We start from the raw sequence: 576716 nt of genomic DNA on the forward strand, positions 1-576716 counted from the left end.
AAATAAGTAATAACGCCCATGAGGTAGAGAAAAGCGAAACCTCCCAAACCGACCCATGAAAGAGTAAGTCTCATGGGTGAGACAGGCACCTCTAAAGTAACACGTCAATACATTTTTAAATCTTGAATGTCATTAGGATACATAGACCTTTGACTCTGTTTATGACACACACCTCTAGGCGCATAGCTCCCCTCTTCAGGCCTTCACTGGTCATCTTGCTGTTGCTTAGCAACTGGTACTCATGAGCAGAAACTTTGCTCAGACAGTGGTAATGAGTACAAATGAGAAAATAATGTAGTAATACTAGCATAAATATGTTATCCCGCATAATTTGTCTTCTCTTGCTGTATAATTTAGTCAATCCTACCACACAATTTCATCAACCCATGCTCCATCTTTCCAATAAACCCTTCCTTTAGCAAGGGCAGCTATTTTTAATATGATGACAGACCGTGAAGTAACCCATTCTTGAAGCCACTGGCAAGTCCTACCTCTAAAGTCTACATCTCATTTTAAATGACGAAGGCATTGAGCTCAGTGGTTAAATGTGAGGAACCCTTTTGACTCAATTGTGGGTGGTGGCCCACTAGTACATCTATAGCAAAATTACCATAAACAGTTGGGTCCTAAACTTCTGTAAAATTTAGACATCCTAAGAGGAGATTAGAGACCGGACCCCGTTACCTCTGGTTCTTCTGGATAGCACCAGTGACTACATTGGGTAGTTGATTTGTGCTTTGAAACATTTTGTGGCACCCCTTTAAATTTCTTAGCTACCGGACAGTCAGTAGCTTATGTTTCTTCCATCCTTTCAAAGATTACTTGTTGATAGAGCCTTGCAAACAACAGTGCAGAAATTGCACACTTGAAAGTTGTGATGCTGTGGACTGTGGAATTCCAGGGTTTCAACCTGCTGAATAGGGTTAAACTACTGATCACAAGAAAGATCTCAGTTCTGAGCTGTGCATTGTTGCAATTAGCAGTGTTTGACTGAAGTATTGTTTCCAGTCTTAACCTGGTGAAAATCATCCGAGAAACAGTGCAATTTGCAATAAGTTTAGAATTATGATTGTGGCACAAATGGTTGTTTTCACCCAAATAGGGATTTGCAAAGTGGCTGAATGACCTGAGTATTTGTTGAGGGTGAATCCCCTGCTCTTTGAGTAAATAAGGTAGTATCTTCTTTCTTCAAAGGCAATAAGCCATCCAAGGAAAAGTTTTTTAAATAGCCCTTGAAAACATACCAGTATAGTTGTTTCTCACTGAGGCATATCATTGTGATCACTGCTAGTAATGCACAGGCGCCGGCACTTAATTGATGGCTTCAATTCCCTGTTGTTTAACGAAAGTCCTATACTAGTACTAAATGCTCAGCTTTAGTTGAGCAGAATTGTGTATATTTAGTACAATTTTTAAGTTCAAGGACATGGGCCTTTTCATGAGGAGCGAGGCATGGCTATAGTCTTTTAACTTGAAAGTCATGAGCTAGACAAAGTAACTGACCAACTGCTCGATGACAAGACCTCTCTTCGATCCACCCTGGATGAAATTGCTCAAGCAGTACAACTAAAACACAGACAGCCAAATGGAGGACCACCATCCAGAAGTAGTCATCTGAATCACAGAATCATAGCATTCCTTTTGGTTGTCCGGTGCTTTCTAGTCCTGAAAGGAGAGACGTTCTTCTTCAAACTACATCACTACGTACTTCCTCTGTAGCAATTCCTTTGATGATGGCCTTAGTGATTGTACCTCAACTGCCTATAGACCAGACATTTTATTTCATATATTTCTACCTACGTTTCACACGTTTAGAAATAAAAGTTTAGCTTACTTTAAACGTCAAATGCTCCATTTAAGCCAGTTTTATAATAGCTAATCTATGTCACCGGATCCATTTGCTCATCCTAATTCGCATGAAGAAATCCAGCAAGGTGAAACTACATCTTCCAGTCTTTCTACAGGTCATTTATTTTTAAGAATGTCAGGTCTTTCTTTCTTGTTCTGCATTTCTAAGTTCAGTTAACCAGTTGCTTCATTTAATTGTAGTTCTCTGTGAAAAAATATTTTGTTCTTATTTTAATTTTATACATACATATTAGACATGTTAAGCTGTGTAGACAGCTGATACATAACATGCTTAATGTTTCTACCTCTGAAGTCCATTGTCTGGTGAATTGCTACATCAAAAGTTCTTTTTTTCTTTTGCAATGGCCCTACAATTTCTGTAGTACATTTCAAATAAAACGACTTTTTAGGTTTTCTAAACTCTACCACACATCTCTTTCTAACCCACCTCACTTTTTAGGTTGAGCATAACAGCGCGAAAGCGCTGCTTTTTTCTATGCGTTATCTGTTTGTACTTTTATCCGCACCCCGCCCTCACGCCCATTACTATCGCTCGTTCATGGGCTTGCCCTACAAAAATCCTTTGTTATCATTGGTAAATGTTACACGTTTATCTCTCCTTCTGGCACTTTGGTTACCACCTTTGACATCGACCCATTAACATGGCTAATTGCACTTTTGCTGGTATGTTTGATTGTAAGCAAACTTGTTTTTCCTTTTTTGTGTCTCCTTCATGCTCATGGTCTGAGGCTTTGAATCGGGTCGAACGTGTGAAATTGAATTACTTTTCATTTTCAATATATGTGGCAAGTATAGTCCAGTTAGGGGTTTACAATAATAACAGATCTAACTTGAGCAAATTTGAGACCTATTGCATTGCAAATGCTTGTTTTTAAATAGTCTGTTTTCCTTAAAGAAAAACAGGATGTATTTCAACAAAAAAATGAAAAGTTTTATTTTCATTTTTTAAGAGTAGGCACTGGTCTGTGTACATTCTGTGTGCTCTGAAAAAATGTTGGTGCCCCCATTGACAAAGGGGAAGGGGTCCCCTGGGGGCCCCTTCCAATTTGTGCATTGTTTACTCCTAATTAAATATTTGATAAAATGCGAATGTTTTGCAAGCGTATTCTCGGTCTCATAACATTCGCAAATACCAATGAGAGTGGTTATTAGGAATGGACACTCATCACACACCCCATCTTAATACGGAATCGCAAACCCTATTGTGCAAGTCAGTAAAAGGTTACCGATTTGCAAAATAGGGTTAGTACATGTAGAAAGGCTTTTTTAGCAGTAGAAAATAACCCAATATGCCATTTGTGACGGCTAAATTCTTCCATAGATGTGTCCCTCAGTTACCAATAAATCATTCAGCAGAAATAAAGACACAAAGTGTACCTGTTGTCTCAGAATGTGTGCTGCTTGTGGTAGTCGCAGGTGTTGTGGTGCCTGCGGTGGTTGCTGCTGTAGTGCTCATTCCTGTTAAAAACAGATACACAGATTGTCAGTGGTGCAAGTACTGATACTAACTACCTCTCTTTGTAACATTATAATTGTTGAAATAAGTAATAACGCCCATGAGGTAGACAAAAGCGAAACCTCCCAAACCGACCCATGAAAGAGTAAGTCTCATGGGTGAGACAGGCACCTCTAAAGTAACACGTCAATACATTTTTAAATCTTGAATGTCATTAGGATACATAGACCTTTGACTCTGTTTATGACACACACCTCTAGGCGCATAGCTCCCCTCTTCAGGCCTTCACTGGTCATCTTGCTGTTGCTTAGCAACTGGTACTCATGAGGAGAAACTTTGCTCAGACAGTGGTAATGAGTAAAAATGAGAAAATAATGTAGTAACACTAGCATAAATATGTTATGACGCATAATTTGTATTCTCTTGCTGTATAATTTAGTCAACCCTACCACACAATTTCATCAACCCATGCTCCATCTTTCCAATAAACCCTTCCTTTTGCAAGGACAGCTATTTTTAATATGATGACAGACCGTGAAGTAACCCATTCTTGAAGCCACTGTCAAGTCCTACCTCTAAAGTCTACATCTCATTTTAAATGATGAAGCCATTGAGCTCAGCGGTTAAATGTGAGGAACCCTTTTGACTCAATTGTGGGTGGTGGCCCACTAGTACATCTATAGCAAAATTACCATAAACAGTTGGGTCCTAAACTTCTGTAAAATGTAGACATTCTGAGAGGAGATTAGAGACCGGACCCCGTTACCTCTGGTTCTTCTGGAGAGCACAAGTGACTACATTGGGTAGTTGATTTGTGCTTTGAAACATTTTGTGGCACCCCTTTAAATTTCTTAGCTACCGGACAGTCAGTAGCTTACATTTCTTCCATCCTTTCAAAGATCACTTGTTGATAGAGCCTTGCAAAAAACAGTGCAGAAATTGCACACTTGAAAGTTGTGATGCTGTGGACTGTGGTATTCCAGGGTTTCAACCTGCTGAATAGGGTTAAACCACTGATCACAAGAAAGATCTCAGTTCTGAGCTGTGCATTGTTGCAATTAGCAGTGTTTGACTGAAGTATTGTTTCCAGTCTTAACCTGGTGAAAATCATGCCGAGAAACAGTGCAATTTGCAATAAGTTTAGAATTATGATTGGGGCACAAATGGTTGTTTTCACCCAAATAGGGATTTGCAAAGTGTCTGAATGACCTGAGTATTTGTTGATGGTGAATCCCCTGCTCTTTGAATAAATGAGGTAGTATCTTCTTTCTTCAAAGGCAATAAGCCATCCAAGGAAAAGTTTTTTAAATAGCCCTTGAAAACATACCAGTATAGTTGTTTCTCACTGAGGCACATCATTGTGATCACTGCTAGTAATGCACAGGCGCCGGCACTTAATTGATGGCTTCAATTCCCTATTGTCCAACGAAAGTCCTATACTAGTACTAAATGCTCAGCTTTAGTTGAGCAGAATTGTGTATATTTAGTAAAATTTTTAAGTTCATGGACATGGGCCTTTTCATGAGGCGCGAGGCATGGCTATAGTCTTTTAACTTGAAAGTCATGAGCTAGACAAAGTAACTGACCAACTGCTCGATGACAAGACCTCTCTTCGATCCACCCTGGAAGAAATTGCTCAAGCAGTACAACTAAAACACAGACAGCCAAATGGAGGACCACCATCCAGAAGTAGTCATCTGAATCACAGAATCATAGCATTCCTTTTGGTTGTCCAGTGCTTTCTAGTACTGAAAGGAGAGACGTTCTTCTTCAAACTACATCACTACGTACTTCCTCTGTAGCAATTCCTTTGATGATGGCCTTAGTGATTGTACCTCAACTGCCTACAGACCAGACATTTTATTTCATATATTTCTACCTACGTTTCACACGTTTAGAAATAAAACTTTAGCTTACTTTAAACGTCAAATGCTCCATTTAAGCCAGTTTTATAATATCTAATCTACGTCAACGGATCCATTTGCTCATCCTAATTCGCATGAAGAAATCCAGCAAGGTGAAACTACATCTTCCAGTCTTTCTACAGGTCATTTATTTTTAAGAATGTCAGGTCTTTCTTTCTTGTTCTACATTTGTAAGTTCAGTTAACCAGTTGCTTCATTTAATTGTAGTTCTCTGTGAAAAAATATTTTGTTCTTATTTTAATTTTATACATAAATATTAGACATGTTAAGCTGTGTAGACACCTGATACATAACATGCTTAATGTTTCTGCCTCTGAAGTCCATTGTCTGGTGAATTGCTATATCAAAAGTCATTTTTTTCTTTTGCAATGCCCCTACAATTTCTGTAGTATATTTCAAATAAAACAACTTTTTCGGTTTTCTAAACTGTACCACACATCTCTTTCTAACCCACCTCCCTTTTTAGGTTGAGCATAACAGCGCGGAAGCGCTGCTTTTTTCTATGCCTTGTTATCTGTTTGTACTTTTATCCGCACCCTTCCCTCACGCCCATTACTATCACTCGTTCATGGGCTTGCCCTACAAAAATCCTTTGTTATCATTGGTAAATGTTACACGTTTATCTCTCCTTCTGGCGCTTTGGTTACCGCCTTTGACATCGACCCATTAACATGGCTAATTGCACTTTTGCTGGTATGTTTGATTGCAAGCAAACTTGTTTTTCCTTTTTTGTGTCTCCTTCATGCTCATGGTGTGAGGCTTTGAATCGGGTCGAACGTGTGAAATTGAATTACTTTTCATTTTCAATATATGTGGCAAGAATAGTCCAGTTAGGGGTTTACAATAATAACAGCTCTAACTCGAGCAAATGTGAGACCTATTGCATTGCAAATGCTTGTTTTTAAATAGTCTGTTTTCCTTAAAGAAAAACAGGATGTATTTCAACAAAAAAATGAAAAGTTTTCTTTTCATTTTTTAAGAGTAGGCACTGGTCTGTGTACATTCTGCGTGCTCTGAAAAAATGTTGGTGCCCCCATTGACAAAGGGGAAGGGGTCCCCTGGGGGCCCCTTCCAATTTGTGCATTGTTTACTCCTAATTAAATATTTGATAAAATGCGAATGTTTTGCAAGCGTATTCTCGGTCTCATAACATTCGCAAATACCAATGAGAGTGGTTATTAGGAATGGACACTCATCACACACCCCATCTTAATACGGAATCGCAAACCCTATTGTGCAAGTCAGTAAAAGGTTACCGATTTGCAAAATAGGGTTAGTACATGTAGAAAGGCTTTTTTAGCAGTAGAAAATAACCCAATATGCCATTTGTGACGGCTAAATTCTTCCATAGATGTGTCCCTCAGTTACCAATAAATCATTCAGCAGAAATAAAGACACAAAGTGTACCTGTTGTCTCAGAATGTGTGCTGCTTGTGGTAGTCGCAGGTGTTGTGGTGCCTGCGGTGGTTGCTGCTGTAGTGCTCATTCCTGTTAAAAACAGATACACAGATTGTCAGTGGTGCAAGTACTGATACTAACTACCTCTCTTTGTAACATTATAATTGTTGAAATAAGTAATAACGCCCATGAGGTAGACAAAAGCGAAACCTCCCAAACCGACCCATGAAAGAGTAAGTCTCATGGGTGAGACAGGCACCTCTAAAGTAACACGTCAATACATTTTTAAATCTTGAATGTCATTAGGATACATAGACCTTTGACTCTGTTTATGACACACACCTCTAGGCGCATAGCTCCCCTCTTCAGGCCTTCACTGGTCATCTTGCTGTTGCTTAGCAACTGGTACTCATGAGGAGAAACTTTGCTCAGACAGTGGTAATGAGTAAAAATGAGAAAATAATGTAGTAACACTAGCATAAATATGTTATGACGCATAATTTGTATTCTCTTGCTGTATAATTTAGTCAACCCTACCACACAATTTCATCAACCCATGCTCCATCTTTCCAATAAACCCTTCCTTTTGCAAGGACAGCTATTTTTAATATGATGACAGACCGTGAAGTAACCCATTATTGAAGCCACTGTCAAGTCCTACCTCTAAAGTCTACATCTCATTTTAAATGATGAAGCCATTGAGCTCAGCGGTTAAATGTGAGGAACCCTTTTGACTCAATTGTGGGTGGTGGCCCACTAGTACATCTATAGCAAAATTACCATAAACAGTTGGGTCCTAAACTTCTGTAAAATGTAGACATTCTGAGAGGAGATTAGAGACCGGACCCCGTTACCTCTGGTTCTTCTGGAGAGCACAAGTGACTACATTGGGTAGTTGATTTGTGCTTTGAAACATTTTGTGGCACCCCTTTAAATTTCTTAGCTACCGGACAGTCAGTAGCTTACATTTCTTCCATCCTTTCAAAGATCACTTGTTGATAGAGCCTTGCAAAAAACAGTGCAGAAATTGCACACTTGAAAGTTGTGATGCTGTGGACTGTGGTATTCCAGGGTTTCAACCTGCTGAATAGGGTTAAACCACTGATCACAAGAAAGATCTCAGTTCTGAGCTGTGCATTGTTGCAATTAGCAGTGTTTGACTGAAGTATTGTTTCCAGTCTTAACCTGGTGAAAATCATGCCGAGAAACAGTGCAATTTGCAATAAGTTTAGAATTATGATTGGGGCACAAATGGTTGTTTTCACCCAAATAGGGATTTGCAAAGTGTCTGAATGACCTGAGTATTTGTTGATGGTGAATCCCCTGCTCTTTGAATAAATGAGGTAGTATCTTCTTTCTTCAAAGGCAATAAGCCATCCAAGGAAAAGTTTTTTAAATAGCCCTTGAAAACATACCAGTATAGTTGTTTCTCACTGAGGCACATCATTGTGATCACTGCTAGTAATGCACAGGCGCCGGCACTTAATTGATGGCTTCAATTCCCTATTGTCCAACGAAAGTCCTATACTAGTACTAAATGCTCAGCTTTAGTTGAGCAGAATTGTGTATATTTAGTACAATTTTTAAGTTCATGGACATGGGCCTTTTCATGAGGCGCGAGGCATGGCTATAGTCTTTTAACTTGAAAGTCATGAGCTAGACAAAGTAACTGACCAACTGCTCGATGACAAGACCTCTCTTCGATCCACCCTGGAAGAAATTGCTCAAGCAGTACAACTAAAACACAGACAGCCAAATGGAGGACCACCATCCAGAAGTAGTCATCTGAATCACAGAATCATAGCATTCCTTTTGGTTGTCCAGTGCTTTCTAGTACTGAAAGGAGAGACGTTCTTCTTCAAACTACATCACTACGTACTTCCTCTGTAGCAATTCCTTTGATGATGGCCTTAGTGATTGTACCTCAACTGCCTACAGACCAGACATTTTATTTCATATATTTCTACCTACGTTTCACACGTTTAGAAATAAAACTTTAGCTTACTTTAAACGTCAAATGCTCCATTTAAGCCAGTTTTATAATATCTAATCTACGTCAACGGATCCATTTGCTCATCCTAATTCGCATGAAGAAATCCAGCAAGGTGAAACTACATCTTCCAGTCTTTCTACAGGTCATTTATTTTTAAGAATGTCAGGTCTTTCTTTCTTGTTCTACATTTGTAAGTTCAGTTAACCAGTTGCTTCATTTAATTGTAGTTCTCTGTGAAAAAATATTTTGTTCTTATTTTAATTTTATACATAAATATTAGACATGTTAAGCTGTGTAGACACCTGATACATAACATGCTTAATGTTTCTGCCTCTGAAGTCCATTGTCTGGTGAATTGCTATATCAAAAGTCATTTTTTTCTTTTGCAATGCCCCTACAATTTCTGTAGTATATTTCAAATAAAACAACTTTTTCGGTTTTCTAAACTGTACCACACATCTCTTTCTAACCCACCTCCCTTTTTAGGTTGAGCATAACAGCGCGGAAGCGCTGCTTTTTTCTATGCCTTGTTATCTGTTTGTACTTTTATCCGCACCCTTCCCTCACGCCCATTACTATCACTCGTTCATGGGCTTGCCCTACAAAAATCCTTTGTTATCATTGGTAAATGTTACACGTTTATCTCTCCTTCTGGCGCTTTGGTTACCGCCTTTGACATCGACCCATTAACATGGCTAATTGCACTTTTGCTGGTATGTTTGATTGCAAGCAAACTTGTTTTTCCTTTTTTGTGTCTCCTTCATGCTCATGGTGTGAGGCTTTGAATCGGGTCGAACGTGTGAAATTGAATTACTTTTCATTTTCAATATATGTGGCAAGAATAGTCCAGTTAGGGGTTTACAATAATAACAGCTCTAACTCGAGCAAATGTGAGACCTATTGCATTGCAAATGCTTGTTTTTAAATAGTCTGTTTTCCTTAAAGAAAAACAGGATGTATTTCAACAAAAAAATGAAAAGTTTTCTTTTCATTTTTTAAGAGTAGGCACTGGTCTGTGTACATTCTGCGTGCTCTGAAAAAATGTTGGTGCCCCCATTGACAAAGGGGAAGGGGTCCCCTGGGGGCCCCTTCCAATTTGTGCATTGTTTACTCCTAATTAAATATTTGGGTAAAATGCAAATGTTTTGCAAGCGTATTCTCGGTCTCATAACATTCGCAAATACCAATGAGAGTGGTTATTAGGAATGGACACTCATCACACACCCCATCTTAATACGGAATCGCAAACCCTATTGTGCAAGTCAGTAAAAGGTTACCGATTTGCAAAATAGGGTTAGTACATGTAGAAAGGCTTTTTTAGCAGTAGAAAATAACCCAATATGCCATTTGTGACGGCTAAATTCTTTCATAGATGTGTCCCTCAGTTACCAATAAATCATTCAGCAGAAATAAATACACAAAGTGTACCTGTTGTCTCAGAATGTGTGCTGCTTGTGGTAGTCGCAGGTGTTGTGGTGCCTGCGGTGGTTGCTGCTGTAGTGCTCATTCCTGTTAAAAACAGATACACAGATTGTCAGTGGTGCAAGTACTGATACTAACTACCTCTCTTTGTAACATTATAATTGTTGAAATAAGTAATAACGCCCATGAGGTAGACAAAAGCGAAACCTCCCAAACCGACCCATGAAAGAGTAAGTCTCATGGGTGAGACAGGCACCTCTAAAGTAACACGTCAATACATTTTTAAATCTTGAATGTCATTAGGATACATAGACCTTTGACTCTGTTTATGACACACACCTCTAGGCGCCTAGCTCCCCTCTTCAGGCCTTCACTGGTCATCTTGCTGTTGCTTAGCAACTGGTACTCATGAGGAGAAACTTTGCTCAGACAGTGGTAATGAGTAAAAATGAGAAAATAATGTAGTAACACTAGCATAAATATGTTATGACGCATAATTTGTATTCTCTTGCTGTATAATTTAGTCAACCCTACCACACAATTTCATCAACCCATGCTCCATCTTTCCAATAAACCCTTCCTTTTGCAAGGACAGCTATTTTTAATATGATGACAGACCGTGAAGTAACCCATTCTTGAAGCCACTGTCAAGTCCTACCTCTAAAGTCTACATCTCATTTTAAATGATGAAGCCATTGAGCTCAGCAGTTAAATGTGAGGAACCCTTTTGACTCAATTGTGGGTGGTGGCCCACTAGTACATCTATAGCAAAATTACCATAAACAGTTGGGTCCTAAACTTCTGTAAAATGTAGACATTCTGAGAGGAGATTAGAGACCGGACCCCGTTACCTCTGGTTCTTCTGGAGAGCACAAGTGACTACATTGGGTAGTTGATTTGTGCTTTGAAACATTTTGTGGCACCCCTTTAAATTTCTTAGCTACCGGACAGTCAGTAGCTTACATTTCTTCCATCCTTTCAAAGATCACTTGTTGATAGAGCCTTGCAAAAAACAGTGCAGAAATTGCACACTTGAAAGTTGTGATGCTGTGGACTGTGGTATTCCAGGGTTTCAACCTGCTGAATAGGGTTAAACCACTGATCACAAGAAAGATCTCAGTTCTGAGCTGTGCATTGTTGCAATTAGCAGTGTTTGACTGAAGTATTGTTTCCAGTCTTAACCTGGTGAAAATCATGCCGAGAAACAGTGCAATTTGCAATAAGTTTAGAATCATGATTGGGGCACAAATGGTTGTTTTCACCCAAATAGGGATTTGCAAAGTGTCTGAATGACCTGAGTATTTGTTGATGGTGAATCCCCTGCTCTTTGAATAAATGAGGTAGTATCTTCTTTCTTCAAAGGCAATAAGCCATCCAAGGAAAAGTTTTTTAAATAGCCCTTGAAAACATACCAGTATAGTTGTTTCTCACTGAGGCACATCATTGTGATCACTGCTAGTAATGCACAGGCGCCGGCACTTAATTGATGGCTTCAATTCCCTATTGTCCAACGAAAGTCCTATACTAGTACTAAATGCTCAGCTTTAGTTGAGCAGAATTGTGTATATTTAGTACAATTTTTAAGTTCATGGACATGGGCCTTTTCATGAGGCGCGAGGCATGGCTATAGTCTTTTAACTTGAAAGTCATGAGCTAGACAAAGTAACTGACCAACTGCTCGATGACAAGACCTCTCTTCGATCCACCCTGGAAGAAATTGCTCAAGCAGTACAACTAAAACACAGACAGCCAAATGGAGGACCACCATCCAGAAGTAGTCATCTGAATCACAGAATCATAGCATTCCTTTTGGTTGTCCAGTGCTTTCTAGTACTGAAAGGAGAGACGTTCTTCTTCAAACTACATCACTACGTACTTCCTCTGTAGCAATTCCTTTGATGATGGCCTTAGTGATTGTACCTCAACTGCCTACAGACCAGACATTTTATTTCATATATTTCTACCTACGTTTCACACGTTTAGAAATAAAACTTTAGCTTACTTTAAACGTCAAATGCTCCATTTAAGCCAGTTTTATAATATCTAATCTACGTCAACGGATCCATTTGCTCATCCTAATTCGCATGAAGAAATCCAGCAAGGTGAAACTACATCTTCCAGTCTTTCTACAGGTCATTTATTTTTAAGAATGTCAGGTCTTTCTTTCTTGTTCTACATTTGTAAGTTCAGTTAACCAGTTGCTTCATTTAATTGTAGTTCTCTGTGAAAAAATATTTTGTTCTTATTTTAATTTTATACATAAATATTAGACATGTTAAGCTGTGTAGACACCTGATACATAACATGCTTAATGTTTCTGCCTCTGAAGTCCATTGTCTGGTGAATTGCTATATCAAAAGTCATTTTTTTCTTTTGCAATGCCCCTACAATTTCTGTAGTATATTTCAAATAAAACAACTTTTTCGGTTTTCTAAACTGTACCACACATCTCTTTCTAACCCACCTCCCTTTTTAGGTTGAGCATAACAGCGCGGAAGCACTGCTTTTTTCTATGCCTTGTTATCTGTTTGTACTTTTATCTGCACCCTTCCCTCACGCCCATTACTATCACTCGTTCATGGGCTTGCCCTACAAAAATCCTTTGTTATCATTGGTAAATGTTACACGTTTATCTCTCCTTCTGGCGCTTTGGTTACCGCCTTTGACATCGACCCATTAACATGGCTAATTGCACTTTTGCTGGTATGTTTGATTGCAAGCAAACTTGTTTTTCCTTTTTTGTGTCTCCTTCATGCTCATGGTGTGAGGCTTTGAATCGGGTCGAACGTGTGAAATTGAATTACGTTTCATTTTCAATATATGTGGCAAGAATAGTCCAGTTAGGGGTTTACAATAATAACAGCTCTAACTCGAGCAAATGTGAGACCTATTGCATTGCAAATGCTTGTTTTTAAATAGTCTGTTTTCCTTAAAGAAAAACAGGATGTATTTCAACAAAAAAATGAAAAGTTTTCTTTTCATTTTTTAAGAGTAGGCACTGGTCTGTGTACATTCTGCGTGCTCTGAAAAAATGTTGGTGCCCCCATTGACAAAGGGGTAGGGGTCCCCTTCCAATTTGTGCATTGTTTACTACTAATTAAATATTTGGGTAAAATGCGAATGTTTTGCAACCGTATTCTCGGTCTCATAACATTCGCAAATACCAATGAGAGTGGTTATTAGGAATGGACACTCATCACACACCCCATCCTAATACAGAATCGCAAACCCTATTGTGCAAGTCAGTAAAAGGTTACCGATTCGCAAAATAGGGTTAGTACATGTAGAAAGGCTTTTTTAGCAGTAGAAAATAACCCAATATGCCATTTGTGACGGCTAAATTCTTTCATAGATGTGTCCCTCAGTTACCAATAAATCATTCAGCAGAAATAAATACACAAAGTGTACCTGTTGTCTCAGAATGTGTGCTGCTTGTGGTAGTCGCAGGTGTTGTGGTGCCTGCGGTGGTTCCTGCTGTAGTGCTCATTCCTGTTAAAAACAGATACACAGATTGTCAGTAGTGCAAGTACTGATACTAACTACCTGTCCTTGTAACATTATAATTGTTGAAATAAGTAATAACGCCCATGAGGGAGACAAAAGCGAAACCTCCCAAACCGACCCATGAAAGAGTAAGTCTCATGGGTGAGACAGGCACCTCTAAAGTAACACGTCAATACATTTTTAAATCTTGAATGTCATTAGACCTTTGACTCAGTTTATGACACACACCTCTAGGCGCATAGCTCCCCTCTTCAGGCCTTCACTGGTCATCTTGCTGTTGCTTAGCAACTGGTACTCATGAGGAGAAACTTTGCTCAGACAGTGGTAATGAGTACAAATGAGAAAATAATGTAGTAATACTAGCATAAATATGTTATGACGCATAATTTGTATTCTCTTGCTGTATAATTTAGTCAATCCTACCACACAATTTCATCAACCCATGCTCCATCTTTCCAATAAACCCTTCCTTTTGCAAGGACAGCTATTTTTAATATGATGACAGACCGTGAAGTAACCCATTCTTGAAGCCACTGTCAAGTCCTAACTCTAAAGTCTACATCTTATTTTAAATGATGAAGCCATTGAGCTCAGCGGTTAAATGTGAGGAACCCTTTTGACTCAATTGTGGGTGGTGGTCCACTAGTACATCTAAAGCAAAATTATCATAAACAGTTGGGTCCTAAACTTCTGTAAAATTTAGACATTCTGAGAGTAGATTAGAGACCGGACCCCGTTACCTCTGGTTCTTCTGGATAGCACCAGTGACTACATTGGATAGTTGATTTGTGCTTTGAAACATTTTGTGGCACCCCTTTAAATTTCTTATCTACCGGACAATCAGTAGCTTACATTTCTTCCATCCTTTCAAAGATTACTTGTTGATAGAGCCTTGCAAACAACAGTGCAGAAATTGCACACTTGATAGTTGTGATGCTGTGGACTGTGGTATTCCAGGGTTTCAACCTGCTGAATAGGGTTAAACCACTGATCACAAGAAAGATCTCAGTTCTGAGCTGTGCATTGTTGCAATTAGCAGTGTTTGACTGAAGTATTGTTTCCAGTCTTAACCTGGTGAAAATCATGCGAGAAACAGTGCAATTTGCAATAAGTTTAGAATTATGATTGGGGCACAAATGGATGTTTTCACCCAAATAGGGATTTGCAAAGTGTCTGAATGACCTGAGTATTTGTTGATGGTGAATCCCCTGCTCTTTGAATAAATAAGGTAGTATCTTCTTTCTTCAAAGGCAATAAGCCATCCAAGGGAAAGTTTTTTAAATAGCCCTTGAAAACACACCATTATAGTTGTTTCTCACTGAGGCATATCATTGTGATCACTGCTAGTAATGCACAGGCGCTGGCACTTAATTGATGGGTTCAATTCCCTGTTGTCCAACGGAAGTCCTATACTAGTACTAAATGCTCAGCTTTAGTTGAGCAGAATTGTGTATATTTAGTACAATTTTGAAGTTCATGGACATGGGCCTTTTCATGAGGCGCGAGGCATGGCTAAAGTCTTTTAACTTGAAAGGCATGAGCTAGACAAAGTAACTGACCAACTGCTCGATGACAAGACCTCTCTTCGATCCATCCTGGAAGAAATCGCTCAAGCAGTACAAGTAAAACACAGACAGCCAAATGGAGGACCACCATCCAGAAGTAGTCATCTGAATCACAGAATCATAGCATTCCTTTAGGTTGTCCAGTGCTTTCCAGTCCTGAAAGGAGAGACGTTCTTCTTCAAACTACATCACTGCGTACTTCCTCTGTAGCAATTCCTTTGATAATGGCCTTAGTGATTGTACCTCAACTGCCTATAGACCAGACATTTTATTTCATATATTTCTACCTACGTTTCACACGTTTAGAAATAAAACTTTAGCTTACTTTAAACGTCAAATGCTCCATTTAATCCAGTTTTATAATAGCTAATGTATGTCACCGGATCAATTTGCTCATCCTAATTCGCATGAAGAAATCCAGCAAGGTGAAACTACATCTTCTAGTGTTTCTACAGGTCATTTATTTGTAAGAATGTCAGGTCTTTCTTTCTTGTTCTACATTTGTAAGTTCAGTTAACCAGTTGCTTCATTTAATTGTAGTTCTCTGTGAAAAAATATTTTGTTCTTATTTTAATTTTATACATAAATATTAGACATGTTAAGTTGTGTAGACACCTGATACATAACATGCTTAGGCCCATATTTATACTTTTTGACGCTAAACTGCGCTAACGCAGTTTAGCGTCAAAAAGTTTTGCGCCGTCTAACGCCATTCTGAAGCGCCATGCGGGCGCCGTATTTATGGAATGGCGTTAGACGGCGCAATCAGACCGGCGCTGCCTGGTTTGCGTGGGAAAAAACCACGTAGACCAGACAGCGCCGGCGTAGGGGGAAAATGGCGCATGGGCGTCTTAAAATGGGGCAAGTCAGGTTACGTCGAAAAAATCGTCTTAACCCGACTTGCGCCATTTTTTAACGACGCCCATCCCCCATCAACATGACTCCTATCATTGTAAAGATAGGAGTCATGCCCCCTTGCCCAATGGCCATGCCCAGGGGACTTCTGTCCCCTGGGCATGGTCATTGGGCATAGTGGCATGTAGGGGGGCACAAATAAGGCCCCCCTATGCCACCATAAAAAAATATAAAAAATAAAAAATTATACTTACCTGAACTTACCTGAATGTCCCTGGGGTGGGTCCCTCCATCCTTGGGGGTCCTCCTGGGGTGGGCAAGGGTGGCAGGGGGGGTCCCTGGGGGCAGGGGAGGGCACCTGTGGGCTCATTTTGAGCCCACAGGCCCCTTAACGCCTGCCCTGAGCAGGCGTTAAAAAGTGGCGCAAATGCGCCGTTTTTAGCCACGCCAACTCCCGGGCGTCTCTTTTGCCCGGGAGTATAAATACCACGTAAAGGCCTGGGAGTCATTTTTTAGACGGGAACGCCTCCCTTGCATATCATTAACGCAAGGAAGGGGTTCACGCTAAAAAATGACGCACATTCCGGGAACTTTGGCGCTATTCGCCTCTAACGCCATAGTATAAATATGGCGTTAGTTGGCGTTAGTTTTGCGTCGAAATTGCGTAAAAAAAAACGACGCAATTTCGGCGCAAACGGAGTATAAATATGGCCCTTAATGTTTCTGCCTCTGAAGTCCATTGTCTGGTGAAGTGCTATATCAAAATATTATTTTTTTCTTTTGCAATGCCCCTACAATTTCTGTAGTGCATTTCAAATAAAACGACTTTTTAGGTTTTCTAAACTCTACCACACATCTCTTTCCAACCCACCTCCCTTTTTAGGTTGAGCATAACAGCGCGGAAGCGCTGCTTTTTTCTATGCGTTGTTATCCGTTTGTACTTTTATCCGCACCCCGCCCTCACGCCCATTACTATTGCTCGTTCATGGGCTTGCCCTACAAAAATCCTTTGTTATCATTGGTAAATGTGACACGTTTATCTCTCCTTCTGGCGCTTTGGTTACCGCCTTTGACATCGACCCATTAACATGGCTAATTGCACTTTTGCTGGTATTTTTGATGGCAAGCAAACTTGTTTTTCCTTTTTTGTGTCTCCTTCATGCTCATGCTGTGAGGCTTTGAATCGGGTCGCACGTGTGAAATTGAATTACGTTTCATTTTCAATATATGTGGCAAGAAAAGTCCAGTTAGGGGTTTACAATATTAACAGCTCTAACTCGAGCAAATGTGAGACCTATTGCATTGCAAATACTTGTTTTTAAATAGAGTCTGTTTTCCTTAAAGAAAAACAGGATGTATTTCAACAAAAAAAATAAAAGTTTTCTTTTCATTTTTTAAGAGTAGGCACTGGTCTGTGTACATTCTGCGTGCTATGAAAAAATGTTGGTGCCCCCATTGACAAAGGGGAAGGGGTCCCCTGGGGTCCCCTTCCAATTTGTGCATTGTTTACTCCTAATTAAATTTTGGGGTAAAATGCAAATGTTTTGCAACCGTATTCTCGGTCTCATAACATTCGCAAATACCAATGAGAGTGGTTATTAGGAATGGACACTCATCACACACCCCATCCTAATACGGAATCGCAAACCCTATTGTGCAAGTCAGTAAAAGTTTACCGATTCGCAAAATAGGGTTAGTACATGTAGAAAGGTGTATTTAGCAGTAGAAAATAACCCAATATGCCATTTGTGACTGCTAAATTCTTTCATAGATGTGTCCAACAGTTACCAATAAATCATTCAGCAGAAATAAAGAAACAAAGTGTACCTGTTGTCTCAGAGTGTGTGCTGCTTGTGGTAGTCGTAGGTGTTGTGGTGCCTGCGGTGGTTGCTGCTGTAGTGCTCATTCCTGTTGAAAACAGATACACAGATTATCAGTGGTGCAAGTACCGATACTAACTACCTCTCCTTGTAACTTTATAATTGTTGAAATAAGTATTAACGCCCATGAGGTAGACAAAAGCAAAACCTTCCAAACCGACCCATGAAAGAGTAAGTCTCATGGGTGAGACAGGCACCTCTAAAGTAACACGTCAATACATTTTTAAATCTTGAATGTCATTAGGATACATAGACCTTTGACTCTGTTTATGAAACACACCTCTAGGCGCATAGCTCCCCTCTTCAGGCCTTCACTGGTCATCTTGCTGTTGCTTACCAACTAGTACTCATGAGGAGAAACTTTGCTCAGACAGTGGTAATGAGTAAAAATGAGAAAATAATGTAGTAACACTAGCATAAATATGTTATGACGCATAATTTGTATTCTCTTGCTGTATAATTTAGTCAACCCTACCACACAATTTCATCAACCCATGCTCCATCTTTCCAATAAACCCTTCCTTTTGCAAGGACAGCTATTTTTAATATGATGACAGACCGTGAAGTAACCCATTCTTGAAGCCACTGTCAAGTCCTACCTCTAAAGTCTACATCTCCCTTTTAGATGATGAAGCCATTGAGCTCAGCGGTTAAATGTGAGGAACCCTTTTGACTCAATTGTGGGTGGTGGCCCACTAGTACATCTATAGCAAAATTACCATAAACAGTTGGGTCCTAAACTTCTGTAAAATTTAGACATCCTAAGAGGAGATTAGAGACCGGACCCCGTTACCTCTGGTTCTTCTGGATAGCCCCAGTGACTACATTGGATAGTTGATTTGTGCTTTGAAACATTTTGTGGCACCCCTTTAAATTTCTTAGCTACCGGACAGTCAGTAGCTTACATTTCTTCCATCCTTTCAAAGATTAATTGTTGATAGAGCCTTGCAAACAACAGTGCAGAAACTGCACACTTGAAAGTTGTGATGCTGTGGACTGTGGTATTCCAGGGTTTCAACCTGCTGAATAGGGTTAAACCACTGATCGCAAGAAAGATCTCAGTTCTAGCAGTGTTTGACTAAAGTATTGTTTCCAGTCTTAACCTGGTGAAAATCAAGCCGAGAAACAGTGCAATTTGCAATAAGTTTTGAATTATGATTGGGTCACAAATGGTTGTTTTCACCCAAATAGGGATTTGCAAAGTGTCTGAATGACCTGAGTATTTGTTGATGGTGAATCCCCTGCTCTTTGAATAAATAAGGTAGTATCTTCTTTCTTCAAAGGCAATAAGCCATCCAAGGAAAGGTTTTTTAAATAGCCCTTGAAAACATACCAGTATAGTTGTTTCTCACTGAGGCACATCATTGTGATCACTGCTAGTAATGCACAGGCGCCGGCACTTAATTGATGGCTTCAATTCCCTGTTGTCCATCGAAAGTCCTATACTAATACTAAATGCTCAGCTTTAGTTGAGAAGAATTGTGAATATTTAGTACAATTTTTAAGTTCATGGACATGTGCCTTTTCATGAGGCGCGAGGCATGGCTAAAGTCTTTTAACTTGAAAGTCATGAGCTAGACAAAGTAACTGACCAACTGCTCGATGACAAGACCTCTCTTCGATCCACCCTGGAAGAAATTGCTCAAGCAGTACAACTAAAACACAGACAGCCAAATGGAGGACCACCATCCAGAAGTAGTCATCTGAATCACAGAATCATAGCATTCCTTTTGGTTGTCCAGTGCTTTCTAGTCCTGAAAGGAGAGACGTCTTCTTCAAACTACATCACTACGTACTTCCTCTGTAGCAATTCCTTTGATGATGGCCTTAGTGATTGTACCTCAGCTGCCTATAGACCAGACATTTTATTTCATATATTTCTTCCTACGTTTCACACGTTTACAAATAAAACTTTAGCTTACTTTAAACGTCAAATGCTCAATTTAAGCGAGTTTTATAATAGCTAATCTATGTCACCGGATTCATTTGCTTATCCTAATTCGCATGAAGAAATCCAACAAGGTGAAACTACATCTTCCAGTCTTTCTACAGGTCATTTATTTTTAAGAATGTCAGGTCTTTCTTTCTTGTTCTACATTTGTAAGTTCAGTTAACCAGTTGCTTCATTTAATTGTAGTTCTCTGTGAAAAAATATTTTGTTCTTATTTTAATTTTATACATAAATATTAGACATGTTAGGCTGTGTAGACACCTGATACATAACATGCTTAATGTTTCTGCCTCTGAAGTCCATTGTGTGGTGAATTGCTATATCAAATGTCATTTTTTTCTTTTGCATTGCCGCTACAATTTCTGTAGTATATTTCAAATAAAACGACTTTTTAGGTTTTCTAAACTCTACCACACATCTCTTTCTAACCCACCTCCCTTTTTAGGTTGAGCATAACAGCGCGGAAGCGCTGCTTTTTTCTATGCGTTGTTACCTGTTTGTACTTTTAACCGCGCCCCGCCCTCAAGCCCATTACTATCGCTCGTTCATGGGCTTGCCCTACAAAAATCCTTTGTTATCATTGGTAAATGTTACACGTTTATCTCTCCTTCTGGTGCTTTGGTTACCGCCTTTGACATCGACCCATTAACATGGCTAATTGCACTTTTGCTGGTATGTTTGATTGCAGGCAAACTTGTTTTTCCTTTTTTGTGTCTCCTTCATGCTCATGGTGTGAGGCTTTGAATCGGGTCGCACGTGTGTAATTGAATTACGTTTCATTTTCAATATATGGGGCAAGAAAAGTCCAGTTAGGGGTTTACAATAATAACAGCTATAACTCGAGCAAATGTGAGACCTATTGCATTGCAAATGCTTATTTTTAAATAGAGTCTGTTTTCCTTAAAGAAAAACAGGATGTATTTCAACAAAAAAATGAAAAGTTTTCTTTTCATTTTTTAAGAGTAGGCACTGGTCTGTGTACATTCTGCGTGCTCTGAAAAAATGTTGGTCCCCCATTGACAAAGGGGAAGGGGTTCCCTGGGGGCCCCTTCCAATTTGTGCATTGTTTACTCCTAATTAAATTTTTGGGTAAAATGTGAATGTTTTGCAACCGTATTCTCAGTCTCATAACATTCGCAAATACCAATGAGAGTGGTTATTAGGAATGGACACTCATCACACACCCCATCCTAATACGGAATCGCAAACCCTAATGTGCAAGTCAGTAAAAGGTTACCGATTCGCAAAATAGGGTTAGTACATGGAGAAAGGCTTTTTAAGCAGTAGAAAATAACCCAATATGCCATTTGTGACTGCTAAATTCTTTCATAGATGTGTCCCTCAATTACCAATAAATCATTCAGCAGAAATAAAGACACAAAGTGTACCTGTTGTCTCAGAATGTGTGCTGCTTGTGGTAGTCACAGGTGTTGTGGTGCCTGCAGTGGTTGCTGCTGTAGTGCTCATTCCTGGTAAAAACAGATACACAGATTGTCAGTGGTGCAAGTACCGATACTAACTACCTCTCCTTGTAACATTATAATTGGTGAAATAAGTATTAACGCCCATGAGGTAGACAAAAGCGAAACCTCCCAAACCAACCCATGAAAGAGTAAGTCTCATGGGTGAGACAGGCACCTCTAAAGTAACACGTCAATACATTTTTAAATCTTGAATGTCATTAGGATACATAGACCTTTGACTCTGGTTATGACACACACCTCTAGGCGCATAGCTCCCCTCTTCAGGCCTTCACTGGTCATCTTGCTGTTGCTTAGCAACTGGTACTCATGAGGAGAAACTTTGCTCAGACAGTGGTAATGAGTACAAATGAGAAAATAATGTAGTAATACTAGCATAAATATGTTATGCTGCATACTTTGTCTTCTCTTGCTGTATAATTTAGTCAATCCTACCATACAATTTCATCAACCCATGCTCCATCTTTCCAGTAAACCCTTCCTTTAGCAAGGGCAGCTATTTTTAATATGATGACAGACCGTGAAGTAACCCATTCTTGAAGCCACTGTCAAGTCCTACCTCTAAAGTCTACATCTCCCTTTTAAATGATGAAGCCATTGAGCTCAGCGGTTAAATGTGAGGAACCCTTTTGACTCAATTGTGGGTGGTGGCCCACTAGTACATCTATAGCAAAATTACCATAAACACTTGGGTCCTAAACTTCTGTAAAATTTAGACATCCTAAGAGGAGATTAGAGACCGGACCCAGTTACCTCTGGTTCTTCTGGATAGCACCAGTGACTACATTGGATAGTTGATTTGTGCTTTGAAACATTTTGTGGCACCCCTTTAAATTTCTTAGCTACCGGACAGTCAGTAGCTTACATTTCTTCCATCCTTTCAAAGATTACTTGTTGATAGAGCCTTGCAAACAACAGTGCAGAAATTGCACACTTGAAAGTTGTGATGCTTTGGACAGTGGTATTCCAGGGTTTCAACCTGCTGAATAGGGTTAACCCACTGATCGCAAGAAAGATCTCAGTTCTGAGCTGTGCATGGTTACAATTAGCAGAGTTTGACTGAAGTATTGTTTCCAGTCTTAACCTGGTGAAAATCATGTCGAGAAACAGTGCAATTTGCAATAAGTTTAGAATTATGATTGGGGCACAAATGGTTGTTTTCACCCAAATAGGGATTTGCAAAGTGTCTGAATGACCTGAATATTTGTTGATGGTGAATCCCGTACTCTTTGAATAAATAAGGTAGTATCTTCTTTCTTCAAAGGCAATAAGCCATCCAAGGAAAAGTTTTTTAAATAGCCCTTGAAAACAAACCAGTATAGCTGTTTCTCACTGAGGCACATCATTGTGATCACTGCTTGCAATGCACAGGTGCCGGCAGTTAATTGATGGCTTCAATTCCCTGTTGTCCAACGAAAGTCCTATACTAGTACTAAATGCTCAGCTTTAGTTGAGCAGAATTGTGTATATTTAGTAAAATTTTTAAGTTCATGGACATGGGCCTTTTCATGAGGCGCGAGGCATGGCTAAAGTCTTTTAACTTGAAAGTCATGAGCTAGACATTGTAACTGACCAACTGCTCGATGACAAGACCTCTCTTCGATCCACCCTGGAAGAAATTGCTCAAGCAGTACAACTAAATCACAGACAGCCAAATGGAGGACCACCATCCAGAAGTAGTCATCTGAATCACAGAATCATAGCATTCCTTTTGGTTGTCCAGTGCTTTCTAGTCCTGAAAGGATAGACGTTCTTCTTCAAACTACATCACTACGTACTTCCTCTGTAGAAATTCCTTTGATGATGGCCTTAGTGATTGTACCTCAACTGCCTATAGACCAGACATTTTATTTAATATATTTCTACCTACGTTTCACACGTTTACAAATAAAACTTTAGCTTACTTTAAACGTCAAATGCTCCATTTAAGCGAGTTTTATAATAGCTAATCTTTGTCACCGGATCCATTTGCTCATCCTAATTTGCATGAAGAAATCCAGCAAGGTGAAACTACATCTTCCAGTCTTTCTACAGGTCATTTATTTTTAAGAATGTCAGGTCTTTCTTTCTTGTTCTACATTTGTAAGTTCAGTTAACCAGTTGCTTCATTTAATTGGAGTTCTCTGTGAAAAAATATTTTGTTCTTATTTTAATTTTATACATAAATATTAGACATGTTAAGCTGTGTAGACACCTGATACATAACATGCTTAATGTTTCTGCCTCTGAAGTCCATTGTCTGGTGAATTGCTATATCAAAAGTTCTTTATTTCTTTTGCAATGCCCCTAAAATTTCTGTAGTACATTTCAAATAAAATGACTTTTTAGGTTTTCTAAACTCTACCACACATCTCTTTCTAACCCACCTCCCTTTTTAGGTTGAGCATAACAGAGCGGAAGCGCTGCTTTTTTTTATGCGTTGTTATCTGTTTGTAATTTTATCCGCACCCCGCCCTCACGCCCATTACTATCGCTCGTTCATGGGCTTGCCCTACAAAAATCCTTTGTTATCATTGGTAAATGTTACACGTTTATCTCTCCTTCTGGTGCTTTGGTTACCGCCTTTGACATCGACCCATTAACATGGCTAATTGCACTTTTGCTGGTATGTTTGATTGCAGGCAAACTTGTTTTTCCTTTTTTGTGTCTCCTTCATGCTCATGGTGTGAGGCTTTGAATCGGGTTGCACGTGTGTAATTGAATTACGTTTCATTTTCAATATATGTGGCAAGAAAAGTCCAGTTAGGGGTTTACAATAATAACAGCTATAACTCGAGCAAATGTGAGACCTATTGAATTGCAAATGCTTGTTTTTAAATAGAGTCTGTTTTCCTTAAAGAAAAACAGGATGTATTTCAACAAAAAAATGAAAAGTTTTCTTTTCATTTTTTAAGAGTAGGCACTGGTCTGTGTACATTCTGCGTGCTCTGAAAAAATGTTGGTCCCCCATTGACAAAGGGGAAGGGGTTCCCTGGGGGCCCCTTCCAATTTGTGCATTGTTTACTCCTAATTAAATTTTTGGGTAAAATGTGAATGTTTTGCAACCGTATTCTCAGTCTCATAACGTTCGCAAATACCAATGAGAGTGGTTATTAGGAATGGAACCTCATCACACACCCCATCCTAATACGGAATCGCAAACCCTAATGTGCAAGTCAGTAAAAGGTTACCGATTCGCAAAATAGGGTTAGTACATGGAGAAAGGCTTTTTAAGCAGTAGAAAATAACCCAATATGCCATTTGTGACTGCTAAATTCTTTCATAGATGTGTCCCTCAGTTACCAATAAATCATTCAGCAGAAATAAAGACACAAAGTGTACCTGTTGTCTCAGAATGTGTGCTGCTTGTGGTAGTCACAGGTGTTGTGGTGCCTGCAGTGGTTGCTGCTGTAGTGCTCATTCCTGGTAAAAACAGATACACAGATTGTCAGTGGTGCAAGTACCGATACTAACTACCTCTCCTTGTAACATTATAATTGGTGAAATAAGTATTAACGCCCATGAGGTAGACAAAAGCGAAACCTCCCAAACCAACCCATGAAAGAGTAAGTCTCATGGGTGAGACAGGCACCTCTAAAGTAACACGTCAATAAATTTTTAAATCTTGAATGTCATTAGGATGCATAGACCTTTGACTCTGGTTATGACACACACCTCTAGGCGCATAGCTCCCCTCTTCAGGCCTTCACTGGTCATCTTGCTGTTGCTTAGCAACTGGTACTTATGAGGAGAAACTTTGCTCAGACAGTGGTAATGAGTACAAATGAGAAAATAATGTAGTAATACTAGCATAAATATGTTATGCCGCATAATTTGTCTTCTCTTGCTGTATAATTTAGTCAATCCTACCATACAATTTCATCAACCCATGCTCCATCTTTCCAGTAAACCCTTCCTTTAGCAAGGGCAGCTATTTTTAATATGATGACAGACCGTGAAGTAACCCATTCTTGAAGCCACTGGCAAGTCCTACCTGTAAAGAAGCCATTGAGCTCAGCGGTTAAATGTGAGGAACCCTTTTGACTCAATTGTGGGTGGTGGCCCACTAGTACATCTATAGCAAAATTACCATAAACACTTGGGTCCTAAACTTCTGTAAAATTTAGACATCCTAAGAGGAGATTAGAGACCGGACCCCGTTACCTCTGGTTCTTCTGGATAGCACCAGTGACTACATTGGATAGTTGATTTGTGCTTTGAAACATTTTGTGGTACCCCTTTAAATTTCTTAGCTACCGGACAGTCAGTAGCTTACATTTCTTCCATCCTTTCAAAGATTACTTGTTGATAGAGCCTTGCAAACAACAGTGCAGAAATTGCACACTTGAAAGTTGTGATGCTGTGGACAGTGGTATTCCAGGGTTTCAACCTGCTGAATAGGGTTAACCCACTGATCGCAAGAAAGATCTCAGTTATGAGCTGTGCATTGTTGCAATTAGCAGTGTTTGACTGAAGTATTGTTTGCAGTCTTAGCCTGGTGAAAATCATGCCGAGAAACAGTGCAATTTGCAATAAGTTTAGAATTATGATTTGGGCACAAATGGATGTTTTCACCCAAATAGGGATTTGCAAAGTGTCTGAATGACCTGAGTATTTGTTGATGGTGAATCCCCTGCTCTTTGCATACATAAGGTAGTATCTTCTTTCTTTAAAGGCAATAAGCCATTCAAGGGAAAGTTTTTTAAATAGCCCTTTTAAACATACCAGTATAGTTGTTTCTCACTGAGGCATATCATTGTGATCACTGCTAGTAATGCACAGGCGCCGGCACTTAATTGATGGCTTCAATTCCCTGTTGTCCAACGGAAGTCCTATGCTAGTACTAAATGCTCAGCTTTAGTTGAGCAGAATTGTGTATATTTAGTACAATTTTAAAGTTCATGGACATGGGCCTTTTCATGAGGCACGAGGCATTGCTAAAGTCTTTTAACTTGAAAGGCATGAGCTAGACAAAGTAACTGACCAACTGCTCGATGACAAGACCTCTCTTCGATCCATCCTGGAAGAAATTGCTCAAGCAGTACAACTAAAACACAGACAGCCAAATGGAGGACCACCATCCAGAAGTAGTAATCTGAATCACAGATTCATAGCATTCCTTTTGGTTGTCCAGTGCTTTCTAGTCCTGAAAGGAGAGACGTTATTCTTCAAACTACATCACTGCGTACTTCCTCTGTAGCAATTCCTTTGATGATGGCCTTAGTGATTGTACCTCAACTGCCTATAGACCAGACATTTTATTTCATATATTTCTACCTACGTTTCACACGTTTAGAAATAAAACTTTAGCTTACTTTAAACGTCAAATGCTCCATTTAAGCCAGTTTTATAATAGCTAATCTATGTCACCGGATCCATTTGCTCATCCTAATTCGCATGAAGAAATCCAGCAAGGTGAAACTACATCTTCCAGTCTTTCTACAGGTCATTTATTTTTAAGAATGTCAGGTCTTTCTTTCTTGTTCTACATTTGTAAGTTCAGTTAACCAGTTGCTTCATGTAATTGTAGTTCCCTGTGAAAAAATATGTTGTTCTTATTTTAATTTTATACATAAATATTAGACATGTTAAGCTGTGTAGACACCTGATACATAACATGCTTAATGTTTCTGCCTCTGAAGTCCATTGTGTGGTGAATTGCTATATCAAATGTCATTTTTTTCTTTTGCATTGCCGCTACAATTTCTGTAGTATATTTCAAATAAAACGACTTTTTAGGTTTTCTAAACTCTACCACACATCTCTTTCTAACCCACCTCCCTTTTTAGGTTGAGCATAGCAGCGCGGAAGCGCTGCTTTTTTCTATGCGTTGTTATCTGTTTGTACTTTTATCCACACCCCGCCCTCACACCCATTACTATCGCTCGTTCATGGTCTTGCCCTACAAAATCCTTTGTTATCTTTGGTAAATGTTACACGTTTATCTCTCCTTCTGGCGCTTTGGTTACCGCCTTTGACATCGACCCATTAACATGGCTAATTGCACTTTTGCTGGTATGTTTGATTGCAGGCAAACTTGTTTTTCCTTTTTGGTGTCTCCTTTATGCTCATGGTGTGAGGCTTTGAATCGGGTTGCACGTGTGTAATTGAATTACGTTTCATTTTCAATATATGTGGCAAGAAAAGTCCAGTTAGGGGTTTACAATAATAACAGCTCTAACTCGAGCAAATGTGAGACCTATTGCATTGCAAATGCTTGTTTTTAAATAGAGTCTGTTTTCCTTAAAGAAAGACAGGATGTATTTCAACAAAAAAATGAAAAGTTTTCTTTTCATTTTTTAAGAGTAGGCCCTGGTCTGTGTACATTCTGCGTGCTCTGAAAAAATGTTGGTGCCCCCATTGACAAAGGGGAAGGGGTCCCCTGGGGGCCCCTTCCAATTTGTGCATTGTTTACTCCTAATTAAATTTTTGGGTAAAATGCGAATGTTTTGCAAGCGTATTCTCGGTCTCATAACATTCGCGAATACCAATGAGAGTGGTTATTAGGAATGGACACTCATCACACACCCCATCTTAATACGGAATCGCAAACCCTATTGTGCAAGTCAGTAAAAGGTTACTGATTCGCAAAATAGGGTTAATACATGTAGAAAGGCTTTTTTAGCAGTAGAAAATAACCCAATATGCCATTTGTGACTGCTAAATTCTTTCATAGATGTGTCCCTCAGTAACCAATAAATCATTCAGCAGAAATAAAGACACAAAGTGTACCTGTTGTCTCAGAATGTGTGCTGCTTGTGGTAGTCGCAGGTGTTGTGGTGCCAGCGGTGGTTGCTGCTGTAGAGCTCATTCCTGTTAAAAACACATACACAGATTGTCAGTGGTGCAAGTACTGATACTAACTACCTTTCCTTGTAACATTATAATTCTTGAAATACGTAATAACGCCCATGAGTTAGACAAAAGCGAAACCTCCCAAACCGACCCATTAAAGAGTAAGTCTCATGGGTGAGACAGGCACCTCTAAAGTAACACGTCAATACATTTTTAAATCTTGAATGTCATTAGGATACATAGACCTTTGACTCTGTTTATGACACACACCTCTAGGCGCATAGCTCCCCTCTTCAGGCCTTCACTGGTCATCTTGCTGTTGCTTAGCAACTGGTACTCATGAGGAGAAACTTTGCTCAGACAGTGGTAATGAGTAAAAATGAGAAAATAATGTAGTAACACTAGCATAAATATGTTATGCCGGATACTTTGTCTTCTCTTGCTGTATAATTTAGTCAACCCTACCACACAATTTCATCAACCCATGCTCCATCTTTCCAATAAACCCTTCCTTTAGCAAGGGCAGCTATTTTTAATATGATGACTGACCGTGAAGTAACCCATTCTTGAAGCCACTGGCAAGTCCTACCTCTAAAGTCTACATCTCATTTTAAATGATGAAGCCATTGAGCTCAGCGGTTAAATGTGAGGAACCCTTTTGACTCAATTGTGGGTGGTGGCCCACTAGTACATCTATAGCAAAATTACCATAAACAGTTGGGTCCTAAACTTCTGTAAAATTTAGACATCCTAAGAGGAGATTAGAGACCGGACCCCGTTACCTCTGGTTCTTCAGGATAGCACCAGTGACTACATTGGATAGTTGATTTGTGCTTTGAAACATTTTGTGGCACCCCTTTAAATTTCTTAGCTACCAGACAGTCAGTAGCTTACATTTCTTCCATCCTTTCAAAGATTAATTGTTGATAGAGCCTTGCAAACAACAGTGCAGAAATTGCAAACTTGAAAGTTGTGATGCTGTGGACTGTGGTATTCCAGGGTTTCAACCTGCTGAATAGGATTAAACCACTGATCGCAAGAAAGATCTCAGTTCTGAGCTGTGCATTGTTGGAATTAGCAGTGTTTGACTGAAGTATTGTTTCCAGTCTTAACCTGGTGAAAATCATGCAGAGAAACAGTGCAATTTGCAATAAGTTTAGAATTATGATTGGGGCACAAATGGTTGTTTTCACCCAAATAGGGATTTGCAAAGTGTCTGAATGACCTGAGTATTTGTTGATGGTGAATCCCCTGCTCTTTGAATAAATAAGGTAGTATCTTCTTTCTTCAAAGGCAATAAGCCATCCAAGGAAAAGTTTTTTTAATAGCCCTTGAAAACTTACCAGTATAGTTGTTTCTCACTGAGGCACATCATTGTGATCATTGCTAGTAATGCACAGGCGCTGGCACTTAATTGATGGCTTCAATTCCCTGTTGTCCAACGAAAGTCCTATACTAGTACTAAATGCTCAGCTTTAGTTGAGCACAATTGTGTATATTTAGTACAATTTTTAAGTTCATGGACATGGGCCTTTTCATGATGCGCGAGACATGGTTAGAGTCTTTGAACTTGAAAGTCATGAGCTAGACAAAGTAACTGACCAACTGCTCGATGACAAGACCTCTCTTCGATCCATCCTGGAAGAAATCGCTCAAGCAGTACAAGTAAAACACAGACAGCCAAATGGAGGACCACCATTTAGAAGTAGTCATCTGAATCACAGAATCATAGCATTCCTTTAGGTTGTCCAGTGCTTTCCAGTCCTGAAAGGAGAGACGTTCTTCTTCAAAATACATCACTGCGTACTTCCTCTGTAGCAATTCCTTTGATAATGGCCTTAGTGATTGTACCTCAACTGCCTATAGACCAGACATTTTATTTCATATATTTCTACCTACGTTTCACACGTTTAGAAATAAAACTTTAGCTTACTTTAAACGTCAAATGCTCCATTTAATCCAGTTTTATAATAGCTAATGTATGTCACCGGATCAATTTGCTCATCCTAATTCGCATGAAGAAATCCAGCAAGGTGAAACTACATATTCTAGTGTTTCTACAGGTCATTTATTTGTAAGAATGTCAGGTCTTTCTTTCTTGTTCTACATTTGTAAGTTCAGTTAACCAGTTGCTTCATTTAATTGTAGTTCTCTGTGAAAAAATATTTTGTTCTTATTTTAATTTTATACATAAATATTAGACATGTTAAGCTGTGTAGACACCTGATACATAACATGCTTAATGTTTCTGCCTCTGAAGTCCATTGTCTGGTGAATTGCTATATCAAAAGTTATTTTTTGATTTTTCAAAGCACCTACAATTTCTGTAGTGCATTTCAAATAAAACGACTTTTTAGGTTTTCTAAACTCTACCACACATCTCTTTCTAACCCACCTCCCTTTTTAGGTTGAGCATAACAGCGCGGAAGCGCTGCTTTTTTCTATGCGTTGTTATCTGTTTGTACTTTTATCCGCACCCCGCCCTCACGCCCATTACTATTGCTCGTTCATGGGCTTGCCCTACAAAAATCCTTTGTTATCATTGGTAAATGTTACACGTTTATCTCTCCTTCTGGCGCTTTGGTTACCGCCTTTGACATCGACCCATTAACATGGCTAATTGCACTTTTGCTGGTATTTTTGATTGCAAGCAAACTTGTTTTTCCTTTTTTGTGTCTCCTTCATGCTCATGCTGTGAGGCTTTGAATCGGGTCGCACGTGTGAAATTGAATTACGTTTCATTTTCAATATATGTGGCAAGAAAAGTCCAGTTAGGGGTTTACAATAATAACAGCTCTAACTCGAGCAAATGTGAGACCTATTGCATTGCAAATGCTTGTTTTTAAATAGAGTCTGTTTTCCTTAAAGAAAAACAGGATGTATTTCAACAAAAAAAAGAAAAGTTTTCTTTTCATTTTTTAAGAGTAGGCACTGGTCTGTGTACATTCTGCGTGCTATGAAAAAATGTTGGTGCCCCCATTGACAAAGGGGAAGGGGTCCCCTGGGGGCCCCTTCCAATTTGTGCATTGTTTACTCCTAATTAAATTTTGGGGTAAAATGCGAATGTTTTGCAACCGTTTTCTCGGTCTCATAACATTCGCAAATACCAATGAGAGTGGTTATTAGGAATGGACACTCATCACACACCCCATCCTAATACGGAATCGCAAACCCTATTGTGCAAGTCAGTAAAAGGTTACTGATTCGCAAAATAGGGTTAGTACATGTAGAAAGGCTTTTTTAGCAGAAGAAAATAACCCAATATGCCATTTGTGACTGCTAAATTCTTTCATAGATGTGTCCCTCAGTTACCAATAAATCATTCAGCAGAAATAAAGAAACAAAGTGTACCTGTTGTCTCAGAATGTGTGCTGCTTGTGGTAGTCGCAGGTGTTGTGGTGCCAGCGGTGGTTGCTGCTGTAGTGCTCATTCCTGTTAAAAACAGATACACAGATTGTCAGTAGTGCAAGTACCGATACTAACTACCTCTCCTTGTAACATTATAATTGTTGAAATAAGTAATAACGCCCAAGAGGGAGACAAAAGCGAAACCTCCCAAACCGACCCATGAAAGAGTAAGTCTCATGGGTGAGACAGGCACCTCTAAAGTAACACGTCAATACATTTTTAAATCTTGAATGTCATTAGGATACATAGACCTTTGACACTGTTTATGACACACACCTCTAGGCGCATAGCTCCCCTCTTCAGGCCTTCACTGGTCATCTTGCTGTTGCTTACCAACTAGTACTCATGAGGAGAAACTTTGCTCAGACAGTGGTAATGAGTAAAAATGAGAAAATAATGTAGTAACACTAGCATAAATATGTTATGACGCATAATTTGTATTCTCTTGCTGTATAATTTAGTCAACCCTACCACACAATTTCATCAACCCATGCTCCATCTTTCCAATAAACCCTTCCTTTTGCAAGGACAGCTATTTTTAATATGATGACAGACCGTGAAGTAACCCATTCTTGAAGCCACTGTCAAGTCCTACCTCTAAAGTCTACATCTCATTTTAAATGATGAAGCCATTGAGCTCAGCGGTTAAATGTGAGGAACCCTTTTGACTCAATTGTTGGTGGTGGCCCACTAGTACATCTATAGCAAAATTACCATAAACAGTTGGGTCCTAAACTTCTGTAAAATGTAGACATTCTGAGAGGAGATTAGAGACCGGACCCCGTTACCTCTGGTTCTTCTGGAGAGCACAAGTGACTACATTGGGTAGTTGATTTGTGCTTTGAAACATTTTGTGGCACCCCTTTAAATTTCTTAGCTACCGGACAGTCAGTAGCTTATATTTCTTCCATCCTTTCAAAGATCACTTGTTGATAGAGCCTTGCAAAAAACAGTGCAGAAATTGCACACTTGAAAGTTGTGATGCTGTGGACTGTGGTATTCCAGGGTTTCAATCTGCTGAATAGGGTTAAACCACTGATCGCAAGAAAGATCTCAGTTCTGAGCTGTGCATTGTTGCAATTAGCAGTGTTTGACTGAAGTATTGTTTCCAGTCTTAACCTGGTGAAAATCATGCCGAGAAACAGTGCAATTTGCAATAAGTTTAGAATTATGATTGGGGCACAAATGGTTGTTTTCACCCAAATAGGGATTTGCAAAGTGTCTGAATGACCTGAGTATTTGTTGATGGTGAATCCCCTGCTCTTTGAATAAATGAGGTAGTATCTTCTTTCTTCAAAGGCAGTAAGCCATCCAAGGAAAAGTTTTTTAAATAGCCCTTGAAAACATACCAGTATAGTTGTTTCTCACTGAGGCACATCATTGTGATCACTGCTAGTAATGCACAGGCGCCGGCACTTAATTGATGGCTTCAATTCCCTGTTGTCCAACGAAAGTCCTATACTAGTATTAAATGCTCAGCTTTGGTTGAGCAGAATTGTGTGTATTTAGTACAATTTTTAAGTTCATGGACATGGGCCTTTTCATGAGTCGCGAGGCATGGCTATAGTCTTTTAACTTGAAAGGCATGAGCTAGACAAAGTAACTGACCAACTGCTCGATGACAAGACCTCTCTTCGATCCACCCTGGAAGAAATTGCTCAAGCAGTACAACTAAAACACAGACAGCCAAATGGAGGACCACCATCCAGAAGTAGTCATCTGAATCACAGAATCATAGCATTCCTTTTGGTTGTCCAGTGCTTTCTAGTCCTGAAAGGAGAGACGTTCTTCTTCAAACTACATCACTACGTACTTCCTCTGTAGCAATTCCTTTGATGATGGCCTTAGTGATTGTACCTCAACTGCCTACAGACCAGACATTTTATTTCATATATTTCTACCTACGTTTCACACGTTTACAAATAAAACTTTAGCTTACTTTAAACGTCAAATGCTCCATTTAAGCGAGTTTTATAATAGCTAATCTATGTCACGGGATCCATTTGCTCATCCTAATTCGCATGAAGAAATCCAGCAAGGTGAAACTACATCTTCCAGTCTTTCTACAGGTCATTTATTTTTAAGAATGTCAGGTCTTTCTTTCTTGTTCTACATTTGTAAGTTCAGTTAACCAGTTGCTTCATTTAATTGTAGTTCTCTGTGAAAAAATATGTTGTTCTTATTTTAATTTTATACATAAATATTAGACATGTTAAGCTGTGTAGACACCTGATACATAACATGCTTAATGTTTCTGCCTCTGAAGTCCATTGTCTGGTGAATTGCTATATCAAATGTCATTTTTTTCTTTTGCAATGCCCCTACAATTTCTGTAGTATATTTCAAATAAAACGACTTTTTAGGTTTTCTAAACTCTACCACACATCTCTTTCTAACCCACCTCCCTTTTTAGGTTGAGCATAACAGCGCGGAAGCGCTGCTTTTTTCTATGCGTTGTTACCGGTTTGTACTTTTAACCGCACCCCGCCCTCAAGCCCATTACTATCGCTCGTTCATGGGCTTGCCCTACAAAAATCCTTTGTTATCATTGGAAAAGGTTACAAGTTTGTCGCTCCTTGGGGCGCTTTGGTTACCGCCTTTGACATCGACCCATTAACATGGCTAATTGCACTTTTGCTGGTATGTTTGATTGCAAGCAAACTTGTTTTTCCTTTTTTGTGTCTCCTTCATGCTCATGGTGTGAGTCTTTGAATCGGGTCGCATGTGTGAAATTGAATTACGTTTCATTTTCAATATATGTGGCAAGAAAAGTCCAGTTAGGGGTTTACAATAATAACAGCTCTAACTCGAGCAAATGTGAGACCTATTACATTGGAAATGCTTGTTTTTAAATAGTCTGTTTTCCTTAAAGAAAAACAGGATGTATTTCAACAAAAAAATGAAAAGTTTTCTTTTCATTTTTTAAGTGTAGGCACTGGTCTGTGTACATTCTGCTTGCTCTGAAAAAATGTTGGTGCCCCCATTGACAAAGGGGTAGGGGTCCCCTGGAGGCCCCTTCCAATTTGTGCATTGTTTACTCCTAATTAAATATTTGGGTAAAATGCGAATGTTTTGCAACCGTATTCTCTGTCTCATAACATTCGCAAATACCAATGAGAGTGGTTATTAGGAATGGACACTCATCACACACCCCATCCTAATACGGAATCGCAAACCCTATTGTGCAAGTCAGTAAAAGGTTACCGATTCGCAAAATAGGGTTAGTACATGTAGAAAGGCTTTTTTAGCAGTAGAAAATAACCCAATATGCCATTTGTGACGGCTAAATTCTTTCATACATGTGTCCCTCAGTTACCAATAAATCATTCAGCAGAAATAAATACACAAAGTGTACCTGTTGTCTCAGAATGTGTGCTGCTTGTGGTAGTCGCAGGTGTTGTGGTGCCTGCGGTGGTTGCTGCTGTAGTGCTCATTCCTGTTAAAAACAGATACACAGATTGTCAGTAGTGCAAGTACCGATACTAACTACCTGTCCTTGTAACATTATAATTGTTGAAATAAGTAATAAAGCCCATGAGGGAGACAAAAGCGAAACCTCCCAAACCGACCCATGAAAGAGTAAGTCTCATGGGTGAGACAGGCACCTCTAAAGTAACACGTCAATACATTTTTAAATCTTGAATGTCATTAGGATACATAGACCTTTGACTCTGTTTATGACACACACCTCTAGGCGCATAGCTCCGCTCTTCAGGCCTTCACTGGTCATCTTGCTGTTGCTTACCAACTAGTACTCATGAGGAGAAACTTTGCTCAGACAGTGGTAATGAGTAAAAATGAGAAAATAATGTAGTAACACTAGCATAAATATGTTATGACGCATAATTTGTATTCTCTTGCTGTATAATTTAGTCAACCCTACCACACAATTTCATCAACCCATGCTCCATCTTTCCAATAAACCCTTCCTTTTGCAAGGACAGCTATTTTTAATATGATGACAGACCGTGAAGTAACCCATTCTTGAAGCCACTGTCAAGTCCTACCTCTAAAGTCTACATCTCATTTTAAATGATGAAGCCATTGAGCTCAGCGGTTAAATGTGAGGAACCCTTTTGACTCAATTGTTGGTGGTGGCCCACTAGTACATCTATAGCAAAATTACCATAAACAGTTGGGTCCTAAACTTCTGTAAAATGTAGACATTCTGAGAGGAGATTAGAGACCGGACCCCGTTACCTCTGGTTCTTCTGGAGAGCACAAGTGACTACATTGGGTAGTTGATTTGTGCTTTGAAACATTTTGTGGCACCCCTTTAAATTTCTTAGCTACCGGACAGTCAGTAGCTTATATTTCTTCCATCCTTTCAAAGATCACTTGTTGATAGAGCCTTGCAAAAAACAGTGCAGAAATTGCACACTTGAAAGTTGTGATGCTGTGGACTGTGGTATTCCAGGGTTTCAATCTGCTGAATAGGGTTAAACCACTGATCGCAAGAAAGATCTCAGTTCTGAGCTGTGCATTGTTGCAATTAGCAGTGTTTGACTGAAGTATTGTTTCCAGTCTTAACCTGGTGAAAATCATGCCGAGAAACAGTGCAATTTGCAATAAGTTTAGAATTATGATTGGGGCACAAATGGTTGTTTTCACCCAAATAGGGATTTGCAAAGTGTCTGAATGACCTGAGTATTTGTTGATGGTGAATCCCCTGCTCTTTGAATAAATGAGGTAGTATCTTCTTTCTTCAAAGGCAATAAGCCATCCAAGGAAAAGTTTTTTAAATAGCCCTTGAAAACATACCAGTATAGTTGTTTCTCACTGAGGCACATCATTGTGATCACTGCTAGTAATGCACAGGCGCCGGCACTTAATTGATGGCTTCAATTCCCTGTTGTCCAACGAAAGTCCTATACTAGTACTAAATGCTCAGCTTTAGTTGAGCAGAATTGTGTATATTTAGTACAATTTTTAAGTTCATGGACATGGGCCTTTTCATGAGTCGCGAGGCATGGCTATAGTCTTTTAACTTGAAAGGCATGAGCTAGACAAAGTAACTGACCAACTGCTCGATGACAAGACCTCTCTTCGATCCACCCTGGAAGAAATTGCTCAAGCAGTACAACTAAAACACAGACAGCCAAATGGAGGACCACCATCCAGAAGTAGTCATCTGAATCACAGAATCATAGCATTCCTTTTGGTTGTCCAGTGCTTTCTAGTCCTGAAAGGAGAGACGTTCTTCTTCAAACTACATCACTACGTACTTCCTCTGTAGCAATTCCTTTGATGATGGCCTTAGTGATTGTACCTCAACTGCCTACAGACCAGACATTTTATTTCATATATTTCTACCTACGTTTCACACGTTTACAAATAAAACTTTAGCTTACTTTAAACGTCAAATGCTCCATTTAAGCGAGTTTTATAATAGCTAATCTATGTCACGGGATCCATTTGCTCATCCTAATTCGCATGAAGAAATCCAGCAAGGTGAAACTACATCTTCCAGTCTTTCTACAGGTCATTTATTTTTAAGAATGTCAGGTCTTTCTTTCTTGTTCTACATTTGTAAGTTCAGTTAACCAGTTGCTTCATTTAATTGTAGTTCTCTGTGAAAAAATATGTTGTTCTTATTTTAATTTTATACATAAATATTAGACATGTTAAGCTGTGTAGACACCTGATACATAACATGCTTAATGTTTCTGCCTCTGAAGTCCATTGTCTGGTGAATTGCTATATCAAATGTCATTTTTTTCTTTTGCAATGCCCCTACAATTTCTGTAGTATATTTCAAATAAAACGACTTTTTAGGTTTTCTAAACTCTACCACACATCTCTTTCTAACTCACCTCCCTTTTTAGGTTGAGCATAACAGCGCGGAAGCGCTGCTTTTTTCTATGCGTTGTTACCTGTTTGTACTTTTAACCGCACCCCGCCCTCAAGCCCATTACTATCGCTCGTTCATGGGCTTGCCCTACAAAAATCCTTTGTTATCATTGGTAAAGGTTACAAGTTTGTCGCTCCTTGGGGCGCTTTGGTTACCGCCTTTGACATCGACCCATTAACATGGCTAATTGCACTTTTGCTGGTATGTTTGATTGCAAGCAAACTTGTTTTTCCTTTTTTGTGTCCCCTTCATGCTCATGGTGTGAGTCTTTGAATCGGGTCGCATGTGTGAAATTGAATTACGTTTCATTTTCAATATATGTGGCAAGAAAAGTCCAGTTAGGGGTTTACAATAATAACAGCTCTAACTCGAGCAAATGTGAGACCTATTACATTGGAAATGCTTGTTTTTAAATAGTCTGTTTTCCTTAAAGAAAAACAGGATGTATTTCAACAAAAAAATGAAAAGTTTTCTTTTAATTTTTTAAGTGTAGGCACTGGTCTGTGTACATTCTGCTTGCTCTGAAAAAATGTTGGTGCCCCCATTGACAAAGGGGTAGGGGTCCCCTGGAGGCCCCTTCCAATTTGTGCATTGTTTACTCCTAATTAAATATTTGGGTAAAATGCGAATGTTTTGCAACCGTATTCTCGGTCTCATAACATTCGCAAATACCAATGAGAGTGGTTATTAGGAATGGACACTCATCACACACCCCATCCTAATATGGAATCGCAAACCCTATTGTGCAAGTCAGTAAAAGGTTACCGATTCGCAAAATAGGGTTAGTACATGTAGAAAGGCTTTTTTAGCAGTAGAAAATAACCCAATATGCCATTTGTGACGGCTAAATTCTTTCATAGATGTGTCCCTCAGTTACCAATAAATCATTCAGCAGAAATAAAGACACAAAGTGTACCTGTTGTCTCAGAATGTGTGCTGCTTGTGGTAGTCGCAGGTGTTGTGGTGCCTGCGGTGGTTGCTGCTGTAGTGCTCATTCCTGTTAAAAACAGATACACAGATTGTCAGTAGTGCAAGTACCGATACTAACTACCTGTCCTTGTAACATTATAATTGTTGAAATAAGTAATAAAGCCCATGAGGGAGACAAAAGCGAAACCTCCCAAACCGACCCATGAAAGAGTAAGTCTCATGGGTGAGACAGGCACCTCTAAAGTAACACGTCAATACATTTTTAAATCTTGAATGTCATTAGGATACATAGACCTTTGACTCTGTTAATGCACACACCTCTAGGCGCATAGCTCCCCTCTTCAGGCCTTCACTGGTCATCTTGCTGTTGCTTACCAACTAGTACTCATGAGGAGAAACTTTGCTCAGACAGTGGTAATGAGTAAAAATGAGAAAATAATGTAGTAACACTAGCATAAATATGTTATGACGCATAATTTGTATTCTCTTGCTGTATAATTTAGTCAACCCTACCACACAATTTCATCAACCCATGCTCCATCTTTCCAATAAACCCTTCCTTTTGCAAGGACAGCTATTTTTAATATGATGACAGACCGTGAAGTAACCCATTCTTGAAGCCACTGTCAAGTCCTACCTCTAAAGTCTACATCTCATTTTAAATGATGAAGCCATTGAGCTCAGCGGTTAAATGTGAGGAACCCTTTTGACTCAATTGTGGGTGGTGGCCCACTAGTACATCTATAGCAAAATTACCATAAACAGTTGGGTCCTACTTCTGTAAAATTTAGACATCCTAAGAGGACATTAGAGACCGGACCCCGTTACCTCTGGTCCTTCTGGATAGCACCAGTGACTACATTGGATAGTTGATTTGTGCTTTGAAACATTTTGTGGCACCCCTTTATATTTCTTAGCTACCGGACAGTCAGTAGCTTACATTTCTTCCATCCTTTCAAAGATTACTTGTTGATAGAGCATTGCAAACAACAGTGCAGAAATTGCACACTTGAAAGTTGTGATGCTGTGGACTGTGGTATTCCAGGGTTTCAACCTGCTGAATAGGGTTAAACCACTGATCGCAAGAAAGATCTCAGTTCTGAGCTGTGCATTGTTGCAATTAGCAGTGTTTGACTGAAGTATTGTTTCCAGTCTTAACCTGGTGAAAATCATGCTGAGAAATAGTGCAATTTGCAATAAGTTTAGAATTATGATTGGGGCACAAATGGTTGTTTTCACCCAAATAGGGAGTTGCAAAGTGTCTGAATGACCTGAATGTTTGTTGATGGTGAATCTCCTGCTCTTTGAATAAATAAGGTATTATCTTCTTTCTTCAAAGGCAATAAGCCATCCAAGGAAAAGTTTTTTAACTAGCCCTTGAAAACATACTAGTATAGTTGTTTCTCACTGAGGCACATCATTGTGATCACTGCTAGTAATGCACAGAAGCCGGCACTTAATTGATGGCTTCAATTCCCTGTTGTCCAACGAAAGTCCCATACTAGTACTAAATGCTCAGCTTTAGTTGAGCAGTATTGTGTATATTTAGTACAATTTTTAAGTTCATGGACATGGGCCTTTTCATGAGGCGCGAGGCATGGTTAGAGTCTTTTAACTTGAAAGTCATGAGCTAGACAAAGTAACTGACCAACTGCTCGATGACAAGACCTCTCTTCGATCCACCCTGGAAGAAATTGCTCAAGCAGTACAACTAAAACACAGACAGCCAAATGGAGGACCACCATCCAGAAGTAGTCATCTGAATCACAGAATCATAGCATTCCTTTTGGTTGTCCAGTGCTTTCTAGTCCTGAAAGGAGAGACGTTCTTCTTCAAACTACATTACTACGTACTTCCTCTGTAGCAATTCCTTTGATGATGGCCTTAGTGATTGTACCTCAACTCCCTATAGACCAGACATTTTATGTCATATATTTCTACCTACGTTTCACACGTTTAGAAATAAAACGTTGGCTTACTTTAAATGTCAAATGCTCCATTTAAGCCAGTTTTATAATAGCTAATCTATGTCACCGGATCCATTTGCTCATCCTATTTCGCATGAAGAAATCCAGCAAGGTGAAACTACATCTTCTAGTCTTTCTACAGGTCATTTATTTTTAAGAATGTCAGGTCTTTCTTTCTTGTTCTACATTTGTAAGTTCAGTTAGCCAGTTGGTTCATTTAATTGTAGTTCTCTGTGAAAAAATATTTTGTTCTTATTTTAATTTTATACATAAATATTAGACAAGTTAAGCTGTGTAGACACCTGATACATAACATGCTTAATGTTTCTGCCACTGAAGTCCATTTTTTGGTGAATTGCTATATCAAAAGTTCCTTTTTTCTTTTGCAATGCCCCTACAATTTCTGTAGTACATTTCAAATAAAACAACTTTCTAGGTTTTCTAAACTCTACCACACATCTCTTTCTAACCCACCTCCCTTTTTAGGTTGAGCATAACAGCGGGAAGCGCTGTTTTTTTCTATGCGTTGTTATCTGTTTGTACTTTTATCCGCACCCCGCCCTCACGCCCATTACTATTGCTCATGCATGGGCTTGCCCTACAAAAATCCTTTGTTATCATTGGTAAATGTTACACGTTTATCTCTCTTTCTGGCGCTTTCGTTACCGCCTTTGACATCGACCCATTAACATGGCTAATTACACTTTTGCTGGTATGTTTGATTGCAAGCAAACTTGTTTTTCCTTTTTTGTGTCTCCGTCATGCTCATGCTGTGAGGCTTTGAATCGGGCCGCACGTGTGAAATTGAATTACGTTTCATTTTCAATATATGTGGCAAGAAAAGTCCAGTTAGGGGTTTACAATAATAACAGCTCTAACTCGAGCAAATGTGAGACCTATTGCATTGCAAATGCTTGTTTTTAAATAGAGTCTGTTTTCCTTAAAAAAAAACAGGATGTATTTCAAACAAAAGAATGAAAACTTTTCTTTTCGTTTTTTAAGAGTAGGCACTGGGCTGTGTACATTCTGCGTGCTCTGAAAAAATGTTGGTGCCCCCATTGACAAAGGGGAAGGGGTCCCCTGGGGGCCCCTTCCAATTTGTGCATTGTTTACTCCTAATAAAATTTTTGGGTAAAATGCGAATGTTTTGCAACTGTATTCTCGGTCTCATAACATTCGCAAATACCAATGAGAGTGGTTATTAGGAATGGACACTCATCACACACCCCATCCTAATACGGAATCGCAAACCCTATTGTGCAAGTCAGTAAAAGGTTACCGATTCGCAAAATAGGGTTAGTACATGTAGAAAGGCTTTTTTAGCAGTAGAAAATACCCCAATATGCCATTTGTGACTGCTAAATTCTTTCATAGATGTGTCCCTCAGTTACCAATAAATCATTCAGCAGAAATAAAGACACAAAGTGTACCTGTTGTCTCAGAATGTGTGCTGCTTGTGGTAGTCGCAGGTGTTGTGGTGACTGCAGTGGTTGCTGCTGTAGTGCTCATTCCTGTTAAAAACAGATACACAGATTGTCAGTGGTGCAAGTACCGATACTAACTACCTCTCCTTGTAACATTATAATTGTTGAAATAAGTAATAACGCCCATGAGGTAGACAAAAGCGAAACCTCCCAAACCGACCCATGAAAGAGTAAGTCTCATGGGTGAGACAGGCACCTCTAAAGTAACACGTCAATTAATTTTTAAATCTTGAATGTCATTAGGATACATAGACCTTTGACTCTGTTTATGACACACACCTCTAGGCGCATAGCTCCCCTCTTCAGGCCTTCACTGGTCATCTTGCTGTTGCTTAGCAACTAGTACTCATGAGGAGAAACTTTGCTCAGACAGTGGTAATGAGTAAAAATGAGAAAATAATGTAGTAACACTAGCATAAATATGTTATGACGCATAATTTGTCTTCCCTTGCTGTATAATTTAGTTAACCCTACCACACAATTTCATCAACCCATGCTCCATCTTTCCAATAAACCCTTCCTTTTGCAAGGACAGCTATTTTTAATATGATGACAGACCATGAAGTAACCCATTCTTGAAGCCACTGTCAAGTCCTACCTCTAAAGTCTACATCTCATTTTAAATGATGAAGCCATTGAGCTCAGTGGTTAAATGTGAGGAACCCTTTTGACTAAATTGTGGGTGGTGGCCCACTAGTACATCTATAGCAAAATTACCATAAACAGTTGGGTCCTAAACTTCTGTAAAATGTAGACATTCTGAGAGGAGATTAGAGACCGGACCCCGTTACCTCTGGTTCTTCTGGATAGCACCAGTGACTACATTGGGTAGTTGATTTGTGCTTTGAAACATTTTGTGGCACCCCTTTAAATGTCTTAGCTACCGGACAGTCAGTAGCTTATATTTCTTCCATCCTTTCAAAGATTACTTGTTGATAGAGCCTTGCAAACAACAGTGCAGAAATTGCACACTTGAAAGTTGTGATGCTGTGGACTGTGGTATTCCAGGGTTTAAAACTGCTGAATAGGGTTAACCCACTGATCGCAAGAAAGATCTCAGTTCTGAGCTGTGCATTGTTGCAATTAGCAGTGTTTGACTGAAGTATTATTTCCAGTCTTAACCTGGTGAAAATCATGCAGAGAAACAGTGCAATTTGCAATACGTTTCGAATTATGATTGGTGCACAAATGGTTGTTTTCACCCAAATAGGGATTTGCAAAGTGTCTGAATGACCTGAGTATTTGTTGATGGTGAATCCCCTGCTCTTTGAATAAATAAGGTAGTTTCTTCTTTCTTCAAAGGCAATAAGCCATCCAAGGAATTTTTTTTTAAATAGCGCTTGAAAACATACCATTATAGTTGTTTCTCACTGAGGCACATCATTGTGATCCCTGCTAGTAATGCACAGGCGCCGGCACTTAATTGATGGCTTCAATTCCCTGTTGTCCAACGAAAGTCCTATACTAGTACTAAATGCTCAGCTTTAGTTGAGCAGAATTGTGTATATTTATTACAATTTTTAAGTTCATGGACATGGGCCTTTTCATGAGGCGCGGGGCATGGCTAAAGTCTTTTAACTTGAAAGTCATGAGCTAGACAAAGTAACTGACCAACTGCTCGATGACAAGACCTCTCTTCGATCCATCTTGGAAGAAATTGCTCAAGCAGTACAACTAAAACACAGACAGCCAAATGGAGGACCACCATCCAGAAGTAGTCATCTGAATCACAGAATCATAGCATTCCTTTTGGTTGTCCAGTGCTTTCTAGTCCTGAAAGGAGAGACGGTCTTCTTCAAACTACATCACTGCGTACTTCCTCTGCAGCAATTCCTTTGATGATGGCCTTAGTGATTGTACCTCAACTGCCTATAGACCAGACATTTTATTTCATATATTTCTACCTACGTTTCACACGTTTAGAAATAAAACTTTAGCTTACTTTAAGCGTCAAATGCTCCATTTAAGCCAGTTTTATAATAGCTAATCTATGTCACCGGATCCATTTGCTCATCCTAATTCGCATGAAGAAATCCAGCAAGGTGAAATTACATCTTCCAGTCTTTCTACAGGTCATTTATTTTTAATAATGTCAGGTCTTTATTTCTTGTTCTACATTTGTAAGATCAGTTATCCAGTTGCTTCATTTAATTGTAGTTCTCTGTGAAAAAATATTTTGTTCTTATTTTAATTTTATACATACATATTAGGCATGTTAAGCTGTGTAGACACGTGATACATAACATGCTTAATGTTTCTGCCTCTGAAGTCCATTGTCTGGTGAATTGCTATATCAAAAGTCATTTTTTTCTTTTGCAATGCCCCTACAATTTCTGTAGTATATTTCAAATAAAACGACTTTTAGGTTTTTCAAACTCTACCACACATCTCTTTCTAACCCACCTCCCTTTTTAAGTTGAGCATAACAGCACGGAAGCGCTGCTTTTTTCTATGTGTTGTTATCTGTTTGTACTTTTAACCGCACCCCGCCCTCACGCCCATTACTATCGCTCGTTCATGGGCTTGCCCTACAAAAATCCTTTGTTATCATTGGTAAATGTTACACGTGTGTCCCTCCTAGGGGAGCTTTGGTTACCGCCTTTGACATCTACCCATTAACATGGCTAATTGCACTTTTGCTGGTATGTTTCATTGCAAGCAAACTTGTTTTTCCTTTTTTGTGTCTCCTTCATGCTCATGGTGTGAGGCTTTGAATCGGGTCGCATGTGTGAAATTGAATTACGTTTCATTTTCAATATATGTGGCAAGAAAAGTCCAGTTAGGGGTTCACAATAATAACAGTTTTAACTCGAGCAAATGTGAGACCTATTGCATTGCAAATGCTTGTTTTTAAATAGAGTCTGTTTTCCTTAAAGAAAAACAGGATGTATTTCAACAAAAAAATGAAAAGTTTTCTTTTCATTTTTTAAGAGTAGGCACTGGTCTGTGTACATTCTGCGTGCTCTGAATAAATGTTGGTGCCCCCGTTGACAAAGGGGAAGGGGTCCCCTGGGGGCCCCTTCCAACTTGTGCATTGTTTACTCCTAATTAAATTTTGGTGTAAAATGCGAATGTTTTGCAACCGTATTCTCGGTCTCATAACATTCGCAAATACCAATGAGCGTGGTTATTAGGAATGGACACTCATCACACACCCCATCCTAATACGGAATCGCAAACCCTATTGTGCAAGTCAGTAAAAGGTTACTGATTCGCAAAATAGGGTTAGTACACGGAGAAAGGCTTTTTTAGCAGTAGAAAATAACCCAATATGCCATTTGTGACTGCTAAATTCTTTCATAGATGTGTCCCTCAGTTACCAATAAATCATTCAGCAGAAATAAAGACACAAAGTGTACCTGTTGTCTCAGAATGTGTGCTGCTTGTGGTAGTCGCAGGTGTTGTGGTGCCTGCGGTGGTTGCTGCTGTAGTGCTCATTCCTGTTAAAAACAGATACACAGATTGTCAGTGGTGCAAGTACCGATACTAACTACCTCTCCTTGTAACATTATAATTGTTGAAATAAGTAATAACGCCCATGAGGTAGACAAAAGTGAAACCTCCCAAACCGACCCATGAAAGAATAAGTCTCATGGGTGAGACAGGCACCTCTAAAGTAACACGTCACTACATTTTTAAATCTTGAATGTCATTAGGATACGTAGACCTTTGACTCTGTTTATGACATACACCTGTAGGCGCATAGCTTCCCTCTTCAGGCCTTCACTGGTCATCTTGCTGTTGCTTAGCAACTAGTACTCATGAGGAGAAACTTTGCTCAGACAGTGGTAATGAGTAAAAATTAGAAAATAATGTAGTAACACTAGCATAAATATGTTATGACGCATAATTTGTATTCTCTTGCTGTATAATTTAGTCAACCCTACCACACAATTTCATCAACCCATGCTCCATCTTTCCAATAAACCCTTCCTTTTGCAAGGACAGCTATTTTTAATATGATGACAGACCGTGAAGTAACCCATTCTTGAAGCCACTGTCAAGTCCTACCTCTAAAGTCTACATCTCATTTTAAATGATGAAGCCATTGAGCTCAGCGGTTAAATGTGAGGAACCCTTTTGACTCAATTGTGGGTGGTGGCCCACTAGTACATCTATAGCAAAATTACCATAAACAGTTGGGTCCTAAACTTCAGTAAAATTTAGACATCCTAAGAGGAGATTAGAGACCGGACCCCGTTACCTCTGGTTCTTCTAGATAGCACCAATGACTACATTGGATAGTTGATTTGTGCTTTCAAACATTTTGTGGCACCCCTTTAAATTTCTTAGCTACCGGTCAGTAGCTTACATTTCTTCCATCCTTTCAAAGATTACTTGTTGATAGAGCCTTGCAAACAACAGTGCAGAAATTGCACACTTGAAAGTTGTGATGCTGTGGACTGTGGTATTCCAGGGTTTCAACCTGCTGAATAGGGTTAACCCACTGATCGCAAGAAAGATCTCAGTTTTGAGCTGTGCATTGTTGCAATTAGCAGTGTTTGACTGAAGTATTATTTCCAGTCTTAACCTGGTGAAAATCATGCAGAGAAACAGTGCAATTTGCAATAAGTTTAGAATTATGATTGGTGCACAAATGGTTGTTTTCACCCAAATAGGGATTTGCAAAGTGTCTGAATGACCTGAGTATTTGTTGATGGTGAATCACCTGATCTTTGAATAAATAAGGTAGTATCTTCTTTCTTCAAAGGCAATAAGCCATCCAAGGAAAAGTTTTTTTAATAGCCCTTGAAAACATACCAGTATAGTTGTTTCTCACTGAGGCACATCATTGTGATCACTGCTAGTAATGCACAGGCGCCGGCACTTAATTGATGGCTTCAATTCCCTGTTGTCCAACGAAAGTCCTATACTAGTACTAAATGCTCAGCTTTAGTTGAGCAGAATTGTTTATATTTAGTACAATTTTTAACTTCATGGACATGGGCCTTTTCATGAGGCGCGAGGCATGGCTAAAGTCTTTTAACTTGAAAGTCATGAGCTAGACAAAGTAACTGACCAACTGCTCGATGACAAGACCTCTCTTCGATCCACCCTGGAAGAAATTGCTCAAGCAGTACAACTAAAACACAGACAGCCAAATGGAGGACCACCATCCAGAAGTAGTCATCTGAATCACAGAATCATAGCATTCCTTTTGGTCGTCCAGTGCTTTCTAGTTCTGAAAGGAGAGACATTCTTCTTCAAACTACATCACTACGTACTTCCTCTGTAGCAATTCCTTTGATGATGGCCTTAGTGATTGTACCTCAACTGCCTTTAGACCAGACATTTAATTTCATATATTTCTACCTATGTTTCACAGGTTTACAAATAAAACTGTAGCTTACTTTAAACGTCAAATGCTCCATTTAAGCGAGTTTTATAATAGCTAGTCTATGTCACCGGATCCATTTGCTCATCCTAATTCGCATGAAGAAATCCAGCAAGGTGAAACTACATCTTCCAGTCTTTCTACAGGTCATTTATTTTTAAGAATGTCAGGTCTTTCTTTCTTGTTCTACATTTGTAAGTTCAGTTAACCAGTTGCTTCATTTAATTGTAGTTCTCTGTGAAAAAATATGTTGTTCTTATTTTAATTTTATACATAAATATTAGACATGTTAAGCTGTGTAGACACCTGATACATAACATGCTTAATGTTTCTGCCTCTGAAGTCCATTGTCTGGTGAATTGCTATATCAAAAGTAATTTTTTCTTTTGCAATGCCCCTACAATTTCTGTAGTATATTTCAAATAAAACGACTTTTTAGGTTTTCTAAACTCTACCACACATCTCTTTCTAACCCACCTCCCTTTTTAGGTTGAGGATAACAGCGTGGAAGCGCTGCTTTTTTCTATGCGTTGTTATCTGTTTGTACTTTTAACCGCACCCCGCCCTCACGCCAATTACTATCGCTCGTTCATGGGCTTGCCCTACAAAAATCCTTTGTTATCATTGGTAAATGTTACACGTTTATCTCTCGTTGGGGAGCTTTGGTTACCGCCTTTGACATCTACCCATTAACATGGCTAATTGCACTTTTGCTGGTATGTTTGATTGCAAGCAAACTTGTTTTTCCTTTTTTGTGTCTCCTTCATGCTCATGGTGTGAGGCTTTGAATCGGGTCGCATGTGTGAAATTGAATTACGTTTCATTTTCAATATATGTGGCAAGAAAAGTCCAGTTAGGGGTTCACAATAATAACAGCTCTAACTCGAGCAAATGTGAGACCTATTGCATTGCAAATGCTTGTTTTTAAATAGAGTCTGTTTTCCTTAAAGAAAAACGGGTTGTATTTCAACAAAAAAATGAAAAGTTTTCTTTTCATTTTTTAAGAGTAGGCACTGGTCTGTGTACATTCTGCGTGTTCTGAAAAAAATGTTGGTGCCCCCATTGACAAAGGGGAAGGGGTCCCCTGGGGGCACCTTCCAATTTGTGCATTGTTTACTCCTAATTAAATTTTTGGGTAAAATGCGAATGTTTTGCAACCGTATTCTCGGTCTCATAACATTCGAAAATACCAATGAGAGTGGTTATTAGGAATGGACACTCATCACACACCCCATCCTAATACGGAATCGCAAACCCTATTTTGCAAGTCAGTAAAAGGTTGCCGATTCGCAAAATAGGGTTAGTACATGTAGAAAGGCTTTTTTAGCAGTAGAAAATAACTCAATATTCCGTTTGTGACTGCTAAATTCTTTCAAAGATGTGTCCCTCAGTTACCAATAAATCATTCAGCAGAAATAAAGACACAAAGTGTACCTGTTGTCTCAGAATGTGTGCTGCTTGTGGTAGTCGCAGGTGTTGTGGTGCCTGCGGTGGTTGCTGCTGTAGTCCTCATTCCTGTTAAAAACAGATACACAGATTGTCAGTGGTGCAAGTACTGATACTAACTACCTTTCCTTGTAACATTATAATTGTTGAAATAAGTAATAACGCCCATGAGGTAGACAAAAGTGAAACCTCCCAAACCGACCCATGAAAGAGTAAGTCTCATGGGTGAGACAGGCACCTCTAAAGTAACACGTCAATACATGTTTAAATCTTGAATGTCATTAGCATACATAGACATTTGACTCTGTTTATGACACACACCTCTAGGCGCATAGCTCCCCTCTTCAGGCCTTCACTGGTCATCTTGCTGTTGCTTAGCAACTAGTACTCATGAGGAGAAACTTTGCTCAGACAGTGGTAATGAGTAAAAATTAGAAAATAATGTAGTAACACTAGCATAAATATGTTATGATGCATAATTTGTCTTCTCTTGCTATATAATGTAGTCAACCCTACCACACAATTTCATCAACCCATGCTCCATCTTTAAAATAAACCCTTCCTTTAGCAAGGGCAGCTATTTTTTATGTGATGACAGACCGTGAAGTAACCAATTCTTGAAGCCACTGTCAAGTCCTATCTCTAAAGTCTACATCTCTTTTTAAATGATGAAGCCATCGAGCTCAGCGGTTAAATGTGAGGAACCCTTTTGACTCAATTGTGGGTGGTGGCCCACTAGTACATCTACAGCAAAATTACCATAAACAGTTGGGTCCTAAACTTCTGTAAAATTTAGACATCCTAAGAGGAGATTAGAGACGGGACCCCGTTACCTCTGGTTCTTCTGGATAGCACCAGTGACTACATTGGATAGTTGATTTGTGCTTTCAAACATTTTGTGGCACCCCTTTAAATTTCTTAGCTACCGGACAGTCAGTAGCTTACAGTTCTTACATCCTTTCAAAGATTACTTGTTGATAGAGCCTTGCAAACAACAGTGCAGAAATTGCACACTTGAAAGTTGTGATGCTGTGGACTGTGGTATTCCAGGGTTTCAACCTGCTGAATAGGTTTAACCCACTGATCGCAAGAAAGATCTCAGTTCTGAGCTGTGCATTGTTGCAATTAGCAGTGTTTGACTGAAGTATTGTTTCCAGTCTTAACCTGGTGAAAATCATGCAGAGAAACAGTGCAATTTGCAATAAGTTTAGAATTATTATTGGGGCACAAATGGTTGTTTTCACCCAAATAGGGATTTGCAAAGTGTCTGAATGACCTGAATATTTGTTGATGGTGAATCCCCTGCTCTTTGAATAAATAAGGTAGTATCTTCTTTCTTCAAAGGCAATAAGCCATCCAAGGAAAACTTTTGTAAATAGCCCTTGAAAACAAACCAGTATAGTTGTTTCTCACTGAGGCACATCATTGTGATCCCTGCTAGTAATGCACAGGCCCCGGCACTTAATTGATGGCTTCAATTCCCTGTTGTCCAACGAAAGTCCTATACTAGTACTAAATGCTCAGCTTTAGTTGAGCAGAATTGTGTACATTTATATTACAATTTTTAAGTTCATGGACATGGGCCTTTTCATGAGGCGTGAGGAATGGCTAAAGTCTTTTAACTTGAAAGTCATGAGCTAGACAAAGTATCTGACCAACTGCTCGATGACAAGACCTCTCTTCGATCCATCTTGGAAGAAATTGCTCAAGCAGTACAACTAAAACACAGACAGCCAAATGGAGGACCACCATCCAGAAGTAGTCATCTGAATCACAGAATCATAGCATTCCTTTTGGTTGTCCAGTGCTTTCTAGTCCTGAAAGGAGAGACGGTCTTCTTCAAACTACATCACTGCGTACTTCCTCTGCAGCAATTCCTTTGATGTTGGCCTTAGTGATTGTACCTCAACTGCCTATAGACCAGACATTTTATTTCATATATTTCTACCTACGTTTCACATGTTTAGAAATAAAACTTTAGCTTACTTTAAACGTCAAATGCTCCATTTAAGCCAGTTTTATAATAGCTAATCTTTGTCACGCTTTGGTTACCGCCTTTGACATCTACCCATTAACATGGCTAATTGCACTTTTGCTGGTATGTTTGATTGCAAGCAAACTTGTTTTTCCTTTTTTGTATCTCCTTCATGCTCATGGTGTGGGGCTTTGAATCGGGTCGCATGTGTGAAATTGAATTACGTTTCATTTTCAATATATGTGGCAAGAAAAGTCCAGTTAGGGGTTCACAATAATAACAGCTTTAACTCGAGCAAATGTGAGACCTATTGCATTGCAAATGCTTGTTTTTAAATAGAGTCTGTTTTCCTTAAAGAAAAAGAGGATGTATTTCAACAAAAAAATTAAATGTTTTCTTTTCATTTTTTAAGAGTAGGCACTGGTCTGTGTACATTCTGCGTGCTCTGAAAAAATGTTGGTGCCCCCATTGACAAAGGGGAAGGGGTCCCCTGGGGGCCCCTTCCAATTTGTGCATTGTTTACTCCTAATTAAATTTTAGGGTAAAATGCGAATGTTTTGCAACCGTATTCTCGGTCTCATAACATTCGCAAATACCAATGAGAGTGGTTATTAGGAATGGACACTCATCACACACCCCATCCTAATACGGAATCGCAAACCCTATTGTGCAAGTCAGTAAAAGGTTACTGATTCGCAAAATAGGGTTAGTACATGGAGAAAGGCTTTTTTAGCAGTAGAAAATAACCCAATATTCCGTTTGTGACTGCTAAATTCTTTCAAAGATGTGTCCCTCAGTTACCAATAAATCATTCAGCAGAAATAAAGACACAAAGTGTACCTGTTGTCTCAGAATGTGTGCTGCTTGTGGTAGTCGCAGGTGTTGTGGTGCCTGCGGTGGTTGCTGCTGTAGTGCTCATTCCTGTTAAAAACAGATACACAGATTGTCAGTGGTGCAAGTACTGATACTAACTACCTTTCCTTGTAACATTTTAATTGTTGAAATAAGTAATAACGCCCATGAGGTAGACAAAAGTGAAACCTCCCAAACCGACCCATGAAAGAGTAAGTCACATGGGTGAGACAGGCACCTCTAAAGTAACACGTCAATAAATGTTTAAATCTTGAATGTCATTAGCATACATAGACCTTTGACTCTGTTTATGACACACACCTCTAGGCGCATAGCTCCCCTCTTCAGGCCTTCACTGGTCATCTTGCTGTTGCTTAGCAACTAGTACTCAAGAGGAGAAACTTTGCTCAGACAGTGGTAATGAGTAAAAATGAGAAAATAATGTAGTAACACTAGCATAAATATGTTATGACGCATAATTTGTCTTCTCTTGCTGTATAATTTAGTCAACCCTACCAAACAATTTCATCAACCCATGCTCCATCTTTAAAATAAACCCTTCCTTTAGCAAGGGCAACTATTTTTAATATGATGACAGACCGTGAAGTAACCCATTCTTGAAGCCACTGTCCAGTCCTATCTCTAAAGTCTACATCTCATTTTAAATGATGAAGCCATCGAGCTCAGCGGTTAAATGTGAGGAACCCTTTTGACTCAATTGTGGGTGGTGGCCGACTAGTACATCTATAGCAAAATTACCATAAACAGTTGGGTCCTAAACTTCTGTAAAATTTAGACATCCTAAGAGGAGATTAGAGACCGGACCCCGTTACCTCTGGTTCTTCTGGATAGCACCAGTGACTACATTGGATAGTTGACTTGTGCTTTCAAACATTTTGTGGCACCCCTTTAAATTTCTTATCTACCTGTCAGTAGCTTACATTTCTTCCATCCTTTCAAAGATTACTTGTTGATAGAGCCTTGCAAACAACAGTGCAGAAATTGCACACTTGAAAGTTGTGATGCTGTGGACTGTGGTATTCCACGGTTTCAACCTGTTGAATAGGGTTAACCCACTGATCGCAAGAAAGATCTCAGTTCTGAGCTGTGAATTGTTGCAATTAGCAGTGTTTGACTGAAGTATTGTTTCCAGTCTTAACCTGGTGAAAATCATGCCGAGAAACAGTGCAATTTGCAATAAGTTTAGAATTATTATTGGGGCACAAATGGCTGTTTTCACCCAAATAGGGATTTGCAAAGTGTCTGAATGACCTGAGTATTTGTTGATGGTGAATCCCCTGCTCTTTGAATAAATAAGGTAGTATCTTCTTTCTTCAAAGGCAATAAGCCATCCAAGGAAAAGTTTTTTAAATGGCCCTTGAAAACAAACCAGTATAGTTGTTTCTCACTGAGGCACATCATTGTGATCCCTGCTAGTAATGCACAGGCGCCGGCACTTAATTGATGGCTTCAATTCCCTGTTGTCCAACGAAAGTCCTATACTAGTACTAAATGCTCATCTTTAGTTGAGCAGAATTGTGTATATTTAGTACAATTTTTAAGTTCGTGGACATGGGCCTTTTCATGAGGCGTGAGGCATGGCTAAAGTCTTTTAACTTGAAAGTCATGAGCTAGACAAAGTAACTGACCAACTGCTCGATGACAAGACCTCTCTTCGATCCACCCTGGAAGAAATTGCTCAAGCAGTACAACCAAAACACAGACAGCCAAATGGAGGACCACCATCCAGAAGTACTCATCTCAATCACAAAATCATAGCATTCCTTTTGGTTGTCCAGTGCTTTCTAGTCCTTAAAGGAGAGACATTCTTCTTCAAACTACATCACTACGTACTTCCTCTGTAGCAATTCCTTTGATGATGGCCTTAGTGATTGTACCTCAACTGCCTTTAGACCAGACATTTTATTTCATATATTTCTACCTATGTTTCACACGTTTACAAATAAAACTTTGGCTTACTTTAAACGTCAAATGCTCCATTTAATCGAGTTTTATAATAGGTCATCTATGTCACCGGATCCATTTGCTCATCCTAATTCGCATGAAGAAATCCAGCAAGGTGAAACTACATCTTCCAGTCTTTCTACAGGTCATTTATTTTTAAGAATGTAAGGTCTTTCTTTCTTGTTCTACATTTGTAAGTTCAGTTAACCAGTTGCTTCATTTAATTGTAGTTCTCTGTGAAAAAATATTTTGTTCTTATTTTAATTTTATACATAAATATTAGACATGTTAAGCTGTGTAGACACCTGATACATAACATGCTTAATGTTTCTGCCTCTGAAGTCCATTGTCTGGTGAATTGCTATATCAAAAGTCATTTTTTTCTTTTGCAATGCCCCTACAATTTCTGTAGTATATTTAAAATAAAACAACTTTTTAGGTTTTCTAAACTCTACCACACATCTCTTTCTAACCCACCTCCCTTTTTAGGTTGAGCATAACAGCGCGGAAGCGCTGCTTTTTTCTATGCGTTGTTATCTGTTTGTACTTTTAACCGCACCCCGCCCTCACGCCCATTACTATGGCTCGTTCATGGGCTTGCCCTACAAAAATCCTTTGTTATCATTGGTAAATGTTACACGTTTTTCCCTCCTTGGGGCGCTTTGGTTACAGCCTTTGACATCGACCCATTAACATGGCTAATTGCACTTTTGCACGTATGTATGATTGCAAGGAAACTTGTTTTTCCTTTTTTGTGTCTCCTTCATGCTCATGGTGTGAGGCTTTGAATCGGGTCGCACCTGTGAAATTGAATTACGTTTCATTTTCAATATATGTGGCAAGAAAAGTCCAGTTAGGGGTTTACAATAATAACAGCTCTAACTCGAGCAAATGTGAGACCTATTGCTTTGCAAATGCTTGTTTTTAAATAGAGTCTGTTTTCCTTAAAGAAAAACAGGATGTATTTCAACAAAAAAATGAAAAGTTTTCTTTTCATTTTTTAAGAGTAGGCACTGGTCTGTGTACATTCTGCGTGCTCTGAAAAAATGTTGGTGCCCTCATTGACAAAGGGGAAGGGGTCCCCTGGGGGCCCCTTCCAATTTGTGCATTGTTTACTCCTAATTAAAAATGTTGGTAAAATGTGAATGTTTTGCAGCCGTATTCTCGGTCTCATAACATTCGCAAATACCAATGAGAGTGGGTATTTGGAATGGACACTCATCACACACCCCATCCTAATACGGAATCGCAAACCCTATAGTGCAAGTCAGTAAAAGGTTACTGATTCGCAAAATAGGGTTAGTACATGTAGAAAGGCTTTTTTAGCAGTAGAAAATAACCCAATATGCCATTTGTGACTGCTAAATTCTTTCATAGATGTTTCCCTCAATTATCAATAAATCATTCAGCAGAAATAAAGACACAAAGTGTACCTGTTGTCTCAGAATGTGTGCTGCTTGTGGTAGTCGCAGTTGTTGTGGTGCCTGCGGTGGTTGCTGCTGTAGTGCTCATTCCTGTTAAAAACAGATACACAGATTGTCAGTGGTGCAAGTACTGATACTAACTACCGCTCCTTGTAACATTATAATTGTTGAAATAAGTAATAACGCCAATGAGGGAGACAAAAGCGAAACCTCCCACGCCGACCCATGAAAGAGTAAGTCTCATAGGTGAGACAGGCACCTCTAAAGTGACACGTCAATACATTTTTAAATTTTGAATGTCATTAGGATACATAGACCTTTGACTCTGTTTATGACACACACATCTAGGCGCATATCTCCCCTCTTCAGGCCTTCACTGGTCCTCTTGCTGTTGCTTAGCAACTGGTACTGATAAGGAGAAACTTTGCTCAGACCGTGGTAATGAGTAAAAATGAGAAAATAATGTAGTAATACTAGCATAAATATGTTATGCTGCATAATTTGTCTTCTCTTGCTGTATAATTTAGTCAACCCTACCACACAATTGCATCAACCTATGCTCCATCTTTCCAATAAATCCTTCCTTTAGCAAGTGCAGCTATTTTTAATATGATGACAGACCGTGACGTAACCCATTCTTGAAGCCACTGTCAAGCCCTACCTTTTAAAGTCCACATCTCCCTTTTAAATGATGAAGCCATTGAGCTCAGTGGTTAAATGTGAGGAACCCTTTTGACCCAATTGTGGGTGGTGGCCCACTAGTACATCTATAGCAAAATTACCATAAACAGTTGGGTCCTAAACTTCTGTAAAATGTAGACATCCTAAGAGGAGATTAGAGACCGGACCCCGTTACCTCTGGTTCTTCTGGATAGCACCAGTGACTACATTGGATAGTTGATTTGTGCTTTGAAATATTTAGTGGCACCGGTTTAAATTTCTTAGGTACCGGACAGTCAGTAGCTTACATTTCTTCCATCCTTTCAAAGATTACTTGTTGATAGAGCCTTGCAAAAAAGAGTGCAGAAATTGCACACTTGAAAGTTGTGATGCTGTGGACTGTGGCATTCCAGGGTTTCAACCTGCTGAATAGGGTTAAACCACTGATCGCAAGAAAGATCTCAGTTCTGAGCTGTGCATTGTTGCAATTAGCAGTGTTTGACTGAAGTATTATTTCCAGTCTTAACCTGGTTAAAATCATGCAGAGAAACAGTGCAATTTGCAATACGTTTCGAATTCTGATTGGTGCACAAATGGTTGTTTTCACCCAAATAGGGATTTGCAAAGTGTCTGAATGACCTGTGTATTTGTTGATGGTGAATCCCCTGCTCTTTGAATAAATAAGGTAGTATCTTCTTTCTTCAAAGGCAATAACCCATCCAAGGAAAAGTTTTTTAATTAGCCCTTGAAAACATACCAGTATAGTTGTTTCTCACTGACGCACATCATTGTGATCCCTGCTAGTAATGCACAGGCGCCGGCACTTAATTGATGGCTTCAATTCCCTGTTGTCCAAACGAAAGTCCTATACTAGTACTAAATGCTCAGCTTTAGTTGAGCAGAATTGTGTATATTTAGTACACTTTTTAAGTTCAAAGACATGGGCCTTTTCATGAGGCGTGAGGCATGGCTAAAGTCTTTTAACTTGAAAGGCATGAGCTAAACAAAGTAACTGACCAACTGCTCGATGACAAGACCTCTCTTCGATCCATCCTGGAAGAAATTGCTCAAGCAGTACAACTAAAACACAGACAGCCAAATGGAGGACCACCATCCAGAAGTAGTCATCTGAATCACAGAATCATAGCATTCCTTTTGTTTGTCCAGTGCTTTCTAGTCCTGAAAGGAGAGGCGTTATTCTTCAAACTACATCACTACGTACTTCCTCTGTAGCAATTCCTTTGATGATGGCCTTAGTGATTGTACCTCATCTGCCTATAGACCAGACATTTTATTTCATATATTTCTACCTACGTTTCACACGTTTACAAATAAAACTTTAGCTTACTTTAAACGTCAAATGCTCCATTTAAGCCAGTTTTATAATAGCTAATCTATGTCACCGGATCCATTTGCTCATCCTAATTCGCATGAAGAAATCCAGCATGGTGAAACTCCATCTTCCAGTCTTTCTACAGGTCATTTATTTTTAAGAATGTCAGGTCTTTCTTTCTTGTTCTACATTTGTAAGTTCAGTTAACCAGTTGCTTCATTTAATTGTAGTTGTCTGTGAAAAAATATTTTGTTCTTACTTTAATTGTATACATAAATATTAGACATGTTAAGCTGTGTAGACACCTGATACATAACATGCTTAATGTTTTTGCCTCTGAAGTCCATTGTCTGGTGAATTGCTATATCAAAAATTATTTTTTTCTTTTGTAATGCCCTTTCAATTTCTGTAGTATATTTCAAATAAAATGACTTTTTAGGTTTTCTAAACTCTACCACACATCTCTTTCTAACCCACCTCCCTTTTTAGGTTGAGCATAACAGCGCGGATGCGCAGCTTTTTTCTATGCGTTGTTATCTGTTTGTACTTTTATCCGCACCCCGCTCTCACGCCCATTACTATCGCTCATTCATGGGCTTGCCCTACAAAAATCCTTTATTATCATTGGTAAATGTTACACGTTTGTCCCTCCTTGGGGCGCTTTGGTTACAGCCTTTGACATCGACCCATTAACATGGCTAATTGCACTTTTGCACGTATGTTTGATTGCAAGGAAACTTGTTTTTCCTTTTTTGTGTCTCCTTCATGCTCATGGTGTGAGGCTTTGAATCGGGTCGCACCTGTGAAATTGAATTACGTTTCATTTTCAATATATGTGGCAAGAAAAGTCCAGTTAGGGGTTTAAAATAATAACAGCTCTAACTCGAGCAAATGAGAGACGTATTGCTTTGCAAATGCTTGTTTTTAAATAGAGTCTGTTTTCCTTAAAGAAAAACAGGATGTATTTCAACAAAAAAATGAAAAGTTTTCTTTTAATTTTTTAAGAGTAGGCACTGGTCTGTGTACATTCTGCGTGCTCTGAAATTTTTTTGGTGCCCCCATTGACAAAGGGGAAGGGGTCCCCTGGGGGCCCCTTCCAATTTGTGCACTGTTTACTCCTAATGAAAAATGTTGGTAAAATGTGAATGTTTTGCAGCCGTATTCTCGGTCTCATAACATTCGCAAATACCAATGAGAGTGGGTATTTGGAATGGACACTCATCACACACCCCATCCTAATACGGAATCGCAAACCCTATTGTGCAAGTCAGTAAAAGGTTACTGATTCGTAAAATAGGGTTAGTACATGTAGAAAGGCTTTTTTAGCAGTAGAAAATAACCCAATATGTCATTTGTGACTGCTAAATTCTTTCATAGATGTTTCCCTCAGTTATCAATAAATCATTCAGCAGAAATAAAGACACAAAGTGTACCTGTTGTCTCAGAATGTGTGCTGCTTGTGGTAGTCGCAGGTGTTGTGGTGCCTGCGGTGGTTGCTGCTGTAGTGCTCATTCCTGTCAAAAACAGATACACAGATTGTCAGTGGTGCAAGTTCTGATACTAACTACTGTTCCTTGTAACATTATAATTGTTGAAATAAGTAATAACGCCAATGAGGTAGACAAAAGCGAAACCTCCCAAGCCGACCCATGAAAGAGTAAGTCTCATGGGTGAGACAGGCACCTCTAAAGTTACATGTCAATACATTTTTTAATTTTGAATGTGATTAGGATACATAGACCTTTGACTCTGTTTATGACACACACATCTAGGCGCATAGCTCCCCTCTTCAGGCCTTCACTGGTCATCTTGCTGTTGCTTAGCAACTGGTACTGATGAGGAGAAACTTTGCTCAGACAGGGGTAATGAGTAAAAATTAGAAAATAATGTAGTAATACTAGCATAAATATGTTATGCTGCATAATTTGTCTTCTCTTGCTGTATAATTTAGTCAACCCTACCACACAATTTCATCAACCCATGCTCCATCTTTCCAATAAACCCTTCCTTTAGGAAGGGCAGCTATTTTTAATATGATGACAGACCGTGACGTAACCCATTCTTGAAGCCACTGTCAAGTCCTACCTCTAAAGTCCACATCTCCCTTTTAAATGATGAAGCCATTGAGCTCAGTGGTTAAATGTGAGGAACCCTTTTGACTCAATTGTGGGTGGTGGCCCACTAGTACATCTATAGCAAAATTACCATAAACAGTTGGGTCCTAAACTTCCGTAAAATGTAGACATCCTAAGAGGAGATTAGAGACCAGACCCCGTTACCTCTGGTTCTTCTGGATAGCACCAGTGACTACATTGGATAGTTGATTTGTGCTTTGAAATATTTTGTGGCACCCCTTTAAATTTCTTAGGTACCGGACAGTCAGTAGCTTACATTTCTTCCATCCTTTCAAAGATTACTTGTTGATAGAGCCTTGCAAAAAACAGTGCAGAAATTGCACACTTGAAAGTTGTGATGCTGTGGACTGTGGCATTCCAGGGTTTCAACCTGCTGAATAGGGTTAAACCACTGATCGCAAGAATGATCTCAGTTCTGAGCTGTGCATTGTTGCAATTAGCAGTGTTTGACTGAAGTATTATTTCCAGTCTTAACCTGGTGAAAATCATGCAGAGAAACAGTGCAATTTGCAATACGTTTCGAATTATGATTGGTGCACAAATTGTTGTTTTCACCCAAATAGGGATTTGCAAAGTGTCTGAATGACCTGTGTATTTGTTGATGGTGAATCCCCTGCTCTTTGAATAAATAAGGTAGTATCTTCTTTCTTCAAAGGCAATAAGCCATCCAAGAAAAAGTTTTTTAAATAGCCCTTGAAAACATACCAGTATAGTTGTTTCTCACTGAGGCACATCATTGTGATCCCTGCTAGTAATGCACAGGCGCCGGCACTTAATTGATGGCTTCAATTCCCTGTTGTCCAACGAAAGTCCTATACTAGTACTAAATGCTCAGCTTTAGTTGAGCAGAATTGTGTATATTTAGTACAATTTTTAAGTTCATAGACATGGGCCTTTTCATGAGGCGCGAGGCATGGCTAAAGTCTTTTAACTTGAAAGGCATGAGCTAAACAAAGTAACTGACCAACTGCTCGATGACAAGACCTCTCTTCGATCAATCCTGGAAGAAATTGCTCAAGCAGTACAACTAAAACACAGACAGCCAAATGGAGGACCACCATCCAGAAGTAGTCATCTGAATCACAGAATCATAGCATTCCTTTTGGTTGTCCATTGCTTTCTAGTCCTGGAAGGAGAGACGTTCTTCTTCAAACTACATCACTACGTACTTCCTCTGTAGCAATTCCTTTGATGATGGCCTTAGTGATTGTACTTCATCTGCCTATAGACAAGACATTTTATTTCATATATTTCTACCTACGTTTCACACGATTACAAATAAAACTTTAGCTTACTTTAAACGTCAAATGCTCCATTTAAGCCAGTTTTATAATAGCTAATCTATGTCACTGGATCCATTTGCTCATCCTAATTCGCATGAAGAAATCTAGCAAGGTGAAACTACATTTTCCAGTCTTTCTACATGTCATTTATTTTTAAGAATGTCAGGTCTTTCTTTCTTGTTCTACATTTGTAAGTTCAGTTAACCAGTTGCTTCATTTAATTGTAGTTCTCTGTGAAAAAATATTTTGTTCTTACTTTAATTGTGTACATAAATATTAGACATGTTAAGCTGTGTAGACACCTGATACATAACATGCTTAATGTTTCTGCCTCTGAAGTCCATTGCCTGGTGAATTGCTATATCAAAAGTTATTTTTTTCTTTTGTAATGCCCCTACAATTTCTGTAGTATATTTCAAATAAAATGACTTTTTAGGTTTTCTAACCTCTACCACACATCTCTTTCTAACCCACCTCCCTTTTTCGGTTGAGCATAACAGCGCGGAAGCGCTGCTTTTTTCTATGCATTGTTACCTGTTTGTACTTTTATCCGCACCCCGCTCTCACGCCCATTACTATCGCTCATTCATGGGCTTGCCCTACAAAAATCCTTTGTTATCATTGGTAAATGTTACACGTTTGTCCCTCCTTGGGGCGCTTAGGTTACAGCCTTTGACATCAACCCATTAACATGGCTAATTGCACTTTTGCTGGTATGTTTGATTGCAAGGATACTTGTTTTTCCTTTTTTGTGTCTCCTTCATGCTCATGGTGTGAGGCTATGAATCGGGTCGCACCTGTGAAATTGAATTACGTTTCATTTTCAATATATGTGGCAAGAAAAGTCCAGTTAGGGGTTTACAATAATAACAGCTCTAACTCGAGCAAATGTGAGACCTATTGCTTTGCAAATGCTTGTTTTTAAATAGAGTCTGTTTTCCTTAAAGAAAAACAGGATGTATTTCAACAAAAAAATGAAAAGTTTTCTTTTCATTTTTTAAGAGTAGGCACTGGTCTGTGTACATTCTGCATGCTCTGAAAAAATTTTGGTGCCCCCATTGACAAAGGGGAAGGGGTCCCCTGGGGGCCCCTTCCAATTTGTGCATTGTTTACTCCTAATTAAAATTTTTGGTAAAATGTGAAAGTTTTGCAGCCGTATTCTCGGTCTCATAACATTCGCAAATACCAATGAGAGTGGGTATTTGGAATGGAGACTCATCACACACCCCATCCTAATACGGAATCGCAAACCCTATTGTGCAAGTCAGTAAAAGGTTACTGATTCGCAAAATAGGGTTAGTACATGTAGAAAGGCTTTTTTAGCAGTAGAAAATAACCCAATATGCCATTTGTGACTGCTAAATTCTTTCATAGATGTTTCCCTCAGTTATCAATAAATCATTCAGCAGAAATAAAGACACAAAGTGTACCTGTTGTCTCAGAATGTGTGCTGCTTGTGGTAGTCGCAGGTGTTGTGGTGCCTGCGGTGGTTGCTGCTGTAGTGCTCATTCCTGTTGAAAACAGATACACAGATTGTCAGTGGTGCAAGTACTGATACTAACTACCGCTCCTTGTAACATTATAATTGTTGAAATAAGTAATAACGCCAATGAGGTAGACAAAAGCGAAACCTCCCAAGCCGTCCCACGAAAGAGTAAGTCTCATGGGTGGGACAGGCACCTCTAAGTTGACACGTCAATACATTTTTTAATTTTGAATGTCATTAGGATACATAGACCTTTAACTCTGTTTATGACACACACATCTAGGCGCATAGCTCCCCTCTTCAGGCCTTCACTGGTCATCTTGCTGTTGCTTAGCAACTGGTACTGATGAGGGGAAACTTTGCTCAGACAGTGGTAATGAGTAAAAATGAGAAAATAATGTAGTAATACTAGCATAAATATGTTATGCTGCATAATTTGTCTTCTCTTGCTGTATAATTTATTCAACCCTACCCCACAATTTCATCAACCCATGCTCCATCTTTCCAATAAACCCTTCCTTTTGCTAGGACGGCTATTTTTAATATGACGACAGACCATGAAGTAACCCATTCTTGAAGCCACTGTCAAGTCCTACCTCTAAAGTCTACATCTCATTTTAAATGATGAAGCCATTGAGCTCAGCGGTTAAATGTGAGGAACCCTTTTGACTCAATTGTGGGTGGTGGCCCACCAGTACATCTATAGCACAATTACCATAAACAGTTGGGTCCTAAACTTCTGTAAAATTTAGACATCCGAAGAGGAGATTAGAGACCGGACCCCGTTACCTCTGGTTCTTCTGGATAGCAACAGTGACTAAATTGGATAGTTGATTTGTGCTTTGAAACATTTTGTGGCACCCCTTTAAATTTCTTAGCTATCGGACAGTCAGTAGCTTACATTTCTTCCATCCTTTCAAAGATTACTTGTTGATAGAGCCTTGCAAACAACAGTGCAGAAATTGCACACTTGAAAGTTGTGATGCTGTGGACTGTGGTATTCCAGGGTTTCAACCTGCTGAATAGGGTTAACCCACTGATCGCAAGAAAGATCTCAGTTCTGAGCTGTGCATTGTTGCAATTAGCAGTGTTTGACTGAAGTATTGTTTCCAGTCTTAACCTGGTTAAAATCATGCCGAGAAACAGTGCAATTTGCAAAAAGTTTAGAATTATTATTGGGGCACAAATGGTTGTTTTCACCCAAATAGGGATTTGCAAAGTGTCTGAATGACCTGAGTATTTGTTGATGGTGAATCCCCTGCTCTTTGAATAAATAAGGTAGTATCTTCTTTCTTCAAAGGCAATAAGCCATCCAAGGGAAAGTTTTTTAAATAGCCCTTGAAAACATACCAGTATAGTTGTTTCTCACTGAGGCACATCATTGTGATCACTGCTAGTAATGCACAGGCGCCGGCACTTAATTGATGGCTTCAATTCCCTGTTGTCCAACGAAAGTCCTATACTAGTACTAAATGCTCAGCTTTAGTTGAGCAGAATTGTGTATATTTATTACAATTTTTAAGTTCATGGACATGGGCCTTTTCATGAGGCGCGGGGCATGGCTAAAGTCTTTTAACTTGAAAGTCATGAGCTAGACAAAGTAACTGACCAACTGCTCGATGACAAGACCTCTCTTCGATCCATCTTGGAAGAAATTGCTCAAGCAGTACAACTAAAACACAGACAGCCAAATGGAGGACCACCATCCAGAAGTAGTCATCTGAATCACAGAATCATAGCATTCCTTTTGGTTGTCCAGTGCTTTCTAGTCCTGAAAGGAGAGACGGTCTTCTTCAAACTACATCACTGCGTACTTCCTCTGCAGCAATTCCTTTGATGATGGCCTTAGTGATTGTACCTCAACTGCCTATAGACCAGACATTTTATTTCATATATTTCTACCTACGTTTCACACGTTTAGAAATAAAACTTTAGCTTACTTTAAGCATCAAATGCTCCATTTAAGCCAGTTTTATAATAGCTAATCTATGTCACCGGATCCATTTGCTCATCCTAATTCGCATGAAGAAATCCAGCAAGGTGAAATTACATCTTCCAGTCTTTCTACAGGTCATTTATTTTTAATAATGTCAGGTCTTTATTTCTTGTTCTACATTTGTAAGATCAGTTATCCAGTTGCTTCATTTAATTGTAGTTCTCTGTGAAAAAATATTTTGTTCTTATTTTAATTTTATACATACATATTAGGCATGTTAAGCTGTGTAGACACGTGATACATAACATGCTTAATGTTTCTGCCTCTGAAGTCCATTGTCTGGTGAATTGCTATATCAAAAGTCATTTTTTTCTTTTGCAATGCCCCTACAATTTCTGTAGTATATTTCAAATAAAACGACTTTTAGGTTTTTCAAACTCTACCACACATCTCTTTCTAACCCACCTCCCTTTTTAAGTTGAGCATAACAGCACGTAAGCGCTGCTTTTTTCTATGTGTTGTTATCTGTTTGTACTTTTAACCGCACCCCGCCCTCACGCCCATTACTATCGCTCGTTCATGGGCTTGCCCTACAAAAATCCTTTGTTATCATTGGTAAATGTTACACGTGTGTCCCTCCTTGGGGAGCTTTGGTTACCGCCTTTGACATCTACCCATTAACATGGCTAATTGCACTTTTGCTGGTATGTTTGATTGCAAGCAAACTTGTTTTTCCTTTTTTGTGTCTCCTTCATGCTCATGGTGTGAGGCTTTGAATCGGGTCGCATGTGTGAAATTGAATTACGTTTCATTTTCAATATATGTGGCAAGAAAAGTCCAGTTAGGGGTTCACAATAATAACAGCTTTAACTCGAGCAAATGTGAGACCTATTGCATTGCAAATGCTTGTTTTTAAATAGAGTCTGTTTTCCTTAAAGAAAAACAGGATGTATTTCAACAAAAAAATGAAAAGTTTTCTTTTCATTTTTTAAGAGTAGGCACTGGTCTGTGTACATTCTGCGTGCTCTGAATAAATGTTGGTGCCCCCGTTGACAAAGGGGAAGGGGTCCCCTGGGGGCCCCTTCCAACTTGTGCATTGTTTACTCCTAATTAAATTTTGGGGTAAAATGCGAATGTTTTGCAACCGTATTCTCGGTCTCATAACATTCGCAAATACCAATGAGCGTGGTTATTAGGAATGGACACTCATCACACACCCCATCCTAATACGGAATCGCAAACCCTATTGTGCAAGTCAGTAAAAGGTTACTGATTCGCAAAATAGGGTTAGTACACGGAGAAAGGCTTTTTTAGCAGTAGAAAATAACCCAATATGCCATTTGTGACTGCTAAATTCTTTCATAGATGTGTCCCTCAGTTACCAATAAATCATTCAGCAGAAATAAAGACACAAAGTGTACCTGTTGTCTCAGAATGTGTGCTGCTTGTGGTAGTCGCAGGTGTTGTGGTGCCTGCGGTGGTTGCTGCTGTAGTGCTCATTCCTGTTAAAAACAGATACACAGATTGTCAGTGGTGCAAGTACCGATACTAACTACCTCTCCTTGTAACATTATAATTGTTGAAATAAGTAATAACGCCCATGAGGTAGACAAAAGTGAAACCTCCCAAACCGACCCATGAAAGAATAAGTTTAATGGGTGAGACAGGCACCTCTAAAGTAACACGTCACTACATTTTTAAATCTTGAATGTCATTAGGATACATAGACCTTTGACTCTGTTTATGACATACACCTGTAGGCGCATAGCTTCCCTCTTCAGGCCTTCACTGGTCATCTTGCTGTTGCTTAGCAACTAGTACTCATGAGGAGAAACTTTGCTCAGACAGTGGTAATGAGTAAAAATTAGAAAATAATGTAGTAACACTAGCATAAATATGTTATGACGCATAATTTGTCTTCTCTTGCTGTATAATTTAGTCAACCCTACCACACAATTTCATCAACCCATGCTCCATCTTTCCAATAAACCCTTCCTTTAGCAAGGGCAGCTATTTTTAATATGATGACAGACCGTGAAGTAACCCATTCTTGAAGCCACTGTCAAGTCCTACCTCTAAAGTCTACATCTCATTTTAAATGATGAAGCCATTGAGCTCAGCGGTTAAATGTGAGGAACCCTTTTGACTCAATTGTGGGTGGTGGCCCACTAGTACATCTATAGCAAAATTACCATAAACAGTTGGGTCCTAAACTTCTGTAAAATTTAGACATCCTAAGAGGAGATTAGAGACCGGACCCCGTTACCTCTGGTTCTTCTGGATAGCACCAGTGACTACATTGGATAGTTGATTTGTGCTTTCAAACATTTTGTGGCACCCCTTTAAATTTCTTAGCTACCGGTCAGTAGCTTACATTTCTTCCATCCTTTCAAAGATTACTTGTTGATAGAGCCTTGCAAAAAACAGTGCAGAAATTGCACACTTGAAAGTTGTGATGCTGTGGACTGTGGTATTCCAGGGTTTCAACCTGCTGAACAGGGTTAACCCACTGATCGCAAGAAAGATCTCAGTTCTGAGCTGTGCATTGTTGCAATTAGCAGTGTTTGACTGAAGTATTGTTTCCAGTCTTAACCTGGTGAAAATCATGCTGAGAAACAGTGCAATTTGCAATAAGTTTAGAATTATGATTGGTGCACAAATGGTTGTTTTCACCCAAATAGGGATTTGCAAAGTGTCTGAATGACCTGAGTATTTGTTGATGGTGAATCACCTGCTCTTTGAATAAATAAGGTAGTATCTTCTTTCTTCAAAGGCAATAAGCCATCCAAGGGAACGTTTTTTAAATAGCCCTTGAAAACATACCAGTATAGTTGTTTCTCACTGAGGCACATCATTGTGATCACTGCTAGTAATGCACAGGCGCCAGCACTTAATTGATGGCTTCAATTCCCTGTTGTCCAACGAAAGTCCTATACTAGTACTAAATGTTCAGCTTTAGTTGAGCAGAATTGTTTATATTTAGTACAATTTTTAACTTCATGAACATGGGCCTTTTCATGAGGCGCGAGGCATGGCTAAAGTCTTTTAACTTGAAAGTCATGAGCTAGACAAAGTAACTGACCAACTGCTCGATGACAAGACCTCTCTTCGATCCACCCTGGAAGAAATTGCTCAAGCAGTACAACTAAAACACAGACAGCCAAATGGAGGACCACCATCCAGAAGTAGTCATCTGAATCACAGAATCATAGCATTCCTTTTGGTCGTCCAGTGCTTTCTAGTTCTGAAAGGAGAGACATTCTTCTTCAAACTACATCACTACGTACTTCCTCTGTAGCAATTCCTTTGATGATGGCCTTAGTGATTGTACCTCAACTGCCTATAGACCAGACATTTTATTTCATATATTTCTACCTACGTTTCACATGTTTAGAAATAAAACTTTAGCTTACTTTAAACGTCAAATGCTCCATTTAAGCCAGTTTTATAATAGCTAATCTTTGTCACCGGATCCATTTGTTCATCCTAATTCGCATGAAGAAATCCAGCAAGGTAAAACTACATCTTCCAGTCTTTCTACAGGTCATTTATTTTTAATAATGTCAGGACTTTATTTCTTGTTCTACATTTGTAAGTTCAGTTAACCAGTTGCTTCATTTAATTGTAGTTCTCTGTGAAAAAATATTTTGTTCTTATTTTAATTTTATACATAAATATTAGGCATGTTAAGCTGAGTAGACACGTGATACATAACATGCTTAATGTTTCTGCATCTGAAGTCCATTGTCTGGTGAATTGCTATATCAAAAGTTCTTTTTTTCTTTTGCAATGCCCCTACAATTTCTGTAGTACATTTCAAATAAAACAACTTTTTAGGTTTTCTAAAACTCTACCACACATCTCTTTCTAACCCACCACCCTTTTTAGGATGAGCATAATAGCGCAGAAGCGCTTCTTTTTTCTATGCGTTGTTATCTGTTTGTACTTTTATCCGCACCCCGCCCTCACGCCCATTACTATCGCTCGTTCATGGGCTTGCCCTACAAAAATCCTTTGTTATCATTGGTAAATGTTACACGTTTATCTCTCCTTCTGGTGCTTTGGTTACCGCCTTTGACATCGACCCATTAACATGGCTAATTAGACTTTTGCTGGCATGTTTGATTGCAAGCAAACTTGTTTTTCCTTTTTTGTGTCTCCTTCATGCTCATGGTGTGAGGCTTTGAATCGGGTCGCACGTGTGAAATTGAATTACGTTTCATTTTCAATATATGTGGCAAGAAAAGTCCAGTTAGGGGTTTACAATAATAACAGCTCTAACTCGAGCAAATGTGAGACCTATTGCATTGCAAATGCTTGTTTTTAATTAGAGTCTGTTTTCCTTAAAGAAAAACAGGATGTATTTCAACAAAAAAATTAAAAGTTTTCTTTTCATTTTTTAAGAGTAGGCACTGGTCTGTGTACATTCTGCGTGCTCTGAAAAAATGTTGGTGCCCCCATTGACAAAGGGGAAGGGGTCCCCTGGGGGCCCCTTCCAATTTGTGCATTGTTTACTCCTAATTAAAATTTTGGGTAAAATGCGAATGTTTTGCAACCGTATTCTAGGTCTCATAACATTCGCAAATACCAATGAGAGTGGTTATTAGGAATGGACACTCATCACACACCCCATCCTAATACGGAATCGCAAACCCTATTGTGCAAGTCAGTAAAAGGTTACCGATTCGCAAAATAGGGTTAGTACATGTAGAAAGCCTTTTTTAGCAGTAGAAAATAACCCAATATGCCATTTGTGACTGCTAAATTCTTTCATAGATGTGTCCCTCAGTTACCAATAAATCATTCAGCAGAAATAAAGACTCAAAGTGTACCTGTTGTCTCAGAATGTGTGCTGCTTGTGGTAGTCGCAGGTGTTGTGGTGCCTGCGGTGGTTGCTGCTGTAGTGCTCATTCCTGTTAAAAACAGATACACAGATTGTCAGTGGTGCAAGTACCAATACTAACTACCTCTCCTTGTAACATTATAATTGTTGAAATAAGTAATAACGCCCATGAGGTAGACAAAAGTGAAACCTCCCAAACCGACCCATGAAAGAATAAGTCTCATGGGTGAGACAGGCACCTCTAAAATAAAACGTCAATACATTTTTAAATCTTGAATGTCATTAGGATACATAGACCTTTGACTCTGTTTATGACATACACCTCTAGGCACATAGCTCCCCTCTTCAGGCCTTCACTGGTCATCTTGCTGTTGCTTAGCAACTAGTACTCATGAGGAGAAACTTTGCTCAGACAGTGGTAATGAGTAAAAATGAGAAAATAATGTAGTAACACTAGCATAAATATGTTATGAAGCATAATTTGTCTTCTCTTGCTGTATCATTTAGTCAACCCTACCACACAATTTCATCAACCCATGCTCCATCTTTCCAATAAACCCTTCCTTTAGCAAGGGCAGCTATTTTTAATATGATGACAGACCGCGAAGTAACCCATTCTTGAAGCCACTGTCAAGTCCTACCTCTAAAGTCTACATCTCATTTTAAATGATGAAGCCATTGAGCTCAGCGGTTAAATGTGAGGAACCCTTTTGACTCAATTGTGGGTGGTGGCCCACTAGTACATCTATAGCAAAATTACCATAAACAGTTGGGTCCTAAACTTCTGTAAAATTTAGACATCCTAAGAGGAGATTAGAGACCGGACCCCGTTACCTCTGGTTCTTCTGGATAGCACCAGTGACTACATTGGATAGTTGATTTGTGCTTTCAAACATTTTGTGGCACCCCTTTAAATTTCTTAGCTACCGGTCAGTAGCTTACATTTCATCCATCCTTTCAAAGATTACTTGTTGATAGAGCCTTGCAAACAACAGTGCAGAAATTGCACACTTGAAAGTTGTGATGCTGTGGACTGTGGTATTCCAGGGTTTCAACCTGCTGAATAGGGTTAACCCACTGATCGCAAGAAAGATCTCAGTTCTGAGCTGTGCATTGTTGCAATTAGCAGTGTTTGACGGAAGTATTATTTCCAGTCTTAACCTGGTGAAAATCATGCCGAGAAACAGTGCAATTTGCAATAAGTTCAGAATTATGATTGGTGCACAAATGGTTGTTTTCACCCAAATAGGGATTTGCAAAGTGTCTGAATGACCTGAGTATTTGTTGATGGTGAATCCCCTGCTCTTTGAATAAATAAGGTAGTATCTTCTTTCTTCAAAGGCAATAAGCCATCCAAGGAAAAGTTTTTTAAATAGCCCTTGAAAACATACCAGTATAGTTGTTTCTCACTGAGGCACATTATTGTGATCACTGCTAGTAATGCACAGGCGCCAGCACTTAATTGATGGCTTCAATTCCCTGTTGTCCAACCAAAGTCCTATACTAGAACTAAATGCTCATCTTTAGTTGAGCAGAATTGTGTATATTTAGTACAATTTTTAAGTTCATGGACATGGGCCTTTTTCATGAGGCGCGAGGCATGGCTAAAGTCTTTTAACTTGAAAGTCATGAGCTAGACAAAGTAACTGACCAACTGCTCGATGACAAGACCTCTCTTCGATCCACCCTGGAAGAAATTGCTCAAGCAGTACAACTAAAACACAGACAGCCAAATGGAGGACCACCATCCAGAAGTAGTCATCTGAATCACAGAATCATAGCATTCCTTTTGGTTGTCCAGTGCTTTCTAGTCCTGAAAGGAGAGACATTCTTCTTCAAACTACATCACTACGTACTTCCTCTGTAGCAATTCATTTGATGATGGCCTTAGTGATTGTACCTCAACTGCCTTTAGACCAGATATTTAATTTCATATATTTCTACCTATGTTTCACAGGTTTACAAATAAAACTGTAGCTTACTTTAAACGTCAAATGCTCCATTTAAGCGAGTTTTATAATAGCTAGTCTATGTCACCGGATCCATTTGCTCATCCTAATTCGCATGAAGAAATCCAGCAAGATGAAACTACATCTTCCAGTCTTTCTACAGGTCATTTATTTTTAAGAATGTCAGGTCTTTCTTTCTTGTTCTACATTTGTAAGTTCAGTTAACCAGTTGCTTCATTTAATTGTAGTTCTCTGTGAAAAAATATTTTGTTCTTATTTTAATTTTATACATAAATAGTAGGCATGTTAAGCTGTGTAGACACCTGATACATAACATGCTTAATGTTTCTGCCTCTGAAGTCCATTGTCTGGTGAATTGCTATATCAAAAGTAATTTTTTTCTTTTGCAATGCCCCTACAATTTCTGTAGTATATTTCAAATAAAACGACTTTTTAGGTTTTCTAAACTCTACCACACATCTCTTTCTAACCCACCTCCCTTTTTAGGTTGAGGATAACAGCGTGGAAGCGCTGCTTTTTTCTATGCGTTTTTATCTGTTTGTACTTTTAACCGCACCCCGCCCTCACGCCAATTACTATCGCTCGTTCATGGGCTTGCCCTACAAAAATCCTTTGTTATCATTGGTAAATGTTACACGTTTGTCCCTCCTTGGGGAGCTTTGGTTACCGCCTTTGACATGTACCCATTAACATGGCTAATTGCACTTTTGCTGGTATGTTTGATTGCAAGCAAACTTGTTTTTCCTTTTTTGTGTCTCCTTCATGCTCATGGTCTGAGGCTTTGAATCGGGTCGCATGTGTGAAATTGAATTACGTTTCATTTTCAATATATGTGGCAAGAAAAGTCCAGTTAGGGGTTCACAATAATAACAGCTCTAACTCGAGCAAATGTGAGACCTATTGCATTGCAAATGCTTGTTTTTAAATAGAGTCTGTTTTCCTTAAAGAAAAATAGGATGTATTTCAACAAAAAAATGAAAACTTTTCTTTTCATTTTTTAAGAGTAGGCACTGGTCTGTGTACATTCTGCGTGTTCTGAAAAAAATGTTGGTGCCCCCATTGACAAAGGGGAAGGGGTCCCCTGGGGGCCCCTTCCAATTTGTGCATTGTTTACTCCTAATTAAATTTTTGGGTAAAATGCGAATGTTTTGCAACCGTATTCTCGGTCTCATAACATTCGCAAATACCAATGAGAGTGGTTATTAGGAATGGACACTCATCACACACCCCATCCTAATACGGAATCGCAAACCCTATTTTGCAAGTCAGTAAAAGGTTACCGATTCGCAAAATAGGGTTAGTACATGTAGAAAGGCTTTTTTAGCAGTAGAAAATAACTCAATATTCCATTTGTGACTGCTAAATTCTTTCAAAGATGTGTCCCTCAGTTACCAATAAATCATTCAGCAGAAATAAAGACACAAAGTGTACCTGTTGTCTCAGAATGTGTGCTGCTTGTGGTAGTCGCAGGTGTTGTGGTGCCTGCGGTGGTTGCTGCTGTAGTGCTCATTCCTGTTAAAAACAGATACACAGATTGTCAGTGGTGCAAGTACTGATACTAACTACCTTCCTTGTAACATTATAATTGTTGAAATAAGTAATAACGCCCATGAGGTAGACAAAAGTGAAACCTCCCAAACCGACCCATGAAAGAGTAAGTCTCATGGGTGAGACAGGAACCTCTAAAGTAACACGTCAATAAATGTTTAAATCTTGAATGTCATTAGCATACATAGACCTTTGACTCTGTTTATGACACACACCTCTAGGCGCATAGCTCCCCTCTTCAGGCCTTCACTGGTCATCTTGCTGTTGCTTAGCAACTAGTACTCATGAGGAGAAACTTTGCTCAGACAGTGGTAATGAGTAAAAATGAGAAAATAATGTAGTAACACTAGCATAAATATGTTATGACCCATAATTTGTCTTCTCTTGCTGTATAATTTAGTCAACCCTACCACACAATTTCATCAACCCATGCTCCATCTTTAAAATAAACCCTTCCTTTAGCAAGGGCAGCTATTTTTAATATGATGACAGACCGTGAAGTAACCCATTCTTGAAGCCACTGTCAAGTCCTACCTCTAATGTCTACATCTCATTTTAAATGATGAAGCAATTGAGCTCAGCGGTTAAATGTGAGGAACCCTTTTGACTCAATTGTGGGTGGTGGCCCACTAGTACATCTACAGCAAAATTACCATAAACAGTTGGGTCCTAAACTTCTGTAAAGTTTAGACATCCTAAGAGGAGATTAGAGACGGGACCCCGTTACCTCTGGTTCTTCTGGATAGCACCAGTGACTACATTGGATAGTTGATTTGTGCTTTGAAACATTTTGTGGCACCCCTTTAAATTTCTTAGCTACCGGACAGTCAGTAGCTTACAGTTCTTACATCCTTTCAAAGATTACTTGTTGATAGAGCCTTGCAAACAACAGTGCAGAAATTGTACACTTGAAAGTTGTGATGCTGTGGACTGTGGTATTCCAGGGTTTCAACCTGCTGAATAGGGTTAACCCACTGATCGCAAGAAAGATCTCAGTTCTGAGCTGTGCATTGTTGCAATTAGCAGTGTTTGACTGAAGTATTGTTTCCAGTCTTAACCTGGTGAAAATCATGCCGAGAAACAGTGCAATTTGCAATAAGTTTAGAATTATTATTGGTGCACAAATGGTTGTTTTCACCCAAATAGGGATTTGCAAAGTGTCTGAATGACCTGAATATTTGTTGATGGTGAATCCCCTGCTCTTTGAATAAATAAGGTATTATCTTCTTTCTTCAAAGGCAATAAGCCATCCAAGGGAAAGTTTTTTAAATAGCCCTTGAAAACAAACCAGTATAGTTGTTTCTCACTGAGGCACATCATTGTGATCACTGCTAGTAATGCACAGGCGCCGGCACTTAATTGATGGCTTCAATTCCCTGTTGTCCAACGAAAGTACTATACTAGTACTAAATGCTCAGCTTTAGTTGAGCAGAATTGTGTATATTTAGTACAATATTTAAGTTCATGGACATGGGCCTTTTCATGAGGCGCGAGGCATGACTAAAGTTTTTTAACTTGAAAGTCATGAGCTAGACAAAGTAACTGACCAACTGCTCGATGACAAGACCTCTCTTCGATCCACCCCGGAAGAAATTGCTCAAGCAGTACAACTAAAACACAGACAGCCAAATGGAGGACCACCATCTAGAAGTACTCATCTGAATCACAAAATCATAGCATTCCTTTTGGTTGTCCAGTGCTTTCTAGTCCTGAAAGGAGAGACATTCTTCTTCAAACTACATCACTACGTACTTCCTCTGTAGCAATTCATTTGATGATGGCCATAGTGATTGTACCTCAACTCCCTATAGACCAGACACTTTATTTCATATATTTCTACCTATGTTTCACACGTTTACAAATAAAACTTTAGCTTACTTTAAACGTCAAATGCTCCATTTAATCGAGTTTTATAATAGCTAATCTATGTCACCGGATCCATTTGCTCATCCTAATTCGCATGAAGAAATCCAGCAAGGTTAAACTACATCTTCCAGTCTTTCTACAGGTCATTTATTTTTAAGAATGTCAGGTCTTTCTTTCTTGTTCTACATTTGTAAGTTCAGTTAACCCGTTGCTTCATTTAATTGTAGTTCTCTGTGAAAAAATATTTTGTTCTTATTTTAATTTTATACATAAATATTAGACATGTTAAGCTGTGTAGACACCTGATACATAACATGCTTAATGTTTCTGCCTCTGAAGACCATTGTCTGGTGAATTGCTATATCAAAAGTCATGTTTTTCTTTTGCAATTCAACTACTATTTCTGTAGTATATTTCAAATAAAACGACTTTTTAGGTTTTCTAAACTCTACCACACATCTCTTTCTAACCCACCTCCCTTTTTAGGTTGAGCATAACAGCGCAGAAGCGCTGCTTTTTTCTATGCGTTGTTATCTGTTTGTACTTTTAACCCCACCCCGCCCTCACGCCCATTACTATCGCTCGTTCATGGGCTTGCCCTACAAAAATCCTTTGTTATCATTGGTAAATGTCACACGTTTGTCCCTCCTTGGGGCGCTTTGGTTACCGCCTTTGACATCTACCCATTAACATGGCTAATTGCACTTTTGCTGGTATGTTTGATTGCAAGCAAACTTGTTTTTCCTTTTTTGTATCTCCTTCATGCTCATGGTGTGGGGCTTTGAATCGGGTCGCATGTGTGAAATTGAATTACGTTTCATTTTCAATATATGTGGCAAGAAAAGTCCAGTTAGGGGTTCACAATAATAACAGCTTTAACTCAAGCAAATGTGAGACCTATTGCATTGCAAATGCTTGTTTTTAAATAGAGTCTGTTTTCCTTAAAGAAAAAGAGGATGTATTTCAACAAAAAAATTAAATGTTTTCTTTTCATTTTTTAAGAGTAGGCACTGGTCTGTGTACATTCTGCGTGCTCTGAAAAAATGTTGGTGCCCCCATTGACAAAGGGGAAGGGGTCCCCTGGGGGCCCCTTCCAATTTGTGCATTGTTTACTCCTAATTAAATTTTGGGGTAAAATGCGAATGTTTTGCAACCGTATTCTCGGTCTCATAACATTCGCAAATACCAATGAGAGTGGTTATTAGGAATGGACACTCATCACACACCCCATCCTAATACGGAATCGCAAACCCTATTGTGCAAGTCAGTAAAAGGTTACTGATTCGCAAAATAGGGTTAGTACATGGAGAAAGGCTTTTTTAGCAGTAGAAAATAACCCAATATTCCATTTGTGACTGCTAAATTCTTTCAAAGATGTGTCCCTCAGTTACCAATAAATCATTCAGCAGAAATAAAGACACAAAGTGTACCTGTTGTCTCAGAATGTGTGCTGCTTGTGGTAGTCGCAGGTGTTGTGGTGCCTGCGGTGGTTGCTGCTGTAGTGCTCATTCCTGTTAAAAACAGATACACAGATTGTCAGTGGTGCAAGTACCGATACTAACTACCTCTCCTTGTAACATTATAATTGTTGAAATAAGTAATAACGCCCATGAGGTAGACAAAAGTGAAACCTCCCAAACCGACCCATGAAAGAATAAGTTTAATGGGTGAGACAGGCACCTCTAAAGTAACACGTCACTACATTTTTAAATCTTGAATGTCATTAGGATACATAGACCTTTGACTCTGTTTATGACATACACCTGTAGGCGCATAGCTTCCCTCTTCAGGCCTTCACTGGTCATCTTGCTGTTGCTTAGCAACTAGTACTCATGAGGAGAAACTTTGCTCAGACAGTGGTAATGAGTAAAAATTAGAAAATAATGTAGTAACACTAGCATAAATATGTTATGACGCATAATTTGTCTTCTCTTGCTGTATAATTTAGTCAACCCTACCACACAATTTCATCAACCCATGCTCCATCTTTCCAATAAACCCTTCCTTTAGCAAGGGCAGCTATTTTTAATATGATGACAGACCGTGAAGTAACCCATTCTTGAAGCCACTGTCAAGTCCTACCTCTAAAGTCTACATCTCATTTTAAATGATGAAGCCATTGAGCTCAGCGGTTAAATGTGAGGAACCCTTTTGACTCAATTGTGGGTGGTGGCCCACTAGTACATCTATAGCAAAATTACCATAAACAGTTGGGTCCTAAACTTCTGTAAAATTTAGACATCCTAAGAGGAGATTAGAGACCGGACCCCGTTACCTCTGGTTCTTCTGGATAGCACCAGTGACTACATTGGATAGTTGATTTGTGCTTTCAAACATTTTGTGGCACCCCTTTAAATTTCTTAGCTACCGGTCAGTAGCTTACATTTCTTCCATCCTTTCAAAGATTACTTGTTGATAGAGCCTTGCAAACAACAGTGCAGAAATTGCACACTTGAAAGTTGTGATGCTGTGGACTGTGGTATTCCAGGGTTTCAAACTGCTGAATAGGGTTAACCCACTGATCGCAAGAAAGATCTCAGTTCTGAGCTGTGCATTGTTGCAATTAGCAGTGTTTGACTGAAGTATTGTTTCCAGTCTTAACCTGGTGAAAATCATGCTGAGAAACAGTGCAATTTGCAATAAGTTTAGAATTATGATTGGTGCACAAATGGTTGTTTTCACCCAAATAGGGATTTGCAAAGTGTCTGAATGACCTGAGTATTTGTTGATGGTGAATCACCTGCTCTTTGAATAAATAAGGTAGTATCTTCTTTCTTCAAAGGCAATAAGCCATCCAAGGGAACGTTTTTTAAATAGCCCTTGAAAACATACCAGTATAGTTGTTTCTCACTGAGGCACATCATTGTGATCACTGCTAGTAATGCACAGGCGCCAGCACTTAATTGATGGCTTCAATTCCTTGTTGTCCAACGAAAGTCCTATACTAGTACTAAATGTTCAGCTTTAGTTGAGCAGAATTGTTTATATTTAGTACAATTTTTAACTTCATGAACATGGGCCTTTTCATGAGGCGCGAGGCATGGCTAAAGTCTTTTAACTTGAAAGTCATGAGCTAGACAAAGTAACTGACCAACTGCTCGATGACAAGACCTCTCTTCGATCCACCCTGGAAGAAATTGCTCAAGCAGTACAACTAAAACACAGACAGCCAAATGGAGATCCACCATCCAGAAGTAGTCATCTGAATCACAGAATCATAGCATTCCTTTTGGTTGTCCAGTGCTTTTCCTAGTTCTGAAAGGAGAGACATTCTTCTTCAAACTACATCACTACGTACTTCCTCTGTAGCAATTCCTTTGATGATGGCCTTAGTGATTGTACCTCAACTGCCTATAGACCAGACATTTTATTTCATATATTTCTACCTACGTTTCACATGTTTAGAAATAAAACTTTAGCTTACTTTAAACGTCAAATGCTCCATTTAAGCGAGTTTTATAATAGCTAATCTTTGTCACCGGATCCATTTGTTCATCCTAATTCGCATGAAGAAATCCAGCAAGGTAAAACTACATCTTCCAGTCTTTCTACAGGTCATTTATTTTTAATAATGTCAGGACTTTATTTCTTGTTCTACATTTGTAAGTTCAGTTAACCAGTTGCTTCATTTAATTGTAGTTCTCTGTGAAAAAATATTTTGTTCTTATTTTAATTTTATACATAAATATTAGGCATGTTAAGCTGTGTAGACACGTGATACATAACATGCTTAATGTTTCTGCATCTGAAGTCCATTGTCTGGTGAATTGCTATATCAAAAGTTCTTTTTTTCTTTTGCAATGCCCCTACAATTTCTGTAGTACATTTCAAATAAAACAACTTTTTAGGTTTTCTAAAACTCTACCACACATCTCTTTCTAACCCACCTCCCTTTTTAGGTTGAGGATAACAGCGTGGAAGCGCTGCTTTTTTCTATGCGTTTTTATCTGTTTGTACTTTTAACCGCACCCCGCCCTCACGCCAATTACTATCGCTCGTTCATGGGCTTGCCCTACAAAAATCCTTTGTTATCATTGGTAAATGTTACACGTTTGTCCCTCCTTGGGGAGCTTTGGTTACCGCCTTTGACATGTACCCATTAACATGGCTAATTGCACTTTTGCTGGTATGTTTGATTGCAAGCAAACTTGTTTTTCCTTTTTTGTGTCTCCTTCATGCTCATGGTCTGAGGCTTTGAATCGGGTCGCATGTGTGAAATTGAATTACGTTTCATTTTCAATATATGTGGCAAGAAAAGTCCAGTTAGGGGTTCACAATAATAACAGCTCTAACTCGAGCAAATGTGAGACCTATTGCATTGCAAATGCTTGTTTTTAAATAGAGTCTGTTTTCCTTAAAGAAAAACAGGATGTATTTCAACAAAAAAATGAAAAGTTTTCTTTTCATTTTTTAAGAGTAGGCACTGGTCTGTGTACATTCTGCGTGTTCTGAAAAAAATGTTGGTGCCCCCATTAACAAAGGGGAAGGGGTCCCCTGGGGGCCCCTTCCAATTTGTGCATTGTTTACTCCTAATTAAATTTTTGGGTAAAATGCGAATGTTTTGCAACCGTATTCTCGGTCTCATAACATTCGCAAATACCAATGAGAGTGGTTATTAGGAATGGACACTCATCACACACCCCATCCTAATACGGAATCGCAAACCCTATTTTGCAAGTCAGTAAAAGGTTACCGATTCGCAAAATAGGGTTAGTACATGTAGAAAGGCTTTTTTAGCAGTAGAAAATAACTCAATATTCCATTTGTGACTGCTAAATTCTTTCAAAGATGTGTCCCTCAGTTACCAATAAATCATTCAGCAGAAATAAAGACACAAAGTGTACCTGTTGTCTCAGAATGTGTGCTGCTTGTGGTAGTCGCAGGTGTTGTGGTGCCTGCGGTGGTTGCTGCTGTAGTGCTCATTCCTGTTAAAAACAGATACACAGATTGTCAGTGGTGCAAGTACTGATACTAACTACCTTCCTTGTAACATTATAATTGTTGAAATAAGTAATAACGCCCATGAGGTAGACAAAAGTGAAACCTCCCAAACCGACCCATGAAAGAGTAAGTCTCATGGGTGAGACAGGCACCTCTAAAGTAACACGTCAATAAATGTTTAAATCTTGAATGTCATTAGCATACATAGACCTTTGACTCTGTTTATGACACACACCTCTAGGCGCATAGCTCCCCTCTTCAGGCCTTCACTGGTCATCTTGCTGTTGCTTAGCAACTAGTACTCATGAGGAGAAACCTTGCTCAGACAGTGGTAATGAGTAAAAATGAGAAAATAATGTAGTAACACTAGCATAAATATGTTATGACCCATAATTTGTCTACTCTTGCTGTATAATTTAGTCAACCCTACCACACAATTTCATCAACCCATGCTCCATCTTTAAAATAAACCCTTCCTTTAGCAAGGGCAGCTATTTTTAATATGATGACAGACCGTGAAGTAACCCATTCTTGAAGCCACTGTCAAGTCCTACCTCTAATGTCTACATCTCATTTTAAATGATGAAGCAATTGAGCTCAGCGGTTAAATGTGAGGAACCCTTTTGACTCAATTGTGGGTGGTGGCCCACTAGTACATCTACAGCAAAATTACCATAAACAGTTGGGTCCTAAACTTCTGTAAAGTTTAGACATCCTAAGAGGAGATTAGAGACGGGACCCCGTTACCTCTGGTTCTTCTGGATAGCACCAGTGACTACATTGGATAGTTGATTTGTGCTTTGAAACATTTTGTGGCACCCCTTTAAATTTCTTAGCTACCGGACAGTCAGTAGCTTACAGTTCTTACATCCTTTCAAAGATTACTTGTTGATAGAGCCTTGCAAACAACAGTGCAGAAATTGTACACTTGAAAGTTGTGATGCTGTGGACTGTGGTATTCCAGGGTTTCAACCTGCTGAATAGGGTTAACCCACTGATCGCAAGAAAGATCTCAGTTCTGAGCTGTGCATTGTTGCAATTAGCAGTGTTTGACTGAAGTATTGTTTCCAGTCTTAACCTAGTGAAAATCATGCCGAGAAACAGTGCAATTTGCAATAAGTTTAGAATTATTATTGGTGCACAAATGGTTGTTTTCACCCAAATAGGGATTTGCAAAGTGTCTGAATGACCTGAATATTTGTTGATGGTGAATCCCCTGCTCTTTGAATAAATAAGGTATTATCTTCTTTCTTCAAAGGCAATAAGCCATCCAAGGGAAAGTTTTTTAAATAGCCCTTGAAAACAAACCAGTATAGTTGTTTCTCACTGAGGCACATCATTGTGATCACTGCTAGTAATGCACAGGCGCCGGCACTTAATTGATGGCTTCAATTCCCTGTTGTCCAACGAAAGTCCTATACTAGTACTAAATGCTCAGCTTTAGTTGAGCAGAATTGTGTATATTTAGTACAATATTTAAGTTCATGGACATGGGCCTTTTCATGAGGCACGAGGCATGACTAAAGTTTTTTAACTTGAAAGTCATGAGCTAGACAAAGTAACTGACCAACTGCTCGATGACAAGACCTCTCTTCGATCCACCCCGGAAGAAATTGCTCAAGCAGTACAACTAAAACACAGACAGCCAAATGGAGGACCACCATCTAGAAGTACTCATCTGAATCACAAAATCATAGCATTCCTTTTGGTTGTCCAGTGCTTTCTAGTCCTGAAAGGAGAGACATTCTTCTTCAAACTACATCACTACGTACTTCCTCTGTAGCAATTCATTTGATGATGGCCATAGTGATTGTACCTCAACTCCCTATAGACCAGACACTTTATTTCATATATTTCTACCTATGTTTCACACGTTTACAAATAAAACTTTAGCTTACTTTAAACGTCAAATGCTCCATTTAATCGAGTTTTATAATAGCTAATCTATGTCACCGGATCCATTTGCTCATCCTAATTCGCATGAAGAAATCCAGCAAGGTTAAACTACATCTTCCAGTCTTTCTACAGGTCATTTATTTTTAAGAATGTCAGGTCTTTCTTTCTTGTTCTACATTTGTAAGTTCAGTTAACCCGTTGCTTCATTTAATTGTAGTTCTCTGTGAAAAAATATTTTGTTCTTATTTTAATTTTATACATAAATATTAGACATGTTAAGCTGTGTAGACACCTGATACATAACATGCTTAATGTTTCTGCCTCTGAAGACCATTGTCTGGTGAATTGCTATATCAAAAGTCATGTTTTTCTTTTGCAATGCAACTACTATTTCTGTAGTATATTTCAAATAAAACGACTTTTTAGGTTTTCTAAACTCTACCACACATCTCTTTCTAACCCACCTCCCTTTTTAGGTTGAGCATAACAGCGCAGAAGCGCTGCTTTTTTCTATGCGTTGTTATCTGTTTGTACTTTTAACCCCACCCCGCCCTCACGCCCATTACTATCGCTCGTTCATGGGCTTGCCCTACAAAAATCCTTTGTTATCATTGGTAAATGTCACACGTTTGTCCCTCCTTGGGGCGCTTTGGTTACCGCCTTTGACATCTACCCATTAACATGGCTAATTGCACTTTTGCTGGTATGTTTGATTGCAAGCAAACTTGTTTTTCCTTTTTTGTATCTCCTTCATGCTCATGGTGTGGGGCTTTGAATCGGGTCGCATGTGTGAAATTGAATTACGTTTCATTTTCAATATATGTGGCAAGAAAAGTCCAGTTAGGGGTTCACAATAATAACAGCTTTAACTCGAGCAAATGTGAGACCTATTGCATTGCAAATGCTTGTTTTTAAATAGAGTCTGTTTTCCTTAAAGAAAAAGAGGATGTATTTCAACAAAAAAATTAAATGTTTTCTTTTCATTTTTTAAGAGTAGGCACTGGTCTGTGTACATTCTGCGTGCTCTGAAAAAATGTTGGTGCCCCCATTGACAAAGGGGAAGGGGTCCCCTGGGGGCCCCTTCCAATTTGTGCATTGTTTACTCCTAATTAAATTTTGGGGGTAAAATGCGAATGTTTTGCAACCGTATTCTCGGTCTCATAACATTCGCAAATACCAATGAGAGTGGTTATTAGGAATGGACACTCATCACACACCCCATCCTAATACGGAATCGCAAACCCTATTTTGCAAGTCAGTAAAAGGTTACCGATTCGCAAAATAGGGTTAGTACATGTAGAAAGGCTTTTTTAGCAGTAGAAAATAACTCAATATTCCATTTGTGACTGCTAAATTCTTTCAAAGATGTGTCCCTCAGTTACCAATAAATCATTCAGCAGAAATAAAGACACAAAGTGTACCTGTTGTCTCAGAATGTGTGCTGCTTGTGGTAGTCGCAGGTGTTGTGGTGCCTGCGGTGGTTGCTGCTGTAGTGCTCATTCCTGTTAAAAACAGATACACAGATTGTCAGTGGTGCAAGTACTGATACTAACTACCTTCCTTGTAACATTATAATTGTTGAAATAAGTAATAACGCCCATGAGGTAGACAAAAGTGAAACCTCCCAAACCGACCCATGAAAGAGTAAGTCTCATGGGTGAGACAGGCACCTCTAAAGTAACACGTCAATAAATGTTTAAATCTTGAATGTCATTAGCATACATAGACCTTTGACTCTGTTTATGACACACACCTCTAGGCGCATAGCTCCCCTCTTCAGGCCTTCACTGGTCATCTTGCTGTTGCTTAGCAACTAGTACTCATGAGGAGAAACCTTGCTCAGACAGTGGTAATGAGTAAAAATGAGAAAATAATGTAGTAACACTAGCATAAATATGTTATGACCCATAATTTGTCTTCTCTTGCTGTATAATTTAGTCAACCCTACCACACAATTTCATCAACCCATGCTCCATCTTTAAAATAAACCCTTCCTTTAGCAAGGGCAGCTATTTTTAATATGATGACAGACCGTGAAGTAACCCATTCTTGAAGCCACTGTCAAGTCCTACCTCTAATGTCTACATCTCATTTTAAATGATGAAGCAATTGAGCTCAGCGGTTAAATGTGAGGAACCCTTTTGACTCAATTGTGGGTGGTGGCCCACTAGTACATCTACAGCAAAATTACCATAAACAGTTGGGTCCTAAACTTCTGTAAAGTTTAGACATCCTAAGAGGAGATTAGAGACGGGACCCCGTTACCTCTGGTTCTTCTGGATAGCACCAGTGACTACATTGGATAGTTGATTTGTGCTTTGAAACATTTTGTGGCACCCCTTTAAATTTCTTAGCTACCGGACAGTCAGTAGCTTACAGTTCTTACATCCTTTCAAAGATTACTTGTTGATAGAGCCTTGCAAACAACAGTGCAGAAATTGTACACTTGAAAGTTGTGATGCTGTGGACTGTGGTATTCCAGGGTTTCAACCTGCTGAATAGGGTTAACCCACTGATCGCAAGAAAGATCTCAGTTCTGAGCTGTGCATTGTTGCAATTAGCAGTGTTTGACTGAAGTATTGTTTCCAGTCTTAACCTAGTGAAAATCATGCCGAGAAACAGTGCAATTTGCAATAAGTTTAGAATTATTATTGGTGCACAAATGGTTGTTTTCACCCAAATAGGGATTTGCAAAGTGTCTGAATGACCTGAATATTTGTTGATGGTGAATCCCCTGCTCTTTGAATAAATAAGGTATTATCTTCTTTCTTCAAAGGCAATAAGCCATCCAAGGGAAAGTTTTTTAAATAGCCCTTGAAAACAAACCAGTATAGTTGTTTCTCACTGAGGCACATCATTGTGATCACTGCTAGTAATGCACAGGCGCCGGCACTTAATTGATGGCTTCAATTCCCTGTTGTCCAACGAAAGTCCTATACTAGTACTAAATGCTCAGCTTTAGTTGAGCAGAATTGTGTATATTTAGTACAATATTTAAGTTCATGGACATGGGCCTTTTCATGAGGCACGAGGCATGACTAAAGTTTTTTAACTTGAAAGTCATGAGCTAGACAAAGTAACTGACCAACTGCTCGATGACAAGACCTCTCTTCGATCCACCCCGGAAGAAATTGCTCAAGCAGTACAACTAAAACACAGACAGCCAAATGGAGGACCACCATCTAGAAGTACTCATCTGAATCACAAAATCATAGCATTCCTTTTGGTTGTCCAGTGCTTTCTAGTCCTGAAAGGAGAGACATTCTTCTTCAAACTACATCACTACGTACTTCCTCTGTAGCAATTCATTTGATGATGGCCATAGTGATTGTACCTCAACTCCCTATAGACCAGACACTTTATTTCATATATTTCTACCTATGTTTCACACGTTTACAAATAAAACTTTAGCTTACTTTAAACGTCAAATGCTCCATTTAATCGAGTTTTATAATAGCTAATCTATGTCACCGGATCCATTTGCTCATCCTAATTCGCATGAAGAAATCCAGCAAGGTTAAACTACATCTTCCAGTCTTTCTACAGGTCATTTATTTTTAAGAATGTCAGGTCTTTCTTTCTTGTTCTACATTTGTAAGTTCAGTTAACCCGTTGCTTCATTTAATTGTAGTTCTCTGTGAAAAAATATTTTGTTCTTATTTTAATTTTATACATAAATATTAGACATGTTAAGCTGTGTAGACACCTGATACATAACATGCTTAATGTTTCTGCCTCTGAAGACCATTGTCTGGTGAATTGCTATATCAAAAGTCATGTTTTTCTTTTGCAATGCAACTACTATTTCTGTAGTATATTTCAAATAAAACGACTTTTTAGGTTTTCTAAACTCTACCACACATCTCTTTCTAACCCACCTCCCTTTTTAGGTTGAGCATAACAGCGCAGAAGCGCTGCTTTTTTCTATGCGTTGTTATCTGTTTGTACTTTTAACCCCACCCCGCCCTCACGCCCATTACTATCGCTCGTTCATGGGCTTGCCCTACAAAAATCCTTTGTTATCATTGGTAAATGTCACACGTTTGTCCCTCCTTGGGGCGCTTTGGTTACCGCCTTTGACATCTACCCATTAACATGGCTAATTGCACTTTTGCTGGTATGTTTGATTGCAAGCAAACTTGTTTTTCCTTTTTTGTATCTCCTTCATGCTCATGGTGTGGGGCTTTGAATCGGGTCGCATGTGTGAAATTGAATTACGTTTCATTTTCAATATATGTGGCAAGAAAAGTCCAGTTAGGGGTTCACAATAATAACAGCTTTAACTCGAGCAAATGTGAGACCTATTGCATTGCAAATGCTTGTTTTTAAATAGAGTCTGTTTTCCTTAAAGAAAAAGAGGATGTATTTCAACAAAAAAATTAAATGTTTTCTTTTCATTTTTTAAGAGTAGGCACTGGTCTGTGTACATTCTGCGTGCTCTGAAAAAATGTTGGTGCCCCCATTGACAAAGGGGAAGGGGTCCCCTGGGGGCCCCTTCCAATTTGTGCATTGTTTACTCCTAATTAAATTTTGGGGTAAAATGCGAATGTTTTGCAACCGTATTCTCGGTCTCATAACATTCGCAAATACCAATGAGAGTGGTTATTAGGAATGGACACTCATCACACACCCCATCCTAATACGGAATCGCAAACCCTATTGTGCAAGTCAGTAAAAGGTTACTGATTCGCAAAATAGGGTTAGTACATGGAGAAAGGCTTTTTTAGCAGTAGAAAATAACCCAATATTCCATTTGTGACTGCTAAATTCTTTCAAAGATGTGTCCCTCAGTTACCAATAAATCATTCAGTAGAAATAAAGACACAAAGTGTACCTGTTGTCTCAGAATGTGTGCTGCTTGTGGTAGTCGCAGGTGTTGTGGTGCCTGCGGTGGTTGCTGCTGTAGTGCTCATTCCTGTTAAAAACAGATACACAGATTGTCAGTGGTGCAAGTACCGATACTAACTACCTCTCCTTGTAACATTATAATTGTTGAAATAAGTAATAACGCCCATGAGGTAGACAAAAGTGAAACCTCCCAAACCGACCCATGAAAGAATAAGTTTAATGGGTGAGACAGGCACCTCTAAAGTAACACGTCACTACATTTTTAAATCTTGAATGTCATTAGGATACATAGACCTTTGACTCTGTTTATGACATACACCTGTAGGCGCATAGCTTCCCTCTTCAGGCCTTCACTGGTCATCTTGCTGTTGCTTAGCAACTAGTACTCATGAGGAGAAACTTTGCTCAGACAGTGGTAATGAGTAAAAATTAGAAAATAATGTAGTAACACTAGCATAAATATGTTATGACGCATAATTTGTCTTCTCTTGCTGTATAATTTAGTCAACCCTACCACACAATTTCATCAACCCATGCTCCATCTTTCCAATAAACCCTTCCTTTAGCAAGGGCAGCTATTTTTAATATGATGACAGACCGTGAAGTAACCCATTCTTGAAGCCACTGTCAAGTCCTACCTCTAAAGTCTACATCTCATTTTAAATGATGAAGCCATTGAGCTCAGCGGTTAAATGTGAGGAACCCTTTTGACTCAATTGTGGGTGGTGGCCCACTAGTACATCTATAGCAAAATTACCATAAACAGTTGGGTCCTAAACTTCTGTAAAATTTAGACATCCTAAGAGGAGATTAGAGACCGGACCCCGTTACCTCTGGTTCTTCTGGATAGCACCAGTGACTACATTGGATAGTTGATTTGTGCTTTCAAACATTTTGTGGCACCCCTTTAAATTTCTTAGCTACCGGTCAGTAGCTTACATTTCTTCCATCCTTTCAAAGATTACTTGTTGATAGAGCCTTGCAAAAAACAGTGCAGAAATTGCACACTTGAAAGTTGTGATGCTGTGGACTGTGGTATTCCAGGGTTTCAACCTGCTGAATAGGGTTAACCCACTGATCGCAAGAAAGATCTCAGTTCTGAGCTGTGCATTGTTGCAATTAGCAGTGTTTGACTGAAGTATTGTTTCCAGTCTTAACCTGGTGAAAATCATGCTGAGAAACAGTGCAATTTGCAATAAGTTTAGAATTATGATTGGTGCACAAATGGTTGTTTTCACCCAAATAGGGATTTGCAAAGTGTCTGAATGACCTGAGTATTTGTTGATGGTGAATCCCCTGCTCTTTGAATAAATAAGGTAGTATCTTCTTTCTTCAAAGGCAATAAGCCATCCAAGGGAACGTTTTTTAAATAGCCCTTGAAAACATACCAGTATAGTTGTTTCTCACTGAGGCACATCATTGTGATCACTGCTAGTAATGCACAGGCGCCAGCACTTAATTGATGGCTTCAATTCCCTGTTGTCCAACTAAAGTCCTATACTAGTACTAAATGTTCAGCTTTAGTTGAGCAGAATTGTTTATATTTAGTACAATTTTTAACTTCATGAACATGGGCCTTTTCATGAGGCGCGAGGCATGGCTAAAGTCTTTTAACTTGAAAGTCATGAGCTAGACAAAGTAACTGACCAACTGCTCGATGACAAGACCTCTCTTCGATCCACCCTGGAAGAAATTGCTCAAGCAGTACAACTAAAACACAGACAGCCAAATGGAGGACCACCATCCAGAAGTAGTCATCTGAATCACAGAATCATAGCATTCCTTTTGGTCGTCCAGTGCTTTCTAGTTCTGAAAGGAGAGACATTCTTCTTCAAACTACATCACTACGTACTTCCTCTGTAGCAATTCCTTTGATGATGGCCTTAGTGATTGTACCTCAACTGCCTATAGACCAGACATTTTATTTCATATATTTCTACCTACGTTTCACATGTTTAGAAATAAAACTTTAGCTTACTTTAAAAGTCAAATGCTCCATTTAAGCCAGTTTTATAATAGCTAATCTTTGTCACCGGATCCATTTGTTCATCCTAATTCGCATGAAGAAATCCAGCAAGGTAAAACTACATCTTCCAGTCTTTCTACAGGTCATTTATTTTTAATAATGTCAGGACTTTATTTCTTGTTCTACATTTGTAAGTTCAGTTAACCAGTTGCTTCATTTAATTGTAGTTCTCTGTGAAAAAATATTTTGTTCTTATTTTAATTTTATACATAAATATTAGGCATGTTAAGCTGTGTAGACACGTGATACATAACATGCTTAATGTTTCTGCATCTGAAGTCCATTGTCTGGTGAATTGCTATATCAAAAGTTCTTTTTTTCTTTTGCAATGCCCCTACAATTTCTGTAGTACATTTCAAATAAAACAACTTTTTAGGTTTTCTAAAACTCTACCACACATCTCTTTCTAACCCACCACCCTTTTTAGGATGAGCATAATAGCGCAGAAGCGCTTCTTTTTTCTATGCGTTGTTATCTGTTTGTACTTTTATCCGCACCCCGCCCTCACGCCCATTACTATCGCTCGTTCATGGGCTTGCCCTACAAAAATCCTTTGTTATCATTGGTAAATGTTACACGTTTATCTCTCCTTCTGGTGCTTTGGTTACCGCCTTTGACATCGACCCATTAACATGGCTAATTGCACTTTTGCTGGCATGTTTGATTGCAAGCAAACTTGTTTTTCCTTTTTTGTGTCTCCTTCATGCTCATGGTGTGAGGCTTTGAATCGGGTCGCACGTGTGAAATTGAATTACGTTTCATTTTCAATATATGTGGCAAGAAAAGTCCAGTTAGGGGTTTACAATAATAACAGCTCTAACTCGAGCAAATGTGAGACCTATTGCATTGCAAATGCTTGTTTTTAATTAGAGTCTGTTTTCCTTAAAGAAAAACAGGATGTATTTCAACAAAAAAATGAAAAGTTTTCTTTTCATTTTTTAAGAGTAGGCACTGGTCTGTGTACATTCTGCGTGCTCTGAAAAAATGTTGGTGCCCCCATTGACAAAGGGGAAGGGGTCCCCTGGGGGCCCCTTCCAATTTGTGCATTGTTTACTCCTAATTAAAATTTTGGGTAAAATGCGAATGTTTTGCAACCGTATTCTAGGTCTCATAACATTCGCAAATACCAATGAGAGTGGTTATTAAGAATGGACACTCATCACACACCCCATCCTAATACGGAATCGCAAACCCTATTGTGCAAGTCAGTAAAAGGTTACTGATTCGCAAAATAGGGTTAGTACATGTAGATAGCCTTTTTTAGCAGTAGAAAATAACCCAATATGCCATTTGTGACTGCTAAATTCTTTCATAGATGTGTCCCTCATTTACCAATAAATCATTCAGCAGAAATAAAGACTCAAAGTGTACCTGTTGTCTCAGAATGTGTGCTGCTTGTGGTAGTCGCAGGTGTTGTGGTGCCTGCGGTGGTTGCTGCTGTAGTGCTCATTCCTGTTAAAAACAGATACACAGATTGTCAGTGGTGCAAGTACCAATACTAACTACCTCTCCTTGTAACATTATAATTGTTGAAATAAGTAATAACGCCCATGAGGTAGACAAAAGTGAAACCTCCCAAACCGACCCATGAAAGAATAAGTCTCATGGGTGAGACAGGCACCTCTAAAATAACAAGTCAATACATTTTTAAATCTTGAATGTCATTAGGATACATAGACCTTTGACTCTGTTTATGACATACACCTCTAGGCACATAGCTCCCCTCTTCAGGCTTTCACTGGTCATCTTGCTGTTGCTTTGCAACTAGTACTCATGAGGAGAAACTTTGCTCAGACAGTGGTAATGAGTAAAAATGAGAAAATAATGTAGTAACACTAGCATAAATATGTTATGAAGCATAATTTGTCTTCTCTTGCTGTATAATTTAGTCAACCCTACCACACAATTTCATCAACCCATGCTCCATCTTTCCAATAAACCCTTCCTTTAGCAAGGGCAGCTATTTTTAATATGATGACAGACCGCGAAGTAACCCATTCTTGAAGCCACTGTCAAGTCCTACCTCTAATGTCTACATCTCATTTTAAATGATGAAGCCATTGAGCTCAGCGGTTAAATGTGAGGAACCCTTTTGACTCAATTGTGGGTGGTGGCCCACTAGTACATCTATAGCAAAATTACCATAAACAGTTGGGTCCTAAACTTCTGTAAAGTTTAGACATCCTAAGAGGAGATTAGAGACGGGACCCCGTTACCTCTGGTTCTTCTGGATAGCACCAGTGACTACATTGGATAGTTGATTTGTGCTTTGAAACATTTTGTGGCACCCCTTTAAATTTCTTAGCTATCGGACAGTCAGTAGCTTACAGTTCTTACATCCTTTCAAAGATTACTTGTTGATAGAGCCTTGCAAACAACAGTGCAGAAATTGTACACTTGAAAGTTGTGATGCTGTGGACTGTGGTATTCCAGGGTTTCAACCTGCTGAATAGGGTTAACCCACTGATCGCAAGAAAGATCTCAGTTCTGAGCTGTGCATTGTTGCAATTAGCAGTGTTTGACTGAAGTATTGTTTCCAGTCTTAACCTGGTGAAAATCATGCCGAGAAACAGTGCAATTTGCAATAAGTTTAGAATTATTATTGGTGCACAAATGGTTGTTTTCACCCAAATAGGGATTTGCAAAGTGTCTGAATGACCTGAGTATTTGTTGATGGTGAATCCCCTGCTCTTTGAATAAATAAGGTATTATCTTCTTTCTTCAAAGGCAATAAGCCATCCAAGGGAAAGTTTTTTAAATAGCCCTTGAAAACATACCAGTATAGTTGTTTCTCACTGAGGCACATCATTGTGATCACTGCTAGTAATGCACAGGCGCCAGCACTTAATTGATGGCTTCAATTCCCTGTTGTCCAACGAAAGTCCTATACTAGAACTAAATGCTCATCTTTAGTTGAGCAGAATTGTGTATATTTAGTACAATATTTAAGTTCATGGACATGGGCCTTTTCATGAGGCGCGAGGCATGACTAAAGTTTTTTAACTTGAAAGTCATGAGCTAGACAAAGTAACTGACCAACTGCTCGATGACAAGACCTCTCTTCGATCCACCCCGGAAGAAATTGCTCAAGCAGTACAACTAAAACACAGACAGCCAAATGGAGGACCACCATCTAGAAGTACTCATCTGAATCACAAAATCATAGCATTCCTTTTGGTTGTCCAGTGCTTTCTAGTCCTGAAAGGAGAGACATTCTTCTTCAAACTACATCACTACGTACTTCCTCTGTAGCAATTCATTTGATGATGGCCATAGTGATTGTACCTCAACTCCCTATAGACCAGACACTTTATTTCATATATTTCTACCTATGTTTCACACGTTTACAAATAAAACTTTAGCTTACTTTAAACGTCAAATGCTCCATTTAATCGAGTTTTATAATAGCTAATCTATGTCACCGGATCCATTTGCTCATCCTAATTCGCATGAAGAAATCCAGCAAGGTTAAACTACATCTTCCAGTCTTTCTACAGGTCATTTATTTTTAAGAATGTCAGGTCTTTCTTTCTTGTTCTACATTTGTAAGTTCAGTTAACCCGTTGCTTCATTTAATTGTAGTTCTCTGTGAAAAAATATTTTGTTCTTATTTTAATTTTATACATAAATATTAGACATGTTAAGCTGTGTAGACACCTGATACATAACATGCTTAATGTTTCTGCCTCTGAAGACCATTGTCTGGTGAATTGCTATATCAAAAGTCATGTTTTTCTTTTGCAATGCAACTACTATTTCTGTAGTATATTTCAAATAAAACGACTTTTTAGGTTTTCTAAACTCTACCACACATCTCTTTCTAACCCACCTCCCTTTTTAGGTTGAGCATAACAGCGCAGAAGCGCTGCTTTTTTCTATGCGTTGTTATCTGTTTGTACTTTTAACCCCACCCCGCCCTCACGCCCATTACTATCGCTCGTTCATGGGCTTGCCCTACAAAAATCCTTTGTTATCATTGGTAAATGTCACACGTTTGTCCCTCCTTGGGGCGCTTTGGTTACCGCCTTTGACATCTACCCATTAACATGGCTAATTGCACTTTTGCTGCAAGCAAACTTGTTTTTCCTTTTTTGTATCTCCTTCATGCTCATGGTGTGGGGCTTTGAATCGGGTCGCATGTGTGAAATTGAATTACGTTTCATTTTCAATATATGTGGCAAGAAAAGTCCAGTTAGGGGTTCACAATAATAACAGCTTTAACTCGAGCAAATGTGAGACCTATTGCATTGCAAATGCTTGTTTTTAAATAGAGTCTGTTTTCCTTAAAGAAAAAGAGGATGTATTTCAACAAAAAAATTAAATGTTTTCTTTTCATTTTTTAAGAGTAGGCACTGGTCTGTGTACATTCTGCGTGCTCTGAAAAAATGTTGGTGCCCCCATTGACAAAGGGGAAGGGGTCCCCTGGGGGCCCCTTCCAATTTGTGCATTGTTTACTCCTAATTAAATTTTGGGGTAAAATGCGAATGTTTTGCAACCGTATTCTCGGTCTCATAACATTCGCAAATACCAATGAGAGTGGTTATTAGGAATGGACACTCATCACACACCCCATCCTAATACGGAATCGCAAACCCTATTGTGCAAGTCAGTAAAAGGTTACTGATTCGCAAAATAGGGTTAGTACATGGAGAAAGGCTTTTTTAGCAGTAGAAAATAACCCAATATTCCATTTGTGACTGCTAAATTCTTTCAAAGATGTGTCCCTCAGTTACCAATAAATCATTCAGCAGAAATAAAGACACAAAGTGTACCTGTTGTCTCAGAATGTGTGCTGCTTGTGGTAGTCGCAGGTGTTGTGGTGCCTGCGGTGGTTGCTGCTGTAGTGCTCATTCCTGTTAAAAACAGATACACAGATTGTCAGTGGTGCAAGTACTGATACTAACTACCTTTCCTTGTAACATTTTAATTGTTGAAATAAGTAATAACGCCCATGCGGTAGACAAAAGTGAAACCTCCCAAACCGACCCATGAAAGAGTAAGTCTCATGGGTGAGACAGGCACCTCTAAAGTAACACGTCAATAAATGTTTAAATCTTGAATGTCATTAGCATACATAGACCTTTGACTCTGTTTATGACACACACCTCTAGGCGCATAGCTCCCCTCTTCAGGCCTTCACTGGTCATCTTGCTGTTGCTTAGCAACTAGTACTCATGAGGAGAAACTTTGCTCAGACAGTGGTAATGAGTAAAAATTAGAAAATAATGTAGTAACACTAGCATAAATATGTTATGACGCATAATTTGTCTTCTCTTGCTGTATAATTTAGTCAACCCTACCACACAATTTCATCAACCCATGCTCCATCTTTAAAATAAACCCTTCCTTTAGCAAGGGCAGCTATTTTTAATATGATGACAGACCGTGAAGTAACCCATTCTTGAAGCCACTGTCTAGTCCTATCTCTAAAGTCTACATCTCATTTTAAATGATGAAGCCATCGAGCTCAGCGGTTAAATGTGAGGAACCCTTTTGACTCAATTGTGGGTGGTGGCCCACTAGTACATCTATAGCAAAATTACCATAAACAGTTGGGTCCTAAACTTCTGTAAAATTTAGACATCCTAAGAGGAGATTAGAGACCGGACCCCGTTACCTCTGGTTCTTCTGGATAGCACCAGTGACTACATTGGATAGTTGACTTGTGCTTTGAAACATTTTGTGGCACCCCTTTAAATTTCTTATCTACCGGTCAGTAGCTTACATTTCTTCCATCCTTTCAAAGATTACTTGTTGATAGAGCCTTGCAAACAACAGTGCAGAAATTGCACACTTGAAAGTTGTGATGCTGTGGACTGTGGTATTCCAGGGTTTCAACCTGTTGAATAGGGTTAACCCACTGATCGCAAGAAAGATCTCAGTTCTGAGCTGTGCATTGTTGCAATTAGCAGTGTTTGACTGAAGTATTGTTTCCAGTCTTAACCTGGTGAAAATCATGCCGAGAAACAGTGCAATTTGCAATAAGTTTAGAATTATTATTGGGGCACAAATGGCTGTTTTCACCCAAATAGGGATTTGCAAAGTGTCTGAATGACCTGAGTATTTGTTGATGGTGAATCCCCTGCTCTTTGAATAAATAAGGTAGTATCTTCTTTCTTCAAAGGCAATAAGCCATCCAAGGAAAAGTTTTTTAAATGGCCCTTGAAAACAAACCAGTATAGTTGTTTCTCACTGAGGCACATCATTGTGATCCCTGCTAGTAATGCACAGGCGCCGGCACTTAATTGATGGCTTCAATTCCCTGTTGTCCAACGAAAGTCCTATACTAGTACTAAATGCTCATCTTTAGTTGAGCAGAATTGTGTATATTTAGTACAATTTTTAAGTTCGTGGACATGGGCCTTTTCATGAGGCGTGAGGCATGGCTAAAGTCTTTTAACTTGAAAGTCATGAGCTAGACAAAGTAACTGACCAACTGCTCGATGACAAGACCTCTCTTCGATCCACCCTGGAAGAAATTGCTCAAGCAGTACAACCAAAACACAGACAGCCAAATGGAGGACCACCATCCAGAAGTACTCATCTCAATCACAATATCATAGCATTCCTTTTGGTTGTCCAGTGCTTTCTAGTCCTTAAAGGAGAGACATTCTTCTTCAAACTACATCACTACGTACTTCCTCTGTAGCAATTCCTTTGATGATGGCCTTAGTGATTGTACCTCAACTGCCTTTAGACCAGACATTTTATTTCATATATTTCTACCTATGTTTCACACGTTTACAAATAAAACTTTGGCTTACTTTAAACGTCAAATGCTCCATTTAATCGAGTTTTATAATAGGTAATCTATGTCACCGGATCCATTTGCTCATCCTAATTCGCATGAAGAAATCCAGCAAGGTGAAACTACATCTTCCAGTCTTTCTACAGGTCATTTATTTTTAAGAATGTCAGGTCTTTCTTTCTTGTTCTACATTTGTAAGTTCAGTTAACCAGTTGCTTCATTTAATTGTAGTTCTCTGTGAAAAAATATTTTGTTCTTATTTTAATTTTATACATAAATATTAGACATGTTAAGCTGTGTAGACACCTGATACATAACATGCTTAATGTTTCTACCTCTGAAGTCCATTGTCTGGTGAATTGCTATATCAAAAGTAATTTTTTTCTTTTGCAATGCCCCTACAATTTCTGTAGTATATTTCAAATAAAACGACTTTTTAGGTTTTCTAAACTCTACCACACATCTCTTTCTAACCCACCTCCCTTTTTAGGTTGAGCATAACAGCGCGGAAGCGCTGCTTTTTTCTATGCGTTGTTATCTGTTTGTACTTTTAACCGCACCCCGCCCTCACAACCCATTACTATAGCTCGTTCATGGGCTTGCGCTACAAAAATCCTTTGTTATCATTGGTAAATGTCACACGTTTGTCCCTTCTTGGGACGCTTTGGTTACCGCCTTTGACATCTACCCATTAACATGGCTAATTGCACTTTTGCTGGTATGTTTGATTGCAAGCAAACTTGTTTTTCCTTTTTTGTATCTCCTTCATGCTCATGGTGTGGGGCTTTGAATCGGGTCGCATGTGTGAAATTGAATTACGTTTCATTTTCAATATATGTGGCAAGAAAAGTCCAGTTAGGGGTTCACAATAATAACAGCTTTAACTCGAGCAAATGTGAGACCTATTGCATTGCAAATGCTTGTTTTTAAATAGAGTCTGTTTTCCTTAAAGAAAAAGAGGATGTATTTCAACAAAAAAATTAAATGTTTTCTTTTCATTTTTTAAGAGTAGGCACTGGTCTGTGTACATTCTGCGTGCTCTGAAAAAATGTTGGTGCCCCCATTGACAAAGGGGAAGGGGTCCCCTGGGGGCCCCTTCCAATTTGTGCATTGTTTACTCCTAATTAAATTTTGGGGTAAAATGCGAATGTTTTGCAACCGTATTCTCGGTTTCATAACATTCGCAAATACCAATGAGAGTGGTTATTAGGAATGGACACTCATCACACACCCCATCCTAATACGGAATCGCAAACCCTATTGTGCAAGTCAGTAAAAGGTTACTGATTCGCAAAATAGGGTTAGTACATGGAGAAAGGCTTTTTTAGCAGTAGAAAATAACCCAATATTCCATTTGTGACTGCTAAATTCTTTCAAAGATGTGTCCCTCAGTTACCAATAAATCATTCAGCAGAAATAAAGACACAAAGTGTACCTGTTGTCTCAGAATGTGTGCTGCTTGTGGTAGTCGCAGGTGTTGTGGTGCCTGCGGTGGTTGCTGCTGTAGTGCTCATTCCTGTTAAAAACAGATACACAGATTGTCAGTGGTGCAAGTACTGATACTAACTACCTTTCCTTGTAACATTTTAATTGTTGAAATAAGTAATAACGCCCATGAGGTAGACAAAAGTGAAACCTCCCAAACCGACCCATGAAAGAGTAAGTCACATGGGTGAGTCAGGCACCTCTAAAGTAACACGTCAATAAATGTTTAAATCTTGAATGTCATTAGCATACATAGACCTTTGACTCTGTTTATGACACACACCTCTAGGCGCATAGCTCCCCTCTTCAGGCCTTCACTGGTCATCTTGCTGTTGCTTAGCAACTAGTACTCATGAGGAGAAACTTTGTTCAGACAGTGGTAATGAGTAAAAATGAGAAAATAATGTAGTAACACTAGCATAAATATGTTATGACGCATAATTTGTCTTCTCTTGCTGTATAATTTAGTCAACCCTACCACAGAATTTCATCAATCCATGCTCCATCTTTAAAATAAACCCTTCCTTTAGCAAGGGCAGCTATTTTTAATATGATGACAGACCGTGAAGTAACCCATTCTTGAAGCCACTGTCCAGTCCTATCTCTAAAGTCTACATCTCATTTTAAATGATGAAGCCATCGAGCTCAGCGGTTAAATGTGAGGAACCCTTTTGACTCAATTGTGGGTGGTGGCCCACTAGTACATCTATAGCAAAATTACCATAAACAGTTGGGTCCTAAACTTCTGTAAAATTTAGACATCCTAAGAGGAGATTAGAGACCGGACCCCGTTACCTCTGGTTCTTCTGGATAGCACCAGTGACTACATTGGATAGTTGACTTGTGCTTTCAAACATTTTGTGGCACCCCTTTAAATTTCTTATCTACTGGTCAGTAGCTTACATTTCTTCCATCCTTTCAAAGATTACTTGTTGATAGAGCCTTGCAAACAACAGTGCAGAAATTGCACACTTGAAAGTTGTGATGCTGTGGACTGTGGTATTCCAGGGTTTCAACCTGTTGAATAGGGTTAACCCACTGATCGCAAGAAAGATCTCAGTTCTGAGCTGTGCATTGTTGCAATTAGCAGTGTTTGACTGAAGTATTGTTTCCAGTCTTAACCTGGTGAAAATCATGCCGAGAAACAGTGCAATTTGCAATAAGTTTAGAATTATTATTGGGGCACAAATGGCTGTTTTCACCCAAATAGGGATTTGCAAAGTGTCTGAATGACCTGAGTATTTGTTGATGGTGAATCCCCTGCTCTTTGAATAAATAAGGTAGTATCTTCTTTCTTCAAAGGCAATAAGCCATCCAAGGAAAAGTTTTTTAAATGGCCCTTGAAAACAAACCAGTATAGTTGTTTCTCACTGAGGCACATCATTGTGATCCCTGCTAGTAATGCACAGGCGCCGGCACTTAATTGATGGCTTCAATTCCCTGTTGTCCAACGAAAGTCCTATACTAGTACTAAATGCTCATCTTTAGTTGAGCAGAATTGTGTATATTTAGTACAATTTTTAAGTTCGTGGACATGGGCCTTTTCATGAGGCGTGAGGCATGGCTAAAGTCTTTTAACTTGAAAGTCATGAGCTAGACAAAGTAACTGACCAACTGCTCGATGACAAGACCTCTCTTCGATCCACCCTGGAAGAAATTACTCAAGCAGTACAACCAAAACACAGACAGCCAAATGGAGGACCACCATCCAGAAGTACTCATCTCAATCACAAAATCATAGCATTCCTTTTGGTTGTCCAGTGCTTTCTAGTCCTTAAAGGAGAGACATTCTTCTTCAAACTACATCACTACGTACTTCCTCTGTAGCAATTCCTTTGATGATGGCCTTAGTGATTGTACCTCAACTGCCTTTAGACCAGACATTTTATTTCATATATTTCTACCTATGTTTCACACGTTTACAAATAAAACTTTGGCTTACTTTAAACGTCAAATGCTCCATTTAATCGAGTTTTATAATAGGTAATCTATGTCACCGGATCCATTTGCTCATCCTAATTCGCATGAAGAAATCCAGCAAGGTGAAACTACATCTTCCAGTCTTTCTACAGGTCATTTATTTTTAAGAATGTCAGGTCTTTCTTTCTTGTTCTACATTTGTAAGTTCAGTTAACCAGTTGCTTCATTTAATTGTAGTTCTCTGTGAAAAAATAGTTTGTTCTTATTTTAATTTTATACATAAATATTAGACATGTTAAGCTGTGTAGACACCTGATACATAACATGCTTAATGTTTCTGCCTCTGAAGTCCATTGTCTGGTGAATTGCTATATCAAAGTCATTTTTTTCTTTTGCAATGCCCCTACAATTTCTGTAGTATATTTCAAATAAAACAACTTTTTAGGTTTTCTAAACTCTACCACACATCTCTTTCTAACCCACCTCCCTTTTTAGGTTGAGCATAACAGCGCGGAAGCGCTGCTTTTTTCTATGCGTTGTTATCTGTTTGTACTTTTAACCGCACCCCGCCCTCACGCCCATTACTATGGCTCGTTCATGGGCTTGCCCTACAAAAATCCTTTGTTATCATTGGTAAATGTTACACGTTTTTCCCTCCTTGGGGCGCTTTGGTTACCGCCTTTGACAGCTACCCATTAACATGGCTAATTGCACTTTTGCTGGCATGTTTGATTGCAAGCAAACTTGTTTTCCCTTTTGTGTGTCTCCTTCATGCTCATGGTGTGAGGCTTTGAATCGGGTTGCATGTGTGAAATTGAATTACGTTTCATTTTCAATATATGTGGCAAGAAAACTCCAGTTAGGGGTTCAAAATAATAACAGCTTTAACTCGAGCAAATGTGAGACCTATTGCATTGCAAATGCTTGTTTTTAAATAGAGTCTGTTTTCCTTAAAGAAAAACAGGATGTATTTCAACAAAAAAATGAAAAGTTTTCTTTTCATTTTTTAAGAGTAGGCACTGGTCTGTGTACATTCTGCGTGCTCTGAAACAATGTTGGTGCCCCCATTGACAAAGGGGAAGGGGTCCCCTGGGCGCCCCTTCCAATTTGTGCATTGTTTACTCCTAATTAAGATTTTTGTTAAAATGCGAATGTTTTGCAAGCGTATTCTCGGTCTCATAATATTCGCAAATACCAATGAGAGTGGTTATTAGGAATGGACACTCATCACACACCCCATCTTAACACGGAATCTCAAACCCTATTGTGCAAGTCAGTAAAGGGTTACTGATTCGCAAAATAGGGTTAGTACATGTAGAAAGGCTTTTTTAGCAGTAGAAAATAACCCAATATGCCATTTTTGACTGCTAAATTCTTTCATAGATGTGTCCCTCAGTTACCAATAAATCATTCAGCAGAAATAAAGACATAAAGTGTACCTGTTGTGTCAGAATGTGTGCTGCTTGTGGTAGTCGCAGGTGTTGTGGTGCCAGCGGTGGTTGCTGCTGTAGTGCTCATTCCTGTTAAAAACAGATACACAGATTGTCAGTGGTGCAAGTACTGATACTAACTACCTCTCCTTGTAACATTATAATTGTTGAAATAAGTACTAACGCCCATGAGGTAGACAAAAGCGAAACCTCCCAAACCAACACATGAAAGAGTAAGTCTCATGGGTGAGACAGGCACCTCTAAAGTAACACGTCAATACATTTTTAAATCTTGAATGTCATTAGGATACATAGACCTTTCACTCCGTTTATGACACACACCTCTAGGCGCATAGCTCCCCTCTTCAGGCCTTCACGGGTCATCTTGCTGTTGCTTAGCAACTGGTACTCATGAGGAGAAACTTTGCTCAGACAGTGGTAATGAGTACAAATGAGAAAATAATGTAGTAATACTAGCATAAATATGTTATGCCGCATAGTTTGTCTTCTCTTGCTGTATAATTAAGTCAACCCTACCACACAATTCCATCAACCCATGCTCCATCTTTCCAATAAACTCTTCCTTTAGCAAGGGCAGCTATTTTTAATATGATGACAGACAGTGAAGTAACCCATTCTTGAAGCCACTTTCAAGTCCTACCTCTAAAGTCTACATGTCATTTTAAATGATGAAGCCATTGAGCTCAGCGGTTAAATGTGAGGAACCCTTTTGACTCAATTGTGGGTGGTGGCCCACTAGTACATCTATAGCAAAATTACCATAAACAGTTGGGTCCTAAACGTCTGTAAAATTTAGACACCCTAAGAGGAGATTAGAGACCGGACCCCGTTACCTCTGGTTCTTCTGGATAGCACCAGTGACTACATTGGATAGTTGATTTGTGCTTTGAAACATTTTGTGGCACCCCTTTAAATTTCTTAGCTACCGGACAGTCAGTAGCTTACATTTCATCCATCCTTTCAAAGATTACTTGTTGATAGAGCCTTGCAAACAACAGTGCAGAAATTGCACACTTGAAAGTTGTGATGCTGTGGACTGTGGCATTCCAGGGTTTCAACCTGCTGAATAGGGTTAAACCACTGATCGCAAGAAAGATCTCAGTTCTGAGCTGTGCATTGTTGCAATTAGCAGTGTTAGACTGAAGTATTGTTTCCAGTCTTAACCTGGTGAAAATCATGCCGAGAAACAGTGCAATTTGCAATAAGTTTAGAATTATGATTGGGGCACAAATGTTGTTTTCACCCAAATAGGGATTTGCAAAGTGTCGGAATGACCTGAGTATTTGTTGATGGTGAATCCCCTGCTCTTTGAATAAATAAGGTAGTATCTTCTTTCTTCAAAGGCAATAAGCCATCAAAGGGAACGTTTTTTTAAATAGCCCTTGAAAACATACCAGTATAGTTGTTTCTCACTGAGGCACATCATTGTGATCACTGCTAGTAATGCACAGGCGCCGGCACTTAATTGATGGCTTCAATTCCCTGTTGTCCAACGAAAGTCCTATACTAGTACTAAATGCTCAGCTTTAGTTGAGCAGAATTGTGTATATTTAGTACAATTTTTAAGTTCATGGACATGGGCCTTTTTATGAGGCGCGAGGCATGGCTAAAGTCTTTTAACTTGAAAGTCATGAGCTAGACAAAGTAACTGACCAACTGCTCGATGACAAGACCTCTCTTCGATCCACCCTGGAAGAAATTGCTCAAGCAGTACAACTAAAACACAGACAGCCAAATGGACGACCACAATCCAGAAGTAGTCATCTGAATCACAGAATCATAGCATTCCTTTTGGTTGTCCAGTGCTTTCTAGTCCTGAAAGGAGAGACGTTCTTCTTCAAACTACATCACTACGTACTTCCTCTGTAGCAATTCATTTGATGATGGCCTTAGTGATTGTACCTCAACTGCCTATAGACCAGACATTTTATTTCATATATTTCTACCTACGTTTCACACGTTTACAAATACAACTTTAGCTTACTTTAAACGTCAAATGCTCCATTTAAGCCAGTTTTATAATAGCTAATCTATGTCACCAGATCCATTTGGTCATCCTAATTCGCATGAAGAAATCCAGCAAGGTGAAACTACATTTTCCAGTCTTTCTACAGGTCATTTATTTTTAAGAATGTCAGGTCTTTCTTCCTTGTTCAACATTTGTAAGTTCAGTTAACCAGTTGCTTCATTTAATTGTAGTTCTCTGTGAAAAAATATTTTTTTCTTATTTTAATTTTATACATAAATATTAGACATGTTAAGCTGTGTAGACACCTGATACATAACATGCTTAATGTTTCTGCCTCTGAAGTCCATTGTCTGGTGAATTGCTATAACAAAAGTAATTTTGTTTCTTTTGCAATGCCCCTACAATTTCTGTAGTATATTTCAAATAAAACGACTTTTTAGGTTTTCTAAACTCTACCACACATCTCTTTCTAACCCACCTCCCTTTTTAGGTTGAGCATAACAGCGCGGAAGCGCTGCTTTTTTCTATGCGTTGTTATCTGTTTGTACTTTTAACCGCACCCCGCCCTCACTCCCATTACTATCGCTCGTTCATGGGCTTGCCCTACAAAAATCCTTTGTTATCATTGGTAAATGTTACACGTTTGGCCCTCCTTGGGGCGCTTTGGTTACCGCCTTTGACATCTACCCATTAACATGGCTAATTGCACTTTTGCTGGTATGTTTGATTGCAAGCAAACTTGTTTTTCATTTTTTGTGTCTCCTTCATGCTCATGGTGTGAGGCTTTGAATCGGGTTGCATGTGTGAAATTGAATTACGTTTCATTTTCAATATATGTGGCAAGAAAAGTCCAGTTAGGGGTTCACAATAATAACAGCTCTAACTCGAGCAAATGTGAGACCTATTGCTTTGCAAATGCTTGTTTTTAAATAGAGTCTGTTTTCCTTAAAGAAAAACAGGATGTATTTCAACAAAAAAATGAAAAGTTTTCTTTTCATTTTTTAAGAGTAGGCACTGGTCTGTGTACATTCTGCGTGCTCTGAAAAAATGTTGGTGCCCCCATTGACAAAGGGGAAGGGGTCGCCTAGGGGCCCCTTCCAATTTGTGCATTGTTTACTCCTAATTAAAATTTTTGGTAAAATGTGAATGTTTTGCAGCCGTATTCTCGGTCTCATAACATTCGCAAATACCAATGAGAGTGGGTATTTGGAATGGACACTCATCACACACCCCATCCTAATACGGAATCGCAAACCCTATAGTGCAAGTCAGTAAAAGGTTACTGATTCACAAAATAGGGTTAGTAAATGTAGAAAGGCTTTTTTAGCAGTAGAAAATAACCCAATATGCCATTTGTGACTGCTAAATTCTTTCATAGATGTTTCCCTCAGTTATCAATAAATCATTCAGCAGAAATAAAGACACAAAGTGTACCTGTTGTCTCAGAATGTGTGCTGCTTGTGGTAGTCGCAGGTGTTGTGGTGCCTGCGGTGGTTGCTGCTGTAGTGCTCATTCCTGTTAAAAACAGATACACAGATTGTCAGTGGTGCAAGTACTGATACTAACTACCGCTCCTTGTAACATTATAATTGTTCAAATAAGTAATAACGCCAATGAGGGAGACAAAAGCGAAATCTCCCAAGCCGACCCATGAAAGAGTAAGTCTCATGGGTGAGACAGGCACCTCTAAAGTGACACGTCAATACATTTTTAAATTTTGAATGTCATTAGGATACATAGACCTTTGACTCTGTTTATGACACACACATCTAGGCGCATAGCTCCCCTCTTCAGGCCTTCACTTTTCATCTTGCTGTTGCTTAGCAACTGGTACTGATGAGGAGAAACTTTGCTCAGACAGTGGTAATGAGTAAAAATGAGAAAATAATGTAGTAATACTAGCATAAATATGTTATGCTGCATAATTTGTCTTCTCTTGCTGTATAATTTAGTCAACCCTACCACACATTTGCATCAACCCATGCTCCATCTTTCCAATAAACCCTTCCTTTAGCAAGGGCAGCTGTTTTTAAAATGATGACAGACCGTGACGTAACCCTTTCTTGAAGCCACTGTCAAGTCCTACCTCTAAAGTCCACATCTCCCTTTTAAATGATGAAGCCATTGAGCTCAGTGGTTAAATGTGAGGAACCCTTTTGACTCAATTGTGGGTCGTGGCCCACTAGTACATCTACAGCAAAATTACCATAAACAGTTGGGTCCTAAACTTCTGTAAAATGTAGACATTCTGAGAGGAGATTAGAGACCGGACCCCGTTACCTCTGGTTCTTCTGGATAGCACCAGTGACTACATTGGATAGTTGATTTGTGCTTTGAAACATTTTGTGGCACCCCTTTAAATGTCTTAGTTACCGGACAGTCAGTAGCGTACATTTCTTCCATCCTTTCAAAGATTACTTGTTGATAGAGCCTTGCAAACAACAGTGCAGAAATTGCACACTTGAAAGTTGTGATGCTGTGGACTGTGGTATTCCAGGGTTTCAACCTGCTGAATAGGGTTAAACCACCGATCACAAGAAAGATCTCAGTTCTGAGCTGTGCATTGTTGCAATTAGCAGTGTTTGACTGAAGTATTATTTCCAGTCTTAACCTGGTGAAAATCATGCAGAGAAACAGTGCAATTTGCAATAAGTTTAGAATTATGATTGGTGCACAAATGGTTGTTTTCACCCAAATAGGGATTTGCAAAGTGTCTGAATGACCTGTGTATTTGTTGATGGTGAATCCCCTGCTCTTTGAATAAATAAGGTAGTATCTTCTTTCTTCAAAGGCAATAAGCCATCCAAGGAAAAGTTTTTTAAATAGCCCTTGAAAACATACCAGTATAGTTGTTTCTCACTGAGGCACATCATTGTGATCACTGCTAGTAATGCACAGGCGCCGGCACTTAATTGATGGCTTCAATTCCCTGTTGTCCAACGGAAGTCCTATACTAGTACTAAATGCTCAGCTTTAGTTGAGCAGAATTGTGTATATTTAGTACAATTTTTAAGTTCATAGACATGGGCCTTTTCATGAGGCGCGAGGCATCGCTAAAGTCTTTTAACTTGAAAGGCATGAGCTAAACAAAGTAACTGACCAACTGCTCGATGACAAGACCTCTCTTCGATCCATCCTGGAAGAAATTGCTCAAGCAGTACAACTAAAACACAGACAGCCAAATGTAGGACCACCATCCAGAAGTAGTCATCTGAATCACAGAATCATAGCATTCCTTTTGGTTGTCCATTGCTTTCTAGTCCTGAAAGGAGAGACGTTCTTCTTCAAACTACATCACTACGTACTTCCTCTGTGGCAATTCCTTTGATGATGGCCTTAGTGATTGTACCTCATCTGCCTATAGACCAGACATTTTATTTCATATATTTCTACCTACGTTTCACACGTTTACAAATAAAACTTTAGCTTACTTTAAACGTCAAATGCTCCATTTAAGCCAGTTTTATAATAGCTAATCTATGTCACCGGATCCATTTGCTCATCCTAATTCGCATGAAGAAATCCAGCAAGGTGAAACTACATCTTCCAGTCTTTCTACAGGTCATTTATTTTTAAGAATGTCAGGTCTTTCTTTCTTGTTCTACATTTGTAAGTTCAGTTAACCAGTTGCTCCATTTAATTGTAGTTCTCTGTGAAAAAATATTTTGTTCTTACTTTAATTGTATACATAAATATTAGACATGTTAAGCTGTGTAGACACCTGATACATAACATGCTTAATGTTTCTGCCTCTGAAGTCCATTGTCTGGTGAATTGCTATATCAAAAGTTTTTTTTTTCTTTTGTAATGCCCCTACAATTTCTGTAGTATATTTCAAATAAAATGACTTTTTAGGTTTTCTAAACTCTACCACACATCTCTTTCTAACCCACCTCCCTTTTTAGGTTGAGCATAACAGCGCGGAAGCGCTGCTTTTTTCTATGCATTGTTATCTGTTTGTACTTTTATCCGCACCCCGCTCTCACGCCCATTACTATCGCTCATTCATGGGCTTGCCCTACAAAAATCCTTTGTTATCATTGGTAAATGTTACACGTTTGTCCCTCCTTGGGGCGCTTTGGTTACAGCCTTTGACATCGACCCATTAACATGGCTAATTGCACTTTTGCTGGTATGTTTGATTGCAAGGAAACTTGTTTTTCCTTTTTTGTGTCTCCTTCATGCTCATGGTGTGAGGCTTTGAATCGGGTCGCACCTGTGAAATTGAATTACGTTTCATTTTCAATATATGTGGCAAGAAAAGTCCAGTTAGGGGTTTACAATAATAACAGCTCTAACTCGAGCAAATGAGATACCTATTGCTTTGCAAATGCTTGTTTTTAAATAGAGTCTCTTTTCCTTAAAGAAAAACAGGATGTATTTCAACAAAAAAATGAAAAGTTTTCTTTTCATTAAGAGTAGGCACTGGTCTGTGTACATTCTGCGTGCTCTGCAAAAATGTTGGTGCCCCCATTGACAAAGGGGAAGAGGTCCCCTGGGGGCCCCTTCCAATTTGTGCATTGTTTACTCCTAATTAAAATTTTTGGTAAAATGTGAATGTTTTGCAGCCGTATTCTCGGTCTCATAACATTCGCAAATACCAATGAGAGTGGGTATTTGGAATGGACACTCATCACACACCCCATCCTAATACGGAATCGCAAACCCTATTGTGCAAGTCAGTAAAAAGTTACTGATTCGCAAAATAGGGTTAATACATGTAGAAAGGCTTTTTTAGCAGTAGAAAATAACCCAATATGCCATTTGTGACTGCTAAATTCTTTCATAGATGTTTCCCTCAGTTATCAATAAATCATTCAGCAGAAATAAAGACAGAAAGTGTACCTGTTGTCTCAGAATGTGTGCTGATTGTGGTAGTCGCAGGTGTTGTGGTGCCTGCGGTGGTTGCTGCTGTAGTGCTCATTCCTGTTAAAAACAGATACACAGATTGTCAGTGGTGCAAGTACTGATACTAACTACCGCTCCTTGTAACATTATAATTGTTGAAATAAGTAATAACGCCAATGAGGGAGACAAAAGCGAAACCTCCCAAGCCGACCCATGAAAGAGTAAGTCTCATGAGTGAGACAGGCACCTCTAAAGTGACACGTCAATACATTTTTTAATTTTGTATGTCATTAGGATACATAGACCTTTGACTCTGTTTATGACACACACATCTAGGCGCATTGCTCCCCTCTTCAGGCCTTCACTGGTCATCTTGCTGTTGCTTAGCAACTGGTACTGATGAGGAGAAACTTTGCTCAGACAGTGGTAATGAGTAAAAATGAGAAAATAATGTAGTAATACTAGCATAAATATGTTATGCTGCATAATTTGTCTTCTCTTGCTGTATAATTTAGTCAACCCTACCACACAATTTCATCAACCCATGCTCCATCTTTCCAATAAACCCTTCCTTTAGCAAGGGCAGCTATTTTTAATATGATGACAGACCGTGACGTAACCCATTCTTGAAGCCACTGTCAAGTCCTACCTTTTAAAGTCCACATCTCCCTTTTAAATGATGAAGCCATTGAGCTCAGTGGTTAAATGTGAGGAACCCTTTTGACTCAATTGTGGGTGGTGGCCCACTTGTACATCTATAGCAAAATTACCATAAACAGTTGGGTCCTAAACTTCTGTAAAATGTAGACATCCTAAGAGGAGATTAGAGACCGGACCCCGTTACCTCTGGTTCTTCTGGATAGCACCAGTGACTACATTGGATAGTTGATTTGTGCTTTGAAATATTTAGTGGCACCCCTTTAAATTTCTTAGGTACCGGACAGTCAGTAGCGTACATTTCTTCCATCCTTTCAAAGATTACTTGTTGATAGAGCCTTGCAAAAAACAGTGCAGAAATTGCACACTTGAAAGTTGTGATGCTGTGGACTGTGGCATTCCAGGGTTTCAACCTGCTGAATAGGGTTAAACCACTGATCGCAAGAAAGATCTCAGTTCTGAGCTGTGCATTGTTGCAATTAGCAGTGTTTGACTGAAGTATTATTTCCAGTCTTAACCTGGTGAAAATCATGCAGAGAAACAGTGCAATTTGCAATACGTTTCGAATTATGATTGGGGCACAAATGGTTGTTTTCACCCAAATAGGGATTTGCAAAGTGTCTGAATGACCTGTGTATTTGTTGATGGTGAATCCCCTGCTCTTTGAATAAATAAGGTAGTATCTTCTTTCTTCAAAGGCAATAAGCCATCCAAGGAAAAGTTTTTTAAATAGCCCTTGAAAACATACCAGTATAGTTGTTTCTCACTGAGGCACATCATTGTGATCACTGCTAGTAATGCACAGGCGCCGGCACTTAATTGATGGCTTCAATTCCCTGTTGTCCAACGGAAGTCCTATACTAGTACTAAATGCTCAGCTTTAGTTGAGCAGAATTGTGTATATTTAGTACAATTTTTAAGTTCATAGACATGGGCCTTTTCATGAGGCGCGAGGCATCGCTAAAGTCTTTTAACTTGAAAGGCATGAGCTAAACAAAGTAACTGACCAACTGCTCGATGACAAGACCTCTCTTCGATCCATCCTGGAAGAAATTGCTCAAGCAGTACAACTAAAACACAGACAGCCAAATGTAGGACCACCATCCAGAAGTAGTCATCTGAATCACAGAATCATAGCATTCCTTTTGGTTGTCCATTGCTTTCTAGTCCTGAAAGGAGAGACGTTCTTCTTCAAACTACATCACTACGTACTTCCTCTGTGGCAATTCCTTTGATGATGGCCTTAGTGATTGTACCTCATCTGCCTATAGACCAGACATTTTATTTCATATATTTCTACCTACGTTTCACACGTTTACAAATAAAACTTTAGCTTACTTTAAACGTCAAATGCTCCATTTAAGCCAGTTTTATAATAGCTAATCTATGTCACCGGATCCATTTGCTCATCCTAATTCGCATGAAGAAATCCAGCAAGGTGAAACTACATCTTCCAGTCTTTCTACAGGTCATTTATTTTTAAGAATGTCAGGTCTTTCTTTCTTGTTCTACATTTGTAAGTTCAGTTAACCAGTTGCTCCATTTAATTGTAGTTCTCTGTGAAAAAATATTTTGTTCTTACTTTAATTGTATACATAAATATTAGACATGTTAAGCTGTGTAGACACCTGATACATAACATGCTTAATGTTTCTGCCTCTGAAGTCCATTGTCTGGTGAATTGCTATATCAAAAGTTTTTTTTTTCTTTTGTAATGCCCCTACAATTTCTGTAGTATATTTCAAATAAAATGACTTTTTAGGTTTTCTAAACTCTACCACACATCTCTTTCTAACCCACCTCCCTTTTTAGGTTGAGCATAACAGCGCGGAAGCGCTGCTTTTTTCTATGCATTGTTATCTGTTTGTACTTTTATCCGCACCCCGCTCTCACGCCCATTACTATCGCTCATTCATGGGCTTGCCCTACAAAAATCCTTTGTTATCATTGGTAAATGTTACACGTTTGTCCCTCCTTGGGGCGCTTTGGTTACAGCCTTTGACATCGACCCATTAACATGGCTAATTGCACTTTTGCTGGTATGTTTGATTGCAAGGAAACTTGTTTTTCCTTTTTTGTGTCTCCTTCATGCTCATGGTGTGAGGCTTTGAATCGGGTCGCACCTGTGAAATTGAATTACGTTTCATTTTCAATATATGTGGCAAGAAAAGTCCAGTTAGGGGTTTACAATAATAACAGCTCTAACTCGAGCAAATGAGATACCTATTGCTTTGCAAATGCTTGTTTTTAAATAGAGTCTCTTTTCCTTAAAGAAAAACAGGATGTATTTCAACAAAAAAATGAAAAGTTTTCTTTTCATTAAGAGTAGGCACTGGTCTGTGTACATTCTGCGTGCTCTGCAAAAATGTTGGTGCCCCCATTGACAAAGGGGAAGAGGTCCCCTGGGGGCCCCTTCCAATTTGTGCATTGTTTACTCCTAATTAAAATTTTTGGTAAAATGTGAATGTTTTGCAGCCGTATTCTCGGTCTCATAACATTCGCAAATACCAATGAGAGTGGGTATTTGGAATGGACACTCATCACACACCCCATCCTAATACGGAATCGCAAACCCTATTGTGCAAGTCAGTAAAAAGTTACTGATTCGCAAAATAGGGTTAATACATGTAGAAAGGCTTTTTTAGCAGTAGAAAATAACCCAATATGCCATTTGTGACTGCTAAATTCTTTCATAGATGTTTCCCTCAGTTATCAATAAATCATTCAGCAGAAATAAAGACAGAAAGTGTACCTGTTGTCTCAGAATGTGTGCTGATTGTGGTAGTCGCAGGTGTTGTGGTGCCTGCGGTGGTTGCTGCTGTAGTGCTCATTCCTGTTAAAAACAGATACACAGATTGTCAGTGGTGCAAGTACTGATACTAACTACCGCTCCTTGTAACATTATAATTGTTGAAATAAGTAATAACGCCAATGAGGGAGACAAAAGCGAAACCTCCCAAGCCGACCCATGAAAGAGTAAGTCTCATGAGTGAGACAGGCACCTCTAAAGTGACACGTCAATACATTTTTTAATTTTGAATGTCATTAGGATACATAGACCTTTGACTCTGTTTATGACACACACATCTAGGCGCATTGCTCCCCTCTTCAGGCCTTCACTGGTCATCTTGCTGTTGCTTAGCAACTGGTACTGATGAGGAGAAACTTTGCTCAGACAGTGGTAATGAGTAAAAATGAGAAAATAATGTAGTAATACTAGCATAAATATGTTATGCTGCATAATTTGTCTTCTCTTGCTGTATAATTTAGTCAACCCTACCACACAATTTCATCAACCCATGCTCCATCTTTCCAATAAACCCTTCCTTTAGCAAGGGCAGCTATTTTTAATATGATGACAGACCGTGACGTAACCCATTCTTGAAGCCACTGTCAAGTCCTACCTTTTAAAGTCCACATCTCCCTTTTAAATGATGAAGCCATTGAGCTCAGTGGTTAAATGTGAGGAACCCTTTTGACTCAATTGTGGGTGGTGGCCCACTTGTACATCTATAGCAAAATTACCATAAACAGTTGGGTCCTAAACTTCTGTAAAATGTAGACATCCTAAGAGGAGATTAGAGACCGGACCCCGTTACCTCTGGTTCTTCTGGATAGCACCAGTGACTACATTGGATAGTTGATTTGTGCTTTGAAATATTTAGTGGCACCCCTTTAAATTTCTTAGGTACCGGACAGTCAGTAGCGTACATTTCTTCCATCCTTTCAAAGATTACTTGTTGATAGAGCCTTGCAAAAAACAGTGCAGAAATTGCACACTTGAAAGTTGTGATGCTGTGGACTGTGGCATTCCAGGGTTTCAACCTGCTGAATAGGGTTAAACCACTGATCGCAAGAAAGATCTCAGTTCTGAGCTGTGCATTGTTGCAATTAGCAGTGTTTGACTGAAGTATTATTTCCAGTCTTAACCTGGTGAAAATCATGCAGAGAAACAGTGCAATTTGCAATACGTTTCGAATTATGATTGGGGCACAAATGGTTGTTTTCACCCAAATAGGGATTTGCAAAGTGTCTGAATGACCTGTGTATTTGTTGATGGTGAATCCCCTGCTCTTTGAATAAATAAGGTAGTATCTTCTTTCTTCAAAGGCAATAAGCCATCCAAGGAAAAGTTTTTTAAATAGCCCTTGAAAACATACCAGTATAGCTGTTTCTCACTGAGGCACATCATTGTGATCACTGCTAGTAATGCACAGGCGCCGGCACTTAATTGATGGCTTCAATTCCCTGTTGTCCAAACGAAAGTCCAATACTAGTACTAAATGCTCAGCTTTAGTTGAGCAGAATTGTGTATATTTAGTACAATCTTTAAGTTCATAGACATGGGCCTTTTCATGAGGCGCGAGGCATGGCTAAAGTCTTTAACTTGAAAGGCATGAGCTAAACAAAGTAACTGACCAACCGCTCGATGACAAGACCTCTCTTCGATCCATCCTGGAAGAAATTGCTCAAGCAGTACAACTAAAACACAGACAGCCAAATGGAGGACCACCATCCAGAAGTAGTCATCTGAATCACAGAATCATAGCATTCCTTTTGGTTGTCCATTGCTTTCTAGTCCTGAAAGGAGAGACGTTCTTCTTCAAACTACATCACTACGTACTTCCTCTGTAGCAATTCCTTTGATGATGCCCTGTGATTGTACCTCATTTGCCTATAGACCGGACATTTTATTTCATATATTTCTACCTACGTTTCACACGTTTACAAATAAAACTTTAGCTTACTTTAAACGTGAAATGCTCCATTTAAGCCAGTTTTATAATAGCTAATCTATGTCATCGGATCCATTTGCTCATCCTAATTCGCATGAAGAAATCCAGCAAGGTGAAACTACATCTTCCAGTCTTTCTACAGGTCATTTATTTTTAAGAATGTCAGGTCTTTCTTTCTTGTTCTACATTTGTAAGTTCAGTTAACCAGTTGCTTCATTTAATTGTAGTTCTCTGTGAAAACATATTTTGTTCTTACTTTAATTGTATAAATAAATATTAGACATGTTAAGCTGTGTAGACACCTGATACATAACATGCTTAATGTTTCTGCCTCTGAAGTCCATTGTCTGGTGAATTGCTATATCAAAAGTTATTTTTTTCTTTTGTAATGCCCCTACAATTTCTGTAGTATATTTCAAATAAAATGACTTTTTAGGTTTTCTAAACTCTACCACACTTCTCTTTCTAACCCACCTCCCTTTTTATGTTGAGCATAACAGCGCGGAAGCGCTGCTTTTTTCTATGCATTGTTATCTGTTTGTACTATTATCCGCACCCCGCTCGCACGCCCATTACTATCGCTCATTCATGGGCTTGCCCTACAAAAATCCTTTGTTATCATTGGTAAATGTTACACGTTTGTCCCTCCTTGGGGCGCTTTGGTTACAGCCTTTGACATCGATCCATTAACATGGCTAATCGCACTTTTGCTGGTATGTTTGATTGCAAGGAAACTTGTTTTTCCTTTTTTGTGTCTCCTTCATGCTCATGGTGTGAGGCTTTGAATCGGGTCGCACCTGTGAAATTGAATTACGTTTCATTTTCAATATATGTGGCAAGAAAATTCCAGTTAGTGGTTTACAATAATAAAAGCTCTAACTCGAGCAAATGTGAGACCTATTGCTTTGCAAATGCTTGTTTTTAAATAGAGTCTGTTTTCCTTAAAGAAAAACAGGATGTATTTCAACAAAAAAATGAAAAGTTTTCTTTTATTTTTTTAAGAGTAGGCACTGGTCTGTGTACATTCTGCGTGCTCTGAAAAAATGTTGGTGCCCCCATTGACAAAGGGGAAGGGGTCCCCTGGGGGCCCCTTCCAATTTGTGCATCGTTTACTCCTAATTACATTTTTTGGTAAAATGTGAATGTTTTGCAGCCGTATTCTCGGTCTCATAACATTCGCAAATACCAATGAGAGTGGGTATTTGGAATGGACACTCATCACACACCCCATCCTAATACGGAATCGCAAACCCTATTGTGCAAGTCAGTAAAAGGTTACTGATTCGCAAAATAGGGTTAGAAAATGTAGAAAGGCTTTTTTAGCAGTAGAAAATAACCCAATATGTCATTTGTGACTGCTAAATTCTTTCATAGATGTTTCCCTCAGTTATCAATAAATCATTCAGCAGAAATAAAGACACAAAGTGTACCTGTTGTCTCAGAATGTGTGTCGCTAGTCGCAGGTGTTGTGGTGCCTGCGGTGGTTGCTGCTGTAGTGCTCATTCCTGTCAAAAACAGATACACAGATTGTCAGTGGTGCAAGTTCTGATACTAACTACCGCTCCTTGTAACATTATAATTGTTGAAATAAGTAATAACGCCAATGAGGTAGACAAAAGCGAAACCTCCCAAGCCGACCCACGAAAGAGTAAGTCTCATTGGTGAGACAGGCACCTCTAAAGTGACACGTCAATACATTTTGTAATTTTGAATGTCATTAGGATACATAGACCTTTGACTCTGTTTATGACACACACATCTAGGCGCATAGCTTCCCTCTTCAGGCCTTCACTGGTCATCTTGCTGTTGCTTAGCAACTGGTACTGATGAGGGGAAACTTTGCTCAGACAGTGGTAATGAGTAAAAATTTGAAAATAATGTAGTTAGACTAGCATTAATATGTTATGCTGCATAATTTGTCTTCTCTTGCTGTATAATTTAGTCAACCCTACCACACAATTTCATCAACCCATGCTCCATCTTTCCAATAAACCCTTCCTTTAGCAAGGGCAGCTATTTTTAATATGATGACAGACCGTGACATAACCCATTCTTGAAGGCACTGTCAAGTCCTACCTCTAAAGTCCACATCTCCCTTTTAAATGATGAAGCCATTGAGCTCAGTTGTTAAATGTGAGGAACCCTTTTGACTCAATTGTGGGTGGTGGCCCACTAGTACATCTATAGCAAAATTACTATAAACAGTTGGGTCCTAAACTTTTGTAAAATGTAGACATCCTAAGAGGAGATTAGAGACCGGACCCCGTTACCTCTGGTTCTTCTGGATAGCACCAGTGACTACATTGGATAGTTGATTTGTGCTTTGAAATATTTTGTGGCACCACTTTAAATTTCTTAGGTACCGGACAGTCAGTAGCTTACATTTCTCCCATCCTTTCAAAGATTACTTGTTGATAGAGCCTTGCAAAAAACAGTGCAGAAATTGCACACTTGAAAGTTGTGATGCTGTGGACTGTGGCATTCCAGGGTTTCAACCTGCTGAATAGGGTTAAACCACTGATCGCAAGAAAGATCTCAGTTCTGAGCTGTGCATTGTTGCAATTAGCAGTGTTTGACTGAAGTATTATTTCGAGTCTTAACCTGGTGAAAATCATGCAGAGAAACAGTGCAATTTGCAATACGTTTCGAATTATGATTGGTGCACAAATTGTTGTTTTCACCCAAATAGGGATTTGCAAAGTGTCTGAATGACCTGTGTATTTGTTGATGGTGAATCCCCTGCTCTTTGAATAAATAAGGTAGTATCTTCTTTCTTCAAAGGCAATAAGCCATCCAAGAAAAAGTTTTTTAAATAGCCCTTGAAAACATACCAGTATAGTTGTTTCTCACTGAGGCACATCATTGTGATCCCTGCTAGTAATGCACAGGCGCCGGCACTTAATTGATGGCTTCAATTCCCTGTTGTCCAACGAAAGTCCTATACTAGTACTAAATGCTCAGCTTTAGTTGAGCAGAATTGTGTATATTTAGTACAATTTTTAAGTTCATAGACATGGGCCTTTTCATGAGGCGCGAGGCATGGCTAAAGTCTTTTAACTTGAAAGGCATGAGCTAAACAAAGTAACTGACCAACTGCTCGATGACAAGACCTCTCTTCGATCAATCCTGGAAGAAATTGCTCAAGCAGTACAACTAAAACACAGACAGCCAAATGGAGGACCACCATCCAGAAGTAGTCATCTGAATCACAGAATCATAGCATTCCTTTTGGTTGTCCATTGCTTTCTAGTCCTGGAAGGAGAGACGTTCTTCTTCAAACTACATCACTACGTACTTCCTCTGTAGCAATTCCTTTGATGATGGCCTTAGTGATTGTACTTCATCTGCCTATAGACCAGACATTTTATTTCATATATTTCTACCTACGTTTCACACGATTACAAATAAAACTTTAGCTTACTTTAAACGTCAAATGCTCCATTTAAGACAGTTTTATAATAGCTAATCTATGTCACCGGATCCATTTGCTCATCCTAATTCGCATGAAGAAATCCAGCAAGGTGAAACTACATCTTCCAGTCTTTCTACATGTCATTTATTTTTAAGAATGTCAGGTCTTTCTTTCTTGTTCTACATTTGTAAGTTCAGTTAACCAGTTGCTTCATTTAATTGTAGTTCTCTGTGAAAAAATATTTTGTTCTTACTTTAATTGTGTACATAAATATTAGACATGTTAAGCTGTGTAGACACCTGATACATAACATGCTTAATGTTTCTGCCTCTGAAGTCCATTGCCTGGTGAATTGCTATATCAAAAGTTATTTTTTTCTTTTGTAATGCCCCTACAATTTCTGTAGTATATTTCAAATAAAATGACTTTTTAGGTTTTCTAACCTCTACCACACATCTCTTTCTAACCCACCTCCCTTTTTCGGTTGAGCAGAACAGCGCGGAAGCGCTGCTTTTTTCTATGCATTGTTACCTGTTTGTACTTTTATCCGCACCCCGCCCTCACGCCCATTACTATCGCTCGTTCATGGGCTTGCCCTACAAAAATCCTTTGTTATCATTGGTAAATGTTACACGTTTGTCCCTCCTTGGGGCGCTTAGGTTACAGCCTTTGACATCAACCCATTAACATGGCTAATTGCACTTTTGCTGGTATGTTTTATTGCAAGGATACTTGTTTTTCCTTTTTTGTGTCTCCTTCATGCTCATGGTGTGAGGCTATGAATCGGGTCGCACCTGTGAAATTGAATTACGTTTCATTTTCAATATATGTGGCAAGAAAAGTCCAGTTAGGGGTTTACAATAATAACAGCTCTAACTCGAGCAAATGTGAGACCTATTGCTTTGCAAATGCTTGTTTTTAAATAGAGTCTGTTTTCCTTAAAGAAAAACAGGATGTATTTCAACAAAAAAATGAAAAGTTTTCTTTTCATTTTTTAAGAGTAGGCACTGGTCTGTGTACATTCTGCATGCTCTGAAAAAATGTTGGTGCCCCCATTGACAAAGGGGAAGGGGTCCCCTGGGGGCCCCTTCCAATTTGTGCATTGTTTACTCCTAATTAAAATTTTTGGTAAAATGTGAAAGTTTTGCAGCCGTATTCTCGGTCTCATAACATTCGCAAATACCAATGAGAGTGGGTATTTGGAATGGAGACTCATCACACACCCCATCCTAATACGGAATCGCAAACCCTATTGTGCAAGTCAGTAAAAGGTTACTGATTCGCAAAATAGGGTTAGTACATGTAGAAAGGCTTTTTTAGCAGTAGAAAATAACCCAATATGCCATTTGTGACTGCTAAATTCTTTCATAGATGTTTCCCTCAGTTATCAATAAATCATTCAGCAGAAATAAAGACACAAAGTGTACCTGTTGTCTCAGAATGTGTGCTGCTTGTGGTAGTCGCAGGTGTTGTGGTGCCTGCGGTGGTTGCTGCTGTAGTGCTCATTCCTGTTGAAAACAGATACACAGATTGTCAGTGGTGCAAGTACTGATACTAACTACCGCTCCTTGTAACATTATAATTGTTGAAATAAGTAATAACGCCAATGAGGTAGACAAAAGCGAAACCTCCCAAGCCGTCCCACGAAAGAGTAAGTCTCATGGGTGGGACAGGCACCTCTAAGGTGACACGTCAATACATTTTTTAATTTTGAATGTCATTAGGATACATAGACCTTTAACTCTGTTTATGACACACACATCTAGGCGCGTAGCTCCCCTCTTCAGGCCTTCACTGGTCATCTTGCTGTTGCTTAGCAACTGGTACTGATGAGGGGAAACTTTGCTCAGACAGTGGTAATGAGTAAAAATGAGAAAATAATGTAGTAATACTAGCATAAATATGTTATGCTGCATAATTTGTCTTCTCTTGCTGTATAATTTATTCAACCCTACCCCACAATTTCATCAACCCATGCTCCATCTTTCCAATAAACCCTTCCTTTAGCAAAGGGAGCTATTTTTAATATGATGACAGACCGTGACATATCCCATTCTTGAAGCCACTGTCAAGTCCTACCTCTAAAGTCCACATCTCCCTTTTAAATGATGAAGCCATTGAGCTCAGTGGTTAAATGTGAGGAACCCTTTTGACTCAATTGTGGGTGGTGGCCCACTAGTACATTTATAGCAAAATTACCATAAACAGTTGGGTCCTAAACTTCTGTAAAATGTAGACATCCTAAGAGGAGATTAGAGACCGGACCCCGTTACCTCTGGTTCTTCTGAATAGCACCAGTGACTACATTGGATAGTTGATTTGTGCTTTGAAATATTTTGTGTCACCCCTTTAAATTTCTTAGGTACCGGACAGTCAGTAGCGTACATTTCTTCCATCCTTTCAAAGATTACTTGTTGATAGAGCCTTGCAAAAAACAGTGCAGAAATTGCACACTTGAAAGTTGTGATGCTGTGGACTGTGGCATTCCAGGGTTTCAACCTGCTGAATAGGGTTAAACCACTGATCGAAAGAAAGATCTCAGTTCTGAGCTGTGCATTGTTGCAATTAGCAGTGTTTGACTGAAGTATTATTTCCAGTCTTAACCTGGTGAAAATCATGCAGAGAAACAGTGCAATTTGCAATAAGTTTTGAATTATGATTGGGGCACAAATGTTTGTTTTCACCCAAATAGGGATTTGCAAAGTGTCTGAATGACCTGTGGATTTGTTGATGATGAATCCCCTGGTCTTTGAATAAATAAGGTAGTATCTTCTTTCTTCAAAGGCAATAACCCATCCAAGGAAACATTTTTTAAATAGCCCTTGAAAACATACCAGTATAGTTGTTTCTCACTGAGGCACATCATCGTGATCCCTGCTAGTAATGCACAGGCGCCGGCACTTAATTGATGGCTTCAATTCCCTGTTGTCCAACGAAAGTCCTGTACTAGTACTAAATGCTCAGCTTTAGTTGAGCAGAATTGTGTATATTTAGTAAAATTTTTCAGTTCATAGACATGGGCCTTTTCATGAGGCGCGAGGCATGGCTAAAGTCTTTTAACTTGAAAGGCATGAGCTAGACAAAGTAACTGACCAACTGCTCGATGACAAGACCTCTCTTCGATCCACCCTGGAAGAAATTGCTCAAGCAGTACAACTAAAACACAGACAGCCAAATGGAGGACCACCATCCAGAAGTAGTCATCTGAATCACAGAATCATAGCATTCCTTTTGGTTGTCCATTGCTTTCTAGTCCTGAAAGGAGAGACAGTCTTCTTCAAACTACATCACTACGTACTTCCTCTGTAGCAATTCCTTTGATGATGGCCTTAGTGATTGTACCTCAACTGCCTATAGACCAGACATTTTATTTCATATATTTCTAGCTACGTTTCACACGTTTACAAATAAAACTTTAGCTTACTTTAAACGTCAAATGCTCCATTTAAGCGTTTTTTATAATAGCTAATCTATGTCACCGGATCCATTTGCACATCCTAATTCGCATGAAGAAATCCAGCAAGGTGAAACTACATCTTCCAGTCTTTCTACAGGTCATTTATTTTTAAGAATGCCAGGTCTTTCTTTCTTGTTCTACATTTGTAAGTTCAGTTAACCAGTTGCTTCATTTAATTGTAGTTCTCTGTGAAAAAATATTTTGTTCATATTTTAATTTTATACATAAATATTAGACATGTTAAGCTGTGTAGACACCTGATACATAACATGCTTAATGTTTCTGCCTCTGAAGTCCATTGTCTGGGAATTGCTGTATCAAAAGTCATTTTGTTCTTTTGCAATGCCCCTACAATTTCTGTAGTATATTTCAAATAAAACGACTTTTTAGGTTTTCTAAACTCTACCACACATCTCTTTCTAACCCACCTCCCTTTTTAGGTTGAGCATAACAGCGCAGAAGCGCTGCTTTTTTCTATGCGATGTTATCTGTTTGTACTTTTAACCGCACCCCGCCCTCACGCCCATTACTATCGCTCATTCATGGGCTTGCCCTACAAAAATCCTTTGTTATCATTGGTAAATGTTACACGTTTGTCCCTCCTTGGGGTGCTTTGGTTACCGCTTTTGACATCTACCCATTAACATGGCTAATTGCACTTTTGCTGGTATGTTTGATTGCAAGCAAACTTGTTTTTCCTTTTTTGTATCTCCTTCATGCTCATGGTGTGGGGCTTTGAATCGGGTCGCATGTGTGAAATTGAATTACGTTTCATTTTCAATATATGTGGCAAGAAAAGTCCAGTTAGGGGTTCACAATAATAACAGCTCTAACTCGAGCAAATGTGAGACCTATTGCATTGCAAATGCTTGTTTTTAAATAGAGTCTGTTTTCCTTAAAGAAAAACAGGATGTATTTCAACAAAAAAATGAAAAGTTTTCTTTTAATTTTTTAAGAGTAGGCACTTGTCTGTGTATATTCTGCGTGCTCTGAAAAAATGTTGGTGCCCCCATCGACAAAGGGGAAGGGGTCCCCTGGGGGCCACTTCCAATTTGTGCATTGTTTACTCCTAATTAAATTTTGGGGTAAAATGCGAATGTTTTGCAACTGTATTCTCGGTCTCATAACATTCGCAAATACCAATGAGAGTGGTTATTAGGAATGGACACTCATCACACACCCCATCCTAATACGGAATCGCAAACCCTATTGTGCACGTCAGTAAAAGGTTACCGATTCGCAAAATACGGTTAGTACATGTAGAAAGGCTTTTTTAGCAGTAGAAAATAACCCAATATGCCATTTGTGAATGCTAAATTCTTTCATAGATGTGTCCCTCAGTTACCAATAAATCATTCAGCAGAAATAAAGACACAAAGTGTACCTGTTGTCTCAGAATGTGTGCTGCTTGTGGTAGTCGCAGGTGTTGTGGTGCCTGCGGTGGTTGCTGCTGTAGTGCTCATTCCTGTTAAAAACAGATACACAGATTGTCAGTGGTGCAAGTACTGATACTAACTACCTCTTCTTGTAACATTATAATTGTTGAAATAAGTAATAACGCCCATGAGGTAGACAAAAGCGAAACCTCCCAAACCGACCCATGAAAGAGTAAGTCTCATGGGTGAGACAGGCACCTCTAAAGTAACACGTCAATAAATGTTTAAATCTTGAATGTCATTAGGATACATAGACCTTTGACTCTGTTTATGACACACACCTCTAGGCGCTTAGCTCCCCTGTTCAGGCCTTCACTGGTCATCTTGCTGTTGCTTAGCAACTAGTACTCATGAGGAGAAACTTTGCTCAGACAGTGGTAATGAGTAAAAATTAGAAAATAATGTAGTAAAACTAGCATAAATATGTTATGACGCATAATTTGTCTTCTCTTGCTGTATAATTTAGTCAACCCTACCACACAATTTCATCAACACATGCTCCATCTTTCCAATAAACCCTTCCTTTAGCAAGGGCAGCTTTTTTTTAATATGGTGACAGACCGTGAAGTAACCCATTCTTGAAGCCACTGTCAAGACCTACCTCTAAAGTCTACATCTCATTTCAAATGATGAAGCCATTGAGCTCAGCGGTTAAATGTGAGGAACCCTTTTGACTCAATTGTGGGTGGTGGCCCACTAGTACATCTATAGCAAAATTACCATAAACAGTTGGGTCCTAAACTTCTGTAAAATTTAGACATCCTAAGAGGAGATTAGAGACCGGACCCCGTTACCTCTGGTTCTTCTGGATAGCACCAGTGACTACATTGGATATTTGATTTGTGCTTTGAAACATTTTGCGGCACCCCTTTAAATTTCTTAGCTACCGGACAGTCAGTAGCTTACATTTCTTCCATCCTTTCAAAGATTACTTGTTGATAGAACCTTGCAAACAACAGTGCAGAAATTGCACACTTGAAAGTTGTGATGCTGTGGACTGTGGAATTCCAGGGTTTCAACCTGCTGAATAGGGTTAACCCACTGATCGCAAGAAAGATCTCAGTTCTGAGCTGTGCATTGTTTCAATTAGCAGTGTTTGACTGAAGTATTGTTTCCAGTCTTAACCTGGTAAAAATCATGCCGAGAAACAGTGCAATTTGCAATACGTTTAGAATTATTATTGGGGCACAAATGGTTGTTTTCACCCAAATAGGGATTTGCAAAGTGTCTGAATGACCTGAATATTTGTTGATGGTGAATCCCCTGCTCTTTGAAGAAATAAGGTATTATCTTCTTTCTTCAAAGGCAATAAGCCATCCAAGGAAAAGTTTTTTAAATAGCCCTTGAAAACAAACCAGTACAGTTGTTTCTCACGGAGGCACATCATTGTGATCACTGCTAGTAATGCACAGGCGCCGGCACTTAATTGATGGCTTCAATTCCCTGTTGTCCAACCAAAGTCCTATACTAGTACTAAATGCTCAGCTTTAGTTGAGCAGAATTGTGTATATATAGTACAATATTTAAGTTCATGGACATGGGCCTTTTCATGAGGCACGAGGCATGGCTAAAGTCTTTTAACTTGAAAGTCATGAGCTAGACAAAGTAACTGACCAACTGCTCGATGACAAGACCTCTCTTCGATCCACCCTGGAAGAAATTGCTCAAGCAGTACAACTAAAACACAGACAGCCAAATGGAGGACCACCATCCAGAAGTAGTCATCTGAATCACAGAATCATAGCATTCCTTTTGGTTGTCCAGTGCTTTCTAGTCTTGAAAGGAGAGAAATTCTTCTTCAAACTACATCACTACATACTTCCTCTGTAGCAATTCCTTTGATGATGGCCTTAGTGATTGTACCTCAACTGCCTTTAGACCAGACATTTTATTTAATATATTTCTACCTATGTTTCACACGTTTACAAATACAACTTTAACTTACTTTAAACGTCAAATGCTCCATTTAAGCGAGTTTTATAATAGCTAATCTATGTCACCGGATCCATTTGCTCATCCTAATTCGCATGAAGAAATCCAGCAAGGTGAAACTACATCTTCCAGTCTTTCTACAGGTCATTTATTTTTAAGAATGTCAGAAATATTTTGTTCTTATTTTAATTTTATACATAAATATTAGGCATGTTGAGCTGTGTAGACACCTGATACATAACATGCTTAATGTTTCTGCCTCTGAAGTCCATTGTCTGGTGAATTGCTATATCAAAAGTTATTTTTTTCTTTTGCAATGCCCCTACAATTTCTGTAGTACATTTCAAATAAAATTACTTTTTGGGTTTTCTAAACTCTACCACACATCTCTTTCTAACCCACCTCCCTTTTTAGGTTGAGCATAACAGCGCGGAAGCGCTGCTTTTTTCTATGCGTTGTTATCTGTTTGTACTTTTATCCGCACCCCGCCCTCACGCCCATTACTATCGCTCGTTCATGGGCTTGCCCTACAAAAATCCTTTGTTATCATTGGTAAATGTTACAGGTTTTTCCCTCCTTGGGGCGCTTTGGTTACCGCCTTTGACATCTACCCATTAACATGGCTAATTGCACTTTTGCTGGTATGTTTGATTGCAAGCAAACTTGTTTTCCCTTTTTTGTGTCTCCTTCATGCTCATGGTGTGAGTCTTTGAATCGGGTCGCATGTGTGAAATTGAATTACGTTTCATTTTCAATATATGTGGCAAGAAAAGTCCAGTTAGGGGTTCACAATAATAACAGCTCTAACTCGAGCAAATGTGAGACCTATTGAATTGCAAATGCTTGTTTTTAAATAGAGTCTGTTTTCCTTAAAGAAAAACAGGATGTATTTCAACAAAAAAATGAAAAGTTTTCTTTTCATTTTTTAAGAGTAGGCACTGGTCTGTGTATATTCTGCGTGCTCTGAAAAAACCCATTGACAAAGGGGAAGGGGTCCCCTGGGGGCCACTTCCAATTTGTGCATTGTTTACTCCTAATTAAATTTTGGGGTAAAATGCGAATGTTTTGCAACCGTATTCTCGGTCTCATAACATTTGCAAATACCAATGAGAGTGGTTATTAGGAATGGACACTCATCACACACCCCATCCTAATAGGGAATTCCAAACCCTATTGTGCACGTCAGTAAAAGGTTACTGATTCTCAAAATACGGTTAGTACATGTAGAAAGGCTTTTTTAGCAGTAGAAAATAACCCAATATGCCATTTGTGACTGCTAAATTCTTTCATAGATGTGTCCCTCAGATACCAATAAATCATTCAGCAGAAATAAAGACACAAAGTGTACCTGATGTCTCAGGATGTGTGCTGCTTGTGGTAGTCGCAGGTGTTGTGGTCCCTGCGATGGTTGCTGCTGCAGTGCTCATTCCTGTTAAAAACAGATACACAGATTGTCAGTGGTGCAAGTACCGATACTAACTACCTCTCCTTGTAACATTATAATTGTTGAAATAAGTAATAACACCCATGAGGTAGACAAAAGTGAAAACTCCCAAACCGACCCATGAAAGAGTAAGTCTCATGGGTGAGACAGGCGCCTCTAAAGTAACACGTCAATACATTTTTAAATCTTGAATATCATTAGGATACATAGACCTTTGACTCTGTTTATGACACACACCTCTAGACGCATAGCTCCCCTCTTCAGGCCTTCACTGGTCATCTTGCTGTTGCTTAGCAACTAGTACTCATGAGGAGAAACTTTGCTCAGACAGTGTAATGAGTAAAACTGAGAAAATAATGTAGTAACACTAGCATAAATATGTTATGACGCATAATTTGTCTTCTCTTGCTGTATAATTTAGTCAACCCTACCACACATTTTCATCAATCCATGCTCCATGTTTCCAATAAACCCTTCCTTTTGCTAGGACGGCTATTTTTAATATGACGACAGACCATGAAGTAACCCATTCTTGAAGCCACTGTCAAGTCCTACCTCTAAAGTCTACATCTCATTTTAAATGATGAAGCCATTGAGCTCAGCGGTTAAATGTGAGGAACCCTTTTGACTCAATTGTGGGTGGTGGCCCACTAGTACATCTATAGCAAAATTACCATAAACAGTTGGGTCCTAAACTTCTGTAAAATTTAGACATCCGAAGAGGAGATTAGAGACCGGACCCCGTTACCTCTGGTTCTTCTGGATAGCAACAGTGACTAAATTGGATAGTTGATTTGTGCTTTGAAACATTTTGTGGCACCCCTTTAAATTTCTTAGCTACCGGACAGTCAGTAGCTTACATTTCTTCCATCCTTTCAAAGATTACTTGTTGATAGAGCCTTGCAAACAACAGTGCAGAAATTGCACACTTGAAAGTTGTTATGCTGTGGACTGTGGTATTCCAGGGTTTCAACCTGCTGAATAGGGTTAACCCACTGATCGCTAGAAAGATCTCAGTTCTGAGCTGTGCATTGTTGCAATTAGCAGTGTTTGACTGAAGTATTGTTTCCAGTCTTAACCTGGTGAAAATCATGCCGAGAAACAGTGCAATTTGCAAAAAGTTTAGAATTATTATTGGGGCACAAATGGTTGTTTTCACCCAAATAGGGATTTGCAAAGTGTCTGAATGACCTGAGTATTTGTTGATGGTGAATCCCCTGCTCTTTGAATAAATAAGGTAGTATCTTCTTTCTTCAAAGGCAATAAGCCATCCAAGGGAAAGTTTTTTAAATAGCCCTTGAAAACATACCAGTATAGTTGTTTCTCACTGAGGCACATCATTGTGATCACTGCTAGTAATGCACAGGCGCCGGCACTTAATTGATGGCTTCAATTCCCTGTTGTCCAACGAAAGTCCTATACTAGTACTAAATGCTCAGCTTTAGTTGAGCAGAATTGTGTATATTTATAACAATTTTTAAGTTCATGGACATGGGCCTTTTCATGAGGCGCGGGGCATGGCTAAAGTCTTTTAACTTGAAAGTCATGAGCTAGACAAAGTAACTGACCAACTGCTCGATGACAAGACCTCTCTTCGATCCATCTTGGAAGAAATTGCTCAAGCAGTACAACTAAAACACAGACAGCCAAATGGAGGACCACCATCCAGAAGTAGTCATCTGAATCACAGAATCATAGCATTCCTTTTGGTTGTCCAGTGCTTTCTAGTCCTGAAAGGAGAGACGGTCTTCTTCAAACTACATCACTGCGTACTTCCTCTGCAGCAATTCCTTTGATGATGGCCTTAGTGATTGTACCTCAACTGCCTATAGACCAGACATTTTATTTCATATATTTCTACCTACGTTTCACACGTTTAGAAATAAAACTTTAGCTTACTTTAAGCATCAAATGCTCCATTTAAGCCAGTTTTATAATAGCTAATCTATGTCACCGGATCCATTTGCTCATCCTAATTCGCATGAAGAAATCCAGCAAGGTGAAATTACATCTTCCAGTCTTTCTACAGGTCATTTATTTTTAATAATGTCAGGTCTTTATTTCTTGTTCTACATTTGTAAGATCAGTTATCCAGTTGCTTCATTTAATTGTAGTTCTCTGTGAAAAAATATTTTGTTCTTATTTTAATTTTATACATACATATTAGGCATGTTAAGCTGTGTAGACACGTGATACATAACATGCTTAATGTTTCTGCCTCTGAAGTCCATTGTCTGGTGAATTGCTATATCAAAAGTCATTTTTTTCTTTTGCAATGCCCCTACAATTTCTGTAGTATATTTCAAATAAAACGACTTTTAGGTTTTTCAAACTCTACCACACATCTCTTTCTAACCCACCTCCCTTTTTAAGTTGAGCATAACAGCACGGAAGCGCTGCTTTTTTCTATGTGTTGTTATCTGTTTGTACTTTTAACCGCACCCCGCCCTCACGCCCATTACTATCGCTCGTTCATGGGCTTGCCCTACAAAAATCCTTTGTTATCATTGGTAAATGTTACACGTGTGTCCCTCCTTGGGGAGCTTTGGTTACCGCCTTTGACATCTACCCATTAACATGGCTAATTGCACTTTTGCTGGTATGTTTGATTGCAAGCAAACTTGTTTTTCCTTTTTTGTGTCTCCTTCATGCTCATGGTGTGAGGCTTTGAATCGGGTCGCATGTGTGAAATTGAATTACGTTTCATTTTCAATATATGTGGCAAGAAAAGTCCAGTTAGGGGTTCACAATAATAACAGCTTTAACTCGAGCAAATGTGAGACCTATTGCATTGCAAATGCTTGTTTTTAAATAGAGTCTGTTTTCCTTAAAGAAAAACAGGATGTATTTCAACAAAAAAATGAAAAGTTTTCTTTTCATTTTTTAAGAGTAGGCACTGGTCTGTGTACATTCTGCGTGCTCTGAATAAATGTTGGTGCCCCCGTTGACAAAGGGGAAGGGGTCCCCTGGGGGCCCCTTCCAACTTGTGCATTGTTTACTCCTAATTAAATTTTGGGGTAAAATGCGAATGTTTTGCAACCGTATTCTCGGTCTCATAACATTCGCAAATACCAATGAGCGTGGTTATTAGGAATGGACACTCATCACACACCCCATCCTAATACGGAATCGCAAACCCTATTGTGCAAGTCAGTAAAAGGTTACTGATTCGCAAAATAGGGTTAGTACACGGAGAAAGGCTTTTTTAGCAGTAGAAAATAACCCAATATGCCATTTGTGACTGCTAAATTCTTTCATAGATGTGTCCCTCAGTTACCAATAAATCATTCAGCAGAAATAAAGACACAAAGTGTACCTGTTGTCTCAGAATGTGTGCTGCTTGTGGTAGTCGCAGGTGTTGTGGTGCCTGCGGTGGTTGCTGCTGTAGTGCTCATTCCTGTTAAAAACAGATACACAGATTGTCAGTGGTGCAAGTACCGATACTAACTACCTCTCCTTGTAACATTATAATTGTTGAAATAAGTAATAACGCCCATGAGGTAGACAAAAGTGAAACCTCCCAAACCGACCCATGAAAGAATAAGTCTCATGGGTGAGACAGGCACCTCTAAAGTAACACGTCACTACATTTTTAAATCTTGAATGTCATTAGGATACATAGACCTTTGACTCTGTTTATGACATACACCTGTAGGCGCATAGCTTCCCTCTTCAGGCCTTCACTGGTCATCTTGCTGTTGCTTAGCAACTAGTACTCATGAGGAGAAACTTTGCTCAGACAGTGGTAATGAGTAAAAATTAGAAAATAATGTAGTAACACTAGCATAAATATGTTATGACGCATAATTTGTCTTCTCTTGCTGTATAATTTAGTCAACCCTACCACACAATTTCATCAACCCATGCTCCATCTTTCCAATAAACCCTTCCTTTAGCAAGGGCAGCTATTTTTAATATGATGACAGACCGTGAAGTAACCCATTCTTAAAGCCACTGTCAAGTCCTACCTCTAAAGTCTACATCTCATTTTAAATGATGAAGCCATTGAGCTCAGCGGTTAAATGTGAGGAACCCTTTTGACTCAATTGTGGGTGGTGGCCCACTAGTACATCTATAGCAAAATTACCATAAACAGTTGGGTCCTAAACTTCTGTAAAATTTAGACATCCTAAGAGGAGATTAGAGACCGGACCCCGTTACCTCTGGTTCTTCTGGATAGCACCAGTGACTACATTGGATAGTTGATTTGTGCTTTCAAACATTTTGTGGCACCCCTTTAAATTTCTTAGCTACCGGTCAGTAGCTTACATTTCTTCCATCCTTTCAAAGATTACTTGTTGATAGAGCCTTGCAAACAACAGTGTAGAAATTGCACACTTGAAAGTTGTGATGCTGTGGACTGTGGTATTCCAGGGTTTCAACCTGCTGAATAGGGTTAACCCACTGATCGCAAGAAAGATCTCAGTTCTGAGCTGTGCATTGTTGCAATTAGCAGTGTTTGACTGAAGTATTGTTTCCAGTCTTAACCTGGTGAAAATCATGCTGAGAAACAGTGCAATTTGCAATAAGTTTAGAATTATGATTGGTGCACAAATGGTTGTTTTCACCCAAATAGGGATTTGCAAAGTGTCTGAATGACCTGAGTATTTGTTGATGGTGAATCACCTGCTCTTTGAATAAATAAGGTAGTATCTTCTTTCTTCAAAGGCAATAAGCCATCCAAGGGAACGTTTTTTAAATAGCCCTTGAAAACATACCAGTATAGTTGTTTCTCACTGAGGCACATCATTGTGATCACTGCTAGTAATGCACAGGCGCCGGCACTTAATTGATGGCTTCAATTCCCTGTTGTCCAACGAAAGTCCTATACTAGTACTAAATGCTCAGCTTTAGTTGAGCAGAATTGTTTATATTTAGTACAATTTTTAACTTCATGGACATGGGCCTTTTCATGAGGCGCGAGGCATGGCTAAAGTCTTTTAACTTGAAAGTCATGAGCTAGACAAAGTAACTGACCAACTGCTCGATGACAAGACCTCTCTTCGATCCACCCTGGAAGAAATTGCTCAAGCAGTACAACTAAAACACAGACAGCCAAATGGAGGACCACCATCCAGAAGTAGTCATCTGAATCACAGAATCATAGCATTCCTTTTGGTCGTCCAGTGCTTTCTAGTTCTGAAAGGAGAGACATTCTTCTTCAAACTACATCACTACGTACTTCCTCTGTAGCAATTCCTTTGATGATGGCCTTAGTGATTGTACCTCAACTGCCTTTAGACCAGACATTTAATTTCATATATTTCTACCTATCTTTCACAGGTTTACAAATAAAACTGTAGCTTACTTTAAACGTCAAATGCTCCATTTAAGCGAGTTTTATAATAGCTAGTCTATGTCACCGGATCCATTTGCTCATCCTAATTCGCATGAAGAAATCCAGCAAGGTGAAACTACATCTTCCAGTCTTTCTACAGGTCATTTATTTTTAAGAATGTCAGGTCTTTCTTTCTTGTTCTACATTTGTAAGTTCAGTTAACCAGTTGCTTCATTTAATTGTAGTTCTCTGTGAAAAAATATGTTGTTCTTATTTTAATTTTATACATAAATATTAGACATGTTAAGCTGTGTAGACACCTGATACATAACATGCTTAATGTTTCTGCCTCTGAAGTCCATTGTCTGGTGAATTGCTATATCAAAAGTAATTTTTTCTTTTGCAATGCCCCTACAATTTCTGAAGTATATTTCAAATAAAACGACTTTTTAGGTTTTCTAAACTCTACCACACATCTCTTTCTAACCCACCTCCCTTTTTAGGTTGAGGATAACAGCGTGGATGCGCTGCTTTTTTCTATGCGTTGTTATCTGTTTGTACTTTTAACCGCACCCCGCCCTCACGCCAATTACTATCGCTCGTTCATGGGCTTGCCCTACAAAAATCCTTTGTTATCATTGGTAAATGTTACACGTTTATCTCTCCTTGGGGAGCTTTGGTTACCGCCTTTGACATCTACCCATTAACATGGCTAATTGCACTTTTGCTGGTATGTTTGATTGCAAGCAAACTTGTTTTTCCTTTTTTGTGTCTCCTTCATGCTCATGGTGTGAGGCTTTGAATCGGGTCGCATGTGTGAAATTGAATTACGTTTCATTTTCAATATATGTGGCAAGAAAAGTCCAGTTAGGGGTTCACAATAATAACAGCTCTAACTCGAGCAAATGTGAGACCTATTGCATTGCAAATGCTTGTTTTTAAATAGAGTCTGTTTTCCTTAAAGAAAAACGGGTTGTATTTCAACAAAAAAATGAAAAGTTTTCTTTTCATTTTTTAAGAGTAGGCACTGGTCTGTGTACATTCTGCGTGTTCTGAAAAAAATGTTGGTGCCCCCATTGACAAAGGGGAAGGGGTCCCCTGGGGGCACCTTCCAATTTGTGCATTGTTTACTCCTAATTAAATTTTTGGGTAAAATGCGAATGTTTTGCAACCGTATTCTCGGTCTCATAACATTCGCAAATACCAATGAGAGTGGTTATTAGGAATGGACACTCATCACACACCCCATCCTAATACGGAATCGCAAACCCTATTTTGCAAGTCAGTAAAAGGTTGCCGATTCGCAAAATAGGGTTAGTACATGTAGAAAGGCTTTTTTAGCAGTAGAAAATAACTCAATATTCCATTGGTGTCTGCTAAATTCTTTCAAAGATGTGTCCCTCAGTTACCAATAAATCATTCAGCAGAAATAAAGACACAAAGTGTACCTGTTGTCTCAGAATGTGTGCTGCTTGTGGTAGTCGCAGGTGTTGTGGTGCCTGCGGTGGTTGCTGCTGTAGTCCTCATTCCTGTTAAAAACAGATACACAGATTGTCAGTGGTGCAAGTACTGATACTAACTACCCTTCCTTGTAACATTATAATTGTTGAAATAAGTAATAACGCCCATGAGGTAGACAAAAGTGAAACCTCCCAAACCGACCCATGAAAGAGTAAGTCTCATGGGTGAGACAGGCACCTCTAAAGTAACACGTCAATAAATGTTTAAATCTTGAATGTCATTAGCATACATAGACATTTGACTCTGTTTATGACACACACCTCTAGGCGCATAGCTCCCCTCTTCAGGCCTTCACTGGTCATCTTGCTGTTGCTTAGCAACTAGTACTCATGAGGAGAAACTTTGCTCAGACAGTTGTAATGAGTAAAAATGAGAAAATAATGTAGTAACACTAGCATAAATATGTTATGACCCATAATTTGTCTTCTCTTGCTGTATAATTTAGTCAACCCTACCACACAATTTCATCAACCCATGCTCCATCTTTAAAATAAACCCTTCCTTTAGCAAGGGCAGCTATTTTTAATATGATGACAGACCGTGAAGTAACCCATTCTTGAAGCCACTGTCAAGTCCTATCTCTAAAGTCTACATCTCATTTTAAAAGATGAAGCCATTGAGCTCAGCGGTTAAATGTGAGGAACCCTTTTGACTCAATTGTGGGTGGTGGCCCACTAGTACATCTACAGCAAAATTACCATAAACAGTTGGGTCCTAAACTTCTGTAAAGTTTAGACATCCTAAGAGGAGATTAGAGACGGGACCCCGTTACCTCTGGTTCTTCTGGATAGCACCAGTGACTACATTGGATAGTTGATTTGTGCTTTGAAACATTTTGTGGCACCCCTTTAAATTTCTTAGCTACCGGACAGTCAGTAGCTTACAGTTCTTACATCCTTTCAAAGATTACTTGTTGATAGAGCCTTGCAAACAACAGTGCAGAAATTGTACACTTGAAAGTTGTGATGCTGTGGACTGTGGTATTCCAGGGTTTCAACCTGCTGAATAGGGTTAACCCACTGATCGCAAGAAAGATCTCAGTTCTGAGCTGTGCACTGTTGCAATTAGCAGTGTTTGACTGAAGTATTGTTTCCAGTCTTAACCTGGTGAAAATCATGCCGAGAAACAGTGCAATTTGCAATAAGTTTAGAATTATTAGTGGTGCACAAATGGTTGTTTTCACCCAAATAGGGATTTGCAAAGTGTCTGAATGACCTGAATATTTGTTGATGGTGAATCCCCTGCTCTTTGAATAAATAAGGTATTATCTTCTTTCTTCAAAGGCAATAAGCCATCCAAGGGAAAGTTTTTTAAATAGCCCTTGAAAACAAACCAGTATAGTTGTTTCTCACTGAGGCACATCATTGTGATCACTGCTAGTAATGCACAGGCGCCAGCACTTAATTGATGGCTTCAATTCCCTGTTGTCCAACGAAAGTCCTATACTAGTACTAAATGCTCAGCTTTAGTTGAGCAGAATTGTGTATATTTAGTACAATATTTAAGTTCATGGACATGGGCCTTTTCATGAGGCGCGAGGCATGACTAAAGTTTTTTAACTTGAAAGTCATGAGCTAGACAAAGTAACTCACCAACTGCTCGATGACAAGACCTCTCTTCGATCCACCCTGGAAGAAATTGCTCAAGCAGTACAACTAAAACACAGACAGCCAAATGGAGGACCACCATCTAGAAGTACTCATCTGAATCACAAAATCATAGCATTCCTTTTGGTTGTCCAGTGCTTTCTAGTCCTGAAAGGAGAGACATTCTTCTTCAAACTACATCACTACGTACTTCCTCTGTAGCAATTCATTTGATGATGGCCATAGTGATTGTACCTCAACTCCCTATAGACCAGACACTTTATTTCATATATTTCTACCTATGTTTCACACGTTTACAAATAAAACTTTAGCTTACTTTAAACGTCAAATGCTCCATTTAATCGAGTTTTATAATAGCTAATCTATGTCACCGGATCCATTTGCTCATCCTAATTCGCATGAAGAAATCCAGCAAGGTTAAACTACATCTTCCAGTCTTTCTACAGGTCATTTATTTTTAAGAATGTCAGGTCTTTCTTTCTTGTTCTACATTTGAAAGTTCAGTTAACCAGTTGCTTCATTTAATTGTAGTTCTCTGTGAAAAAATATTTTGTTCTTATTTTAATTTTATACATAAATATTAGACATGTTAAGCTGTGTAGACACCTGATACATAACATGCTTAATGTTTCTGCCTCTGAAGACCATTGTCTGGTGAATTGCTATATCAAAAGTCATGTTTTTCTTTTGCAATGCAACTACTATTTCTGTAGTATATTTCAAATAAAACGACTTTTTAGGTTTTCTAAACTCTACCACACATCTCTTTCTAACCCACCTCCCTTTTTAGGTTGAGCATAACAGCGCAGAAGCGCTGCTTTTTTCTATGCGTTGTTATCTGTTTGTACTTTTAACCCCACCCCGCCCTCACGCCCATTACTATCGCTCGTTCATGGGCTTGCCCTACAAAAATCCTTTGTTATCATTGGTAAATGTCACACGTTTGTCCCTCCTTGGGGCGCTTTGGTTACCGCCTTTGACATCTACCCATTAACATGGCTAATTGCACTTTTGCTGGTATGTTTGATTGCAAGCAAACTTGTTTTTCCTTTTTTGTATCTCCTTCATGCTCATGGTGTGGGGCTTTGAATCGGGTCGCATGTGTGAAATTGAATTACGTTTCATTTTCAATATATGTGGCAAGAAAAGTCCAGTTAGGGGTTCACAATAATAACAGCTTTAACTCGAGCAAATGTGAGACCTATTGCATTGCAAATGCTTGTTTTTAAATAGAGTCTGTTTTCCTTAAAGAAAAAGAGGATGTATTTCAACAAAAAAATTAAATGTTTTCTTTTCATTTTTTAAGAGTAGGCACTGGTCTGTGTACATTCTGCGTGCTCTGAAAAAATGTTGGTGCCCCCATTGACAAAGGGGAAGGGGTCCCCTGGGGGCCCCTTCCAATTTGTGCATTGTTTACTCCTAATTAAATTTTGGGGTAAAATGCGAATGTTTTGCAACCGTATTCTCGGTCTCATAACATTCGCAAATACCAATGAGAGTGGTTATTAGGAATGGACACTCATCACACACCCCATCCTAATACGGAATCGCAAACCCTATTGTGCAAGTCAGTAAAAGGTTACTGATTCGCAAAATAGGGTTAGTACATGGAGAAAGGCTTTTTTAGCAGTAGAAAATAACCCAATATTCCATTTGTGACTGCTAAATTCTTTCAAAGATGTGTCCCTCAGTTACCAATAAATCATTCAGCAGAAATAAAGACACAAAGTGTACCTGTTGTCTCAGAATGTGTGCTGCTTGTGGTAGTCGCAGGTGTTGTGGTGCCTGCTGTGGTTGCTGCTGTAGTGCTCATTCCTGTTAAAAACAGATACACAGATTGTCAGTGGTGCAAGTACTGATACTAACTACCTTTCCTTGTAACATTTTAATTGTTGAAATAAGTAATAACGCCCATGAGGTAGACAAAAGTGAAACCTCCCAAACCGACCCATGAAAGAGTAAGTCACATGGGTGAGACAGGCACCTCTAAAGTAACACGTCAATAAATGTTTAAATCTTGAATGTCATTAGCATACATAGACCTTTGACTCTGTTTATGACACACACCTCTAGGCGCATAGCTCCCCTCTTCAGGCCTTCACTGGTCATCTTGCTGTTGCTTAGCAACTAGTACTCATGAGGAGAAACTTTGCTCAGACAGTGGTAATGAGTAAAAATGAGAAAATAATGTAGTAACACTAGCATAAATATGTTATGACGCATAATTTGTCTTCTCTTGCTGTATAATTTAGTCAACCCTACCACACAATTTCATCAACCCATGCTCCATCTTTAAAATAAACCCTTCCTTTAGCAAGGGCAGCTATTTTTAATATGATGACAGACCGTGAAGTAACCCATTCTTGAAGCCACTGTCCAGTCCTATCTCTAAAGTCTACATCTCATTTTAAATGATGAAGCCATCGAGCTCAGCGGTTAAATGTGAGGAACCCTTTTGACTCAATTGTGGGTGGTGGCCCACTAGTACATCTATAGCAAAATTACCATAAACAGTTGGGTCCTAAACTTCTGTAAAATTTAGACATCCTAAGAGGAGATTAGAGACCGGACCCCGTTACCTCTGGTTCTTCTGGATAGCACCAGTGACTACATTGGATAGTTGACTTGTGCTTTGAAACATTTTGTGGCACCCCTTTAAATTTCTTATCTACCGGTCAGTAGCTTACATTTCTTCCATCCTTTCAAAGATTACTTGTTGATAGAGCCTTGCAAACAACAGTGCAGAAATTGCACACTTGAAAGTTGTGATGCTGTGGACTGTGGTATTCCAGGGTTTCAACCTGTTGAATAGGGTTAACCCACTGATCGCAAGAAAGATCTCAGTTCTGAGCTGTGCATTGTTGCAATTAGCAGTGTTTGACTGAAGTATTGTTTCCAGTCTTAACCTGGTGAAAATCATGCCGAGAAACAGTGCAATTTGCAATAAGTTGAGAATTATTATTGGGGCACAAATGGCTGTTTTCACCCAAATAGGGATTTGCAAAGTGTCTGAATGACCTGAGTATTTGTTGATGGTGAATCCCCTGCTCTTTGAATAAATAAGGTAGTATCTTCTTTCTTCAAAGGCAATAAGCCATCCAAGGAAAAGTTTTTTAAATGGCCCTTGAAAACAAACCAGTATAGTTGTTTCTCACTGAGGCACATCATTGTGATCCCTGCTAGTAATGCACAGGCGCCGGCACTTAATTGATGGCTTCAATTCCCTGTTGTCCAACGAAAGTCCTATACTAGTACTAAATGCTCATCTTTAGTTGAGCAGAATTGTGTATATTTAGTACAATTTTTAAGTTCGTGGACATGGGCCTTTTCATGAGGCGTGAGGCATGGCTAAAGTCTTTTAACTTGAAAGCCATGAGCTAGACAAAGTAACTGACCAACTGCTCGATGACAAGACCTCTCTTCGATCCACCCTGGAAGAAATTGCTCAAGCAGTACAACCAAAACACAGACAGCCAAATGGAGGACCACCATCCAGAAGTACTCATCTCAATCACAAAATCATAGCATTCCTTTTGGTTGTCCAGTGCTTTCTAGTCCTTAAAGGAGAGACATTCTTCTTCAAACTACATCACTACGTACTTCCTCTCTAGCAATTCCTTTGATGATGGCCTTAGTGATTGTACCTCAACTGCCTTTAGACCAGACATTTTATTTCATATATTTCTACCTATGTTTCACACGTTTACAAATAAAACTTTGGCTTACTTTAAACGTCAAATGCTCCATTTAATCGAGTTTTATAATAGGTAATCTATGTCACCGGATCCATTTGCTCATCCTAATTCGCATGAAGAAATCCAGCAAGGTGAAACTACATCTTCCAGTCTTTATACAGGTCATTTATTTTTAAGAATGTCAGGTCTTTCTTTCTTGTTCTACATTTGTAAGTTCAGTTAACCAGTTGCTTCATTTAATTGTAGTTCTCTGTGAAAAAATATTTTGTTCTTATTTTAATTTTATACATAAATATTAGACATGTTAAGCTGTGTAGACACCTGATACATAACATGCTTAATGTTTCTACCTCTGAAGTCCATTGTCTGGTGAATTGCTATATCAAAATTAATTTTTTTCTTTTGCAATGCCCCTACAATTTCTGTAGTATATTTCAAATAAAACGACTTTTTAGGTTTTCTAAACTCTACCACACATCTCTTTCTAACCCACCTCCCTTTTTAGGTTGAGCATAACAGCGCTGAAGCGCTGCTTTTTTCTATGCCTTGTTATCTGTTTGTACTTTTAACCGCACCCCGCCCTCACGCCCATTACTATGGCTCGTTCATGGGCTTGCCCTACAAAAATCCTTTGTTATCATTGGTAAATGTCACACGTTTGTCCCTCCTTGGGGCGCTTTGGTTACCGCCTTTGACATCTACCCATTAACATGGCTAATTGCACTTTTGCTGGTATGTTTGATTGCAAGCAAACTTGTTTTTCCTTTTTTGTATCTCCTTCATGCTCATGGTGTGGGGCTTTGAATCGGGTCGCATGTGGGAAATTGAATTACGTTTCATTTTCAATATATGTGGCAAGAAAAGTCCAGTTAGGGGTTCACAATAATAACAGCTTTAACTCGAGCAAATGTGAGACCTATTGCATTGCAAATGATTGTTTTTAAATAGAGTCTGTTTTCCTTAAAGAAAAAGAGGATGTATTTCAACAAAAAAATTAAATGTTTTCTTTTCATTTTTTAAGAGTAGGCACTGGTCTGTGTACATTCTGCGTGCTCTAAAAAAATGTTGGTGCCCCCATTGACAAAGGGGAAGGGGTCCCCTGGGGGCCCCTTCCAATTTGTGCATTGTTTACTCCTAATTAAATTTTGGGGTAAAATGCGAATGTTTTGCAACCGTATTCTCGGTCTCATAACATTCGCAAATACCAATGAGAGTGGTTATTAGGAATGGACACTCATCACACACCCCATCCTAATACGGAATCGCAAACCCTATTGTGCAAGTCAGTAAAAGGTTACTGATTCGCAAAATAGGGTTAGTACATGGAGAAAGGCTTTTTTAGCAGTAGAAAATAACCCAATATTTCATTTGTGACTGCTAAATTCTTTCAAAGATGTGTCCCTCAGTTACCAATAAATCATTCAGCAGAAATAAAGACACAAAGTGTACCTGTTGTCTCAGAATGTGTGCTGCTTGTGGTAGTCGCAGGTGTTGTGGTACCTGCGGTGGTTGCTGCTGTAGTGCTCATTCCTGTTAAAAACAGATACACAGATTGTCAGTGGTGCAAGTACTGATACTAACTACCTTTCCTTGTAACATTTTAATTGTTGAAATAAGTAATAACGCCCATGAGGACGACAATAGTGAAACCTCCCAAACCGACCCATGAAAGAGTAAGTCACATGGGTGAGACAGGCACCTCTAAAGTAACACGTCAATAAATGTTTAAATCTTGAATGTCATTAGCATACATAGACCTTTGACTCTGTTTATGACACACACCTCTAGGCGCATAGCTCCCCTCTTCAGGCCTTCACTGGTCATCTTGCTGTTGCTTAGCAACTAGTACTCATGAGGAGAAACTTTGCTCAGACAGTGGTAATGAGTAAAAATGAGAAAATAATGTAGTAACACTAGCATAAATATGTTATGACGCATAATTTGTCTTCTCTTGCTGTATAATTCAGTCAACCCTACCACACAATTTCATCAACCCATGCTCCATCTTTAAAATAAACCCTTCCTTTAGCAAGGGCAGCTATTTTTAATATGATGACAGACCGTGAAGTAACACATTCTTGAAGCCACTGTCCAGTCCTATCTCTAAAGTCTACATCTCATTTTAAATGATGAAGCCATCGAGCTCAGCGGTTAAATGTGAGGAACCCTTTTGACTCAATTGTGGGTGGTGGCCCACTAGTACATCTATAGCAAAATTACCATAAACAGTTGGGTCCTAAACTTCTGTAAAATTTAGACATCCTAAGAGGAGATTAGAGACCGGACCCCGTTACCTCTGGTTCTTCTGGATAGCACCAGTGACTACATTGGATAGTTGACTTGTGCTTTCAAACATTTTGTGGCACCCCTTTAAATTTCTTATCTACCGGTCAGTAGCTTACATTTCTTCCATCCTTTCAAAGATTACTTGTTGATAGAGCCTTGCAAACAACAGTGCAGAAATTGCACACTTGAAAGTTGTGATGCTGTGGACTGTGGTATTCCAGGGTTTCAACCTGTTGAATAGGGTTAACCCACAGATCGCAAGAAAGATCTCAGTTCTGAGCTGTGAATTGTTGCAATTAGCAGTGTTTGACTGAAGTATTGTTTCCAGTCTTAACCTGGTGAAAATCATGCCGAGAAACAGTGCAATTTGCAATAAGTTTAGAATTATTATTGGGGCACAAATGGCTGTTTTCACCCAAATAGGGATTTGCAAAGTGTCTGAATGACCTGAGTATTTGTTGATGGTGAATCCCCTGCTCTTTGAATAAATAAGGTAGTATCTTCTTTCTTCAAAGGCAATAAGCCATCCAAGGAAAAGTTTTTTAAATGGCCCTTGAAAACAAACCAGTATAGTTGTTTCTCACTGAGGCACATCATTGTGATCCCTGCTAGTAATGCACAGGCGCCGGCACTTAATTGATGGCTTCAATTCCCTGTTGTCCAACGAAAGTCCTATACTAGTACTAAATGCTCATCTTTAGTTGAGCAGAATTGTGTATATTTAGTACAATTTTTAAGTTCGTGGACATGGGCCTTTTCATGAGGCGTGAGGCATGGCTAAAGTCTTTTAACTTGAAAGTCATGAGCTATACAAAGTAACTGACCAACTGCTCGATGACAAGACCTCTCTTCGATCCACCCTGGAAGAAATTGCTCAAGCAGTACAACCAAAACACAGACAGCCAAATGGAGGACCACCATCCAGAAGTACTCATCTCAATCACAAAATCATAGCATTCCTTTTGGTTGTCCAGTGCTTTCTAGTCCTTAAAGGAGAGACATTCTTCTTCAAACTACATCACTACGTACTTCCTCTGTAGCAATTCCTTTGATGATGGCCTTAGTGATTGTACCTCATCTGCCTATAGACCGGACATTTTATTTCATATATTTCTACCTACGTTTCACACGTTTACAAATAAAACTTTAGCTTACTTTAAACGTGAAATGCTCCATTTAAGCCAGTTTTATAATAGCTAATCTATGTCATCGGATCCATTTGCTCATCCTAATTCGCATGAAGAAATCCAGCAAGGTGAAACTACATCTTCCAGTCTTTCTACAGGTCATTTATTTTTAAGAATGTCAGGTCTTTCTTTCTTGTTCTACATTTGTAAGTTCAGTTAACCAGTTGCTTCATTTAATTGTAGTTCTCTGTGAAAACATATTTTGTTCTTACTTTAATTGTATAAATAAATATTAGACATGTTAAGCTGTGTAGACACCTGATACATAACATGCTTAATGTTTCTGCCTCTGAAGTCCATTGTCTGGTGAATTGCTATCAAAAGTTATTTTTTTCTTTTGTAATGCCCCTACAATTTCTGTAGTATATTTCAAATAAAATGACTTTTTAGGTTTTCTAAACTCTACCACACTTCTCTTTCTAACCCACCTCCCTTTTTAGGTTGAGCATAACAGCGCGGAAGCGCTGCTTTTTTCTATGCATTGTTATCTGTTTGTACTATTATCCGCACCCCGCTCGCACGCCCATTACTATCGCTCATTCATGGGCTTGCCCTACAAAAATCCTTTGTTATCATTGGTAAATGTTACACGTTTGTCCCTCCTTGGGGCGCTTTGGTTACAGCCTTTGACATCGATCCATTAACATGGCTAATCGCACTTTTGCTGGTATGTTTGATTGCAAGGAAACTTGTTTTTCCTTTTTTGTGTCTCCTTCATGCTCATGGTGTGAGGCTTTGAATCGGGTCGCACCTGTGAAATTGAATTACGTTTCATTTTCAATATATGTGGCAAGAAAATTCCAGTTAGTGGTTTACAATAATAAAAGCTCTAACTCGAGCAAATGTGAGACCTATTGCTTTGCAAATGCTTGTTTTTAAATAGAGTCTGTTTTCCTTAAAGAAAAACAGGATGTATTTCAACAAAAAAATGAAAAGTTTTCTTTTATTTTTTTAAGAGTAGGCACTGGTCTGTGTACATTCTGCGTGCTCTGAAAAAATGTTGGTGCCCCCATTGACAAAGGGGAAGGGGTCCCCTGGGGGCCCCTTCCAATTTGTGCATCGTTTACTCCTAATTACATTTTTTGGTAAAATGTGAATGTTTTGCAGCCGTATTCTCGGTCTCATAACATTCGCAAATACCAATGAGAGTGGGTATTTGGAATGGACACTCATCACACACCCCATCCTAATACGGAATCGCAAACCCTATTGTGCAAGTCAGTAAAAGGTTACTGATTCGCAAAATAGGGTTAGAAAATGTAGAAAGGCTTTTTTAGCAGTAGAAAATAACCCAATATGTCATTTGTGACTGCTAAATTCTTTCATAGATGTTTCCCTCAGTTATCAATAAATCATTCAGCAGAAATAAAGACACAAAGTGTACCTGTTGTCTCAGAATGTGTGTCGCTAGTCGCAGGTGTTGTGGTGCCTGCGGTGGTTGCTGCTGTAGTGCTCATTCCTGTCAAAAACAGATACACAGATTGTCAGTGGTGCAAGTTCTGATACTAACTACCGCTCCTTGTAACATTATAATTGTTGAAATAAGTAATAACGCAAATGAGGTAGACAAAAGCGAAACCTCCCAAGCCGACCCATGAAAGAGTAAGTCTCATGGGTGAGACAGGCACCTCTAAAGTGACATGTCAATACATTTTTTAATTTTGAATGTCATTAGGATACATAGACCTTTGACTCTGTTTATGACACACACATCTAGGCGCATAGCTCCCCTCTTCAGGCCTTCACTGGTCATCTTGCTGTTGCTTAGCAACTGGTACTGATGAGGAGAAACTTTGCTCAGACAGTGGTAATGAGTAAAAATTAGAAAATAATGTAGTAATACTAGCATAAATATGTTATGCTGCATAATTTGTCTTCTCTTGCTGTATAATTTAGTCAACCCTACCACACAATTTCATCAACCCATGCTCCATCTTTCCAATAAACCCTTCCTTTAGCAAGGGCAGCTATTTTTAATATGATGACAGACCGTGACGTAACCCATTCTTGAAGCCACTGTCAAGTCCTACTTCTAAAGTACACATCTCCCTTTTAAATGATGAAGCCATTGAGCTCAGTGGTTAAATGTGGGGATCCCTTTTGACTCAATTGTGGGTGGTGGCCCACTAGTACATCTATAGCAAAATTACCATAAACAGTTGGGTCCTAAACTTCTTTAAAATGTAAACATCCTAAGAGGAGATTAGAGACCGGACCCCGTTACCTCTCGTTCTTCTGGATAGCACCAGTGACTACATTGGATAGTTGATTTGTGCTTGGAAATATTTTGTGGCACCCCTTTAAATTTCTTAGGTACCGGACAGTCAGTAGCTTACATTTCTTCCATCCTTTCAAAGATTACTTGTGGATACAGCCTTGCAAAAAACAGTGCAGAAATTGCACACTTGAAAGTTGTGATGCTGTGGACTGTGGCATTCCAGGGTTTTAACCTGCTGAATAGGGTTAACCCACTGATCGCAAGAAAGATCTCAGTTCTGAGCTGTGCATTGTTGCAATTAGCAGTGTTTGACTGAAGTATTGTTTCCAGTCTTAACCTGGTGAAAATCATGCAGAGAAACAGTGCAATTTGCAATACGTTTCGAATTATGATTGGTGCACAAATGGTTGTTTTCACCCAAATAGGGATTTGCAAAGTGTCTGAATGACCTGTGTATTTGTTGATGGTGAAACCCCTGCTCTTTGAATAAATAAGGTAGTTTCTTCTTTCTTCAAAGGCAATAAGCCATCCAAGGAAAAGTTTTTTTAAATAGCCCTTGAAAACATACCAGTATAGTTGTTTCTCACTGAGGCACATCATTGTGATCCCTGCTAGTAATGCACAGGCGCCGGCACTTAATTGATGGCTTCAATTCCCTGTTGTCCAACGAAAGTCCTATACTAGTACTAAATGCTCAGCTTTAGTTGAGCAGAATTGTGTATATTTAGTACAATCTTTAAGTTAATAGACATGGGCCTTTTCATGAGGCGCGAGGCATGGCTAAAGTCTTTAACTTGAAAGGCATGAGCTAAACAAAGTAACTGACCAACTGCTCGATGACAAGACCTCTCTTCGATCCATCCTGGAAGAAATTGCTCAAGCAGTACAACTAAAACACAGACAGCCAAATGGAGGACCACCATCCAGAAGTAGTCATCTGAATCACAGAATCATAGCATTCCTTTTGGTTGTCCATTGCTTTCTAGTCCTGAAAGGAGAGACGTTCTTCTTCAAACTACATCACTACGTACTTCCTCTGTAGCAATTCCTTTGATGATGGCCTTAGTGATTGTACCTCATCTGCCTATAGACCAGACATTTTATTTCATATATTTCTACCTACGTTTCACACGTTTACAAATAAAACTTTAGCTTACTTTAAACGTCAAATGCTCCATTTAAGCCAGTTTTATAATAGCTAATCTATGGCATCGGATCCATTTGCCCATCCTAATTCGCATGAAGAAATCCAGCAAGGTGAAACTACATCTTCCAGTCTTTCTACAGGTCATTTATTTTTAAGAATGTCAGGTCTTTCTTTCTTGTTCTACATTTGTAATTTCAGTTAACCAGTTGCTTCATTTAATTGTAGTTCTCTGTGAAAACATATTTTGTTCTTACTTTAATTGTATAAATAAATATTAGACATGTTAAGCTGCGTAGACACCTGATAAATAACATGCTTAATGTTTCTGCCTCTGAAGTCCATTGTCTGGTGAATTGCTATATCAAAAGTTATTTTTTTCTTTTGTAATGCCCCTACAATTTCTGTAGTATATTTCAAATAAAATGACTTTTTAGGTTTTCTAAACTCTACCACACATCTCTTTCTAACACACCTCCCTTTTTAGGTTGAGCATAACAGCGCGGAAGCGCTGTTTTTTTCTATGCATTGTTATCTGTTTGTACTTTTATCCGCACCCCGCTCTCACGCCCATTACTATCGCTCATTCATGGGCTTGCCCTACAAAAATCTTTTGTTATCATTGGTAAATGTTACACGTTTGTCCCTCCTTGGGGCGCTTTGGTTACAGCCTTTGACATCGACCCATTAACATGGCTAATTGCACTTTTGCTGGTATGTTTGATTGCAAGGAAACTTGTTTTTCCTTTTTTGTGTCTCCTTCATGCTCATGGTGTGAGGCTTTGAATCGAGTCGCACCTGTGAAATTGAATTACGTTTCATTTTCAATATATGTGGCAAGAAAAGTCCAGTTAGTGGTTTACAATAATAACAGCTCTAACTCAAGCAAATGTGAGACCTATTGCTTTGCAAATGCTTGTTTTTAAATAGAGTCTGTTTTTCCTTAAAGAAAAGCAGGATGTATTTCAACAAAAAAATGAAAAGTTTTCTTTTAATTTTTTAAGAGTAAGCACTGGTCTGTGTACATTCTGCGTGCTCTGAAAAAATGTTGGTGCCCCCATTGACAAAGGGGAAGGGGTCCCCTGGGGGCCCCTTCCAATTTGTGCATTGTTTACTCCTAATAAAATTTTTTGGTAAAATGTGAATGTTTTGCAGCCGTATTCTCGGTCTCATAACATTCGCAAATACCAATGAGAGTGGGTATTTGGAATGGACACTCATCACACACCCCATCCTAACACGGAATCGCAAACCCTATTGTGCAAGTCAGTAAAAGGTTACTGATTCGCAAAATAGGGTTAGTACATGTAGAAAGGCTTTTTTAGCAGTAGAAAATAACCCAATATGTCATTTGTGACTGCTAAATTCTTTCATAGATGTTTCCCTCAGTTATCAATAAATCATTCAGCAGAAATAAAGACACAAAGTGTACCTGTTGTCTCAGAATGTGTGCTGCTTGTGGTAGTCGCAGGTGTTGTGGTGCCTGCGGTGGTTGCTGCTGTAGTGCTCATTCCTGTTAAAAACAGATACACAGATTGTCAGTGGTGCAAGTACTGATACTAATTACTGCTCCTTGTAACATTATAATTGTTGAAATAAGTAATAACGCCAATGAGGTAGACAAAAGCGAAACCTCCCAAGCCGACCCATGAAAGAGTAAGTCTCATGGGTGAGACAGGCACCTCTAAAGTGATATGTCAATACATTTTTTAATTTTGAATGTCATTAGGATACATAGACATTTGACTCTGTTTATGACACACACATCTAGGCGCATAGCTCCCCTCTTCAGGCCTTCACTGGTCATCTTGCTGTTGCTTAGCAACTGGTACTGATGGGGAGAAACTTTGCTCAGACAGTAGTAATGAGTAAAAATTAGAAAATAATGTAGTAATATTAGCATAAATCTGTTATGCTGCATAATTTGTCTTCTCTTGCTGTATAATTTAGTCAACCCTACCACACAATTTCATCAACCCAAGCTCCATCTTTCCAATAAACCCTTCCTTTAGTAAGGGAAGCTAATTTTAATATGATGACAGACCGTGACGTGACCCATTATTGAAGCCACTGTCAAGTCCTACCTCTAAAGTCCACATCTCCCTTTTAAATGATGAAGCCATTGAGCTCAGTGGTTAAATGTGAGGAACCCTTTTGACTCAATTGGGGGTGGTGGCCCACTTGTACATCTATAGCAAAATTACCATAAGCAGTTGGGTCCTAAACTTCTGTAAAATGTAGACATCCTAAGAGGAGATTAGAGACCGGACCCCGTTACCTCTGGTTCTTCTGGATAGCACCAGTGACTACATTGGATAGTTGATTTGTGCTTTGAAATATTTTGTGGCACCCCTTTAAATTTCTTAGGTACCGGACAGTCAGTAGCGTACATTTCTTCCATCCTTTCAAAGATTACTTGTTGATAGAGCCTTGCAACAAACAGTGCAGAAATTGCACACTTCAAAGTTGTGATGCTGTGGACTGTGGTATTCCAGGGTTTCAACCTGCTGAATAGGGTTAACCCACTGATCGCAAGAAAGATCTCAGTTCTGAGCTGTGCATTGTTGCAATTAGCAGTGTTTGACTGAAGTATTGTTTGACTGAAGTATTGTTTCCAGTCTTAACCTCATGAAAATCATGCAGAGAAACAGTGCAATTTGCAATACGTTTCGAATTATGATTGGTGCACAAATGGCTGTTTTCACCCAAATAGGGATTTGCAAAGTGTCTGAATGACCTGTGGATTTGTTGATGGTGAATCCCCTGCTCTTTGAATAAATAAGGTAGTATCTTCTTTCTTCAAAGGCAATAAGCCATCCAAGGAAAAGTTTTTTTAAATAGCCCTTGAAAACATACCAGCATAGTTGTTTCTCACTGAGGCACATCATTGTGATCCCTGCTAGTAATGCACAGGCGCTGGCACTTAATTGATGGCTTCAATTCCCTGTTGTCTAAACGAAAGTCCTATATTAGTACTAAATGCTCTGCTTTAGTTGAGCAGAATTGTGTATATTTAGTACACTTTTTAAGTTCATAGACATGGGCCTTTTCATGAGGCGCGAGGCATGGCTAAAGTCTTTTAACTTGAAAGGCATGAGCTAAACAAAGTAACTGACCAACTGCTCGATGACAAGACCTCTCTTCGATCCATCCTGGAAGAAATTGCTCAAGCAGTACAACTAAAACACAGACAGCCAAATGGAGGACCACCATCCAGAAGTAGTCATCTGAATCACAGAATCATAGCATTCCTTTTGGTTGTCCATTGCTTTCTAGTCCTGAAAGGAGAGACGTTCTTCTTCAAACTACATCACTACGTACTTCCTCTTTAGCAATTCCTTTGATGATGGCCTTAGTGATTGTACCTCAACTGCCTATAGACCAGACATTTTATTTCATATATTTCTACCTACGTTTCACACGTTTACAAATCAAACTTTAGCTTACTTTAAACGTCAAATGCTCCATTTACGCCAGTTTTATAATAGCTAATCTATGTCACCGGATCCATTTGCTCATCCTAATTTGCATGAAGAAATCCAGCAAGGTGAAACTCCATCTTCCAGTCTTTCTACAGGTAATTTATTTTTAAGAATGTCAGGTCTTTCTTTCTTGTTCTACATTTGTAAGTTCAGTTAACCAGTTGCTTCATTTAATTGTAGTTGTCTGTGAAAAAATATTTTGTTCTTACTTTAACTGTATACATAAATATTAGACATGTTAAGCTGTGTAGACACCTGATACATAACATGCTTAATGTTTCTGCCTCTGAAGTCCATTGTCTGGTGAATTGCTATATCAAAAGTAATTTTTTTCTTTTGTAATGCCCCTACAATTTCTGTAGTATATTTCAAATAAAATGACTTTTTAGGTTTTCTAAACTCTACCACACATCTCTTTCTAACCCACCTCCCTTTTTAGGTTGAGCATAACAGCGCGGAAGCGCAGCTTTTTTCTATGCGTTGTTATCTGTTTGTACTTTTATCCGCACCCCGCTCTCACGCCCATTACTATCGCTCATTCATGGGCTTGCCCTACAAAAATCCATTGTTATCATTGGTAAATGTTACACGTTTGTCCCTCCTTGGGGCGCTTTGGTTACAGCCTTTGACATCGACCCATTAACATGGCTAATTGCACTTTTGCACGTATGTTTGATTGCAAGGAAACTTGTTTTTCCTTTTTTGTGTCTCCTTCATACTCATGGTGTGAGGCTTTGAATCGTGTCGCACTTGTGAAATTGAATCACGTTTCATTTTCAATATATGTGGCAAGAAAAGTCCAGTTAGGGGTTTACAATAATAACAGCTCTAACTCAAGCAAATGTGAGACCTGTTGCTTTGCAAATGCTTGTTTTTAAATAGAGTCTGTTTTCCTTAAAGAAAAACAGGATGTATTTCAACAAAAAAATGAAAAGTTTTCTTTTCATTTTTTAAGAGTAGGCACTGGTCTGTGTACATTCTGCGTGCTCTGAAAAAATGTTGGTGCCCCCATTGACAAAGGGGAAGGGGTCCCCTGGGGGCCCCTTACAATTTGTGCATTGTTTACTCCTAATTAAAATTTTGGGTAAAATGTGAATGTTTTGCAGCCGTATTCTCGGTCTCATAAGATTCGCAAATACCAATGAGAGTGGGTATTTGGAATGAACACTCATCACACACCCCATCCTAATACGGAATCGCAAACCCTATAGTGCAAGCCAGTAAAAGGTTACTGATTCGCAAAATAGGGTTACTACATGTAGAAAGGCTTTTTTAGCAGTAGAAAATAACCCAATATGCCATTTGTGACTGCTAAATTCTTTCATAGATGTTTCCCTCAGTTATCAATAAATCATTCAGCAGAAATAAAGACACAAAGTGTACCTGTTGTCTCAGAATGTGTGCTGCTTGTGGTAGTCGCAGGTGTTGTGGTGCCTGCGGTGGTTGCTGCTGTAGTGCTCATTCCTGTTAAAAACAGATACACAGATTGTCAGTGGTGCAAGTACTGATACTAACTACCGCTTCTTGTAACATTATAATTGTTGAAATAAGTAATAACGCCAGTGAGGTAGACAAAAGGGAAACCTCCCAAGTCGACCCATGAAAGAGTAAGTCTCATGGGTGAGACAGGCACCTCTAAAGTGACACGTCAATACATTTTTGAATTTTGAATGTCATTAGGATACATAGACCTTTGACTCTGTTTATGACACACACATCTAGGCGCATAGCTCCCCTCTTCAGGCCTTCACTGGTCATCTTGCTGTTGCTTAGCAACTGGTACTGATGAGGAGAAACTTTGCTCAGACCGTGGTAATGAGTAAAAATGAGAAAATAATGTAGTAATACTAGCATAAATATGTTATGCTGCATAATTTGTCTTCTCTTGCTGTATAATTTAGTCAACCCTACCACACAATTTCATCAACCTATGCTCCATCTTTCCAATAAATCCTTCCTTTAGCAAGGGCAGCTATTTTTAATATGATGACAGACCGTGACGTAACCCATTCTTGAAGCCACTGTCAAGTCCTACCTCTAAAGTCCACATCTCCCTTTTAAATGATGAAGCCATTGAGCTCAGTGGTTAAATGTGAGGAACCCTTTTGACTCAATTGTGGGTGGTGGCCCACTAGTACATCTATAGCAAAATTACCATAAACAGTTGGGTCCTAAACTTCTGTAAAATGTAGACATCCTAAGAGGAGATTAGAGACCGGACCCCGTTACCTCTGGTTCTTCTGGATAGCACCAGTGACTACATTGGATAGTTGATTTGTGCTTTGAAATATTTAGTGGCACCCCTTTAAATTTCTTAGGTACCGGACAGTCAGTAGCTTACATTTCTTCCATCCTTTCAAAGATTACTTGTTGATAGAGCCTTGCAAAAAACAGTGCAGAAATTGCACACTTGAAAGTTGTGATGCTGTGGACTGTGACATTCCAGGGTTTCAACCTGCTGAATAGGGTTAACCCACTGATCGCAAGAAAGATCTCAGTTCTGAGCTGTGCATTGTTGCAATTAGCAGTGTTTGACTGAAGTATTATTTCCAGTCTTAACCTGGTGAAAATCATGCAGAGAAACTGTTCAATTTGCAATAAGTTTAGAATTATGATTGGAGCACAAATGGTTGTTTTCAACCAAATAGGGATTTGCAAAGTGTCTGAATGACCTGAGTATGTGTTGATGGTGAATCCCCTGCTCTTTGAATAAATAAGGTAGTATCTTCTTTCTTCAAAGGCAATAAGCCATCCAAGGGAAACTTTTTTAAATAGCCCTTGAAAACATACCAGTATAGTTGTTTCTCACTGAGGCACATCATTGTGATCCCTGCTAGTAATGCACAGACGCCGGCACTTAATTGATGGCTTCAATTCCCTGTTGTCCAACGAAAGTACTATACTAGTACTAAATGCTTAGCTTTATTTGAGCAGAATTGTGTATATTTAGTACAATTTTTAAGTTCATAGACATGGGCCTTTTCATGAGGCGCGAGGCATGGCTAAAGTCTTTTAACTTGAAAGGCATGAGCTAAACAAAGTAACTGACCAACTGCTCGATGACAAGACCTCTCTTCGATCCATCCTGGAAGAAATTGCTCAAGCAGTACAACTAAAACACAGACAGCCAAATGGAGGACCACCATCCAGAAGTAGTCATCTGAATCACAGAATCATAGCATTCCTTTTGGTTGTCCATTGCTTTCTAGTCCTGAAAGGAGAGACGTTCTTCTTCAAACTACATCACTACGTACTTCCTCTGTAGCAATTCCTTTGATGATGGCCTTAGTGATTGTACCTCATCTGCCTATAGACCAGACATTTTATTTCATATATTTCTATCTACGTTTCACACGTTTACAAATAAAACTTTAGCTTACTTTAAACGTCAAATGCTCCATTTAAGCGTTTTTTATAATAGCTAATCTATGTCACCGGATCCATTTGCACATCCTAATTCGCATGAAGAAATCCAGCAAGGTGAAACTACATCTTCCAGTCTTTCTACAGGTCATTTATTTTTAAGAATGCCAGGTATTTCTTTCTTGTTCTACATTTGTAAGTTCAGTTAACCAGTTGCTTCATTTAATTGTAGTTCTCTGTGAAAAAATATTTTGTTCATATTTAAATTTTATACATAAATATTAGACATGTTAAGCTGTGTAGACACCTGATACATAACATGCTTAATGTTTCTGCCTCTGAAGTCCATTGTCTGGGAATTGCTGTATCAAAAGTCATTTTGTTCTTTTGCAATGCCCCTACAATTTCTGTAGTATATTTCAAATAAAACGACTTTTTAGCTTTTCTAAACTCTACCACACATCTCTTTCTAACCCACCTCCCTTTTTAGGTTGAGGATAACAGCGTGGATGCGTTGCTTTTTTCTATGCGTTGTTATCTGTTTGTACTTTTAACCGCACTCCGCCCTCACGCCAATTACTATCGCTCGTTCATGGGCTTGCCCTACAAAAATCCTTTGTTATCATTGGTAAATGTTACACGTTTATCTCTCCTTGGGGAGCTTTGGTTACCGCCTTTGACATCTACCCATTAACATGGCTAATTGCACTTTTGCTGGTATGTTTGATTGCAAGCAAACTTGGTTTTCCTTTTTTGTGTCTCCTTCATGCTCATGGTGTGAGGCTTTGAATCGGGTCGCATGTGTGAAATTGAATTACGTTTCATTTTCAATATATGTGGCAAGAAAAGTCCAGTTAGGGGTTCACAATAATAACAGCTCTAACTCGAGCAAATGTGAGACCTATTGCATTGCAAATGCTTGTTTTTAAATAGACTCTGTTTTCCTTAAAGAAAAACGGGTTGTATTTCAACAAAAAAATGAAAAGTTTTCTTTTCATTTTTTAAGAGTAGGCACTGGTCTGTGTACATTCTGCGTGTTCTGAAAAAAATGTTGGTGCCCCCATTGACAAAGGGGAAGGGGTCCCCTGGGGGCACCTTCCAATTTGTGCGTTGTTTACTCCTAATTAAATTTTTGGGTAAAATGCGAATGTTTTGCAACCGTATTCTCGGTCTCATAACATTCGCAAATACCAATGAGAGTGGTTATTAGGAATGGACACTCATCACACACCCCATCCTAATACGGAATCGCAATCCCTATTTTGCAAGTCAGTAAAAGGTTGCTGATTCGCAAAATAGGGTTAGTACATGTAGAAAGGCTTTTTTAGCAGTAGAAAATAACTCAATATTCCATTTGTGACTGCTAAATTCTTTCAAAGATGTGTCCCTCAGTTACCAATAAATCATTCAGCAGAAATAAAGACACAAAGTATACCTGTTGTCTCAGAATGTGTGCTGCTTGTGGTAGTCGCAGGTGTTGTGGTGCCTGCGGTGGTTGCTGCTGTAGTCCTCATTCCTGTTAAAAACAGATACACAGATTGTCAGTGGTGCAAGTACTGATACTAACTACCCTTCCTTGTAACATTATAATTGTTGAAATAAGTAATAACGCCCATGAGGTAGACAAAAGTGAAACCTCCCAAACCGACCCATGAAAGAGTAAGTCTCATGGGTGAGACAGGCACCTCTAAAGTAACACGTCAATAAATGTTTAAATCTTGAATGTCAAGCATACATAGACATTTGACTCTGTTTATGACACACACCTCTAGGCGCATAGCTCCCCTCTTCAGGCCTTCAATGGTCATCTTGCTGTTGCTTAGCAACTAGTACTCATGAGGAGAAACTTTGCTCAGACAGTGGTAATGAGTAAAAATTAGAAAATAATGTAGTAACACTAGCATAAATATGTTATGACGCATAATTTGTCTTCTCTTGCTGTATAATTTAGTCAACCCTACCACACAATTTCATCAACCCATGCTCCATCTTTAAAATAAACCCTTCCTTTAGCAAGGGCAGCTATTTTTAATGTGATGACAGACCGTGAAGTAACCCATTCTTGAAGCCACTGTCAAGTCCTATCTCTAAAGTCTACATCTCTTTTTAAATGATGAAGCCATTGAGCTCAGCGGTTAAATGTGAGGAACCCTTTTGACTCAATTGTGGGTGGTGGCCCACTAGTACATCTACAGCAAAATTACCATAAACAGTTGGGTCCTAAACTTCTGTAAAATTTAGACATCCTAAGAGAAGATTAGAGACGGGACCCCGTTACCTCTGGTTCTTCTGGATAGCACCAGTGACTACATTGGATAGTTGATTTGTGCTTTCAAACATTTTGTGGCACCCCTTTAAATTTCTTAGCTACCGGACAGTCAGTAGCTTACAGTTCTTACATCCTTTCAAAGATTACTTGTTGATAGAGCCTTGCAAACAACAGTGCAGAAATTGCACACTTGAAAGTTGTGATGCTGTTGACTGTGGTATTCCATGGTTTCAACCTGCTGAATAGGTTTAACCCACTGATCGCAAGAAAGATCTCAGTTCTGAGCTGTGCATTGTTGCAATTAGCAGTGTTTGACTGAAGTATTGTTTCCAGTCTTAACCTGGTGAAAATCATACCGAGAAACAGTGCAATTTGCAATAAGTTTAGAATTATTATTGGGGCACAAATGGTTGTTTTCACCCAAATAGGGATTTGCAAAGTGTCTGAATGACCTGAATATTTGTTGATGGTGAATCCCCTGCTCTTTGAATAAATAAGGTAGTATCTTCTTTCTTCAAAGGCAATAAGCCATCCAAGGAAAACTTTTGTAAATAGCCCTTGAAAACAAACCAGTATAGTTGTTTCTCACTGAGGCACATCATTGTGATCCCTGCTAGTAATGCACAGGCGCCGGCACTTAATTGATGGCTTCAATTCCCTGTTGTCCAACGAAAGTCCTATACTAGTACTAAATGCTCAGCTTTAGATGAGCAGAATTGTGTACATTTATATTACAATTTTTAAGTTCATGGACATGGGCCTTTTCATGAGGCGTGAGGAATGGCTAAAGTCTTTTAACTTGAAAGTCATGAGCTAGACAAAGTAACTGACCAACTGCTCGATGACAAGACCTCTCTTCGATCCATCTTGGAAGAAATTGCTCAAGCAGTACAACTAAAACACAGACAGCCAAATGGAGGACCACCATCCAGAAGTAGTCATCTGAATCACAGAATCATAGCATTCCTTTTGGTTGTCCAGTGCTTTCTAGTCCTGAAAGGAGAGACGGTCTTCTTCAAACTACATCACTGCGTACTTCCTCTGCAGCAATTCCTTTGATGTTGGCCTTAGTGATTGTACCTCAACTGCCTATAGACCAGACATTTTATTTCATATATTTCTACCTACGTTTCACATGTTTAGAAATAAAACTTTAGCTTACTTTAAACGTCAAATGCTCCATTTAAGCCAGTTTTATAATAGCTAATCTTTGTCACCGGATCCATTTGTTCATCCTAATTCGCATGAAGAAATCCAGCAAGGTAAAACTACATCTTCCAGTCTTTCTACAGGTCATTTATTTTTAATAATGTCAGGACTTTATTTCTTGTTCTACATTTGTAAGTTCAGTTAACCAGTTGCTTCATTTAATTGTAGTTCTCTGTGAAAAAATATTTTGTTCTTATTTTAATTTTATACATAAATATTAGGCATGTTAAGCTGTGTAGACACGTGATACATAACATGCTTAATGTTTCTGCATCTGAAGTCCATTGTCTGGTGAATTGCTATATCAAAAGTTCTTTTTTTCTTTTGCAATGCCCCTACAATTTCTGTAGTACATTTCAAATAAAACAACTTTTTAGGTTTTCTAAAACTCTACCACACATCTCTTTCTAACCCACCACCCTTTTTAGGATGAGCATAATAGCGCAGAAGCGCTTCTTTTTTCTATGCGTTGTTATCTGTTTGTACTTTTATCCGCACCCCGCCCTCACGCCCATTACTATCGCTCGTTCATGGGCTTGCCCTACAAAAATCCTTTGTTATCATTGGTAAATGTTACACGTTTATCTCTCCTTCTGGTGCTTTGGTTACCGCCTTTGACATCGACCCATTAACATGGCTAATTGCACTTTTGCTGGTATGTTTGATTGCAAGCAAACTTGTTTTTCCTTTTTTGTGTCTCCTTCATGCTCATGGTGTGAGGCTTTGAATCGGGTCGCACGTGTGAAATTGAATTACGTTTCATTTTCAATATATGTGGCAAGAAAAGTCCAGTTAGGGGTTTACAATAATAACAGCTCTAACTCGAGCAAATGTGAGACCTATTGCATTGCAAATGCTTGTTTTTAATTAGAGTCTGTTTTCCTTAAAGAAAAACAGGATGTATTTCAACAAAAAAATGAAAAGTTTTCTTTTCATTTTTTAAGAGTAGGCACTGGTCTGTGTACATTCTGCGTGCTCTGAAAAAATGTTGGTGCCCCCATTGACAAAGGGGAAGGGGTCCCCTGGGGGCCCCTTCCAATTTGTGCATTGTTTACTCCTAATTAAAATTTTGGGTAAAATGCGAATGTTTTGCAACCGTATTCTAGGTCTCATAACATTCGCAAATACCAATGAGAGTGGTTATTAGGAATGGACACTCATCACACACCCCATCCTAATACGGAATCGCAAACCCTATTGTGCAAGTCAGTAAAAGGTTACCGATTCGCAAAATAGGGTTAGTACATGTAGAAAGCCTTTTTTAGCAGTAGAAAATAACCCAATATGCCATTTGTGACTGCTAAATTCTTTCATAGATGTGTCCCTCAGTTACCAATAAATCATTCAGCAGAAATAAAGACTCAAAGTGTACCTGTTGTCTCAGAATGTGTGCTGCTTGTGGTAGTCGCAGGTGTTGTGGTGCCTGCGGTGGTTGTTGCTGTAGTGCTCATTCCTGTTAAAAACAGATACACAGATTGTCAGTGGTGCAAGTACAAATACTAACTACCTCTCCTTGTAACATTATAATTGTTGAAATAAGTAATAACGCCCATGAGGTAGACAAAAGTGAAACCTCCCAAACCGACCCATGAAAGAGTAAGTCACATGGGTGAGACAGGCACCTCTAAAGTAACACGTCAATAAATGTTTAAATCTTGAATGTCATTAGCATACATAGACCTTTGACTCTGTTTATGACACACACATCTAGGCGCATTGCTCCCCTCTTCAGGCCTTCACTGGTCATCTTGCTGTTGCTTAGCAACTGGTACTGATGAGGAGAAACTTTGCTCAGACAGTGGTAATGAGTAAAAATGAGAAAATAATGTAGTAATACTAGCATAAATATGTTATGCTGCATAATTTGTCTTCTCTTGCTGTATAATTTAGTCAACCCTACCACACAATTTCATCAACCCATGCTCCATCTTTCCAATAAACCCTTCCTTTAGCATGGGCAGCTATTTTTAATATGATGACAGACCGTGACGTAACCCATTCTTGAAGCCACTGTCCAGTCCTATCTCTAAAGTCTACATCTCATTTTAAATGATGAAGCCATCGAGCTCAGCGGTTAAATGTGAGGAACCCTTTTGACTCAATTGTGGGTGGTGGCCCACTAGTACATCTATAGCAAAATTACCATAAACAGTTGGGTCCTAAACTTCTGTAAAATTTAGACATCCTAAGAGGAGATTAGAGACCGGACCCCGTTACCTCTGGTTCTTCTGGATAGCACCAGTGACTACATTGGATAGTTGACTTGTGCTTTCAAACATTTTGTGGCACCCCTTTAAATTTCTTATCTACCGGTAAGTAGCTTACATTTCTTCCATCCTTTCAAAGATTACTTGTTGATAGAGCCTTGCAAACAACAGTGCAGAAATTGCACACTTGAAAGTTGTGATGCTGTGGACTGTGGCATTCCAGGGTTTCAACCTGTTGAATAGGGTTAACCCACTGATCGCAAGAAAGATCTCAGTTCTGAGCTGTGCATTGTTGCAATTAGCAGTGTTTGACTGAAGTATTGTTTCCAGTCTTAACCTGGTGAAAATCATGCCGAGAAACAGTGCAATTTGCAATAAGTTTAGAATTATTATTGGGGCACAAATGGCTGTTTTCACCCAAATAGGGATTTGCAAAGTGTCTGAATGACCTGAGTATTTGTTGATGGTGAATCCCCTGCTCTTTGAATAAATAAGGTAGTATCTTCTTTCTTCAAAGGCAATAAGCCATCCAAGGAAAAGTTTTTTAAATAGCCCTTGAAAACAAACCAGTATAGTTGTTTCTCACTGAGGCACATCATTGTGATCCCTGCTAGTAATGCACAGACGCCGGCACTTAATTGATGGCTTCAATTCCCTGTTGTCCAACGAAAGTCCTATACTAGTACTAAATGCTCATCTTTAGTTGAGCAGAATTGTGTATATTTAGTACAATTTTTAAGTTCGTGGACATGGGCCTTTTCATGAGGCGTGAGGCATGGCTAAAGTCTTTTAACTTGAAAGTCATGAGCTAGACAAAGTAACTGACCAACTGCTCGATGACAAGACCTCTCTTCGATCCACCCTGGAAGAAATTGCTCAAGCAGTACAACCAAAACACAGACAGCCAAATGGAGGACCACCATCCAGAAGTACTCATCTCAATCACAAAATCATAGCATTCCTTTTGGTTGTCCAGTGCTTTCTAGTCCTTAAAGGAGAGACATTCTTCTTCAAACTACATCACTACGTACTTCCTCTGTAGCAATTCCTTTGATGATGGCCTTAGTGATTGTACCTCAACTGCCTTTAGACCAGACATTTTATTTCATATATTTCTACCTATGTTTCACACGTTTACAAATAAAACTTTGGCTTACTTTAAACGTCAAATGCTCCATTTAATCGAGTTTTATAATAGGTAATCTATGTCACCGGATCCATTTGCTCATCCTAATTCGCAGGAAGAAATCCAGCAAGGTGAAACTACATCTTCCAGTCTTTCTACAGGTCATTTATTTTTAAGAATGTCAGGTCTTTCTTTCTTGTTCTACATTTGTAAGTTCAGTTAACCAGTTGCTTCATTTAATTGTAGTTCTCTGTGAAAAAATATTTTGTTCTTATTTTAATTTTATACATAAATATTAGACATGTTAAGCTGTGTAGACACCTGATACATAACATGCTTAATGTTTCTGCATCTGAAGTCCATTGTCTGGTGAATTGCTATATCAAAAGTTCTTTTTTTCTTTTGCAATGCCCCTACAATTTCTGTAGTACATTTCAAATAAAACAACTTTTTAGGTTTTCTAAAACTCTACCACACATCTCTTTCTAACCCACCACCCTTTTTAGGATGAGCATAATAGCGCAGAAGCGCTTCTTTTTTCTATGCGTTGTTATCTGTTTGTACTTTTATCCGCACCCCGCCCTCACGCCCATTACTATCGCTCGTTCATGGGCTTGCCCTACAAAAATCCTTTGTTATCATTGGTAAATGTTACACGTTTATCTCTCCTTCTGGTGCTTTGGTTACCGCCTTTGACATCGACCCATTAACATGGCTAATTGCACTTTTGCTGGTATGTTTGATTGCAAGCAAACTTGTTTTTCCTTTTTTGTGTCTCCTTCATGCTCATGGTGTGAGGCTTTGAATCGGGTCGCACGTGTGAAATTGAATTACGTTTCATTTTCAATATATGTGGCAAGAAAAGTCCAGTTAGGGGTTTACAATAATAACAGCTCTAACTCGAGCAAATGTGAGACCTATTGCATTGCAAATGCTTGTTTTTAATTAGAGTCTGTTTTCCTTAAAGAAAAACAGGATGTATTTCAACAAAAAAATGAAAAGTTTTCTTTTCATTTTTTAAGAGTAGGCACTGGTCTGTGTACATTCTGCGTGCTCTGAAAAAATGTTGGTGCCCCCATTGACAAAGGGGAAGGGGTCCCCTGGGGGCCCCTTCCAATTTGTGCATTGTTTACTCCTAATTAAAATTTTGGGTAAAATGCGAATGTTTTGCAACCGTATTCTAGGTCTCATAACATTCGCAAATACCAATGAGAGTGGTTATTAGGAATGGACACTCATCACACACCCCATACTAATACGGAATCGCAAACCCTATTGTGCAAGTCAGTAAAAGGTTACCGATTCGCAAAATAGGGTTAGTACATGTAGAAAGCCTTTTTTAGCAGTAGAAAATAACCCAATATGCCATTTGTGACTGCTAAATTCTTTCATAGATGTGTCCCTCAGTTACCAATAAATCATTCAGCAGAAATAAAGACTCAAAGTGTACCTGTTGTCTCAGAATGTGTGCTGCTTGTGGTAGTCGCAGGTGTTGTGGTGCCTGCGGTGGTTGCTGCTGTAGTGCTCATTCCTGTTAAAAACAGATACACAGATTGTCAGTGGTGCAAGTACCAATACTAACTACCTCTCCTTGTAACATTATAATTGTTGAAATAAGTAATAACGCCCATGAGGTAGACAAAAGTGAAACCTCCCAAACCGACCCATGAAAGAATAAGTCTGATGGGTGAGACAGGCACCTCTAAAATAACACGTCAATACATTTTTAAATCTTGAATGTCATTAGGATACATAGACCTTTGACTCTGTTTATGACATACACCTCTAGGCACATAGCTCCCCTCTTCAGGCCTTCACTGGTCATCTTGCTGTTGCTTAGCAACTAGTACTCATGAGGAGAAACTTTGCTCAGACAGTGGTAATGAGTAAAAATGAGAAAATAATGTAGTAACACTAGCATAAATATGTTATGAAGCATAATTTGTCTTCTCTTGCTGTATAATTTAGTCAACCCTACCACACAATTTCATCAACCCATGCTCCATCTTTCCAATAAACCCTTCCTTTAGCAAGGGCAGCTATTTTTAATATGATGACAGACCGCGAAGTAACCCATTCTTGAAGCCACTGTCAACTCCTACCTCTAAAGTCTACATCTCATTTTAAATGATGAAGCCATTGAGCTCAGCGGTTAAATGTGAGGAACCCTTTTGACTCAATTGTGGGTGGTGGCCCACTAGTACATCTATAGCAAAATTACCATAAACAGTTGGGTCCTAAACTTCTGTAAAATTTAGACATCCTAAGAGGAGATTAGAGACCGGACCCCGTTACCTCTGGTTCTTCTGGATAGCACCAGTGACTACATTGAATAGTTGATTTGTGCTTCGAAACATTTTGTGGCACCCCTTTAAATTTCTTAGCTACCGGTCAGTAGCTTACATTTCTTACATCCTTTCAAAGATTACTTGTTGATAGAGCCTTGCAAACAACAGTGCAGAAATTGCACACTTGAAAGTTGTGATGCTGTGGACTGTGGTATTCCAGGGTTTCAACCTGCTGAATAGGGTTAACCCACTGATCGCAAGAAAGATCTCAGTTCTGAGCTGTGCATTGTTGCAATTAGCAGTGTTTGACTGAAGTATTATTTCCAGTCTTAACCTGGTGAAAATCATGCAGAGAAACAGTGCAATTTGCAATAAGTTCAGAATTATGATTGGTGCACAAATGGTTGTTTTCACCCAAATAGGGATTTGCAAAGTGTCTGAATGACCTGAGTATTTGTTGATGGTGAATCTTCTTTCTTCAAAGGCAATAAGCCATCCAAGGAAAAGTTTTTTAACAGCTTCTGTGCCTTGGACGAGATGATCTCGTCCAAGGCTACAGTTCCCCTGTGCCTTGGACGAGATCATCTCGTCCTAGGCACAGGGGAACTTGGGGGCGCGCTAGCGCGCCCCCCCCATGCACCCCCCTTCCCCCCCCAGGCGGGGATGGAAGGGGAAGACCTTCCACCCCCGCCCCCCCACGGCAATCCGATGACGTCAGCGCATCTAGTGTTGCCGGCGCGCTGGAAGCCATTTGCTTCCAGCGCGTCTTCGGAGCAGGAGCTCAAAGGTGAGTCCTCTCCGTTTTTGGGGGGCGGGGGGGTTTAGAAAACAGACACGGTGGGAAAGGAAAGGGTTTTTCCTTTCCCCCTGTGTCTGTTTTCTCAAGATTCCTGCTCCACGATCGCGGCCCCTGGAATCTCCACTAGCCACCAGGGATTTTCTTTGTGCCTAAATTTGGGGGCGACCCCTTGGGCAAGGGTCGCCCCCCCCGGGGGCAATTTTTATTTGGATTTCGCCCCCCCCTGGGGGCAGATCTGCCGATTTTTCGGCGGATCTGCCCCCAGGGGGGGGCGAAAACCACTAGACACCAGGGATATCTTTTTTTATGTGTGTTTTTGGGGGCGACCCCTTGGGCAAGGGTCACCCCCCCCGGGGGCAATTTTTATTTGTATTTCGCCCCCCCCCCCGGGGCAGATCGGCCTTTTTTCGGCGGATCTGCCCCCAGGGGGGGGGGGGGCGAAAACCACTAGACACCAGGGATATCTTTGTTTATGTGTGTTTTTGGGGGCGACCCCTTGGGCAAGGGTCACCCCCCCGGGGGCAATTTTTATTTGTATTTCGCCCCCCCCCCCCCCTGGGGCAGATCGGCCTTTTTTCGGCGGATCTGCCCCCAGTGGGGGGGGGGGGCGAAAACCACTAGACACCAGGGATATCTTTGTTTATGTGTGTTTTTGGGGGCGACCCCTTGGGCAAGGGTTGCCCCCCCCGGGGGCAATTTTTATTTGTATTTTGCCCCCCCGGGGGCAGATCAGCCAATTTTTGGGCTGATCTGCCCCCGGGGGGGGGGGGGCGAAAACCACTAGACACCAGGGATTTGGTTTTTATTGTTTATTTTGGGGGCAACTCCTGTGGCAAGGGTCGCTCCCCTGGGGAGCTTTTTTTTTCTGTTTCGGCCCCCCCCCGATGGCAGACCAGCCATTTTTTGGACGATCTGGCCCCGGGGGGGGGGAGGTGGAAGCACACTAGGTGCCAGGGATTGTGTTTGGTGTGTGTTTGGGGCACCCCTTGGGCAACGGTCGCCCCTCCTAAGGTGGGGAAAATTTGTATTGCCCATCTCTGCCCGTAATTTTGTAGGGCCATCTGCCCCCAAGGAGGGCAGAGACCACCAATACGGCAGGGATTTTTTTGTTTTGTGTTGTGCTGGGGGTGCCCCCTTGGGGAAGGGTCGCCCCCTGAAAGGGGGCACAGAGGTGTTGCCCATTTCTGCCCCCCTTGGGGTCAGATTGGCCAATTCTTTTACGCCCATCTACCCCGAGGGGGGAAGGATCCACTTAGGTACCAGGGACAACTTCTAAGTTCTTGGTGGTGGGGTGTTTGTCAACTGGCAAAGTATTTGTATTTGTGATTATAACAATTTATTTCTTCTTTTTATTCTAGTTCAACGCTTTTGCTTCCTTTGCTGTGGATCTTTGCGGTTTTGGCAGTAGTTGTCCTGTGGTTTGCATAGTTGCATGTTTTAGGTAAGTGAACATAATTTACTCCAAAGGAGTATTGTTGACATGTTTGTAGGTGGTGTACTAAATGCAGTATTGTGTGTTTGACATTGTCCTTAGATTTGAGCACAGTGGTGTTTGTGTTGTCATATGTCTAAATTGCTTTTTTCTTTTTTCTTTTTAGTGGGATATCATTGGTGATTGCAGAGTAGTTGCTTGGTGAGTAGCTATTTCAGGCAACTGTGTGGTATAGTTTTTTGTAGTACATAACTCTTTGTGATAAAGCTACACTTTGTTTATTACTTATTTTAGTGCTAGTTGTTGTTGGCAATCCTTTTGTTGTTAGGATCATGGCTAGCCGCAAAGTGACCGCTCAGCAGGTTGTTCGCATGCTCTTTGAGTCGTCTTCAGACCATGATTACGACACTGACTCTGCATCTGAGGCAGAGGAGGAAGCAGGAGATTCTGGAAGTGAGTTTTCTGTCCGAGAGTATTCTTCTGATGAGGAAGCTACTCTCAGTGCAGATGAAGGGCCTGTGTTAGAGGAGGACATTGATGTGCCAAGAGTGCATCAGCCTGGGGCTGCAGGGTTTCCCATTGGAAGACCTGACACCTGGATTGCCCCAAACATGGAGCAGCCACAGTTACCTGCATTTACTGGTCTCCCAGGGTGTAGAGTTAATACGGAAAACTTTCTGCCTGTCCATTTCTTTCACTTGTTTATGGACGATGTATTTTTGGAAGAGATTGTGGAGCAGACAAATGTGTATGCAGAGCAATATTTGCGGGACAACGCTGCCAGACTTAAGCCTCAGTCTAGAGCTACTCATTGGCTTCCCACATATCTGGAAGAGATGAAAAGGTTTTTAGGTTTGACTTTTTTGATGGGGTTGATCAGGAAGCCGTCACTGGCTTCTTATTGGTCTACTAGTCCCTTGATGGCAACTGCTATATTTCCTGCAACTATGACACGTAATCGGTATTTGCTTCTTCTTCATATGCTGCATTTTGTAGACAATGCTTTAGCCTTGCCACGAGATCACCCTGATTGTGACCGCCTTTTTAAGATTAGGCCTGTCCTTGATCATTTTGTGGATCGGTTTTCAGAGGTCTATGTCCCAGGCAAAGAGATAAGTGTGGACGAGTCTTTGGTCCTTTTCAAGGGGCGTTTAGTTTTTAAGCAGTACATTCCTAGTAAGAGGGCACGGTATGGGATTAAATTGTATCTGCTGTCAGAAAGCAGTACAGGATATGTGTATAATTTCCGGGTCTACACTGGTAGGGATTCCAGTATTGACCCTCCTGGTTGTCCGGCCACTTTTGGAGTTAGCGAAAAAATTGTGTGGGAACTTGCTGGACGGCTGTTTAACAAAGGTCACCATTTGTACGTAGATAATTTCTACACTGGAGTGCAGTTGTTCAAGCAGTTGTTTAGGGTGGACACTGTTGCTTGTGGCACAATCCGTTCTAACCGGAAAGGCTATCCAAGGGAGCTTGTCTGTAAAAAACTTGAGAGGGGACAGTGCAGTGCCTTGCGGAATAATGAGCTGCTAGCTCTGAAATTTTCAGACAGGAGGGATGTGTACATGCTATCGACCATCCATGATGAGAGTACTTCCCCTGTGGCTGTTTAGGGTCAGGTTGCGGAAGTGCGCACACCTGGGTGCATTTTGGACTACAATAGGCACATGGGTGGTGTTGATAGAGTAGATCAGAGGTTAGAACCTTACACTGCTCTTCGTAAGTCATATGTGTGGTATAAAAAGTTGGCCCTACATTTATTTCATTTGGCAACTTTTAATGCCTTTATTGTATACAAGGATTGTTCACCCGAGTCAAGGATGACATTTGTTAAATTTCAGGAGTCGGTGATAGAAAGCCTTATTGTGGTGGAACCGGCAAGAGTTCCTAGAGTAGAAGTGGTGGAGGATGTGGCTAGATTGAAAGATCAGCACTTTCCAGATCACATTCCTCCCACTCCCAAAAAATACATGCCCACAAAGAAATGTAGAGTATGTGCCCGGAGATTAATCCGGAGGGAGAGCCGGATGTACTGCCCTGAATGCCCTTCAAAGCCTGGGCTGTGTGTTCCCGGCTGTTACAGAAGTTACCATACCCAAAAAAAATTCTGGGAAATACCTTGAGCGTAAGCTGTCTGTTTTATATTTTCATATGTTTCACGGTTGGCATCTGTTGTGTATTTAGTTAGAGCTTTTGTGTTTGTAGTTTTGTGCTTATTTTATAATTAGTAGTTTCTTTGTTGTTTATAAATAAAAAAAAGTGATTGCGGTGTGCGTGGGGTGGCGCTTGGCTGGCGGTGTGCGTGGGGTGGCGCTTGGCTGGCGGTGTGCGTGGGGTGGCGCTTGGCTGGCAGTGTGCGCGGGGTGGCGCTTGGCTGGCGGTGTGCGTGGGGTGGCGCTTGGCTGGTGGTGTGCTTGGGGTGGTGCTTGGCTGGCGGTGTGCGTGGGATGGCGCTTGGCTGGCGGTGTGCTTGGGGTGGCGCTTGGCTGGCGGTGTGCGTGGGGTGGCGCTTGGCTGGCGGTGTGCTTGGGGTGGCGCTTGGCTGGCGGTGTGCGTGGGGTGGCGCTTGGCTGGCGGTGTGCTTGGGGTGGCGCTTGGCTGGCGGTGTGCGTGGGGTGGCGCTTGGCTGGCGGTGCCAGCCGAACGGCAGTCCACACTCCCATCAGCTGGTGTGATTCTTGTATCAGGCATGTGGGCGTATGTAAGTGATGGGCCCTTGAGTGGCGCGGTCTGTCGATGTGAGTGTTGTAATGTGCTGGGCCCGTGGCTGGCGGTGTGAATGGTCTTGTGCGTGTCATGTATGAAAGGAGTGTGAATGGCCTGTAAAGCGGTTGGTGCCTTGTCGCGGCTTTACAGCTCACGAGCTGTGAGTCATTGGTTCACTTTTTTGCCTTTCAGTTATTAGCAGTGCATTTCATTTTTGTGAAATCTCTTGTTAATAAAATTTGATCCACTGAACCATCACTCACCCTCGTGCCAAATCCAACCAGTATGTGTTGTAAAAAAAGACAAAACCTGCTCCGCTGTAATCAGGCGTCGCAGCACACCTGTGACACGCTAGGTGCCTCGGGTGGGACCCGGATGATGAAGCATGCCACCAACTTGGTTGGTGGGTGAGGGGTCTTCTTCACATAACCTAAGTGTGTTTCTTTTCACAATTTTAGTGTTTGGCACATCACGGACGTATGTGCACACATGAAAGTGATATATTCCAAAAATGCCTGTGTTTGGGGGGGGAGGGCCCACCTATGTTTTTGGTCCAGGGTGCGGCTGTCATGTAGGGAAACCTACAAAACCCAGACATTTTTTAAAAATAGGCACCCCAAGGAGTCCAGGGAGGTGTGGCTTGCGTGGCTCCCCCAACTTTCCCTTCTATCCCTTCAGGTTTTGGGCCTTATTCTGTTGCAGGCACCTGGCCCACCCACACAAGTGAGGTATCATTTTTATCGGGAGACTTGGGGGAACGCTGGGTGGAAGGAAATTTGTGGCTCCTCTCAGATTCCAGAACTTTTTGTCACCGAAATGTGAGGAAAACTTGTTTTTTTTGCCAAATTTTGAGGTTTGCAAAGGATTCTGGGTAACAGAACCTGGTCCGAGCCCCGCAAGTCACCCCTCCTTAGATTCCTCTAGGTCTCTAGTTTTCAGAAATGCATAGGTTTGATAGGTGTCCCTAGGTGGCGGCTGAGCTAGAGGCCAAAATCTACAGGTAGGCACTTCGCAAAAAACATCTCTGTTTTTTCCCAAAATTTAGGATGTGTCCACGTTGCGCTTTGGGGTGTTTCCTGTCGCCGGCGCTAGGCCTACCAACGCAAGTGAGGTATCATTTTTATCGGGAGACTTGGGGGAACGCTGGGTGGAAGGAAATTTGTAGCTCCTCTCAGATTCCAGAACTTTCTGCCACAGAAATATGAGGGACATGTGTTTTTTTAGCCAAATTTTGAGGTTTGCAAAGGATTCTGGGTAACAGAACCTGGTCCGAGCCCCGCAAGTCACCCCTCCTTGGATTCCCCTAGGTCTCTAGTTTTCAGAAATGCACAGGTTTGGTAGGTTTCCCTAGGTGCCGGCTGAGCTAGAGGCCAAAATCTCCAGGTAGGCACTTCGCAAAAAACACCTCTGTTTTTTCCCAAAATTTAGGATGTGTCCACGTTGCGCTTTGGGGTGTTTCCTGTCGCCGGCGCTAGGCCTACCCACGCAAGTGAGGTATAATTTTTATCGGGAGACTTGGGGGAACGCTGGGTAGAAGGAAATTTGTAGCTCCTCTCAGATTCCAGAACTTTCTGCCACAGAAATGTGAGGGACATGTGTTTTTTTGGCCAAATTTTGAGGTTTGCAAAGGATTCTGGGTAACAGAACCTGGTCCGAGCCCCGCAAGTCACCCCTCCTTGGATTCCCCTAGGTCTCTAGTTTTCAGAAATGCATAGGTTTGGTAGGTGTCCCTAGGTGCCGGCTGAGCTAGAGGCCAAAATCTACAGGTAGGCACTTCGCAAAAAACACCTCTGTTTTTTCCCAAAATTTAGGATGTGTCCACGTTGCGCTTTGGGGTGTTTCCTGTCGCCGGCGCTAGGCCTACCCACGCAAGTGAGGTATCATTTTTATCGGGAGACTTGGGGGAACGCTGGGTGGAAGGAAATTTGTAGCTCCTCTCAGATTCCAGAACTTTCTGCCACAGAAATGTGAGGGACATGTGTTTTTTTAGCCAAATTTTGAGGTTTGCAAAGGATTCTGGGTAACAGAACCTGGTCCGAGCCCCGCAAGTCACCCCTCCTTGGATTCCCCTAGGTCTCTAGTTTTCAGAAATGCACAGGTTTGGTAGGTTTCCCTAGGTGCCGGCTGAGCTAGAGGCCAAAATCTCCAGATAGGCACTTCGCAAAAAACACCTCTGTTTTTTCCCAAAATTTAGGATGTGTCCACGTTGCGCTTTGGGGTGTTTCCTGTCGCCGGCGCTAGGCCTACCCACGCAAGTGAGGTATCATTTTTATCGGGAGACTTGGGGGAACGCTGGGTGGAAGGAAATTTGTAGCTCCTCTCAGATTCCAGAACTTTCTGCCACAGAAATGTGAGGGACATGTGTTTTTTTGGCCAAATTTTGAGGTTTGCAAAGGATTCTGGGTAACAGAACCTGGTCCGAGCCCCGTAAGTCACCCCTCCTTGGATTCCCCTAGGTCTCTAGTTTTCAGAAATGCACAGGTTTGGTAGGTTTCCCTAGGTGCCGGCTGAGCTAGAGGCCAAAATCTACAGGTAGGCACTTCGCAAAAAACACCTCTGTTTTTTCCCAAAATTTAGGATGTGTCCACGTTGCGCTTTGGGGTGTTTCCTGTCGCCGGCGCTAGGCCTACCCACGCAAGTGAGGTATCATTTTTATCGGGAGACTTGGGGGAACGCTGGGTGGAAGGAAATTTGTAGCTCCTCTCAGATTCCAGAACTTTCTGCCACAGAAATGTGAGGGACATGTGTTTTTTTAGCCAACTTTTGAGGTTTGCAAAGGATTCTGGGTAACAGAACCTGGTCCGAGCCCCGCAAGTCAGCCCTCCTTGGATTCCCCTAGGTCTCTAGTTTTCAGAAATGCACAGGTTTATTGGTTTCCCTAGGTGCCGGCTGAGCTAGAGGCCAAAATCTACAGGTAGGCACTTCGCAAAAAACCCCTCTGTTTTTTTCCAAAATTTAGGATGTGTCCACGTTGCGCTTTGGGGCGTTTCCTGTCGCCGGCGCTAGGCCTACCCACGTAAGTGAGGTATCATTTTTATCTGGAGACTTGGGGGAACGCTGGGTGGAAAGAAATTTGTAGCTCCTCTCAGATTCCAGAACTTTCTGCCACAGAAATGTGAGGGACATGTGTTTTTTTGGCCAAATTTTGAGGTTTGCAAAGGATTCTGGGTAACAGAACCTGGTCCGAGCCCCGCAAGTCACCCCTCCTTGGATTCCTCTAGGTCTCTAGTTTTCAGAAATGCACAGGTTTGGTAGGTTTCCCTAGGTGCCGGCTGAGCTAGAGGCCAAAATCTACAGGTAGGCACTTCGCAAAAAACACCTCTGTTTTTTCCCAAAATGTAGGATGTGTCCACGTTGCGCTTTGGGGTGTTTCCTGTCGCCGGCGCTAGGCCTACCCATGCAAGTGAGGTATCATTTTTATCTGGAGACTTGGGGGAACGCTGGGTGGAAGGAAATTTGTGGCTCCTCTCAGATTCCAGAACTTTCTGTCACCGAAATGTGAGGAAAACTTGTTTTTTTAGCCAAATTTTGAGGTTTGCAAAGGATTCTGGGTAACAGAACCTGGTCCGAGCCCCGCAAGTCAGCCCTCCTTGGATTCCCCTAGGTCTCTAGTTTTCAGAAATGCACAGGTTTATTGGTTTCCCTAGGTGCCGGCTGAGCTAGAGGCCAAAATCTACAGGTAGGCACTTCGCAAAAAAACCCTCTGTTTTTTTCCAAAATTTAGGATGTGTCCACGTTGCGCTTTGGGGCGTTTCCTGTCGCCGGCGCTAGGCCTACCCACGTAAGTGAGGTATCATTTTTATCGGGAGACTTGGGGGAACGCTGGGTGGAAGGAAATTTGTAGCTCCTCTCAGATTCCAGAACCTTCTGCCACAGAAATGTGAGGGACATGTGTTTTTTTGGCCAAATTTTGAGGTTTGCAAAGGATTCTGGGTAACAGAACCTGGTCCGAGCCCCGCAAGTCACCCCTCCTTGGATTCCCCTAGGTCTCTAGTTTTCAGAAATGCACAGGTTTGGTAGGTTTCCCTAGGTGCCGGCTGAGCTAGAGGCCAAAATCTACAGGTAGGCACTTCGCAAAAAACACCTCTGTTTTTTCCCAAAATTTAGGATGTGTCCACGTTGCGCTTTGGGGTGTTTCCTGTCGCCGGCGCTAGGCCTACCCACGCAAGTGAGGTATCATTTTTATCTGGAGACTTGGGGGAGCGCTGGGTGGAAGGAAATTTGTGGCTCCTCTCAGATTCCAGAACTTTCTGTCACCGAAATGTGAGGAAAACTTGTTTTCTTAGCCAAATTTTGAGGTTTGCAAAGAATTCTGGGTAACAGAACCTGGTCCGAGCCCCGCAAGTCACCCCTTCTTGGATTCCCCTAGGTCTCTAGTTTTCAGAAATGCATAGGTTTGGCAGGTGTCCCTAGGTGTCGGCTGAGCTAGTGGCCAAAATCTACAGGTAGGCACTTCGCAAAAAACACCTCTGTTTTTTCCCAAAATTTAGGATGTGTCCACGTTGCGCTTTGGGGTGTTTCCTGTCGCCGGCGCTAGGCCTACCAACGCAAGTGAGGTATCATTTTTATCGGGAGACTTGGGGGAACGCTGGGTGGAAGGAAATTTGTAGCTCCTCTCAGATTCCAGAACTTTCTGCCACAGAAATGTGAGGGACATGTGTTTTTTTAGCCAAATTTTGAGGTTTGCAAAGGATTCTGGGTAACAGAACCTGGTCCGAGCCCCGCAAGTCACCCCTCCTTGGATTCCCCTAGGTCTCTAGTTTTCAGAAATGCACAGGTTTGGTAGGTTTCCCTAGGTGCCGGCTGAGCTAGAGGCCAAAATCTACAGGTAGGCACTTCGCAAAAAACACCTCTGTTTTTCCCAAAATTTAGGATGTGTCCACGTTGCGCTTTGGGGTGTTTCCTGTCGCCGGCGCTAGGCCTACCCACGCAAGTGAGGTATCATTTTTATCGGGAGACTTGGGGAACGCTGGGTGGAAGGAAATTTGTAGCTCCTCTCAGATTCCAGAACTTTCTGCCACAGAAATGTGAGGGACATGTGTTTTTTTGGCCAACTTTTGAGGTTTGCAAAGGATTCTGGGAAACAGAACCTGGTCCGAGCCCCGCAAGTCAGCCCTCCTTGGATTCCCCTAGGTCTCTAGTTTTCAGAAATGCACAGGTTTATTGGTTTCCCTAGGTGCCGGCTGAGCTAGAGGCCAAAATCTACAGGTAGGCACTTCGCAAAAAAACCCTCTTTTTTTTTCCAAAATTTAGGATGTGTCCACGTTGCGCTTTGGGGCGTTTCCTGTCGCCGGCGCTAGGCCTACCCACGCAAGTGAGGTATCATTTTTATCGGGAGACTTGGGGGAACGCTGGGTGGAAGGAAATTTGTAGCTCCTATCAGATTCCAGAACTTTCTGCCACAGAAATGTGAGGGACATGTGTTTTTTTGGCCAAATTTTGAGGTTTGCAAAGGATTCTGGGTAACAGAACCTGGTCCGAGCCCCGCAAGTCACCCCTCCTTGGATTCCCCTAGGTCTCTAGTTTTCAGAAATGCATAGGTTTGGTAGGTGTCCCTTGGTGCCGGCTGAGCAAGAGGCCAAAATCTACAGGTAGGCACTTCGCAAAAAACACCTCTGTTTTTTCCCAAAATTTAGGATGTGTCCACGTTGCGCTTTGGGGTGTTTCCTGTCGCCGGCGCTAGGCCTACCAACGCAAGTGAGGTATCATTTTTATCGGGAGACTTGGGGGAACGCTGGGTGGAAGGAAATTTGTAGCTCCTCTCAGATTCCAGAACTTTCTGCCACAGAAATATGAGGGACATGTGTTTTTTTAGCCAAATTTTGAGGTTTGCAAAGGATTCTGGGTAACAGAACCTGGTCCGAGCCCCGCAAGTCACCCCTCCTTGGATTCCCCTAGGTCTCTAGTTTTCAGAAATGCACAGGTTTGGTAGGTTTCCCTAGGTGCCGGCTGAGCTAGAGGCCAAAATCTCCAAGTAGGCACTTCGCAAAAAACACCTCTGTTTTTTCCTAAAATTTAGGATGTGTCCACGTTGCGCTTTGGGGTGTTTCCTGTCGCCGGCGCTAGGCCTACCCACGCAAGTGAGGTATCATTTTTATCGGGAGACTTGGGGGAACGCTGGGTGGAAGGAAATTTGTAGCTCCTCTCAGATTCCAGAACTTTCTGCCACAGAAATGTGAGGGACATGTGTTTTTTTGGCCAAATTTTGAGGTTTGCAAAGGATTCTGGGTAACAGAACCTGGTCCGAGCCCCGCAAGTCACCCCTCCTTGGATTCCCCTAGGTCTCTAGTTTTCAGAAATGCACAGGTTTGGTAGGTTTCCCTAGGTGCCGGCTGAGCTAGAGGCCAAAATCTACAGGTAGGCACTTCGCAAAAAACACCTCTGTTTTTTCCCAAAATTTAGGATGTGTCCACGTTGCGCTTTGGGGTGTTTCCTGTCGCCGGAGCTAGGCCTACCCACGCAAGTGAGATATCATTTTTATCGGGAGACTTGGGGGAACGCTGGGTGGAAGGAAATTTGTAGCTCCTCTCAGATTCCAGAACTTTCTGCCACAGAAATGTGAGGGACATGTGTTTTTTTAGCCAAATTTTGAGGTTTGCAAAGGATTCTGGGTAACAGAACCTGGTCCGAGCCCCGCAAGTCACCCCTCCTTGGATTCCCCTAGGTCTCTAGTTTTCAGAAATGCACAGGTTTGGTAGGTTTCCCTAGGTGCCGGCTGAGCTAGAGGCCAAAATCTCCAAGTAGGCACTTCGCAAAAAACACCTCTGTTTTTTCCTAAAATTTAGGATGTGTCCACGTTGCGCTTTGGGGTGTTTCCTGTCGCCGGCGCTAGGCCTACCCACGCAAGTGAGGTATCATTTTTATCGGGAGACTTGGGGGAACGCTGGGTGGAAGGAAATTTGTAGCTCCTCTGAGATTCCAGAACTTTCTGCCACAGAAATGTGAGGGACATGTGTTTTTTTAGCCAACTTTTGAGGTTTGCAAAGGATTCTGGGTAACATAACCTGGTCCGAGCCCCGCAAGTCAGCCCTCCTTGGATTTCCCTAGGTCTCTAGTTTTCAGAAATGCACAGGTTTATTGGTTTCCCTAGGTGCCGGCTGAGCTAGAGGCCAAAATCTACAGGTAGGCACTTAGCAAAAAAACCCTCTGTTTTTTTCCAAAATTTAGGATGTGTCCACGTTGCGCTTTGGGGCGTTTCCTGTCGCCGGCGCAAGGCCTACCCACGCAAGTGAGGTATCATTTTTATCGGGAGACTTGGGGGAACGCTGGGTGGAAGGAAATTTGTAGCTCCTCTCAGATTCCAGGACTTTCTGCCACAGAAATGTGAGGGGCATGTGTTTTTTTAGCCAAATTTTGAGGTTTGCAAAGGATTCTGGGTAACAGAACCTGGTCCGAGACCCGCAAGTCAGCCCTCCTTGGATTCCCCTAGGTCTCTAGTTTTCAGAAATGCACAGGTTTGGTGGGTTTCCCTAGGTGCCGGCTGAGCTAGAGGCCAAAATCTACAGGTAGGCACTTCGCAAAAAACACCTCTGTTTTTTCCCAAAATGTAGGATATGTCCACGTTGCGCTTTGGGGCGTTTCCTGTCGCCGGCGCTAGGCCTACCCACGCAAGTGAGGTATCATTTTTATCGGGAGACTTCGGGGAACGCTGGGTGGAAGGAAATTTGTAGCTCCTCTCAGATTCCAGAACTTTCTGCCACAGAAATGTGAGGGACATGTGTTTATTTAGCCAAATTTTGAGGTTTGCAAAGGATTCTGGGTAACAGAACCTGATCCGAGCCCCGCAAGTCACCCCTCCTTGGATTCCCCTAGGTCTCTAGTTTTCAGAAATGCACAGGTTTGGTAGGTTTCCCTAGGTGCCGGCAGAGCTAGAGGCCAAAATCCACAGGTAGGCACTTCGCAAAAAACACCTCTGTTTTTTCCCAAAATTTAGGATGTGTCCACGTTGCGCTTTGGGGCGTTTCCTGTCGCCGGCGCTATGCCTACCCACGCAAGTGAGGTATCATTTTTATCGGGAGACTTGGGGGAACGCTGGGTGGAAGGAAATTTGTAGCTCTTCTCAGATTCCAGAACTTTCTGCCACAGAAATGTGAGGGACATGTGTTTTTTTAGCCAAATTTTGAGGTTTGCAAAGGATTCTGGGTAACAGAACCTGGTCCGAGCCCCGCAAGTCAGCCCTCCTTGGATTACCCTAGGTCTCTAGTTTTCAGAAATCCACTGTTTTGGTAAGTTTCCCTTGGTGCCGGCTGAGCTAGAGGCCAAAATCCACAGGTAGGCACTTCGCAAAAAACACCTCTGTTTTTTTCCAAAATTTAGGATGTGTCCACGTTGCACTTTGGGGCGTTTCCTGTCGCCGGCGCTAGGCCTACCCACTCAAGTGAGGTATCATTTTTATCGGAAGACTTGGGGGAACGCTGGGTGGAAGGAAATTTTTAGCTCCTCTCAGATTCCAGAACTTTCTGCCACAGAAATGTGAGGAACATGTGTTTGTTTTTTTAGCCAAATTTTGAGGTTTGCAAAGGATTCTGGGAAACAGAACCTGGTCCGAGCCCCGCAAGTCACCCCTCCTTGGATTCCCCTACGTCTCTAGTTTTCAGAAATGCACAGGTTTGGTAGGTTTCCCTACATGCCGGCTGAGCTAGAGGCCAAAATCTACAGGTAGGCACTTCGCAAAAAACCCCTCTGTTTTTTCCAAAATTTAGGATGTGTCCACGTTGCGCTTTGGGGTGTTTCCTGTCGCCGGCGCTAGGCCTACCCACGCAAGTGAGGTATCATTTTTATCGGGAGACTTGGGGGAACGCTGGGTGGAAGGAAATTTGTAGCTCCTCTCAGATTCCAGAACTTTCTGCCACAGAAATGTGAGGGACATGTGTTTTTTTAGCCAAATTTTGAGGTTTGCAAAGGATTCTGGGTAACAGAACCTGGTCCGAGCCCCGCAAGTCACCCCTCCTTGGATTCCCCTAGGTCTCTAGTTTTCAGAAATGCATAGGTTTGGTAGGTGTCCCTAGGTGCCGGCTGAGCTAGAGGCCAAAATCTACAGGTAGGCACTTCGCAAAAAACACCTCTGTTTTTTCCCAAAATTTAGGATGTGTCCACGTTGCGCTTTGGGGTGTTTCCTGTCGCCGGCGCTAGGCCTACCCACGCAAGTGAGGTATCATTTTTATCTGGAGACTTGGGGGAGCGCTGGGTGGAAGGAAATTTGTGGCTCCTCTCAGATTCCAGAACTTTCTGTCACCGAAATGTGAGGAAAACTTGTTTTCTTAGCCAAATTTTGAGGTTTGCAAAGAATTCTGGGTAACAGAACCTGGTCCGAGCCCCGCAAGTCACCCCTCCTTGGATTCCCCTACGTCTCTAGTTTTCAGAAATGCACAGGTTTGGTAGGTTTCCCTAGGTGCCGGCTGAGCTAGAGGCCAAAATCTACAGGTAGGCACTTCGCAAAAAACACCACTGTTTTTTCCCAAAATTTAGGATGTGTCCACGTTGCGCTTTGGGGTGTTTCCTGTCGCCGGCGCTAGGCCTACCCACGCAAGTGAGGTATCATTTTTATCGGGAGACTTGGGGGAACGCTGGGTGGAAGGAAATTTGTAGCTCCTCTCAGATTCCAGAACTTTCTGCCACAGAAATGTGAGGGACATGTGTTTTTTTAGCCAACTTTTGAGATTTGCAAAGGATTCTGGGTAACATAACCTGGTCCGAGCCCCGCAAGTCAGCCCTCCTTGGATTTCCCTAGGTCTCTAGTTTTCAGAAATGCACAGGTTTATTGGTTTCCCTAGGTGCCGGCTGAGCTAGAGGCCAAAATCTACAGGTAGGCACTTAGCAAAAAACCCCTCTGTTTTTTTCCAAAATTTAGGATGTGTCCACGTTGCGCTTTGGGGTGTTTCCTGTCGCCGGCGCTAGGCCTACCCACGCAAGTGAGGTATCATTTTTATCTGGAGACTTGGGGGAACGCTGGGTGGAAGGAAATTTGTGGCTCCTCTCAGATTCCAGAACTTTCTGTCACCGAAATGTGAGGAAAACTTGTTTTTTTAGCCAAATTTTGAGGTTTGCAAAGGATTCTGGGTAACAGAACCTGGTCCGAGCCCCGCAAGTCAGCCCTCCTTGGATTCCCCTAGGTCTCTAGTTTTCAGAAATGCACAGGTTTATTGGTTTCCCTAGGTGCCGGCTGAGCTAGAGGCCAAAATCTACAGGTAGGCACTTCGCAAAAAAACCCTCTGTTTTTTTCCAAAATTTAGGATGTGTCCACGTTGCGCTTTGGGGCGTTTCCTGTCGCCGGCGCTAGGCCTACCCACGTAAGTGAGGTATCATTTTTATCGGGAGACTTGGGGGAACGCTGGGTGGAAGGAAATTTGTAGCTCCTCTCAGATTCCAGAACCTTCTGCCACAGAAATGTGAGGGACATGTGTTTTTTTGGCCAAATTTTGAGGTTTGCAAAGGATTCTGGGTAACAGAACCTGGTCCGAGCCCCGCAAGTCACCCCTCCTTGGATTCCCCTAGGTCTCTAGTTTTCAGAAATGCACAGGTTTGGTAGGTTTCCCTAGGTGCCGGCTGAGCTAGAGGCCAAAATCTACAGGTAGGCACTTCGCAAAAAACACCTCTGTTTTTTCCCAAAATTTAGGATGTGTCCACGTTGCGCTTTGGGGTGTTTCCTGTCGCCGGCGCTAGGCCTACCCACGCAAGTGAGGTATCATTTTTATCTGGAGACTTGGGGGAGCGCTGGGTGGAAGGAAATTTGTGGCTCCTCTCAGATTCCAGAACTTTCTGTCACCGAAATGTGAGGGACATGTGTTTTTTTAGCCAAATTTTGAGGTTTGCAAAGGATTCTGGGTAACAGAACCTGGTCCGAGCCCCGCAAGTCACCCCTCCTTGGATTCCCCTAGGTCTCTAGTTTTCAGAAATGCACAGGTTTGGTAGGTTTCCCTAGGTGCCGGCTGAGCTAGAGGCCAAAATCTACAGGTAGGCACTTCGCAAAAAACACCTCTGTTTTTTCCCAAAATTTAGGATGTGTCCACGTTGCGCTTTGGGGTGTTTCCTGTCGCCGGCGCTAGGCCTACCCACGCAAGTGAGGTATAATTTTTATCGGGAGACTTGGGGAACGCTGGGTGGAAGGAAATTTGTAGCTCCTCTCAGATTCCAGAACTTTCTGCCACAGAAATGTGAGGGACATGTGTTTTTTTGGCCAAATTTTGAGGTTTGCAAAGGATTCTGGGTAACAGAACCTGGTCCGAGCCCCGCAAGTCACCCCTCCTTGGATTCCCCTAGGTCTCTAGTTTTCAGAAATGCATAGGTTTGGTAGGTGTCCCTAGGTGCCGGCTGAGCTAGAGGCCAAAATCTACAGGTAGGCACTTCGCAAAAAACACCTCTGTTTTTTCCCAAAATTTAGGATGTGTCCACGTTGCGCTTTGGGGTGTTTCCTGTCGCCGGCGCTAGGCCTACCAACGCAAGTGAGGTATCATTTTTATCGGGAGACTTGGGGGAACGCTGGGTGGAAGGAAATTTGTAGCTCCTCTCAGATTCCAGAACTTTCTGCCACAGAAATGTGAGGGACATGTGTTTTTTTAGCCAAATTTTGAGGTTTGCAAAGGATTCTGGGTAACAGAACCTGGTCCGAGCCCCGCAAGTCACCCCTCCTTGGATTCCCCTAGGTCTCTAGTTTTCAGAAATGCACAGGTTTGGTAGGTTTCCCTAGGTGCCGGCTGAGCTAGAGGCCAAAATCTCCAGATAGGCACTTCGCAAAAAACACCTCTGTTTTTTCCCAAAATTTAGGATGTGTCCACGTTGCGCTTTGGGGTGTTTCCTGTCGCCGGCGCTAGGCCTACCCACGCAAGTGAGGTATCATTTTTATCGGGAGACTTGGGGAACGCTGGGTGGAAGGAAATTTGTAGCTCCTCTCAGATTCCAGAACTTTCTGCCACAGAAATGTGAGGGACATGTGTTTTTTTGGCCAAATTTTGAGGTTTGCAAAGGATTCTGGGTAACAGAACCTGGTCCGAGCCCCGCAAGTCACCCCTCCTTGGATTCCCCTAGGTCTCTAGTTTTCAGAAATGCATAGGTTTGGTAGGTGTCCCTAGGTGCCGGCTGAGCTAGAGGCCAAAATCTACAGGTAGGCACTTCGCAAAAAACACCTCTGTTTTTTCCCAAAATTTAGGATGTGTCCACGTTGCGCTTTGGGGTGTTTCCTGTCGCCGGCGCTAGGCCTACCAACGCAAGTGAGGTATCATTTTTATCGGGAGACTTGGGGGAACGCTGGGTGGAAGGAAATTTGTAGCTCCTCTCAGATTCCAGAACTTTCTGCCACAGAAATGTGAGGGACATGTGTTTTTTTAGCCAAATTTTGAGGTTTGCAAAGGATTCTGGGTAACAGAACCTGGTCCGAGCCCCGCAAGTCACCCCTCCTTGGATTCCCCTAGGTCTCTAGTTTTCAGAAATGCACAGGTTTGGTAGGTTTCCCTAGGTGCCGGCTGAGCTAGAGGCCAAAATCTCCAGATAGGCACTTCGCAAAAAACACCTCTGTTTTTTCCCAAAATTTAGGATGTGTCCACGTTGCGCTTTGGGGTGTTTCCTGTCGCCGGCGCAAGGCCTACCCACGCAAGTGAGGTATCATTTTTATCGGGAGACTTGGGGGAACGCTGGGTGGAAGGAAATTTGTAGCTCCTCTCAGATTCCAGAACTTTCTGCCACAGAAATGTGAGGGACATGTGTTTTTTTGGCCAAATTTTGAGGTTTGCAAAGGATTCTGGGTAACAGAACCTGGTCCGAGCCCCGTAAGTCACCTCTCCTTGGATTCCCCTAGGTCTCTAGTTTTCAGAAATGCACAGGTTTGGTAGGTTTCCCTAGGTGCCGGCTGAGCTAGAGGCCAAAATCTACAGGTAGGCACTTCGCAAAAAACACCTCTGTTTTTTCCCAAAATTTAGGATGTGTCCACGTTGCGCTTTGGGGTGTTTCCTGTCGCCGGCGCTAGGCCTACCCACGCAAGTGAGGTATCATTTTTATCGGGAGACTTGGGGGAACGCTGGGTGGAAGGAAATTTGTAGCTCCTCTCAGATTCCAGAACTTTCTGCCACAGAAATGTGGGGGACATGTGTTTTTTTAGCCAACTTTTGAGGTTTGCAAAGGATTCTGGGTAACAGAACCTGGTCCGAGCCCCGCAAGTCAGCCCTCCTTGGATTCCCCTAGGTCTCTAGTTTTCAGAAATGCACAGGTTTATTGGTTTCCCTAGGTGCCGGCTGAGCTAGAGGCCAAAATCTACAGGTAGGCACTTCGCAAAAAACCCCTCTGTTTTTTTCCAAAATTTAGGATGTGTCCACGTTGCGCTTTGGGGCGTTTCCTGTCGCCGGCGCTAGGCCTACCCACGTAAGTGAGGTATCATTTTTATCTGGAGACTTGGGGGAACGCTGGGTGGAAGGAAATTTGTAGCTCCTCTCAGATTCCAGAACTTTCTGCCACAGAAATGTGAGGGACATGTGTTTTTTTGGCCAAATTTTGAGGTTTGCAAAGGATTCTGGGTAACAGAAACTGGTCCGAGCCCCGCAAGTCACCCCTCCTTGGATTCCTCTAGGTCTCTAGTTTTCAGAAATGCACAGGTTTGGTAGGTTTCCCTAGGTGCCGGCTGAGCTAGAGGCCAAAATCTACAGGTAGGCACTTCGCAAAAAACACCTCTGTTTTTTCCCAAAATGTAGGATGTGTCCACGTTGCGCTTTGGGGTGTTTCCTGTCGCCGGCGCTAGGCCTACCCATGCAAGTGAGGTATCATTTTTATCTGGAGACTTGGGGGAACGCTGGGTGGAAGGAAATTTGTGGCTCCTCTCAGATTCCAGAACTTTCTGTCACCGAAATGTGAGGAAAACTTGTTTTTTTAGCCAAATTTTGAGGTTTGCAAAGGATTCTGGGTAACAGAACCTGGTCCGAGCCCCGCAAGTCAGCCCTCCTTGGATTCCCCTAGGTCTCTAGTTTTCAGAAATGCACAGGTTTATTGGTTTCCCTAGGTGCCGGCTGAGCTAGAGGCCAAAATCTACAGGTAGGCACTTCGCAAAAAAACCCTCTGTTTTTTTCCAAAATTTAGGATGTGTCCACGTTGCGCTTTGGGGCGTTTCCTGTCGCCGGCGCTAGGCCTACCCACGTAAGTGGTGTATCATTTTTATCGGGAGACTTGGGGGAACGCTGGGTGGAAGGAAATTTGTAGCTCCTCTCAGATTCCAGAACCTTCTGCCACAGAAATGTGAGGGACATGTGTTTTTTTGGCCAAATTTTGAGGTTTGCAAAGGATTCTGGGTAACAGAACCTGGTCCGAGCCCCGCAAGTCACCCCTCCTTGGATTCCCCTAGGTCTCTAGTTTTCAGAAATGCACAGGTTTGGTAGGTTTCCCTAGGTGCCGGCTGAGCTAGAGGCCAAAATCTACAGGTAGGCACTTCGCAAAAAACACCTCTGTTTTTTCCCAAAATTTAGGATGTGTCCACGTTGCGCTTTGGGGTGTTTCCTGTCGCCGGCGCTAGGCCTACCCACGCAAGTGAGGTATCATTTTTATCTGGAGACTTGGGGGAGCGCTGGGTGGAAGGAAATTTGTGGCTCCTCTCAGATTCCAGAACTTTCTGTCACCGAAATGTGAGGAAAACTTGTTTTCTTAGCCAAATTTTGAGGTTTGCAAAGAATTCTGGGTAACAGAACCTGGTCCGAGCCCCGCAAGTCACCCCTCCTTGGATTCCCCTAGGTCTCTAGTTTTCAGAAATGCATAGGTTTGGCAGGTGTCCCTAGGTGTCGGCTGAGCTAGTGGCCAAAATCTACAGGTAGGCACTTCGCAAAAAACACCTCTGTTTTTTCCCAAAATTTAGGATGTGTCCACGTTGCGCTTTGGGGTGTTTCCTGTCGCCGGCGCTAGGCCTACCAACGCAAGTGAGGTATCATTTTTATCGGGAGACTTGGGGGAACGCTGGGTGGAAGGAAATTTGTAGCTCCTCTCAGATTCCAGAACTTTCTGCCACAGAAATGTGAGGGACATGTGTTTTTTTAGCCAAATTTTGAGGTTTGCAAAGGATTCTGGGTAACAGAACCTGGTCCGAGCCCCGCAAGTCACCCCTCCTTGGATTCCCCTAGGTCTCTAGTTTTCAGAAATGCACAGGTTTGGTAGGTTTCCCTAGGTGCCGGCTGAGCTAGAGGCCAAAATCTACAGGTAGGCACTTCGCAAAAAACACCTCTGTTTTTCCCAAAATTTAGGATGTGTCCACGTTGCGCTTTGGGGTGTTTCCTGTCGCCGGCGCTAGGCCTACCCACGCAAGTGAGGTATCATTTTTATCGGGAGACTTGGGGAACGCTGGGTGGAAGGAAATTTGTAGCTCCTCTCAGATTCCAGAACTTTCTGCCACAGAAATGTGAGGGACATGTGTTTTTTTGGCCAACTTTTGAGGTTTGCAAAGGATTCTGGGTAACAGAACCTGGTCCGAGCCCCGCAAGTCAGCCCTCCTTGGATTCCCCTAGGTCTCTAGTTTTCAGAAATGCACAGGTTTATTGGTTTCCCTAGGTGCCGGCTGAGCTAGAGGCCAAAATCTACAGGTAGGCACTTCGCAAAAAAACCCTCTTTTTTTTTCCAAAATTTAGGATGTGTCCACGTTGCGCTTTGGGGCGTTTCCTGTCGCCGGCGCTAGGCCTACCCACGCAAGTGAGGTATCATTTTTATCGGGAGACTTGGGGGAACGCTGGGTGGAAGGACATTTGTAGCTCCTATCAGATTCCAGAACTTTCTGCCACAGAAATGTGAGGGACATGTGTTTTTTTGGCCAAATTTTGAGGTTTGCAAAGGATTCTGGGTAACAGAACCTGGTCCGAGCCCCGCAAGTCACCCCTCCTTGGATTCCCCTAGGTCTCTAGTTTTCAGAAATGCATAGGTTTGGTAGGTGTCCCTTGGTGCCGGCTGAGCTAGAGGCCAAAATCTACAGGTAGGCACTTCGCAAAAAACACCTCTGTTTTTTCCCAAAATTTAGGATGTGTCCACGTTGCGCTTTGGGGTGTTTCCTGTCGCCGGCGCTAGGCCTACCAACGCAAGTGAGGTATCATTTTTATCGGGAGACTTGGGGGAACGCTGGGTGGAAGGAAATTTGTAGCTCCTCTCAGATTCCAGAACTTTCTGCCACAGAAATATGAGGGACATGTGTTTTTTTAGCCAAATTTTGAGGTTTGCAAAGGATTCTGGGTAACAGAACCTGGTCCGAGCCCCGCAAGTCACCCCTCCTTGGATTCCCCTAGGTCTCTAGTTTTCAGAAATGCACAGGTTTGGTAGGTTTCCCTAGGTGCCGGCTGAGCTAGAGGCCAAAATCTCCAAGTAGGCACTTCGCAAAAAACACCTCTGTTTTTTCCTAAAATTTAGGATGTGTCCACGTTGCGCTTTGGGGTGTTTCCTGTCGCCGGCGCTAGGCCTACCCACGCAAGTGAGGTATCATTTTTATCGGGAGACTTGGGGGAACGCTGGGTGGAAGGAAATTTGTAGCTCCTCTCAGATTCCAGAACTTTCTGCCACAGAAATGTGAGGGACATGTGTTTTTTGGGCCAAATTTTGAGGTTTGCAAAGGATTCTGGGTAACAGAACCTGGTCCGAGCCCCGCTAGTCACCCCTCCTTGGATTCCCCTAGGTCTCTAGTTTTCAGAAATGCACAGGTTTGGTAGGTTTCCCTAGGTGCTGGCTGAGCTAGAGGCCAAAATCTACAGGTAGGCACTTCGCAAAAAACACCTCTGTTTTTTCCCAAAATTTAGGATGTGTCCACGTTGCGCTTTGGGGTGTTTCCTGTCGCCGGAGCTAGGCCTACCCACGCAAGTGAGATATCATTTTTATCGGGAGACTTGGGGGAACGCTGGGTGGAAGGAAATTTGTAGCTCCTCTCAGATTCCAGAACTTTCTGCCACAGAAATGTGAGGGACATGTGTTTTTTTAGCCAAATTTTGAGGTTTGCAAAGGATTCTGGGTAACAGAACCTGGTCCGAGCCCCGCAAGTCACCCCTCCTTGGATTCCCCTAGGTCTCTAGTTTTCAGAAATGCACAGGTTTGGTAGGTTTCCCTAGGTGCCGGCTGAGCTAGAGGCCAAAATCTCCAAGTAGGCACTTCGCAAAAAACACCTCTGTTTTTTCCTAAAATTTAGGATGTGTCCACGTTGCGCTTTGGGGTGTTTCCTGTCGCCGGCGCTAGGCCTACCCACGCAAGTGAGGTATCATTTTTATCGGGAGACTTGGGGGAACGCTGGGTGGAAGGAAATTTGTAGCTCCTCTCAGATTCCAGAACTTTCTGCCACAGAAATGTGAGGGACATGTGTTTTTTTGGCCAAATTTTGAGGTTTGCAAAGGATTCTGGGTAACAGAACCTGGTCCGAGCCCCGCAAGTCACCCCTCCTTGGATTCCCCTAGGTCTCTAGTTTTCAGAAATGCACAGGTTTGGTAGGTTTCCCTAGGTGCCGGCTGAGCTAGAGGCCAAAATCTACAGGTAGGCACTTCGCAAAAAACACCTCTGTTTTTTCCCAAAATTTAGGATGTGTCCACGTTGCGCTTTGGGGTGTTTCCTGTCGCCGGAGCTAGGCCTACCCACGCAAGTGAGATATCATTTTTATCGGGAGACTTGGGGGAACGCTGGGTGGAAGGAAATTTGTAGCTCCTCTCAGATTCCAGAACTTTCTGCCACAGAAATGTGAGGGACATGTGTTTTTTTAGCCAACTTTTGAGGTTTGCAAAGGATTCTGGGTAACATAACCTGGTCCGAGCCCCGCAAGTCAGCCCTCCTTGGATTTCCCTAGGTCTCTAGTTTTCAGAAATGCACAGGTTTATTGGTTTCCCTAGGTGCCGGCTGAGCTAGAGGCCAAAATCTACAGGTAGGCACTTAGCAAAAAACCCCTCTGTTTTTTTCCAAAATTTAGGATGTGTCCACGTTGCGCTTTGGGGCGTTTCCTGTCGCCGGCGCAAGGCCTACCCACGCAAGTGAGGTATCATTTTTATCGGGAGACTTGGGGGAACGCTGGGTGGAAGGAAATTTGTAGCTCCTCTCAGATTCCAGAACTTTCTGCCACAGAAATGTGAGGGGCATGTGTTTTTTTAGCCAAATTTTGAGGTTTGCAAAGGATTCTGGGTAACAGAACCTGGTCCGAGACCCGCAAGTCAGCCCTCCTTGGATTCCCCTAGGTCTCTAGTTTTCAGAAATGCACAGGTTTGGTGGGTTTCCCTAGGTGCCGGCTGAGCTAGAGGCCAAAATCTACAGGTAGGCACTTCGCAAAAAACACCTCTGTTTTTTCCCAAAATGTAGGATATGTCCACGTTGCGCTTTGGGGCGTTTCCTGTCGCCGGCGCTAGGCCTACCCACGCAAGTGAGGTGTCATTTTTATCGGGAGACTTCGGGGAACGCTGGGTGGAAGGAAATTTGTAGCTCCTCTCAGATTCCAGAACTTTCTGCCACAGAAATGTGAGGGACATGTGTTTTTTTAGCCAAATTTTAAGGTTTGCAAAGGATTCTGGGTAACAGAACCTGATCCGAGCCCCGCAAGTCACCCCTCCTTGGATTCCCCTAGGTCTCTAGTTTTCAGAAATGCACAGGTTTGGTAGGTTTCCCTAGGTGCCGGCTGAGCTAGAGGCCAAAATCCACAGGTAGGCACTTCGCAAAAAACACCTCTGTTTTTTCCCAAAATTTTGGATGTGTCCACGTTGCGCTTTGGGGCGTTTCCTGTCGCCGGCGCTATGCCTACCCACGCAAGTGAGGTATCATTTTTATCGGGAGACTTGGGGGAACGCTGGGTGGAAGGAAATTTGTAGCTCTTCTCAGATTCCAGAACTTTCTGCCACAGAAATGTGAGGGACATGTGTTTTTTTAGCCAAATTTTGAGGTTTGCAAAGGATTCTGGGTAACAGAACCTGGTCCGAGCCCCGCAAGTCAGCCCTCCTTGGATTACCCTAGGTCTCTAGTTTTCAGAAATCCACAGTTTTGGTAAGTTTCCCTTGGTGCCGGCTGAGCTAGAGGCCAAAATCCACAGGTAGGCACTTCGCAAAAAACACCTCTGTTTTTTTCCAAAATTTAGGATGTGTCCACGTTGCACTTTGGGGCGTTTCCTGTCGCCGGCGCTAGGCCTACCCACTCAAGTGAGGTATCATTTTTATCGGAAGACTTGGGGGAACGCTGGGTGGAAGGAAATTTTTAGCTCCTCTCAGATTCCAGAACTTTCTGCCACAGAAATGTGAGGAACATGTGTTTGTTTTTTTAGCCAAATTTTGAGGTTTGCAAAGGATTCTGGGAAACAGAACCTGGTCCGAGCCCCGCAAGTCACCCCTCCTTGGATTCCCCTACGTCTCTAGTTTTCAGAAATGCACAGGTTTGGTAGGTTTCCCTACATGCCGGCTGAGCTAGAGGCCAAAATCTACAGGTAGGCACTTCGCAAAAAACCCCTCTGTTTTTTCCAAAATTTAGGATGTGTCCACGTTGCGCTTTGGGGTGTTTCCTGTCGCCGGCGCTAGGCCTACCCATGCAAGTGAGGTATCATTTTTATCGGGAGACTTGGGGGAACGCTGGGTGGAAGGAAATTTGTAGCTCCTCTCAGATTCCAGAACTTTCTGCCACAGAAATGTGAGGGACATGTGTTTTTTTAGCCAAATTTTGAGGTTTGCAAAGGATTCTGGGTAACAGAACCTGGTCCGAGCCCCGCAAGTCACCCCTCCTTGGATTCCCCTAGGTCTCTAGTTTTCAGAAATGCATAGGTTTGGTAGGTGTCCCTAGGTGCCGGCTGAGCTAGAGGCCAAAATCTACAGGTAGGCACTTCGCAAAAAACACCTCTGTTTTTTCCCAAAATTTAGGATGTGTCCACGTTGCGCTTTGGGGTGTTTCCTGTCGCCGGCGCTTGGCCTACCCACGCAAGTGAGGTATCATTTTTATCTGGAGACTTGGGGGAGCGCTGGGTGGAAGGAAATTTGTGGCTCCTCTCAGATTCCAGAACTTTCTGTCACCGAAATGTGAGGAAAACTTGTTTTCTTAGCCAAATTTTGAGGTTTGCAAAGAATTCTGGGTAACAGAACCTGGTCCGAGCCCCGCAAGTCACCCCTCCTTGGATTCCCCTAGGTCTCTAGTTTTCAGAAATGCACAGGTTTGGTAGGTTTCCCTAGGTGCCGGCTGAGCTAGAGGCCAAAATCTACAGGTAGGCACTTCGCAAAAAACACCACTGTTTTTTCCCAAAATTTAGGATGTGTCCACGTTGCGCTTTGGGGTGTTTCCTGTCGCCGGCGCTAGGCCTACCCACGCAAGTGAGGTATCATTTTTATCGGGAGACTTGGGGGAACGCTGGGTGGAAGGAAATTTGTAGCTCCTCTCAGATTCCAGAACTTTCTGCCACAGAAATGTGAGGGACATGTGTTTTTTTAGCCAACTTTTGAGGTTTGCAAAGGATTCTGGGTAACATAACCTGGTCCGAGCCCCGCAAGTCAGCCCTCCTTGGATTTCCCTAGGTCTCTAGTTTTCAGAAATGCACAGGTTTATTGGTTTCCCTAGGTGCCGGCTGAGCTAGAGGCCAAAATCTACAGGTAGGCACTTGGCAAAAAACCCCTCTGTTTTTTTCCAAAATTTAGGATGTGTCCACGTTGCGCTTTGGGGTGTTTCCTGTCGCCGGCGCTAGGCCTACCCACGCAAGTGAGGTATCATTTTTATCTGGAGACTTGGGGGAACGCTGGGTGGAAGGAAATTTGTGGCTCCTCTCAGATTCCAGAACTTTCTGTCACCGAAATGTGAGGAAAACTTGTTTTTTTAGCCAAATTTTGAGGTTTGCAAAGGATTCTGGGTAACAGAACCTGGTCCGAGCCCCGCAAGTCAGCCCTCCTTGGATTCCCCTAGGTCTCTAGTTTTCAGAAATGCACAGGTTTATTGGTTTCCCTAGGTGCCGGCTGAGCTAGAGGCCAAAATCTACAGGTAGGCACTTCGCAAAAAAACCCTCTGTTTTTTTCCAAAATTTAGGATGTGTCCACGTTGCGCTTTGGGGCGTTTCCTGTCGCCGGCGCTAGGCCTACCCACGTAAGTGAGGTATCATTTTTATCGGGAGACTTGGGGGAACGCTGGGTGGAAGGAAATTTGTAGCTCCTCTCAGATTCCAGAACCTTCTGCCACAGAAATGTGAGGGACATGTGTTTTTTTGGCCAAATTTTGAGGTTTGCAAAGGATTCTGGGTAACAGAACCTGGTCCGAGCCCCGCAAGTCACCCCTCCTTGGATTCCCCTAGGTCTCTAGTTTTCAGAAATGCACAGGTTTGGTAGGTTTCCCTAGGTGCCGGCTGAGCTAGAGGCCAAAATCTACAGGTAGGCACTTCGCAAAAAACACCTCTGTTTTTTCCCAAAATTTAGGATGTGTCCACGTTGCGCTTTGGGGTGTTTCCTGTCGCCGGCGCTAGGCCTACCCACGCAAGTGAGGTATCATTTTTATCTGGAGACTTGGGGGAGCGCTGGGTGGAAGGAAATTTGTGGCTCCTCTCAGATTCCAGAACTTTCTGTCACCGAAATGTGAGGAAAATTTGTTTTCTTAGCCAAATTTTGAGGTTTGCAAAGAATTCTGGGTAACAGAACCTGGTCCGAGCCCCGCAAGTCACCCCTCCTTGGATTCCCCTAGGTCTCTCGTTTTCAGAAATGCATAGGTTTGGCAGGTGTCAATAGGTGTCGGCTGAGCTAGAGGCCAAAATCTACAGGTAGGCACTTCGCAAAAAACACCTCTGTTTTTTCCCAAAATTTAGGATGTGTCCACGTTGCGCTTTGGGGTGTTTCCTGTCGCCGGCGCTAGGCCTACCAACGCAAGTGAGGTATCATTTTTATCGGGAGACTTGGGGGAACGCTGGGTGGAAGGAAATTTGTAGCTCCTCTCAGATTCCAGAACTTTCTGCCACAGAAATGTGAGGGACATGTGTTTTTTTAGCCAAATTTTGAGGTTTGCAAAGGATTCTGGGTAACAGAACCTGGTCCGAGCCCCGCAAGTCACCCCTCCTTGGATTCCCCTAGGTCTCTAGTTTTCAGAAATGCACAGGTTTGGTAGGTTTCCCTAGGTGCCGGCTGAGCTAGAGGCCAAAATCTACAGGTAGGCACTTCGCAAAAAACACCTCTGTTTTTTCCCAAAATTTAGGATGTGTCCACGTTGCGCTTTGGGGTGTTTCCTGTCGCCGGCGCTAGGCCTACCCACGCAAGTGAGGTATCATTTTTATCGGGAGACTTGGGGAACGCTGGGTGGAAGGAAATTTGTAGCTCCTCTCAGATTCCAGAACTTTCTGCCACAGAAATGTGAGGGACATGTGTTTTTTTGGCCAACTTTTGAGGTTTGCAAAGGATTCTGGGTAACAGAACCTGGTCCGAGCCCCGCAAGTCAGCCCTCCTTGGATTCCCCTAGGTCTCTAGTTTTCAGAAATGCACAGGTTTATTGGTTTCCCTAGGTGCCGGCTGAGCTAAAGGCCAAAATCTACAGGTAGGCACTTCGCAAAAAACCCCTCTTTTTTTTCTCCAAAATTTAGGATGTGTCCACGTTGCGCTTTGGGGCGTTTCCTGTCGCCGGCGCTAGGCCTACCAACGCAAGTGAGGTATCATTTTTATCGGGAGACTTGGGGGAACGCTGGGTGGAAGGAAATTTGTAGCTCCTCTCAGATTCCAGAACTTTCTGCCACAGAAATGTGAGGGACATGTGTTTTTTTAGCAAAATTTTGAGGTTTGCAAAGGATTCTGGGTAACAGAACCTGGTCCGAGCCCCGCAAGTCACCCCTCCTTGGATTCCCCTAGGTCTCTAGTTTTCAGAAATGCACAGGTTTATTGGTTTCCCTAGGTGCCGGCTGAGCTAGAGGCCAAAATCTACAGGTAGGCACTTCGCAAAAAACCCCTCTGTTTTTTTCCAAAATTTAGGATGTGTCCACGTTGCGCTTTGGGGCGTTTCCTGTCGCCGGCGCTAGGCCTACCCACGTAAGTGAGGTATCATTTTTATCTGGAGACTTGGGGGAACGCTGGGTGGAAGGAAATTTGTAGCTCCTCTCAGATTCCAGAACTTTCTGCCACAGAAATGTGAGGGACATGTGTTTTTTTGGCCAAATTTTGAGGTTTGCAAAGGATTCTGGGTAACAGAAACTGGTCCGAGCCCCGCAAGTCACCCCTCCTTGGATTCCTCTAGGTCTCTAGTTTTCAGAAATGCACAGGTTTGGTAGGTTTCCCTAGGTGCCGGCTGAGCTAGAGGCCAAAATCTACAGGTAGGCACTTCGCAAAAAACACCTCTGTTTTTTCCCAAAATGTAGGATGTGTCCACGTTGCGCTTTGGGGTGTTTCCTGTCGCCGGCGCTAGGCCTACCCACGCAAGTGAGGTATCATTTTTATCTGGAGACTTGGGGGAACGCTGGGTGGAAGGAAATTTGTGGCTCCTCTCAGATTCCAGAACTTTCTGTCACCGAAATGTGAGGAAAACTTGTTTTTTTAGCCAAATTTTGAGGTTTGCAAAGGATTCTGGGTAACAGAACCTGGTCCGAGCCCCGCAAGTCAGCCCTCCTTGGATTCCCCTAGGTCTCTAGTTTTCAGAAATGCACAGGTTTATTGGTTTCCCTAGGTGCCGGCTGAGCTAGAGGCCAAAATCTACAGGTAGGCACTTCGCAAAAAAACCCTCTGTTTTTTTCCAAAATTTAGGATGTGTCCACGTTGCGCTTTGGGGCGTTTCCTGTCGCCGGCGCTAGGCCTACCCACGTAAGTGAGGTATCATTTTTATCGGGAGACTTGGGGGAACGCTGGGTGGAAGGAAATTTGTAGCTCCTCTCAGATTCCAGAACCTTCTGCCACAGAAATGTGAGGGACATGTGTTTTTTTTGGCCAAATTTTGAGGTTTGCAAAGGATTCTGGGTAACAGAACCTGGTCCGAGCCCCGCAAGTCACCCCTCCTTGGATTCCCCTAGGTCTCTAGTTTTCAGAAATGCACAGGTTTGGTAGGTTTCCCTAGGTGCCGGCTGAGCTAGAGGCCAAAATCTACAGGTAGGCACTTCGCAAAAAACACCTCTGTTTTTTCCCAAAATTTAGGATGTGTCCACGTTGCGCTTTGGGGTGTTTCCTGTCGCCGGCGCTAGGCCTACCCACGCAAGTGAGGTATCATTTTTATCTGGAGACTTGGGGGAGCGCTGGGTGGAAGGAAATTTGTAGCTCCTCTCAGATTCCAGAACTTTCTGCCACAGAAATGTGAGGGACATGTGTTTTTTTAGCCAAATTTTGAGGTTTGCAAAGGATTCTGGGTAACAGAACCTGGTCCGAGCCCCGCAAGTCACCCCTCCTTGGATTCCCCTAGGTCTCTAGTTTTCAGAAATGCACAGGTTTGGTAGGTTTCCCTAGGTGCCGGCTGAGCTAGAGGCCAAAATCTACAGGTAGGCACTTCGCAAAAAACACCTCTGTTTTTCCCAAAATTTAGGATGTGTCCACGTTGCGCTTTGGGGTGTTTCCTGTCGCCGGCGCTAGGCCTACCCACGCAAGTGAGGTATCATTTTTATCGGGAGACTTGGGGAACGCTGGGTGGAAGGAAATTTGTAGCTCCTCTCAGATTCCAGAACTTTCTGCCACAGAAATGTGAGGGACATGTGTTTTTTTGGCCAACTTTTGAGGTTTGCAAAGGATTCTGGGTAACAGAACCTGGTCCGAGCCCCGCAAGTCAGCCCTCCTTGGATTCCCCTAGGTCTCTAGTTTTCAGAAATGCACAGGTTTATTGGTTTCCCTAGGTGCCGGCTGAGCTAGAGGCCAAAATCTACAGGTAGGCACTTCGCAAAAAACACCTCTGTTTTTTCCCAAAATTTAGGATGTGTCCACGTTGCGCTTTGGGGTGTTTCCTGTCGCCGGCGCTAGGCCTACCCACGCAAGTGAGGTATCATTTTTATCTGGAGACTTGGGGGAGCGCTGGGTGGAAGGAAATTTGTGGCTCCTCTCAGATTCCAGAACTTTCTGTCACCGAAATGTGAGGAAAATTTGTTTTCTTAGCCAAATTTTGAGGTTTGCAAAGAATTCTGGGTAACAGAACCTGGTCCGAGCCCCACAAGTCACCCCTCCTTGGATTCCCCTAGGTCTCTAGTTTTCAGAAATGCACAGGTTTGGTAGGTTTCCCTAGGTGCCGGCTGAGCTAGAGGCCAAAATCTACAGGTAGGCACTTCGCAAAAAACACCTCTGTTTTTTCCCAAAATTTAGGATGTGTCCACGTTGCGCTTTGGGGTGTTTCCTGTCGCCGGCGCTAGGCCTACCCACGCAAGTGAGGTATCATTTTTATCGGGAGACTTGGGGGAACGCTGGGTGGAAGGAAATTTGTAGCTCCTCTCAGATTCCAGAACTTTCTGCCACAGAAATGTGAGGGACATGTGTTTTTTTGGCCAAATTTTGAGGTTTGCAAAGGATTCTGGGTAACAGAACCTGGTCCGAGCCCCGCAAGTCACCCCTCCTTGGATTCCCCTAGGTCTCTAGTTTTCAGAAATGCACAGGTTTGGTAGGTTTCCCTAGGTGCCGGCTGAGCTAGAGGCCAAAATCTACAGGTAGGCACTTCGCAAAAAACACCTCTGTTTTTTCCCAAAATTTAGGATGTGTCCACGTTGCGCTTTGGGGTGTTTCCTGTCGCCGGAGCTAGGCCTACCCACGCAAGTGAGATATCATTTTTATCGGGAGACTTGGGGGAACGCTGGGTGGAAGGAAATTTGTAGCTCCTCTCAGATTCCAGAACTTTCTGCCACAGAAATGTGAGGGACATGTGTTTTTTTAGCCAACTTTTGAGGTTTGCAAAGGATTCTGGGTAACATAACCTGGTCCGAGCCCCGCAAGTCAGCCCTCCTTGGATTTCCCTAGGTCTCTAGTTTTCAGAAATGCACAGGTTTATTGGTTTCCCTAGGTGCCGGCTGAGCTAGAGGCCAAAATCTACAGGTAGGCACTTAGCAAAAAACCCCTCTGTTTTTTTCCAAAATTTAGGATGTGTCCACGTTGCGCTTTGGGGCGTTTCCTGTCGCCGGTGCAAGGCCTACCCACGCAAGTGAGGTATCATTTTTATCGGGAGACTTGGGGGAACGCTGGGTGGAAGGAAATTTGTAGCTCCTCTCAGATTCCAGAACTTTCTGGCACAGAAATGTGTTTTTTTAGCCAAATTTTGAGGTTTGCAAAGGATTCTGGGTAACAGAACCTGGTCCGAGACCCGCAAGTCAGCCCTCCTTGGATTCCCCTAGGTCTCTAGTTTTCAGAAATGCACAGGTTTGGTGTGTTTCCCTAGGTGCCGGCTGAGCTAGAGGCCAAAATCTACAGGTAGGCACTTCGCAAAAAACACCTCTGTTTTTTCCCAAAATTTAGGATGTGTCCACGTTGCGCTTTGGGGCGTTTCCTGTCGCCGGCGCTAGGCCTACCCACGCAAGTGAGGTATCATTTTTATCGGGAGACTTGGGGGAACGCTGGGTGGAAGGAAATTTGTAGCTCCTCTCAGATTCCAGAACTTTCTGCCACAGAAATGTGAGGGACATGTGTTTTTTTAGCCAAATTTTGAGGTTTGCAAAGGATTCTGGGTAACAGAACCTGATCCGAGCCCCGCAAGTCACCCCTCCTTGGATTCCCCTAGGTCTCTAGTTTTCAGAAATGCACAGGTTTGGTAGGTTTCCCTAGGTGCCGGCTGAGCTAGAGGCCAAAATCCACAGGTAGGCACTTCGCAAAAAACACCTCTGTTTTTTCCCAAAATTTAGGATGTGTCCACGTTGCGCTTTGGGGCGTTTCCTGTCGCCGGCGCTATGCCTACCCACGCAAGTGAGGTATCATTTTTATCGGGAGACTTGGGGGAACGCTGGGTGGAAGGAAATTTGTAGCTCTTCTCAGATTCCAGAACTTTCTGCCACAGAAATGTGAGGGACATGTGTTTTTTTAGCCAAATTTTGAGGTTTGCAAAGGATTCTGGGTAACAGAACCTGGTCCGAGCCCCGCAAGTCAGCCCTCCTTGGATTACCCTAGGTCTCTAGTTTTCAGAAATCCACAGTTTTGGTAAGTTTCCCTTGGTGCCGGCTGAGCTAGAGGCCAAAATCCACAGGTAGGCACTTCGCAAAAAACACCTCTGTTTTTTTCCAAAATTTAGGATGTGTCCACGTTGCACTTTGGGGCGTTTCCTGTCGCCGGCGCTAGGCTTACCCACTCAAGTGAGGTATCATTTTTATCGGAAGACTTGGGGGAACGCTGGGTGGAAGGAAATTTTTAGCTCCTCTCAGATTCCAGAACTTTCTGCCACAGAAATGTGAGGAACATGTGTTTGTTTTTTTAGCCAAATTTTGAGGTTTGCAAAGGATTCTGGGAAACAGAACCTGGTCCGAGCCCCGCAAGTCACCCCTCCTTGGATTCCCCTACGTCTCTAGTTTTCAGAAATGCACAGGTTTGGTAGGTTTCCCTACATGCCGGCTGAGCTAGAGGCCAAAATCTACAGGTAGGCACTTCGCAAAAAACCCCTCTGTTTTTTCCAAAATTTAGGATGTGTCCACGTTGCGCTTTGGGGTGTTTCCTGTCGCCGGCGCTAGGCCTACCCACGCAAGTGAGGTATCATTTTTATCGGGAGACTTGGGGGAACGCTGGGTGGAAGGAAATTTGTAGCTCCTCTCAGATTCCAGAACTTTCTGCCACAGAAATGTGAGGGACATGTGTTTTTTTAGCCAAATTTTGAGGTTTGCAAAGGATTCTGGGTAACAGAACCTGGTCCGAGCCCCGCAAGTCACCCCTCCTTGGATTCCCCTAGGTCTCTAGTTTTCAGAAATGCATAGGTTTGGTAGGTGTCCCTAGGTGCCGGCTGAGCTAGAGGCCAAAATCTACAGGTAGGCACTTCGCAAAAAACACCTCTGTTTTTTCCCAAAATTTAGGATGTGTCCACGTTGCGCTTTGGGGTGTTTCCTGTCGCCGGCGCTAGGCCTACCCACGCAAGTGAGGTATCATTTTTATCTGGAGACTTGGGGGAGCGCTGGGTGGAAGGAAATTTGTGGCTCCTCTCAGATTCCAGAACTTTCTGTCACCGAAATGTGAGGAAAACTTGTTTTCTTAGCCAAATTTTGAGGTTTGCAAAGAATTCTGGGTAACAGAACCTGGTCCGAGCCCCGCAAGTCACCCCTCCTTGGATTCCCCTAGGTCTCTAGTTTTCAGAAATGCACAGGTTTGGTAGGTTTCCCTAGGTGCCGGCTGAGCTAGAGGCCAAAATCTACAGGTAGGCACTTCGCAAAAAACACCACTGTTTTTTCCCAAAATTTAGGATGTGTCCACGTTGCGCTTTGGGGTGTTTCCTGTCGCCGGCGCTAGGCCTACCCACGCAAGTGAGGTATCATTTTTATCGGGAGACTTGGGGGAACGCTGGGTGGAAGGAAATTTGTAGCTCCTCTCAGATTCCAGAACTTTCTGCCACAGAAATGTGAGGGACATGTGTTTTTTTAGCCAACTTTTGAGGTTTGCAAAGGATTCTGGGTAACATAACCTGGTCCGAGCCCCGCAAGTCAGCCCTCCTTGGATTTCCCTAGGTCTCTAGTTTTCAGAAATGCACAGGTTTATTGGTTTCCCTAGGTGCCGGCTGAGCTAGAGGCCAAAATCTACAGGTAGGCACTTAGCAAAAAACCCCTCTGTTTTTTTCCAAAATTTAGGATGTGTCCACGTTGCGCTTTGGGGTGTTTCCTGTCGCCGGCGCTAGGCCTACCCACGCAAGTGAGGTATCATTTTTATCTGGAGACTTGGGGGAACGCTGGGTGGAAGGAAATTTGTGGCTCCTCTCAGATTCCAGAACTTTCTGTCACCGAAATGTGAGGAAAACTTGTTTTTTTAGCCAAATTTTGAGGTTTGCAAAGGATTCTGGGTAACAGAACCTGGTCCGAGCCCCGCAAGTCAGCCCTCCTTGGATTCCCCTAGGTCTCTAGTTTTCAGAAATGCACAGGTTTATTGGTTTCCCTAGGTGCCGGCTGAGCTAGAGGCCAAAATCTACAGGTAGGCACTTCGCAAAAAAACCCTCTGTTTTTTTCCAAAATTTAGGATGTGTCCACGTTGCGCTTTGGGGCGTTTCCTGTCGCCGGCGCTAGGCCTACCCACGTAAGTGAGGTATCATTTTTATCGGGAGACTTGGGGGAACGCTGGGTGGAAGGAAATTTGTAGCTCCTCTCAGATTCCAGAACCTTCTGCCACAGAAATGTGAGGGACATGTGTTTTTTTGGCCAAATTTTGAGGTTTGCAAAGGATTCTGGGTAACAGAACCTGGTCCGAGCCCCGCAAGTCACCCCTCCTTGGATTCCCCTAGGTCTCTAGTTTTCAGAAATGCACAGGTTTGGTAGGTTTCCCTAGGTGCCGGCTGAGCTAGAGGCCAAAATCTACAGGTAGGCACTTCGCAAAAAACACCTCTGTTTTTTCCCAAAATTTAGGATGTGTCCACGTTGCGCTTTGGGGTGTTTCCTGTCGCCGGCGCTAGGCCTACCCACGCAAGTGAGGTATCATTTTTATCTGGAGACTTGGGGGAGCGCTGGGTGGAAGGAAATTTGTGGCTCCTCTCAGATTCCAGAACTTTCTGTCACCGAAATGTGAGGAAAATTTGTTTTCTTAGCCAAATTTTGAGGTTTGCAAAGAATTCTGGGTAACAGAACCTGGTCCGAGCCCCGCAAGTCACCCCTCCTTGGATTCCCCTAGGTCTCTCGTTTTCAGAAATGCATAGGTTTGGCAGGTGTCAATAGGTGTCGGCTGAGCTAGAGGCCAAAATCTACAGGTAGGCACTTCGCAAAAAACACCTCTGTTTTTTCCCAAAATTTAGGATGTGTCCACGTTGCGCTTTGGGGTGTTTCCTGTCGCCGGCGCTAGGCCTACCAACGCAAGTGAGGTATCATTTTTATCGGGAGACTTGGGGGAACGCTGGGTGGAAGGAAATTTGTAGCTCCTCTCAGATTCCAGAACTTTCTGCCACAGAAATGTGAGGGACATGTGTTTTTTTAGCCAAATTTTGAGGTTTGCAAAGGATTCTGGGTAACAGAACCTGGTCCGAGCCCCGCAAGTCACCCCTCCTTGGATTCCCCTAGGTCTCTAGTTTTCAGAAATGCACAGGTTTGGTAGGTTTCCCTAGGTGCCGGCTGAGCTAGAGGCGAAAATCTACAGGTAGGCACTTCGCAAAAAACACCTCTGTTTTTTCCCAAAATTTAGGATGTGTCCACGTTGCGCTTTGGGGTGTTTCCTGTCGCCGGCGCTAGGCCTACCCACGCAAGTGAGGTATCATTTTTATCGGGAGACTTGGGGAACGCTGGGTGGAAGGAAATTTGTAGCTCCTCTCAGATTCCAGAACTTTCTGCCACAGAAATGTGAGGGACATGTGTTTTTTTGGCCAACTTTTGAGGTTTGCAAAGGATTCTGGGTAACAGAACCTGGTCCGAGCCCCGCAAGTCAGCCCTCCTTGGATTCCCCTAGGTCTCTAGTTTTCAGAAATGCACAGGTTTATTGGTTTCCCTAGGTGCCGGCTGAGCTAAAGGCCAAAATCTACAGGTAGGCACTTCGCAAAAAACCCCTCTTTTTTTTCTCCAAAATTTAGGATGTGTCCACGTTGCGCTTTGGGGCGTTTCCTGTCGCCGGCGCTAGGCCTACCAACGCAAGTGAGGTATCATTTTTATCGGGAGACTTGGGGGAACGCTGGGTGGAAGGAAATTTGTAGCTCCTCTCAGATTCCAGAACTTTCTGCCACAGAAATGTGAGGGACATGTGTTTTTTTAGCAAAATTTTGAGGTTTGCAAAGGATTCTGGGTAACAGAACCTGGTCCGAGCCCCGCAAGTCACCCCTCCTTGGATTCCCCTAGGTCTCTAGTTTTCAGAAATGCACAGGTTTGGTAGGTTTCCCTAGGTGCCGGCTGAGCTAGAGGCCAAAATCTCCAAGTAGGCACTTCGCAAAAAACACCTCTGTTTTTTCCTAAAATTTAGGATGTGTCCACGTTGCGCTTTGGGGTGTTTCCTGTCGCCGGCGCTAGGCCTACCCACGCAAGTGAGGTATCACTTTTATCGGGAGACTTGGGGGAACGCTGGGTGGAAGGAAATTTGTAGCTCCTCTCAGATTCCAGAACTTTCTGCCACAGAAATGTGAGGGACATGTGTTTTTTTGGCCAAATTTTGAGGTTTGCAAAGGATTCTGGGTAACAGAACCTGGTCCGAGCCCCGCAAGTCACCCCTCCTTGGATTCCCCTAGGTCTCTAGTTTTCAGAAATGCACAGGTTTGGTAGGTTTCCCTAGGTGCCGGCTGAGCTAGAGGCCAAAATCTACAGGTAGGCACTTCGCAAAAAACACCTCTGTTTTTTCCCAAAATTTAGGATGTGTCCACGTTGCGCTTTGGGGTGTTTCCTGTCGCCGGCGCTAGGCCTACCCACGCAAGTGAGGTATCATTTTTATCGGGAGACTTGGGGGAACGCTGGGTGGAAGGAAATTTGTAGCTCCTCTCAGATTCCAGAACTTTCTGCCACAGAAATGTGAGGGACATGTGTTTTTTTAGCCAACTTTTGAGGTTTGCAAAGGATTCTGGGTAACATAACCTGGTCCGAGCCCCGCAAGTCAGCCCTCCTTGGATTTCCCTAGGTCTCTAGTTTTCAGAAATGCACAGGTTTATTGGTTTCCCTAGGTGCCGGCTGAGCTAGAGGCCAAAATCTACAGGTAGGCACTTCGCAAAAAACACCTCTGTTTTTTCCCAAAATTTAGGATGTGTCCACGTTGCGCTTTGGGGTGTTTCCTGTCGCCGGCGCTAGGCCTACCCACGCAAGTGAGGTATCATTTTTATCTGGAGACTTGGGGGAGCGCTGGGTGGAAGGAAATTTGTGGCTCCTCTCAGATTCCAGAACTTTCTGTCACCGAAATGTGAGGAAAATTTGTTTTCTTAGCCAAATTTTGAGGTTTGCAAAGAATTCTGGGTAACAGAACCTGGTCCGAGCCCCGCAAGTCACCCCTCCTTGGATTCCCCTAGGTCTCTAGTTTTCAGAAATGCACAGGTTTGGTAGGTTTCCCTAGGTGCCGGCTGAGCTAGAGGCCAAAATCTCCAAGTAGGCACTTCGCAAAAAACACCTCTGTTTTTTCCTAAAATTTAGGATGTGTCCACGTTGCGCTTTGGGGTGTTTCCTGTCGCCGGCGCTAGGCCTACCCACGCAAGTGAGGTATCATTTTTATCGGGAGACTTGGGGGAACGCTGGGTGGAAGGAAATTTGTAGCTCCTCTCAGATTCCAGAACTTTCTGCCACAGAAATGTGAGGGACATGTGTTTTTTGGGCCAAATTTTGAGGTTTGCAAAGGATTCTGGGTAACAGAACCTGGTCCGAGCCCCGCAAGTCACCCCTCCTTGGATTCCCCTAGGTCTCTAGTTTTCAGAAATGCACAGGTTTGGTAGGTTTCCCTAGGTGCTGGCTGAGCTAGAGGCCAAAATCTACAGGTAGGCACTTCGCAAAAAACACCTCTGTTTTTTCCCAAAATTTAGGATGTGTCCACGTTGCGCTTTGGGGTGTTTCCTGTCGCCGGAGCTAGGCCTACCCACGCAAGTGAGATATCATTTTTATCGGGAGACTTGGGGGAACGCTGGGTGGAAGGAAATTTGTAGCTCCTCTCAGATTCCAGAACTTTCTGCCACAGAAATGTGAGGGACATGTGTTTTTTTAGCCATATTTTGAGGTTTGCAAAGGATTCTGGGTAACAGAACCTGGTCCGAGCCCCGCAAGTCACCCCTCCTTGGATTCCCCTAGGTCTCTAGTTTTCAGAAATGCACAGGTTTGGTAGGTTTCCCTAGGTGCCGGCTGAGCTAGAGGCCAAAATCTCCAAGTAGGCACTTCGCAAAAAACACCTCTGTTTTTTCCTAAAATTTAGGATGTGTCCACGTTGCGCTTTGGGGTGTTTCCTGTCGCCGGCGCTAGGCCTACCCACGCAAGTGAGGTATCATTTTTATCGGGAGACTTGGGGGAACGCTGGGTGGAAGGAAATTTGTAGCTCCTCTCAGATTCCAGAACTTTCTGCCACAGAAATGTGAGGGACATGTGTTTTTTTGGCCAAATTTTGAGGTTTGCAAAGGATTCTGGGTAACAGAACCTGGTCCGAGCCCCGCAAGTCACCCCTCCTTGGATTCCCCTAGGTCTCTAGTTTTCAGAAATGCACAGGTTTGGTAGGTTTCCCTAGGTGCCGGCTGAGCTAGAGGCCAAAATCTACAGGTAGGCACTTCGCAAAAAACACCTCTGTTTTTTCCCAAAATTTAGGATGTGTCCACGTTGCGCTTTGGGGTGTTTCCTGTCGCCGGAGCTAGGCCTACCCACGCAAGTGAGATATCATTTTTATCGGGAGACTTGGGGGAACGCTGGGTGGAAGGAAATTTGTAGCTCCTCTCAGATTCCAGAACTTTCTGCCACAGAAATGTGAGGGACATGTGTTTTTTTAGCCAACTTTTGAGGTTTGCAAAGGATTCTGGGTAACATAACCTGGTCCGAGCCCCGCAAGTCAGCCCTCCTTGGATTTCCCTAGGTCTCTAGTTTTCAGAAATGCACAGGTTTATTGGTTTCTCTAGGTGCCGGCTGAGCTAGAGGCCAAAATCTACAGGTAGGCACTTAGCAAAAAACCCCTCTGTTTTTTTCCAAAATTTAGGATGTGTCCACGTTGCGCTTTGGGGCGTTTCCTGTCGCCGGCGCAAGGCCTACCCACGCAAGTGAGGTATCATTTTTATCGGGAGACTTGGGGGAACGCTGGGTGGAAGGAAATTTGTAGCTCCTCTCAGATTCCAGAACTTTCTGCCACAGAAATGTGAGGGGCATGTGTTTTTTTAGCCAAATTTTCAGGTTTGCAAAGGATTCTGGGTAACAGAACCTGGTCCGAAACCCGCAAGTCAGCCCTCCTTGGATTCCCCTATGTCTCTAGTTTTCAGAAATGCACAGGTTTGGTGGGTTTCCCTAGGTGCCGGCTGAGCTAGAGGCCAAAATCTACAGGTAGGCACTTCGCAAAAAACACCTCTGTTTTTTCCCAAAATGTAGGATATGTCCACGTTGCGCTTTGGGGCGTTTCCTGTCGCCGGCGCTAGGCCTACCCACGCAAGTGAGGTATCATTTTTATCGGGAGACTTCGGGGAACGCTGGGTGGAAGGAAATTTGTAGCTCCTCTCAGATTCCAGAACTTTCTGCCACAGAAATGTGAGGGACATGTGTTTTTTTAGCCAAATTTTGAGGTTTGCAAAGGATTCTGGGTAACAGAACCTGATCCGAGCCCCGCAAGTCACCCCTCCTTGGATTCCCCTAGGTCTCTAGTTTTCAGAAATGCACAGGTTTGTTAGGTTTCCCTAGGTGCCGGCTGAGCTAGAGGCCAAAATCCACAGGTAGGCACTTCGCAAAAAACACCTCTGTTTTTTCCCAAAATTTAGGATGTGTCCACGTTGCGCTTTGGGGCGTTTCCTGTCGCCGGCGCTATGCCTACCCACGCAAGTGAGGTATCATTTTTATCGGGAGACTTGGGGGAACGCTGGGTGGAAGGAAATTTGTAGCTCTTCTCAGATTCCAGAACTTTCTGCCACAGAAATGTGAGGGACATGTGTTTTTTTAGCCAAATTTTGAGGTTTGCAAAGGATTCTGGGTAACAGAACCTGGTCCGAGCCCCGCAAGTCAGCCCTCCTTGGATTCCCCTAGGTCTCTAGTTTTCAGAAATGCACAGGTTTATTGGTTTCCCTAGGTGCCGGCTGAGCTAGAGGCCAAAATCTACAGGTAGGCACTTCGCAAAAAAACCCTCTGTTTTTTTCCAAAATTTAGGATGTGTCCACGTTGCGCTTTGGGGCGTTTCCTGTCGCCGGCGCTAGGCCTACCCACGTAAGTGAGGTATCATTTTTATCGGGAGACTTGGGGGAACGCTGGGTGGAAGGAAATTTGTAGCTCCTCTTAGATTCCAGAACCTTCTGCCACAGAAATGTGAGGGACATGTGTTTTTTTGGCCAAATTTTGAGGTTTGCAAAGGATTCTGGGTAACAGAACCTGGTCCGAGCCCCGCAAGTCACCCCTCCTTGGATTCCCCTAGGTCTCTAGTTTTCAGAAATGCACAGGTTTGGTAGGTTTCCCTAGGTGCCGGCTGAGCTAGAGGCCAAAATCTACAGGTAGGCACTTCGCAAAAAACACCTCTGTTTTTTCCCAAAATTTAGGATGTGTCCACGTTGCGCTTTGGGGTGTTTCCTGTCGCCGGCGCTAGGCCTACCCACGCAAGTGAGGTATCATTTTTATCTGGAGACTTGGGGGAGCGCTGGGTGGAAGGAAATTTGTGGCTCCTCTCAGATTCCAGAACTTTCTGTCACCGAAATGTGAGGAAAATTTGTTTTCTTAGCCAAATTTTGAGGTTTGCAAAGAATTCTGGGTAACAGAACCTGGTCCGAGCCCCGCAAGTCACCCCTCCTTGGATTCCCCTAGGTCTCTCGTTTTCAGAAATGCATAGGTTTGGCAGGTGTCAATAGGTGTCGGCTGAGCTAGAGGCCAAAATCTACAGGTAGGCACTTCGCAAAAAACACCTCTGTTTTTTCCCAAAATTTTGGATGTGTCCACGTTGCGCTTTGGGGTGTTTCCTGTCGCCGGCGCTAGGCCTACCAACGCAAGTGAGGTATCATTTTTATCGGGAGACTTGGGGGAACGCTGGGTGGAAGGAAATTTGTAGCTCCTCTCAGATTCCAGAACTTTCTGCCACAGAAATGTGAGGGACATGTGTTTTTTTAGCCAAATTTTGAGGTTTGCAAAGGATTCTGGGTAACAGAACCTGGTCCGAGCCCCGCAAGTCACCCCTCCTTGGATTCCCCTAGGTCTCTAGTTTTCAGAAATGCACAGGTTTGGTAGGTTTCCCTAGGTGCCGGCTGAGCTAGAGGCCAAAATCTACAGGTAGGCACTTCGCAAAAAACACCTCTGTTTTTTCCCAAAATTTAGGATGTGTCCACGTTGCGCTTTGGGGTGTTTCCTGTCGCCGGCGCTAGGCCTACCCACGCAAGTGAGGTATCATTTTTATCGGGAGACTTGGGGAACGCTGGGTGGAAGGAAATTTGTAGCTCCTCTCAGATTCCAGAACTTTCTGCCACAGAAATGTGAGGGACATGTGTTTTTTTGGCCAACTTTTGAGGTTTGCAAAGGATTCTGGGTAACAGAACCTGGTCCGAGCCCCGCAAGTCAGCCCTCCTTGGATTCCCCTAGGTCTCTAGTTTTCAGAAATGCACAGGTTTATTGGTTTCCCTAGGTGCCGGCTGAGCTAAAGGCCAAAATCTACAGGTAGGCACTTCGCAAAAAACCCCTCTTTTTTTTCTCCAAAATTTAGGATGTGTCCACGTTGCGCTTTGGGGCGTTTCCTGTCGCCGGCGCTAGGCCTACCAACGCAAGTGAGGTATCATTTTTATCGGGAGACTTGGGGGAACGCTGGGTGGAAGGAAATTTGTAGCTCCTCTCAGATTCCAGAACTTTCTGCCACAGAAATGTGAGGGACATGTGTTTTTTTAGCCAAATTTTGAGGTTTGCAAAGGATTCTGGGTAACAGAACCTGGTCCGAGCCCCGCAAGTCACCCCTCCTTGGATTCCCCTAGGTCTCTAGTTTTCAGAAATGCACAGGTTTGGTAGGTTTCCCTAGGTGCCGGCTGAGCTAGAGGCCAAAATCTCCAAGTAGGCACTTCGCAAAAAACACCTCTGTTTTTTCCTAAAATTTAGGATGTGTCCACGTTGCGCTTTGGGGTGTTTCCTGTCGCCGGCGCTAGGCCTACCCACGCAAGTGAGGTATCACTTTTATCGGGAGACTTGGGGGAACGCTGGGTGGAAGGAAATTTGTAGCTCCTCTCAGATTCCAGAACTTTCTGCCACAGAAATGTGAGGGACATGTGTTTTTTTGGCCAAATTTTGAGGTTTGCAAAGGATTCTGGGTAACAGAACCTGGTCCGAGCCCCGCAAGTCACCCCTCCTTGGATTCCCCTAGGTCTCTAGTTTTCAGAAATGCACAGGTTTGGTAGGTTTCCCTAGGTGCCGGCTGAGCTAGAGGCCAAAATCTACAGGTAGGCACTTCGCAAAAAACACCTCTGTTTTTTCCCAAAATTTAGGATGTGTCCACGTTGCGCTTTGGGGTGTTTCCTGTCGCCGGCGCTAGGCCTACCCACGCAAGTGAGGTATCATTTTTATCGGGAGACTTGGGGGAACGCTGGGTGGAAGGAAATTTGTAGCTCCTCTCAGATTCCAGAACTTTCTGCCACAGAAATGTGAGGGACATGTGTTTTTTTAGCCAACTTTTGAGGTTTGCAAAGGATTCTGGGTAACATAACCTGGTCCGAGCCCCGCAAGTCAGCCCTCCTTGGATTTCCCTAGGTCTCTAGTTTTCAGAAATGCACAGGTTTATTGGTTTCCCTAGGTGCCGGCTGAGCTAGAGGCCAAAATCTACAGGTAGGCACTTAGCAAAAAACCCCTCTGTTTTTTTCCAAAATTTAGGATGTGTCCACGTTGCGCTTTGGGGCGTTTCCTGTCGCCGGTGCAAGGCCTACCCACGCAAGTGAGGTATCATTTTTATCGGGAGACTTGGGGGAACGCTGGGTGGAAGGAAATTTGTAGCTCCTCTCAGATTCCAGAACTTTCTGGCACAGAAATGTGTTTTTTTAGCCAAATTTTGAGGTTTGCAAAGGATTCTGGGTAACAGAACCTGGTCCGAGACCCGCAAGTCAGCCCTCCTTGGATTCCCCTAGGTCTCTAGTTTTCAGAAATGCACAGGTTTGGTGTGTTTCCCTAGGTGCCGGCTGAGCTAGAGGCCAAAATCTACAGGTAGGCACTTCGCAAAAAACACCTCTGTTTTTTCCCAAAATTTAGGATGTGTCCACGTTGCGCTTTGGGGCGTTTCCTGTCGCCGGCGCTAGGCCTACCCACGCAAGTGAGGTATCATTTTTATCGGGAGACTTGGGGGAACGCTGGGTGGAAGGAAATTTGTAGCTCCTCTCAGATTCCAGAACTTTCTGCCACAGAAATGTGAGGGACATGTGTTTTTTTAGCCAAATTTTGAGGTTTGCAAAGGATTCTGGGTAACAGAACCTGATCCGAGCCCCGCAAGTCACCCCTCCTTGGATTCCCCTAGGTCTCTAGTTTTCAGAAATGCACAGGTTTCGTAGGTTTCCCTAGGTGCCGGCTGAGCTAGAGGCCAAAATCCACAGGTAGGCACTTCGCAAAAAACACCTCTGTTTTTTCCCAAAATTTAGGATGTGTCCACGTTGCGCTTTGGGGCGTTTCCTGTCGCCGGCGCTATGCCTACCCACGCAAGTGAGGTATCATTTTTATCGGGAGACTTGGGGGAACGCTGGGTGGAAGGAAATTTGTAGCTCTTCTCAGATTCCAGAACTTTCTGCCACAGAAATGTGAGGGACATGTGTTTTTTTAGCCAAATTTTGAGGTTTGCAAAGGATTCTGGGTAACAGAACCTGGTCCGAGCCCCGCAAGTCAGCCCTCCTTGGATTACCCTAGGTCTCTAGTTTTCAGAAATCCACAGGTTTGGTAGGTTTCCCTTGGTGCCGGCTGAGCTAGAGGCCAAAATCCACAGGTAGGCACTTCGCAAAAAACACCTCTGTTTTTTTCCAAAATTTAGGATGTGTCCACATTGCGCTTTGGGGCGTTTCCTGTCGCCGGCGCTAGGCCTACCCACTCAAGTGAGGTATCATTTTTATCAGAAGACTTGGGGGAACGCTGGGTGGAAGGAAATTTGTAGCTCCTCTCAGATTCCAGAACTTTCTGCCACAGAAATGTGAGGAACATGTGTTTGTTTTTTTAGCCAAATTTTGAGGTTTGCAAAGGATTCTGGGTAACAGAACCTGGTCCGAGCCCCGCAAGTCACCCCTCCTTGGATTCCCCTACGTCTCTAGTTTTCAGAAATGCACAGGTTTGGTAGGTTTCCCTACATGCCGGCTGAGCTAGAGGCCAAAATCTACAGGTAGGCACTTCGCAAAAAACCCCTCTGTTTTTTCCAAAATTTAGGATGTGTCCACGTTGCGCTTTGGGGTGTTTCCTGTCGCCGGCGCTAGGCCTACCCACGCAAGTGAGGTATCATTTTTATCGGGAGACTTGGGGGAACGCTGGGTGGAAGGAAATTTGTAGCTCCTCTCAGATTCCAGAACTTTCTGCCACAGAAATATGAGGGACATGTGTTTTTTTAGCCAAATTTTGAGGTTTGCAAAGGATTCTGGGTAACAGAACCTGGTCCGAGCCCCGCAAGTCACCCCTCCTTGGATTCCCCTAGGTCTCTAGTTTTCAGAAATGCACAGGTTTGGTAGGTTTCCCTAGGTGCCGGCTGAGCTAGAGGCCAAAATCTACAGGTAGGCACTTCGTAAAAAACACCTCTGTTTTTTTCCAAAATTTAGGATGTGTCCACGTTGCGCTTTGGGCTGTTTCCTGTCGCCGGCACTAGGCCTACCCACGCAAGTGAGGTATCATTTTTATCGGGAGACTTGGGGGAACGCTGGGTGGAAGGATATTTGTAGCTCCTCTCAGATTCCAGAACTTTCTGCCACAGAAATGTGAGGAACATGTGTTTTTTTAGCCAAATTTTGAGGTTTGCAAAGGATTCTGGGTAACAGAACCTGGTCCGAGCCCCGCAAGTCACCCCTCCTTGGATTCCCCTAGGTCTCTAGTTTTCAGAAATGCACAGGTTTGGTAGGTTTCCCTAGGTGCCGGCTGAGCTAGAGGCCAAAATCTACAGGTAGGCACTTCGCAAAAAAACACCTCTGTTTTCTCCCAAAATTTTGGATGTGTCCACGTTGCGCTTTGGGGCGTTTCCTGTCGCGGGCGCTAGGCCTACCCACACAAGTGAGGTATCATTTTTTTTGGGAGACTTGGGGGAACATAGATTAGCAAAACAAGTGCTATTGCCCCTTGTCTTGCTCTACATTTTTTCCTTCCAAATATAGGAGAGTCTGTAAAAAAGACATCTATTTGAGAAATTCCCTATAATTCACATGCTTGTATGGTCACCCCGGAATTCAGAGATGTGCAAATAACCACTGCTCCTCAGCACCTTATCTTGTGCCCTTTTGGGAAATGCAAAGGTTTTCTTAATAGCAATTTTTTACTCTTTATATTTCAGCAAATGAATTGTTGTATACCCGGTATAGAATGAAAACGCACTGCAGGGTGCAGCTCATTTATTGGCTCTGGGTTACTCGGGTTCTTGATGAACCTACAAGCCCTATATATCCCCGCAACCAGAGGAGTCCAGCAGACGTAACGGTATATTGCTTTCCATGATCTGACATTGCAGGGAAAAGTTACAGAGTAAAACGTAGAAAAAAATTGATGTTTTTTTCACCTCAATTTCAATATTTTTCTTTTTCAGCTGTTATTTTCTGTAGGAAACCCTTGTAGGATCTACACAAATGACCCCTTGCTGAATTCAGAATTTTCTCTACTTTTCAGAAATGGTTAGGTTCCTGGGATCCAGCATTGGTTTCATGCCAATTCCTGTCACTGACTGGAAGGAGGCTGAAAGCACAAAAAATTGCAAAAATGGGGTATGCCCCAGTAAAATGCCAAAATTGTGTTGAAAAATTGGGTTTTCTGATTCAAGTCTGCCTGTACCTGAAAGCTAGGAAGCTGCTGAGTTTAGCACTACAAACCCTTTGTTGATGCCATTTTCAGGGGGAAATCCACAAGCCTTCTTCTGCAGCCACTTTATCCATTTTGTTTTTAAAAAACGAAATTTTCACTGTATTTTGGCCAATTTCTTGGCCTCCTTCAAGGGAACCCACAAAGTCTGGGTACCTCTAGAATCCCTAGGATGTTGGAAAAAAAGGACACAAATTTGGCTTGGTTAGCTTATGTGGACAAAAAGTTATGAGGGCCTAAGCGCAAACTGCCCCAAATAGGCAAAAAAAGGCCTGGCACAGGAGGGGGAAAAGGCCTGGCAGCGAAGGGGTTAAATGGCCTTTGAAAACAAACCAGTATAGTTGTTTCTCACGGAGGCACATCATTGTGATCACTGCTAGTAATGCACAGGCGCCAGCACTTAATTGATGGCTTCAATTCCCTGTTGTCCAACGAAAGTCCTTTACTAGTACTAAATGCTCATCTTTAGTTGAGCAGAATTGTGTATATTTAGTACAATTTTTAACTTCATGGACATGGGCCTTTTCATGAGGCGCGAGGCATGGCTAAAGTCTTTTAACTTGAAAGTCATGAGCTAGACAAAGTAACTGACCAACTGCTCGATGACTAGACCTCTCTTCGATCCACCCTGGAAGAAATTGCTCAAGCAGTACAACTAAAACACAGACAGCCAAATGGAGGACCACCATCCAGAAGTAGTCATCTGAATCACAGAATCATAGCATTCCTTTTGGTTGTCCAGTGCTTTCTAGTTCTGAAAGGAGAGACATTCTTCTTCAAACTACATCACTACGTATTTCCTCTGTAGCAATTCCTTTGATGATGGCCTTAGTGATTGTACCTCAACTGCCTTTAGACCAGACATTTTATTTCATATATTTCTACCTATGTTTCACACGTTTACAAATAAAACTTTAGCTTACTTTAAACGTCAAATGCTCCATTTAAGCGAGTTTTATAATAGCTAGTCTATGTCACCGGATCCATTTGCTCATCCTAATTCGCATGAAGAAATCCAGCAAGGTGAAACTACATCTTCCAGTCTTTCTACAGGTCATTTATTTTTAAGAATGTCAGGTCTTTCTTTCTTGTTCTACATTTGTAAGTTCAGTTAACCAGTTGCTTCAATAAATTGTAGTTCTCTGTGAAAAAATATTTTGTTCTTATTTTAATTTTATACATAAATATTAGACATGTTAAGCTGTGTAGACACCTGATACATAACATGCTTAATGTTTCTGCCTCTGAAGTCCATTGTCTGGTGAATTGCTATATCAAAAGTAATTTTTTTCTTTTGTAATGCCCCTACAATTTCTGTAGTATATTTCAAATAAAACGACTTTTTAGGTTTTCTAAACTCTACCACACATCTCTTTCTAACCCACCTCCCTTTTTAGGTTGAGGATAACAGCGTGGAAGCGCAACTTTTTTCTATGCGTTGTTATCTGTTTGTACTTTTAACCGCACCCTGCCCTCACGCCCATTACTATCGCTCGTTCATGGGCTTGCCCTACAAAAATCCTTTCTTATCATTGGTAAATGTTACACGTTTGTCCCTCCTTGGGGAGCTTTGGTTACTGCCTTTCACATCTACCCATTAACATGGCTAATTGCACTTTTGCTGGTATGTTTGATTGCAAGCAAACTTGTTTTTCCTTTTTTGTGTCTCCTTCATGCTCATGGTGTGAGGCTTTGAATCGGGTCGCATGTGTGAAATTGAATTACGTTTCAATTTCAATATATGTGGCAAGAAAAGTCCAGTTAGGGGTTCACAATAATAACAGCTCTAACTCGAGTAAATGTGAGACCTATTGCATTGCAAATGCTTGTTTTTAAATAGAGTCTGTTTTCCTTAAAGAAAAACAGGATGTATTTCAACAAAAAAATGAAAAGTTTTCTTTTCATTTTTTAAGAGTAGGCACTGGTCTGTGTACATTTTGCGTGTTCTGAAAAAAAATGTTGGTGCCCCCATTGACAAAGGGGAAGGGGTCCCCTGGGGGCCCCTTCCAATTTGTGCATTGTTTACTCCTAATTAAATTTTTGGGTAAAATGCAAATGTTTTGCAACCGTATTCTCGGTCTCATAACATTCGCAAATACCAATGAGAGTGGTTATTAGGAATGGACACTCATCACACACCACATCCTAATACGGAATCGCAAACCCTATTTTTGCAAGTCAGTAAAAGGTTACCGATTCGCAAAATAGGGTTAGTACATGTAGAAAGGCTTTTTTAGCAGCAGAAAATAACCCAATATGCCATTTGTGACTGCTAAATTCTTTCAAAGATGTGTCCCTCAGTTACCATTAATCATTCAGCAGAAATAAAACACAAAGTGTACCTGTTGTCTCAGAATGTGTGCTGCTTGTGGTGGTCGCAGGTGTTGTGGTGCCTGCAGTGGTTGCTGCTGTAGTGCTCATTCCTGTTAAAAACAGATACACAGATTGTCAGTGGTGCAAGTACTGATACTAACTACCTTTCCTTGTAACATTATAATTGTTGAAATAAGTAATAACGCCCATGAGGTAGACAAAAGTGAAACCTCCCAAACCGACCCATGAAAGAGTTAGTCTCATGGGTGAGACAGGCACCTCTAAAGTAACACGTCAATAAATGTTTAAATCTTGAATGTCATTAGCATACATAGACCTTTGACTCTGTTTATGACACACACCTCTAGGCGCATAGCTCCCCTCTTCAGGCCTTCACTGGTCATCTTGCTGTTGCTTAGCAACTAGTACTCATGAGGAGAAACTTTGCTCAGACAGTGGTAATGAGTAAAAATGAGAAAATAATGTAGTAACACTAGCATAAATATGTTATGACGCATAATTTGTCTTCTCTTGCTGTATAATTTAGTCAACCCTACCACACAATTTCATCAACCCATGCTCCATCTATCCAATAAACCCTTCCTTTAACAAGGGCAGCTATTTTTAATATGATGACAGACCATGAAGTAACCCATTCTTGAAGCCACTGTCAAGTCCTACCTCTAAAGTCTACATCTCATTTTAAATGATGAAGCCATTGAGCTCAGTGGTTAAATGTGAGGAACCCTTTTGACTCAATTGTGGGTGGTGGCCCACTAGGACATATATAGCAAAATTACCATAAACAGTTGGGTTCTAAACTTCTGTAAAATTTAGACATCCTAAGAGGAGATTAGAGACCGGACCCCGTTACCTCAGGTTCTTCTGGATAGCACCAGTGACTACATTGGGTAGTTGGTTTGTGCTTTGAAACATTTTGTGGCACCCCTTTAAATTTCTTAGCTACCGGACAGTCAGTAGCTTACATTTCTTCCATCCTTTCAAAGATTAATTGTTGATAGAGCCTTGCAAACAACACTGCAGAAATTGCACACTTGAAAGTTGTGATGCTGTGGACTGTGGTATTCCAGGGTTTCAACCTGCTGAATAGGGTTAAACCACTGATCGCAAGAAAGATCTCAGTTCTGAGCTGTGCATTGTTGCAATTAGCAGTGTTTGACTGAAGTATTGTTTCCAGTCTTAACCTGGTGAAAATCATGCCGAGAAACAGTGCAATTTGCAATAAGTTTAGAATTATGCTTGGGGCACAAATGGTTGTTTTCACCCAAATACGGATTTGCAAAGTGTCTGAATGACCTGAGTATTTGTGGATGGTGAATCCCCTGCTCTTTGAATAAATAAGGTAGTATCTTCTTTCTTCAAAGGCAATAGGCCATCCTAGGAAAAGTTTTTTAAATAGCCCTTGAAAACATAACAGTATAGTTGTTTCTCACTGAGGCACATCATTTTGATCACTGCTAGTAATGCACAGGCGCCGGCACTTAATTGATGGCTTCAATTCCCTGTTGTCCAACGAAAGTCCTATACTAGTACTAAATGCTCAGCTTTAGTTGAGCAGAATTGTGTATATTTAGTAAAATTTTTAAGTTCATGGACATGGGCCTTTTCATGAGGCCCGAGGCATGGCTAGAGTCTTTTAACTTGAAAGTCATGAGCTAGACAAAGTAACTGACCAACTGCTTGATGACGAGACCTCTCTTCGATCCACCATGGAAGAAATTGCTCAAGCAATACAACTAAAACACAGACAGCCAAATGGAGGACCACCATCCAGAAGTAGTCATCTGAATCACAGAATCATAGCATTCCTTTTGGTTGTCCAGTGCTTTCTAGTCCTGAAAGGAGAGGCGTTCTTCTTCAAACTACATCACTACGTACTTCCTCTGTAGCAATTCATTTGATGATGGCCTTAGTGATTGTACCTCAACTGCCTTTAGACCAGACATTTTATTTCATATATTTCTACCTATGTTTAACACGTTTACAAATAAAACTTTAACTTACTTTAAACGTCAAATGCTCCATTTAAGCCAATTTTATAATAGCTAATCTATGTCACCGGATCCATTTGCTCATCCTAATTCGCATGAAGAAATCCAGCAAGGTGAAACTACATCTTCCAGTCTTTCTACAGGTCATTTATTTTTAAGAATGTAAGGTCTTTCTTTCTTGTTCTACATTTGTAAGTTCAGTTAACCAGTTGCTTCATTTAATTGTAGTTCTCTGTGAAAAAATATTTTGTTCTTATTTTAATTTTATACATAAATATTAGACATGTTAAGCTGTGTAGACACCTGATACATAACATGCTTAATGTTTCTGCCTCTGAAGTCCATTGTCTGGTGAATTGCTATATCAAAAGTTCTTTTTTTCTTTTGCAATGCCCCTACAATTTCTGTAGTACATTTCAAATAAAACGACTTTTTAGGTTTTCTAAACTCTACCACAAATCTCTTTCTAACCCACATCCCTTTTTAGGTTGAGCATAACAGCGCGGAAGCGCTGCTTTTTTCTATGCTTTGTTATCTGTTTGTACTTTTATCCGCACCCCGCCCTCACGCCCATTACTATCGCTCGTTCATGGGCTTGCCCTAAAAAAATCCTTTGTTATCATTGGTAAATGTTACACGTTTATCTCTCCTTCTGGTGCTTTGGTTACCGCCTTTGACATCGACCCATTAACATGGCTAATTGCACTTTTGCTGGTATGTTTGATTGCAGGCAAACTTGTTTTTCCTTTTTTGTGTCTCCTTCATGCTCATGGTGTGAGGCTTTGAATCGGGTCGCACGTGTGAAATTGAATTACGTTTCATTTTCAATATATGTGGCAAGAAAAGTCCAGTTAGGGGTTTACAATAATAACAGCTCTAACTCGAGCAAATGTGAGACCTATTGCATTGCAAATGCTTGTTTTTAAATAGAGTCTGTTTTCCTTAAAGAAAAACAGGATGTATTTTAACAAAAAAATGAAAAGTTTTCTTTTCATTTTTTTAGAGTAGGCACTGGTCTATGTACATTCTGCGTGCTCTGAAAAATGTTGGTGCCCCCATTGACAAAGGGGAAGGGGTCCCCTGGGGGCCCCTTCCAATTTGTGCATTGTTTACTCCTAATTAAATTTTTGGATAAAATGTGAATGTTTTGCAACCGTATTCTCGGTCTCATAACATTCGCAAATACCAATGAGAGTGGTATCACACACCCCATCGTAATACGGAATCGCAAACCCTATTGTGCAAGTCAGTAAAAGGTTACCGATTCGCAAAATAGGGTTAGTACATGGAGAAAGGCTTTTTTAGCAGTAGAAAATAACCGAATATGCCATTTGTGACTGCTAAATTCTTTCATAGATGTGTCCCTCAGTTACCAATAAATCATTCAGCAGAAATAAAGACACAAAGTGTACCTGTTGTCTCAGAATGTGGGCTGCTTGTGGTAGTCGCAGGTGTTGTGGTGCCTGCGGTGGTTGCTGCTGTAGTGCTCATTCCTGTTAAAAACAGATACACAGATTGTCAGTGGTGCAAGTACCGATACTAACTACCTCTCCTTGTAACATTATAATTGTTGAAATAAGTAATAACGCCCATGAGGTAGACAAAAGCGAAACCTCCCAAACCGACCCATTAAAGAGTAAGTCTCATGGGGGAGACACGCACCTCTAAAGTAACACGTCAATACATTTTAAAATCTTGAATGTCATTAGGATACATAGACCTTTGACTCTGTTTATGACACACACCTCTAGGCGCATAGCTCCCCTCTTCAGGCCTTCACTGGTCATCTTGCTGTTGCTTAGCAACTAGTACTCATGAGGAGACACTTTGTTCAGACAGTGGTAATGAGTAAAAATGAGAAAATAATGTAGTAACACTAGCATAAATATGTTATGACGCACAATTTGTCTTCTCTTGCTGTATAATTTAGTCAACCCTACCACACAATTTCATCAACCCATGCTCCATCTTTCCAATAAACCCTTCCTTTTGCAAGGACAGCTATTTTTAATATGATGACAGACCGTGAAGTAACCCATTCTTGAAGCCACTGTCAAGTCTTACCTCTAAAGTCTACATCTCATTTTAAATGATGAAGCCATTGAGCTCAGCGGTTAAATGTGAGGAACCCTTTTGACTCAATTGTGGGTGGTGGCCCACTAGTACATCTATAGCAAAATTACCATAAACAGTTGGGTCCTAAACTTCTGTAAAATTTAGACATCCTAAGAGGAGATTAGAGACCGGACCCCGTTACCTCTGGTTCTTCTGGATAGCACCAGTGACTACATTGGATAGTTGATTTGTGCTTTGAAACATTTTGTGGCACCCCTTTAAATTTCTTAGCTACCGGACAGTCAGTAGCTTACATTTCTTCCATCCTTTCAAAGATTACTTGTTGATAGAGCCTTGCAAACAACAGTGCAGAAATTACACACTTGAAAGTTGTGATGCTGTGGACTGTGGTATTCCAGGGTTTCAACCTGCTGAATAGGGTTAACCCACTGATCGCAAGAAAGATTTCAGTTCTGAGCTGTGCATTGTTGCAATTAGCAGTGTTTGACTAAAGTATTGTTGCCAGTCTTAACCTGGTGAAAATCATGCTGAGAAACAGTGCAATTTCCAATAAGTTTAGAATTATGATTGGGGCACAAATGGTTGTTTTCACCCAAATAAGGATTTGCAAAGTGTCTGAATGACCTGAATATTTGTTGATGGTGAATCCCCTGCTCTTTGAATAAATAAGGTATTGTCTTCTTTCTTCAAAGGCAATAAGCCATCCAAGGAAAAGTTTTTTAAAAAGCCCTTGAAATCAAACCAGTATAGTTGTTTCTCACTGAGGCACATCATTGTGGTCCCTGCTAGTAATGCACAGGCGCCGGCACTTAATTGATGGATTCAGTTCCCTGTTCTCCAACGAAAGTCCTATACTAGTACTAAATGCTCAGCTTTAGTTGAGCAGAATTGTGTATATTTAGTATAATTTTTAAGTTCATGGACATGGGCCTTTTCATGAGGCGCGAGGCATGGCTAAAGTCTTTTAACTTGAAAGTCATGAGCTAGACAAAGTAACTGACCAACTGCTCGATGACAAGACCTCTCTTCGATCCACCCTGGAAGAAATTGCTCAAGCAGTACAACTAAAACACAGCCAGCCAAATGGACGACCACAATCCAGAAGTAGTCATCTGAATCACAGAATCATAGCATTCCTTTTGGTTGTCTAGTGCTTTCTAGTCCTGAAAGGAGAGGCGTTCTTCTTCAAACTACATCACCACGTACTTCCTCTGTAGCAATTCATTTGATAATGGCCTTAGTGATTGTACCTCAACTGCCTATAGACCAGACATTTTATTTTATATATTTCTACCTACGTTTCACACGTTTACAAATACAACTTTAGCTTACTTTAAACATCAAATGCTCCATTTAAGCCAGTTTTATAATAGCTAGTCTATGTCACCGGATCCATTTGCTCATCCTAATTCGCATGAAGAAATCCAGCAAGGTGAAACTACATCTTCCAGTCTTTCTACAGGTCATTTATTTTTAAGAATGTCAGGTCTTTCTTTCTTGTTCTACATTTGTAAGTTCAGTTAACCAGTTGCTTCATTTAATTGTAGTTCTCTGTGAAAAAATATTTTGTTCTTATTTTAATTTTATACATAAATATTAGACATGTTAAGCTGTGTAGACACCTGATACATAACATGCTTAATGTTTCTGCCTCTGAAGTCCATTGTCTGGTGAATTGCTATATCAAAAGTCATTTTTTTCTTTTGCAATGCCCCTACAATTTCTGTAGTATATTTAAAATAAAACGACTTTTTAGGTTTTCTAAACTCTACCACACATCTCTTTCTAACCCACCTCCCTTTTTAGGTTGAGCATAACAGCGCGGAAACGCTGCTTTTTTCTATGCGTTGTTATCTGTTTGTACTTTTAACCGCACCCCGCCCTCACGCCCATTACTATCGCTCGTTCATGGGCTTGCCCTACAAAAATCCTTTGTTATCATTGGTTAATGTTACACGTTTGTCCCTCCTTGGGGCGCTTTGGTTACCGCCTTTGACATCTACCCATTAACATGGCTAATTGCACTTTTGCTGGTATGTTTGATTGCAAGCAAACTTGTTTTTCCTTTTTTGTGTCTCCTTCATGCTCATGTTGTGAGGCTTTGAATCGGGTCGCATGTGTGAAATTGAATTACGTTTCATTTTCAATATATGTGGCAAGAAAAGTCCAGTTAGGGGTTCACAATAATAACAGCTCTAACTCGAGCAAATGTGAGACCTATTGCATTGCAAATGCTTGTTTTTAAATAGAGTCTGTTTTCCTTAAAGAAAAACAGGATGTATTTCAACAAAAAAATGAAAAGTTTTCTTTTAATTTTTTAAGACTAGGCACTGGTCTGTGTACATTCTGCGTGCTCTGAAAAAATGTTGGTGCCCCCATTGACAAAGGGGAAGGGGTCCCCTGGGGGTCCCTTCCAATTTGTGCATTGTTTACTCCTAATTAAATTTTGGGGTAAAATGCGAATGTTTTGCAACCGTGTTCTCGGTCTCATAACATTCGCAAATACCAATGAGAGTGGTTATTAGGAATGGACACTCATCACACACCCCATCCTAATACGGAATCGCAAACCCTATTGTGCACGTCAGTAAAAGGTTACCGATTCGCAAAATACGGTTAGTACATGTAGAAAGGCTTTTTTAGCAGTAGAAAATAACCCAATATGCCATTTGTGAATGCTAAATTCTTTCATAGATGTGTCCCTCAGTTACCAATAAATCATTCAGCAGAAATAAAGACACAAAGTGTACCTGTTGTCTCAGAATGTGTGCTGCTTGTGGTAGTCGCAGGTGTTGTGGTGCCTGCGGTGGTTGCTGCTGTAGTGCTCATTCCTGTTAAAAACAGATACACAAATTGTCAGTGGTGCAAGTACTGATACTAACTACCTCTTCTTGTAACATTATAATTGTTGAAATAAGTAATAACGCCCATGAGGTAGACAAAAGCGAATTCTCCCAAACTGACCCATGAAAGAGTAAGTCTCATGGGTGAGACAGGCACCTCTAAAGTAACACGTCAATATATTTTTAAATATTGAATGTCATTAGGATACATAGACCTTTGACTCTGTTTATGACACACACCTCTAGGCGCATAGCTCCCCTCTTCAGGCCTTCACTGGTCATCTTGCTGTTGCTTAGCAACTAGCACTCATGAGGAGAAACTTTCCTGAGACAGTGGTAATGAGTAAAAATGAGAAAATAATGTAGTAACACTAGCATAAATATGTTATGACGCATAATGTGTCTTCTCTTGCTGTATAATTTAGTCAACCCTACCACACAATTTCATCAACCCATGCTCCATCTTTCCAATAAACCCTTCCTTTTGCAAGGACAGCTATTTTTAATATGATGACAGACCGTGAAGTAACCCATTCTTGAAGCCACTGTCAAGTCCTACCTCTAAAGTCTACATCTCATTTTAAATGATGAAGCCATTGAGCTCAGAGGTTAAATGTGAGGAACCCTTTTGACTCAATTGTGGGTGGTGGCCCACTAGTACATCTATAGCAAAATTACCATAAACAGTTGGGTCCTAAACTTCTGTAAAATTTAGACACCCTAAGAGGAGATTAGAGACCGGACCCCGTTACCTCTGGTTCTTCTGGATAGCACCAGTGACTACATTGGATAGTTGATTTGTGCTTTGAAACATTTTGTGGCACCCCTTTAAATTTCTTAGCTACCGGACAGTCAGTAGCTTACATTTCTTCCATCCTTTCAAAGATTACTTATTGATAGAGCCTTGCAAACAACAGTGCAGAAATTGCACACTTGAAAGTTGTGATGCTGTGGACTGTGGTATTCTAGGGTTTCAACCTGCTGAATAGGGTTAAACCACTGATCGCAAGAAAGATCTCAGTTCTGAGCTGTGCATTGTTGCAATTAGCAGTGTTAGACTGAAGTATTGTTTCCAGTCTTAACCTGGTGAAAATCATGCCGAGAAACAGTGCAATTTGCAATAAGTTTAGAATTATGACTGGGGCACAAATGGTTGTTTTCACCCAAATAGGGATTTGCAAAGTGTCTGAATGACCTGAGTATTTGTTGATGGTGAATCCCCTGCTCTTTGAATAAATAAGGTAGTATCTTCTTTCTTCAAAGGCAATAAGCCATCCAAGGGAAAGTTTTTTAAATAGCCCTTCAAAACATACCAGTATAGTTGTTTCTCACTGAGGCATATCATTGTGATCCCTGCTAGTAATGCACAGGCGCCGGCACTTAATTGATGGCTTCAATTCCCTGTTGTCCAACCAAAGTCCTATACTAGTACTAAATGCTCAGCTTTATTTGAGCAGAATTGTGTATATTTAGTAAAATTTTTAAGTTCATTTACATGGGCCTTTTCATGAGGCGCGAGGCATGGCTAAAGTCTTTTAACTTGAAAGTCATGAGCTAGACAAAGTAACTGACCAACTGCTCGATGACAAGACCTCTCTTCGATCCACCCTTGAAGAAATTGCTCAAGCAGTACAACTAAAACACAGACAGCCAAATGGACGACCACCATCCAGAAGCAGTCATCTGAATCACAGAATCATAGCATTCCTTTTGGTTGTCCAGTGCTTTCTAGTCCTGAAAGGAGAGACGTTCTTCTTCAAACTACATCACTACGTACTTCCTCTGTAGCAATTCCTTTGATGATGGCCTTAGTGATTGTACCTCAACTGCCTATAGACCAGACATTTTATTTCATATATTTCTACCTACGTTTCACTCGTTTACAAATAAAATTTTAGCTTACTTTAAACGTCAAATGCTCCATTTAAGCCAGTTTTATAATAGCTAATCTATGTCACCGGATCCATTTGCCCATCCTAATTCGCATGAAGAAATCCAGCAAGGTGAAACTACATCTTCAAGTCTTTCTACAGGTCATTTATTTTTAAGAATCTCAGGTCTTTCTTTCTTGTTTTACATTTGTGAGTTCAGTTAACCAGTTGCTTCGTTTAATTGTAGTTCTCTGTGAAAAAATATTTTTTTTCTTATTTTAGTTTTATACATAAATATTAGACATGTTAAGCTGTGTAGACACCTGATACATAACATGCTTAATGTTTCTGCCTCTGAAGTCCATTGTCTGGTGAATTGCTATAACAAAAGTAATTTTTTTCTTTTGCAATGCCCCTACAATTTCTGTAGTATATTTAAAATAAAACGACTTTTTAGGTTTTCTAAACTCTACCACACATCTCTTTCTAACCCACCTCCCTTTTTAGGTTGAGCATAACAGCGCGGAAGCGCTGCTTTTTTCTATGCGTTGTTATCTGTTTGTACTTTTAACCGCACCCCACCCTCACGCCCATTACTATCGCTCGTTCATGGGCTTGCCCTACAAAAATCCTTTGTTATCATTGGTAAATGTTACACGTTTGTCCCTCCTTGGGGCGCTTTGGTTACTGCCTTTGACATCTACCCATTAACATGGCTAATTGCACTTTTGCTGGTATGTTTGATTGCAAGCAAACTTGTTTTTCCTTTTTTGTGTCTCCTTCATGCTCATGGTGTGAGGCTTTGAATCGGGTCGCACGTGTGAAATTGAATTACGTTTCATTTTCAATATATGTGGCAAGAAAAGTCCAGTTAGGGGTTTACAATAATAACAGCTCTAACTCAAGCAAATGTGAGACCTATTGCATTGCATATGCTTGTTTTTAAATAGAGTCTGTTTTCCTTAAAGAAAAACAGGATGTATTTTTTTTTTAAAAATAAAAGTTTTCTTTTCATTTTTTAAGAGTAGGCACTGGTCTGTGTACATTCTGCGTGCTCTGAAAAAAATGTTGGTGCCCCCATTGACAAAGGGGAAGGGGTCCCCTGAGGGCCCCTTCCAATTTGTGCATTGTTCACTCCTAATTAAATTTTTGGGTAAAATGCGATTGTTTTGCAACGGTATTCTCGGTCTCATAACATTCGCAAATACCAATGAGAGTGGTTATTAGGAATGGACACTCATCACACACCCCATCCTAATACGGAATCGCAAACCCTATTGTGCAAGTCAGTAAAAGGTTACCGATTCGCAAAATAGGGTTAGTACATGTAGAAAGTCTTTTTTAGCAGTAGAAAATAACCCAATATTCCATTTGTGACTGCTAAATTCTTTCAAAGATGTGTCCCTCAGTTACCAATAAATCATTCAGCAGAAATAAAGACACAAAGTGTACCTGTTGTCTCAGAATGTGTGCTGCTTGTGGTAGTCGCAGGTGTTGTGGTGCCAGCGGTGATTGCTGCTGTAGTGCTCATTCCTGTTAAGAACAGATACACAGATTGTCAGTGGTGCAAGTACTGATACTAACTACCGTTCCTTGTAACATTATAATTGTTGAAATAAGTAATAACGCCCAAGAGGTAGACAAAAGCGAAACCTCCCAAACCGACCCATGAAAGAGTAAGTCTCATGGGTGAGACAGGCACCTCTAAAGTAACACGTCAATAAATGTTTAAATCTTGAATGTCATTAGGATACATAGACCTTTGACTCTGTTTATGACACACACCTCTAGGCGCATAGCTCCCCTCTTCAGGCCTTCACTGGTCATCTTGCTGTTGCTTAGCAACTAGTACTCATGAGGAGAAACTTTGCTCAGACAGTGGTAATGAGTAAAAATTAGAAAATAATGTAGTAACACTAGCATAAATATGTTATGACGCATAATTTGTCTTCTCTTGCTGTATAATTTAGTCAACCCTACCACACAATTTCATCAACCCATGCTCCATCTTTCCAATAAACCCTTCCTTTAGCAAGGGCAGCTATTTTTAATATGATGACAGACCGTGAAGTAACCCATTCTTGAAGCCAGTGTCAAGTCCTACCTCTAAAGTCTACATCTCATTTCAAATGATGAAGCCATTGAGCTCAGCGGTTAAATGTGAGGAACCCTTTTGACTCAATTGTGGGTGGTGGACCACTAGTACATCTATAGCAAAATTACCATAAACAGTTGGGTCCGAACTTCTGTAAAATTTAGACATCCTAAGAGGAGATTAGAGACCGGACCCCGTTACCTCTGGTTCTTCTGGATAGCACCAGTGACTACACTGGATAGTTGATTTGTGCTTTGAAACATTTTGTGGCACCCCTTTAAATTTCTTAGCTACCGGACAGTAAGTAGCTTACATTCCTTCCATCCTTTCAAAGATTACTTGTTGATAGAGCCTTGCAAACAACAGTGCAGAAATTGCACACTTGAAAGTTGTGATGCTGTGGACTGTGGTATTCCAGGGTTTCAACCTGCTGAATAGGGTTAACCCACTGATCGCAAGAAAGATCACAGTTCTGAGCTGTGCATTGTTGCAATTAGCAGTGTTTGACTGAAGTATTGTTTCCAGTCTTAACCTGGTGAAAATCATGCCGAGAAACAGTGCAATTTGCAATACGTTTAGAATTATTATTGGGGCACAAATGGTTGTTTTCACCCAAATAGGGATTTGCAAAGTGTCTGAATGACCTGAATATTTGTTGATGGTGAATCCCCTGCTCTTTGAATAAATAAGGTATTATCTTCTTTCTTCAAAGGCAATAAGCCATCCAAGGAAATGTTTTTTAAATAGCCCTTGAAAACAAACCAGTACAGTTGTTTCTCACGGAGGCACATCATTGTGATCACTGCTAGTAATGCACAGGCGCCGGCACTTAATTGATGGCTTCAATTCCCTGTTGTCCAACGAAAGTCCTATACTAGTACTAAATGCTCAGCTTTAGTTGAGCAGAATTGTGTATATTTAGTACAATATTTAAGTTAATGGACATGGGCCTTTTCATGAGGAGAGAGGCATGGCTAAAGTCTTTTAACTTGAAAGTCATGAGCTAGACAAAGTAACTGACCAACTGCTCGATGACAAGACCTCTCTTCGATCCACCCTGGAAGAAATTGCTCAAGCAGTACAACTAAAACACAGACAGCCAAATGGAGGACCACCATCCAGAAGTAGTCATCTGAATCACAGAATCATAGCATTCCTTTTGGTTGTCCAGTGCTTTCTAGTCCTGAAAGGAGAGACATTCTTCTTCAAACTACATCACTACGTACTTCCTCTGTAGCAATTCCTTTGATGATGGCCTTAGTGATTGTACCTCAACTGCCTTTAGACCAGACATTTTATTTCATATATTTCTACCTATGTTTAACACGTTTACAAATAAAACTTTAACTTACTTTAAACGTCAAATGCTCCATTTAAGCGAGTTTTATAATAGCTAATCTATGTCACCGGATCCATTTGCTCATCCTAATTCGCATGAAGAAATCCAGCAAGGTGAAACTACATCTTCCAGTCTTTCTACAGGTCATTTATTTTTAAGAATGTAAGGTCTTTCTTTCTTGTTCTACATTTGTAAGTTCAGTTAACCAGTTGCTTCATTTAATTGTAGTTCTCTGTGAAAAACTATTTTGTTCTTATTTTAATTTTATACATAAATATTAGACATGTTAAGCTGTGTAGACACCTGATACATAACATGCTTAATGTTTCTGCCTCTGAAGTCCATTGTCTGGTGAATTGCTATATCAAAAGTCTTTTTTTTCTTTTGCAATGCCCCTATAATTTCTTTTATATATTTCAAATAAAACGACTTTTTAGGTTTTCTAAACTCTACCACACATCTCTTTCTAACCCACCTCCCTTTTTAGGTTGAGCATAACAGCGCGGAAGCGCTGCTTTTTTCTTTGCGTTGTTATCTGTTTGTTCTTTTAACCGCACCCCGCCCTCACGCCCATTACTATCGCTCGTTCATGGGCTTGCCCTACAAAAATCCTTTGTTATCATTGGTAAATGTTACACGTTTTTCCCTCCTTGGGGCGCTTTGGTTACCGCCTTTGACATCTACCCATTAACATGGCTAATTGCACTTTTGCTGGTATGTTTGATTGCAAGCAAACTTGTTTTCCCTTTTTTGTGTCTCCTTCATGCTCATGGTGTGAGGCTTTGAATCGGGTCGCATGTGTGAAATTGAATTACGTTTCATTTTCAATATATGTGGCAAGAAAAGTCCAGTTAGGGGTTCACAATAATAACAGCTTTAACTCGAGCAAATGTGAGACCTATTGCATTGCAAATGCTTGTTTTTAAATAGAGTCTGTTTTCCTTAAAGAAAAACAGGATGTATTTCAACAAAAAAATGAAAAGTTTTCTTTTCATTTTTTAAGAGTAGGCACTGGTCTGTGTACATTCTGCGTGCTCTGAAAAAATGTTGGTGCCCCCATTGACAAAGGGGAAGGGGTCCCCTGGGGGCCCCTTCCAATTTGTGCATTGTTTACTCCTAATTAACATTTTAGTTAAAATGCGAATGTTTTGCAAGCGTATTCTCGGTCTCATAATATTCGCAAATACGAATGAGAGTGGTTATTAGGAATGGACACTCATCACACACCCCATCTTAACACGGAATCGCAAACCCTATTCTGCAAGTCAGTAAAAGGTTACAGATTCGCAAAATAGGGTTATTACATGTAGAAAGGCTTTTTTAGCAGTAGAAAATAACCCAAAATGCCATTTGTGACTGCTAAATTCTTTCATAGATGTGTCCCTCAGTTACCAATAAATCATTCAGCAGAAATAAAGACATAAAGTGTACCTGTTGTCTCAGAATGTGTGCTGCTTGTGGTTGTCGCAGGTGTTGTGGTGCCAGCGGTGGTTGCTGCTGTAGTGCTCATTCCTGTTAAAAACAGATACACAGATTGTCAGTGGTGCAAGTACTGATAATAACTACCTCTCCTTGTAACATTATAATTGTTGAAATAAGTAATAACGCCCATGAGGTTGACAAAAGCGAAACCTCCCAAACCAACACATGAAAGAGTAAGTCTCATGGGTGAGACAGGCACCTCTAAAGTAACACGTCAATACATTTTTAAATCTTGAATGTCATTAGGATACATAGACCTTTGACTCTATTTATGACACACACCTCTAGGCGCACAGCTCCCCTCTTCAGGCCTTCACTGGTCATCTTGCTGTTGCTTAGCAACTAGTACTCATGAGGAGAAACTTTGCTCAGACAGTTGTAATGAGTAAAAATGAGAAAATAATGTAGTAACACTAGCATAAATATGTTATGACGCATAATTTGTCTTCTCTTGCTGTATAATTTAGTCAACCCTACCACACAATTTCATCAACCCATGCTCCATCTTTCCAATAAACCCTTCCTTTAGCAAGGGCAGCTATTTTTAATATGATGACAGACCGCGAAGTAACCCATTCTTGAAGCCACTGTCAAGTCTTACCTCTAAAGTCTACATCTCATTTTAAATGATGAAGCCATTGAGCTCAGCGGTTAAATGTGAGGAACCCTTTTGACTCAATTGTGGGTGGTGGCCCACTGGTACATCTATGGCAATATTACCATAAACAGTTGGGTCCTAAACTTCTGTAAAATTTAGATATCCTAAGAGGAGATTAGAGACCGGACCCCGTTACCTCTGGTTCTTCTGGATAGCACCAGTGACTACATTGGATAGTTGATTTGTGCTTTGAAACATTTTGTGGCACCCCTTTAAATTTCTTAGCTACCGGACAGTCAGTAGCTTACATTTCTTCCATCCTTTCAAAGATTAATTGTTGATAGAGCCTTGCAAACAACAGTGCAGAAATTGCACACTTGAAAGTTGTGATGCTGTGGACTGTGGTATTCCAGGGTTTCAACCTGCTGAATAGGGTTAACCCACTGATCGCAAGAAAGATCTCAGTTCTGAGCTATGCATTGTTGCAATTAGCAGTGTTTGACTGAAGTATTGTTTCCAGTCTTAACCTGGTGAAAATCATGCAGAGAAACAGTGCAATTTGCAATAAGTTTAGAATTATGATTGGGGCACAAATGGATGTTTTCACCCAAATAGGGATTTGCAAAGTGTCTGAATGACCTGAGTATTTGTTGATGGTGAATCCCCTGCTCTTTGAATAAATAAGGTAGTATCTTCTTTCTTCAAAGGCAATAAGCCACCCAAGGGAAAGTTTTTTAAATAGCCCTTGAAAACATACCAGTATAGTTGTTTCTCACTGAGTCATATCATTGTGATCACTGCTAGTAATGCACAAGCGCCAGCACTTTATTGATGGCTTCAATTCCCTGTTGTCCAACGGAAGTCCTATACTAGTACTAAATGCTCAACTTTAGTTGAGCAGAATTGTGTATATTTATTACAATTTTTAAGTTCATGGACATGGGCCTTTTCATGAGGCGCGAGGCATGGCTAAAGTCTTTTAACTTGAAACTCATGAGCTAGACAAAGTAACTGACCAACTGCTCGATGACAAGACCTCTCTTCGATCCATCCTGGAAGAAATTGCTCAAGCAGTACAACTAAAACACAGACAGCCAAATGGAGGACCACCATCCAGAAGTAGTCATCTGAATCACAGAATCATAGCATTCCTTTTGGTGTCCAGTGCTTTCTCGTCCTGAAAGGAGAGAAGTTCTTCTTCAAACTACATCACTGCGTACTTCCTCTGCAGCAATTCCTTTGATGATGGCCTTAGTGATTGTACCTCAACTGCCTATAGACCAGACATTTTATTTCATTGATTTCTACCTACGTTTCACACGTTTAGAAATAAAACTTTAGCTTACTTTAAACGTCAAATGCTCCATTAAAGCCAGTTTTATAATAGCTAATCTATGTCACTGGATCCATTTGCTCATCCTAATTCGCATGAAGAAATCCAGCAAGGTGAAACTACATCTTCCAGTCTTTCTACAGGTCATTTATTTTTAATAATGTCAGGTCTTTATTCCTTGTTCTACATTTGTAAGTTCAGTTAACCAGTTGCTTCATTTAATTGTAGTTCTCTGTGAAAAAATATTTTGTTCTTATTTTAATTTTATACATAAATATTAGGCATGTTAAGCTGTGTAGACACGTGATACATAACATGCTTAATGTTTCTGCATCTGAAGTCCATTGTCTGGTGAATTGCTATATCAAAAGTTATTTTTTTCTTTTGCAATGCCCCTACAATTTCTGTAGTACATTTCAAATAAAACAACTTTTTAGGTTTTCTAAACTCTACCACACATCTCTTTCTAACCCACCTCCCTTTTTAGGTTGAGCATAACAGCGCAGAAGTGCTGCTTTTTTCTATGCGTCGTTATCTGTTTGTACTTTTATCCGCACCCCGCCCTCACGCTCATTACTATCGCTCGTTCATGGGCTTGCCCTACAAAAATCCTTTGTTATCATTGGTAAATGTTACACGTTTATCTCTCCTTCTGGCGCTTTGGTTACCGCCTTTGACATCGACCCATTAACATGGCTAATTGCACTTTTGCTGGAATGTTTGATTGCAAGCAAACTTGTTTTTCCTTTTTTGTGTCTCCTTCATGCTCATGGAGTGAGGCTTTGAATCGGGTCGCACGTGTGAAATTGAATTACGTTTCATTTTCAATATATGTGGCAAGAAAAGTCCAGTTAGGGGTTTACAATAATAACAGCTCTAACTCGAGCAAATGTGAGACCTATTGCATTGCAAATGCTTGTTTTTAATTAGAGTCTGTTTTCCATAAAGAAAAACAGGATGTATTTAAAAAAAAAAATGAAAAGTTTTCTTTTCATTTTTTAAGAGTAGGCACTGGTCTGTGTACATTCTGCGTGCTCTGAAAAAATGTTGGTGCCCCCATTGACAAAGGGGAAGGGGTCCCCTGGGGGCCCCTTCCAATTTGTGCATTGTTTACCCCTAATTAAATTTTTGGGTAAAATGCGAATGTTTTGCAACCGTGTTCTCGGTCTCATAACATTCGCAAATACCAATGAGAGTGGTTATTAGGAATGGACACTCATCACACACCCCATCCTAATACGGAATCGCAAACCCTATTGTGCAAGTCAGTAAAAGGTTACCGATTCGCAAAATAGGTTTAGTACATGTAGAAAGCGTTTTTTAGCAGTAGAAAATAACCCAATATGCCATTTGTGACTGCTAAATTCTTTCATAGATGTGTCCCTCAGTTTCCAATAAATCATTCAGCAGAAATAAAGACACAAAGTGTACCTGTTGTCTCAGAATGTGTGCTGCTTGTGGTAGTCGCAGGTGTTGTGGTGCCTGCGGTGGTTGCTGCTGTAGTGCTCATTCCTGTTAAAAACAGATACACAGATTGTCAGTGGTGCAAGTATCGATACTAACTGCCTCTCCTTGTAACATTATAATTGTTGAAATAAGTAATAACGCCCATGAGGTAGACAAAAGTGAAACCTCCCAAACCGACCCATGAAAGAATAAGTCTCATGGGTGAGACAGGCACCTCTAAAGTAACACGTCAATACATTTTTAAATCTTGAATGTCATTAGGATACATAGACCTTTGACTCTGTTTATGACATACACCTCTAGGCGCATAGCTCCCCTCTTCAGGCCTTCACTGGTCATCTTGCTGTTGCTTAGCAACTACTACTCATGAGGAGAAACTTTGCTCAGACAGTGGTAATGAGTAAAAATGAGAAAATAATGTAGTAACACTAGCATAAATATGTTATGACGCATAATTTGTCTTCTCTTGCTGTTTAATTTAGTCAACCCTACCACACAATTTCATCAACCCATGCTCCATCTTTCCAATAAACCCTTCCTTTAGCAAAGGGAGCTATTTTTAATATGATGACAGACCGTGACATATCCCATTCTTGAAGCCACTGTCAAGTCCTACCTCTAAAGTCCACATCTCCCTTTTAAATGATGAAGCCATTGAGCTCAGTGGTTAAATGTGAGGAACCCTTTTGACTCAATTGTGGGTGGTGGCCCACTAGTACATTTATAGCAAAATTACCATAAACAGTTGGGTCCTAAACTTCTGGAAAATGTAGACATCCTAAGAGGAGATTAGAGACCGGACCCCGTTACCTCTGGTTCTTCTGGATAGCACCAGTGACTACATTGGATAGTTGATTTGTGCTTTGAAATATTTAGTGGCACCCCTTTAAATTTCTTAGGTACCGGACAGTCAGTAGCTTACATTTCTTCCATCCTTTCAAAGATTACTTGTTGATAGAGCCTTGCAAAAAACAGTGCAGAAATTGCACACTTGAAAGTTGTGATGCTGTGGACTGTGGTATTCCAGGGTTTCAACCTGCTGAATAGGGTTAACCCACTGATCGCAAGAAAGATCTCAGTTCTGAGCTGTGCATTGTTGCAATTAGCAGTGTTTGACTGAAGTATTGTTTCCAGTCTTAACCTGGTGAAAATCATGCTGAGAAACAGTGCAATTTGCAATACGTTTCGAATTATGATTGGTGCACAAATGGTTGTTTTCACCAAAATAGGGATTTGCAAAGTGTCTGAATGACCTGTGTATTTGTTGATGGTGAATCCCCTGCTCTTTGAATAAATGAGGTAGTATCTTCTTTCTTCAAAGGCAATAAGCCATCCAATGAAACATTTTTTAAATAGCCCTTGAAAACATACCAGTATAGTTGTTTCTCACTGAGGCACATCATTGTGCTCCCTGCTAGTAATGCACAGGCGCCGGCACTTAATTGATGGCTTCAATTCCCTGTTGTCCAACGAAAGTCCTATACTAGTACTAAATGCTCAGCTTTAGTTGAGCAGAATTGTGTATATTTAGTACAATTTTTAAGTTCATGGACATGGGTCTTTTCATGAGGCGTGAGGCATGGCTAAAGTCTTTTAACTTGAAAGGCATGAGCTAAACAAAGTAACTGACCAACTGCTCGATCACAAGACCTCTCTTCGATCCACCCTGGAAGAAATTGCTCAAGCAGTACAACTAAAACACAGACAGCCAAATGGAGGACCACCATCCAGAAGTAGTCATCTGAATCACAGAATCATAGCATTCCTTTTGGTTGTCCAGTGCTTTCTAGTCCTGAAAGGAGAGACGTTCTTCTTCAAACTACATCACTACGTACTTCCTCTGTAGCAATTCCTTTAATGATGGCCTTAGTGATTGTACCTCAACTGCCTTTAAATCAGGCATTTTATTTCATATATTTCTACCTATGTTTCACATGTTTACAAATAAAACTTTAGCTTACTTTAAACGTCAAATGCTCCATTTAAGCGTTTTTTATAATAGCTAATCTATGTCACCGGATCCATTTGCACATCCTAATTCGCATGAAGAAATCCAGCAAGGTGAAACTACATCTTCCAGTCTTTCTACAGGTCATTTATTTTTAAGAATGTCAGGTCTTTCTTTCTTGTTCTACATTTGTACGTTCAGTTAACCAGTTGCTTCATTTAATTGTAGTTCTCTGTGAAAAAATATTTTGTTCATATTTTAATTTTATACATAAATATTAGACATGTTAAGCTGTGTAGACACCTGATACATAACATGCTTAATGTTTCTGCCTCTGAAGTCCATTGTCTGGGAATTGCTGTATCAAAAGTCATTTTGTTCTTTTGCAATGCCCCTACAATTTCTGTAGTATATTTCAAATAAAACGACTTTTTAGGTTTTCTAAACTCTACCACACATCTCTTTCTAACCCACCTCCCTTTTTAGGTTGAGCATAACAGCGCAGAAGCGCTGCTTTTTTCTATGCGATGTTATCTGTTTGTACTTTTAACCGCACCCCGCCCTCACGCCCATTACTATCGCTCACTCATGGGCTTGCCCTACAAAAATCCTTTGTTATCATTGGTAAATGTTACACGTTTGTCCCTCCTTGGGGTGCTTTGGTTACCGCTTTTGACATCTACCCATTAACATGGCTAATTGCACTTTTGCTGGTATGTTGGATTGCAAGCAAACTCGTTTTTCCTTTCTTGTATCTCCTTCATGCTCATGGTGTAGGGCTTTGAATCGGGTCGCATGTGTGAAATTGAATTACGTTTCATTTTCAATATATGTGGCAAGAAAAGTCCAGTTAGGGGTTCACAATAATAACAGCTCTAACTCGAGCAAATGTGAGACCTATTGCATTGCAAATGCTTGTTTTTAAATAGAGTCTGTTTTCCTTAAAGAAAAACAGGATGTATTTCAACAAAAAAATGAAAAGTTTTCTTTTAATTTTTTAAGAGTAGGCACTTGTCTGTGTATATTCTGCGTGCTCTGAAAAAATGTTGGTGCCCCCATTGACAAAGGGGAAGGGGTCCCCTGGGGGCCACTTCCAATTTGTGCATTGTTTACTCCTAATTAAATTTTGGGGTAAAATGCGAATGTTTTGCAACCGTATTCTCGGTCTCATAACATTCGCAAATACCAATGAGAGTGGTTATTAGCAATGGACACTCATCACACACCCCATCCTAATACGGAATCGCAAACCCTATTGTGCACGTCAGTAAAAGGTTACCGATTCGCAAAATACGGTTAGTACATGTAGAAAGGCTTTTTTAGCAGTAGAAAATAACCCAATATGCCATTTGTGAATGCTAAATTCTTTCATAGATGTGTCCCTCAGTTACCAATAAATCATTCAGCAGAAATAAAGACACAAAGTGTACCTGTTGTCTCAGAATGTGTGCTGCTTGTGGTAGTCGCAGGTGTTGTGGTGCCTGCGGTGGTTGCTGCTGTAGTGTTCATTCCTGTTAAAAACAGATACACAGATTGTCAGTGGTGCAAGTACTGATACTAACTACCTCTTCTTGTAACATTATAATTGTTGAAATAAGTAATAACGCCCATGAGGTAGACAAAAGCGAAACCTCCCAAACCGGCCCATGAAAGAGTAAGTCTCATGGGTGAGACAGGCACCTCTAAAGTAACACGTCAATAAATGTTTAAATCTTGAATGTCATTAGGATACATAGACCTTTGACTCTGTTTATGACACACACCTCTAGGCGCTTAGATCCCCTGTTCAGGCCTTCACTGGTCATCTTGCTGTTGCTTAGCAAATAGTACTCATGAGGAGAAACTTTGCTCAGACAGTGGTAATGAGTAAAAATTAGAAAATAATGTAGTAAAACTAGCATAAATATGTTATGACGCATAATTTGTCTTCTCTTGCTGTATAATTTAGTCAACCCTACCACACAATTTCATCAACACATGCTCCATCTTTCCAATAAACCCTTCCTTTAGCAAGGGCAGCTTTTTTTTAATATGGTGACAGACCGTGAAGTAACCCATTCTTGAAGCCACTGTCAAGTCCTACCTCTAAAGTCTACATCTCATTTCAAATGATGAAGCCATTGAGCTCAGCGGTTAAATGTGAGGAACCCTTTTGACTCAATTGTGGGTGGTGGCCCACTAGTACATCTATAGCAAAATTACCATAAACAGTTGGGTCCTAAACTTCTGTAAAATTTAGACATCCTAAGAGGAGATTAGAGACCGGACCCCGTTACCTCTGGTTCTTCTGGATAGCACCAGTGACTACATTGGATAGTTGATTTGTGCTTTGAAACATTTTGCGGCACCCCTTTAAATTTCTTAGCTACCGGACAGTCAGTAGCTTACATTTCTTCCATCCTTTCAAAGATTACTTGTTGATAGAACCTTGCAAACAACAGTGCAGAAATTGCACACTTGAAAGTTGTGATGCTGTGGACTGTGGTATTCCAGGGTTTCAACCTGCTGAATAGGGTTAACCCACTGATCGCAAGAAAGATCTCAGTTCTGAGCTGTGCATTGTTTCAATTAGCAGTGTTTGACTGAAGTATTGTTTCCAGTCTTAACCTGGTAAAAATCATGCCGAGAAACAGTGCAATTTGCAATACGTTTAGAATTATTATTGGGGCACAAATGGTTGTTTTCACCCAAATAGGGATTTGCAAAGTGTCTGAATGACCTGAATATTTGTTGATGGTGAATCCCCTGCTCTTTGAAGAAATAAGGTATTATCTTCTTTCTTCAAAGGCAATAAGCCATCCAAGGAAAAGTTTTTTAAATAGCCCTTGAAAACAAACCAGTACAGTTGTTTCTCACGGAGGCACATCATTGTGATCACTGCTAGTAACGCACAGGCGCCGGCACTTAATTGATGGCTTCAATTCCCTGTTGTCCAACCAAAGTCCTATACTAGTACTAAATGCTCAGCTTTAGTTGAGCAGAATTGTGTATATATAGTACAATATTTAATTTCATGGACATGGGCCTTTTCATGAGGCGCGAGGCATGGCTAAAGTCTTTTAACTTGAAAGTCATGAGCTAGACAAAGTAACTGACCAACTGCTCGATGACAAGACCTCTCTTCGATCCACCCTGGAAGAAATTGCTCAAGCAGTACAACTAAAACACAGACAGCCAAATGGAGGACCACCATCCAGAAGTAGTCATCTGAATCACAGAATCATAGCATTCCTTTTGGTTGTCCAGTGCTTTCTAGTCTTGAAAGGAGAGAAATTCTTCTTCAAACTACATCACTACATACTTCCTCTGTAGCAATTCCTTTGATGATGGCCTTAGTGATTGTACCTCAACTGCCTTTAGACCAGACATTTTATTTCATATATTTCTACCTATGTTTCACACGTTTACAAATACAACTTTAACTTACTTTAAACGTCAAATGCTCCATTTAAGCGAGTTTTATAATAGCTAATCTATGTCACCGGATCCATTTGCTCATCCTAATTCGCATGAAGAAATCCAGCAAGGTGAAACTACATCTTCCAGTCTTTCTACAGGTCATTTATTTTTAAGAATGTCAGAAATATTTTGTTCTTATTTTAATTTTATACATAAATATTAGGCATGTTGAGCTGTGTAGACACCTGATACATAACATGCTTAATGTTTCTGCCTCTGAAGTCCATTGTCTGGTGAATTGCTATATCAAAAGTTATTTTTTTCTTTTGCAATGCCCCTACAATTTCTGTAGTACATTTCAAATAAAATTACTTTTTGGGTTTTCTAAACTCTACCACACATCTCTTTCTAACCCACCTCCCTTTTTAGGTTGAGCATAACAGCGCGGAAGCGCTGCTTTTTTCTATGCGTTGTTATCTGTTTGTACTTTTATCCGCACCCCGCCCTCACGCCCATTACTATCGCTCGTTCATGGGCTTGCCCTACAAAAATCCTTTGTTATCATTGGTAAATGTTACACGTTTTTCCCTCCTTGGGGCGCTTTGGTTACCGCCTTTGACATCTACCCATTAACATGGCTAATTGCACTTTTGCTGGTATGTTTGATTGCAAGCAAACTTGTTTTCCCTTTTTTGTGTCTCCTTCATGCTCATGGTGTGAGTCTTTGAATCGGGTCGCATGTGTGAAATTGAATTACGTTTCATTTTCAATATATGTGGCAAGAAAAGTCCAGTTAGGGGTTCACAATAATAACAGCTTTAACTCGAGCAAATGTGAGACCTATTGCATTGCAAATGCTTGTTTTTAAATAGAGTCTGTTTTCCTTAAAGAAAAACAGGATGTATTTCAACAAAAAAATGAAAAGTTTTCTTTTCATTTTTTAAGAGTAGGCACTGGTCTGTGTACATTCTGCGTGCTCTGAATAAATGTTGGTGCCCCCGTTGACAAAGGGGAAGGGGTCCCCTGGGGGCCCCTTCCAACTTGTGCATTGTTTACTCCTAATTAAATTTTGGGGTAAAATGCGAATGTTTTGCAACCGTATTCTCGGTCTCATAACATTCGCAAATACCAATGAGCGTGGTTATTAGGAATGGACACTCATCACACACCCCATCCTAATAGGGAATTCCAAACCCTATTGTGCACGTCAGTAAAAGGTTACCGATTCGCAAAATACGGTTAGTACATGTAGAAAGGCTTTTTTAGCAGTAGAAAATAACCCAATATGCCATTTGTGACTGCTAAATTCGAAAATAACCCAATATGCCATTTGTGACTGCTAAATTCTTTCATAGATGTGTCCCTCAGATACCAATAAATCATTCAGCAGAAATAAAGACAGAAAGTGTACCTGTTGTCTCAGAATGTGTGCTGCTTGTGGTAGTCGCAGGTGTTGTGGTGCCTGCGGTGGTTGCTGCTGTAGTGCTCATTCCTGTTAAAAACAGATACACAGATTGTCAGTGGTGCAAGTACTGATACTAACTACCGCTCCTTGTAACATTATAATTGTTGAAATAAGTAATAACGCCAATGAGGGAGACAAAAGCGAAACCTCCCACGCCGACCCATGAAAGAGTAAGTCTCATAGGTGAGACAGGCACCTCTAAAGTGACACGTCAATACATTTTTTAATTTTGAATGTCATTAGGATACATAGACCTTTGACTCTGTTTATGACACACACATCTAGGCGCATATCTCCCCTCTTCAGGCCTTCACTGGTCCTCTTGCTGTTGCTTAGCAACTGGTACTGATAAGGAGAAACTTTGCTCAGACCGTGGTAATGAGTAAAAATGAGAAAATAATGTAGTAATACTAGCATAAATATGTTATGCTGCATAATTTGTCTTCTCTTGCTGTATAATTTAGTCAACCCTACCACACAATTTCATCAACCTATGCTCCATCTTTCCAATAAATCCTTCCTTTAGCAAGTGCAGCTATTTTTAATATGATGACAGACCGTGACGTAACCCATTCTTGAAGCCACTGTCAAGTCCTACCTTTTAAAGTCCACATCTCCCTTTTAAATGATGAAGCCATTGAGCTCAGTGGTTAAATGTGAGGAACCCTTTTGACTCAATTGTGGGTGGTGGCCCACTAGTACATCTATAGCAAAATTACCATAAACAGTTGGGTCCTAAACTTCTGTAAAATGTAGACATCCTAAGAGGAGATTAGAGACCGGACCCCGTTACCTCTGGTTCTTCTGGATAGCACCAGTGACTACATTGGATAGTTGATTTGTGCTTTGAAATATTTAGTGGCACCCCTTTAAATTTCTTAGGTACCGGACAGTCAGTAGCTTACATTTCTTCCATCCTTTCAAAGATTACTTGTTGATAGAGCCTTGCAAAAAACAGTGCAGAAATTGCACACTTGAAAGTTGTGATGCTGTGGACTGTGGCATTCCAGGGTTTCAACCTGCTGAATAGGGTTAAACCACTGATCGCAAGAAAGATCTCAGTTCTGAGCTGTGCATTGTTGCAATTAGCAGTGTTTGACTGAAGTATTATTTCCAGTCTTAACCTGGTGAAAATCATGCAGAGAAACAGTGCAATTTGCAATACGATTCGAATTCTGATTGGTGCACAAATGGTTGTTTTCACCCAAATAGGGATTTGCAAAGTGTCTGAATGACCTGTGTATTTGTTGATGGTGAATCCCCTGCTCTTTGAATAAATACGGTAGTATCTTCTTTTTTCAAAGGCAATAAGCCATCCAAGGAAAAGTTTTTTAAATAGCCCTTGAAAACATACCAGTATAGTTGTTTCTCACTGAGGCACATCATTGTGATCCCTGCTAGTAATGCACAGGCGCCGGCACTTAATTGATGGCTTCAATTCCCTGTTGTCCAAACGAAAGTCCTATACTAGTACTAAATGCTCAGCTTTAGTTGAGCAGAATTGTGTATATTTAGTACACTTTTTAAGTTCATAGACATGGGCCTTTTCATGAGGCGTGAGGCATGGCTAAAGTCTTTTAACTTGAAAGGCATGAGCTAAACAAAGCAACTGACCAACTGCTCGATGACAAGACCTCTCTTCGATCCATCCTGGAAGAAATTGCTCAAGCAGTACAACTAAAACACAGACAGCCAAATGGAGGACCACCATCCAGAAGTAGTCATCTGAATCACAGAATCATAGCATTCCTTTTGTTTGTCCAGTGCTTTCTAGTCCTGAAAGGAGAGGCGTTATTCTTCAAACTACATCACTACGTACTTCCTCTGTAGCAATTCCTTTGATGATGGCCTTAGTGATTGTACCTCATCTGCCTATAGACCAGACATTTTATTTCATATATTTCTACCTACGTTTCACACGTTTACAAATAAAACTTTAGCTTACTTTAAACGTCAAATGCTCCATTTAAGCCAGTTTTATAATAGCTAATCTATGTCACCGGATCCATTTGCTCATCCTAATTCGCATGAAGAAATCCAGCATGGTGAAACTCCATCTTCCATTCTTTCTACAGGTCATTTATTTTTAAGAATGTCAGGTCTTTCTTTCTTGTTCTACATTTGTAAGTTCAGTTAACCAGTTGCTTCATTTAATTGTAGTTGTCTGTGAAAAAATATTTTGTTCTTACTTTAATTGTATACATAAATATTAGACATGTTAAGCTGTGTAGACACCTGATACATAACATGCTTAATGTTTTTGCCTCTGAAGTCCATTGTCTGGTGAATTGCTATATCAAAAATTATTTTTTTCTTTTGTAATGCCCTTACAATTTCTGTAGTATATTTCAAATAAAATGACTTTTTAGGTTTTCTAAACTCTACCACACATCTCTTTCTAACCCACCTCCCTTTTTAGGTTGAGCATAACAGCGCGGATGCGCAGCTTTTTTCTATGCGTTGTTATCTGTTTGTACTTTTATCCGCACCCCGCTCTCACGCCCATTACTATCGCTCATTCATGGGCTTGCCCTACACAAATCCTTTATTATCATTGGTAAATGTTACACGTTTGTCCCTCCTTGGGGCGCTTTGGTTACAGCCTTTGACATCGACCCATTAACATGGCTAATTGCACTTTTGCACGTATGTTTGATTGCAAGGAAACTTGTTTTTCCTTTTTTGTGTCTCCTTCATGCTCATGGTGTGAGGCTTTGAATCGGGTCGCACCTGTGAAATTGAATTACGTTTCATTTTCAATATATGTGGCAAGAAAAGTCCAGTTAGGGGTTTAAAATAATAACAGCTCTAACTCGAGCAAATGAGAGACGTATTGCTTTGCAAATGCTTGTTTTTAAATAGAGTCTGTTTTCCTTAAAGAAAAACAGGATGTATTTCAACAAAAAAATGAAAAGTTTTCTTTTCATTTTTTAAGAGTAGGCACTGGTCTGTGTACATTCTGCGTGCTCTGAAAAAATGTTGGTGCCCCCATTGACAAAGGGGAAGGGGTCCCCTGGGGGCCCCTTCCAATTTGTGCATTGTTTACTCCTAATTAAAATTTTTGGTAAAATGTGAATGTTTTGCAGCCGTATTCTCGGTCTCATAACATTCGCAAATACCAATGAGAGTGGGTATTAGGAATGGAAACTCATCACACACCCCAACCTAATACGGAATCGCAAACCCTATTGTGCAAGTCAGTAAAAGGTTACTGATTCGCAAAATAGGGTTAGTACATGTAGAAAGGCTTTTTTAGCAGTAGAAAATAACCCAATATGCCATTTGTGACTGCTAAATTCTTTCATAGATGTTTCCCTCAGTTATCAATAAATCATTCAGCAGAAATAAAGACACAAAGTGTACCTGTTGTCTCAGAATGTGTGCTGCTTGTGGTAGTCGCAGGTGTTGTGGTGCCTGCGGTGGTTGCTGCTGTAGTGCTCATTCCTGTTAAAAACAGATACACAGATTGTCAGTGGTGCAAGTACTGATACTAACTACCGCTCCTTGTAACATTATAATTGTTGAAATAAGTAATAACGCCAGTGAGGTAGACAAAAGGGAAACCTCCCAAGTCGACCCATGAAAGAGTAAGTCTCATGGGTGAGACAGGCACCTCTAAAATGACACGTCAATACATTTTTGAATTTTGAATGTCATTAGGATACATAGACCTTTGACTCTGTTTATGACACACACATCTAGGCGCATAGCTCCCCTCTTCAGGCCTTCACTGGTCATCTTGCTGTTGCTTAGCAACTGGTACTGATGAGGAGAAACTTTGCTCAGACCGTGGTAATGAGTAAAAATGAGAAAATAATGTAGTAATACTAGCATAAATATGTTATGCTGCATAATTTGTCTTCTCTTGCTGTATAATTTAGTCAACCCTACCACACAATTTCATCAACCTATGCTCCATCTTTCCAATTAATCCTTCCTTTAGCAAGGGCAGCTATTTTTAATATGATGACAGACCCTGACGTAACCCATTCTTGAAGCCACTGTCAAGTCCTACCTCTAAAGTCCACATCTCCCTTTTAAATGATGAAGCCATTGAGCTCAGTGGTTAAATGTGAGGAACCCTGTTGGACTTTTGCTTATGCAGGGTCATCCCCAGTCTTTTTCGCCTCCTGCCTCCTAATTTTTTCTGACATGTTGCTGTTGGCTTTTCAACTCTGAGCACTTTACCACTGCTAACCAGTGCTAAAGTGCATATGCTCTCCTGTTTAAATTGTATGTAAGTGGTTTATCCATGATTGGCATATTTGATTTACTGGTAAGTCCCTAGTAAGGTGCACTAGAGGTGCCAGGGCCTGTAACTCAAATGCTACTAGTGGGCCTGCAGCACTGGTTGTGCCACCCACATAAGTAGCTCTGTAATCATGTCTCAGACCTGCCACTGCAGTGTCTGTATGTGTATTTTTACACTGTAACTTCGACTTGGCAAGTGTACCCACTTGCCAAACCTAAACCTTCCCTTTCCTTACATGTAAGGCACCCCTAAGGTAGGCCCTAGGTAGCCCCAAGGGCAGGGTGCAGTGTATGGATAAGGTAGGACATATAGTAATGTGGTTTATATGTCCTGACAGTGAAATACTGCCAATTTCGTTTTCACTGTTGCAAGGTCTGTCTCTCTCTCATAGGATAATATGGGGGCTACCTTTAAATATGATTAAAGTGTAGATTCCCCTAGAGAGTAGATGGACATGTGGAGTTTTGGATCCCTGAACTCACAATTTAAAAATACATCTTTTAGTAAAGTTGATTTTGAGATTGTGCGTTTGGAAATGCCACTTTTAGAAAGTGAGCATTTTCTTGCTTAAACCATTCTGTGACTCTGCCTGGTTTGTGGATTCCCTGTCTGGGTCAGTTTGACAGTTGGGTTGTTTTTCACCTCACACCAGACAGTGACACAAAGGGAGCTGGGGTGTGATCTGCATTTCCTGATTAGCCATCTCTGCTAGGAGGGAGGGGTGGAGTGGTCACTCTCATCTGAAAGGACTGTGCCTGCCTCTGACAATGCTGTCTCCAGCCCCCTGGTGTGTGTCTGAGGCCTTGCCTGGGCAAGGCAGGATTTCACAAGAAGGTGTGAGTCCCCTTTGAAGAAAGGTGACTTCAAAGACTAAAATGGGTATAAGAAGGGCACCCAAACTTACAAACTTTAGAAACACTTCTGGAACAAAGAGGAACCTCTGCCTGGAGAAGAGCTGATAGCTGAGGAAAAAGTGCTGCCCTGCCTGTGACTGTGCTTTGTGGAACTTTCCTGCAGTGCTGCTTCTGCCAGAGTAAGAGGGCAAAGACTGGACTTTGTGTGCCTTCCATCTTGAAGAAGAAATCTCCAAGGGCTTGATGTAGAGCTTGCCTCCTGTTGTTGAAGTCTCAGGGATAGCAAAGACTTCTTCCTGCCAGCACCTGGAGTCTCTGGAGAGACCCCTACTCTGCTCTGTGGTGCCCTTCCAGTTCCTGGGACCCTGAAAGGAGAGGCTGGCAGCCTAAGGACAAAAATACACGCACCGAGCGCCGTGCGGAGAAAAGATCGACGCGAATCCGATCGCGGCTGAGAAAACGACGCGACGCCGGTTCCGCAGCTGAGAAACGACGCCGCAGGAAACGCGACCGAAAAACCGACGCCCGGAGCAGGAGAAACGACGCGCAGCATCGCTGACGGAGGCTGAGAGATCGCACCCTGCGCCGCGGGACTTTCGGATCGTCGTGTGGCTGGCTTTTTCAACACGCACCGCCGTGCCGAGTTGTTTTCGACGCACACAGCCGTGCAGGGTTACTTTCGACGCACACCGCCCGTGCGGGGTTATTTTTGACGCAAACCAGGTACATTTTCACGCTAGCAGCGCTAGTGTGGTGTTACAACTACCTAAAGACTCTTTTTATTTTAAACCTTTAAAAAAATCATAACTTGACTTGTGTATGTTGGATTTTTGTCGTTTTGGTCTTGTTTTGTCTAGATAAATATTTCCTATTTTTCTAAACTGGTGTTGTGTCATTTTGTAGTGTTTTCATTGAGTTACTGTGTGTGTTGGTACAAATACTTTACACCTAGCACTCTGAGGTTAAGCCTACTGCTCTGCCAAGCTACCAAGGGGGTAAGCAGGGGTTAGCTGAGGGTGATTCTCTTTTATCCTAACTAGAGTGAGGGTCCTTGCTTGAACAGGGGGTAACCGGACTGTCAACCAAAGACCCCATTTCTAACAAACCCTTTTGACTCAATTGTGGGTGGTGGCCCACTAGTACATCTATAGCAAAATTACCATAAACAGTTGGGTCCTAAACTTCTGTAAAATGTAGACATCCTAAGAGGAGATTAGAGACCGGACCCCGTTACCTCTGGTTCTTCTGGATAGCACCAGTGACTACATTGGATAGTTGATTTGTGCTTTGAAATATTTAGTGGCACCCCTTTAAATTTCTTAGGTACCGGACAGTCAGTAGCTTACATTTCTTCCATCCTTTCAAAGATTACTTGTTGATAGAGCCTTGCAAAAAACAGTGCAGAAATTGCACACTTGAAAGTTGTGATGCTGTGGACTGTGGCATTCCAGGGTTTCAACCTGCTGAATAGGGTTAACCCACTGATCGCAAGAAAGATCTCAGTTCTGAGCTGTGCATTGTTGCAATTAGCAGTGTTTGACTGAAGTATTATTTCCAGTCTTAACCTGGTGAAAATCATGCAGAGAAACTGTTCAATTTGCAATAAGTTTAGAATTATGATTGGAGCACAAATGGTTGTTTTCAACCAAATAGGGATTTGCAAAGTGTCTGAATGACCTGAGTATTTGTTGATGGTGAATCCCCTGCTCTTTGAATAAATAAGGTAGTATCTTCTTTCTTCAAAGGCAATAAGCCATCCAAGGGAAACTTTTTTAAATAGCCCTTGAAAACATACCAGTATAGTTGTTTCTCACTGAGGCACATCATTGTGATCCCTGCTAGTAATGCACAGACGCCGGCACTTAATTGATGGCTTCAATTCCCTGTTGTCCAACGAAAGTCCTATACTAGTACTAAATGCTTAGCTTTATTTGAGCAGAATTGTGTATATTTAGTACAATTTTTAAGTTCATAGACATGGGCCTTTTCATGAGGCGCGAGGCATGGCTAAAGTCTTTTAACTTGAAAGGCATGAGCTAAACAAAGTAACTGACCAACTGCTCGATGACAAGACCTCTCTTCGATCCATCCTGGAAGAAATTGCTCAAGCAGTACAACTAAAACACAGACAGCCAAATGGAGGACCACCATCCAGAAGTAGTCATCTGAATCACAGAATCATAGCATTCCTTTTGGTTGTCCATTGCTTTCTAGTCCTGAAAGGAGAGACGTTCTTCTTCAAACTACATCACTACGTACTTCCTCTGTAGCAATTCCTTTGATGATGGCCTTAGTGATTGTACCTCATCTGCCTATAGACCAGACATTTTATTTCATATATTTCTATCTACGTTTCACACGTTTACAAATAAAACTTTAGCTTACTTTAAACGTCAAATGCTCCATTTAAGACAGTTTTATAATAGCTAATCTATGTCACCGGATCCATTTGCTCATCCTAATTCGCATGAAGAAATCCAGCAAGGTGAAACTCCATCTTCCAGTCTTTCTACAGGTCATTTATTTTTAAGAATGTCAGGTCTTTCTTTCGTGTTCTACATTTGTAAGTTCAGTTAACCAGTTGCTTCATTTAATTGTAGTTGTCTGTGAAAAAATATTTTGTTCTTACTTTAATTGTATACACAAATATTAGACATGTTAAGCTGTGTAGACACCTGATACATAACATGCTTAATGTTTCTGCCTCTGAAGTCCATTGTCTGGTGAATTGCTATATCAAAAGTTATTTTTTTCTTTTGTAATGCCCCTACAATTTCTGTAGTATATTTCAAATAAAATGACTTTTTAGGTTTTCTAAACTCTACCACACATCTCTTTCTAACCCACCTCCTTTTTTAGGTTGAGCATAACAGCGCGGAAGCGCAGCTTTTTTCTATGCGTTGTTATCTGTTTGTACTTTTATCTGCACCCCGCTCTCACGCCCATTACTATCACTCATTCATGGGCTTGCCCTACAAAAATCCTTTGTTATCATTGGTAAATGTTACACGTTTGTCCCTCCTTGGGGCGCTTTGGTTACAGCCTTTGACATCGACCCATTAACATGGCTAATTGCACTTTTGCACGTATGTTTGATTGCAAGCAAACTTGTTTTTCCTTTATTGTGTCTCCTTCATGCTCATGGTGTGAGGCTTTGAATCGGGTCGCACCTGTGAAATTGAATTACGTTTCATTTTCAATATATGTGGCAAGAAAAGTCCAGTTAGGGGTTTACAATAATAACAGCTCTAACTCGAGCAAATGTGAGACATATTGCTTTGCAAATGCTTGTTTTTAAATAGAGTCTGTTTTCCTTAAAGAAAAACAGGATGTATTTCAACAAAAAAATTAAAAGTTTTCTTTTAATTTTTTAAGAGTAGGCACTGGTCTGTGTACATTCTGCGTGCTCTGAAAAAATGTTGGTGCCCCCATTGACAAAGGGGAAAGGGTCCCCTGGAGGCCCCTTCCAATTTGTGCATTGTTTACTCCTAATTAAAATTTTTGGTAAAATGTGAATGTTTTGCAGCCGTATTCTCGCTTTCATAACATTCGCAAATACCAATGAGAGTGGGTATTTGGAATGGACACTCATCACACACCCCATCCTAATACGGAATCGCAAACCCTATAGTGCAAGTCAGTAAAAGGTTACTGATTCGCAAAATAGGGTTAGTACATGTGGAAAGGCTTTTTTAGCAGCAGAAAATAACCCAATATGCCATTTGTGACTGCTAAATTCTTTCATAGATGTTTCCCTCAGTTATCAATAAATCATTCAGCAGAAATAAAGACACAAAGGCCCTCATTCTGACCTTGGCGGGCGGCGGAGGCCGCCCGCCAAAGTCCCGCCGTCAGGTTACCGTTCCGCGGTCGAAAGACCGCGGCGGTAATTCTGACTTTCCCGCTGGGCTGGCGGGCGGTCGCCTTCAGGCCGCCCGCCAGCCCAGCGGGAAAGAGGCTTCCACGATGAAGCCGGCTCGGAATCGAGCCGGCGGAGTGGAAGCTGTGCGACGGGTGCAGTTGCACCCGTCGCGTATTTCACTGTCTGCACAGCAGACAGTGAAATACATTTAGGGGCCCTCTTACGGGGGCCCCTGCAATGCCCATGCCAGTGGCATGGGCACTGCAGGGGCCCCCAGGGGCCCCGCGACCCCCCCTACCGCCATCCGGATCCCGGCGGTCGGACCGCCGGGATCTGGATGGCGGTAGGGGGGGTCGGAATCCCCTCGGCGGCGCAGCAAGCTGCGCCGCCTTGGAGGATTCAATGGGGTGGCGGTACACTGGCGGGAGCCCGCCAGTGTTGCCGGTCCGACCGCGGCTTTACCGCCGCGGTCGGAATCCCCATTGGAGCACCGCCGGCCTGTCGGCGGTGCTCCCGCGGTCCTCCGCCCTGGCGGTCTTTGACCGCCAGGGTCAGAATGACCGCCAAAGTGTACCTGTTGTCTCAGAATGTGTGCTGCTTGTGGTAGTCGCAGGTGTTGTGGTGCCTGCGGTGGTTGCTGCTGTAGTGCTCATTCCTGTTAAAAACAGATACACAGATTGTCAGTGGTGCAAGTACTGATACTAACTACCGCTTCTTGTAACATTATAATTGTTGAAATAAGTAATAACGCCAGTGAGGTAGACAAAAGGGAAACCTCCCAAGTCGACCCATGAAAGAGTAAGTCTCATGGGTGAGACAGGCACCTCTAAAGTGACACGTCAATACATTTTTGAATTTTGAATGTCATTAGGATACATAGACCTTTGACTCTGTTTATGACACACACATCTAGGCGCATAGCTTCCCTGTTCAGGCCTTCACTGGTCATCTTGCTGTTGCTTAGCAACTGGTACTGATGAGTAGAAACTTTGCTCAGACAGTGGTAATGAGTAAAAATGAGAAAATAATGTAGTAATACTAGCATAAATATGTTATGCTGCATAATTTGTCTTCTCTTGCTGTATATTTTAGTCAACCCTACCACACAATTTCATCAACCCATGCTCCATCTTTCCAATAAACCCTTCCTTTAGCAAGGGCAGCTATTTTTAATATGATGACAGACCGTGACGTAACCCATTCTTGAAGCCACTGTCAAGTCCTACCTCTAAAGTCCACATCTCCCTTTTAAATGATGAAGCCATTGAGCTCAGTGGTTAAATTTGAGGAACCCTTTTGACTCAATTGTGGGTGGTGGCCCACTAGTACATCTATAGCAAAATTACCATAAACAGTTGGGTCCTAAACTTCTGTAAAATGTAGACATCCTAAGAGGAGATTAGAGACCGGACCCCGTTACCTCTGGTTCTTCCGGATAGCACCAGTGACTACATTGGATAGTTGATTTGTGCTTTGAAATATTTTGTGGCACCCCTTTAAATTTCTTAGCTACCGAACAGTCAGTAGTTTACATTTTTTCCATCCTTTCAAAGATTACTTGTTGATAGAGCCTTGCAAAAAACTGTGCAGAAATTGCACACTTGAAAGTTGTGATGCTGTGGACTGTGGTATTCCAGGGTTTCAACCTGCTGAATAGGGTTAAACCACTGATCGCAAGAAAGATCTCAGTTCTGAGCTGTGCATTGTTGCAATTAGCAGTGTTTGACTGAAGTATTGTTTCCAGTCTTAACCTGGTGAAAATCATGCAGAGAAACAGTGCAATTTGCAATAAGTTTAGAATTATGATTGGGGCACAAATGGTTGTTTTCACCCAAATAGGGATTTGCAAAGTGTCTGAATTACCTGAGTATTTGTTGATGGTGAATCCCCTGCTCTTTGAATAAATAAGGTATTATCTTCTTTCTTCAAAGGCAATAAGCCATCCAAGGAAAAGTTTTTTAAATAGCCCTTGAAAACATACCAGTATAGTTGTTTCTCACTGAGGCACATCATTGTGATCCCTGCTAGTAATGCACAGGTGCCAGCACTTAATTGATGGCTTCAATTCCCTGTTGTCCAAACGAAAGTCCTGTACTAGAACTAAATGCTCAGCTTTAGTTGAGCAGAATTGTGTATATTTAGTACACTTTTTAAGTTCATAGACATGGGACTTTTCATGAGGCGCGAGGCATGGCTAAAGTCTTTTAACTTGAAAGGCATGAGCTAAACAAAGTAACTGACCAACTGCTCGATGACAAGACCTCTCTTCGATCCATCCTGGAAGAAATTGCTCAAGCAGTACAACTAAAACACAGACAGCCAAATGGAGGACCACCATCCTGAAGTAGTCATCTGAATCACAGAATCATAGCATTCCTTTTGGTTGTCCATTGCTTTCTAGTCCTGAAAGGAGAGACGTTCTTCTTCAAACTACATCACTACATACCTCCTCTGTAGCAATTCCTTTGATGATGGCCTTAGTGATTGTACCTCATCTGCCTATAGACCAGACATTTTATTTCATATATTTCTACCTACGTTTCACACGTTTACAAATAAAACTTTAGCTTACTTTAAACGTCAAATGCTCCATTTAAGCCAGTTTTATAATAGCTAATCTATGTCACTGGATATATTTGCTCATCCTAATTCGCATGAAGAAATCCAGCAAGGTGAAACTCCATCTTCCATTCTTTCTACAGGTCATTTATTTTTAAGAATGTCAGGTCTTTCTTTCTTGTTCTACATTTGTAAGTTCAGTTAACCAGTTGCTTCATTTAATTGTAGTTGTCTGTGAAAAAATATTTTGTTCTTACTTTAATTGTATACATAAATATTAGACATGTTAAGCTGTGTAGACACCTGATACATAACATGCTTAATGTTTCTGCCTCTGAAGTCCATTGTCTGGTGAATTGCTATATCAAAAGTTATTTTTTTCTTTTGTAATGCCCCTAAAATTTCTGTAGTATATTTCAAATAAAATGACTTTTAGGTTTTCTAAACTCTAACACATATCTCTTTCTAACCCACCTCCCTTTTTAGGTTGAGCATAACAGCGTGGAAGCGCAGCTTTTTTCTATGCGTTGTTATCTGTTTGTACTTTTATCTGCACCCCGCTCTCACGCCCATTACTATCGCTCATTCATGGGCTTGCCCTACAAAAATCCTTTGTTATCATTGGTAAATGTTACACGTTTGTCCCTCCTTGGGGCGCTTTGGTTACAGCCTTTGACATCGACCCATTAACATGGCTAATTGCACTTTTGCACGTATGTTTGATTGCAAGGAAACTTGTTTTTCCTTTTTTGTGTCTCCTTCATGCTCATGGTGTGAGGCTTTGAATCGGGTCGCACCTGTGAAATTGAATTACGTTTCATTTTCAATATATGTGGCAAGAAAAGTCCAGTTAGGGGTTTACAATAATAACAGCTCTAACTCGAGCAAATGAGAGACGTATTGCTTTGCAAATGCTTGTTTTTAAATAGAGTCTGTTTTACTTAAAGAAAAACAGGATGTATTTCAACAAAAAAATGAAAAGTTTTCTTTTCATTTTTTAAGAGTAGGCACTGGTCTGTGTACATTCTGCGTGCTCTGAAAAAATGTTGGTGCCCCCATTGACAAAGGGGAAGGGGTCCCCTGGGGGCCCCTTCCAATTTGTGCATTGTTTACTCCTAATTAAAATTTTTGGTAAAATGTGAATGTTTTGCAGCCGTATTCTCGGTCTCATAACATTCGCAAATACCAATGAGAGTGGGTATTTGGAATGGACACTCATCACACACCCCATCCTAATACGGAATCGCAAACCCTATTGTGCAAGTCAGTAAAAGGTTACTGATTCGCAAATTAGGGTTAGTACATGTAGAAAGGCTTTTTTAGCAGTAGAAAATAACCCAATATGCCATTTGTGACTGCTAAATTCTTTCATAGATGTTTCCCTCAGTTATCAATAAATCATTCAGCAGAAATAAAGACACAAAGTGTACCTGTTGTCTCAGAATGTGTGCTGCTTGTGGTAGTCGCAGGTGTTGTGGTGCCTGCGGTGGTTGCTGCTGTAGTGCTCATTCCTGTTAAAAACAGATACACAGATTGTCAGTGGTGCAAGTACTGATACTAACTACCGCTCCTTGTAACATTATAATTGTTGAAATAAGTAATAACGCCAAGGAGGTAGACAAAAGCGAAACCTCCCAAGCCGACCCATGAGAGAGTAAGTCTCATGGGTGAGACAGGCACCTCTAAAGTGACACGTCAATACATTTTTTGAATTTGAATGTCATTAGGATACATAGACCTTTGACTCTGTTTATGACACACACATCTAGGCGCATAGCTCCCCTCTTCAGGCCTTCACTGGTCATCTTGCTGTTGCTTAGCAACTGGTACTGATGAGGAGAAACTTTGCTCAGACAGTGGTAATGAGTAAAAATGAGAAAATAATGTAGTAATACTAGCATAAATATGTTATGCTGCATAATTTGTCTTCTCTTGCTGTATATTTTAGTCAACCCTACCACACAATTTCATCAACCCATGCTCCATCTTTCCAATAAACCCTTCCTTTAGCAAGGGCAGCTATTTTTAATATGATGACAGACCGTGACGTAACCCATTCTTGAAGCCACTGTCAAGTCCTACCTCTAAAGTCCACATCTCCCTTTTATATGATGAAGCCATTGAGCTCAGTGGTTAAATGTGAGGAACCCTTTTGACTCAATTGTGGGTGGTAGCCCACTAGTACATCTATAGCAAAATTACCATAAACAGTTGGGTCCTAAACTTCTGTAAAATGTAGACATCCTAAGAGGAGATTAGAGACCGGACCCCGTTACCTCTGGTTCTTCTGGATAGCACAAGTGACTACATTGGATAGTTGATTTGTGCTTTGAAATATTTTGTGGCACCCCTTTAAATTTCTTAGGTACCGGACAGTCAGTAGCTTACATTTCTTCCATCCTTTCAAAGATTACTTGTTGATAGAGCCTTGCACAAAACAGTGCAGAGATTGCACACTTGAAAGTTGTGATGCTGTGGACTGTGGCATTCCAGGGTTTCAACCTGCTGAATAGGGTTAAACCACTGATCGCAAGAAAGATCTCAGTTCTGAGCTGTGCATTGCTACAATTAGCAGTGTTTGACTGAAGTATTGTTTCCAGTCTTAACCTGGTGAAAATCAAGCAGAGAAACAGTGCAATTTGCAATAAGTTTAGAATTATGATTGGGGCACAAATGGTTGTTTTCACCCAAATAGGGATTTGCAAAGTGTCTGAATGACCTGTGTATTTGTTGATGGTGAATCCCCTGCTCTTTGAATAAATAAGGTAGTTTCTTCTTTCTTCAAAGGCAATAAGCCATCCAAGGAAAAGTTTTTTAAATAGCCCTTGAAATCAAACCAGTATAGTTGTTTCTCAGTGAGGCACATCATTGTGATCACTGCTAGTAATGCACAGGCGCCGGCACTTAATTGATGGCTTCAATTCCCTGTTGTCCAACGAAAGTCCTATACTAGTACTAAATGCTCAGCTTTAGTTGAGCAGAATTGTGTATATTTAGTACAATTTTTAAGTTCATAGACATGGGCCTTTTCATGAGGCGCGAGGCATGGCTAAAGTCTTTTAACTTGAAAGGCATGAGCTAAACAAAGTAACTGACCAACTGCTCGATGACAAGACCTCTCTTCGATCCATCCTGGAAGAAATTGCTCAAGCAGTACAACTAAAACACAGACAGCCAAATGGAGGACCACCATCCAGAAGTAGTCATCTGAATCACAGAATCATAGCATTCCTTTTGGTTGTCCAGTGCTTTCTAGTCCTGAAAGGAGAGACGTTCTTCTTCAAACTACATCACTACGTACTTCCTCTGTAGCAATTCCTTTGATGATGGCTTTAGTGATTGTACCTCATCTGCCTATAGACCAGACATTTTATTTCATATATTTCTACCTACGTTTCACACGTTTACAAATAAAACTTTAGCTTACTTTAAACGTCAAATGCTCCATTTAAGCCAGTTTTATAATAGCTAATCTATGTCACCGGATACATTTGCTCATCCTAATTCGCATGAAGAAATCCAGCAAGGTGAAACTACATCTTCCAGTCTTTCTACAGGTCATTTATTTTTAAGAATGTCAGGTCTTTCTTTCTTGTTCTACATTTGTAAGTTCAGTTAACCAGTTGCTTCATTTAATTGTAGTTCTCTGTGAAAAAATATTTTGTTCTTACTTTAATTGTATACATAAATATTAGACATGTTAAGCTGTGTAGACACCTGATACATAACATGCTTAATGTTTCTGCCTCTGAAGTCCATTGCCTGGTGAATTGCTATATCAAAAGTTATTTTTTTCTTTTGTAATGCCCCTACAATTTCTGTAGTATATTTCAAATAAAATGACTTTTTAGGTTTTCTAAACTCTAACACATATCTCTTTCTAACCCACCTCCCTTTTTAGGTTGAGCATAACAGCGTGGAAGCGCAGCTTTTTTCTATGCGTTGTTATCTGTTTGTACTTTTATCTGCACCCCGCTCTCACGCCCATTACTATCGCTCATTCATGGGCTTGCCCTACAAAAATCCTTTGTTATCATTGGTAAATGTTACACGTTTGTCCCTCCTTGGGGCGCTTTGGTTACAGCCTTTGACATCGACCCATTAACATGGCTAATTGCACTTTTGCACGTATGTTTGATTGCAAGGAAACTTGTTTTTCCTTTTGTGTCTCCTTCATGCTCATGGTGTGAGGCTTTGAATCGGGTCGCACCTGTGAAATTGAATTACGTTTCATTTTCAATATATGTGGCAAGAAAAGTCCAGTTAGGGGTTTACAATAATAACAGCTCTAACTCGAGCAAATGAGAGACGTATTGCTTTGCAAATGCTTGTTTTTAAATAGAGTCTGTTTTACTTAAAGAAAAACAGGATGTATTTCAACAAAAAAATGAAAAGTTTTCTTTTCATTTTTTAAGAGTAGGCACTGGTCTGTGTACATTCTGCGTGCTCTGAAAAAATGTTGGTGCCCCCATTGACAAAGGGGAAGGGGTCCCCTGGGGGCCCCTTCCAATTTGTGCATTGTTTACTCCTAATTAAAATTTTTGGTAAAATGTGAATGTTTTGCAGCCGTATTCTCGGTCTCATAACATTCGCAAATACCAATGAGAGTGGGTATTTGGAATGGACACTCATCACACACCCCATCCTAATACGGAATCGCAAACCCTATTGTGCAAGTCAGTAAAAGGTTACTGATTCGCAAATTAGGGTTAGTACATGTAGAAAGGCTTTTTTAGCAGTAGAAAATAACCCAATATGCCATTTGTGACTGCTAAATTCTTTCATAGATGTTTCCCTCAGTTATCAATAAATCATTCAGCAGAAATAAAGACACAAAGTGTACCTGTTGTCTCAGAATGTGTGCTGCTTGTGGTAGTCGCAGGTGTTGTGGTGCCTGCGGTGGTTGCTGCTGTACTGCTCATTCCTGTTAAAAACAGATACACAGATTGTCAGTGGTGCAAGTACCGATACTAACTACCGCTCCTTATAACATTATAATTGTTGAAATAAGTAATAACGCCAAGGAGGTAGACAAAAGCGAAACCTCCCAAGCCGACCCATGAGAGAGTAAGTCTCATGGGTGAGACAGGCACCTCTAAAGTGACACGTCAATACATTTTTTGAATTTGAATGTCATTAGGATACATAGACCTTTGACTCTGTTTATGACACACACATCTAGGCGCATAGCTCCCCTCTTCAGGCCTTCACTGGTCATCTTGCTGTTGCTTAGCAACTGGTACTGATGAGGAGAAACTTTGCTCAGACAGTGGTAATGAGTAAAAATGAGAAAATAATGTAGTAATACTAGCATAAATATGTTATGCTGCATAATTTGTCTTCTCTTGCTGTATATTTTAGTCAACCCTACCACACAATTTCATCAACCCATGCTCCATCTTTCCAATAAACCCTTCCTTTAGCAAGGGCAGCTATTTTTAATATGATGACAGACCGTGACGTAACCCATTCTTGAAGCCACTGTCAAGTCCTACCTCTAAAGTCCACATCTCCCTTTTATATGATGAAGCCATTGAGCTCAGTGGTTAAATCTGAGGAACCCTTTTGACTCAATTGTGGGTGGTAGCCCACTAGTACATCTATAGCAAAATTACCATAAACAGTTGGGTCCTAAACTTCTGTAAAATGTAGACATCCTAAGAGGAGATTAGAGACCGGACCCCGTTACCTCTGGTTCTTCTGGATACCACCAGTGACTACATTGGATAGTTGATTTGTGCTTTGAAATATTTTGTGGCACCCCTTTAAATTTCTTAGGTACCGGACAGTCAGTAGCTTACATTTCTTCCATCCTTTCAAAGATTACTTGTTGATAGAGCCTTGCACAAAACAGTGCAGAGATTGCACACTTGAAAGTTGTGATGCTGTGGACTGTGGCATTCCAGGGTTTCAACCTGCTGAATAGGGTTAAACCACTGATCGCAAGAAAGATCTCAGTTCTGAGCTGTGCATTGCTACAATTAGCAGTGTTTGACTGAAGTATTGTTTCCAGTCTTAACCTGGTGAAAATCAAGCAGAGAAACAGTGCAATTTGCAATAAGTTTAGAATTATGATTGGGGCACAAATGGTTGTTTTCACCCAAATAGGGATTTGCAAAGTGTCTGAATGACCTGTGTATTTGTTGATGGTGAATCCCCTGCTCTTTGAATAAATAAGGTAGTTTCTTCTTTCTTCAAAGGCAATAAGCCATCCAAGGAAAAGTTTTTTAAATAGCCCTTGAAATCAAACCAGTATAGTTGTTTCTCAGTGAGGCACATCATTGTGATCACTGCTAGTAATGCACAGGCGCCGGCACTTAATTGATGGCTTCAATTCCCTGTTGTCCAACGAAAGTCCTATACTAGTACTAAATGCTCAGCTTTAGTTGAGCAGAATTGTGTATATTTAGTACAATTTTGAAGTTCATAGACATGGGCCTTTTCATGAGGCGCGAGGCATGGCTAAAGTCTTTTAACTTGAAAGGCATGAGCTAAACAAAGTAACTGACCAACTGCTCGATGACAAGACCTCTCTTCGATCCATCCTGGAAGAAATTGCTCAAGCAGTACAACTAAAACACAGACAGCCAAATGGAGGACCACCATCCAGAAGTAGTCATCTGAATCACAGAATCATAGCATTCCTTTTGGTTGTCCAGTGCTTTCTAGTCCTGAAAGGAGAGACGTTCTTCTTCAAACTACATAACTACGTACTTCCTCTGTAGCAATTCCTTTGATGATGGCTTTAGTGATTGTACCTCATCTGCCTATAGACCAGACATTTTATTTCATATATTTCTACCTACGTTTCACACGTTTACAAATAAAACTTTAGCTTACTTTAAACGTCAAATGCTCCATTTAAGCCAGTTTTATAATAGCTAATCTATGTCACCGGATACATTTGCTCATCCTAATTCGCATGAAGAAATCCAGCAAGGTGAAACTACATCTTCCAGTCTTTCAACAGGTCATCTATTTTTAAGAATGTCAGGTCTTTCTTTCTTGTTCTACATTTGTAAGTTCAGTTAACCAGTTGCTTCATTTAATTGTAGTTCTCTGTGAAAAAATATTTTGTTCTTACTTTAATTGTATACATAAATATTAGACATGTTAAGCTGTGTAGACACCTGATACATAACATGCTTAATGTTTCTGCCTCTGAAGTCCATTGCCTGGTGAATTGCTATATCAAAAGTTATTTTTTTCTTTTGTAATGCCCCTACAATTTCTGTAGTATATTTCAAATAAAATGACTTTTTAGGTTTTCTAAACTCTACCACACATCTCTTTCTAACCCACCTCCCTTTTTCGGTTGAGCATAACAGCGCGGAAGCGCTGCTTTTTTCTATGCATTGTTACCTGTTTGTACTTTTATCCGCACCCCGCTCTCACGCCCATTACTATCGCTCATTCATGGGCTTGCCCTACAAAAATCCTTTGTTATCATTGGTAAATGTTACACGTTTGTCCCTCCTTGGGGCGCTTTGGTTACAGCCTTTGACATCGACCCATTAACATGGCTAATCGCACTTTTGCTGGTATGTTTGATTGCAAGGAAACTTGTTTTTCCTTTTTTGTGTCTCCTTCATGCTCATGGTGTGAGGCTATGAATCGGGTCGCACCTGTGAAATTGAATTACGTTTCATTTTCAATATATGTGGCAAGAAAAGTCCAGTTAGGGGTTTACAATAATAACAGCTCTAACTCGAGCAAATGTGAGACCTATTGCTTTGCAAATGCTTGTTTTTAAATAGAGTCTGTTTTCCTTAAAGCAAAACAGGATGTATTTCAACAAAAAAATGAAAAGTTTTCTTTTCATTTTTTAAGAGTAGGCACTGGTCTGTGTACATTCTGCGTGCTCTGAAAAAATGTTGGTGCCCCCATTGACAAAGGGGAAGAGGTCCCCTGGGGGCCCCTTCCAATTTGTGCATTGTTTACTCCTAATAAAAATTTTTGGTAAAATGTGAAAGTTTTGCAGCCGTATTCTCGGTCTCATAACATTCGCAAATACCAATAAGAGTGGGTATTTGGAATGGACACTCATCACACACCCCATCCTAATACGGAAACGCAAACCCTATTGTGCAAGTCAGTAAATGGTTACTGATTCGCAAAATAGGGTTAGTACATGTAGAAAGGCTTTTTTAGCAGTAGAAAATAACCCAAAATGCCATTTGTGACTGCTAAATTCTTTCATAGATGTTTCCCTCAGTTATCAATAAATCATTCAGCAGAAATAAAGACACAAAGTGTACCTGTTGTCTCAGAATGTGTGCTGCTTGTGGTAGTCGCAGGTGTTGTGGTGCCTGCGGTGGTTGCTGCTGTAGTGCTCATTCCTGTCAAAAACAGATACACAGATTGTCAGTGGTGCAAGTTCTGATACTAACTACCGCTCCTTGTAACATTATAATTGTTGAAATAAGTAATAACGCCAATGAGGTAGACAAAAGCGAAACCTCCCAAGCCAACCCATGACAGAGTAAGTCTCATGGGTGAGACAGGCACCTCTAAAGTTACATGTCAATACATTTTTTAATTTTGAATGTCATTAGGATACATAGACCTTTGACTCTGTTTATGACACACACATCTAGGCGCATAGCTCCCCTCTTCAGGCCTTCACTGGTCATCTTGCTGTTGCTTAGCAACTGGTACTGATGAGGAGAAACTTTGCTCAGACAGTGGTAATGAGTAAAAATTAGAAAATAATGTAGTAATACTAGCATAAATATGTTATGCTGCATAATTTGTCTTCTCTTGCTGTATAATTTAGTCAACCCTACCACACAATTTCATCAACCCATGCTCCATCTTTCCAATAAACCCTTCCTTTAGCAAGGGCAGCTATTTTTAATATGATGACAGAGCGTGACTTAACGCATTCTTGAAGCCACTGTCTAGTCCTACCTCTAAAGTCCACATCTCCCTTTTAAATGATGAAGCCATTGAGCTCAGTGGTTAAATGTGAGGAACCCTTTTGACTCAATTGTGGGTGGTGGCCCACTAGTACATCTATAGCAAAATTACCATAAACAGTTGGGTCCTAAACTTCTGTAAAATGTAGACATCCTAAGAGGAGATTAGAGACCGGACCCCGTTACCTCTGGTTCTTCTGGATAGCACCAGTGACTACATTGGATAGTTGATTTGTGCTTTGAAATATTTTGTGGCACCCCTTTAAATTTCTTAGGTACCGGACAGTCAGTAGCTTACCTTTCTTCCATCCTTTCAAAGATTACTTGTTGATTTAGCCTTGCAAAAAACAGTGCAGAAATTGCACACTTGAAAGTTGTGATGCCGTGGACTGTGGCATTCCAGGGTTTCAACCTGCTGAATAGGGTTAAACCACAGATCGCAAGAAAGATCTCAGTTCTGAGCTGTGCATTGTTGCAATTAGCAGTGTTAGACTGAAGTATTGTTTCCAGTCTTAACCTGGTGAAAATCATGCCGAGAAACAGTGCAATTTGCAATAAGTTTAGAATTATTATTGGGGCACAAATGATTGTTTTCACCCAAATAGGGATTTGCAAAGTGTCGGAATGACCTGAGTATTTGTTGATGGTGAATCCCCTGCTCTTTGAATAAATAAGGTAGTATCTTCTTTCTTCAAAGGCAATAAGCCATCAAAGGGAAAGTTTTTTTAAATAGCCCTTGAAAACATACGAGTATAGTTGTTTCTCACTGAGGCATATCATTGTGATCACTGCTAGTAATGCACAGGCGCCGGCACTTAATTGATGGCTTCAATTCCCTGTTGTCCAACGAAAGTCCTATACTAGTACTAAATGCTCAGCTTTAGTTGAGCAGAATTGTGTATATTTAGTACAATTTTTAATTTCATGGACATGGGCCTTTTCATGAGGCGCGAGGCATGGCTAAAGTCTTTTAACTTGAAAGTCATGAGCTAGACAAAGTAACTGACCAACTGCTCGATGACAAGACCTCTCTTCGATCCACCCTGGAAGAAATTGCTCAAGCAGTACAACTAAAACACAGACAGCCAAATGGACGACCACAATCCAGAAGTAGTCATCTGAATCACAGAATCATAGCATTCCTTTTGGTTGTCCAGTGCTTTCTAGTCCTGAAAGGAGAGACGTTCTTCTTCAAACTACATCACTGCGTACTTCCTCTGTAGCAATTCCTTTGAAGATGGCATTAGTGATTGTACCTCAACTGCCTATAGACCAGACATTTTATTTCATATATTTCAACCTATGTTTCACACGTTTACAAATAAAACTTTAGCTTACTTTAAACGTCAAATGCTCCATTTAAGCGAGTTTTATAATAGCTAATCTATGTCACCGGATCCATTTGCTCATCCTAATTCGCATGAAGAAATCAAGCAAGGTTAAACTACATCTTCCAGTCTTTCTACAGGTCATTTATTTTTAAGAATGTCAGGTCTTTCTTTCTTGTTCTACATTTGTAAGTTCAGTTAACCAGTTGCTTCATTTAATTGTAGTTCTCTGTGAAAAAATATTTTGTTCTTATTTTAATTTTATACATAAATATTAGACATGTTAAGCTGTGTAGACACCTGATACATAACATGCTTAATGTTTCTGCCTCTGAAGTCCATTGTATGGTGAATTGCTATATCAAAAGTTCTTTTTTTCTTTTGTAATGCCCCTACAATTTTTGTAGTATATTTCAAATAAAACGACTTTTTAGGTTTTCTAAACTCTATCACACATCTCTTTCTAACCCACCTCCCTTTTTAGGTTGAGCATAACAGCGCAGAAGCGCTGCTTTTTTCTGCGCGTTGTTAACTGTTTGTACTTTTATCCACACCCCGCCCTCACGCCCATTACTATCGCTCGTCGATGGGCTTGCCCTACAAAAATCCTTTGTTATCATTGCTAAATGTTTCACGTGTGTCCCTCCTTGGGGCGCTTTGGTTACTGCCTTTGACATCGACCCTGTTACATGGCTAATTGCACTTTTGCTGGTATGTTTGATTGCAAGCAAACTTGTTTTTCCTTTTGTGTGTCTCCTTCATGCTCATGGTGTGAGGCTTTGAATCGGGTTGCATGTGTGAAATTGGATTACTTTTCATTTTCAATATATGTGGCAAGAAAAGTCCAGTTAGGGGTTTACAATAATTACAGCTCTAACTCGAGCAAATGTGAGACCTATTGCATTGCAAATGCTTGTTTTTAAATAGAGTCTGTTTTCCTTAAAGAAAAACAAGATGTATTTCAACAAAAAAATGAAAAGTTTTCCGTTAATTTTTTTAAGAGTAGGCACTGGTCTGTGTACATTCTGCGTGCTCTGAAAAAATGTTGGTGCCCCATTGGCAAAGGGGAAGGGGTCCCCAGGGGGTCCCTTCCAATTTGTGCATTGTTTACCCCTAATTAAAAATTTTGGTAAAATGCGAATGTTTTGCAACCGTCTTCTCAGTCTCATAACATTCGCAAATACCAATGAGAGTGGGTATTAGGAATGGACACTCATCACACACCCCATTCTAATACCGAATCGCAAACCCTATTGTGCAAGTCAGTAAAAGGTTACTGATTCGCAAAATAGGGTTAGTACATGTAGAAAGGCTTTTTTAGCAGTAGAAAATAACCGAATATGCCATTTGTGACTGCAGTAATTCTTTCATACATGTGTCCCTCAGTTACCAATAAATCATTCAGCAGAAATAAAGACACAAAGTGTACCTGTTGTCTCAGGATGTGTGCTGCTTGTGGTGGTCGCAGGTGTTGTGGTGCCTGCGGTGGTTGCTTCTGTAGTGCTCATTCCTGTTAAAAACAGATACACAGATTGTCAGTGGTGCAAGTACTGATACTAACTACCTCTCCTTCTAACATTATAATTGTTGAAATAAGTAATAACGCCCAAGAGGTAGACAAAAGCGAAACCTCCTAAACCGACCCATGAAAGAGTAAGTCTCATGGGTGAGACAGGCACCTCTAAAGTAACACTTCAATATATTTTGAAATCTTGAATGTCATTAGGATACATAGACCTTTGACTCCGTTTATGACACACACCTCTAGGCGCATAGCTCCCCTCTTCAGGCCTTCACTGGTCATCTTTCTGTTGCTTAGCAACTGGTACTCATGAGGAGAAACTTTGCTCAGACAGTGGTAATGAGTAAAAATTAGAAAATAATGTAGTAATATTAGCATAAGTAGGTTATGCCGCATAATTTGTCTTCTCTTGCAGTATAATTTAGTCAACCCTACCACACAATTTCATCAACCCATGCACCATCTTTCCAATAAACCCTTCCTTTAGCAAGGGCAGCTATTTTTAATATGATGACAGACCGCGAAGTAACCCATTCTTGAAGCCACTGTCAAGTCCTACCTCTAAAGTCTACATCTCCCTTTTAAATGATGAAGCCATTGAGCTCAGTGGTTAAATGTGGGGAACCCTTTTGACTCAATTGTGGGTGGTGGCCCACTAGTACATCTATAGCAAAATTACCATAAACAGTTGGGTCCTAAACTTCTGTAAAATTTAGAAATCCTAAGAGGACTTTAGAGACCGGACCCCTTTTACCTCTGGATCTTCTGGATAGCACCAGTCACTACATTGGGTAGTTGATTTGTGCTTTGAAATATTTTGTGGCACCCGTTTAAATTTCTTAGGTACCGGACAGTCAGTAGTTTACATTTTTTCCATCCTTTCAAAGATTACTTGTTGATAGAGCCTTGCAAAAAACAGTGCAGAAATTGCACACTTGAAAGTTGTGATGCTGTGGACTGTGGTAGTCCAGGGTTTCAACCTGCTGAATAGGGTTAACCCACTGATCGCAAGAAAGATCTCAGTTCTGAGCTGTGCATTGTTGCAATTAGCAGTATTTGACTGAAGTATTGTTTCCAGTCTTAACCTGGTGAAAATCATGCCGAGAAACAGTGCAATTTGCAATAAGTTTAGAATTATGATTGGAGGTACAAATGGTTGTTTTCACCCAAATAGGGATTTGCAAAGTGTCTGAATGACCTGAGTATTTGTTGATGGTGAATCCCCTGCTCTTTGAATAAATAAGGTAGTTTCTTCTTTCTTCAAAGGCAATAAGCCAGCCAAGGAAAAGTTTTTTAAATAGCCCTTGAAAACATACCAGTATAATTGTTTCTCACTGAGGCACATCATTGTGATCCCTGCTAGTAAGGCCCAGGTGCTGGCACTTAATTGATGGCTTCAATTCCCTGTTGTCCAACGAAAGTCCTATACTAGTACTAAATGCTCAGCTTTAGTTGAGCAGAATTGTGTATATTTAGTACAATTTTTAAGTTCATGGACATGGGCCTTTTCATGAGGCGTGAGGCATGGCTAAAGTCTTTTAACTTGAAAGGCATGAGCTAGACAAAGTGTAGGAAAGTACCATCTTGCCTGGCATGTTACCCCCATTTTTCACTGTATATATGTTGTTTTAGTTGTATGTGTCACTGGGACCCTGCCAGCCAGGGCCCCAGTGCTCATAAGTGTGCCCTGGATGTGTTACCTGTGTTATGACTAACTGTCTCACTGAGGCTCTGCTATTCAGAACCTCAGTGGTTATGCTCTCTCATTTCTTTCCAAATTGTCACTAACAGGCTAGTGACCAATTTCACCAATTTACATTGGCATACTGGAACACCCTTATAATTCCCTAGTATATGGTACTGAGGTACCCACGGTATTGGGGTTCCAGGAGATCCCTATGGGCTGCAGCATTTCTTGTGCCACCCATAGGGAGATCTGACAATTCTTACACAGGCCTGCCAGTGCAGCCTGAGTGAAATAACGTCCACGTTATTTCACAGCCATTTACCATTGCACTTAAGTAACTTATAAGTCACCTATATGTCTAACCTTTACCTGGTAAAGGTTGGGTGCTAAGGTACTTAGTGTGTGGGCACCCTGACACTAGCCAAGGTGCTCCCACATTGTTCAGGGCAAATTCCCCGGACTTTGTGAGTACGGGGACACCATTACACGCGTGCACTATACATATCTCACGACATATGTATAGCGTCACAATGGTAACTCCGAACATGGCCATGTAACATGTCTAGGATCATGGAATTGTCACCCCAATGCCATTCTGGCATTGGGGAGACAATTCCATGATCCCCTGAGTCTCTAGCTCAGACCCGGGTACTGCCAAACTACCTTTCCCGGGGTTTCACTGCAGCTGCTGCTGCTGCCAACCCATCAGACAGGTTTCTGCCCTCCTGGGGTCCAGCCAGGCTTGGCCCAGGAAGGCAGAACAAAGGACTTCCTCAGAGAGAGGGTGTTACACCCTCTCCCTTTGGAAAAAGGTGTCAGGGCTGGGGAGGAGTAGCCTCCCCCAGCCTCTGGAAATGCTCCGATGGGCACAGATGGTGCCCATCTCTGCATAAGCCAGTCTGCACCGGTTCAGGGATCCCTCAGCCCTGCTCTGGTGCGAAACTGGACAAAGGAAAGGGGAGTGACCACTCCCCTGACCTGCACCTCCCCTGTGAGGTGCCCAGAGCTCCTCCAGTGTGCTCCAGACCTCTGCCATCTTGGAAACAGAGGTGCTGCTGGCACACTGGACTGCTCTGAGTGGCCAGTGCCAGCAGGCTACGTCAGAGACTCCTTCTGATAGGCTCCTTCAGATGTTGCTAGGCTATCCTCTCTCCTAAGTAGCCAAACATCCTTTTCTGGCTCTTTAGGGTCTCTGCTTTGGGGAATTCCTTAGATAACGAATGCAAGAGCTTATCAGAGTTCCTCTGCATCTCTCTCTTCACCTTCTGCCAAGGAATCGACCGCTGACTGCTCTGGAAGCCTGCAAAACTGCAACAAAGTAGCAAAGACGACTACTGCGACCTTGTAACGCTGATCCGGCCGCCTTCTCGACTGTTTTCCTGGTGGTGCATGCTGCGGGGTTAGTCTGCCTCCTCTCTGCACTAGAAGCTCCGAAGAAATCTCCCGTGGGTCGACGGAATCTTCCCCCTGCAACCGCAGGCACCAAAGAACTGCATCACCGGTCCTCTGGGTCTCCTCTCAGCATGACGAGCGAGGTCCCTTGAACTCAGCAACTCTGTCCAAGTGACTCCGACAGTCCAGTGACTCTTCAGTCCAAGTTTGGTGGAGGTAAGTCCTTGCCTCCCCACGCTAGACTGCATTGTTGGGAACTGCGTGTTTTGTAGCTACTCCGGCTCCTGTGCACTCGTTTCCTTTGTGCACAGCCAAGCCTGTGTCCCCGGCACTCTAACCTGCAGTGCACGACCTCCTGAGTTGTCTTCCGGCGTCGTGGGACCCTCCTTTGTGACTTTGGGTGAGCTCCGGTTCACTCCACTTCGTAGTGCCTGTTCTGGCACTTCTGCTGGTGCTGCTTGTTTTTGAGTGGGCTCTTTGTCTTTCTGGATGCCCCCTCTGTCTCCTCACGCAATTGGCAACATCCTGGTCCCTCCTGGGCCACAGCAGCATCCAAAAACCCTAACAGCGACCCTTGCAGCTAGCAAGGCTTGTTTGTGGTCTTTCTGCACGGAAACACCTCTGCACGACTCTTCACGACGTGGGACATCCATCATCCAAAGGGGAAGTTTCTAGCCCTTTTCATTCTTGCAGAATCCACAGCTTCTACCATCCGGTGGCAGCTTCTTTGCACCCACAGCTGGCATTTTCTGTGCATCTGCCCACTCCCGACTTCATCGTGACTTTTGGACTTGGTCCCCTGTGAGAAAACAGGGCTGATTGCAGAGACCCCCTAACTTTTTGCCCCCATTTTCCACTTTTTGCTGGTGTTTTCCTGACTCTGATGGTGCCCTGGGTACTGCTAACCAGTCCCAGGACCTGTGCTCTGTGTACAATGGATATGCAAATTAGGCTAATTATAATTGGCTAAGTTAACCTACCTATAAGTCCCTAGTATATGGTAGGGCATGTAGGTTTAGGGACAACAGCATAGGTAGTGCACCCATAGGTGCACTGCTGAGGTGCCCAGTGTCATTTTAAAGGCAGGCTTGCCTTGCTGGCTGCTTTTAAATTAAAGTTATATGCAAATTCGACTTTGGAATTAAAAGTAGTTCCAAAGTCTTAAACTACCTTATTTTTACATATAAGTCACCCCTAAGGTGTGCCCTATGTGCCCCTGGGGCTGGGTGCCATGTAACTATAAGCAGGGACTTTATAAAAATAGTTTTATAAGCCCTGGTGAGGTAAAAACAGCCAAATTCGTTTTTCCCTCATTGTAGTGAATGGCCTTCATAGGCTAGAATGGGGAGACTTTATTTTAATTTTTAAAGTCTCCTTAAATGATGCATACCAAGAGTTTGGTATCAAATTAATTGTTGTAATAAATCCCACAACTTCCAGTTGTTGGATTTAATATAACTTGTTCAGGTAAAGAGTTTTAAACTTTACCTGAAAAGTTACCAATTTCAGCCCTGCATTGTTTTTACTGCTGTGCTCTGATTGGCCAGCCTCAGAGCAGCTTGGCCAAGCTGCCTTGATGAGGTGTGAAGTGGCCTGGCTTCACACAAAGGAATGTGCCTGTGGGAGGGAATCTCCCCTCAGCAGATGGTGAGGCAGGAAGGGGGAGGGCTGCCAAACTGGTCTTCTAAGGCAGAGAAGGACATTTGGAGCAACCAGCAACACCCCCACATCCTGCAACCCCAGACAACTAGGTGCCCCCTTGATTAGATTAGGAGAGGGCAGGAGAGGGGTGTGTTTATGATTTTTAGCCACACCAGTGGGTGGGCTCAGCCAGATGTAACCTCCAAAAATCAGATTCAGCCATGATGGATTTTTAGAGGATGTTGCCTCCTGGGATTGATTTTTGCCACACTTTCCAGGAAGTGGTCATCACAGGGGGAAGGACCCTGCACCTGATTGGAGAACCAGGACCCCCCTGCTTTTCACCCAGGAGCAAGGATAAAACTGGCAGACCTTCACCCACACCTCAGTTCCCTATCACATCCAACAAGGAAGAACAACAGAAGAAGAACTGCCCTGCTGGACCCCTGGCCTGCACCTGGAACCTGCACTCAGAAGGACTGCACCAGCTGCACACTTGGGCTTCACCACAAGAAGGACTTTGCCTGGCTTCAACTGGTTCAAGGAGGGACTCCCTGTTTGCTACAGGTGAAAAATTGCTATCCAGAGTCCCCTGCACCAACTCCTGAAGAAAGCGACCAGCTGACCACTGTCCAGTGGCCAAAAAGGAGTTTGCGCCAGGTGCATTCTGGGAGTTGTAGTCCGCACCCCCCAAGGACCATCTAAGAACTTCTGGACCCTTGGGGTGAGCCGTGGACCCCAAAAGAACCATAAAAGGACATCTGGGAGAAGCCCCAGAAGTTTGGAGAAGTTTGGAGAATTTTTGTAAAAAAGCTCCATAGAGGGACCGACCCGCCGCGGCAACTCTAGCCGGCTTGCCTCAACCGCGACCCGGTCTGATTTGCTGGTTCGTCCCGGTAAAGAAAAACCTCCGAAAAAGAGACTAAGTCCGAAGGTAAAAATTTGACTGGGACCTCCCAGCCATCGTATCCGAGAAGGGCTCCATGGACGTCGGATCAAGATCCAGGTTTACCCCGGTCGAAGGATTTTCACCTCGAAAAAACGACTAAGTCCGAAGGTAAAAATCTCCACCGAGGATTCCAGCATTGCGTATCCGGAGAAGGGCTCCAGGAGGTCGGATTGGACTGGCAGGTTCGTCCCGCTGAAGAAAATCTTCAAAAAAAAGACTAAGGGGGTCATTCTAACCCTGGCGGTAAAAACCGCCAGGGCAAATGACCGCGGTAGCACCGCCAACAGGCTGGCGGTGCACCGCTGGGCATTCTGACAGCGGCGGTTCAGCCGTGGCCAGAAACGGAAAGTCGGCGGTGTACCGCCGACTTTCCGCTGCCCATGAGAATCCTCCATGGCGGCGGAGCAAGTGGTGCAAGTACCAATACTAACTACCTCTCCTTGTAACATTATAATTTTTGAAATAAGTAATAGCGCCCATGAGGTAGACAAAAGCGAAACCTCCTAAACCGACCCATGAAAGAATAAGTCTCATGGGTGAGACAGGCACCTCTAAAGTAACACGTCAATATATTTTTAAATCTTGAATGTCATTAGGATACATAGACCTTTGACTCCGTTTATGACACACACCTCTAAGCGCATAGCTCCCCTCTTCAGGCCTTCACTGGTCATCTTGCTGTTGCTTAGCAACTAGTACTCATGAGGAGAAACTTTGCTCAGACAGTGGTAATGAGTAAAAATGAGAAAATAATGTTGTAACACTAGCATAAATATGTTATGACGCATAATTTGTCTTCTCTTGCTGTATAATTTAGTCAACCCTACCACACAATTTCATCAACCCATGCTCCATCTTTCCAATAAACCCTTCCTTTTGCAAGGACAGCTATTTTTAATATGATGACAGACCGTGAAGTAACCCATTCTTGAAGCCACTGTCAAGTCTTACCTCTAAAGTCTACATCTCATTTTAAATGATGAAGCCATTGAGCTCAGTGGTTAAATGTGAGGAACCCTTTTGACTCAATTGTGGGTGGTGGCCCACTAGTACATCTATAGCAAAATTACCATAAACAGTTGGGTCCTAAACTTCTGTAAAATGTAGACATCCTAAGAGGAGATTAGAGACCGGACCCCGTTACCTCTGGTTCTTCCGGATAGCACCAGTGACTACATTGGGTAGTTGATTTGTGCTTTGAAATATTTTGTGGCACCCCTTTAAATTTCTTAGGTTCCGGACAGTCAGTAGTTTACATTTTTTCCATCCTTTCAAAGATTACTTGTTGATAGAGCCTTGCACAAAACAGTGCAGAAATTGCACACTTGAAAGTTGTGATGCTGTGGACTGTGGTAGTCCAGGGTTTCAATCTGCTGAATAGGGTTAAACCACTGATCGCAAGAAAGATCTCAGTTCTGAGCTGTGCATTGTTGCAATTAGCAGTGTTTGACTGAAGTATTATTTCCAGTCTTAACTGGTGAAAATCATGCAGAGAAACAGTGCAATTTGCAATAAGTTTAGAATTATGATTGGGGCACAAATGGTTGTTTTCACCCAAATAGGGATTTGCAAAGTGTCGGAATGACCTGAGTATTTGTTGATGGTGAATCCCCTGCTCTTTGAATAAATAAGGTAGTATCTTCTTTCTTCAAAGGCAATAAGCCATCAAAGGGAAAGTTTTTTTAAATAGCCCTTGAAAACATACCAGTATAGTTGTTTCTCACTGAGGCACATCATTGTGATCCCTGCTAGTAATGCACAGGCGCCGGCACTTAACTGATGGCTTCAATTCCCTGTTGTCCAACGAAAGTCCTATACTAGTACTAAATGCTCAGCTTTAGTTGAGCAGAATTGTGTATATTTAGTACAATTTTTAAGTTCATAGACATGGGCCTTTTCATGAGGCGTGAGGCATGGCTAAAGTCTTTTAACTTGAAAGGCATGAGCTAAACAAAGTAACTGACCAACTGCTCGATGACAAGACCTCTCTTCGATCAATCCTGGAAGAAATTGCTCAAGCAGTACAACTAAAACATAGACAGCCAAAGGGAGGACCACCATCCAGAAGTAGTCATCTGAATCACAGAACCATAGCAATCCTTTTATTTGTCCATTGCTTTCTAGTCCTGAAAGGAGAGACGTTCTTCTTCAAACTACATCACTACATACTTCCTCTGTAGCAATTCCTTTGATGATGGCCTTAGTGATTGTACCTCATCTGCCTATAGACCAGACATTTAATTTCATATATTTCTACCTACGTTTCACACGTTTACAAATAAAACTTTAGCTTACTTTAAACGTCAAATGCTCCATTTAAGGCAGTTTTATAATAGCTAATCTATGTCACCGGATCCATTTGCTCATCCTAATTCGCATGAAGAAATCCAGCAAGGTGAAACTACATCTTCCAGTCCTTCTACAGGTCATTTATTCATTTATTTTTAAGAATGTCAGGTCTTTCTTTCTTGTTCTACATTTGTAAGTTCAGTTAACCAGTTGCTTCATTTAATTGTAGTTCTCTGTGAAAAAATATTTTGTTCTTACTTTAATTGTATACATAAATATTAGACATGTTAAGCTGTGTAGACACCTGATACATAACATGCTTAATGTTTCTGCCTCTGAAGTCCATTGTCTGGTGAATTGCTATATCAAAAGTTATTTTTTTCTTTTGTAATGCCCCTACAATTTCTGTAGTATATTTCAAATAAAATGACTTTTTAGGTTTTCTAAACTCTACCACACATCTCTTTCTAACCCACCTCCCTTTTTAGGTTGAGCATAACAGCGCGGAAGCGCTGCTTTTTTCTATGCATTGTTATCTGTTTGTACTTTTATCCGCACCCCGCTCTCACGCCCATTACTATCGCTCATTCATGGGCTTGCCCTACAAAAATCCTTTGTTATCATTGGTAAATGTTACACGTTTGTCCATCCTTGGGGCGCTTTGGTTACAGCCTTTGACATCGACCCATTAACATGGCTAATCGCACTTTTGCTGGTATGTTTGATTGCAAGGAAACTTGTTTTTCCTTTTTTGTGTCTCCTTCATGCTCATGGTGTGAGGCTTTGAATCGGGTCGCACCTGTGAAATTGAATTACGTTTCATTTTCAATATATGTGGCAAGAAAAGTCCAGTTAGGGGTTTACAATAATAACAGCTCTAACTCGAGCAAATGTGAGACCTATTGCTTTGCAAATGCTTGTTTTTAAATAGAGTCTGTTTTCCTTAAAGAAAAACAGGATGTATTTCAATAAAAAAATGAAAAGTTTTCTTTTCATTTTTTAAGAGTAGGCACTGGTCTGTGTACATTCTGCGTGCTCTGAAAAAATGTTGGTGCCCCCATTGACAAAGGGGAAGGGGTCCCCTGGGGGCCCCTTCCAATTTGTGCATTGTTTACTCCTAATTAAAATTTTTGCTAAAATGTGAATGTTTTACAGCCGTATTCTCGGACTCATAACATTCGCAAATACCAATGAGAGTGGGTATTTGGAATGGACACTCATCACACACCCCATCCTAATACGGAATCGCAAACCCTATTGTGCAAGTCAGTAAAAGGTTACTGATTCGCAAAATAGGGTTAGTACATGTAGAAAGGCTTTTTTAGCAGTAGAAAATAACCCAATATGCCATTTGTGACTGCTAAATTCTTTCATAGATGTTTCCCTCAGTTATCAATAAATCATTCGGCAGAAATAAAGACACAAAGTGTACCTGTTGTCTCAGAATGTGTGCTGCTTGTGGTAGTCGCAGGTGTTGTGGTGCCTGCGGTGGTTGCTGCTGTAGTGCTCAGTCCTGTTAAAAACAGATACACAGATTGTCAGTGGTGCAAGTACTGATACTAACTACCGCTCCATGTAACATTATAATTGTTCAAATAAGTAATAACGCCAATGAGGGAGTGTACTGCCATTTGATAAGTTTTGTTTTGACCAATGACTTTGTGTTTCACCACTGCGCATATTAGTTGCTCAATGTTCACCAGTAGCACATGGTATGTTTTGTTCAGTTTAGCCGCCTATGGGCTTTGACATTGCATTAGTCATTACATTCTGTATTCTGCCTATTGGCTTTGACATGGCATTAGCCATTACTTTCTGTATTCAGTTGAGCCGCCTATTGGCTTTGACATTGCATTCCTATTGGCTTTGACATTGCATTCCTATTGGCTTTGACATGATGTATTCAGTTTAGCTGCCTATTGACTTTGATATGCTATTAGATATTCTGCCTATTGGCTTTGACATGATATTATATATTGCATTTTGTACTCAGCTTAACTGCCTATTGGCTTTGACATGATATTCAGCTCAGCTGCCTATTGGCTTTGACATGATATTATACATTGCATTTTATATTCAGCTCAGCTGCCTATGGGCTTTGACATGATATTATACATTGCATTTTGTATTCAGCTTAGATGCCTATTGGCTTTGACATGACACTAGACATTGCATTTGATACTTAGGTTAGCTGCCTATTGCCTTTAACGTGGAGTTAGACATTGCAGTTGAGAATCCAAGCTGTATTTTTCCAAGCTGTGTTTTTGAACCAAGATGTTTTTCTCATAGTAGACTAGACCTGATAAGAGAGGGTACATGGTGTTGTTCTCTCTGCTTGAGCTTGGGAACAGGAGTAGTCTTGGAGACCTGGCCAGTCTCCAAAAGGCTTGCTCAGTTTCCCAGGTCTGAGAGGAGGGGGCACACCTTTGTAACGAATGTAACAGGCTGCAGAGGGTCAGATTCGAATCTGCCGGACCTCGTGCTGGAGCTTGTGGCCAGCTGCCAGCAATCCCGTGTGGGTAGATGAATCTCTTTCTCGCGGCTGACAGGGGTCATCAGCTTGCAGACCTTAGAAAGATGAAGCTGTAGATAGTTCCCACACGGTGAAGTATTTGTTTTGCTTTGCATTCAATATCTTATAAATATAACCTGCTGTGTATATTGCAAACTGATATATTTTGTTTGATTAACGCGGACTTGAAAGCTACTAATTCGTCATTCATAAATATTGTGGTTGGGGAAGAATTAACAACAATAAAAGTCTTCTTTGACCTCAGAAGTGCATTTCTGTTGTGTTATGTTAGTGCTTAACAACTAGCTAAGAGGAAAGCACTACAATTGGTACCAGGAGTCGTGGGGTCGGTCATTAAGAGGTGATTAAGAGGGTGTTGACGAGTTGGTAGATTTCTAAGTGCACACTTTAAAAGTGTAATTGTTTTTTTGTTGTTTGGAGAATTACAGAAATTGTTTTCTGTTTGGGGAATTACAGAAGCACTGCAGACCATGTCTGAAAATGCATGTGTAGCTAAAATGCCTGATAGTGTTTTGAGAAATAATTTCCGTTGCACATATGTAGAAAAAGTGTCTTTTGGAAGTAATGATGACAGAAAGGTCTGGATACCTTTATCTGCTTACAGAGAAATGCAGGAGAAATGTAGGAAGTTGGAACATGAAAATAGGAATTTACGTGAGCAAATTAGCCAGGATACAATAATTCAAAATAATGCTGAAAGTTATAAAAATGAAGAATCTTTCTTTTCCCATTCCAGTAATGAGGGGGTTAAGACAGCTCCGAGCTGCACTGAGTTTTCGTGTGAGCCAGGGTTTTTGGCAGACAAAATGCATTCCTTAACTGATAACACGGACGAGAGAGACCAGAATGTGATTTACGAGTTACCGTTGCAAAATGCACAAGTAAAACGAAGGATTTTAGAGCAAGACACCCCGAGTTTCATTAGCTTGTTTGATTTTTGGAAAAAGAATAGCCCTCATTTGAGTGAAATCCTAACACTTTTGTATATGGTCACTGTGAAAAATAATATGCAGCTGCGCGCTTGTGATTTGGCAAATGAAATAATGCAGACTTTTGGTTTTTGCGCAGTGCAAGAGGAAAATACTTATGTACATGTAAATCAAGAACAAGGAAAGAAAATAGTGCCCCTAGCTAGAATCATACAATGGATCTGGTACTTGCAAGACAGGGCTAGAGTACCACAGATAAAAGAGTTACCAATGAAATTGTGTGCACCATTTGAATTCGTGTCCACTGAAGATAAAAAGCATGTTTGTTTTACTAATGATTCATTGACTGAAATGTTGTTTTCTGGCACAGGAGAAGGAATGGAGTTGTATAATGTGTGTCAGATTTTAAAGCAAGAGCTACGTGAGATGTGTCATTTTTACGCTGATTTTTGGTTCATTGCTAATGTTTTAGCACCTAACTGGTTCAATTACCTTGCAGATGTTAATGAGAAAAATTCAGAGATAGAAGTGTTCACCCAGAATTCTGCCTTAGTGGGGATGGCTAAGTGGGTGCCCCAGAAATGTGAACAGCTGAGAGAAAAAGCCACTTACAGGTGGGCAGAGATGAGAGAGATGCACATTCCCCTAGATTTGATAAAAACTGTGCAGCACGCACAAAAGCAATCTGTCATGCAAGCAGTCACAGAGCAGTTGGGGAGAGGAAAGTTACCAGAACAGAAATGGCAAAGTGATCAGGTTTTAGGGAGAGTGATTGCTGCAGATTACCAAGGAAAAATCGAAATTATGCTGATACCTAGAAAATAATCTGATTTATTCATACAAATTGGAGACAGAATGGCCCAAATTGGCAAAAGTGCAGTGAATGGAGGTTTGGTAAAGAAGGAGTCTGCCCCAGCCCTTCTGACAGTGCAAGAAAAGGGAAGCTGTGGTGCAGCAGATAAAAACCTCAGTGCTGATGTGTGGGCTGAAGCCCCAAGTGATCCTCCAAAACCTGCAGAAATTATAACAAAGGGCCCCAAAAACGTCCTGCTGATTATAAAACAGGGAAAGAAAGAGGAAGGGTGCAGTTTAAATGAAAAATGTTATTTGCAAGAAAAGTCATACTTGTTTCTTTTGCAGATCCTACCACGTTTCGCCACTGTCCCTGAGTGTGCTGTGTGGTCCCCCTTCCGGTGTGTGCGTGTGGGGTCGGGGAAGGGTCCGAATCCCCAACCTGAACCTGGCTGAGTAAAGTGCCAGCACCATGGATCCATTTTGCGCAAACTGCGCCTTCAGTTCAAGTTCAACTTGTTTGATTGCATTCTTCCACTGGAACTAAGCTGTGATTTTTTTTTTTTTCCCTCTCATATGGAACTCTGACTTTTGCTTATCTTCCAGCAAACCTTTCAGGTGGACCGTGCACCTTTACATGAGCAGAACTCATGCCACATCAAATTGCTAACACTGTTGAATTAGAGACTCATTCAGAGAAAAAAAATTGCTCAGTCTTTTCTATGTAGATGTATCTGATGTGAAAGGTTATGACATCAATGTGTTAATCCACTTCTATTGCTTTACAGGGATTGCTTTGATCTGATGTTTTTTTTGTTTTTGTTTGAAACAAGAGATATGTGAAACAAAAATTCATTGGTCAAAGGGCGGAATGTACTGCCATTTGATAAGTTTTGTTTTGACCAATGACTTTGTGTTTCACCACTGCGCATATTAGTTGCTCAATGTTCACCAGTAGCACATGGTATGTTTTGTTCAGTTTAGCCGCCTATGGGCTTTGACATTGCATTAGTCATTACATTCTGTATTCTGCCTATTGGCTTTGACATGGCATTAGCCATTACTTTCTGTATTCAGTTGAGCCGCCTATTGGCTTTGACATTGCATTCCTATTGGCTTTGACATTGCATTCCTATTGGCTTTGACATGATGTATTCAGTTTAGCTGCCTATTGACTTTGATATGCTATTAGATATTCTGCCTATTGGCTTTGACATGATATTATATATTGCATTTTGTACTCAGCTTAACTGCCTATTGGCTTTGACATGATATTCAGCTCAGCTGCCTATTGGCTTTGACATGATATTATACATTGCATTTTATATTCAGCTCAGCTGCCTATGGGTTTTGACATGATATTATACATTGCATTTTGTATTCAGCTTAGATGCCTATTGGCTTTGACATGACACTAGACATTGCATTTGATACTTAGGTTAGCTGCCTATTGCCTTTAATGTGGAGTTAGACATTGCAGTTGAGAATCCAAGCTGTATTTTTCCAAGCTGTGTTTTTGAACCAAGATGTTTTTCTCATAGTAGACTAGACCTGATAAGAGAGGGTACATGGTGTTGTTCTCTCTGCTTGAGCTTGGGAACAGGAGTAGTCTTGGAGACCTGGCCAGTCTCCAAAAGGCTTGCTCAGTTTCCCAGGTCTGAGAGGAGGGGGCACACCTTTGTAACGAATGTAACAGGCTGCAGAGGGTCAGATTCGAATCTGCCGGACCTCGTGCTGGAGCTTGGCGCCAGCTGCCAGCAATCCCTTGTGGGTAGATGAATCTCTTTCTCGCGGCTGACAGGGGTCATCAGCTTGCAGACCTTAGAAAGATGAAGCTGTAGATAGTTCCCACACGGTGAAGTATTTGTTTTGCTTTGCATTCAATATCTTATAAATATAACCTGCTGTGTATATTGCAAACTGATATATTTTGTTTGATTAACGCGGACTTGAAAGCTACTAATTCGTCATTCATAAATATTGTGGTTGGGGAAGAATTAACAACAATAAAAGTCTTCTTTGACCTCAGAAGTGCATTTCTGTTGTGTTATGTTAGTGCTTAAAAACTAGCTAAGAGGAAAGCACTACAGGGAGACAAAAGCGAAACCTCCCAAGCCGACCCATGAAAGAGTAAGTCTCATGGTGAGACAGGCACCTCTAAAGTGACACGTCAATACATTTTTTAATTTTGAATGTCATTAGGATACATAGACCTTTGACTCTGTTTATGACACACACATCTAGGCGTATAGCTCCCCTCTTCAGGCCTTCACTGGTCATCTTGCTGTTGCTTAGCAACTGGTACTGATGAGGAGAAACTTTGCTCAGACAGTGGTAATGAGTAAAAATGAGAAAATAATGTAGTAATACTAGCATAAATATGTTATGCTGCATAATTTGTCTTCTCTTGCTGTATATTTTAGTCAACCCTACCACACAATTTCATCAACCCATGCTCCATCTTTCCAATAAACCCTTCCTTTAGCAAGGGCAGCTGTTTTTAATATGATGACAGACCGTGACGTAACCCATTCTTGAAGCCACTGTCAAGTCCTACCTCTAAAGTCCACATCTCCCTTTTAAATGATGAAGCCATTGAGCTCAGTGGTTAAATGTGAGGAACCCTTTTGACTCAATTGTGGGTGGTGGCCCACTAGTACATCTAGAGCAAAATTACCATAAACAGTTGGGTCCTAAACTTCTGTAAAATGTAGACATCCTAAGAGGAGATTAGAGACCGGACCCCGTTACCTCTGGTTCTTCTGGATAGCACCAGTGACTACATTGGATAGTTGATTTGTGCTTTGAAACATTATGTGGCACCCCTTTACATTTCTTAGGTACCGGACAGTCAGTAGTTTACATTTCTTCCATCCTTTCAAAGATTACTTGTTGATAGAGCCTTGCAAAAAACAGTGCAGAAATTGCACACTTGAAAGTTGTGATGCTGTGGACTGTGGCATTCCAGGGTTTCAACCTGCTGAATAGGGTTAAACCACTGATCGCAAGAAAGATCTCAGTTCTGAGCTGTGCATTGTTGCAATTAGCAGTGTTTGACTGAAGTATTATTTCCAGTCTTAACCTGGTGAAAATCATGCAGAGAAACAGTGCAATTTGCAGTAAGTTTAGAATTATGATTGGGGCACAAATGGTTGTTTTCACCCAAATAGGGATTTGCAAAGTGTCTGAATTACCTGAGTATTTGTTGATGGTGAATCCCCTGCTCTTTGAATAAATAAGGTAGTATCTTCTTTCTTCAAAGGCAATAAGCCATCCAAGGAAAAGTTTTTTAAATAGCCCTTGAAAACATACCAGTACAGTTGTTTCTCACTGAGGCACATCATAGTGATCCCTGCTAGTAATGCACAGGCGCCGGCACTTAATTGATGGCTTCAATTCCCTGTTGTCCAAACGAAAGTCCTACACTAGTACTAAATGCTCAGCTTTAGTTGAGCAGAATTGTGTATATTTAGTACAATTTTTAAGTTCATGGACATGGGCCTTTTCATGAGGCGCGAGGCATGGCTAAAGTCTTTAACTTGAAAGGCATGAGCTAGACAAAGTAACTGACCAACTGCTCGATGACAAGACCTCTCTTCGATCCATCCTGGAAGAAATTGCTCAAGCAGTACAACTAAAACACCGACAGCCAAATGGAGGACCACCATCCAGAAGTAGTCATCTGAATCACAGAATCATAACATTCCTTTTGGTTGTCCATTGCTTTCTAGTCCTGAAAGGAGAGACGTTCTTCTTCAAACTACATCACTACGTACTTCCTCTGTAGCAATTCCTTTGATGATGGCCTTAGTGATTGTACCTCATCTGCCTATAGACCAGACATTTTATTTCATATATTTCTACCTACGTTTCACACGTTTACAAATAAAACTTTAGCTTACTTTAAACGTCAAATGCTCCATTTAAGCCAGTTTTATAATAGCTAATCTATGTCATCGGATCCATTTGCTCATCCTAATTTGCATGAAGAAATCCAGCAAGGTGAAACTACATCTTCCAGTCTTTCTACAGGTCATTTATTTTTAAGAATGTCAGGTCTTTCTTTCTTATTCTACATTTGTAAGTTCAGTTAACCAGTTGCTTCATTTAATTGTAGTTCTCTGTGAAAACATATTTTGTTCTTACTTTAATTGTATACATAAATATTAGACATGTTAAGCTGTGTAGACACCTGATACATAACATGCTTAATGTTTCTGCCTCTGAAGTCCATTGTCTGGTGAATTGCTATATCAAAAGTTATTTTTTTCTTTTGTAATGCCCCTACATTTTCTGTAGTATATTTCAAATAAAATGACTTTTTAGGTTTTCTAAACTCTACCACACATCTCTTTCTAACCCACCTCCCTTTTTAGGTTGAGCATAACAGCGCAGAAGCGCTGCTTTTTTCTATGCATTGTTATCTGTTTGTACTTTTGTCCGCACCCCGCTCTCACGCCCATTACTATCGCTCATTCATGGGCTTGCCCTACAAAAATCTTTTGTTGTCATTGGTAAATGTTACACGTTTGTCCATCCTTGGGGCGCTTTGGTTACAGCCTTTGACATCGACCCATTAACATGGCTAATTGCAATTTTGCTGGTATGTTTGATTGCAAGGAAACTTGTTTTTCCTTTTTTGTGTCTCCTTCATGCTCATGGTGTGAGGCTTTGAATCGGATCGCACCTGTGAAATTGAATTACATTTCATTTTCAATATATGTGGCAACAAAAGTCCAGTTAGTGGTTTACAATAATAACAGCTCTAACTCAAGCAAATGTGAGACCTATTGCTTTGCAAATGCTTGTTTTTAAATAGAGTCTGTTTTTTCTTAAAGAAAAACAGGATGTATTTCAACAAAAAAATGAAAAGTTTTCTTTTAATTTTTTAAGAGTAGGCACTGGTCTGTGTACATTCTGCGTGCTCTGAAAAAATGTTGGTGCCCCCATTGACAAAGGGGGAGGGGTCCCCTGGGGGCCCCTTCCAATGTGTGCATTGTTTACTCCTAATTAAAATTTTTGGTAAAATGTGAATGTTTTGCAGCCGTATTCTCGGTCTCATAACATTCGCAAATAGCAATGAGAGTGTGTATTTGGAATGGACACTCATCACACACCCCATCCTAATACGGAATCGCAAACCCTATTGTGCAAGTCAGTAAAAGGTTACTGATTCACAAAATAGGGTTAGTACATGTAGAAAGGCTTTTTTAGCAGTAGAAAATAACCCAATATGTCATTTGTGACTGCTAAATTCTTTCATAGATGTTTCCCTCAGTTATCAATAAATCATTCAGCAGAAACAAAGACACAAAGTGTACCTGTTGTCTCAGAATGTGTGCTGCTTGTGGTAGTCGCAGGTGTTGTGGTGCCTTCGGTGGTTGCTGCTGTAGTGCTCATTCCTGTTAAAAACAGATACACAGATTGTCAGTGGTGCAAGTTCTGATACTAACTACTGCTCCTTGTAACATTATAATTGTTGAAATAAGTAATAACGCCAATGAGGTAGACAAAAGCGAAACCTCCCAAGCCGACCCATGAAAGAGTAAGTCTCATGGGTGAGACAGGCACCTCTAAAGTGACATGTCAATACATTTTTTAATTTTGAATGTCATTAGGATACATAGACCTTTGACTCTGTTTATGACACACACATCTAGGCGCATAGCTCCCCTCTTCAGGCCTTCACTGGTCATCTTGCTGTTGCTTAGCAACTGGTACTGATGAGAAGAAACTTTGCTCAGACAGTGGTAATGAGTAAAAATTAGAAAATAATGTAGTAATACTAGCATAAATATGTTATGCTGCATAATTTGTCTTCTGTTGCTGTATAATTTAGTCAACCCTACCACACAATTTCATCAACCCATCCTCCATCTTTCCAATAAACCCTTCCTTTAGCAAGGGCAGCTATTTTTAATATGATGACAGACCGTGACGTAACCCATTCTTGAAGCCACTGTCAAGTCCTACCTCTAAAGTCCACATCTCCCTTTTAAATGATTAAGCCATTGAGCTCAGTGGTTAAATGTGAGGAACCCTTTTGACTCAATTGTGGGTGGTGGCCCACTAGTACATCTATAGCAAAATTACCATAAACAGTTGGGTCCTAAACTTTTGTAAAATGTAGACATCCTAAGAGGAGATTAGAGACCGGACCCCGTTACCTCTGGTTCTTCTGGATAGCACCAGTGACAACATTGGATAGTTGATTTGTACTTTGAAATATTTTGTGGCACCCCTTTAAATTTCTTAGGTACCGGACAGTCAGTAGCTTACATTTCTTCCATCCTTTCAAAGATTACTTGTTGATAGAGCCTTGCAAAAAACAGTGCAGAAATTACACACTTGAAAGTTGTGATGCTGTGGACTGTGGCTTTCCAGGGTTTTAACCTGCTGAATAGGGTTAAACCACTGATCGCAAGAAAGATCTCAGTTCTCAGCTGTGTATTGTTGCAATTAGCAGTGTTTGACTGAAGTATTATTTCCAGTCTTAACCTGGTGAAAATCATCCTGAGAAACAATGCAATTTGCAATAAGTTTAGAATTATGATTGGGGCACAAATGGTTGTTTTCACCCAAATAGGGATTTGCAAAGTGTCTGAATGACCTGAGTATTTGTTGATGGAGAATCCCCTGCTCTTTGAATAAATAAGGTAGTATCTTCTTTCTTCAAAGGCAATAAGCCATCCAAGGAAAAGTTTTTTAAATAGCCCTTGAAAACATACCAGTATAGTTGTTTCTCACTGAGGCACATCATTGTGATCCCTGCTAGTAATGCACAGGCGCCGGCACTTAATTGATGGCTTCAATTCCCTGTTGTCCAACGAAAGTCCTATACTAGTACTAAATGCTCAGCTTTAGTTGAGCAGAATTGTGTATATTTAGTACAATTTTTAAGTTCATGGACATGGGCCTTTTCATGAGGCGCGAGGCATGGCTAAAGTCTTTTAACTTGAAAGGCATGAGCTAAACAAAGTAACTGACCAACTGCTCGATGACAAGACCTCTCTTCGATCCATCCTGGAAGAAATTGCTCAAGCAGTACAACTAAAACACAGACAGCCAAATGGAGGACCACCATCCAGAAGTAGTCATCTGAATCACAGAATCATAGCATTCCTTTTGGTTGTCCATTGCTTTCTAGTGCTGAAAGGAGAGACGTTCTTCTTCAAACTACATCACTACGTACTTCCTCTGTAGCAATTCCTTTGATGATGGCCTTAGTGATTGTACCTCATCTGCCTATAGACCAGATATTTTATTTCAAATATTTCTACCTACGTTTCACACGTTTACAAATAAAACTTTAGCTTACTTTAAACGTCAAATGCTCCATTTAAGCCAGTTTTATAATAGCTAATCTATGTCATCGGATCCATTTGCTCATCCTAATTCGCATGAAGAAATCCAGCAAGGTGAAACTACATCTTCCAGTCTTTCTTCAGGTCATTTATTTTTAAGAATGTCAGGTCTTTCTTTGTTGTTCTACATTTGTAAGTTCAGTTAACCAGTTGCTTCATTTAATTGTAGTTCTCTGTGAAAAAATATTTTGTTCATATTTTAATTTTATACATAAATATTAGACATGTTAAGCTGTGTAGACACCTGATACATAACATGCTTAATGTTTCTGCCTCTGAAGTCCATTGTCTGGGAATTGCTATATCAAAAGTAATTTTGTTCTTTTGCAATGCCCCTACAATTTCTGTAGTATATTTCAAATAAAACGACTTTTTAGGTTTTCTAAACTCTACCACACATCTCTTTCTAACCCACCTCCCTTTTTAGGTTGAGCATTGAGCATAACAGCGCAGAAGCGCTGCTTTTTTCTATGCGATGTTATCTGTTTGTACTTTTAACCGCACCCCGCCCTCACGCCCATTACTATCGCTCATTCATGGGCTTGCCCTACAAAAATCCTTTGTTATCATTGGTAAATGTTACACGTTTGTCCCTCCTTGGGGTGCTTTGGTTACCGCCTTTGACATCTACCCATTAACATGGCTAATTGCACTTTTGCTGGTATGTTTGATTGCAAGCAAACTTGTTTTTCCTTTTTTGTATCTCCTTCATGCTCATGGTGTGGGGCTTTGAATCGGGTCGCATGTGTGAAATTGAATTACGTTTCATTTTCAAAATATGTGGCAAGAAAAGTCCAGTTAGGGGTTCACAATAATAACAGCTCTAACTCGAGCAAATGTGAGACCTATTGCATTGCAAATGCTTGTTTTTAAATAGAGTCTGTTTTCCTTAAAGAAAAACAGGATGTATTTCAACAAAAAAATTAAAAGTTTTCTTTTAATTTTTTAAGAGTAGGCACTTGTCTGTGTATATTCTGCGTGCTCTGAAAAAATGTTGGTGCCCCCATTGACAAAGGGGAAGGGGTCCCCTGGGGGCCACTTCCAATTTGTGCATTGTTTACTACTAATTACATTTTGGGGTAAAATGCGAATGTTTTGCAACCGTATTCTCGGGCTCATAACATTCGCAAATACCAATGAGAGTGGTTATTAGGAATGGACACTCATCACACACCCCATCCTAATACGGAATCGCAAACCCTATTGTGCACGTCAGTAAAAGGTTACCGATTCGCAAAATACGGTTAGTACATGTAGAAAGGCTTTTTTAGCAGTAGAAAATAACCCAATATGCCATTTGTGAATGCTAAATTCTTTCATAGATGTGTCCCTCAGTTACCAATAAATCATTCAGCAGAAATAAAGACACAAAGTGTACCTGTTGTCTCAGAATGTGTGCTGCTTGTGGTAGTCGCAGGTGTTGTGGTGCCTGCGGTGGTTGCTGCTGTAGTGCTCATTCCTGTTAAAAACAGATACACAGATTGTCAGTGGTGCAAGTACTGATACTTACTACCTCTTCTTGTAACATTATAATTGTTGAAATAAGTAATAACGCCCATGAGGTAGACAAAAGCGAAACCTCCCAAACCGACCCATGAAAGAGTAAGTCTCATGGGTGAGACAGGCACCTCTAAAGTAACACGTCAATAAATGTTTAAATCTTGAATGTCATTAGGATACATAGAAATTTGACTCTGTTTATGACACACACCTCTAGGCGCTTAGCTCCCCTCTTCAGGCCTTCACTGGTCATCTTGCTGTTGCTTAGCAACTAGTACTCATGAGGAGAAACTTTGCTCAGACAGTGGTAATGAGTAAAAATTAGAAAATAATGTAGTAACACTAGCATAAATATGTTATGACGCATAATTTGTCTTCTCTTGCTGTATAATTTAGTCAACCCTACCACACAATTTCATCAACACATGCTCCATCTTTCCAATAAACCCTTCCTTTAGCAAGGGCAGCTATTTTTAATATGATGACAGACCGTGAAGTAACCCATTCTTGAAGCCACTGTCAAGTCCTATCTCTAAAGTCTACATCTCATTTTAAATGATGAAGCCATTGAGCTCAGCGGTTAAATGTGAGGAACCCTTTTGACTCAATTGTGGGTGGTGGCCCACTAGTACATCTATAGCAAAATTACCATAAACAGTTGGGTCCTAAACTTCTGTAAAATTTAGAAATCCTAAGAGGAGATTAGAGACGGGACCCCGTTACCTCTGGTTCTTCTGGATAGCACCAGTGACTACATTGGATAGTTGATTTGTGCTTTGAAACATTTTGTGGCACCCCTTTAAATTTCTTAGCTACCGGACAGTCAGTAGCTTACAGTTCTTACATCCTTTCAAAGATTACTTGTTGATAGAGCCTTGCAAACAACAGTGCAGAAATTGCACACTTGAAAGTTGTGATGCTGTGGACTGTGGCATTCCAGGGTTTCAACCTGCTGAATAGGTTTAACCCACTGATCGCAAGAAAGATCTCAGTTCTGAGCTGTGCATTGTTGCAATTAGCAGTGTTTGACTGAAGTATTGTTTCCAGTCTTAACCTGGTGAAAATCATGCCGAGAAACAGTGCAATTTGCAATAAGTTTAGAATTATTATTGGGGCACAAATGGTTGTTTTCACCCAAATAGGGATTTGCAAAGTGTCTTAATGACCTGAATATTTGTTGATGGTGAATCCCCTGCTCTTTGAATAAATAAGGTAGTATCTTCTTTCTTCAAAGGCAATAAGCCATCCAAGGAAAACTTTTGTAAATAGCCCTTGAAAACAAACCAGTATAGTTGTTTCTCACTGAGGTACATCATTGTGATCCCTGCTAGTAATGCACAGGCGCCGGAACTTAATTGATGGCTTCAATTCCCTGTTGTCCAACAAAAGTCCTATACTAGTACTAAATGCTCAGCTTTAGTTGAGCAGAATTGTGTACATTTATATTACAATTTTTAAGTTCATGGACATGGGCCTTTTCATGAGGCGCGAGGCATGGCTAAAGTCTTTTAACTTGAAAGTCATGAGCTAGACAAAGTAACTGACCAACTGCTCGATGACAAGACCTCTCTTCGATCCATCTTGGAAGAAATTGCTCAAGCAGTACAACTAAAACACAGACAGCCAAATGGAGGACCACCATCCAGATTTAGTCATCTGAATCACAGAATCATAGCATTCCTTTTGGTTGTCCAGTGCTTTCTAGTCCTGAAAGGAGAGACATTCTTCTTCAAACTACATCACTGCGTACTTCCTCTGCAGCAATTCCTTTGATGATGGCCTTAGTGATTGTACCTCAACTGCCTATAGACCAGACATTTTATTTCATATATTTCTACCTACGTTTCACACGTTTAGAAATAAAACTTTAGCTTACTTTAAACGTCAAATGCTCCATTTAAGCCAGTTTTATAATAGCTAATCTTTGTCACCGGATCCATTTGCTCATCCGAATTCGCATGAAGAAATCCAGCAAGGTAAAACTACATCTTCCAGTCTTTCTACAGGTCATTTATTTTTAATAGTGTCAGGTCTTTATTTCTTGTTCTACATTTGTAAGTTCAGTTAACCAGTTGCTTCATTTAATTGTAGTTCTCTGTGAAAAAATATTTTGTTCTTATTTTAATTTTATACATAAATATTAGGCATGTTAAGCTGTGTAGACACGTGATACATAACATGCTTAATGTTTCTGCATCTGAAGTCCATTGTCTGGTGAATTGCTATATCAAAAGTTCTTTTTTTCTTTTGCAATGCCCCTACAATTTCTGTAGTACATTTCAAATAAAACAACTTTTTAGGTTTTCTAAACTCTACCACACATCTCTTTCTAACCCACCTCCCTTTTTAGGTTGAGCATAATAGCGCAGAAGCGCTGCTTTTTTCTATGCGTTGTTATCTGTTTGTACTTTTATCCGCACACCGCCCTCACGCCCATTACTATCGCTCGTTCATGGGCTTGCCCTACAAAAATCCTTTGTTATCATTGGTAAATGTTACACGTTTATCTCTCCTTCTGGTGCTTTGGTTACCGCCTTTGACATCGACCCATTAACATGGCTAATTGCACTTTTGCTGGCATGTTTGATTGCAAGCAAACTTGTTTTTCCTTTTTTGTGTCTCCTTCATGCTCATGGTGTGAGGCTTTGAATCGGGTCGCACGTGTGAAATTGAATTACGTTTCATTTTCAATATATGTGGCAAGAAAAGTCCAGTTAGGGGTTTACAATAATAACAGCTCTAACTCGAGCAAATGTGAGACCTATTGCATTGCAAATGCTTGTTTTTAATTAGAGTCTGTTTTCCTTAAAGAAAAACAGGATGTATTTCAACAAAAAAATGAAAAGTTTTCTTTTCATTTTTTAAGAGTAGGCACTGGTCTGTGTACATTCTGCGTGCTCTGAAAAAATTTTGGTGCCCCCATTGACAAAGGGGAAGGGGTCCCCTGGGGGCCCCTTCCAATTTGTGCATTGTTTACTCCTAATTAAAGTTTTGGGTAAAATGCGAATGTTTTGCAACCGTATTCTCGGTCTCATAACATTCGCAAATACCAATGAGAGTGGTTATTAGGAATGGACACTCATCACACACCCCATCCTAATACGGAATCGCAAACCCTATCGTGCAAGTCAGTAAAAGGTTACCGATTCGCAAAATAGGGTTAGTAAATGTAGAAAGCCTTTTTTAGCAGTAGAAAATAACCCAATATGCCATTTGTGACTGCTAAATTCTTTCATAGATGTGTCCCTCAGTTACCAATAAATCATTCAGCAGAAATAAAGACACAAAGTGTACCTGTTGTCTCAGAATGTGTGCTGCTTGTGGTAGTCGCAGGTGTTGTGGTGCCTGCGGTGGTTGCTGCTGTAGTGCTCATTCCTGTTAAAAACAGATACACAGATTGTCAGTGGTGCAAGTACCAATACTAACTACCTCTCCTTGTAACATTATAATTGTTGAAATAAGTAATAACGCCCATGACGTAGACAAAAGTGAAACCTCCCAAACCGACCCATGAAAGAGTAAGTCTCATGGGTGAGACAGGCACCTCTAAAGTAACACGTCAATACATTTTTAAATCTTGAATGTCATTAGGATACATAGCCCTTTGACTCTGTTTATGACATACACCTCTTGGCGCATAGCTCCCCTCTTCAGGCCTTCACTGGTCATCTTGCTGTTGCTTAGCAACTAGTACTCATGCGGAGAAACTTTGCTCAGACAGTGGTAATGAGTAAAAATTAGAAAATAATGTAGTAACACTAGCATAAATATGTTATGAAGCATAATTTGTCTTCTCTTGCTGTATAATTTAGTCAACCCTACCACACAATTTCATCAACCCATGCTCCATCTTTCCAATAAACCCTTCCTTTAGCAAGGGCAGCTATTTTTAATATGATGACAGACCGTGAAGTAACCCATTCTTGAAGCCACTGTCAAGTCCTACCTCTAAAGCCTACATCTCATTTTAAATGATGAAGCCATTGAGCTCAGCGGTTAAATGTGAGGAACCCTTTTGACTCAATTGTGGATGGTGGCCCACTAGTACATCTATAGCAAAATTACCATAAACAGTTGGGTCCTAAACTTCTGTAAAATTTAGACATCCTAAGAGGAGATTAGAGACCGGACCCCGTTACCTCTGGTTCTTCTGGATAGCACCAGTGACTACATTTGATAGTTGATTTGTGCTTTCAAACATTATGTGGCACCCCTTTAAATTTCTTAGGTACCGGACAGTCAGTAGCTTACATTTCTTACATCCTTTCAAAGATTACTTGTTGATAGAGCCTTGCAAACAACAGTGCAGAAATTGCACACTTGAAAGTTGTGATGCTGTGGACTGTGGTATTCCAGGGTTTCAACCTGCTGAATAGGGTTAACCCACTGATCGCAAGAAAGATCTCAGTTCTGAGCTGTGCATTGTTACAATTAGCAGTGTTTGACTGAAGTATTGTTTCCAGTCTTAACCTGGTGAAAATCATGCAGAGAAACAGTGCAATTTGCAATAAGTTTAGAATTATGATTGGGGCACAAATGGTTGTTTTCACCCAAATAGGGATTTGCAAAGTGTCTGAATGACCTGTGTATTTGTTGATGGTGAATCCCCTGCTCTTTGAATAAATAAGGTAGTATCTTCTTTCTTCAAAGGCAATTAGCCATCCAAGGAAAAGTTTTTTAAATAGCCCTTGAAAACATACCAGTATAGTTGTTTCTCACTGAGGCACATCATTGTGATCCCTGCTAGTAATGCACAGGCGCCGGCACTTAATTGATGGCTTCAATTCCCTGTTGTCCAAACGAAAGTCCTATACTAGTACTAAATGCTCAGCTTTAGTTGAGCAGAATTGTGTATATTTAGTACACTTTTTAAGTTCATAGACATGGGCCTTTTCATGAGGCGTGAGGCATGGCTAAAGTCTTTTAACTTGAAAGGCATGAGCTAAACAAAGTAACTGACCAACTGCTCGATGACAAGACCTCTCTTCGATCCATCCTGGAAGAAATTGCTCAAGCAGTACAACTAAAACACAGACAGCCAAATGGAGGACCACCATCCAGAAGTAGTCATCTGAATGACAGAATCATAGCATTCCTTTTGGTTGTCCAGTGCTTTCTAGTCCTGAAAGGAGAGGCATTCTTCTTCAAACTACATCACTACGTACTTCCTCTGTAGCAATTCCTTTGATGATGGCCTTAGTGATTGTACCTCATCTGCCTATAGACCAGACATTTTATTTCATATATTTCTACCTACGTTTCACACGTTTACAAATAAAACTTTAGCTTACTTTAAAAGTCAAATGCTCCATTTAAACCAGTTTTATAATAGCTAATCTATGTCACCGGATCCATTTGCTCATCCTAATTCGCATGAAGAAATCCAGCAAGGTGAAACTCCATCTTCCAGTCTTTCTACAGGTCATTTATTTTTAAGAATGTCAGGTCTTTCTTTGTTGTTCTACATTTGTAAGTTCAGTTAACCAGTTGCTTCATTTAATTGTAGTTGTCTGTGAAAAAATATTTTGTTCTTACTTTAATTGTATACATAAATATTAGACATGTTAAGCTGTGTAGACACCTGATACATAACATGCTTAATGTTTCTGCCTCTGAAGTCCATTGTCTGGTGAATTGCTATATCAAAAGTAATTTTTTTCTTTTGTAATGCCCCTACAATTTCTGTATTATATTTCAAATAAAATGACTTTTTAGGTTTTCTAAACTCTACCACACATCTCTTTCTAACCCACCTCCCTTTTTAGGATGAGCATAGCAGCGCGGAAGCGCTGCTTTTTTCTATGCATTGTTATCTGTTTGTACTTTTATCCGCACCCCGCTCTCACGCCCATTACTATCGCTCATTCATGGGCTTGCCCTACAAAAATCCTTTGTTATCATTGGTAAATGTTACACGTTTGTCCCTCCTTGGGGCGCTTTGGTTACAGCCTTTGACATCGACCCATTAACATGGCAGATTGCACTTTTGCTGGTATGTTTGATTGCAAGGAAACTTGTTTTTCCTTTTTTGTGTCTCCTTCATGCTCATGGTGTGAGGCTTTGAATCGGGTCGCACCTGTGAAATTGAATTACATTTCATTTTCAATATATGTGGCAAGAAAAGTCCAGTTAGGGGTTTACAATAATAACAGCTCTAACTCGAGCAAATGAGAGACCTATTGCTTTGCAAATGCTTGTTTTTAAATAGAGTCTGTTTTCCTTAAAGAAAAACAGGATGTATTTCAACAAAAAAATGAAAAGTTTTCTTTTCATTTTTTAAGAGTAGGCACTGGTCTGTGTACATTCTGCGTGCTCTAAAAAAATGTTGGTGCCCCCATTGACAAAGGGAAAGAGGTCCCCTGGGGGCCCCTTCCAATTTGTGCATTGTTTACTCCTAATTAAAATGTTTGGTAAAATGTGAATGTTTTGCTGCCGTATTCTCGGTCTCATAACATTCGCAAATACCAATGAGAGTGGGTATTTGGAATGGACACTCATCACACACCCCATCCTAATACGGAATCGCAAACCCTATTGTGCAAGTCAGTAAAAAGTTACTGATTCGCAAAATAGGGTTAGTACATTTAGAAAGGCTTTTTTAGCAGTAGAAAATAACCCAATATGCCATTTGTGACTGCCAAATTCTTTCATAGATGTTTCCCTCAGTTATCAATAAATCATTCAGCAGAAATAAAGACACAAAGTGTACCTGTTGTCTCAGAATGTGTGCTGCTTGTGGTAGTCGCAGGTGTTGTGGTGCCTGCTGTGGTTGCTGCTGTAGTGCTCATTCCTGTTAAAAACAGATACACAGATTGTCAGTGGTGCAAGTACTGATACTAACTACCGCTCCTTGTAACATTATAATTGTTGAAATAAGTAATAACGCCAATGAGGGAGACAAAAGCGAAACCTCCCACGCCGACCCATGAAAGAGTAAGTCTCATGGGTGAGACAGGCACCTCTAAAGTGACACGTCAATACATTTTTTAATTTTGAATGTCATTAGGATACATAGACCTTTGACTCTGTTTATGACACACACATCTAGGCGCATTGCTCCCCTCTTCAGGCCTTCACTGGTCATCTTGCTGTTGCTTAGCAACTGGTACTGATGAGGAGAAACTTTGCTCAGACAGTGGTAATGAGTAAAAATGAGAAAATAATGTAGTAATACTAGCATAAATATGTTATGCTGCATAATGTGTCTTCTCTTGCTGTATAATTTAGTCAACCCTACCACACAATTTCATCAACCCATGCTCCATCTTTCCAATAAACCCTTCCTTTAGCAAGGGCAGCTATTTTTAATATGATGACAGACCGTGACATAACCGATTCTTGAAGCCACTGTCAAGTCCTACCTCTAAAGTCCACATCTCCCTTTTAAATGATGAAGCCATTGAGCTCAGTGGTTAAATGTGAGGAACCCTTTTGACTCAATTGTGGGTGGTGGCCCACTAGTACATCTATAGCAAAATTACCATAAACAGTTGGGTCCTAAACTTTTGTAAAATGTAGACATCCTAAGAGGAGATTAGAGACCGGACCCCGTTACCTCTGGTTCTTCTGGATAGCACCAGTGACTACATTGGATAGTTGATTTGTGCTTTGAAATATTTTGTGGCACCCCTTTAAATTTCTTAGGTACCTGACAGTCAGTAGCTTACATTTCTCCCATCCTTTCAAAGATTACTTGTTGATAGAGCCTTGCAAAAAACAGTGCAGAAATTGCACACTTGAAAGTTGTGATGCTGTGGACTGTGGTATTCCAGGGTTTCAACCTGCTGAATAGGGTTAACCCACTGATCGCAAGAAAGATCTCAGTTCTGAGCTGTGCATTGTTACAATTAGCAGTTTTTGACTGAAGTATTGTTTCCAGTCTTAACCTGGTGAAAATCATGCCGAGAAACAGTGCAATTTGCAATAAGTTTAGAATTATGATTGGGGCACAAATGGTTGTTTTTACCCAAATAGGGATTTGCAAAGTGTCTGAATGACGTGAGTATTTGTTGATGGTGAATCCCCTGCTCTTTGAATAAATAAGGTCGTTTCTTCTTTCTTCAAAGGCAATAAGCCATCCAAGGGAATGTTTTTTAAAATAGCCCTTGGAAACATACCAGTATAGTTGTTTCTCACTGAGGCACATCATAGTGATCCCTGCTAGTAATGCACAGGTGCCGGCACTTAATTGATGGCTTCAATTCCCTGTTGTCCACCGAAAGTCTTACACTAGTACTAAATGCTCAGCTTTAGTTGAGCAGAATTGTGTATATTTAGTAAAATTTTTAAGTTCATGGACATGGGCCTTTTCATGAGTCATGAGGCATGGCTAAAGTCTTTTAACTTGAAAGGCATGAGCTAGACAAAGTAACTGACCAACTGCTCGATGACAAGACCTCTCCTCTATCCATCCTGGAAGAAATTGCTCAAGCAGTACAACTAAAACACAGACAGCCAAATGGAGGACCACCATCCAGAAGTAGACATCTGAATCACATAATCATAGCATTCCTTTTGGTTGTCCAGTGCTTTCTAGTCCTGAAAGGAGAGGCATTCTTCTTCAAACTACATCACTACGTACTTCCTCTGTAGCAATTCCTTTAATGATGGCCTTAGTGATTGTACCTCAACTACCTTTAAACCAGGCATTTTATTTCATATATTTCTACCTATGTTTCACATGTTTACAAATAAAACTTTAGCTTACTTTAAACGTCAAATGCTCCTTTTAAGCGTTTTTTATAATAGCTAATCTATGTCACCGGATCCATTTGCACATCCTAATTCGCATGAAGAAATCCAGAAAGGTGAAACTACATCTTCCAGTCTTTCTACAGGTCATTTATTTTTAAGAATGTCAGGTCTTTCTTTCTTGTTCTACATTTGTAAGTTCAGTTAACCAGTTGCTTCATTTAATTGTAGTTCTCTGTGAAAAAATATTTTGTTCATATTTTAATTTTATACATAAATATTAGACATGTTAAGCTGTGTAGACACCTGATACATAACATGCTTAATGTTTCTGCCTCTGAAGTCCATTGTCTGGGAATTGCTATATCAAAAGTCATTTTGTTCTTTTGCAATGCCCCTACAATTTCTGTAGTATATTTCAAATAAAACGACTTTTTAGGTTTTCTAAACTCTACCACACATCTCTTTCTAACCCACCTCCCTTTTTAGGTTGAGCATAACAGCGCAGAAGCGCTGCTTTTTTCTATGCGATGTTATCTGTTTGTACTTTTAACCGCACCCCGCCCTCACGCCCATTACTATCGCTCATTCATGGGCTTGCCCTACAAAAATCCTTTGTTATCATTGGTAAATGTTACACGTTTGTCCCTTCTTGGAGTGCTTTGGTTACCACCTTTGACATCTACCCATAAACATGGCTAATTGCACTTTTGCTGGTATGTTTGATTGCAAGCAAACTTGTTTTTCCTTTTTTGTATCTCCTTCATGCTCATTGTGTGGGGCTTTGAATCGGGTCGCATGTGTGAAATTGAATTACGTTTCATTTTCAATATTTGTGGCAAGAAAAGTCCAGTTAGGGGTTCACAATAATAACAGCTCTAACTCGAGCAAATGTGAGACCTATTGCATTGCAAATGCTTGTTTTTAAATAGAGTCTGTTTTCCTTAAAGAAAAACAGGATGTATTTCAACAAAAAAATGAAAAGTTTTCTTTTAATTTTTTAAGAGTAGGCACTTGTCTGTGTATATTCGGCGTGCTCTGAAAAAATGTTGGTGCCCCCATTGACAAAGGGGAAGGGGTCCCCTGGGGGCCACTTCCAATTTGTGCATTGTTTACTCCTAATTAAATTTTAGGGTAAAATGCGAATGTTTTGCAACCGTATTCTCGGTCTCATAACATTCGCAAATACCAATGAGAGTGGTTATTAGGAATGGACACTCATCACACACCCCATCCTAATACGGAATCGCAAACCCTATTGTGCACGTCAGTAAAAGGTTACCGATTCGCAAAATACGGTTAGTACATGTAGAAAGGCTTTTTTAGCAGTAGAAAATAACCCAATATGCCATTTGTGAATGCTAAATTCTTTCATAGATGTGTCCCTCAGTTACCAATAAATCATTCAGCAGAAAAAAAGACACAAAGTGTACCTGTTGTCTCAGAATGTGTGCTGCTTGTGGTAGTCGCAGGTGTTGTGGTGCCTGCGGTGGTTGCTGCTGTAGTGCTCATTCCTGTTAAAAACAGATACACAGATTGTCAGTGGTGCAAGTACTGATACTAACTACCTTTCCGTGTAACATTATAATTGTTGAAATAAGTAATAACGCCCATGAGGTAGACAAAAGTGAAACCTCCCAAACCGACCCATGAAATAGTAAGTCTCATGGGTGAGACAGGCACCTCTAAAGTAACACGTCAATAAATGTTTAAATCTTGAATGTCATTAGTATACATAGACCTTTGACTCTGTTTATGACACACACCTCTAGGCACATAGGTCCCCTCTTCAGGCCTTCACTGGTCATCTTGCTGTTGCTTAGCAACTAGTACTCATGAGGAGAAACTTTGCTCAGACAGTGGTAATGAGTAAAAATAAGAAAATAATGTGGTAATACTATCATAAATATGTTATGCCGCATAATTTGTCTTCTCTTGCTGTATATTTTAGTCAACCCTACCACACAATTTCATCAACCAATGCTCCATCTTTCCAATAAACCATTCCTTTAGCAAGGGCAGCTATTTTGAATATGATGATAGACCGCGAAGTAACCCATTCTTGAAGCCACTGTCAAGTCCTACCTCTAAAGTCTACATCTCCCTTTTAAATGATGAAGCCATTGAGCTCAGAGGTTAAATGTGAGGAACCCTTTTGACTCAATTGTGGGTGGTGGCCCACTAGTACATCAATAGCAAAATTACCATAAACAGTTGGGTCCTAAACTTCTGTAAAATTTAGAAATCCTAAGAGGACTTTGGAGACCTGAACCCTTTTACCTCTGGTTCTTCTGGATAGCACCAGTCACTACATTGGGTAGTTGATTTGTGCTTTGAAATATTTTGTGGCACCCCTTTACATTTCTTAGGTACCGGACAGTCAGTAGTTTACATTTTTTCCATCCTTTCAAAGATTACTTGTTGATAGAGCCTTGCACAAAACAGTGCAGAAATTGCACACTTGAAAGTTGTGATGCTGTGGACTGTGGTATTCCAGGGTTTCAACCTGCTAAATAGGGTTAACCCACTGATCGCAAGAAAGATCTCAGTTCTGAGCTGTGCATTGTTGCAATTAGCAGTGTTTGACTGAAGTATTGTTTCCAGTCTTAACCTGGTGAAAATCATGCAGAGAAACAGTGCAATTTGCAATAAGTTTAGAATTATGATTGGGGCACAAATGGTTGTTTTCACCCAAATAGGGATTTGCTAAGTGTCTGAATGACCTGAGTATTTGTTGATGGTGAATCCCCTGCTCTCTGAATAAATAAGGTAGTTTCTTCTTTCTTCAAAGGCAATAAGCCATCCAAGGGAAAGGTTTTTAAATAGCCCTTGAAAACATACCAGTATAGTTGTTTCTCACTGAGGCACATCATTGTGATCCCTGCTAGTAATGCACAGGTGCCGGCACTTAATTGATGGCTTCAATTCCCTGTTGTCCACTGAAAGTCCTATACTAGTACTAAATTCTCAGCTTTACTTGAGCAGAATTGTGTATATTTAGTAAAATTTTTAAGTTCATGGACATGGGTCTTTTCATGAGGCGTGAGGCATGGCTAAAGTCTTTTAATTCGAAAGGCATGAGCTAGACAAAGGAACTGACCAGCTGCTCGATGACAAGACCTCTCTTCAATCCATCCTGGAAGAAATTGCTCAAGCAGTACAACTAAAACACAGACAGCCAAATGGAGGACCACCATCTAGAAGAAGTCATCTGAATCACAGAATCATAGCATTCCTTTTGGTTGTCCAGTGCTTTCTAGTCCTGAAAGGAGAGGCGTTCTTCTTCAAACGACATCACTACGTACTTCCTCTGTAGCAATTCATTTGAAGATGGCCTTAGTGATTGTACCTCAACTGCCTATCGACCAGACATTTTATTTCATATATTTCTACCTACGTTTCACACGTTTACAAATACAACTTTAGCTTACTTTAGACATCAAATGCTCCATTTAAGCCAGTTTTATAATAGCTAATCTAAGTCACCAGATCCATTTGCTCATCCTAATTCGCATGAAGAAATCCAGCAAGGTGAAACTACATCTTCCAGTTTTCTACAGGTCATTTATTTTTAAGAATGTCAGATCTTTCTTTCTTGTTCCACATTTGTAAGTTCAGTTAACCAGTTGCTTCACTTAATTGTAGTTCTCTGTGAAAAAATAGTTTGTTCTTATTTTAATTTTATACATAAATATTAGACATGTTAAGCTGTGTAGACACCTGATACATAACATGCTTAATGTTTCTGCCTCTGAAGTCCATTGTCTGGTGAATTGCTATATCAAAAGTTATTTTTTTCTTTTGTAATGCCCCTACAATTTTTGTAGTATATTTCAAATAAAATGACTTTTTAGGTTTTCTAAACTCTATCACACATCTCTTTCTAACCCACCTCCCTTTTTAGGATGAGCATAACAGCACGGAAGCGCTGCTTTTTTCTACGCGTTGTTATCTGTTTGCACTTTTATCCACACCCCACCCTCACACCCATTACTATCGCTCGTTCATGGGCTTGCCCTACAAACATCCTTTGTTATCATTGTTAAATGTTTCACGTTTGTCCCTCCTTGGGGCGCTTTGGTTACTACCTTTGACATCGACCCTGTTACATGGCTAATTGCACTTTTGCTGGTATGTTTGATTGCAAGCAAACTTGTTTTTCCTTTTGTGTGTCTCCTTCATGCTCATGGTGTGAGGCTTTGAATCGCGTCGCATGTGTGAAATTGGATTACTTTTCATTTTCAATATATGTGGCAAGAAAAGTCCAGCTAGGGGTTTACAGTAATAATAGCTCTAACTCGAGCAAATGTGAGACCTATTGCATTGCAAATGCTTGTTTATAAATAGAGTCTGTTTTCCTTAAAGAAAAACAGGATGTATTTGAACAACAAAAAACATGAAAAGTTTTCTTTTAATTTTTTAAGAGTAGACACTAGTCTGTGTACATTCTGCGTGCTCTGAAAAAATGTTGGTGCCCCATTGACAAAGGGGAAGGGGTCCCCTGGGGGTCCCTTCCAATTTGTGCATTGTTTACTCCTAATTAATTTTTTTGGTAAAATGCGAATGTTTTGCAACCGTATTCTCAGTCTCATAACATTCGCAAATACCAATGAGAGTGGGTATTAGGAATTGACACTCATCACACACCCCATTCTAATACGGAATCGCAAACCCTATTGTGCAAGTCAGTAAAAGGTTACTGATTCGCAAAATAGGGTTAGTACATGTAGAAAGGCTTTTTTAGCAGTAGAAAATAACCGAATATGCCATTTGTGACTGCTAAATTCTTTCATACGTGTCCCTCAGTTACCAATAAATCATTCAGCAGAAATAAAGACACAAAGTGTACCTGTTGTCTCAGGATGTGTGCTGCTTGTGGAAGTCGCAGGTGTTGTGGTGCCTGCGGTGGTTGCTTCTGTAGTGCTCATTCCTGTTAAAAACAGATACACAGATTGTCAGTGGTGCAAGTACTGATTCTAAACACCTCTCCTTGTAACATTATAATTGTTGAAATAAGTAATAACGCCCATGAGTTAGACAAAAGCGAAACCTCCTAAACCGACCCATGAAAGAGTAAGTCTCATGGGTGAGACAGGCACCTCTAAAGTAACACATCAATATACTTTAAAATCTTGAATGTCATTAGGATACATAGACCTTTCACTCCGTTTATGACACACACTTCTAGGCGCATAGCTCCGCTCTTCAGGCATTCACTGGTCATCTTGCTGTTGCTTAGCAGCTGGTACTCATGAGGAGAAACTTTGCTCAGACAGTGGTAATGAGTAAAAATGAGAAAATAATGTAGTAATACTAGCATAAATATGTTATGCTGCATAATTTGTCTTCTCTTGCTATATAATTTAGTCAACCCTACCACACAATTTCATCAACCAATGCTCCATCTATCCAATAAACCCTTCCTTTAGCAAGGGCAGTTATTTTTAATATGATGACAGACCGCGAAGTAACCCATTCTTGAAGCCAATGTCAAGTCCTACCTCTAAAGTCTACATCTCCCTTTTAAATGATGAAGCCATTGAGCTCAGAGGTTAAATGTGAGGAACCCTTTTGACTCAATTGTGGGTGGTGGCCCACTAGTACATCAATAGCAAAATTACCATAACAGTGGGGTCCTAAAGTTCTGTAAAATTTAGAAATCCTAAGAGGACTTTAGAGACCGGACCCCTTTTACCTCTGGTTCTTCTGGATAGCACCAGTCACTACATTGGGTAGTTGATTTGTGCTTTGAAATATTTTGTGGCACCCCTTTACATTTCTTAGGTACCGGACAGTCAGTAGTTTACATTTTTTCCATCCTTTTCAAAGATTACTTGTTGATAGAGCCTTGCACAAAACAGTGCAGAAATTGCACACTTGAAAGTTGTGATGCTGTGGACTGTCGTATTCCAGGGTTTCAACCTGCTATATAGGGTTAACCCACTGATCGCAAGAAAGATCTCAGTTCTGAGCTGTGCATGGTTACAATTAGCAGAGTTTGACTGAAGTATTGTTTCCAGTCTTAACCTGGTGAAAATCATGCCGAGAAACAGTGCAATTTGCAATAAGTTTAGAATTATGATTGGGGCACAAATGGTTGTTTTCACCCAAATAGGGATTTGCAAAGTGTCTGAATTACCTGAGTATTTGTTGATGGTGAATCCCCTGCTCTTTGAATAAATAAGGTAGTTTCTTCTTTCTTCAAAGGCAATAAGCCATCCAAGGGAAAGTTTTTTAAATAGCCCTTGAAAACATACCAGTATAGTTGTTTCTCACTGAGGCACATCATTGTGATCCCTGCTAGTAATGCACAGGTGCCGGCAGTTAATTGATGGCTTCAATTCCCTGTTGTCCACCGAAAGTCCTACACTAGTACTAAATGCTCAGCTTTAGTTGAGCAGAATTGTGTATATTTAGTACAATTTTTAAGTTCATGGACATGGGCCTTTTCATGAGGCGTGAGGCATGGCTAACGTCTTTTAACTTGAAAGGCATGAGCTAGACAAAGTAACTGACCAAGTGCTCGATGACAAGACCTCTCTTCGATCCATCCTGGAAGAAATTGCTCAAGCAGTACAACTAAAACACAGACAGCCAAATGGAGGACCACCATCCAGAAGTAGACATCTGAATCACAGAATCATAGCATTCCTTTTGGTTGTCCAGTGCTTTCTAGTCCTGAAAGGAGAGGCATTCTTCTTCAAACTACATCACTACGTACCTCCTCTGTAGCAATTCATTTGATGATGGCCTTAGTGATTGTATCTCAACTGCCTATAGACCAGACATTTTATTTCATATATTTCTACCTACGTTTCACACGTTTACAAATACAACTTTAGCTTACTTTAAACATCAAATGCTCCATTTAAGCCAGTTTTATAATAGCTAATCTATGTCACCAGATCCATTTGCTCATCCTAATTCGCATGAAGAAATCCAGCAAGGTGAAACTACATCTTCCAGTCTTTCTACAGGTCATTTATTTTTAAGAATGTCAGATCTTTCTTTCTTGTTTCACATTTGTAAGTTCAGTTAACCAGTTGCTTCACTTAATTGTAGTTCTCTGTGAAAAAATAGTTTGTTCTTATTTTAATTTTATACATAAATATTAGACATGTTAAGCTGTGTAGACACCTGATACATAACATGCTTAATGTTTCTGCCTCTGAAGTCCATTGTCTGGTGAATTGCTATATCAAAAGTTATTTTTTTCTTTTGTAATGCCCCTACAATTTTTGTAGTATATTTCAAATAAAATGACTTTTTAGGTTTTCTAAACTCTATCACACATCTCTTTCTAACCCACCTCCCTTTTTAGGATGAGCATAACAGCGCGGAAGCGCTGCTTTTTTCTACGCGTTGTTATCTGTTTGTACTTTTATCCACACCCCACCCTCACACCCATTACTATCGCTCGTTCATGGGCCTGCCCTACAAACATCCTTTGTTATCATTGTTAAATGTTTCACGTTTGTCCCTCCTTGGGGCGCTTTGGTTACTACCTTTGACATCGACCCTGTTACATGGCTAATTGCACTTTTGCTGGTATGTTTGATTGCAAGCAAACTTGTTTTTCCTTTTGTGTGTCTCCTTCATGCTCATGGTGTGAGGCTTTGAATCGGGTCGCATGTGTGAAATTGGATTACTTTTCATTTTCAATATATGTGGCAAGAAAAGTCCAGCTAGGGGTTTACAGTAATAACAGCTCTAACTCGAGCAAATGTGAGACCTATTGCATTGCAAATGCTTGTTTATAAATAGAGTCTGTTTTCCTTAAAGAAAAACAGAATGTATTTGAACAACAAAAAACATGAAAAGTTTTCTTTTAATTTTTTAAGAGTAGACACTAGTCTGTGTACATTCTGCGTGCTCTGAAAAAATGTTGGTGCCCCATTGACAAAGGGGAAGGGGTCCCCTGTGGGTCCCTTCCAATTTGTGCATTGTTTACTCCTAATTACATTTTTTGGTAAAATGCGAATGTTTTGCAACCGTATTCTCAGTCTCATAACATTCGCAAATACCAATGAGAGTGGGTATTAGGAATTGACACTCATCACACACCCCATTCTAATACGGAATCGCAAACCCTATTGTGCAACTCAGTAAAAGGTTACTGATTCGCAAAATAGGGTTAGTACGTGTAGAAAGGCTTTTTTAGCAGTAGAAAATAACCGAATATGCCATTTGTGACTGCTAAATTCTTTCATACATGTGTCCCTCAGTTACCAATAAATCATTCAGCAGAAATAAAGACACAAAGTGTACCTGTTGTCTCAGGATGTGTGCTGCTTGTGGAAGTCGCAGGTGTTGTGGTGCCTGCGGTGGTTGCTTCTGTAGTGCTCATTCCTGTTAAAAACAGATACACAAATTGTCAGTGGTGCAAGTACTGATTCTAACTACCTCTCCTTGTAACATTATAATTGTTGAAATAAGTAATAACGCCCATGAGTTAGACAAAAGCGAAACCTCCTAAACCGACCCATGAAAGAGTAAGTCTCATGGGTGAGACAGGCACCTCTAAAGTAACACATCAATATACTTTAAAATCTTGAATGTCATTAGGATACATAGACCTTTCACTCCGTTTATGACACACACCTCTAGGCGCATAGCTCCCTTCTTCAGGCCTTCACTGGTCATCTTGCTGTTGCTTAGCAGCTGGTACTCATGAGGAGAAACTTTGCTCAGACAGTGGTAATGAGTAAAAATGAGAAAATAATGTAGTAATACTAGCATAAATATGTTATGCTGCATAATTTGTCTTCTCTTGCTATATAATTTAGTCAACCCTACCACACAATTTCATCAACCCATGCTCCATCTATCCAATAAACCCTTCCTTTAGCAAGGGCAGTTATTTTTAATATGATGACAGACCGCAAAGTAACCCATTCTTGAAGCCAATGTCAAGTCCTACCTCTAAAGTCTACATCTCCCTTTTAAATAATGAAGCCATTGAGCTCAGAGGTTAAATGTGAGGAACCCTTTTGACTCAATTGTGGGTGGTGGCCCACTAGTACATCAATAGCAAAATTACCATAACAGTGGGGTCCTAAACTTCTGTAAAATTTAGAAATCCTAAGAGGACTTTAGAGACCGGACCCCTTTTACCTCTGGTTCTTCTGGATAGCACCAGTCACTACATTGGGTAGTTGATTTGTGCTTTGAAATATTTTGTGGCACCCCTTTAAATTTCTTAGGTACCGGACAGTCAGTAGCTTACATTTTTTCCATCCTTTCAAAGATTACTTGTTGATAGAGCCTTGCACAAAACAGTGCAGAAATTGCACACTTGAAAGTTGTGATGCTGTGGACTGTGGTATTCCAGGGTTTCAACCTGCTAAATAGGGTTAACCCACTGATCGCAAGAAAGATCTCAGTTCTGAGCTGTGCATGGTTACAATTAGCAGAGTTTGACTGAAGTATTGTTTCCAGTCTTAACCTGGTGAAAATCATGCCGAGAAACAGTGCAATTTGCAATAAGTTTAGAATTATGATTGGGGCACAAATGGTTGTTTTTACCCAAATAGGGATTTGCAAAGTGTCTGAATGACGTAAGTATTTGTTGATGGTGAATCCCCTGCTCTTTGAATAAATAAGGTAGTTTCTTCTTTCTTCAAAGGCAATAAGCCATCCAAGGGAAAGTTTTTTTAAATAGCCCTTGGAAACATACCAGTATAGTTGTTTCTCACTGAGGCACATCATTGTGATCCCTGCTAGTAATGCACAGGCGCCGGCAGTTAATTGATGGCTTCAATTCCCTGTTGTCCACCGAAAGTCCTACACTAGTACTAAATGCTCAGCTTTAGTTGAGCAGAATTGTGTATATTTAGTACAATTTTTAAGTTCATGGACATGGGCCTTTTCATGAGGCGTGAGGCATGGCTAACGTCTTTTAACTTGAAAGGCATGAGCTAGACAAAGTAACTGACCAACTACTCGATGACAAGACCTCTCTTCGATCCATCCTGGAAGAAATTGCTCAAGCAGTACAACTAAAACACAGACAGCCAAATGGAGGACCACCATCCAGAAGTAGACATCTGAATCACAGAATCATAGCATTCCTTTTGGTTGTCCAGTGCTTTCTAGTCCTGAAAGGAGAGGCATTCTTCTTCAAACTACATCACTACGTACCTCCTCTGTAGCAATTCATTTGATGATGGCCTTAGTGGTTGTATCTCAACTGCCTATAGACCAGACATTTTATTTCATATATTTCTACCTACGTTTCACACGTTTACAAAAACAACTTTAGCTTACTTTAAACATCAAATGCTCCATTTAAGCCAGTTTTATAATAGCTAATCTATGTCACCAGATCCATTTGCTCATCCTAATTCGCATGAAGAAATCCAGCAAGGTGAAACTACATCTTACAGTCTTTCTACAGGTCATTTATTCTTAAGAATGTCAGATCTTTCTTTCTTGTTCTACATTTGTAAGTTCAGTTAACCAGTTGCTTCACTTAATTGTAGTTCTCTGTGAAAAAATATTTTGTTCTTATTTTAATTTTATACATAAATATTAGACATGTTAAGCTGTGTAGACACCTGATACATAACATGCTTAATGTTTCTGCCTCTGAAGTCCATTGTCTGGTGAATTGCTATATCAAAAGTTATTTTCTTCTTTTGTAAGGCCCCTACCATTTTTGTAGTATATTTCAAATAAAACGACTTTTTAGGTTTTCTAAACTGTATCACACATCTCTTTCTAACCCACCTCCCTTTCTAGGTTAGGCATAACAGCGCGGAAGTGCTGCTTTTTTCTACGCGTTGTTATCTGGTTGTACTTTTATCCATACCCCGCCCTCACGCCCATTACTATCGCTCGTTCATGGGCTTGCCCAACAAACATCCTTTGTTATCATTGTTAAATGTTTCACGTTTGTCCCTCCTTGGGGCGCTTTGGTTACTGCCTTTAACATCGACCCTGTTACATGGCTAATTGCACTTTTGCTGGTATGTTTGATTGCAAGCAAACTTGTTTTTCCTTTTGTGTGTCTCCTTCATGCTCATGGTGTGAGGCTTTGAATCGGGTTGCATGTGTGAAATTGGATTACTTTTCATTTTCAATATATGTGGCAAGAAAAGTCCAGTTAGGGGTTTACAATAATAACAGCTCTAACTCGAGCAAATGTGAGACCTATTGCATTGCAAATGCTTGTTTATAAATAGAGTCTGTTTTCCTTAAAGAAAAATAGGATGTATTTCAACAAAAAACATGAAAAGTTTTCTTTTAATTTTTTCAGAGTAGACACTAGTCTGTGTACATTCTGCGTGCTCTGAAAAAATGTTGGTGCCCCATTGACAAAGGGGAAGGGGTCCCCTAGGGGTCCCTTCCAATTTTTGCATTGTTTACTCCTAATTAAATTTTTTGGTAAAATGCGAATGTTTTGCAACTGTTTCGAAAGCCGGCATCCAAGATAAAGCCCTCCACTGGATCTCATCCTTCCTCTCCGACAGAACGCAGAGAGTCCGTCTCTCCCCTTTCCGCTCCAAAGCCACCAACCTCATCTGCGGCGTCCCCCAAGGATCCTCCCTCAGCCCCACGTTGTTCAACGTCTACATGGCCCCCCTCGCTCAACTGGCCCGCCAACATCATCTCAGCATCATCTCCTACGCCAACGATACCCAGCTCGTCCTCTCCCTGACCAAAGACCCGCTCACCGCCAAAACAAACCTCCACGAGGGACTAAAATCCATCGCCGATTGGATGAACAACAGTCGCCTGAAACTCAACTCCGACAAGACGGAAGTCCTCATCCTCGGACGCACTCCCTCAGCCTGGAACGACTCATGGTGGCCCTCCGTCCTCGGACCAGCACCCACCCCTGCCAGCCACGCAAGAAACCTCGGCTTCATCCTGGACTCCGCCCTCACCATGTCCAAACAGGTCAGCGCCGTCTCCTCCTCCTGTTTCAACACCCTTCGAATGCTCCGCAGAATCTTCAAGTGGATTCCAACAGAAACCAGAAAGACGGTGACCCAGGCCCTCGTCAGCAGCAGACTTGACTACGGCAACGCACTCTACACAGGCATCCCAACCAAAGACATCAAACGCCTCCAACGTATCCAAAATGCCTCCGCCCGACTGATACTCAACATACCCCGCCGAAGTCACATCTCCCCTCACCTAAAGGAACTCCACTGGCTCCCGGTAGACAAGAGGATCACCTTCAAACTCCTGACCCACGCTCACAAGGCACTTCACAACACCGGACCCTCCTACCTCAACACCAGACTCAACTTCTACACTCCAACACGTCAACTCCGATCCGCCAACCTCGCCCTCGCCATCGTACCCCGAATCCAGCGCAAGACATCCGGCGGCAGATCCTTCTCCTTCCTCGCCGCCAAGACCTGGAACTCTCTCCCCACATCTCTTCGCCAGACCAAGGACCTCCTCGCATTCAGAAGGCTCATCAAGACCTGGCTCTTCGACCGCTAAACCAGCAGCGCTCCCCCCCCCCCCTTCAGCGCCTCGAAACCCTGACGGGTACATAGCGCGCTTTATAAATACTATGATTGATTGATTGATTGATTATTCTCAGTCTCATAACATTCGCAAATACCAATGAGAGTGGGTATTAGGAATGGACACTCATCACACACCCCATTCTAATACGGAATCGCAAACCCTATTGTGCAAGTCAGTAAAAGGTTACTGATTCACAAAATAGGGTTAGTACATGTAGAAAGGCTTTTTTAGCAGTAGAAAATAACCGAATATGCCATTTGTGACTGCTAAATTCTTTCATAGATGTGTCCCTCAGTTACCAATAAATCATTCAGCAGAAATAAAGCACAAAGTGTACCTGTTGTCTCAGGATGTGTGCTGCTTGTGGTAGTCGCAGGTGTTGTGGTGCCTGCGGTGGTTGCTTCTGTAGTGCTCATTCCTGTTAAAAACAGATACACAGATTGTCAGTGGTGCAAGTACTGATACTAACTACCTCTCCTTGTAACATTATAATTGTTGAAATAAGTAATAACGCCCATGAGGTAGACAAAAGCGAAACCTCCTAAACCGACCCATGAAAGAGTAAGTCTCATGGGTGAGACAGGCACCTCTAAAGTAACACGTCAATATACTTTTAAATCTTGAATGTCATTAGGATACATAGACCTTTCACTCCGTTTATGACACACACCTCTAGGCGCATAGCTCCCCTCTTCAGGCCTTCACTGGTCATCTTGCTGTTGCTTAGCAACTGGTACTCATGAGGAGAAACTTTGCTCAGACAGTGGTAATGAGTAAAAATGAGAAAATAATGTAGTAATACTATCATAAATGTGTTATGCCGCATAATTTGTCTTCTCTTGATGTATAATTTAGTCAACCCTACCACACAATTTCATCAACCCATGCTCCATCTTTCCAATAAACCCTTCCTTTAGAAAGGGCAGCTATTTTTAATATGATGATAGACCGCAAAGTAACCCATTCTTGAAGCCACTGTCAAGTCCTACCTCTAAAGTCTACATCTCCCTTTTATATGATGGAGCCATTTAGCTCAGTGGTTAAATGTGAGGAACCCTTTTGACTCAATTGTGGGTGGAGGCCCACTAGTACATCTATAGCAAAACTACCATAAACAGTTGGGTCCTAAACTTCTGTAAAATTTAGAAATCCTAAGAGGACTTTGGAGACCGGACCCCTTTTACCTCTGGTTCTTCAGGATAGCACCAGTCACTACATTGGGTAGTTGATTTGTGCTTTGAAATATTTTGTGGCACCCCTTTACATTTCTTAGGTACCGGACAGTCAGTAGTTTACATTTTTTCCATCCTTTCAAAGATTACTTGTTGATAGAGCCTTGCAAAAAACAGTGCAGGAATTGCACACTTGAAAGTCGTGATGCTGTGGACTGTGGGATTCCAAGGTTTCAACCTGCTGAATACGGTTAACCCACTGATCGCAAGAAAGATCTCAGTTCTGAGCTGTGCATTGTTACAATTAGTAGTGTTTGACTGAAGTATTGTTTCCAGTCTTAACCTGGTGAAAATCATGCTGAGAAACAGTTCAATTTGCAATAAGTTTGGAATTATGATTGGGGCACAAATGGTTGTTTTCACCCAAATAGGGATTTGCAAAGTGTCTGAATGACCTGTGTATTTGTTGACGGTGAATCCCCTGCTCTTTGAATAAATAAGGTAGTTTCTTCTTTCATTAAAGGCAATAAGCCATCCAAGGGAAAGTTTTTTAAATAGCCCTTGAAAACATACCAGTATAGTTGTTTCTCACTGAGGCACATCATTGTGATCCCTGCTAGTAATGCACAGGTGCCGGCACTTAATTGATGGCTTCAATTCCCTGTTGTCCAACGAAAGTCCTATACTAGTACTAAATGCTCAGCTTTAGTTGAGCAGAATTGTGTATATTTAGTAACATTTTTAAGTTCATGGACATGGGTCTTTTCATGAGGCGTGAGGCATGGCTAAAGTCTTTTAATTCGAAAGGCATGAGCTAGACAAAGTAACTGACCAACTGCTCGATGACAAGATCTCTCTTCAATCCATCCTGGAAGAAATTGCTCAAGCAGTACAACTAAAACACAGACAGCCAAATGGAGGACCACCATCCAGAAGTAGTCATCTGAATCACAGAATCATAGCATTCCTTTTGGTTGTCCAGTGCTTTCTAGTCCTGAAAGGAGAGGCGTTCTTCTTCAAACGACATCACTACGTACTTCCTCTGTAGCAATTCATTTGAAGATGGCCTTAGTGATTGTACCTCAACTGCCTATCGACCAGACATTTTATTTAATATATTTCTACCTACGTTTCACACGTTTACAAATACAACTTTAGCTTACTTTAGACATCAAATGCTCCATTTAAGCCAGTTTTATAATAGCTAATCTAAGTCACCAGATCCATTTGCTCATCCTAATTCGCATGAAGAAATCCAGCAAGGTGAAACTACATCTTCCAGTCTTTCTACAGGTCATTTATTTTTAAGAATGTCAGATCTTTCTTTCTTGTTCCACATTTGTAAGTTCAGTTAACCAGTTGCTTCACTTAATTGTAGTTCTCTGTGAAAAAATATTTTGTTCTTATTTTAATTTTATACATAATTATTAGACATGTTAAGCTGTGTAGACACCTGATACATAACATGCTTAATGTTTCTGCCTCTGAAGTCCATTGTCTGGTGAATTGCTATATCAAAAGTTATTTTTTTCTTTTGTAATGCCCCTACAATTTCTGTAGTATATTTCAAATAAAATGACTTTTTAGGTTTTCTAAACTCTACCACACATCTCTTTCTAACCCACCTCCCTTTTTAGGTTGAGCATAACAGCGCGGAAGCGCTGCTTTTTTCTATGCGTTGTTATCTGTTTGTACTTTTATCCGCACCCCGCTCTCACGCCCATTACTATCGCTCATTCATGGGCTTCCCTACAAAAATCCTTTGTTATCATTGGTAAATGTTACACGTTTGTCCCTCCTTGGGGCGCATTGGTTACAGCCTTTGACATCGACCCATTAACATGGCTAATTGCACTTTTGCTGGTATGTTTTATTGCATGGAAACTTGTTTTTCCTTTTTTGTGTCTCCTTCATGCTCATGGTGTGAGGCTTTGAATCGGGTCGCACCTGTGAAATTGAATTACGTTTCATTTTCAATATATGTGGCAAGAAAAGTCCAGTTAGGGGTTTACAGTAATAACAGCTCTAACTCGAGCAAATGTGAGACCCATTGCTTTGCAAATGCTTGTTTTTAAATAGAGTCTGTTTTCCCTAAAAAAAAACAGGATGTATTTCAACAAAAAAATTAAAAGTTTTCTTTTCATTTTTTAAGAGTAGGCACTGGTCTGTGTACATTCTGCGTGCTCTGAAAAAATGTTGGTGCCCCCATTGACAAAGGGGGAAGGGTCCCCTGGAGGCCCCTTCCAATTTGTGCATTGTTTACTCCTAATTAAAATTTTTGGTAAAATGTGAATGTTTTGCAGCCGTATTCTCGGTCTCATAACATTCGCAAATACCAATGAGAGTGGGTATTTGGAATGGACACTCATCACACACCCCATCCTAATACGGAATCGCAAACCCTATTGTGCAAGTCAGTAAAAGGTTACTGATTCGCAAAATAGGGTTAGTACATGTAGAAAGGCTTTTTTAGCAGTAGAAAATAACCGAATATGCCATTTGTGACTGCTAAATTCTTTCATAGATGTTTCCCTCAGTTATCAATAAATCATTCAGCAGAAATAAAGACACAAAGTGTACCTGTTGTCTCAGAATGTGTGCTGCTTGTGGTAGTCGCAGGTGTTGTGGTGCCTGCGGTGGTTGCTGCTGTAGTGCTCATTCCTGTTAAAACAGATACACAGATTGTCAGTGGTGCAAGTACTGATACTAACTACCGCTCCTTGTAACATTATAATTGTTGAAATAAGTAATAACGCCAATAAGGTAGACAAAAACGAAACCTCCCAAGCCGACCCATGAAAGAGTAAGTCTCATGGGGGAGACAGGCACCTCTAAAGTGACACGTCAATACATTTTTTAATTTTGAATGTCATTAGGATACATAGACCTTTGACTCTGTTTATGACACACACATCTAGGCGCATAGCTCCCCTCTTCAGGCCTTCACTGGTCATCTTGCTGTTGCTTAGCAACTGGTACTGATGAGGAGAAACTTTGCTCAGACAGTGGTAATGAGTAAAAATGCGAAAATAATGTAGTAATACTAGCATAAATATGTTATGCTGCATAATTTGTCTTCTCTTGTTGTATAATTTAGTCAACCCTACCACACAATTTCATCAACCCATGCTCCATCTTGCCAATAAACCCTTCCTTTAGCAAGGGCAGCTATTTTTAATATGATGACAGACCGTGACGTAACCCATTCTTGAAGCCACTGTCAAGTCCTACCTCTAAAGTCCACATCTCCCTTTTAAATGATGAAGCCATTGAGCTCAGTGGTTAAATGTGAGGAACCCTTTTGACTCAATTGTGGGTGGTGGCCCACTAGTACATCTATAGCAAAATTACCATAAACAGTTGGGTCCTAAACTTCTGTAAAATGTAGACATCCTAAGAGGAGATTAGAGACCGGACCCCGTTACCTCTGGTTCTTTTGGATAGCACCAGTGACTACATTGGATAGTTGATTTGTGCTTTGAAATATTTTGTGGCACCCCTTTAAATTTCTTAGGTACCGGACAGTCAGTAGCTTACATTTCTTCCATCCTTTCAAAGATTACTTGTTGATAGAGCCTTGCAAAAAACAGTGCAGAGATTGCACACTTGAAAGTTGTGATGCTGTGGACTGTGGTATTCCAGGGTTTCAACCTGCTGAATAGGGTTAACCCACTGATCGCAAGAAAGATCTCAGTTCTGAGCTGTGCATTGTTGCAATTAGCAGTGTTTGACTGAAGTATTATTTCCAGTCTTAACTGGTGAAAATCATGCAGAGAAACAGTGCAATTTGCAATAAGTTTAGAATTATGATTGGGGCACAAATGGTTGTTTTCACCCAAATAGGGATTTGCAAAGTGTCTGAATGACCTGTGTATTTGTTGATGGTGAATCCCCTGCTCTTTGAATAAATAAGGTAGTATCTTCTTTCTTCAAAGGCAATAAGCCATCCAAGGGAAAGTTTTTTAAATAGCCCTTGAAAACATACCAGTATAGTTGTTTCTCACTGAGGCACATCATTGTGATACTTGCTAGTAATGCACAGGCGCCGGCACTTATTTGATGGCTTCAATTCCCTGTTGTCCAAACGAAAGTCCTATACTAGTACTAAATGCTCAGCTTTAGTTGAGCAGAATTGTGTATATTTAGTACACTTTTTAAGTTCATAGACATGGGCCTTTTCATGATGCGCGAGGCATGGCTAAAGTCTTTTAATTTGAAAGGCATGAGCTAGACAAAGTAACTGACCAACTGCTCGATGACAAGACCTCTCTTCGATCCATCCTGGAAGAAATTGCGCAAGCAGTACAACTAATACACAGACAGCCAAATGGAGGACCAACATCCAGAAGTAGTCATCTGAATCACAGAATCATAGCATTCCTTTTGGTTGTCCATTGCTTTCTAGTCCTGAAAGGAGAGACGTTCTTCTTCAAACTACATCACTACGTACTACCTCTGTAGCAATTCCTTTGATGATGGCCTTAGTGATTGTACCTCAACTGCCTATAGACCAGACATTTTATTTCATATATTTCTACCTATGTTTCACACGTTTACAAATAAAACTTTAGCTTACTTTAAACGTCAAATGCTCCATTTAAGCCAGTTTTATAATAGCTAATCTATGTCACTGGATCCATTTGCTCATCCTAATTCGCATGATGAAATCCAGCAAGGTGAAACTACATCTTCCAGTCTTTCTACAGGTCATTTATTTTTAAGAATGTCAGGTCTTTCTTTCTTGTTCTACATTTGTAAGTTCAGTTAACCAGTTGCTTCATTTAATTGTAGTTGTCTGTGAAAAAATATTTTGTTCTTACTTTAATTATATACATAAATATTAGACATGTTAAGCTGTGTAGACACCTGATACATAACATGCTTAATGTTTCTGCCTCTGAAGTCCATTGTCTGGTGAATTGCTATATCAAAAGTTATTTTTTTCTTTTGTAATGCCCCTACAATTTCTGTAGTATATTTCAAATAAAATGACTTTTTAGGTTTTCTAAACTCTACCACACATCTCTTTCTAAGCCACCTCCCTTTTTAGGTTGAGCATAACAGCGCGGAAGCGCTGCTTTTTTCTATGCGTTGTTATCTGTTTGTACTTTTATCCACACCCCGCTCTCACGCCCATTACTATCGCTCATACATGGGCTTGCCCTACAAAAATCCTTTGTTATCATTGGTAAATGTTACAAGTTTGTCCCTCCTTGGGGCGGTTTGGTTACAGCCTTTGACATCGACCCATTAACATGGCTAATTGCACTTTTGCTGGTATGTTTGATTGCAAGCAAACTTGTTTTTCCTTTTTTGTGTCTCCTTCATGCTCATGGTGTGAGGCTTTGAAACGGGTCGCATGTGTGAAATTGAATTACGTTTCATTTTCAATATATGTGGCAAGAAAAGTCCAGTTAGGGGTTCACAATAATAACAGCTCTAACTCGAGCAAATGTGAGACCTATTGCATTGCAAATGCTTGTTTTTAAATAGAGTCTGTTTTCCTTAAAGAAAAACAGGATGTATTTCAACAAAAAAATAAAAAGTTTTCTTTTCATTTTTTAAGAGTAGGCACTGGTCTGTGTACATTCTGCGTGTTCTGAAAAAAATGTTGGTGCCCCCATTGACAAAGGGGAAGGGGTCCCCTGGGGGCCCCTTCCAATTTGTGCATTGTTTACTCCTAATTAAATTTTTGGGTAAAATGCGAATGTTTTGCAACCGTATTCTCGGTCTCATAACATTCGCAAATACCAATGAGAGTGGTTATTAGGAATGGACACTCATCACACACGCCATCCTAATACGGAATCGCAAACCCTATTTTGCAAGTCAGTAAAAGGTTACCGATTCGCAAAATAGGGTTAGTACATGTAGAAAGGCTTTTTTAGCAGTAGAAAATAACTCAATATTCCATTTGTGACTGCTAAATTCTTTCAAAGATGTGTCCCTCAGTTACCAATAAATCATTCAGCAGAAATAAAGACACAAAGTGTACCTGTTGTCTCAGAATGTGTGCTGCTTGTGGTAGTCGCAGGTGTTGTGGTGCCTGCGGTGGTTGCTGCTGTAGTGCTCATTCCTGTTAAAAACAGATACACAGATTGTCAGTGGTGCAAGTACTGATACTAACTACCTTTCCTTGTAACATTATAATAGTTGAAATAAGTAATAACGCCCATGAGGTAGACAAAAGTGAAACCTCCCAAACCGACCCATGAAAGAGTAAGTCTCATGGGTGAGACAGGCACCTCTAAAGTAACACGTCAATAAATGTTTAAATCTTGAATGTCATTAGCATACATAGACCTTTGACTCTGTTTATGACACACACCTCTAGGCGCATAGGTCCCCTCTTCAGGCCTTCACTGGTCATCTTGCTGTTGCTTAGCAACTAGTACTCATGAGGATAAACTTTGCTCAGACAGTGGTAATGAGTAAAAATGAGAAAATAATGTAGTAACACTAGCTTAAATATGTTATGACGCATAATTTGTCTTCTCTTGCTGTATAATTTAGTCAACCCTACCACACAATTTCATCAACCCATGCTCCATCTTTAAAATTAACCCTTCCTTTAGCAAGGGCAGCTATTTTTAATATGATGACAGACCGTGAAGTAACCGATTCTTGAAGCCACTGTCAAGTCCTATCTCTAAAGTCTACATCTCATTTTAAATGATGAAGCCATTGAGCTCAGCGGTTAAATGTGAGGAACCCTTTTGACTCAATTGTGGGTGGTGGCCCACTAGTACATCTACAGCAAAATTACCATAAACAGTTGGGTCCTAAACTTCTGTAAAATTTAGACATCCTAAGAGGAGATTAGAGACGGGACCCCGTTACCTCTGGTTCTTCTGGATAGCACCAGTGACTACATTGGATAGTTGATTTGTGCTTTCAAACATTTTGTGGCACCCCTTTAAATTTCTTAGCTACCGGACAGTCAGTAGCTTACAGTTCTTACATCCTTTCAAAGATTACTTGTTGATAGAGCCTTGCAAACAACAGTGCAGAAATTGCACACTTGAAAGTTGTGATGCTGTGGACTGTGGTATTCCAGGGTTTCAACCTGCTGAATAGGGTTAACCCACTGATCGCAAGAAAGATCTCAGTTCTGAGCTGTGCATTGTTGCAATTAGCAGTGTTTGACTGAAGTATTGTTTCCAGTCTTAACCTGGTGAAAATCATGCCGAGAAACAGTGCAATTTGCAATAAGTTTAGAATTATTATTGGGGCACAAATGGTTGTTTTCACCCAAATAGGGATTTGCAAAGTGTCTGAATGACCTGAATATTTGTTGATGGTGAATCCCCTGCTCTTTGAATAAATAAGGTATTATCTTCTTTCTTCAAAGGCAATAAGCCATCCAAGGGAAAGTTTTTTAAATAGCCCTTGAAAACAAACCAGTATAGTTGTTTCTCACTGAGGCACATCATTGTGATCACTGCTAGTAATGCACAGGCGCAGGCACTTAATTGATGGCTTCAATTCCCTGTTGTCCAACGAAAGTCCTATACTAGTACTAAATGCTCAGCTTTAGTTGAGCAGAATTGTGTATATTTAGTACAATATTTAAGTTCATGGACATGGGCCTTTTCATGAGGCGCGAGGCATGGCTAAAGTCTTTTAACTTGAAAGTCATGAGCTAGACAAAGTAACTGACCAACTGCTCGATGACAAGACCTCTCTATGATCCACCCTGGAAGAAATTGCTCAAGCAGTACAACTAAAACACAGACAGCCAAATGGAGGACCACCATCTAGAAGTACTCATCTGAATCACAAAATCATAGCATTCCTTTTGGTTGTCCAGTGCTTTCTAGTCCTGAAAGGAGAGACATTCTTCTTCAAACTACATCACTACGTACTTCCTCTGTAGCAATTCATTTGATGATGGCCTTAGTGATTGTACCTCAACTCCCTATAGACCAGACACTTTATTTCATATATTTCTACCTATGTTTCACACGTTTACAAATAAAACTTTAGCTTACTTTAAACGTCAAATGCTCCATTTAAGCGAGTTTTATAATAGCTAATCTATGTCACCGGATCCATTTGCTCATCCTAATTCGCATGAAGAAATCCAGCAAGGTTAAACTACATCTTCCAGTCTTTCTACAGGTCATTTATTTTTAAGAATGTCAGGTCTTTCTTTCTTGTTCTACATTTGTAAGTTCAGTTAACCAGTTGCTTCATTTAATTGTAGTTCTCTGTGAAAAAATATTTTGTTCTTATTTTAAATTTATACATAAATATTAGACATGTTAAGCTGTGTAGACACCTGATACATAACATGCTTAATGTTTCTGCCTCTGAAGACCATTGTCTGGTGAATTGCTATATCAAAAGTCATGTTTTTCTTTTGCCATGCAACTACTATTTCTGCAGTATATTTCAAATAAAACGACTTTTTAGGTTTTCTAAACTCTACCACACATCTCTTTCTAACCCACCTCCCTTTTTAGGTTGAGCATAACAGCGCAGAAGCGCTGCTTTTTTCTATGCGTTGTTATCTGTATGTACTTTTAACCCCACCCCGCCCTCACGCCCATTACTATCGCTCGTTCATGGGCTTGCCCTACAAAAATCCTTTGTTATCATTGGTAAATGTCACACGTTTGTCCCTCCTTGGGGCGCTTTGGTTACCGCCTTTGACATCTACCCATTAACATGGCTAATTGCACTTTTGCTGGTATGTTTGATTGCAAGCAAACTTGTTTTTCCATTTTTGTGTCTCCTTCATGCTCATGGTGTGAGGCTTTGAATCGGGTCGCATGTGTGAAATTGAATTACGTTTCATTTTCAATATATGTGGCAAGAAAAGTCCAGTTAGGGGTTCACAATAATAACAGCTTTAACTCGAGCAAATGTGAAACCTATTGCATTGCAAATGCTTGTTTTTAAATAGAGTCTGTTTTCCTTAAAGAAAAAGAGGATGTATTTCAACAAAAAAATTAAATGTTTTCTTTTCATTTTTTAAAAGTAGGCACTGGTCTGTGTACATTCTGCGTGCTCTGAAAAAATGTTGGTGCCCCCATTGACAAAGGGGAAGGGGTCCCCTGGGGGCCCCTTCCAATTTGTGCATTGTTTACTCCTAATTAAATTTTGGGGTAAAATGCGAATGTTTTGCAACCGTATTCTCGGTCTCATAACATTCGCAAATACCAATGAGAGTGGTTATTAGGAATGGACACTCATCACACACCCCATCCTAATACGGAATCGCAAACCCTATTGTGCAAGTCAGTAAAAGGTTACTGATTCGCAAAATAGGGTTAGTACATGGAGAAAGGCTTTTTTAGCAGTAGAAAATAACCCAATATTCCATTTGTGACGGCTAAATTCTTTCAAAGATGTGTCCCTCAGTTACCAATAAATCATTCAGCAGAAATAAAGACACAAAGTGTACCTGTTGTCTCAGAATGTGTGCTGCTTGTGGTAGTCGCAGGTGTTGTGGTGCCTGCAGTGGTTGCTGCTGTAGTGCTCATTCCTGTTAAAAACAGATACACAGATTGTCAGTGGTGCAGGTACTGATACTAACTACCTTTCCTTGTAACATTTTAATTGTTGAAATAAGTAATAACGCCCATGAGGTAGACAAAAGTGAAACCTCCCAAACCGACCCATGAAAGAGTAAGTCTCATGGGTGAGACAGGCACCTCTAAAGTAACACGTCAATAAATGTTTAAATCTTGAATGTCATTAGCATACATAGACCTTTGACTCTGTTTATGACACACACCTCTAGGCGCATAGCTCCCCTCTTCAGGCCTTCACTGGTCATCTTGCTGTTGCTTAGCAACTAGTACTCATGAGGAGAAACTTTGCTCAGACAGTGGTAATGAGTAAAAATGAGAAAATAATGTAGTAACACTAGCATAAATATGTTATGACGCATAATTTGTCTTCTCTTGCTGTATAATTTAGTCAACCCTACCACACAATTTCATCAACCCATGCTCCATCTTTAAAATAAACCCTTCCTTTAGCAAGGGCAGCTATTTTTAATATGATGACAGACCGTGAAGTAACCCATTCTTGAAGCCACTGTCCAGTCCTATCTCTAAAGTCTACATCTCATTTTAAATGATGAAGCCATCGAGCTCAGCGGTTAAATGTGAGGAACCCTTTTGACTCAATTGTGGGTGGTGGCCCACTAGTACATCTATAGCAAAATTACCATAAACAGTTGGGTCCTAAACTTCTGTAAAATTTAGACATCCTAAGAGGAGATTAGAGACCGGACCCCGTTACCTCTGGTTCTTCTGGATAGCACCAGTGACTACATTGGATAGTTGACTTGTGCTTTGAAACATTTTGTGGCACCCCTTTAAATTTCTTATCTACCGGTCAGTAGCTTACATTTCTTCCATACTTTCAAAGATTACTTGTTGATAGAGCCTTGCAAACAACAGTGCAGAAATTGCACACTTGAAAGTTGTGATGCTGTGGACTGTGGTATTCCAGGGTTTCAACCTGTTGAATAGGGTTAACCCACTGATCGCAAGAAAGATCTCAGTTCTGAGCTGTGCATTGTTGCAATTAGCAGTGTTTGACTGAAGTATTGTTTCCAGTCTTAACCTGGTGAAAATCATGCCGAGAAACAGTGCAATTTGCAATAAGTTTAGAATTATTATTGGGGCACAAATGGCTGTTTTCACCCAAATAGGGATTTGCAAAGTGTCTGAATGACCTGAGTATTTGTTGATGGTGAATCCCCTGCTCTTTGAATAAATAAGGTAGTATCTTCTTTCTTCAAAGGCAATAAGCCATCCAAGGAAAAGTTTTTTAAATGGCCCTTGAAAACAAACCAGTATAGTTGTTTCTCACTGAGGCACATCATTGTGATCCCTGCTAGTAATGCACAGGCGCCGGCACTTAATTGATGGCTTCAATTCCCTGTTGTCCAACGAAAGTCCTATACTAGTACTAAATGCTCATCTTTAGTTGAGCAGAATTGTGTATATTTAGTACAATTTTTAAGTTCATGGACATGGGCCTTTTCATGAGGCGTGAGGCATGGCTAAAGTCTTTTAACTTGAAAGTCATGAGCTAGACAAAGTAACTGACCAACTGCTCGATGACAAGACCTCTCTTCGATCCACCCTGGAAGAAATTGCTCAAGCAGTACAACCAAAACACAGACAGCCAAATGGAGGACCACCATCCAGAAGTACTCATCTCAATCACAAAATCCTAGCATTCCTTTTGGTTGTCCAGTGCTTTCTAGTCCTGAAAGGAGAGACATTCTTCTTCAAACTACATCACTACGTACTTCCTCTGTAGCAATTCCTTTGATGATGGCCTTAGTGATTGTACCTCAACTGCCTTTAGACCAGACATTTTATTTCATATATTTCTACCTATGTTTCACACGTTTACAAATAAAACTTTAGCTTGTTTTAAACGTCAAATGCTCCATTTAAGCGAGTTTTATAATAGGTAATCTATGTCACCGGATCCATTTGCTCATCCTAATTCGCATGAAGAAATCCAGCAAGGTGAAACTACATCTTCCAGTCTTTCTACAGGTCATTTATTTTTAAGAATGTCAGGTCTTTCTTTCTTGTTCTACATTTGAAAGTTCAGTTAACCAGTTGCTTCATTTAATTGTAGTTCTCTGTGAAAAAATATTTTGTTCTTATTTTAATTTTATACATAAATATTAGACATGTTAAGCTGTGTAGACACCTGATACATAACATGCTTAATGTTTCTGCCTCTGAAGTCCATTGTCTGGTGAATTGCTATATCAAAAGTCATTTTTTCTTTTGCAATGCCCCTACAATTTCTGTAGTATATTTCAAATAAAACGACTTTTTAGGTTTTCTAAACTCTACCACACATCTCTTTCTAACCCACCTCCCTTTTTAGGTTGAGCATAACAGCGCGGAAGCGCTGCTTTTTTCTATGCGTTGTTATCTGTTTGTACTTTTAACCGCACCACGCCCTCACGCCCATTACTATGGCTCGTTCATGGGCTTGCCCTACAAAAATCCTTTGTTATCATTGGTAAATGTTACACGTTTTTCCCTCCTTGGGGCACTTTGGTTACCGCCTGTGACAGCTACCCATTAACATGGCTAATTGCACTTTTGCTGGCATGTTTGATTGCAAGCAAACTTGTTTTCCCTTTTTTGTGTCTCCTTCATGCTCATGGTGTGAGGCTTTGAATCGGGTTGCATGTGTGAAATTGAATTACGTTTCATTTTCAATATATGTGGCAAGAAAAGTCCAGTTAGGTGTTCACAATAATAACAGCTTTAACTCGAGCAAATGTGAGACCTATTGCATTGCAAATGGTTGTTTTTAAATAGAGTCTGTTTTCCTAAAAGAAAAACAGGATGTATTTCAACAAAAAAATGAAAAGTTTTCTTTTCATTTTTTAAGAGTAGGCACTGGTCTGTGTACATTCTGCGTGCTCTGAAACAATGTTGGTGCCCCCATTGACAAAGGGGAAGGGGTCCCCTGGGCGCCCCTTCCAATTTGTGCATTGTTTACTCCTAATTAAGATTTTTGTTAAAATGCGAATGTTTTGCAAGCGTATTCTCGGTCTCATAATATTCGCAAATACCAATGAGAGTGGTTATTAGGAATGGACACTCATCACACACCCCATCTTAACACGGAATCGCAAACCCTATTGTGCAAGTCAGTAAAGGGTTACTGATTCGCAAAATAGGGTTAGTACATGTAGAAAGGCTTTTTTAGCAGTAGAAAATAACCCAATATCCAATTTTTGACTGCTAAATTCTTTCATAGATGTGTCCCTCAGTTACCAATAAATCATTCAGCAGAAATAAAGACATAAAGTGTACCTGTTGTCTCAGAATGTGTGCTGCTTGTGGTAGTCGCAGGTGTTGTGGTGCCAGCGGTGGTTGCTGCTGTAGTGCTCATTCCTGTTAAAAACAGATACACAGGTTGTCAGTGGTGCAAGTACTGATACTAACTACCTCTCCTTGTAACATTATAATTGTTGAAATAAGTACTAACGCCCATGAGGTAGACAAAAGCGAAACCTCCCAAACCAACACATGAAAGAGTAAGTCTCATGGGTGAGACAGGCACCTCTAAAGTAACACGTCAATACATTTTTAAATCTTGAATGTCATTAGGATACATAGACCTTTGACTCTGTTTATGACACACACCTCTAGGCGCATAGCTCCCCTCTTCAGGCCTTCACTGGTCATCTTGCTGTTGCTTAGCAACTGGTACTCATGAGGAGAAACTTTGCTCAGATAGTGGTAATGAGTACAAATGAGAAAATAATGTAGTAATACTAACATAAATATGTTAAGCCGCATAGTTTGTCTTCTCTTGCTGTATAATTAAGTCAACCCTACCACACAATTCCATCAACCCATGCTCCATCTTTCCAATAAACCCTTCCTTTAGCAAGGGCAGCTATTTTTAATATGATGACAGACCGTGAAGTAACCCATTCTTGAAGCCACTGTCAAGTCCTACCTCTAAAGTCTACATGTCATTTTAAATGATGAAGCCATTGAGCTCAGCGGTTAAATGTGAGGAACCCTTTTGACTCAATTGTGGGTGGTGGCCCACTAGTACATCTATAGCAAAATTACCATAAACAGTTGGGTCCTAAACGTCTGTAAAATTTAGACACCCTAAGAGGAGATTAGAGACCGGACCCCGTTACCTCTGGTTCTTCTGGATAGCACCAGTGACTACATTGGATAGTTGATTTGTGCTTTGAAACATTTTGTGGCACCCCTTTAAATTTCTTAGGTACCGGACAGTCAGTAGCTTACATTTTTTCCACCCTTTCAAAGATTACTTGTTGATAGAGCCTTGCAAACAACAGTGCAGAAATTGCACACTTGAAAGTTGTGATGCTGTGGACTGTGGTATTTCAGAGTTTCAACCTGCTGAATAGGGTTAACCCACTGATCGCAAGAAAGATCTCAGTTCTGAGCTGTGCATTGTTGCAATTAGCAGTGTTAGACTGAAGTATTGTTTCCAGTCTTAACCTGGTGAAAATCATGCCGAGAAACAGTGCAATTTGCAATAAGTTTAGAATTATGATTGGGGCACAAATGGTTGTTTTCACCCAAATAGGGATTTGCAAAGTGTCGGAATGACCTGAGTATTTGTTGATGGTGAATCCCCTGCTCTTTGAATAAATAAGGTAGTATCTTCTTTCTTCAAAGGCAATAAGCCATCAAAGGATAAGTTTTTTTAAATAGCCCTTGAAAACATACCAGTATAGTTGTTTCTCACTGAGGAATATCATTGTGATCACTGCTAGTAATGCACAGGCGCCGGCACTTAATTGATGGCTTCAATTCCCTGTTGTCCAACGAAAGTCCTATACTAGTACTAAATGCTCAGCTTTAGTTGAGCAGAATTGTGTATATTTAGTACAATTTTTTATTTCATGGACATGGGCCTTTTCATGAGGCGCGAGGCATGGCTAAAGTCTTTTAACTTGAAAGTCATGAGCTAGACAAAGTAACTGACCAACTGCTCGATGACAAGACCTCTCTTCGATCCACCCTGGAAGAAATTGCTCAAGCAGTACAACTAAAACACAGACAGCCAAATGGACGACCACAATCCAGAAGTAGTCATCTGAATCACAGAATCATAGCATTCCTTTTGGTTGTCCAGTGCTTTCTAGTCCTGAAAGGAGAGACGTTCTTCTTCAAACTACATCACTGCGTACTTCCTCTGTAGCAATTCCTTTGAAGATGGCATTAGTGATTGTACCTCAACTGCCTATAGACCAGGCATTTTATTTCATATATTTCTACCTATGTTTCACACGTTTACAAATAAAACTTTAGCTTACTTTAAACGTCAAATGCTCCATTTAAGCGAGTTTTATAATAGCTAATCTATGTCACCGGATCCATTTGCTCATCCTAATACGCATGAAGAAATCCAGCAAGGTTAAACTACATCTTCCAGTCTTTCTACAGGTCATTTATTTTTAAGAATGTCAGGTCTTTCTTTCTTGTTCTACATTTGTAAGTTCAGTTAACCAGTTGCTTCATTTAATTGTAGTTCTCTGTGAAAAAATATTTTGTTCTTATTTTAATTTTATACATACATATTAGACATGTTAAGCTGTGTAGACACCTGATACATAACATGCTTAATGTTTCTGCCTATGAAGACCATTGTCTGGTGAATTGCTATATCAAAAGTCATGTTTTTCTTTTGCAATGCAACTACTATTTCTGTAGTATATTTCAAATAAAACAACTTTTTAGGTTTTCTAAACTCTACCACACATCTCTTTCTAACCCACCTCCCTTTTTAGGTTGAGCATAACAGCTCAGAAGCGCTGCTTTTTTCTATGCGTTGTTATCTGTTTGAACTTTTAACCGCACCCCGCCCTCACGCCCATTACTATCGCTCGTTCATGGGCTTGCCCTACAAAAATCCTTTGTTATCATTGGTAAATGTCACACGTTTGTCCCTCCTTGGGGCGCTTTGGTTACCGCCTTTGACATCTACCCATTAACATGGCTAATTGCACTTTTGCTGGTATGTTTGATTGCAAGCAAACTTGTTTTTCCTTTTTTGAGTCTCCTTCATGCTCATGGTGTGAGGCTTTGAATCGGGTCGCATGTGTGAAATTGAATTACGTTGTATTTTCAATATATGTGGCAAGAAAAGTCCAGTTAGGGGTTCACAATAATAACAGCTTTAACTCGAGCAAATGTGAGACGTGTTGCATTGCAAATGCTTGTTTTTAAATAGAGTCTGTTTTCCTTAAAGAAAAAGAGGATGCATTTCAACAAAAAAATGAAATGTTTTCTTTTCATTTTTTAAGAGTAGGCACTGGTCTGTGTACATTCTGCGTGCTCTGAAAAAATGTTGGTGCCCCCATTGACAAAGGGGAAGGGGTCCCCTGGGGGCCCCTTCCAATTTGTGCATTGTTTACTCCTAATTCAATTTTGGGGTAAAATGCGAATGTTTTGCAACCGTATTCTCGGTCTCATAACATTCGCAAATACCAATGAGAGTGGTTATTAGGAATGGACACTCATCACACACCCCATCCTAATACGGAATCGCAAACCCTATTGTGCAAGTCAGTAAAAGGTTACTGATTCGCAAAATAGGGTTAGTACATGGAGAAAGGCTTTTTTAGCAGTAGAAAATAACCCAATATTCCATTTGTGACTGCTAAATTCTTTCAAAGATGTGTCCCTCAGTTACCAATAAATCATTCAGCAGAAATAAAGACACAAAGTGTACCTGTTGTCTCAGAATGTGTGCTGCTTGTGGTAGTCGCAGGTGTTGTGGTGCCTGCGGTGGTTGCTGCTGTAGTGCTCATTCCTGTTAAAAACAGATACACAGATTGTCAGTGGTGCAAGTACTGATACTAACTACCTTTCCTTGTAACATTTTAATTGTTGAAATAAGTAATAACGCCCATGAGGTAGACAAAAGTGAAACCTCCCAAACCGACCCATGAAAGAGTAAGTCTCATGGGTGAGACAGGCACCTCTAAAGTAACACGTCAATAAATGTTTAAATCTTGAATGTCATTAGCATACATAGACCTTTGACTCTGTTTATGACACACACCTCTAGGCGCATAGCTCCCCTCTTCAGGCCTTCACTGGTCATCTTGCTGTTGCTTAGCAACTAGTACTCATGAGGAGAAACTTTGCTCAGACAGTGGTAATGAGTAAAAATGAGAAAATAATGTAGTAACACTAGCATAAATATGTTATGACGCATAATTTGTCTTCTCTTGCTGTATAATTTAGTCAACCCTACCACACAATTTCATCAACCCATGCTCCATCGTTCCAATAAACCCTTCCTTTAGCAAGGGCAGCTATTTTTAATATGATGACAGACCGTGAAGTAACCCATTCTTGAAGCCACTGTCAAGTCCTACCTCTAAAGTCTACATCTCCCTTTTAAATGATGAAGCCATTGAGCTCAGAGGTTAAATGTGAGGAACCCTTTTGACTCAATTGTGGGTGGTAGCCCACTAGTACATCTATAGCAAAATTACCATAAACAGTTGGGTCCTAAACTTCTGTAAAATTTAGACATCCTAAGAGGAGATTAGAGACCGGACCCCGTTACCTCTGGTTCTTCTGGATAGCACCAGTGACTTCATAGGATAGTTGACTTGTGCTTTGAAACATTTTGTGACACCCCTTTAAATTTCTTATCTACCGGTCAGTAGCTTACATTTCTTCCATCCTTTCAAAGATTACTTGTTGATAGAGCCTTGCAAACAACAGTGCAGAAATTGCACACTTGAAAGTTGTGATGCTGTGGACTGTGGTATTCCAGGGTTTCAACCTGTTGAATAGGGTTAACCCACTGATCGCAAGAAAGATCTCAGTTCTGAGCTGTGCATTGTTGCAATTAGCAGTGTTTGACTGAAGTATTGTTTCCAGTCTATACCTGGTGAAAATCATGCCGAGAAACAGTGCAATTTGCAATAAGTTCAGAATTATTATTGGGGCACAAATGGCTGTTTTCACCCAAATAGGGATTTGCAAAGTGTCTGAATGACCTGAGTATTTGTTGATGGTGAATCCCCTGCTCTTTGAATAAATAAGGTAGTATCTTCTTTCTTCAAAGGCAATAAGCCATCCAAGGAAAAGTTTTTTAAATAGCCCTTGAAAACATACCAGTATAGTTGTTTCTCACTGAGGCACATCATTGTGATCACAGTTAGTAATGCACAGGCGCCGGCACTTAATTGATGGCTTCAATTCCCTGTTGTCCAACGGAAGTCCTGTACTAGTACTAAATGCTCAGCTTTAGTTGAGCAGAATTGTGTATATTTAGTACACTTTTTAAGTTCATGGACATGGGCCTTTTTATGAGGCACGAGGCATGGCTAAAGTCTTTTAACTTGAAAGTCATGAGCTAGACAAAGTAACTGACCAACTGCTCGATGACAAGACCTCTCTTCGATCCACCCTGAAAGAAATTGCTCAAGCAGTACAACTAAAACACAGACAGCCAAATGGAGGACCACCATCCAGAAGTAGTCACCTGAATCACAGAATCATAGCATTCCTTTTGGTTGTCCAGTGCTTTCTAGTCATGAAAGGAGAGACGTTCTTCTTCAAACTACATCACTACGTACTTCCTCTGTAGCAATTCCTTTGATGATGGCCTTAGTGATTGTACCTCAACTGCCTATAGAACAGACAATTTATTTCATATATTTCTACCTACGTTTCACACGTTTAGAAATAAAACTTTAGCTTACTTTAAACGTCAAATGCTCCATTTAAGCCAGTTTTATAATAGCTAATCTATGTCACTGGATATAGTTGCTCATCCTAATTCGCATGAAGAAATCCAGCAAGGTGAAACTACATCTTTCAGTCTTTCTACAGGTCATTTATTTTTAAGAATGTCAGGTCTTTCTTTCTTGTTCTACATTTGTAAGTTCAGTTAACCAGTTGCTTCATTTAATTGTAGTTCTCTGTGAAAAAATATTTTGTTCTTATTTTAATTTTATACATAAATATTAGACATGTTAAGCTGTGTAGACACCTGATACATAACATGCTTAATGTTTCTGCCTCTGAAGTCCATTGTCTGGTGAATTGCTATATCAAAAGTCATTTTTTTCTTTTGCAATGCCCCTACAATTTCTGTAGTATATTTCAAATAAAACGACTTTTTAGGTTTTCTAAACTCTACCACACATCTCTTTCTAACCCACCTCCCTTTTTAGGTTGAGCATAACAGCGCGTAAGCGCTGCTTTTTTCTATGCGTTGTTATCTGTTTGTACTTTTAACCGCACCCCGCCCTCACGCCCATTACTATGGCTCGTTCATGGGCTTGCCCTACAAAAATCCTTTGTTATCATTGGTAAATGTTACTCGTTTATCTCTCCTTCTGGCGCTTTGGTTACCGCCTTTGAAATCGACCCACTAACATGGCTAATTGCACTTTTGCTGGTATGTTTGATTGCAAGCAAACTTGTTTTTCCTTTTTAGTGTCTCCTTCATGCTCATGGTGTGAGTCTTTGAATCGGGTCGCACGTGTGGAATTGAATTACGTTTCATTTTCAATATATGTGGCAAGAAAAGTCCAGTTAGGGGTTTACAATAATAACAGCTCTAACTCGAGCAAATGTGAGACCTATTGCATTGCAAATGCTTGTTTATAAATAGAGTCTGTTTTCCTTAAACAAAAACAGGATGTATTTCAACAAAAAAATGAAAAGTTTTCTTGTCACTTTTTAAGAGTAGGCACTGATCTGTGTACATTCTGCGTGCTCTGAAAAAATGTTGGTGCCCCCATTGACAAAGGGGAAGGGGTCCCCTGGGGGCTCCTTCCAATTTGTGCATTGTTTACTCCTAATTCAATTTTTGGGTAAAATGCAAATGTTTTGCAACCGTATTCTCGGTCTCATAACATTCGCAAATACCAATGAGAGTGGTTATTAGGAATGGACACTCATCACACACCCCATCCTAATACGGAATCGCAAACCCTATTGTGCAAGTCAGTAAAAGGTTACCGATTCGCAAAATAGGGTTAGTACATTTAGAAAGGCTTTTTTAGCAGTCGAAAATAACCCAATGTGCCATTTGTGAATGCTAAATTCTTTCATAGATGTGTCCCTCAGTTACCAATAAATCATTCAGCAGAAATAAAGACACAAAGTGTACCTGTTGTCTCAGAATGTGTGCTGCTTGTGGTAGTCGCAGGTGTTGTGGTGCCAGCGGTGGTTGCTGCTGTAGTGCTCATTCCTATTAAAAACAGATACACAGATTGTCAGTGGTGCAAGTACCGATACTAACTACCTCTCCTTGTAACATTATAATTGTTGAAATAAGAAATAACGCCAATGAGGTAGACAAAAGCGAAACCTCCTAAACCGACCCATGAAAGAGTAAGTCTCATGGGTGAGACAGGCACCTCTAAAGTAACACGTCAATACATTTTTAAATCTTGAATGTCATTAGGATACATAGACCTTTGACTCTGTTTATGACACACACCTCTAGGCGCATAGCTCCCCTCTGTGAGAAGGTAGCCTCTTTCTAGCCTTGTTACCCCCACTTTTGGCCTGTTTGTGAGTGTATGTCAGGGTGTTTGTCACTGTTTTCACTGTCTCACTGGGATCCTGATAGCCAGGCCTCAGTGCTCATAGTGAAAACACCATGTTTTCAGTATGGTTGTTATGTGTCACTGGGATCCTGCTGGTCAGGACCCCAGTGCTCATAGGTTTGTGGCCTATATGTATGTGTCACTGGGACCCTGTCACACAGGGCCCCAGTGCTCATAGGTGTGCATGTGTATGTTCCCTGTGTGGTGCCTAACTGTCTCACTGAGGCTCTGCTAACCAGAACCTCAGTGGTTATGCTCTCTCATTACTTTCAAATTGTCACTGACAGGCTAGTGACCATTTTTACCAATTTACATTGGCTTACTGGAACACCCTTATAATTCCCTAGTATATGGTACTGAGGTACCCAGGGTATTGGGGTTCCAGGAGATCCCTATGGGCTGCAGCATTTCTTTTGCCACCCATAGGGAGCTCTGACAATTCTTACACAGGCCTGCCACTGCAGCCTGAGTGAAATAACGTCCACGTTATTTCACAGCCATTTTACACTGCACTTAAGTAACTTATAAGTCACCTATATGTCTAACCTTTACCTGGTAAAGGTTAGGTGCAAAGTTACTTAGTGTGAGGGCACCCTGGCACTAGCCAAGGTGCCCCCACATTGTTCAGAGCCAATTCACTGAACTTTGTGAGTGCGGGGACACCATTACACGCGTGCACTACATATAGGTCACTACCTATATGTAGCTTCACCATGGTAACTCCGAATATGGCCATGTAACATGTCTTTGATCATGGAATTGCCCCCTCTATGCCATCCTGGCATTGTTGGTACAATTCCATGATCCCAGTGGTCTGTAGCACAGACCCTGGTACTGCCAGACTGCCCTTCCTGGGGTTTCACTGCAGCTGCTGCTGCTGCCAACCCCTCAGACAGGCAGCTGCCCTCCTGGGGTCCAGCCAGGCCTGGCCCAGGATGGCAGAACAAAGAACTTCCTCTGAGAGAGGGTGTGACACCCTCTCCCTTTGGAAAATGGTGTGAAGGCAGGGGAGGAGTAGCCTCCCCCAGCCTCTGGAAATGCTTTGTTGGGCACAGATGTGCCCAATTCTGCATAAGCCAGTCTACACCGGTTCAGGGACCCCTTAGCCCCTGCTCTGGCGCAAAACTGGACAAAGGAAAGGGGAGTGACCACTCCCCTGACCTGCACCTCCCCTGGGAGGTGTCCAGAGCTCCTCCAGTGTGCTCCAGACCTCTGCCATCTTGGAAACAGAGGTGCTGCTGGCACACTGGACTGCTCTGAGTGGCCAGTGCCACCAGGTGACGTCAGAGACTCCTGCTGATAGGCTCCTTCAGGTGTTAGTAGCCTTTCCTCTCTCCTAGGTAGCCAAACCCTCTTTTCTGGCTATTTAGGGTCTCTGTCTCTGGGGAAACTTTAGATAACGAATGCATGAGCTCAGCCGAGTTCCTCTGCATCTCCCTCTTCACCTTCTGATAAGGAATCGACCGCTGACCGCGCTGGAAGCCTGCAAACCTGCAACATAGTAGCAAAGACGACTACTGCAACTCTGTAACGCTGATCCTGCCGCCTTCTCGACTGTTTTCCTGCTTGTGCATGCTGTGGGGGTAGTCTGCCTCCTCTCTGCACCAGAAGCTCCGAAGAAATCTCCCGTGGGTCGACGGAATCTTCCCCCTGCAACCGCAGGCACCAAAAAGCTGCATCTCCGGTCCCTTGGGTCTCCTCTCAGCACGACGAGCGAGGTCCCTCGAATCCAGCGACACCGTCCAAGTGACCCCCACAGTCCAGTGACTCTTCAGCCCAAGTTTGGTGGAGGTAAGTCCTTGCCTCACCTCGCTGGGCTGCATTGCTGGGAACCGCGACTTTGCAAGCTTCTCCGGCCCCTGTGCACTTCCGGCGGAAATCCTTCGTGCACAGCCAAGCCTGGGTCCACGGCACTCTAACCTGCATTGCACGACTTTCTAAGTTGGTCTCCGGCGACGTGGGACTCCTTTGTGCAACTTCGGCGAGCACCGTTTCACGCATCCTCGTAGTGCCTGTTTCTGGCACTTCTCCGGGTGCTACCTGCTTCAGTGAGGGCTCCTTGTCTTGCTCGACGTCCCCTCTCTCTGCAGGTCCAATTTGCGACCTCCTGGTCCCTCCTGGGCCCCAGCAGCGTCCAAAAACGCCAAACGCACGATTTGCGTGTAGCAAGGCTTGTTGGCGTCCATCCGGCGGGAAAACACTTCTGCACGACTCTACAAGGCGTGGGGGATCCATCCTCCAAAGGGGAAGTCTCTAGCCCTTGTCGTTCCTGCAGTATTCACAGTTCTTCAGCCTAGTAAGAGCTTCTTTGCACCAACCGCTGGCATTTCTTGGGCATCTGCCCATCTCCGAGCTGCTTGTGACTTTTGGACTTGGTCCCCTTGTTCCACAGGTACCTTCAGACAGGAATCCATCGTTGTTGCATTGCTGATTTGTGTTTTCCTTGCATTCTCCCTCTAACACGACTATTTGGTCCTTAGGGGAACTTTAGTGCACTTTGCACTCACTTTTCAGGGTCTTGGGGAGGGTTATTTTTCTAACTCTCACTATTTTCTAATAGTCCCAGCGACCCTCTACAAGGTCACATAGGTTTGGGGTCCATTCGTGGTTCACATTCCACTTTTGGAGTATATGGTTTGTGTTGCCCCTATCCCTATGTTTCCCCATTGCATCCTATTGTAACTATACATTGTTTGCACTGTTTTCTAAGACTATACTGCATATTTTTGCTATTGTGTATATATATCTTGTGTATATTTCCTATCCTCTCACTGAGGGTACACTCTAAGATACTTTGGCATATTGTCATAAAAATAAAGTACCTTTATTTTTAGTATAACTGTGTATTGTGTTTTCTTATGATATTGTGCATATGACACTAAGTGGTACTGTAGTAGCTTCACACGTCTCCTAGTTCAGCCTGAGCTGCTTTGCTAAGCTACCATTATCTATCAGCCTAAGCTGCTAGACACCCTATACACTAATAAGGGATAACTGGGCCTGGTGCAAGGTGCAAGTACCCCTTGGTACTCACTACAAGCCAGTCCAGCCTCCTACATTGGTTGTGCAGCGGTGGGATAAGTGCTTTGAGACTACTTACCACTCTTGTCATTGTACTTTTCATAAGAGAAAAATATACAAAACAAGGTCAGTGTATATACACATAGCCAAAAAGTTTTGCATTTCCTCTTTTCACTCTTTTCTAAGTGCTGAAAAGTACTTCTAAACTTTCAAAAAGTTCTTAAAAGTTTAAAAAGTTTTCTCTGTCTTTCCAAAAAGTTCTGAAAACTTTTTTCTCTTTGTCTATCACTTTAACTCTCTCTAAAAAATGTCTGGCACAGGCCAAAAAGTTGAACTGTCCAAACTTGCATATGATCACCTTAGCTGGAAAGGAGCAAGGAGTCTCTGCATAGAGAGAGGTTTGAGTGTAGGGAAGAATCCTTCCTTAGAACTGTTAATTAATATGCTTAGAGTACAGGATAAGGCCATAAGTGCCCAATCTGTAGAAAAAGTAGCTAATGGTTCTCAATCTGATCCAGGGACTCCCCCAGGAAAAGGTTCAGGAAAGAAACTTCTCAGCCTGCCCATTACTAGACAGTCTAGCATAGTTGGTACAGAGGTTGAATCACATCATACTGATGATGTGCTCTCACATTATGCTGGTAGCCAAGCTGTTAGGGTGCCCTTGGTAAGGGACAGGTCTCCTTCTGTTCATTCCCATCATACCTCTGTATCTAGAAATGTCCCTCCCACCCACCCTGATGACAGATTGTTAGAAAGGGAGCTCAATAGATTGAGAGTGGAGCAAACCAGACTGAAGCTCAAGAAGCAACAGCTGGATTTGGATAGACAGTCTTTAGAAGTAGAGAGGGAAAGACAGAAGTTGGGTTTAGAAACCCATGGTGGCAGCAGCAGTATTCCCCATAGTCATCCTGCAAAAGAGCATGATTCCAGGAATCTGCATAAGATAGTTCCCCCTTACAAGGAGGGGGATGACATTAACAAGTGGTTTGCTGCACTTGAGAGGGCCTGTGCTGTACAGGATGTCCCTCAAAAGCAGTGGGCTGCTATCCTATGGCTATCATTTACTGGAAAAGGTAGGGATAGGCTCCTTACTGTAAAAGAAAATGATGCTAACAATTTCCAAGTTCTTAAGAATGCACTCCTGGATGGTTATGGCTTAACCACTGAACAGTACAGGATAAAGTTCAGAGATACCAAAAAGGAGTCTTCACAAGACTGGGTTGATTTCATTGACCATTCAGTGAAGGCCTTGGAGGGGTGGTTACATGGCAGTAAAGTTACTGATTATGAAAGCCTGTATAACACAATCCTGAGAGAGCATATACTTAATAATTGTGTGTCTGATTTGTTGCACCAGTACCTGGTAGACTCTGATCTGACCTCTCCCCAAGAATTGGGAAAGAAGGCAGACAAATGGGTCAGAACAAGGGTGAACAGAAAAGTTCATACAGGGGGTGACAAAGATGGCAATAAGAAGAAAGATGGTGAAAAATCTCAAGATAAGCATGGGGATAAGGGTAAAACCAAAGATCCCACTTCAAATCTTAAACACTCTTCAGAGGGTGGGGATAAAACAAATTCTTCCTCTTCTTCCCAACCTGCACACATTAAAAAGCCTTGGTGCTTTGTGTGTAAAAACAGAGGCCATAAGCCAGGGGATAAGTCCTGTCCAGGTAAACCCCCTGAGCCTACCACCACTAATACATCAAGCTCTAGTGCCCCTAGCAGTAGTGGTACTAGTGGTGGGACTGCTGGCAACAGTCAAGCAAAGGGTGTAGTTGGGTTCACTTATGGGTCCATAGTGGAAACTGATGTAATCAGTCCCAAGACAGTTTCTGTCACACCTAGTGGCATTGGCCTTGCCACACTGGCTGCTTGTCCCCTTACAATGGATAAGTACAGGCAGACAGTTTCAATAAATGGTGTTGAGGCCTTGGCCTACAGGGACACAGGTGCCAGTTTCACTTTGGTGACTGAAAACCTAGTGCCTCCTGAACAACACATCATTGCACAACAGTATAAGATTATTGATGTCCATAACTCCACTAAGTTTCTTCCCTTAGCTATAATTCAGTTTAGTTGGGGTGGAGTTACTGGCCCTAAGCAGGTGGTGGTATCACCTAGCTTACCTGTAGACTGTCTCTTAGGTAATGACCTAGAGGCCTCAGGTTGGGCTGATGTAGAGTTTTATGCCCATGCAGCCATGCTGGGCATCCCTGAGGAATTGTTCCCTCTCATTTCAAGTGAAATGAAAAAGCAAAGGAGAGAAGGCCTGAAAACTCAGGATCCCTCTCCATCAACAGGTAAAAAGGGTATCACAGTATCCCCTAACCACCCTACCATTCAGGATACTATTCCTGTGGTGGGAGAAACCTCTCCTGGGGTGGCACCTGTTCCAAGGGAATCATCAGCTGGCAAAGCTGGACTCCCTGAGGTGGAAGTACCTCTCTGTGGGATAACTAACATTGGTGAGAAAAACAGCACCATTTTAGTTAACATGGAGCATCCCTCCAACCCTCCCAGAGAAACTTTAGTGCAGAAACCCTGCACTACCTCACAACACTTAGGACAGCATCCCTGCCCTAGTGTGGAGCTCATAGGACAGCATCCCTGCCCTGCTCCAACTCAAGAGAAACAGCATCCCTGTTCTCTCTTCCAGCCAGATGGACAAAGTTTTTGCCCAGCTATGGCTTTTCTGAGACAGCATCCCTGTCTGGCATTTCCATCACTACAAATAGGTTCAGTGGACAATTCCCACTGCTCTAACCTAAAACTTACTGATAGAAACTCTGAAAATACATCTTCACATTGTTGCTTAGCTAAAAAACTTCAAACAGGGTGGTTTACATCCCCACAGGGAAGTAACCATATAGTGGATGATAAAGGGAGTAACCAGTCTATTGCAGAGCTACTCTCTACTTATCACCACTTAGACAATAAAGTCTCAACTGGCCAAGGTTAGCCTTATTGTCCTTCGTTTGGGGGGGGGTTGTGTGAGAAGGTAGCCTCTTTCTAGCCTTGTTACCCCCACTTTTGGCCTGTTTGTGAGTGTATGTCAGGGTGTTTGTCACTGTTTTCACTGTCTCACTGGGATCCTGATAGCCAGGCCTCAGTGCTCATAGTGAAAACACCATGTTTTCAGTATGGTTGTTATGTGTCACTGGGATCCTGCTGGTCAGGACCCCAGTGCTCATAGGTTTGTGGCCTATATGTATGTGTCACTGGGACCCTGTCACACAGGGCCCCAGTGCTCATAGGTGTGCATGTGTATGTTCCCTGTGTGGTGCCTAACTGTCTCACTGAGGCTCTGCTAACCAGAACCTCAGTGGTTATGCTCTCTCATTACTTTCAAATTGTCACTGACAGGCTAGTGACCATTTTTACCAATTTACATTGGCTTACTGGAACACCCTTATAATTCCCTAGTATATGGTACTGAGGTACCCAGGGTATTGGGGTTCCAGGAGATCCCTATGGGCTGCAGCATTTCTTTTGCCACCCATAGGGAGCTCTGACAATTCTTACACAGGCCTGCCACTGCAGCCTGAGTGAAATAACGTCCACGTTATTTCACAGCCATTTTACACTGCACTTAAGTAACTTATAAGTCACCTATATGTCTAACCTTTACCTGGTAAAGGTTAGGTGCAAAGTTACTTAGTGTGAGGGCACCCTGGCACTAGCCAAGGTGCCCCCACATTGTTCAGAGCCAATTCACTGAACTTTGTGAGTGCGGGGACACCATTACACGCGTGCACTACATATAGGTCACTACCTATATGTAGCTTCACCATGGTAACTCCGAATATGGCCATGTAACATGTCTTTGATCATGGAATTGCCCCCTCTATGCCATCCTGGCATTGTTGGTACAATTCCATGATCCCAGTGGTCTGTAGCACAGACCCTGGTACTGCCAGACTGCCCTTCCTGGGGTTTCACTGCAGCTGCTGCTGCTGCCAACCCCTCAGACAGGCAGCTGCCCTCCTGGGGTCCAGCCAGGCCTGGCCCAGGATGGCAGAACAAAGAACTTCCTCTGAGAGAGGGTGTGACACCCTCTCCCTTTGGAAAATGGTGTGAAGGCAGGGGAGGAGTAGCCTCCCCCAGCCTCTGGAAATGCTTTGTTGGGCACAGATGTGCCCAATTCTGCATAAGCCAGTCTACACCGGTTCAGGGACCCCTTAGCCCCTGCTCTGGCGCAAAACTGGACAAAGGAAAGGGGAGTGACCACTCCCCTGACCTGCACCTCCCCTGGGAGGTGTCCAGAGCTCCTCCAGTGTGCTCCAGACCTCTGCCATCTTGGAAACAGAGGTGCTGCTGGCACACTGGACTGCTCTGAGTGGCCAGTGCCACCAGGTGACGTCAGAGACTCCTGCTGATAGGCTCCTTCAGGTGTTAGTAGCCTTTCCTCTCTCCTAGGTAGCCAAACCCTCTTTTCTGGCTATTTAGGGTCTCTGTCTCTGGGGAAACTTTAGATAACGAATGCATGAGCTCAGCCGAGTTCCTCTGCATCTCCCTCTTCACCTTCTGATAAGGAATCGACCGCTGACCGCGCTGGAAGCCTGCAAACCTGCAACATAGTAGCAAAGACGACTACTGCAACTCTGTAACGCTGATCCTGCCGCCTTCTCGACTGTTTTCCTGCTTGTGCATGCTGTGGGGGTAGTCTGCCTCCTCTCTGCACCAGAAGCTCCGAAGAAATCTCCCGTGGGTCGACGGAATCTTCCCCCTGCAACCGCAGGCACCAAAAAGCTGCATCTCCGGTCCCTTGGGTCTCCTCTCAGCACGACGAGCGAGGTCCCTCGAATCCAGCGACACCGTCCAAGTGACCCCCACAGTCCAGTGACTCTTCAGCCCAAGTTTGGTGGAGGTAAGTCCTTGCCTCACCTCGCTGGGCTGCATTGCTGGGAACCGCGACTTTGCAAGCTTCTCCGGCCCCTGTGCACTTCCGGCGGAAATCCTTCGTGCACAGCCAAGCCTGGGTCCACGGCACTGTAACCTGCATTGCACGACTTTCTAAGTTGGTCTCCGGCGACGTGGGACTCCTTTGTGCAACTTCGGCGAGCACCGTTTCACGCATCCTCGTAGTGCCTGTTTCTGGCACTTCTCCGGGTGCTACCTGCTTCAGTGAGGGCTCCTTGTCTTGCTCGACGTCCCCTCTCTCTGCAGGTCCAATTTGCGACCTCCTGGTCCCTCCTGGGCCCCAGCAGCGTCCAAAAACGCTAAACGCACGATTTGCGTGTAGCAAGGCTTGTTGGCGTCCATCCGGCGGGAAAACACTTCTGCACGACTCTACAAGGCGTGGGGGATCCATCCTCCAAAGGGGAAGTCTCTAGCCCTTGTCGTTCCTGCAGTATTCACAGTTCTTCAGCCTAGTAAGAGCTTCTTTGCACCAACCGCTGGCATTTCTTGGGCATCTGCCCATCTCCGAGCTGCTTGTGACTTTTGGACTTGGTCCCCTTGTTCCACAGGTACCTTCAGACAGGAATCCATCGTTGTTGCATTGCTGATTTGTGTTTTCCTTGCATTCTCCCTCTAACACGACTATTTGGTCCTTAGGGGAACTTTAGTGCACTTTGCACTCACTTTTCAGGGTCTTGGGGAGGGTTATTTTTCTAACTCTCACTATTTTCTAATAGTCCCAGCGACCCTCTACAAGGTCACATAGGTTTGGGGTCCATTCGTGGTTCACATTCCACTTTTGGAGTATATGGTTTGTGTTGCCCCTATCCCTATGTTTCCCCATTGCATCCTATTGTAACTATACATTGTTTGCACTGTTTTCTAAGACTATACTGCATATTTTTGCTATTGTGTATATATATCTTGTGTATATTTCCTATCCTCTCACTGAGGGTACACTCTAAGATACTTTGGCATATTGTCATAAAAATAAAGTACCTTTATTTTTAGTATAACTGTGTATTGTGTTTTCTTATGATATTGTGCATATGACACTAAGTGGTACTGTAGTAGCTTCACACGTCTCCTAGTTCAGCCTGAGCTGCTTTGCTAAGCTACCATTATCTATCAGCCTAAGCTGCTAGACACCCTATACACTAATAAGGGATAACTGGGCCTGGTGCAAGGTGCAAGTACCCCTTGGTACTCACTACAAGCCAGTCCAGCCTCCTACACCCTCTTCAGGCCTTCACTGGTCATCTTGCTGTTGCTTAGCAACTAGTACTCATGAGGAGAAACTTTGCTCAGACAGAGGTAATGAGTAAAAATGAGAAAATAATGTAGTAACACTAGCATAAATATGTTATGACGCATAATTTGTCTTCTCTTGCTGTATAATTTTGTCAACCCTACCACACAATTTCATCAACCCATGCTCCATCTTTCCAATAAACCCTTCCTTTTGCAAAGACAGCTATTTTTAATATGATGACAGACCATGAAGTAACCCATTCTTGAAGCCACTGTCAAGTCCTACCTCTAAAGTCTACATCTCATTTTAAATGATGAAGCCATTGAGCTCAGAGGTTAAATGTGAGGAACCCTTTTGACTCAATTGTGGGTGGTGGCCCACTAGTACATCAATAGCAAAATTACCATAAACAGTTGGGTCCTAAACTTCTGTAAAATTTAGACATCCTAAGAGGAGATTAGAGACCGGACCCCGTTACCTCTGGTTCTTCTGGATAGCACCAGTGACTACATTGGGTAGTTGATTTGTGCTTTGAAACATTTTGTGGCACCCCTTTAAATTTCTTAGCTACCGGACAGTCAGTAGCTTAAATTTATTCCATCCTTTCAAAGATTACTTGTTGATAGAGCTTTGCAAACAACAGTGTAGAAATTGCACACTTGAAAGTTGTGATGCTGTGGACTCTGGTATTCCAGGGTTTCAACCTGCTGAATAGGGTTAACCCACTGATCACAAGAAATATTTCAGTTCTGAGCTGTGCATTGTTACAATTAGAAGTGTTTCACTGAAGTATTGTTTCCAGTCTTCACCTGGTGAAAATCATGCAGAGAAACAGTGCAATTTGCAATAAGTTTAGAATTATGATTGGGGCACAAATGGATGTTTTCACCCAAATAGGGATTTGCAAAGTGTCTGAATGACCTGAGTATTTGTTGATGGTGAATCTCCTGCTCTTTGAATAAATAAGGAAGTTTCTTCTTTCTTCAAAGGCAATAAGCCATCCAAGGGAAAGTTTTTTAAATAGCCCTTGAAAACATACCAGTATAGTTGCTTCTCACTGAGGCACATCATTGTGATCCCTGCTAGTAATGCACAGGCGCCGGCACTTAATTGATGGCTTCAATTCCCTGTTGTACAACGGAAGTCCTATACTAGTACTAAATGCTCAGCTTTAGTTGAGCAGAATTGTGTATATTTAGTACAATTTTTAAGTTCATGGACATGGGCCTTTTCATGAGGCGCGAGGCATGGCTAAAGTCTTTTAACTTGAAAGGCATGAGCTAGACAAAGTAACTGACCAACTGCTCGATGACAAGACCTCTCTTCGATCCACCCTGGAAGAAATTGCTCAAGCAGTACAACTAAAACACAGACAGCCAAATGGAGGACCACCATCCAGAAGTAGTCATCTGAATCACAGAATCATAGCATTCCTTTTGGTTGTCCAGTGCTTTCTAGTCCTGAAAGGAGAGGTGTTCTTCTTCAAACTACATCACTACGTACTTTCTCTGTAGCAATTCATTTGATGATGGCCTTAGTGATTGTACCTCAACTGCCTATAGACCAGACATTTTATTTAATATATTTCTACCTACGTTTCACACGTTTACAAATAAAACTTTAGCTTACTTTAAACATCAGATGCTCCATTTAAGCCAGTTTTATAATAGCTAATCTATGTCACCGGATCCATTTGCTCATCCTAATTCGCATGAAGAAATCCAGCAAGGTGAAACTACATCTTCCAGTCTTTCTACAGGTCATTTTTTTTTAAGAATGTCATATCTTTCTTTCTTGTTCTACATTTGTAAGTTCAGTTAACCAGTTGCTTCATTTAATTGTAGTTCTCTGTTAAAAAATATTTTGTTCTTATTTTAATTTTATACATAAATATTAGACATGTTAAGCTGTGTAGACACCTGATACATAACATGCTTAATGTTTCTGCCTCTGAAGTCCATTGTATGGTGAATTGCTATATCAAAAGTTCTTTTTTTCTTTTGTAATGCCCCTACAATTTTTGTAGTATATTTCAAATAAAACGACTTTTTAGGTTTTCTAAACTCTATCACACATCTCTTTCTAACCCACCTCCCTTTTTAGGTTGAGCATAACAGCGCAGAAGCGCTGCTTTTTTCTGCGCGTTGTTATCTGTTTGTACTTTTATCCACACCCAGCCCTCACGCCCATTACTATCGCTCGTCGATGGGCTTGCCCTAAAAAAATCCTTTGTTATCATTGCTAAATGTTTCACGTGTGTCCCTCCTTGGGGCGCTTTGGTTACTGCCTTTGACATCGACCCTGTTACATGGCTAATTGCACTTTTGCTGGTATGTTTGATTGCAAGCAAACTTGTTTTTCCTTTTGTGTGTCTCCTTCATGCTCATGGTGTGAGGCTTTGAATCGGGTTGCATGTGTGAAATTGGATTACTTTTCATTTTCAATATATGTGGCAAGAAAAGTCCAGTTAGGGGTTTACAATAATTACAGCTCTAACTCGAGCAAATGTGAGACCTATTGCATTGCAAATGCTTGTTTTTAAATAGAGTCTGTTTTCCTTAAAGAAAAACAGGATGTATTTAAACAAAAAAATGAAAAGTTTTCTTTTAATTTTTTTAAGAGTAGGCACTGGTCTGTGTACATTCTGCGTGCTCTGAAAAAATGTTGGTGCCCCATTGGCAAAGGGGAAGGGGTCCCCTGGGGGTCCCTTCCAATTTGTGCATTGTTTACCCCTAATTAAAATTTTTGGTAAAATGCGAATGTTTTGCAACCGTCTTCTCAGTCTCATAACATTCGCAAATACCAATGAGAGTGGGTATTAGGAATGGACACTCATCAGACACCCCATTCTAATACCGAATCGCAAACCCTATTTTGCAAGTCAGTAAAAGGTTACTGATTCGCAAAATAGGGTTAGTACATGTAGAAAGGCTTTTTTAGCAGTAGAAAATAACCGAATATGCCATTTGTGACTGCAGTAATTCTTTCATACATGTGTCCCTCAGTTACCAATAAATCATTCAGCAGAAATAAAGACACAAAGTGTACCTGTTGTCTCAGGATGTGTGCTGCTTGTGGTGGTCGCAGGTGTTGTGGTGCCTGCGGTGGTTGCTTCTGTAGTGCTCATTCCTGTTAAAAACAGATACACAGATTGTCAGTGGTGCAAGTACTGATACTAACTACCTCTCCTTGTAACATTATAATTGTTGAAATAAGTAATAACGCCAATGAGGTAGACAAAAGCGAAACCTCCTAAATCGACCCATGAAAGAGTAAGTCTCATGGGTGAGACAGGCACCTCTAAAGTAACACTTCAATATATTTTGAAATCTTGCATGTCATTAGGATACATAAACCTTTGACTCCGTTTATGACACACACCTCTAGGCGCATAGCTCCCCTCTTCAGGCCTTCACTGGTCATCTTTCTGTTGCTTAGCAACTGGTACTCATGAGGAGAAACTTTGCTCAGACAGTGGTAATGAGTAAAAATGAGAAAATAATGTAGTAATACTAGCATAAATATGTTATGCTGCATAATTTGTCTTCTCTTGCTATATAATTTAGTCAACCCTACCACACAATTTCATCAACCCATGCTCCATCTATCCAATAAACCCTTCCTTTAGCAAGGGCAGCTATTTTTAATATGATGACAGACCGCGAAGTAACCCATTCTTGAAGCCACTGTCAAGTCCTACCTCTAAAGTCTACATCTCCCTTTTAAATGATGAAGCCATTGAGCTCAGTGGTTAAATGTGGGGAACCCTTTTGACTCAATTGTGGGTGGTGGCCCACTAGTACATCTATAGCAAAATTATCATAAACAGTTGGGTCCTAAACTTCTGTAAAATTTAGAAATCCTAAGAGGACTTTAGAGACCGGACCCCTTTTACCTCTGGATCTTCTGGATAGCACCAGTCACTACATTGGGTAGTTGATTTGTGCTTTGAAATATTTTGTGGCACCCGTTTAAATTTCTTAGGTACCGGACAGTCAGTAGTTTACATTTTTTCCATCCTTTCAAAGATTACTTGTTGATAGAGCCTTGCAAAAAACAGTGCAGAAATTGCACACTTGAAAGTTGTGATGCTGTGGACTGTGGTATTCCAGGGTTTCAACCTGCTGAATAGGGTTAACCCACTGATCGCAAGAAAGATCTCAGTTCTGAGCTGTGCATTGTTGCAATTAGCAGTATTTGACTGAAGTATTGTTTCCAGTCTTAACCTGGTGAAAATCATGCTGAGAAACAGTGCAATTTGCAATAAGTTTAGAATTATGATTGGAGGAACAAATGGTTGTTTTCACCCAAATAGGGATTTGCAAAGTGTCTGAATGACCTGAGTATTTGTTGATGGTGAATCCCCTGCTCTTTGAATAAATAAGGTAGTTTCTTCTTTCTTCAAAGGCAATAAGCCATCCAAGGAAAGTTTTTTAAATAGCCCTGGAAAACATACCAGTATAATTGTTTCTCACTGAGGCACATCATTGTGATCCCTGCTAGTAAGGCACAGGTGCTGGCACTTAATTGATGGCTTCAATTCCCTGTTGTCCAACGAAAGTCCTATACTAGTACTAAATGCTCAGCTTTAGTTGAGCAGAATTGTGTATATTTAGTACAATTTTTAAGTTCATGGACATGGGCCTTTTCATGAGGCGTGAGGCATGGCTAAAGTCTTTTAACTTGAAAGGCATGAGCTAGACAAAGTGTAGGAAAGTACCATCTTGCCTGGCATGTTACCCCCATTTTTCACTGTATATATGTTGTTTTAGTTGTATGTGTCACTGGGACCCTGCCAGCCAGGGCCCCAGTGCTCATAAGTGTGCCCTGGATGTGTTACCTGTGTTATGACTAACTGTCTCACTGAGGCTCTGCTATTCAGAACCTCAGTGGTTATGCTCTCTCATTTCTTTCCAAATTGTCACTAACAGGCTAGTGACCAATTTCACCAATTTACATTGGCATACTGGAACACCCTTATAATTCCCTAGTATATGGTACTGAGGTACCCACGGTATTGGGGTTCCAGGAGATCCCTATGGGCTGCAGCATTTCTTGTGCCACCCATAGGGAGATCTGACAATTCTTACACAGGCCTGCCATTGCAGCCTGAGTGAAATAACGTCCACGTTATTTCACAGGCATTTACCATTGCACTTAAGTAACTTATAAGTCACCTATATGTCTAACCTTTACCTGGTAAAGGTTGGGTGCTAAGGTACTTAGTGTGTGGGCACCCTGACACTAGCCAAGGTGCTCCCACATTGTTCAGGGCAAATTCCCCGGACTTTGTGAGTACGGGGACACCATTACACGTGTGCACTATACATATCTCACGACATATGTATAGCGTCACAATGGTAACTCCGAACATGGCCATGTAACATGTCTAGGATCATGGAATTGTCACCCCAATGCCATTCTGGCATTGGGGAGACAATTCCATGATCCCCTGAGTCTCTAGCTCAGACCCGGGTACTGCCAAACTACCTTTCCCGGGGTTTCACTGCAGCTGCTGCTGCTGCCAACCCATCAGACAGGTTTCTGCCCTCCTGGGGTCCAGCCAGGCTTGGCCCAGGAAGGCAGAACAAAGGACTTCCTCAGAGAGAGGGTGTTACACCCTCTCCCTTTGGAAAAAGGTGTCAGGGCTGGAGAGGAGTAGCCTCCCCCAGCCTCTGGAAATGCTCCGATGGGCACAGATGGTGCCCATCTCTGCATAAGCCAGTCTGCACCGGTTCAGGGATCCCTGAGCCCTGCTCTGGCGCGAAACTGGACAAAGGAAAGGGGAGTGACCACTCCCCTGACCTGCACCTCCCCTGGGAGGTGCCCAGAGCTCCTCCAGTGTGCTCCAGACCTCTGCCATCTTGGAAACAGAGGTGCTGCTGGCACACTGGACTGCTCTGAGTGGCCAGTGCCAGCAGGCTACGTCAGAGACTCCTTCTGATAGGCTCCTTCAGATGTTGCTAGGCTATCCTCTCTCCTAAGTAGCCAAACCTCCTTTTCTGGCTATTTAGGGTCTCTGCTTTGGGGAATTCCTTAGATAACGAATGCAAGAGCTTATCAGAGTTCCTCTGCATCTCTCTCTTCACCTTCTACCAAGGAATCGACCGCTGACTGCTCTGGAAGCCTGCAAAACTGCAACAAAGTAGCAAAGACGACTACTGCGACCTTGTAACGCTGATCCGGCCGCCTTCTCAACTGTTTTCCTGGTGGTGCATGCTGCGGGGTTAGTCTGCCTCCTCTCTGCACTAGAAGCTCCGAAGAAATCTCCCGTGGGTCGACGGAATCTTCCCCCTGCAACCGCAGGCACCAAAGAACTGCATCACCGGTCCTCTGGGTCTCCTCTCAGCATGACGAGCGAGGTCCCTTGAACTCAGCAACTCTGTCCAAGTGACTCCGACAGTCCAGTGACTCTTCAGTCCAAGTTTGGTGGAGGTAAGTCCTTGCCTCCCCACGCTAGACTGCATTGTTGGGAATCGCGTGTTTTGCAGCTACTCCGGCTCCTGTGCACTCTTCCAGGATTTCCTTTGTGCACAGCCAAGCCTGTGTCCCCGGCACTCTAACCTGCAGTGCACGACCTCCTGAGTTGTCTTCCGGCGTCGTGGGACCCTCCTTTGTGACTTTGGGTGAGCTCCGGTTCATTCCACTTCTTAGTGCCTCTTCTGGCACTTCTGCTGGTGCTGCTTGTTTTTGAGTGGGCTCTTTGTCTTTCTGGATGCCCCCTCTGTCTCCTCACGCAATTGGCAACATCCTGGTCCCTCGTGGGCCACAGCAGCATCCAAAAACCCTAACAGCGACCCTTGCAGCTAGCAAGGCTTGTTTGCGGTCTTTCTGCACGGAAACACCTCTGCACGACTCTTCACGACGTGGGACATCCATCCTCCAAAGGGGAAGTTTCTAGCCCTTGTCATTCTTGCAGAATCCACAGCTTCTACCATCCGGTGGCAGCTTCTTTGCACCCACAGCTGGCATTTTCTGGGCATCTGCCCACTCCCGACTTGATCGTGACTTTTGGACTTGGTCCCCTGTGAAAAAACAGGGCTGATTGCAGAGGCCCCCTAACTTTTTGCCCCCATTTTCCACTTTTTGCTGGTGTTTTCCTGACTCTGATGGTGCCCTGGGTACTGCTAACCAGTCCCAGGGCCTGTGCTCTGTGTACAATGGATATGCAAATTAGGCTAATTATAATTGGCTAAGTTAACCTACCTATAAGTCCCTAGTATATGGTAGGGCATGTAGGTTTAGGGACAACAGCATAGGTAGTGCACCCATAGGTGCACTGCTGAGGTGCCCAGTGTCATTTTAAAGGCAGGCTTGCCTTGCTGGCTGCTTTTAAATTAAAGTTATATGCAAATTCGACTTTGGAATTAAAAGTAGTTCCAAAGTCTTAAACTACCTTATTTTTTACATATAAGTCACCCCTAAGGTGTGCCCTATGTGCCCCTGGGGCTGGGTGCCATGTAACTATAAGCAGGGACTTTATAAAAATAGTTTTATAAGCCCTGCTGAGGTAAAAACAGCCAAATTCGTTTTTCCCTCATTGTAGTGAATGGCCTTCATAGGCTAGAATGGGGAGACTTTATTTTAATTTTTAAAGTCTCCTTAAATGATGCATACCAAGAGTTTGGTATCAAATTAATTGTTGTAATAAATCCCACAACTTCCAGTTGTTGGATCTAATATAACTTGTTCAGGTAAAGAGTTTTAAACTTTACCTGAAAAGTTACCAATTTCAGCCCTGCATTGTTTTTACTGCTGTGCTCTGATTGGCCAGCCTCAGAGCAGCTTGGCCAAGCTGCCTTGATGAGGTGTGAAGTGGCCTGGCTTCACACAAAGGAATGTGCCTGTGGGAGGGAATCTCCCCTCAGCAGATGGTGAGGCAGGAAGGGGGAGGGCTGCCAAACTGGTTTTCTAAGGCAGAGAAGGACATTTGGAGCAACCAGCAACACCCCCACATCCTGCAACCCCAGACAACTAGGTGCCCCCTTGATTAGATTAGGAGAGGGCAGGAGAGGGGTGTGTTTATGATTTTTAGCCACACCAGTGGGTGGGCTCAGCCAGATGTAACCTCCAAAAATCAGATTCAGCCATGATGGATTTTTAGAGGATGTTGCCTCCTGGGATTGATTTTTGCCACACTTCCCAGGAAGTGGTCATCACAGGGGGAAGGACCCTGCACCTGATTGGAGAACCAGGACCCCCCTGCTTTTCACCCAGGAGCAAGGATAAAACTGGCAGACCTTCACCCACACCTCAGTTCCCTATCACATCCAACAAGGAAGAACAACAGAAGAAGAACTGCCCTGCTGGACCCCTGGCCTGCACCTGGAACCTGCACTCAGAAGGACTGCACCAGCTGCACACTTGGGCTTCACCACAAGAAGGACTTTGCCTGGCTTCAACTGGTTCAAGGAGGGACTCCCTGTTTGCTACAGGTGAAAAATTGCTATCCAGAGTCCCCTGCACCAACTCCTGAAGAAAGCGACCAGCTGACCACTGTCCAGTGGCCAAAAAGGAGTTTGCGCCAGGTGCATTCTGGGAGTTGTAGTCCGCACCCCCCAAGGACCATCTAAGAACTTCTGGACCCTTGGGGTGAGCCGTGGACCCCAAAAGAACCTTAAAAGGACATCTGGGAGAAGCCCCAGAAGTTTGGAGAAGTTTGGAGAATTTTTGTAAAAAAGCTCCATAGAGGGACCGACCCGCCGCGGCAACTCTAGCCGGCTTGCCTCAACCGCGACCCGGTCTGATTTGCTGGTTCGTCCCGGTAAAGAAAAACCTCCGAAAAAGAGACTAAGTCCGAAGGTAAAAATTTGACTGGGACCTCCCAGCCATCGTATCCAAGAAGGGCTCCATGGACGTCGGATCAAGATCCAGGTTTACCCCGGTCGAAGGATTTTCACCTCGAAAAAACGACTAAGTCCGAAGGTAAAAATCTCCACCGAGGATTCCAGCATTGCGTATCCGGAGAAGGGCTCCAGGAGGTCGGATTGGACTGGCAGGTTCGTCCCGCTGAAGAAAATCTTCAAAAAAAAGACTAAGGGGGTCATTCTAACCCTTGCTGTAAAAACCGCCAGGGCGAATGACCGCGGTAGCACCGCCAACAGGCTGGCGGTGCACCGCTGGGCATTCTGACCGCGGCGGTTCAGCCGTGGCCAGAAACGGAAAGTCGGCGGTGTATCGCCGACTTTCCGCTGCCCATGAGAATCCTCCATGGCGGCAGAGCAAGTGGTGCAAGTACCGATACTAACTACCTCTCCTTGTAACATTATAATTTTTGAAATAAGTAATAGCGCCCATGAGGTAGACAAAAGCGAAACCTCCTAAACCGACCCATGAAAGAGTAAGTCTCATGGGTGAGACAGGCACCTCTAAAGTAACACGTCAATATATTTTTAAATCTTGAATGTCATTAGGATACATAGACCTTTGACTCCGTTTATGACACACACCTCTAGGCGCATAGCTCCCCTCTTCAGGCCTTCACTGGTCATCTTGCTGTTGCTTAGCAACTAGTACTCATGAGGAGAAACTTTGCTCAGACAGTGGTAATGAGTAAAAATGAGAAAATAATGTTGTAACACTAGCATAAATATGTTATGACGCATAATTTGTCTTCTCTTGCTGTATAATTTAGTCAACCCTACCACACAATTTCATCAACCCATGCTCCATCTTTCCAATAAACCCTTCCTTTAGCAAGGGGAGCTATTTTTAATATGATGACAGACCGTGACATATCCCATTCTTGAAGCCACTGTCAAGTCCTACCTCTAAAGTCTACATCTCATTTTAAATGATGAAGCCATTGAGCTCAGTGGTTAAATGTGAGGAACCCTTTTGACTCAATTGTGGGTGGTGGCCCACTAGTACATCTATAGCAAAATTACCATAAACAGTTGGGTCCTAAACTTCTGTAAAATTTAGACATCCTAAGAGGAGATTAGAGACCGGACCCCGTTACCTCTGGTTCTTCCGGATAGCACCAGTGACTACATTGGATAGTTGATTTGTGCTTTGAAATATTTTGTGGCACCCCTTTAAATTTCTTAGGTACCGGACAGTCAGTAGCTTACATTTCTTCCATCCTTTCAAAGATTACTTGTTGATAGAGCCTTGCAAAAAACAGTGCAGAAATTGTACACTTGAAAGTTGTGATGCTGTGGACTGTGGTATTCCAGGGTTTCAACCTGCTGAATAGGGTTAAACCACTGATCGCAAGAAAGATCTCAGTTCTGAGCTGTGCATTGTTGCAATTAGCAGTGTTTGACTGAAGTATTGTTTCCAGTCTTAACCTGGTGAAAATCATGCAGAGAAACAGTGCAATTTGCAATGCGTTTCGAATTATTATTGGGGCACAAATGGCTGTTTTCACCCAAATAGGGATTTGCAAAGTGTCTGAATGACCTGTGTATTTGTTGATGGTGAATCCCCTGCTCTTTGAATAAATAAGGTAGTATCTTCTTTCTTCAAAGGCAATAAGCCATCCAAGGGAAAGTTTTTTAAATAGCCCTTGAAAACATACCAGTATAGTTGTTTCTCACTGAGGCACATCATTGTGATCCCTGCTAGTAATGCACAGGCGCCGGCACTTAATTGATGGCTTCAATTCCCTGTTGTCCAACAAAAGTCCTATACTAGTACTAAATGCTCAGCTTTAGTTGAGCAGAATTGTGTATATTTAGTACACTTTTAAGTTCATAGATATGGGCCTTTTCATGAGGCGCGAGGCATGGCTAAAGTCTTTTAACTTAAAAGGCATGAGCTAGACAAAGTAACTGACCAACTGCTCGATGACAAGACCTCTCTTCGATCCACCCTGGAAGAAATTGCTCAAGCAGTACAACTAAAACACAGACAGCCAAATGGAGGACCACCATCCAGAAGTAGTCATCTGAACCACAGAATCATAGCATTCCTTTTGGTTGTCCAGTGCTTTCTAGTCCTGAAAGGAGAGACGTTCTTCTTCAAACTACATCACTACGTACTTCCTCTGTAGCAATTCCTTTAATGATGGCCTTAGTGATTGTACCTCAACTGCCTTTAAACTAGGCATTTTATTTCATATATTTCTACCTATGTTTCACATGTTTACAAATAAAACTTTAGCTTACTTTAAACGTCAAATGCTCCATTTAAGCGTTTTTTATAATAGCTAATCTATGTCACCGGATCCATTTGCACATCCTAATTCGCATGAAGAAATCCAGCAAGGTGAAACTACATCTTCCAGTCTTTCTACAGGTCATTTATTTCTAAGAATGTCAGGTCTTTCTTTCTTGTTCTACATTTGTAAGTTCAGTTAACCAGTTGCTTCATTTAATTGTAGTTCTCTGTGAAAAAATATTTTGTTCATATTTTAATTTTATACATAAATATTAGACATGATAAGCTGTGTAGACACCTGATACATAACATGCTTAATGTTTCTGCCTCTGAAGTCCATTGTCTGGGAATTGCTATATCAAAAGTCATTTTGTTCTTTTGCAATGCCCCTACAATTTCTGTAGTATATTTCAAATAAAACGACTTTTTAGGTTTTCTAAACTCTACCACACATCTCTTTCTAACCCACCTCCCTTTTTAGGTTGAGCATAACAGCGCAGAAGCGCTGCTTTTTTCTATGCGATGTTATCTGTTTGTACTTTTAACCGCACCCCGCCCTCACGCACATCACTATCGCTCATTCATGGGCTTGCCCTACAAAAATCCTTTGTCATCATTGGTAAATGTTACACGTTTGTCCCTCCTTGGGGTGCTTTGGTTACCGCCTTTGACATCTACCCATTAACATGGCTAATTGCACTTTTGCTGGTATGTTTGATTGCAAGCAAACTTGTTTTTCCTTTTTTGTATCTCCTTCATGCTCATGGTGTGGGGCTTTGAATCGGGTCGCATGTGTGAAATTGAATTACTTTTCATTTTCAATATATGTGGCAAGAAAAGTCCAGTTAGGGGTTCACAATAATAACAGCTCTAACTCGAGCAAATGTGAGACCTATTGCATTGCAAATGCTTGTTTTTAAATAGAGTCTGTTTTCCTTAAAGAAAAACAGGATGTATTTCAACAAAAAAATGAAAAGTTTTCTTTGAATTTTTTAAGAGTAGGCACTTGTCTGTGTATATTCTGCGTGCTCTAAAAAAATGTTGGTGCCCCCATTGACAAAGGGGAAGGGGTCCCCTGGGGGCCACTTCCAATTTGTGCATTGTTTACTCCTAATTAAATTTTGGGGTAAAATGCGAATGTTTTGCAACCGTATTCTCGGTCTCATAACATTCGCAAATACCAATGAGAGTGGTTATTAGGAATGGACACTCATCACACACCTCATCCTAATACGGAATCGCAAACACTATTGTGCACGTCAGTAAAAGGTTACCGATTCGCAAAATACGGTTAGTACATGTAGAAAGGCTTTTTTAGCAGTAGAAAATAACCCAATATGCCATTTGTGAATGCTAAATTCTTTCATAGATGTGTCCCTCAGTTACCAATAAATCATTCAGCAGAAATAAAGACACAAAGTGTACCTGTTGTCTCAGAATGTGTGCTGCTTGTGGTAGTCGCAGGTGTTGTGGTGCCTGCGGTGGTTGCTGCTGTAGTGCTCATTCCTGTTAAAAACAGATACACAGATTGTCAGTGGTGCAACTACTGATACTAACTACCTCTTCTTGAAACATTATAATTGTTGAAATAAGTAATAACGCCCATGAGGTAGACAAAAGCAAAACCTCCCAAACCGACCCATGAAAGAGTAAGTCTCATGGGTGAGACAGGCACCTCTAAAGTAACACGTCAATAAATGTTTAAATCTTGAATGTCATTATGATACATAGACCTTTGACTCTGTTTATGACACACACCTCTAGGCGCTTAGCTCCCCTGTTCAGGCCTTCACTGGTCATCTTGCTGTTGCTTAGCAACTAGTACTCATGAGGAGAAACTTTGCTCAGACAGTGGTAATGAGTAAAAATTAGAAAATAATGTAGTAACACTAGCATAAATATGTTATGACGCATAATTTGTCTTCTCTTGCTGTATAATTTAGTCAACCCTACCACACAATTTCATCAACACATGCTCCATCTTTCCAATAAACCCTTCCTTTAGCAAGGGCAGCTATTTTTAATATGGTGACAGACCGTGAAGTAACCCATTCTTGAAGCCACTGTCAAGTCCTACCTCTAAAGTCTACATCTCATTTCAAATGATGAAGCCATTGAGCTCAGCGGTTAAATGTGAGGAACCCTTTTGACTCAATTGTGGGTGGTGGTCCACTAGTACATCTATAGCAAAATTACCATAAACAGTGTGGTCCTAAACTTCTGTAAAATTTAGACATCCTAAGAGGAGATTAGAGACCGGACCCCGTTACCTCTGGTTCTTCTGGATAGCACCAGTGACTACATTGGATAGTTGATTTGTGCTTTGAAACATTTTGCGGCACCCCTTTAAATTTCTTAGCTACCGGACAGTCAGTAGCTTACATTTCTTCCATCCTTTCAAAGATTACTTGTTGATAGAACCTTGCAAACAACAGTGCAGAAATTGCACACCTGAAAGTTGTGATGCTGTGGACTGTGGTATTCCAGGGTTTCAACCTGCTGAATAGGGTTAACCCACTGATCGCAAGAAAGATCTCAGTTCTGAGCTGTGCATTGTTGCAATTAGCAGTGTTTGACTGAAGTATTGTTTCCAGTCTTAACCTGGTAAAAATCATGCCGAGAAACAGTGCAATTTGCAATACGTTTAGAATTATTATTGGGGCACAAATGGTTGTTTTCACCCAAATAGGGATTTGCAAAGTGTCTGAATGACCTGAATATTTGTTGATGGTGAATCCCCTGCTCTTTGAAGAAATAAGGTATTATCTTCTTTCTTCAAAGGCAATAAGCCATCCAAGGAAAAGTTTTTTAAATAGCCCTTGAAAACAAACTAGTACAGTTGTTTCTCACGGAGGCACATCATTGTGATCACTGCTAGTAATGCACAGGCGCCGGCACTTAATTGATGGCTTCAATTCCCTGTTGTCCAACCAAAGTCCTATACTAATACTAAATGCTCAGCTTTAGTTGAGCAGAATTGTGTATATTTAGTACAATATTTAAGTTCATGGACATGGGCCTTTTCATGAGGCGCGAGGCATGGCTAAAGTCTTTTAACTTGAAAGTCATGAGCTAGACAAAGTAACTGACCAACTGCTCGATGACAAGACCTCTCTTCGATCCACCCTGGAAGAAATTGCTCAAGCAGTACAACTAAAACACAGACAGCCAAATGGAGGACCACCATCCAGAAGTAGTCATCTGAATCACAGAATCATAGCATTCCTTTTGGTTGTCCAGTGCTTTCTAGTCCTGAAAGGAGAGAAATTCTTCTTCAAACTACATCACTACATACTTCCTCTGTAGCAATTCCTTTGATGATGGCCTTAGTGATTGTACCTCAACTGCCTTTAGACCAGACATTTTATTTCATATATTTCTACCTATGTTTCACACGTTTACAAATAAAACTTTAACTTACTTTAAACGTCAAATGCTCCATTTAAGCGAGTTTTATAATAGCTAAACTATGTCACCGGATCCATTTGCTCATCCTAATTCGCATGAAGAAATCCAGCAAGGTGAAACTACATCTTCCAGTCTTTCTACAGGTCATTTATTTTTAAGAATGTCAGGTCTTTCTTTCTTGTTCTACATTTGTAAGTTCAGTTAACCAGTTGCTTCATTTAATTGTAGTTCTCTGTGAAAAAATATTTTGTTCTTATTTTAATTTTATACATAAATATTAGGCATGTTGAGCTGTGTAGACACCTGATACATAACATGCTTAATGTTTCTGCCTCTGAAGTCCATTGTCTGGTGAATTGCTATATCAAAAGTTATTTTTTTCTTTTGCAATGCCCCTACAATTTCTGGAGTACATTTCAAATAACATTACTTTTTGGGTTTTCTAAACTCTACCACACATCTCTTTCTAACCCACCTCCCTTTTTAGGTTGAGCATAACAGCGCAGAAGCGCTGCTTTTTTCTATGCGTTGTTATCTGTTTGTACTTTTATCCGCACCCCGCCCTCACGCCCATTACTATCGCTCGTTCATGGGCTTGCCCTACAAAAATCCTTTGTTATCATTGGTAAATGTTACACGTTTTTCCCTCCTTGGGGCGCTTTGGTTACCGCCTTTGACATCTACCCATTAACATGGCTAATTGCACTTTTGCTGGTATGTTTGATTGCAAGCAAACTTGTTTTCCCTTTTTTGTGTCTCCTTCATGCTCATGGTGTGAGTCTTTGAATCGGGTCGCATGTGTGAAATTGAATTACGTTTCATTTTCAATATATGTGGCAAGAAAAGTCCAGTTAGGGGTTCACAATAATAACAGCTCTAACTCGAGCAAATGTGAGACCTATTGCATTGCAAATGCTTGTTTTTAAATAGAGTCTGTTTTCCTTAAAGAAAAACAGGATGTATTTCAACAAAAAAATGAAAAGTTTTCTTTTCATTTTTTAAGAGTAGGCACTGGTCTGTGTATATTCTGCGTGCTCTGAAAAAATGTTGGTGCCCCCATTGACAAAGGGGAAGGGGTCCCCTGGGGGCCACTTCCAATTTGTGCATTGTTTACTCCTAATTAAATTTTGGGGTAAAATGCGAATGTTTTGCAACCGTATTCTCGGTCTCATAACATTCGCAAATACCAATGAGAGTGGTTATTAGGAATGGACACTCATCACACACCCCATCCTAATAGGGAATTCCAAACCCTATTGTGCACGTCAGTAAAAGGTTACCGATTCGCAAAATACGGTTAGTACATGTAGAAAGGCTTTTTTAGCAGTAGAAAATAACCCAATATGCCATTTGTGACTGCTAAATTCGAAAATAACCCAATATGCCATTTGTGACTGCTAAATTCTTTCATAGATGTGTCCCTCAGATACCAATAAATCATTCAGCAGAAATAAAGACACAAAGTGTACCTGTTGTCTCAGGATGTGTGCTGCTTGTGGTAGTCTCAGGTGTTGTGGTGCCTGCGGTGGTTGCTGCTGCAGTGCTCATTCCTGTTAAAAACAGATACACAGATTGTCAGTGGTGCAAGTACCGATACTAACTACCTCTCCTTGTAACATTATAATTGTTGAAATAAGTAATAACGCCCATGAGGTAGACAAAAGTGAAACCTACCAAACCGACCCATGAAAGAGTAAGTCTCATGGGTGAGACAGGCGCCTCTAAAGTAACACGTCAATACATTTTTAAATCTTGAATGTCATTAGGATACATAGACCTTTGACTCTGTTTATGACACACACATCTAGACGCATAGCTCCCCTCTTCAGGCCTTCACTGGTCATCTTGCTGTTGCTTAGCAACTAGTACTCATGAGGAGAAACTTTGCTCAGACAGTGTAATGAGTAAAACTGAGAAAATAATGTAGTAACACTAGCATAAATATGTTATGATGCATAATTTGTCTTCTCTTGCCGTATAATTTAGTCAACCCTACCACACATTTTCATCAACCCATGTTCCATCTTTCCAATAAACCCTTCCTTTTGCTAGGACAGCTATTTTTAATATGACGACAGACCATGAAGTAACCCATTCTTGAAGCCACTGTCAAGTCCTACCTCTAAAGTCTACATCTCATTTTAAATGATGAAGCCATTGAGCTCAGCGGTTAAATGTGAGGAACCCTTTTGACTCAATTGTGGGTGGTGGCCCACTAGTACATCTATAGCAAAATTACCATAAACAGTTGGGTCCTAAACTTCTGTAAAATTTAGACATCCTAAGAGGAGATTAGAGACCGGACCCCGTTACCTCTGGTTCTTCTGGATAGCAACAGTGACTAAATTGGATAGTTGATTTGTGCTTTGAAACATTTTGTGGCACCCCTTTAAATTTCTTAGCTACCGGACAGTCAGTAGCTTACATTTCTTCCATCCTTTCAAAGATTACTTGTTGATAGAGCCTTGCAAACAACAGTGCAGAAATTGCACACTTGAAAGTTGTTATTCTGTGGACTGTGGTATTCCAGGGTTTCAACCTGCTGAATAGGGTTAACCCACTGATCGCAAGAAAGATCTCAGTTCTGAGCTGTGCATTGTTGCAATTAGCAGTGTTTGACTGAAGTATTGTTTCCAGTCTTAACCTGGTGAAAATCATGCCGAGAAACAGTGCAATTTGCAAAAAGTTTAGAATTATTATTGGGGCACAAATGGTTGTTTTCACCCAAATAGGGATTTGCAAAGTGTCTGAATGACCTGAGTATTTGTTGATGGTGAATCCCCTGCTCTTTGAATAAATAAGGTAGTATCTTCTTTCTTCAAAGGCAATAAGCCATCCAAGGGAAAGTTTTTTAAATAGCCCTTGAAAACATACCAGTATAGTTGTTTCTCACTGAGGCACATCATTGTGATCACTGCTAGTAATGCACAGGCGCCGGCAATTAATTGATGGCTTCAATTCCCTGTTGTCCAAAGAAAGTCCTATACTAGTACTAAATGCTCAGCTTTAGTTGAGCAGAATTGTGTATATTTATTACAATTTTTAAGTTCATGGACATGGGCCTTTTCATGAGGCGCGAGGCATGGCTAAAGTCTTTTAACTTGAAAGTCATGAGCTAGACAAAGTAACTGACCAACTGCTCGATGACAAGACCTCTCTTCGATCCATCTTGGAAGAAATTGCTCAAGCAGTACAACTAAAACACAGACAGCCAAATGGAGGACCACCATCCAGAAGTAGTCATCTGAATCACAGAATCATAGCATTCCTTTTGGTTGTCCAGTGCTTTCTAGTCCTGAAAGGAGAGACGGTCTACTTCAAACTACATCACTGCGTACTTCCTCTGCAGCAATTCCTTTGATGATGGCCTTAGTGATTGTACCTCAACTGCCTATAGACCAGACATTTTATTTCATATATTTCTACCTACGTTTCACACGTTTAGAAATAAAACTTTAGCTTACTTTAAACGTCAAATGCTCCATTTAAGCCAGTTTTATAATAGCTAATCTATGTCACCGGATCCATTTGCTCATCCTAATTCGCATGAAGAAATCCAGCAAGGTGAAACTACATCTTCCAGTCTTTCTACAGGTCATTTTTTTTTAAGAATGTCATATCTTTCTTTCTTGTTCTACATTTGTAAGTTCAGTTAACCAGTTGCTTCATTTAATTGTAGTTCTCTGTGAAAAAATATTTTGTTCTTATTTTAATTTTATACATAAATATTAGGCATGTTGAGCTGTGTAGACACCTGATACATAACATGCTTAATGTTTCTGCCTCTGAAGTCCATTGTCTGGTGAATTGCTATATCAAAAGTTATTTTTTTCTTTTGCAATGCCCCTACAATTTCTGGAGTACATTTCAAATAACATTACTTTTTGGGTTTTCTAAACTCTACCACACATCTCTTTCTAACCCACCTCCCTTTTTAGGTTGAGCATAACAGCGCGGAAGCGCTGCTTTTTTCTATGCGTTGTTATCTGTTTGTACTTTTATCCGCACCCCGCCCTCACGCCCATTACTATCGCTCGTTCTTGGGCTTGCCCTACAAAAATCCTTTGTTATCATTGGTAAATGTTACACGTTTTTCCCTCCTTGGGGCGCTTTGGTTACCGCCTTTGACATCTACCCATTAACATGGCTAATTGCACTTTTGCTGGTATGTTTGATTGCAAGCAAACTTGTTTTCCCTTTTTTGTGTCTCCTTCATGCTCATGGTGTGAGTCTTTGAATCGGGTCGCATGTGTGAAATTGAATTACGTTTCATTTTCAATATATGTGGCAAGAAAAGTCCAGTTAGGGATTCACAATAATAACAGCTCTAACTCGAGCAAATGTGAGACCTATTGCATTGCAAATGCTTGTTTTTAAATAGAGTCTGTTTTCCTTAAAGAAAAACAGGATGTATTTCAACAAAAAAATGAAAAGTTTTCTTTTCATTTTTTAAGAGTAGGCACTGGTCTGTGTATATTCTGCGTGCTCTGAAAAAATGTTGGTGCCCCCATTGACAAAGGGGAAGGGGTCCCCTGGGGGCCACTTCCAATTTGTGCATTGTTTACTCCTAATTAAATTTTGGGGTAAAATGCGAATGTTTTGCAACCGTATTCTCGGTCTCATAACATTCGCAAATACCAATGAGAGTGGTTATTAGGAATGGACACTCATCACACACCCCATCCTAATAGGGAATTCCAAACCCTATTGTGCACGTCAGTAAAAGGTTACCGATTCGCAAAATACGGTTAGTACATGTAGAAATGCTTTTTTAGCAGTAGAAAATAACCCAATATGCCATTTGTGACTGCTAAATTCGAAAATAACCCAATATGCCATTTGTGACTGCTAAATTCTTTCATAGATGTGTCCCTCAGATACCAATAAATCATTCAGCAGAAATAAAGACACAAAGTGTACCTGTTGTCTCAGGATGTGTGCTGCTTGTGGTAGTCGCAGGTGTTGTGGTGCCTGCGGTGGTTGCTGCTGCAGTGCTCATTCCTGTTAAAAACAGATACACAGATTGTCAGTGGTGCAAGTACCGATGCTAACTACCTCTCCTTGTAACATTATAATTGTTGAAATAAGTAATAACGCCCATGAGGTAGACAAAAGTGAAACCTACCAAACCGACCCATGAAAGAGTAAGTCTCATGGGTGAGACAGGCGCCTCTAAAGTAACACGTCAATACATTTTTAAATCTTGAATGTCATTAGGATACATAGACCTTTGACTCTGTTTATGACACACACATCTAGGCGCATTGCTCCCCTCTTCAGGCCCTCACTGGTCATCTTGCTGTTGCTTAGCAACTAGTACTCATGAGGAGAAACTTTGCTCAGACAGTGTAATGAGTAAAACTGAGAAAATAATGTAGTAACACTAGCATAAATATGTTATGATGCATAATTTGTCTTCTCTTGCTGTATAATTTAGTCAACCCTACCACACATTTTCATCAACCCATGTTCCATCTTTCCAATAAACCCTTTCTTTTGCTAGGACAGCTATTTTTAATATGACGACAGACCATGAAGTAACCCATTCTTGAAGCCACTGTCAAGTCCTACCTCTAAAGTCTACATCTCATTTTAAATGATGAAGCCATTGAGCTCAGCGGTTAAATGTGAGGAACCCTTTTGACTCAATTGTGGGTGGTGGCCCACTAGTACATCTATAGCAAAATTACCATAAACAGTTGGGTCCTAAACTTCTGTAAAATTTAGACATCCTAAGAGGAGATTAGAGACCGGACCACGTTACCTCTGGTTCTTCTGGATAGCAACAGTGACTAAATTGGATAGTTGATTTGTGCTTTGAAACATTTTGTGGCACCCCTTTAAATTTCTTAGCTACCGGACAGTCAGTAGCTTACATTTCTTCCATCCTTTCAAAGATTACTTGTTGATAGAGCCTTGCAAACAACAGTGCAGAAATTGCACACTTGAAAGTTGTTATTCTGTGGACTGTGGTATTCCAGGGTTTCAACCTGCTGAATAGGGTTAACCCACTGATCGCAAGAAAGATCTCAGTTCTGAGCTGTGCATTGTTGCAATTAGCAGTGTTTGACTGAAGTATTGTTTCCAGTCTTAACCTGGTGAAAATCATGCCGAGAAAAAGTGCAATTTGCAAAAAGTTTAGAATTATTATTGGGGCACAAATGGTTGTTTTCACCCAAATAGGGATTTGCAAAGTGTCTGAATGACCTGAGTATTTGTTGATGGTGAATCCCCTGCTCTTTGAATAAATAAGGTGGTATCTTCTTTCTTCAAAGGCAATAAGCCATCCAAGGGAAAGTTTTTTAAATAGCCCTTGAAAACATACCAGTATAGTTGTTTCTCACTGAGGCACATCATTGTGATCACTGCTAGTAATGCACAGGCGCCGGCACTTAATTGATGGCTTCAATTCCCTGTTGTCCAACGAAAGTCCTATACTAGTACTAAATGCTCAGCTTTAGTTGAGCATAATTGTGTATATTTATTACAATTTTTAAGTTCATGGACATGGGCCTTTTCATGAGGCGCGAGGCATGGCTAAAGTCTTTTAACTTGAAAGTCATGAGCTAGACAAAGTAACTGACCAACTGCTCGATGACAAGACCTCTCTTCGATCCATCTTGGAAGAAATTGCTCAAGCAGTACAACTAAAACACAGACAGCCAAATTGAGGACCACCATACAGAAGTAATCATCTGAATCACAGAATCATAGCATTCCTTTTGGTTGTCCAGTGCTTTCTAGTCCTGAAAGGAGAGACGGTCTACTTCAAACTACATCACTGCGTACTTCCTCTGCAGCAATTCCTTTGATGATGGCCTTAGTGATTGTACCTCAACTGCCTATAGACCAGACATTTTATTTCATATATTTCTACCTACGTTTCACACGTTTAGAAATAAAACTTTAGCTTACTTTAAACGTCAAATGCTCCATTTAAGCCAGTTTTATAATAGCTAATCTATGTCACCGGATCCATTTGCTCATCCTAATTCGCATGAAGAAATCCAGCAAGGTGAAACTACATCTTCCAGTCTTTCTACAGGTCATTTATTTTTAATAATGTCAGGTCTTTATTTCTTGTTCTACATTTGTAAGATCAGTTAACCAGTTGCTTCATTTAATTGTAGTTCTCTGTGAAAAAATATTTTGTTCTTATTTTAATTTTATACATAAATATTAGGCATGTTAAGCTGTGTAGACACGTGATACATAACATGCTTAATGTTTCTGCCTCTGAAGTCCATTGTCTGGTGAATTGCTATATCAAAAGTCATTTTTTTCTTTTGCAATGCCCCTACAATTTCTGTAGTATATTTCAAATAAAACGACTTTTTAGGTTTTTCAAACTCTACCACACATCTCTTTCTAACCCACCTCCCTTTTTAAGTTGAGCATAACAGCACGGAAGCGCTGCTTTTTTCTACGTGTTGTTATCTGTTTGTACTTTTAACCGCACCCCGCCCTCACGCCCATTACTATCGCTCGTTCATGGGCTTGCCCTACAAAAATCCATTGTTATCATTGGTAAATGTTACACGTGTGTCCCTCCTTGGGGAGCTTTGGTTACCGCCTTTGACATCTACCCATTAACATGGCTAATTGCACTTTTGCTGGTATGTTTGATTGCAAGCAAACTTGTTTTTCCTTTTTTGTGTCTCCTTCATGCTCATGGTGTGAGGCTTTGAATCGGGTCGCATGTGTGAAATTGAATTACGTTTCATTTTCAATATATGTGGCAAGAAAAGTCCAGTTAGGGGTTCACAATAATAACAGCTTTAACTCGAGCAAATGTGAGACCTATTGCCTTGCAAATGCTTGTTTTTAAATAGAGTCTGTTTTCCTTAAAGAAAAACAGGATGTATTTCAACAAAAAAATGAAAAGTTTTCTTTTCATTTTTTAAGAGTAGGCACTGGTCTGTGTACATTCTGCGTGCTCTGAATAAATGTTGGTGCCCCCATTGACAAAGGGGAAGGGGTCCCCTGGGGGCCCCTTCCAACTTGTGCATTGTTTACTCCTAATTAAATTTTGGGGTAAAATGCGAATGTTTTGCAACCATATTCTCGGTCTCATAACATTCGCAAATACCAATGAGCGTGGTTATTAGGAATGGACACTCATCACACACCCCATCCTAATACGGAATCGCAAACCCTATTGTGCAAGTCAGTAAAAGGTTACTGATTCGCAAAATAGGGTTAGTACACGGAGAAAGGCTTTTTTAGCAGTAGAAAATAACCCAATATGCCATTTGTGACTGCTAAATTCTTTCATAGATGTGTCCCTCAGTTACCAATAAATCATTCAGCAGAAATAAAGACACAAAGTGTACCTGTTGTCTCAGAATGTGTGCTGCTTGTGGTAGTCGCAGGTGTTGTGGTGCCTGCGGTGGTTGCTGCTGTAGTGCTCATTCCTGTTAAAAACAGATACACAGATTGTCAGTGGTGCAAGTACCGATACTAACTACCTCTCCTTGTAACATTATAATTGTTGAAATAAGTAATAACGCCCATGAGGTAGACAAAAGTGAAACCTCCCAAACCGACCCATGAAAGAATAAGTCTCATGGGTGAGACAGGCACCTCTAAAGTAACACGTAACTACATTTTTAAATCTTGAATGTCATTAGGATACATAGACCTTTGACTCTGTTTATGACATACACCTGTAGGCTCATAGCTTCCCTCTTCAGGCCTTCACTGGTCATCTTGCTGTTGCTTAGCAACTAGTACTCATGAGGAGAAACTTTGCTCAGACAGTGGTAATGAGTAAAAATGAGAAAATAATGTAGTAACACTAGCATAAATATGTTATGACGCATAATTTGTCTTCTCTTGCTGTATAATTTAGTCAACCCTACCACACAATTTCATCAACCCATGCTCCATCTTTCCAATAAACCCTTCCTTTAGCAAGGGCAGCTATTTTTAATATGATGACAGACCGTGAAGTAACCCATTCTTGAAGCCACTGTCAAGTCCTACCTCTAAAGTCCACATCTCCCTTTTAAATGATGAAGCCATTGAGCTCAGTGGTTAAATGTGAGGAACCCTTTTGACTCAATTGTGGGTGGTGGCCCACTAGTACATCTATAGCAAAATTACCATAAACAGTTGGGTCCTAAACTTCTGTTAAATGTAGCCATCCTAAGAGGAGATTAGAGACCAGACCCCGTTACCTCTGGTTCTTCTGGATAGCACCAGTGACTACATTGGATAGTTGATTTGTGCTTTGAAATATTTTGTGGCACCCCTTTACATTTCTTAGCTACCGGACAGTCAGTAGTTTACATTTTTTCCATCCTTTCAAGGATTACTTGTTGATAGAGCCTTGCAAAAAACAGTGCAGAGATTGCACACTTGAAAGTTGTGATGCTGTGGACTGTGGTATTCCAGGGTTTCAACCTGCTAAATAGGGTTAACCCACTGATCGCAAGAAAGATCTCAGTTCTGAGCTGTGCATTGTTACAATTAGCAGTGTTTGACTGAAGTATTGTTTCCAGTCTTAACCTGGTGAAAATCATGCCGAGAAACAGTGCAATTTGCAATAAGTTTAGAATTATGATTGGGGCACAAATGGTTGTTTTCACCCAAATAGGGATTGGCAAAGTGTCTGAATGACCTGTGTATTTGTTGATGGTGAATCCCCTGCTCTTTGAATAAATAAGGTCGTTTCTTCTTTCTTCAAAGGCAATAAGCCATCCAAGGGAAAGTTTTTTAAATAGCCCTTGAAAACATACCAGTATAGTTGTTTCTCACTGAGGCACATCATTGTGATCCCTGCTAGTAATGCACAGGTGCCGGCACTTAATTGATGGCTTCAATTCCCTGTTGTCCACCGAAAGTCCTACACTAGTACTAAATGCTCAGCTTTAGTTGAGCAGAATTGTGTATATTTAGTACAATTTTTAAGTTCATGGACATGGGCCTTTTCATGAGGCTTGAGGCATGGCTAAAGTCTTTTAATTTGAAAGGCATGAGCTAGAAAAAGTAACTGACCAACTGCACGATGACAAGACCTCTCTTCGATCCATCCTGGAAGAAATTGCTCAAGCAGTACAACTAAAACACAGACAGCCAAATGGAGGACCACCATCCAGAAGTAGACATCTGAATCACAGAATCATAGCATTCCTTTTGGTTGTCCAGTGCTTTCTAGTCCTGAAAGGAGAGGCATTCTTCTTCAAACTACATCACTACGTACTTCCTCTGTAGCAATTAATTTGATGATGGCCTTAGTGATTGTACCTCAACTGCCTATAGACCAGACATTTTATTTCATATATTTCTACCTACGTTTCACACGTTTACAAATACAACTTTAGATTACTTTAAACATCAAATGCTCCATTTAAGCCAGTTTTATAATAGCTAATCTATGTCACCAGATCCATTTGCTCATCCTAATTCGCATGAAGAAATCCAGCAAGGTGAAACTACATCTTACAGTCTTTCTACAGGTCATTTATTTTTAAGAATGTCAGATCTTTCTTTCTTGTTCTACATTTGTAAGTTCAGTTAACCAGTTGCTTCACTTAATTGTAGTTCTCTGTGAAAAAATATTTTGTTCTTATTTTAATTTTATACATAAATATTAGACATGTTAAGCTGTGTAGACACCTGATACATAACATGCTTAATGTTTCTGCCTCTGAAGTCCATTGTCTGGTGAATTGCTATATAAAAAGTTATTTTTTTCTTTTGTAAGGCCCCTACCATTTTTGTAGTATATTTCAAATAAAACGACTTTTTAGGTTTTCTAAACTCTATCACACATCTCTTTCTAACCCACCTCCCTTTTTAGGTTAGGCATAACAGCGCGGAAGCGCTGCTTTTTTCTATGCGTTGTTATCTGGTTTTACTTTTATCCATACCCCGCCCTCACGCCCATTACTATCGCTCGTTCATGGGCTTGCCCTACAAACATCCTTTGTTATCATTGTTAAATATTTCACGTTTGTCCCTCCTTGGCGCGCTTTGGTTACTGCCTTTGACATCGACCCTGTTACATGGCTAATTGCACTTTTGCTGGTATGTTTGATTGCAAGCAAACTTGTTTTTCATTTTGTGTGTCTCCTTCATGGTCATGGTGTGAGGCTTTGAATCGGGTTGCATGTGTGAAATTGGATTACTTTTCATTTTCAATATATGTGGCAAGAAAAGTCCAGTTAGGGGTTTACAATAATAACAGCTCTAACTCGAGCAAATGTGAGACCTATTGCATTGCAAATGCTTGTTTATAAATAGAGTCTGTTTTCCTTAAAGAAAAATAGGATGTATTTCAACAAAAAACATGAAAAGTTTTCTTTTATTTTTTTCAGAGTAGACACTAGTCTGTGTACATTCTGCGTGCTCTGAAAAAATGTTGGTGCCCCATTGACAAAGGGGGAGGGGTCCCCTGGGGGTCCCTTCCAATTTTTGCATTGTTTACTCCAAATTAAATTTTTTGGTAAAATGCGAATGTTTTGCAACTGTATTCTCAGTCTCATAACATTCGCAAATACCAATGAGAGTGGGTATTAGGAATGGACACTCATCACACACCCCATTCTAATACGGAATCGCAAACCCTATTGTGCAAGTCAGTAAAAGGTTACTGATTCACAAAATAGGGTTAGTACATGTAGAAAGGCTTTTTTAGCAGTAGAAAATAACCGAATATGCCATTTGTGACTGCTAAATTCTTTTATACATGTGTCCCTCAGTTACCAATAAATCATTCAGCAGAAATAAAGCACAAAGTGTACCTGTTGTCTCAGGATGTGTGCTGCTTGTGGTAGTCGCAGGTGTTGTGGTGCCTGCGGTGGTTGCTTCTGTAGTGCTCATTCCTGTTAAAAACAGATACACAGATTGTCAGTGGTGCAAGTACTGATACTAACTACCTCTCCTTGTAACATTATAATTGTTGAAATAAGTAATAACGCCCATGAGGTAGACAAAAGCGAAACCTCCTAAACCGACCCATGAAAGAGTAAGTCTCATAGGTGAGACAGGCACCTCTAAAGTAACACGTCAATATACTTTTAAATCTTGAATGTCATTAGGATACATAGACCTTTCACTCCGTTTATGACACACACCTCTAGGCGCATAGCTCCCCTCTTCAGGCCTTCACGGGTCATCTTGCTGTTGCTTAGCAACTGGTACTCATGAGGAGAAACTTTGCTCAGACAGTGGTAATGAGTAAAAATGAAAAAATAATGTAGTAATACTATCATACATATGTTATGCCGCATAATTTGTCTTCTCTTGCTGTATAATTTAGTCAACCCTACCACACAATTTCATAAACCCATGCTCCATCTTTCCAATAAACCCTTCCTTTAGCAAGGGCAGCTATTTTTAATATGATGATAGACCGCAAAGTAACCCATTCTTGAAGCCACTGTCAACTCCTACCTCTAAAGTCTACATCTCCCTTTTATATGATGGAGCCATTTAGCTCAGTGGTTAAATGTGAGGAACCCTTTTGATTCAATTGTGGGTGGTGGCCCACTAGTACATCTATAGCAAAATTACCATAAACAGTTGGGTCCTAACCTTCTGTAAAATTTAGAAATCCTAAGAGGACTTTAGAGACCGGACCCCTTTTACCTCTGGTTCGTCTGGATAGCACCAGTCACTACATTGGGTAGTTGATTTGTGCTTTGAAATATTTTGTGGCACCCCTTTACATTTCTTAGGTACCGGACAGTCAGTAGTTTACATTTTTTCCATCCTTTCAAAGATTACTTGTTGATAGAGCCTTGCAAAAAACAGTGCAGAAATTGCACACTTGAAAGTTGTGATGCTGTGGACTGTGGTATTCCAGGGTTTCAACCTGCTGAATAGGGTTAACCCACTGATCGCAAAAAAGATCTCAGTTCTGAGCTGTGCATTGTTACAATTAGCAGTGTTTGACTGAAGTATTGTTTCCAGTCTTATCCTGGTGAAAATCATGCCGAGAAACAGTGCAATTTGCAATAAGTTTAGAATTAGGACTGGGGCACAAATGGTTGTTTTCACCCAAATAGGGATTTGCAAAGTGTCTGAATTACCTGAGTATTTGTTGATGGTGAATCCCCTGCTCTTTGAATAAATAAGGTAGTTTCTTCTTTCTTCAAAGGCAATAAGCCCTCCAAGGGAAAGTTTTTTAAATAGCCCTTGAAAACATACCAGTATAGTTGTTTCTCACTGAGGCACATCATTGTGATCCCTGCTAGTAATGCACAGGTGCCGGCACTTAATTGATGGCTTCAATTCCCTGTTGTCCAACGAAAGTCCTATACTAGTACTAAATTCTCAGCTTTAGTTGAGCAGAATTGTGTATATTTAGTACAATTTTTAAGTTTATGGACATGGTTCTTTTCATGAGGCGTGAGGCATGGCTAAAGTCTTTTAATTTTAATTCGAAAGGCATGAGCTAGACAAAGGAACTGACCAACTGCTCGATGACAAGACCTCTCTTCAATCCATCCTGGAAGAAATTGCTCAAGCAGTACAACTAAAACACAGACAGCCAAATGGAGGACCACCATCCAGAAGTAGTCATCTGAATCACAGAATCATAGCATTCCTTTTGGTTGTCCAGTGCTTTCTAGTCCTGAAAGGAGAGGCGTTCTTCTTCAAACTACATCACTACGTACTTCCTCTGTAGCAATTCATTTGAAGATGACCTTAGTGATTGTACCTCAACTGCCTATCGACCAGACATTTTATTTAATATATTTCTACCTATGTTTCACACGTTTACTAATACAACTTTAGCTTACTTTAGACATCAAATGCTCCATTTAAGCCAGTTTTATAATAGCTAATTTAAGTCACCAGATCCATTTGCTCATCCTAATTCGCATGAAGAAATCCAGCAAGGTGAAATTACATCTTCCAGTCTTTCTACAGGTCATTTATTTTTAAGAATGTCAGATCTTTCTTTCTTGTTCCACATTTGTAAGTTCAGTTAACCAGTTGCTTCACTTAATTGTAGTTCTCTGTGAAAAAATATTTTGTTCTTATTTTAATTTTATACATAAATATTAGACATTTTAAGCTGTGTAGACACCTGATACATAACATTCTTAATGTTTCTGCCTCTGAAGTCCATTGTCTGGTGAATTGCTATATCAAAAGTTATTTTTTTATTTTGTAATGCCCCTACAATTTTTGTAGTATATTTCAAATAAAACGACTTTTTAGGTTTTCTAAACTCTATCACACATCTCTTTCTAACCCACCTCCCTTTTTAGGATGAGCATAACTGCGCGGAAGCTCTGCTTTTTTTCTACGCGTTGTTATCTGTTTGTACTTTTATCCACACCCCACCCTCACACCCATTACTATCGCTCGTTCATGGGCTTGCCCTACAAACATCCTTTGTTATCATTGTTAAATGTTTCACGTTTGTCCCTCCTTGGGGCGCTTTGGTTACTACCTTTGACATCGACCCTGTTACATGGCTAATTGCACTTTTGCTGGTATGTTTGATTGCAAGCAAACTTGTTTTTCCTTTTGTGTGTCTCCTTCATGCTCATGGTGTGAGGCATTGAATCGGGTCGCATGTGTGAAATTGGATTACTTTTCATTTTCAATATATGTGGCAAGAAAAGTCCAGTTAGGGCTTTACAATAATAACAGCACTAATTCGAGCAAATGTGAGACCTATTGCATTGCAAATGCTTGTTTATAAATAGATTCTGTTTTCCTTAAAGAAAAATAGGATGTATTTGAACAACAAAAAACATGAAAAGTTTTCTTTTAATTTTTTCAGAGTAGACACTAGTCTGTGTACATTCTGCGTGCTCTGAAAAAATGTTGGTGCCCCATTGACAAAGGGGAAGGGGTCCCCAGGGGGTCCCTTCCAATTTGTGCATCGTTTACTCCTAATTAAAATTTTTGGTAAAATGCGAATGTTTTGCAACCGTATTCTCAGTCTCATAACATTCGCAAATACCAATGAGAGTGGGTATTAGGTATGGACACTCATCACACACCCCATTCTAATACTGAATCGCAAACCCTATTGTGCAAGTCAGTAAAAGGTTACTGATTCGCAAAATAGGGTTAGTACATGTAGAAATGCTTTTTTAGCAGTAGAAAATAACCGAATATGCCATTTGTGACTGCTAAATTCTTTCATACATGTGTCCCTCAGTTACCAATAAATCATTCAGCAGAAATAAAGACACAAAGTGTACCTGTTGTCTCAGGATGTGTGCTGCTTGTGGTAGTCGCAGGTGTTGTGGTGCCTGCGGTGGTTGCTTCTGTAGTGCTCATTCCTGTTAAAAACAGATAGACAGATTGTCAGTGGTGCAAGTACTGATTCTAACTACCTCTCCTTGTAACATTATAATTGTTGAAATAAGTAATAACGCCCATGAGGTAGACAAAAGCGAAACCTCCTAAACCGACCCATGAAAGAGTAAGTCTCATGGGTGAGACAGGCACCTCTAAAGTAACACATCAATATACTTTTAAATCTTGAATGTCATTAGGATACATAGACCTTTCACTCCGTTTATGACACACACCTCTAGGCGCATAGCTCCCCTCTTCAGGCCTTCACTGGTCATCTTGCTGTTGCTTAGCAGCTGGTACTCATGAGGAGAAACTTTGCTCAGACAGTGGTAATGAGTAAAAATGAGAAAATAATGTAGTAATACTAGCATAAATATGTTATGCTGCATAATTTGTCTTCTCTTGCTATATAATTTAGTCAACCCTACCACAGAATTTCATCAACCCATGCTCCATCTATCCAATAAACCCTTCCTTTAGCAAGGGCAGCTATTTTTAATATGATGACAGACCGCGAAGTAACCCATTCTTGAAGCCAATGTCAAGTACTACCTCTAAAGTCTACATCTCCCTTTTAAATGATGAAGCCATTGAGCTCAGAGGTTAAATGTGAGGAACCCTTTTGACTCAATTGTGGGTGGTGGCCCACTAGTACATCAATAGCAAAATTACCATAAACAGTTGGGTCCTAAACTTCTGTAAAATTTAGAAATCCGTAGAGGACTTTAGAGACCGGACCCCTTTTACCTCTGGTTCTTTTGGATAGCACCAGTCACAACATTGGGTAGTTGATTTGTGCTTTGAAATATTTTGTGGCACCCCTTTAAATTTCTTAGGTGCCGGACAGTCAGTAGTTTACATTTTTTCCATCCTTTCAAAGATTACTTGTTGATAGAGCCTTGCACAAAACAGTGCAGAAATTGCACACTTGAAAGTTGTGATGCTGTGGACTGTGGTATTCCAGGGTTTCAACTTGCTAAATAGGGTTAACCCACTGATCGCAAGAAAGATCTCAGTTCTGAGCTGTGCATGGTTACAATTAGCAGAGTTTGACTGAAGTATTGTTTCCAGTCTTAACCTGGTGAAAATCATGCGAGAAACAGTGCAATTTGCAATAAGTTTAGAATTATGATTGGGGCACAAATGGTTGTTTTTACCCAAATATGGATTTGCAAAGTGTCTGAATGACGTGAGTATTTGTTGATGGTGAATCCCCTGCTTTTTGAATAAATAAGGTAGTTTCTTCTTTCTTCAAAGGCAATAAGCCATCCTAGGGAAAGTTTTTTTAAATAGCCATTGGAAACATACCAGTACAGTTGTTTCTCACTGAGGCACATCATTGTGATCCCTGCTAGTAATGCACAGTTGACGGCACTTAATTGATGGCTTCAATTCCCTGTTGTCCACCGAAAGTCCTACACTAGTACTAAATGCTCAGCTTTAGTTGAGCAGAATTGTGTATATTTAGTACAATTTTTAAGTTCATGGACATGGGCCTTTTCATGAGGCGTGAGGCATGGCTAAAGTCTTTTAACTTGAAAGGCATGAGCTAGACAAAGTAACTGACCAACTGCTCGATGACAAGACCTCTCTTCGATCCATCCTGGAAGAAATTGCTCAAGCAGTACAACTAAAACACAGACAGCCAAATGGAGGACCACCATCCAGAAGTAGACATCTGAATCACATAATCATAGCATTCCTTTTGGTTGTCCAGTGCTTTCTAGTCCTGAAAGGAGAGGCATTCTTCTTAAAACTACATCACTACGTACTTCCTCTGTAGCAATTCATTTGATGATGGCCTTAGTGATTGTACCTCAACTGCCTATAGACCAGACATTTTATTTCATATATGTCTACCTACGTTTCACACGTTTACAAATACAACTTTAGCTTACTTTAAACATCAAATGCTCCATTTAAGCAATTTTTATAATAGCTAATCTAAGTCACCAGATCCATTTGCACATCCTAATTCGCATGAAGAAATCCAGCAAGGTGAAACTACATCTTCCAGTCTTTCTACAGGTCATTTATTTTTAAGAATGTCAGATCTTTCTTTCTTGTTCCACATTTGTAAGTTCAGTTAACCAGTTGCTTCACTTAATTGTAGTTCTCTGTGAAAAAATATTTTGTTCTTATTTTAATTTTATACGTAAATATTAGACATTTTAAGCTGTGTAGACACCTGATACATAACATTCTTAATGTTTCTGCCTCTGAAGTCCATTGTCTGGTGAATTGCTCTATCAAAAGTTCTTTTTTTCTTTTGTAAGGCCCCTACCATTTTTGAAGTATATTTCAAATAAAACGACTTTTTAGGTTTTCTAAACTCTATCACACATCTCTTTCTAACCAACCTCCCTTTTTAGGATGAGCATAACTGCGCGGAAGCGCTGCTTTTTTCTACGCGTTGTTATCTGTTTGTACTTTTATCCACACCCCACCCTCACACCCATTACTATCGCTCGTTCATTGGCTTGCCCTACAAACATCCTTTGTTATCATTGTTAAATGTTTGACGTTTGTCCCGCCTTGGGGCGCTTTGGTTAATACCTTTGACATCGACCCTGTTACATGGCTAATTGCACTTTTGCTGGTATGTTTGATTGCAAGCAAACTTGTTTTTCCTTTTGTGTGTCTCCTTCATGCTCATGGTGTGAGGCTTTGAATCGGGTCGCATGTGTGAAATTGGATTACTTTTCATTTTCAATATATGTGGCAAGAAAAGTCCAGTTAGGGGTTTACAATAATAACAGCTCTAACTCGAGCAAATGTGAGACCTATTGCATTGCAAATGCTTGTTTATAAATAGATTCTGTTTTCCTTAAAGAAAAATAGGATGTATTTGAACAACAAAAAACATGAAAAGTTTTCTTTTAATTTTTTCAGAGTAGACACTAGTCTGTGTACATTCTGCGTGCTCTGAAAAAATGTTGGTGCCCCATTGACAAAGGGGAAGGGGTCCCCTGGGGGTCCCTTCCAATTTGTGCATCGTTTACTCCTAATTAAAATTTTTGGTAAAATGCGAATGTTTTGCAACCGTATTCTCAGTCTCATAACATTCGCAAATACCAATGAGAGTGGGTATTAGGTATGGACACTCATCACACACCCCATTCTAATACTGAATCGCAAACCCTATTGTGCAAGTCAGTAAAAGGTTACTGATTCGCAAAATAGGGTTAGTACATGTAGAAAGGCTTTTTTAGCAGTAGAAAATAACCGAATATGCCATTTGTGACTGCTAAATTCTTTCATACATGTGTCCCTCAGTTACCAATAAATCATTCAGCAGAAATAAAGACACAAAGTGTACCTGTTGTCTCAGGATGTGTGCTGCTTGTGGTAGTCGCAGGTGTTGTGGTGCCTGCGGTGGTTGCTTCTGTAGTGCTCATTCCTGTTAAAAACAGATACACAGATTGTCAGTGGTGCAAGTACTGATTCTAACTACCTTTCCTTGTAACATTATAATTGTTGAAATAAGTAATAACGCCCATGAGTTAGACAAAAGCGAAACCTCCTAAACCGACCCATGAAAGAGTAAGTCTCATGGGTGAGACAGGCACCTCTAAAGTAACACATCAATATACTTTTAAATCTTGAATGTCATTAGGATACATAGACCTTTCACTCCGTTTATGACACACACCTCTAGGTGCATAGCTCCCCTCTTCAGGCCTTCACTGGTCATCTTGCTGTTGCTTAGCAGCTGGTACTCATGAGGAGAAACTTTGCTCAGACAGTGGTAATGAGTAAAAATGAGAAAATAATGTAGTAATACTAGCATAAATATGTTATGCTGCATAATTTGTCTTCTCTTGCTATATAATGTAGTCAACCCTACCACACAATTTCATCAACCCATGCTCCCTCTATCCAATAAACCCTTCCTTTAACAAGGGCAGCTATTTTTAATATGATGATAGACCGCGAAGTAACCCATTCTTGAAGCCAATGTCAAGTCCTACCTCTAAAGTCTACATCTCCCTTTTAAATGATGAAGCCATTGAGCTCAGAGGTTAAATGTGAGGAACCCTTTTGACTTAATTGTGGGTGGTGGCCCACTAGTACATCAATAGCAAAATTACCATAAACAGTTGGGTCCTAAACTTCTGTAAAATTTAGAAATCCTAAGAGGACTTTAGAGACCGGACCCCTTTTACCTCTGGTTCTTCTGGATAGCACCAGTCACTACATTGGGTAGTTGATTTGTGCTTTGAAATATTTTGTGGCACCCCTTTAAATTTCTTAGGTACCGGATAGTCAGTAGTTTACATTTTTTCCATCCTTTCAAAGATTACTTGTTGATAGAGCCTTGCACAAAACAGTGCAGAAATTGCACACTTGAAAGTTGTGATGCTGTGGACTGTGGTATTCCAGGGTTTCAACCTGCTAAATAGGGTTAACCCACTGATCGCAAGAAAGATCTCAGTTCTGACCTGTGCATGGTTTCAATTAGCAGAGTTTGACTGAAGTATTGTTTCCAGTCTTAACCTGGTGAAAATCATGCCCAGAAACAGTGCAATTTGCAATAAGTTTAGCATTATGATTGGGGCACAAATGGTTGTTTTTACCCAAATAGGGATTTGCAAAGTGTCTGAATGACGCGAGTATTTGTTGATGGTGAATCTCCTGCTCTTTGAATAAATAAGGTAGTTTCTTCTTTCTTCAAAGGCAATAAGCCATCCAAGGGAAAGTTTTTTTAAATAGCCATTGGAAACATACCAGTATAGTTGTTTCTCACTGAGGCACATCATTGTGATCCCTGCTAGTAATGCACAGGTGCCGGCACTTAATTGATGGCTTCAATTCCCTGTTGTCCACCGAAAGTCCTACACTAGTACTAAATGCTCAGCTTTAGTTGAGCAGAATTTTGTATATTTAGTACAATTTTTAAGTTCATGGACATGGGCCTTTTCATGAGGCGTGAGGCATGGCTAAAGTCTTTTAATTTGAAAGGCATGAGTTAGAAAAAGTAACTGACCAACTGCTCGATGACAAGACCTCTCTTCGATCCATCCTGGAAGAAATTGCTCAAGCAGTACAACTAAAACACAGAAAGCCAAATGGAGGACCACCATCCAGAAGTAGACATCTGAATCACATAATCATAGCATTCCTTTTGGTTGTCCAGTGCTTTCTAGTCCTGAAAGGAGAGGCATTCTTCTTCAAACTACATCACTACGTACTTCCTCTGTAGCAATTAATTTGATGATGGCCTTAGTGATTGTACCTCAACTGCCTATAGACCAGACATTTTATTTCATATATTTCTACCTACGTTTCACACGTTTACAAATACAACTTTAGCTTACTTTAAACATCAAATGCTCCATTTAAGCCAGTTTTATAATAGCTAATCTATGTCACCAGATCCATTTGCTCATCCTAATTCGCATGAAGAAATCCAGCAAGGTGAAACTACATCTTCCAGTCTTTCTACAGGTCATTTATTTTTAAGAATGTCAGATCTTTCTTTCTTGTTCCACATTTGTAAGTTCAGCTAACCAGTTGCTTCACTTAATTGTAGTTCTCTGTGAAAAAATATTTTGTTCTTATTTTAATTTTATACATAAATATTAGACATTTTAAGCTGTGTAGACACCTGATACATAACATTCTTAATGTTTCTGCCTCTGAAGTCCATTGTCTGGTGAATTGCTATATCAAAAGTTATTTTTTTCTTTTGTAATGCCCCTACAATTTTTGTAGTATATTTCAAATAAAACGACTTTTTAGTTTTTCTAAACTCTATCACACATCTCTTTCTAACCCACCTCCCTTTTTAGGATGAGCATAACTGCGCGGAAGCGCTGCTTTTTTCTACGCGTTGTTATCTGTTTGTACTTTTATCCACACCCCACCCTCACACCCATTACTATCGCTCGTTCATGGGCTTGCCCTACAAACATCCTTTGTTATCATAGTTAAATGTTTCACGTTTGTCCCTCCTTGGGGCGCTTTGGTTACTACCTTTGACATCGACCCTGTTACATGGCTAATTGCACTTTTGCTGGTATGTTTGATTGCAAGCAAACTTGTTTTTCCTTTTGTGTGTCTCCTTCATGCTCATGGTGTGAGGCTTTGAATCGGGTCGCATGTGTGAAATTGGATTACTTTTCATTTTCAATATATGTGGCAAGAAAAGTCCAGTTAGGGGTTTACAGTAATAACAGCTCTAACTCGAGCAAATGTGAGACCTATTGCATTGCAAATGCTTGTTTATAAATAGAGTCTGTTTTCCTTAAAGAAAAACAGGATGTATTTGAACAAAAAACATGAAAAGTTTTCTTTTAATTTTTTAAGAGTAGACACTAGTCTGTGTACATTCTGCGTGCTCTGAAAAAATGTTGGCGCCCCATTGACAAAGGGGAAGGGGTCCCCAGGGGGTCCCTTCCAATTTTTGCATTGTTTACTCCTAATTAAATTTTTTGGTAAAATGCGAATGTTTTGTAACTGTATTCTCAGTCTCATAACATTCGCAAATACCAATGAGAGTGGGTATTAGGAATGGACACTCATCACACACCCCATTCTAATACGGAATCGCAAACCCTATTGTGCAAGTCAGTAAAAGGTTACTGATTCACAAAATAGGGTTAGTACATGTAGAAAGGCTTTTTTAGCAGTAGAAAATAACCGAATATGCCATTTGTGACTGTTAAATTCTTTCATACATGTGTCCCTCAGTTACCAATAAATCATTCAGCAGAAATAAAGCACAAAGTGTACCTGTTGTCTCAGGATGTGTGCTGCTTGTGGTAGTCGCAGGTGTTGTGGTGCCTGCGGTGGTTGCTTCTGTAGTGCTCATTCCTGTTAAAAACAGATACACAGATTGTCAGTGGTGCAAGTACTGATACTAACTACCTCTCCTTGTAACATTATAATTGTTGAAATAAGTAATAACGCCCATGAGGTAGACAAAAGCGAAACCTCCTAAACCGACCCATGAAAGAGTAAGTCTCATGGGTGAGACAGGCACCTCTAAAGTAACACGTCAATATACTTTTAAATCTTGAATGTCATTAGGATACATAGACCTTTCACTCCGTTTATGACACACACCTCTAGGCGCATAGCTCCCCTCTTCAGGCCTTCACGGGTCATCTTGCTGTTGCTTAGCAACTGGTACTCATGAGGAGAAACTTTGCTCAGACAGTGGTAATGAGTAAAAATGAAAAAATAATGTAGTAATACTATCATACATATGTTATGCCGCATAATTTGTCTTCTCTTGCTGTATAATTTAGTCAACCCTACCACACAATTTCATCAACCCATGCTCCATCTTTCCAATAAACCCTTCCTTTAGCAAGGGCAGCTATTTTTAATATGATGACAGACCGCGAAGTAACCCATTCTTGAAGCCACTGTCAACTCCTACCTCTAAAGTCTACATCTCCCTTTTATATGATGGAGCCATTTAGCTCAGTGGTTAAATGTGAGGAACCCTTTTGATTCAATTGTGGGTGGTGGCCCACTAGTACATCTATAGCAAAATTACGATAAACAGTTGGGTCCTAAACTTCTGTAAAATTTAGAAATCCTAAGAGGACTTTAGAGAGCGGACCCCTTTTACCTCTGGTTCGTCTGGATAGCACCAGTCACTACATTGGGTAGTTGATTTGTGCTTTGAAATATTTTGTGGCACCCCTTTACATTTCTTAGGAACCGGACAGTCAGTAGTTTACATTTTTTCCATCCTTTCAAAGATTACTTGTTGATAGAGCCTTGCAAAAAACAGTGCAGAAATTGCACACTTGAAAGTTGTGATGCTGTGGACTGTGGTATTCCAGGGTTTCAACCTGCTGAATAGGGTTAACCCACTGATCGCAAAAAAGATCTCAGTTCTGAGCTGTGCATGGTTACAATTAGCAGTGTTTGACTGAAGTATTGTTTCCAGTCTTAACCTGGTGAAAATCATGCCGAGAAACAGTGCAATTTGCAATAAGTTTAGAATTATGACTGGGGCACAAATGGTTGTTTTCACCCAAATAGGGATTTGCAAAGTGTCTGAATTACCTGAGTATTTGTTGATGGTGAATCCCCTGCTCTTTGAATAAATAAGGTAGTTTCTCCTTTCTTCAAAGGCAATAAGCCCTCCAAGGGAAAGTTTTTTAAATAGCCCTTGAAAACATACCAGTATAGTTATTTCTCACTGAGGCACATCATTGTGATCCCTGCTAGTAATGCACAGGTGCCGGCACTTAATTGATGGCTTCAATTCCCTGTTGTCCAACGAAAGTCCTATACTAGTACTAAATTCTCAGCTTTAGTTGAGCAGAATTGTGTATATTTAGTAAAATTTTTAAGTTTATGGACATGGGTCTTTTCATGAGGCGTGAGGCATGGCTAAAGTCTTTTAATTCGAAAGGCATGAGCTAGACAAAGGAACTGACCAACTGCTCGATGACAAGACCTCTCTTCAATCCATCCTGGAAGAAATTGCTCAAGCAGTACAACTAAAACACAGACAGCCAAATGGAGGACCACCATCCAGAAGTAGTCATCTGAATCACAGAATCATAGCATTCCTTTTGGTTGTCCAGTGCTTTCTAGTCCTGAAAGGAGAGGCGTTCTTCTTCAAACTACATCACTACGTACTTCCTCTGTAGCAATTCATTTGAAGATGGCCTTAGTGATTGTACCTCAACTGCCTATCGACCAGACATTTTATTTAATATATTTCTACCTATGTTTCACACGTTTACTAATACAACTTTAGCTTACTTTAGACATCAAATGCTCCATTTAAGCCAGTTTTATAATAGCTAATCTAAATCACCAGATCCATTTGCTCATCCTAATTCGCATGAAGAAATCCAGCAAGGTGAAACTACATCTTCCAGTCTTTCTACAGGTCATTTATTTTTAAGAATGTCAGATCTTTCTTTCTTGTTCCACATTTGTAAGTTCAGTTAACCAGTTGCTTCACTTAATTGTAGTTCTCTGTGAAAAAATATTTTGTTCTTATTTTAATTTTATACATAAATATTAGACATTTTAAGCTGTGTAGACACCTGATACATAACTTTCTTAATGTTTCTGCCTCTGAAGTCCATTGTCTGGTGAATTGCTATATCAAAAGTTATTTTTTTCTTTTGTAATGCCCCTACAATTTTTATAGTATATTTCAAATAAAACGACTTTTTAGGTTTTCTAAACTCTATCACACATCTCTTTCTAACCCACCTCCCTTTTTAGGATGAGCATAACTGCGCGGAAGCGCTGCTTTTTTCTACGCGTTGTTATCTGTTTGTACTTTTATCCACACCCCACCCTCACACCCATTACTATCGCTCGTTCATGGGCTTGCCCTACAAACATCCTTTGTTATCATTGTTAAATGTTTCACGTTTGTCCCTCCTTGGGGCGCTTTGGTTACTACCTTTGACATCGACCGTGTTACATGGCTAATTGCACTTTTGCTGGTATGTTTGATTGCAAGCAAACTTGTTTTTCCTTTTGTGTGTCTCCTTCATGCTCATGGTGTGAGGCTTTGAATCGGGTCGCATATGTGAAATTGGATTACTTTTCATTTTCAATATATGTGGCAAGAAAAGTCCAGTTAGGGGTTTACAATAATAACAGCTCTAACTCGAGCAAATGTGAGACCTATTGCATTGCAAATGCTTGTTTATAAATAGATTCTGTTTTCCTTAAAGAAAAATAGGATGTATTTGAACAACAAAAAACATGAAAAGTTTTCTTTTAATTTTTTCAGAGTAGACACTAGTCTGAGTACATTCTGCGTGCTCTGAAAAAATGTTGGTGCCCCATTGACAAAGGGGAAGGGGTCCCCTGGAGGTCCCTTCCAATTTGTGCATCGTTTACTCCTAATTAAAATTTTTGGTAAAATGCGAATGTTTTGCAACCTTATTCTCAGTCTCATAACATTCGCAAATACCAATGAGAGTGGGTATTAGGTATGGACACTCATCACACACCCCATTCTAATACTGAATCGCAAACCCTATTGTGCAAGTCAGTTAAAGGTTACTGATTCGCAAAATAGGGTTAGTACATGTAGAAAGGCTTTTTTAGCAGTAGAAAATAACCGAATATGCCATTTGTGACTGCTAAATTCTTTCATACATGTGTCCCTCAGTTACCAATAAATCATTCAGCAGAAATAAAGACACAAAGTGTACCTGTTGTTTTAGGATGTGTGCTGCTTGTGGTAGTCGCAGGTGTTGTGGTGCCTACGGTGGTTGCTTCTGTAGTGCTCATTCCTGTTAAAAACAGATACACAGATTGTCAGTGGTGCAAGTACTGATTCTAACTACCTCTCCTTGTAACATTATAATTGTTGAAATAAGTAATAACGCCCATGAGTTAGACAAAAGCGAAACCTCCTAAACCGACCCATGAAAGAGTAAGTCTTATGGGTGAGACAGGCACCTCTAAAGTAACACATCAATATACTTTTAAATCTTGAATGTCATTAGGATACATAGACCTTTCACTCAATTTATGACACACACCTCTAGGCGCATAGCTCCCCTCTTCAGGCCTTCACTGGTCATCTTGCTGTTGCTTAGCAGCTGGTACTCATGAGGAGAAACTTTGCTCAGACAGTGGTAATGAGTAAAAATGAGAAAATAATGTAGTAATACTAGCATAAATATGTTATGCTGCATAATTTGTCTTCTCTTGCTATATAATTTAGTCAACCCTACCACAGAATTTCATCAACCCATGCTCCATCTATCCAATAAACCCTTCCTTTAGCAAGGGCAGCTATTTTTAATATGATGACAGACCGCGAAGTAACCCATTCTTGAAGCCAATGTCAAGTCCTACCTCTAAAGTCTACATCTCCCTTTTAAATGATGAAGCCATTGAGCTCAGAGGTTAAATGTGAGGAACCCTTTTGACTCAATTGTGGGTGGTGGCCCACTATTACATCAATAGCAAAATTACCATAAACAGTTGGGTCCTAAACTTCTGTAAAATTTAGAAATCCTAAGAGGACTTTAGAGACCGGACCCCTTTTACCTCTGGTTCTTCTGGATAGCACCAGTCACCACATTGGGTAGTTGATTTGTGCTTTGAAATATTTTGTGGCACCCCTTTAAATTTCTTAGGTACCGGCAAGTCAGTAGTTTACATTTTTTCCATCCTTTCAAAGATTACTTGTTGATAGAGCCTTGCACAAAACAGTGCAGAAATTGCACACTTGAAAGTTGTGATGCTGTGGACTGTGGTATTCCAGGGTTTCAACCTGCTAAATAGGGTTAACCCACTGATCGCAAGAAAGATCTCAGTTCCTAGCTGTGCATGGTTACAATTAGCAGAGTTTGACTGAAGTATTGTTTCCAGTCTTAACCTGGTGAAAATCATGCAGAGAAACAGTGCAATTTGCAATAAGTTTAGAATTATGATTGGGGCACAAATGGTTGTTTTTACCCAAATAGGGATTTGCAAAGTGTCTGAATGACGTCAGTATTTGTTGATGGTGAATCCCCTGCTTTTTGAATAAATAAGGTAGTTTCTTCTTTCTTCAAAGGCAATAAGCCATTCAAGGGAATGTTTTTTTAAATAGCCCTTGGAAACATACCAGTATAGTTGTTTCTCACTGAGGCACATCATTGTGATCCCTGCTAGTAATGCACAGGTGCCGGCACTTAATTGATGGCTTCAATTCCCTGTTGTCCAACGAAAGTCCTATACTAGTACTAAATGCTCAGCTTTAGTTGAGCATAATTGTGTATATTTAGTACAATTTATAAGTTCATGGACATGGGCCTTTTCATGAGGCGTGAGGCATGGCTAAAGTCTTTTAATTTGAAAGGCATGAGCTAGACAAAGTAACTGACCAACTGCTTGATGACAAGACCTCTCTTCGATCCATCATGGAAGAAATTGCTCAAGCAGTACAACTAAAACACAGACAGCCAAATGGAGGACCACCATCCAGAAGTAGGCATCTGAATGACATAATCATAGCATTCCTTTTGGTTGTCCAGTGCTTTCTAGTCCTGAAAGGAGAGGCATTCTTCTTCAAACTACATCACTACCTACTTCCTCTGTAGCAATTAATTTGATGATGGCCTTAGTGATTGTACCTCAACTGCCTATAGACCAGACATTTTATTTCATATATTTCTACCTACGTTTCACACGTTTACAAATACAACTTTAGCTTACTTTAAACATCAAATGCTCCATTTAAGCCAGTTTTATAATAGCTAATCTATGTCACCAGATCCATTTGCTCATCCTAATTCGCATGAAGAAATCCAGCAAGGTGAAACTACATCTTACAGTCTTTCTACAGGTCATTTATTTTTAAGAATGTCAGATCTTTCTTTCTTGTTCTACATTTGTAAGTTCAGTTAACCAGTTGCTTCACTTAATTGTAGTTCTCTGTGAAAAAATATTTTGTTCTTATTTTAATTTTATACATAAATATTAGACATGTTAAGCTGTGTAGACACCTGATACATAACATGCTTAATGTTTCTGCCTCTGAAGTCCATTGTCTGGTGAATTGCTATATCAAAAGTAATTTTTTTCTTTTGTAAGGCCCCTACCATTTTTGTAGTATATTTCAAATAAAACAACTTTTTAGGTTTTCTAAACTCTATCACACATCTCTTTCTAACCCACCTCCCTTTTTAGGTTAGTCATAACAGCGCGGAAGCGCTGCTTTTTTCTACGCGTTGTTATCTGGTTGTACTTTTATCCATACCCCGCCCTCACGCCCATTACTATCGCTCGTTCATGGGCTTGCCCTACAAACATCCTTTGTTATCATTGTTAAATATTTCACGTTTGTCCCTCCTTGGCGCGCTTTGGTTACTGCCTTTGACATCGACCCTGTTACATGGCTAATTGCACTTTTTCTGGTATGTTTGATTGCAAGCAAACTTGTTTTTCCTTTTGTGTGTCTCCTTCATGCTCATGGTGTGAGGCTTTGAATCGGGTTGCATGTGTGAAATTGGATTACTTTTCATTTTCAATATATGTGGCAAGAAAAGTCCAGTTAGGGGTTTACAATAATAACAGCTCTAACTCGAGCAAATGTGAGACCTATTGCATTGCAAATGCTTGTTTATAAATAGAGTCTGTTTTCCTTAAAGAAAAACAGGATGTATTTGAACAACAAAAAACATGAAAGGTTTTCTTTTAATTTTTTAAGAGTAGACACAAGTCTGTGTACATTCTGCGTGCTCTGAAAAAAAGTTGGTGCCCCATTGACAAAGGGAAAGGGGTCCCCTGGGGGTCCCTTCCAATTTGTGCATCGTTTACTCCTAATTAAAACTTTTGGTAAAATGCGAATGTTTTGCAACCGTATTCTCAGTCTCATAACATTTGCAAATACCAATGAGAGTGGGTATTAGGAATGGACACTCATCACACAACCCATTCTAATACGGAATCGCAAACCCTATTGTGCAAGTCAGTAAAAGGTTACTGATTCGCAAAATAGGGTTAGTACATGTAGAAAGGCTTTTTTAGCAGTAGAAAATAACCGAATATGCCATTTGTGACTGCTAAATTCTTTCATACATGTGTCCCTCAGTTACCAATAAATCATTGAGCAGAAATAAAGACACAAAGTGTACCTGTTGTCTCAGGATGTGTGCTGCTTGTGGTAGTCGCAGGTGTTGTGGTGCCTATGGTGGTTGCTTCTGTAGTACTCATTCCTGTTAAAAACATATACACAGATTGTCAGTGGTGCAAGTATTGATTCTAACTACCTCTCCTTGTAACATTATAATTGTTGAAATAAGTAATAACGCCCATGAGTTAGACAAAAGCGATACCTCCTAAACCGACCCATGAAAGAGTAAGTCTCATGGGTGAGACAGGCACCTCTAAAGTAACACATCAATATACTTTTAAATCTTGAATGTCATTAGGATACATAGACCTTTCACTCCGTTTATGACACACACCTCTAGGCGCATAGCTCCCCTCTTCAGGCCTTCACTGGTCATCTTGCTGTTGCTTAGCAACTGGTACTCATGAGGAGAAACTTTGCTCAGACAGTGGTAATGAGTAAAAATGAGAAAATAATGTAGTAATACTAGCATAAATATGTTATGCTGCATAATTTGTCTTCTCTTGCTATATAATTTAGTCAACCCTACCACACAATTTCATCAACCCATGCTCCTTCTATCCAATAAACCCTTCCTTTAGCAAGGGCAGCTATTTTTAATATGATGACAGACCGCAAAGTAACCCTTTCTTGAAGCCAATGTCAAGTCCTACCTCTAAAGTCTACATCTCCCTTTTAAATGATGAAGCCATTGAGCTCAGAGGTTAAATGTGAGGAACCCTTTTGACTCAATTGTGGGTGGTGGCCCACTAGTACATCAATAGCAAAATTACCATAAACAGTTGGGTCCTAAACTTCTGTAAAATTTAGAAATCCTAAGAGGACTTTAGAGACCGGACCCCTTTTACCTCTGGTTCTTCTGGATAGCACCAGTCACCACATTGGGTAGTTGATTTGTGCTTTGAAATATTTTGTGGCACCCCTTTAAATTTCTTAGGTACCGGACAGTCAGTAGTTTACATTTTTTCCATCCTTTCAAAGATTACTTGTTGATAGACCCTTGCACAAAACAGTGCAGAAATTGCACACTTGAAAGTTGTGATGCTGTGGACTGTGGTATTCCAGGGTTTCAACCTGCTGAATAGGGTTAACCCACTGATCGCAAAAAAGATCTCAGTTCTGAGCTGTGCATTGTTACAATTAGCAGTGTTTGACTGAAGTATTGTTTCCAGTCTTAACCTGGTGAAAATCAAGTCGAGAAACAGTGCAATTTGCAATAAGTTTAGAATTATGATTGGGGCACAAATGGTTGTTTTCACCCAAATAGGGATTTGCAAAGTGTCTGAATGACCTGTGTATTTGTTGATGGTGAATCCCCTTCTCTTTGAATAAATAAGGTAGTTTCTTCTTTCTTCAAAGGCAATAAGCCCTCCAAGGGAAAGTTTTTTAAATAGCCCTTGAAAACATACCAGTATAGTTGTTTCTCACTGAGGCACATCATTGTGATCCCTGCTAGTAATGCACAGGTGCCGGCACTTAATTGATGGCTTCAATTCCCTGTTGTCCAACGAAAGTCCTATACTAGTACTAAATGCTCAGCTTTAGTTGAGCAGAATTGTGTATATTTAGTACAATTTTTAAGTTCATGGACATGGGTCTTTTCATGAGGCGTGAGGCATGGCTAAAGTCTATTAATTCGAAAGGCATGAGCTAGACAAAGTAACTGACCAACTGCTCGATGACAAGACCTCTTTTCAATCCATCCTGGAAGAAATTGCTCAAGCAGTACAACTAAAACACAGACAGCCAAATGGAGGACCACCATCCAGAAGTAGTCATCTGAATCACAGAATCATAGCATTCCTTTTGGTTGTCCAGTGCTTTCTAGTCCTGAAAGGAGAGGCGTTCTTCTTCAAACTACATCACTACGTACTTCCTCTGTAGCAATTCATTTGAAGATGGCCTTAGTGATTGTACCTCAACTGCCTAGCGACCAGACATTTTATTTAATATATTTCTACCTATGTTTCACACGTTTACAAATACAACTTTAGCTTACTTTAGACATCAAATGCTCCATTTAAGCCAGTTTTATAATAGCTAATCTAAGTCACCAGATCCATTTGCTCATCCTAATTCGCATGAAGAAATCCAGCAAGGTGAAACTACATCTTCCAGTCTTTCTACAGGTCATTTATTTTTAAGAATGTCAGATCTTTCTTTCTTGTTCCACATTTGTAAGTTCAGTTAACCAGTTGCTTCACTTAATTGTAGTTCTCTGTGAAAAAATAGTTTGTTCTTATTTTAATTTTATACATAAATATTAGACATGTTAAGCTGTGTAGACACCTGATACATAACATGCTTAATGTTTCTGCCTCTGAAGTCCATTGTCTGGTGAATTGCTATATCAAAAGTTATTTTTTTCTTTTGTAATGCCCCTACAATTTTTGTAGTATATTTCAAATAAAATGACTTTTTAGGTTTTCTAAACTCTATCACACATCTCTTTCTAACCCACCTCCCTTTTTAGGATGAGCATAACAGCGCGGAAGCGCTGCTTTTTTCTACGCGTTGTTATCTGTTTGTACTTTTATCCACACCCCACCCTCACACCCATTACTATCGCTCGTTCATGGGCTTGCCCTACAAACATCCTTTGTTATCATTGTTAAATGTTTCACGTTTGTCCCTCCTTGGGGCGCTTTGCTTACTACCTTTGACATCGACCCTGTTACATGGCTAATTGCACTTTTGCTGGTATGTTTGATTGCAAGCAAACTTGTTTTTCCTTTTGTGTGTCTCCTTCATGCTCATGGTGTGAGGCTTTGAATCGGGTCGCATGTGTGAAATTGGATTACTGTTCATTTTCAATATATGTGGCAAGAAAAGTCCAGTTAGGGGTTTACAGTAATAACAGCTATAACTCCAGCAAATGTGAGACCTATTGCATTGCAAATGCTTGTTTATAAATAGAGTCTGTTTTCCTTAAAGAAAAACAGGATGTATTTGAACAACAAAAAACATGAAAAGTTTTCTTTTAATTTTTTAAGAGTAGACACTAGTCTGTGTACATTCTGCGTGCTCTGAAAAAAATTTGGTGCCCCATTGACAAAGGGGAAGGGGTCCCCTGGGGGTCCCTTCCAATTTGTGCATTGTTTAATCCTAATTAAATTTTTGGGTAAAATGCGAATGTTTTGCAACCGTATTCTCAGTCTCATAACATTCGCAAATACCAATGAGAGTGGGTATTAGGAATTGACACTCATCACACACCCCATTCTAATACGGAATCGCAAACCCTATTGTGCAAGTCAGTAAAAGGTTACTGATTCGCAAAATAGGGTTAGCACATGTAGAAAGGCTTTTTTAGCAGTAGAAAATAACCGAATATGCCATTTGTGACTGCTAAATTCTTTCATACATGTGTCCCTCAGTTACCAATAAATCATTCAGCAGAAATAAAGACACAAAGTGTACCTGTTGTCTCAGGATGTGTGCTGCTTGTGGTAGTCGCAGGTGTTGTGGTGCCTACGGTGGTTGCTTCTGTAGTGCTCATTCCTGTTAAAAACAGATACACAGATTGTCAGTGGTGCAAGTACTGATTCTAACTACCTCTCCTTGTAACATTATAATTGTTGAAATAAGTAATAACGCCCATGAGTTAGACAAAAGCGAAACCTCCTAAACCGACCCATGAAAGAGTAAGTCTCATGGGTGAGACAGGCACCTCTAAAGTAACACATCAATATACTTTTAAATCTTGAATGTCATTAGGATACATAGACCTTTCACTCCGTTTATGACACACACCTCTAGGCGCATAGCTCCCCTCTTCAGGCCTTCACTGGTCATCTTGCTGTTGCTTAGCAGCTGGTACTCATGAGGAGAAACTTTGCTCAGACAGTGGTAATGAGTAAAAATGAGAAAATAATGTAGTTATACTAGCATAAATATGTTATGCTGCATAATTTGTCTTCTCTTGCTATATAATGTAGTCAACCCTACCACACAATTTCATCAACCCATGCTCCTTCTATCCAATAAACCCTTCCTTTAACAAGGGCAGCTATTTTTAATATGATGACAGACCGCGAAGTAACCCTTTCTTGAAGCCAATGTCAAGTCCTACCTCTAAAGTCTACATCTCCCTTTTAAATGATGAAGCCATTGAGCTCAGAGGTTAAATGTGAGGAACCCTTTTGACTCAATTGTGGGTGGTGGCCCACTAGTACATCAATAGCAAAATTACCATAAACAGTTGGGTCCTAAACTTCTGTAAAATTTAGAAATCCTAAGAGGACTTTAGAGACCGGACCCCTTTTACCTCTGGTTCTTCTGGATAGCACCAGTCACTACATTGGGTAGTTGATTTGTGCTTTGAATTATTTTGTGGCACCCCTTTAAATTTCTTAGGTACCGGATAGTCAGTAGTTTACATTTTTTCCATCCTTTCAAAGATTACTTGTTGATAGAGCCTTGCACAAAACAGTGCAGAAATTGCACACTTGAAAGTTGTGATGCTGTGGACTGTGGTATTCCAGGGTTTCAACCTGCTAAATAGGGTTAACCCACTGATCGCAAGAAAGATCTCAGTTCTGAGCTGTGCATGGTTACAATTAGCAGAGTTTGACTGAAGTATTGTTTCCAGTCTTAACCTGGTGAAAATCATCCGAGAAACAGTGCAATTTGCAATAAGTTTAGAATTATGATTGGGGCACAAATGGTTGTTTTTACCCAAATAGGGATTTGCAAAGTGTCTGAATGACGTGAGTATTTGTTGATGGTGAATCTCCTGCTCTTTGAATAAATAAGGTAGTTTCTTCTTTCTTCAAAGGCAATAAGCCATCCAAGGGAAAGTTTTTTTAAATAGCCATTGGAAACATACCAGTATAGTTGTTTCTCACTGAGGCACATCATTGTGATCCCTGCTAGTAATGCACAGGTGCCGGCACTTAATTGATGGCTTCAATTCCCTGTTGTCCACCGAAAGTCCTATACTAGTACTAAATGCTCAGCTTTAGTTGAGCAGAATTGTGTATATTTAGTACAATTTTTAAGTTCATGGACATGGGCCTTTTCATGAGGCGTGAGGCATGGCTAAAGTCTTTTAATTTGAAAGGCATGAGCTAGAAAAAGTAACTGACCAACTGCTCGATGACAAGACCTCTCTTCGATCCATCCTGGAAGAAATTGCTCAAGCAGTACAACTAAAACACAGACAGCCAAATGGAGGACCACCATCCAGAAGTAGACATCTGAATCACAGAATCATAGCATTCCTTTTGGTTGTCCAGTGCTTTCTAGTCCTGAAAAGAGAGGCATTCTTCTTCAAACTACATCACTACGTACTTCCTCTGTAGCAATTAATTTGATGATGGCCTTAGTGATTGTACCTCAACTGCCTATAGACCAGACATTTTATTTCATATATTTCTACCTACGTTTCACACGTTTACAAATACAACTTTAGCTTACTTTAAACATCAAATGCTCCATTTAAGCCAGTTTTATAATAGCTAATCTATGTCGCCAGATCCATTTGCTCATCCTAATTCGCATGAAGAAATCCAGCAAGGTGAAACTACATCTTACAGTCTTTCTACAGGTCATTTATTTTTAAGAATGTCAGATCTTTCTTTCTTGTTCTACATTTGTAAGTTCAGTTAACCAGTTGCTTCACTTAATTGTAGTTCTCTGTGAAAAAATATTTTGTTCTTATTTTAATTTTATACATAAATATTAGACATGTTAAGCTGTGTAGACACCTGATACATAACATGCTTAATGTTTCTGCCTCTGAAGTCCATTGTCTGGTGAATTGCTATATCAAAAGTTATTTTTTTCTTTTGTAAGGCCCCTACCATTTTTGTAGTATATTTCAAATAAAACGACTTTTTAGGTTTTCTAAACTCTATCACACATCTCTTTCTAACCCACCTCCCTTTTTAGGTTAGGCATAACAGCGCGGAAGCGCTGCTTTTTTCTACGCGTTGTTATCTGGTTGTACTTTTATCCATACCCCGCCCTCACGCCCATTACTATCGCTCGTTCATGGGCTTGCCCTACAAACATCCTTTGTTATCATTGTTAAATATTTCACGTTTGTCCCTCCTTGGCGCGCTTTGGTTACTGCCTTTGACATCAACCCTGTTACATGGCTAATTGCACTTTTGCTGGTATGTTTGATTGCAAGCAAACTTGTTTTTCCTTTTGTGTGTCTCCTTCATGCTCATGGTGTGAGGCTTTGAATCGGGTTGCATGTGTGAAATTGGATTACTTTTCATTTTCAATATATGTGGCAAGAAAAGTCCAGTTAGGGGTTTACAATAATAACAGCTCTAACTCGAGCAAATGTGAGACCTATTGCATTGCAAATGCTTGTTTATAAATAGAGTCTGTTTTCCTTAAAGAAAAATAGGATGTATTTCAACAAAAAACATGAAAAGTTTTCTTTTAATTTTTTCAGAGTAGACACTAGTCTGTGTACATTCTGCGTACTCTGAAAAAATGTTGGTGCCCCATTGACAAAGGGGAAGGGGTCCCTTCCAATTTTTGCATTGTTTACTCCAAATTAAATTTTTTGGTAAAATGCGAATGTTTTGCAACTGTATTCTCAGTCTCATAACATTCGCAAATACCAATGAGAGTGGGTATTAGGAATGGACACTCATCACACACCCCATTCTAATACGGAATCGCAAACCCTATTGTGCAAGTCAGTAAAAGGTTACTGATTCACAAAATAGGGTTAGTACATGTAGAAAGGCTTTTTTAGCAGTAGAAAATAACCGAATATGCCATTTGTGACTGCTAAATTTTTTCATCCATGTGTCCCTCAGTTACCAATAAATCATTCAGCAGAAATAAAGCACAAAGTGTACCTGTTGTCTCAGGATGTGTGCTGCTTGTGGTAGTCGCAGGTGTTGTGGTGCCTGCGGTGGTTGCTTCTGTAGTGCTCATTCCTGTTAAAAACAGATACACAGATTGTCAGTGGTGCAAGTACTGATACTAACTACCTCTCCTTGTAACATTATAATTGTTGAAATAAGTAATAACGCCCATGAGGTAGACAAAAGCGAAACCTCCTAAACCGACCCATGAAAGAGTAAGTCTCATGGGTGAGACAGGCACCTCTAAAGTAACACGTCAATATACTTTTAAATCTTGAATGTCATTAGGATACATAGACCTTTCACTCCGTTTATGACACACACCTCTAGGCGCATAGCTCCCCTCTTCAGGCCTTCACGGGTCATCTTGCTGTTGCTTAGCAACTGGTACTCATGAGGAGAAACTTTGCTCAGACAGTGGTAATGAGTAAAAATGAAAAAATAATGTAGTAATACTATCATACATATGTTATGCCGCATAATTTGTCTTCTCTTGCTGTATAATTTAGTAAACCCTACCACACAATTTCATCAACCCATGCTCCATCTTTCCAATAAACCCTTCCTTTAGCAAGGGCAGCTATTTTTAATATGATGATAGACCGCGAAGTAACCCATTCTTGAAGCCACTGTCAACTCCTACCTCTAAAGTCTACATCTCCCTTTTATATGATGGAGCCATTTAGCTCAGTGGTTAAATGTGAGGAACCCTTTTGATTCAATTGTGGGTGGTGGCCCACTAGTACATCTATAGCAAAATTACCATAAACAGTTGGGTCCTAAACTTCTGTAAAATTTAGAAATCCTAAGAGGACTTTGGAGACCGGACCCCTTTTACCTCTGGTTCTTCTGGATAGCACCAGTCACTACATTGGGTAGTTGATTTGTGCTTTGAAATATTTTGTGGCACCCCTTTAAATTTCTTAGGTACCGGACAGTCAGTAGTTTACATTTTTTCCATCCTTTCAAATATTACTTGTTGATAGAGCCTTGCAAAAAACAGTGCAGAAATTGCACACTTGAAATGTTGTGATGCTGTGGACTGTGGCATTCCAGGGTTTCAACCTGCTGAATAGGGTTAACCCACTGATCGCAAAAAAGATCTCAGTTCTGAGCTGTGCATGGTTACAATTAGCAGAGTTTGACTGAAGCATTGTTTCCAGTCTTAACCTGGTGAAAATCATGCCGAGAAACAGTGCAATTTGCAATAAGTTTAGAATTATGATTGGGGCACAAATGGTTGTTTTCACCCAAATAGGGATTTGCAAAGTGTCTGAATTACCTGAGTATTTGTTGATGGTGAATCCCCTGCTCTTTGAATAAATGAGGTAGTATCTTCTTTCTTCAAAGGCAATAAGCCATCCAAGGAAAAGTTTTTTAAATAGCCCTTGAAAACAAACCAGTATAGCTGTTTCTCACTGAGGCACATCATTGTGATCCCTGCTAGTAATGCACAGGCGCCGGCACTTAATTGATGGCTTCAATTCCCTGTTGTCCAACGAAAGTCCTATACTAGTACTAAATGCTCAGCTTTAGTTGAGCAGAATTGTTTATATTTAGTACAATTTTTAACTTCATGGACATGGGCCTTTTCATGAGGCGCGAGGCATGGCTAAAGTCTTTTAACTTGAAAGGCATGAGCTAGACAAAGTAACTGACCAACTGCTCGATGACAAGACCTCTCTTCGATCCACCCTGGAAGAAATTGCTCAAGCAGTACAACTAAAACACAGACAGCCAAATGGAGGACCACCATCCAGAAGTAGTCATCTGAATCACAGAATCATAGCATTCCTTTTGGTTGTCCAGTGCTTTCTAGTTCTGAAAGGAGAGACATTCTTCTTCAAACTACATCACTACGTACTTCCTCTGTAGCAATTCCTTTGATGATGGCCTTAGTGATTGTACCTCAACTGCCTATAGACCAGACATTTAATTTCATATATTTCTACCTATGTTTCACAGGTTTACAAATAAAACTGTAGCTTACTTTAAACGTCAAATGCTCCATTTAAGCGAGTTTTATAATAGCTAGTCTATGTCACCGGATCCATTTGCTCATCCTAATTCGCATGAAGAAATCCAGCAAGGTGAAACTACATCTTCCAGTCTTTCTACAGGTCATTTATTTTTAAGAATGTCAGGTCTTTCTTTCTTGTTCTACATTTGTAGGTTCAGTTAACCAGTTGCTTCATTTAATTGTAGTTCTCTGTGAAAAAATATTTTGTTCTTATTTTAATTTTATACATAAATATTAGACATGTTAAGCTGTGTAGACACCTGATACATAACATGCTTAATGTTTCTGCCTCTGAAGTCCATTGTCTGGTGAATTGCTATATCAAAAGTAATTTTTTCTTTTGCAATGCCCCTACAATTTCTGTAGTATATTTCAAATAAAACGACTTTTTAGGTTTTCTAAACTCTACCACACATCTCTTTTTAACCCACCTCCCTTTTTAGGTTGAGGATAACAGCGTGGAAGCGCTGCTTTTTTCTATGCGTTGTTATCTGTTTGTACTTTTAACCGCACCCCGCCCTCACGCCAATTACTATCGCTCGTTCATGGGCTTGCCCTACAAAAATCCTTTGTTATCATTGGTAAATGTTACACGTTTATCTCTCCTTGGGGAGCTTTGGTTACTGCCTTTGACATCTACCCATTAACATGGCTAATTGCACTTTTGCTGGTATGTTTGATTGCAAGCAAACTTGTTTTTCCTTTTGTGTGTCTCCTTCATGCTCATGGTGTGAGGCTTTGAATCGGGTTGCATGTGTGAAATTGGATTACTTTTCATTTTCAATATATGTGGCAAGAAAAGTCCAGTTAGGGGTTTACAATAATAACAGCTCTAACTTGAGCAAATGTGAGACCTATTGCATTGCAAATGCTTGTTTATAAATAAGGTCTGTTTTCCTTAAAGAAAAATAGGATGTATTTCAACAAAAAACATGAAAAGTTTTCTTTTAATTTTTTCAGAGTAGACACTAGTCTGTGTACATTCTGCGTGCTCTGAAAAAATGTTGGTGCCCCATTGACAAAGGGGAAGGGGTCCCCTGGGGGTCCCTTCCAATTTTTGCATTGTTTACTCCAAATTACATTTTTTGGTAAAATGCGAATGTTTTGCAACTGTATTCTGAGTCTCATAACATTCGCAAATACCAATGAGAGTGGGTATTAGGAATGGACACTCATCACACACCCCATTCTAATACGGAATCGCAAACCCTATTGTGCAAGTCAGTAAAAGGTTACTGATTCGCAAAATAGGGTTAGTACATGGAGAAAGGCTTTTTTAGCAGTAGAAAATAACCCAATATTCCATTTGTGACTGCTAAATTCTTTCAAAGATGTGTCCCTCAGTTACCAATAAATCATTCAGCAGAAATAAAGACACAAAGTGTACCTGTTGTCTCAGAATGTGTGCTGCTTGTGGTAGTCGCAGGTGTTGTGGTGCCTGCGGTGGTTGCTGCTGTAGTCCTCATTCCTGTTAAAAACAGATACACAGATTGTCAGTGGTGCAAGTACTGATACTAACTACCTTTCCTTGTAACATTATAATTGTTGAAATAAGTAATAACGCCCATGAGGTAGACAAAAGTGAAACCTCCCAAACCGACCCATGAAAGAGTAAGTCTCATGGGTGAGACAGGCACCTCTAAAGTAACACGTCAATAAATGTTTAAATCTTGAATGTCATTAGCATACATAGACCTTTGACTCTGTTTATGACACACACCTCTAGGCGCATAGCTCCCCTCTTCAGGCCTTCACTGGTCATCTTGCTGTTGCTTAGCAACTAGTACTCATGAGGATAAACTTTGCTCAGACAGTGGTAATGAGTAAAAATGAAAAAATAATGTAGTAACACTATCATACATATGTTATGCCGCATAATTTGTCTTCTCTTGCTGTATAATTTAGTCAACCCTACCACACAATTTCATCAACCCATGCTCCATCTTTAAAATAAACCCTTTCTTTAGCAAGGGCAGCTATTTTTTATGTGATGACAGACCGTGAAGTAACCCATTCTTGAAGCCACTGTCAAGTCCTATCTCTAAAGTCTAGATCTCCCTTTTAAATGATGAAGCCATTGAGCTCAGCGGTTAAATGTGAGGAACCCTTTTGACTCAATTGTGGGTGGTGGCCCACTAGTACATCTACAGCAAAATTACCATAAACAGTTGGGTCCTAAACTTCTGTAAAATGTAGACATCCTAAGAGGAGATTAGAGACGGGACCCCGTTACCTCTGGTTCTTCTGGATAGCACCAGTGACTACATTGGATAGTTGATTTGTGCTTTCAAACATTTTGTGGCACCCCTTTAAATTTCTTAGCTACCGGACAGTCAGTAGCTTACAGTTCTTACATCCTTTCAAAGATTACTTGTTGATAGAGCCTTGCAAACAACAGTGCAGAAATTGCACACTTGAAAGTTGTGATGCTGTGGACTGTGGTATTCCAGGGTTTCAACCTGCTGAATAGGTTTAACCCACTGATCGCAAGAAAGATCTCAGTTCTGAGCTGTGCATTGTTGCAATTAGCAGTGTTTGACTGAAGTATTGTTTCCAGTCTTAACATGGTGAAAATCATGCCGAGAAACAGTGCAATTTGCAATAAAATTAGAATTATTATTGGGGCACAAATGGTTGTTTTCACCCAAATAGGTATTTGCAAAGTGTCTGAATGACCTGAATATTTGTTGATGGTGAATCCCCTGCTCTTTGAATAAATAAGGTAGTATCTTCTTTCTTCAAAGGCAATAAGCCATCCAAGGAAAACTTTTGTAAATAGCCCTTGAAAACAAACCAGTATAGTTGTTTCTCACTGAGGCACATCATTGTGATCACTGCTAGTAATGCACAGGCGCCGGCACTTAATTGATGGCTTCAATTCCCTGTTGTCCAACGAAAGTCCTATACTAGTACTAAATGCTCAGCTTTAGTTGAGCAGAATTGTGTATATTTAGTACAATTTTTAACTTCATGGACATGAGCCTTTTCATGAGGCGCGAGGCATGGCTAAAGTCTTTTAACTTGAAAGTCATGAGCTAGACAAAGTAACTGACCAACTGCTCGATGACAAGACCTCTCTTCGATCCATCTTGGAAAAAATTGCTCAAGCAGTACAACTAAAACACAGACAGCCAAATGGAGGACCACCATCCAGAAGTAGTCATCTGAATCACAGAATCATAGCATTCCTTTTGGTTGTCCATTGCTTTCTAGTCCTGAAAGGAGAGACGGTCTTCTTCAAACTACATCACTGCGTACTTCCTCTGCAGCAATTCCTTTGATGATGGCCTTAGTGATTGTACCTCAACTGCCTATAGACCAGACATTTTATTTCATATATTTCTACCTATGTTTCACACGTTTACAAATAAAACTTTAGCTTACTTTAAACGTCAAATGCTCCATTTAAGCGAGTTATATAATAGCTAATCTATGTCAACGGATCCATTTGCTCATCCTAATTCGCATGAAGAAATCCAGCCAGGTTAAACTACATCTTCCAGTCTTTCTACAGGTCATTTATTTTTAAGAATGCCAGGTCTTTCTTTCTTGTTCTACATTTGTAAGTTCAGTTAACCAGTTGCTTCATTTAATTGTAGTTCTCTGTGAAAAAATATTTTGTTCTTATTTTAATTTTATACATAAATATTAGACATGTTAAGCTGTGTAGACACCTGATACATAACATGCTTAATGTTTCTGCCTATGAAGACCATTGTCTGGTGAATTGCTATATCAAAAGTCATGTTTTTCTTTTGCAATGCAACTACTATTTCTGTAGTATATTTCAAATAAAACAACTTTTTAGGTTTTCTAAACTCTACCACACATCTCTTTCTAACCCACCTCCCTTTTTAGGTTGAGCATAACAGCGCAGAAGCGCTGCTTTTTTCTATGCGTTGTTATCTGTTTGTACTTTTAACCGCACCCCGCCCTCACGCCCTTTACTATCGCTCGTTCATGGGATTGCCCTACAAAAATCCTTTGTTATCATTGGTAAATGTCACACGTTTGTCCCTCCTTGGGGCGCTTTGGTTACCGCCTTTGACATCTGCCCATTAACATGGCTAATTGCACTTTTGCTGGTATGTTTGATTGCAAGCAAACTTGTTTTTCCTTTTTTGTGTCTCCTTCATGCTCATGGTGTGAGGCTTTGAATCGGGTCGCATGTGTGAAATTGAATTACGTTTCATTTTCAATATATGTGGCAAGAAAAGTCCAGTTATGGGTTCACAATAATAACAGCTTTAACTCGAGCAAATTTGAGACCTATTGCATTGCAAATGCTTGTTTTTAAATAGAGTCTGTTTTCCTTAAAGAAAAAGAGGATGCATCTCAACAAAAAAATGAAATGTTTTCTTTTCATTTTTTAAGAGTAGGCACTGGTCTGTGTACATTCTGCGTGCTCTGAAAAAATGTTGGTGCCCCCATTGACAAAGGGGAAGGGGTCCCCTGGGGGCCCCTTCCAATTTGTGCATTGTTTACTCCTAATTCAATTTTGGGGTAAAATGCGAATGTTTTGCAACCGTATTCTCGGTCTCATAACATTCGCAAATACCAATGAGAGTGGTTATTAGGAATGGACACTCATCACACACCCCATCCTAATACGGAATCGCAAACCCTATTGTGCAAGTCAGTAAAAGGTTACTGATTCGCAAAATAGGGTTAGTACATGGAGAAAGGCTTTTTTAGCAGTAGAAAATAACCCAATATTCCATTTGTGACTGCTAAATTCTTTCAAAGATGTGTCCCTCAGTTACCAATAAATAATTCAGCAGAAATAAAGACACAAAGTGTACCTGTTGTCTCAGAATGTGTGCTGCTTGTGGTAGTCGCAGGTGTTGTGGTGCCTGCGGTGGTTGCTGCTGTAGTGCTCATTCCTGTTAAAAACAGATACACAGATTGTCAGTGGTGCAAGTACTGATACTAACTACCTTTCCTTGTAACATTTTAATTGTTGAAATAAGTAATAACGCCCATGAGGTAGACAAAAGTGAAACCTCCCAAACCGACCCATGAAAGAGTAAGTCTCATGGGTGAGACAGGCACCTCTAAAGTAACACGTCAATAAATGTTTAAATCTTGAATGTCATCAGCATACATAGACCTTTGACTCTGTTTATGACACACACCTCTAGGCGCATAGCTCCCCTCTTGAGGCCTTCACTGGTCATCTTGCTGTTGCTTAGCAACTAGTACTCATGAGGAGAAACTTTGCTCAGACAGTGGTAATGAGTAAAAATGAGAAAATAATGTAGTAACACTAGCATAAATATGGTATGACGCATAATTTGTCTTCTCTTGCTGTATAATTTAGTCAACCCTACCACACAATTTCATCAACCCATGCTCCATCTTTAAAATAAACCCTTCCTTTAGCAAGGGCAGCTATTTTTAATATGATGACAGACCGTGAAGTAACCCATTCTTGAAGCCACTGTCCAGTCCTATCTCTAAAGTCTACATCTCATTTTAAATGATGAAGCCATCGAGCTCAGCGGTTAAATGTGAGGAACCCTTTTGACTCAATTGTGGGTGGTGGCCCACTAGTACATCTATAGCAAAATTACCATAAACAGTTGGGTCCTAAACTTCTGTAAAATTTAGACATCCTAAGAGGAGATTAGAGACCGGACCCCGTTACCTATGGTTCTTCTGGATAGCACCAGTAACTACATTGGATAGTTGACTTGTGCTTTGAAACATTTTGTGGCACCCCTTTAAATTTCTTATCTACCGGTCAGTAGCTTACATTTCTTCCATCCTTTCAAAGATTACTTGTTGATAGAGCCTTGCAAACAACAGTGCAGAAATTGCACACTTGAAAGTTGTGATGCTGTGGACTGTGGTATTCCAGGGTTTCAACCTGTTGAATAGGGTTAACCCACTGATCGCAAGAAAGATCTCAGTTCTGAGCTGTGCATTGTTGCAATTAGCAGTGTTTGACTGAAGTATTGTTTCCAGTCTATACCTGGTGAAAATCATGCCGAGAAACAGTGCAATTTGCAATAAGTTTAGAATTATTATTGGGGCACAAATGGCTGTTTTCACCCAAATAGGGATTTGCAAAGTGTCTGAATGACCTGAGTATTTGTTGATGGTGAATCCCCTGCTCTTTGAATAAATAAGGTAGTATCTTCTTTCTTCAAAGGCAATAAGCCATCCAAGGAAAAGTTTTTTAAATGGCCCTTGAAAACAAACCAGTATAGTTGTTTCTCACTGAGGCACATCATTGTGATCCCTGCTAGTAATGCACAGGCGCCGGCACTTAATTGATGGCTTCAATTCCCTGTTGTCCAACGAAAGTCCTATACTAGTACTAAATGCTCATCTTTAGTTGAGCAGAATTGTGTATATTTAGTACAATTTTTAAGTTCATGGACATGGGCCTTTTCATGAGGCGTGAGGCATGGCTAAAGTCTTTTAACTTGAAAGTCATGAGCTAGACAAAGTAACTGACCAACTGCTTGATGACAAGACCTCTCTTCGATCCACCCTGGAAGAAATTGCTCAAGCAGTACAATCAAAACACAGACAGCCAAATGGAGGACCACCATCCAGAAGTACTCATCTGAATCACAAAATCATAGCATTCCTTTTGGTTGACCAGTGCTTTCTAGTCCTGAAAGGAGAGACATTCTTCTTCAAACTACATCACTACGTACTTCCTCTGTAGCAATTCCTTTGATGATGGCCTTAGTGATTGTACCTCAACTGCCTTTAGACCAGACATTTTATTTCATATATTTCTACCTATGTTTCACACGTTTACAAATAAAACTTTAGCTTACTTTAAACGTCAAATGCTCCATTTAAGCGAGTTTTATAATAGGTAATCTATGTCACCGGATCCATTTGCTCATCCTAATTCGCATGAAGAAATCCAGCAAGGTGAAACTACATCTTCCAGTCTTTCTACAGGTCATTTATTTTTAAGAATGTCAGGTCTTTCTTTCTTGTTCTGCATTTGTAAGTTCAGTTAACCAGTTGCTTCATTTAATTGTAGTTCTCTGTGAAAAAATATTTTGTTCTTATTTTAATTTTATACATAAATATTAGACATGTTAAGCTGTGTAGACACCTGATACATAACATGCTTAATGTTTCTGCCTCTGAAGTCCATTGTCTGGTGAATTGCTATATCAAAAGTTATTTTTTTCTTTTGCAATGCCCCTACAATTTCTGTAGTACATTTCAAATAAAACGACTTTTTAGGTTTTCTAAACTCTAACACACATCTCTTTCTAACCCACCTCCCTTTTTAGGTTGAGCATAACAGCGCGGAAGCGCTGATTTTTTCTATGCGTTGTTATCTGTTTGTACTTTTAACCGCACCCCGCCCTCACGCCCATTACTATGGCTCGTTCATGGGCTTGCCCTACAAAAATCCTTTGTTATCATTGGTAAATGTTACACGTTTTTCCCTCCTTGGGGCGCTTTGGTTACCGCCTTTGACAGCTACCCATTAACATGGCTAATTGCACTTTTGCTGGTATGTTTGATTGCAAGCAAACTTGTTTTCCCTTTTTTGTGTCTCCTTCATGCTCATTGTGTGAGGCTTTGAATCGGGTTGCATGTGTGAAATTGAATTACGTTTCATTTTCAATATATGTGGCAAGAAAAGTCCAGTTAGGGGTTCACAATAATAACAGCTTTAACTCGAGCAAATGTGAGACCTATTGCATTGCAAATGCTTGTTTTTAAATAGAGTCTGTTTTCCTTAAAGAAAAACAGGATGTATTTCAACAAAAAAATGAAAAGTTTTCTTTTCATTTTTTAAGAGTAGGCACTGGTCTGTGTACATTCTGCGTGCTCTGAAACAATGTTGGTGCCCCCATTGACAAAGGGGAAGGGGTCCCCTGGGCGCCCCTTCCAATTTGTGCATTGTTTACTCCTAATTAAGATTTTTGTTAAAATGCTAATGTTTTGCAAGCGTATTCTCGGTCTCATAATATTCGCAAATACCAATGAGAGTGGTTATTAGGAATGGACACTAATCACACACCCCATCTTAACACGGAATCGCAAACCCTATTGTGCAAGTCAGTAAAGGGTTACTGATTCGCAAAAAAAGGGTTAGTACATGTAGAAAGGCTTTTTTAGCAGTAGAAAATAACCCAGTATGCCATTTTTGACTGCTAAATTCTTTCATAGATGTGTCCCTCAGTTACCAATAAATCATTCAGCAGAAATAAAGACATAAAGTGTACCTGTTGTCTCAGAATGTGTGCTGCTTGTGGTAGTCGCAGGAGTTGTGGTGCCAGCGGTGGTTGCTGCTGTAGTGCTCATTCCTGTTAAAAACAGATACACAGATTGTCAGTGGTGCAAGTACTGATACTAACTACCTCTCCTTGTAACATTATAATTGTTGAAATAAGTACTAACGCCCATGAGGTAGACAAAAGCGAAACCTCCCAAACCAACACATGAAAGAGTAAGTCTCATGGGTGAGACAGGCACCTCTAAAGTAACACGTCAATACATTTTTAAATCTTGAATGTCATTAGGATACATAGACCTTTGACTCTGTTTATGACACACACCTCTAGGCGCATAGCTCCCCTCTTCAGGCCTTCACTGGTCATCTTGCTGTTGCTTAGCAACTGGTACTCATGAGGAGAAACTTTGCTCCGACAGTGGTAATGAGTACAAATGAGAAAATAAGGTAGTAATACTAGCATAAATATGTTACGCCGCATAGTTTGTCTTCTCTTGCTGTATAATTAAGTCAACCCTACCACACAATTCCATCAACCCATGCTCCATCTTTCCAATAAACCCTTCCTTTAGCAAGGGCAGCTATTTTTAATATGATGACAGACTGTGAAGTAACCCATTCTTGAAGCCACTGTCAAGTCCTACCTCTAAAGTCTACATGTCATTTTAAATGATGAAGCCATTGAGCTCAGCGGTTAAATGTGAGGAACCCTTTTGACTCAATTGTGGGTGGTGGCCCACTAGTACATCTATAGCAAAATTACCATAAACAGTTGGGTCCCAAATGTCTGTAAAATTTAGACACCCTAAGAGGAGATTAGAGACCGGACCCCGTTGCCTCTGGTTCTTCTGGATAGCACCAGTGACTACATTGGATAGTTGATTTGTGCTTTGAAACATTTTGTGGCACCCCTTTAAATTTCTTAGCTACCGGACAGTCAGTAGCTTACATTTCTTCCATCCTTTCAAAGATTACTTGTTGATAGAGCCTTGCAAACAACAGTGCAGAAATTGCACACTTGAAAGTTGTGATGCTGTGGACTGTGGTATTCCAGGGTTTCAACCTGCTGAATAGGGTTAACCCACTGATCGCAAGAAAGATCTCAGTTCTGAGCTGTGCATGGTTACAATTAGCAGAGTTTGACTGAAGTATTGTTTCCAGTCTTAACCTGGTGAAAATCATGCCGAGAAACAGTGCAATTTGCAATAAGTTTAGAATTATGATTGGGGCACAAATGGTTGTTTTCACCCAAATAGGGATTTGCAAGGTGTCTGAATGACCTGAGTATTTGTTGATGGTGAATCCCCTGCTCTTTGAATAAATAAGGTAGTTTCTTCTTTCTTCAAAGGCAATAAGCCATCCAAGGGAAAGTTTTTTTAAATAGCCCTTGAAAACATACCAGTATAGTTGTTTGTCACTGAGGCATATCATTGTGATCTCTGCTAGTAATGCACAGGCGCCGGCACTTAATTGATGGCTTCAATTCCCTGTTGTCCACCGAAAGTCCTACACTAGTACTAAATGCTCAGCTTTAGTTGAGCAGAATTGTGTATATTTAGTACAATTTTTAATTTCATGGACATGGGCCTTTTCATGAGGCGCGAGGCATGGCTAAAGTCTTTTAACTTGAAAGTCATGAGCTAGACAAAGTAACTGACCAACTGCTCGATGACAAGACTTCTCTTCGATCCACCCTGGAAGAAATTGCTCAAGCAGTACAACTAAAACACAGACAGCCAAATGGACGACCACAATCCAGAAGTAGTCATCTGAATCACAGAATCATAGCATTCCTTTTGGTTGTCCAGTGCTTTCTAGTCCTGAAAGGAGAGACGTTCTTCTTCAAACTACATCACTATGTACTTCCTCTGTAGCAATTCATTTGATGATGGCCTTAGTGATTGTACCTCAACTGCCTATAGACCAGACATTTTATTTCATATATTTCTACCTACGTTTCACACGTTTACAAATACAACTTTAGCTTACTTTAAACGTCAAATGCTCCATTTAAGCCAGTTTTATAATAGCTAATCTATGTCACTGGATATATTTGCTCATCCTAATTCGCATGAAGAAATCCAGCAAGTTGAAACTACATCTTTCAGTCTTTCTACAGGTCATTTATTTTTAAGAATGTCAGGTCTTTCTTTCTTGTTCTACATTTGTAAGTTCAGTTAACCAGTTGCTTCATTTAATTGTAGTTCTCTGTGAAAAAATATTTTGTTCTTATTTTAATTGTATACATAAATATTAGACATGTTAAGCTGTGTAGACACCTGATACATAACATGCTTAATGTTTCTGCCTCTGAAGTCCATTGTCTGGTGAATTGCTATATCAAAAGTTATTTTTTTCTTTTGCAATGCCCCTACAATTTCTGTAGTACATTTCAAATAAAATGACTTTTTAGGTTTTCTAAACTCTACCACACATTTCTTTCTAACCCACCTCCCTTTTTAGGTTGAGCATAACAGCGCGTAAGCGCTGCTTTTTTCTATGCGTTGTTATCTGTTTGTACTTTTATCCGCACCCCGCCCTCACGCCCATTACTATCGCTTGTTCATGGGCTTGCCCTACAAAAATCCTTTGTTATCATTGGTAAATGTTACACGTTTATCTCTCCTTCTGGCGCTTTGGTTACCGCCTTTGACATCGACCCACTAACATGGCTAATTGCACTTTTGCTGGTATGTTTGATTGCAAGCAAACTTGTTTTTCCTTTTTAGTGTCTCCTTCATGCTCATGGTGTGAGTCTTTGAATCGGATTGCACGTGTGGAATTGAATTACGTTTCATTTTCAATATATGTGGCAAGAAAAGTCCAGTTAGGGGTTTACAATAATAACAGCTCTAACTCGAGCAAATGTGAGACCTATTGCATTGCAAATGCTTGTTTATAAATAGAGTCTGTTTTCCTTAAACAAAAACATGATGTATTTCAACAAAAAAATGAAAAGTTTTCTTTTCACTTTTTAAGAGTAGGCACTGGTCTGTGTACATTCTGCGTGCTCTGAAAAAATGTTGGTGCCCCCATTGACAAAGGGGAAGGGGTCCCCTGGGGGCTCCTTCCAATTTGTGCATTGTTTACTCCTAATTCAATTTTTGGGTAAAATGCGAATGTTTTGCAACCGTATTCTCGGTCTCATAACATTCGCAAATACCAACGAGAGTGGTTATTAGGAATGGACACTCATCACACACCCCATCCTAATACGGAAGCGCAAACCCTATTGTGCAAGTCAGTAAAAGGTTACCGATTCGCAAAATAGGGTTAGTACATTTAGAAAGGCTTTTTTAGCAGTCGAAAATAACCCAATGTGCCATTTGTGAATGCTAAATTCTTTCATAGATGTGTCCCTCAGTTACCAATAAATCATTCAGCAGAAATAAAGACACAAAGTGTACCTGTTGTCTCAGAATGTGTGCTGCTTGTGGTAGTCGCAGGTGTTGTGGTGCCAGCGGTGGTTGCTGCTGTAGTGCTCATTCCTAGTAAAAACAGATACACAGATTGTCAGTGGTGCAAGTACCGATACTAACTACCTCTCCTTGTAACATTATAATTGTTGAAATAAGTAATAACGCCCATGAGGTAGACAAAAGCGAAACCTCCCAAACCGACCCATGAAAGAGTAAGTCTCATGGGTGAGACAGGCACCTGTAAAGTAACACGTCAATACATTTTTAAATCTTGAATGTCATTAGGATACATAGACCTTTGACTCTGTTTATGACACACACCTCTAGGCGCATAGCTCCCCTCTTCAGGCCTTCACTGGTCATCTTGCTGTTGCTTAGCAACTAGTACTCATGAGGAGAAACTTTGCTCAGACAGAGGTAATGAGTAAAAATGAGAAAATAATGTAGTAACACTAGCATAAATATGTTATGACGCATAATTTGTCTTCTCTTGCTGTATAATTTTGTCAACCCTACCACACAATTTCATCAACCCATGCTCCATCTTTCCAATAAACCCTTCCTTTTGCAAAGACAGCTATTTTTAATATGATGACAGACCATGAAGTAACCCATTCTTGAAGCCAATGTCAACTCCTACCTCTAAAGTCTACATCTCATTTTAAATGATGAAGCCATTGAGCTCAGTGGTTAAATGTGAGGAACCTTTTTGACTCAATAGTGGGTGGTGGCCCACTAGTACATCTATAGCAAAATTACCATAAACAGTTGGGTCCTAAACCTCTGTAAAATTTAGACATCCTAAGAGGAGATTAGAGACCGGACCCCGTTACCTCTGGTTCTTCTGGATAGCACCAGTGACTACATTGGATAGTTGATTTGTGCTTTGAAACATTTTGTGGCACCCCTTTAAATTTCTTAGCTACCGGACAGTCAGTAGCTTAAATTTATTCCATCCTTTCAAAGATTACTTGTTGATAGAGCTTTGCAAACAACAGTGTAGAAATTGCACACTTGAAAGTTGTGATGCTGTGGACTCTGGTATTCCAGGGTTTCAACCTGCTGAATAGGGTTAACCCACTGATCACAAGAAATATTTCAGTTCTGAGCTGTGCATTGTTACAATTAGCAGTGTTTCACTGAAGTATTGTTTCCAGTCTTCACCTGGTGAAAATCATGCAGAGAAACAGTGCAATTTGCAATAAGTTTAGAATTATGATTGGGGCACAAATGGATGTTTTCACCCAAATAGGGATTTGCAAAGTGTCTGAATGACCTGAGTATTTGTTGATGGTGAATCTCCTGCTCTTTGAATAAATAAGGAAGTTTCTTCTTTCTTCAAAGGCAATAAGCCATCCAATGGAAAGTTTTTTAAAAAGCCCTTGAAAACATACCAGTATAGTTGCTTCTCACTGAGGCACATCATTGTGATCCCTGCTAGTAATGCACAGGCGCCGGCACTTAATTGATGGCTTCAATTCCCTGTTGTACAACGGAAGTCCTATACTAGTACTAAATGCTCAGCTTTAGTTGAGCAGAATTGTTTATCTTTAGTACAGTTTTTAAGTTCATGGACATGGGCCTTTTCATGAGGCATGAGGCATGGCTAAAGTCTTTTAACTTGAAAGGCATGAGCTAGACAAAGTAACAGACCAACTGCTCGATGACAAGACCTCTCTTCGATCCATCCTGGAAGAAATTGCTCAAGCAGTACAACTAAAACACAGACAGCCAAATGGAGGACCACCATCCAGAAGTAGTCATCTGAATCACAGAATCATAGCATTCCTTTTGGTTGTCCAGTGCTTTCTAGTCCTGAAAGGAGAGGCGTTCTTCTTGAAACTACATCACTACGTACTTCCTCTGTAGCAATTCATTTGATGATGGCCTTAGGGATTGTACCTCAACTGCCTATAGACCAGACATTTTATTTCATATATTTCTACCTACATTTCACACGTTTACAAATACAACTTTAGCTTACTTTAAACATCAAATGCTCCATTTAAGCCAGATGTATAATAGTTAATCTAAGTCACCGGATCCATTTGCTCATCCTAATTCGCATGAAGAAATCCAGCAAGGTGAAACTACATCTTCCAGTCTTTCTACAGGTCATTTATTTATAAGAATGTCAGATCTTTCTTTCTTGTTCTACATTTGTAAGTTCAGTTAACCAGTTTCTTCATTTAATTGTAGTTCTCTGTGAAAAAATGTTTTCTTCTTATTTTAATTTTATACATAAATATTAGACATGTTAAGCTGTATAGACACCTGATACATAACATGCTTAATGTTTCTGCCTCTGATGTCCATTGTCTGGTGAATTGTTATATCAAAAGTTATTTTTTTCTTTTGTAATGCCCCTACAATTTTTGTAGTATATTTCAAATAAAACGACTTTTTAGGTTTTCTAAACTCTATCACACATCTCTTTCTAACCCACCTCCCTTTTTAGGTTGAGCATAACAGCGCGGAAGCGCTGCTTTTTTCTACGCGTTGTTATCTGTTTGTACTTTTATTCACACCCCGCCCTCACGCCCATTACTATCGCTCGTTCATGGGCTTGCCCTACAAAAATCCTTTGTTATCATTGTTAAATGTTTCACGTTTGTCCCTCCTTGGGGCTCTTCGGTTACTGCCTTTGACATCAACCCTGTTACATGGCTAATTGCACTTTTGCTGGTATGTTTGATTGCAATCAAACTTGTTTTTCCTTTTGTGTGTCTCCTTCATGCTCATGGTGTGAGGCTTTGAATCGGTTTGCATGTGTGAAATTGGATTACTTTTCATTTTCAATATATGTGGCAAGAAAAGTCCAGTTAGGGGTTTACAATAATAACAGCTCTAACTCAAGCAAATGTGAGACCTATTGCATTGCAAATGCTTGTTTTTAAATAGAGTCTGTTTTCCTTAAAGAAAAACAGGATGTATTTCAACAAAAAAATGAAAAGTTTTCTTTTAATTTTTTAAGAGTAGGCACTGGTCTGTGTACATTCTGCGTGCTCTGAAAAAATGTTGATGCCCCATTGACAAAGGGGAAGGGCTCCCCTTGGGGTCCCTTCCAATTTGTGCATTGTTTACTCCTAATTAAAATTTTTGGTAAACTGCGAAAATTTTGCAACGTATTCTCAGTCTCTTAACATTCGCAAATACCAATGAGAGTTGGTATTAGGAATGGACACTCATCACACACCCCATTCTAATACGGAATTGCAAACCCTATTGTGCAAGTCAGTAAAAAGTTACTTATTTGCAAAATAGGGTTAGTACATGTAGAAAGGCTTTTTTAGCAGTAGAAAATAACCGAATATGCCATTTGTGACTGCTAAATTATTTCATAGATGTGTCCCTCAGTTACCAATAAATCATTCAGCAGAAGTAAAGACACAAAGTGTACCTGTTGTCTCAGGATGTGTGCTGCTTGTGGTAGTCGCAGGTGTTGTGGTGCCTGCGGTGGTTGCTTCTGTAGTGCTCATTCCTGTTAAAAACAGATACACAGATTGTCAGTGGTGCAAGTACTGATACTAACTACCTCTTCTTGTAACATTATCATTGTTGAAATAAGTAATAACGCCCATGAGGTAGACAAAAGCAAAACCTCCTAAACCGACCCATGAAAGAGTAAGTCTCATGGGTGAGACAGGCACCTCTAAAGTAACACGTCAATATATTTTTAAATCTTGAATGTCATTAGGATACATAGACCTTTGACTCCGTTTATGACACACACCTCTAGGCGCATAGCTCCCCTCTTCAGCTCTTGACTAGTCATCTTGCTGTTGCTTAGCAACTGGTACTCATGAGGAGAAACTTTGCTCAGACAGTGGTAATGAGTACAAATGAGAAAATAAAGTAGTAATACTAGCATAAATATTTTATGCCGCATAATTTGTCTTCTCTTGCTGTATAATTTAGTCAACCCTACCACACAATTTCATCAACCCATGCTCCATCTTTCCAATAAACCCTTCCTTTAGCAAGAGCAGCTATTTTTAATATGATGACAGACCGCGAAGTAACCCATTCTTGAAGCCACTGTCAAGTCCTACCTCTAAAGTCTACATCTCCCTTTTAGATGATGAAGCCATTGAGCTCAGTGGTTAAATGTGAGGAACCCTTTTGACTCAATTGTGGGTAGTGGCCCACTAGTACATCTATAGCAAAATTACCATAAATAGTTGGGTCCTAAACTTCTGTAAAATTTATAAATCCTAAGAGGACTTTGGATACCGGACCCCTTTTACCTCTGGTTCTTCTGGATAGCACCAGTCACTACATTCGGTAGTTGATTTGTGCTTTGAAATATTTTGTGGCACCCCTTTAAATTTCTTAGGTACCAGACAATCAGTAGTTTACATTTTTTCCATCCTTTCAAAGATTACTTGTTGATAGAGCCTTGCAAAAAACAGTGCAGAAATTGCACACTTGAAAGTTGTGATGCTATAGACTGTGGTATTCCAGGGTTTCAACCTGCTGAATAGGGTTAACCCACTGATCGCAAGAAAGATCTCAGTTCTGAGCTTTACATTGTTACAATTAGCAGTGTTTGACTGAAGTATTGTTTCCAGTCTTAACCTGGTGAACATCATGCCGAGAAACAGTGCAATTTGCAATAAGTTTAGAATTATGATTGGGGCACAAATGGTTGTTTTCACCCAAGTAGGGATTGGCAAAGTGTCTGAATGACCTGAGTATTTGTTGATTGTGAATCAACTGCTCTTTGAATCAATAAGGTAGTTTCTTCTTTCTTCAAAGGCAATAAGCCATCCAAGGGAAAGTTTTTTAAATATCCTTTGAAAACATACCAGTATAGTTGTTTCTCACTGAGGCACATCATTGTGATCCCTGCTAGTAATGCACAGGCGCCGGCACTTAATTGATGGCTTCAATTCCCTGTTGTCCAACGAAAGTCCTATACTAGTACTAAATGCTCAGCTTTCGTTGAGCAGAATTGTGTATATTTAGTACAATTTTTAAGTTCATGGACATGGGCCTTTTCATGAGGCGTGAGGCATGGCTAAAGTCTTTTAACTTGAAAGGCATGAGCTAGACAAAGTAACTGACCAGCTGCTCGATGACAAGACCTCTCTTCGATCCATCCTGGAAGAAATTGCTCAAGCAGTACAACTAAAACACAGACAGCCAAATGGAGGACCACCATCCAGAAGTAGTCATCTGAATCACAGAATCATAGCATTCCTTTTGGTTGTCCAGTGCTTTCTAGTCCTGAAAGGAGAGGCGTTCTTCTTCAAACTACATCACTACGTACTTCCTCTGTAGCAATTCATTTGATGATGGCCTTAGTGATTGTACCTCAACTGCCTATAGACCAGACATTTTATTTCATATATTTCTACCTACGTTTCACACGTTTACAAATACAACTTTAGCTTACTTTAAACATCAAATGCTCCATTTAAGCCAGTTTTATAATAGCAAATCTAAGTCACCGGATCCATTTGCTCATCCTAATTCGCATGAAGAAATCCAGCAAGGTGAAACTACATCTTCCAGTCTTTCTACAGGTCATTTATTTTTAAGAATGTCAGATCTTTCTTTCTTGTTCTACATTTGTAAGTTCAGTTAACCAGTTGCTTCATTTAATTGTAGTTCTCTGTGAAAAAATATTTTGTTCTTATTTTAATTTTATACATAAATATTAGACATGTTAAGCTGTCTAGACACCTGATACATAACATGCCTAATGTTTCTGCCTCTGAAGTCCATTGTATAGTGAATTGTTATATCAAAAGTTCTTTTTTTCTTTTGTAATGCCCCTACAATTTTTGTAGTATATTTCAAATAAAACGACTTTTTAGGTTTTCTAAACTCTATCACACATCTCTTTCTAACCCACCTCCCTTTTTAGGTTGAGCATAACAGCGCGGAAGCGCTGCTTTTTTCTACGCGTTGTTGTCTGTTTGTACTTTTATCCACACCCCGCCCTCACGCCCATTCCTATCGCTCGTTCATGGGCTTGCCCTACAAAAATCCTTTGTTATCATTGTTAAATGTTTCACGTTTGTCCCTCCTTGGGGCGCTTTGGTTACTGCCTTTGACATCATCCCTGTTACATGGCTAATTGCACTTTTGATGGTATGTTTGATTGCAAGCAAACTTGTTTTCCATTTGTGTGTCTCCTTCATGCTCATTGTGTGAGGCTTTGAATCGGGTCGCATGTGTGAAATTGGATTACTTTTCATTTTCAATATATGTGGCAAGAAAAGTCCAGTTAGGGGTTTACAATAATAACAGCTCTAACTCGAGCAAATGTGAGACCTATTGCATTGCAAATGTTTGTTTTTAAATAGAGTCTGTTTTCCTTAAAGAAAAACAGGATGTATTTCAACAAAAAAATGAAAAGTTTTCTTTTAATTTTTTAAGAGTAGGCACTGGTCTGTGTACATTCTGCATGCTCTGAAAAAATGTTGGTGCCCCATTGACAAAGGGGAAGGGGTCCCCTGGGGTCCCTTCCAATTTGTGCATTGTTTACTCCTAATTAAAATTTTTGGTAAAATGCGAATGTTTTGCAACTGTATTCTCAGTCTCATAACATTCGCAAATACCAATGAGAGTGGGTATTAGGAATGGACACTCATCACACACCCCATTCTAATACGGAATCGCAAACCCTATTGTGCAAGTCAGTAAAAGGTTACTGATTCGCAAAATAGGGTTAGTACATGTAAAAAGGCTTTTTTAGCAGTAGAAAATAACCGAATATGCCATTTGTGACTGCTAAATTATTTCATAGATGTGTCCCTCAGTTACCAATAAATCATTCAGCAGAAATAAAGACACAAACTGTACCTGTTGTCTCAGGATGTGTGCTGCTTGTGGTAGTCGCAGGTGTTGTGGTGCCTGCGGTGGTTGCTTCTGTAGTGCTCATTCCTGTTAAAAACAGATACACAGATTGTCAGTGGTGCAAGTACTGATACTAACTACCTCTCCTTGTAACATTATAATTGTTGAAATAAGTAATAACGCCCATGAGGTAGACAAAAGCGAAACCTCCTAAACCGACCCATGAAAGAGTAAGTCTCATGGGTGAGACAGGCACCTCTAAAGTAACACGTCAATATATTTTTAAATCTTGAATGTCATTAGGATACATAGACCTTTGACTCTGTTTATGACACACACCTCTAGGCGCATAGCTCCCCTCTTCAGGCCTTGACTTGTCATCTTGCTGTTGCTTAGCAACTGGTACTCATGAGGAGAAAATTTGCTCAGACAGTGGTAATGATTAAAAATGAGAAAATAAAGTAGTAATACTAGCATAAATATGTTATGCCGCATAATTTGTCTTCTCTTGCTGTATAATTTAGTCAACCCTACCACACAATTTCATCAACCCATGCTCCATCTTTCCAATAAACCCTTCCTTTAGCAAGGGCAGCTATTTTTAATATGATGACAGACCGCGAAGTAACCCATTCTTGAAGCCACTGTCAAGTCCTACCTCTAAAGTCTACATCTCCCTTTTAAATGATGAAGCCATTGAGCTCAGTGGTTAAATGTGAGGAACCCTTTTGATTCAATTGTGGGTGGTGGCCCACTAGTACATCTATAGCAAAATTACCATAAACAGTTGGGTCCTAAACTTCTGTAAACTTTAGAAATCCTAAGAGGACTTTGGAGACCGGACCCCTTTTACCTCTGGTTCTTCTGGATAGCACCAGTCACTACATTGGGTAGTTGATTTGTGCTTTGAAATATTTTGTGGCACCCCTTTAAATTTCTTAGGTACCGAACAGTCAGTAGTTTACATTTTTTCCATCCTTTCAAAGATTACTTGTTGATAGAGCCTTGTAAAAAACAGTGCAGAAATTGCACACTTGAAAGTTGTGATGCTGTAGACTGTGGTATTCCAGGGTTTCAACCTGCTGAATAGGGTTAACCAATTGATCGCAAGAAAGATCTCAGTTCTGAGCTGTGCATTGTTACAATTAGCAGTGTTTGACTGAAGTATTGTTTCCAGTCTTACCCTGGTGAAAATCAAGCCGAGAAACAGTGCAATTTGCAATAAGTTTAGAATTATGATTGGGGCACAAATGGTTGTTTTCACCCAAATAGGGATTTGCAAAGTGTCTGAATTACCTGAGTATTTGTTGATGGTGAATCCCCTGCTCTTTGAATAAATAAGGTAGTTTCTTCTTTCATCAAAGGCAATAAGCCATCTAAGGGAAAGTTTTTTAAATAGCCCTTGAAAACATACCAGTATAGTTGTTTCTCACCGAGGCACATCATTGTGATCCCTGCTAGTAATGCACAGGCACCGGCACTTAATTGATGGCTTCAATTCCCTGTTGTCCAACGAAAGTCCTATACTAGTACTAAATGCTCAGCTTTAGTTGAGCAGAATTGTTTATCTTTAGTACAATTTTTAAGTTCATGGACATGGGCCTTTTCATGAGGCATGAGGCATGGCTAAAGTCTTTTAACTTGAAAGGCATGAGCTAGACAAAGTAACTGACCAACTGCTCGATAACAAGACCTCTCTTCGATCCATCCTGGAAGAAATTGCTCAAACAGTACAACTAAAACACAGACAGCCAAATGGAGGACCACCATCCAGAAGTAGACATCTGAATCACAGAATCATAGCATTCCTTTTGGTTGTCCAGTGCTTTCTAGTCCTGAAAGGAGAGGCGTTCTTCTTGAAACGACATCACTACGTACTTCCTCTGTAGCAATTCATTTGATGATGGCCTTAGGGATTGTACCTCAACTGCCTATAGACCAGACATTTTATTTCATATATTTCTACCTACATTTCACACGTTTACAAATACAACTTTAGCTTACTTTAAACATCAAATGCTCCATTTAAGCCAGATTTATAATAGTTAATCTAAGTCACCGGATCCATTTGCTCATCCTAATTCGCATGAAGAAATCCAGCAAGGTGAAACTACATCTTCCAGTCTTTCTAAAGGTCATTTATTTTTAAGAATGTCAGATCTTTCTTTCTTGTTCTACATTTGTAAGTTCAGTTAACCAGTTTCTTCATTTAATTGTAGTTCTCTGTGAAAAAATGTTTTCTTCTTATTTTAATTTTATACATAAATATTAGACATGTTAAGCTGTATAGATACCTGATACATAACATGCTTAATGTTTCTGCCTCTGATGTCCATTGTCTGGTGAATTGTTATATCAAAAGTTATTTTTTTCTTTTGTAATGCCCCTACAATTTTTGTAGTATATTTCAAATAAAACGACTTTTTAGGTTTTCTAAACTCTATCACACATCTCTTTCTAACCCACCTCCCTTTTTAGGTTGAGCATAACAGCGCTGAAGCGCTGCTTTTTTCTACGCGTTATCTGTTTGTACTTTTATTCACACCCCGCCCTCACGCCCATTACTATCGCTCGTTCATGGGCTTGCCCTACAAAAATCCTTTGTTATCATTGTTAAATGTTTCACGTTTGTCCCTCCTTGGGGCTCTTCGGTTACTGCCTTTGACATCAACCCTGTTACATGGCTAATTGCACTTTTGCTGGTATGTTTGATTGCAAGCAAACTTGTTTTTCCTTTTGTGTGTCTCCTTCATGCTCATGGTGTGAGGCTTTGAATCGGGTTGCATGTGTGAAATTGGATTACTTTTCATTTTCAATATATGTGGCAAGAAAAGTCCAGTTAGGGGTTTACAATAATAACAGCTCTAACTCAAGCAAATGTGAGACCTATTGCATTGCAAATGCTTGTTTTTAAATAGAGTCTGTTTTCCTTAAAGAAAAACAGGATGTATTTCAACAAAAAAATGAAAAGTTTTCTTTTAATTTTTTAAGAGTAGGCACTGATCTGTGTACATTCTGCGTGCTCTGAAAAAATGTTGATGCCCCATTGACAAAGGGGAAGGGCTCCCCTTGGGGTCCCTTCCAATTTGTGCATTGTTTACTCCTAATTAAAATTTTTGGTAAACTGCGAAAATTTTGCATGGTATTCTCAGTCTCTTAACATTCGCAAATACCAATGAGAGTTGGTATTAGGAATGGACACTCATCACACACCCCATTCTAATACGGAATTGCAAACCCTATTGTGCAAGTCAGTAAAAGGATACCTATTTGCAAAATAGGGTTAGTACATGTAGAAAGGCTTTTTTAGCAGTAGAAAATAACCGAATATGCCATTTGAGACTGCTAAATTATTTCATAGATGTGTCCCTCAGTTACCAATAAATCATTCAGCAGAAATAAAGACACAAAGTGTACCTGTTGTCTCAGGATGTGTGCTGCTTGTGGTAGTCGCAGGTGTTGTGGTGCCTGCGGTGGTTGCTTCTGTAGTGCTCATTCCTGTTAAAAACAGATACACAGATTGTCAGTGGTGCAAGTACTGATACTAACTACCTCTCCTTGTAACATTATCATTGTTGAAATAAGTAATAACGCCCATGAGGTAGACAAAAGCGAAACCTCCTAAACCGACCCATGAAAGAGTAAGTCTCATGGGTGAGACAGGCACCTCTAAAGTAACACGTCAATATATTTTTAAATCTTGAATGTCATTAGGATACATAGACCTTTGACTCCGTTTATGACACACACCTCTAGGCGCATAGCTCCCCTCTTCAGCTCTTGACTAGTCATCTTGCTGTTGCTTAGCAACTGGTACTCATGAGGAGAAACTTTGCTCAGACAGTGGTAATGAGTAAAAATGAGAAAATAAAGTAGTAATACTAGCATAAATATTTTATGCCGCATAATTTGTCTTCTCTTGCTGTATAATTTAGTCAACCCTACCACACAATTTCATCAACCCATGCTCCATCTTTCCAATAAACCCTTCCTTTAGCAAGAGCAGCTATTTTTAATATGATGACAGACCGCGAAGTAACCCATTCTTGAAGCCACTGTCAAGTCCTACCTCTAAAGTCTACATCTCCCTTTTAGATGATGAAGCCATTGAGCTCAGTGGTTAAATGTGAGGAACCCTTTTGACTCAATTGTGGGTAGTGGCCCACTAGTACATCTATAGCAAAATTACCATAAACAGTTGGGTCCTAAACTTCTGTAAAATTTATAAATCCTAAGAGGACTTTGGAGACCGGACCCCTTTTACCTCTGGTTCTTCTGGATAGCACCAGTCACTACATTGGGTAGTTGATTTGTGTTTTGAAATATTTTGTGGCACCCCTTTAAATTTCTTAGGTACCGGACAGTCAGTAGTTTAAATTTTTTCCATCCTTTCAAAGATTACTTGTTGATAGAGCCTTGCAAAAAACAGTGCAGAAATTGCACACTTGAAAGTTGTGATGCTGTGGACTGTGGTATTCCAGGGTTTCAACCTGCTGAATAGGGTTAACCCACTGATCGCAAGAAAGATCTCAGTTCTGAGCTGTGCATTGTTACAATTAGCAGTGTTTGACTGAAGTATTGTTTCCAGTCTTAACCTGGTGAAAATCATGCCGAGAAACAGTGCAATTTGCAATAAGTTTAGAATTATGATTGGGGCACAAATGGTTGTTTTCACCCAAGTATGGATTTGCAAAGTGTCTGAATGACCTGAGTATTTGTTGATTGTGAATCCCCTGCTCTTTGAATCAATAAGGTAGTTTCTTCTTTCTTCAAAGGCAATAAGCCATCCAAGGGAAAGTTTTTTAAATATCCTTTGAAAACATACCAGTATAGTTGTTTCTCACTGAGGCACATCATTGTGATCCCTGCTAGTAATGCACAGGCGCCGGCACTTAATTGATGGCTTCAATTCCCTGTTGTCCAACGAAAGTCCTATACTAGTACTAAATGCTCAGCTTTCGTTGAGCAGAATTGTGTATATTTAGTACAATTTTTAAGTTCATGGACATGGGCCTTTTCATGAGGCGTGAGGCATGGCTAAAGTCTTTTAACTTGAAAGGCATGAGCTAGACAAAGTAACTGACCAGCTGCTCGATGACAAGACCTCTCTTCGATCCATCCTGGAAGAAATTGCTCAAGCAGTACAACTAAAACACAGACAGCCAAATGGAGGACCACCATCCAGAAGTAGTCATCTGAATCACAGAATCATAGCATTCCTATTGGTTGTCCAGTGCTTTCTAGTCCTGAAAGGAGAGGCGTTCTTCTTCAAAAGACATCACTACGTACTTCCTCTGTAGCAATTCCTTTGAAGATGGCCTTAGTGATTGTACCTCAACTGCCTATAGACCAGACATTTTATTTCATATATTTCTACCTACGTTTCACACGTTTACAAATACAACTTTAGCTTACTTTAAACATCAAATGCTCCATTTAAGCCAGATTTATAATAGCTAATCTAAGTCACCGGAACCATTTCCTCATCCTAATTCGCATGAAGAAATCCAGCAAGGTGAAACTACATCTTCCAGTCTTTCTACAGGTCATTTATTTTTAAGAATGTCAGATCTTTCTTTCTTGTTCTACATTTGTAAGTTCAGTTAACCAGTTGCTTCATTTAATTGTAGTTCTCTGTGAAAAAATATTTTGTTCTTATTTTAATTTTATACATAAATATTAGACATGTTAAGCTGTCTAGACACCTGATACAGAACATGCCTAATGTTTCTGCCTCTGAAGTCCTTTGTTTGGTGAATTGTTTTATCAAAAGTTCTTTTTTTCTTTTGTAATGCCCCTACAATTTTTGTAGTATATTTCAAATAAAACGACTTTTTAGGTTTTCTAAACTCTATCACACATCTCTTTCTAACCCACCTCCCTTTTTAGGTTGAGCATAACAGCGCGGAAGCGCTGCTTTTTTCTACGCGTTGTTGTCTGTTTGTACTTTTATCCACACCCCGCCCTCACGCCCATTCCTATCGCTCGTTCATGGGCTTGCCCTACTAAAATCCTTTGTTATCATTGTTAAATGTTTCACGTTTGTCCCTCCTTGGGGCGCTTTGGTTACTGCCTTTGACATCATCCCTGTTACATGGCTAATTGCACTTTTGCTGGTATGTTTGATTGCAAGCAAACTTGGTTTCCATTTGTGTGTCTCCTTCATGCTCATGGTGTGAGGCTTTGAATCGGGTCGCATGTGTGAAATTGGATTACTTTTCATTTTCAATATATGTGGCAAGAAAAGTCCAGTTAGGGGTTTACAATAATAACAGCTCTAACTCGAGCAAATGTGAGACCTATTGCATTGCAAATGTTTGTTTTTAAATAGAGTCTGTTTTCCTTAAAGAAAAACAGGATGTATTTCAACAAAAAAATGAAAAGTTTTCTTTTAATTTTTTAAGAGTAGGCACTGGTCTGTGTACATTCTGCATGCTCTGAAAAAATGTTGGTGCCCCATTGACAAAGGGGAAGGGGTCCCCTGGGGGTCCCTTCCAATTTGTGCATTGTTTACTCCTAATTAAAATTTTTGGTAAAATGCGAATGTTTTGCAACCGTATTCTCAGTCTCATAACATTTGCAAATACCAATGAGAGTGGGTATTAGGAATGGACACTCATCACACACCCCATTCTAATACGGAATCGCAAACCCTATTGTGCAAGTCAGTAAAAGGTTACTGATTCGCAAAATAGGGTTAGTACATGTAAAAAGGCTTTTTTAGCAGTAGAAAATAACCGAATATGCCATTTGTGACTGCTAAATTATTTCATACATGTGTCCCTCAGTTACCAATAAATCATTCAGCAGAAATAAAGACACAAAGTGTACCTGTTGTCTCAGGATGTGTGCTGCTTGTGGTAGTCGCAGGTGTTGTGGTGCCTGCGGTGGTTGCTTCTGTAGTGCTCATTCCTGTTAAAAACAGATACACAGATTGTCAGTGGTGCAAGTACTGATACTAACTACCTCTCCTTGTAACATTATAATTGTTGAAATAAGTAATAACGCCCATGAGGTAGACAAAAGCGAAACCTCCTAAACCGACCCATGAAAGAGTAAGTCTCATGGGTGAGACAGGCACCTCTAAAGTAACACGTCAATATATTTTTAAATGTTGAATGTCATTAGGATACATAGACCTTTGACTCTGTTTATGACACACACCTCTAGGCGCATAGCTCCCCTCTTCAGGCCTTGACTTGTCATCTTGCTGTTGCTTAGCAACTGGTACTCATGAGAAGAAACTTTGCTCAGACAGTGGTAATGAGTAAAAAGGAGAAAATAAAGTAGTAATACTAGCATAAATATGTTATGCCGCATAATTTGTCTTCTCTTGCTGTATAATTTAGTCAACCCTACCACACAATTTCATCAACCTATGCTCCATCTTTCCAATAAACCCTTGCTTTAGCAAGGGCAGCTATTCTTAATATGATGACAGACCGCGAAGTAACCCATTCTCGAAGCCACTGTCAAGTCCTACCTCTAAAGTCTACATCTCCCTTTTAAATGATGAAGCCATTGAGCTCAGTGGTTAAATGTGAGGAACCCTTTTGACTCAATTGTGGGCTGTGGCCCACTAGCACATCTATAGCAAAATTACCATAAACAGTTGGGTCCTAAACTTCTGTAAAATTTAGAAATCCTAAGAGGACTTTGGAGACCGGACCCCTTTTACCTCTGGTTCTTCTGGATAGCACCAGTCACTACATTGGGTAGTTGATTTGTGCTTTGAAATATTTTGTGGCACCCCTTTAAATTTCTTAGGTACCGGACAGTCAGTAGTTTACATTTTTTCCATCCTTTCAAAGATAACTTGTTGATAGAGCCTTGCAAAAAACAGTGCAGAAATTGCACACTTGAAATGTTGTGATGCTGTGGACTGTGGTATTCCAGGGTTTCAACCTGCTGAATAGGGTTAACCCACTGATCGCAAGAAAGATCTCAGTTCTGAGCTGTGCATGGTTATAATTAGCAGAGTTTGACTGAAGTACTGTTTCCAGTCTTAACCTGGTGAAAATCATGCAGAGAAACAGTGCAATTTGCAATAAGTTTAGAATTATGATTGGGGCACAAATGGTTGTTTTCACCCAAATAGGGATTTGCAAAGTGTCTGAAAAACCTGAGTATTTGTTGATGGTGAATCCACTGCTCTTTGAATAAATAAGGTAGTTTCTTCTTTCTTCAAAGGCAATAAGCCATCCAAGGGAAAGTTTTTTAAATAGCCCTTGAAAATATACCAGTATAGTTGTTTCTCACTGAGGCACATCATTGTGATCCCTTCTAGTAATGCACAGGTGCCGGCACTTAATTGATGGCTTCAATTTCCTGTTGTCCAACAAAAGTCCTACATTAGTACAAAATGCTCAGCTTTAGTTGAGCAGAATTGTGTATATTTAGTACAATTTTTAAGTTCATAGACATGGGCCTTTTCATGAGGCATGAGGCATGGCTAAAGTCTTTTAACTTGAAAGGCATGAGATAGACAAAGTAACTGACCAACTGCTCGATGACAAGACCTCTCTTCGATCCATCCTGGAAGAAATTGCTCAAGCAGTACAACTAAAACACAGACAGCCAAATGGACGACCGCAATCCAGAAGTAGTCATCTGAATCACAGAATCATAGCATTCCTTTTGGTTGCCCAGTGCTTTCTAGTCCTGAAAGGAGAGGCATTCTTCTTCAAACTACATCACTACGTACTTCCTCTGTAGCAATTCATTTGATGATGGCCTTAGTGATTGTACCTCAACTGCCTATAGACCATACATTTTATTTCATATATTTCTACCTACATTTCACACGTTTACAAATACAACTTTAGCTTACTTTAAACATCAAATGCTCCATTTAAGCCAGTTTTATAATAGCTAATCTATGTCAGCAGATCCATTTGCTCATCCAAATTCGCATGAAGAAATCCAGCAAGGTGAAACTACATTTTACAGTCTTTCTACAGGTCATTTATTTTTAAGAATTTCAGATCATTCTTTCTTGTTCTACATTTGTAAGTTCAGTTAACCAGTTGCTTCACTTAATTGTAGTTCTCTGTGAAAAAATATTTTGTTCTTATTTTAATTTTATACATAAATATTAGACATTTTAAGCTGTGTAGACACCTGATACATAACATGCTTAATGTTTCTGCCTCTGAAGTCCATTGTCTGGTGAATTGCTATATCAAAAGTTTTTTTTTTCTTTTGTAAGGCCCCCTACCATTTTTGTAGTATATTTCAAATAAAACGACTTTTTAGGTTTTCTAAACTCTATCACACATCTCTTTCTAACCTACCTCCCTTTTTAGGTTAGGCATAACAGCGCGGAAGCGCTGCTTTTTTCTATGCGTTGTTATCTGGTTGTACTTTTATCCACACCCCACCCTCACGCCCATTACTATCGCTCGTTCATAGGCTTGCCCTACAAACATCCTTTGTTATCATTGTTAAATGTTTCACGTTTGTCCCTCCTTGGGGCGCATTGGTTACTGCCTTTGACATCGACCCTGTTACATGGCTAATTGAACTTTTGCTGGTATGTTTGATTGCAAGCAAACTTGTTTTTCCTTTTGTGTGTCTCCTTCATGCTCATGGTGTGAGGCTTTGAATCGGGTTGCATGTGTGAAATTGGATTACTTTTCATTTTCAATATATGTGGCAAGAAAAGTCCAGTTAGGGGTTTACAATAATAACAGCTCTAACTCGAGCAAATGTGAGACCTATTGCATTGCAAACGCTTGTTTATAAATAGAGTCCGTTTTCCTTAAAGAAAAATAGGATGTATTTCAACAAAAAACATGAAAAGTTTTCTTTTAATTTTTTCAGAGTAGACACTAGTCTGTGTACATTCTGCGTGCTCTGAAAAAATGTTGGTGCCCCATTGACAAAGGGGAAGGGGTCCCCTGGGGGTCCCTTCCAATTTGTGCATCGTTTACTCCTAATTAAAATTTTTGGTAAAATGCGAATGTTTTGCAACCGTATTCTCAGTCTCATAACATTCGCAAATACCAATGAGAGTGGGTATTAGGTATGGACACTCATCACACACCCCATTCTAATACGGAATCGCCAACCCTATTGTGCAAGTCAGTAAAAGGTTACTGATTCGCAAAATAGGGTTAGTACATGTAGAAAGGCTTTTTTAGCAGTAGAAAATAACCGAATATGCCATTTGTGACTGCTAAATTCTTTCATACATGTGTCCCTCAGTTACCAATAAATCATTCAGCAGAAATAAAGACACAAAGTGTACCTGTTGTCTCAGGATGTGTGCTGCTTGTGGTAGTCGCAGGTGCTGTGGTGCCTGCGGTGGTTGCTTCTGTAGTGCTCATTCCTGTTAAAAACAGATACACAGATTGTCAGTGGTGCAAATACTGATTCTAACTACCTCTCCTTGTAACATTATAATTGTTGAAATAAGTAATAACGCCCATGAGTTAGACAAAAGCGAAACCTCCTAAACCGACCCATGAAAGAGTAAGTCTCATGGGTGAGACAGGCACCTCTAAAGTAACACATCAATATACTTTTAAATCTTGAATGTCATTAGGATACATAGACCTTTCACTCCGTTTATGACACACACCTCTAGGCGCATAGCCCCCCTCTTCAGGCCTTCACTGGTCATCTTGCTGTTGCTTAGCAGCTGGTACTCATGAGGAGAAACTTTGCTCAGACAGTGGTAATGAGTAAAAATGAGAAAATAATGTAGTAACACTAGCATAAATATGTTATGCTGCATAATTTGTCTTCTCTTGCTATATAATTTAGTCAACCCTACCACACAATTTCATCAACCCATGCTCCATCTATCCAATAAACCCTTCCTTAGCAAGGGCAGCTATTTTTAATATGATGACAGACCGCGAAGTAACCCATTCTTGAAGCCAATGTCAAGTCCTACCTCTAAAGTCTACATCTCCCTTTTAAATGATGAAGCCATTGAGCTCAGAGGTTAAATGTGAGGAACCCTTTTGACTCAATTGTGGGTGGTGGCCCACTAGTACATCTATAGCAAAATTACCATAAACAGTTGGGTCCTAAACTTCTGTAAAATTTAGAAATCCTAAGAGGACTTTAGAGACCGGACCCCTTTTACCTCTGGTTCTTCTGGATAGCACCAGTCACCACATTGGGTAGTTGATTTGTGCTTTGAAATATTTTGTGGCACCCCTTTAAATTTCTTAGGTACCAGACAGTCAGTAGTTTACATTTTTTCCATCCTTTCAAAGATTACTTGTTGATAGAGCCTTGCACAAAACAGTGCAGAAATTGCACACTTGAAAGTTGTGATGCTGTGGACTGTGGTATTCCAGGGTTTCAACCTGCTAAATAGGGTTAACCTACTGATGGCAAGAAAGATCTCAGTTCTGAGCTGTGCATGGTTACAATTAGCAGAGTTTGACTGAAGTATTGTTTCCAGTCTTAACCTGGTGAAAATCATGCCGAGAAACAGTTCAATTTGCAATAAGTTTAGAATTATGATTGGGGCACAAATGGTTGTTTTTACCGAAATAGGGATTTGCAAAGTGTCTGAATGACGCGAGTATTTGTTGATGGTGAATCTCCTGCTCTTTGAATAAATAAGGTAGTTTCTTCTTTCTTCAAAGGCAATAAGCCATCCAAGGGAAAGTTTTTTTAAATAGCCATTGGAAACATACCAGTATAGTTGTTTCTCACTGAGGCACATCATTGTGATCCCTGCTAGTAATGCACAGGTGCCGGCACTTAATTGATGGCTTCAATTCCCTGTTGTCCACCGAAAGTCCTACACTAGTACTAAATGCTCAGCTTTAGTTGAGCAGAATTGTGTATATTTAGTACAATTTTTAAGTTCATGGACATGGGCCTTTTCATGAGGCGTGAGGCATGGCTAAAGTCTTTTAATTTGAAAGGCATGAGCTAGACAAAGTAACTGACCAACTGCTCGATGACAAGACCTCTCTTCGATCCATCCTGGAAGAAATTGCTCAAGCAGTACAACTAAAACACAGACAGCCAAATGGAGGACCACCATCCAGAAGTAGACATCTGAATCACAGAATCATAGCATTCCTTTTGGTTGTCCAGTGCTTTCTAGTCCTGAAAGGAGAGGCGTTCTTCTTCAAACTACATCACTACGTACTTCCTCTGTAGCAATTCATTTGAAGATGGCCTTAGTGATTGTACCTCAACTGCTTATCGACCAGACATTTTATTTCATATATTTCTACCTACGTTTCACACGTTTACAAATACAACTTTGGCTTACTTTAGACATCAAATGCTCCATTTAAGCCAGTTTTATAATAGCTAATCTAAGTCACCAGATCCATTTGCTCATCCAAATTCGCATGAAGAAATCCAGCAAGGTGAAACTACATCTTCCAGTCTTTCTACAGGTCATTTATTTTTAAGAATGTCAGATCTTTCTTTCTTGTTCCACATTTGTAAGTTCAGTTAACCAGTTGCTTCACTTAATTGTAGTTCTCTGTGAAAAAATATTTTGTTCTTATTTTAATTGTATACATAAATATTATACATGTTAAGCTGTGTAGACACCTGATACATAACATGCTTAATGTTTCTGCCTCTGAAGTCCATTGTCTGGTGAATTGCTATATCAAAAGTTATTTTTTTCTTTTGTAATGCCCCTACAATTTTTGTAGTATATTTCAAATAAAACGACTTTTTAGGTTTTCTAAACTCTATCACACATCTCTTTCTAACCCACCTCCCTTTTTAGGATGAGCATAACAGCGCGGAAGCGCTGCTTTTTTCTACGCGTTGTTATCTGTTTGTACTTTTATCCACACCCCACCCTCACACCCATTACTATCGCTCGTTCATGGGCTTGCCCTACAAAAATCCTTTTTTATCATTGTTAAATGTTTCACGTTTGTCCCTCCTTGGGGCGCTTTGGTTACTACCTTTGACATCGACCCTGTTACATGGCTAATTGCACTTTTGCTGGTATGTTTGATTGCAAGCAAACTTGTTTTTCCTTTTGTGTGTCTCCTTCATGCTCATGGTGTGAGGCTTTGAATCGGGTCGCATGTGTGAAATTGGATTACTTTTCATTTTCAATATATGTGGCAAGAAAAGTCCAGTTAGGGGTTTACAATAATAACAGCTCTAACTCGAGCAAATGTGAGACCTATTGCATTGCAAATGCTTGTTTATAAATAGAGTCTGTTTTCCTTAAAGAAAAACAGGATGTATTTGAACAACAAAAAACATGAAAAGTTTTCTTTTAATTTTTTAAGAGTAGACACTAGTCCGTGTACATTCTGCGCGCTCTGAAAAAATTTTGGTGCCCCATTGACAAAGGGGAAGGGGTCCCCTGGGGGTCCCTTCCAATTTGTGCATTGTTTACTCCTAATGAAAATTTTTGGTAAAATGCGAATGTTTTGCAACCGTATTCTCAGTCTCATAACATTTGCAAATACGAATGAGAGTGGGTATTAGGAATGGACACTCATCACACACCCCATTCTAATACGGAATCGCAAACCCTATTGTGCAAGTCAGTAAAAGGTTACTGATTCTCAAAATAGGGTTAGTACATGTAGAAAGGCTTTTTTAGCAGTAGAAAATAACCGAATATGCCATTTGTGACTGCTAAATTCTTTCATACATGTGTACCTCAGTTACCAATAAATCATTCAGCAGAAATAAAGCACAAAGTGTACCTGTTGTCTCAGGATGTGAGCTGCTTGTGGTAGTCACAGGTGTTGTGGTGCCTGCGGTGGTTGCTTCTGTAGTGCTCATTCCTGTTAAAAACAGATACACAGATTGTCAGTGGTGCAAGTACTGATACTAACTACCTCTCCTTGTAACATTATAATTGTTGAAATAAGTAATAACGCCCATGATGTAGACAAAAGCGAAACCTTCTAAACCGACCCATGAAAGAGTAAGTCTCATGGGTGAGACAGGCACCTCTAAAGTAACACGTCAATATACTTTTAAATCTTGAATGTTATTAGGATACATAGACCTTTCACTCCGTTTATGACACACACCCCTAGGCGCATAGCTCCCCTCTTCAGGCCTTCACTGGTCATCTTGCTGTTGCTTAGCAACTGGTACTCATGAGGAGAAACTTTGCTCAGACAGTGGTAATGAGTAAAAATGAGAAAATAATGTAGTAATACTATCATAAATATGTTATGCTGCATAATTTGTCTTCTCTTGCTGTATAATTTAGTCAACCCTACCACACAATTTCATCAACCCATGCTCCATCTTTCCAATAAACCCTTCCTTTAGCAAGGGCAGCTATTTTTAATATGATGATAGACCGCGAAGTAACCCATTCTTGAAGCCACTGTCAACTCCTACCTCTAAAGTCTACATCTCCCTTTTATATGATGGAGCCATTTAGCTAAGTGATTAAATGTGAGGAACCCTTTTGACTCAATTGTGGGTGGTGGCCCACTAGTACATCTATAGCAAAATTACCATAAACAGTTGGGTCCTAAACTTCTGTAAAATTTAGAAATCCTAAGAGGACTTTAGAGACCGGACCCCTTTTACCTCAGGTTCTTCTGGATAGCACCAGTCACTACATTGGGTAGTTGATTTGTGCTTTGAAATATTTTGTGGCACCCCTTTACATTTCTTAGGTACCGGACAGTCAGTAGTTTACATTTTTTCCATCCTTTCAAAGATTACTTGTTGATAGAGCCTTGCAAAAAACAGTGCAGAAATTGCACACTTGAAAGTTGTGATGCTGTGGACTGTGGTATTCCAGGGTTTCAACCTGCTGAATAGGGTTAACCCACTGATCATGAGCTAGACAAAGTAACTGACCAACTGTTCGATGACAAGACCTCTCTTCAATCCATCCTGGAAGAAATTGCTCAAGCAGTACAACTAAAACACAGACAGCCAAATGGAGGACCACCATCCAGAAGTAGTCATCTGAATCACAGAATCATAGCATTCCTTTTGGTTGTCCAGTGCTTTCTAGTCCTGAAAGGAGAGGCATTCTTCTTCAAACTACATCACTACGTACTTCCTCTGTAGCAATTCATTTTAAGATGGCCTTAGTGATTGTACCTCAACTGCCTATCGACCAGACATTTTATTTCATATATTTCTACCTACGTTTCACATGTTTACAAATACAACTTTAGCTTACTTTAGACATCAAATGCTCCATTTAAGCCAGTTTTATAATAGCTAATCTAAGTCACCAGATCCATTTGCTCATCCTAATTCGCATGAAGAAATCCAGCAAGGTGAAACTACATCTTCCGGTCTTTCTACAGGTCATTTATTTTTAAGAATGTCAGATCTTTCTTTCTTGTTCCACATTTGTAAGTTCAGTAAACCAGTTGCTTCACTTAATTGTAGTTCTCTGTGAAAAAATATTTTGTTCTTATTTTAATTTTATACATAAATATTAGACATGTTAAGCTGTGTAGACACCTGATACATAACATGCTTAATGTTTCTGCCTCTGAAGTCCATTGTCTGGAGAATTGCTATATCAAAAGTTATTTTTTTCTTTTGTAATGCCCCTACAATTTTTGTAGTATATTTCAAATAAAACAACTTTTTAGGTTTTCTAAACTCTATCACACATCTCTTTCTAACCCACCTCCCTTTTTAGGATGAGCATAACAGCACGGAAGCGCTGCTTTTTTCTACGCGTTGTTATCTGTTTGTACTTTTATCCACTCCCCACCCTCACACCCATTACTATCACTCGTTTATGGGCTTGCCCTACAAACATCCTTTGTTATCATTGTTAAATGTTTCACGTCTGTCCCTCCTTGGGGCGCTTTGGTTACTATCTTTGACATCGACCCTGTTACATGGCTAATTGCGCTTTGCTGGTATGTTTGACTGCAAGCAAACTTGTTTTTCCTTTTGTGTGTCTCCTTCATGCTGATGGTGTGAGGCTTTGAATCGGGTCGTATATGTGAAATTGGATTACTTTTCATTTTCAATATATGTGGCAAGAAAAGTCCAGTTAGGGGTTTACAATAACAACAGCTCTAACTCGAGCAAATGTGAGACCTATTGCATTGCAAATGCTTGTTTATAAATAGAGTCTGTTTTCCTTAAAGAAAAATACGATGTATTTCAACAAAAAACATGAAAAGTTTTCTTTAAATTTTTTCAGAGTAGACACTAGTCTGTGTACATTCTGCGTGCTCTGAAAAAATGTTGGTGCCCCATTGACAAAGGGGAAGGGGTCCCCTGGGGGTCCCTTCCAATTTGTGCATTTTTTACTCCTAATTAAAAATTTTGGTAAAATGTGAATGTTTTGCAACCGTATTCTCAGTCTCATAACATTCGCAAATACCAATGAGAGTGGGTATTAGGAATGGACACTCATCACACACCCCATTCTAATACGGAATCGCAAAACACTATTGTGCAAGTCAGTAAAAGGTTACTGATTCGCAAAATAGGGTTAGTACATGTAGAAAGGCTTTTTTAGCAGTAGAAAATAACCGAATATGCCATTTGTGACTGCTAAATTCTTTCATACATGTGTCCCTCAGTTACCAATAAATCATTCAGCAGAAATAAAGGCACAAAGTGTACCTGTTGTCTCAGGATGTGTGCTGCTTGTGGTAGTCGCAGGTGTTGTGGTGCCTGCGGTGGTTGCTTCTGTGGTGCTCATTCCTGTTAAAAACAGATACACAGATTGTCAGTGGTGCAAGTACTGATTCTAACTACCTCTCCTTGTAACATTATAATTGTTGAAATAAGTAATAACGCCCATGAGTTAGACAAAAGCGAAACCTCCTAAACCGACCCATGAAAGAGGAAGTCTCATGGGTGAGACAGGCACCTCTAAAGTAACACACCAATATACTTTTAAATCTTGAATGTCATTAGGATACATAGACCTTTCACTCCGTTTATGACAGACACCTCTAGGCGCATAGCTCCCCTCTTCAGGCCTTCACTGGTCATCTTGCTGTTGCTTAGCAAGCTGGTACTCATGAGGAGAAACTTTGCTCAGACAGTGGTAATGAGTAAAAATGAGAAAATAATGTAGTAATACTATCATAAATATGTTATGCTGCATAATTTGTCTTCTCTTGCTATATAATTTAGTCAACCCTACCACACAATTTCATCAACCCATGCTCCATCTATCCAATAAACCCTTCCTTTAGCAAGGGCAGCTATTTTTAATATGATGACAGACCGCGAAGTAACCCATTCTTGAAGCCAATGTCAAGTCCTACCTCTAAAGTCTACATCTCCCTTTTAAATGATGAAGCCATTGAGCTCAGAGGTTAAATGTGAGGAACCCTTTTGACTCAATTGTGGGTGGTGGCCCACTAGTACATCAATAGCAAAATTACCATAAACAGTTGGGTCCTAAACTTCTGTAAAATTTAGAAATCCTAAGAGGACTTTAGAGACCGGACCCCTTTTACCTCTGGTTCTTCTGGATAGCACCAGTCACAACATTGGGTAGTTGATTTGTGCTTTGAAATATTTTGTGGCACCCCTTTAAATTTCTTAGGTGCCGGACAGTCAGTAGCTTACATTTCTTCCATCCTTTCAAAGATTACTTGTTGATAGAGCCTTGCAAAAAACAGTGCAGAAATTGCACACTTGAAAGTTGTGATGCTGTGGACTGTGGTATTCCAGGGTTTCAACCTGCTGAATAGGGTTAACCCACTGATCGCAAGAAAGATCTCAGTTCTGAGCTGGGCATTGTTACAATTAGCAGTGTTTGACTGAAGTATTGTTTCCAGTCTTAACCTGGTGAAAATCATGCCGAGAAACAGTGCAATTTGCAATAAGTTTAGAATTATGACTGGGGCACAAATGGTTGTTTTCACACAAATAGGGATTTGCAAAGTGTCTGAATTACCTGAGTATTTGTTGATGGTGAATCCCCTGCTCTTTGAATAAATAAGGTAGTTTCTTCTTTCTTCAAAGGCAATAAGCCCTCCAAGGGAAAGTTTTTTAAATAGCCCTTGAAAACATACCAGTATAGTTATTTCTCACTGAGGCACATCATTGTGATCCCTGCTAGTAATGCACAGGTGCCGGCACTTAATTGATGGCTTCAATTCCCTGTTGTCCAACGAAAGTCCTATACTAGTACTAGTACTAAATTCTCAGCTTTAGATGAGCAGAATTGTGTATATTTAGTACAATTTTTAAGTTTATGGACATGGGTCTTTTCATGAGGCGTGAGGCATGGCTAAAGTCTTTTAATTCGAAAGGCATGAGCTAGACAAAGTAACTGACCAACTGCTCGATGACAAGACCTCTCTTCAATCCATCCTGGAAGAAATTGCTCAAGCAGTACAACTAAAACACAGACAGCCAAATGGAGGACCACCATCCAGAAGTAGTCATCTGAATCACAGAATCATAGCATTCCTTTTGGTTGTCCAGTGCTTTCTAGTCCTGAAAGGAGAGGCGTTCTTCTTCAAACTACATCACTACGTACTTCCTCTGTAGCAATTCATTTGAAGATGGCCTTAGTGATTGTACCTCAACTGCCTATCGACCAGACATTTTATTTAATATATTTCTACCTATGTTTCACACGTTTACAAATACAACTTTAGCTTACTTTAGACATCAAATGCTCCATTTAAGCCAGTTTTATAATAGCTAATCTAAGTCACCAGATCCATTTGCTCATCCTAATTCGCATGAAGAAATCCAGCAAGGTGAAACTACATCTTCCAGTCTTTCTACAGGTCATTTATTTTTAAGAATGTCAGATCTTTCTTTCTTGTTCCACATTTGTAAGTTCAGTTAACCAGTTGCTTCACTTAATTGTAGTTCTCTGTGAAAAAATATTTTGTTCTTATTTTAATTTTATACATAAATATTAGACATTTTAAGCTGTGTAGACACCTGATACATAACATTCTTAATGTTTCTGCCTCTGAAGTCCATTGTCTGGTGAATTGCTATATAAAAAGTTATTTTTTTATTTTGTAATGCCCCTACAATTTTTGTAGTATATTTCAAATAAAACGACTTTTTAGGTTTTCTAAACTCTATCACACATCTCTTTCTAACCCACCTCCCTTTTTGGGATGAGCATAACTGCGGGGAAGCGCTGCTTTTTTCTACGCTTTGTTATCTGTTTGTACTTTTATCCACACCCCTCCCTCACACCCATTACTATCACTCGTTCATGGGCTTGCCCTACAAACATCCTTTGTTATCATTGTTAAATGTTTCACGTTTGTCCCTCCTTGGGGCGCTTTGGTTACTACCTTTGACATCGACCCTGTTACATGGCTAATTGCACTTTTGCTGGTATGTTTGATTGCAAGCAAACTTGTTTTTCCTTTTGTGTGTCTCCTTCATGCTCATGGTGTGAGGCTTTGAATCGGGTTGCATGTGTGAAATTGGATTACTTTTCATTTTCAATATATGTGGCAAGAAAAGTCCAGTTAGGGGTTTACAATAATAACAGTCCTAACTCGAGCAAATGTGAGACCTATTGCATTGCAAATGCTTGTTTATAAATAGATTCTGTTTTCCTTAAAGAAAAATAGGATGTATTTGAACAACAAAAAACATGAAAAGTTTTCTTTTAATTTTTTAAGAGTAGACACTAGTCTGTGTAAATTCTGCATGCTCTGAAAAAATGTTGGTGCCCCATTGACAAAGGGGAAGGGGTCCCCTGGGGGTCCCTTCCAATTTGTGCATCGTTTACTCCTAATTAAAATTTTGGGTAAAATGCGAATGTTTTGCAACCGTATTCTCAGTCTCATAACATTCGCAAATACCAATGAGAGTGGGTATTAGGTATGGACACTCATCACACACCCCATTCTAATACTGAATCGCAAACCCTATTGTGCAAGTCAGTAAAAGGTTACTGATTCGCAAAATAGGGTTAGTACATGTAGAAAGGCTTTTTTAGCAGTAGAAAATAACCGAATATGCCATTTGTGACTGCTAAATTCTTTCATACATGTGTCCCTCAGTTACCAATAAATCATTCAGCAGAAATAAAGACACAAAGTGTACCTGTTGTCTCAGGATGTGTGCTGCTTGTGGTAGTCGCAGGTGTTGTGGTGCCTGCGGTGGTTGCTTCTGTAGTGCTCATTCCTGTTAAAAACAGATACACAGATTGTCAGTGGTGCAAGTACTGATTCTAACTACCTCTCCTTGTAACATTATAATTGTTGAAATAAGTAATAACGCCCATGAGTTAGACAAAAGCGAAACCTCCTAAACCGACCCATGAAAGAGTAAGTCTCATGGGTGAGACAGGCACCTCTAAAGTAACACATCAATATACTTTTAAATCTTGAATGTCATTAGGATACATAGACCTTTCACTCCGTTTATGACACACACCTCTAGGCGCATAGCTCCCCTCTTCAGGCCTTCACTGGTCATCTTGCTGTTGCTTAGCAGCTGGTACTCATGAGGAGAAACTTTGCTCAGACAGTGGTAATGAGTAAAAATGAGAAAATAAAGTAATAATACTAGCATAAATATGTTATGCTGCATAATTTGTCTTCTCTTGCTATATAATTTAGTCAACCCTACCACACAATTTCATCAACCCATGCTCCATCTATCCAATAAACCCTTCCTTTAGCAAGGGCAGCTATTTTTAATATGATGACAGACCGTGAAGTAACCCATTCTTGAAGCCAATGTCAAGTCCTACCTCTAAAGTCTACATCTCCCTTTTAAATGATGAAGCCATTGAGCTCAGAGGTTAAATGTGAGGAACCCTTTTGACTCAATTGTGGGTGGTGGCCCAGTAGTACATCTATAGCAAAATTACCATAAACAGTTGGGTCCTAAACTTCTGTAAAATTTAGAAATCCTAAGAGGACTTTAGAGACCGGACCCCTTTTACCTCTGGTTCTTCTGGATAGCACCAGTCACCACATTGGGTAGTTGATTTGTGCTTTGAAATATTTTGTGGCACCCCTTTAAATTTCTTAGGTACCGGACAGTCAGTAGTTTACATTTTTTCCATCCTTTCAAAGATTACTTGTTGATAGAGCCTTGCACAAAACAGTGCAGAAATTGCACACTTGAAAGTTGTGATGCTGTGGACTGTGGTATTCCAGGGTTTCAACCTGCTAAATAGGGTTAACCCACTGATCGCAAGAAAGATCTCAGTTCTGAGCTGTGCATGGTTACAATTAGCAGAGTTTGACTGAAGTATTGTTTCCAGTCTTAACCTGGTGAAAATCATCCGAGAAACAGTGCAATTTGCAATAAGTTTAGAATTATGATTGGGGCACAAATGGTTGTTTTACCCAAATAGGGATTTGCAAAGTGTCTGAATGACGTGAGTATTTGTTGATGGTGAATCCCCTGTTCTTTGAATAAATAAGGTAGTTTCTTCTTTCTTCAAAGGCAATAAGCCATCCAAGGGAAAGTTTTTTTAAATAGCCCCTGGAAACATACCAGTATAGTTGTTTCTCACTGAGGCACATCATTGTGATCCCTGCTAGTAATGCACAGGTGCCGGCACTTAATTGATGGCTTCAATTCCCTGTTGTCCACCGAAAGTCCTACACTAGTACTAAATGCTCAGCTTTAGTTGAGCAGAATTGTGTATATTTAGTACAATTTTTAAGTTCATGGACATGGGCCTTTTCATGAGGCGTGAGGCATGGCTAAAGTATTTTAACTTGAAAGGCATGAGCTAGACAAAGTAACTGACCAACTGCTCGATGACAAGACCTCTCTTCGATCCATCCTGGAAGAAATTGCTCAAGCAGTACAACTAAAACACAGACAGCCAAATGGAGGACCACCATCCAGAAGTAGACATCTGAATCACATAATCATAGCATTCCTTTTGGTTGTCCAGTGCTTTCTAGTCCTGAAAGGAGAGGCATTCTTCTTCAAACTACATCACTACGTACTTCCTCTGTAGCAATTCATTTGATGATGGCCTTAGTGATTGTACCTCAACTGCCTATAGACCAGACATTTTATTTCATATATTTCTACCTACGTTTCACACGTTTACAAATACAACTTTAGCTTACTTTAAACATCAAATGCTCCATTTAAGCCAGTTTAATAATAGCTAATCTATGTCACCAGATCCATTTGCTCATCCTAATTCGCATGAAGAAATCCAGCAAGGTGAAACTACATTTTACAGTCTTTCTACCGGTCATTTATTTTTAAGAATGTCAGATCTTTCTTTCTTGTTCTACATTTGTAAGTTCAGTTAACCAGTTGCTTCACTTAATTGTAGTTCTCTGTGAAAAAATATTTTGTTCTTATTTTAATTTTATACATAAATATTAGACATTTTAAGCTGTGTAGACACCTGATACATAACATGCTTAATGTTTCTGCCTCTGAAGTCCATTGTCTGGTGAATTGCTCTATCAAAAGTTCTTTTTTTCTTTTGTAAGGCCCCTACCATTTTTGTAGTATATTTCAAATAAAACGACTTTTTAGGTTTTCTAAACTCTATCACACATCTCTTTCTAACCCACCTCCCTTTTTAGGATGAGCATAACAGCGCGGAAGCGCTGCTTTTTTCTACGCGTTGTTATCTGTGTGTACTTTTATCCACACCTCACCCTCACACCCATTACTATCGCTCGTTCATGGGCTTGCCCTACAAACATCCTTTGTGGCAAAGACATAAAGTGTACCTGTTGTCTCAGGATGTGTGCTGCTTGTGGTAGTCGCAGGTGTTGTGGTGCCTACGGTGGTTGCTTCTGTAGTGCTCATTCCTGTTAAAAACAGATACACAGATTGTCAGTGGTGCAAGTACTGATTCTAACTACCTCTCCTTGTAACATTATAATTGTTGAAATAAGTAATAACGCCCATGAGTTAGACAAAAGCGAAACCTCCTAAACCGACCCATGAAAGAGTAAGTCTCATGGGTGAGACAGGCACCTCTAAAGTAACACATCAATATACTTTTAAATCTTGAATGTCATTAGGATACATAGACCTTTCACTCCGTTTATGACACACACCTCTAGGCGCATAGCTCCCCTCTTCAGGCCTTCACTGGTCATCTTGCTGTTGCTTAGCAGCTGGTACTCATGAGGAGAAACTTTGCTCAGACAGTGGTAATGAGTAAAAATGAGAAAATAATGTAGTAATACTAGCATAAATATGTTATGCTGCATAATTTGTCTTCTCTTGCTATATAATGTAGTCAACCCTACCACACAATTTCATCAACCCATGCTCCTTCTATCCAATAAACCCTTCCTTTAACAAGGGCAGCTATTTTTAATATGATGACAGACCGCGAAGTAACCCTTTCTTGAAGCCAATGTCAAGTCCTACCTCTAAAGTCTACATCTCCCTTTTAAATGATGAAGCCATTGAGCTCAGAGGTTAAATGTGAGGAACCCTTTTGACTCAATTGTGGGTGGTGGCCCACTAGTACATCTATAGCAAAATTACCATAAACAGTTGGGTCCTAAACTTCTGTAAAATTTAGAAATCCTAAGAGGACTTTAGAGACCGGACCCCTTTTACCTCTGGTTCTTCTGGATAGCACCAGTCACTACATTGGGTAGTTGATTTGTGCTTTGAAATATTTTGTGGCACCCCTTTAAATTTCTTAGGTACCGGATAGTCAGTAGTTTACATTTTTTCCATCCTTTCAAAGATTACTTGTTGATAGAGCCTTGCACAAAACAGTGCAGAAATTGCACACTTGAAAGTTGTGATGCTGTGGACTGTGGTATTCCAGGGTTTCAACCTGCTAAATAGGGTTAACCCACTGATCGCAAGAAAGATCTCAGTTCTGAGCTGTGCATGGTTACAATTAGCAGAGTTTGACTGAAGTATTGTTTCCAGTCTTAACCTGGTGAAAATCATGCCGAGAAACAGTGCAATTTGCAATAAGTTTAGAATTATGACTGGGGCACAAATGGTTGTTTTCACCCAAATAGGGATTTGCAAAGTGTCTGAATTACCTGAGTCTTTGTTGATGGTGAATCCCCTGCTCTTTGAATAAATAAGGTCGTTTCTTCTTTCTTCAAAGGCAATAAGCCATCCAAGGGAAAGTTTTTTTAAATAGCCATTGGAAACATACCTGTATAGTTGTTTCTCACTGAGGCACATCATTGTGATCCCTGCTAGTAATGCACAGGTGCCGGCACTTAATTGATGGCTTCAATTCCCTGTTGTCCACCGAAAGTCCTACACTAGTACTAAATGCTCAGCTTTAGTTGAGCAGAATTGTGTATATTTAGTACAATTTTTAAGTTCATGGACATGGGCCTTTTCATGAGGCGTGAGGCATGGCTAAAGTCTTTTAATTTGAAAGGCATGAGCTAGAAAAAGTAACTGACCAACTGCTCGATGACAAGACCTCTCTTCGATCCATCCTGGAAGAAATTGCTCAAGCAGTACAACTAAAACACAGACAGCCAAATGGAGGACCACCATCCAGAAGTAGACATCTGAATCACATAATCATAGCATTCCTTTTGGTTGTCCAGTGCTTTCTAGTCCTGAAAGGAGAGGCATTCTTCTTCAAACTACATCACTACGTACTTCCTCTGTAGCAATTAATTTGATGATGGCCTTAGTGATTGTACCTCAACTGCCTATAGACCAGACATTTTATTTCATATATTTCTACCTACGTTTCACACGTTTACAAATACAACTTTAGCTTACTTTAAACATCAAATGCTCCATTTAAGCCAGTTTTATAATAGCTAATCTATGTCACCAGATCCATTTGCTCATCCTAATTCGCATGAAGAAATCCAGCAAGGTGAAACTACATCTTACAGTCTTTCTACAGGTCATTTATTTTTAAGAATGTCAGATCTTTCTTTCTTGTTCTACATTTGTAAGTTCAGTTAACCAGTTGCTTCACTTAATTGTAGTTCTCTGTGAAAAAATATTTTGTTCTTATTTTAATTTTATACGTAAATATTAGACATGTTAAGCTGTGTAGACACCTGATACATAACATGCTTAATGTTTCTGCCTCTGAAGTCCATTGTCTGGTGAATTGCTATATCCAAAGTTTTTTTTTTTTTTTTGTAAGGCCCCTACCATTTTTGTAGTATATTTCAAATAAAACAACTTTTTAGGTTTTCTAAACTCTATCACACATCTCTTTCTAACCCACCTCCCTTTTTAGGTTAGGCATAACAGCGCGGAAGCGCTGCTTTTTTCTACGCGTTGTTATCTGGTTGTACTTTTATCAATACCCCGCCCTCACGCCCATTACTATCGCTCGTTCATGGGCTTGCCCTACAAACATCCTTTGTTATCATTGTTAAATGTTTCACGTTTGTCCCACCTTGGCGCGCTTTGGTTACTGCCTTTGACATCGACCCTGTTACATGGCTAATTGCACTTTTGCTGGTATGTTTGATTGCAAGCAAACTTGTTTTTCCTTTTGTGTGTCTCCTTCATGCTCATGGTGTGAGGCTTTGAATCGGGTTGCATGTGTGAAATTGGATTACTTTTCATTTTCAATATATGTGGCAAGAAAAGTCCAGTTAGGGGTTTACAATAATAACAGCTCTAACTCGAGCAAATGTGAGACCTATTGCATTGCAAATGCTTGTTTATAAATATAGTCTGTTTTCCTTAAAGAAAAATAGGATGACTTTCAACAAAAAACATGAAAAGTTTTCTTTAAATTTTTTCAGAGTAGACACTAGTCTGTGTACATTCTGCGTGCTCTGAAAAAATGTTGGTGCCCCATTGACAAAGGGGAAGGGGTCCCCTGGGGGTCCCTTCCAATTTTTGCATTGTTTACTCCTAATTAAATTTTTTGGTAAAATGCGAATGTTTTGCAACTGTATTCTCAGTCTCATAACATTCGCAAATACCAATGAGAGTGGGTATTAGGAATGGACACTCATCACACACCCCATTCTAATACGGAATCGCAAACCCTATTGTGCAAGTCAGTAAAAGGTTACTGATTCACAAAATAGGGTTAGTACATGTAGAAAGGCTTTTTTAGCAGTAGAAAATAACCGAATATGCCATTTGTGACTGCTAAATTCTTTCATACATGTGTCCCTCAGTTACCAACAAATCATTCAGCAGAAATAAAGCACAAAGTGTACCTGTTGTCTCAGGATGTGTGCTGCTTGTGGTAGTCGCAGGTGTTGTGGTGCCTGCGGTGGTTGCTTCTGTAGTGCTCATTCCTGTTAAAAACAGATACACAGATTGTCAGTGGTGCAAGTACTGATACTAAATACCTCTCCTTGTAACATTATAATTGTTGAAATAAGTAATAACGCCCATGAGGTAGACAAAAGCGAAACCTCCTAAACCGACCCATGAAAGAGTAAGTCTCATGGGTGAGACAGGCACCTCTAAAGTAACACGTCAATATACTTTTAAATCTTGAATGTCATTAGGATACATAGACCTTTCACTCCGTTTATGACACACACCTCTAGGCGCATAGTTCCCCTCTTCAGGCCTTCACGGGTCATCTTGCTGTTGCTTAGCAACTGGTACTCATGAGGAGAAACTTTGCTCAGACAGTGGTAATGAGTAAAAATGAAAAAATAATGTAGTAATACTATCATAAATATGTTATGCCGCATAATTTGTCTTCTCTTGCTGTATAATTTAGTCAACCCTACCACACAATTTCATCAACCCATGCTCCATCTTTCCAATAAACCCTTCCTTTAGCAAGGGCAGCTATTTTTAATATGATGATAGACCGCGAAGTAACCCATTCTTGAAGCCACTGTCAACTCCTACCTCTAAAGTCTACATCTCCCTTTTATATGATGGAGCCATTTAGCTCAGTGGTTAAATGTGAGGAACCCTTTTGACTCAATTGTGGGTGGTGGCCCACTAGTACATCTATAGCAAAATTACCATAAACAGTTGGGTCCTAAACTTCTGTAAAATTTAGAAATCCTAAGAGGACTTTAGAGACTGGACCCCTTTTACCTCTGGTTCGTCTGGATAGCACCAGTCACTACACTGGGTAGTTGATTTGTGCTTTGAAATATTTTGTGGCACCCCTTTACATTTCTTAGGTACCGGACAGTCAGTAGTTTACATTTTTTCCATCCTTTCAAAGATTACTTGTTGATAGAGCCTTGCACAAAACAGTGCAGAAATTGCACACTTGAAAGTTGTGATGCTGTGGACTGTGGTATTCCAGGGTTTCAACCTGCTGAATAGGGTTAACCAACTGATCGCAAGAAAGATCTCACTTCTGAGCTGTGCATTGTTACAATTAGCAGTGTTTGACTGAAGTATTGTTTCCATTCTTAACCTGGTGAAAATCATGCGAGAAACAGTGCAATTTGCAATAAGTTTAGAATTATGATTGGGGCACAAATGGTTGTTTTCACCCAAATAGGGATTTGCAAAGTGTCTGAATTACCTGAGTATTTGTTGATGGTGAATCCCCTTCTCTTTGAATAAATAAGGTAGTTTCTTCTTTCTTCAAAGGCAATAAGCCCTCCAAGGGAAAGTTTTTTAAATAGCCCTTGAAAACATACCAGTATAGATGTTTCTCACTGAGGCACATCATTGTGATCCCTGCTAGTAATGCACAGGTGCCGGCACTTAATTGATGGCTTCAATTCCCTGTTGTCCAACAAAAGTCCTATACTAGTACTAAATTCTCAGCTTTAGTTGAGCAGAATTGTGTATATTTAGTACAATTTTTAAGTTCATGGACATGGGTCTTTTCATGAGGCGTGAGGCATGGCTAAAGTCTTTTAATTCGAAAGGCATGAGCTAGACAAAGTAACTGACCAACTGCTCGATGACAAGACCTCTCTTCAATCCATCCTGGAAGAAATTGCTCAAGCAGTACAACTAAAACACAGACAGCCAAATGGAGGACCACCATCCAGAAGTAGTCATCTGAATCACAGAATCATAGCATTCCTTTTGGTTGTCCAGTGCTTTCTAGTCCTGAAAGGAGAGGCGTTCTTCTTCAAACTACATCACTACGTACTTCCTCTGTAGCAATTCATTTGAAGATGGCCTTAGTGATTGTACCTCAACTGCCTATCGACCAGACATTTTATTTAATATATTTCTACCTATGTTTCACACGTTTACAAATACAACTTTAGCTTACTTTAGACATCAAATGCTCCATTTAAACCAGTTTTATAATAGCTAATCTAAGTCACCAGATCCATTTGCTCATCCTAATTCGCATGAAGAAATCCAGCAAGGTGAATCTACATCTTCCAGTCTTTCTACAGGTCATTTATTTTTAAGAATGTCAGATCTTTCTTTCTTGTTCCACATTTGTAAGTTCAGTTAACCAGTTGCTTCACTTAATTGTAGTTCTCTGTGAAAAAATATTTTGTTCTTATTTTAATTTTATACATAAATATTAGACATGTTAAGCTGTGTAGACACCTGATACATAACATTCTTAATGTTTCTGCCTCTGAAGTCCATTGTCTGGTGAATTGCTATGTCAAAAGTAATTTTTTTCTTTTGTAATGCCCCTACAATTTTTGTAGTATATTTCAAATAAAACGACTTTTTAGGTTTTCTAAACTCTATCACACATCTCTTTCTAACCCACCTCCCTTTTTAGGATGAGCATAACTGCGCGGAAGCGCTGCTTTTTTCTACGCGTTGTTATCTGTTTGTACTTTTATCCACACCCCACCCTCACACCCATTACTATCGCTCGTTCATGGGCTTGCCCTACAAACATCCTTTGTTATCATTGTTAAATGTTTCACGTTTGTCCCTCCTTGGGGCGCTTTGGTTAGTACCTTTGACATCGACCCTGTTACATGGCTAATTGCACTTTTGCTGGTATGTTTGATTGCAAGCAAACTTGTTCTTCCTTTTGTGTGTCTCCTTCATGCTCATGGTGTGAGGCTTTGAATCGGGTCGCATGTGTGAAATTGGATTACTTTTCATTTTCAATATATGTGGCAAGAAAAGTCCAGTTAGGGGTTTACAATAATAACAGCTCTAACTCGAGCAAATGTGAGACCTATTGCATTGCAAATGCTTGTTTATAAATAGAGTCTGTTTTCCTTAAAGAAAAACAGGATGTATTTGAACAACAAAAAACATGAAAGGTTTTCTTTTAATTTTTTAAGAGTAGACACTAGTCTGTGTACATTCTGCGTGCTCTGAAAAAATGTTGGTGCCCCATTGACAAAGGGGAAGGGGTCCCCTGGGGGTCCCTTCCAATTTGTGCATTGTTTACTCCTAATTAAAAATTTTGGTAAAATGCGAATGTTTTGCAACCGTATTTTCAGTCTCATATCATTCGCAAATACCAATGAGAGTGGGTATTAGGAATGGACACTCATCACACACCCCATTCTAATACGGAATCGCAAACCCTATTGTGCAAGTCAGTAAAAAGTTACTGATTTGCAAAATAGGGTTAGTACATGTAGAAAGGCTTTTTTAGCAGTAGAAAATAACCGAATATGCCATTTGTGACTGCTAAATTCTTTCATACATGTGTCCCTCAGTTACCAATAAATCATTCAGCAGAAATAAAGACACAAAGTGTACCTGTTGTCTCAGGATGTGTGCTGCTTGTGGTAGTCGCAGATGTTGTGGTGCCTACGGTGGTTGCTTCTGTAGTGCTCATTCCTGTTAAAAACAGATACACAGATTGTCAGTGGTGCAAGTACTGATTCTAACTACCTCTCCTTGTAACATTATAATTGTTGAAATAAGTAATAACGCCCATGAGTTAGACAAAAGCGAAACCTCCTAAACCGACCCATGAAAGAGTTAGTCTCATGGGTGAGACAGGCACCTCTAAAGTAACACATCAATATACTTTTAAATCTTGAATGTCATTAGGATACATAGACCTTTCACTCCGTTTATGACACACACCTCTAGGCGCATAGCTCCCCTCTTCAGGCCTTCACTGGTCATCTTGCTGTTGCTTAGCAGCTGGTACTCATGAGGAGAAACTTTGCTCAGACAGTGGTAATGAGTAAAAATGAGAAAATAATGTAGTAATACTAGCATAAATATGTTATGCTGCATAATTTGTCTTCTCTTGCTATATAATTTAGTCAACCCTACCACACAATTTCATCAGCCCATGCTCTTCTATCCAATAAACCCTTCCTTTAGCAAGGGCAGCTATTTTTAATATGATGACAGACCGCGAAGTAACCCTTTCTTGAAGCCAATATCAAGTCCTACCTCTAAAGTCTACATCTCCCTTTTAAATGATGAAGCCATTGAGCTCAGAGGTTAAATGTGAGGAACCCTTTTGACTCAATTGTGGGTGGTGGCCCACTAGTACATCAATAGCAAAATTACCATAAACAGTTGGGTCCTAAACTTCTGTAAAATTTAGAAATCCTAAGAGGACTTTAGAGACCGGACCCCTTTTACCTCTGGTTCTTCTGGATAGCACCAGTCACTACATTGGGTAGTTGATTTGTGCTTTGAAATATTTTGTGGCACCCCTTTAAATTTCTTAGGTACCGGACAGTCAGTAGTTTACATTTTTTCCATCCTTTCAAAGATTACTTGTTGATAGAGCCTTGCACAAAACAGTGCAGAAATTGCACACTTGAAAGTTGTGATGCTGTGGACTGTGGTATTCCAGGGTTTCAACCTGCTAAATAGGGTTAACCCACTGATCGCAAGAAAGAACTCAGTTCTGAGCTGTGCATGGTTACAATTAGCAGAGTTTGACTGAAGTACTGTTTCCATTCTTAACCTGGTGAAAATCATCCGAGAAACAGTGCAATTTGCAATAAGTTTAGAATTATGATTGGGGCACAAATGGTTGTTTTTACCCAAATAGGGATTTGCAAAGTGTCTGAAGGACGTGAGTATTTGTTCATGGTGAATCCCCTGCTCTTTGAATAAATAAGGTAGTTTCTTCTTTCTTCAAAGGCAATAAGCCATCCAAGGGAAAGTTTTTTTAAATAGCCCTTGGAAACATACCAGTATAGTTGTTTCTCACTGAGGCACATCATTGTGATCCCTGCTAGTAATGCACAGGTGCCGGCACTTAATTGATGGCTTCAATTCCCTGTTGTCCACCGAAAGTCCTACACTAGTACTAAATGCTCAGCTTTAGTTGAGCAGAATTGTGTATATTTAGTACAATTTTTAAGTTCATGGACATGGGCCTTTTCATGAGGCGTGAGGCATGGCTAAAGTCTTTTAATTTGAAAGGCATGAGCTAGACAAAGTAACTGACCAACTGCTCGATGACAAGACCTCTCTTCGATCCATCCTGGAAGAAATTGCTCAAGCAGTACAACTAAAACACAGACAGCCAAATGGAGGACCACCATCCAGAAGTAGACATCTGAATCACATAATCATAGCATTCCTTTTGGTTGTCCAGTGCTTTCTAGTCCTGAAAGGAGAGGCATTCTTCTTCAAACTACATCACTACCTACTTCCTCTGTAGCAATTAATTTGATGATGGCCTTAGTGATTGTACCTCATCTGCCTATAGACCAGACATTTTTTTTCATATGTTTCTACCTACGTTTCACACGTTTACAAATACAACTTTAGCTTACTTTAGACATCAAATGCTCCATTTAAGCCAGTTTTATCATAGCTAATCTATGTCACCGGATCCATTTGCTCATCCTAATTCGCATGAAGAAATCCAGCAAGGTGAAACTACATCTTACAGTCTTTTTAAGAATGTCAGATCTTTCTTTCTTGTTCTACATTTGTAAGTTCAGTTAACCAGTTGCTTCACTTAATTGTAGTTCTCTGTGAAAAAATATTTTGTTCTTATTTTAATTTTATACGTAAATATTAGACATGTTAAGCTGTGTAGACACCTGATACATAACATGCTTAATGTTTCTGCCTCTGAAGTCCATTGTCTGGTGAATTGCTATATCCAAAGTTTTTTTTTTTTTTTTGTAAGGCCCCTACCATTTTTGTAGTATATTTCAAATAAAACAACTTTTTAGGTTTTCTAAACTCTATCACACATCTCTTTCTAACCCACCTCCCTTTTTAGGTTAGGCATAACAGCGCGGAAGCGCTGCTTTTTTCTACGCGTTGTTATCTGGTTGTACTTTTATCAATACCCCGCCCTCACGCCCATTACTATCGCTCGTTCATGGGCTTGCCCTACAAACATCCTTTGTTATCATTGTTAAATGTTTCACGTTTGTCCCACCTTGGCGCGCTTTGGTTACTGCCTTTGACATCGACCCTGTTACATGGCTAATTGCACTTTTGCTGGTATGTTTGATTGCAAGCAAACTTGTTTTTCCTTTTGTGTGTCTCCTTCATGCTCATGGTGTGAGGCTTTGAATCGGGTTGCATGTGTGAAATTGGATTACTTTTCATTTTCAATATATGTGGCAAGAAAAGTCCAGTTAGGGGTTTACAATAATAACAGCTCTAACTCGAGCAAATGTGAGACCTATTGCATTGCAAATGCTTGTTTATAAATATAGTCTGTTTTCCTTAAAGAAAAATAGGATGTATTTCAACAAAAAACATGAAAAGTTTTCTTTAAATTTTTTCAGAGTAGACACTAGTCTGTGTACATTCTGCGTGCTCTGAAAAAATGTTGGTGCCCCATTGACAAAGGGGAAGGGGTCCCCTGGGGGTCCCTTCCAATTTTTGCATTGTTTACTCCTAATTAAATTTTTTGGTAAAATGCGAATGTTTTGCAACTGTATTCTCAGTCTCATAACATTCGCAAATACCAATGAGAGTGGGTATTAGGAATGGACACTCATCACACACCCCATTCTAATACGGAATCGCAAACCCTATTGTGCAAGTCAGTAAAAGGTTACTGATTCACAAAATAGGGTTAGTACATGTAGAAAGGCTTTTTTAGCAGTAGAAAATAACCGAATATGCCATTTGTGACTGCTAAATTCTTTCATACATGTGTCCCTCAGTTACCAACAAATCATTCAGCAGAAATAAAGCACAAAGTGTACCTGTTGTCTCAGGATGTGTGCTGCTTGTGGTAGTCGCAGGTGTTGTGGTGCCTGCGGTGGTTGCTTCTGTAGTGCTCATTCCTGTTAAAAACAGATACACAGATTGTCAGTGGTGCAAGTACTGATACTAAATACCTCTCCTTGTAACATTATAATTGTTGAAATAAGTAATAACGCCCATGAGGTAGACAAAAGCGAAACCTCCTAAACCGACCCATGAAAGAGTAAGTCTCATGGGTGAGACAGGCACCTCTAAAGTAACACGTCAATATACTTTTAAATCTTGAATGTCATTAGGATACATAGACCTTTCACTCCGTTTATGACACACACCTCTAGGCGCATAGTTCCCCTCTTCAGGCCTTCACGGGTCATCTTGCTGTTGCTTAGCAACTGGTACTCATGAGGAGAAACTTTGCTCAGACAGTGGTAATGAGTAAAAATGAAAAAATAATGTAGTAATACTATCATAAATATGTTATGCCGCATAATTTGTCTTCTCTTGCTGTATAATTTAGTCAACCCTACCACACAATTTCATCAACCCATGGTCCATCTTTCCAATAAACCCTTCCTTTAGCAAGGGCAGCTATTTTTAATATGATGATAGACCGCGAAGTAACCCATTCTTGAAGCCACTGTCAACTCCTACCTCTAAAGTCTACATCTCCCTTTTATATGATGGAGCCATTTAGCTCAGTGGTTAAATGTGAGGAACCCTTTTGACTCAATTGTGGGTGGTGGCCCACTAGTACATCTATAGCAAAATTACCATAAACAGTTGGGTCCTAAACTTCTGTAAAATTTAGAAATCCTAAGAGGACTTTAGAGACTGGACCCCTTTTACCTCTGGTTCGTCTGGATAGCACCAGTCACTACACTGGGTAGTTGATTTGTGCTTTGAAATATTTTGTGGCACCCCTTTACATTTCTTAGGTACCGGACAGTCAGTAGTTTACATTTTTTCCATCCTTTCAAAGATTACTTGTTGATAGAGCCTTGCACAAAACAGTGCAGAAATTGCACACTTGAAAGTTGTGATGCTGTGGACTGTGGTATTCCAGGGTTTCAACCTGCTGAATAGGGTTAACCAACTGATCGCAAGAAAGATCTCACTTCTGAGCTGTGCATTGTTACAATTAGCAGTGTTTGACTGAAGTATTGTTTCCATTCTTAACCTGGTGAAAATCATGCGAGAAACAGTGCAATTTGCAATAAGTTTAGAATTATGATTGGGGCACAAATGGTTGTTTTCACCCAAATAGGGATTTGCAAAGTGTCTGAATTACCTGAGTATTTGTTGATGGTGAATCCCCTTCTCTTTGAATAAATAAGGTAGTTTCTTCTTTCTTCAAAGGCAATAAGCCCTCCAAGGGAAAGTTTTTTAAATAGCCCTTGAAAACATACCAGTATAGATGTTTCTCACTGAGGCACATCATTGTGATCCCTGCTAGTAATGCACAGGTGCTGGCACTTAATTGATGGCTTCAATTCCCTGTTGTCCAACAAAAGTCCTATACTAGTACTAAATTCTCAGCTTTAGTTGAGCAGAATTGTGTATATTTAGTACAATTTTTAAGTTCATGGACATGGGTCTTTTCATGAGGCGTGAGGCATGGCTAAAGTCTTTTAATTCGAAAGGCATGAGCTAGACAAAGTAACTGACCAACTGCTCGATGACAAGACCTCTCTTCAATCCATCCTGGAAGAAATTGCTCAAGCAGTACAACTAAAACACAGACAGCCAAATGGAGGACCACCATCCAGAAGTAGTCATCTGAATCACAGAATCATAGCATTCCTTTTGGTTGTCCAGTGCTTTCTAGTCCTGAAAGGAGAGGCGTTCTTCTTCAAACTACATCACTACGTACTTCCTCTGTAGCAATTCATTTGAAGATGGCCTTAGTGATTGTACCTCAACTGCCTATCGACCAGACATTTTATTTAATATATTTCTACCTATGTTTCACACGTTTACAAATACAACTTTAGCTTACTTTAGACATCAAATGCTCCATTTAAACCAGTTTTATAATAGCTAATCTAAGTCACCAGATCCATTTGCTCATCCTAATTCGCATGAAGAAATCCAGCAAGGTGAATCTACATCTTCCAGTCTTTCTACAGGTCATTTATTTTTAAGAATGTCAGATCTTTCTTTCTTGTTCCACATTTGTAAGTTCAGTTAACCAGTTGCTTCACTTAATTGTAGTTCTCTGTGAAAAAATATTTTGTTCTTATTTTAATTTTATACATAAATATTAGACATGTTAAGCTGTGTAGACACCTGATACATAACATTCTTAATGTTTCTGCCTCTGAAGTCCATTGTCTGGTGAATTGCTATGTCAAAAGTAATTTTTTTCTTTTGTAATGCCCCTACAATTTTTGTAGTATATTTCAAATAAAACGACTTTTTAGGTTTTCTAAACTCTATCACACATCTCTTTCTAACCCACCTCCCTTTTTAGGATGAGCATAACTGCGCGGAAGCGCTGCTTTTTTCTACGCGTTGTTATCTGTTTGTACTTTTATCCACACCCCACCCTCACACCCATTACTATCGCTCGTTCATGGGCTTGCCCTACAAACATCCTTTGTTATCATTGTTAAATGTTTCACGTTTGTCCCTCCTTGGGGCGCTTTGGTTAGTACCTTTGACATCGACCCTGTTACATGGCTAATTGCACTTTTGCTGGTATGTTTGATTGCAAGCAAACTTGTTCTTCCTTTTGTGTGTCTCCTTCATGCTCACGGTGTGAGGCTTTGAATCGGGTCGCATGTGTGAAATTGGATTACTTTTCATTTTCAATATATGTGGCAAGAAAAGTCCAGTTAGGGGTTTACAATAATAACAGCTCTAACTCGAGCAAATGTGAGACCTATTGCATTGCAAATGCTTGTTTATAAATAGAGTCTGTTTTCCTTAAAGAAAAACAGGATGTATTTGAACAACAAAAAACATGAAAGGTTTTCTTTTAATTTTTTAAGAGTAGACACTAGTCTGTGTACATTCTGCGTGCTCTGAAAAAATGTTGGTGCCCCATTGACAAAGGGGAAGGGGTCCCCTGGGGGTCCCTTCCAATTTGTGCATTGTTTACTCCTAATTAAAAATTTTGGTAAAATGCGAATGTTTTGCAACCGTATTTTCAGTCTCATATCATTCGCAAATACCAATGAGAGTGGGTATTAGGAATGGACACTCATCACACACCCCATTCTAATACGGAATCGCAAACCCTATTGTGCAAGTCAGTAAAAAGTTACTGATTTGCAAAATAGGGTTAGTACATGTAGAAAGGCTTTTTTAGCAGTAGAAAATAACCGAATATGCCATTTGTGACTGCTAAATTCTTTCATACATGTGTCCCTCAGTTACCAATAAATCATTCAGCAGAAATAAAGACACAAAGTGTACCTGTTGTCTCAGGATGTGTGCTGCTTGTGGTAGTCGCAGATGTTGTGGTGCCTACGGTGGTTGCTTCTGTAGTGCTCATTCCTGTTAAAAACAGATACACAGATTGTCAGTGGTGCAAGTACTGATTCTAACTACCTCTCCTTGTAACATTATAATTGTTGAAATAAGTAATAACGCCCATGAGTTAGACAAAAGCGAAACCTCCTAAACCGACCCATGAAAGAGTTAGTCTCATGGGTGAGACAGGCACCTCTAAAGTAACACATCAATATACTTTTAAATCTTGAATGTCATTAGGATACATAGACCTTTCACTCCGTTTATGACACACACCTCTAGGCGCATAGCTCCCCTCTTCAGGCCTTCACTGGTCATCTTGCTGTTGCTTAGCAGCTGGTACTCATGAGGAGAAACTTTGCTCAGACAGTGGTAATGAGTAAAAATGAGAAAATAATGTAGTAATACTAGCATAAATATGTTATGCTGCATAATTTGTCTTCTCTTGCTATATAATTTAGTCAACCCTACCACACAATTTCATCAACCCATGCTCTTCTATCCAATAAACCCTTCCTTTAGCAAGGGCAGCTATTTTTAATATGATGACAGACCGCGAAGTAACCCTTTCTTGAAGCCAATATCAAGTCCTACCTCTAAAGTCTACATCTCCCTTTTAAATGATGAAGCCATTGAGCTCAGAGGTTAAATGTGAGGAACCCTTTTGACTCAATTGTGGGTGGTGGCCCACTAGTACATCAATAGCAAAATTACCATAAACAGTTGGGTCCTAAACTTCTGTAAAATTTAGAAATCCTAAGAGGACTTTAGAGACCGGACCCCTTTTACCTCTGGTTCTTCTGGATAGCACCAGTCACTACATTGGGTAGTTGATTTGTGCTTTGAGATATTTTGTGGCACCCCTTTAAATTTCTTAGGTACCGGACAGTCAGTAGTTTACATTTTTTCCATCCTTTCAAAGATTACTTGTTGATAGAGCCTTGCACAAAACAGTGCAGAAATTGCACACTTGAAAGTTGTGATGCTGTGGACTGTGGTATTCCAGGGTTTCAACCTGCTAAATAGGGTTAACCCACTGATCGCAAGAAAGAACTCAGTTCTGAGCTGTGCATGGTTACAATTAGCAGAGTTTGACTGAAGTACTGTTTCCATTCTTAACCTGGTGAAAATCATCCGAGAAACAGTGCAATTTGCAATAAGTTTAGAATTATGATTGGGGCACAAATGGTTGTTTTTACCCAAATAGGGATTTGCAAAGTGTCTGAATGACGTGAGTATTTGTTGATGGTGAATCTCCTGCTCTTTGAATAAATAAGGTAGTTTCTTCTTTCTTCAAAGGCAATAAGCCATCCAAGGGAAAGTTTTTTTAAATAGCCCTTGGAAACATACCAGTATAGTTGTTTCTCACTGAGGCACATCATTGTGATCCCTGCTAGTAATGCACAGGTGCCGGCACTTAATTGATGGCTTCAATTCCCTGTTGTCCACCGAAAGTCCTACACTAGTACTAAATGCTCAGCTTTAGTTGAGCAGAATTGTGTATACTTAGTACAATTTTTAAGTTCATGGACATGTGCCTTTTCATGAGGCGTGAGGCATGGCTAAAGTCTTTTAATTTGAAAGGCATGAGCTAGACAAAGTAACTGACCAACTGCTCGATGACAAGACCTCTCTTCGATCCATCCTGGAAGAAATTGCTCAAGCAGTACAACTAAAACACAGACAGCCAAATGGAGGACCACCATCCAGAAGTAGACATCTGAATCACATAATCATAGCATTCCTTTTGGTTGTCCAGTGCTTTCTAGTCCTGAAAGGAGAGGCATTCTTCTTCAAACTACATCACTACGTACTTCCTCTGTAGCAATTAATTTGATGATGGCCTTAGTGATTGTACCTCAACTGCCTATTGACCAGACATTTTATTTCATATATTTCTACCTACGTTTCACACGTTTACAAATACAACTTTAGCTTACTTTAAACATCAAATGCTCCATTTAAGCCAGTTTTATAATAGCTAATCTATGTCTCCAGATCCATTTGCTCATCCTAATTCGCATGAAGAAATCCAGCAAGGTAAAACTACATCTTACAGTCTTTCTACAGGTCATTTATTTTTAAGAATGTCAGATCTTTCTTTCTTGTTCTACATTTGTAAGTTCAGTTAACCAGTTGCTTCACTTAATTGTAGTTCTCTGTGAAAAAATATTTTGTTCTTATTTTAATTTTATACATAAATATTAGACATGTTAAGCTGTGTAGACACCTGATACATAACATTCTTAATGTTTCTGCCTCTGAAGTCCATTGTCTGGTGAATTGCTATATAAAAAGTTATTTTTTTATTTTGTAATGCCCCTACAATTTTTGTAGTATATTTCAAATAAAACGACTTTTTAGGTTTTCTAAACTCTATCACACATCTCTTTCTAACCCACCTCCCTTTTTGGGATGAGCATGTAGGAAAGTCCTCCTTTTTTGCCTGATCACCCCCACTCTTTTTGGATAGGTACTGGTGGTTACTGACTCTTGGCTGTGCCCTGGGTACTGCTTACCAGTCCCAGGGCCAATGCTCTGTGTAAAATGGATATGCAAATTAGGCTAATTATAATTGGCTAAGTTAACCTACCTATAAGTCCCTAGTATATGGTAGGGCATGTAGGTTTAGGGACCACAGCATAGGTGGTGCACACCTAGGTGCACTGCTGAGGTGCCCAGTGTCATTTTAAAAGCAAACCTTCCTTGCTGGCTGCTTTTAATTTAAAGTTATATGCAAATTCGACTATGGAATTAAAGGTACTTCCAAAGTCTTAAACTAACTTATTTTTACATATAAGTCACCCCTAAGGTGTGCCCTATGTGCCCCTAGGGCTGGGTGCCATGTAACTATAAGCAGGGACTTTATAAAAATAGATTTATAAGCCCTGGTGGGGTAAAAACAGCCAAATTCGTTTTTCCCTCATTGAAGTAAATGGCCTTCATAGGCTAGAATGGGCAGACTTTATTTTAAATTTTAAAGTCTCCTTAAATGTTACATACCAAGAATTTGGTATCAAATAAATTTTTGTAATAAATCCCACAACTTCCAGTTGTTGGATTTAATATAACTTGTTCAGGTAAAAAGTTTAGACTTTACCTAAAAAGTTGCCAATTTCAGCTCTGCATTGTTTTTGCTGCTGTGCTCTGATTGGCCAGCCTGCAGCAGCTTCTGCCAGGCTGCCTTGATGAGGTGTGAAGTGGCCTGGCTTCACACAAAGGAATGTGCTTGGGGGAGAGAATCTCCCCTCAGCAGATGGTGAGGCAGGAAGGGGGAGGGCGGCCAAACTGGTCTTCAAAGGCAGAGAAGGACATTTGGAGCACCCAGCAACACCCCCACATCCTGCAACCCCAGACAATTAGGTGCCCCCTTGATTAGATTAGGAGAGGGCAGGAGAGGGGTGTGTTTATGATTTTTAGCCACACCAGTGGGTGGGCTCAGCCAGATGTATCCTCCAAAAATCAGATTCAGCCATGTTGGATTTTTAGAGACTGTTGCCTTCTGGGATGGATTTTTGCCTCACTTCCCACGAAGTGGTCATCACAGGGGGACGACCCTGTACCTGATTGGAGAATCAGGGCCCCCCTGCTTTTCACCCAGGTGCAAGGATAAAACTGGCAGACCTGCACCCACACCTCAGATCCCCACCAAATTTCAAGAAGAAAGAACTTAAGGAGAAGAAGGACTGCCCTGCTGGACCCCTGGCCTGCATCTGGACCCTGCACTCAGAAGGACTGCACCAGCTGCACAATTGGGCTTCACCATAAGAAGGACTTTGCCTGGCTTCAACTGGTTCAAGGAGGGACTCCCTGTTTGCTACAGATGAAAAATTGCTATCCAGAGTCCCCTGCACCAACTCCTGAAAAAAGAGACCAGTTGACCACTGCCCAGTGGCCAAAAAGGAGTTTGTGCCAGGTGCATTCCGGGAGTTGAAGTCCGCAGCCCCCAAGGACCATCACAGAACTTCTGGACCCTTGGGGTGAGCTGTGGACCCCAAAAGAACCTTAAAAGAACATCTGGGTGATGCCCCAGAAGTTTGGAGAAGATTTGAAAAATTTTGTAAAAAAGCTCCAGAGAGGGACCGACCCGCCGCGGAAATTTTAGCCGGCTTGCTCAACCGCGACCCGGCCTGACTTTGTGGTTCGTCCCGGTAAAGAAAAACATCCGAAAAAGAGACTAAGGCCCTCATTCGGACCTTGGCGGGCGGTGGAGGCCGCCTGCCAAAGTCCCGCCGTCAAAATACCGTGCCAAAGCGCCGCGGTCAGAATGCCCAAGGGAGCACCGCCGGCCTGTCGGCGGTGCTCCCGCCCCCGTTGGCCCTGGCGGAGCAACACCGCCAGGGTCATAATGAGGGCCTAAGTCCGAAGGTAAAAAGTTGACCGGGACCTCCCAACCATCGTATCCGAGAAGGGCTCCACGGACGTCGGACCAAGATCCAGGTTTACCCCGGTCGAAGGATTTTCATCTCGAAAAAACGACTAAGTCCGAAGGTAAAAATCACCACCAAGGAAACCGACATTGCGTATCCGGACAAGGGCTCCAGGAGGTCGGATTCAACTGGCAGGTTCGTCCCGGTGAAGAAAAACTTCAAAATAAAGACTAAGTCAGAAGGTAACTTTTTAACCGAGGCCTCCCGCGACTTGTAGCCGAGCAGGGCTCCATCGCGGTCGGCCTGAAACTTTGACTTTGCCCCGGTCGAGGTGCAACCAGAGGACCCGATTGGCGCTTTTTGTTTCTAAGCGCTAGAAAAATAATAATACTTTAAAAATTCATATCTCCGGTTCCCCTGAACCGATTTTATTAGTTTTTGTGTCATTTTAAAGATAAAAATATAAACTATTTTTATAAATTGGTTTTGGATTTTTAAACTGTTTCCTGTGTTTTATTTGATTACTGTTTTGTGATATTTTAATGCTTTACACACTGTCTCCTAAGTTAAGCCTTGACGCTCGTTGCCAAGCTACCAAGGGTTGAGCTGGGATTAATTTACTGAGACCTAACTGTACCTAGGTGGAGGTTAGTGGCTTGTTGCTAGGTGTAGGTACCTACCTGCCCTTACCAATAACCCATTTTCCAACATTTTTGGTGGCAGCGGTGGGATCCTGTACTTGTGTTCAGTATCACGTTACAGTATTAGGTAAAACAAATTAAAAATCCTTTAAATTGTCTTAGTGCAAAAAACATTTTTTTTTTTATTTTTAATTTTTTTTTTTTTTTTTTATTAGTTTGGATTAATTTCAATTATTGAATTTTTGTAATTTTTCTAAATTCTTGTTTCCAATTTGTGCAAAAAGTTTTGTTGACACAAAACTAGGGAACCATGGAGCTTGATCTGGCTAGCCTACCCACACTGACAGTAGTCCAGCTTAGGGGGTTGTGTATTGAGAGAGGTTTGCCGGCAACCACTGATCTCAGGAAGCAAATCCTGATTAAATCCCTGACAGCATGGGCTGAGGCCCAAGAGCTAGGCACAGAGGAAGCTCCAGAGGAGGAAGAAAAAGGGGAAGATGCTAACTCTAACCTCTCAGGGGAGGGAAGGCATCTGAGCCCAAGTGAGGATGAGGAAGAACGGTCCTCAGTAGATACAGTCACTAGGGGCAGACCCAAAGCTAGTGGTAGGAAGGGGGTCCTTTCAGGAGGAGAGAACCCATCCATCAGAGAAAGAGAGCTGGAAGCCTAGCTGGCCTACATAGCTTTGGAAGCAGATAAGCTGGCCCTAGAAAAGAAAAAGTGGGCAAGCAAAGAAAAAAGAGATGGTGGCAGCGAGAAAGAAGCTGAGGTGTCCCTGGGTGGGGGTTTTGCCCCCAGATTACCCAAAGGGGTGGTTCCTGCCTATGTAGAGGGGGATGACATAGATAAGTGGCTGGGGGCCTTTGAGAGGGCCCTCCAGATGAGGAAAGTCAAGCCTCAGTACTGGGGTTCACTTCTTTGGGAGTTAGTTCCCAACTCTGGGAGGGATAGGCTCCTAACCATGAGTGGGGAGGATGCAGACTCATACCCCAGTATGAAGAGTTGCTTGACTAAAAAGTTTGGTCTGACCCCAGAGCAGTATAGGCTCAAGTTTAGGGACACCCAAAAGACAAGCACCCAGTCCTGGGTGGACTTTGTGGACATTTCAGTAAAGGCACTGGAGGGCTGGATACAGGGCAACAGGGTAAGTACCTTTGAGGGGCTGTACAATTTGATCATGAGGGAGCACCTTCTAACTAATTGTGTCCAAGAGAGGCTCCGCCAGTATCTAGTTGACTCTAGGTTGACCAACCCCAGAGAGCTGGGGGAGGCAGCAGATGACTGGTTAAGAACTAGGGTTAACCAGAAACCCCCAGGGGGTGATCAGAAAAAGGGAGGACATGGTTCTTCTCAGGGAAAGAACCAGGGGGAAGATGACAAAAAACCCAAGGAGTCCTCACAAGAGTCCCCAAAAACTTCTCAGGGAGGGGGAGCCCCGAGCCAATTCACTTTTAAAGGGAAAGGGTATCAGGGAAAGAATTATGATCCTGCTAAAGCAGGAAGGTTTCAGGAGCTTGCTAAGGCCGGCAAGTGTTTTGACTGTCATCGACCTGGACATAAAAGAGGAGATGCTATCTGCTCCAAGAAGCCCCCCACTGGTGGGCAATCCCAGGGGATTGCTAGTGTAGGGTTGGGGGTGGAAGTTGGCCCAGGGGTGGAATCAGGGTACACTGAGGTCACCTTAGTATCCGTGGGTGGGGTGGACATTGCAACTATGGCCACCTTACCTCCCATCATGGAGAGGTATAGGCAGAGGCCTAAAGTCAATGGGACTGAAGTGGAAGCTCTGAGAGATACAGGAGCCAGTGTGACAATGGTCACAGAAAAGCTGGTTTCTCCAGAGCAGGTCTTACCTGGTGTCTTCCACCAGGTGACATATGCAGATAGCAGAACCAAACTCCATCCCATGGCTATGGTGAGTCTGGAATGGGGAGGTGTGACTGGCACTAAAAAGGTAGCTGTAGCTCCTGCCCTCCCAGTAGAGTGTCTGCTGGGAAATGATCTTGAAGCATCTGAATGGTCAGAAGTGGAGAGAAGGGTCCATGCACAGATGCTGGACCTCCCTGAATGGGTGTGTGCTGTGACCAGGTCACAGGCAGCACAACAGGGAAATGCTGGACACTTGGACCCTGGAACAATGGGCCAAGCCTCCAAGAAAAAGAGAAAGGGCACTGGGTCTGGCTTGCCAGCCCCAACAAGTACAGAGGGTCAGGAAGAATCCAACCCTGAGGGGGAGGATCTGAACTCTGAGGGAGGGACACTTTCCCTGCAAACTCTGCCTGACTTGGCAGAACTGCAAGGGGCAGGTGGGCCCACCAGAGAAGATTTGTGCCAGGGACAAAGAGAGTGTCCCACTCTTGAGGGCCTGAGGCAGACTGCTGCCAGGCAAGAACAAGGGGATACCAGTGGGACCCACAAGGTTTACTGGGAGGATGGAGTTCTCTACACTGAGGCAAGGGCCCTCAAAGAAGGGGCTACTAGGAGAGTAGTGGTCCCCCAAAAGTATAGAGAATTCCTCCTTACCTTAAGCCATGATATCCCCTTAGCTGGTCATTTGGGACAGACCAAGACCTGGAACAGGCTGGTCAACCATTTTTATTGGCCCCAAATGTCAGAAAAAGTCAGGGAGTTTTGCAGCTCCTGTGTCACCTGCCAAGCCAGTGGCAAGACAGGAGGCAAGCCAAAGGCTCCCTTGATACCACTGCCAGTGGTTGGGACTCCCTTTGAGAGGGTGGGGATTGACATTGTTGGTCCCCTAGACCCACCAACTGCTTCAGGTAACAGGTACATTGTGGTGGTAGTGGACCATGCCACCAGGTACCCTGAGGCAATACCCCTCCGGACAGTCACTGCTCCCACAGTGGCTAGGGCCCTACTTGGTGTGTTCACCAGAGTGGGATTCCCAAAGGAGGTGGTCTCAGATAGGGGCACAAACTTTATGTCGGCCTATCTGAAAGCCATGTGGGATGAGTGTGGTGTTACTTATAAGTTCAGCACACCCTACCATCCACAGACCAATGGTCTGGTGGAAAGATTCAATAAGACCCTGAAGGGCATGATCATGGGTTTGTCTGACAAACTCAGGAGGAGATGGGATGTCCTCCTCCCATGCCTGCTGTTTGCCTACAGAGAGGTGCCACAGAAGGGGGTTGGATTCAGCCCCTTTGAGTTACTGTTTGGGCACCCTGTAAGAGGCCCATTGTGCTTGGTGAGAGAGTCTTGGGAAAAGCCTCTCAAAGAATCCAAGGAGAATGTGCTAGATTATGTACTAGGCCTGCGGTCTCGCATGGCTGAGTATATGAAGAAGGCAAGCAGAAACCTGGAGGCCAGCCAGGAGCTCATGAAGCTCTGGCATGATCAAAAGGCTACCATGCCTGAGTATCACCCAGGACAGCTGGTGTGGGTTTTGGAGCCCATGGCTCCTAGGGCACTACAGGCCAAATGGACTGGGCCCTATCCAATTCTAGAGAAAAAAGGTGAGGTCACCTACTTGGTGGACCTTGGCACCCCCAGGAATCCTCACAGGATCCTGCATGTAAATAGGATGAAACCCCACCATGACAGGGAAGACATGACCATGCTGATGGTCACTGATGAAGGGAAGGAGGAGGAGGGTGAACCTCTGCCAGACCTCCTGTCCTCAAAGGCAAAAGATGGGTCAGTGGAGGGAGTGGTACTCTCTCCCAAATTGACAGACCAGCAACAAAAAGACTGTAAGCAAGTTTTGGGACAGTTTGCTAGTCTGTTCTCCCTGACCCCTGGACTCACCAATTGGTGTGTCCATGATGTTGACACTGGTGACAGCTTGCCTGTCAAGAACAAGCTGTACAGGCTGTCTGACCAGGTCAAGGCCAACATCAAAGCTGAAGTGGCTAAGATGTTGGACCTCAAGGTAATTGAGCCCTCTGATAGTCCTTGGTCCAGTCCAGTGGTACTGGTGCCAAAAGCTAATCCCCAAGGTGGGAAGAAAGAATTAAGATTCTGTGTGGACTACAGAGGTCTAAATGCAGTCACTAGGACTGATGCTCACCCCATACCTAGAGCTGATGAGCTCATTGACAGGTTGGGGGCTGCCAAATTCCTGAGCACATTTGATCTGACCTCAGGATATTGGCAGATTGCCTTAAGTCCAAGAGCTAAGGAGAGGTCAGCATTTTCCACACCAGAGGGCCACTTTCAGTTCAAGGTGATGCCCTTTGGCATGAAAAATGCTCCTGCCACCTTCCAACGGTTGGTGAATAGAGTCCTATCTGGGTTGGAATCTTTTAGTGCAGCTTATCTGGATGATATAGCTGTATTTAGTTCCACCTGGAGGGACCACCTGGTCCACCTGAAGGAAGTGCTTCAGGCCCTGCTTCAAGCAGGCCTGACTATCAAGGCAAGCAAGTGCCAGATAGGGCAAAGTTCAGTTGTGTACCTGGGCCACCTTGTTGGTGGAGGCCATGTACAACCTCTCCAGCCCAAGATCCAGACTATCCTGGATTGGGAGGCTCCAAAAACCCAGACTCAGGTCAGGGCCTTTCTTGGCCTGACTGGGTACTACACGAGGTTTGTTCAGAATTTTGGGACCATAGTGGCCCCTCTGACTGAGCTTACCTCCAAGAAACAGCCCAAGAAGGTCATTTGGACCCCAGAGTGTCAGAAAGCTTTTGACACCCTAAAACAGGCTATGTGTTCAGCACCAGTGTTACTGGCCCCTGACTATAGCAAGGAGTTTGTAGTGCAAACAGATGCTTCAGAGGAAGGGATTGGGGCAGTGTTAGCACAAGTTAATGAAGAGGGCCATGATCACCCAGTTGCCTTCATCAGCAGGCGACTACTCCCCAGAGAGAAAAAATGGAGTGCCATTGAGAGGGAGGCCTTTGCTGTGGTCTGGTCCCTGAAGAAGTTGAGGCCTTACTTGTTTGGCACTCACTTCCGTGTACAAACTGACCACAGACCTCTCAGATGGTTGATGCAGATGAGGGGGGAGAACCCAAAACTGTTAAGGTGGTCCATTTCCCTACAGGGGATGGACTTCACAGTGGAGCACAGACCTGGGACTGCCCATGCCAATGCAGATGGCCTTTCCAGGTTTTTCCACTTAGCTGATGAGGACTACCAGGGTGTAGGTTAGTACCCATCACCTTTCATCTGGGGGGGGCAGTGTAGGAAAGTCCTCCTTTTTTGCCTGATCACCCCCATTCTTTTTGGATAGGTACTGGTGGTTACTGACTCTTGGCTGTGCCCTGGGTACTGCTTACCAGTCCCAGGGCCAGTGCTCTGTGTAAAATGGATATGCAAATTAGGCTAATTATAATTGGCTAAGTTAACCTACCTATAAGTCCCTAGTATATGGTAGGGCATGTAGGTTTAGGGACCACAGCATAGGTGGTGCACACCTAGGTGCACTGCTGAGGTGACCAGTGTCATTTTAAAAGCAAGCCTGCCTTGCTGGCTGCTTTTAAATTAAAGTTATATGCAAATTCGACTTTGGAATTAAAGGTACTTCCAAAGTCTTAAACTACCTTATTTTTACATATAAGTCACCCCTAAGGTGTGCCCTATGTGCCCCTAGGGCTGGGTGCCATGTAACTATAAGCAGGGACTTTATAAAAATAGATTTATAAGCCCTGGTGGGGTAAAAACAGCCAAATTTGTTTTTCCCTCATTGAAGTAAATGGCCTTCATAGGCTAGAATGGGCAGACTTTATTTTAAATTTTAAAGTCTCCTTAAATGTTACATACCAAGAATTTGGTATCAAATTAATTGTTGTAATAAATCCCACAACTTCCAGTTGTGGGATTTAATATAACTTGTTCAGGTAAAAAGTTTAGACTTTACCTAAAAAGTTGCCAATTTCAGCTCTGCATTGTTTTTGCTGCTGTGCTCTGATTGGCCAGCCTGCAGCAGCCTCTGCCAGGCTGCCTTGATGAGGTGTGAAGTGGCCTGGCTTCACACAAAGGAATGTGCTTGGGGGAGAGAATCTCCCCTCAGCAGATGGTGAGGCAGGAAGGGGGAGGGCGGCCAAACTGGTCTTCAAAGGCAGAGAAGGACATTTGGAGTACCCAGCAACACCCCCACATCCTGCAATCCCAGACAATTAGGTGCCACCTTGATTAGATTAGGAGAGGGCAGGAGAGGGGTGTGTTTATGATTTTTGGCCACACCAGTGGGTGGGCTCAGCCAGATGTATCCTCCAAAAATCAGATTCAGCCATGTTGGATTTTTAGAGACTGTTGCCTTCTGGGATGGATTTTTGCCACACTTCCCAGGAAGTGGTCATCACAGGGGGACGACCCTGTACCTGATTGGAGAATCAGGGCCCCCCTGCTTTTCACCCAGGTGCAAGGATAAAACTGGCAGACCTGCACCCACACCTCAGATCCCCACCAAATTTCAAGAAGAAAGAACTTAAGGAGAAGAAGGACTGCCCTGCTGGACCCCTGGCCTGCACCTGGACCCTGCACTCAGAAGGACTGCACCAGCTGCACACTTGGGCTTCACCACAAGAAGGACTTTGCCTGGCTTCAACTGGTTCAAGGAGGGACTCCCTGTTTGCTACAGGTGAAAAATTGCTATCCAGAGTCCCCTGTACCAACTCCTGAAAAAAGAGACCAGTTGACCACTGCCCAGTGGCCAAAAAGGAGTTTGCACCAGGTGCATTCTGGGAGTTGAAGTCTGCACCCCCCAAGGACCATCACAGAACTTCTGGACCCTTGGGGTGAGCTGTGGACCCCAAAAGAACCTAAAAAAAACATCTGGGTGATGCCCCAGAAGTTTGGAGAAGATTTGAAACATTTTGTAAAAAAGCTCCAGAGAGGGACCGACCCGCCGCGGAAATTCTAGCCGGCTTGCCTCAACCGTGACCCGGCCTGACTTTGTGGTTCGTCCCGGTAAAGAAAAACATCAGAAAAAGAGACTAAGTCCGAAGGTAAAAAGTTGACCGGGACCTCCCAGCCATCGTATCCGAGAAGGGCTCCACGGACGTCGGACCAAGATCCAGGTTTACCCCGGTCGAAGGATTTTCATCTCGAAAAAACGACTAAGTCCAAAGGTAAAAATCACCACCGAGGAAACCGACATCGCGTATCCGGACAAGGGCTCCAGGAGGTCGGATTCAACTGGCAGGTTGGTCCCGGTGAAGAAAAACTTCAAAATAAAGACTAAGGCCCTCATTCTGACCCTGGCGGTCTTTGACCGCCAGGGCGGAGGACCGCGGGAGCACCGCCGACAAGCCGGCGGTGCTCCAATGGGGATTCCGACCGCGGCGGTAAAGCCGCGGTCGGACCGGCACCACTGGCGGGGTCCCGCCAGTGTACCGCGGCCCCATTGAATCCTCCGCGGCGGCGCAGCTTGCTGCACCGCCGCGGGGATTCTGACCCCCCCTACCGCCATCCAGATCCCGGCGGTCGGACCGCCGAGATCCGGATGGCGGTAGGGGGGGTCGCGGGGCCCCTGGGGGCCCCTGCAGTGCCCATGCCACTGGCATGGGCATTGCAGGGGCCCCCGTAAGAGGGCCCCTACATGTATTTCACTGTCTGCTGCGCAGACAGTGAAATACGCGACGGGTGCAACTGCACCCGTCGCACAGCTTCCACTCCGCCGGCTCGATTCCGAGCCGGCTTCATCGTGGAAGCCTCTTTCCCGCTGGGCTGGCTGGCGGTCTGAAGGAGACCGCCCGCCAGCCCAGCGGGAAAGTCAGAATTACCGCCGCGGTCTTTCGACCGCGGAACGGTAACCTGACGGCGGGACTTTGGCGGGCGGCCTCCGCCGCCCGCCAAGGTCAGAATGAGGGCCTAAGTCAGAAGGTAACTTTTTAACCGAGGCCTCCCGCTACTTGTAGCCGAGCAGGGCTCCATCGCGGTCGGCCTGAAACTTTGACTTTGCCCCGTTCGAGGTGCAACCAGATGACCCGATTGGCGCTTTTGGTTTCTAAGCGCTAGAAAAATAATAATACTTTAAAAATTCATATGTCCGGTTCCCCTGAACCGATTTTATTCGTTTTTGTGTCATTTTAAAGATAAAAATATAAACTATTTTTATAAATTGGTTTTGGATTTTTAAACTGTTTCCTGTGTTTTATTTGATTACTGTTTTGTGATATTTGAATGCTTTACACACTGTCTCCTAAGTTAAGCCTTGACGCTCGTTGCCAAGCTACCAAGGGTTGAGCTGGGATTAATTTACTGAGACCTAACTGTACCTAGCTGGAGGTTAGTGGCTTGTTGCTAGGTGTAGGTACCTACCTGCCCTTACCAATAACCCATTTTCCAACAGAGCATAACTGCGCGGAAGCGCTGCTTTTTTCGACGCGTTGTTATCTGTTTGTACTTTTATCCACACCCCACCCTCACACCCATTACTATCGCTCGTTCATGGGATTGCCCTACAAACATCCTTTGTTATCATTGTTAAATGTTTCACGTTTGTCCCTCCTTGGGGCGCTTTGGTTACTGCCTTTGACATCGACCCTGTTACATGGCTAATTGCACTTTTGCTGGTATGTTTGATTGCAAGCAAACTTGTTTTTCCTTTTGTGTGTCTCCTTCATGCTCATGGTGTGAGGCTTTGAATCGGGTTGCATGTGTGAAATTGGATTACTTTTCATTTTCAATATATGTGGCAAGAAAAGTCCAGTTAGGGGTTTACAATAATAACAGCTCTAACTCGAGCAAATGTGAGACCTATTGCATTGCAAATGCTTGTTTATAAATAGAGTCTGTTTTCCTTAAAGAAAAATAGGATGTATTTCAACAAAAAACATGAAAAGTTTTCTTTTAATTTTTTCAGAGTAGACACTAGTCTGTGTACATTCTGCGTGCTCTGAAAAAATGTTGGTGCCCCATTGACAAAGGGGAAGGGGTCCCCTGGGGGTCCCTTCCAATTTTTGCATTGTTTACTCCAAATTAAATTTTTTGGTAAAATGCGAATGTTTTGCAACTGTATTCTCAGTCTCATAACATTCGCAAATACCAATGAGAGTGGGTATTAGGAATGGACACTCATCACACACCCCATTCTAATACGGAATCGCAAACCCTATTGTGCAAGTCAGTAAAAGGTTACTGATTCACAAAATAGGGTTAGTACATGTAGAAAGGCTTTTTTAGCAGTAGAAAATAACCGAATATGCCATTTGTGACTGCTAAATTCTTTCATACATGTGTCCCTCAGTTACCAATAAATCATTCAGCAGAAATAAAGCACAAAGTGTACCTGTTGTCTCAGGATGTGTGCTGCTTGTGGTAGTCGCAGGTGTTGTGGTGCCTGCGGTGGTTGCTTCTGTAGTGCTCATTCCTGTTAAAAACAGATACACAGATTGTCAGTGGTGCAAGTACTGATACTAACTACCTCTCCTTGTAACATTATAATTGTTGAAATAAGTAATAACGCCCATGAGGTAGACAAAAGCGAAACCTCCTAAACCGACCCATGAAAGAGTAAGTCTCATGGGTGAGACAGGCACCTCTAAAGTAACACGTCAATATACTTTTAAATCTTGAATGTCATTAGGATACATAGACCTTTCACTCCGTTTATGACACACACCTCTAGGCGCATAGCTCCCCTCTTCAGGCCTTCACGGGTCATCTTGCTGTTGCTTAGCAACTGGTACTCATGAGGAGAAACTTTGCTCAGACAGTGGTAATGAGTAAAAATGAAAAAATAATGTAGTAATACTATCATACATATGTTATGCCGCATAATTTGTCTTCTCTTGCTGTATAATTTAGTCAACCCTACCACACAATTTCATCAACCCATGCTCCATCTTTCCAATAAACCCTTCCTTTAGCAAGGGCAGCTATTTTTAATATGATGATAGACCGCGAAGTAACCCATTCTTGAAGCCACTGTCAACTCCTACCTCTAAAGTCTACATCTCCCTTTTATATGATGGAGCCATTTAGCTCAGTGGTTAAATGTGAGGAACCCTTTTGATTCAATTGTGGGTGGTGGCCCACTAGTACATCTATAGCAAAATTACCATAAACAGTTGGGTCCTAAACTTCTGTAAAATTTAGAAATCCTAAGAGGACTTTAGAGACCGGACCCCTTTTACCTCTGGTTCGTCTGGATAGCACCAGTCACTACATTGGGTAGTTGATTTGTGCTTTGAAATATTTTGTGGCACCCCTTTACATTTCTTAGGTACCGGACAGTCAGTAGTTTACATTTTTTCCATCCTTTCAAAGATTACTTGTTGATAGAGCCTTGCAAAAAACAGTGCAGAAATTGCACACTTGAAAGTTGTGATGCTGTGGACTGTGGTATTCCAGGGTTTCAACCTGCTGAATAGGGTTAACCCACTGATCGCAAAAAAGATCTCAGTTCTGAGCTGTGCATTGTTACAATTAGCAGTGTTTGACTGAAGTATTGTTTCCAGTCTTAACCTGGTGAAAATCATGCCGAGAAACAGTGCAATTTGCAATAAGTTTAGAATTATGACTGGGTCACAAATGGTTGTTTTCACCCAAATAGGGATTTGCAAAGTGTCTGAATTACCTGAGTATTTGTTGATGGTGAATCCCCTGCTCTTTGAATAAATAAGGTAGTTTCTTCTTTCTTCAAAGGCAATAAGCCCTCCAAGGGAAAGTTTTTTAAATAGCCCTTGAAAACATACCAGTATAGTTATTTCTCACTGAGGCACATCATTGTGATCCCTGCTAGTAATGCACAGGTGCCGGCACTTAATTGATGGCTTCAATTCCCTGTTGTCCAACGAAAGTCCTATACTAGTACTAAATTCTCAGCTTTAGTTGAGCAGAATTGTGTATATTTAGTACAATTTTTAAGTTTATGGACATGGGTCTTTTCATGAGGCGTGAGGCATGGCTAAAGTCTTTTAATTCGAAAGGCATGAGCTAGAAAAAGTAACTGACCAACTGCTCGATGACAAGACCTCTCTTCGATCCATCCTGGAAGAAATTGCTCAAGCAGTACAACTAAAACACAGACAGCCAAATGGAGGACCACCATCCAGAAGTAGTCATCTGAATCACAGAATCATAGCATTCCTTTTGGTTGTCCAGTGCTTTCTAGTCCTGAAAGGAGAGGCGTTCTTCTTCAAACTACATCACTACGTACTTCCTCTGTAGCAATTCATTTGAAGATGGCCTTAGTGATTGTACCTCAACTGCCTATCGACCAGACATTTTATTTAATATATTTCTACCTATGTTTCACACGTTTACAAATACAACTTTAGCTTACTTTAGACATCAAATGCTCCATTTAAGCCAGTTTTATAATAGCTAATCTAAGTCACCAGATCCATTTGCTCATCCTAATTCGCATGAAGAAATCCAGCAAGGTGAAACTACATCTTCCAGTCTTTCTACAGGTCATTTATTTTTAAGAATGTCAGATCTTTCTTTCTTGTTCCACATTTGTAAGTTCGGTTAACCAGTTGCTTCACTTAATTGTAGTTCTCTGTGAAAAAATATTTTGTTCTTATTTGAATTTTATACATAAATATTAGACATTTTAAGCTGTGTAGACACCTGATACATAAGATTCTTAATGTTTCTGCCTCTGAAGTCCATTGTCTGGTGAATTGCTATATCAAAAGTTATTTTTTTATTTTGTAATGCCCCTACAATTTTTGTAGTATATTTCAAATAAAACGACTTTTTAGGTTTTCTAAACTCTATCACACATCTCTTTCTAACCCACCTCCCTTTTTAGGATGAGCATAACTGCGCGGAAGCGCTGCTTTTTTCTACGCGTTGTTATCTGCTTGTACATTTATCCACACCCCACCCTCACACCCATTACTATCGCTCGTTCATGGGCTTGCCCTACAAACATCCTTTGTTATCATTGTTAAATGTTTCACGTTTGTCCCTCCTTGGGGCGCTTTGGTTACTACCTTTGACATCGACCCTGTTACATGGCTAATTGCACTTTTGCTGGTATGTTTGATTGCAAGCAAACTTGTTTTTCCTTTTGTGTGTCTCCTTCATGCTCATGGTGTGAGGCTTTGAATCGGGTCGCATGTGTGAAATTGGATTACTTTTCATTTTCAATATATGTGGCAAGAAAAGTCCAGTTAGGGGTTTACAATAATAACAGCTCTAACTCGAGCAAATGTGAGACCTATTGCATTGCAAATGCTTGTTTATAAATAGATTCTGTTTTCCTTAAAGAAAAATAGGATGTATTTGAACAACAAAAAACATGAAAAGTTTTCTTTTAATTTTTTCAGAGTAGACACTAGTCTGTGTACATTCTGCGTGCTCTGAAAAAATGTTGGTGCCCCATTGACAAAGGGGAAGGGGTCCCCTGGGGGTCCCTTCCAATTTGTGCATCGTTTACTCCTAATTAAAATTTTTGGTAAAATGCGAATGTTTTGCAACCGTATTCTCAGTCTCATAACATTCGCAAATACCAATGAGAGTGGGTATTAGGTATGGACACTCATCACACACCCCATTCTAATACTGAATCGCAAACCCTATTTAGCAAGTCAGTAAAAGGTTACTGATTCGCAAAATAGGGTTAGTACATGTAGAATGGCTTTTTTAGCAGTAGAAAATAACCGAATATGCCATTTGTGACTGCTAAATTCTTTCATACATGTGTCCCTCAGTTACCAATAAATCATTCAGCAGAAATAAAGACACAAAGTGTACCTGTTGTCTCAGGATGTGTGCTGCTTGTGGTAGTCGCAGGTGTTGTGGTGCCTGCGGTGGTTGCTTCTGTAGTGCTCATTCCTGTTAAAAACAGATACACAGATTGTCAGTGGTGCAAGTACTGATTCTAACTACCTCTCCTTGTAACATTATAATTGTTGAAATAAGTAATAACGCCCATGAGTTAGACAAAAGCGAAACCTCCTAAACCGACCCATGAAAGAGTAAGTCTCATGGGTGAGACAGGCACCTCTAAAGTAACACATCAATATACTTTTAAATCTTGAATGTCATTAGGATACATAGACCTTTCACTCCGTTTATGACACACACCTCTAGGCGCATAGCTCCCCTCTTCAGGCCTTCACTGGTCATCTTGCTGTTGCTTAGCAGCTGGTACTCATGAGGAGAAACTTTGCTCAGACAGTGGTAATGAGTAAAAATGAGAAAATAATGTAGTAATACTAGCATAAATATGTTATGCTGCATAATTTGTCTTCTCTTGCTATATAGTGTAGTCAACCCTACCACACAATTTCATCAACCCATGCTCCTTCTATCCAATAAACCCTTCCTTTAACAAGGGCAGCTATTTTTAATATGATGACAGACCGCGAAGTAACCCATTCTTGAAGCCAATGTCAAGTCCTACCTCTAAAGTCTACATCTCCCTTTTAAATGATGAAGCCATTGAGCTCAGAGGTTAAATGTGAGGAACCCTTTTGACTCAATTGTGGGTGGTGGCCCACTAGTACATCTATAGCAAAATTACCATAAACAGTTGGGTCCTAAACTTCTGTAAAATTTAGAAATCCTAAGAGGACTTTAGAGACCGGACCCCTTTTACCTCTGGTTCTTCTGGATAGCACCAGTCACTACATTGGGTAGTTGATTTGTGCTTTGAAATATTTTGTGGCACCCCTTTAAATTTCTTAGGTACCGGATAGTCAGTAGTTTACATTTTTTCCATCCTTTCAAAGATTACTTGTTGATAGAGCCTTGCACAAAACAGTGCAGAAATTGCACACTTGAAAGTTGTGATGCTGTGGACTGTGGTATTCCAGGGTTTCAACTTGCTAAATAGGGTTAACCCACTGATCGCAAGAAAGATCTCAGTTCTGAGCTGTGCATGGTTACAATTAGCAGAGTTTGACTGAAGTATTGTTTCCAGTCTTAACCTGGTGAAAATCATGCCGAGAAACAGTGCAATTTGCAATAAGTTTAGAATTATGATTGGGGCACAAATGGTTGTTTTTACCCAATTAGGGATTTGCAAAGTGTCTGAATGACGCGAGTATTTGTTGAGGGTGAATCTCCTGCTCTTTGAATAAATAAGGTAGTTTCTTCTTTCTTCAAAGGCAATAAGCCATCCAAGGGAAAGTTTTTTTAAATAGCCATTGGAAACATACCAGTATAGTTGTTTCTCACTGAGGCACATCATTGTGATCCCTGCTAGCAATGCACAGTCGCCGGCACTTAATTGATGGCTTCAATTCCCTGTTGTCCACCGAAAGTCCTACACTAGTACTAAATGCTCAGCTTTAGTTGAGCAGAATTGTGTATATTTAGTACAATTTTTAAGTTCATGGACATGGGCCTTTTCATGAGGCGTGAGGCATGGCTAAAGTCTTTTAATTTGAAAGGCATGAGCTAGAAAAAGTAACTGACCAACTGCTCGATGACAAGACCTCTCTTCGATCCATCCTGGAAGAAATTGCTCAAGCAGTACAACTAAAACACAGACAGCCAAATGGAGGACCACCATCCAGAAGTAGACATCTGAATCACATAATCATAGCATTCCTTTTGGTTGTCCAGTGCTTTCTAGTCCTGAAAAGAGAGGCATTCTTCTTCAAACTACATCACTACGTACTTCCTCTGTAGCAATTAATTTGATGATGGCCTTAGTGATTGTACCTCAACTGCCTATAGACCAGACATTTTATTTCATATATTTCTACCTACGTTTCACACGTTTACAAATACAACTTTAGCTTACTTTAAACATCAAATGCTCCATTTAAGCCAGTTTTATAATAGCTAATCTATGTCACCAGATCCATTTGCTCATCCTAATTCGCATGAAGAAATCCAGCAAGGTGAAACTACATCTTACAGTCTTTCTACAGGTCATTTATTTTTAAGAATGTCAGATCTTTCTTTCTTGTTCTACATTTGTAAGTTCAGTTAACCAGTTGCTTCACTTAATTGTAGTTCTCTGTGAAAAAATATTTTGTTCTTATTTTAATTTTATACATAAATATTAGACATGTTAAGCTGTGTAGACACCTGATACATAACATCCTTAATGTTTCTGCCTCTGAAGTCCATTGTCTGGTGAATTGCTATATCAAAAGTTATTTTTTTCTTTTGTAAGGCCCCTACCATTTTTGTAGTATATTTCAAATAAAACGACTTTTTAGGTTTTCTAAACTCTATCACACATCTCTTTCTAACCCACCTCCCTTTTTAGGTTAGGCATAACAGCGCGGAAGCGCTGCTTTTTTCTACGCGTTGTTATCTGGTTGTACTTTTATCCATACCCCGCCCTCACGCCCATTACTATCGCTCGTTCATGGGCTTGCCCTACAAACATCCTTTGTTATCATTGTTAAATATTTCACGTTTGTCCCTCCTTGGCGCGCTTTGGTTACTGCCTTTGACATCGACCCTGTTACATGGCTAATTGCACTTTTGCTGGTATGTTTGATTGCAAGCAAACTTGTTTTTCCTTTTGTGTGTCTCCTTCATGCTCATGGTGTGAGGCTTTGAATCGGGTTGCATGTGTGAAATTGGATTACTTTTCATTTTCAATATATGTGGCAAGAAAAGTCCAGTTAGGGGTTTACAATAATAACAGCTCTAACTCGAGCAAATGTGAGACCTATTGCATTGCAAATGCTTGTTTATAAATAGAGTCTGTTTTCCTTAAAGAAAAATAGGATGTATTTCAACAAAAAACATGAAAAGTTTTCTTTTAATTTTTTCAGAGTAGACACTAGTCTGTGTACATTCTGCGTGCTCTGAAAAAATGTTGGTGCCCCATTGACAAAGGGGAAGGGGTCCCCTGGGGGTCCCTTCCAATTTTTGCATTGTTTACTCCAAATTAAATTTTTTGGTAAAATGCGAATGTTTTGCAACTGTATTCTCAGTCTCATAACATTCGCAAATACCAATGAGAGTGGGTATTAGGAATGGACACTCATCACACACCCCATTCTAATACGGAATCGCAAACCCTATTGTGCAAGTCAGTAAAAGGTTACTGATTCACAAAATAGGGTTAGTACATGTAGAAAGGCTTTTTTAGCAGTAGAAAATAACCGAATATGCCATTTGTGACTGCTAAATTCTTTCATACATGTGTCCCTCAGTTACCAATAAATCATTCAGCAGAAATAAAGCACAAAGTGTACCTGTTGTCTCAGGATGTGTGCTGCTTGTGGTAGTCGCAGGTGTTGTGGTGCCTGCGGTGGTTGCTTCTGTAGTGCTCATTCCTGTTAAAAACAGATACACAGATTGTCAGTGGTGCAAGTACTGATACTAACTACCTCTCCTTGTAACATTATAATTGTTGAAATAAGTAATAACGCCCATGAGGTAGACAAAAGCGAAACCTCCTAAACCGACCCATGAAAGAGTAAGTCTCATGGGTGAGACAGGCACCTCTAAAGTAACACGTCAATATACTTTTAAATCTTGAATGTCATTAGGATACATAGACCTTTCACTCCGTTTATGACACACACCTCTAGGCGCATAGCTCCCCTCTTCAGGCCTTCACGGGTCATCTTGCTGTTGCTTAGCAACTGGTACTCATGAGCAGAAACTTTGCTCAGACAGTGGTAATGAGTAAAAATGAAAAAATAATGTAGTAATACTATCATACATATGTTATGCCGCATAATTTGTCTTCTCTTGCTGTATAATTTAGTCAACCCTACCACACAATTTCATCAACCCATGCTCCATCTTTCCAATAAACCCTTCCTTTAGCAAGGGCAGCTATTTTTAATATGATGACAGACCGCGAAGTAACCCATTCTTGAAGCCACTGTCAAGTCCTACCTCTAAAGTCTACATCTCCCTTTTAAATGATGAAGCCATTGAGCACAGTGGTTAAATGTGAGGAACCCTTTTGACTCAATTGTGGGTGGTGGCCCACTAGAACATCTATAGCAAAATTACCATAAACAGTTGGGTCCTAAACTTCTGTAAAATTTAGAAATCCTAAGAGGACTTTAGAGACCGGACCCCTTTTACCTCTGGTTCGTCTGGATAGCACCAGTCACTACATTGGGTAGTTGATTTGTGCTTTGAAATATTTTGTGGCACCCCTTTACATTTCTTAGGTACCGGACAGTCAGTAGTTTACATTTTTTCCATCCTTTCAAAGATTACTTGTTGATAGAGCCTTGCAAAAAACAGTGCAGAAATTGCACACTTGAAAGTTGTGGTGCTGTGGACTGTGGTATTCCAGGGTTTCAACCTGCTGAATAGGGTTAACCCACTGATCGCAAAAAAGATCTCAGTTCTGAGCTGTGCATTGTTACAATTAGCAGTGTTTGACTGAAGTATTGTTTCCAGTCTTAACCTGGTGAAAATCATGCCGAGAAACAGTGCAATTTGCAATAAGTTTAGAATTATGATTGGGGCACAAATGGTTGTTTTCACCCAAATAGGGATTTGCAAAGTGTCTGAATTACCTGAGTATTTGTTGATGGTGAATCCCCTGCTCTTTTAATAAATAAGGTAGTTTCTTCTTTCTTCAAAGGCAATAAGCCCTCCAAGGGAAAGTTTTTTAAATAGCCCTTGAAAACATACCAGTATAGTTATTTCTCACTGAGGCACATCATTGTGATCCCTGCTAGTAATGCACAGGTGCCGGCACTTAATTGATGGCTTCAATTCCCTGTTGTCCAACGAAAGTCCTATACTAGTACTAAATTATCTGCTTTAGTTGAGCAGAATTGTGTATATTTAGTACAATTTTTAAGTTTATGGACATGGGTCTTTTCATGAGGCGTGAGGCATGGCTAAAGTCTTTTAATTCGAAAGGCATGAGCTAGACAAAGGAACTGACCAACTGCTCGATGACAAGACCTCTCTTCAATCCATCCTGGAAGAAATTGCTCAAGCAGTACAACTAAAACACAGACAGCCAAATGGAGGACCACCATCCAGAAGTAGTCATCTGAATCACAGAATCATAGCATTCCTTTTGGTTGTCCAGTGCTTTCTAGTCCTGAAAGGAGAGGCGTTCTTCTTCAAACTACATCACTACGTACTTCAACTGTAGCAATTCATTTGAAGATGGCCTTAGTGATTGTACCTCAACTGCCTATCGACCAGACATTTTATTTAATATATTTCTACCTATGTTTCACACGTTTACAAATACAACTTTAGCTTACTTTAGACATCAAATGCTCCATTTAAGCCAGTTTTATAATAGCTAATCTAAGTCACCAGATCCATTTGCTCATCCTAATTCGCATGAAGAAATCCAGCAAGGTGAAACTACATCTTCCAGTCTTTCTACAGGTCATTTATTTTTAAGAATGTCAGATCTTTCTTTCTTGTTCTACATTTGTAAGTTCAGTTAACCAGTTGCTTCACTTAATTATAGTTCTCTGTGAAAAAATATTTTGTTCTTATTTTAATTTTATACATAAATATTAGACATTTTAAGCTGTGTAGACACCTGATACATAACATTCTTAATGTTTCTGCCTCTGAAGTCCATTGTCTGGTGAATTGCTATATCAAAAGTTATTTTTTTATTTTGTAATGCCCCTACAATTTTAGTAGTATATTTCAAATAAAACGACTTTTTAGGTTTTCTAAACTCTATCACACATCTCTTTCTAACCCACCTCCATTTTAGGATGAGCATAACTGCGCGGAAGCGCGGCTTTTTTCTACGCGTTGTTATCTGTTTGTACTTTTATCCACACCCCACCCTCACACCCATTACTATCGCTCGTTCATGGGCTTGCCCTACAAACATCCTTTGTTATCATTGTTAAATGTTTCACGTTTGTCCCTCCTTGGGGCGCTTTGGTTACTACCTTTGACATCGACCCTGTTACATGGCTAATTGCACTTTTGCTGGTATGTTTGATTGCAAGCAAACTTGTTTTTCCTTTTGTGTGTCTCCTTCATGCTCATGGTGTGAGGCTTTGAATCGGGTCGCATGTGTGAAATTGGATTACTTTTCATTTTCAATATATGTGGCAAGAAAAGTCCTGTTAGGGGTTTACAATAATAACAGCTCTAACTCGAGCAAATGTGAGACCTATTGCATTGCAAATGCTTGTTTATAAATAGAGTCTGTTTTCCTTAAAGAAAAATAGGATGTATTTCAACAAAAAACATGAAAAGTTTTCTTTAAATTTTTTCAGAGTAGACACTAGTCTGTGTACATTCTGCGTGCTCTGAAAAAATGTTGGTGCCCCATTGACAAAGGGGAAGGGGTCCCCTGGGGGTCCCTTCCAATTTTTGCATTGTTTACTCCAAATTAAAATTTTTGGTAAAATGCGAATGTTTTGCAACTGTATTCTCAGTCTAATAACATTTGCAAATACCAATGAGAGTGGGTATTAGGAATGGACACTCATCACACACCCCATTCTAATACGGAATCGCAAACCCTATTGTGCAAGTCAGTAAAAGGTTACTGATTCACAAAATAGGGTTAGTACATGTAGAAAGGTTTTTTTAGCAGTAGAAAATAACCGAATATGCCATTTGTGACTGCTAAATTCTTTCATACATGTGTCCCTCAGTTACCAATAAATCATTCAGCAGAAATAAAGCACAAAGTGTACCTGTTGTCTCAGGATGTGTGCTGCTTGTGGTAGTCGCAGGTGTTGTGGTGCCTGCGGTGGTTGCTTCTGTAGTGCTCATTCCTGTTAAAAACAGATACACAGATTGTCAGTGGTGCAAGTACTGATACTAACTACCTCTCCTTGTAACATTATAATTGTTGAAATAAGTAATAACGCCCATGAGGTAGACAGAAGCGAAACCTCCTAAACCGACCCATGAAAGAGTAAGTCTCATGGGTGAGACAGGCACCTCTAAAGTAACACGTCAATATACTTTTAAATCTTGAATGTCATTAGGATACATAGACCTTTCACTCCGTTTATGACACACACCTCTAGGCGCATAGCTCCCCTCTTCAGGCCTTCACGGGTCATCTTGCTGTTGCTTAGCAACTGGTACTCATGAGGAGAAACTTTGCTCAGACAGTGGTAATGAGTAAAAATGAAAAAATAATGTAGTAATACTATCATACATATGTTATGCCGCATAATTTGTCTTCTCTTGCTGTATAATTTAGTCAACCCTACCACACAATTTCATCAACCCATGCTCCATCTTTCCAATAAACCCTTCCTTTAGCAAGGGCAGCTATTTTTAATATGATGATAGACCGCGAAGTAACCCATTCTTGAAGCCACTGTCAACTCCTACCTCTAAAGTCTACATCTCCCTTTTATATGATGGAGCCATTTAGCTCAGTGGTTAAATGTGAGGAACCCTTTTGACTCAATTGTGGGTGGTGGCCCACTAGTACATCTATAGCAAAATTACCATAAACAGTTGGGTCCTAAACTTCTGTAAAATTTAGAAATCCTAAGAGGACTTTAGAGACCGGACCCCTTTTACCTCTGGTTCGTCTGGATAGCACCAGTCACTACATTGGGTAGTTGATTTGTGCTTTGAAATATTTTGTGGCACCCCTTTACATTTCTTAGGTACCCGACAGTCAGTAGTTTACATTTTTTCCATCCTTTCAAAGATTACTTGTTGATAGAGCCTTGCAAAAAACAGTGCAGAAATTGCACACTTGAAAGTTGTGATGCTGTGGACTGTGGTATTCCAGGGTTTCAACCTGCTGAATAGCGTTAACCCACTGATCGCAAGAAAGATCTCAGTTCTGAGCTGTGCATTGCTACAATTAGCAGTGTTTGACTGAAGTATTGTTTCCAGTCTTAACCTGGTGAAAATCATGCCGAGAAACAGTGCAATTTGCAATAAGTTTAGAATTATGATTGGGGCACAAATGGTTGTTTTCACCCAAATAGGGATTTGCAAAGTGTCTGAATTACCTGAGTATTTGTTGATGGTGAATCCCCTGCTCTTTGAATAAATAAGGTAGTTTCTTCTTTCTTCAAAGGCAATAAGCCCTCCAAGGGAAAGTTTTTTAAATAGCCCTTGAAAACATACCAGTATAGTTGTTTCTCACTGAAGCACATCATTGTGATCCCTGCTAGTAATGCACAGGTGCCGGCACTTAATTGATGGCTTCAATTCCCTGTTGTCCAACGAAAGTCCTATACTAGTACTAAATTCTCAGCTTTAGTTGAGCAGAATTGTGTATATTTAGTACAATTTTTAAGTTCATGGACATGGGTCTTTTCATGAGGCGTGAGGCATGGCTAAAGTCTTTTAATTCGAAAGGCATGAGCTAGACAAAGTAACTGACCAACTGCTCGATGACAAGACCTCTCTTCAATCCATCCTGGAAGAAATTGCTCAAGCAGTACAACTAAAACACAGACAGCCAAATGGAGGACCACCATCCAGAAGTAGTCATCTGAATCACAGAATCATAGCATTCCTTTTGGTTGTCCAGTGCTTTCTAGTCCTGAAAGGAGAAGCGTTCTTCTTCAAACTACATCACTACGTACTTCCTCTGTAGCAATTCATTTGAAGATGGCCTTAGTGATTGTACCTCAACTGCCTATCGACCAGACATTTTATTTAATATATTTCTACCTATGTTTCACACGTTTACAAATACAACTTTAGCTTACTTTAGACATCAAATGCTATATTTAAGCCAGTTTTATAATAGCTAATCTAAGTCACCAGATCCATTTGCTCATACTAAATCGCATGAAGAAATCCAGCAAGGTGAATCTACATCTTCCAGTCTTTCTACAGGTCATTTATTTTTAAGAATGTCAGATCTTTCTTTCTTGTTCCACATTTGTAAGTTCAGTTAACCAGTTGCTTCACTTAATTGTAGTTCTCTGTGAAAAAATATTTTGTTCTTATTTTAATTTTATACATAAATATTAGACATGTTAAGCTGTGTAGACACCTGATACATAACATTCTTAATGTTTCTGCCTCTGAACTCCATTGTCTGGTGAATTGCTATATCAAAAGTTCTTTTTTTCTTTTGTAATGCCCGACCAATTTTTGTAGTATATTTAAAATAAAACGACTTTTTAGGTTTTCTAAACTCTATCACACATCTCTTTCTAACCCACCTCCCTTTTTAGGATGAGCATAACTGCGCGGAAGCGCTGCTTTTTTCTACGCGTTGTTATCTGTTTGTACTTTTATCCACACCCCACCCTCACACCCATTACTATCGCTCGTTCATGGGCTTGCCCTACAAACATCCTTTGTTATCATTGTTAAATGTTTCACGTTTGTCCCTCCTTGGGGCGCTTTGGTTACTACCTTTGACATCGACCCTGTTACATGGCTAATTGCACTTTTGCTGGTATGTTTGATTGCAAGCAAACTTGTTTTTCCTTTTGTGTGTCTCCTTCATGCTCATGGTGTGAGGCTTTGAATCGGGTCGCATGTGTGAAATTGGATTACTTTTCATTTTCAATATATGTGGCAAGAAAAGTCCAGTTAGGGGTTTACAATAATAACAGCTCTAACTCGAGCAAATGTGAGACCTATTGCATTGCAAATGCTTGTTTATAAATAGAGTCTGTTTTCCTTAAAGAAAAACAGGATGTATTTGAACAACAAAAAACATGAAAGGTTTTCTTTTAATTTTTTAAGAGTAGACACAAGTCTGTGTACATTCTGCGTGCTCTGAAAAAATGTTGGTGCCACATTGACAAAGGGGAAGGGGTCCCCTGGGGGTCCCTTCCAATTTGTGCATCGTTTACTCCTAATTAAAACTTTTGGTAAAATGCGAATGTTTTGCAACCGTATTCTCAGTCTCATAACATTCGCAAATACCAATGAGAGTGGGTATTAGGAATGGACACTCATCACACAACCCATTCTAATACGGAATCGCAAACCCTATTGTGCAAGTCAGTAAAAGGTTACTGATTCGCAAAATAGGGTTAGTACATGTAGAAAGGCTTTTTTAGAAGTAGAAAATAACCGAATATACCATTTGTGACTGCTAAATTCTTTCATACATGTGTCCCTCAGTTACCAATAAATCATTCAGCAGAAATAAAGACACAAAGTGTACCTGTTGTCTCAGGATGTGTGCTGCTTGTGGTAGTCGCAGGTGTTGTGGTGCCTATGGTGGTTGCTTCTGTAGTGCTCATTCCTGTTAAAAACATATACACAGATTGTCAGTGGTGCAAGTACTGATTCTAACTACCTCTCCTTGTAACATTATAATTGTTGAAATAAGTAATAACGCCCATGAGTTAGACAAAAGCGATACCTCCTAAACCGACCCATGAAAGTTAAGTCTCATGGGTGAGACAGGCACCTCTAAAGTAACACATCAATATACTTTTAAATCTTGAATGTCATTAGGATACATAGACCTTTCACTCCGTTTATGACACACACCTCTAGGCGCATAGCTCCCCTCTTCAGGCCTTCACTGGTCATCTTGCTGTTGCTTAGCAGCTGGTACTCATGAGGAGAAACTTTGCTCAGACAGTGGTAATGAGTAAAAATGAGAAAATAATGTAGTAATACTAGCATAAATATGTTATGCTGCATAATACTAGCATAAATATGGTATGCTGCATAATTTGTCTTCTCTTGCTATATAATTTAGTCAACCTTACCACACAATTTCATCAACCCATGCTCCATCTATCCAATAAACCCTTCCTTTAGCAAGGGCAGCTATTTTTAATATGATGACAGACCGCGAAGTAACCCATTCTTGAAGCCAATGTCAAGTCCTACCTCTAAAGTCTACATCTCCCTTTTAAATGATGAACCCATTGAGCTCAGAGGTTAAATGTGAGGAACCCTTTTGACTCAATTGTGGGTGGTGGCCAACTAGTACATCAATAGCAAAATTACCATAAACAGTTGGGTCCTAAACTTCTGTAAAATTTAGAAATCCTAAGAGGACTTTAGAGACCGGACCCCTTTTACCTCTGGTTCTTCTGGATAGCACCAGTCACCACATTGGGTAGTTGATTTGTGCTTTGAAATATTTCGTGGCACCCCTTTAAATTTCTTAGGTACCGGACAGTCAGTAGTTTACATTTTTTCCATCCTTTCAAAGATTACTTGTTGATAGAGCCTTGCACAAAACAGTGCAGAAATTGCACACTTGAAAGTTGTGATGCTGTGGACTGTGGCATTCCAGGGTTTCAACCTGCTAAATAGGGTTAACCCACTGATCGCAAGAAAGATCTCAGTTCTGAGCTGTGCATGGTTACAATTAGCAGAGTTTGACTGAAGTATTGTTTCCAGTCTTAACTTGGTGAAAATCATGCCGAGAAACAGTGCAATTTGCAATAAGTTTAGAATTATGATTGGGGCACAAATGGTTGTTTTTACCCAAATAGGGATTTGCAAAGTGTCTGAATGACCTGAGTATTTGTTGATGGTGAATCCCCTGCTCTTTGAATAAATAAGGTAGTTTCTTCTTTCTTCAAAGGCAATAAGCCATCCAAGGGAAAGTTTTTTTAAATAGCCATTGGAAACATACCAGTACAGTTGTTTCTCACTGAGGCACATCATTGTGATCCCTGCTAGTAATGCACAGGCGCCGGCACTTAATTGATGGCTTCAATTCCCTGTTGTCCACCGAAAGTCCTACACTAGTACTAAATGCTCAGCTTTAGTTGAGCAGAATTGTGTATATTTAGTACAATTTATAAGTTCATGGACATGGGCCTTTTCATGAGGCGTGAGGCATGGCTAAAGTCTTTTAATTTGAAAGGCATGAGCTAGACAAAGTAACTGACCAACTGCTTGATGACAAGACCTCTCTTCGATCCATCCTGGAAGAAATTGCTCAAGCAGTACAACTAAAACACAGACAGCCAAATGGAGGACCACCATCCAGAAGTAGACATCTGAATCACATAATCATAGCATTCCTTTTGGTTGTCCAGTGCTTTCTAGTCCTGAAAGGAGAGGCATTCTTCTTCAAACTACATCACTACCTACTTCCTCTGTAGCAATTAATTTGATGATGGCCTTAGTGATTGTACCTCAACTGCCTATAGACCAGACATTTTATTTCATATATTTCTACCTACGTTTCACACGTTTACAAATACAACTTTAGCTTACTTTAAACATCAAATGCTCCATTTAAGCCAGTTTTATAATAGCTAATCTATGTCACCAGATCCATTTGCTCATCCTAATTCGCATGAAGAAATCCAGCAAGGTGAAACTACATCTTACAGTCTTTTTAAGAATGTCAGATCTTTCTTTCTTGTTCTACATTTGTAAGTTCAGTTAACCAGTTGCTTCACTTAATTGTAGTTCTCTGTGAAAAAATATTTTGTTCTTATTTTAATTTTATACGTAAATATTAGACATGTTAAGCTGTGTAGACACCTGATACATAACATGCTTAATGTTTCTGCCTCTGAAGTCCATTGTCTGGTGAATTGGTATATCCAAAGTTCTTTTTTTTTTTTGTAAGGCCCCTACCATTTTTGTAGTATATTTCAAATAAAACAACTTTTTAGGTTTTCTAAACTCTATCACACATCTCTTTCTAACCCAACTCCCTTTTTAGGTTAGGCATAACAGCGCGGAAGCGCTGCTTTTTTCTACGCGTTGTTATCTGTTTGTACTTTTATCCATACCCCGCCCTCACGCCCATTACTATCGCTCGTTCAAGGGCTTGCCCTACAAACATCCTTTGTTATCATTGTTAAATGTTTCACGTTTGTCCCTCCTTGGCGCGCTTTGGTTACTGCCTTTGACATCGACCCTGTTACATGGCTAATTGCACTTTTGCTGGTATGTTTGATTGCAAGCAAACTTGTTTTTCCTTTTGTGTGTCTCCTTCATGCTCATGGTGTGAGGCTTTGAATCGGGTTGCATGTGTGAAATTGGATTACTTTTCATTTTCAATATATGTGGCAAGAAAAGTCCAGTTAGGGGTTTACAATAATAACAGCTCTAACTCGAGCAAATGTGAGACCTATTGCATTGCAAATGCTTGTTTATAAATAGAGTCTGTTTTCCTTAAAGAAAAACAGGATGAATTTGAACAAAAAACATGAAAAGTTTTCTTTTAATTTTTTAAGAGTAGACACTAGTCTGTGTACATTCTGCGTGCTCTGAAAAAATGTTGGTGCCCCATTGACAAAGGGGAAGGGGTCCCCTGGGGGTCCCTTCCAATTTGTGCATTGTTTACTCCTAATAAAAATTTTTGGTAAAATGCGAATGTTTTGCAACCGTATTCTCAGTCTCATAACATTCGCAAATACCAATGAGAGTGGGTATTAGGTATGGACACTCATCACACACCCCATTCTAATACGGAATCGCAAACCCTATTGTGCAATTCAGTAAAAGGTTACTGATTCGCAAAATAGGGTTAGTACATGTAGAAAGGCTTTTTTAGCAGTAGAAAATAACCGAATATGCCATTTGTGACAGCTAAATTCTTTCATACATGTGTCCCTCAGTTACCAATAAATCATTCAGCAGAAATAAAGACACAAAGTGTACCTGTTGTCTCAGGATGTGTGCTGCTTGTGGTAGTCGCAGGTGTTGTGGTGCCTGCGGTGGTTGCTTCTGTAGTGCTCATTCCTGTTAAAAACAGATACACAGATTGTCAGTGGTGCAAGTACTGATTCTAACTACCTCTCCTTGTAACATTATAATTGTTGAAATAAGTAATAACGCCCATGAGTTAGACAAAAGCGAAACCTCCTAAACCGACCCATGAAAGAGTAAGTCTCATGGGTGAGACAGGCACCTCTAAAGTAACAGATCAATATACTTTTAAATCTTGAATGTCATTAGGATACATAGACCTTTCACTCCGTTTATGACACACACCTCTAGGCGCATAGCTCCCCTCTTCAGGCCTTCACTGGTCATCTTGCTGTTGCTTAGCAGCTGGTACTCATGAGGATAAACTTTGCTCAGACAGTGGTAATGAGTAAAAATGAGAAAATAATGTAGTAATACTAGCATAAATATGTTATGCTGCATAATTTGTCTTCTCTTGCTATATAACTTAGTCAACCCTACCACACAATTTCATCAACCCATGCTCCATCTTTCCAATAAACCCTTCCTTTAGCAAGGGCAGCTATTTTTAATATGATGACAGACCGCGAAGTAACCCATTCTTGAAACCAATGTCAAGTCCTACCTCTAAAGTCTACATCTCCCTTTTAAATGCTGAAGCCATTGAGCTCAGAGGTTAAATGTGAGGAACCCTTTTGACTCAATTGTGGGTGGTGGCCCACTAGTACATCAATAGCAAAATTACCATAAACAGTTGGGTCCTAAACTTCTGTAAAATTTAGAAATCCTAAGAGGACTTTAGAGACCGGACCCCTTTTACCTCTGGTTCTTCTGGATAGCACCAGTCACAACATTGGGTAGTTGATTTGTGCTTTGAAATATTTTGTGGCACCCCTTTACATTTCTTAGGTACCGGACAGTCAGTAGTTTACATTTTTTCCATCCTTTCAAAGATTACTTGTTGATAGAGCCTTGCACAAAACAGTGCAGAAATTGCACGCTTGAAAGTTCTGCTGTGGACTGTGGTATTCCAGGGTTTCAACCTGCTAAATAGGGTTAACCCACTGATCGCAAGAAAGATCTCAGTTCTGAGCTGTGCATGGTTACAATTAGCAGAGTTTGACTGAAGTATTGTTTCCAGTCATAACCTGGTGAAAATCATGCCGAGAAACAGTGCAATTTGCAATAAGTTTAGAATTATGATTGGGGCACAAATGGTTGTTTTTAACCAAATAGGGATTTGCAAAGTGTCTGAATGACCGGAGTATTTCTTGATGGTGAATCCCCTGCTCTTTGAATAAATAAGGTAGTTTCTTCTTTCTTCAAAGGCAATAAGCCATCCAAGGGAAAGTTTTTTTAAATAGCCCTTGAAAACATACCAGTATAGTTGTTTCTCACTGAGGCACATCATTGTGATCCCTGCTAGTAATGCACAGGCGCCGGCACTTAATTGATGGCTTCAATTCCCTGTTGTCCACCGAAAGTCCTATACTAGTACTAAATGCTCAGCTTTATTTGAGCAGAATTGTGTATATTTAGTACAATTTTTAAGTTCATGGACATCGGCCTTTTCATGAGGCGTAGGCATAGCTAAAGTCTTTTAACTTGAAAGGCATGAGCTAGACAAAGTAACTGACCAACTGCTCGATGACAAGACCTCTCTTCGATCCATCCTGGAAGAAATTGCTCAAGCAGTACAACTAAAACACAGACAGACAAATGGAGGACCACCATCCAGAAGTAGTCATCTGAATCACAGAATCATAGCATTCCTTTTGGTTGTCCAGTGCTTTCTAGTCCTGAAAGGAGAGGCGTTCTTCTTCAAACTACATCACTACGTACTTCCTCTGTAGCAATTGATTTGATGATGGCCTTAGTGATTGGACCTCAACTGCCTATAGACCAGACATTTTATTTCATATATTTCTACCTACGTTTCACACGTTTACAAATACAACTTTAGCTTACTTTAAACATCAAATGCTCCATTTAAGCCAGTTTTATAATAGCTAATCTATGTCGCCGGATCCATTAGCTCATCCTAATTCGCATGAAGAAATCCAGAGAGGTGAAATTACATCTTCCAGTCTTTCTACAGGTCATTTATTTTTAAGAATGTCAGATCTTTCTTTCTTGTTCTACATTTGTAGGTTCAGTTAACCAGTTGCTTCATTTAATTGTAGTTCTCTGTGAAAAAATATTTTGTTCTTATTTTAATTTTATACATAAATATTAGACATGTTAAGCTGTGTAGACACCTGATACATACCATGCTTAATGTTTCTGCCTCTGAAGTCCATTGTCTGGTGAATTGTTATATCAAAAGTTCCTTTTTTCTTTTGTAATGCCCCGACAATTTTTGTAGTATATTTCAAATAAAACGACTTTTTAGGTTTTCTAAACTCTATCACACATCTCTTTCTAACCCACCTCCCTTTTTAGGTTGAGCATAATAGCGCGGTGTTGGAAAATGGGTTATTGGTAGGGCAGGTAGGTACCTACACCTAGCAACAAGCCACAAACCTCCACATAAGTACAGTTAGGTCTCAGTAAATTAATCCCAGCTCTACCCTTGGTAGCTTGGCATCGAGCGTCAAGGCTTAACTTAGGAGACAAAGTGTAAAGCATTCAAATATCACAAAACAGTAATTAAATAAAACACAGGAAACAGTTTAAAAATCCAAAACCAATTTATAAAAATAGTTTATATTTTTATCTATAAAATGACACAAAAACGATTAAAATCGGTTCAGGGGAACCGGAGATATGAATTTTTAAAGAATTATTACTTTTCCAGCGCTTAGAAACAAAAAGCGCCAATCGGGTCATCTGGTTGCACCTCGACCGTGGCAAAGTCAAACTTTCAGGCCGACCGCGATGGAGCCCTGCTCGGCTACAGGTCGCGGGAGGCCTCGGTTAAAAAGTTACCTTCTGACTTAGTCTTTATTTTGAAGTTTTTCTTCACCGGGACGAACCTGCCAGTTGAATCCGACCTCCTTGAGCCCTTGTCCGGATGCGCGATGTGGGTTTCCTCGGTGGAGACTTTTACCTTCGGACTTAGTCGTTTTTTCGAGATGAAAATCCTTCGACCGGGGTAAACCTGGATCTTGATCCGACGTCCATGGAGCCCTTCTCGGATACGATGGCTGGGAGGTCCGGGTCAACTTTTTACCTTCGGACTTAGTCTCTTTTTTGGATGTTTTTCTTTACCGGGACGAACCACGAAGTCAGGCCGGGTCGCGGTTGAGGCAAGCCGGCTAGAATTTCCGCGGCGGGTCGGTCCCTCTCTGGAGCTTTTTTCCAAAAATTCTCAAATCTTTTCCAAACTTCTGGGGCTTCACCCAGATGTTCTTTTAAGGTTCTTTTGGGGTCCACAGCTCACCCCAAGGGTCCAGAAGTTCTGTGATGGTCCTTGGGGGGTGCGGACTTCAACTCCCAGAATGCACCAGGCGCAAACTCCTTTTTGGCCACTGGACAGTGGTCAGCTGGTCGCTTTCTTCAGGAGTTGGTGCAGGGGACTCTGGTTTAGCAATTTTTCACCTGTAGCAAACAGGGAGTCCCTCCTTGAACCAGTTGAAGCCAGGCAAAGTCCTTCTTGTGGTGAAGCCCAAGTGTGCAGCTGGTGCAGTCCTTCTGAGTGCAGGGTCCAGGTGCAGGCCAGGGGTCCAGCAGGGCAGTCCTTCTTCTTCTTTAGTTCCTTTCTTGTTGAATTCTGGAGGGGATCTGAGGTGTGGGTGCAGGTCTGCCAGTTTTATCCTTGCTTCTGGGTGAAAAGCAGGGGGGCCCTGGTTCTCCAATCAGGAACAGGGTCGTCCCCCTGTGATGACCACTTCCTGGGAAGTGAGGCAAAAATCCATCCCAGAAGGCAACAGTCTCTAAAAATCCAACATGGATTAATCTGATTTTTGGAGGTTACATCTGGCTGAGCCCACCCACTGGTGTGGCTAAAAATCATAAACACACCCCTCTCCTGCCCTCTCCTAATCTAATCAAGGGGGCACCTAATTGTCTGGGGTTGCAGGATGTGGGGGTGTTGCTGGGTGCTTCAAATGTCCTTCTCTGCCTTTGAAGACCAGTTTGGCCGCCCTCCCCCTTCCTGCCTCACCATCTGCTGAGGGGAGATTTCTCTCCCCCAAGCACATTCCTTTGTGTGAAGTCAGGCCACTTCACACCTCATCAAGGTAGCCTGGCAGAAGCTGCTGCAGGCTGGCCAATCAGAGCACAGCAGCAAAAACAATGCAGAGCTGAAATTGGCAACTTTTTAGGTAAAGTCTAAACTTTTTACCTGAACTAGATATATTAAATCCAACAACTGGAAGTTGTAGGATTTATTACAACAATTAATTTGATACCAAATTCTTGGTATGCAACATTTAAGGAGACTTTAAAATTTAAAATAAAGTCTGCCCATTCTAGCCTATGAAGGCCATTTACTTCAATGAGGGAAAAACGAATTTGGCTGTTTTTACCTCACCAGGGCTTATAAATCTATTTTTATAAAGTCCCTGCTTATAGTTACATGTCACCCAGCCCTAGGGGCACATAGGGCACACCTTAGGGGTGACTTATATGTAAAAATAAGGTAGTTTAAGACTTTGGAAGTACCTTTAATTCCAAAGTCGAATTTGCATATAACTTTAATTTAAAAGCAGCCAGCAAGGCAGGGTTGCTTTTAAAATGACACTGGGCACCTCAGCAGTGCACCTAGGTGTGCACCACTTATGCTGTGGTCCCTAAAACTACATGCCCTACCATATACTAGGGACTTATAGGTAGGTTAACTTAGCCAATTATAATTAGCCTAATGTGCATATCCATTTTACACAGAGCACAGGCCCTGGGACTGGTTAGCAGTACCCAGGGCACCATCAAAGTCAGGAAAACACCAGCAAAAAAGAGGAAAATGGGGGCAAAAAGTTATGGGGCCTCTGCAATCAGCCCTGTTTTCTCACACGCGGAAGTGCTGCTTTTTTCTACGCGTTGTTATCTGTTTGTACTTTTATCCACACCCAGCCCTCACGCCCATTACTATCGCTCGTTCATGGGCTTGCCCTACAAAAATCCTTTGTTATCATTGGTAAATGTTTCATGTTTGTCCCTCCTTGGGGCGCTTTGGTTACTGCCTTTGACATCGACCCTGTTACATGGCTAATTGCACTTTTGCTGGTATGTTTGATTGCAAGCAAACTTGTTTTTCCTTTTGTGTGTCTCCTTCATGCTCATGGTGTGAGGCTTTGAATCGGGTTGCATGTGGGAAATTGGATTACTTTTCATTTTCAATATCTGTGGCAAGAAAAGTCCAGTTAGGGGTTTACAATAATAACAGCTCTAACTCGAGCAAATGTGAGACCTATTGCATTGCAAATGCTTGTTTTTTAAATAGAGTCTGTTTTCCTTAAAGAAAAACAGGATGTAGTTCAACAAAAAAATGAAAAGTTTTCTTTTCATTTTTTAAGAGTTGGCACTGGTCTGTGTACATTCTGCGGGCTCTGAAAAAATGTTGGTGCCCCATTGACAAAGGGGAAGGGGTCCCCTGGGGGTCCCTTCCAATTTGTGCATTGTTTACTCCTAATTAAGATTTTTGGTAAAATGCGAATGTTTTGCAACCGTATTCTCAGTCTCATAACATTCGCAAATACCAGTGAGAGTGGGTATTAGGAATGGACACTCATCACACACCCCATTCTAATACGGAATCGCAAACCCTATTGTGCAAGTCAGTAAAAGGTTACTGATTCGCAAAATAGGGTTAGTACATGTAGAAAGGCTTTTTTAGCAGTAGAAAATAACGGAATATGCCATTTGTGACTGCTAAATTCTTTCATACATGTGTCCCTCAGTTACCAATAAACCATTCAGCAGAAATAAAGACACAAAGTGTACCTGTTGTCTCAGGATGTGTGCTGCTTGTGGTAGTCGCAGGTGTTGTGGTGCCTGCGGTGGTTGCTTCTGTAGTGCTCATTCCTGTTAAAAACAGATACACAGATTGTCAGTGGTGCAAGTACTGATACTAACTACCTCTCCTTGTAACATTATAATTGTTGAAATAAGTAATAACGCCCATGAGGTAGACAAAAGCGAAACCTCCTAATCCGACCCATGAAAGAGTAAGTCTCATGGGTGAGACAGGCACCTCTAAACTAACACGTCAATATATTTTTAAATCTTGAATGTCATTAGGATACATAGACCTTTGACTCCGTTTATGACACACACCTCTAGCCGCATAGCTCCCCTCTTCAGGCATTCACTGGTCATCTTGCTGTTGCTTAGCAACGGGTACTCATGAGGAGAAACTTTGCTCAGACAGTGGTAATGAGTAAAAATGAGAAAATAATGTAGTAATACTAGCATAAATATGTTATGCCGCATAATTTGTCTTCTCTTGCTGTATAGTTCAGTCAACCCTACCACACAATTTCATCAACGCCTGCTCCATCATTCCAACAAACCTTTCCTTTAGCAAGGGCATCTATTTTTAATATTATGACAGACCGTTAAGTAACCCATATTGGGCCTTTTTTCGTCCCCACAATTTACAGTCGATGGCAGGTGCTTTCAAATGAGGACTGTGACTTTGGGCCACCAAAGAACACCCCTGCTTTCTTTCACAGATTTGCTTAACAAATTTTTTTACGCGCACAATTATCCATGCTCATTAGAGTGCTTTACACAAGACCCTGACGTTTTACATGAAAACCAATAAATAAAATGTTTTTTTCAATCACGGGGACGTAAAATTATTTGAGGGAGCAACAGCCTGTTTAGCTGAAGCTAGGATCTGGTCTTGTTTCAGTTCTGAAGTTGGAAACTTTGACCTCTTGGTTACATCACTTCACTATAATCACGTGCCTACTAAAAGGCCTGCTCCATCACAAAGAAACGCATTATTCTCTTACACAAAAAAACATCAGCACTTTAACTGCTTATAATTATGTGAATAGAAGGTCCCTTTGTATTAGGCATTTCAAAGAGTTGCAGCTGTAGGTGGTTCTGTGTCTGTATCTGGAACCAATCCAACCTAACAAGTTTTAACCACAGTGCCACACTAAACAGACCCCTGCCCTATGCAAATGAGTACTGATCAGATCCTCCTGGCCATTGTTCATCCCACACTGCCATGTGATGCCCCCTTCTGAACTACTGTAGATGGAGAGGGGCAAGAACCAAGATAGAGCTGCCAAGAAAGAATCTCAGGAGAAAAAATTCAGCCAGAGAGATTCCATCTTCTCCATTATGGAACATAGCGTAGCCTTGGTGTGTGGGTGGATAGAAGAGAATTGTATGGAATTAAAAACTTCAAAAAAGGACCTATTTGTCTCTCTGCTTAATTTGTTCAGTTGAACACTCTACAACACATCCTTCTTCCTGAAGAGAGCACCAGAGACCCCAGACCAGTTTCAGCCTTTTAAGGCTTCATCAGTGAGGTGTAGCCTGGATACTGTGGGAAAGTGATCAAGGGACCCACATCTGAGTATGCCCATGGTCTCTTAGGGAACTGCATAAAAAACTCTAGAGGTATTGGGAATAATGCAGACAAATAGTCTAATCTGCTGGCATTGTCTCAGGATACTGTTCTGCAGAGAGACAAGCACTCGCTTTTTTGACCAGCACTTGATAAAACATTTTGATGGGAAGTAGGCCTGCACTAGTGAGTGAGAGGAAAACATAAAACCAGAAGTGGAAACTTTGCTATGGAAATGGCCTCAGTCTTGGAATCGAGTTTGAAAACATGAGCAGTGGAATTAGTCACCCAAGAAGCAAAAAATCTCCAGAAAACCAGGGTAGTAGAAGGAAGACCAAAGAAAAGACATGAACTTAATCATAAGCATGTAACCACTCATGTGTTCATAAAGAGACTGAGCCTACACCACCCAATCAGACTTGTGCCTGTTGTCTGTCTATATTCTCCCTCTCTAGAATCACAAATCCCAGGAGGCAGCTTGTCCTCCCTCCCACTGCTTCAGATCTTGCTCAGTTGGCCATAGGACATTATCACGATGACAGCACCATGTTACCCATCTATGTACCCTTTATCGATCTGTAAACCCTGCATTCATTTTTGAAGCCTCTGTCAAGTCCCACCTCTAAAGTCTACATCTCCCTTTTAAATGATGAAGCCATTGAGCTCAGTGGTTAAATGTGAGGAACCCTTTTGACTCAATTGTGGGTGGTGGCCCACTAGTACATCTATGGCAAAATTGCCATAAAGAGTTGGGTTCTAAACTTCTGTAAAATTTAGACATCCTAAATGGACATTAGAGACCGGACCCCTTTTACCTCTGGTAGTTGATTTGTGCTTTGAAATATTTTGTGGCACCCCTTTAAATTTCTTAGGTACTGGACAGTCAGTAGCTTACGTCCTCCATCCTAGATGGGCAGATGTGAGCCCAGGATTGAACCAGAAATGGATTTAGATGCATAATTCTTTCATCAGTTGCCATTGAAAAACCTGAATCTCTGACTGGAGTTGACAACTTCACAAAATACTACAATTTCTGAAGGTCTCCTTTCGACCAGAGTGGAATAGTTTCAACACAAGATCATATAAATGCTCTTAACCACATTAGGGATTGTATGCAAGACTTTTTGCTCTCTTGGTTTTTATTAATATTCACTTATTAGTTTATAAACCTTTAACACATTATAGGGAAGATTTAAGAGCCCCTTGCGGCACTTTAATGCCATCTTGGCGTTTTTTTTGTATGGTAAGGCAGCGCTAATGTGGCCTTTTCCCCGCGCCATTTTTACAAAGTGGCAAAACGCATGCATTGTGCCACTTTGTAACCCTTTTGAGACACATTATGCCTCTGGCAGGCATAATATATTCAAGGTGGGTTTCCGGCACTAGTGGGGGCGAGAAAATGGAGCAATGAAATCTAAAAGGAGGCACACAATTGTTGAGTATGATCCTCAATGTACTTTGCAGGATTAGCATCAACATTTTTGGTGCCAATCCTGCAAAGCGCTAAACTAGCATCAGAAATGTTGATGCTAGTTCCCTAAAAACCACCTTTGTGCATCATATGTTAAAAGTGGTGCACACATGGTGACGTTACGGGTCGATAAGTGGCGCAAGAAAAGTGGCGCTGCATTGGATGCAGCACCACTTTTCTTAAATCTGGCCCTGATACTTCACTCCTACTCTGACTACTTAGAGAATCATATACCCAAACAGAGTGGTTTGGCTACTCACTACGCTTGCAATAGTATTGGGCTCTGAACCACCTGTGATAAACAAAAGCTCCCACACATGGTGATGCCCAGAATACGTTGACTATTGCAGGACTCTAAAAAAGACCTTCCACACCCACATTTGTACTTTTCAATGTCCTCTCTGCCATCGGAGTGGACCTTAAGATACCAGCTGCCTTTAGCTGATGCTTAAATGGTATTATTGATTTATTGTTCTAAAGTATTTTCTACTACATTTAATATTGATAATGACATGTTTACATGCAGTGCTTCTTACCAGAACCAGACAGTTCAAAGTCTGTTACAAATGTAATGCTGCCAACTATTTGAACAATGTAAAGTTAAGTCGAACTCTTGACCTCAAAATCACTGTATACATTAGCAGCTAAAGTTTAAACCAATGTGCCATCATGTTGCAAAATGGAATTGGATCCTTGTATGTCTTACTGCTAATCTACTGGTTTGATCTGGTCCCTGCTTGCTTCTTACTAGGTTAAAGAACTTTTTGCTGGATTTATAAATGTATTTTAGTGTTTTAATGGACAGGAGACAAACAGTGGGCATGTCTCCTTTCTTCGACACCTCAGAGGAGATTCAATGTAAAGTACCTTCCATAATGAGATCAGGACATAGGGCCCAACTGCAGTTTAGGTAGGTTGAAACTCCGTTTTCTGTATTTTTGCAAAATGGTAAACGTTTCTGCCTTTGACATAGATGTAATCTGTCCTTACCTTTCCAAGAACTATGAAAATGACATAAGGCCTGATTTAGATCTGGACTGAGGGAATACTCCATCACAAATGTGGCGGACATCCTGTCCGCTGTATTTCGATCCCCATAGGATTTAATGGGATTGTAATATGGTGGATGGGTTATCCATGCCCAGATATTGATCAGGTCCATAGACATACATAAAAAAACACCTGCCGCGACATCAGTCTGGAACAAGTGTCTTCTTATCCCATATTCAAGGTCAAACAAAGAACAATAGCAAAAACAGTGTTGTACTTTTACCTTATATGTTTAAAAGAGTATGTCTTACGCTACCATCTTGATCCTTATTGGTGATATCAAACGTTTCTAAGGAGATGTTGGAAATTGCATCTTAGGTGGCATATAGTGCAAATGGACTTCCACTTGCTCACTTTTCAAGAGAGGTCCTTTGCCCCAGATTATCAGGCGCAAGGTACTGCCAGAGCTGATTCTGCCTGCCAGAGATGCTGCCATATTGCACTGTTTACTGATAGTTTATATTGAGCCTGAGTTGATGCTGATGCTAAATGCATGTTTCTCTTCTGCAGATAACACAGTGTCCGTCACTCCTGATATGTACAGTGTTCTGCAGGAATGACAGGGGCCCTCATTCTCCCTAACAAAATCTAGATGCAAGTTATTTCAACTCTCTGCTCTCATAGCATAGCACATTGAAGTAGGAGTTAGCTTTTTAGATGATATTTTCACTATTCGTATTGCTTCCAACACACATTTATGCTGCTTTAATCACAATATGTGTGATTATTTTGGATATGTTGAGGAACAGAGTGCACCTGTTGAGCTAAACATGCTTTTTAGTTAAAGTATCTTTTTCTTACTGAAGTCTGTGTGGGTGGTATTGAAGAGGATGAGAAAGGTTTGTTTCTGATCACAACAGTATCTCTGGATCCCTGTTTAGGGACTGTTAGTAACTCAAAAGCATTGCCTCTGCTTTAACTTTGTTATGCATGGGGCTCTGCTGGGCTACAAAAGCTTGTCGTTCACATTCAAGCGCTAGTGCATTGAACTAAGTTCACTCATGTCACCTGTGGGTGGGAAAGCAAACCTTGTGGATCTGAGACAAATATTCATTTTACCTACCAATATAATATATATATATATAGTCCCTATTATAGAGTATATTATCTTGTAACTACTGATACAAAGGAAACTCATACATGATAAATGATGTGACCTGACGTGATATGACTTGACATGGCAAGATATGAGATGATTTGATATCATATGATATTGTGAGGAAAGCTGTTTATTATGTGGTGTGGTTGTATGACTGCACAGTGTAACAAAATCCCTTCTTCGATCCAGTCTGACTCATTGCAAAACCCTGGCTTAATCTTTGGTAGCTGTGGCTTCAAGCAGTTAGGCTTTGTCAAAGGAAGAAGTGCAAGCATTTAGAAGTACTGAAAGCTTAATCAGAAAGAAACACAACACAAAGAAATTGTGACATCAATTTATAATAAAAGTAGCTCTTATATTTCTAAATTTTTAGACACCAAGAAAAATGAAATCCACTGTAGGGCTCCAGAGATTTAAATTAATAAGCAAATAATAAGTGATCCATTTTTAACTCAAACGCAATCAAGCACTGGCAACTCGACAATTACTAGTGGTTACTTAAAAAACAATTTTTGTGAACAACCACTCCGGCCTGCTTTAGATGACCAACTCTGGCCAATGAGGATTGGAAGGTCCTTGCAGTTAAAGCAGTCTTCGGTCCAGTTCCAGGCTTTATGGGCTAACCGTGAAAAACATTAATGGAGTGGTCCTGATGCAACAAATGCAGGATGCTGAAGAGTGCTGTGCAAGTAATGGGGATCTTTCTGGAGCTACTCCTCAGTCCATAGTCATGGTGGGGTGAATTTGGCCACATCGGTCAATGTCCCCCAACGACCGGGTGATGTCCGGCCAAAAAACACTTTTCATTGGTCTGCCGATCTACACTCACAACAAAACTAGGAGTAACCTTTAACTGAAGCTAGCATCCATCTTGGATGACCTACCTGCACTATGACGACTCTTTCAGGCCCAGCAGACCAGGGTGCAACTTTTGAAGATCAGAATTTGGTCTCCCAGTCTTTGGTTTGGATATCATGGGTGATCAAGTGACCTTGGCTACTAACTTTCCAAAGCAGCTTTTGTGGTCTTTTAGCTATGCCAGGACTCTGGAAGTCACGTCTTCTTTCTGAGGGCTCAGGGACAACTTTTCTTTGAGCTGGGGACCTTTTTAACGTGTGCTACTCACCCGTAGCGTCTCAAGGTGCTGTGGGGTTGGTCTCAAAATTCAGTCACAGAGCCAACTCTTAAGGTCCTTCCTGAATTGACGTAGTAATGGCGACTACCTAAGGTGGAGAGACAAGGTGTTCCAACATTTTGCCGCAAGGTAGGTGAAAGATCTCAATATCTCCCTCCAGCTGAGGACTTCCTTATGTGGGGTATTGTAGTGACCGACTGCTGGGAGGAGTGGAGAGGTCTGGCAGGGGAGTAAAAGGTGTTGCGGTGGTTGAGGTAGCTGAGTCCAAGGTTGTTGAGGGCCCTGTAAGCATGTACGAGGAGTATGAAGTTGATCCTCTTATTGATTGGGAGCCCGTGGAGATCTCTCAGGTGTCCTGTGATGTGTTCTTGGCGGAGGATGTTCAGGATGAGTCTGGCCGAGAAGTTCTGGATTTGTTGTAGCTTGCTCAGGACCTCCTTGGTTGTTCCGGCATAAAGAGCGTTGCTGTAGTCAAGTCTGCTTGTGATCAGGGCATGTGTCAGGTCTTGCGGCATTCGCTTGGGATCCATCTGAAAATCTTTCAGAGGAGTTGGAGGGTGTTGAAACAGGTGGAAGCAACAGAGTTGACTTGTCAAGGATGACGCTGAGGTTGTATGCATGGTCTGTAGTGGTGGGTGGGTTGCCAAGTTTGGAGGGCCACCAGGAGGGCTGAGGAGGAGGGTCCCACGATGAGGATATCAGTCATGTCAGAGTTTAGCTAAAGGCAGCTCTCCTTCATCCAGGAAGCGACTGTTTCCATCCCGTCTTGGAAGTTCTTCTTGGCCGTTGTGGGGTTTTGGGTCAGGGAGATGATCAGCCGGGTGTCATCAGCACAGAAGATGATGTTCAATCTGGACTCTCTGACGATTGGGGTGAGCAGCGCAATGTAGATGTTGAACAGTGTGGGACTCAACGAGTCCTCTCTTTGCTAGCCCAAGGATCAGCAGGTACAGTCCAGACTTTGTTGCAGCATTTCTTTGGCAGGTCCAGGGAACAGCAGATTAGTCTTTCAGTCTTCTCTCCAGTTTAGTCATGGTGTACCATTTTTATAACCATAGTTAGTGGTGGGCAGAATTGGTGGAGTGTCATCCCATGGACTTTCACAGATGTACATTAACATTCTGTGGAATTCCATAAAGGTTCAGATTGATAACCACAGCTGGTATACCCCTTGGTGCCCTTACATACTTATTTAAGAGCATTTAGTAGTATATCCCTTGGTGCCCTTACATAGTCATGTAAGGGCACCGAGGGGTATGCACTGGACTTTAAGGCACTGCATACCCCTAATTGCCCCAATATAAATATGTAAGAGCACCAAGGGGTAGGCACTCAGTGGGATATCTCTCAGTGCCCTCACATACTCATGTAAGGGCACCGAGGGGTATGCACTGGACGGTAGTGCAATGCATACTCCTCAGTCCCCCTACATAAGCATGTAAGAATACCAAGGGGTATACACTGGAGTGGATACCCCTCAGTGCCCTATGTAAGGGCACAGAAGGGTATGTATTGCACTGAAGTGCACTGATTATCCCTTGGTGCCCTTAAATAGGTATGTGAGGGTGCCGAGGGGTATCCAGTGCATACCTTCCAGTGCCCTTACATACTTATGCAGTACCTTAAACAGGCTGGAAGAGGGAGCAATCTTTCTATGTTTCAAAAGTCATTGAAGAGTAAAGTTTAATTTGCTGTTTTTTTTTAACATAGAGGGCCTGTCCCCTCTTCCAGCCCTGTTTAAAACTATTACAGTTCTGTTTTAATTCTTTCAGAAAAGCAATGGAATTAATTATTCATTCTGTGTGACTTGAGTAACGTGGAATTACTAAATTACTCCAAATCCACTAGCAGAATTAAATATTCCACTCACACCTACCCAGAACATGCCCTTGGGAGATGCGATTGCTACTAGCCAATGGGCTACTAGTTCCCCTCTTGCCTAATGACTTCCTGAAAAGTGTACACAAAATCTTGTTTGGTGATAGAAATATATTAGAACCATAGATGTGCATTATTTAGGGTACAGTAAAAAAAACATATAAAAATCTGGTGTATAAAATAAAAGTTTCTGCAAGACCTCATATATTAATGCATGAAAGTCCACTCTCTGATTAGTTGGGATCCATCTGTTTGTATATATTCCTCCATGCAGACGTACAATATCTCAAAAATGAGAAGAGGCACAGCATCAACTTTTTGGCCTCCTCAGTCATATGTGTGGAAGACCATCCTCAGTACTAACAATATGAGTAGGGTTTCATAATGACCAGAATAGATTACATGAAGCTGCAGTGCGTCAGCAATTATTAATTAATATAATGAGGTAACAAGGTAGAGTCAATCATTTAGGGGCTTAGTGAATTCCTAGTTATAATTCTGTAGGCAAAACAAATTATATTGTGTGCTGGGTTGAACTGAATTTGAAATCCGGCCGAAACGTAGACGACATTCCAATTCTCACTAATTATTATTATAATTATTGAATCACTGACAAGAATTTGTGCACACTCATTTTTTTCTTGTTTTTCTTGGTTTTCCAGATAAGTATCTCACTCGATCGAATTTCTTTTTTGGAGTGAATATCTTCACATAGACCTTGATTAATTCTGGTTCACAGTAACAATTTATACCACTATATGGTGAAGTGATGAGGAGTGAAGGGGCATAATGTGGGGTTGCATAGAGTAGAATAGCATATAGTGTAGTGATGTAGAGTGCAGTGAGTGTAACACTGTACAGTGGAATAGCACACAGTGTGTGTAGCACAGAGCAGTCGTGTAGAGTGGAATAGCATGTAGTGGAGTGGCGAAGACTGGAATGGCATAGAGTGGAATAGTGTAGGATGGAGTGACATGGAGTGGAGTTGCGTACAATTGAATAGTGTACAGTGGAGTAGCATATAGTGGAGTGGGTAGAGTGTAGTGCCATAAAGGGGAGCAGTGGTCAGTCTAGTAGCATACAGTGTGTTGGAAAATGGGTTATTGGTAAGGGCAGGTAGGTACCTACACCTAGCAACAAGCCACTAACCTCCACCTAGGTACAGTTAGGTCTCAGTAAATTAATCCCAGCTCAACCCTTGGTAGCTTGGCAACGAGCGTCAAGGCTTAACTTAGGAGACAGTGTGTAAAGCATTCAAATATCACAAAACAGTAATTAAATAAAACACAGGAAACAGTTTAAAAATCCAAAACCAATTTATAAAAATAGTTTATATTTTTATCTTTAAAATGACACAAAAACGAATAAAATCGGTTCAGGGGAACCGGAGATATGAATTTTTAAAGTATTATTATTTTTCTAGCGCTTAGAAACAAAAAGCGCCAATCGGGTCATCTGGTTTCACCTCGACCGGGGCAAAGTCAAAGTTTCAGGCTGACCGCGATGGAGCCCTGCTCGGCTACAAGTCGCGGGAGGCCTCGGTTAAAAAGTTATAGCAAATCCTATTTGACCCAGGGCCCACAAAGTCCTAAGGTGTGCCTGAGGATGCGTATCCTTTTGACACATTCCCAGTTTTACAAGTTCTTGTAAACTCTGGTTGCGTCAATATCCAAGGATGTTACATGAGAAAACCCTTGCAACACCCATGGAAACAGATCCCTGGAGCGGAGTCATGTAACACAGCAATTGGTGATTCATTAAATCACTCGCGACTCAGGTGGTCACACAGGCTCGGTGACCTTGTGCGGCTTCATAAAGCGCATTTAGGTCTGCGCTCTCGCATCACGTTATGTGGTGCAAGAATGATGCAAACCGAGTCATGCCCTGTGTGTGTGTATGTATAAATATATAGATCCCAGCAAAATAGTCTAGAAAATGGAGCACTCTGACTGCCGGTGCCAGCATAGGGTTAAGACCACGACCCTCGCAAAGTATTCCAAACAAATGGTGGTGCTCTCTCTCGCCAAGGCTTTGATTTGGCAAATTCCATTTATTGGCAGAGCAGCTTCACAAACACCATGACGCATTTCAACATTCTGTCTTTCCCAACAGGTTTCAGTTTGTAGGTACACATTGTTCTCATTAACATGGATTTTATCATCTTAGAGGCATTCTGGGACTTATAGTACAAGTTGCCTTATTTCAGAGTACTTTCTCCTCTGTAGCGAATTAACCACACATCCACCTTCTTCTGATTTAACTAGCATTCTAACTTATGAGGGAAAATTACTTTGTTTTATTTGCTCAGTGCATTTAATCTACTGCTTTCAGTTTGTTTTAAAAGCAACCGTCCAATGAAGTTGATTTTGTCAGCAGAACATAGGTTAAAACATTTCAGTGAATTTTCCACAGTAGACACACAATTCCGAATGAATCTGGCCAGTCCTCTTTAGCTCTGCTTGTGTGACAGTTTCAGGTTTATTGCACTGCCTCCGGCCCTTCTCCCTCTGAATAAGTAGTCAGTTCAGGGCTGCATCGGTATTTGTGACTATGTATTTACAACTCACCAAAAATCTTGACAAGGATGTCCCGTTAGTTGCAGAATGGCATATATATATATATATACATATATATATATATATATATAAATATATATATATATATATATATACATATATATATATGTATTTACATCATCCAAATGTCCACCTTGTGGCGCGCACATTTTATGGGTGCAAATGTGAGGAAAGGACCATTCCTCTGCAATCTCCAAAACCAACAATTGTCAGACATTTGATTTGTTGCACTCCGTTGCACTCCAGGAGAGTTTTATTGCTTCTATCCAAAGAAGTATAAAGAGACACCTTTGTATAGAAGCAATAAAACTCTCCTGGAGTGCAACGAATCAATTGTCTGACAATTGTTGGTTTTGGAGATATATAGATATATATACATAAATGTATATATATATATATATATATATATATATATACACACAGTTACCGAGTTCTGCTGAAATTATTGCATCCTGTTGCTCTTTGTATGACGATGTAGTTGCACAGACCTGCTCTCTATCTGCAGTGGTGCTCCCATCAGCAAAACTTAGTAACTGTGCTTTGAATTCTTCTACTGAGGTTTTTAAATGTACTTTAATGTGTGTTTGGCTGCAGCAAACCACCAATGCAGAAATGATTGTCTACTAAAGATGCAATATAAATGTGCAGGACTACCACTACCAGGATGCATTGTGTAACTCACCAGAGCATTTAATCAAGTGATCAGGTGCCTGCAATCATTTGCTCAACCCCAGCATTTGGCCTGTGACCAAAGACGAGGCGTGTAAGGTCTGGAAAATGTGTAAAGAATTCTTTGAATGTTACTGGCTTTGCTGCTTTCCAAAATAAACTGCAACCTGTTGAGAGTGCGCTTTTGTCCTGAGGACAACTTTGTTTTGCACATAATTAACGGCCTGTCCAGCCGTGAAAGCAGCACCACTGCGGACGGAAAGCAGGTCTGTGTGACTTTACTACATCCTTGTACAAAGAGCAACAGGATGGAATAATTTCAGCAACACTTTGTAACTGGGCTTTGAATTCCAGCATAGTAAATGTTATGTCCGCCCAAAAGTGCTATTCATTTCACATTCAATACAAGCGTCCTGCAGAGAAGTGTTGTAAGTGCCTAATAAATAATATGCGCCTTCATAGAAATACTACTACCGACATATTAAAATATTACGCCAATGCAGAGTGGCAGAAAAGAATCCTATCAGCTACCAAGGGCGACTGAAGTGAGGTTTGGTGCTGTAGAGCCGGGGAGCACTGCCTTACCTGTGGTCTGTCCTCGGATGGTGGCAGTCCAGATGAGCAGGAAGCCCAGGAGCCGGGCTAGGCTGTGCCAAGTCATGGATACCTGCTGACCACAGAGTGTGTCTGCAGGAAGTAACTGCTGAGAAAGTGCAGCTAGAGAGAGGCGAACTGCTGAGGGCCGGTGTGTGGTGGAGGTCTGGGTGAGGTGTCCTCGGCTCCCTATATCTACCTGCCTCCAGGTGAGGGTATACGATGGGAGGGAAGAAAGAGCAATGTGTGACTAGTTCCTTCTGCTGCACCCCCTCAGGTGAAACAAATACCTGTCCGGCCATCACTTAAGCATCCATGAAAGGAATGTGTGCAGCCATCTGTAAAGGTAATTTGCAGTGTGCAAAGGGTTCTGGAGGCAGACACTGGGGGTTCTGGCTGTTTCACATGCACTCACTGATGAGTGGCACTGTTACCAGCCATAGCATATGTGCAAGTTGGTGGAAATGCTGTATTGCCTTCCAGAGATAGTGATCAGTGAAAGAATTGTAGTTTATGGCATCTGAGTGGATATGTGTGTGTCTGCATTTGTATGTGAGTTGTTGTGGAAGTGGCTGTACAGCTGGGTAACTAGGCTGTGTTAGCAGCTGGTTTACTGAGTGAGAGGGTCTCTGTGTAGCTGTGGCTGCATGATTGGATGTGCGAGTAGGTATATATGTGAGTGAGTGGTTCTATCAGTAGTTGTACTGAGTGAGTGACTGTTTCAGTGCTTCAATGGATGTGTCAGTGGGTTTTTGAGTGAGTTCAAGGCTCTGCTGGGAGACCTCTTGGGCTGATTGAAACAAAAAGATACATTGTGTGAGTTATTTAAGGCTTTTGGGGGCATCCCGCGTACCCTCCAATTCTGCTTTTAAGTAGGAGTTCTACAATTATCCCAAAACCCGAGACGTATTTTAAATAGACAAGCATTTGCAATGCAATAGGTCTTGCATTTACTTGAGTCAGAGCTATTGGTGTTGTAAATTGAGAACAGGACTTTTCTTGCCACATAAATTCATCAACCCTGCCTCGTAATGTGGTCTTTTCCTGCCGCATAATTCCAGTGGCCCTGAATATAACTAAAGCACTTCTATTTACCTTCCAAGCAGGCACCGCAGGGAGAGTACCCACATTTTCTTAAATTGGGGCCTTTATGAGTGAGTGTGTATTGAGTGATCAGCGACGGACTCCATCACTGAGTTCTTGGAGGCGTAGGGCTGTACAGGGCGGTCGGACAGTCCTCTTGATGCAGCTTTTGACGGCTCCAGTGTATTTCTAGGTAAGGTGTGGAAGGCAGGGGGCGAACAGGAAGAGCCTCACGGGGGTTTTCTTGGTGGCAGACTGGGGGGGGGGGGGGGGAGTGGGGGTCACAGTGCAGGAAGGAGCCGTCCAGGGCCTGGCAGGTAGGCAAGGCTGGAGTAAAGAGGGAACAGGTGGTTAAGGGATGAAAGGAGTGTGTTTGGTTGGGTTGGGGGCACTGTTTGCTGAAGGTGGCACACAGGAGAGGGGTGTGCTAGGCATTCTCATTGTATAAGTGAGGCCGGGGATGTTATTGTTTCTGTAAGTTGAATTAAGTCTGCATAACTGTCGTAATAAAGCGGCCTTTCCTCTCTCTGTAGTGTCTGCTTGTTCTGTCTCCCACCCGAGACCTTTTTTTGGCTCGTGCACTAGTTTGAACATATTTTCCTTGCAAGGTGAGACAGGGTCTGTTTAAATGCCTGGCGCTTTGAAGCATTAATTGCCTGTACAATCCATTCACCGAGCTGCCAAGAGCCGCTCATTCAGGGTAATTATCTGTTATTCAGGGAAGAGCACTCCTCGCCTTCGCATTACAAAAGGAAGGGCTGCAGTCACCTGGCGAGGGAGGGCGCGTGAGGACCAGGCCCGCAGTTACAGCACCAGAGACAATATTATTGCTTGGGTGAGACGTATGACAGAGTGAAATCTAAGGGGCTGTGACGAGGATGAAGAGATTATTGTTCACCTCGAAAGGGAAAAGATTGTAACAATGTACACAGCGGCATCAGAAGAAAGATGCCCTCGGGCCCTGGCTGAATAGTTGAAGGCGTCATAATCCTTGTCCCGTGGGCTCCTCGCGCTCCTGGGGCGCCGCCGGTGTCACTGCACCTGCTGCACCGCGGCCTCACGCCTGAGTGTATCGCTGCTGCTTGACGTTTATAAACCGAATGCACTAACATGGGCCAGGGGGTGTTTTTATACTTTTAAAAGGACTCAATATTATATTTAGAAAAGAAATGAAGCTTATCCCTGGTTTTACACGTCCGGCGCGGCCCTCTAGGCGCTTGTGCGTCAGCGGGTGACGTGGAAGCAGGGGTGATATTTCGGGTTCCTTCTCTCAGCCTTGAATGATGCCGAGAGGTCAGGCGGGTCAGGCGGGTTTCTGGCGCCGTTACCTTCCAGTACTCTGCTTGTCGCCTATCCAGTTTTGTTGTCCCCCGAGGAGGGTGCGCTCCGCCTCTGCCCCCGCAGGAATGTGTCACTTCTCCGTCTGTCGCTCACATCCCGGCTTACTGGAGAAAAGGAATGATAATCTTTAGTGGGAGACAGTGCTTAGCTGCCCAGTTAACAGTTTTTTTAATTATTTTTTTGGATTGGGGCTTGGACAGTCCGAGTCCCAAGATGCTTCAAGTGGTGGCAGCCAATCAGATCGCAGCAGGGGAGCTGTCTGGATCCAGGGCCCTAGATATATACATTCCACTTATCTTCATTATCTCAAAAACTACTGAGTGGATTTACACAAAATTAAAAAAAGTTGTCCAAGCGCTACCTTTTTGCCAAGTTTGGTGCAATTCCGTCCGGTGGCTCCCCTGCAGGCACATCTGAAGAGTCTATGGAAATTATCATAGGAAGCACAGTTTGTTTGCCCCCTCCTTTTTCTCAGCCCCCAGTTGATGGATCACCCGGAAACCTTTCATATACAACAACAAAACCCTTGGACACAATTTGTTTTAGAAAAAGAGACACCTTCCTACACATACACAATCATTAACAGCATTTTCCTCTTTCCATGTCTGCTGCAGAATGCATCACATATAGAAAGAGTAAAAAACGGGGAGAAATAATGTTATTTCGCCCTGTTGTGCCACTTTAATGCCACCCTTGAGTTGGCGTAGGAATCGTATGCATTCCTAACCTTGCAAATCTTGGAATGCATCAGATTCCGTAGGTGGGAACTCCCACAGCAACACCCATGAAATGCCCCTTTCACTCAGAGTTATGCATGAAAGGGGGCCATATTTACAAGACCAAGGAAAGCCACACAAGGTGGCTTTGTGTGGCCTTGTAACTAAGGGGCATATTTATACTCCGTTTGCGCCGAAATTGCGTCGTTTTTTTTGACGCAATTTCGACGCAAAACTAACGCCAACTAACGCCATATTTATACTATGGCGTTAGAGGCGAATAGCGCCAAAGTTCCCGGAATGTGCGTCATTTTTTAGCGTGAACCCCTTCCTTGCGTTAATGATATGCAAGGGAGGCGTTCCCGTCTAAAAAATGACTCCCAGGCCTTTACGTGGTATTTATACTCCCGGGCAAAAGTGACGCCCGGGAGTGGGCGTGGCTAAAAACGGCGCATTTGCGCCGCTTTTTAACGCCTGGGTCAGGCATGGCGTTAAGGGACAAGTGGGCTCAAAATGAGCCCAGAGTGCCCTCCCCTGCCCCCAGGGACCCCCCCCGCCACCCTTGCCCACCCCAGGAGGACACCCAAGGCTGGAGGGACCCACCCCAGGGACATTCAGGTAAGTTCAGGTAAGTTTTTTTTTTTTTTTTTTTAATAATATTTTGTGGCATAGGGGGGCCTGATTTGTGCCCCCCTACATGCCACTATGCCCAATGACCATGCCCAGGGGACAGAAGTCCCCTGGGCATGGCCATTGGGCAAGGGGGCATGACTCCTATCTTTACAATGATAGGAGTCATGTTGATGGGGGATGGGCGTCGTTAAAAAATGGCGCAAGTCGGGTTAAGACGATTTTTTCGACGTAACCTGACTTGCCCCATTTTAAGACGCCCATGCGCCATTTTCCCCCTACGCCGGCGCTGTCTGGTCTACGTGGTTTTTTCCCACGCAAACCAGGCAGCGCCGGTCTGATTGCGCCGTCTAACGCCATTCCATAAATACGGCGCCCGCATGGCGCTTCAGAATGGCGTTAGACGGCGCAAAACTTTTTGACGCTAAACTGCGTTAGCGCAGTTTAGCGTCAAAAAGTATAAATATGGGCCTAAGTGCCAGCACACTGCATCCCTGGATCATAAAAACAAAATAATGCTGCAATGCATGGTGTGCTGCTAGGGGCTTGTAAATGAGTCCCCTATTTATTATTAATCAATCCCCCAGTTTTTTTTTTTTCAAACTATCCCTCTTACCAAGTTCAAAATGTTGGTAAGTATGGTACGTTGGATTACAGAAGGCAGAAGGAATGGATTTGGGACATGGACTTGGATAACAGAGGGCCGAAGGGAGGCGAGCAAGAGCTCCAAACCGACCTTACAGGGCAGGTGTCAGGGGTTGCAGCAGCAAAGTGCACCACAGAGGGCAAGTGAGATGCAGTACAGCACAACGGAGCATGGAAAGCAATCAGGAGGGGACAGGGCCATGCACATGAACATCAGAGAGCAGAGGGGAAAGAGGCAAGGAGAGCAAGCTGACCATACCAGTCAGACAGGAGGGCAGGAGAGAGAGTCACAGAAACAGACCAGACAAGGCAGGAGGGAGGGGATAGGGGCCTGCACATGGAAAGTGAAGGGGAAGGGGCAAGGGGAAAGAAGCATCAAGCTGACCATGGAGGCCAGGCAGGATGGCCACCGGAAGCAAACACAACTTGGAGGGGAAGAGTGAGACTATAATGGTATAGACACAGACAACAGGGGAAAGGTGGGAAGGGGTCAAGGGTAGAAAGCTGTCCACATAGGGCATGTGGGAGGGGCTGTGACAGCACAGAAGGCCATGCATGAAAAGTGGGAGGGGTAGTGGCAGCAGCACTGTCATGGTGTGCAAGAGGGAGCGGATGGGGTAATGCACAAAGAACCATGAAGAACAGAAGGTAGGGGTGGGGGCTGGACACAGACAAGAGAGGGCATGGGAAGGGGCTCCACAACAGACCACGCAGGGCAGGCAGGAGGACAAGTCGCAGCACAACAGGGCAGAGAGGGCAGGAGAGATTGGTAGCAAAATGGACCATGGAGGACAGAATGGAGGGGCTAGGGGCATGGAACTCGGACAGGCAGGGTAGAGGTGACTGAGACAGGCAACAGCCATCTGACCATGCTAGGCAGGTGGCAGGGGTAGTAGCAGCTCATCTGCACACTCACAGTACATAGGAGGAGTGGTGGCAGGTCTATGGAACATGGTGGACAAAAAGGAGGTAGCTGGGGCATGCACAGAGACATTAGACGGCAAGGGAAGGAGGCTTGGGCAGCAAGCTAAGCACACGGCTAAGTAGGAGGGTAATGATTGGGCATAGAATTGGACAACGAAGGGCAGGAGGGCAGGAGGAGTCGGCAATGGCACCAAGATAAATGGGTGACAATAGCAGCAAATCAGACCAGGCTGAGCATGAATGAGGGGGGCTGGTGAATGAACTCGGACAACAGAGGTTACAGAGGGGGAGGATGGGGTAGCAAATTAACCTTTCAGGGCAGGTGATAAGAGAAGGTGCATAACAATGGCCATACAGAATGACACATCTGAACGCCATCTTGATGCAATCAATACCAAAAGTTGGTTTTCTGCCAGATTTGGTGTAATTCTGTTCAGTGGTTCGGGCTGTAGTCATGTTAAAAAATTTGAAAAATCCTATTGATGTAGAATGGTTGTTAGAAATGGGGTCTCTAGTTGGCAGAGGTATACACCTTTGTCCAAATAGGGACCACAATCCTAGTCAGGGTAAATCACACTCAAGTCCAAATTATCCTGTGCCCATCCTCTGGTAGGTTGGCACTGAGCAGTCAGGCTTAACCTAGAAGGCAATGTGTAAAGTGTTTGTGCAATAATCCATACAGTAACACAGTGAAAACACCACAAAAATACACCACACTGGTTTATAAAAATATATGATATTTATCTGGTTACATTAAGGTCAAAATGATGAAGATTCAATAAGCACAAGTTGAGATATCACTTTTGCAAGATTAAAAAGAGTCTTAAATCTTAGAAATCAGCAATTATTTTTTATCACACAAAGTACCTGGCTTGCATCAAAAATAACGCGCAGACCTTAGAGAAGGAGATGTATGGAAACACAGTGTGCTTTGGAATTTCAGGTGCAGCACAGATGAAACATAGTTCCTTTCCACGCTGCAGGGGTCTTTGGGTAGATTTTCGGCATGCAGTCTTGGTTCCTCACCGCAATGCAGGGATATTTTTGATGCCCAGGGACAATGAGTGGAAATCCTGGGCGTGCAGGACGAATTCACAGGTGTTGCGTCGATCTGGTAGGCAATGTGTCGAATTTTCTGTCACATGACAGTCGCTGCATCGATTCTTCACTCAGGAAGTCGGGCTGCTTCGTTCCAGCTTGGCTGTGCATAGATCCGGTAGGGCTGTGCATCAAATGTCTGGACGCAACACAGGCGCTACCTCGATCTTCGCTCGTGAAGTCGGGCTGCGTTGTTTCGGTTTGGCTGTGCGGCGATTTTCTAGTTGCAAGGCAGGCTGTGTGTCCTTTCCAGCAGGCGCACAAAGAATTTCTTCAAGAGATGACTTTTTTTGACCCTGAGACTTGAGCACTTCTCAGCAAAGTCAAAGGCCAGAAAGACAGCATGGCAACAGCAAAGCAGCGGTCCTTCACAGCAAAACAGTCCATGTGAGTCCTTTACACAGCCAGGCAGTTCCTATTGACAGGTTGTAGGTTCAGGTTCACAAGTGTCTGATTTGGTAGGGTAAGAGGCACAGTTTATATACCCAAAAATGCCTTTGAAGTGGGGGAGACATCAAAGAGTGATTTTGAAGTGCACAAGGTCACCTTTCAGTAAAGGTCTGTCTCACAGGGTCCCAGTAGGGGGGTTGGCAGTCCATTGTGTGAGGGCAGGCATCTATCCTTTGAAATGTAAGTGTCAGGCCCTCCACCCTTCCAGCCCAGGAATACCCATTCAGTATGCAGATGAATGCAGATGTGTCTGAGTATCCTGTGTTTGTGGTTGTCTGGGTGGATGCACAAGAGATCTGTCAACCAGCCCAGCCCAGACATAGATTAAAGACTGGCTGTAAGGCACAGATGTATTTTAAGTGGAGAGAAATGCCCACTCTCTAAAAGTGGCATTTCTAAAATAGTAATATAAAATCCAACCTTGGCAATAAGCAGGATTTTCTATCACCATTCTGGCCATACTAAACAAGACTTGTTTCCCCCTTTCTGATCAGAACCACTCAAACAGTATACAAGGGCAGACCTAATGCTAGCCTATGAAAGCAGCAGGCCTCACAGTAGTGGAGATCAAATTTAGGAGTTTTTCACTAGCAGGACATATAAAACACGCTTGTATATGTCCTGCCTTTTACCTACGTAGCACCCTGTTCTATGGGTTACCTCAGGCCTACCTTAGGGATAACTTATATGTAGAAAAAGGGGATTTTAAGGCTTGGCAAGTACTTTTAAATGCCAAGTCTAAGTGGCAGTGAAACTACACACACAGGCCTTGCAATCACAGGCCTGAAACATGGTTAAGGGGCTACTTATGTGGGTTGCACAATCAGTGCTGCATGCCCACTATTAGCATTTAATTTACAGGACCTGGGCACATGGAGTGCACTTTACCAGGGACTTCCAAATAAATTAAATATGCCAATTGGGTATGAGCCAATGTTGCCATGTTTAAGGGAGACAGCATATGCACTTTAGCACTGGTTAGCAGTGGTAAAGTGCGCAGAATCATAAAAACAGCAAAAACAGTGTCAGAAAAGTGGATGTAGGAAGGCACAAAGTTGGGGGATGACCACCCTAACGCTTTCAGGTGTAACAATGGTGGAAAGGTGTTTTGGAACTCCCCTTTTCTCAGTCCCCACTTGTTGGATCTCCCTGAACTTTCAACGCAGCAGTTGAAGCAGCTATGAGCATTTCATGAGCATTCATGAAATGGCACCAAAGTTATTGGTCTATGTCTATGGAAAAAATGAGCCTAACTATAACTACATATTGGCGACCGCCAGTAGGTAATATATATATATATATATATATATATATATATATATATATATTGTGTGTGTGTGTATGGCCTTGGTTTTGCATATGTGTGTGTGATAGCACCAGACACCTGTAGCAAACTGGCTCTACCTGTGTGTGTGTGTATTTGTGTGTGTGAGAGACAGCACATGATGCCTTTAGTACTGACTCTATGGGCCTCACTATGAGTTTGATGGTCTTTTGGCAAGACCGCCACGGTGGCAGCCGCCAAAAGACCGCCATGTCGGCGGCAACCTGACACCCTATAACAATCCACAATGTGAAGACTGCCAAAAAACAGCCAAAAATCCAAAACTGCCGGAGGATGGAAAAGAGATGGTTCCAGCACGCAGGCACGATTCTACCCACCACTGGTGGTGCGAACCGCCGTGCTTACAAACCCCACACCAGATACACATCCACACACCCAACTCACCGACACACACCTCTATATAACACCCCTGCACACAACTCACAAGCCTTTGCAACAAAAAAGCAAAACTTAGCAACAGAGAGCCGCAGCCAAGTACATTACATAGCACCTTTACACTATAGGCACATATACACATCACACGCAGCACATACTACACAAGTACACAACCAACACAAAACACACATAACAAGCACACACAAACACCACAAGCGATCATCACACACAATGCATCACCCACACCCCATCAATCACCTTACACTGTACACTCACACACACAACACCCCCCAACACCCCAAACACAACTACTATCATGTCCCCACAAAAGCACCCAATGTTCACAGACGTTGAGTTGAGGGTCATGGTGGAAGAAATGGTCAGGGTAGAGCCACAACTGTTTTAAGCACAGGTACAGTAAACGTTCATTGCCAGGGAAAAGGAGTTGTGGAAGAGAAAATTCGACAGGGTCAACTCAGTAGGCACCCATTCACACACAAGGGAAGACTTCATGAAGAGGTGGAATGACCTCAGGGGGATGGTGCGTTCCATGGCGTCGCAACATCAGATCGCCATGCAGAAGACTTGCGGTGGGCCCCCAAATCCTCCCCCACAATTCACATCTTGGGAGGAGAAGGTCTTGGACATTTTGCATCCTGAGGACCTGACTGGAATCCCTGGATGACTGGAGTCTGCTAATTACCGTAACATCCATGGCACACAATTGTCCTGTCCTACATGCTTCCTCAACACCCAAATACTCCCTAATGCACACTACACCCCCACCTAGTTACCTAACACCTCTCTCCTGCATGCCACACCTCAACCCAGTCCAACTGCCCACACAGTTTTTAACAAAGGCACGGATGCCATTGGAAAAGACTATCACTGCGACTCCCACAATGCACTAGTCCTTCTAAGTTAAGGCATGCAATGTGCAAATCTCATCACATACTTTGCAGGTATGACTAAAGTACTATCTATACCAACTAGATGGTACTACTGAGGACCACCACATGGCAATGACAGCAATGCAATAGCACAACACAATGACAACCAAGGTCAAACACAGAAGCAACTTAGTTACTAATCCAAAAGGCTATAAATCAGGATCCACAACCCAGAAATGCATTCACCATGGTATGGAATGTGAGATGGCAGATACCATGCTCATGCACAACATGCACAGACAGGACATTCAACCCTGCTCAACCACAGGGACACCATGCTGCAATGCCCTGCCATATTGTGGCACGTCTAATAATCTAGGTTTGTCACTAGGGAGCAGTGCTCAACATTCATGGAAAGTATCAGACAGTATCAGAACTTATCCACAGAGCAAAATGTTCCAAAGCTGAAAAAAACAACATCCAAAATGGAGTATGGTACACATGTCACAGAACACTATCTACCACCAGTGCTATGCTGTCATTGTCATTGCTGGGAATCATTTAAAGCCACTGTATGCATCTGATATATAAGAACGAAACACTCATTACATGTTTTAGTCTGTGTCTCACTCAATCCACAGGTCCCCCTTCCAGTGCCACCATGGAGACGATACCAGAGACTGCCAGCTCCCCTCTGTATGAATGCCCCACTCAGCACAACACGCTGGTTTGTCTGGACAGTGACAACTTACCTGGCCCATTTGGGACACCTGGTCAGTATACGACTCCCTGCCTCACCCTGCCCACAGCAATCACCCCCCACACTGTGGCTTCAACATCACAGCCAACCCTTTGTCCCCAAACCTGTGTCCCAAGGTCTGTTCGAAGAATTGTGTGCCCCACAGTACTGGGACCTGAGTTGATCCGTGACACCCCAGACATTGATGGCCCCACAGACACTGGGAGTGGGCACACCTTGCCAGGGGCACGGGTACCTGGGGCAGGGAGTGTGGGTGGGAAGCAGTGGGCTAGAAGAGGGGGCCCAGAAGGGATTCTACTGACCAGGAAACTATCTCCCAAGTCCTGGTAGCATACCAAACTTCCCAGGACAGGATGGGCCAGATCACAACCATGTTGGGGGATAACCAAAGGCTGCAGAGGGAATAGCCCCAGGAGGTCATGCAGCAGTGGCAGGCGCACAATGTCACCATGGCCTCCTTTAGAAGGGTGCTGAGGGACATGTCCACCAGCCTGCTACTCACTGTCGGGCCCCTTCCACTAGCAACCTAACATATGCACCCTCTATCTGCGGCAGCTATTAGAATGGAGACCATGCCAGGGGAGCCCCAAACCTCACACACCCTTCCCTCTGCAGCTGAAGAACCAAGAAGCAATCCCCAATACCACATTTAGAATGGGAGGACAATTCCATGATCTTAGACACCATACATGGCCATATTCAGAGTTACCATTGTGAAGCTACATATAGATATTGACTTATATGTAGTGCACGCTTGTAATGGTGTCCCCGCACTCACAAATTCCCGAGAAATGGCCGTGATGTATGTGGGGACACCTCTGCTAGTGCAAGGGTGCCCTCACACTTAGTAACTTTGCACCTAACCTTCAGCAATTGAAGGTTAGACATATAGGTGACTTATGAGTTAGTTAAGTGCAGTGAACATGGCTTTGAACTAGTGTGTGCACTACTTCACGCAGGCTACAATGGCAGGCCTGTGGAAGGGTTTGTCTGAGCTCCTTATGGGTGGCAAAATAGATGCTACAGCACATAAGGATCTCCTGTAACCCCAATGCCCTGGATACCTTGGTACCATATACTAGGGACTTATAAGGGGGGTCCAGTGTGCCAATTAAAATTGGTAAATAAAGTCACTAGCCTATAGTGACAAATTTAGAAGCATAGAGAGCATAAGCACTGAGGTTCTGATTAGCAGAGCCTCAGTGACACAGTAAAACATTATACACACTACACACATTAAGCCATAAACTATGAGCAGTGGGGTCCTTACCAGCAGGATCCCAGTGAGACAGGCAAAAACATACTGACATACAGGTAAAAATGGGGGTAACATGCCAAGAAAGATGGTACTTTCCTACACTTTTATATAATTCTTAACACCAAGATTGTTAAAATACATTAAGTACTTTTCGAGTTATGACTTTTCAAAGTTTTAATAAAGTTTAGTCTCTTTTTGCGTGATTACGCATGATAGGAATCAATGGAAGAATGCTTTAAAAATCGTACACTTGGGTTACCAGTTCCTGTTTTTTGCAGGGTGGTCACTCCTGTCCGTGGGCACGCTGTGCCTGCTAGAGAGTCTCGGGCGGCTCCCAGTTCTAGCAGGAGCAGAGCTAGAAAGTCTCTTGGCCTATGGCCACTTCCGGGGGCTTCTTAGAAAAGGAGCTGTATTTCAAAATTGAAGATGGTGCCTACGGATCCCCTTGGGCTGTTGAGGTCTGTAGGAGACTGGCCTGGTTTGTAGTTGGTACCTAAGGTACTTACACCTTATACCAGGTCCAGTTTTCCCTCATTAATGAAATATAGTCAGTGTCTAGAAGCCAGGCTGTCTAGAGATAGCTGTAGGCAGAGCAGCCAAGGCTGAACTAGTAGACATGCAGAGCTCTTGCAATAACACTGTAATTACACAGTACTTACACACAAGAAAGACAATACTCAGTGTTACCAAAAATAAAGGTATTTTATTTTAGTGACACAAGGCCAAAAATATTTCAGAAGCTATATTTCCTTCGGAGATAAGTATTACACATACAATATACACTAGTACCCAAAATCAGGTAAGTAAACAGTCATAAAATAGTACAAATAGTGCAAAACACCACAGAACAAAAAGGGCCCTAGGTGGAACATAAACCATATACTAAATTAGTGAAATGCGAATGTCGGTTTCCCACCTAGGCAAGAGGAGTGTGTAGAGGGGCGCTGGGAGTGTAAGAAAACATCAAAGGTAAGTAAAGCACCCCACCCATAGTCCGGGAAAACAGAGTGCTTGCACTATTTCTCTCAGGCTGCAATGGCAGTCCTGAAGGAGTGCTTTTGTGAGCTCCTTATGGGTTGCAAAAGAAATGCTGCAGCCCATAAGGATCTCCGGGAACCCCAATGCCCTGGGTACCTAGGTACCATATACTAGGGACTTATAAGGGAGGTCCAGTATGCCAATCTGGAGTGGAATATGAAGTCACTAGACCATAGTGACGAATTTGGAAACATAGAGAGCATATTCACTGGAGTTCTGGTTAGCAGGACTCCAGTGACACAGTCAAGCATACTGACAACACAGTAAAACACACTGACATATAGGCCATAAACTATGAGCACTGGTGTCCTGACCAGCAGGATCCCAGTAAGACAGTAAAAACACACTGATAAACATGCAGAAATTGGGGGTAACATGCCAAGAAAGATAGCACTTTCCAACAAGGTTGCAAGGTGTTGGGGACCTGTGGCACACAGCTGTTTCCGCAATGCAGGACTCTGGACGGCCCGTTGCAGGGCAATTTGTAGGACTTGAATGCTATGCGAACTGGAACCCTTTGGAGCAGGGGGTAGGTCTTCTTTTGAGGTTCTTGCAGGGCGATGCGGGCCTTCTGGCGGAAGGTTTTGTTGGTTCCTGGAGTTGCTAGTCTGGGACTTCCTCCTGGTCCAGTTGCAGGTCAGGGGGAGATGTTCTTGATGCTTTCTGACGTGCACTGGCCAGTACATGGGGCATTAGCACAACTCAGCCATAGGAGGGCACAGTGCCCCCAAAGTTGTTACATTTGCAGGTCTCACCCAGGCTGTCGTGGGTATGTTGTCAGGTCTGGCTGTGACTCCTGGTTGCGGAGATATTGGGCTGTCAGTGAAGTGGCCTTAATTGGGTTGCTGGATCCTTGTGGATTTTCTGAAATCTTTGAGTGGAGCCTCCATTCCAGAAGGAAGATCTCGAGTTATTTGCAAAGCCTGGTGGTCCTCGGGGTCTCTTGAGTTCAGCCCAGTGGTCAGCTCCTCCGCAGCAGTGATTGTCGGGATTCTGGGGCAGCAAGCAGGGATCTTGGAGCCTCTTCTGGTGCAGCAGGTCTTCTGCTCTCTTTGCTGTGGTATTCTTTGATGCTGTCTTCTTTCTACCAGATGAATCAAAATTCTTGGTCTAGGGGGGCCCATTAAATACTAATTTTAGTGGGCGTTTTAGGGGGAACCTTGTAGTGTCCAATGGAACACTTACCCTTAGGTGGCTACACCCACTACAGTGACCACTTACCTAAACCTCATTGGCTATTTTCCTACCATGCATCATGGAGGAAAATGAGATGGATGATCCACTTCACTTGCAAGCCCCTAGGGGTGGTGCATGGTCAGTGAGTCCACTCCTCCTACCCTTTGTGTGGTTTCCTGCCTTTGCTCCCATCAAAGTGGGGGTTTGCACAGAGAGAAGCCATCTGCTGCTAGCAGCAGGCCTGGGAGCTCGAGTTTCGAGGGCAATAGTCATTTTAAGCTCACCACCAGGGTGTTGCACATTCCTGTGGGAGGGGGTGTTAGCTCCCCCACCCAGGAAGGGCATTGTTTCACAAACCAGAGAGCCAGGCTCTCCCCCAAAGTTTGTGTAATAGCTGTCTGGAAAGTGGCAGGCTGGAGAGAACCAGTCAGAAACTATGCCAGTTAGGTTAGCTTTTGCAGGGGGCACATCTAAGGTGACCTCTGAGTACTTTGTAGGGATAAATCAAATACTGGCACCAGTTTGGATTTATCATTCTGAGCTGTTTGATACCAAATAGCCCACGGTGCAGGGCAGCCATTATGTAGCTGGGGAACTCGTGTTGACCATTGTCCAGTACATACATTAAAATGGCGGCACTGTTTACTCATTATATCCCAGGTTTGGCAAGGACACAATGGGGGCATATTGCCTATACAGCTAGGCCCTCACACATACTATGGAAAACCCTGCCTTAGAGCTGTAAGGCCTGCTAGAGGGGTGACCTGCCCATAGTAAATACAGTATATGGTGGGCAGGGCACACAGGCAGTGTGCAATGTTGAATTTGTGTTTTGGGTTTGCTCAAGGGCACCCAACCCTTCAATGTCAGTGCCGGATTCATCTGGACGCACCACCCTAGAGGATGTCACAACTAGTGCTGCTGCCCTTAGGGGCCTACCCTAGTATCCCATGCCCTGGGTACAGAGGTCTGGCCCAGGGGACCTGGTTAGCAGAGGCCCTGGGCACTACAATTTCTAGAACACATCAACATCAGGCAAAAAGTGGGAACATCATGTCAAAAAGAGTCCCTCTCTCACGCTAATCCCTGTGGTTCCTGCCTGCCCTCTTGATGTCCCTAGCATGTGGACGACATATAGCAGTCTGGAATCATGTAGGGGCACACAGCAGTGCCATTTGTGTCTTTTGCATTTTGGATTTTGGACTGCCTACTGGCCTTATATTTGTACATATTTATTTAATATATACCAAACTGATCTCAGTTTTAAATATATCTGTGCCAACCAGTTGTAGGTTTGATGGTAACATACTTGTACTGCTTTTTTTACACATGGCTATTTAGTTTTTGCCTGCTTTGTTTTGTGTGTATGTGACATGTCTGTGTGTGTTGGTTGTCCTAGCTGTTGTGTCTCAGCAGCATGTGTGGATGTGGGCCTGGATTTTGTGCATCAGTGATGGCTGTGTGTTGTTTGTGGGATATGTTTATGTTTGGTATATGCATGTTTGTTGATGATTTGTGTATTGTTTGTGTTGTCATGTACAATGCTGGTGTTGTGTGCCCTTATGTGGTTATTGTGTGAGTGTATGTGGTGATGGGTATGTCAGAAGCATTGTGTGTAGTGGTTTCGTGATATGACGTATGGATCATTGTGTGGCAGCGTGATTGTGTATGTTGGTTGTCAGGTGTTGTAACTTGTTGTGTGTATGTGGTGTTATGTGGAGGAGTGTAATGTGTTTGTTTGTGTTGTTGCGGTTGAGTTGTAGTTGTGTGAATCGGTGCTATTGTGTATTGCTGTGTTGGACTATGCCGGTGCTTTGTGTCTGCTGGTTGTTATGAGTCTTGTATGTGTGTGTTGTCCGTGGTGTGTGTAGTGTGGGTGTGTGTATGTGGCTGAATGTGAATGTGCGTGTCAGTGTAGTAGTGCGTGTATGTGTCGCCCTTGCTACCTGTTCCAGATGTGTATGTTGTGTGTGTACATACTTTGACAATTTACAACAGTGACAGGTAAGTCGTGGAACTCACGGTTGCTGCCGTCGTCATCATCACTGGTTGGGAAGTCGGTGTACGAGCAGGAGCAGCAGGAAGACGTGTAGTTCAGGTTCCATGGCGGCTGCAGACAGCTATGTGTTCCTGAAGGTGAGTGTCTCCTTTTATTCTGTTGGTTTCCGCCAGGGAACCTTGGCAGTGTGCAGCCTCATAATATGTGTGGCGGGAACATGGTCCCTGCCGTCCTGATGGTGGCTACTACCGTCTGTGGCAGCCTTACCACTCTGGCGGTACTGGTGGTGGATTGGCTGTCTTCTGTTGGGAAGACTGCCCTGGTTGGAATTTGGCAGTCTTCTCCACTGGCCCATTGGCGGTACGACCGCCGCCGCCACCATGGCAGTCCTGGTACCTCCAAACTTGTAATGAGGCGTCTATGTGTGTGTGTGACAGCACTGGCTCTACATGTGTTCAGATGTAACATCATCAGCCCCCTTTGGCACTGGTTTTAGGGGTGTACAGGTGACAGCATGAGCCATCTCTGGCAATGACTTTGTGAGCAATCCCTGATATCATGTACTTTGGCAGAGTAGGAGACTTAGCAGTCAGTGCAACCAAGGTCCCCGTGAGCAGGAGTAAAAGTGTGCTGACAGCACAGGGCACGAGCAGCACTCCGGAGGATAATGTAACTGTAATAGCGGAGACAAAATAAGTGGTTAGTCATGCAACAGCTCACAGGGTAGAGGGAGAGGTACAGTAAGGGATGGAGAAGGCGATGGATCTGTACAGGCGGGGCATATAAATGGGTCAGCTCAAATCTCCTACAAGCAAAGATAAGGTGGAATCCGTTCTAAGAAATTGACATATATGGTGTCATATGTGAACTCAAAAACCGGCAGGCCACTACGTGCTCCAGAGATGGGCCAGCAGTAGTGCAAGGTATATGGAACAGCACTCTACAGGTTAGGGCAGGGTCCAGAATTAGAGCTTCTATCCCTTACTCAGAGAGCCTGGGCGGGAGTCATCCTGGAACCTCTAAGAACTGACGTCACAGGTGGACTCAACTCTTGTGGTTTCTTGGCGCTAGTGAGAGGAATGCTGACACAGGGTTTTCTGCCTGAAGCAAGTTGTGGTCTTTACCATTGTAGGAATCACTAAAGGTTCATAAGAGATAGCCACCTTTTCTGCTGAAAAATCATTAAAATTAACTATTTTTAAAACACATTTTCACAGATTTTAAAAGCCAGGTTGAAAATCAGATGTATATTCTCCTCATGAAATGCCCCCTCAATAGAAAAATACATGCTGATATGACATTAATGCAGATGATAGCAGGTGCTCACTTCTGCTCCCCAGGGTGATAAACAGATAAAAGAAAGCAAATTCATTGTTTTCCTTACAGGTTTTGTCCCAAACTTTCTTCTGTTTTGAGGTCACTCAGCTAAGTATACAGTTTCGAGATGAGTTCAAGGGAGATTCCAAGTTCACCAAGTTTAGTGCTGGTGATTTACTACAGACACAGCTACGACAATTAGTAGAACACTTTACAGAGACCTACTCCTGCTCTAAGAACTGTTCAGTAGTGGAACAGCTCTGTGGAGGCCTCGGCCTTAGTTTTGCCAATGCTTGTGCCTCTATTCTGCAAGCATTGACAATGTCAATACTGCAGCCAACAAGCATTGACAAAACCATTACTGGTAGCCAACAAGCATTGGTAAAGTCAATCCATTTCAGTGAACAAGTATTGAAAAAAAACATACTGGCAGCTAACAAGCATTGACAAAGAGAGACCTCTGCAGTGCTTATGAAGGACTGTTCATGGCCCTTGTCCTCTCTCTTTGTGCTCCCTCTGCCTCTCCCATCTTCCTTCTTAATTGCCTCCCTTAATCACCCCACACCAGGAGACTGTTGCCCCCTTCAGAACCCAGTCCCCTCAGGTGGCTTCTGCACCATCAGCGTCAACTGTCTTTTAGTTCCTTCTTGTTAAGCCATTAATGAATTAAGATAGCCACCATGTAGGAAGTTGGCTCTGTATGCACTATTCCAAAGTAAGAAATAGTATGCACAGAGTCCAAGGGTTCCCCTTAGAGGTAAGATAGTGGCAAAAAGAGATAATACTAATGCTCTATTTTATGGTAGTGTGGTCGAGCAGTAGGCTTATCAAAGGAGTAGTGTTAAGCATTTGTTGTACATACACAAGCAATAAATGAGGAACACACACTCAAAGACAATTCCAGGCCAATAGGTTTTTGTATAGAAAAATATATTTTCTTAGTTTATTTTAAGAACCACAGGTTCAAGATTTACATGTAATACTTCAAATGAAAGGTATTGCAGGTAGGTACTTTAGGAACTTTGAATTAGCAAAATAGCATATACAGTTTTCACATAAATCACATATAGCTATTTTAAAACTAGACAGTGCAATTTTCAACAGTTCCTGGGGGGAGTAAGAGTTTGGGTCCAAGATAGCCCACCGTTGGGGGTTCAGAGCAACCCCAAAGTTACCACACCAGCAGCTCAGGGCCGGTCAGGTCCAGAGATCAAAGTGGTGCCGAAAACGCATAGGCTTCAATGGAGAAGGGAGTGCCCCGGTTCCAGTCTGCCAGCAGGTAAGTACCCGCGTCTTCGGAGGGCAGACCAGGGGGGTTTTGTAGGGCACCGGGGGGGGCACAAGTCCACACAGAAAGTACACCCTCAGCAGCACGGGGTGGCCGGGTGCAGTGTGCAAACACGCGTCGGATTTTCAATAGGTTTCAATGGGAGACCAAGGGGTCTCTTCAGCGATGCAGGAAGGCAAGGGGGGGCTCCTCGGGGTAGCCACCACCTGGGCAAGGGAGAGAGCCTCCTGGGGGTCACTCCTGCACTGGAGTCTGGATCCTTCAGGTCCTGGGGGCTGCGGGTGCAGAGTCTTTACCAGGCGTCGGGATCTGAGAAGCAGGCAGTCGCGGTCAGGGGGAGCCTCGAGATTCCCTCTGCAGGCGTCGCTGTGGGGGGTCAGGGGGGGCAACTCTGGCTACTCACGGTCTCGCAGTCGCCGGGGAGTCCTCCCTGAAGTGGTTGTTCTCCACAAGTCGAGCCGGGGGCGTCGGGTGCAGAGTGTCAAGTCTCACACTTCCGGCGGGAAACGCAAGTTGTTTCAAAGTTGCTGCTTTGTTTCAAAGTTGCAGTCTTTGGTGAACAGGGCCGCTGTCCTCTGGAGTTCTTGGTCCTTCTAGAGCAGGGCAGTCCTCTGAGGATTCAGAGGTCGCTGGTCCCTCGGGAAAGCGTCGCTGGAGCAGTGTCTTTAGAAGTGGGGAGACAGGCCGGTAGAGCTGGGGCCAAAGCAGTTGGTGTCTCCGTCTTCTCTGCAGGGTTTTTCAGCTTAGCAGTCCTCTTCTTCTTAGGTTGCAGGAATCTGAGTTCCTAGGATCTGGGGAGCCCTTACATACTAAATTTAAGGGGGTGTTTAGGTCTGGGGGGTAAGTAGCCAATGGCTACTAGCCCTGAGGGTGGGTACACCCTTTTTGTGCCTCCTCCCAAGGGGAGGGGGCACATTCCTATCCCTATTGGGGGAATCCTCCATTTCTAAAAGTCAGAGTCACCTCAGCTCAGGACACCTTAGGGGCTGTCCTGACTGGCCAGTGACTCCTCCTTGTTTTTCTCATTATCTCCTCCGGCCTTGCCGCCAAAAAGTGGGGCTGTGGCCGGAGGGGGCGGGCAACTCCACTAGCTGGAGTGCCCTGTGGTGCTGTAACAAAGAGGGTGAGCCTTTGAGGCTCACCGCCAGGTGTTACAGTTCCTGCAGGGGGAGGTGTGACGCACCACCACCCAGTACAGGCTTTGTTACTAGCCACAGAGTGACAAAGGCACTCTCCCCATGTGGCCAGCAACATGTCTGGTGTATGGCAGGCTGCTAGAACTAGTCAGCCTACACGGATAGTCGGTTAAGGTTTCAGGGGGCACCTCTAAGGTGCCCTCTGGGGTGCATGTTACAATAAAATGTACACTCATCAGTGTGCATTTATTGTGCTGAGAAGTTTGATACCAAACTTCACAGTATTCAGTGTAGCCATTATGGTGCTGTGGAGTTGGTGCATGACAGACTCCCAGACCATATACTCTTATGGCTACCCTGCACTTACAATGTCTAAGGTTTTGCTTAGACACTGTAGGGGCATAGTGCTCATGCACTTATGCCCTCACCTATGGTATAGTGCACCCTGCCTTAGGGCTGTAAGGCCTGCTAGAGGGGTGACTTATCTATACTGCATAGGCAGTGTGAGGTTGGCATGGCACCCTGAGGGGAGTGCCATGTCGACTTACTCGTTTTGTCCTCACTAGCACACACAAGCTGGCAAGCAGTGTGTCTGTGCTGAATGAGGGGTCCCCAGGGTGGCATAAGACATGCTGCATCCCTTAGAGACCTTCATTGGCATCAAGGCCCTTGGTACCAGGGGTACCAGTTACAAGGGACTTACCTGGATGCCAGGGTGTGCCAATTGTGGAAACAAAAGTACAGGTTAGGGGAAGAACACTGGTGCTCGGGCCTGGTTAGCAGGCCTCAGCACACTTCCAAATCAAAATTTAGCATCAGCAAAGGCAAAAAGTCAGGGGGTAACCATGCCAAGGAGGCATTTCCTTACACAACCCCCCCCCAAACGAAAGAGGATGCGACTAACCTTTCCCAAGAGAGTCTTTATTTTCTAAGTGGAAGAACCTGGAAAGGCCATCTGCATTGGCATGGGCAGTCCCAGGTCTGTGTTCCACTATAAAGTCCATTCCCTGTAGGCAGATGGACCACCTCAACAGTTTTGGATTTTCACCTTTCATTTGCATTAGCCATCTGAGAGGTCTGTGGTCAGTTTGAACTACAAAGTGAGTACCAAATAGGTATGGTCTCAGCTTCTTCAGGGACCAAACCACAGCAAAGGCCTCCCTCTCAATGGCACTCCAACGCTGCTCCCAGGGGAGTAACCTCCTGCTAATGAAAGCAACAGGCTGGTCAAGGCCATCATCATTTGTTTGGGACACAACTGCCCCTATCCCATGTTCAGAGGCATCTGTCTGCACAATGAACTGCTTGGAGTAATCTGGAGCTTTTAGAACTGGTGCTGTGCACATTGCTTGTTTCAGGGTGTCAAAGGCCTGTTGGCATTCTACAGTCCAGTTTACTTTCTTGGTCATTTTCTTGGAGGTAGGTTCTGTGAGGGCTGTCACTATGGATCCATATCCCTTCGCAAACCTCCTGTAGTACCCAGTCAAGCCAAGGAATGCCCTAACTTGAGTCTGGGTTTTTGGAGCTGCCCAGTCCAGAATAGTCTGGATCTTAGGCTGGAGTGGCTGCACTTGGCCTCCACCTACAAGGTGTCCCAAGTAAACCACAGTTCCCTGCCCTATCTGGCATTTGGATGCCTGCTGATTGCAGAGCCTTCAAAACCTTCTTCAGGTGGACCAGGTGATCCTGCCAGCTGGAGCTAAAGACAGCAATATCGTCAAGATAAGCTGCACCAAAGGACTCCAAGCCAGCAAGGACTTGATTCATCAACCTTTGGAAGGTGGCAGGGGCATTCTTTAAACCAAAGGACATAACAGTAAACTGATAATGCCCATCAGGTGTGTAGAATACTGTCTTTTCTTTTGCTCCTGGTGCCATTTTGATTTGCCAGTACCCTGCTGTTAAGTCAAAGGTACTTAAGAATTTGGCAGCACCTAGTTTGTCGATGAGCTCATCTGCTCTTGGAATGGGATGGGCATCTGTCTTGGTGACAGAATTAAGTCCTCTGTAGTCCACACAAAACCTCATCTCTCTCTTTCCATCTTTGGTGTGAGGTTTGGGGACTAAGACCACTGGGCTAGCCCAGGGGCTGTCAGAGTGCTCAATGACTCCCAATTCCAGCATCTTGTGGACTTCCACTTTGATGCTTTCCTTAACTTGGTAAGACTGTCTGAAAATTTTGTTTTTGACAGGCATGCTGTCTCCTGTGTCCACATCATGGGTACACAGGTGTGTCTGACCGAGGGGTTAGGGAAAAGAGCTCAGCAAACTGTTGCAGGACCTTCCTACAGTCAGATTGCTGTTGGCTACAGAGGGTGTCTGAATAGATCAATCCATCAACTGAGCCATCTTTAGGGTTTGTGGAGAGATCAGGAAGAGGTTCACTCTCAGCTTCCTGGTCCTCATCTGTTACCATCAACAGATTCACATCAGCCCTGTCATGGAAGAGCTTAAGGCGGTTCACATGGATCACCCTCTTGGGAGTCCTGCTAGTGCCTAGGTCCACCAGGTAGGTGACCTGACTCTTCTTTTCTAGTACTGGGTAAGGGCCATTCCATCTGTCCTGAAGTGCCGTGGGAGCCACAGGCTCCAAAACCCAGACTTTCTGCCCTGGTTGAAATTCAACCATTGCAGCCTTTTGGTCATACCAAAACTTCTGGAGCTGTTGGCTGGCCTCAAGGTTTTTGCTTGCCTTTTCCATGTACTCTGCCATCCTTGAACGTAGGCCAAGTACATAGTCCACTATATCTTGCTTAAGCTGATGAAGAGGTCTCTCCCAGCCTTCTTTTACAAGAGCTAGTGGTCCCCTTACAGGGTGGCCAAACAGAAATTCAAAGGGTGAGAACCCTACTCCCTTCTGAGGCACCTCTCTGTAAGCGAAAAGCAGACATGGCAAGAGGACATCCCATCTCCTTTTGAGTTTTTCAGGGAGCCCCATGATCATGCTTTTCAATGTTTTGTTGAATCTCTCACCAAGACCATTGGTTTGTGGATGGTATGATGTGGTGAATTTGTAAGTCACCCCACACTCATTCCACATGTTTCAGGTATGCTGACATGAAGTTGGTACCTCTGTCAGACACCACCTCCGTAGGAAAACCCACTCTGGTAAAGATACCAATGAGTGCCTTGGCTACTGCAGGGGCAGTAGTCGACCTAAGGGGAATTGCTTCAGGGTATCTAGTAGCATGATCCACTACTACTAGTATGTATAGGTTCTCTGAGGCTGTGGGAGGTTCAAGTGGACCCACTATGTCCACACCCACTCTTTCAAAGGGGACCCCCACCACTGGAAATGGAATTAGGGGGGCCTTTGGGTGTCCACCTGTCTTACCACTGGCTTGACAGGTGGCACAGGAGACACAAAACTCCTTGACCTTCTGGGACATGTTGTGCCAATAGAAGTGGTTGACTAGTCTCTCCCACGTCTTGGTCTGTCCCAAATGCCCAGCCACAGGAATATCATGGGCTAAGGTCAGTATGAACTCTCTAAACTCCTGAGGCACTACCACTCTCCTAGTGGCACCAGGTTTGGGATCTCTTGCCTCAGTGTAAATGAGTCCATCTTCCCAATACACCCTATGTGTTCCTGTTTTCTTTCCATTGGACTCTTCAGCAGCTTGCTGCCTAAGGCCTTCAAGAGAGGGACAGGTTTCTTGCCCCTTACACAACTGCTCCCTTGAGGGTCCCCCTGGGCCTAAGAGCTCAACCTGATAAGGTCCTAACTCCATAGGCTCAGTTCCCTCAGAGGGCAGAACTTCTTCCTGAGAAGAGAGGTTCTCTTTTTGTTGTTGTGTTGCAACCGGTTCCCCAGTTGTCTTTTCTTTTCTCTTGGCAGGTTGGGCCCTTTTTCCAGGCTCCAGCACTACTTTTTCACCCTGAGCCTTGCACTGTGCCCTTGTCTTGACACACACCAGTTCAGTGATACCCAGCATGGCTGCATGGGTTTTCAGTTCTACCTCAGCCCATGCTGAGGACTCCAGGTCATTTCCAAGCAAACAGTCTACAGGGATATTTGGGGAGACCACCACCTGTTTCAGGCCATTGACCCCTCCCCACTCTAAAGTTACCATAGCCATGGGATGCACTTTAGTCCGATTGTCAGCGTTGGTGACTGGATAAGTTTGTCCAGCCAGGTATTGACCAGGGGAAACCAGTTTCTCTGTCACCACGGTGACACTGGCACCTGTATCCCTCAGGCCTTCTACACTTGTCCCATTAATTAAGAGCTGCTGTCTGTAGTTTTGCATGTTAGGAGGCCAGGCAGCCAGTGTGGCTAAATCCACCCCACCCTCAGAGACTAATGTAGCTTCAGTGTGACACCTGATTTGCTCTGGGCACACTTTTGATCCCACTTGGAGACTGGGCATTCCAGTGTTAGCTGGAGTGGAGTTAGAAGTGGTACTTTTCTTGGGACAGGCCTTGTCTCCAGTTTGGTGTCGAGGCTGATTACAGCTATGACACCAGGCCTTTTTGGGATCAAAGTTTTTACCCTTGTACCCAAAATTGGTTTGTGAAGAGGCTCTGGGACCACCCTCCTGTGCAGGTTTTTGGGGGCCTGTAGAAGACTCTTTACTATTTTTTCCTTTGGATGTCTCAACACTCTTCCCCTGGGGAGGCTTTGTGACCCCTTTCTTTTGGTCACCCCGTGGAAGTCTTGGTCACCCTAGTCTTGACCCAATGGTCCGCCTTCTTTCCCAATTCTTGGCGAGAAATTGATCCTAGGTCTACCAGATGCTGATGCAGTTTATCATTTGAACAATTACTCAATAGGTGTTCTTTCACAAATAAATTGTACAGCCCATCATAATCATTTACACCACTGCCTTGAATCCAACCATCCAGTGTTTTCACTGAGTAGTCCACAAAATCAACCCAGGTCTGGCTCGAGGATTTTTGAGCCCCCCTGAACCTAATTCTATACTCCTCAGTGGAGAACCCAAAGCCCTCAATCAGGGTAGCCTTCATGAGGTCATAGGATTCTGCATCCTTTCCAGAGAGTGTGAGGAGTCTATCCCTACACTTTCCAGTGAACATTTCCCAAAGGAGAGCACCCCAGTGAGATCTGTTTACTTTTCTGGTTGCACAAGCCCTCTCAAAAGCTGTGAACCATTTGGTGATGTCATCACCCTCTTCATATTTAGTTACAATCCCTTTTGGGATTTTCAACATGTCAGGAGAACCTCTGACCCTATTTATGTTGCTGCCACCATGGATGGGACCAAAACCCATCTCTTGTCTTTCCCTTTCTATGGCTAGGAGCTGTCTCTCTAAAGCCAATCTTTTGGCCATCCTGGCTAGCAGGAGGTCATCTTCACTGAGGCTATCCTCAGTGATCACAGAGGTGCTGGACCCTCCTGTGAGGGAAGCAGCATTTCTGACTATCACAGTTGGAATCAGGGCTTGAGGGGCCCTGATCTCCCTAATTAGGACTGGGGGGGGGGAATTATCCTCCAAGTCACTAGCTTCATCCTCTGGGAGGTCATCCTCAGAGTGGTTGGCTTTGTCAAACTCTGCCAGCAGCTCCTGGAGCTGTGCTTTGGAAGGGCTTATGGCAACTTTTATTTTCTTTATTTTGCAGAGAGACCTTAGCTCCCTCATTCTAAGATGGAGGTAAGGTGTGAGGTCGAGTTCCATCACACTCTCTTCTGCATTAGACATTATGGGGGTTATTACAACTTCGGAGGAGGTGGTAATCCGTCCCAAAAGTGACGGATATACCACCAGCCGTATTACGAGTTCCATAGGATATATTGGACTCGTAATACGGCTGGTGGTATATCCGTCACTTTACCGTCACTTTTGGGACGGATTACCACCTCCTCCAAAGTTGTAATAACCCCCTATGTTTCTAAAAGTTGGAATACTTTTTAAGAATCTAAAACTATCTCTAGAACTTAATTCAAACTTTAAAAAACTTTTAAACTCTAAAAGAAAAGCTAACAGGGACTAACACAAGGCCCTAGCAGGACTTTTAAAAATGTAGAAAAATAGCTCAAATTGCAAAAATCAGTTTCTAATGACAATTTTTGGAATTTAGTCGTGTGATCAGGTATTGGCTGAGTAGTCCAGCAAATGCAAAGTCTTGTACCCCACCGCTGATCCACCAATGTAGGAAGTTGGCTCTGTATGCACTATTTCAAAGTAAGGAATAGTATGCACAGAGTCCAAGGGTTCCCCTTAGAGGTAAGATAGTGGCAAAAAGAGATAATACTAATTCTCTATTTTGTGGTAGTGTGGTCGAGCAGTAGGCTTATCAGAGGAGTAGTGTTAAGCATTTGTTGTACATACACAAGCAATAAATGAGGAACACACAGTCAGAGACAATTCCAGGCCAATAGGTTTTTGTATAGAAAAATATATTTTCTTAGTTTATTTTAAGAACCACAGGTTCAAGATTTACATGTAATACTTCAAATGAAAGGTATTGCAGGTAGGTACTTTAGGAACTTTGAATTAGCAAAATAGCATATACAGTTTTCACATAAATCACATGTAGCTATTTTAAAACTATACACAGTGCAATTTTGAGTTCCTGGGGGAGTAAGAGTTTGTTAGTTTTTGCAGGTAAGTAAACCACCTACAGGGTTCAAGTTTGGGTCCAAGGTAGCCCACCGTTGGGTGTTCAGAGCAACCCCAAAGTTACCACACCAGCAGCTCATGGCCGGTCAGGTGCAGAGGTCAAAGTGGTGCCCAAAACGCATAGGCTTCAATGGAGAAGGGGGTGCCCCGGTTCCAGTCTGCCAGCAGGTAAGTACCCCCATCTTCAGAGGGCAGACCAGGGGGGTTTTGTAGGGCACCGGGGGGGGGACACAAGTCCACACAGAAAGTACACCCTCAGCAGCACGGGGGCGGCCGGGTGCAGTGTGCAAACACGCGTCGGATTTTCTATAGGTTTCAATGGGAGACCAAGGGGGGTCTCTTCAGCGATGCAGGGAGGCAAGGGGGGGGCTCCTCGAGGTAGCCACCACCTGGGCAAGGGAGAGGGCCTCCTGGGGGTCACTCCTGCACTGGAGTTCGGATCCTTCAGGTCCTGGGGGCTGCGGGTGCAGAGTCTTTACCAGGTGTCGGGATCTGAGAAGCAGGCAGTCGAGACCAGGTGGAGCCTCGGGATTCCCTCTGCAGGCGTCGCTGTGGGGGTCGGGGGGCAACTCTGGCTACTCACGGTTTCGCAGTCTCCGGGGAGTCCTCCCTGAAGTGGTTGTTCTCCACAAGTCGAGCCGGGGGCATAGGGTGCAGAGTGTCAAGTCTCACGCTTCAGATGGGAAACACAAGTTGTTTCAAAGTTGCTGCTTTGTTTCAAAGTTGCAGTCTTTGGTGAACAGGGTCGTTGTCCTCGGGAGTTCTTGGTCCTTCTAGAGCAGGGCAGTCCTCTGAGGATTCAGAGGTCGCTGGTCCCTGGGGAAAGCATCGCTGGCGCAGTGTCTTTAGACGTGGGGAGACAGGCCGGTAGAGCTGGGGCCAAAGGAGTTGGTGTCTCCGTCTTCTCTGCAGGGTTTTTCAGCTTAGCAGTCCCCTTCTTCTTAGGTTGCAGGAATCTGAGTTCATAGGTTCTGGGGAGCCCTTAAATACTCAATTTAAGGGCATGTTTAGGTCTGGGGGGTTAGTAGCCAATGGCTACTAGCCCTGAGGGTGGGTACACCCTCTTTGTGCCTCCTCCCAAGGGGAGGGGGGCACATTCCTATCCCTATTGGGGGAATCCTCCATCTGCAAGATGGAGGATTTCTAAAAGTCAGAGTCACCTCAGCTCAGGACACCTTAGGGGCTGTCCTGACTGGCCAGTGACTCCTCCTTGTTTTTCTCATTATCTCCTCCGGCCAAGTGAGGCCGTGGCCGGAGGGGGCGGGCAACTCCACTAGCTGGAGTGCCCTGTGGTGCTGTAACAAAGGGGGTGAGCCTTTGAGGCTCACCGCCAGGTGTTACAGTTCCTGCAGGGGGAGGTGTGACGCACCTCCACCCAGTACAGGCTTTGTTACTAGCCACAGAGTGACAAAGGCACTCTCCCATGTGGCCAGCAACATGTCTGGTGTATGGCAGGCTGCTAGAACTAGTCAGCCTACATGGATAGTCGGTTAAGGTTTCAGGGGGCACCTCTAAGGTGCCCTCTGGGGTGCATGTTACAATAAAATGTACACTGGCATCAGTGTGCATTTATTGTGCTGAGAAGTTTGATACCAAACTTCACAGTTTTCAGTGTAGCCATTATGGTGCTGTGGAGTTTGTGCATGACAGACTCCCAGACCATATACTCTTATGGCTACCCTGCACTTACAATGTCTAAGGTTTTGCTTAGACACTGTAGGGGCATAGTGCTCATGCACTTATGCCCTCACCTATGGTATAGTGCACCCTGCCTTAGGGCTGTAAGGCCTGCTAGAGGGGTGACTTATCTATACTGCATAGGCAGTGTGAGGTTGGCATGGCACCCTGAGGGGAGTGCCATGTCGACTTACTCGTTTTGTCCTCACTAGCACACACAAGCTGGCAAGCAGTGTGTCTGTGCTGAGTGAGGGGTCCCCAGGGTGGCATAAGACATGCTGCATCCCTTAGAGACCTTCCCTGGCATCAGGGCCCTTGGTACCAGGGGTACCAGTTACAAGGGACTTACCTGGATGCCAGGGTGTGCCAATTGTGGAAACAAAAGTACAGGTTAGGGAAAGAACACTGGTGCTGGGGCCTGGTTAGCAGGCCTCAGCACACTTTCAAAGTGCAAAAAGTCAGGGGGTAACCATGCCAAGGAGGCATTTCCTTACACACCATATATGCAAGAACCCGGACAAATCCCAGCTAGAGCTAAGAAGCATTGGCAGTGCCAATAGGTTTCTTTACTGAGACCTATTGGGTTTGCACATGCTTGTTAACGTGCACATGCTTGTTAATGTGCTGCAGTATCTGAAGTGGATACGATTACCTAAAAAAAAGAGCAAATAGAAACCACTCCCTGTTTTGGAGCTGTGCTGTTTACAGCTTAAACACAAACTGCAAGAGTTTCAAAGTTAAAAGGGTATTCTCTCATCTGGGTGAGTGGTAATATCCAAATAATGCAAGGCCTTCGCCGGTGTGTCTGTGCCATATTACAGATGCAGGCACAAGGGTAAAGGCGCTACTGGGAGCCACGGTGCTTGTTTCACACAGGAAGGCGTGCAGTGGCACTGGCAGTGTGTCCCTAAAGGTGCATTGGAGCTCCATGTGTTAGCCCACAGGTAGATGCGCTCACACGTTGCATCTGAGGGAGGATCCCTAACTAGATTCCAACCATTAATGTAGTATGAAAAGAAGACAAGAAAGTTGCCCAAGAAAGAGCTGATCAAGTCAGTCAGGATTCAACGAGAAGATCAAGGTTCTGGTGTTAGGTGTTAAGAGTGTGAGCAGTGGGAGGGATGATGATGATTTTGGTTCATTTATCTACCTTTTACTGCCATTTACACTGCATCAGGTCACTTGTAAGTCATCCACATACCAGGCCCTCCTAACCTGAAATCTGGATGCAAAGTACGGTGCGGGGACACCATTTTAAGCGTGCACTGTACATAGATCACTACCTATGTACAGCTTCACAATGGTTACTCCGAATATGGCCATGTTTGGTGACAGACATGTGGGAATCATAATGCAATTCTAACCCAAGCACATGCACTCTGGGGGCTCCACAGTGGACCCCCAGTACTGCCGTACCAGCCTTTTGAGGTTTTCCAGGCAGCCCCAGCTGCTGCCACCTCACAGACAAGTTCCTGCCCTTCTGCTACTTGATCTGACCTTTGGGAGAGGGATGCTACACCCACTCTCTTTCGAAATAGGTGTTACAGGCTTGGGAGGGGTAGCCTCCCCCAGCCTCTAGCTTTGCTTTGAAGGGCACATTTGGTGTCCTCCTTGCATAAGCCAGTCTACACCAGTTGAGGGACTCCCAGTCCCTGCTCTGGCGCGAAACTAGACAAAGGAAAGGTGAGTGACCACTCCCCTTTCCATCACTACCCCAGGGGTGGTGCCCAGAGCTCCTCCAGAGTTTTCCTGGGTTCTGCCATCTTGATTTCCAGATGGGCAGGGCACTCTGGGAGAATCTGAGTGGAAAGTAGGTGACATCAGAGCCCCCTCCTGATAGGTGGACACTTTCTTCACTGACCACTCCTCTTCTCAGGGCTACTTAGGGACTCTCTGCTGGGTGTTTCATCAGATTCGGATTGCAAGACTCCAGCAGGAATCCTCTGCATCCTTTCTTCAACTTCTGATCTGAAGAAACTGCATCTGGGCCTGCAGGAACTCTACAAAGCCTGCAACGAAGAAGCAAGAAGCCTTCTGCAACATTTAGGGGGTCATCACAACCCTGGCGGTCAAAGACCGCCATGGCTGTTGTGGCGATTGCACCGCCAACAGCCTGGCGGTGCAATCCCTGGAATTATGACTGCGGCGGAAGCGCCGTGGTTGCACCGCCAGCGCCGGCGGTGATAATCCGCCTGGGCAGCGCTGCTTGCAGCGCTGCCCAGGGGATTACAAGTCCCCGACCGCCAGCCTTTTCCTGGTGGTTTGAACCGCCAAGAAAAGCCTGGTGGTACGGGGAGTCGCGGGGCAGTGCAGGGGCCCTCTGATAGGGCCCCATGCAGCTTTCCTTTTGAAAAGCGCGACGGGTGGAACTGCACCCGTCGCACGGCCGCAACACCGCCGGCTCTATCTGGTTTCCACCTGCCGGCCCAGCGGGGATCTCATGATGACCGCGGCGGGAGTGCGGCTGCATTGGTGGCCGCCCGGCGGTCAGATCTTGGTCATAATGAGAGCCTTAATCCCCAGCTCCTGTGAGCAACTGCAACTGTTTGCCAGGCGTGCATCCTCAGAGGACAGCCAGTCTTCAGCCTTCACAGGAAGAGCGAAGGAATCTCCCTTAGGGTAGAAGGAGTCACCCCCTCTGCTCCAGCAGGCACCCTCTGCATCAACGACAAGTAGCTTGGACCCTCTCTTCAGCGGAGCTGAGTGGATTCCTCAACATGGGTCAAGCACAAAAGTGTTCCGGGTTGGTTCCCTTGTACAGCTGTGCGAGATTGGTGTAGGTGAGAGCTTGTCTTCCCACTCCTCGCAGCTACCCCTGTGTACTGCGTGATTTGCAGCAACCAAGGCTTGTTTGCACCTTTGCACAAAGTTTCAAGTGCATATCCAAGCCCAAGCCCCCAGCACACTATCCTGTGTTGCACAGCCCCCTGAGAGGTTCTCTGGCGATGGATGAGCCTTTGTCGTGTTGCTGCATGGGCTCCTTCTGCAAATCCTGTGTCCCCTTACTGTGGGACTCCTGAGTGGGCTGCCTGGTCCATTGTGGGCTCTCTGGGACGCCTAGAGCCCCCTTCAACTCCCCCATATGGGTAGAGTCTACTTGGTCCTTCCTGGGACCAGGCAGCACCATTTTGTCCTAACCGCGAGCTTCCCGTGTGTTACAGTCCATGGGTTGACTTCAGTGATGCAAACCAGACTGCAATCCTCCCTCCTGTGTGGAACATCACCTGCACCAGCCAGGAACCCAAAGTCCTCTTCTTTGGTGCAATCTTCAATGTTCTTCTGCACCGGTGGTTCCACTTTTGCACCTTCACCGAGGAAATCCTGGGCTCCTGCCCTTCCTGGGCTCTTCTGTGTTTCTTGGACCTGGTCCTCTTCTTTAACAGGTCCTCAGGTCCAGGAATCTGGTCTTGATGTCTTGCATTCCCTCTTAGTTTTTGCATAATCCTGATTGCTGTTTTTGTGTGTCTAAGAGTAAAGTTCCCGCACTTTACTCCAACGTTTCTGGCGTCTGGGGTTAGTTCTATTACTTACCTTTGGGGTTTTCTAGTTTCCCCAGCTCCTCTCTACACACTACACTTGCCTAGGTAGGAGGTCGACATTTGCATTCCACTGTCATAGTATATGGTTTGTCTTTCCCCTAGGCCCATTTCTACCTAGTGTATTTGACAGTATTTCTGTGATTATTTCTGTGTACTATTGCATATAATATGTATATTACTTACCTCCTAAGGGAGTATAGTCTCTAATGGTATATTTGGTATTTGTGTCAACAAAAATAAATACATTTTTTTTGAGACACTGAGTATTCTCTTTCATGTGTGTAAGTTCTCTGTGACGACAGTGATATGGTGTGAGCTTTGCATGTCTCCTAGTTTAGCCTTGGTTGCTCATTCACTCTACCACTAGAGAGCCTGGCTTCTAGACCACTGTCTCCACTACACCCATAGGAGGATAACTGGACCTGGTATAAGGTGTGTTAGAAATGGGGTATTTGGTTGGAAGTCAGGTTACCCCTTGTCCAAGCAAGGACCCACACTCTAGTCAGGGTAAGTCACACACAATCCAAATTATCCTGTGCCCACCCTCTGGTACCTTGGCACTGACCAGACAGGCTTAACTTAGAAGGCAATGTGTAAATTATGTGTGCAATAAATCAAACAATACCACCATATAGCACCACAAAAATACACTACACAGTGTTTAGAAAAATATATAATATTTTCTGATAAGATGCAGATCAAAATGATTAAAATGCAATACGTATATGTTCAGATATCACTGTAAAAGTGATATAAAGGCCCTCATTATGACATTGGCGGTAAGCCTGGCTTACTGCCATGCCGACCGCCGCCAACATACCGCCGGCACAGCGGATCACCGCTACCCATATCATGACACATAAATACCATTCCATCACTGTGAGAAGGTAGCCTCTTTCTAGCCTTGTTACCCCCACTTTTGGCCTGTTTGTGAGTGTATGTCAGGGTGTTTGTCACTGTTTTCACTGTCTCACTGGGATCCTGATAGCCAGGCCTCAGTGCTCATAGTGAAAACACTATGGTTTCAGTATGTTTGTTATGTGTCACTGGGATCCTGCTGGTCAGGACCCCAGTGCTCATAGGTTTGTGGCCTATATGTATGTGTCACTGGGACCCTGTCACACAGGGCCCCAGTGCTCATAGGTGTGCATGTATATGTTCCCTGTGTGGTGCCTAACTGTCTCACTGAGGCTCTGCTAACCAGAACCTCAGTGGTTATGCTCTCTCATTACTTTCAAATTGTCACTAACAGGCTAGTGACCATTTTTACCAATTTACATTGGCTTACTGGAACACCCATATAATTCCCTAGTATATGGTACTGAGGTACCCAGGGTATTGGGGTTCCAGGAGATCCCTATGGGCTGCAGCATTTCTTTTGCCACCCATAGGGAGCTCTGACAATTCTTACACAGGCCTGCCACTGCAGCCTGAGTGAAATAACGTCCACGTTATTTCACAGCCATTTTACACTGCACTTAAGTAACTTATAAGTCACCTATATGTCTAACCTTTACCTGGTAAAGGTTAGGTGCAAAGTTACTTAGTGTGAGGGCACCCTGGCACTAGCCAAGGTGCCCCCACATTGTTCAGAGCCAATTCCCTGAACTTTGTGAGTGCGGGGACACCATTACACGCGTGCACTACATATAGGTCACTACCTATATGTAGCTTCACCATGGTAACTCCGAATATGGCCATGTAACATGTCTATGATCATGGAATTGCCCCCTCTATGCCATCCAGGCATTGTTGGTACAATTCCATGATCCCAGTGGTCTGTAGCACAGACCCTGGTACTGCCAAACTGCCCTTCCTGGGGTTTCACTGCAGCTGCTGCTGCTGCCAACCCCTCAGACAGGCATCTGCCCTCCTGGGGTCCAGCCAGGCCTGGCCCAGGATGGCAGAACAAAGAACTTCCTCTGAGAGAGGGTGTGACACCCTCTCCCTTTGGAAAATGGTGTGAAGGCAGGGGAGGAGTAGCCTCCCCCAGCCTCTGGAAATGCTTTCTTGGGAACAGAGGTGCCCAATTCTGCATAAGCCAGTCTACACCGGTTCAGGGACCCCTTAGCCCCTGCTCTGGCGCGAAACTGGACAAAGGAAAGGGGAGTGACCACTCCCCTGACCTGCACCTCCCCTGGGAGGTGTCCAGAGCTCCTCCAGTGTGCTCCAGACCTCTGCCATCTTGGAAACAGAGGTGCTGCTGGCACACTGGACTGCTCTGAGTGGCCAGTGCCACCAGGTGACGTCAGAGACTCCTGCTGATAGGCTCCTTCAGGTGTTAGTAGCCTTTCCTCTCTCCTAGGTAGCCAAACCCTCTTTTCTGGCTATTTAGGGTCTCTGTCTCTGGGGAAACTTTAGATAACGAATGCATGAGCTCAGCCGAGTTCCTCTGCATCTCCCTCTTCACCTTCTGATAAGGAATCGACCGCTGACCGCGCTGGAAGCCTGCAAACCTGCAACATAGTAGCAAAGACGACTACTGCAACTCTGTAACGCTGATCCTGCCGCCTTCTCGACTGTTTTCCTGCTTGTGCATGCTGTGGGGGTAGTCTGCCTCCTCTCTGCACCAGAAGCTCCGAAGAAATCTCCCGTGGGTCGACGGAATCTTCCCCCTGCAACCGCAGGCACCAAAAAGCTGCATTACCGGTCCCTTGGGTCTCCTCTCAGCACGACGAGCGAGGTCCCTCGAATCCAGCGACGCTGTCCAAGTGACCCCCACAGTCCAGTGACTCTTCAGCCCAAGTTTGGTGGAGGTAAGTCCTTGCCTCACCTCGCTGGGCTGCATTGCTGGGAACCGCGACTTTGCAAGCTACTCCGGCCCCTGTGCACTTCCGGCGGAAATCCTTCGTGCACAGCCAAGCCTGGGTCCACGGCACTCTAACCTGCATTGCACGACTTTCTAAGTTGGTCTCCGGCGACGTGGGACTCCTTTGTGCAACTTCGGCGAGCACCGTTTCACGCATCCTCGTAGTGCCTGTTTCTGGCACTTTTCCGGGTGCTACCTGCTTCAGTGAGGGCTCTTTGTCTTGCTCGAAGTCCCCTCTCTCTGCAGGTCCAATTTGCGACCTCCTGGTCCCTCCTGGGCCCCAGCAGCGTCCAAAAACGCCAAACGCACGATTTGCGTGTAGCAAGGCTTGTTGGCATCCATCCGGCGGGAAAACACTTCTGCACGACTCTCCAAGGCGTGGGGGATCCATCCTCCAAAGAGGAAGTCTCTAGCCCTTGTCGTTCCTGCAGTATTCACAGTTCTTCAGCCCAGTAAGAGCTTCTTTGCACCAACCGCTGGCATTTCTTGGGCATCTGCCCATCTCCGAGCTGCTTGTGACTTTTGGACTTGGTCCCCTTGTTCCACAGGTACCCTCAGTCAGGAATCCATCGTTGTTGCATTGCTGATTTGTGTTTTCCTTGCATTTTCCCTCTAACACGACTATTTTGTCCTTAGGGGAACTTTAGTGCACTTTGCACTCACTTTTCAGGGTCTTGGGGAGGGTTATTTTTCTAACTCTCACTATTTTCTAATAGTCCCAGCGACCCTCTACAAGGTCACATAGGTTTGGGGTCCATTCGTGGTTCGCATTCCACTTCTGGAGTATATGGTTTGTGTTGCCCCTATCCCTATGTTTCCCCATTGCATCCTATTGTAACTATACATTGTTTGCACTGTTTTCTAAGACTATACTGCATATTTTTGCTATTGTGTATATATATCTTGTGTATATTTCCTATCCTCTCACTGAGGGTACACTCTAAGATACTTTGGCATATTGTCATAAAAATAAAGTACCTTTATTTTTAGTATAACTGTGTATTGTGTTTTCTTATGATATTGTGCATATGACACTAAGTGGTACTGTAGTAGCTTCACACGTCTCCTAGTTCAGCCTAAGCTGCTCTGCTAAGCTACCATTATCTATCAGCCTAAGCTGCTAGACACCCTATACACTAATAAGGGATAACTGGGCCTGGTGCAAGGTGCAAGTACCCCTTGGTACTCACTACAAGCCAGTCCAGCCTCCTACAATCACTATTCAGTCACAGACACAAGTCCGTCAGCCCAAAGGTCAGTGATAAACTGGCGGGAACAAAACCCATACTGTTACGCCAACAGAACTACGCCCACAGTACTCTGACCCACGAATCACCGCGGCGGACATTCAACAGCGGTACATACAACTGCGCTTAAAATACACACACACATACAAAACTACACCACATTGGCCAATTCAAACCACACACACCTAACACCCATACACACACCACACCCACACCACTATAAAACACACCCACAATACCCACAACCCCCTTACGAGCCAAAGATATTTCCAACTAAGAGAGACAGACCAAGAGCACCCACAGAACCAGAACCACAAAACACCATCACCCATACACCATCCACGCACCTTACAACACGCACACCAACACATCAACCTCACACACACCACTCACACTAAACCCATGGCACCACAAAGACACCCCAGGTTCTCAGAGGAGGAGCTAAGTGTCATGGTGGAGGAAATCATCAGGTTAGAGCCACAGATATTCAGGTCACAGGTGCAGCAGACATCCATCACCAGGAAGAGTGAGCTATGGCCGTGAATCGTGGACAGGGTCAACGCTGTGCAACAGCACCCCAGAACAAGGGATGACATCAGGAAGAGGTGGAACGACCTACTGGGGAAGGTGTGTTCCGTGGTAGCAAGACACCAGATAGCAGTACAGAGGACTGTCTGTGGACCCCCACCTCCTTCTCCACAACTAACAACATGGGAGGAGAAAGTCTTGGCAATAATGCATCCTGAGGGCCTGGCAGGAGTATCAGGAGGACTGGACTCTGGTAAGTCAAATCTTTAATACTTTCAATCCCCTACCTGCATGACATCACATACCCCCACCCTCACCCTCACTCCCGTCACTTCACCACCTCCCACACACCCCACCATCACAACCCACCCCTCCCAAATCCAAACCCTGCATGCAACACCAATGCATGGGCATCCATCACAGATCTGCATGGACAACTATCACTAAAGCATGCACACTAGAGACCATCACCTAGCCCACCAAATCACTACTCACACAAGGCAAAGCTGCCAGGGAAATAACATCCATGCAGGTTAACACACCCATGCACAAGATGGCACATGCAGAAACTATATCACCTCATTACATCCCCACAGGTCCCCCATCCAACATCACCGGAGAGGAGGTGCCAGCAACATCCAGCCCCCTCCAGAAGAGGCCCACAGTGACGACAGCAGCTCTGGACTCCTGGATCTGGATGACCAACCTGGCCCATCAGGGACCTATGGACAGTCGGTTACCAGTCCCATTCCACCACAGAGCCTCCCCCCTCAGAAAATATCACCACAGCACCCACCCAGCGGGCCAATACCTCTGTCCCCAGGACACATCAATCAGCAGTATGTCCATGACTACAGCGACCCCAGGATACCCCACAAACACAGGACAATCAGGGACCTGGGGTCAATGGCAGTGGGCAGTGGTTCAGGGGACAGACGCACAGGACAACGGAAAAGCTGGGAGGACTGCTGTGCAACAGGGGGAGGACAGGCCCAGGGAACTGACTCTCCACAAGGCACTCTCCAACATCCTGGGAGCATACCACCATTCCCAGGAGATGTTGGACCAGAAACTGGCCAAGTTGCAGGAGACCCAGCGGCTGCAGGAAGGACAGTACCTGGGGATCAGGGATGACCTGAGGGACATCCACACCACCCTGGTCACCATTGCAGGGGTGCTTGCAGACATGGCCAACACCATGAGGGAGGCAGTGGCACACAATAACGGGCCCCTGACACTGGCCACACCGATGAACAGCCCTCCACCTCTGCTGCTGCTAGTGGACAGGAGGCTCACCACAGGAACAACAGGCCACCAGCACCCCTTCCCCTGCAGAAGGAGAACCACCAGCAAACGGTCCCTGCAATCCAGGAACAAGCCAGAGAACATTGCCAAGACCCCCACCAGGAAATAAGACTCTCCTGAATGTCACCCTTGTGTCCCACTTTGTCACCCTGCCCACCATGAGTGCTTATGGGCTTTCCATGGTATGTAACGAGCATCTGTTTCTATTTATTGCTAATAGCACTTTTGGTACAATGTGGCACCGTATACGCTCTTGTGCTTCGGACATTTCTTTGCCTAACTACTTTTCGGACAGGGCTTCTTAAGTGCGCTTGGGCAGCTAGACATGATTGTAACACGTCTTTTTGGCTAAACACACTCGTTATTGTAGTTTTACTAATAGCGCTGTATGGTTGGTAACCAGACCTTTAGGTTGATTTTTTTTCTTTCTATCTACACCTTGAGACATACTTGGGTACTTTTTGGATTCAGTTTCTAAATTTCTGCAACATATTTTGCTTGCAATTGATTTGATATGGACTACATGTGTGCTTTTAAAATCAAATGATAACATTATTTCTTGGTCCTTTCTCTCAGAAAGGTTACAAGTGTTTGATTTTGAATGGATCTATTGAGATGAATGGAATTACATACTCGTAGATGCTCCGTTAGTACTACAAAGGACTATTCATCAGACAACCGTACTACTACATGCAGGTGTGTTTTTGGATTGGGTCGACATACTTTGGATAGACGTAGTAGCTCTAATATACATTGATAGATTAGAATATGTGACTCTGTATGTGCAGGTCTCTAAGACTAGGATATGAAGGAATATCCCACATAAGAGGTACCTGTGATTATTTGCTTTTGTGGCACTTCTGGCTTATTCCAAATGCATGATTAACTCACAGTAATGGGTTGTTGACAGTAGCTGGATCTTCTATCCCAATGTGAGCATTTGACATACTGCCTTAGCACCTGGATTTTATCTGCACTGCATACCACACCTGTGGGTGATTTTGGTTTTTGGGCTCAACTCTTCTGTCTGCAAGATATTAGTTGGTGAACTAACTCAAAGTTACTAATAGCACAGATTGGACTCATATGGAATGATTAGTGAATTCATACATGTTGATTATATATAATGAATTCAAATGTTAGTACTTTACATTATAACTTTTTTTACTGTTCACTCAGCCTTGATAAAGTCCTGAACAGGACGAAACACGTGTCGGCTGAAGTCTCGGATTGTATTTCGGAATGAACTATACTATCTTGGATGGATTTATTCATGATTGAATTTTGATTTTGGGACTGGCATCCATCATTAGAAACAGGATGAAATATGGATGGATTCAATATTAACAGTTTTTGTTAAGTTTTTCTGAATTTGTGTATATGTTTTATATGTATTGCTAAGTGTTTATGTGGTTTGTTATTGAAGGTGTCTTGAATTATTTTGGTTCTTTTTTATTTTTTGGATGTATAATTAAATATTTGTGCTTAATAGACTACATTCTATAATGTGTCGGTTCAAACTTTTCTAAAAAGACAGCATTCATTTGATTCTATTATTATATATATGTGTACCACTAATTGTTATATTCTCCTTGTTTAGATTGTAACTATAGGATCTTACTTCAGTCTGGTTACACCCACACACAATATTAGAGTGCTCCACATTTTTTCTATTTTTGTTTCACCATGAACTGCCATTGCTCCACTTCCTATGCTGCCTTGGACAATGCACCTGTGAAATAAATAGACTGGACTCTACCCTGGACTATCCTCAATCAGCAACCCAGCCCATTACACATCCCTCTCCACTTATTAGCACCTAAATCAACACCCTCTGTCAATTGATTGAACTATGTATTTGTTTAACAAGCTGTAAACATTGCAATTCAACTGTACAGTAATGTACGCATAGGTATGACCTGTAGTTGGCTGCCGTCAACACACCAGGAGCCAGAGTGGGGCACAGATATCTGCAAATAGAGATGTCAAAGGGTTCAGTAAGTGGGCATAGTAGTTTGAAAAACAGCCTGCCATGTACAATGCCCAACACAAAACTTTCAATGGAAGGTGAAGTTACAGTGTCCCACCTGTGTGTCACTGGAAGTACTTTCAAATGATTGCTGTTCTGTTGTCCTCATCCTCATCCTCTGCCTTCTCTTTGTCATTGTCCACAGGGTCCACTGCTGCCACACGCCCATCTCCAGCCTCATCCTCCTGCAGAGAAGGCAACTGGCATCTCAAGGCAAGGTTGTGCAACATACAGCATGCCACAATGATCTGGCAGACCTTCTTGGGTGAGTAGCACAGGGAACCACCTGTTAGATGGAGGCACCGAAACCTGGCCTTCAGGAGTCCGAAGGTCCTCTCGATTATTCTTCTTGTTCACCCATGTGCCTCATTGAAACGTTCCTCTGCCCTTGTCCTGGCATTCCTCACAGGGGTCAGTAGCCATGAGAGGTTGGGGTAACCAGAATCACCTGCAAATATCGAGGGATACCTGTTATCCAAACACTAACCCTTAGGGCCCACACCGTACCCATACACCAACATACACTGGGTGGGAACCATGGGATCACGTAGTAGCCACACCCTGTACCTCTGTAGTTGGGCCATCACATTTGGTATGCTGCTATTCCTCAGGATGAAGGCATCATGCACAGACCCAGGATACTTTGCATTGACATGGGAGATGTACTGGTCTGCCAGGCACACTATCTGCACATTCATTGAGTGAAAGCTCTTTCGATTTCTGAACACCTGTTCATTTCTCCAGGGGGTGGGGGGACAAATGCAATATGTGTACCATCAATAGTCCCAATAATGTTGGGGATATGTCCCATTGGATAGAAGTCAGCTTTCACCGTGGCCAAATCCTCAACCTGGGGGAAAACAATGTAGCTGCACATGTGTTTAATCAGGGTAGACAACACTCTGGTCAGCACTTTTGAGAACATTGGCTGTGACATATCGCTGCCAAGCCCACTGTCACTTGGATGGAGCCACTTGATAAGAAATGGAGTACTGATAGCACTTGCACAAGATTGGGATCCCAATGGAGTGACGAATAGCAGATATCAGGTCTGGCTCCAATTGGGCACACAGCTCCTTGATTGTGGCCCTGTCAAGTCTGTAGGTGAGGATAATTTGCCTGTCCTCCATTGTTACCAAGTCCACAAGGGGTCTGTACACGGGGGATGTCTCCATCTCCTATTCATCTGCAGCGGTTGTATTCTAGGGGGCAAAATGGTGGGCGGCTGGTAAGTATTCCACATTTTCAAACTGAACACTGCATCGCATGTTGTGACTGAAACAGTATGATGTTGAATAGGCCCAAATGGTGCCTATGTGTACTGTGACGCAGTTAAGTGCCATGGCCTGCCCCCCCCCCCTCCTGAAATGGCATCCACCTGTCCTGTGTGGATGGACAGGTGGAAAATATGTAATTCCACTGATGTTGTGCGCCGTTGCGGCAGGCGGTCGAGTACCGCTGTGCAACTCCTCATTGGTTGTCATTAGACCCTATGGGTTACAGTTGCCAATGGTGATGTACGGCGGTGGTGACGTACGCACTGCCGCGGACGAGACCATCATATTCTATCTGTTTTCTCACTTGCTACCTGACCTTCAACAGGAGAGGACCTACACTGCAAGCGCTGCTGTGACCTGTGTCTGGAACCAACCATGGCTCGAGTCACTGGTGAAAGGGCCCCTGCCTTCAACGCTGCGGAGTTGGAGAGACTGGTGGATGGGGTCCTACCCCAGTACCAAATGTTGTATGGGCCTCCAGACCAACAGGTGAGTACAATGGGAGGACGATGCATGGGGTATGAATGCATGGCGTGGTGTGTGTGAAGGCCTTGTGTGGAGAGAGTTGGTGGAAGGGTCCTGAGCAGCATGCTGCATGTATGGTGGGCAATGTCTGTGCTAATGGGGATGTGAGGGATATGGTGGGCCATGAGTGTAACAGGCCGGATGGTATGGATGATTCCTTTTTCTATGTGTATTTTTCTGCAGGTCAGCACCCATCAGAAAAAGGGTATATGGCATGCCATCGCCAAGGATGTGTGGATCCTGGGGGTCTACAGCAGGCGGAGCACCCACTGTCGCAAACGGTGGGAGGAGCTGAGACGCTGTGCAAAGAAGATGGCGCAGGCCCAGCTGGGGATGTCCTCCTAATGAGGAAGATGTGCTCATCGAACTCTGGCCCCCCTAATGTTTCTCATACTGGCAGTGGCCTATCCAGAGCTGGATAGGTGCTTTAGGGCATCACAGCAGCCACAAGTGGGTGAGTACAGTTTCAGATTATTCTATTTGCACGTGGTGGTTGGTCTCTAGGTGGGGAATGTGGGCCTGTGGATGCCCCTAGGCCAGGCCTTACATTGCAGGGTAGGTCCCATGTTGGGCAGGGGCTCATTAACCCAACCTCATACAAAGCTAGTAGGCATCCAATACTGGGAAGGGGTCTGTGGGTGTGAGGTATGCTGCTATTGGAGTTAGGTATTCCTGTCCTTGGGCTGGTGACTAGCATTGTGACTGGTGGTTCATTGCGCAGTGCGTAGGCCTGTTCCCTGTGTGAGGGTGCTGTGTACGCCAACTGTGGTGTTGGTGCAGCCACTGACCAAGTGTATCCTTTGTCTCCCCCCCTTTTTGTTTTGTCACCCTGTGCTTCTGTGCATTAGCATCATCTGGCGGAGGAGCAGAGGCACCGGTGACAGAGGGAGCTGCATCCCATATGGCCCAGGAACCCGTCTCCACCAACGGGGAGGGCACCAGTGGGACGGAGGACGAGGGGAGCACCACTGTGGAGACAGGAGGGGACATTTCAGACAGTGATACCTCCTCGGATGGAAGCCCCCTTTTGACCACCCCAACTACAGGTACAGCTGCCACCCCTGTACCAGCACCACCCTCCCAGCAGCCCGTCAGCTTGTTTCCCATGCCCGCTCACCCAGGAGGGTGGGCATCTCCTTCGCCCCAGGCACCTCTGGCCCTGCCCCAGTTAGCCCTGCTGCCCTGAGTGAGGAGGATACTGACCTCCTGCGATCCATCTCTGTTGGGCAGTCAACCATTGTGAATGCCATCCAGGACTGGCAGCCCAAATGCAACAGACCAATGCATTCCTGGAGTGCATTCACACTGGCATGGCGGCCCAACAGAGATCAATCCAGGCTCTGGCCTCCTCTCTGATGGCAGCCATTGTCTCTGTCTCCAGCCTCCCCCCTCCAACTTCCTCTACCCAGTCCCATTCCCCTGAACCCCAACCTATCCCAAGCATGCATTCAGACCAGTATGCACCCAAGACAACAATCAGGAGTGGCTCAGGAGTGGCTCAATCACACACATCATCCCACAGGCACTCACACAAACACCATCCAGATGCAGACACTCCAAAATCCACTGCCTCCACTGTGCGCCTGTGTCCCCCTCCTCCAGATCCCCCACCACCCTCCCAGTAGCATCTCCACTCACACCTGTATGCACTACATCCTCATCCACTGCTGCCATCCCCCTCACGCCTATCAGTACACACCCCTCACTGGCAGTCACCACCCCCACATCTATGCACACATCCCCTGTGTCCTCTCCCACTGTGTCTGTGCCCCCTCCTCCCAAAGTACCCAAACGCAGGCACTCAGACACCCAACAGCCATCCACCTCACAACAGCATCCAACCCATGCACCTGCACCCAAACACAGCAGCCTGACACCTCCTACAACCACTCCCTCTTCCTCCACTCCCATACATTAACCCTCCTCCCACCCCAGTGTCCCTAAGAAGCTTTTCCTCTCCACCGTTGACCTCTTCCCTACCCCCCCTGTCCTTCACATCGGACCAGGGTGGTCAGAACCCAGGCGAGCACCTCAGCCACCCAGTCCACGGCCACAGTAGTGTCAGAAGCTACTGCAGATGGGAGAGGCTTCAGGGAACCAGCCATCAGCACTGACAGTGTGCCTGCACCAGCTGCCAAGTTGAAGGGCAAGGGGGCACCACCAGCTACCAAGGGCAAGGGCAAGGACGCACCACCAGCTGCCAAAGGCAAGGAGGCACCACCAGCTGCAAAGGGCAAGGAGGCACCACCAGATGCCAAGGGCAAGGGCAAGGAGGACCCACCAGCTGCCAAGGGCAAGGGCAAGGAGGACCCACCAGCTGCCAAGGGCAAGGAGGCACCACCAGCTGCCAAGGGCAAGGAGGCACCACCAGCTGTCAAGGGCAAGGAGTTACCACCAGCTGGGAAGGGCAAGGGCATGGGGCCTGCCCCTGCAGGCGGGAAAGACAGGAGGGCTGGTGCTGGGACTGATTCTGAGCCCCCACAACCAACCATGGCGGTTCAGCCATCTGAGGCTGCAGGGGAAGGGCAGGAGCCTCCCCCCACCACTGCCAGCAACTCCACCAGCGCTACCACCGGTAGCAGTAGCCCCATTGGGCAGACATGCTAGGCTGCAGGGGAAGGGCAGGGTAGCCTCCCACCACCACTGCAAGCACCGGCAGCAGCAGCCCCAGTGGGCAGTCATCCGAGGCTGCAGGGGACGGGCAGGAGCCTCCCCCCACCACTGACAGCACCGCAAGCAGCCCCACTACTGCCACCACCGAGCAGCTGTCACCACAGGCGGAAAGTATGTAGTCCTGCCTCCATGGACTGTAGTGTGTCCTGGACCATGCAAATCCTGTGGGTGTGACACCCAGGTGAGAGACTGTGACCTTGCACTGCCGAAGATCAGCATCACTGGGCACAAAGCCCCATCCAGAACCAGTAGCAGAAGCCATCCACTCACCCCCTCCTTGCCAAAATGAAGCACACTGGTCACAAGGCCCTGTCCAGAACCAGTGGAAGAAGCAGTCCACTCACTCCCTCCTTGCCAGAATGAAGCAGACTGGGCACAAGGCCCCCTCCAGAACCCGTGGAAGAAGACATCCACTCACCCCCTCTTTGCCAGAATGAAGCACACTGAGCACAAGGCCCCCTCTAGAACCAGTGGAAGAAGCCATCCACTCACTCCCTCCTTGCCAGAATGAAGCAGACTGGGCACAAGGCCCCCTCCAGAACCCGTAGAAGAATCCATCCACTCACCCCCTCCTTGCCAGAATGAAGCACACTGGGCACAAGGCCCCCTCCAGAACCAGTGGAAGAAGCCATCCACTCACTTCCTCCTTGCCAGAATGAAGCGGACTGGGCACAAGCCCCTTTCCAGAACTCCCCAGTACCAAGCAGTGGGCAGACCACCCACTTGAGAGACTGTGGGGGTCATTCTGACTCCCGCCGGCCGCGGTAACTGCGGTGCCGGCGGGAGCCGCCAGAATACCGCTGCGCGGTCAGAAGACCGTCGCGGTTATTCTGTGTTTCCCGCTGGTTGGGCGGGCGACCGCCAGAAGGCCGCCCGCCCAGCGGGAAACCCCTTTCCACGAGGATTCCGGCTCCGAATGGAGCCGGCGGAGTGGAAAGGGTGCGACGGGTGCAGTTGCACCCGTCGCGAATTTCAGTGTCTGCTAAGCAGACACTGAAATTCTCAGTGGGGCCCCACGACACCCCATACCACCATCCTGTTCCTGGCGGCCAAAACCGCCAGGAACAGGATGGCGGTATGGGGGTCGGAATCCCCATGGCGGCGCAGCAAGCTGCGCCGCCATGGAGGATTCCCCTGGGCAGCGGAAAACCGGCGGTACACCGCCGGTATTCCGTTTCTGACCGCGGCTGTACCGCCGCGGTCAGAATGCCCAAGGGAGCACCGCCAGCCTGTTGGCGGTGCTCCCGCGGTCCCCGGCCCTGGCGGTCAAGGACCGTCAGGGTCGGAATCGCCCCCTGTGTCTTTTCACTCCCCAGGACAGAGTGATGGGCATGTAGCCCCCTCCATGACCAGTGATGTTGTACCATCTTCCGGCTGAGGTGCTCCCCCATTCCCAGTCCCCCTGAGGTGTCTGTGGATTTTCTACCTGATGCCCCTGCGGTGGTCTCTCTGTGTTGTTGCAGGAGTCAAGTGGGGCATTGGCCTATGTGATGTGGCTCTGTGGCCCACGGACATTGAGGACTAGGCTGTGTCCCTCCATTTGTATATATATGTATATGCTGTTTTGATTTTGATGCACAAATTGTAGATTTCTGTCTTATTACATTCACTTTACTCATTTCCTTTTGTCCTTGCATTATTCCTGAGGGATATGGGTATATATGTTTTCTTACTGCATCTGCTTTTGTGTCTGGCGTTGGGAGTGTGTGTGTTGCGTGTGTGTCACTCTCTTTTTCCTCCCTCCTTCCCTTGTGTGCTTTTGATGTCGTTGGTATCACCCCGGAATCCATAGGCAGTCACTTTTAAAAATGCATTAAAATCGCAAAATTGAGTTACCAGTCTCTTCATTTACATGGTTGCAGCAGTGGTTGGGCCAGCTGGAGAGTCTCGGACAGCTCCCAGTTCCAGCGGGAACAGCGTTGGAGAGGTTCTTGGCACATGGCCAACTGGAGGGGCCACTTGGAAAAGGAGCTGGTTTGCAGATTTAAAGTTGGTGCCTTGGGTCCCCTTGAGCTGTTAAGGTTGCAACCCACACAGCAGATCTCACGATGCAAGCCCCAGGCCAGGTGCAGGGCGTTTTGGAGGTCTTGGATGCTGTGCGCAATGGATTCCACTGGAGCTGGAAGTGAGTCTCTTTGAAGGCAGCTTACAGGATAATGGGGGTACTCTGGGCAGATGTCTGGGGTGTTCCTGAAGTCCCAAGGCTGGGGCTTCCTTCTAATCCTTTTTCAGCTCTGGGGGAGCCGGTTTTCTGCTAGTTCGATGTCAGCTGACCAGTACCCAGGGTATTACTGCATCTCGGCCACTAGGGGGTGCAGCACTACCACAATTAGCACAGATGTGGGGTACTTTGGGGGGGTCATTGGTGTGCCATTGGGTCTGGCTGTGACCTCCGGAGAGCCTCCACTCAGGAGGGAGATTTAGGGTATTTGCAAAGCCTGTAGGTCCTCTGGGGCTTTTGAGATCAGTCAAGTGGTCAGCTCCTCTGCAGCGGCGATAGTTGGGAATCTGGAGCAGCAGGTAGGAGTCTTGGAGCCACTTCAGATGCAGCAGGTGTTCGGTTCTCGTTCTAGCGGGTTTCTTTGGTGCTGTGTTCTTTCTTCCTGTTCAATCTGAATTCCTGGTCTAGGGAGAGCCCACTAAATGCTGATTTCAGAGGGCATTTTAGAGGGTACCTGCTAGTGTCCAATGGGACACTTAACTTTGGGTGGCTACACCCACTACACTAAACACTTCCTGTGGGAAGGGTCTCTTCCTAAAACCTGGTTGGCTACTTTCCTCCATTCCAAGATGGAGACAAATTACATAGAGGGTTCACTTTACATGCAAGCCCCTAGGGGTGGTGCATGCTTAGTGAGGTCACTCCTCCTACCTTTTGGTTTCCTGCCTTTGCTCCCACCCACAGTGGGAGTTTGCAAGGGGGGAAGCCCTCTGCTGCTAGCAGCAGGCCTGGGGCTCGAGCTTCAGAGGCTGTAACCTTTTGAAGCTCACCCCCAGGTTGTTGCACAATCCTGAGGGAGGAGGTGTTAGCTCCTCCACCCAGGAAGGGTATTATCTTACAAACCAGAGAGCCATGGCTCTCCCCCAGGTTTGTATATTATCCGTCTGGAGTGGCAGGCTGGATGGAACCAGTCAGCAACTATGCCAGTTAGGGTTAACATTTGCAGGGGGTATCTCTAAGGTGATCCTGGGGTACATTTAGGGTTAAACCCAACACTGGTAACAGTTTGGATGTATTATTCTGTGTTGTTTGATACCAAACAACCCAGGGTGCAGAGTAGCCATCATGTAGCTGGGAAACTCATGTTTGACTAGTGCCCAGTACATGTATGTAAAATGGCTGCTCTGTTCACTCACTATGTCTTGGGTTTGTCAAGGACACAGTGGGGGCATATTGCTCATGAAGCTATGCACTCACACATAATATTGTGCACCCAGCCTTAGGGCTGGAAGGCCTACCAGAGGGGTGACTTACCCATAATATATGCAATGTAGGGTGGACAGGGAACACAGATAGTATGCCATGTCGAATTTGTCTTCTTAGGTTTGCCTCAGTACACTCAGTCTGCAATGGCAGTGCTGGGTGCATCTGGGTTCAGGGCCCTTGGGGGCACAGTGCTGCTGCCCTCAGCTGTCTAATCTTAATATCCCTTGCCCTAGGTACTGGGGTAACCATTCAATGGGTACTTATAGGGGTATTTAAGAGTGTATCCAATTGTGCCAAGCATCAAGCTCTGGCCCATGGAACTTGTTTAGCAGGGGCCCTGGGCACTACCAACTTCTAGAACACATCAACATCAGGCAGAAAGTGGAGACTAACCATGTAAAAAGAGGCCTCCTCTCACATACAGTCTCTCTCCTCACTGCAGCAATGACAAGCAGCCAGCAGGAGGCATGTGGTTCTCTCTTGGTCAGTTTCTTGCTGTAGTGGCAGAGCAGCAGCCGCCTATTGCCAGTAGGAGGTGCGCTGTCCTCTGCAGTCTCAGTGTCCCGGCCGGGCAGCTGGATGTCTTGTACCATGCTGGTTCCTTCTGTTGTGACAGCACTCATTGCACTTTTGCTGTTCTATTATAGAATTGCTTAGCTCCCTTAGGCTTCCCTTCCATTCTTGTGTTACCTTCACTAGACCATGTATATCTGTTTTTTCTCGTCTTTGTTTTTCCTTTTCTTTTTGCAAGACACTACTTTTTAGTTCCATTTTATAGGTGTTTCAGTAATATTCCAGAATGTGCAATATGCTTCTGACTTTTAACTGAGACATCTAATTTACATTGCTTTTGTCCTCCCTGCCATCTCTATTGATGCTTTAGTTATTTTTACCCCCAACTATACTACTGCACTGTGACTATGTCATCATGCTCTACATCACTCAACTCTATGCCACTCCACTCTATACTAATCCATTCCAATCTACTCAATGTCATGTCACTCTAAATCACTCTATACCACCTCGCTCTACACTGCTCTATTCTACACCACTCCACCCTATGCCACTCAATTCTGCTCTATACCCACCTATTCCACTCTACACCCTTCTACTCTATACCACTCCACGCCACTCTACTGTATGCTACTCCACTCATCACCATTTCACTGTACAACACTCCACTCTACACCATCATGCTCTACACCACTAAACTTCACTCCACTTCACTCTATGCCACTCTATTCTATGCTCCTTTCCTCACTCTCCTCTACACCACACCACTAACGTTTAGCCATGCTAAACAGCAGCCACGCTAAAAGATAATGGCAAAGCCAATATATTTTACATAGGTGAGACCTATTGATTTAGACCTGACAGCCTTAGGTTGGTCTTCCGCAATCTTGCCTGCCTCCCTCTATTTTTCTGATCCTGTTTCTGCTGGGCTTAGGACTCTGCACGCTTTACCACTGCTGACCAGTGTTAACGTGCTTGTGCTCTCTCCCCTAAACACTAACAATGCCTCCTACCCAACAGGCATTTTAATTTACCTATAAGTCCCTAGTAAAGTGGACTAGATGTGCACAGGTTCTGTAAATCAAATGCTGCTAGTAGGCCTGAAGCACTGATTGTGCCACCCACATAATAGTCCCTTAGCCAGATCTCAGGCCTGCCACAAGACCTGTATGTGCAGTTTCATTACCACTTTGACTTGGCATTTAAAACGACTTGCCAAGCCTTAAACTCACATTTTTCTACATATGTCACCCCTAAAGTAGGCACAAGTTAAACTATAGGGCAGGGTGTTATGTAAGTAAAAGGCAGGACATGTACTCATGTGTTTTACATATCCTGGTAGTGAAAAACTCTGTAATATTTCACTACTGAGAGACCTACTTCTCTCATAGGCCAGCATTGGAAATGACCTTTTATACATTTAAGTGGTAGGTTCTGATCTAGAGTAACCCTGTCATGCTTATTATGGCTAGAATGGTAATAGAAAATCCTACTTAATGGTGAAGTTGGTTTTAATATTACTCCTTTAAAAATGCCACTTTCAGAAAGTAGGCCTTTCTCTGCACTTACTGCCATCTGTGCTTTATATCCTATCTCCAATCCACATCTGGTCTGTGCTGGTTGACAGCTCCCCTTGTCCATTTCACCCGGACAGCCATAAACACAGGACACTCAGTCACATCTGCATTAATCTGCATACTGAATGGGTCTCCCTGGGCAGGAAGGGTGGAGAGACTCATTTTTACACTTTACAGGCCAGAGGCCTGCCCTCACACAAAGGACTAATAACCCCCCACAGGTATCCTGGCAGACAGAGCTGGGCACGTGTGGAGGGGTGCCACAGAAGACTTCTGGCCCGCCTTTAGTGCCCCCCTCTGCCCCATTATTAGCCTTTTATTTTGGTGGGTGGGATTTGCAGGACTTTTATTATTTTATTTTTTATCCTTCCATTTAACATGGACAATTGGACATTTTTTGTTTGGAACATTGGTTGGGGAAAGGGACATTTGTTTAGGATAGAGGTGGACCAGTTGTGGGTGGAAGGGGTGGGTATGTATTTATTATTTTTGTTACAGACGTGGTAAAATAACTAGTCATTTACAGTTCGTTATGCCTAATATCCTTTTTAGGGTTGTTTTACTTCACACTGCTGACTTTACGCAGTGTGTTTTCAAAATCTGCAAATAGTGTATAACAAGAATTTATGCAGTTCGGTAACCTTGTCCCAATACTCTTCTAGTCTCTGCAGTGCATTCTGCCACATTTGACCCATAGGAGTAGGGCAGAGATGTTTGCCATTGCCAATTATATTGCCTAAACTAAAGGTACAACAACGCTTCATAATTCTCCTACCTAATTAGATGAAGCAAGGGCTGCATGGTTTCTCAAGGTACCATGGCGGTGTAGTAGTAGCATGCTAGCACTCCAACAGTGAAGGCATCAGACGCGAGGTCCCACTCCACCTAGGAGAACTCAAATGAAGATCCTGCACACTGAGTTGAGGTTGACTCTAAAACATCCGCCCCACCAAGTGTGAGATTAATCAATGGTGTAAATTATTAATCAACACCTAAATCAATCACACAGCCTGGGGGAAGAGGGTTAGGGATTTGATGAATGGATGAGGAAAGTGATTTTGGGAAAGGTGTGACAAAAAGATAAACACAAACACAATATTCATCTGGGAAATGATCAGCAGCCTGTTGTGGGGGAAAGAGAAAAACTTGACTATGTATGACACAGATCATTTTACATTCTGTCAGCCCCAGTGAGACCAAAGATGTGAATATCTAAAAATTTTCAGTCAGCTGCGTTTGCAAAATAGCACATATAATTAATCGTGGGATGAAGATAGCACATACAGTTCTAAAAAAGAACATTGAAAGAAAAATGATACTAGTCTGCATTGCCAAATTGGTTGGTACATATTCACTCTTCTGGATTGACCCATCAATCTTTTTGGGTGCCTGCCTGAAGCAGTCAGATAAGGTAAGTGTAGGAAAGTACCATCTTGCCTGGCATGTCACCCCCATATTTCACTGTATATATGTTGTTTTAGTCTATGTGTCACTGGGACCCTGCCAGGCAGGGCCCCAGCGCTCATAAGTGTGTGCCCTGTATGTGTTCCCTGTATGATGACTGTCTCACTGAGGCTCTGCTAACCAGAACTTCAGTGGTTATGCTCTCTTTGCTTTCCAAATTGTCACTAACAGGCTAGGGACCAATTTCACCAATTCACATTGGCATACTGGAACACCCATATAATTCCCTAGTAAATGGTACTGAGGTACCCAGGGTATTGGGGTTCCAGGAGATCCCAATGGGCTGCAGCATTTCTTTTGCCACCCATAGGGAGATCTGACAATTCTTACACAGGCCTGCCAGTGCAGCCTGAGTGAAATAACGTCCACGTTATTTCACAGCCATTTACCACTGCACTTAAGTAACTTATAAGCCACCTATATGTCTAACCTTCACCTGGTGAAGGTTGGGTGCAAAGTTACTTAGTGTGTGGGCACCCCAGCACTAGCCAAGGTGCCCCCACATCATTCAGGGCAAATTCCCCGGAATTTGTGAGTGCGGGGACACCATTTCACGCGTGCACTATACATAGGTCACTACCTATGTATAGCGTCACAATGGTAACTCCGAACATGGCCATGTAACATGTCTAAGATCATGGAATTGTCACTCCAATGCCATTCTGGCATTGGGGAGACAATTCCATGATCCCCGGGTCTCTAGCACAGAACCCAAGTACTGCCAAACTGACTTTCCGGGTCTCCACTGCAGCTGCTGCTGCTGCCAACCCCTCAGGCAGGTTTCTGCCCTCCTGGGGTCCAGGCAGCCCTGGCCCAGGAAGGCAGAACAAAGGGTTTCCTCTGAGAGAGGGTCTAACACCCTCTCCCTTTGGAAGTAGGTGTGAAGGCTGGGGAGGAGTAGCCACCCCCAGCCTCTGGAAATGCTTTGATGGGCACAGATGCTGCTCATCTCTGCATAAGCCAGTCTACACCAGTTTAGGGATCCCCCAGCCCTGCTCTGGTGCGAAACTGGACAAAGGAAAGGGGAGTGACCACTCCCCTGACCTGCACCTCCCAGGGAAGGTGCCCAGAGCTCCTCCAGTGTGCCCCAGACCTCTACCATCTAGGAAACAGAGGTGTTGCTGGCACACTAGACTGCTCTGAGTGGCCAGTGCCAGCAGGTGACGTCGGAGACTCCTTCTGATGGGCTCTTACCTCTCTTAGTAGCCAATCCTCCTTCCTAGGTGGCCAAACCTCCTTTTCTGGCTATTTAGGGTCTATGCTTTGGAGACTTCTTCAGATAATGAATGCAAGAGCTCACCAGAGTTCCTCTGCATCTCCCTCTTCACCTTCTGCCAAAGGATCAACCGCTGACTGCTCAGGACGCCTGCAAAACCGCAACAAAGTAGCAAGATGACTATGAGCAACCTTGTATCGCTTCATCCTGCCGGCTTTCTCAACTGTTTCCAGGTGGTGCATGCTCTTGGGGTAGCCTGCCTCCTCTCTGCACCAGGAGCTCTGAAGAAATCTCCCGTGGGTCAACAGAATCTTCCCCCTGCAACCGCAGGCAACAAAAGACTGCATCACCGGTCCCCTGGGTCCCCTCTCAGCACGACGCGCGTGGTCCATGGAACTCAGCAACTCTGTCCCAGTGACTCCCACAGTCCAGTGACTCTTCAGTCCAAGTTTGGTGGAGGTAAGTCCTTGCCTCCCCACGCTACACTGCATTGCTGGGTACTGCATGATTTGCAGCTGCTCCGGCTCCTGTGCATTCTTCCAGGATTTCCTTCATGCACAGCCAAGCCTGGGTCCCTGACACTCCTTCCTGCAGTGCACAACCTCCTGAGTTGTCCTCCGGCATCGTGGGACTCCCTTTTGTGACTTCGGGTGGACTCCGGTTCACTTTTCTTCTAAGTGCCTGTTCAGGTACTTTTACGGGTGCTGCCTGCTTTTGTGAAGTCTCCCTGACTTGCTGGGCACCCCTCTCTGTCTCCTCATCCAAGTGGTGACATCCTGGTCCCTCCTGGGCCACAGCAGCATCCAAAAACCCTAACCACGACCCTTACAGCTAGCAAGGCTTGTTTGCAGTACTTTCTGCATGGGAATACGTCTGCAATCTTCTTCACGATGTGGGACATCCATCCTCCAAAGGGGAAGTTGTAGGAGGCTGGACTGGCTTGTAGTGAGTACCAAGGGGTACTTGCACCTTGCACCAGGCCCAGTTATCCCTTATTAGTGTATAGGGTGTCTAGCAGCTTAGGCTGATAGATAATGGTAGCTTAGCAGAGCAGCTTAGGCTGAACTAGGAGACGTGTGAAGCTACTACAGTACCACTTAGTGTCATATGCACAATATCATAAGAAAACACAATACACAGTTATACTAAAAATAAAGGTACTTTATTTTTATGACAATATGCCAAAGTATCTTAGAGTGTACCCTCAGTGAGAGGATAGGAAATATACACAAGATATATATACACAATAGCAAAAATATGCAGTATAGTCTTAGAAAACAGTGCAAACAATGTATAGTTACAATAGGATGCAATGGGGAAACATAGGGATAGGGGCAACACAAACCATATACTCCAAAAGTGGAATGCGAACCACGAATGGACCCCAAACCTATGTGACCTTGTAGAGGGTCGCTGGGACTATTAGAAAATAGTGAGAGTTAGAAAAATAACCCTCCCCAAGACCCTGAAAAGTGAGTGCAAAGTGCACTAAAGTTCCCCTAAGGACAAAAGAGTCGTGTTAGAGGAATAATGCAGGAAAAACACAAACCAGCAATGCAACAACTGTGGATTTCCAATCTAGGGTACCTGTGGAACAAGGGGACCAAGTCCAAAAGTCACAAGCAAGTCGGAGATGGGCAGATGCCCAGGAAATGCCAGCTGCGGGTGCAAAGAAGCTTCGACTGGACAGAAGAAGCTAAGGTTTCTGCAGGAACGAAAAGGGCTAGAGACTTTCCCTCTCGCCTTGGAGAGTCGTGCAGAAGTGTTTTCCCGCCGGAAGGACGCCAACAAGCCTTGCTACACGCAAAGCGTGCGTTTGGTGTTTTTGGACGCTGCTGGGGCCCAGGAGGGACCAGGAGGTCGCAAATTGGACCTGCAGAGAGAGGGAACGTCGAGCAAGACAAAGAGCCCTCACTGAAGCAGGTAGCACCCGGAGAAGTGCCAGAAACAGGCACTACGAGGATGCGTGAAACAGTGCTCGCCGAAGTTGCACGAAGGAGTCCCACGTCGCCGGAGACCAACTTAGAAAGTCGTGCAATGCAGGTTAGAGTGCCGTGGACCCAGGCTTGGCTGTGCACGAAGGATTTCCGCCGGAAGTGCACAGGGGCCGGAGTAGCTGCAAAGTCGCTGTTCCCAGCAATGCAGCCCAGCGAGGTGAGGCAAGGACTTACCTCCACCAAACTTGGGCTGAAGAGTCACTGGACTGTGGGGGTCACTTGGACAGAGTCGCTGGATTCGAGGGACCTCGCTCGTCGTGCTGAGAGGAGACCCAAGGGACCGGTAATGCAGCTTTTTGGTGCCTGCGGTTGCAGGGGGAAGATTCCGTCGACCCACGGGAGATTTCTTCGGAGCTTCTGGTGCAGAGAGGAGGCAGGCTACCCCCACAGCATGCACAAGCAGGAAAACAGTCGAGAAGGCGGCAGGATCAGCGTTACAGAGTTGCAGTAGTCGTCTTTGCTACTATGTTGCAGGTTTGCAGGCTTCCAGCGCGGTCAGCGGTCGTTTCCTTATCAGAAGGTGAAGAGAGAGATGCAGAGGAACTCGGCTGAGCTCATGCATTCGTTATCTAAAGTTTCCCCAGAGACAGAGACCCTAAATAGCCAGAAAAGAGGGTTTGGCTACCTAGGAGAGAGGAAAGGCTACTAACACCTGAAGGAGCCTATCAGCAGGAGTCTCTGACGTCACCTGGTGGCACTGGCCACTCAGAGCAGTCCAGTGTGCCAGCTGCACCTCTGTTTCCAAGATGGCAGAGGTCTGGAGCACACTGGAGGAGCTCTGGACACCTCCCAGGGGAGGTGCAGGTCAGGGGAGTGGTCACTCCCCTTTCCTTTGACCAGTTTCACGCCAGAGCAGGGGCTAAGGGGTCCCTGAACCGGTGTAGACTGGCTTATGCAGAATTGGGCACATCTGTGCCCAACAAAGCATTTCCAGAGGCTGGGGGAGGCTACTCCTCCCCTGCCTTCACACCATTTTCCAAAGGGAGAGGGTGTCACACCCTCTCTCAGAGGAAGTTCTTTGTTCTGCCATCCTGGGCCAGGCCTGGCTGGACCCCAGGAGGGCAGCTGCCTGTCTGAGGGGTTGGCAGCAGCAGCAGCTGCAGTGAAACCCCAGGAAGGGCAGTTTGGCAGTACCAGGGTCTGTGCTACAGACCACTGGGATCATGGAATTGTACCAACAATGCCAGGATGGCATAGAGGGGGCAATTCCATGATCATAGACATGTTACATGGCCATATTCGGAGTTACCATGGTGAAGCTACATATAGGTAGTGACCTATATGTAGTGCACGCGTGTAATGGTGTCCCCGCACTCACAAAGTTCAGTGAATTGGCTCTGAACAATGTGGGGGCACCTTGGCTAGTGCCAGGGTGCCCTCACACTAAGTAACTTTGCACCTAACCTTTACCAGGTAAAGGTTAGACATATAGGTGACTTATAAGTTACTTAAGTGCAGTGTAAAATGGCTGTGAAATAACGTGGATGTTATTTCACTCAGGCTGCAGTGGCAGGCCTGTGTAAGAATTGCCAGAGCTCCCTATGGGTGGCAAAAGAATTGCTGCAGCCCATAGGGATCTCCTGGAACCCCAATACCCTGGGTACCTTAGTACCATATACTAGGGAATTATAAGGGTGTTCCAGTAAGCCAATGTAAATTGGTAAAATTGGTCACTAGCCTGTTAGTGACAATTTGAAAGTAATGAGAGAGCATAACCACTGAGGTTCTGGTTAGCAGAGCCTCAGTGAGACAGTTAGGCACCACACAGGGAACATATACATGCACACCTATGAGCACTGGGGCCCTGTGTGACAGGGTCCCAGTGACACATACATATAGGCCACAAACCTATGAGCACTGGGGTCCTGACTAGCAGGATCCCAGTGACACATAACAACCATACTGAAAACATAGTGTTTTCACTATGAGCACTGGGGCCTGGCTATCAGGATCCCAGTGAGACAGTGAAAACAGTGACAAACACCCTGACATACACTCACAAACAGGCCAAAAGTGGGGGTAACAAGGCTAGAAAGAGGCTACCTTCTCACAGAAGTTCCTAGTCCTCTTCGTACTTGCAGAACACCAAGCTTCTTCCAGCAGGTGGCAGCTTCCTTGCACCCTCAGCTGGCACTTCTTGGGCTCCTGCCCACTCTCGACACTGTCGCAACTCATGAACTTGGTCCCCTTGTCTTACAGGTACTCAGGTCCGGAAATCCGCTGTTGTTGCATTGCTGGTGTTTGTTCCCCTTGTAAAATCCCCCTATCACGACTTCTGTGCCCTCTGGGGGTTGTAGGTGCACTTTACACCTACCTTACAGGGTCTTGGGGTGGGCTATTTTTCTAACCCTCACTGTTTTCTTACAGTCCCAGCGACCCTCTACAAGCTCACATAGGTTTGGGGTCCACTCGTGGTTCGCATTCCACTTTTGAAGTATATGGTTTGTGTTGCCCCATACCTATGTGCTCCTTTTGCAATCTATTGTAACTTTACACTGCTTGCTTTACTTCCTTTTGCTCTTAATGCATATTTTTGGTATTGTGTATATATATCTTGTGTATATTTGTCATCCTCATACTGAGGGTACTCACTGAGATACTGAGATACTTTTGGCATATTGTCATAAAAATAAAGTACCTTTATTTTTAGTATATCTGTGTATTGTGTTTTCTTATGATATTGTGCATATGACACCAGTGGTATAGTAGGAGCTTTACATGTCTCCTAGTTCAGCCTAAGCTGCTTTGCCATAGCTACCTTCTATCAGCCTTAGCTGCTAGAAACACCTCTTCTACACTAATAAGGGATAACTGGACCTGGCATAAGGTGTAAGTACCTCTGGTACCCACTACAAGCCAGGCCAGCCTCCTACAGTAAGAATTAGTGTTATGGTGCAGGAGAAGAGAAGGCCTGTGGATTGCAAAACAGAAATGATTACCATCATGATATTGAAGAGTCAAGAAGAATGGAATGGAAGGTAAGCTTCAGGAGGAAGCGTGTACCAAGAAGACTCATGGGTGGCAGAGCAAGAGCAAAGAACTTTGTGATCATCCAACAACAATCACAGGCAGGTGTCAGCATGTATCGGGATGAACAGACCCCCAACCCAACCGCATAGTTTCAAGTTTGAGCCAGCCACTAGACACACACAGCAGCATTGCATTTCCCAAATGAAGATATTGACGCACCTCTCACCGCGCCCCAAGTATTGCAGTTATCTACTGTAGAACCCATCCCAAATGGCAAGCACATAGTTAATATTCTATGCTTATCCTGAGGTCCCATATGAGCTAACCAAAATGGAACATCTTCTCGTTTGGCGGGTACTTTACCCATGATTGAATGTACAGTCACAAGATTGATGCCTGCCGTTACTGCATGTGGTTGCGTCGGAGCAACACGTGCTGGGTTTTTGTTTAATGTTTGCATTACAAACTGTACTAATCATCAGTATATTGCTGTAAGGTCAGCATATAAGCAACAGACTTCAGCTACTGTTAAGTTCGCTGCAGCAGGTTGAGGTGTATAGGTGACCAGAAAATGCCAGGTAGGACCATTGTTGCTTAGGGAACCTAACCTAACATGTAGAGTTGTGTGGGGTAGGGCGCCATCAACCCAATTATTATGTTATTGATAAGATAGAGGTATTTCTAGATATGCATATGCTCTGTATTGTGCAGGTATATTTGCAGGTACATAATGATGAAATGTATTTGTGTTGCCATCGGCTGCTGGAAATGTGACCCAAGAATAAAAGAAATTCTATTCTGTAGGGTGGATGAGCCTCAACAACAAATGTAACTGGACACCCTGGGCAATTAAGCCACGTGCCAATAAATGTGCAGTAAGGTGTGGTCGCATATTGACTGCAATTGCTACCTGTTGTGGATTTGCCATAATAAACAGTGAGTTTTTGTTCAGAGATAAGCATACCAAATGGGGCTTATCCTTTTAGAGTTCAAGCTTAAACAACCCACAGCATTAGTTGGGTACTCCCTACTTAGCTGCAGAGGAAAATCCTTAATACCACAGACGTCTCCGTACATAGTACTGAGGTGTCTTTGTATGGAGTGAGACAGAGATACTCAGGAGGACCTGAAAATTAGAGCCTGACCAAACGTCGGGTGCCATGTCGCGTAGGCTTTCATTATCCTAATGAGACTACTATATTTGGGTGGCAGAACCACTTGCACTGTCGGGGACTGAGTCTGAACCCACTACAGGTGACACCTGTCGGCCTAATCCTGGTTTTGTTCCGGCTGACTAGCAGTGCCTCATCTCCACTCTAGAGCAGGGATGACTGGACACAGTTGACTCCTCAGGGAAATCGTGGTCACTCAGATCTCATCTGTTTCTCTCAGTTATATTCATCTCACATATACAAGGACAATCAGAGGCAGAATATATTTCAATAAAGTTTTATTGAAGTAACTGCAGCTTAGATAATAAAGCATGTACTGCAATAACAAGGACAATGAAGCATGACAGGTTTACAATTGTGACAAGGAGAGTGAAACATAAAAATAACGCTATTATATTGTCACTAGAATAATTAAAATAGCTCCTACCCAGGCTATGTTAGAGCACATCATGTTAAGCTCTAATTCTACCCTTCAGGTTCCCCTGGGAAGACATCATCCCTCATACCTGAGCAAGAGGCCTGTACTGTACATAAGCAGCTGCAGCAAAGCACTCAGCAATCAGCATACATTCATGGTCATCTGGCTGGAATCTCCCTCTAACGTACATGGGTCAAAGTAGTGTTTTTATAATAAAACAACTGGTGCCAAGAAAGGATCAACACCTAAGCGTGTGTATATTTCTATGAACACTAGGGACAAAGTGTTACCACGTTTGCAGGCAACCTATCTTGCTGCAGCCTTGAGAAAAGCACAGAGTGAAAGAAATGTCTATTGTTAAAATAATAAAATGGAGCTGAATAAAATATATCTTGGTTATGTCGAGACAGGGTCACTCACCTGAAAAGCAGGATGTCTGCAGGGGCGATGGTATGCTTCCGACCTCCTGGAACACTTCTCAGCACTTCCTATTGGACACAGAAACCCCGGCAGGTGTCCCAAAAGGAAAGGGGGACTGGAAGAGAAAGAGACAAGACACTGCCATATCTTGCCGGTCCAAGCCAGGCACCCTGTATCTTTCAGGGGGGGGGGGCAGGTCTTTGTTGACAGAGTGATATTAGAGTTAGTGCACTCAACTTCCTTGAAACTGAATCTGTCTTTCTGATATGGGCACGGAAATGTTAGAAGAACACCAGGATGCTATATTTTCTTGGATAATAATAACTATTGGCACAATTACTAGCACTGCATTACCAAAAAATCAAACTCAAACTGAGTACCATAACAATAAATACTGTGACACTAGGGCTGGCTTCACAGAGATTCACTGTTGCACACTACAATAAGAACTGTGGTTGCACTTATCATGCACATGAAAGACAAACAAGGGCATTAATTATATCACATATAACTTTCCTGCATGTATAGGGTTAAAATAAAAGGAACAAAAACAATCCAAGAAATACAAATGTCCACTCTGGGTTTAAACAGTTAGGATGGCACAGTTTGATTTGGTTTCACATTGTGTGTGAAAAACCCTTCAAAAGCAAATTCCTCAAACCTGAAACACAGGCATGAATGACACAATTTAAATCCAAGAGTTATGCTATTAGAGAAAGAAAAGTCATGTAAGTGTTCTTTTAAAACTGCACTGTCACTTTTTGTAGTACTTGAGCTCAAGCAGATTACCTGAAGCACATTTAGGTAAGTAACTACAATAATAATGTAGAATGTTCAGAAATGCAGTTGTCTCTTCACGATAATGCCAAAATACAATGTTTGAAATACACCAGCTGTTCTAGGAAAGCACGGCGCTCAAAGAACAAACTCCCTGGACAATACTAGTCACTTAGCTGCAGTCTTTTCCGGAGTGCTGGAGGAATGTCTGGTGTCAGCTGGTACAGGAACAAAGAAAAGAATTGCCTCAAAAGTCCTGAATATGAGGATGACCGCAGGGGCTGGACTGCCAAATCAGATGATGAGATCAGGAAGCACAACAAAGCCAAGCAGGTAGACATGCTTCCCTCCGCTATTTATAGCCAATCAGGAAAGCAGTTGGGTTTCCACATGTGGATGAGTCATCACACACAATTAGAAGCACATGTCTACACCACAGCCAATTAGAAGCACATGTCTACACCTGTTCACATTAGTAAACAAGCATTGGTAAAACAAGCATTGATAAAAACCAATTGTCTAACACAACACATTATGTTTACTTAGAAACATGAAGGTTTAACCAAGAACAGAGATCTGATTTAACCCTAATCCCTGGGGATGCTGACAGATAACACAGGATGCAACCTGGGGATTCCTGACATTTTCACCAAAGTTGGTGCAGACCTTGCTGTATATCTCTAGACACGTGTTTCTGGGTTTAGCCCTTCATCAGTAGAAAGTAGAGAACAAAGAAAATTCATCTGGGGTTGCTGGAAATGCTACCAAAATCTTCTCAGGTCAAGTACCACTCAGGCACACAGGTGCATCTCCAAAGCTCATCAGCTCACTGGCTCAAGGGAGCCTTTTAAACAGGAAGTGGGGTTGGGAGCACACTGCCTCAAATCCCAGCACAGTTTGCATCCTGGTAAATGCAGTTCAAAGTTAGCGCATACATTGAAATTATCTGTAGTTTTTCACGAAAGTTGGTGCAGACATTGCTGTATATCTCTAGACACGTGTTTCTGGGTTTAGCCCTCCATCAGTAGAGCAGAGAACAAAGACAGTTCATCTGGGGTTGCTGGAAATGCTGCCAAAATCCTCTCATGTCAAGTACCACTCACAGGCACACAGGTGCATCTCCAAAGCTAGTCAGCTCACTTTTGGCAGCATTTCCAGCAATCCCAGATGAATTTTCTTTGTTCACCACCCCCCAGCGACAAGGAAGGAAGGAGTACATCACTGGATTTTCCCCAAACCACCCAAAAGGAAGAACATAAAGAAAAGAAGACACCCAGACAAGACTGCAAGAAACAAGTTGTGGATTCCCAAAGGAGAAGACCTGTGGAGAGAGGGCACCAAGTCTGAGAGTCACAGTGGAGTCCAGGAGGAGTAGGAGCTACTACCAACCCAGCTGTACTTACAGGGGTTGGTCAATGGGGATGAAGAACCGGTCAGCACTGCAGCCCTAAAGCCAGAGTTCCTGACTGATGCAGTGGATGTCCCATGCTGTAATGGAGATTGCAGACAGACGAAAGTGAATGATTTCTACCAACAAGCCTTGGCAAAGACAAACTCGCGGTTAGTGGAAAAGAGGTGCTGCCAGGGACCAGCAAGGCACAGGAGTACTCAACCCAGGAGGGGGAGTCACACGGGATGCTCAGTGCCATAGAGAGTCCACAGGAGCAGAGGCAGCACCCACAGGAGTCCCACAGGATGGGGACACAGGAGTCGCAGAAGGAGCCCATGCAGCACTACCAAAGAGGATCCCACACCGCAGGAAAACCACACAGGAGGCTGGGATTTGCAGGAAGGAGTGTTGAGAGCTGAAGTTGCATGTAGCCAGAAGTTCTCCTGGAGGAGACAACAACAAGCCTTGGTAAATGCAAGAGATGCAGTGCACAGTGGTACTGTCCTGCGTGGGAAGGCAGAGGCTTAACTCCGCCCAAGTTTGATAGATGGTACAGAGGACCAAGGGGACCCCTCCAGATCACCACCCTTGGTGCAGGATCCACACTGCTCAGCAGAAGAGGGGGAAACCACACAGCGGGTCGTTGTTGCTGTAGGTGCCAGCTGAAGAAGGGGAGTGACTCCTTCACTCCAATGGAGATTCCTCCTTCCTTCTTGTGAAGGCTGAAGAGTTGCTGTCTTCTGAGGATGCACACCAGGGGAAATTTTGCAAAGCTGGTAGGAACCCTGGAAACAATGTTGCATAAGAGTCTTCCTCGTGGATCTGCAGCTTGTCAGGCCCAGGGAGTTCCAGTCATGGTTCCTGTGGCAGAAGTAGAAGTTGAGGTTGCAAAGGAGTCCTGATGGAATTTTGCATCTGAAAATGAGGACCCACCCAAGAGAGACCCTAAATAGCCCTTAAAGGGGGACTGGTCACCTCACCAGGTAAGCACCTATCAGGAGTGGGCTCTGACATCACCTGCTTGGCCTGGCCACTCAGATGCTCCCAGAGTTGCCTGCCCTTCTTAGAATTAAGATGGAAGAACCCAGGGACTCCTGCAGGAGCTCCGGGCACCATCCCTGGGATGGACAGGTAGTGACCTATGTCCAGTACATGCATAAAATGGCGTACCCGCACTCACAAAGTCCAGGAAAATGGAGCTGGAGTTTGTGGTGGCACCTCTGCTAGTGCAGGGGTGCCCTCACATACAGGTGCTTGCACCCTGCACTCTGGACTAGGAGGGCCTGCCATAGGGGTGACTTACAGTGACCTGGTGCAGTGTCCTGGTAGTGAAAATGGTGCATGCACCCTTCCACGCAGGCTGCCATGGCAGGCCTGAAGAAAACTTTAAATGGGCTCCTAATTGGTGGCTTTACACATGCTGTAGCCCATAGGGATCCCCTGGTACCCCAGTGCCCTGGGTACCAAGGTACCATATACTAGGGACTTAGATAGGTGTACCAGGGTGCCAAATGTGGGGTGGAAAATGTTCCAGCAACTAAGTTTGGTTGGAGAGAGCATAATCACTGGAGTCCTGGTTAGCAGGATCCCAGTGAACACAATCAAACACACTGACAACAGGCAGAAGAATGGGGTAGCGATGCCAAGAAAGAGGGCACTTTCCTACAGTCGTGTAATTATTGTTTCCTGCCTAGTTGTGGATGGCTCTATTTCTGTTTAATTAGCTGTGACAACTAGTGGCAGACAGCCATAAGACCACTGCAGACCCAAGGGCAAGCTTAACTGAGAAGAGGGGCTCTTACACTACCAGGCTGAGGGGTTTTCAGAACTATACTGCAGCTCCTGGTAAAAGTACTGGGGTTGTTAGACCTGGACCTTTTTACAGGGTCTCCAAACCTTTTGCCTTTCTGACCTCTTTTAGTTGGGTCTAGGACTCTGACCACTTTATCACTGCTGATCAGTGCTAAAGTGCATCTGCTCTCTCTTCTGAATTTGGTATGATTGGCTTACACCTAATATGAACATTTAATTTTTTTGTAAGGCCCTTCTACAGTGGTATCTCTATATCCAGGGGCTGTAAATTAAATGCAGCCTGGCTTGCACCACCCACAGAAGTAGCCTTTCAAACTTGTCTCAGGCCTGCTACCACAGGACCTGTGTGTGCAGTTTACTGCCACAGGGGCCTGGCATCTAAATTTACTTGACAGGCCTGGAACTCCCCTGTTACTACATATAAGCCACTCGTAAGATGGGCCCTAGCTAGCCCCATGGGCAGGGTGCTGAATATGTAAAACGACGGAAGCGTGCCTGGTTGTCTGGCCTCTCCTGGTATTGACAAACAGCCTATGGTTTCTCGCTGCTGTGAGTGCTGCCTTAGCATTGCATTGGAAATGCCCTAACATATGTCTAAGTGGTACTGTCTAATCTATGAGGGGGTAACGTAGGCATGTTTAGTATGGTAGTAATGGTAGTGAGAAAATGCTGCTTACTGGTGTAGGTGGATTTTTTATTACCATTATAGAAATGCAACTTTTTAGAAAGTGAGTACTTTTCGCAGGTTATGGCCCTGGTGTTTTGCAGATTACCCTCAATCCATGTCTGGGGCAGAGTGACAGCTGTGCATACAGCCTGTACACAGGGAGAGTGGAGGTGCCACAGAGGTGCATCTGCATATTGAATGGTCTTCCTGGGCTGGGAGAGGGAGAGGTGGGGCACACCTGCATTTGTAAAGGCTGTGCCCTAGCCTCACACAAAGGGCTCATTTACCCACTATGGATATCTGGAGCTTGTGCTGGAGGAGAAAGGGGGCACTCCTAGAACCGGTCACTACTGGTTAGAGCCCCTTTTCCCCCTTTTGTGGAGACTGTGCAAAATGCGTATAAGTACAGGGGGTCTTCCCCCACATTTTTAGACACTGTATGGACTTGGCTTAGTGGGCTCCATGAAGGGAATGCTGTGCTGCAGAGAAGATCACCACTTTTATCATTTGGGCTGCATGGGATTAATCTGTTTGCCTGTTTGGTTGCTGGGGGCTCTGCCACTGTGCCATTCTAATGTGCTGGTCTGCTCTCCGCCTGTTTGTGCCTGATGCCCCCGTGTTCTCGAAGACTGTAGGCTGCCCCACTCGTGTCCTAGTGGGGTCTGGAATCATTCCAGTGGCAGCCTCAAAATAGCCAAGGGACAAGAGTCCGACCGTCCAAGAATTCTAAGTTCAGTGCGAGACGCGCTAGGTAAGGCGCTGTGTGCTTCTCTAGCATGTAGAGGTATCTAGTCTAAGGAAGCCAGTACCACATGTGGAACCGAGCCGCTCGAGCTGCCCCAAGCTTTTTCTTCACTTTACGGCCCCGGGGGGGAGTGTGTGATGAGCACTCCCCCTTCTCCCTGCCAGCCACCAGCGAGTAATGAATGCTGGCTGAAACCCCTCACTGAGGAGGGAGACGTGTGCTGATGTGTTCTCTCTTCTATGTGCTCCCTGGAAGGAGGAAGGCAGTCACAGTTGGCGGCAGCCCGTGGGCAGGGAAACCCAGCTGCGGGAACTCATGCACCTGGTTGGGTGCTGGCACCTTCTTGTGGCAGGCACGGGGTCTGAGGAGCTTTCCAGGACACCGGGTTCCATTTCAGCAAAAGCCCCGGAGCCAGGAGGCTGGCTTGCAACTACTATATTTCCCCTAGTGGGACAACCACAGCGACATTCCTGGTTTCCACGAGTGGGACTTGGTGAGGTCTCACTGCTGACAAGAGAGGTGTGTGAACCTCCCTCCCCTACTCTAGTGTGCAGACTGTTTGGGGGGGCATTCGCCATAACTTGTGGCAAGAAAGGAAGGAATCCTCAATGTAGATTCTGGTCTTGCCACTGAAGTTCCATGACCGTATTCCCCACTATAGATGACCAGGGTGACTGCCACCTACGTGGAGGAGAGAGAGTACTGCATACCCTACAAAAGTAGTGCAGGAGCGCTGAGTCTCATGGTGAGGTAGCTGATGTTCATAGGTACATGGCCATGCGATGTTGAATTTTTTACGCTCTACCACCGCATTTCATTCCCCCAGCGACCACTGTAATAGGTGGTTTATTCCTTCACCGTGTTGTAAGTAACCAGCACATGTCCAGAGCCCGGCTGATCTGCATTGGGAGGGTAATGTTGGTATCTGGTGTATGTCCTATGGGAATGTTTTATGCCATGTGCATTTATGTTAGTGATAATGATGACTTGCCATTTGGGGAATATTTCATTTTATCCACATTCATGATTATGTCTTTGCATCCCTGAGGATATGTTGAGTTTGACCTCAGCATTTTTAGTGGTAATGACAACCTGACTACTGCTTGTGTTGCAGAATCCCAGTAACCTATATGTTTTATCTGACTACTGCTTGCTTACTTTTGCAGAGTACCAGTAACCTGTGTGATGTTCTGACAACTGCTTGTGTAGCTGGGTCTTACTAATACATGTCGTGATTGGTCTAATGATATTCTATGCAATACAGTTCTAACATAACTTGTTGTTGTGTTTCCTTTGTGGTATATTTACTGTGTCACGCGTGTGGTGTGTGTTGTGCAAGTGAGTTTACACATTGCCTCTGGGGCAAGCCTGACTGCTTGTGCCTAGCTACGAAGGGGGTGAGCAGGGTTTATCTTGGATGTGTAACTCCCTTGCCCTTACTAGAGTGGGTGGGTTCTGCCTGCCTTAGGTGCATACCCTAGCCAACCAGAAACCCCATTTCTAACAGGCGTCAAGCAGATGGGATGGTTAACGCATGATGACTGTAGTGCTGTAGTGTGTGGGTGGCAAAATAAATCTAATATACTAATGTTTGCAGGTACACTTCAAGTTAATTAAAAAATGTGCCGAAATCCCTCTGCCTGAAGGTGGGAAATGCTACTAAATAGGAAACACTCTTTATTGTGTGCAGGGTTTGTGTTTGAAGGCAAGGCAGCACTTGCCAATTGCCCATCTCTTCTGTGAGTTCCACTTTCTGCCAATTCTGACTTTGCTGTTCGATTGATTACGTAATAAATGCATCAGGTTAATTTCCTTTCAGTTTGCTACATTGCATGCTGCTTTAGAAGTTTGTCACTGCATGAGATCACACTTCCTGTTAGTATCACTGAATATAAACATGTTTTACAACAGCTTTGTGAATTTTACTTATGTGCAGGTGCTGGTAAGTCCCAAACTACAGTCAATTACAAGGCCTGACCGGCACACTGCGCCACAGGAGCATCATTTTCTTTTACACTCCAATGGTTCGATATGCCAGCCCTTATTTCCAAAGCCACACAAAGCCACGTTTTTTCATGGTCTTGAAAATATGGACCCCTTTCACACATAAAACTGCATGAAAGGGGAATTCCATGGGTGTTGCTGTGGGAATCTGATGCATTCACAGAATTACAACTCTTTACTTCTCTCTGTTTTTTCCTCTTTCTATGTGTGCTGCAGGAAAACACCCCTTGTCATTGTTTTTGTGCAGGAAGGTGTCCCTTCTTGGTACTCCTTCAGACTTTTAGTGACAAGACATTTATAGTTAAAAGTGTGGAGCTTAAAAAGAGTGTATATATTTACAGGCTAACGGACTATGACAGAGAAAAGGTGTCAGGCGTCTTTGACAAGGAGGAGCTACAGAAGGTACCTATTGATCCACACAGGGAGTACAGGGTTGAAAAGATTCTGAAAAGAAAAGGTAGCTGAGCTAACTGTCAGGTTTTTGTCAAATGGGGTTATGGCCTGAGAAATTTAACCGTTGGGGACTGGGCAGTTCCATGTAGATTGTGTGAGCCTGTCGCCAAGATGGAGACAGCACCATTTTATATCACTCTGCCATCTAATGCCTCAAGGGACATGTATCCTGACAATTAAATGCCTGACAGTGAAACCGGCTAAACCCGTAGACCTGATAGGGGATTGGGAGGTAGCCTTAACCAAAATCCAGTACCTCAGAAAATGGAATACTTTTTTTAACGCTCGAGGCCAAATATACTATAAAGGACCCTATGAGCATCCACGCTGGCCTTCCTCTGGGCTATTACCTAACCTTTGCCGATGAGGTTGAAGACATTAACAATTCCATAGCCATCATTGAATCATGTATGAATATCCAGCTACTGTTAGATAGCGTTAGAAGGTAGGTGTTTCTTAAAGCACCGAACCGTGATACGTTGTTTTTCTGTTCAGGTAAATTAGGAAGGTTTTTAGGATCAGTTCCAAATAAAGTAGAACCGGACCTGTTGTACCCTGATATTAACGGAGGCTTCTATACACTCTACTTGTATAGTGACATTGTAGAGTCACAGAGGATAGGGGATCGTTATTCGCCATTGCTAACATGGGTGCAGTTGAAGGGTGAAAATAACACAATGGTTAGTATACAATACAACAAACTTGACTACGTATCAATTTCTAAAAAAACATTTTGACACCATTACAACAATGAGGCTGGGCCAGTGTCCTTTAAATACAAGAAAGTTATTGTTAAGCTTCTTTTAAGACCACAATGCGACAGCGACGATTAAGTCTTCATGGTGATTATGAAAACATACGGCGATCCCTCTATGTATAGGGAATATTATAGAAACAAGGCTGAGTATGGAGCCCCACCACCGTACTTTCAAGGGGCCCTGATTATGTACGGGCCAGTTTGGCGGGTTTCTTCTATGGTTTGTTTAGAAGAGCCATGCAATTCTTGAGAAGAGGCTACAAAATTGCAAAACGGCGCATCAAAGTAGCTGCTGCAAACATTGCACAGGACGTGGTGGGTTCCTGGGACGTCTGCGGTTGTCGAATTATGAATAAGCAGCTTCAAGAAGGAGCGGGGTTAGTGTACAAGTCTCTCACGCGTGTTAAAAGGAAGCGTGGTGCTTCAAAGTGCAAGGGGCCACCGACGATCTTCAAAAGTGCTCACAAACGAAGATCTGTAAGTCACAAGAGAGCTTTGAAGAAGAGAAGGTGTGCTTACGTCAATAATTTTTAAAAGCGGAACAACCTGCAAACCTGGCCTTCGTACATTGCGCCATGGGTGAATGCATTAAATCAGATTTAGACCTGTTTTCTCTAAAACCCATGCAGACTAGCATCGAAAACAGTTTTTTCCTGGAGGTATCGCCGCTAGCCGCTTTAACGCCTTTGGCACCGATAGAGTTTTATGTGCTAGGGTTAACAGATATATATCTAGATCTCAACAGTATGCTGCTGTACCTCATCTGTAAAATTGTAAAAGCAGATGGTTCAAACATAGCAAACAACGCTAAAGTGCCAACGATCACTTACCGTGTCACAACCATGTTTAATTAGGTGGACATCACCCTCAGTTTATCACACAAAGTGATAACAAGTACGCCTATAGGGCACACACTGAAAGCTTTCTTCATCACAGCCGTGATGCCCTGGACACCCAGCTTTCAGTGAGACTCTTCTACAAAGATACTTACGGCCATTCGCAGCAGGCAATAGACAGTTTGACCTCCTAGGACGCATACATTTGGCCAGTTTCTACCAAGATAAACTTCTCGTCAACTGCATCAATCTTAAGATCATACTAACCTGCAAAAAGGATTAGTTCTGTGTCATCAACAGGGATGCCGAACAGTATAAACTTTTCATACTGTCCGCCGTTTGTTTGTAAATAGAGTGAAAGTGTCACCAAGTGTCACTCTGGGTCACGCTGAGCCCTTACAACTATCGAACACCAAGTATGCCATGGAAAGAGTAGCCCTGAAGATATACAGCATTCCAACCGGTACCAGATTAACCCAACAGCAAAATTTATTTCTGGGACAGCTACCGAAATTTATTATCATAGGGTTTGTGGATAATACAGCTTTTAGCGGTCTTATGCCTCAAACCCTTTCAATTTCAAACACTACGACATCAATTGCAACGTTGGTACACAAGGGGGCTGTGATTCCTGCAATGCCGTACACACCGAGTTTTGGAATGGCTAATTTTATCAGGGAATATTTTGGAATGGTGTTGATAACAGGAAAGCATCTGAGGTTCTCAGGAGTCGTCGTATCAAGAGAAGGATAAGGGGCTGGCTATACTCTGTTCACTTTCGATCTGGTGCCCGACATGGAAGATGGGGATCACCATAATCTGATAAAAAATGGCAATCTAAAAGCTGCAATACGTTTTAGCCAACCCTTGGCTACCAATGTGAACATGATTGGATCTGTGGTGTTCGACAGCGTCATCCAGGTCAACCACACCAGCCAGATAATGTTTTGACTATCTTTAAAATATTGTACAATGGACACTGTACAGATATGTGAGTTCTTAAGATGGCATAAATGCACAAATAAATACTTTTTGCATGTTTTCCGAAGCGACGGGCTGCTCGTGGAAATGGATGTACAGTAGAAAGAATGTGCTCACTAGTCTTTAAAACAGATCAGCATTTCAAGGGTGGAACACACTGGGTGGGCATGTTTTTGGATATCAACGAGTATATTAAAAAACCTGTAGCTAAGGTAGAGTATAACAAGAAGCGGGTGCAGGTTTCTCTAGCCATCACATGTCTGAGGGTCTGATGTTTAGAAATGTTCTAAATCTTTATTCAAGCGATCTAGTAAACAATGATGGTATTGTTGTGAAATATGTTAAAGAAAACACTGGATCGACATCAATCGCTGTTCAAATAAAATACGGCATTTGTCAAAAGTGTAAGGCCTTGTAATGCATATGTGAGTGTAACAATAAATGAGTAAAATAAAATAATTTAAACTCAAAATCAGACTATACATTTTTATTAATAAATAAATAAAATAAAGAGAGCTTCTAAAGATGACAGAAGTGTGTTAATACCATTAAAAGTGTTTATTACAAATAGTTTTAGCACAAACATTAAGCATTCATACATACTAATGAAAATAAATGATGAAAGAAAGAAAGCAATTGATACATTAACAGCTGTAAAACTATACACACAAAAATTGTAAAATATATACTTGGTATTCGAAGAGGGGGATAGCCTGGGAATAAATGGTGCGTTGGCATCCCAGGCGTGGTTTTCAAAAAAACAGGTATTGGAGTACTTGGCAGGCCGTAAGATGGATCTTTCAAACTTTCAAGCAGACACTTTTTTTCTGCATTACTGATGATCGTGTAAGGAATGTTGAGTTCGGCAGCGACATGTGGAAAATGGTCCCAGCTTTGAGGCAATTTGTGGAGCGATAGCACTTGGGCTGTGTGAGACCTTTGACTAGGTCATGTATTTGAGTCCCAACAACCGGCTGCCCTTTGAAGAGGAATTCACCCCTCTCGTTCCTCAAGGTTAGACCTTTAGAAGCGGCCATTTTACTTAGTAACATTTGCACTGCCCCTCCGTACTTCTGACTTATATTTTTTAATAGTTCTTCTACAAAGATATCTGAGGATGGAGTTGTTTGGGTCAACAGTTGTGGGGGCCGTTGATCCTGCGTTGCTGCGTGGGCTGGTGGTGGCGGGTCAGAGTCGCGGGTATATAGAGTAAGCTTGTTTGTTTTGGAGTTCCATTGCTTGTAGTATTGTAGAACGTTTTGAAGAGGTCTGGAGTGAAGATCAGTTTTGTCGTAAGGTTTTAACTCAGTACTGTTCAAAATGTTTCTCGTTTCAGCATCTAGGTGTAGCGTTTCATTTTTTCATATATCCCCATGGATGGGCCCAACTGTTCCAACTGTTGGTGTGGCACCAAGTACATATTTTGGGGATAATCCATCAGTTCCCAGTTAGGAGGTTTGTAATTAAGTGGAATAGCTATGCCCAGGAGCGCTCCTATAAAGCCACCTGTTTTACAAATTTCTTCTTAGAAATGAGGGACGCCCTTTTATTACTAAGCTTTTTGATAAGATTACGCTTCTTCCTCAGCACACTGAACTGGTTCTCTGATATAGGGACATTACCTTTTAGGGTGTTAAGGGCGATTTCTGAAATGGCAGCCACTATGTCCTCCAAAGCCACACACAGGAAGGCCTTTCACTGTTGGGGGCTAGCGATTACTAGCTTTTTAAGGATAGCTAAATTACGGGGTACACGCGCAGACTTGGTCAACACCTTATATTATAAGGTTTAGAAGGTAAATGTAACCAAAGTCTTTTTAACAATTCTTTTTATAGGCACAGGGTCTGGTTGTAGGTGTGTAAACTACTGGGAGATCTGATGGGAAAGTATCTGCACGCAGTCTAGGGTCTTGGGTTTTAAGTCTACAAGCAGGTACCCGTGAGGCTTAGTGGTAGGGTTGTAAAAGGCTTCAAAGCAAAACTGAGTGTTTCTGCAGTACATCTTCTTAGCGATTATAGATATTTGATGTTTGCCCTAAGAGTTTTTAAATAAAACAAGGTATGAGGCATTCAGAGTTAAAGAATGGCTGCTCTTACCCTTGTAAAACAAGTTGTGTACACTGTAACATATGCTTAGATTACGGTGAAGTGAATATTGAGTAAAAGCTTTTTCTATCTCGTGGTGATCACCGCCCTTCTGCTTAAGATAGTCTACAATCACCTTTTTTCAAGGTGTGCACGTTACAATGCATTGTCATTGAGATTACTAGGTATGCCTTTTATAAATTTGATGTGGTGGTTCCGTATAAAGATCTTGCCAGCATGAATAAAGCAATAATGTTAGGAGTTTGGGATAAAACATTGGGTGCATTTTCTAACAACGTCTTTATAAAATAACTTTTGCCACAATTTGAGGGACCTGCTAAAATGCAGGAGAATGGATGTTGCAAACGGGTGTCCATAGTCATGGGGATTCAAGAGTCTTATGCCCCTTAGATAACTGTATGGCAGGGTTTTGTAGTCCTCAGTCAGGACCCTTTTATCAAACACTACACGTAAGGTTTTATGTAAAGGCCTGGTGGTAATTTCCCACTGCTTTTTGGACCGTAGTATGTTAGGCTGCTGTACAACAACTGTTTTATTATTTTCGTGGGTGTCTGACATAGCGTATACTTTCAAGATGTCCTTTATACTGTCAAAATTGATTATGACTGTATTGCTGACACTTAAGGTGATACCTTTGACTTTCATACACACTCTATTGTTTGAGGTTTTATATGAATAGGTTTTGGGACTGGATGAGGTGAAATCCACTATATGTTCTTCCTTTTGTAGTTCGCCGGTCAGATCTCCTGGATAATCACCTAATGGAGTGTCTTCATTCCCTACTATACTCACAAAAATAACAAAGTCTATATCATGGTAGAGGCACTGGTCCTGCAGTTTATCCAGCCCTTTGTATAGCTCTAACCTGGTGTGAGCAGTTGTAAAACATGCTATGAAGATGTTTATATTGTTACATGTCATGGAGTACTCTTTGGTGTACTTCCAACACAGAGCTGCGGTCTCATCATTTATAAACTCGCAACTGGGCACCTCATAACATGGGGCACAAAGGTATTTAAACAACTCATCAGGATCTGTTATTATGGTCGTGTTTGACAAATTTGTATGCTGTGCAAACTTCCCCATAAGGAAATTAGGCAGAGTTTGGCTAACTGCCGATGGGAAACAGGTTAGAAATAGGTTGATATCGATGGAAAGGAGCTGTGTTGTCTGTAGGAGGCTGGCCTGGCTTGTAGTGGGTACCAATGGTACTTACACCTTATGCCAGGTCCGGTTCTACCTTATTATAGAGTGGAGTAGTGTTCTAGCAGCTTAGGCTGATAGAGGTAGCTAAAGCAGATCAGACAAGGCTAAACTAGGAGACATGCAAAGCTCATGCAATACCACTTATATCATATAGGTACAATATCATAAGAAAGACAATACTCATAGTTAGTAAAAATAAAGGTACTTTATTTAAGTGTCAATGTGCCAAAAATATCTCAGAGGATATACTCCCTTAGGAGGTAAGTAACATACACAAAATATACACACCAAACCAAATGAGGTAAGTAAAACAGTCAGAAAATAGTGCAAACACTGTAGAATATGACAGGATGCTGTAGGCCTGGGGGCGACACAAACCATATACTAAGAAAGTGGAATGCGAACCACGAATGGACCCCCAGGCTAGTGTAGTGTGTAGAAGGTCACTGGGAGTGTAAGAAAACACTAAGGGTGTAAAAAATACCCCACCCCAAGACCCTGGAAAGTAGGAGTCAAGTACTACTATTTGCCCAGAAACACACTAAAGTCGTGATAAAGGATTTTGCAAGGACCACAACAGACTGCAAAGCACTGAAGACAGATTCCTGGACCTGAAAACCAGCAGAGGAAGGGGATCAACTCCAAGAGTCGCTAAAGTGACCGGGGGGGGGGGCAGGAGCCCACTAAACCCCGGATGAACGTACAAAATGGCTGCCTCTGATTGGAAGAAGCTGAAGATTCTGCAACAACGAAAGGAGGTAGGAAGTTCTTCTGCATGCAGAAGCTGTCCCATGGCATGTTGGAGGATACAGAGTTGTTTCCTTGTCAAAATCCTGCAAACAAACCTTTCTAGCTGCAAGAGTCACGGTTGAAGAAAAAGGCTGCTGCCCGGGCCCAGGAAGGACCAGGATGTTGCCACTTGGGAGAGATGACAGAGGGTGCCCCCAGGCACAAGCAGGGAGCACCCACAGAAGTCCTTGAACACAGGTTTAAAAAGACTGAACATGGTGGCCAACACTGCAAAAGGAGGCCCACGACACCGGAGATCAACTCAGGGTGCTGACCATTGCAGGACGGAGCTCTGGGGTCCTAGGCTCGGCTGTGCATGCAGGATTTCTTGGAAATGTGCACAGAAGCCCGTGTAGCTGCAGAACACGTGGTGCACAGGATTACTGTCTGGGGAGGGGAGGCAAGGACTTACCTCCTCCAAATTTGGACACTTGGACCACTGGACAGTCTGGGTCACTTGGGTACAACACCTGTGTTCTAGGGGCCATGCTCGTCAGGATGAGAGGGGTCCTAGAGTACCAGTGAAGCAAAGGATTGGTGCCTGCCGAAGCAGGGGAAGATTCCGTCGACCCATGGGAGATTTCTTCCTGGCTTCCAGTGCAGGGTGAATGCAGGCAGCCCCCAGAGCATGCACCACCAGGAAATAGTTGAGAAAGCCGACAGGATTAGGCGCTACAATGTTGCTGGTAGTGCCACCACACCTCTGAAAACAAGATGGCAGAGGTCTGAGACCCACTGGTGGAGCTCTGGTCAACACCCCTTGGGTGGAGATGGACAGGGGAGTGGTCACTCCCCTTTCCTTAGTCCAGTTTCTCACCAGAGCAGGGACTGGGGGGTTCCCTGAACCGGTGTAGACTGGCTTATGCAAGGAGGGCACCATCTGTGCCCTTCAAAGCATTTTCAGCGGCCAGGAGAGGCTACGCCACCCAGGTCCTTCACACCTATTTCCAAAGGGAGAGGGTGTAACACCCTCTCTCAGAGGAAATCCTTTGTTCTGCCTTCCTGGGACTTGGCTGCGCAGGCCCCAGGGGGGCAGAAACCTGTCTGAGGGGTTGGCAGCAGCGGTAGCTGCAGAGAAAATCCCAGAGAGCTGGTTTGGCAGTACCCGGGTTCCATAGTGGAGCACGTGGGATGCATGTAATTGGCTCCCCAATACCAGATTTAGAATTGGGGGACAATTCCATGATCTTAGACATGTTACATGGCCTTATTCAGAGTTACCATTGTGAAGCTACATATAGGTATTGACCTATATGTAGTGCACATGTGTAATGGTGTCCCCGCACTCACAAAGTCCGGGGAAATGGTCCTGAACTATGTGGGGACAAATTTTCTAGTGTAAGGGTGCCCTCACACTTAATAACTTTGCACCTAACCTTTAGCCAGTGAAAGGTAGACCTATAGGTGACTTATAAGTTACTTAAGTGCAGTAAAAATGGCTGTGAAATAATGTGTGCGTTATTTCAGTCAGGCTGCAGTGGCAGCCCTGTTTAAAGGTTTGTCTGAGCTCCCTATGGGTGGCAAAAGAAATGCTGCAGCCCATAGGAATCTCCTGGAACCCCAATACCCTTGGTACCTAGGTACCATATACTAGGGAATTATAGGGGGGTTTCAGTATGCCAATTGAAATTGATAAAAGTGGTCACTAGCCTATAGTGACAAATTTAAAGGCAGAGAGAGCATGAACACTGAGGTTCTGATTAGCAGAGCCTCAGTGATACAGTTAGCACTACACAGGTATACACATTCAGGCCACAAACTATGGGCACTGGGGTACTGGCTATCAGGATCCTAGTGAGACAGGCAAAAGCATACTGACATACATGTAAAATTGGGGGTAACATGCCAGGAAAGATGGTACTTTCCTACATTGTTGAACTTTCAAAATGACATATTTCCACTATTTTACCAAGTCTTTACCCTTCCTAGGGCCTTTTGTACTTCAACGCTACATCACATGCCGGTCAGCATCCTCTGCTCTTCACTGTGTCTACACACATTGAACTTGGTGACCGGCAATGATGACAGTGCATCTTGGTGTGCACCTGCCATGATGTTCCTCTGGTTCCATGGCATGTATTTTGTGTAGTGGTTGAGCTTATTGCACAAAGAACATCTTTTCTCTTGTCCAGCATAATCGCCTTGATGAGGGCATCAGTGACAGACCATGAGACTCAATGGAGGCTTGTGGCGAACCTTAATCCTCTCAGGGACGGCTTTCACTCCGAGGTTAACTGGTTCTGTTTTGACAAATTGCTGGAGCATGCAGCACATGCTTTTAAGAGTACTTTAGACTGGCCCAGTGCCAGGATTTTTGCCATAGGCATTCTGGGGACTTGGAGGATGTGCTCCTTCAGTTTTGTTGAAGAGCAGCCCTGAATGACCTGGGCTCTAATCTTATCATTAACATTTGGCACCATGCAGGTGCAGGCCAGGTCCTTTAGCCGAGTGAAGAAAGTATCTACCGATTTCTCCGGTTGTTGCTAAGCTTGGTGTAGAAGAAACCGATCGTAGTCAGGATTTGCGAGCTGTTCAAAATGTTCTGTTAGGGATGTCTTCAAAGTGTATGTGCAAGGGAATGGGGCACTTTTTGTCCTTGTCCAAGCCCACATCCGCATAGTAAGTTTACAAACTCACCACCCACGCCTTCCATTTGGCAGCCTGCGAGGATGGGGAGCAGTCCACAATAAATGGTTTGTCCGCCTCGACTGATGCCATGGGGCCCCCTGTTATCAGCACTGACCATGCTTGGGGGTTGCATCAACTTTGTGGGGGCAGGTAAAACACATGGAAAAATAGATGCTACCCACTAGCTGGGGCTGCAACACTGTGGTAGTAGGAGTGATGCCAAAACCAGCACATATGGGCAGAACAGGCAGAGCTGCTGACACTGAACAACAGTAGAGTCCCTAGGCCCATCAAGAAGGAAGGCAAACAGGCAGGTGCAGTGAAGACCAGTTCCGAACATAGGCACCATACATGTGAATGATGGCACATGCAGATGCAGTTCCACAGGTGGGGAGACCGCTTACCAGGGTCAGAGGGGGATGCAACCGCTGGATCTCCTCACAACTTCCAGATACACCACACCAGATGGTGAGCCTGGGTAGATGATGAAAAAAAGCACAAGTGGAATGAGACAGGCCACTCTTGATGTGGTGAAAAGAACACAACTCATGTGGCATGTGGCAGGCCATCTTTGATATATAGCCCCTTGATTGCCAAGAGCCAACTTTGGCTTCAGCACCTCCAAGGGTGGATCAGGCACAGGGCAGGGTCTCCTGCAATGTTGAGCAGAATTCAACCCGCTCCAGCCGGCAGCCGGTCAAGGCGCAGTGTCTTAGTTGGGGTAGGTGTAACAGGGCTTCACAGGAGTAGCTGCAGGAAGCAACAGCCAGAGAGACACAGCCAGATGCCAAGCAGCGCTCCAGCAAGGCATGGGGAGAAGCAGGAAGCAAATGAGGCAAACAGCAGATAGGCACAGTGGGGCCAATCAGGAGTAAGGTGGCCACGGCGATCCCATGAGAACAGCAGCAGTCTCCACCTCATCTCCAATTTTTGTGTGGGGGATGTTTAGTCTTGCTGAATGACCAGCTTTTGAAACCAAATCGCCTGGTACCTGAAATGAAGTACCTGGGACATCCTGAGAATGCCATCAACCATGAGGTAGAGGCCTCGCTTCCTTTGATTAACTCCCCTTGCACGTGACCCTGGCACCAACCACCGAGTCAGTGCTCAGGGGAAACATGAGAAACTCCCCCTCCGTTTTAAACATCTGACAACATCCCATTGCCGCAGATGCAGCTCTGCAAAATACAATGAATCAAGGGTTAGATGAACAGATCTTATAATATGTTCTGCATAAACGTAAGGTCAGATCAGATTGATTCCAGCCTCCCTGCTTTGTCCAATAAACAGCTTAGTGACTCAGAGAATAGACTCACCCCTTGCTACATGTAGCCAATCAGCAGGCTCAGATTATTCCATCACTGTCATTTTATCTGCCCCCTCCGTGGTTCCCTGGACTGTGGGCTGTTCCGGGAAGTGGCCTCAGCCTCAGACCCTCTTGCACTTCACGCGCTCAGCTCCAGCAGGCAGACTCCCACTCCCATAGTTTGTTGTCTGTGCCTCACGCCTGCTGCAGACTTCATCTATGCTGAGGCTGATGCTACTGCAGAATGCCTCTCTCCTGCCTGGACATGCCAGCCCTCCTTTGCCTCCCCCTTCCTGCCACCCTAGATCTGGCCAGTCCTAGCTGACTTAATGAACATCCCCAACCCAGAAGCACATCATCAGAGACCTGAGATAGGAAACTGTCAAGGAGACCACGAGTGACTTCAGAGTACAGAAGCACCTCAATCTAGGGTGACGTAAGAAGCACAAAAGACCTCTCTCATTATCACCAAATGAGTGAACCTTCTATTATCATAGCAGTCAAATGCTTTGCACCTTCTTCCAGTTCTGTGCCATGTTTGACATCTTCTGCCAGTGCTGAACTACGTTTGACATCTTCTGCTAAAACGGTGCTATGTCCAACAACTCCTGCCAGGCTGAGCCATATTTGACACCTCGTACCAGTGCTGTGCCATGTCTGACACTGTCAGTGCTGTGCCATGCCTGACACCTTCCCCAGCCCTGTGCCATGTTTGACACCTTATGCTAGTACTGTGCCATATCCAAAACCTTCTGCCATGCTGAGCCATATCCGGCACCTTCTGCCACTGCTGTGCCATGTCTGACACCTTCTGCCAGTTTCGTGCCATGTTTGACATCTTCTGCCAGTTTTGTTCCATGTTTGGCATCTTCTGCTAGTGTTGCACCATGTTTGATATGTTCTGGCAGTGCTGTGCCATGTTTGACATGTTTTGTCAGTGTGGTGCCATTCTAGAAACCTTCTGACAGTTCTGTGCCTTGTGTGACGCCATTCCCCAGTGCTCAACCACGTTTCATTCCTTCTGCCAGTGCTGTGCCAAACACAACACCCTCTGTGTGTGCTGGGTCATTTTTGCCACCGTCTGCCTGTGCTGAGCTATGTCTGACACTGTCTGTCAGTGCTGAGTCATGTTTGCCATCTTCTGCCGGTGTTGTGCCATGGTTGATACTTTCTGTCAGTGCTGTGCCATGCTACAAACCCTCTGCTAATGCTGTGTCATGTTTGGCACCTTCTGCCAGTGCTGGGCCTGGTTTTTTATCCTGCATCACTTTGCACATTGGCTATTTCATGTGATGTATTTTTAAAGGCAAGGGCTGGTATGGAATTGAATTTGTTTTGGTTGAAGGCAGCCAGGGGGCTGTTATTCTCTTGCACCTCTCTACCAGCTTTCTGCGGTGTAGAAATGGCTTGGTTTGATTATCTTGAGGAGACTCTAAGCAGTTCCGTTACTCTCTATTCAGTCTTCTATCTGAAATTTTGACTGTGGCATTCTTCTGGTCTCTGGAGTTAGTCCGGCATTGTTTAATTTATATGCTGACTCTCCAGGGGGCTTTATTTAATCTGCACCTTTCCGGACTGCTCAGATACCTCAGAGCACCTTGACAGGCTTCTTTTTGTTTGAAATTCTCAGGAAAGATTCTCCTTTTCAGTATTTTAGACATTTGCAGAACTAACACGCATGTACTTTGTTCTATTCTGGTTATGTAACATTCTTGTATTTATACCTGTTAGTGTCTAACTAAAGTGGCCCTTAGATCGGTGCCCTGGGCCTCCCTGATTGTTCTTGTCTTCAAGTGAGTCTTTGAATATGCTTCTCAGTCTGTACCACGACAATATCTAATTCTATGTCTCTTTGTGTCATTGCCACATAGTCCACATTCAGGACACAGTTGAAACCTTGACTCTTTGTCAGCTGAGTCACATCCTCAACCTGCCTCTAAGTTCCTGGACAACCATTCAAGGGCAACAGAGAGCTCTAATAATAAATATTAAATACAAATCAAGACTTGGGGACTGTCTGGAGACAGGTAAAGTCACCAGGGATGAGGAAGGGGATGCTCTGTATGTGTAGATAATGAAAGAAGAAAGGGGCTTATTTACAAGCCCAAGTGGTGGCACCACCAGTAAAGGGCAGAAATGCACCATATCTACAAGATACAGCACATTTCTGCCCTCTCCTCCTGCTAACAGCTGCCTAGCACCAACACAGGCACCCGTGCAAGGATGCCTGTGTTGGAGGGAATGAATACTTATGTGCAGGAAGGTGACCCTTCTGCATTCTGCAGCACACAAAGATTTAGGAAACTGTCATTTTTTAATGATTGGTTATGTGCAGCAAGGGACACCTTCCTGTGCATAAACAATCCTTCATGGGGTTTTGCTCTTTCTATGTGTGCTGCAGAGTGTAACACACATAGATCAAGCATTTGCAGTGCAATTGGTCTCACATTTGCGAGAGTTAGAGCTTTGACTTTGTAAATGACAATGGGGGTCATTAAGAGCTTGGCAAGCGGTAACAGCCATGTGGCCGCCAATGCGGCCACACTCCCGCGGACCCCATTACGACATCCCCGCTGGGCCGGTGGGCGCAAACCAAGTTTACGCCCGCCGGCCCAGCGGGGATGAGGCCGCAACATAGGAGCCGGCTCCTAATGGAGCCGGCGGTGTTGCGGGCGTGCGACGGGTGCAGTAGCACCCGTCGCGCTTTTCACTGTCTGCTATGCAGACAGTGAAAAGCTGGTGGGCCCTGTTAGGGGACCCCTGCACTGCCCATGCCCAGGACCCCAGGGGCCCCAGGACTCCTCTTACCGCCAGCCTCTTCCTGGCGGTGCAAACCGCCAGAAACAGGCTGGCGGTAGTGGGGTCAAAATCCCCAGGGCAGTGCTGCTTGCAGCGCTGCCCTGGCGGATTATCACCGCCGGGGCTAAAACGGTGGGAAACCGCCGGCCCCAGCGGTGCGACCGCGGCGCTACCACCGCGGTCGTAATAATGGTCTCCGTACCGCCAGCCTGTTGGCGGTATGGACGCCACATTACCCCTGGCGGTCTCTGACCGCCAGGGTCGTAATGACCACCAATGTCTTTTATTTATGTGTTTTGGTTTGGAGTGTAGAGGATGCATGTGGTGTGGAGTGTAAATTTGTGCTTTGTATTTTAATTGTTACTTGTGGAATTGTGCAGTTTGGATCTGTGTATTATGAAGTGTATTTGTGTAGTGGAATTATGTGGCATGGTGAATATGTATGGGCAAGAGCTGCATAGAATAGAATAGGAAGACAGAGAGGGACAGATAGTTTATTTATGAACTGGTGTAAGCTTCACTCACGCAGAAGGTATGATGCAATCTTCCCTCACATAGAAGGTACAATGCAAGCTTGCCTGACAGAGAAAGAACAATTCAATCTTCCCTCACAGAGAATGTACAATGAAGCATCCCTCGCAGGAAAGGTACAATGCAAGCTTCCCTTAATCAGTCAATCAGGGTCTTATAGAGCACTGCTTTTCACCAGTGAGGGTCTCAATGCACGGAGGAGAAAAAAAGGGGAGTTAGAAGGTACAGAAGGTACAATGCAAGCTTTCCTCACTCGGAAGGTACAGTGCAAGCATCCCTCATGCAGAAGGTACAATGTAAGCTTCCCTCGCATGGAAGGAACAATGCAAGCTTCCCTCACACGGAAGGTACAATGCAAGCATCCTTCATACAGAAGGTACAATGCAAGCTTCCCTCACAGGGAAGGAGCAATGCAAGCTTCCCTCACAGGGAAGGTACAATGCAAGCTTCCTTCACAGGAAAGGTACAATGCAAGCTTCCCACACAGAGAAGGTACAATGCCAGCTTCCCTTACAGAGAGGGTACAATGCAAGCTTCCCTCACAGAGAGGGTACAATGCAGGCTTCCCTCACGGAGAAGGTACAATGCAAGCTTTGTTCACACATAAGGTACAATTCAAGCTTCTCTCATGGAGAAAGTAAACTACAAGCTTCCCTCACACAAAAAGTACAATGAAATCTTCCCTCACAGAGAATGTACCATGCAAGCTTCCCTCCCACACATCAGATACAGTACAGGCAGCAGTAGTGCATGCTTCTCTTACACACACAGCAGATACAGCTCAGCAGCAGTGCAAGCTTCCCTCAGACACAGCAGATACAGCACAGCAGCAGTGCAAGATTCTCTCACACACAGCAGATACAGCACAGCAGCAGTGCAAGCTTTTTCCAATACAGAGCAGATACAGCACAGCTCAGCAGCAGTGCAAGCTTCCCTCAGACACAGCAGATACAGCACTGCTGCAGTGCCAGCTTCCTTCACAAACAGCTGATACAGCACAGCACCAGTGTAAGCTTCCCTCACACACAGAGCAGATAAAGCACAGCAGCAGTGCAAGCTTCTCTCACACTCAGCAGATACAGCACAGCAGCAGTGCAAGCTTCCCTCACACACAGCAGATACAGCGCAGCAGCAGTCCAGGCTTCCCTCATACAAACAGATACACACAGAGCAAACACAGCACAGGTAGCAGCAGTGCAAGCTTCCCTCATGCACAACAGATAAGGCACAGCAGCAGTGCAAACATCCCTCACACACAGTGCAGATGCAGCGCAGTGGCAGTGCAAGCTTCCTTCACACACACATCATGGATACAGCACAGCAGCAGTGCAAGCTTCCCTCATTCACAGCAGACACAACACAGCAGCATTGCAAGCTTCCCACACACACAGAGCATATACAGCGCAGCTGCAGTGCAAGGTTCCCTCACACAGAGCAGATACAGCACAGACAGCAGCAGTGCAAGCTTCCCTCAAACACAGCAGATACAGCACAGCAGCAGTGCAAGCTTCCCTCGCACACAGCAGATACAGCACAGTGGCAGTGCAAGCTTCCCTCACACACAGCAGATACAGCACAAGCAGCAGAAGTGCAAGCTTCCCTCGCACACAGCAGATACAGCACAAGCAGCAGAAGTGGAAGCTCCCCTCAGATACAGCAGATGCATCACAGTAGCAGCGCAAGCGACCCTCACACAGCAGATACAGCAGAGCAGCAAGGAAACATTTTCTCACCCACAGCACATGCAGCACAGCAGCAGTGCAAGCTTCCCTCACAGAAAATGTACAATACAAGTTTCCCTCACAATGAAGATACAATGCAATCTTCCCTTTCATGATAGGGATATAGTAAGGCCAGATAGGCAGTAGTGGACAAAAAAGTACAGACCTCTGTTGGGAATTTAGAATAAAAAATGTTGGCTTCATTCAGGGTCTAATGTCATGTGGCATTACAAAAAATGCTAAAAATAGAGAAAAAGATTAAGGTGTGAAAGATTAAGATGTCATAAAGGTGATATGAAAACTAAGACAAATTAGACACTGCCACAGGATAGGCACAATGAGTAATGAAGAGGATTGGGGGGGTAGAAGAGCAGCAAAAGTGGTAGACATTGAACCAATTGTACGCGCCGCCATTTTGGATTGATAAACCTCCCTTGAAACGATACTGACTGCTTTAACCCCTTCTGTGCCGAGGACGTAATGGTTACGTCCTGCGGCACAGTGCTGCTGTGCCCAGGACGTAACCATTACGTACTGGGCACCCAGCCCAGAGGGAGCGCTAGCGCTCCCTCTGTGGGGTTCCCCCCCACCCCCCCAGTCAGGGATGGAAGCCCTTCCCCTTCCACCCACACCACCCCCACCCCCCCCGTGACGTCAGTGCGCTGACAATCACAATGCCTCCTCCTTCACGCTGGAAGCTCAGCTTCCAGCGCGATGATCAGAAGAGAAATGCAAAGCATTTCTCTTCCGATCATGGGGTGGAGGCAGAGAGGCAGGAAATGTATTGTAAAGCAATCCGGCTGTTAAAACGCCCACTAGACACCAGGGATGTCTTTTTTGATGTATGTAACGGACAAAATGGAGCGACCCCTTGGGCAATTTTTTTTAAGGCCTTTTCTGCCCCCGGGGGGGGCAGAAACCTCTAGGCACCAGGGATACATTTTTTGTTTTTGTTTTTTTTGTTTAGGTTTTGTTTTTTGAGTTGGGGAGCAACCCCTTAGGCAAGGGTCGCTCCCCTACGGGCCCTTGGGGGCAGATTGGCCTATTTTTATGAGGCCAATCTGCCCCCAAACCACTAGACATCAGGGAGTTTTTTTTGTTTGTTTGTTTTTCACGTAAGGGGAGCGACCCCTTAGGCAAGGGTCGTTCGCCTGGGGGGCAAATTTCTTTTAGGCCATTTCTGCCTCATGGGGGCAGATCAGCCTATTTTTATTAGGCCGATCTGCCCCCCAAGCCACTAGGCACCAGGGATTTTTGTTGTTGTTGTGATTTACAGATGGGGAGCGTCCCCTTATGCAAGGGTCGCTCCCCTGGAGGGGCAAATTGTATTTAGGCCATTTCTGCCCGCTTTGGGGGCAGATCGGCCAATTTTAGGTCAATCTGCCCCCAAGGGGGGCAGAAACCACTAGGCACCAGGGATCTTTTTTTTGCGCCGTAACGCAAGGGGAGCGATCTTGTAGGCAAGGGTCGCTCCCCGGGGGCGGGGATGGGGGGGCAAATTTATTTTAGGCCATTTCAGCCCCCCCCTAGGGGCAGATCGGCCTATTGGTATTAGACCGATCTGCCCCCAGGGGGGGCAGAAACCTCTAGACGCCAGGGCAAATTGTTTTTCTGTGTTTTTTTTTTGTTTGTTTGTTTTTTTAGTGATGGGGAGCGACCCATTAGGCAAGGGTCGCTCCCCTGGGGGCCAAATTGTATTTAGACCATTTCTGCCCCCCTTGGGGGCAGATTAGCCGATTGTAGGTCAATCTGCCCCCAAGGGGGGCAGAAACCACTAGGCAACAGGGACCTTTTTTTTGCGCCGTCACGCAAGGGGAGCGACCTTGTAGGCAAGGGTCGCTCCCCGGGGGGGCAAATTTATTTCAGGCCAGATCTGCCCCCCTGGGGGCAGATCAGCCTATTGGTATTAGGCCGATCTGCCCCCAGGGGGGGCAGAAACCTCTAGGCCCCAGGGCAAATTGTTTTTGTGTGTTTTTTTTTTTTGTTTGTTTGTTTTTTTAGAGATTGGGAGCGACCCATTAGGCAAGGGTCGCTCCCCTGAGGGGCAAATTGTATTTAGACCATTTCTGCCCCCCTTGGGGGCAGTTTGGCCGATTGTGGGTCAGTCTGCCCCCAAGGGGGGCAGAAACCACTAGGCACCAGGGATCATTTTTTTGCGCCGTCACGCAAGGGCAGCGACCTTGGAGGCAAGGGTCGCTCCCCGGGGGGGGCAAATTTATTTTAGGCCATTTCTGCCCCCCCGGGGGCAGATCGGCCTATTGGTATTAGGCCGATCTGCCCCCAGGGGGGGCAGAAACCTCTAGGCGCCAGGTCAAATTGTTTTTTTGTATTTTTTTTTGTTTGTTTGTTTTTTTAGAGATGGGGAGCGACCCATTAGGCAAGGGTCGCTCCCCTGGGGGCCAAATTGTATTTAGACCATTTCTGCCCACCTTGGGGGCAGATTGGCCGATTGTAGGTCAATCTGCCCCCAAGGGGGGCAGAAACCACTAGGCACCAGGGATCTTTTTTTTGCGCCGTCACGCAAGGGGAGTGACCTTGTAGGCAAGGGTCGTCCCCGGGGGGGGGGGGGTAGGGGGGCAAATTTATTTTAGGCCATTTCTGCCCCACCTGGGGGCAGATCGGCCTATTGGTATTAGGCCGATCTGCCCCCAGGGAGGGCAGAAACCTCTAGGCGCCAGGGCAAATTGTTGTTTTGTGTTTTTTTTTTTGTTTCTTTCTTTTTTTAGAGATAGGGAGCGACCCATTAGGCAAGGGTTGCTCCCCTGGGGGGCAAATTGTATTTAGACCATTTCTGATTGGCCGATTTTAGGTCAATCTGCCCCCAAGGGGGCATAAACCACTAGGCACCGGGGATATTTTTTTTGGCGCCAATGTCATGCAGGGGGAGCCACCCCATAGGCAAGGGTCGCTCCCGGGGGGGGGACAAATTTATTTTAGGCCATTTCTGCCCCCCCTGGGGCCGGCTGAGCTAGATGCCAAAATCCACAGGTAGGCACTGTTTTCTATGAAAAAATGTGATGTGTCCACGTTGTGTTTTGGGCCATTTCCTGTCGCGGGCGCTAGGCCTACCCACACAAGTGAGGTATCATTTTTATCGGGAGACTTGGGGGAATGCTGGGTGGAAGGAAATTTGTGGCTCCTCTCAGATTCCAGAAATTTCTGTCACCGAAATGTGAGGAAAACGTGTTTTTTAGCCAAATTTTGAGGTTTGCAAAGCATTATGGGTAACAGAACCTGGTGAGAGCCCCACAAGTCACCTCAACTTGGATTCCCCTGGGTTTCTAGTTTTCAAAAATGCGCTGGTTTGCTAGGTTTCCCCAGGTGCCGGCTGAGCTAGAGGCCAAAATCCACAGATAGGCACTGTTTTCTATGAAAAAATTTGATGTGTCCACGTTGTGTTTTGGGCCATTTCCTGTCGCGGGCGCTAGGCCTACCCACACAAGTGAGGTATCATTTTTATCGGGAGACATGGGGAAACGCTGGGTGGAAGGAAATTTGTGGCTCCTCTCAGATTCCAGAACTTTCTGTCACCGAAATGTGAGGAAAATGTGTTTTTTTTGCCAAATTTTGAGGTTTGCAAAGGATTGTGGGTAACAGAACCTAGTCAGAGCCCCACAAGTCACCCCATCTTGGATTCCCCTAGGTCTCTAGTTTTCAAAAATGCACAGGTTTGGTAGGTTTACCTAGGTGTCGGATGAGCTAGAGGCCAAAATCGACAGGTAGTCACTTTGCAAAAAAACACCTCTGTTTTCTTTCAAAAAATGTGATGTGTCCACGTTGCGTTTTGGGGCATTTCCTGTTGCGGGCGCCAGGCCTACCCACACAAGTGAGGTATCATTTTTATCAGGAGACTTAGGGGAACGCTGGGTAGAAGGAAATTTGTAGCTCCTCTCTGATTCCAGAACTATCTGTCACCAAAATGTGAGGAAAATTTGTTTTTTTAGCCAAATTTTGAGGTTTGCAAAGATTTCTGGGTAACAGAACCTGGTCAGAGCCCCACAAGTCACCCCATCTTGGATTACCCTAGGTCTCTAGTTTTCAAAAATGCACAGGTTTGGTAGGTTTACCTAGGTGCCGGCTGAGCTAGAGGCCAAAATCGACAGGTAGTCACTTTGCAAAAAAACACCTCTGTTTTCTTTCAAAAAATGTGATGTGTCCACGTTGCGTTTTGGGGCATTTCCTGTTGCGGGCGCCAGGCCTACCCACACAAGTGAGGTATCATTTTTATCAGGAGACTTAGGGGAACGCTGGGTGGAAGGAAATTTGTAGCTCCTCTCTGATTCCAGAACTATCTGTCACCAAAATGTGAGGAAAATTTGTTTTTTAGCCAAATTTTGAGGTTTGCAAAGATTTCTGGGTAACAGAACCTGGTCAGAGCCCCACAAGTCACCCCATCTTGGATTCCCCTAGGTCTCTAGTTTTCAAAAATGCACAGGTTTGGTAGGTCTCCCTAGGTGCCGGCTGAGCTAGAGGCCAAAATCTACAGGTAGGCACTTTGCAAAGAACACCTCTGTTTTCTTTCAAAAAATGTGATGTGTCCAAGTAGCGTTTTGGGGCATTTCCTGTCGCGGGCGCTAGGCCTACCCACACAAGTGGGGTATCATTTTTATCGGGAGACTTGGGGTAATGCTAGGTGGAAGGAAATTCGTGGCTCCTCTCTGATTCCAGAACTTTCTGTCACCAAAATTTGAGGAAAATGTGTTTTTTTAGCCAAATTTTGAGGTTTGCAAAGGATTCTGGGTAACAGAACCTGGTCAGAGCCCCACAAGTCACCCCATCTTGGATTCCCCTAAGCCTCTAGTTTTAAAAAATGCGCAGGTTTGGTAGGTTTCCCTAGGTGCCGGCTGAGCTAGAGGCCAAAATCTACAGGTAGGCACTTTGCAAAAAACACCTCTGTTTTCTTGAAAAAAATGTGATGTTCAACGTTGTGTTTTGGGGCGTTTCCTGTCACGGGCGCTAGGCCTACCCACACAAGTGAGGTATGATTTTTATCGGGAGACTAGGGGGAACGCTGGATGGAAGGAAATTTGTGGCTCCTCTCAGATTCCAGAACTTTCTGTCACCGAAATATGAGGAAAATGTGTTTTTTAGCCATATTTTGAGGTTTGCAAAGGATTCTGGGTAACAGAACCTGGTCAGAGCCCCACAAGTCACCCCATCTTGGATTCCCCTAGGTCTCTAGTTTTCAAAAATGCACAGGTTTGGTAGGTTTCCCTAGGCGTCGGCTGAGCTAGAGGCCAAAATCTACAGGTAGGCACTTTGCAAAAAACACCTCTTTTTTCTTTCAAAAAATGTGATGTGTCCACATTGCGTTTTGGGGCGTTTCCTGTCGCGGGCGCTTGGCCTACCAACACAAGTGAGGTATCATTTTTATCGGGAGACTTGGGGGAACATAGATTAGTAAAACAAGTGTTATTGCCCCTTGTCTTTTTCTACATTTTTTCCTTCCAAATATAAGAGAGTGTGTAAAAAAAGACATCTATTTGAGAAATGCCCTGTAATTCACATGCTAGTATGGTCACCCTGGAATTCAGAGATGTGCAAATAACCACTGCTCCTCAACACCTTATCTTGTGCCCTTTCTGGGAATACAAAGATTTTCTTGATAGCTATTTTTCACTGTTTATATTTCAGCAAATGAATTGCTGTATACACGGTATAGAATGAAAACGCACTGCAGGGTGCAGCTCATTTATGGGCTCTGGGTGCCTAGGGTTCTTGATGAATCTACAAGCCCTACATATCCCCCCAACCAGAGGAGTCCAGCAGACGTAACGGTATATTGCTTTTGAAAATCTGACATAGCAGGAAAAAGTTACAGAGTAAAACGTAGAGAAAGATTAATGTTTTTTTCCACCTCAATTTCAATATTTTTCTTTTTCAGTTGTTATTTTCTGTAGGAAACCCTTGTAGGATCTACCCAAATTACACCTTGCTGAATTCAGAATCTTGTCTACTTTTCAGAAATGTTGCGGCTTCTGGGATCCAGCATTGGTTTCATGCCCATTTCTGTCACTGACTGGAAGGAGGCTGAAAGCACACAAAATCGTAAAAATGGGGTATGTCCCAGTAAAATGCCAAAATTGTGTTGAAAAATTGGGTTTTCTGATTCAAGTCTGCCTGTTCCTGAAAGCTGGGAAGCTGGTGATTCCATTTTCAGGGAAAAAACCACAAGCCTTCTTCTGCAGCCCCTTTTTCCCATTTTTTTAAAAAAAAACGAAATTTTCACTGTATTTTAGCTAATTTCTTGGCCTCCTTCTGGGGAACCCACAAAGACTGGGTACCTCTAGAATCCCTAGGATGTTGGAAAAAAAGGACGCAAATTTGGCGTGGGTAACTTATGTGAACAAAATGTTATGAGGGCCTAAGCGCGAACTGCACCAAATAGCCAAAAAAAGGCTCAGCAAAGGAGGGGGAAAAGGCCTGGCAGCGAAGGGGTTAAACAACATTGAAGTATTTTTAACAGTTTGTAATGCTTACTTTTCTGCATTTACATAATAAGCTTGTATTGGAGCTTGTATGGGAGATGCACTAGTCCTCTTACGTGTAAATATGACATTCGCATTTTCACCAATATGAGTTCCCAAAGCTTCAGTCTTAGTCCTCCTCATACTTTTTGGCCTTCGGGATGTTCTCCAACAATGAAATGGGGAGAGTGGAAAGAATATTTTATTAATTACATTCTAGCTGTGGATGAACCTAAGAAAATGTCACCTGAACAAATGAAAAGAATCCTATTACACGCTCTTGGTCCTCAGGGACTGAAAACCTATTCGCAATTAACCAAAACCACTGTTGTTGGAGACACTAAGGGGCATATTTATACTCCGTTTGCGCCGGATTTGCGTCGTTTTTTTCGACGCAAATTCGACGCAAAACTAACGCCATATTTATACTTTGGCGTTAGACGCGTCTAGCGTCAAAGTGCATGGATTTTGCGTCATTTTTTAGCGTGAACACCTTCCTTGCGTTAATGATATGCAAGGTAGGCGTTCCCATCTAAAAAAATGACTCCTAGGCATGTGCGTCGTATTTATACTCCCGGGCAAAAATGACGCCCGGGAGTGGGCGGGTCAAAAAAAATTACGTATACCTGCGTTTTTTAACTCCTGGGTCAGGGCAGGCGTTAAGGGACCTGTGGGCTCGGAATGAGCCCACAGGTGCCCTCCCATGCCCCCAGGGACACCCCCCTGCCACCCTTGCCCACCCCAGGAGGACACCCAAGGATGGAGGGACCCACCCCAGGGACTTTCAGGTAAGCATTTTTTTTTTTTTTTGTGGCATAGGGGGGCCTGATTTGTGCCCCCCTACATGCCACTATGCCCAATGACCATGCCCAGGGGACATAAGTCCCCTGGGCATGGCCATTGGGCAAGGGGGCATGACTCCTGTCTTTGCTAAGACAGGAGTCATTTCAATGGGGGTTGGGCGTTGAAAAAAATGACGCAAATCGGGTTAAGGCGAAACTTTTGCCTCAGCCTGACTTGCCCCATTTTTTAACGCCCAATCTCCATATTCCCCTACGCTGGCGCTGCCTGGTGTACGTCGTTTTTTTTCACGCACACCAGGCAGCGCCGGCGGCTAACGCCGGCTAACGTCATTGAATAAATACGACGCCCGCATGGCGCTTCAGAATGGCGTTAGCCGGCGCTAATTTTTTGGACGCAAAACTGCGTTAGCGCAGTTTTGCGTCAAAAAGTATAAATATGGCCCTAATGTTTTTGACGCTGCAATTCATGATCTTGCCTTACATTTTAAACTTAAAGTCTGTGTGGGCATTACTAGATTTACATTTTTTCAATGTAAACAGGAAAAAGAGGAATCCATTGATGACTATGTTGCAGATCTAAGGAAATTGGCTATGGATTGTAGGTTTGGTGTCTTACAGGATGAATTTATAAGGGATCAAGTAGTTATGCGTGCTTGCAATCCAGCAATTCAAGAGAGGTTATGGATAAACAGTGACTCTGCTCTTGATGATGTTTTAGCGATCGTGCGTAAGGCTGAAATTTTGAGTAGATGTGCGGTCAAATTGAAAAAAGGAAAAGAATTAAAAGAAGTTGACACTGTCTGCAAGTTAAAAGATGAAACAACTTACAATTCCTTTAAAAGGGACAAAGAGAACAAAATCAGACAACAACCTAAATGTTACCGCTGTGATAGCAGAGAACATTTAGCTAATAGCAAAAGCTGTCCAGCATATAAACAGAAATGCAGCAATTGTGGTATTATTGGCCATTATGCTAAAGTATGCAAGAAGATGAAGAATTGCATTAAGTGTGTTTGTGAGGTTGACACAAATGGTGATGATGAAATTAATCTTGGAAAAGTAGCTAGTTTGTGTAGCAATTTGGTGTTGAATGTCAGTGGTGATTGCCCTAAATCTAAACCTGAGAGTGACATGACTATTGGTGGGGTGGCATTAATAATTTACTGATTCAGGTTCACCTTATACTATTATGAATGAAGATTTGTGGAAAACTAAATTTATGCATAAAATTGGTGGACACTTAAGGCCATATGTACAAACACATTTTCCCATAGACACAGAATGGGTAAAACCCTTTGCTACATCTGGCCCTTACTTCCTTCTGACATCAATCTGGAAAGATACAGCGGGGAACGCATTGACCTTTTAGGGTTTAGATGGTTAACTTTCAGATTCAAGCACATATCAGCACGTGGTAAATTTTACATTGCAAAAAAAGGACCCTCTGTACTTGGTTGGTTCATCAAAGAAAGCCTCACACAGTTCTTTACCCTAATAGTGAAGAACAGGTGTTAATTGTTGATGAGGGCACAAGTCTTGGGAATAAGCTTTTGAAGGAGTGTCCTAGGGTGTTCGGCAATAAACTTGGCAAACTTAAGGGATTTGAGCATAGAATCGTGTTGAAAGAAAGAGCCATTCCTAAAGTACACAAAGTTGGGAACATTCCATTTTTGGTTCGTGAAGAAGTTTCAAAGGAATTAACTAAATTGGTTTCTTCAGGCATTATTGAGCCTGTAGAAGCTTCTGACTGGGTATCTCCCTTAGTAGTAGGTAGGTGGAAAAATGGCAAAATTAGACTATGCGTGGACATACGCCATCTCAATAATAACATTATTGTTGACCAATTTCCGCTACCTATATTCAACGAGATGGTTGCATCTCTTAAGGGTGCTAAGTGGTTTTCCACAATTGATCTCTTTTCTGCATACCACCAAATTCCTTTGTCCAAACAGTCTAAAAGATTTCCTACGTTCATTACCCCTGATGGTTGTTTTCAATTCTAACGTATGCCGTGTGGGCTTGAAATAGCAGCAGCTGTTTTTCAACGTTTGATGCTTGAATGGTTTTCAAAGCTTGATGGGGTGACATTTATTCACGATGATATCTTAGTATTTGGCAAGACAAAGACTGACCATGATAATATTCTATGCCATGTACTTCAGATTTTAGATTCTAGAAGGTTGTCTGTAGAATTTTCAAAGTGCATGTTTGCTGAAAAAGAAGTAAATGATCTTGGGCATGTAATTAATGAGAATGGAATCAGGCCAAAATCTTCCTTAAGCAGAGCAGTTGTGGAGGCTTCCACTCCTTATAAAGATGATGTCCGTTCCTTTATGGGTTTAGTGGAATACTGTGCTAAATTCGTTCCTAATTTTTCTGAGAAAACTTTCCATATTCATCAATTGTTAAAAAATAAGAATAAATGTGAATGGCCATTACAATGTAAAAAGGATTTTTGAGACATCAAGCTTGCTATTGCAAATATCTCTTCGTTAAGAAGTTTCGACCCATCTGCCAAAACCATTGTTACCACAGATGCCAGCTGTAAAGGTTTACGGGCTGTACTCACCCAGATTGATGCAAATGGGAATTAATATATTATTGCTTATGCGTCCAGGTCTTTATCTCCTTCGGAGGTAAAATACTCCACTATTGAACAGGAAACCTTAGTGTGTACATTGGTGTTGAAACACTTTAGAGCATTTGTATGGGCAAAACCATGTACTTTGCGATGTGATCATGATCCACTTGTTAAAATTTTGACAACTGAGGGGACTATCAAAGCTTCTGCTCGGATTGCGAGATTATATATGCAAATGAAAGATTTTGACTATAGGGTTTCATATGTACCTGGCAAGGAAAATGTATTTGCTGACTTCCTTTCAAGAATGCCGATGATATTGGAAGAGTGTGAGGATAAAGTATGGAATGGGTTCCAGGTAGCACTTTTACATGATACTGGAACGCCTGCTGTGGGAATGGATGAGTGGAATTGTGAATATAGGGAGGATACCACACTGCAGAATGTGTTAAATTATGTTGTTAATGGTTGGCCAAGTAAGAATGAGTTGGAGGAAGATGTTAAACCTTATTGGGAAGTTTGTTCTGCTCTCTCAGAGGACAATGGTATACTTCTGAGAGGAGAAAGGGTAAGTTCACCTATTGGGTTACGCAGTGTGGTTTTCAATCTTGCTCTTGAGGGGCATTTTGGGATCACCAGGACCAAGTCAGCTGTTAAGAGATTATTTTGGTGGCCTGGTATCGATATTCAGGTGGAAAGGTTTGTCAGAACCTCTATGGAATGTGTACTATCTGATAAGTTTCTTCAAACTCTCAGACCACCAATGTGTATTGGGTTTAAACCTCAGTATCCTTTTGGCTCTCCTCAGAAGTATGTTTTAGTTTATTTATTTATTTATTCGGTCTAAAAATTTAGACCATTAAAATACAGAATAACAATCATACATAACAATAGTAAAACCTTGTAGCCGGCATTCGAATAAATACCGTTAGTGCGTTCCTTCGAACTAAAACCGGGATCATAATTAATTTATAGATACAATAAAAGAATCGTACATGGCAATAAAAGAAGATGAAGAAAAAACTTGTGTCCATCGTTTGAATAAATACAGTTAATACATTCCATGAAACTATAACTGGTATCATGACCGATTTATGGGCTAGTGTATTTCTTATCATGTCTAAGTATTTTATAAAATGCCATTGCAATTGGGCTGAAAATTCATCTATATAAACTAATAGGGCCTCAACTTCTCAAATGAGGGACCCGATGCTCCTAAAAATTCCTAAAAACCACAGAAAGATTAAATAAAATTCACATCAAAGTCGGGATACATAACACATCTAAGTATTTAAAAAGGGAATAAATATATCTCATTAAAATCCCCATCTATTGACAAAAGAGTACCTAGCCAACTTAGAGCCCCGTGGCTAAGATGAACCTAATGGACCAAGCTTCAGACAGATATTTGGTGTCTGAGCTAACTACCAATGTGGATGTGTCAAATTTGCATAGTCTGATAGCATTAGCTCGGTCCTGCAGTAGTAAAGTTTTACACAGAGGAATGATCCACCTCCCTCTGGGGCTCTTGTATAGGTGGCAAAAGAACAACACGTGCTCAGTTGTTTCCTTACATTGGTGACAAAGTATACATCTGTCGGACAAGGGGTTGCTTGATGACCAACGGGCCATGAAGCTATTAACGGGCAAAGTGCTGTATCTTAGTTGGAGAAATAGGGCGCGGGGACGTGCAAGTATAGGAAGGTCCATGAGGTTCTCGGGCTGGGGTTCATGTTTGACTTGGAGAAATTCTACTGTTAACCTGCCCACCCTATTACGGTGTAAAAGATCTTCGTTGGTTTTCTCCCAATATCTCCCTTTAACGAGTTACCTAGCATTATCAGGGATCAGCTCGGGATGCTTCCAATAGTGGGGAAAACCTAGCTTATCCCAGGCAGATTTCATCTCCTTCAGCCAGAGGATTTTTTCCCATCCCTGTGAAGATGTCATAAGTTCTCTTATCGCCACCCTGAATGGTTCAAGTTCGTCAGTTTTCCATAGACGGATCCAGTAAGAGAGCGGTCTCAGACCCGCTGTGGCTTTGATGCTGTTTAGTCCTAGGTCGAGTCTAAGAGGGGTCATTGGTGTGCCCTTCCCTAACCTGGAGACATGTCTGAGAAAATTATTTTCTTTAGTTTGTAGAATGTCCAATTTTCAGTGGGAACCCCAAAGTTCCGCTCCATACAGGGCTGCTGCACAGATTTGGACTTTGTAGATCTCAGAGATTGGATTTGGGGGGGGCTTGCTGCCATTCTAGCCGTGCACACTAGAGCCCCACCTCTTTGGCTTATAATAAGTGCCCCTTTATCGATAGCAGCCTCCCAATTACCTGTGTCCGTTAGCCCAATGCCTAAGTAATCAAACTCTGCCACTCTTTCCAACGGGATTGAGTTAATTTCTATTCTTACACGAGGTCTTTTTCTTGAAGCGCTATATATCATGTTTTGTTTTCTTAACATTGACATCCAGCCCGTGGTCTCTGCAGAAGACACAGAATTGATTGACCAGATTTTGAATTGCCATCGGTGATTTGGCTAGCAGGATTGTGTCGTCCACATATAGCAGAGACAGTATTTTCTTTCCGGCCAGTTTGGGTGAGTCATTTGTGCAATTCTCTAAATATTGGATACAATTGTTTATGTATAGGAGAAAAGGGTGGGGGCTAGGACACAACCTTGTCTGACTCCTCTTTTGATAGCTACAGGGTCTGTCAACTCGCCATCCTTACCCCACCTAATT

The 576716-nt window shown here is 41.9% G+C and overlaps 1 protein-coding gene across 1 annotated transcript; it reads right to left on the minus strand.

The window, feature by feature from the left end:
• Positions 1 to 3214: 3214 nt before the first annotated feature.
• LOC138279109 (mucin-22-like) lies at positions 3215 to 389481 on the minus strand. Its single transcript, XM_069219373.1, has 42 exons — positions 389403 to 389481; positions 385988 to 386068; positions 375746 to 375826; positions 372342 to 372422; positions 365503 to 365583; positions 362084 to 362164; positions 355249 to 355329; positions 351823 to 351903; positions 328613 to 328693; positions 309119 to 309199; positions 298881 to 298961; positions 290911 to 290991; positions 280661 to 280741; positions 252783 to 252863; positions 249366 to 249446; positions 245951 to 246031; positions 242538 to 242618; positions 232944 to 233024; positions 229527 to 229607; positions 222733 to 222813; positions 215907 to 215987; positions 212491 to 212571; positions 146778 to 146858; positions 143345 to 143425; positions 139935 to 140009; positions 136527 to 136607; positions 129703 to 129783; positions 122881 to 122961; positions 116135 to 116215; positions 112726 to 112800; positions 109312 to 109392; positions 105900 to 105980; positions 99074 to 99154; positions 31425 to 31505; positions 28011 to 28091; positions 24621 to 24701; positions 21207 to 21287; positions 17815 to 17895; positions 13472 to 13552; positions 10070 to 10150; positions 6658 to 6738; positions 3215 to 3327 (listed from the first exon to the last, which is right to left on the minus strand). Exons 1-42 carry the CDS (start codon positions 389479 to 389481, stop codon positions 3215 to 3217), a joined length of 3420 nt encoding a protein of 1139 aa, XP_069075474.1.
• Positions 389482 to 576716: the final 187235 nt, after the last annotated feature.

The sequence above is a fragment of the Pleurodeles waltl genome, chromosome 2_2, assembly GCF_031143425.1.
Source record: "Pleurodeles waltl isolate 20211129_DDA chromosome 2_2, aPleWal1.hap1.20221129, whole genome shotgun sequence".
In the NCBI taxonomy this organism is placed as follows: Eukaryota; Metazoa; Chordata; class Amphibia; order Caudata; family Salamandridae; genus Pleurodeles; species Pleurodeles waltl.

Excerpts from the sequence above, each read along its gene's own strand:
- LOC138279109 (XM_069219373.1), bottom strand. The coding sequence starts at position 389,481 with ATGAGCACTACAGCAGCAACCACCGCTGGCACCACAACACCTGCGACT. Across the intron at positions 290,992-298,880 it reads CACACATTCTGAGACAACAG|GAATGAGCACTACAGAAGCA; the intron begins GTACACTTTGTG and ends TGTTTTTAACAG. Across the intron at positions 242,619-245,950 it reads CACACATTCTGAGACAACAG|GAATGAGCACTACAGCAGCA; the intron begins GTACACTTTGTG and ends TGTTTTTAACAG.